Genomic DNA, 576,716 nt, shown 5'->3' with positions numbered 1-576,716 from the left:
CAAAACAGCATCAACACACGGCGCACAGTAAAAGTCAAAAGAACAAAAGAATTTATGGCACGTACAGAAGCTCATGTCAGATGACATGTAGAAGAGATAAACTCTCATGAATTTCGACTGAGTATTCAGTTTGAGCAATTCTTCGAAGTTTTAGATGCCGAGTGTGTTGCTCACTCCACACTTAATAAGTATTCTTAGCGTGAGCTCTCAGAATCGGTTCTGTAGCGGTAAAACCCCTGCCAGAACCTCTAGGCTCGCATTATGTGTTGAGTGCATACACCCTAAGGCGATACGCAAACAACGATATTGAATTCGTTTCAATTTAATCAGGTGGCAGTTTGCTGCTGAGAGAAAACAGAAAGAGCCACTCTAGAACAGAGAGAATGGCTGTTTTATAGAGTTTTATGAGATCATCCGGGTGAGCACCCCACCATGTTCCGGTAATTGTTCGTAGAAAAATGATCCTTTGTTGGCATTTTTCCGTTAAATACCTAATATGGGTTCGCCAAGTGCCTTTTGAATCAAACCAGAACCCAAGGTATTTTGAAGTCAAAGACTGGTCGATGTCTGTTCCCAAAAGCTTAAGCTCCAGTTGGGCAGGATTCCGCTTCCTAGAAAATACGAGCAGTTGAGTTTTTCCGGGTTTTCCTGCAACTATTATTGTAGATCTAATGAAGTTTCTATGGGCAACTTGTACCAAAAATGGACCTGTCAAAATTAAATAGATCAAATAGCACGCGCATGCTCCGGTCGTTGTATTTTTATTTTTTCAATTCATTTCGAACAGAAATGAACAGATTAACAGCACCAAACAAATAATGGATTGAAACAGAAGAATTTTAAAGTTTTTTACCGGAAGCTCGAATTTTTATCTGATATATACTGATAGGTGGAAGAGCTGCTGCTGTTTGTTTGTGTTGCCTTTGAAATCTTGAAAAAAACTTGATAATTCGAGGAACTGTTGGTGATTCTAGCAAAAAGCAAAATTTAAGCTGAATCCCTGGAGCAAATTTTGTGGAAATTCATGTAAGAAATCACTGGCGGATTTAGGAATTCTTGGAGTCTTGCGTAGTGGTGGAGCAATTTATTGTAAAATTTCCGGAGGAATTACGATGTAGGAGACGGGCTTAGGAGTTGTTGAAGGAAATCTCATGGAATTCATAAAAAAAACCCCGATGATAATTTTGAAGGAACTTCCAGGAACGTAATCCCCAGCCATTCTTGGGGATCTCCTTAAGGAATTTATGGAGGAACTCTCGAAGGAATTTTTGAAGGAACTTCTGGGGGAATTCCTAGAAAGCTCCCCGGAGGCATCTTGGAGAAAAACTTGGAGAATGGCCAATAATTCCTGGTGGAACTGCCAGCGGAGAGATTTCATGGATTCACTCGCGGGGAAATTTCTGAAGGAACTACGGTGTCAGGAATTTTGGAAGTAACTGCTGAGGAATTTCCGGTGGAGCTCATATGGAAAGAGGAAACTCCAAAGGAATTCGCGGTGAAGCTCCGAAAGAATTCTCCGTGGAGCTCCGAGACTTATCCGGAAGAACTGCACAAATTCCCGGGGAAACTTCGGAAGAATTGCTGGGGGTACTCCGAAGAGAGGAATTCGGAAGGAATTCGTGGAGAAACTGTAGAGTGATTTGTGGTCGAGCTATGGAAGAATTCCCATATCAACTCTGAAGGATTTCCCGGAGAAAGTCTGAAGGATTTCTCCGAGATACTTCGGGAGGAATCCAAGAAAAATTCCTGGAATATTATGAAGAAAATCTGAAGGAATTACTGCTTCCAGGAAGATATCTGAAAAAAAATCCTAGGAATACCGTAGGATTCGGTGGAGGAAGTCCGGAGCGGTACATAGAGAAACTCCGGAGACATTCCTTTAGGAACTCCATGGTGATTGCTTGAGGAACTCCGGAAAAAATCCTGGAGTAACTATGGAGGAAATACGAAGGAATTTCCGGTGCAGCTTAAAAGGAATTGCTGAATCAAATCCATAGGAATTACTGCAGAAACTCCGGAAAAAAATATAAAAAAAAAACTTCGGAGCAATTTCCGGTGGAACTCCGAAGAAACCTCCGAAGAATTGCTGGATGAAATTGCTGGAGGAATTCCGAAAGGATTCCTAGAACAAAGAAACTCCTGGAAGAACTCTGTAAGAATTCCTGGAGTATCCACGAAAGAATTTCAAGAGAAACTTTTGAAAAATTGCCAGATGAACTCTGGCGGATTTCTCGGAAGACCTATGTAGGATTTCCTGGCCAAATCTAGAATTCTCAAAGTAACTCCAGAATAATGCCTTGAGGAACTCCGAAAAATTACTGGAGGAACTGTGAAGAATTCTTGAAGAAACTTCGATAAAATTTCTGTAGTAATTCCTGGAGGAACTAAAGCGGGAATCTGAAGGAATTTCCGATAGAGCTTCAGAGGATTTTCTAGAGGAAATCTGAAGGAATCTCAGAAGGAATTGCATAGAAATTCTTGGATGCCCTCCACAGAAATTCCCGGAGGAACTCCGAAGAATTCCTGAAGGATACATTTAGAAAATCATTAGGAATTACCGTCAAAAAAATTTTAAGAATTCCTGGAGGAATTTCTAGAATAACTCTGAAAAAAGTCCGGGAGAAAATCCGAAAAAAATCCTGGAGAAACCCCGAAGGAATTCCTCCTAGGGGAACTCTGAAAAAATTCTTCGGTGTTACTCCGAAGAAACTCTGGAGGAATTAACGACGGAAGTCTGGAAAATTTATTGGAGGATATTCCGGAAAACTGGAAGAATTTTTTGGAAGAAATAAAAAAAAAATCAAGTGGGAACTCCTGAAGAACTACACGAGGAACTTTCCGGAGGAGGTCTAGAGGAATTCCCGGAAAAACTCTCGAGAAATTTCTTGACGAACTCAAATTTAGAGATTTTTCTTTTTTGAAGTAATTCCAGAAAACTTACTAATGGAATTCCAAGGAATTACTAGAGGAGCTCTGAAGCATTCCTGAAGAAATTGCTAAAATCCTGGAAGAAATATGGAGGAAATCGGCTGATATTTCCGGTGGAGCTCCAAAAAATCCGGGATGGTATCTGAAGGACTCCGAAGAAATTCCATGAAGAATTCCTGCTGGGACTTCGAAGGAATTGCTGGAGGAGCTCCGAGGAATTTCTAGAGGAACTCTGAAAGAACTCCTGGAGAATCCATGGAGAAAATCCGATGGAATTCCCGGTGGAGTTCCGAAAGAATTACACTGCGGAACACGTTTTTGTCTCCGGCATCAAAATACCTCTATTTACTAAATTAAGGGTTGCTGAATCCATTGCCGTTTACAGAAATATCATAGCACGTCTGGTTTTTGAGGTATTGGTTGTTGAAAATGCAAAAAATGACTATTTCAGCCAACTTTCATGCAAGTTTGCCAGCTTGTAAGGCAATTTATTTGCTTAATTTGCCACAGAATTCAAACTTTATCTGTATAACAATACTTATCATCAAAGTTAATAATATTTTTGATGAGAAAAGTTATTTTTTGATGGTTTAGAAAAGTAATGCATTTTGCCATATAAGAAAAACGAAGAATTTTGTATGGAGACTGCAAGCATGTTGAAAAAGATTGGTTTAATCTAAATTTAATCGTGAAATTTCAACCAAAATATATCTAAAATGAAAGTTTAAGTCCTCCTTTGCGGGGACGGACCTGATGTAGTGGTTAGAACACACGCCTCTCACGCCGAGGTCCTGGGATCGAATCCCATCCCCGAGATAGTCACTAAAAATTTCAGTGACGACTTCCTTCGGAAGGGAAGTAAAGCCGTTGGTCCCGAGATGAACTAGCCCAGGGCTAAAAATCTCGTTAAAACAGATAAAAAAAGTCCTCTTTTGCATGCTTGGTGGATAAAATCACAAATAAGTTTAATACAATATACTTCAAATTTTAGATAAACATCAATAAAACCAATGTTTGATATAACTTTGGCAACCTGTAGCTAAAAATTGTGACGTGTTGGGAAATTTCTGAGAACGACATCAGATTCAGCAACCCCAAATTTACTAAAGACACATAATTTGATCCTTGAGACACGCAAAAATGTCATTTTTGTTGCGCTGTGTTACCGGTGGAGCTCCGACAGAATTCCAGTAGTAATTTCGGGAGAATTCTTGAAGGGATTACCGGTGGAGCTCTGAAAGAATGAATTTCAGGGACGAAATCTCCGGAGAAATTGCTATTGAGAATCTCCTGCGGAATTCATGGAGAAAAATTCCGGAGGAGTACTTGTGGAATATCCACGAATCTTTTAAATACTGAAAAAAACACCTGGAGGAAATCTCCGGAGAAATTTCTGGTACAAATCCCCAGATAATTTTTTCGGCTGAAATTTATGAAAAAAAAAATCTCCTAAGGAATTTCTAGAGAAATCCCCGGAGGAGTTTCTTAATGAGATCCCCGGAGAAATTCCTGGAGGTAACCCCCAGAGGAATTTCTGGAGTAAATCCCAGGAGGAATTCCTGAAAAAAAAAACTCCGGAGGAATTCCTGTAGCAAATCACCAGACAAGTTTCTGGAGAAAATCCTCGGAAGAATTCCTCAACCAATAATTTCTGGAGGACATTCCCTGAGCAATTTATGGGGGAAACTCCCAGAGCAATTCCTGGAGGAAAGCCCTGGAATAATTTCTGATCGAAATCCTCAGGGGAATTTCTGTAGGAATTGCTATTAGAAATCCCTGGAGGGATTCTTGAACTTCCTGTGGGATATTTTCGAAGGAATACCTGGAGGAATTCCTCAGAAGGATTCCAGAAGGAAATCTCCAGATAAATAACTGGTGAAAATTTACAGAGAAATTCCTGCAGGAAATCTCTGGATAAAACCTCTGAAATAAATTCCGAAGCAATTTTCGGAGAGAAATTTCTTAATGAATTTCTGGAGTAAATGCCTCAAAGAATTTCATAATGAAATCATAAAGAAATTCCTGTATGAAATACCCGGAGGAATTCCTGAAAGAAAATCCCAAACTAATTCCTGGAGGAAAACCCCGGGGAAATTCTTCGCGCAAATCTCCGGAGTTTATGCAATTTGTACAAAAATCTATGGAAAATTGGTACAGTATTCATTAGAGTAAGTTTTGAAAGTCTTGCTCGAATAATCGCTAGACGTACTACTGGGAATTACTAGAGGAATTTATGGAGCCCCAAGAAGATACACCAAGATTTTCTGCAAAAGATGGTCCCAAGAATTTACTTTGTCAGGAATCATTTAAGGGATTTTTTTTAAGAATATCTTCAAATATTAGTTACTTAGTTGCTGTAATCTAGGTATTTGCTAACTGAGCAAACCTCGCTGAAACCATCGGCACCCATCGTTAGAATTTCAATGTTAGATCACGGATCGCTAGTATATACTAAAACAAAAGGGTGGTCGTCTCGGGTTTCTCAAATTGGTGGACCCCTCGTACGCCAGCGTTTAGCTACACGCAAACAAATTTTGTTGTATAATCTACCGAATCCATGGTAGAATTAAGAACTGCACCAACGATTTTCAACCGACTACAAAAATCTGTTAAGTTTACTATAATCTGGTGAATATCACTGAGCAGTGCAGTAAATTTGACTATGTTCATAGTAGCATCCACTACAAAGCATTGTATTTCAATCCGTGACATCCACCGTACAATACAGTGTGGTCAAAAGTATGATGCTAAACTTCTCAAATCTAGAATGTTTCTAGTCAAAAATACTACAACTCTGGTTAAATCAACAAAAGAAATTTTCTTGTGTAGTGATGTTGACTATGTTTTGGTAGAGTTAACAGATTAATGTAGTCGGTTGAAAAACGTTGGTGCAGTTCTTAATTTTACCATGGATTCAGTAGTTTCTACAATAAAATTCATTTCAGTGTAGTTTGCGAAAAAGTCCATTTTATGATAAATCTTAAGTGTTCTTTCGCGTGGTATGCCTCATATTTCCCTTTGAACACATAGCAAACTTAGTGGCATCGTATAGAGGAAGGATATAGCTTTCATTTAAAAATAAAAAAATAATTGGCGTTAATTTTTAATTTGACCGCCATCTTGAATTTCGTTAGAAAAATCGTTTCTTCACCATTAGCGCACAGCTCGTTTTGAATTCTGAGATCACCATCAGGAAGCTGAGAGAAAACCGATTAAGGTAGGCTGCAAAAACTCGGCGGGCAATGGTGTTCACCCTACGAAATAAACGATTTTCTAAACCATGTTTTACGACTTTGACGTATATGACGAGTGTTATCAATACAAACATCATTTCAGCTTTAGAAACTCGTTTCATGGGGTAAATATCATTGTTCAACTAATTTTTGTATCCTATCTTACTCATTTTTTTCTCAGCTTTCTGATGAAGATCTCAGAATTCAAAACAAGCAATACGCTAATGGTGAAAAAACAAAATTCAAGATGGCGGCCAAATTTAGAATGGCCACCATTTTTTTTTAGTTTTAAATGAAAACTATATCCTTCTTTTATAATATTTTTTATCATATTATGATGCCACTAAGTTTGCTATATGTTCCAAGGGAAATATGCGACATACCACGCGTAAATACACGTAAGATTTATCAAAAAATTGTCTTTTTCGCAAACTGTTTAGCTAGCTGGCGTACGAGGGGTCCACCAATTTAAGTAAACAGAAAGGACCATCATTTAGTTTTAGGATAACTTGCGATCCATGACATAACATTGGAGTTCTAACGATGGGTGCCGATGGCGGCCTGGTTTCAACGAGAATTGCTCATCATGGTATTCTGGGCCGCTGTATTGAAGTCCCAACTGTTATAAGCCAATAGCGTTGGCGAATCAACATTGTGATTATGTCGCCGTGTATATTTACATGAATGAGCATCAGCTGCACCTCTGCAAGAAAGCTTGCTGCCTGCCTTTGTATTTGATGTGAATGTTTGTTGTTCAAATTCTGATTAGCAAGTTGAATTTGTTGCAACAATACGAGATGAGAGAATTTGAAACCCAAAGCTTAGGAGCTGCCCATAAACCACGTGGTCTTATATTTACAATTTTTAAACACCTTTCTGCCCCGTCGTGGACTTTTGACCAAATAAAAATGGGTGTGGGTTTTGGTCAGACACTCCCCATAGATGATCACGTGGCTTATGGACGGCCCATTAGACGTGATAACGTGATAACTGAAAATGGAAAACACATTTTCAATCGCTATCTTAGGAAAATTCTGAACAGCACAGCATTGACAAGTATATTTTTTGACAGTAATAGTAATGAATATATTTTATTATATAAGATATGCATTAGATATGCCACGAGCGATATGACATCTATGATTTTCATATGAATTTTCATCCATACACTTTCTGATATGAAATTTAATTTTATCCGTAAGTCTGTCAATTTGAAATTGTCCGTCTATTGCAACAAACTAACAAACTAACGTTTGTCACATAAAATGTCTTTTCCAGATACCCGAGCATCGGTCAATATATAACGAGTTCATATCAGGCGATGCCGTTGCTGCCATTGGGTTTCCATGTGTATAGGTAGCATAGAAGCAAAACGAAACCGGGTACAGAGCCAAGAAAAACGTTCATTTAATTGAAGGACATCGGTTTCCATCCGTCTTCGTCCAGTTCGCATATTGAGCCGTATCGGTACGACAGACAGGTGATGGAAAATTGCTTACCATGATCTAGATTTTTCACTACCATCCTGCTGCATCTGCCGGCTGCTGGACAGAGCGTAAACTCCAGAGCAGACGTTCCCAATCTAACTTGAACCGTGCATTACTGAGATGCAAATAATTGGTATAGTTTCTGAATGTGTGAATTAACGTTTTAAACTCATGCGTAAACCTTTGAGGCCATATACAACATTAGCCTTAGGTAGGAGATTTCTGAGATTTTTCAGCCATTATTTCATATTGTTAACCTGTTAACTATCACATCGTAACAAGTTGGCGGCGTGCAATCTTATTTTAATATTTTTTGTGGAAAAAAGTTGCGGAAAATAATTTTCTGTACCACTTCTAAGTGGTCCCCTCTGACAGTTTTAAACTGCAATAAAAATAAGTTTCGACAAAGACCTAAAAATAACTAAATTGAAACACTGTCAATTTTCTAACCACGTGGGGCAAGTGAAAAGTTTCTCATTAGAGTTTGAATTTGTGTTTTCTCTTAAGGTAGCTATAATTATACAAGGTTCACAATTATCATAGAGCAACAGAACGTGCTGATAATTCAAGAAACACTATACTCAAAGCGTTAAATGCTATTACCATGGCCAAATCATGGAACTTCTCTAAAAAAAAGGTTGCCAAATATTACGATAATTATATGTTTACTACGGACAGCCGATTAAAAGAAAAAGGAAGACGTTGATTGAAAAATTCCAATAAAAGAGAACGCACGGAAATCTTGTGAAATGTCTATGTAAAACTAGTTCAAAACATAAAAATGGGGTATAGCTGTATTCACATAAAAAAGTTTTCGAAATATTTTATTGAAGAATTCCGTTTGATTTCTCTTCAAAAGTTATCCGATGTCATATCCGATTTTCTCAAAAACAAATAACGAGCGGTGCGAATTCTACAGAGCAGAAATGCAATTGCTGTTCCATGATGTAAGAACTTGGAAATGTTGCAGTTATAATGTTGTCAAATCATTTCAACAAACATAACTGAACAGAAGATAATTCAAGTAACAAGAATAAGATTTACTCTGTTTACATGTCACTTATGTTATTGTTCATTGGGACTTATGTAAGGGAATGTTTTTCAAAAACTTTTTCTGTACTTTTTTCTCCAATTTTTCATAAAAATCAATTTCAGTATACGGCTTATATTTGGCGGGAGTCATGCTAAAAAATACACAACCTCATTTGTTTTAGTTTAAGGTCTCTAGAATTTGAAGAATCCCAACTATGCGAAATCCATTAATCACTTGCCCCACCTTAGAGAAAAACATGTTTTTGATGAATTGTAAAGATTTCATTGCTACTAAGGAAGTGAAAATTCACGTCAGATCGTTATTTTTTTTTTATGGAATTTTAGGTGATAAACCTCAACAAACTATGATAGTCAAAGTACTGATGTCTGTCTGTAGATATGTATATTCATAAACGCAGCAAAGCCGGATCTGAGTTATCTAAAGTAAACTTCGAATTCACTTTCTTGAACCGCAAGCTTGCTCCCAAAACGTTGAGAACCATACGTTGTCATATCGTACCGACCGAATGACGACCGTCTTGGCTTATGCAAAAATATGAACCTGGTCAACTGACTGACTGACGGGCGTTGCAACCCCGAAATAGGTTGATGAAAAATGAAGAAATTGATGGGCAATCAGTGTGGATAAATTGCTTATTTGGAGCATATTTTTACTTTCATCCTCCTCTTACTGGGTTGGCATTTGAACTTTTTCTTGACAAAGTCTGATACCGTTTTGTTATTTTTTTCTATTCCCGGTCGAGATGTTGTTTTCTCGTCAAATTCAAAGGAAAAGGTGAAAAAAACTGCAATTAATTATCCCGCCTCGATCAAATGTCGAGTTTCAATCAAGCCTCTCGAGCGAACGTGCCGTGAAATGTGTCCCCATCCTTGCGCTATACAGAAGCAACTAATTGACATGGCATCTGACGACGAGAATGCATTGAAGCAACTTTTGATTCGATTCCAATCAAATTAAACTTTGTTTCGAAATTGATCGAGCCTTTGAGTGAAACGCTTCTTTTAATTACTCTGCTGGTTAAAAATAATTAAATAAACTCGTGGAGCTGGTACTGCTTCTTCAATTTAGTGTTCGAATACAGTAGATCCACGACTATCAGAGGGCTTTGTGATTGAGAGCATGTTTAGTATTGAGGCCATGCTAAGAGTAGGGGGTTCGAATACCGCCAGTCAAAAATCTCTTCGATTTGGTAGTTTTCTCGACTTCTCAGGACATAGGGTATCTTCGTGTTATGATTTTTCAAATCCGAATCCATCAAATCCGAAGGAGAGCTCAGGGAGCTTGTTTGTTAATTTTGTTAATAAAATCGGCAAATTTATGTCCTACCCAGTGTGGTATCCTACATGTGTTAATACTTTCAGTGTATGTCAAGTAGCGCCGATAGGGAATCAGATGAAACAATAGAATTATTAGTAGGGCTCGTACTCAGCCATTTTTTTTTTTCTTGGCAACTGTTGCCGAGGAATAGGTTATGTTGTGCTAAATAGGATGGCACACTTAGTTTTGTTTGTGATGTTATACTGATTCTTGTCTATGAAAAACAAGTTAATTGTCTATGGACCTATGTACGAGTTCACTATTTGACGTTTTAGCGGTGCCGTGTTATTTATGTCACCATGGAAACTAGTGAATTCGGCACCGCTCAAACGTCAAATTAGTGAACTCGTGCATCGGTCCATTGGGAGGCTGTATGTGCTGGCGGAAATTCATTATTATTGATGATAATTTAATAGAATAGTGGTTGCGATTAGTAGTTTGGTTTGCGTTACATGAAGGGTTACGGAGTGATGGAGTCAAACTGTGAGTTGTTTTGTTTAATAAATAAATTATATTATTTCTGATTATCCTACATTTTGTTTTATTTATTGAGTTTGGAATTAGGGTGATGACTAATATAATGTGCAAACAAACAAACCACAATCAATATTGTTGATTATCGACGATGGTAGTGTTTATGAATAATGGAGAAATAGCCACTGATCGCATATAAGGCGGATCTACCTGCTGATGACAAAATAACAATATTAACTGATTCATCGAAAGTGAGTTGATTTGTATTTTTTTTTTTTTTCGTTCGAAAATGATTTTGGTGACGGGTTTTGTGCTTGATTGAGAGCGGAATCGCTGAAGGTGGTAATAAATGTCATGTTTTTTATTGTGAATAGTAGATATCATTGATAGTTAAAACGAAGTGGCGGGATCGCCGTAAATATAAGAAGGGGCGGAATCGTCAAAAGATTGAAACAGAAAGCAGGTTTGCTGAAAATGGAAAAATGGCGGAATCACCGTCGCTGCGGGTTCGCAGTAATCATGAATTGGCGGGTTTGCCATAAACCGAATAAATGGCGGAACCGCCTTAAGCTATAATAGTTCACCGGAAATGGAAAAGATGGCGGATACGCCATGCGTTGAAACGACTGCGGGTTCGCAATGGTCATGAATAGGCGGGTTCGCCACAAAACAAATAATTGGCGGAATCGCCTCAAGTTGAAATAGTGATGGGTTTAAATTTAACCAATATATTATTTGATTCATAAAATCTGATTTGATTTGATCAACAAAATGAGTTTGGTTTAGATATGATGAATGTTGCTTGGAAAATTATAAATTTTAAGCCGCAGAGATGAATGATGTTAGTTGTGCTGAATTGTAATGAATCAAATTATAATTGAGTTCATTACGTTTTCACTGTTCCAATAGGGCTGGTTTGGATTGTAGAATTAAACCTTTCCAAACAAACGTTGAGTCTTCTCAATTACCCGTCGCGTGGGCGAAGTGGAAGCGAGACTTGGAAGCGTATTTCAATTCTGAAAAGATTGATTCACAGTATGACAGAAGATCAAAGCTGCTGTACCTGGGAGGCTCCGATTTGCGTGACATCTATGACAATTTGCCAGAGAGTAGTCACATTTCACACGTTTTAAGTGACCCTCCATATTACGATGCGGCGATTGCGAAATTGGATTCCCATTTTGAGCCATTTCGCCGCCGGACTTATGAGCGTCACCAGTTTAGACAAATCGCTCAAAAGCCCGCCGAGAGATTCTCCGATTTTGTTCTTCGTCTAAGAACACAAGTCAAACGGTGTGAGTATGAGAAACCAGACGAAATGATACTGGACCAAATCGTCGAGAAATGTGTGTCGGGCAAGCTGCGCCAGAAGATGCTGAAGAAAGATATGACTCTGGACGAAGTTGAGGCTATAGGAACAAGTATGGAAGAAAGTGAGAAAAAGCTGATGGAGTTCGAAACCACCAAAATGACTGAAGATGTGAACAGAGTATCAGGAAAAACTACGACAAACCTGTCGGACCGTGAGAGGAATTTTCGCCAAAGAGGATTCAAGCGAGAGTTCAACCAGGTATATCGCCCTCCTCAAAGAAAATTTTTTGGTGACCGTTCGGAACCGGTATGTTTTGCCTGTGGTCGGCGTGGACATGTAATAGGAGCTTCGTTTTGTCCAGCTAAACAAGCCACATGTTTGAATTGCAAAAGAGTTGGACACTTTGCGCGGCAATGTCGCAAACGTCCTAACAGAGATCCTCAGCCAGAGCCAGCTGCTAAGAGGGTTCGTGTGGTCCAAGATACAGATACGGAGAACAATAAGGAGAGCGACTATGTTTTCTATGCCATGGGAAACAACACTTTCTCATTTTCCGTGGGAGGAGTGGAAATACCCATGGTAATAGATTCCGGAGCAGCTGCAAACATAATAACTCAGTCAACATGGACAGAGATGAAGCGGCAGGGAGCAGTAGTACAGAATATGACAACGCAAATTGACCGATCTCTTACGTGTTACGGATCAGATGAACCGATGGAAATGGTTGGTTGTTTCACGGCATCTGTTGCAGGAGGAGGACATCAAACAGAAGCACAGTTCTACGTTGCCAAGAAGGGCCAGCAATGTCTTCTAGGAGATGAGACAGCGAAGCTACTCCGGGTATTGAAAGTGGGGTTTGATGTTGGTCGAAATTCTGGAGATTCTACGATGGAGTTTCCGAAAATGAAGAACGTGGTTGTCGAGATACCAGTAGATCAGAACGTCCAATCGGTCCGCCAATCTTATCGACGAGTCCCTTATGCACTTGAAGACAAAGTGGAGGAAAAATTGGACATGTACTGGCGCAAGGGATCATTGAAAGAGTTCAGGAACCATCTCCTTGGGTTTCACCACTGGTTCCTGTTCTGAAAGACTCCGGAGATGTACGTCTGTGTATAGATATGCGTCGCGCAAATAAGGCTGTTTTGAGGGAGGCGCACCCAGTCCCTCTAGTGGACGAATTACTGGGATCTGTAGATGGAGCCACCGTTTTTTCTAAGATTGACATTAAGGAGGCGTATCACCAGCTAGAGATTTCCAAGGAGTCTCGACCAATCACAACGTTTATAACGAAGGCTGGCTTGTACAGGTAGATTAAGCATATTTTCTTCTGAAACTTGAACTATGGATTTTTGTTGTTGTGATTATTGATTTTTATAATACTGGCGTGAAATAGAATAAAACCGTCTAAACATTTTGTTTTGTTTTTATACTGTTTTAGATATAAGAGGTTGATGTTTGGCGTTTCGTGTGCCCCCGAAATTTCCCAGAAAACAATGGAAACCATTTTGGCTGGCCTGGAAGGAATAATTATTTATCTCGACGATATTGTAGTATTTGGAACAACTAAAGACGAGCATGACGAAAGGTTGCGTAATTTGCTCAAAAGATTAGAGCAATATGGAGTACTGCTTAACGAAAAAAAGTGTGTATACGGCGTAAAAGAAATTGAGTTTCTGGGTCACGTCTCGAACGCGGAGGGAGTAAAACCAACAGAAAATCGAATCGTGGCCATCAATCGTTTCCGAGAACCCAAGACTGTGTCAGAACTTAGGAGTTTCTTGGGATTGGTCACGTATGTTGGTCGTTTCGTGCCAAATCTGGCTGATAAAACAGACCCTCTCCGTTAACTTCTGCGAGCTGCATCAGTTTTCCGATGGAAACCGGAACATAGTGTGGCATTTCAACAGATCAAGCAAGCAGTTTGCAACATTGGATACTTGGGGTTTTTCAATCGTGTTAATCGAACAAAACTGGTGACAGACGCAAGCCCAGAAGGCTTAGGAGCTGTACTTCTGCAGGAAAATGAGGAAGGTGAAACTAGGATAATCGCTTTTGCTAGCATAGCGTTAACGGATCTGGAACGTAAATACTTTCAGACGGAGAGAGAAGCACTGGCGATTGTATGGGCAGTGGAGAAATTCAGCCTTTACTTGCTGGGAACAAAATTTAAGCTCATAACTGATTGCAAGGCTTTAAAATATCTTTTTAGCCCTCGATCTCGCCCTTGCCCACGAATCGAGCGATGGGTTCTGCGGCTTCAAGCGTATGACTATGAGATAAGCTACGAACCAGGATCGAGCAACCTCGCTGATTCATTATCACGGTTGTCGGTATGTTCCCCGAAAGCATTCGACATGGAAACAGATGCTTATATTCGACAATTGATAGATCACTCTGTACCCGAAGCCGTGGTGTTGAACGATGTCATTGAAGCAACAAAGAATGATGAAAACCTTCAAGAGCTTATGCAAGCGCTCGAAACAGACATATGGTCAGAAAGTATCAGAGGATATAAGCAATTCAAAACCGAACTTCACACCGCAGCTGGGATTGTTATGCGTGGAGATCGATTAGTAATTCCCGAACTACTTCGAACACAAATTATTGCATGTGCCCACGATGGACACCCTGGGATGACCGTTATGAAACGCCGGCTACGTCAAAAGGTGTGGTGGTTGAGGATGGATCACCAAGTAGAAACATACGTTAAAAGCTGCAATCTGTGTACCATGGTGTCAAGCGTTGGTGCTCCGGAGCCTATGCAAAGAACAAGGATGCCTACAAAAGCATGGTCGGAAGTCGCCATCGATTTTCTGGGCCCACTTCCAAATGGATATAGTTTATTGGTATTGATTGACTATTTTAGTCGGTTTGTGGAAGTTATTGCGATAAAGAGTACAACAGCGGAGTTAACAGTAAAGGCTCTTTTCGAGACCTTCAGTCGTTTCGGAATTCCGAACATTCTTCGTTCTGATCATGGGCCGCAGTTTATTAGCGAATCAATGAGAAAGTTTTGTAAGGAATTCGGTATTGAGCAACAGAAAACAACCCCATACTGGCCTCAAGCTAATGGGGAGGTTGAGCGCATGAACAATACAATTCTGAAACGGTTGCGTATTAGTCAAGAAACACAAGGGGCAGACTGGAAATGGGACCTTCGAAACTTTCTACTTATGTACAATTCGACACCACATACTACAACGGGAGTGGCTCCTTCCTTGCTGATGTTTGGAAGAATCTTACGAGATAAACTACCAAGTGTTACTGGAGAGACAGGCCAAATGACGGAGGAAATAAGAGACCGGGATTGGAGCACGAAATTGCAGAGCGCAGAATTGACGAACCAACGTAGATGTGCCAGGAAAAGTACGTTAATGGTTGGCGATGTAGTCATAGCGAAACGGACTACGAAGGATCATAAGTTGTCCAGTAATTTTGGATCAGAAATATTTGATGTCATCAGGCGATCAGGATCAACAGCCGAGATACGCTCAAGATCATCAGGGAAAACGTACAATCGAAACGTATCGCATCTGAAGCAAATTGTTTTGAAAACAAATGACAATGTTTCTGCAAATCAGCAGGAAGAGGATACTGATGTTTCGGTGGATGTTGTACCCCAAGAAAGTGATGATCAGATAATAAACGAAAAGAGTCGCGAACGTCGTGAACCGAGACCGCCAAGATATTTTATGGATTATGTTATGAAGGTTGACTATAGTTCTAAGTAAAGGGGGAATGTGGTATCCTACATGTGTTAATACTTTCAGTGTATGTCAAGTAGCGCCGATAGGGAATCAGATGAAACAGAGACAAGTAGCGCAGATAGGGCATAAGAGGGACAAACGAGAAGCGAGTGAAAAAGTGGACCGTTAGGGAAAAACGAATGGACGCCAATAAAGTGCAGTGCGCGTGTTATAAACTTAAACCTAGTGAAATACAAAGTATTAATTCCGAAATACCCGTAATCCGGATCTCACACCCAGCAACTCTTCCTCCTAGGGGTACTGAAAGGGATACGAGCAACCTTATGGAAGATCGGGTAACCAACCCGGTGAGCACGTTGGTCGTATGCTGACAGGGAAGGGGGGTTTGCTCCGGTACTCCATCGACTCTGACCACTATCTGATGATGGTTAAACCACAGACAAACAGACGTAACACTTAGAACAAATCTCGATGCAAATCATAGTCACGAGGACATGTACGCCCAATGCTAGAATTAGTGTATTTGGCCGACGGGCCAACAGATGGCGGTAGTGTGTAAACGTCAAACGCGAACAAAAACGATGCGAGCGCTGCGGGTGGCGGATTGGCCACCTACCATATTTTTGAATCGACCGTTAAAAAGGTGGTCGATGGACAATGATGAGAGTGTGACGTCTGTTTGTCTGTGGTTAAACTGTGTCCAAAACTCTCCCTCGTTAACAACGTACGATACCGACTGCCGCCCAGTAAATCCTTAAGCGGCTTAAGCAACTGGATGTCACAGTTGCATACCTGCAGCACCTCGAGGCTGTATTACCGGAAGAGGATAAAGCCCCTCTTGAGGACTGCTGGAGTACAGTGAAAGCAGCCATCAACGATGCAGCTGAGAGCAACGTCGGGCACGTGGAACGGAGTCGACTGAACGATTGGTTCGACGAGAAAGGCAGGCAGATTCTGGTGGAGAAGAACCCAGCGTGGGAGGTCATGCTGCAGCAAGGGACATGGCAGAACGTGGATCGTTATAGACGGAAACAGCAAACCCGTCACTTTTGGGAGAAAAAACGCCGCCTGGAGGAGACGGAGTGCGAGGAGATGGAACACTGTGCCGGTCTCAAGTAACACGTAGGTTCCATCAGAATATCAACGCATCCCGCAACGGCTTTGTGCCACGACCCTAAATGTGTAGGGATACAAACGAGAGCGTCTTGGCGGACGAACGTGAGATGATCGAAAGGTGGAAGTAGCACTTCGATGAACACCTGAATGACGCTGAGAGCGCAGGCGATGAAGGTCGCGACAACAGAGGCAATGCCTTCGTCAGTACTGCGGACGATGGAAACCAACCAGTCTCCACTTTGATGGAGGTTAAGGATGCCATTCACCAGCTGAAGAACAATGAAGTTGCTGGTAAGGATGGTATCAGGTAATTCATAGAGATTGATAGACTCGCCATTTGTCTGCATCGGCTGATAGGCACAATATGACAAACAGAACAGCTACTAGAGGATAGAAGGAAGGAGTAATAAGTCCCATTCACAAAGATGGCGACAAGTTGGATTGTGAAAACTTGCGAGCGACGACCATCCTAAACGCAGCCTACAAGGTGTTGTCCCAGATCATCTTCCATCGTCTGTCACCTGTAGTAAACGAACCCTGTATACAGAAAGTGGCCAAAGCTGGAAGGGTACGATGGGCAGGGCATGTTGCAAAAATGCCGGACAGCAACCCTGCAAAGATGGTGTTCGCTTCGGATTGAGTTAGTAGAAGAATGCTTGTTGCGCACCGAGCTAGGTGGACGGATCAAGTCCACATCGATTTGGCGATCGTGGGGCAGAACCGAGGATGGAGCGATGCGGCCACGAATCGAGTATTGTGGCGTGAAATTGTTGTGTAAGCCTTCTACTTCTTCTACTCTGTCCCCCACTGGGACAGAGCCTGCTTCTCAGCCTAGTGTTCGTATGAGCACTTCCACAGTTATTAACTGAGAGCTGAGTATATCGTGTTGCAGGTATGAAGATAATCTATTCCCTGGGAAGTCGAGAAAATTGCCAGTCCGAAAAGATCCTCGACCGGTGGGATTCGAACCCACGACCCTCTGCTTGGTCTTGCTGAATAGCTGCGCGTTTACCGCTACGGCTATCTGGGCCCTTTATTGCAAAAGTTTAAATCTTTTAATAGCCCAAACTGAAAGATTACTACATTGCAGTACTATTTAATTTTTCTGCTTCGTTTTGGCTTATTAACATTTATTAAAATGTTTACTTCAAACACAGTGTATTTAATCTTGGGACTTCCGAGACCATCAGCGAGGAAAGCTCACTCATTAATCACGAAATCTCCAATAAGCCATTCGTTCCATCCAGCTTCTCCGGTAATCCCAAATCAGGATCTTCAAATCTCTTGGAAATCAATCAAGGAACCGCAAAAGCTCCCACTTGAAGGCATCCGTTCAATTGAGCAGAGCTCCCATTAATCTCCCCTGACGGAAAATCAATCGCCTCCCGTGAGCCATCATCCCAGGGCTCATTATTGGCATTCTTCAATTTAGCATAAATTTAATTAAAATCCGAAACAGCGCACCGTCCCGTCATCGATGGCGTGTGCTCGTAAGCAAGGACACCAGACAGTACAGAAGTGGCTCCACAATGTCATACAGTGGTCCATATTTGAATATTCATGGCGAAAAATTGCCTTATTAATATTTGCTATGTTTGTTTATGAGGGGCCATTCTTAGGCGAGTGGTTAGAGTCCGCGGCTACAAAGGAAAGCAATGCTGAATGTGTCTGGGTTTGATTCCCGGTTGGTCCAGGATCTGTTTGTAAAGGTAAATTTCCCTGACTTCCTTGAGCATAGAGTATTATCGTACTTGAGTGATTCCAAGCAACAGCACCAAAATTTGGTAAATTTTTTAATTCATTTTTTTCTATTGAGCTGAAACTTTGCACAGTTTTCCAGTTCCATCTAAATCGTCATTTTCCGATATCAAATCTTCAAGTTGAGTCACGACTAACTTTTCAAAAGGGTGTATGTGAAAATGGTTCAAAAATATTCCAAAAGCTGCACAGCAAAAACGGTTCGTTCGATTGTTAGACAACTAAAGAAACAAAGTTAGACAACTAAATAAAGATTCCAAAAAAAATACACACAGTAAAATTTTTTTTTTTTGCATTAAAAACATAATTTTTGACACAAAAACTCAAATATCTCAAAACCCTATCGGAATACCAACGTAATTTTTTGAGGGAAAACGGTCCATTATATTAGCTATCTACCATAAAAATTTGGTGATGGCAAACCAATAAACAAAAAAGTTATGACATTTCAAACATGTCACAATTTTCACATTTAGTAGAAAAAAAATTGTTTTTTTTCGGTGTAAATTATTACAGGAACCGCAGTTTGTTGCTGATTTTATTGTTAAGGGCCTTGCGTGAATTAAACAAGTCGTTTTCATGTATTCATTAGTATTATGAATATTATATGTATAAATATTATGTATATGTATAAATATTATACGTATATGTATATATGTATAAATTAAAATGAATTAACAGATTACACGAAAATAAAAAAAAAATTTACCAGGATATTTTTTTTAGAGTATGATCGATGAGTTTCTAAATGTTATATATAAACTTTAAAAGTTTTGGATTTGGGTATGCGTTATGAGATCATGAAAACATTTTATTAATACTTATTTATTTATTTATTGTTATTCAATTTTTTTACAATATCGAACACTTTTGCATCATTATCAGTACAGTTCGAGTATAGTTTTGCTTTAATTTTATTTTCTGACAATGGAATGAAACAGTGAAATTTTTGGGTTCCTTGGATCGTTTTCGCGTTATTATATTGCTCGCTGAGCTCTGATGCCGTTAATTCGTACTCTTCAGTAGTAGTAAAACAAAATGATAATTTTGTTAAATCTTCTTCTTTTCTGCGATTCGCCCAATCAAATAGTTCTTTTGCAGTTTTAATTGGATGCTCACGTTCTTTGGCTAAACTTGCTCTTGTGGCCATGCGCTTTATGGTTCCTCCAATAGCATCACAAGGACCTTTGCCATGTGACGTAGCAAAGAAATGCCATTCTGCATCAATTCCGTACTTTGATTTAAATTGACATAGGCTCGAAAAATTCTTACGGTTTTTGTACTGCGATGCTGCTCCATCAGACATGAAATATATCTTTCTGATTTCTTTATCCTTATCAACGCGTAAAAAGTTAATCATTTTGGCAATGAACAAATTTACAGATACTGAGTCGTGTCTTAAATCTTCGGAAATTACAATAAAACTAAAATGATCAATTTGCGTACTTGTTCATTACGGCTAGCCCCGCGGCTACACCCACTCAGGGTCGGCGCTTGCTTGCTTCGGGTGGACCCACTTACCTTATCACCGGAACCGAAGTGGACAATAGAAAGAAAAGGCAAACCCACTGCTTAGGGAAACCAAGGCGGTCTTTTTATAGAAATAAGTGGCACATTACACAAAGAAATTAAGCTTAACCATATTTATTTAGGGGAAATTACATTGAGTAGGGGAAAGATTTTCGTTGCGGCCGTGCAGGAGCATATGGTGCCAGGTGGCGAGAGAGAGAGAGAGAGGAGAAATTACTTGCCATGCGGGTTGACTTGCGGGGCATCCTTAGCTTGCGGGCTCGTAAGTTGATTGGGCTTGCATGCGGTCGTTCGTGCCTTGGACATGGTGTTTTCCTGAGGTCGTCCGGGGTGCTTGCTTCTCATTCGGGGTTCGTTAGTTGTTGCCGGACGATTTCCACCTTGCCGAGGACTTCCAGGGTTGTGGCCTTGCCGTCGACGTCCCTAACGCTCGCAGACGAAGAGGTAACTCATAGGATGTTGAACGGCGACAAGCGGGGCAGGCCCACGGACCTCACCGTCGCTCTCACCTCCAAAGCGATCGTTACCGTTCCTTCGTGGCGTGTGGAGCAGCAATGGCGTTACTCGCTGACCACCAGCGTTGGGCTCGCCGACCTTCCTTCGTTGGAACCGGTGTATCACCGTCGGGGCTTCTCTTCCGGCGGTGGAATCGGGATGAATCCCGGGCCACTATCGATCTCACTGTTCAGCGTCACAATCCGGATTCGGCAGGGGTCTTCACTTGGACTCTCGGACGCTTCCACTGGCTTCTCCAATCGGGACACTAATCATATTTGGGAGAAAGCGAGTAATTTCTCCCAAATATGATTAACAAAGTCTATTCTCTACCAAGGCGGGTCTATACCCAGGTGTAATCAGATTTTAACTTTGTGGAGAAAACCAGCGCCGAGAAAACCGACCTGCTTTACGTATACTAGATCATCTGGGTATAGACCCGCCTTGTTCTCTACGAGGTAAACTTTTTGCAGGTAAACTAGTCGTATACCTGTATAGAAAACTTTTTTTGTAGCTTTTGTCTTCAATATTAGATTTCTTATAGGTTTCTTTTATCAAAAGGTTTCAACACTATTGAGAGAATTTTTCTTCAGTTACGTACAATAAAAAATATGACACTATCAAGACTTTAGATCACAACACTGGATCGCGTCTAACTTTCTAATAGATGCTATAATAGTTATGAATAATTAAATAAAATATCATGAAAACAACTTGTTAACCTCATGTGGTACCCTTAACAAAAAATTCAGCAACAAACTGCGGTCCTAAAAAAAATTAACAATGAAAAAAAAAATTTTTTTTTTCACTAAGTGTCAAATTTGTGAAATATTTGAAATGTCATAACTTTTTTGTTTATTGGCTTACCATCACCAAATTTTTATGGTAGATAGCTAATATAATGGACCGTTTTCCCTCAAAAAATTACGTTGGTATTCCGATAGGGTTTTGAGATATTTGAGTTTTTGTGACAAAAATGATGTTTTTTAATGCAAAAAAAAAAATTTTTTACTGTGTGTATTTTTTTTGGAATCTTTATTTAGTTGTCTAACTTTGTTTCTTTAGTTGTCTAACAATCGAACAAACCGTTTTTGCTGTGCAGCTTTTTGAATATTTTTGAACCATTTTCACATACACCCTTTTGAAAAGTTAGTCGTGACTCAACTTGAAGATTTGATATCGGAAAATGACGATTTAGATGGAACTGAAAAACTGTGCAAAGTTTCAGATATTTTTGAAATGGTCGATCAGAATCGACTTGCATGCCTCCGTGGAATCCCTCACTTGCCACACGATATACGAATGCAAAAATGGCATTTTTGGCAAATAAATTTCTTAGTTAATAACTATGGAAGTGAAGATGTTTTTTTTTCTGAAAAGAGTTGTGGAATATGTTATTTTAGACATTCTAAATAAGTTGGTTTTCATAGAAAACCATTGTTGTTGCTTTAACATTCGTTTGTTTCAAAAAGTTGAGGGCCTCAAATTGTTTCAAAATTTTGAGGCCCTTAACTTTTTGTAAAAAAGCGAATGTTCAAGCAAACGTTTATTACTTGACATACATAAAAGTTGTGAATTTGTTTTAAATACAAATGAAAATAAATTTACAAAAGGGAAAGCTAAATCTAGGTGAAGAATAAGTTATGGACCAGAAAAACTTTTGCTGAAAACTAATTTTTCAAACTTTACAAGAAATGGAACTCTTTGTATCGTGTGCACTTTCAGCAATCACTCCACAAAATCACAAATGCACTCTCCTAAAAAGAGAACTTGTCCTAATGAGATTTCTCGACACGATTCCCACGCCCTTCGGATGATGATGATGATGACGATGTCTGTCGCTGAACAACGATGGCGCTTTTTCAGGGGGATGGATTCTATTTGCATGTTCACTTTTTGACTTTTTATTCTGTCTCATTAATAGGGTCAATAGGGGCAGTATGGTCCACCTAAGCAAAAGTTCTTGAAATGCATAGAAACAAAATACAATTTAATCGATTCATAAGCTTAATTTGTAGTTTGAAGTATTTCCTTTCATACCACAATTGTATTTTGGTAAAAAAATTACTTAGAATTTTGTTGGGAACATTTTTGAAAAACACTATTTTGTGTGTGACTCTACACTATACGGGGCGAAATGGTCCCTCCTACGGGGCAATATGAGCCACCATACTAAGTCCTATTATTTTAAATGGAAAACCGTTCGTAAGGCTTAATTTAGAAGAAAGGCACTATACATGATAGAGTTAAGTACAAAAACTGGGTTGAAGTCTGTTTTGAATCATGAAAAGGTATGTTTTGCTGACCGTTCAAAAAATCATGGTTCTAAGAGCTTCAGTTTTCAAACATTATCATTCAAATAAGTTGAACCAATTAAAAATTCTAGTTTTAATTAAAATCACGTGCAACGACAATATTGCAATGAAACTGCAAAAATTACATGCCATTTTTGATTATTTTTGTGATAAGATAGCTTTGACCGGCTATGACCATATTGCCCCGTTCCCAGATGTTTCATATAAATTATGTTTTATTGAAAATTTATTTTAGAATCTATACAATTTCGTGCACATAATGCCATTAAATAATGAAAGAACGAACTGCTGTGAAAAAAATTGAAAACAATAAACAAAACTTTATGCAAAGCTTATTTTTACATCCAAAATCTTATAAGATTTTCGTAGTAGCATCAACGTTTCAGATTTTTATCGATATATGAAGTACAAAATCATATTTTCGCGTGGTTTTCACGTTGGTGGCTAATTGAAGCATACTTTATGAGGTCCTAAGGTTATCGAGGTGAAAAACTGTTTTTTAAGCTCAAATGGAAGGTGACCCGTTTCACCCCGTATGACCATACTGCCCCGCCTTCCCCTACGGGACATTCCCCAGTGGAATGCTTGTTTTGTTTTAGTATCGTCGCTTTTTCCTCCGGATTTCGAAAGTGATAAGGCACACTCACTTAAGTCAAGGGGGTTTCCTGCCAATTCCATCACGTTTGGAAATGTGCCGAATCATTCGGTATGAATGAACATCAAATACCTGACGAAAATCGTTGCGCTGCAGTTTCAGTTTTATAATTAATGCAATACAGAGCTAAAATAAGGACCTTACGAGCACGGTGGGGCCCTTCAAGGATTTCCGGCTAAACGCGGCTGTCTCCTTTCTTTGCAATTAAAAAAAACTGGAGTTAGAAATCTCCTGCCTAAACATTCCGAATTCGGAAATACTGTTCACGATTGGTGACACCATTTGTTTCCTGATTTGAATCGAAGAGCCTGGGCTAGAGGCTGCTTTGATTTGCTGCTCCGAAAATTTTTCTGAAGCATCTAACTCATTGCATATTTCGATGCAATTATCAACATTAATCATTTCACCTTTGTAAAAAAGCGCGCATTCTGGAGAAACGTAATTTTGCTTCTTATTTTTGGCGGCAGTTTAAAAGTCTATTTTTTTGGAAGTTGGATTGAGAGATTCATTCTTTCTTAACTTTGAAGTCAAAAAGGTCATCCTGAGAGGCTTTTTTTCAATACAGTGTCCAAGAACCCTCGCTAATTAAATCAATCGTATAAAAAGTAGCACTGAACAATACTGTTTTTGTAAAACTGGCTAGTATCTACTGTTTTATTGCTTTAGGTAGTTTTAAAACGTTCGTAAGCAGAAAGAATGTGTGTATGCACAGTACGAAAGTACGATGCTCAATGAGTTTATAGCTTGTATTCGGGAATGTGAGCATGTCATAAAAAAAAAACCCTAGAACATCCGCCATTCTTTCCAAACGACTTCAACTGGCTTCAGAATTATATCAAAATCGTCGCCACCGTACGACTGAGTTGCACGGAGATAGCAAAATTGCTCTCTCTTATTTTGTATGCCAGTTTTATGCGCATTATGTGCTGAATTGAATGCCCATTTTCATGTAATCACACCTATTCTGTATTGATCCACTCGTATGATTTAATGCGCGAAAATCCTCGGGAAAACATGTCATCGTTCGATTCAATTGTCCATTATGGTCTTCGCCTGGCTCAAAACGCCAATAACGTTCCCATAGTCTCAGTTCAACTTTTCACTTTACGCCTGATCCATCTTCGGGGAGCTGTTTGGCAGTACAAAATCGCCGTATGTAAGCTTTCCTATGACAACCATCGAAAACCCACCTATCTTTGTTATCGTATACCGCCACGCAGCGAAACAACATCGACTTTATAGATTATAGCAGCCGGCCAAGTCTCCGGTCATGATTTGCATATCACGTACAGAGGTATAACGTTCCAATAGCGACAGGACCATTGGCAGTCGTTTAGCCGGATGCCCAGAGATGCCATCTCGATTTCATAACGAGCAACTCCGCGCCCATTCCATCCGGTCTGGTGGCGTGGAAATCGTTATGGACGGCGGCGGCATCATTATGAAATGCATTCATATTCACGGCCATCGAGTGGTGTGCTGGTGTATTGTCGGTTGATTCTGAGTGAGCCTGCCTGCATCGTGTGTCTATCGCAACATCCGGCTCCGAGGACCGACCGGTGCGAGCTGATCCGGAGTCAAAGCCATCAAATGACATTTATCGCCAACCCCACGCCTCTGATGTATTGACCATGGACGTAGCCAGAGATTGATAGGGTGGAGGGCTATGGCCACTAGAGTGGTTCAAAAAATCGTTTTTGCTCCACACCGCTCATTCGATTCTAGATCAAATTCTGAATGTCCTCCCAAAATTTGAGCTTATTTGGATGAAAACTGAGACTGCACAAGCCCTTTAAAGTATATATGGGAATTACTATGAGAAAAGCAACCTATTCATTCAATCGGTCATAGTGTTTGACCATGTGCTCTTGTGGATTACAGCTACGTTGATACTGTGAGATACATTCATCAGCTACAACTTTACCGAAGACCGTTTTCAAATCGGACGCCTCAGTAATTAGTAATTGATTTATATCCAGTCACAAATTCTTCAGCAGTGCTCGTTTAACTTCTGAACATGCAACATTGCTGCATCTGGCGCGAAAGATAGCACGCACAAATCATGGCTACTATGTTTTACTGCATATATCCAGTGATGCCTGCAGAACAGTTCAATAACTAAAGCCAAAGTTTTACAACTCATTCAAAAATCAATAACTAATTACTGAGGCATCCGATTTGAAAACGGTCTTCGGCAAAGTTGTAGCTGATGAATGTATCTTAAAGTATCAACGTAGCTCTAATCCCCAAGAGCACATCGGCAAACACTATGACCGATTGAATGATTTGCTTGGTTTTCCCATAGTAATTCCCATATAAACTTTGAAGGGCTTGTGCAGTCTCAATTTTCATCCAAATGAGCTCAAATTTTGGGAGGACACTAAGAATTTGATCTAGAATCGAATGAGCGGTGTGGAGCAAAAACGATTTTTGAACCACTGTAATGGCCACCCTTGGATCGTTGAATAAAATTGAAATTATCTCACGGAGCTTCCCAAACCTTCATCATCAGAAAATAAAATTTCCATCAAATCCGTACTCCCCAGTCGTTTTTCATAACTAAAGCTGCACCTGCACGTTCGAGAGAATTGAAAAAAAATATGTGGAGCCCGTTTTGTTGTTAGGCCCTTTTGATGGTACTGTTTTGTCTCAAACACTCGGTTTTTGTATGGTGATGTGGTTGAAATGTTTCGCTGAAATATGTCACAAATTACATGGAAATGACGATCAATTGCAATTCAATTTTAACATCTTCCAATCTATTTGGGTAGTTTTGTGATCGGCCTTCTGACGGAAGGCACTTCGATTCGAATAAAAAAGGGATGGGACTTTCAGCTTATTCTCAGTGTACACATTTTAACAGTGCTCATATTATTGATCAATAACGGCACCAACCAAATCCTTAAAACCTATTAGGATGGGAGTGGAATGACAGTAATGATTGTTGCTTCTAGAGACCGAGAATACCTCTGAATCTCCACAATCACTCCGGGAAGGGTGTTAATAACTGGAGGAAACAAATCTGGAAGTCACCATTAGTCGGTTATGCGATCCATGAATGAGGAAGAAAAATACGATTCTTACTTAAAGCTACTATTGCATTTAAGTCTCTCAGTTAAAAGACATCGAAGGAAGATTAAAATGAACGACGACGCACAGTGCGTTGAATGTATGGAGATGCGGGACAAAAATCAAAACTGGAAGATCAAGCCATTTAAGCACCTTGGTATGAAAGGAAAAGTTTTTTCTGGTGAAAAGAGCTGCAATTTGCATAAATGACATATAGTATACGCATAATCGCAAAACTGTCCTAAGCGCCAATTCTATTATTTTCCAAGAAAAACCTTGTAATTTGTACTACTATTGCCTATAATGATGTAAGAAGTTATTTACAAATATGTCTCTTCACACTCGTAGCTGCAAAAGTGACTTGTACGCCTTTATGCAAAAAATGCGCATATTTTTAAAATTTTCTGGTTTTTCACATAAAATTTGAACAAAATCTTGGAAACTTCATTTAAAATATATTATATTAAACATAAACTTGCCTGGTGTAATGTCTGGTTCAGCTCTGCCCACATAGCGTTGCGAGATATTCGGATTTTTTATCACAAACAACTCATTTTCATACTTGTGCTGGTTAAGGAGTATACCAAAAAATAGTTGAAAATCTCAAAGAGTTGCAGGGAGTTGCAGCTGTATCTTTCAGACCTCTAAGAGGACACTCTGAGATACATGTCTGTGAGTGATTTAGGGTGGAACTCGGTGGAACTTTTTTTGAATAGATAACCAAAGTTACTTGTTAGTATTTCATAAGTTTGATTTCATAGCCAACTCATCCTGCCGATTTCTCTTATTCAAAGTTAAAATTGGTGTGTTTATCCCATCAAATATACTTTACCAACCTTCAAACATGTTCTCTTTGAAATTTTGATTGAGTGGATTGGTTTCAACGCCCTCCGTACTAGTTGAAAGTAATGTTGAAAACATGCGACAAAATTAAGTTTATCTGCTACTCCGACAATTGTCACTTTCGACGATTGTTGTAGTCGTTTCAGTGCTTTATAAATCTTATAAATACACGTTTCAAAAGCCGATGTTATCTATAAACACTTGTGGATACTTATTATTGCCGAATAAAATAACTTGAAATTTGATTTTTATCTATTGAGCAACGCACTGTGCGACGAAAAAAAAAAGTTATTTATAGTAATCACGAAAAAAGAACGGTATGTGTATATTCAAATGATATGAAACAGGAACTAGGGTTCATGCCGACAACCGCAGTGACGGACTATATATAGTTTGTTTAAAAATTACATTAATTAAACGTTTCCACGATAAAAATGTGTTATCATGTTCACTCACCAGCTGGAATACCAACCCATCCTCGACTAAGTTCATCGTACTCAATCATTTTGGGAACAGAAACAAGTTGGAATGATGATGTGAAAAGTGAAGAAATTTTTGGTAGCAATTACAACGTATTTCGCAATGATCGTGACTTACTTGTGACACAAAGAAGATCGAGCGGAGGAGCCGTCGTTGCAATATCATCAAATTTCAGTTCTGAAATCATTCCTTCACCTAAATTTAAAGAATTTGAGCATGTGTGGGTAAAATCAAATATTGGTAATGAAACTCACATTTTTGTATCTGTTTACTTTCCCCCAGATCAGGCTTGTAAGTCAATATACGAGAGTTTTTTTTCCTGATAGCAGAAGAAACCATAACTCAACTTCCTCCCGAAAACAAGGTGCATATTTCTGGCGATTTTAATCAACGTGATGCAGATTTCATTCCTGATTTTGAAAACGAGAGTATTCTATTCCCTGTTGTTGGCGATAATGAAACTTTGCAATTTATTTTTGACAAAACTGCATCCATAGGCCCTTATCAAATAAATCATACTCCTCACGAATATGTGTATGAGAATATTTTCGATTATAGTAGAGCTAATTATACTAATATTAGACTGAATTTAGATAACGCAAATTGGCAATCTGTTTTGAGAAATCATAACAATATTGAATGTGCAATAGAAATCTTTTACAATTTATTGTGGAAAACCATTAGGTAGGAAGTACCTGTTAAGAAGAGACGATGGAATCACAACTCAAAAAATACAATTTGGTTCAACAAGCAAATCATAAATTTGAAAAATCGAAAACAAAAAGCTCACAAAGTTTACAGAAGATATAAAAAACCAGACGATTTAGAAAAATATTTGGTTATTTGCGACCAACTCAATTTAGCCATTTCAACAGTACTTACCGAATACAACATAAAAACTGAAAATGAAATAAAGTCATGTCCAAAGATTTTTTTCAATTACGTTAAAACTAAACTCAAATCGTGCAATTTTCCATCAACAATGACTTTGGACGTTTCAACTAGGGGGGCAGATAGCCGTAGCGGTAAACGCGCAGCTATTCAGCTAGACCAAGCTGAGGGTCGTGGGTTCGAATCCCACCGGTCGAGGATCTTTTCGGGTTGGAAATTTTCTCGACTTCCCAGGGCATAAAGTATCATCGTACCTGCCACACGATATACGCATGCAAAAATGGTCATTGACATAGTAAGCTCTCAGTTAATAACTGTGGAAGTGCTCACAAGAACACTAAGCTGAGAAGCAGGCTCTGTCCCAGTGGGGACGTAACGCCAGAAAGAAGGAGAAGACTTTGGATGAAAAAGTAGGAAATAATTCTGAAGATATTTGCAATCTTTTCGCAAATTTTTTTCAAGAAAATTATTCAACATTTTCGGAAAACGATCGAGATTATTCTTACTTTTCACATTTTGCTGACTTTCCGAGTGATGTTGGCGTTAATTCTATAAATGTTCTGGATATTTTGTTTGGTCTTAAAAATTTGGACGCCACTCAAGGATCAGGGCCAGATGAAATTCCTCCCGGATTCATAAAAAACTTCGCAACTGAACTCACAACTCCATTATTTTGGTTATTCAATATGTCTCTTCAAACTGGCCAATTTCCAAAGGTATGGTAAAACTCATTCCTCATACCAATATATCAATCAGGTAAGAAATCAGACATTCAAAATTATCGCGGTATTGCTATTATGTCATATAAACCAAAACTTTTCGAGTCAATTGTGAACAAAAATATGTTTGCCCAAATAAAAACTCGTATAAAAACGCTCAACACGGCTTTTTCAAAGGTCGTTCGACCACTACGAACCTACTGGAATTTGTAAGTTACTCAGTGAGTGCAATGGATAAAGGTTACTTCGTAGAAGCTCTTTACACTGACTTTAGTAAAGCATTTGATAAACTTGACATTCCAATGTTGACTTTCAAGCTTGAAAAAATGGGAATCGAAATGAGTCTCCTTACGTGGATCAAGTCCTATTTAAACTACCGTCAGCTAATAGTAAAATTCAATGGGAAAAGATCAAATCCAATACATGTTACATCTGGAGTACCTCAAGGCTCACACTTAGGCCCTCTTCTTTTTATTTTATAAGTTAATGACGTTTCTTATATTCTAAACAAATTGAGAGTCCTTATATATGCTGACGACATGAAGCTAGTTTTAGAAATAAAGAATGATGACGATCATAATGTTTTTAAGAATGAGATACAACTTTTCTACACGTGATGCTGCAAAAGTTTATTGAAATTGAATATAAAAAATGTAACCTCATAAGTTATAGCAGAAAACGAACCACACCAAATATGTCTATTGTTTTATGAAACGAACATGTAAAAAAATGTGATAAAATAAGAGGCTTAGGAGTTATCTTAGACTCAAGACTATCATTTGTAGATCACTATAATGCAATAATTCATAGAGCAGGAAATATGATCAATTTCATAAAACGATTTGGCCAACACTTCCGTGATCCTTACACATTAAAAATACTTTATGTTGCATATGTAAGATCAATATTAGAATATTGTAGTATTGTTTGGTCGCCTTACACAAAAAAAAAAAAACATGAAGAACGTATAGAATCGATACAAAAGCAGTTTTCATTATACGCATTACGTAATTTAGGTTGGTCAGTACTTCCTTTACCATCATATGAATTACGATGCATGCTTATCAATATGAAATCACTGAAAGTGCGTCGTAATTATGCTATGGTTTCTTTTATTAACGATATTGTTTCACAGCGCATTGATTCTGCTGATATACTTTCAAAACTGAATTTTTATACTCCTACTCGTCACTTGCGCAATCGTTACTTGTTCACAGTAGGTCATCATCGCACGAACTACGCTAAATATAGTCCGTTGAATCAGATCATGACTATATATAATCAGCATTGTGAAATGATTGATGTTAACATATCTCGAACAAAACTGAAAAAAAATACTTTTTTGATATACAAAACAATAGTAACTGAGGAATGTATTATGAATCGAGTATACTCGACAAATTTATAGTATACAAACACATAGATGTTAAGAACACAATGTAATTTAGAATGGTCTACAAAATGCTTGACGTCAAATAAATAAATAAATGTATAAAAATAAATAAACTTAACACAAATATCTTTTCGCACTCGCACAACACGAACTGGACACGTTTGATCCTTATTCCGTCGCTCGCCTGCCAGGGGCATGCAACATAGTCAAACGAGCACACACTACTCTGCCCGGCAAATCGCGTGCATTTCTAGGGAAAAAACAAAACACAAAATCGACTCGTTTCCTCGGGCTATCTCAAAACACTGCACTGCCTATCCAGATTATTGAGTTACAAAAACTTATTTGGTTACATGGTTAAATTCGCTCCGTAATGTCTTACAGCGCTTGAGCTTATAAAAAAACAGTTCACTGCGAAAAACTTTTACAGCATGAAATTCACATCTTTTGCACATGATTAAGAATATCTCAATAGACTGATGCAAATTTTGAAGTTTTTGCTCCCCTATGTTTAAACGATGTCAATTATGATAAAAATCATTCTCCCAAAATTTGAAGTGGTTTGGAAGAAATTTGGTTGTGCACACGCCATTTGAAGTTTATATGGAAATTACTATGGAAAAGGCGAACCTTTTGTGTTCAATCCTCTAACTGCTCGTGATAATAATCTATGGAAAAGTGAGCATACTCTTCTCATGTGAAATCCTCCCAGCTACAATTTTGCCGAAGACCACATTTTGATTGGACGTAAGGATAATTTGTTAAATATAATTGATAACAAAGTCTAAATCATGCTGAAATGATCATTCAATTACTTGCAGAGCAACACTGCTTTTTGCTGTGAAACATAGTAGCCTGGATTACTTTGATCTACACGCAAAAAAAATGTGCGGTAAAAATTACCATTTTAGGGGGTTATCTTAAGCGCTCGCACCGGCAATTTTCAGCAGACCAGAAATGCGCTTAATTTTACTATGTCTGTTGTCGAAATCAGATTGTTGTAAATTATTTCTGTCAAATGTGCCAGTAATGTGGTGGAATGTACCGTAAACATAGTTAATTGGTCCGAAATTCCATGGTACCGTAAATTCGGGTGAAATTGATCAGTAGGGTGAAATTGATCATCGTCTCACTAGATTTTATTTCTTCCTCATGGAGCACAAATATCAATTTAACTTGCAGTGAATGAGCATTGTTTGTCGTAACTATTGTCGAATTGTGTGTTGTGAAGTTTTTTGCGTTAACGAATGTTAATTACTATGAAAATAATGCAAAATTTCAAAATCATGTACGGTGCAGTATTGACAAACATCCATAAACTGCTAGTTATAAACAAGGATTTGAACATGGTATAAACCTGAAAGTTTGAGAGAATGATTAAATTATATCCCCAAACCAGATTTCATCACCAAAACTCGTAACAATTTGCTCATTTGGTTGAAATAATTGAATTTCTGATAGACATCAGGGAATTCCTTAGGAAATTGCATACATTTAGGCGTTTTCCGCGTAATTCTTGAAATTTAACTGTTCAATATTTATATGAATATTGTATTGTTAAGAATTTAACAAGCATAGTCGGATTCAGGGAGCTCGAACTTATTAAGAAGAATTGTTTTGGAAACTAACAATAATCGCATTGACAAGTGATCAATTTCACCCCGAAATGAAATCCCCAGATTTTTTATTTTAGAGATATTTATTAGCACTAAAATGACATTTGTTAGAAAATTTCGGTACGTGAGCCGATAAGGCTCACCTTTGTACTTGTTTTCCTGCAATTAGTTGTTCGGCATTGTCAACATTATAGAAAACAGACGAGAAAACCCGTGAAAAGTGATCAATTTCACCCGAAATTACGGTACCGTAATCCGGGGTATCATTGATCAGCGGGGTAACATTGATCGGAATGATTCATGTCGCAAAAAGTTCGTATCATTATTTATTGATGGAACATATCCAAATTAAGAATGGTGCTTCTCTTTCTTATATTCATGAGCTAATGAAAGTGAAGATTTTTGCGAATATTGCGTTTATCTTATGCGTAAATTTGTCAACTTTTCGAAACAATGATTTCAATGGGTAAGGATGACACTACTGAAGATTCATGTCTCACATAAGTTCTGCAAACGATATGAACAAGAAAAATGCAATTCTTATTAAAAATGGCATCGCTGAAAACGATTCCGTTATAGTATTCCCTTAGGATATAGTATTCTCTTAGGAAATTGCCTACCTTTAGGCGTATTCCGTGGTTCGCGGTGTTTTTAATTTTAAAATAACTCAAAAAGTAAATGACTTGTAAGCGTTTAGCCTTCATATTCGGCTTCGGGGATCATGATTTAAGTAAATAACGATATTTTCAATATTACCGAACGTTGTTTACATAGGTGATCAATGTTACCCCATATCAGCTGTATCAAAAAATCACTTAAAACATTTTTTTAAACATGCTTAAATCTTTCAGAAAAGAAATACTGCATTTTCTTAGCTACAAGCTTCATAGTTACAAGCTATGGGTGGCAGTACTTGTTTTAAAAATATAAAATCTGCATTATTTGCATTTTCAAACAAAATATTTAAAAAATATTCAAAAAAATGAGCAATGTTACCCCGGATTACGGTAGTTTCAAGAATGGGCGTAATCAGCTAAAATAGTAATTGTTACCACAATTTTTTTCCCGTGTATTCTACCCGCCAGAGCACCAATGTTGCCTGCCGAGCAGTTGGTTAAGCATGCAAAATGCAAACCCACTTTATGATTATGAATAGCAATTTATCCTGACGTTCAATCAAAATGTGGTCTTCGACAAAGTTGTAGCTGAAAAGATTTTACATAAGAGTTTGTACACTTTTCTATAAAATATTATGACGAACAGATATAGGGCTGAACACAAAAGTTTGGAGTTTTCCATAGTAATCTCCACATAAACTTCAAATGGCGTGTGCATGGTCAAATTTGTTCCGAATCATTTCAAACTTTGGGAAGATACTATTTACAATAATAAAAATCGATTGAGCATAGGGGAGCTGAAATTTCGAAATTTGCATCACTCTAATATCTCATCCATATGTTCTAAATTATTGCCTGCACAGAGGTAACTTTTTGATGCTTTCGTCTGGTATGTTTATGCAGCCTTAGGAGCAATGAAAACGACAAAATATGTTGTGTGCCCGACGTTTCAAGTGTTAGCACGACCTTTTTCTGGAGAAAGATGACATAGACCATTGAAACGTCGAGCACAAAACATATTTTGTCGTTTTCATTGCTCCTAAGACTGAATTTCCAGAAAAAAACCGGTGCGTTACACGTAACTAAAGAAACCAACATTATTCAGAGCTTTGACGATATATTATTTCCGAAAATCACGGTAAAATAAATCTTGTTTCAATATTTATGATTCCTTTTGAATTTGTGAAGCGGGATTCGAACCCATACCCTATGGCACGGTGCGCTCATTGTCTGACGACATTAACCGCACGGCCACGAAGCTCATAGATTTTGCCGGAGGCATTTTTCAAAAATCTTATTTAGAAATGCCTGGAGAAATCCTTGGAATTTTTCTAGAAATACTGAAAGAATGGTTCCCGTTAACTGGACCCAAGGGTGTCCAAAACGGCCGTTTTTACGTGAAATATGTGAACTTATTTTTGTGGTCGTTCACACCCCTGATGGAGAACCTGGCCACGCTCATGTGTGTGCCTATGTCCAGCCTCGGGTAGATGAAAGGAAATTGAGCACGGGATGGGAAGGGGATACCACTGATCAAAATGTTCCAGGCTTCGATTTGCATCGAATTCCAGCGGGGCTTGTCATGTAGGCAGCCGTACAGCTGCGACCAGGAGACGGAAATTGGAACTGAGATGTAAATTTGAAACAAATGGCGGCTTCCAATGATGTTATTTTGAACAAGTAGTGAATTAGTGCTTATTGATACCGTTGATGATTCGGTGGAAAAAAATGTATGGAAATTTATTCGACACGATATAAGTTGATTGCTGGAATAGATGTGAAGTTGTGTGATTTACGTGCCGCAAGCTGATCAGCCAGTGGAAAACATATTCCACATCTAACGCTCTATCGAAATTTATTACCGATGGAAATCGACTCCGGAATTGATGACTTACCATGAGCGATTGCAGATGTGTTCAAAAGATATAGTACAGAAGTATGCTTGAAATTCAGCCATGTTATAATTTATGAAACAGTTTCTATTCTTATCTTCTATATGCATTTGATTATAATTTTATTAAAATTTAAACAATTTTCTCCCTTTAAGAAGTTATGACCGACTACTTTTAGCTCGTCCCTCTGTGCGGCCTTGACAGGAAACCACGTGGAGCAGAGGGCTCTACCGTTAGTCGTGTGGAAACAATTAATAAGGCTCCATAGCTTACAGGGAAAGGGACGATACAAAAATCTATCCTGCATGTCCCCAATCCCGCGGCAATGCCGCGTATGGCGCAATCAAACATTGGGCGGCAGTCTCATCGCCTTCTGATCAAAATCATCAGAACTTACCCTTCGGACATTCGCGATATTACTGCAGCATATTCATTTGGTTTGGATTGGATAATCGACATTGAGAACCGTAATACGGGGTAATTCTGATAAAATTTTGTCAATTTCCTAAATATTTTTTTCAGTTGCAGCCGCAAGAATGATAGTGATATCAAAGATATCGATTTTCACTACTCTCGGTGCGATAAATACCATCATGGTCACATGGATTCACGCTAGCCAAAAGCAAAAACCTTACAAAGAGAAAGCTCATGTAGGATGAATGAAACAGGAATGTTGTAGGAATCGGTTATAGTCGCCTCGCGAAACAGAATCCTCCGTTAATACCGTTTTTCGATGCGTCCAATTGACTGCACTTTGTTGATTGCATCGAATAATTCATTCTCAAAGGAATGCAGTTCGTGTTTCGAATAATAGTTTCCGGATGCAACCTTGCATCGCATTTCCCACTTAACATTGGCTAGCATCATCGAAGCGATGCGTGGCAATGTAAGATCAAAGTGAATTGAGGTTTGTTTAACATTAATGAGGCAATGATCACCACCCCAGTCTGAAACTTTGACTATTTTGTTAATTTTATTCACAGCTGAACTTAATTTTCCATGAAAATTTGGATGGGAATTGGAACAAGGCCAAGCATTGCGCCAGTTGCGATTATTCGAAAAGGGGAAGTGGTGGTAAAATTAACACCGTGCCTTATACCGAGAAAAACCAAATTTCAATGAATATTTATCACGCACGCACGATTTAGAGCATAAATCGGAGTGTTCGGGTTGATGCGGAGGTGAATTACAGCGAAAATATCAACGAAAACTAAGATTTAAGAAAACCACGTTTGAAAATTAGATCTGACGTAACTTTTAGCTCGGAAGTCTTGTGGATTTTCAGTGAGATGAATATCGTTATGTCATAATGTCAAATTTGATACCTTTAGATTTCTTTTTGAATAGGCTATAATCATTAATGGATATATTTCCGGAAATGGAGTGAAAATTTTCAAAAATAATGGTTTCGCTCACGATTCTTTGCACATAGTGCAGGTAAAGTGGACATCTGTATCCTTTTTTGCTAGCGAAAAATATATGTGATAATTTAGCTATTTTAGTCTGAATTCGTGTCTCTGCAATGGGTAACCTCTCACGCTCATGATCATGGATCGTTTTTGGGTGTAATCGCATCAGTATTTTCCCCTCCCCTTGGTTATGCGACCTTGCCGCGATGGGTGGGCTTAATCCACTCAAACCACTCTAACTATTAGCTAGCTAGATACGTCGTTACCATATACGACGTAGGGAATATTACTCTGAGGTCAATGACTAGTAAATTCACTGAGTAGACATAAGTGGCGACAACCTTATTTTAATATGGTTTTTAGATTGCCATTATAAGGAATACCTTTTTGCAACAAACTAATTCTAGCTTTATTTTCTCAAAATTTACAAGTAAAAATTAGTCGTTGTGAAGCACTGCATTTGCCACCGAAAAGTGAATTCTGTAGGAGACTGTAATATATGGTAAAACCTAAGGTAACTATATTAATGACTTTATAAAGTAAGACGCTTGGATTGATCATTAGGATGCATGCTAGTTTCGAGAAATTGTTGAACAGACAAGGAAAGTGACTCATTTCTTTATGGAGATATGACCGTAATGACCAATAAATACTTTCAACAACAAGAATAACGAAATAAACTAGAGCTATGACTAAACAGCCCAATTTTGTTAGGATTTGACGACAATTAACATTCAAGACTTACGTGAAAGACAAAAGTAATCACAATAACATGATGTTACCGAACGGTAACTTTGCACGCCAGTGGGGATGTAGGGAAGGAAATGTAAAGGTAGCTTAACGGTCAGTTCAAATGAGCGGGCATTGAGTGTGTCGATCTAATGGCACCTGTGCGTCCAAAGCGGGTGGTGAATTCAGCCAGCCAACTTCAGTGGCTGGCGATGGGGGCGGAAATACCCGACCCGAAGACAAGGCACCGGGAGAGCATCATACGATGGGGCTGGGAGTTGAGTGAAAACGAGAGTTCGGGATCAGTCAGTGACAGATTGCTCTAGACTACAGAAGTGTGCCAGCTCGAAGCAAAAATTATATAACGTGTCTTGGAAGAAGAAGTGTGGCCTACGCACCGAAGATATATTACTGGGTAGTGACCCGAGCGTGCACCTCAACACCCTGGTGCGTCGGAAACCAGCGATTGCGTGAAACGGTAGTTGCAGCCGATCAATAATCTGGCCAATTACCGACCACGTGCCAGTTGCGGGCTACCATCGTTGGCGATACCCGGTGCCCCAATATCCAGTACACCGAGTACGACCCATCCGAAGAGGGCGCCCAGTTGGCGCTACAAAGCAAATCTCTCGTAACTCAGAACACCGCTACCGAGATACTCACGTCCGCCCTCCGGACGTCCTTAGCACTCCCCCATCGGGATCCATTGCCAGCGGGACCGAAGCCCACGGATTAGCGTCGGCCATCTTGCTGCAAACATCCAACGAATAGTAAGGCAAGCATCACCAAACGCCACCGGTGTCGTCGGCCACCCTCCTGCGGTATCATTGGCCCCGTCCGACAGCCGCTGTGGAACACCGTGGCATCGACGGCTCTTCAGGTACCTCCGGGGACACCTACGACTTCCATTCCCTATGGTCCTGCGTCAGGGATCGCTCTTCAATTGATTCGGTGACGCGTCCCCATGCGGCGCCCGTAATCCAGCGTGCCGAAACCGTAACGACGACACCGTCACCACCCCGATTTTTTGACGCCCCTCCTGGATTGAATACAAGTATTTGAAGGTAAATTTTAATATTTTCGCTAGGACCTCCCCACCGAAAACTTCCCCATCCAACAACGCCCTGGGACCCGGGAGACAAAAGAGGCCTTTGGTGCCCACTCCGGAAGCTGCCGTTGGCTAGTACCAGCAGCTTGGGGTTTAGGCACGTCCCCGTCTGGGACGGTGCAGTTATCTCCCGGGGTCAAAAGCAGTTTCACTGGCGCCCAACGATAAAAAAAACATCAGTGGTTCCTAGGAGGAAAAAATATTCTGTCAGGAATATTTTTTCTCACTAGCGTTGGGGGAGTTTTCAAGAATTAGCATTTCTTTAAAATCCACTCTGGTCGCTTTAGGAGCGGAAACATATAGGTTATTCTCGATGCACACTGGTGAAGCTTGTACGCAGGATTCGTCTTTTGTAAAGCAACACAAGCAGTCAAACCAATTAGGGGAAGTGGTGGTAAAACGAACAGGGGTGGTAAAATGAACACCGTGCCTTTTACCAAGAAAAAACAAATCTCGATGATTTTTTATCACGTACGGACGATTTAGAGCATAAATCTGAGTGTTCGAGTTGATACGTAGGTCAATTGAAGTGAAAATATCAACGAAAACTAAGATTTTAGAAAACCACGTTTGAAAATTAGAACTGACGTAACTTTTAGTTCAGAAGACTCGAGGTTTTTCAGTGAGGTGAATATCGTTATGATATGATGTCAAAACTGATACCTTAAGAATTCGTTTTGAATGGGTTACAATCATTATTGGATATATTTTCGGTGGGACAATGAAAATTTTCAAAAATATTTGTTTTACTCACGTTTTTTTGCATGGTGTTCATTTTACCACCAACCGCTGTTCATTTTACCCACATAGTGCAGGTAAAATGAACATTTACATCGCTTTTTGATAGCGATGAAAATATGTGAAAATTTAGCTATTTTAGTCTGAATCCATGTCGCTGCTATAGATTACATCCCTATTTTTGATGTTGTGCGATAGAACTATAGAAATTTCTCGTTTTTCTTTCTGAAACAAGATGATTTCCTTAAGGTGTTCATTTTACCACCCCTTCCCCTAGTCACTTTCACTATTAGATTCTTGTTGATCGACCTCTCAAACACTTTTGCACCGGCTAGAGCTTAAAAAAATATCGTTCCGTCTATTAAATTTGACTTTTTGCTATCTATCACACCCTCATCCATCTGTTGCGTCAACCGTCACAATGTCGCCGCGCGTTTCCGTTTCTGGCCCAGACTTTAGCGTCCTGTATCGCGGAATGAGGATAGATCATCTAGAATCGGGAGAACTTGATTATGAACTTTTCCTCCGCAACGTTTTTATTGCGGATGACGATTCGTGGTGTAGGCGTCGTAGAAGATTGAAACAGATCCTCAAGGATGAACGAGAAGGTCATGAATTCATTATACACTATGATCAAGACCCCGAGATAGATCTTGAGGCGTGTGACAACATTTTCAAAGGAATCGAACGTAAACTCAATCAAATCACTTCTTCGCAAGCAAAAACCGTTTTCAAAGCCCGGTTATTACATTTAGGCCATAGACTCGCGGTCATAAAAAATCATTCAATTGGTGAGCTCAGAGCTCAAGCGGCAGAAGCTTTTCGAAGTGTTCTGAACCTTTTTTCTGAACACTTCTGGTCGGAAGATGTATTTTTCGCAGAATCCGATCAAGATACTGATAATGAAACGGGGCTAATGGATGAAGCTATTGGCGGGCCTGCCGAATCTCCGGCCTCCGTTCAAAGAACTAATCAATCGACAGGTACGATTCCCAAACAATCGGTGTCAGTAAAATACGTGACCGATGAACGTTTCAATCAAGCCATGACCGATATAGGTAGTCTATTTAAGGCTTTGTCCGCTCAAATCAGTGGACTCAGAGAAGAGATGAGTAAAACCTCCTGCTCTTCCCCATTCCCAAAGCTCAATAGTACGAATCCGTTTATTGAACCTCCTGAAGTACCACAGGCAGCTCCTGCTGCGCCTCGAGTAAATTGGGCCGACTTCGAGAGTGGTACGAGGCCTTCAGCAAGACCTGAACAACCCCAAAAGCGAAGTGCTGGTTTTCCAGAGTCTACCTTGGTGGATGGAGAAGCCATGAATAGTTCTTTCCGTCGGAGGATTGACGATTTATCGTTCACTACGTCCGAAGGAGGGAATGCGGCGAATCAAACCGAGCAAACTCGTACAGCCCCAAACATTCAATATGTACCGTACCCTGTAGCTCAGCATCGTAAAGTTACGCCGGTTTCCCAGTGGAAAATAAAAAGATACTCCGGAAACGATCAAGGGTTGGGACTGAACGATTTTCTCTCACATGTGCAGCAGTTGGCCATTTCTGAACATGCCTCAGCCGATGAGTTGTTCGATTCGGCGATTCATTTATTTGAGGGTGCAGCGCTTAGCTGGTACACCTCATGTCGAAATCGAAATTCTCTTCTCGGGTGGGAGCATCTGGTTCATGAACTCAAGAATGAATTCAGACACCCAGATCTGGATTCCGTACTGCGCACGAAAATTTATCAAACCCGACAACAAAAAGGAGAATCATTCCAGCAATATTTTTTGCAGGTTGAGAAACTCTTTCAGGCCATGAATCAGACTATGCCAGAGAATGAGAAGGTCGAAGTTCTCAAAACGAACATGCGGTATGATTGCCGTAAAGCTCTAGTGGGGAAAAGTATCCGTTCCTTGAAGGATCTTATAAACATCGGCAAAGAGCTGGATGCTACTGACTTCTCGGCATTTTCAAAGGTTTTTGGACCATCCAAAAGGGAAACCTGTGCCATTAGCACAGGAAACAGCGGGACTACCGGTTCTAAAACGTTCTACTCACGGAGTCAGCCTGCTCAATCGGGAAAACTGACAAACTTTCCTCCGAAAGCTTCTAAACCTAATGCTAACAGCGCAAAAGGTATGTTTTCCAAGCCCGTCAACCAAAACCAAAAGGTTGAGCCGAAATCAGATGGAAGGGAAATGAAAACATCTGCCTCTTCAAAAGAACCACAACCAGGATCAAGTCAGCCCAGCGCTCTTTTGAAAATGGTTTCAAATTACTCTCCGCCTGAAGAGGGCCAATGTTTCAATTGCGGTGAAGAGCACGATCTTTCAGATTGTACGATTCCACGTAGAGTGTTCTGCCACGCCTGTGCATTCAAAGGCTTTACCCGCAAAAACTGCCCGTTCTGTCTAAAAAACCAGATAAGGAAGTCCTAAAGTCGCTGGAACTTCCGCAAGCGCAAGATGAAGCCGAATTTCTAAACTGGTTGTCCGAGCTGGGCCGTTTTTACGAAACTTGCACGGATGATACAGTTGGTGAAACGACTCCATCTCAAATACATAAAATCACTCTCAATTATTTTCAAGACGATCGGCCACACGTCAACATTAAAATATTTGATGTGCAAGTCACTGCTCTCCTTGATTGTGGAAGCAATTTGACTTTCATAAATCAGTCTTTATTCGACAAATTCCGACGAATTCAAATCCGAGAGCCTGCTGACCCTGGCTAACTACTAACAGCGGATGGATCTCAATTGCAAGTTATTGGAGAAGTCCTGGTGCCGTATACATTCAACGGAAAAACGAGGGTCTTGTCGACCTTAGTTGCACCTGAGTTGACCAAAGAATGTATCTGTGGCATGGATTTTTGGCGAATCTTCGGAATCTACCCCGCAATTGCTTCCATTACCTCTCTTTCTACAGAGTCCATACCGACTCTAGAATCACCCAGAGAATGTCTGACCGCTGAGCAACGAGAAATCTTGGAACAGACCAAGAAGATCTTCAAGGTTGCTACAGGAGAATCATTGGACACTACTCACTGGTGTGAGCATAAAATCATACTCATGGACGAATTCAAGAACTCTAAGCCCGTACGATTATACCATCGCTCCGAAAATCCAAGAAGGTTTGTTCGTTGAGCTAGAAAGGTTACTTGACCGAGGAATCATAGAGGAATCAAATTCGGACTGATCCCTTAACATTGTCCCTGTACGCAAACAATCCGGGGCAATTCGTCTCTGTCTGGACGCTCGCAAACTCAACGAGCGAACCGTACGTGACGCTTATCCCCTTCCTCACCCTGGACGAATACTCAGTCGCCTTCCACGAGCGCGTTACTTATCAACCATCGACCTTTCAGAGGCGTTCCTGCAGATCCCTCTGGCGCGAGAATCACGCAAATATTGTTCGTTCAGTGTGCAGGGAAAGGGGATGTTCCAGTTCACCCGCCTACCATTTGGTTTAGTCAACAGCCCGGCTACGTTGGCCAGGTTGATGAACCGGGTATTAGGTCAGGGTGCACTGGAACCGTATGTCTTTGTCTACTTAGACGATATCGTCATAGTGACAGAGACATTCGAAGAACACGTACGGTTGCTCGAAGAGGTTGCCAGACGCCTACGCGAGGCCAACTTATCAATTAAGTTGGAGAAGTCCCACTTTTGTCTGGAAGAAATACCGTTTCTCGGCTATATCCTGTCTTCCCAAGGACTGCGGGTCAATCCCGAGAAGATATGGCCTATAGTCGAGTACGAACGGCCAACGACCATAACTAAACTCCGTCGGTTTTTAGGTATGTCCAACTATTATCGGAGATTCATCGCCGATTATAGTCGGACTACCGCTGCTCTTTCAGAGCTTCTTAAAACAAAGTCGAAGACTCTGAAATGGACTCCTGAAGCCGAGGAAGCTTTCCAGAATATAAAAGAAAAATTGATTACCTCACCAATCTTGACTAGCCCTAATTTTGATCACGAGTTCATGGTACACACTGATGCTAGTGATTATGCTATTGCTGGCGTCCTAACGCAAAAGGTGGATGGGCAAGAGCGAGTGGTAGAGTATTTCTCCAAAAAGCTCACTACTCCAGAACGATCGTATCACGCCACGGAGAAAGAAGGCCTAGCAGCTCTTCTCTCCATAGAGCATTTTAGAGGATATCTAGAGGGCAGTTATTTTGTCCTCATAACGGATTCCTCGGCACTAACGTTTATAATGAGATCAAAATGGAGAACGTCATCGCGTCTCAGTCGGTGGAGCTTGGCTCTTCAGAACTACGATATGACCATCGTCCATCGCCGAGGTAGAGACAATGTGGTCCCGGACGCCCTATCGAGAAGTGTGATGGTCATATCCAAGAAATCCGATTCTGAATGGTACAATTCACTTAGAAAACAGGTCGAGGAATCTCCTGAAGAATACCCAGATTTTCGTATACACAACGGGCAACTTTTAAAATACGCTTTCAATGATGATCTCGCTGATCATCGATTTGATTGGAAAATTTTTCCCAGTCCGGAGACACGCAAGGACATTATAAAGTCGAATCATGACCATATGCTCCATATTGGAGTGGATAAGACAGTTGGAAAAATCCGCCAAAGATTTTTCTGGCCAAATCTGTATCGAGATGTCCGAGAATACGTCCGGAAATGTACCGAATGTAAGCAAATCAAACCACCTAACTCTTCCACTACGCTGCTTATGGGTGATATGCGGGAGGCCAGTCGTCCCTGGCAAATAATTGCCCTTGACTTCATTGGGCCGCTCCCGCGCTCAACCAGCGGTAAGCAATACATCCTTGTTACCTTGGATCTTTTTAGCAAATGGGTTCAACTTCATGCTTTCCCAAGCATTTCTGCCAAGGCGTTGAGCTCAGTATTGGTAGACCACTGGTTTTACCGGAATTCCGTGCCAGCAATTGTGCTTACGGACAATGCGACGACATTCACCTCCCATGAATTTCGCGATCTAATGCATCGATTCGAGGTTCAACAGTGGCTTACTTCGCGATAACCATTCGCAAGCTAACCCTGTTGAACGTGTGAATCGCGTAATCAATACCGCCATCCGATCATACGCCCGAAGCAATCAGAGAACATGGGACTCTCGACTGTCTGAGATCGAGGTTGTTATTAACTCTACGATCCACTCGTCGACAGGATATACCCCGTTTCGCGTAGCAAAAGGAGAAGAAATTGTACTCAAAGGTACCGATCATTCTAGGTTTGAGAGTGAAGAAGAAGCGACTCTGATTGAAAGGGCAGCACGAGTAAAGGAACAAAATCCCCAGCTGTATGCACTGGTGCATAAACAGCTCCAAAAAGCGCATAACATTTCATCTAAAACATACAATTTACGAACCCGTAAGCCAGCTAAACCATTCGCTGTAGGCGACAGGGTTTTTAAGAAGAATACAAAGATGTCCAATGCTAACGAGTTTTATAATGCGAAACTCGGTGCTCAATATTTACCTTGCACGGTAATTGCACGGCACGGGTCGTCGTCATACGAGCTGATAGATAGCCAGGGCCGCAATATCGGTGTATGGCATCATGACTTTCTCGGGTTCATTTTAGATCCGTACCTTCCATCCCGTTACCTCTAATTCTCTGATTTTAGCTTTCCGCGGGGCTAATCACGACGATATATCGACCAAAGGGAATTACAGAAGGAGAGGAGAAAATATGAGTCAAATCGGTAACTACGGGGGAGACGTCCTCCAAACCACAAAAAAAATCAAATTCGCGCGCGATGATGTTGTTCGTAATTGAACGAAAACCAAGTTAGAACTACGGTCAGAATTTAAACTGATCGACCTCGTAGCTAGCTGATCGACAGCAGGTCGGAAACTGTTATACGTTTGAATTCGTATCCATGTTCATTGTTGCATTGTTACATAGCATTATCTTCATTGTTACCCTTATGTACTTCTGAGTAATAAAACCTTTTGTAGGTCCTCGTACTCTATACATAATCAGACTACTATTGTTCAAGTTAACCACTGGAGAGCCAGTTTTGTTGGTTGTCGACCGTTCGGCAGTATTGTTTGTGATCTCGTTCGAATCAGAACTGTCCCGCGAGACAGTCGGTTCCGGTTTGGGGAATTTGTATTACGGCATTATTGGTAAAGCACGGATAGATGGTGTGAAATAGAAGTGAAAGTCGGTGTTTTGGTTAAATGGGCACAATTAAGAGTGCAGAAGTGTCGGAGAAGTGTAGGCGGAGTGGATAGTCGAAGGTTTTGACCTTATAGTCCCGCGACACTTGCGTTGTGGACGTAAAAGATGCAAATTTTGCAACGGTTTACTAGTGTTGATGGTATGCTAATTATAAATGTTTTGTTTCCGTTTCTATTGTTTTATTATTATTGTTGGTCATATTCTTACTATTCCAAAAACCACTCATTGTAAATAATTAGTTTTTGCTACCCTGACCAGAGGGGGATGTTACCGAACGGTAACTTTGCACGCCAGTGGGGATGTAGGGAAGGAAATGTAAAGGTAGCTTAACGGTCAGTTCAAATGAGCGGGCATTGAGTGTGTCGATCTAATGGCACCTGTGCGTCCAAAGCGGGTGGTGAATTCAGCCAGCCAACTGAAGTGGGTGGCGATGGGGGCGGAAATACCCGACCCGAAGACAAGGCACCGGGAGAGCATCATACGATGGGGCTGGGAGTTGAGTGAAAACGAGAGTTCGGGATCAGTCAGTGACAGATTGCTCTAGACTACAGAAGTGTGCCAGCTCGAAGCAAAAATTATATAACGTGTCTTGGAAGAAGAAGTGTGGCCTACGCACCGAAGATATATTACTGGGTAGTGACCCGAGCGTGCACCTCAACACCCTGGTGCGTCGGAAACCAGCGATTGCGTGAAACGGTAGTTGCAGCCGATCAATAATCTGGCCAATTACCGACCACGTGCCAGTTGCGGGCTACCATCGTTGGCGATACCCGGTGCCCCAATATCCAGTACACCGAGTACGACCCATCCGAAGAGGGCGCCCAGTTGGCGCTACAAAGCAAATCTCTCGTAACTCAGAACACCGCTACCGAGATACTCACGTCCGCCCTCCGGACGTCCTTAGCACTCCCCCATCGGGATCCATTGCCAGCGGGACCGAAGCCCACGGATTAGCGTCGGCCATCTTGCTGCAAACATCCAACGAATAGTAAGGCAAGCATCACCAAACGCCACCGGTGTCGTCGGCCACCCTCCTGCGGTATCATTGGCCCCGTCCGACAGCCGCTGTGGAACACCGTGGCATCGACGGCTCTTCAGGTACCTCCGGGGACACCTACGACTTCCATTCCCTATGGTCCTGCGTCAGGGATCGCTCTTCAATTGATTCGGTGACGCGTCCCCATGCGGCGCCCGTAATCCAGCGTGCCGAAACCGTAACGACGACACCGTCACCACCCCGATTTTTTGACGCCCCTCCTGGATTGAATACAAGTATTTGAAGGTAAATTTTAATATTTTCGCTAGGACCTCCCCACCGAAAACTTCCCCATCCAACAACGCCCTGGGACCCGGGAGACAAAAGAGGCCTTCGGTGCCCACTCCGGAAGCTGCCGTTGGCTAGTACCAGCAGCTTGGGGTTTAGGCACGTCCCCGTCTGGGACGGTGCAGTTATCTCCCGGGGTCAAAAGCAGTTTCAATGACTACTTCGGTTCAGGAAGGGGTATGGGCACGTTCTGCCAATTCGGTCGAGGCAGATTTCTTGTGTGAACTAGTTACAACATGGACGTTCTAAAGTGCCAGAATGAACTTCACGTTCATGCTTTACTTATGCTTATCTAAAATGTTCTATAAATAATCGACCCTGAGCTTAACTATTTGAATTAACAGTTACAAATACAATAGTCGTTCTGAGCTTACTAACGTGTTGTCGCGATAATTTTATTCTAATGATCTTTCATCTACATCCGTCTAACCATTCTGAATGGCCGTTGTGCGAATATCACCAAGAACTTCTCACATGCAATAAAGCTGGATTGTCCTTTCGGATCAGTTTCAAGTATTGTTATCACCGGAATCCAAAGAGCGAATTTTGTATGATTTCAGTGTAGGCCAATACTGCAATAAAGCATGTAACAATCACTAACATTTCTTCTCTCCTTATCCTTTTTTTCATATCTAACCCGCCATTACTACGAGGAACAATTCATCGGAGAGGAAGGATATCCCTTATTATGTCAGCGTAATGGCAATGAATGTAATTTTTCTTTAATCATTCTTATTGTTAATTGAGGTAAATCAGATTAACTAATTATTTAATTAATAACAAATTTATTTCACAGAGCTATTTACAAAACACCACACATAATCTCTCCTTTCCCAAATCCTTAAGCAAACACTTCACCACCGCTATATGTATGACTGATTCCATGTTTTTTTTTTGACCTTGCATCATTCATACGTGTAGTAGAAGTCTTGAGTAGAAGTAAAACTTAAAGAACCCAAGGTCAAAGATTTTTTCAATATTTCTCAAATCCCAAAACTCCCGGTGTATTATGGAAGGTGTGAGTTTTTAAACTTATGCTGGAGACTTGGCCCCTGACCTCCTTGTACATCAATAAAATAAAATTCGTGTCTTCTGCTATAGGTAACTATAATATAATAGAACTATACAATTTCCTCGTTTTTCTATCAGAAACAAGATGATATCCTGGTAAGGTATCATATAAGGTGTTCATTTTACCACCCCTTCCCCTATAAAGAATTCCAACCTTATATTCATATTATTAGACTTAGATTTATTTCTAGAAGAATGCTTAAACTGTTCACTTTGAATTATATATTTACTTGTTGGCAAAACCAGTAAAATATGCTCTCTCTTGGGAAATGCTTTTATAATGACGCTTATGAAAAATTCTTTGGTGATTCCTCGTTACATTACGCTGGGTATTTATTTCTTGGTTCTCTCTCCTGAAACTACTTGAGAGATTTCTTCAGTGATTCTTCCAGAAATTCATGTCAATCCTCAAGAAATTTCTCAAAGATGTGCTTGAGAAATTTATCCAAGGTATTTGTTAGTAATTCATCTATTAATTTCCTCTTCTATATGGCTTTAATCTCATTTCATGTGCTATCTTATATACATGATGCAGTTGCTGTACAGTCAAACTTCCATGAGTCGATATCCGAAGGGCCCATCGACTCATGGAAATATCGAGTGATGAAACAGAAATGCTTTGGAAAGCTGTTTGAAGGGACCATCATAGTAACCATGAAATCTGGTTTCTAGTATGGTTCCATGAGTCGATATCGAGTCAAGGAACATCGACTCATGGAGGCTTGACTGTATTTGGTGATTACAATCGACCAGGTCTTCGTTGGTTAAGAAAAGTAAATCACACATGTTCTGTAGATGTCACTTCATATACTCTAACGCAGTCCAACGAAGCATTGCTAGACGGAAATGTGATATCCTGAAGGTCTGTTCAATTAAATAGGGTCCTAAAGCCCTATCCCAATTTTAGTGCCAAACGCTTACACACTTAATTTGTTTCGCCGAGGCCGGCAAAAATAATTGCCAAGAACCCAATAGCTGAGATTTCGGCAAAAATCTCGGTAAAAGTTCGAAGTGCCGATTGTGCCGTAAAATGCTTAATCAACGCAACTGTCAAAATTTAAGGAAAAGATCGTTAATCCATTACCGAAAATCTCGGCACAGTATTACCGAAATCCGGCAAATGATTATTTTTTTCTTGATTGGAAGAAGAATAAGAAGAAAACACTACACATAAATTTTAATGATATAAACAAATTTATTTGAAGTTAATGTATTATTGCATCACAAATATATGAGCCATCATTACATTTCACTTTTCGCTCACTTTAGGGAATGTTGCGCTTTTCCGTTAGAAGTAAATATTTAATATCCGCACGACCATTTCCGCTGCAATTCCATTTCGAGGGTGAGACGATCCAAGGAACATTCCTAGAAATGTAATAAAAAAAGGCTTTAACTATTGCTGACTTTACTGAACGGTTAATTTATAGGCACAATTATGAAATAAATTATGTGAATACTTACATACAGGCGCTCTCCACTTGCTGTTCACAAGAACGTTATAAAACATTCCGAACACATGTTGGCTTCTGCAGCTCTGATTTGATTTTAAGATTTTGACAGATTCGCTTTGCCGAAATTCAGTAAAAGTATTTGTTTGCTGATTGTTGTGGCAAAATAGATTACCGAGTCTCAGTTATTTATGTAAACTACCGATTTTCGTCAATTTTCATCTGTCAATATCGCTCATCTGTCAAAATTGAACGATATATCAGTAAAAATATGTTTTACCGACTGATTTCGTCATTTAAGTTTACCGAAATGAAATTCTACGATTAAGTGTGTAAGTTTAGGCCAAAAGCACATGTTTACTTATTTTTTTGATGTTTCCGTTGGTTTAAGTCCAAAAAACATTTTTTAATGTTTCTTTAGATTTTGTCACACCCCTTGGCTTAAACTCAAATATTGGGAATATTTTGTATTCCTTGTCCCTTCCGAAATGTCAGATAGGAACAACCCCAGTGTTAAAACTAAAACCCCTGTGGTGTTTTTGTCGACTAAGCGAACGTCAAACATGATCAAAAGTGTCAAGGTTCATTTATGGACCCAATTTTTAAATTAAAGTTTAAACACGATATAGCCCATATTTTAGCGGGAAAAATAGCTAAAGTAGTTGCAGTAACATGCTCTTTCGTGTTATCAAATAAAAACAAGATTTCATTAAAAATTTTAGGACCCAATTGCGGATTTTTACCGGGCCCATGGTAAGGGACGACTTCTAGCGTAGTCAACATCTTCATGTGTTTACCCATTTTCGGGTAAATTGAATCGAGAGTGTGTATTCCATCCTGACCGTCGTTTGACCGTAGTGTAAGTTTAGGATTTTCAAGATTGTAGGAATACTCTACCACAGAGAGTGCAATCATAATGCGAAGTTTTGTTTAATGTTTATGATCCATAATCGAACAAGCGTCGCGATAACTGATTGCTTGCTTGGAGGCTTGCAGGATGCCTTTAAATGTTTGCTCTCCTTCCATCGAATTATTGAATGTGCTTCAGGAAAATAAAAATAAAAATGGCATTCAAAATAAAAGCCTTCCACAAATCGAAAAATAATTTGCATGTTATTCTTAATAAGGGTGTTTTAATTTTCAGATGAAAATGGTAAAAATTTCAATAAGTAGGTATTGTGCTCTGCAAGATAAATCCACGTAATGCGATTATCTGAAAATGTCGATATACTGTCGTAGTGATAATGAAAATCACCAAATGTTTCAGATTTAGCAAATTTGAAACATTTGCGTCCTTGAAGAACGAAAAAATCCAAGCCTACTTGAATTTTGACGTTGCGTTTGAATTGCGCGCATATCTTCTGCGCGTTACCGCCGCCGCTGGATGTGGATTTAAAATGAGCGCCGCAATATGCATGGTAAAATCTTCTACCGCAATCTTATGGATTTTTTTCTGATTTCATTGATGTTTAAAATTATGTTGATTCTGGTGGTCATTGTCGTAAGTTGTCTCAAATATACATATGACCTCTCCCCCACTCTACCAGAAAGTGACACTTTTATGCGTTTATTTGCTAAATTTTTGCAAAACCTTTAAGTGGAAGTCTTAATTCTGGCAGCGGCGCATCGAGTTTTAACAGAAGAGAGCCCTGAACAATTTGGCTCGTTCTGTCAGCACAATATTTTCCAGATTAAGACTCTATAGTTAACTTGAAAAATCTTTGTGGAAATCAGTATGGATATGTGGGAAAATCGTGATTTAAATAGATATTACCATTTCAATTACCTACTTGAAATGCCCCAAATTGTCAAATGGGACACAAGAATTATCTTCTTCTTTTTCTTCTTGGCATTAACGTCTTCACTGGGACAGAGCCTGCTTCTCAGCTTAGTGTTCTTATGAGCAGTCCAACAGTTATTAACTGAGAGCTTTCTTTGCAAGAGTTGCCATTTCCGCATTCGTATATCGTGTGGCAGGTACGATTATACTCTATGCCCAGGGAAGTCAAGGAAATTTCCTTTACGAAAAGATCCTGGACCGACCGGGATTCGAAACCAGACACCTTCAGCATGGCCTTGCTATGTAGCCGCGAACTCTAACCACTCGGCTAAGGAAGGCCCACAAGAATTATCTATGCCTATGGATTTATCGACATTTAAATCTTGTTTAGAATACACTTCAATAACATTCCTTCTATCTGCAATAACATTATCACAGCTTAAATTTCATTAACGTCGATACATAATGTATCAATCCTAATAAAGTTAAAGTGGCGTTTGTAGAGCAATAAATTAATCTAGGCCTGTTTACAATTTTGGTTTGAAAGTTTTGACAAAATAGTTTTTGTAAATACTTTTTATAGCTTTAACAAAACGCAATATGTTAAGGTATTCATCTTTTTAACTCACTTTTTAAGCACTGCTTTTTACTTTCTAAAAAGATGTTTTCGGTGTTACTTCGGTTGGACGAAGTTCGTCGTGTGGGGCGGTGCACCGTTCTGTTGAAAGACGTAATGATCCATTCCATGAGCCACAAGCTTCTCCAGAACCTCGGTCTTATAATACTCCGTGTTGATTTTCACGTTTTTCTCGACAAACACCAGTGGCAGCTTCCCACGCCTGGATATGGCTCCCAAAAGCATTACCGACGCGGCGCTTCGGAATCGCGCAATGTTTATGAGGGACGGGGCGCCCACAGCCGATAATTTTGGACATTGTTTCTTATCAGAAAACAAGAACTCCTGACCTGCGTGCCCCGAAAGTATCAGTTTGGTTCTGTCCAGCCTCTTTTTTGTTGTAGCCATCCGTTACTCCGTGAACCTTGCGTTTATGATAGTTTGAGCAGTCCCGATTGACACATTCAGGTCAGCAGCGGTCTTCCGAATGAGTTTTTTTTTATTGCTTTCCGTCTGACCTTCGCCCACATCTCATATTTTGCTACTTAGCAGATTTGAAGGGAGTTGATGGCATGAAAAGGTACGTCAAATATCGTTTCTTTTAAAGATCTTAGATTGTTGATGAGCTGAAGGTCATGTAGTACTCCACAGGTGGTCATTTCGACATAAATTACTTAAATCTGGAAGCACTGTACCTAGTCCATTCTTAGAATTTTCCACTCTATAAGACACTTTGTAGCCAAAGGCAATAAAATGCATCAAATTTGAAGACAATCCCACACTCAAGATATTATTTTTATCTGCTTCAGCTCAGGAAAACATATCGTTTATACATAATACAGCAAGCTCTCCACAACTCGATATTGAAGGGACCAACGAATAAGGATGTGTCAAGTTGTAGAATCCATGGAAACCAACTTCTACTATGGTTCTCTAGCTCAATATCGAGATACGAAATAGCGAGTAAGGGAGAGTTGACTATACTACAAATCCAGACCACCAACACTTCCGCAGGATTTCTCTTTTTCATTAAAAAGGTTTCAACCTTAGTTGAATAATTATTTATAATTATATTGTTCGCCGTTCTAAAACCTCTACAGATGTCTTTCAGATATATATATTCTAATCCCGGTACAAAGCTACATAGACACTCTAAACAACTGATAGGAAAAATAAATTTTCTAAGAATTATAAACAATTCTCACTTATAACGTGTCACGCGTTTCATGCCAGTGAAAGCCGATTTCGATTTTTCTAGCAATACATTGCAAAACAAAACTCTGGCCAGAAACATTCCAGAAAGAACAAACAATAGTGGTACAAAAAATAGCTCTTCGAAAACCATCTACTCAATCTTAGCTATACGTTTACATGGCTAGTGACTTGCATCGTCTACTCTGCTGCGGGTGGCGCTTCCTCACTACTGCTCATTTTGGCCGCGTGTTCTTCTCGTTTTTCCTTGACCCAGGCGTCAATTTTCGCCTTCAGCTCGACGTCCCGTTTAACTTGATCCATTGTAAGCGGAGATCGATTGAACGGATCGGACTGATCGGACAACAGATGCCGCGCGATGGTCGACCGATCGACGGTTATTCTCGAGCTGGGCAAAATGACCGGATCCATCATCAGCGATGACATAATCGGATCCAGGAACTCGTCGGGTGGGTCTAGTAGGGCTTCCTCGTCGATCTTCTGTTGCTTTTCCAGATGTTGGACACGGGTGGAGAACTCCTGCATTTCGCCAATGAGCTGACCGCCGCCAATACGAGCTGCGGGGTAAGGAATGTAGAAGTACATTGGTAGAAGAATGCTCAAAGCATTATGATTCATAGCTGGAGATTTTGTCATTTTGGCACTTCTAATGAATATTTCGAAGCTTTATGATGTCTTGTAGCAAGTGTTTTTGTAAGTGAATGCGTTTCTTTTAATGTATTCAGCATATTGGTTTATCTTTCGAAAAGTGAGATTTTTTTATTATTTTTTTTAGATTCTATAATACGAATCAGGAAAAAACAATCTGTGACGATATAATCCTTGTATATTGAAAAATTAAAAAACTGGTTTTTCTATTTCACTTTAGATCTGATTAAAGCCAATAATTAAGGCTAAGTTGCCCGTCATTCTTTTTGGCAGCCATGTTGGTTTTGCTGCTTGCAATTTCAAAGTGACAAAAATCAGTAGGGGTGATCGGGGCAATATGGGCCGCCTAAGGAAAACGTCATGGAATGCATAGAAAAACAGCAACAATTATGATTTAAATACAAGTGACTTATACTATAAAATGTTATCTTCCATGTTACGTCGATAATTAATGTTAACACTAACTTGCAAATTATTTCAGGAAGTTTTTGGAACACCATGTTTTTCTACGTGGTCACCAACCATATGGGGCATTATGAGCCACCTCATTCAATCGAATGATTTTTATTTAAAACAGTATAGAGAAGAGTTAGTGGTGAAGAGTACATTATTGGAAAGGAAATTGTATTGGCTTTACTTGAAATTATTGATTCTAGCGGCTTATTTTTTAAAGATACATAATACATAGTAAACAGACCATGTTATACTAGTACTAAATTGCGATACTTGATTCAACATATTTTCTAGCAAAGTGTTCCACTTGTAATGGTGCATAAAGATGACTATGCAGTAAAAAAAATAATCTGGTATATTTAGGCAGTGCGCATCGTACCTTCGTGCTGTGCGTACACGAATTCTCTCTGCTCTTGGAAGTTTTCTTAAAAACTACCTAAAGCAATAAAACAGTACTTTTCAGTGCTACACAAACAGTACTTTTCAGTGCTAAAATTAAAAACGGTACTTCAGTGCTACTTAAACAGTACTTTTCAGTACTATTTTTTCTACTATTGATCCCTTTACGATCCTTGTTTGGACCCGTGCCTTCGATTTTTCGTTGGACCCGTTGGCGAAAGCTAGCGGTGGTAATCCTTCTTGGACACCGTCTAGGGAAAAAACCTCTCGAAGGTCACGTCTTTCTCGTTTATTAACTAAACATGGTATCAACAACTAACAAAAGGAAGGGTGAATCTCTGAATTCACTACTTCCTTCCAAAAAAGTGGGTTTTAAAACTGTCACTACACGTGGCAAGAATGGAAGAAAGGACGCTTCCCCGGAATGCGAAGTTTCTTCCAAGGGTGAAATGAATAATTGTATCGAAATGAGCAATCAGTTTGATGCTCTAGACAAATTTTCCGAACACCAAATCGAAGCAGCCTCTAGCCCAGGCTCTTTGATTCAAGTGAGGAAGCAAAGAGTGCCGCCTATCGTGGTCAGTTGTTCCGAATTTGGGGGATTTAGGCAGGAGATCTTGAACTCCATTAGGGGAATCAAGGTTTCCTTCCAAATCGCAAAGAAAGGAGACTGTCGCGTTTTGCCGGAAACTCTTAAAGATCGTGAACTTCTTCTCAAATATCTTGAAGAGAAGAAGCACAATTTTTTTACTTATGACGACAAAACTGAACGTTTGTTCAAAGTTGTCTTGAAAGGTCTCTCAAGTGACTATAAATCACCTGAAGAGATCAAAAATGGAATAAATGATTTACTTGGATTTTCCCCAGTCCAAGTAATCATTATGAAAAAGAGAACCCAATCTGGCATTGTTCGGAAAGGGCTTTCTCAAGAATTTTATTTAGTTCACTTTAACAAAAAAGAACTAAATAATATTAAAGCTTTAGAAAAAGCAAAACTTTTGTTTGATGTCCGTGTGACATGGGAACATTTCCAGAAACCTGGAGGAAATTACCAGAACCCCACTCAGTGCCGTCGGTGCCAAAAGTGGGGTCATGGTACAAAAAATTGTCGCATGGATGCTAAATGCATGATTTGCGGAGGTTCTTCTCATGCCAAAGACGTCTGTCCAGTGAAGGAAGATACCACCAAATTCATATGTTGTAATTGCGGGGCTAACCATAAGTCCAATTTTTGGAATTGTCCTTCACGCAAAAGGGTCATTGAGGCTCGTGCCAGGCAGATGAAAGATAATATCCGTTACGATAACGGTCGTTTCCGGAATTTGCCTGGTAGAGTATCGAACAATGCTCATTTTTCAGTTAACGATCGCTTGATCATGAATCATACCCATCAGGAAGATCATAATCATGCTCATTCACAAACTAATTTTAATCCGTCGGGTAGCCGTTCGAATCTTTCAATTTCGAATGTATCTACCCACGGTAAATCCTTTGCCGATATCGTAGCAGGAAATTCGAACTCCTCCCCTGTTCGATCCATGGGTACCCATTCTACTTGTTTCAAATCAAATGGAAAAAACCCTACCGCCACAGGTAATTCCGCTTCTTCGTCTACCGGAAATTCCAATGGGAAATCACATGACATGTCTGCCTCTGATTTTAATTTTCTAACTGAACAATTGAATCTAATGATTGATGCAATGTTCAAAGCCACCACTATGACTGAAGCAGTCCAAGTAGGTGTAAAATTTACAAATCAAATTGTTATTGGATTACGTTTTTCTAATGGATCCAAATAATAATTTAAATATTTTAAATTGGAATGCTCGTTCTCTGAATGGTAAAGAGGACGAGCTGTTTAATTTTCTTACGGTTAATAACGTGCATATAGCAGTTATTACCGAAACGTATTTAAAACCTGGATCTAAACTCAAAAGAGATCCTAACTTTTTTGTTTATCGTAATGATCGACTTGATAGGGCATGTGGGGGAGTTGCAATCATCATTCATAGGCGTATAAAACATCAACTGTTTTCATCATTTGAAACTAAAGTTTTTGAAACTTTAGGTGTTTCTGTTGAAACACAGTTTGGTAAATATACTTTCATAGCTGCCTATTTGCCTTTTCAATGCTCTGGGCAGCAAGTTAATTTGCTCCAAACTGACTTGCGAAAATTGACTCGCAATAAGTCAAAATTTTTTGTCATTGGTGACTTTAATGCCAAACATCGGTCATGGAATAATTCTCAAAGTAATTCCAACGGCAGAATTTTATTTGATGAGTGCTCTTCAGGATATTTCTCAATTCAATACCCTGATAGCCCCACATGTTTTTCCTCTTCTAGAAATCCATCTACGATTGATTTGGTCTTAACCGACTCTAGTCATCTTTGTAGCCAACTGATTACTCATGCTGATTTTGATTCTGATCATGTCCCTGTTACATTTCAAATATCCCAAGAAGCGATTCTCAATCCTATCAGCTCAACTTTCAATTATTTACGAGCCGACTGGAATATATATAAAACGTATGTTGACTCTAATCTTGATGTTAACATTCCTTTAGAAACTAAACTTGATATTGACAATGCTCTTGAAACTTTAACAAATTCCATTGTTGAAGCCCGGAGCATTGCAATTCCAAAATGTGAAGTAAAATTTGAATCCGTGATTATAGACGATGATCTTAAACTCTTGATCCGTCTTAAAAACGTGAGGAGAAGACAATTTCAACGCACTCGCGATGCTGCTATGAAAATTATATGGCAGGATTTGCAGAAAGAAATCAAGAAACGTTTTGCTCAATTAAGAAACAAAAATTTTGAAAATAAAATTTCTCAATTGGACCCTGGCTCTAAGCCCTTTTGGAAATTATCTAAAATCTTGAAAAAACCTCAGAAGCCAATACCGGCATTGAAAGAGGAAAACAAATTATTACTAACTAATTGCGAAAAAGCTCAAAAACTTGCTATGCAGTTTGAAAGTGCGCACAATTTTAATTTAGGACTTACTAGTCCAATTGAAAATGAAGTTACTCAGGAGTTCGAAAATATTCTCAATCAAGAGAACGATTTCGAAAATGCCTGGGAGACTGATTTGGAAGAAGTGAGAACTATTATTAAAAAATTCAAAAATATGAAAGCTCCTGGCGATGATGGAATTTTCTACATCCTCATCAAGAAACTTCCAGAAAGTAGCTTATCATTTTTAGTTGATATATTTAACAAATGTTTTCAATTAGCATATTTTCCTGACAAATGGAAAAATGCTAAGGTTGTTCCAATTTTAAAACCAGACAAAAATCCTGCAGAAGCTTCTAGCTATCGTCCAATCAGTTTGCTTTCCTCCATCAGTAAACTTTTTGAAAAGGTTATTTTGAACAGAATGATGGCCCACATCAACGAAAATTCAATTTTTGCCAATGAACAGTTCGGATTCCGCCATGGACATTCGACCACTCATCAACTTTTACGTGTAACAAATTTGATCCGTTCCAACAAATCTGAAGGCTATTCTACTGGTCTTGCTCTTCTAGACATAGAAAAAGCATTCGACAGTGTTTGGCATGAAGGTTTGATTGTAAAATTAAAAAACTTTAATTTTCCAACATACATTGTTAGAATAATTCAAAGTTATCTGTCAAATCGTACACTTCAGGTTAATTATCAGAACTCTAGATCTGAAAGACTTCCTGTAAGAGCTGGTGTTCCTCAAGGCAGCATTTTGGGACCAATATTATACAATATTTTCACATCTGACTTACCTGAGTTACCTCAGGGATGTCAAAAATCCTTGTTTGCGGATGACACAGGCCTCTCCGCCAAAGGACGAAGCCTGCGTGTCATCTGTAGTCGATTGCAAAAAAGTTTGGATATTTTTTCTTCATACTTGCAAAAATGGAAGATTTCTCCTAATGCTTCCAAAACTCAACTAATAATATTCCCACATAAACCAAAAGCTCTTTATTTGAAACCTTCAAGTAGACATGTTGTCACGATGAGAGGGGTTCCAATAAATTGGTCAGATGAAGTTAAGTATCTAGGGCTCATGCTAGATAAGAATTTAACTTTCAAAAATCACATTGAGGGCATTCAAGCCAAATGTAATAAATATGTAAAATGTCTCTATCCCCTTATTAATAGAAAATCAAAACTTTGTCTTAAGAACAAGCTTTTGATATTCAAACAAATTTTCAGGCCAGCCATGTTGTATGCTGTACCAATATGGACTAGCTGTTGTAATACCAGGAAGAAAGCTCTGCAGAGAATTCAAAATAAAATTTTGAAAATGATTCTGAGGCTTCCTCCCTGGTATAGTACCAATGAGTTACATAGAATATCCAATGTTGAAACATTGGAACAAATGTCAAATACAATCATTAATAATTTCAGGCAAAAATCGTTACAATCTTCTATTGCCACGATTAATGCGTTATATGTTTAGGTTAAGTTAGGTTAAGTATATTAAAAAAAAAATTTTTTTCTCTTATAAGCAGGTGAAATCAACTCACCTGTAAAAAAAAACTGAACTGCTACGGCAGATGAAATGTATTATGTTGTTAACAAAATGTTAATTAAATCTTAAATTTGTTTTACCAAATTAGGATGATAGTGTTGTCTAATAACACAGAACACCTAGATATAAGAAATGAATGTAATGTTTGAAATGATACTAATAAAGAAATTTAAAAAAAAAAAAAAAAAAAAAAAAAAAAAAAAAAGAAAAAAAAAAAAAAAAAAATCTGGTATATTTAGGCAATGCATTTTTATGTGCAAAACATCGTTTGTTTTGCTTCAATCTGTCATGTCTACCTATCTCTAGTGATATTCAATATTCTACTTTATGACTCTGGTACCTTTTACTTCTTCGTACCTACGGGATTTCTGAGCTTTAAATACTGGCTGCCGTAAGCTGAAAGGGAGACTTCCCGAACTGTGGACTGATTAACATATTATTTTATTCTTTATTTGCAGGATATAAAAGTGGCGACGAGGATCATGGAAACGTGTGTTGAAGATAATCGTTTTTCTTTGAGGTGGCGAGTTTGCCAATTTTATTTATTTGAGTATGGTGAAATTGCCAATTTGAGTTGAACAAAATTGTTCTTTAGAGCTGACGAAATTGTCGTATATTGTGAACATAGTTGTTCTTTTATGAAGCGAGATATTATATTGAGATGAACGAAATTGTTCTTTAGTGTTGAAGAAGTTGTCAAATGTAATGTTGAGCAATATGAATCAAATGATTTGAATGTTTTGTTGTAGTCATGAAATAAGTACTACGAACACACAATTGTGGAATGTTTTAGGTATATTTTCGATTGTTCGTTGTTATAACGTGAAGGTGGCTTTTCAAAGAGTTATTAGAAGGTTTCTAAAGGGGAAAGGACTGTCATGTCTACCTATCTCTAGTGATATTCAATATTCTACTTTATGACTCTGGTGCCTTTTACTTCTTCGTATCTATGTAGTTCTAAGCTATAAATACTTGCTACCATAAGCGGAGAAGGGGAGACTTCCCGGACTGTGAACTGATTAACTTATTATTTTATTATTTATTTACAGGATATAAAACAATCTAGGTGGCTCATTTTGCCCCGCCCCTTCATCTTGAAAATAATATATTGTTTTCCAATAATTTTGTTTACGAACAAATTTATTTTCGCTCACGAATTGTTCATTATGATCAGAAGTTTCAATGGATTGGTAAAATTTACCAGAATTTTAATTACAAATTGTCTTATAGACTTAATTAAAAACTGCCAATTATAAGCTTTTCATGACGAAGGACAAATTTGTGCATTTTTGTAAATATCTTGAGTGTTCAAACGAATATTCTTACGGTTTTTATTGTGGTGGCTATTTGAGGCATCCTTTAGCAGATCATAATGACACTAGACATTAAAACACTGTTTTTGAGGTCAAAACCGGGGTGGCTCATATTGCCCCGTATGTTCATATTGTCCCCATTCCCCTAATCTTATGTAATATTGATTTAGAAAAGTATCACTACTTGCGCTTACATGCAGAAAATACATGCTGATACTTTTGAAGCTATGTCAGTGCAAACTCGAGCATGGTGTCTACTCGTTTACAGATATGTAATTCCCTGATATTTCCAGGTTTTTCCAGGTCTTGAAAAACAATTCCAGGTTTGAATATTTCTCCAAAATACATAAATGATTGATGTATAGTTAATTAAAAAAAAATTTAGAAAATAAATTTTCAAAGGTTGGTATTTTTGAAAAAAAAATCTAACGATAAATTTCAAAGTGTTTTTTCCTTCTAAAACTATCTGTTTTATTCTAAACTTTTAGGCAACATAGGAGAAAGCATGAAAATATTAGTGATTTTTACTTGATTTCCACGAATGATTTATATCAAATGATCTGAAAATGCCGTTAATCATCAAAGTCAGATAAAAAAAAGTCCATTCGAACTTAATGAAAAAATAGCCTTCTTTTAAAATGAAATTAGATTTATGAACATCAGCGACGTACCCGGAATATATCTCTGAAGAAAGTTTTTTACCAATTGATATCTTGGAAAACTCAGTGCTGGTAGCGACTTATTGTCTTGAAAATAAGAACTTTAGAGACCTCTTGCTTGGAAAAAGAAACAATTATCAGCCAAAACGAGGTATCACATGAATTATGAATACAAAAAGAAAGCTAACAGGGAGCCACGACATGAAAGTAAGATTCCTAAGTTTAACAGATGTTTATTATAAGATTATTACTAAGACCTTTTTGTAATTCCTCGTGACATTACAAGTATTACTGCTCGTTTAACTGGTTTATTTCATATTTTATTTCGAAGATCTCTTCAGGAGCTTGTTTTGAGATTTTTCACGAGTTTTCTAAGTAACTCTTACAAAAAAATCGTTTTAAATACCTTCGAAAATTTAATAAGGAATTTTTCACAGAAAATACTTCGAAGATTCCATACAAAGATCGTTTCAGACATTTTTCAACAGAGCGTCAAATTCGCCAAAAATATTCCGTTGATTTCCCTTGGACATCCTCCAACATTTCCGATTAAAGCACCTTCTATAATTCGAAACTTCTTCAGGAAAACCTTTTTAAATACAGGAATATCTCCAGAGAAATGTTAAGAAAAAATTTCAGATGGTTTTGGAGAAAATTGTACAAAATATTTACGAGGAATTTCGAAAGAAAATCCTAAAGTAACCTCTGTTGAAACTTGTATGAGTTCTAAGTATATCTTGATGAATTTTACAAGCATCTCTAAAAGAACTCCTATATTTTTGATAAAATGATTCTTAGATTTTTTGATAAATTGCTAAGAAAACTACAATTACAATTTCTGAGTAATGTCGTACAAGACGTTATGAAGAAATTCTTCGATGCAATTCGGACTGAATCCCTGAAAAAACTATCTATGAATGATCGGAGCAATAACTGTAATAATTGCTGTAGTATTAAGGTGATTTTAAAACGAAGCCAAACTTTGGATTTTCAAGTGTACATGACTGGAAAATCTGACAACAGTTCGCGTTGAAGATCAATCAAATTGCTTGATTGCTGGTGGTGACCAATGGGACAAATTTTGGTTCTCAAGATTTGTGCTCTTGAAGCTTTGAGGTGTGGCTTCGTTCTATAATCCTTAACTGGAATCTTGAAAAGAGTTTTAGGCCATGGAGATTTGGAAATTTTAATTGATTTTTTTAGAGAAATCTTTGAACTACAGCAATAATATTTTGATGAAATGTTGGAGTAATGCCGTGAGAAAGATCTGGAGGAGGAATCTCAGTTTAAATTTGACGATTTGTTGGAAAAATGTATAATAGAATTCATCGAACAATGCCTGAATAATTTCTGGAGCAATTCATGAGAGTAATCGTGGATGAATTTAAGGAAAGAATCCAAATGAAAATACCTAAATGAAAAATCAGCGTAGGAATTGTAATTTCTTGTAAAAACGTCAGAACGATTTTTTTTTCAAAAAATCTGGAATAAAAAAAGAACCTGAAGGATCTGTGGGAAATCTTCTAGAAGTAATAAAAAGAGATATCGGTGATAATATCAGTGGAACAGCATATTGAGGAAATCTTGGGATAATCAGTAGGATTTTTTTCAGGGTTATCTCTGTGAAAATTACTACAGTTTTTTTTTAAACTTTGGAAAAAACGTTTGTGGAAGCATTGGAGTGCTCCAAAATTTTCTGAACTAAGTTCTGCATAAATTCTTCTAGGCATCATTGAAAAAGCGGTGGTAGCATTCCTGGAAGTATTCCATTAAAATTTAATATTCTTAAAAGTACCGTAAAAATTTAAATTGTTATTATTGCTAAAAATCAGTAACTAGAAGAGGCTTCAAGAAAAAATGAAAAAGGATAGGGATGTTCAAAAATAAAAAAAATTATAAAAATCAAACACCAAAATTCATAGATTTGCGAATAAAAATAAATCAATGCTCAAAACGTGTTAAGAACAATTTTAGATAACTGAAAATGATATTTAGATTGAAAATAAAAATTTGAGTATTAGAGGGTTGATTGCCGCGCAGCCGAAAATTTTTTGATTGAATATATTTTGTGCCACAAAAACGACATTTTCTACCATATTCTACTGCTTTAAAATAATTTCCCTGAGTATAGCCGAAATTCCCTGAGAATTCCAGGTTTTTTCCAGGTTGAATAAAATTTCCTGATAATTCCAGGTTTTCCAGGTTTTTCCAGGTAGTAGAAACCCTGTCGAGTGTTATTCTTGATTTCGCAATCGTGAGACGAATTAGCCACAATCATCGATGCCCAGTACAATTTTCAATGATTGCCTACTGCGCCTTAAGGGGGCAGGATCCGTCATTGATTTCGGAATTTTCAAAAGCAGTTTTTTCGTTCAAAATCATAAAAAATTACAGGAAAATGTGTTCACTGTATTCTGTTCTCTAAACGGCACACAGTGAACACATTTTCATCGAATATTTATTAGTTTTGAACAGAAAAACTGCTTTTGTAGTTTCGATGATGACGATGATTACGATGACGGAGCGTTGATCGTTAAGGTACTATTCATTAGCTTTTAATGACTGAAATGGCGAAATCTGCCACAGTATTATGGGATCATAACGTATACTTACTCAACACCTGCTCCGCGTACTCGAACAGCTTGGGACTGTACGATCGACCATCTTGCGAAACTGCTAAACAGAAAGCATCGCACTCCTGCAAGTTGGTATAGATGCGGCAAATTTCCAGTACCGTGTTGGCCGGATCGAATTCGAACTCTCGCTTGTCCTTTACCTTGAAGTTGCCCTTCTTCGGTCCGGTCAGATTCAGTAGGAAGTAGTTTAGCATTGCCGCCACGCGATCCACCATGGAAGAGTGGCAGAAAATTTCCTTCGTTTCCGAGGTGAGCAATTGCAAAATGTTGATGGTGTCTCTACCGAGGATATTGTCGTACCGCGCGTGCATCCCCAAATGCCTTAGATTGGCCACGTTCTGTTGTCGCTCGTTTGCCGGAAGGCTGGCCCATTCTCCAGCGTCTTCTGCCGCCTGTAGTTGTCGAATCTGTTGCAAGTTGCTGAGCGAGTCATCGAGCAGAAAAATGGCATCGTTGATCAGAAGGTTGATGAACCGCAAGAATATGGGAGGATCTTCAGCTTCGATGTTTCGAATTGCTTCCCGTTCCAGTGTTCGGAAGCATTGCTTCTGTTCGTCAATCTTCCAGAGGTAGTCCATGATGGCGTACATCGGACGGCGATAGTTGAACTTCTGCTCAAACTGGACACTTTGGCCGGTCATTTCGATGCTGACAAAGACCCGCAACAGGTTGGGGATGATTTCTAGACGATGAACGTGGCTGGTGAAAAGCGCTGCGCTGAAGTTGAACCCTTCCGACTCTTTGGGCAGTAAACTTTCGAGACCTTCGGCAAGCCGGGCGCGAAGATGCGGATTCCGGATGCGCTCAGATGAACCCATGAACACCAATATCATGGTAAAAATGTTGTTCTGAGCGTCCACGTCTACGCGAAGGGGTTGGCTATCGAAGTGTCGTGAGAATTGAAGATATCCTACGATGTTTTCCATTATGTACTCAGGAATGCATCTGCAAAAATTGGAAACGGTTAGTCCAAGAGGTTTCATACCCACATATACTATTCAGGGTGTCTACTCGTTTACAGAAATGAAATTTTCTGATATTTCCAGGTTTTTCCCGGTCATGAAAAATAATTCCAGTATTAAAGAGTCTCCAAAATACATAAACGATTGACGAATAGTTAATTTTAAATTACTAAACATATATTTTCAAAGATTGGAATCCTAGAAAAACAAATTACGTAACGATAAATTTCAAAGTGTTTTCCCTTCTAAAACTATCTGTTTTGTTCTAAACGTGTAAGCAATATAGGAAAAAAATCGAAAATATTTCTGATGATCTGAAAATGCCTTTAATCATCACAGTCAGATATAAAAAACAGTCTATTAGATGTTAAGGAAAAAAGCCTTTCTTATAAAATGAAATAAAGATTTATGAACATACCCAGAATATTTCTCTGGAGAACGTTTTGTATTTTTTCCTGATTGATATTATGGAAAACTCAGGTCTGGTCTTATCGTCTTGAAAATAAGAACTTTAGAGACCTCTTGCATGAAAAAGAAAAAAAATATGAACCAAACGGGGTCTTACATGAATTATGAATACAAAAAGAAACATAACAGAAATCACGACATGAGAGTTAGATTCCTAACTTCTACAGACATTTTTATAAGACTATTTCTAAGACTCTTTCGGAATTCCTCGTGACATTACAAGTATTACTGCTCGATTTACTGTAGATTTCCTTCACATATTAGTCCGAAGATCTCTCCAAAACAAACGATTTTTCGATTTGTAAGTAATTCTTCAAAAAAATCGTTTTAAATACTCTAAATAATATAACTAAAATCTGGAATTTTTCACAGAAATTACTTGAAGATTCCATGAAGAATTCATACAAATATTGTTTCAGACATTTTTAAATTAAGCATTAAATTCTCCAAAATAAATATTCCATTGATTTCCCTAAAATAAAGTGAGCAGACGTCGCGCGTTTCGCGGGACAGCCCAATTTCCAACATGATAGTACAGCGTCAAATTTATTTGTTTGATTGAAATAAACGATTCGATCATGATTTAGGCCTACGATGATTGTGGAATACTCAAAACTGCTTCAGAAATTCATCCTTTTTTTTGAATATTACTACAGGTACAGGTCGGACTCGATTATCCGGAGACTCGATTATCCGGGGACTCGATTATCCGGGATTCGATTATCCGGAATTTTAGACTCGATTATCCGGAATTTATTTTTTGATGTTCTTGTTTTTCAATTTTAATGCATTAGTTTGAGATAATTCGGTATTGCAATATACAATATGAATGGTTTTGCAGTTTTGAACGTATTTAAGAAAAGGGGGGTTTGAAAAAGTGTTTTTTTTGTGTATGCTGGGTCAAAAAATTTATTTTTCTTGTAAAGACCCCTACTGTTCCTAGAAATAATTTCTGATTACGCCACCGCATCATATAAATAAAACAACATTTCGAAAAAAGTTTTCAAATAATTAGCATAGCATAGCATAGCATAGACTGACTGTACATGTCAATGGTTGCTACTCCGTGATTGATCGGAACTGGTAAGAATTGCACTGCGATCCAAATGAATAAGGGATGGGAGTTTCCGCTTACTCTCGAAGTGCAATTTCAGCAGATCTAATATTATTGATCAATAACGGCGCCGGCCAAGTCCTTACAGTCAGTTGGGATGGGGAAGAAATGTTAGTGTGTAATGATTGTTGCTTCTAGAGACCGAGAATACCTCTGCATCTCCACAATCACAACGGGAAGGGTGTTTATTAGTGAGGGAGAAAGATCTGGGAGTCACCTCTGGTCGATAATGCGATCCATGGACGAGGGGGAAATATACGACTTATATTTAAAGCTAGTTTTGTATTTTTGTCTCGAGAAGTTTTTGGTAAAAGCTTTAAAAAATACGTCAACATCTATAATGTCGAACAATTCAAAAGATGTTTTTATTAATGACGAAAACTGAAAATTACATGTATATATTTAAAATTATATGAAACAGGAATAATGCCGACACTTGTAGTGACGAACCATACATAGTTTGTTTGAAAATTACATATGAGTATTACTGTGCATTTTGTCTCGATATGGTAGAAGTTTTAGAAAATACGTCAACATTCACAATGTCGAACAATTCAAAAGATAATTTTTAATAATGTCAAAAAGAGAAAAATTATATGTATATTGAAATTGTATAAGAAAAAAGCATAATGCCGACACTTATAGTGACGAACCATACAAAGTTTGTTTTAATATTACTTAAAAGTCACGCTTTCAAGAAAAATTGTGTTATCACAAGCATGAAACGAACTCACCAGTTGGTAATCATCCAAAACTGACACTGACAGCAAAACTTCTTGGCGTCCCGAAAACAAACCGTCTTGCTTGTGCCTTCCCAAATACCTACCCAGCAAGACGCTCCAAAACAGAAAAAAAATATAATTCTTCGACGACGAAACCACGCGCGAAACCGTGAGCAAAACTTTTCTGACGACGCAAAACCGAACTGTCCTGCTTGGGCTTCACGAAGCACTCATTTCGAAAAAAGTTTTCAAATAATTGTTTGTAAAGTACAATCAACAAAATAATATTATTTTCTTACAGAAGTGATCATTTATGCATTAGAAATACAGAAATTTGTTCCTTCGATTTTGTGATTTTTTGTTTCGATACATTCTATAAGTCGATAGTCCCTTGAATATCGAGTTATGGAGAGTCGACTGTATTTGAATTCTGATATCGAAGATTTAAATTTTTTCTTAGTGATTCGATTATCCGGAGTGAAAAAAAAATCGATACTCCGGATAATCGAGTCCGACCTGTATAGTTAGCCAGGAGTCTCTACTTTTCTTGAGTCAAGAATCTTGACACTTTGATTTCAAAATCACACTATTCTTGTCTTTATAACAATAAATATCTGTTTCTTGTTCTTTAGTTTGAAAAGCTAACCCAGCCTTAAATTTCATTATCATCAGATCACGAAAAAAAGTGACTTTAGTGACCATTTTCCTGAAAAAAGTGACTTTGGTGAAATTGTTGGAAATAGTGACTTTTTAGTGACCAGGTCGAAAAAAGTGACCAAGTCACTAAAAAGTGACTTGCTACCAGCCCTGTAGTTACGAAGAGCGATACGTGAGAGATTCTCTCAATTTTCTCAGGATTTAATCCCTGGTCATGAACATCAAAATAATTGCATGGGCGGCGGTGATCGAAAAGGGGCAGCGAAATCGAAAGCGAAATCTGACAAAGATGAAATTCTAAGTGGTAAAAAAAATCGCAATATCTCTGTGAAAATTACTGCAGGTTTTTTTTTAAAACTCTGGAATAAACGTTTGTGCTAGTGTTGAGTGCTCTAGGATTCTCTGAACCAAGTTCTGAAAATAATCTTCTAAGCATCCATTGAAAAATCGCTTGTTGCAATGCAGGAAGTATTCCAGAAGAATTTGAAAAAAAATTTGGAATGTTTACACCTATGTTTCATCTGTTCATGAACGACTCCCAACTGGAATTTCAGTTGCCTTTACTAATTTGGCAATCTTAAGTTCTGCTTCTTTGGCTAAACATGTATAACTGAATAAATAAAAATCGTCAAAAGTACCAAGCATGTCAACTAGCGTTTTGATAGCGGCGCAGCCGAAAATTTTTCGATTAAAAAGATTTCATGTCATAAAAACGACATTTTCTATCATATTCTACCATGTTCTACTGCTTCAAAATAAACTCCCTGAGTGTAGTCGAAATTCCCTGAGAATTCCAGGTTTTTTCCAGGTTGAATAAACTTCCCTGATAATTCCAGGTTTTCCAGGTAGTAGACACTCTGTTATTATTTGACACCAAAATATAGAATTATTTGACATAGTAGTTGCAACACCGTGTTTGTTCGTAACTGATAAGAATTGCACGGTCAAATTGAGTATAAATCGATTTTTGCAGCATGCTTCCACCAAAAACTAACTATTGAGCATTTTCAACAGTCAATATCTCCAAAACTATGTGCTATGATATTTTTGAAAACGGCAATGTATTTAGTTTTAATTGTTAATTTAGTAAATAGCTATATTTTGGTGCTTGAGACAAAAACGTGTTCCGCAGAGTAATTGACAAAAAGGGACATAGAACAATCATGCGTTTAACGACAGATTAGCACTTACTTTAAAACCTTGGAAATTGCGTTACTTGAGGGTAAATTTACTTCGTCCACCGTTTGAGGGGCAAATCCCTTGGCTTTGTCCAGGGCGTCAATCTTCGATGCGTCCCGGGCGGCCACCTGGGTCAACCAAATCGATGAAGCTTCATAAAACTGCAACAGCAACTGATCGGTTGTAGGCTCGCGAAGCATGTTCTGAAGGCAGAGGAACCGCTGCGTTTGGCTGGACAACATATTCATTATGTTGTTCGATACATCTGCTGCTCCTCCGGACATTCCCCCCGCCAGCGCATCTTGATAGGCTCCCTGCAGCCGATGAAGCTCCCGGTTCATCCGGAAGAATTTCTCAATGCAGACCCTGAAGCCGAGATCAATAGCTTTGTGTGTCATGAAGAAACACTCCGTCACAAAGTTGTATTTGTCTGCTTCCAAGCGTTCTTCGTTCTCCTCCACCGGTAACAGACAGGTTTCCTTCTCTGTATCCTTCATGTGAACACCTTTGGAAATCTTGTCCGATTCCTTGACAGAACTATACGTCGGGTCTACGATCATGACTTTGAGCTGAGGTTTCAACAACGGTTGACACAAACGCAGAAGCACTCCGGCGAGATTTACGCTGAATGAATCGGGAGCCGTGGTCATATTCCCGAAGATACTTTGCATCTGGTGCGTGTTCCAGATTTGTCCTCGCGGAACATTGGCGTGCAAGCATTTTCCAATCCAATCCAACATTTTGCTTCGAACTTCGCCTCCAATCAGCAGAAACCCCTTCACGAAGGTGTGCATCGCCTCCAGATGAAGTTTGGTGTAGTTCCAAAGTGTCGACGAAAGGTTATCGTACGCTGATCGATTCGTATTCAGCGGATTGTCGAAGAACTCGTACGGTCCGTTGTGGTTGCGCGGCATTATCGATAGAGATAACAGTTGACCCAATATCGATTCGGAATATTTGATACCTGTAACGATAAATTTCAAATTAACCTCTTATTAGATATCACATTTATCAGGATGTCGACTTAATTTCGAGAAAATTATATTTTTTTAGTTGAACGAAAACAAAATATTATGTTTACTACTCTAATGCATTATGAAACATGGAAGATTTCATTATCTTTTTACTTCCTCAACGATACCTGAAAGTCTTCTTTAAGAACATGAAGGAATCTTATGAGAAAGAATTGAAGCTCTAGATATATTCTTTCGAAAATCTGGAGGATTTGTTTGTTCTTTGTAGTTTGAAATTTTGGGCAAATGCCTTTTAGATTATTTCGTCAACTAATTAGTGTAGGGGAACTGGGGGTAAAATGAACACCCTAAGCATTTTTCATGTTTTCTTGCTTATAAAGCTGTCAGATTATTTTTCAATTGCTCAGAATTGAAGAAGGATGTTTATGCAATGTAACAAGTTGAAATATTGTGATGGAAATAGAATTTTATCAACATTATTATTATTTTGAAAATAGCTTTCCACAGAGTCGATGTTCCAAACATGTGGGTAAAATGAACATGTAACGGGGGTAATATGAACATGTACTTGGGGGTAAAATGAACATACAATGGGGGTAATATGAACATGTACTTGGGGGTAAAATGAACATACAATGGGGGTAATATGAACATATACTGGGGGTAAAATGAACACATGCTGGGGGTAAAATGAACACCATTCAAATTGAACGGGTTGTGGCATGATTCTCGGCATCTGGTACATGATCAATGCATATTTCATAGATATTCTGAAATCTATGGAATGTTCAGCCGCGACCATTTGGATGGCTATCCGTTACTGTCTTTGTATTTCCTCCGGAAAACTTTCGGTGTCTGATATAAAATCCGGTAGTATTTGTCCTGCCATGGTGTTCATATTACCCCCATCTCGAGTGGTTCATTTTACCCCCAAAGAATCAACTTATTCAAATCATTTGTTCTAATAATATAGAAGATAAAAATGCTTCCTATTTCCGTCTACTTATCATAAATACTTTAAAGTTGCACATCATCAACGCAGTTCAATAGATTTTTGATTATTTTAGTCATAAAAACCTTAAATTCCACGAGTAAAAATTTACATCAAATAAGAAAACGGAGAGGCGTACTTTGTTTTTGTTTACTTTTACAACTTTTGACAGTTCAAGATCGCGCTAGAGTGATCGAAATAGCTCCTTTATATGAGGTTTAACGATCAACGCTCCGTCATCGTAATCATCGTCATCATCGAAACTTCAAAAGCAGTTTTTCTGTTCAAAACTGAAAATTATTCGATGAAAATGTGTTCACTGTATTTCGATTGGAAAATGGAATACAGTGAACACATTTTCCTCTAAATTTTCTTGATTTCGAACGAAAAAACTGCTTTTGAAAATTCCGAAATCAATGACGGATCCTGCCCCCTTAAGGATGGTGCTATGTTTTGCATAGATATATAGCACATTTACCGTAAAACACTAACCTGTTCATTTTTTTTTTTTTTTTTTTTTTTTTTTTTTTTTTTTTTTTTTTTTTTTTTTTTTTTTTTTTTTATTTCTTTATTAACGAGAATTTAAACTTAAAGCTAGTTCTTCTCTTATAAAACCTGTTCATTTTACCCCCCTGTTCATTTTACCCACAGTTCCCCTAGTGAACATCGAAAAATGAAAACTTTTTAGATACATTTAAAATAGAGACTTATATCGTTTTCAATTTTGGGAACTGAGTCGGTGATCAACACATAAAGAAACCAACGTCAAGCAAATTGTAGTACGGTCGAACGGGTTGTTCCAACCTAAGTTCAAAAACGAATTCGACATAAGTTTCTAAAAAGAGACCTGCTACCAGCCCTAACATTGTACCTAGTGTATTTTTCCCTGACCTCAGCAGAAAATGCCTAACTTTCCAGGTCCCTCCAAGTCCCTGATATTCCAATATTATCCAGTTTTTTTTTCAGACAGTCGATACCCCGAATCAATGACACCCCTTACCTTGTGCATCGGCAGCCGGACTTGTAAAATCCAGAAAGAGATGCCCCAGCTGAGGAGTGCTCTTATCGCTGACGAAAACCTGCAAGAATGGCATAATCCAGCGCTCCATGCTGACGAGGGAAGCGCTTCTCAACGATCTCCCCAGCTCTACAAAGGCTGGATTGAAAACGACCCTCAATGCTTCGAACCCTTCCTGCTCCGAATCGGAATCGGCAAACACTTCCTTGACCGTTTCCGAAATAAAGCGCTCCTTTAGGCTTTGGTTTTCATCGCCCAGCTTAAAAATATCCAGTATCTGATTGGACAAGTTTTGACCTTCGAAGAGATCCGGCTGCTTCAACGATGTGCATGCATTCCTGAGGATCAGTCCCTTCATCTTCTGGGAAGTGTCCGTCGCGATGGAGTCGTTCAAATTGGCCACCTCCGAGTTTCTCACGTAACATCCGTATAGATACAGCAGCACCTTGGTTTGGGCGACGTCTTCCGTGTCTGATGTGGTCACATTGCTGGGGATTAAGTAGTCCGAAGGATTGAACAGGATAATCCTTTCAAACAAAGCCTGTTCCAGCACTTCCAGATTGAGCAAAGTCGATTCCTCACAGCCCTGGGCCACTTCCTCCATGAACACCATCTGCTGCCCGGCCCGGGAACCCTTCGGGGGATCCTTGCTCAGTGTGATCAGGAACACCTTCTCGATGAGGGCATTGATCTTCGTGTCCAGAGGATTTCGGATGTTATCGTCCATTGTTTTCCGCCGCAGTCGTCCGGATCCGGAATGAAAACACTGGAATCACCTTCAATCAAAACCGCACTCGCGTAACTTTCTCGATTCTAAACTTACTGCAACGATGTTTCAACTATCCTTCTTCCACTAATCGATCATTCTAAACTAGATAAACTATTAAAAATTCGATTTAAAGCGCGGAAATTCAGGAAAAGTGATTTTTCATCCACTGATTGGAGTGATTAGCAAAGAAGGAATGAGTTGGAAAATTTTTAACAGCGAAATGTCATTCCTTGTGATGTTCAGCGTGACGTACAATGTAAACACTTTTCTCGATGATAGTAGAGTGGCGCATTGTCGAGGTAAACAAATTTGAACGTCACACATCACATCCATTCCAAACTCCAAACACAAATCCAATCCAAATCCAATCCAAATCCAATCCAAATCCAATCCAAATCCAATCCAAATCCAATCCAAATCCAATCCAAATCCAATCCAAATCCAATCCAAATCCAATCCAAATCCAATCCAAATCCAATCCAAATCCAATCCAAATCCAATCCAAATCCAATCCAATCCAATCCAATCCAAATCCAATCCAAATCCAATCCAAATCCAATCCAAATCCAATCCAAATCCAATCCAAATCCAATCCAAATCCAATCCAAATCCAATCCAAATCCAATCCAAATCCAATCCAAATCCAATCCAAATCCAATCCAAATCCAATCCAATCCAAATCCAATCCAAATCCAATCCAAATCCAATCCAAATCCAATCCAAATCCAATCCAAATCCAATCCAAATCCAATCCAAATCCAATCCAAATCCAATCCAAATCCAATCCAAATCCAATCCAAATCCAATCCAAATCCAATCCAAATCCAATCCAAATCCAATCCAAATCCAATCCAAATCCAATCCAAATCCAATCCAAATCCAATCCAAATCCAATCCAAATCCAATCCAAATCCAATCCAAATCCAATCCAATCCAAATCCAATCCAAATCCAATCCAAATCCAATCCAAATCCAATCCAAATCCAATCCAATCCAATCCAATCCAAATCCAATCCAAATCCAATCCAAATCCAATCCAAATCCAATCCAAATCCAATCCAAATCCAATCCAAATCCAATCCAATCCAATCCAAATCCAATCCAAATTCAATCCAATGCGCTGAAATAATATCCTAAACAACGGTGCATTCAAATAATCCTCTCTTTTTTCATCTAGACAAGTATTGAGGTGGCAAGGCAGAAGCGTGCGCATGCTTTTCCTTCAAACACCGATAAGACATGTCAAATACAGCTGATGTTTGCTTGCCCGTGATCTAAAGTTGTTTTATTCGTGATCAAACGTCAACATCCCACCGCAAAATCGCTAGTGTTTGGAGGTGATTTTAACCTCCAAATTGCCAAATAACCTCCAAATCATCACCTCCAAGTTAGTTCTAATAACCTCCGTTATATGAAATATGGTGGCGCGTCGATCGTCGCAAGTTTATCGTTAAACAGTCAATAGAATCTCGAATTTAATGGATCGATAAAAACCTGGGAAATCCAATGTATTTTTGTGAGTGTAGGATTTAATGTTGTAGAACCAATCACAATGTTCAAGTTCCTGTCGAAGGTGGTCGGAATATGCGGCTACGTTGTGCAGTACGGATGCATCACCCATTGTACGTTTGAGTACTTAGGTGACTTCGTTGTGGTGAGATCGTTTTGTAATTATGTAATTAAAATGGGTGAAGTTGAATGCACTCTTTTGTTTCAGTGTGTTGGTCCATCGATGGAACCGACGTTGTATACGAACAACATTCTGATCACGGATCGGGTCAGCCCTCGGCTAAACCATCTGCAGCGGGGCGATATCATAATCACCAAAAGTCCAACCAATCCGGTGCAGCATGTTTGCAAGCGGATTGTGGGAATGCCGGGCGATCGAATTATGACCAAAGCATCGTTCAATTTGAACCCACTGTCAAACACCTACACCATTTACACCTCAGTCGTTTCGACCACGCCAAATGAACCCACCAAGAGCGCAGGGGTGGAACAGAAATTGCGCCAAAAAGCGGACTTCGTGTCCGGTTCAGTGGATACCGGGGTGCTGGCCACCAGTCAACCGTTACAACCGGACTTGCTGCGGGTCGTGGATGTGGAGCAACATCCACCACATCCGGAAATTAGAACCAGTATTGTAACGGTGCCGAGGGGCCACCTATGGATCGAGGGCGACAATGTGCAAAACAGTTCCGATTCCCGCAACTACGGACCGGTTCCGATAGGGTTGGTCAAAAGTAGAGCGATCTGTCGAGTGTGGCCACTGACGGAGTTCAAGGTGTTTGTTTAGGTTCTATTAGATGTTATTAGGTCAAAATAAATTATTACAGCATGCATGGATGAATGGAGTGGATTTTATTAGGGTTTCCCAGAGTCGGATTTACAAATGTGATGGCTCAGGGTTAAAACCTTGTGTAGATCTTTTCAAAAATCCTTCGAATGCTACAGAATGAACTGAAAGATAATCCCCATGAGTTTTTCTGGTAAATGTATGAGGTTCTAATTGCCTTAAGGGATCGTTCAAATATTACGTAACGCAACAGGGGGAGGGAGGGGGTCTTACATAGTGTTACGGTCCACACAAAAAATTAAAATTTTTCATACAAATGTTGTTACGTGAGGAGGGAGGGAGTCTAAAATTGGAAAATTTTGCGTTACGTAATATTTGAATGAACCCTAAGGTGACACGGGTGACCGTGTTATTATCCCTATCTTTTGTCTCACTCTAACAATCATCATCAAAACTGTGCAGAAGCAAATCTCGAGTTTTAATGAACCGATGAAGCTGAAAATTTAATGGGCTGTGCACTACACTATAGAAATATTGAGATAATTTTTTCGCATCGATATATGGACTGGTTCTTGAGATTTCCTTCTTCAAATGGAACAGTGCAGTGAAGACGGATACGAATTGAGAAATAGGGGCCTATTTATAAGTCGCGTCGATCGAAATGACTCGACTGGAGTCACTGTCGACCGAAAAATTCGCCTATAGACTAGTCACATGAATCTGTTCGATTTACAAAATAGTAATTGGGCTCAGAACTTCTAGTACTGCATTTGGTCCCTTGGTAGTGCAAAAGATATATCTACCGTACTGCCCCTCTTTGCACAACAGTCCCATGTTGGGAAATGACAAACTGAGAAAAAGACGATTGAAATGTGGAAACAATTTCGCTCCATTTTGAGTCTTTATTTGGCCTAAAATGTGTTAAATTGCTACATATCACTGTTTGTTGAGTACTCGAACAAACCTAACAAATTTCTTTTGAATTCATGTTGAAAATTTGCCTTAAAATGCACAAACATCGTAGCGAGACTGTTATGCGATTATAAACAATATAATATACCATCAGTGTACCAGTATCCGCTCATGCCCCTATTTCCGCTCACAAGAGTAAAAATTGATTTTTCATGTAAAAAATCAACATTTTTCGCACGGATATTTTCTAGCAATATTAACAACTTTCAAATGAAATCGTCTGCCATTATTTTCAGTTGATAAAATAATTCTTTATATTGAAAACATAAGACCTCGTGAGCGGTTATTGGGCCACTAGGAATTTGTGTGTGTTCCAATCACCGCTCATGCGAAAAATTGAACAAAATTTTAAGGAAATGTCGATTTTAGTATATAGCCTTCTTTATTACAGTAGTAGATATGGTTTGACCACAGAAAATATCAGCATAAATAACACAATTCGAAATTATGCATATTTTAGAAAGTTCGTCACGAAATCTGTTTAACGTGAGCGGAAATAGGAACACTAAGATGCATTTGTTATTGTTATTGAATATTTTTTATAAAAGTTTTTCAAATTATTTTTATGTTGCCCCTGATTACCTATACTTGGAGCTACACTGTGACATAAAAATAGTATTGATCGACGCAATAGTTATTTTATAATAAACATTTGAACACATAACTTCCCTTAAATGAGCGGAATCTGGTGCACTGATGGTACCAATGTAATTGCATACCAGTCCCATCAATGTCATCGGCTCGTTCGACAGCTACTAAAACACTCATTGTTTTTAATGCATTGGTTGTTTTCAATTACTATTTATGTTCTTTGGCCATACAAAATTAGTTGTTATAGTACAGTCAACTCTCCGTAACTCGATATTAAGGCGACTATCGAGTTAGGGAAATATCGTGTTAAAGAACACAAAATCAGGGTAACTTTGGTTAAAGGGACCATCGAGGTATCCATAAACCTTTTATATCGAGATACGGAAAAGCGAGTTACGGATAGTATACTGTATGTCCATGGATGAATCACCAGATAAAAAAAAAAAAACATCGAATTGAATGATTTCTCAAAACACACGTAGGGTAGAAGTACCAATTATGGCTATAGCACCAATTATGGCAATAGTAGGAACAAAAAGAGGTTTTTCTTATTGTTTCACTAGAATATAACGGCTAATATTCACAGGAATGATAAACCTATTTATATTTGATGGTAACTAAACCTTGATAAGAACATTCATGCAATAAGCTTCGAAAAATGAACATTTGAAAGTTTTGTCTCACACATATGACACCTTCTTAGCAGTTTGCTATAGGACATCACTTACGAAATGTATGTTTTTATCCGGAAAAACTGATTCAACCGATAAATGTATGTTGCCTAGTGAGAACAAATGAATAAATTTAGCTGGTGAGCAATCAAATCTACTGTTTTAAGCTGGAAATCGAGTTATTTCCACTATGTCGATAACTGGTACAAGAAGTGTATGAGAGCCCAATTATGGCGATACTCTGGAGGTAGTTTGTTTACATTTTTTGATCAGTGAAATAAAAGAAGTAAAGCTATTTTACGGGTGACTTCCACGACGGGAAGGTTTGGTAAGGCATTATCTTCATGTTTTGTACTCAATTGCTAAGATTTTTCAATCACACTTTCGAGAATGTTCGCAAGCGGAAGATGCTAATTTCATGGTAGAGAGGGGTTTTCAGCGATATTCGATTTTTGAATTTTCGCTCTTTTTTCGTTAAAATTAGGCGCTGAAAAGGTAATGTGAGTTCATTAATGCTGTTTTGTATCATAATTTTCGTTTTCACTACATTTCGACTCCTTTTCGAAAATTAACCTATTGCAATAAATTGATTTAACATGTATTTAACACAAAACATTTGGAAAATTTTATGAGTAATCACTTCATTACATATTAGCGTTGCATTATCATTCGCTCTGGATGACGTTTGAGTTCATTTCGTGCAAATATTCGATAGTCCATAATTGGAACACTTTTATGTCGAATGCTAGGAACGCTATTGTCATAATTGGTACAAAGACAACGCTTTTTAAAGCCAATTTTTAGAAGCTTAAAGTCAATTTAGTACTAAAACTGTTTAATTCAACTGCTTCGCAAGGCTTCAAACTAGTAATTAACACCAACAAGTTATGCTTACGTTTTAAGAACACGGTTAAAACTTGATTTTTATCCATACTGTTGACATATTGCATCCATAATTGGTACACTTACCCTAATGATGTGGAATGCGCTTACAGTCATGAGTCCCAGTCATGAGAAGACCCAGATGATCATCTTTTGGATAATGCGGAAATGGAATCCGATGGAAATGATTCGAGATGTTCCAAAACAACGGGAGATCCAGAATGACGAAACAAATTTTAAAGGCAACTTCTGTAAGCCTTGACCGCAGATCTAAAATACAGTGGCTCGTGGGATGTGCCGAGCCAAAGTTTTTCTGTATTCTTTCAATAAGCAGATGAAGAAGACGATGTGGTGGCTGATTGTTTTTGTATGGAAATCTTGCTTTCGCATTGAAAAGTTTTTATTTTGCACACTTACAAGCAAGTACTCCTTAATTCAATTTTACCACTTATCGAAAAACGCAAAAATAAGTTTTAGTTTCATATTCCTGAGCATCAGCAAAGAATCATTACAAAATTTAAATAAAAAATGTAAAATGAACTTTATTTTATTTTATTTTTTGTTGCCCATTTGTTTTTATTCCCCTCTTACCACTCAAATTGTTACCTACGGACATAAAGAAGATTAATATTTGTATAAGCCTTATTTAAAATGAAAATGTAGGGGCCCAGATAGCCGTAGCGGTAAACGCGCAGCTATTCAGCAAGACCAAGCTGAGGGTCGTGGGTTCCCACCGGTCGAGGATCTTTTCGGGTTGGAAATTTTCTCGATTTCCCAGGGCATAAAGTATCATCGTACCTGCCACACGATATACGCATGCAAAAATGGTCATTGGCATAGTAAGCTTCTCAGTTAATAACTGTGGAAGTGCTCATAAAGAACACTAAGCTGAGAAGCAGGCTCTGTCCCAGTGGGGACGTAACGCCAGAAAAAAAAGAAGAAAAAATGAAAATGTGTAATGCATCGTAATTGAAAATACATAATTATGTGTGATATCCACTAATTTAAAAATATTTTCGAAACAACGTGAATACATGACTTTTACAATGTCGTAAGCAAGTGTGTATTAAATACAGTCAAACCTCCATGAGTCGATATCTGAAGGAATCATAGACTCATGGAAACATCGAGTCATGGAACAGAAATGCTTTGGAAAGCTGTTTGAGCGAATCATCATAGTTACCATGAAATTTTGTTTAAGTATGGTTCCATGAGTCGATATTAAGACATAGAACATCGACTCATGGAGGTTTCACTGTATAATTGATTTCCCTTTACTTCGCTACACATCAAGGAAGAACTAGTAGTATCGAGAGTCCGAATGTAGTACTAGAAGTGGTACCCATTCTGAGTTCGATCACTATACGGACTTTGATGTGACTGTTATGCGAATATTTTCAAGATGGGACAACACAAATGGGGTTTGTTTTTGTACAAGTTAGGAACACTGGCGTGTAGTTGATACGTGTGCTAACGATACGCAATTTTAATTAGTTCTAACAGAGTGTAATTTGATAGTTTAAATCCTTTTCATCTCACATTTGCATCGTGAGTATTGGCATACATATTATTCTGAAATCAGTTACTTAAATATTGTGCTAAAATAGTCATAACAGATAAAACTTAAAGTGCATGATACTCGGTTATGAACAGAGATAGTCATTGGTTTGTGCTGTGGTGATGTATTGAGTTGGTATTGTTGACTGCTGCTGTTGTTGTTACTGGATGGATAGTCGTATGCCTTGCATTGGGTTAATGAATTAAACTGAAATTTGTGTATGCGTGCATATATTATTCAGATTTTGCACACAAAGTGGTTTCTGCTTCTGCCTTTTGAGTGAAATACATGACTCTGCCAGATAGATTTAGCGAAAATTGAGCGAACGGGCGTCTTGGACAATCTAGCCGTTGGTTCGCGCTAGGTGCATTGGTGCTGTAGTAGTTTGATTAGTAGCACGCTTTGCGGTTCTACTGGTAATGAACATGCTATAGTAACCCTGAGTCAGTTAGTGGATTTGGCGAAATTCGGGCGAACGGGCGTCTTGCACAATCTAGCCGTTGGTTCGCGCTAGGTGCACTGGTGCTGTAGTAGTGTGAATAGTAGCATACCGAGTGTATCTGTTCAATTCTTGTGAAACGAAAACGGTTGCGTACAAGTCTTGTACGCAAGTCTGAGTAGTTCTTACAGGGTCGACAGATTTTGCAAAATTTGGATGATAGAGCTGAAATTTGAATTATAGAGCTTATATGATAAATCCGTTGAGGAGCAAATAGGTGTATTATTAACTGTCCGGTAATTCAGACGTAGCATGTTAGCAGCAATATATTTATGTGTATAAATGTTCGTACCATATGACTTTTCTGTTCGTATTGCTGGGTCTAATTGAGCTGCCATTCTTTCATGTTTTTTGTTCAATATTGTAGTGTACTGATTTTTTGATTTTTGCTTTTGAGTTTATTCAAAGTTGGTGTGTGTGTAACGGTTATTTTCCTTTTACATTTATTTATTTTAGTTTTCGTTGGAATTTGATTCTGGATCTGCCTTAGCATAGTTGTTCTCATATTCGGTATAATGGAGGGCGTAGACAGTATTTGCGTCGAATGCAACAAAGTAGAGAAGGATGCTGGCAAGCTAATTACTTGCATGTACTGTTATAGCGAAGCGCATTATAAATTCCGTAACCTTGTCGGTAACGCAGCACGACGTATCAAGGATAGGATGTATTTTTGTTCGCATAATTGTTCTAGCATTTATCAGCGCATCACTGAAATGCAGAACCAAAAATCACAAATTGTTGAAACACTAGCAGCTGAACTCAAGGGAGCGGTTTCAAATGCTGTTTCTCTGGAAATGAAAAGCGTTAGAGGTGAGGTGCATCAAATCACCACCGCGATAGAAAAGTCACAGCAGTTCCTTTCTGACAAATTTGATGCAATTGTGTCAGATTTCCAAGAATTAAGGTGGGAAAATAAGAATTTGAAGCAAGAAATTGTTAAGCTTAAGCAAACACACCAGCACATGTCAAAAATAGTCCATTAGCTCGAACACGATGTTGATAAAACTAACCGTAAAATTGTAACAATGCTATTGTTCTAGGGGTACCCTTCTCTCCAGACGAAAATACATTAGGAATTGTTCAAAAAATTATCGACTGCTACGGTTGCACTGAAAGCAACGCAATTGTGTCAGCAAACAGACTTGGCGGCAAAACCAAAGCAAGAAATTTTTTGATTCCCATTCGAGTAGTTTTCCAGGATAGAGATTCAAAAGAAGCCGTTTTTTCGAAAAAGAAAAATTTCGGAAAACTTAATTCTACTTCAGTTGATGCAAACTACGTTATCAATGGAAAACCGACTACAATTACAATGCGGGATGAACTAACTCCGCTGTCGTTAGAATTGCTGAGAGAAATGCGGGAGCATCAAGATAGATTAAATGTCAAGTATGTCTGGTCAAGTAGAGATGGTAATGTCCTAGTCAAGAAAAATGAACATTCTAAACCGGAATTAATCAAAACACGCGATGATACGGTTGATCTTATTAATCGTTACACAAATAAATCACCGGTTAGAACAACCCCTTCGCCAAAAAGGAAATGTTCAAACGTCAATAGTAATGTGTAATTCTTTAATGTAATTTTAAATGGTTGGTTTGACTTTATTAACGAGATTTTTAGCCCTGGGCTAGTTCATCTCGGGACCAACGGCTTTACTTCCCTTCCGAAGGAAGTCGTCACTATAACTTTTTACGTCATAAGTGACTATGTCGGGGATGGGATTCGATCCCAGGTCCTCGGCGTGAGAGGCGAGTGTTCTAACCACTACACCAGGTCCGTCCCCGTGTGTAATTTAAAAAAGTAATTTTAAATGTTGTGTCTGATTATAATAATTTATTTTCAAAATGGATGGTTTAATAAATGTTTATCATGATTGTACTGATGATTTTAACTTGAATTATTCTCTAAGTGTTGATAATTATCTTCGAATCGCTCAATGGAACATACGAGGCATGAATGATATGCAAAAGTTCGATAATATTTCTCTATTCTTAGATAGCATCAAAATCCCAATTGATGTGTTAGTTGTTGGTGAAACGTGGCTCAAATCAGATAATTGTGCGCTATATAACATACCAGGATTTAAATCTGTTTTTTCTTGTCGTACTGCATCGGCGGGCGGCCTTGCTGTATATGTACAGGTAGGATTAGTGTTCAACGTTTTGAAAAACATTGAAACTGATGGATTTCATTTGATCCATATTGAAATTAATAAAAAAGGGTTCCGTAGTGAAGTGATTGCATTATACAGACCACCATCTTTTGACTTCAATCGATTCCATGATGAAATAGAAAATATATTATCGGTTCAAAATCCACTTCCTCGTTTTTTCGTCGGTGACTTGAACATTCCCATTAATTTATTGAACAACAACATTGTTGTTCGATACAAAAGCCTTCTTGAGTCCTATAATTACGCTTGCTCGAATACACTCGTGACTCGACCAATAAGCAATAATATTTTGGACCACTTTGTATGCAGGAACGATGACTTAGGAAGTATAAGAAATGATACCATCTATACGAATATAAGTGATCATTTACAGGTAGTTTCTTCAATAAAAATCAAGGGTTCTAAAGAATGCACTATGCTTACAAAGAAATTCATTGATAAACCAGAAACGCAAGAGCTGTTTAAAAACTTCTTAGAACATTTTAATCTATGCGGTGACGCGAACAATTCAATTTTAACCATAACCACTACCTACAAAAACATATTGGCTCAATGTACGAAAACCAAAAGCGTAAAAGTAAACATCAAATCTCAACACTGTCCTTGGATTAACTACTATTTATGGCAATGGTTGAAACTTAAACAAAAATATCTCAAAAAAGTAAAAAACAACCCCCACAATAACCATTTGATAAATCTGCTGCAACATGTGTCCAAAAGAACTGATGATGCTAAAAGGAGGTGTGCAGAGCGTTAATGATTAATCATAAATTTAATCATGATTAATGATTAATGATTATGATTAATCAAAAATGTTAATCATTAATCACAAAAAATCAAGAGTTAATCATTAATCACTAATCATAATCATAAAGATCGCGAATTTTATTCAGTAATCATAATCTTAATCAGTAATCAAACATTTAATCAATCATCAATCAATCATTGTACAAAATTTGACAAATTTTACAACATTGCCTTCTAATGTATAAATAAATTTTGCATTTCTTATATCGTGTGACAAGAGCAATGCTAGCTTATGCCCAACGAAGTTCCAAATTCAACTAAGTACAACATGGCTTTGTTTTATATCTGCGGACGTTACCATAAGACTAAAAAAGACCCTTAAATATATCCTTCATGTAAGACGGTGCATTTTCTCAGTTGTATTTGATTCGAATCCAAAGATCCGGTTGTACGCTTGTGAGTGGTACCATTCTACATGAAGGATTACTGCTTATAGGCGCAGATCACCAAATTTCGACCAAGCACCAGTTTCCTAGCCGTTCATAGCCGTTTGAAAATCCAAAAAATTTCACAAAATTATCAAGATAGAAAATTAGTCCTTTTCTCCTAGTAGGTGGTATTTCTGTTCGTTTTTACTGAAATCTAGAATCAGATCAAGAAAGGGCAAAAGTCCTTCAAAACATTGTTTGAAACAATATATTTCCAGTTTCTTATAAAGATCTCGTTAGGAAATTCCAACCAAATGTTCAAACTGATTTCACTCAACATTTCTCCAAGAATGGGGTTGTTTAGTGATGGAATATTTGCAGTATTTTGTAGCTTGTTCGAAAGATTACATTTTTCTAAGTATATAACAATTTTATTGCACTCAAATATCTTGAGGCCCAAGTAAAAATGGAGCAAATGTCAAAAGTGAAAAAATAGTTTTCGCTGTTAGAATCGACAAACCTAAAAAAAATAGTTTTGTTTTATTTGCAAAATAAAAAGGCTGTGTGTTTGCTATTTTTTCCGATTTGTTGATTTCAAGTGCGAAAACTGCGTTTTCATTTTTGACATTTACTTTATTTTTACTTGCACCTTAAGATTGATATTGTAAATTATTAAATCGCCTCAAAGTTAAATTTTGGGGGAGGGGGGTTGATTTGAAAGAGATTTTCATACGTGTTATTGAAATAGTTCCAGGGCACGGACAGTTATGAAACTTTGGGTTCTCGTTCAAACTTTTACGTAGATTCAGAAAATATAAACAAAATCTAATATATCTAATACTTCAATAATTCTCTTGAGAGTGAAATCAATGGCTTCGTTTGCAAAATTCATGAAGTTTAAGATGGAAAGCTAGGTTTCAGAACTACCAATATAATGCTTCACTTTCACTTCGGATCAATTATTTGAGTATGAATAAACAACTAATTGAATTTTAACACTTCACTTAACAAAAAAAAAATACTAAAAATCACTAGAAAGGCGAGCAAACACCATTTAACTTATTATAATAATGTAATAATCACAAGATAAACAGCATATTAGAGTTTACCGGAGTTTGCTCGCCTTAATAATGATTTTTTCTACACTCTTCTTTATTTTATAAAGTATAGTGTTGAAATCCGAATAGTTTTTTACCAATATTTTGAATACTTTCCCCGGGAAATCAACAAACCTTAACACCCCGACATATATTCAAGTGCATCAATAACATCCACTTAAAACTTGATTATCGCCTATAATGAATGTGTCGCAAGCTACGCTTCAAAAGGCCAATATGAACCAGAGCAATTAATAACGATTTGTGATTAAAACTGTGATTAATTTCACATAATGAAGTTCAAAAGATTTATATATAGGATTGTTTGTTAAGTAATATCAATATAATTATCTAGTCTTAGTGTATAGCCCATTGGTTGTATACTTTAAGTCGTTTAGTGCATCTTTTCGGGCATTTAGGAAATACGTTGTACTTTTCCCAAACAAGAAGGTGTTTTTTCGGGGGAGAGAGCTAGCACCGTAACTACAGATGGTTGATAAACGTTTACCGAAGAATCGGTAATTTTGACAGCTGAGCTTTAAAATGCAAATTACTGAATGGTCAGTAATCGGTTCGTTTACCGAAACGATTACCGATTGTTCAGCTGTTGAGATTTCGGTAATGAGATTAACGAATTCGGTGATTTGATCTAAGTGTGTAAGAAAAAAATTGCAAAGCCTTTAATTGTGTATGGAGCAGTAAATCGCATCCGGATAATCATTTTTATCGAAAGAGCCGAAAGTGCGAATGAAATAGTGTACAAATTCCATACAAATGGCAACACTGTTTTAACGTAACACGCAAGGGAGAAAAATTTACAATTGGGCTCATGGATGAATAGAAGAACAACTAAATGAAGCCAGTTGTCCGATCTTATCTTACACGCAGATAATTAACAGCTATTCAAAACAATAATTGTTTTTGTTATTTTTAATAAAACTTTTCAATTTGTTGTAACTAAACGAAGTGCGTTGAAGTAGCAATGATTTTTATTGAAACAAAACAGAAATATTTTTAAATTTTCTGACAGCATTTCAAATCAAATTCATTTTTGAAACAACGACAAAAAACTTCATTTCAAATTGAGGATTTTTTGTTTCAGTTCGTTTTACTTTTGATTCTGATATATAAAGAGGTGATCTGCCATTTTGTTTTACGCTTTTGTGTAAATGTGAAAATAACCGACGCGGAGAACTTGCAATGCAAAAGTGCAATAGATCGACTAGTTCAATACTTTAGAAACGTCGGAACCCAGGATAGAAGCCTTTTTTAGTAAGTTATGACCATCATATTCTAGTTTTGAATCAAATCATTTCATTTTTTTATTATAGCAGAAATTCTGGAACTAACTCAGCGAAAGTAGATTTAGCTGATGAGTCCACCTCGTCACTTGCGGTACAAAACAGTTTCATTCAATAATTTGAGATGAGGAAAGCGGCGCAGATACTTAAGGCCATTTTTATATTTGCTTGTCGTTGTAAATGGTAACTAATAAAAACGAAAATAAATTAATTATTTTTTTAAGCTACAGCCGTTTGTCTTCATGTAAAAATAACAAAATGGGTGGTGAGAGAAGGGGGCTGGCATCAACGAATATGTTTTATTATTTCAAATAAATATATTATAGAATCAAAAAAGAACAAGACTTTGTTTCAAAAAAGAAATTTTTTATTTTAATGCAAAAATATTGTTGATTCAAAAGAATAAGTTATTAAATCAAAAATAAATTTTGTTTAACCCAGCTGTCAAAATCAATAATAAAATTTGTTAAATCAAATTGATAGTAGTTATTAAAATAATGAAACGCAATTATAAACCGGCAGATAATACAGAAATATTGTTGTAATGACTCCGAATATATTTGAAATCAAATTTTCTCTGCGTGTAGCTGTTGAATACCTAAACCGAGAGTGCAATAGTCATTAGGTATAGAAAGACCACATATTACTCGCCAACGACGTGCTGGACGAGATTTGTATAGTGCAGGCCCACAATGGGTCGTGACGTTCTCAATATAAATACGATAAATGAAAATTTAAAAAAGTATTATTTTGAAATTGAAAATTTTGATCAAATTTGATATTATTCACATAAGGGTTAATCATAATCATTAATCATAATCACTAATCACACACAGTTTAATAATTAATCATATTCATTAATCATCTAAAATTGAAATTTAATCATTAATCATAATCATTAATCATACTTTAGCTTAATCATCAAACACAATCATTAATCATGACTTCACAAAATTTAATCATTAATCATAATCATTAATCATGATACACTTGAATTTAATCATTAATCAATTAATCAATCATAGCGACCCGTTAATCATTAACGCTCTGTGTAAGAGCGATTATTATATATTAACAACTGTTGGAGAACACTTGTCATGCAAAGCTTTGGAAAAATTTGAACGAGGTCATGGGACGTTCTTAACCAAAGACTCGCTTGGAACTAAAAGTAAATGGTTGTTCAATATCTGATAGTTCAGAAGTTTGTGAAGCATTCAATGATTTCTTTTCAAAAATAGGGAAAAATCTTGCCGACAAAATACCGAAAAGTAATTCCAATCCTTTAAGTAACATTAACCGATTAGAATCCTCAATTTTTCTAAACCCTGCGAATGAAATCGAAGTATTCGGGATTATAAATGAACTTGATGCAAATAAAAGTAGCGGTCCTGATAATCTCCCAACTAGCGTCGTCAAGGCCAATATCAACATCTTTTCAAATATTTTTGCTCAACTTTTTAACCAAATATTAGAGCAGGGAATATACCCGGAATGTCTTAAAGTTGCAAAAGTAACTCCTGTCTTGTACTACAATAGATCAAATATTGGTCGCAGTGGTTTATGTTCCGAACAGAAAAAAAAACTCCTGTCTTTAAATCCGGTGAAGCGTCTGACCCTAGCAATTTTCGGCCCATTTCAACTTTATCTGTTATCAGTAAAATTTTTGAAAAAATGCTGGTAAACAGGTTAGTAAAATTCATGGATAAGTACAACATATTATACAAATTTGAATATGGCTTCAGAAAAGGTTCCAGTACCTCTACAGCGATAGTTGAACTTGTCGATTTTTTAATTGACAAAATTGATAACAAGTGTGTTATTGGTGGTCTTTTTATAGATCTTAAAAAGGCATTTGACACCCTAAATCACAATATTCTTCTGCAAAAAATAGAATACTATGGAATACGAGGTGTAGCAAATAATATCATTAAGAGCTACTTGAGTGACAGACATCAATTTGTAGCAATCGAGGACTTTCGAAGTGCTTTGAAGACGATCAATATTGGCGTTCCCCAAGGCAGTAATATAGGCCCTCTTTTGTTCCTTTTATATATAAACGACCTTGGAAGACTACCTTTAAAGGGAATTCCGAGACTTTTCGCGGATGATACAGCAATTTTCTATCCTAGTCTGTATCCTTCTGCTATCATTCCGAGCATGAACAGTGATCTACTCATTCTTATGCGGTTTTTTGACTCCAATTTATTGTCACTAAATTTAATGAAAACAAAATATATGCTGTTTCATTCCCCAAGGAAAAAAGTTAATTTTGATATAAATCTTCGTATAGGACAGACCGAAATTGAAAGGGTGTACAATTTTAAATATCTTGGCTTAGTATTAGATCCGTCACTTTCATGGGGTATCCATATTGATCGAATTCAAAGAAAGGTCTCATCTCTTTGTGGACTAATATATCGAGTGAAACCATTTGTTCCTCGTTATGCACTTCTTAAATTTTATTTTGGATGCGTACATTCTCTTCTCCAATACCTTATCATCGTTTGGGGTCATGCCTGCCAGTCTAAATTGAAAAAACTGCAAGTTTTGCAAAATCGATGCTTCAAAATTATTTATTCCTTACCACGACTATATCCTACCATTCAAATCTATACAAGTTTACCACATAGCGCTTTACCTCTACGTGGCCTTTGCGACTTACAATTTTGTTTGTTTGTTTATGATATTATAAAAAAATCCTAACATGCATACTAACTTGGTATTACCTGCTAGTTCCCACAGCTACAATACAAGACATGCAAGTAACTTGATCAGATCTAGAGCCTTAACCTGTCTCGGTCAAACGCGGATATCATTCAACGGACCTTCTATATACAACAAAATACCAACGCGATTGAAAGCGATCAACAATAGAATTTTATTCAAAACGAGTTTAAAACAGTACTACAGATCCAAAATCAACACATTCCTGAATTAATTTCGTATCAACTGCCAGTTTTCTGATATTTTCATTTAATTTATAGCACTCTGTTTAATGTTCTATGTATGTTTTATTTAATAGTGTATAATTATATATTTAGATTAAACTAATTTAGTTTCTACTTTGGGATCCCTTAAAAGGAACAAAGTTCCACTGGGCATCCCTAGATATATTTAGTATTTTTTGTAGTATTCATCACTTTCGTTCACACACCAATGTAATAATGTAAAAGTAAGTGTAATTATTGTAAATTTAGATGAGTCCACTACCAGGGGGCTCGATGCAGAGCTTTTTGGTGCGGGGGCTAAAAAAAAAAAAAAAAAAAATTCGTCTTTGGTGAAGACACCAGATCTATGGAACGTAATCCCGCACTTTTGTTCGCAATCTTGCACTTTTGATGTGCGCAATGTATATGAAGGAACATTACATTCCTTCGATAAATTTTATAAGCTGTCAGGCAAACCCAGAAACAACCTGTGGTGTACAAGAGCCTATAATTTATTTAGTAGTAATATAAATTGTACAGTGAATTAATCTGTAATTGCATGCGATTTATTTTATGATAACAAAGCTGATTTGACATCTGCTACGGATTGATTGGACTTAATTTGTATGTGTATACGAATCTAATTGAACTCAAAAAAGTAGCAGAAATCTTCATCTGTGAAGCCGGCTGTTTCTGGATTTCACGATTACTACACGGTAAAAAATAAGCACACAACACTACACTATACAGCACAGTTCTACACTTGGATTTGCACTACTGTTTAATCTTGACAATGTCAAGGTAACAGCACTTTAATTCAACGTTGCATGTTTAGATTTGAAATTAAAAAACAAGTTAAAATAAACGTTTCCGTCCGTCTTAGATTTGAACCTTCAATCTACGGAGTGCAAATATTGTGTCTAACCTCGACACCAACTCGCACTGTTGAAGGTGGCTGTATTGATCTCATTCACTTTCTACAACGAGCTGTCAATTATTGCTTTCATATACATTTGTATACAAAGGAAATGTTGTTCAAAATCAACGACTTTTCACTTCAGAGTCTAATGCTAAAGACAGTAGAACGTAGAACAAATCCAAAATTATAACACATCAAATCATGGTGATTGGTGTTTTGAATTGAGTCACGTGATCAATCTATTCATTCGAACGTGCTGAATTTTTGCCGTGTATACCTCGCAGATATATATAGGAAAATTCGTTCGCCTCCCAGTGTTTCTGTCCTGGGTTGCTACTGTAATGGCTTGCTGCATCAACAGCGTAGCTGATATCGGGTGTAGAAACCTGGGAAAGGTACATCAAAATTCCGTTAACTTCCTTGTAGTGTACATCGTTCATGTCGTCTTCTTTTTGATTTGTTTTCGGACACATCGACTTGTCCAATCTCGAACCGGGTTCAAACGGCGTAGCCAAAGACAATTTGCCATTTGGAGCTTCTCCAGCATGGCTCCTATATAATTTTCCTGGTCGAGATACAACTCACCTTTAACTCGATCTCTTCTAATCCGCTGGCAAAATCAGCAGTTCGCCTCGCCGAGGTCCTCATACGGAATCGTCCCCACAGGAACTTCTTCAAGGCAATCTTGTGGTTGCTAAATAATAGTCAAGAACAGCATTGCGTCGCCTTCAACCTTGAAGTAAAGGCACGCATCCACTTTCGACCATTCCCGACCGAATTCTCGCATCCAGCTGCTGATGCCATACCCGGCAGGATTGCTTCAACCCGTACTTGGCCTTCTTCAGTCTACAGAGCTTCGTCGGATCTATGGTGAATTCCTTGGGCTGCTCCATATATATCTCCCCTTCACTCACTGTGTCTTGTAGAAAGGCAGTTACGTCGTTCTTCAAATCGTGCTCGGACGCCATCGTCTTCAGGTACCGAGCCGTTGAGTAGGTAGCTCACCACTGGAGCGTAAAAGTACTCGAAATCGATGCCCGGTCTCTGCGACCATCCATTGACTACCAAGCGGGCCCTACCGCTCGATCTGCTCATTGACGCCTCATTTGGTGGTAAACATCCACTTATTGCCTTCCGGTTCTTCGGTAGCTCTTGAAGCTCCCATGTTCCGTTGGCCTCGTGGGCTTTGATCTTCGGCCGCATAGCTTCTATCCATAGGTCGCGATCCGATCGCTTCAGTACCTCACTGTACGAAGTTGGATCGCTAATCTCATGGATCGGGTTGGTCTGTTGGGAAACGTTTTAACGAGTACCGTGTTGATTCGAAGTGTCCGGATGTTTCGAATCCCAGACACCGGCCTTGAATCACCCAAAAAAGATTTTTTCGACAGCTTACATCCAATAGGTTTCTTCAAAACAACGGTGTCAATATCACCTGCCCGCTGTTATCTTTTAATTTTTGTATTAACTTCATTTTTATTAGAATTTTTTCTCATCCAAAAACAAAAAACTAATAAAATAATTTTTATTACAATACACTATCTGTCCTTTTCTGGGTTCTTCCTCTTCTTCTGACTCGTTTCATGACGGTTGCTGCTCTGGATGATGACGCTGGTGGATTCATCTCACTAGTCCTTAATTATCTGGAGTTTCTAATCTGTTCGAAAAGGTTTTACTTCTGTTTCAATTTACTTTGTTTCGATTTTTAACTTTTTTTTTCTTTTCCCGAGACAACTATTGAAACAAGTTCTAACTCACCATTGTTTTAGTTTCCGGTAGCGCCCCTGTGTGTATGCTTTTATTGTACACAAGTTTCAGTTGAAAGGTTTTTCCTCCCCATTTTGAGCGTTTTTGTTTGCTTTTATTTTGTTCAGTGTATTTTTGTTTTCTAGTGTTTATCAAATCTGAAAATGCTAGCTTTCGTTTAGTTCTTGCCTGGCTTTGTCCTATGGTTGTGAATTTTAAGAATATATAAACTGTTTGCCTTTGTCTATCGATTAAATATGTCGAAACAGTTGGGAATAGCGATTTTGGATTTATGTGTTTTTCGATTTAACTGGTCTGTGGGAAGTTGATGGGCAATCATCTGTGACAGGGTTTGCTTAATTGGATTTTCTTTATCGGAAAATACATAACTTTCGACAACAACAACTGATTGATGACAACATGTCACCGAAGGACAATGATCTAGTGAATATGAAGCTCTTTGAGTTCACACAGCTTCGAGAATGAGTGAAGCTGGTTGATTGTGTAGTATTAGATTTGTCTGTTTTAGATGAACGTAATTTTAAATCAAGTATACAAAATTATATATAGTTTCTAGAAAAATAAAATTGACTTATATAAATTGTCAACAAGAAGATAAGTAAGACAATTTCAATCACCAACATTGGATTTGAAAAACAAACTATTCTATCTAAAGCTGAATGAATTGTTTTCAAATAAAGACGTGAAATCAATACAAACAAAGAAGTTGTTGGCACAAATGTGTTGGAAGTGACACATTTTTTGCCAACAACTCTTTTTATTTATCTTGATTTCACGTCTTCATTTCAAATAATTCTTTCAGCTAAAGATCAAATAGATTGTTTTTTTTTTTTTGAATACAAAATTATTTCGGATGAACCACTTGAATAGATGTCAGATTTGCAAAATGGATGTCATTGAACAAATTCAAACATTTGCGTATTGCAAAATATATTGTTTGCTGTAGTTATCGTCGTCATTGCCCAGGCTCAACAAATCATAGGCTAGCAGAAGTGGATAAATGAGGATGAACATATCGTTGAAAATTCAATCGTTTCCTTTAGAAAATCTACTTTTTCTCAACGCTAAGTTCACCCCTTCTTCATTTTAGATGAACCACTTCCCCTAGCATATTCAACCATTAGAACGTTTCCAATCAATAAACAACTGGTGGTTTTAACTACAAAAAAGCTGTAATCGTGATTTTGTTTTCTTCTCGGTGTGTTTGTGTAATGTTCGCTCATCGTTGAAACGCTGTTTGGTTTTTTTTCTTACCTCTCCTTTACACAGTACGATTTTTAACAGATCAATCAATGTAACGTTCTTTGTTTTTAATTTTCCTAATCCAAACCACTTGTTTAGTAATTCTTTCATTTCCGTTCACTCTTGATTTACTTTTTGTTTTGTTTATGCTCAAAGTTACATTAGTTCTCCCGCGGTTGTCATCCCATGTTTCACTCTTTACCAGTTTACTGTTACTTCTCATTTGTTTTTAGCTTAGCTTTTCTCATCTGCGTTCCATTGTTTATTCTCATTTAATTATAATTCTGTTACCTTTAATTATTAATAATCATGTTAACATTTGTTTTTGGTTAGTATTAAGTCTAACTAATATTTTCTCTCTTTCTCCCGCTTTGCCTTCCTCACCGTCGTTTTTTTTTCTTCTGTGAATGTTTGTGTATTCGTGTTTCACCATGTCCATATTCCGATCCATTTTTTGCGCATATTTTTTAACGTTTGTCTCTATCACTTCGTTATTTCTCCCTTCTAGTTAATTTTGTTGTTTTTAAGTAAGGTTACCCTTCGGTTTATTTATTTCCTCTGGTTCCAGTATTCGGTATGGGGAATATGTTGGGCTTTTCCTGGAAAGTGCATCCTGTTTGTGCCGTTGTTTTGTATGTATGCGTCTTGCTTGCTAGTCGACTGAACTGGAACAAATCCAGTGCGCGAAATTCGATGAGTTGTGTTTGCCTTCTAATGTCAAAAGTGAGGGTGAATTTTATTCTTTTGATTTGTTCCTACTAACGGTAATGACATTTAACTTAAATGAAGTTTTGACTTTCGGAATTGGAAAATGGTAAATGGTTCCAATCTGCGGTTTTCACAAGTAAAAAGAGGGTTTCCTCTAAATGCTGCCTTGTGCAGTTTAAATGTAAGTTTTGATATAAAATCAGACATTTTGTTTTAGTTTCGAGTTGACAGAGTACATGATAGATATACTGTGTTTTTGTTTGCTTTTTTTTTTGCTTCACTTTAAAAACAATAACTAGACATTCGTAACTTGTGGATTCAATTTAACATGCCCCATTCAGACGTATCGCTTTCGTAGTCAACCAAGGTTCTACTTGGGTTTGTGTTTGCGCTTATCAAGTACATTTTTTGCTTATTTTTTCGTTCTGGTATCTGTAAGATTATAGTTTTCCTGTGTATTTTGTTTTGTTTTGTGTGAAGGTGGCCATTTCTTAACTACTGAGTCCAAAACCTTTTTTTTTGTATTTTTTTTTCTTTTTTTTGTAACTGAATTTTATTCTCATTCGGCTTAAGTAGTGCTAGTGCTGTTGTTTCTGCTGCTGCTGCTTATGTGGTTGTAATATTGGTTGATGCCTTCTTGATGTGGTAGTTATTAGCTGCTTGATTCACACTCGCTCGCTGCTTCAGCGTTTTTTTTTTCCTACTTAAGGTCTAGCTCGCAGTCACAATCGCAGTCGCATTCCTCCTCCAAACATGCCGGACATTCTAGCTCACTATCTTGTCAGTACAGCCAGGAGACCGGGACCCACTGGGCCGTAGAGTGCACCTTGTCGATTGCATTCTCGAGCGTGGCTATCGTTTCGCCGATGTCGTTGTTGACGATGGTCAGGTCGAAAAAGTGCCCGTAAGCCTGGCGCAGCATGTCCGACTCCTTCGCCAAACGCTCGAGGCTGCCGTCGTACTAGAAGGAAAAGAAATAGATCTTTGTTATTGACGGTATAAGTTTTTACTATAAAAACCGATCCACTCTATTTCGGTAAGTACCCTAAGGTACTTTATCACAGTATTATGTTTGGAAGCTCTACTCAGATGATTGAATGGGGAAAGTAATGCTAAGGCGAACATCTGAATAGCGCTGATTGTCTTCAGGGATCGATAAGAATCAAAAAGGATTGCTTGACAATGGTACAGCAGTTTGAGTTTGCAGAACAATTCAGATCATGCGCGTTATTTTAATGAAGAGGGTATACCGTGGTGACAGAAAATTTTCTCAAGTTTGCTGTGAAGAATCCCTTTGTTTTTAAAGCGAACAAGATTGGTGAGAAGATGTCGAGATACGTGGCAAAATCAGTGAAGACACCGGTTGTAAAATACCACCCGTCCTCTTTGCAGTTGAAGACGTATACCGAGCGATAATCATTGCTAATGATAAAAAAATATTTGTAGGGTCGGTGTTCCCTTAGTGGACAGTCCCCTATAGCCGCACTAGTGACTTTTTACGGCCGTTTTGCTATAAATCTTTTCAAAACATTTTTTGACATGAAGGTCAGGACCTATTTATCTAAGTACCATTGATTTACATCTTGATTTTGCTCAAAAAATGATCGAAAAAAATATGTTTGCTTAAAATTTGAGCTCCCTTGCGCCTATAGTAAACCTATTGTTCCTATAGTAGCACTACTAAGAGAAACTATTTTTTATTATACGAAATAATTGATTAAATTATAACTTTTTTTACATCAAACGAAAGCTTAAGATCCACACTTTGTAGGAAAAATATAAAAGTTTTGTAAAAATACGGTTTTGATAAGTATTTTGCCGACGCCGTGATGCTAGTGCTACTATAGGAACAGAAATTAGAAATAGTGCTACTATAGGCACATGTATTCCTATAGTGGCACACGCGATAATAAATACAAACATTTGAGTTTTCGTATGTTTTATATTTTTCCCACAAAACCAAGATAAAAAGCTATCAGATGATGTAAAAATAATGACGCTGGCATTATTTTTCGATTTTATACGAATTTTTGTTCTTAGCTATGCGGCTATTGGTACATCGACCCTACCACTGCAAGAAACTTTGAAGTCAGCTTATAATCAATTTGAGAGAGAAGCTGCAACGCAATGTCGATGCGACTGAGAGCAACGTCGATTGCTTTAACAAGGATTCCATGCATATTCTGGAAGAGAAAAATGCAGCACAGACGGCCAGGATGCAGCAAGGGACTGACAGAACGTTGTAGATGGAAAATGAAAAAGCAAATCCGTCTCTTTCTGTAGGAAATACGCCTCCTGTCCTGGGAGAAGCAGAAGGAGATGGAGCAGCTATACTGGTCTGAAGACACGCTGTAGTTCTATCAGAAGCATAATCTATGAAGGACGTGAGGTATTCGAAATGTGAAACTAGCACTTTGATGAACACCTGAATGCTGCTGAGAGGCAATGGAGGTCAAGACGACAGAGGAAACATTTGCTTATGAACTGTGGATGATGGAAACCAACCAGCACCCTCTATAAAAGAGATTAAGGATGCCACTCAAACGTTCAAGAACAATAAAGCAGCAAATAAGGATGGTATCGGAGCTGAACTTATTAAGATGGAATGCTATGTAAAATCATGGATGAAAATATCTTTCGTGGGGTAAGCTCACAACGGTGATAAGAGAGACATTTCAGTTTGCGACGGGACTACGAATTTTCGTATTCTTTTAAGAATGTGGACTTCCGAGACTGTTGTACAATATTGAGCTAGAGGGCCTTGTGCAGAAAGCCGGGTTCAATTGACTGTTTAACGAGAAACTTGCGACGATCGACGCGCCACCATAATCCATGTAACGGAGGGTATTAGAATTAACTTGGAGGTGATGATTTCGCAATTTGGAGGTTAAAATCACCTCCAAACACTAGCGATTTTGCGGTGGGATGTTGACGTTTGATCACGAATAGTCTAGGAACAATTTTCGACATCTGTCAGTTTTCACTGCGGATGATGTGGACAATGTCGATCGACTGTAGAAAAGGAGGCATGTGGTAGAAGAGTGAAGCAGCAATAGTCGGACTCTGGTGGTTCAAGATGTTAGACGAGTTCGTTTACTTTGGATCCTTGCTGACGGCTGATAGTGAAATACGGAGGAGCATCGTTTGTGGAAGTCGGATTGATTACAGAAGCTGCGGTTGAAAAGTTGCACTAATGTACCAAACGTACCAATTACTAATCGCTTACAAGATCAACAAGGACACGAAACGTGGACTATGTTCAAGATACTTCTCCGGGTAATATATCAGGAATTCCTCCAGGGCTTTTTTCCGGATTCATAGGAGAATCTTCAAGAAATTGCTTCAGTGATTCCTCCAGAAATTGCTGCAGGAATTCTTCACGGGATTCTTCCAGTTGCCTATTCCTCCTGGATTTTTTTCTCGAGCCTCCTCTAGTCTAGATTAATTAAATTATGGCAAAAATTCTGCTATCTCAATATTTTAGTATTTTTAGCTACAAAAAGTGTTTTACAACATGATTTAGGGTTAAAGACTCCATTTTGGGCATAGTCACATTTTTGTTTGTTTGTCGTAGAACAAAATTGCTTGTTTTTCAACTTAAAGCTAAGTTTGGGAATTGGGTTTTTGCCAGTTATTTAAAAAAACAGGACCTCTAAGCACCAGGGATTCTGCTAGGAGCTCTTCAAGCTATTAATACTGTAAATTTCTAATGTTTTTTTTTTTCGGTTCATCCAGGAATTCTTCATGAAATTCCTTCTAAATACGTTCAGTTCCCGAAACTTCCCCAGATGTTTCGTCATAAATCTCGTCAGTATGATTTATCATGAGCTGTAGGTATTTCGTCTGAGATTTTCAAGGCTTCTCTTCGAAAATTTCTCAAAAATCTAGTAGAAATTCGTTCTGAGATTCCTCCTGGAATTTCTCCTGGCATTCTGTAAGTATTTCTTAATTAAAGGTCTCCATAAATTGCTCTTGAGATTCCTTCAAGAGTTCCTTCAGGGTGTTCTCCAGTAACTCCGACGACAATTTCTCCAGATATTTCTTCAGGAATTCCTAGAGCGATTCCTTCAGTAATTGCTTCTGGCTCAGTTTTTTTTTCCAAAGAATTCCTCTAGGGTTTATTCATTTATTTTTACTAGGATTCCTTCAGGAATTTATTCAGACTCCCTCCAAATATTCCGCCTGAGATCCTTTCAGCAATTTCTCTAGAGTTCCTTTACAAATCCAACAGAGATTCCATCAAACATTGTTCTTAAATTTATTCTAGGAATTTCTCTATTAATTCTACCAATAATTGTTATAGTTATTTATTCTTGAATCGTCAAAAACTTCTTTGGCTATGTCTCTAAAAGTTCGTCTTTGGATCTTCATATAAGTTTTAGGATTTTTTTTTAAATATTCTTAGAAAGAGTACTCTACAAATTTCTCCAGAGTTCTTTTCTAGATAATATTCCAGAGATTCTGCAAGGTATTCTTCCAAAAAAATATCTTGAGTTTCTTTGGGGATTATTCCATGAAATCCAGCCAGGGTTATACACGGATTTGTCCAGGTATTCCTCATTGAATCTGTCTAGTTATGCTTTCTGAGATTTCTTCTAGAATTCCTTAAGTTGTTCTCCTTTATTTGAAGCCATTCTGAAATTCAGATATTCCTCCAAGCAATCTAAGAAGAAATTTTAAGAGAAGTGGCTGGGAGAAATTAGGGAGGTCGCTGAAAAAATCTCTGAAGGAATGTTTATAGGAATTCTTGCAGCAAACGTAAAAGGGTTTTTTGGGGAATTCATCGAGAAATTCATAGAGAAGTTCCTGGAATTTGTAGATTTTCTTCAAATTATGGAGGTTTTGTTGAAAAAAATTGGGGTGGGTAATGTCTGTTACATTACCGCGGGGTTCACGTAGAACTACTATGGACTCTCTTTTGTTCATGTCAAATAGTGTCTGAAAACCCTCCCCCTGTAGATTATCGACAATAAACTATTGAAAATATGCGTCAATCGAACGTCAAAACGGACGGAACGTTCAGACAGCGACCAAACACGCAATCGAAAATAGCGCGAAAGCATTAACCAATCGCGTGCGAGTATCATACGGAGCGACGAGGCAACAAAGCGAGAACCCCACCACTCGCCAGCGGTGAATGAAACTGGAGCAAATAAAACCAGTGGTTGTTCTGCTCCCAGCTCATTCACAAAACGAACGGCGTCACGGACAGATCATCTGGAGCAGCAAGGAAGAGCGCGTGAAAGCCACAGCAGTGTGCGAGTAGCGAACGGAGCGACAAAGCAACAAGGCGAGAACCCCACCACTCGCCATCGGTGAACGAAACTGGAGCAAACAAAACCAGTGGTTGTTCTGCTCCCAGCTCATTCATAAATCGAACGGCGTAACGAACGGATCTAGCAGCGGAGCAGCAAGGAGGAGCGCGTGAAAGCCACAGCAGTGTGCGAGTAGCGAACAAAGCAAAGAGTTGTTAAGAATGATTTCACTTAACAAAGAGTTGTTGATAAATATTCCTTTTAATAAGAGTTGTTTTGAAAAAGTTCACTTTTAGCAGAATTTTCTTCGGAAAATTTTTGCTTTACCAAAGAGTTGTTAATGAAATTCCTGCAGCAAAGGGTCGAGTTTCTCCCCACGAATATTTCCGGCCAGGACCAGTCATGGAGGACAATCCATCCCGAGCACTACGGCTCCCGCGGCCACTACCGGCGACAATCGGACATTTCGACATAATCTGCAGAGTACTTGTTCAGATATACACTTTCGTTGGTGATTCTCCGTATCATGGGAACCAACTGATAACTTCCCGTAGTGCTATTCATCTGTAACAGCATCCAAGCTCAATCGGCCCTTTTCAGCGCCAACATACGTTCATAAAAGAGTTTATTGAATAATATTTCCTGATTTATCTATAATGATCTAAATCTCCCGGTATAATACCAAACCTGAATTGGTTCACATAATTTACCCAACATAATCACATGAATTTGAGAATTTACCCGTGTACGCTGCTACAGCGCCTTCAGACCGTAATAACATCATAGTGCTTAGCATTGTATTTTATTTCCAATATCGTCGTTGATTTATCATAATGGAGGAACACTTCCTAAATTCTCAAGTACGGAAATTGAAAAATGTATTAAAATTGCGGCAGATTTTAAATACTGTTCAATAAACTGTTTCTTGACCAATTGTAATGAGCAACTATTGATCTGAATTGATTTTTCTACATGTTGTCTATTGCATTGATCTGGAAAATAGGCTATATGAAATTGATGTCTTGGCAAGGGATGTACAAGATGAGCATTATGCTGTTAGTGCATCCCGACGGCACTGCAGCAGCGTTCTCGGAACATCCTCAAATTGTCGTATTGTAGATTATTCGTGATCAGATATTGTATGACGCTACGATATGAATTAAGAGATATTAGCAAGTATGTGGTAAGCACATTAGGAAATATTACTAACTATACTGTGTTTATCACGAGAAGTTCTTACTAGCTCGAAAGTGTAAATGAAATGAACCGAACCCTGTTGTTGTCACGGAGGGATTTTAACCCGAAGGTCATTCGTCACTTAAATGAACCGAATCTGTCGAAGATAGTATGTTTTACATAATTTGAATTGCAGACGATGCTCCTCCCTTTCGTATTTTTAGCCTTCGTCTGATTGACCAATCTAGGATAAGGTACATGAAGTTGATGTCTTGGTTAGGGATTTACATATCTTGGAAAATTCACATGCACGTTCGTATGGACAGTAAAAATATCAACATTATTTAATAGCTTACAATAAATTAAAATCACGCATGTTTTGTTTTCGTGCAAATTTTAAATATTTCTGATCAATGTTCAATGTGCTCTGATTTATATACTATGACATTTGCAATAGACTAACATGTAGAAAAATTTCAGATCAATAGTTGCTCATTACAATTGGTCAAGAAACAGTTTATTGAACAGTATTTAAAATCTGTCACAATTTTAATACATTTTCCAATTCCCATACTCGAGAATTTAGGAAGTGTTCCTCCATTATGATAAATCAACGACGCTGTTAAAAAGTAAGAGGTTGTTTCCGAGATACGACCACCAAAGTGACGTTGGATAACTTTAGCTTCTTCCATTTCCTGGCTTGAGACTGTCACGAACTTATGAAAGATTTCTAAGAGAGCAGCACCAATTTTCGACCCAACACTAATTTTCGACCGTTTTTCGATGATTTTCGACCGACCGAATTTCGATACAGTTTTGGCCTACTTTGTATGAAAATCCGAAAATAGGCACAGAATTCTTGTAGGTCGAAAATAAGTGCTCTTCTAATCAATTTTCACACTATTCTATTGTCAATTCTGACCTATTATGAACATTTTGCGTTATTATTTGGTTGGTTCGATTAACACCTGGTCGATAGAAGCAGAAGCATGAGCGGTAACTTTTGCTCAACAAACAAATATTCCGCTTGAGGATCCACGCATGATCCACTAAGATTGATTGCTTAAGTGAGTTCCGTAGCCTTTCGATACTCGTCGTATCCGTGGCGAACGCGCTTAAATTGCATTGAAGCACAGTTTCAAACAACTGCCCTTTTCAGGGCCACAATTGATTAAATAATTTATTTAGTTATCATTATAGTTTCGGATGATTAGTTTTCAACGGAGATAAATGGCAAACAAAGTTTAACATAGGTTCCCGTCGTTCAGTCGGGCGGCGGTAGCATTTTCGCAGTCTTTTCTGTGTGCGTATTTCCATTCGATCGACAATGTCTTACCATATCGAAACGTCAACAAAGCTGTTGCTGATTAGTTTTAGCTCTGTGTTCGACGAGTTGATACTGATCGCTCTAGTATCATGTAGGTAGCGACGGCGATAACGGCATTATGCAATCATCATTAAATGCGAAACAAACCGAGAGGGATTCTTCATTCAAGTGCCGTTCGCAATTTATCCGACTCATGCACACACTGTCGAAGATTGCCCCGCGCGCGCACAAATGTCCCATTTATGGTTGCGTGCAAATGACTGACCAAAATCTGAATCAATTACATCCAATCATCAGTAATGTCGCTCTTCACGGTGGAAAATTCTCACAACTCTTTTAAAATGTAATTGTCGTCCTGAAACGGTTGGTGGTAGTCACCATCGATCAAACTGGGTTTTCATTCCATTGTTAGACAGAAACACACCAAAAGCTCACCGAAGACGATTAAATTGAAATGCGGTCGGTAATTTTGTGCTTTCTTGTCCATCCTTGTATTCGATGGTTTGCTCACTCCTTCGACGGTAATTTTCAAGGTTTCTGGACGCATTCTCCACGAATTCAATGGGCGAGCTGGATGCCAAGGGCCATGATGAGCGATAACACGGAACCCGCAGCTTTTAGCTTGGGAATAAACAGCAGCAGCAGCAGCAGCAGCGACGAACGTGTAAAATTTATTCCGATATGAGTCCTTCTCCGGTTGCTGGTCTACGATTGACTGATGCGCGCGTGAAGTCGAGTTTGGTTGGCTTCGACTGAACACAAGATAGTAAGAGAAGTAAGAAGAAGACCGAAAGGGGCGTTTCCCTTTGAATGACGAAAGTGGCTAAGATATCGCGCAATGATGTCTGTGTCAGGAATACACAAGAAAAATGTGCTTTTCTATGAAAAATAAGACATGCTTCGATATTTCCAAATTTTTCAATAGTTTAGTCATGAGAATCAATAGTTTTCATTGTTGGAGTAGATTCGTAGAAAGATTTCCAATCGATTGGTGCAAGAATCTTGAAAATCTATCCAGGCGTAAGTAAGTTATAACCATTCAAAATCTAACCACTTTTCGTGACGCGAGCGATTTTTCGTTTTTCGAAATTGTACCCCAGTATGTTGCCGTAAGACGTTATCCAACGTCAAAAAGGCGCTGTTGGAAAAGCCACTCTATTTTACAATCGGTGTGAAATGTTGAGCACTCACCCCGACGGCACTGCAGCAGCGTCCGCGAGTACAATCTCAAATGGTTGAGTCATAAATTATTCATGACAAATGAAATTTTGTATGAAGCCGTGAAATTGATTTAAGAATATTAGAAGTTATAAATAAAGTCGGAAATATTTCTCTTTTAACTCTTTTCCACAAATTTGATGGCTCTGAAAAGAACCGATGGCTTTGTTAGCTTCGATGTTGTTACGGAAAAACAACACTGCTCGGACCAGCAAAACTCAGGAGGCTTCTGGTATTTGCTCCTAACGGGATTGCTTCTTGACCACCAATGATGATTTCATCACGAGTCGAAATTTTGAAGCGCGGGTCAACAGCTCCTCGGCCGATGAAATTTGCGGCGGCGATGACGATGGCTGGGTGAACGCAAACAAGCGGTGAACCACAAAGCGAGAATGACTCGCCCGACCGTGTTCACAGTTCGACCGCAAATTCACCTGTGGACTGCTTCCTTTTCTTCTTCTAGGCGGCGGCAGCGGTGATGGCTTTGGCTTCGGACGGCATCTTATCTCGCTCGCTCGACAGTTTGATTTGAGCGAAGCAAGACAAACGGGGGCGTCCTTCGCTATCGATGTCTGTGCCTGAGAAGCACGCCTGGTCAGAGCAAGCCGATCTGTCGCCTGCTGAGATGCGAGCCAATCGGAGAGTGAAAAGCAAATGACGTCAAATTTTCTCTAGCCACCCCTATTTATAGATTTGCTTGAAATCAACGTTCTATTTTAAAACAGTTATTAAACTATTTGGACAGGTATGTGGGATTCAGTAAGTAAACGACATGAAGCTTTGATGTCTTATCTTTCGATTGAGGTGCTAATCGAGAAATTTCGTTAAGCCAGCGAAAAGTTATAGGGGGAGATCCCCCAGTACCGGACACTTAAGCCACTAAATTCATAATTCGAAAATTATTGATTTTTATAGTGTACAAAAATAAATTTGAAAATATAAATATGAATTTTGACATTGCATTTTGATGATGTATTTTAGTACCAAATTGATCGATCTTGAAAGGTGGCACCCAATACCGGACACAATCTGGAAATGCCTCGATTTCTGTAAATTTGAACATCATTGAATGTGTTTACTTTAGGAATAGTATATAATTGCCAATTCAATGCATTTGCAACATTTACAAGAACAATTTGAGTATATCATAGTTTGCAAGATGTCCATCGAAAACCTCTCTCTTATATGATGAAAAATAGCACATTTTACGATGTTGTACTAAATGTTCATTTTTCTTAATTTTATTGCATGTTTGATACCATGATCGACGGAATCCATGAAAAATGAATGTATTTTGAGACATTCGTGCAATAATTACAAAGATATCATATAACAAATCAGGCTGTCCGAAACTGGAGGACAGGAGGTGCTTAAACAAAATTGTAATTTGTCCATATTTAGTCCAATTATGGTACAAAATACATTCCTACTATCAAATTAGGATTATGTTCGAATATGCTTGCGTGAGCCAAAGTATTTTTTCATATTCAAAATAATTACTAAATAGGAACAAAATTAAGGCAATACGTCAAATTTTTTGAAATTTTCAATCTTTTGTACTTTTTTAAGAAGGCATGCATATTTCAAGGATGTGTTATTCTACGCAAACATTAGTCTCCATAATAGCTTCCTTTACTACTAATACACCATCTTGATTGGACCATGATTTCTCAATGTTTCGACTTTGTCCGGTATTGGGTGCTGTCCGGTACTGGGGGATCTCCCCCTAAACGTTTAAAATATTTCATGCCAGCGTAACGCTCTTGGTTTTGAAATTCCAATTTCACTCCTGTATAGAGAAGAAAGACGTACTTCTACGTCAAAAAAAAAAAATGAAGTTGAAGTTGAAGTTTCTTAAAACTTGAGTTATCCCTGGAGATCCTTTGGAGGTAATTTCTGGATTAAGGTGTATAGGAAAATATCTTGAGGAAATCTTTGGGTAAATTTTTAAAAATATTAGAAGAATGATATCTTCATTTTATTAAATAAAACGACAGAGCTTATCCTCGGCAAATTATTCCGCTTAAATAACGGCTTTATCATATTCACACTTGAAATTTTAAAATTGATTTAAATTTGAATCTTGACACTTTTGATCATGTTTGACGTTCACTTCGCCGACAAATTTGCACTGGGATTTGTTTTTTTAAAGTGCTTTGCACTGCAAAAACATTTTATTAATTTTTTTATTTGACTTTACCCAAAATTAAGCATTTCGATTATTCTCTCAACCCAAAATCTCTCGGTATTCTCTTTCTTCCCCAACAATTTTGTCAAAAATAGATAGAGCAGCACCTACCCAATGGGGGTAGTTTGGCCCAATAAGCCAAATTTGGGTAAATGCATTATTCTCAAGCTTGGATTGAATGAACTCAATTTTGCGTTGAATTAAACCATATATAAGTAAATTTTTCTTATGGCTTCAAAGGCAAAGTACCTCCTTGGAAATTTAGCCAAATTTGGGTTATTGGGCTTAACCACGGTTTTGCGTTGAAACAACGTAGATTTGAGTAAATCCGCGTTGCCGTGTAGGTTTGTAAAAAAAATCTGCAGAAATTCTAGCAGCAATCGTTAAATCGATTTTTGTTTTTGGGGAATTCATTGAGAAATTTTTGGAGGAATCCCTAGGAGAATTCCTGGAGGATTTTTCTGTAAAACCACTTGAGACAAATACTGGAGGTGCACATTAAATTGAGGATTAGAAACGCAAAGGGATGTAAGCGACATTCGTCGGTTCTGTGTGAGGAATCTAAATAATGTTAATACTTTCAAGCTTTCCAACTGTATTCTTATGCTGTTTTTCTGTCTAACTGTGCTGATACCACTTTAAAGTCGATTTTTCCAAAACTAGGTCAGTTACACCTTCGCGTTAAACCTCCTCAATTCATGGAGATTTTCTTGTAAAATTTGCTACAGGAATTTTAGGAGAAAACTTGGGTTATTTCTGGAGACCCTTTCGAAGAGAGGAGTTCTTTTTTTCGACAAATGCTCTGAGGATTTCAGGAAAAAAAACATGAAGAAATCTTTGGATTTCTTGAAGAAATTTCTTTTAGATGTCTGGGAATGATTTCTGGAGCAATCTCAAGAAAATTTCTGGAATTTCTAGATTCTTTTGGGATAAATTACTGGAGGAAATACTGAAAGAATTCATTCAATTTATAGAGGAATCCCTGAAACAAAGCAAATAGAATCTTGTGTTAGAACTTCTCAAGAAATTCCTAGAATCATTCACAGGGATTCCTCTTCGGTGGATATTCCGACAAAGAAGCGAAGCGATTCTTCCAGGCGTCTCTTCAAAAATTTCTCCACAATCGTTAGGAGAGTCCTCCTGGAATTTCTTCAGGCATTGTTCAAGCATTTCTTCGAATAAGTTCTCCCCAAATTTCTCCAGAGATTCCTCTAGTAATTCCCGCGTGAGCTCCTCCAGATTTTCCTTCAGAAATTTTTGGAGGGATTCCTCCAGTTATGCTTCTGGTTTAGATTTTTTCCCAAGAATTTCGCTAAAGGTTTATTCACATATTTCTACTTGGATTTGTTTAAGAATTTATTCAGACATTCCTTCAAATATTCCTCCTGAGAAGGAATCTTAGAGAGTTGCTTTTAAAAATTCCAGCCACCCAAGATTCCATCACACATTGTTCTAAAATTTGTTTTAGAATTTTTTCAAGGGATTTTACCGATAATTTTTCTAGTCATTCCTTCTTGAATCCTCTTGAAGTTTTTCCGTCTATTTCTCCAAAACATTATCCTTGGATTCTTGTATAAATTTCAGGATTCTTTCTGAAGTTGTTCTAATATTTCTTCACGAGATTCGTCCCGAAAATCATCAATGGGTTCTTCTAGAAATTACTCCATAAATTTTTCAATGGATGCCTAGAGTTACCTGAATATTTCTCCAAGAGATTCACATATAGATTCTTCTCTAGAAAATTCTTCTGTGATTCTGCCAGGTATTCTTCCATTAAATTGTCCTGCGTTTGGTGACTATTCCAGAAAATCCAACCGAGTTTATTCCACGGATTCGTACAGGTATTTCCCTACTTATTCTTTCTGAGATTTTTTCAAGAATTCCTTAAGTTTTTCCCCCTGAGATTACTTCAGGAATGGCTTCAGAAATTCCTCCAAGGAATTTGAGAAGAAATTCTTGGAGGAGTAGAGTGAAGTGGGGCAAAAGTTCGAGTGGGGTAAGAGTTTCTTTTTAAGATTTCAAACTCAATTTAAAACAAAACTTATAAATGTCATGGTGGTTCGAATGCAATTCAAGAAGGAGACTTTCACTCCAAGTATCATAAAAATCGGTTGAGATTTAGAAAAGTTAAGGCTATTTGTTGATTTTTGGCGTGAATATTGTACTTGATTTTTAATTATGAATCGTGGTTTACGGCTAACCAGCCGAGTGGAAGTTTAGCAACTACCGAAAAGCTAAACATTACATATAATTTGAAATTGAATTAGATGGACAAATGGATGTGAAGATTTGCGAAAAAGTTACACGTCTTCTCAGTGAGAATCGAACTCACGACTCCCCGATCTCTAGTTGGGGCGCGTTACCACTACGCCATGAGAGGACTCATGAACGCAGAAGTTAACCTGAATTCGATTTCAGCTCAATAATCACGTGGTCCTTTTTCGCAAAGTGCACCTCTTTCGGAAGAATTAGATGCCCATCCAAACACAACGCTTTCTATATATATCCAATGCCTAGCCCGAGAGCCAGGCTTCCGAATTCTCACTCACTCTCACGATAATGGATTTATCCCTCACAGCAATTTTCAGCGATCAGCTGCCTTGGGATTTTATCCGTCCACAAAACAAAGCGAAAATAGATAATTGCACATTTCCGCAGCTGCGAGAAGTTTGTTTTCTCTTTCTCCGATCCATGGAGAATTTTTCCTGTATCCATCGCCACGAGCAGCAGTTGCTTTTATGCACCAAATTAACCACTCCTTTCGTCAAGTTGGTGTGGTAGCATGGTTAGCGTGCACGCATCGCGGTTGTTTTTAGCAATGTTCTAGGTTCGAATCCCATCGCCGGCACTAGTTTTTGTTTATCCACATAGTGATAATTCTCCGGAGCAGTTGGTGAGCGAAAATATGATGGAGTGAAAATCAAATTATCCACAGAGTGGAGTGATTTTCGGTTATCCACCATCGTAGCTCCAGGGAAAATTAGTGTGAGCGATAAAAGATGTTCACGCGAGGAAGCGAAAAAAGCATTCTCCTTACGTGCGAAAAATCGTAGATTTCGCATCATTGATACGAAAATTCAGAACCCTGCCGAGAGCGCATTGTTTTTTAGGTATAGGCATAGCACGCACAATAGAAACCTCAGCCAGCGCACAAATAAATCGTACATTCGAGTCTACCACGTATGGTATAACGGTCGTCTGGTATAATTGCCATTTGGCTTAATCGCTGGTTGGCATAATTGTGAAAAACGTTGAATTTGTTCACATTCATTTCATTAAACAAACTGCTCGTGATCGTGCATTCTGTTGTCAGTTATTGATTAAACATACGAGTAATCATTTGCCAATATTTCAGGAATATTTCACAGAATTCTTGAGAAATTCAACCCTTTTTTCTTAACGATAGTTTTACCACGCAATTGATTCACAGCAAACTCGAGAAAATAAGTTGTTTTAAATCAATTGTCTGTGTATGAGGGAAATATCGATTTTAACAGATTGTCTTAATAACTGAATAGTTGAAAACAATCATATAAACAATGGTTGACAATGAATATTGTGCAACATTGTTTGTTTAAGCATTTCTTAGAGATTTTTTTTTCGTTATATAAAAATAATCGATCGAAGTCGTGAGAAAAAGTTACGGCCAAGCTAGTGAATAAATGTTTGCTCAATTTCCTAAAATTATTTCTAGGAAATTACTGAATTTATTCACTGAGCTCCTAAATTAAATTAAAGCTTAAACCTGGAGTAGTTTCTGAGAAACTCTTTTTAGATTTTTTTTATTTGGAGTTTAGTTTAGGTTAGTTGAAATCTCTGGCTGGCCTTCCGAAGAAGTTTACTAAGATTTTTCAAAATGTTGGTTGGAGATTCTTACAGCCGAAGATTGCTTTACAAACTTCGCTTGCTTTTTATTTATAACTTTAGTCAGTTATTCGTACCAAAAAGCCAAGAGTGACTGTATTATATCTTTAAATGATAAAAATATGTGAAACATTCGATATTGGTTAGTCGTTAGGGCTTACGTAGGCCCGCTCAAACAGCAAACGCGGGCCAAGGCAGGCAGGGAGTGCTAATACTTTTCAGCACTCAATCGACGGGATTTCTAGCTGCAATGTGAGCCATACTAACCCACTCACAAAACATGAGTGGTCGGCGTACCTCATTGCGTACACCCCCCTGCTAGTAGCCCTCTGTCTCTCAATCCCTATAGTGACCAATCGGATAAATTTTCAACACAGAGCGCTATTTGGTTCTCAAGATTTGTGCTCTTGAAAATTCGAGTTCTATAACCATCTTAAGGAAGTTCTGGAGGAACTCCTGAAACATAATAGATTCCTGTCCTGTGAGGAGGAATCCCTGTATATTGTAGATACTAATCAAGGAATTGATGGATTAATCGTCGCACACTGGGGCAAATCGCTGTTTTCGACGGCCAAAACCTCTAGTGCTCTGGACATGCATCCTTGTGGTTTGGTGTCTTCGACAAAGTATTTTGGAATAATTTTTACTGCAATTTGACTCATTCAAAATTGATCTAGATAAGTAAAAACTGATCTAGATCAGTTTTATCTTTTGATAGGAGCGTCCTAGCAAAAAACTTTCTTCTGCAAAGTTGTTTATTGAAGCATTTTTGACATTTCTTCCGAGGACACTTACACTCTATCAATGACGTGGGTGGCACTGTATGACACTTTAGTAAAAACGGTAAAAAAAACGATTTTGACCATGTTTTTGTATATAAAATTATTTGTCATAGAGTTTTCAAAACTTAACAATAAAAAAAGTAATCTAAAGTTAATGTTTTATTAGCAACATTTTCAAATTCAATGATACTTTTAGTAAAAACAGTTCAAAAATAGTGTTTTGCAAAATCCTGGTTAACTCATGAACCGGCAGATGACGGCAGTTAATATTTTGTCCACGGCTAGTCAAGAACATAAGTTTCATTGTCGTGAAGAATACAAAGTGGGTCCGGGTGGGGCTTTTTTGCTAGAATAATTTTGGGATCGAAAGAAAAAAACAGTTATGAATACTATGTGATTTAAAATGGGTTATATGTTATTTAATCTGCTTTCTGATCTAGAGAATAATAAGATTTAGAAAAAAAAAACTATATGAACTTCTGATAATTCAGATGTATTTCTTTTATTTGCATCGAATAATATGACTTATATTAAAAACAATATTATCACCCTAATAAAAATCAAAGGATGTAGATACACATTTGGGAAAAGTTATCTTGAATCCCGTTCAAATGTTTATTAGAACACCAGTTCATCCTATCCCGACTCGATCACTGGGTCGAATCAAACAATATGCTTTCCAGTACTCAATTTGGCTTTCGCAAGGGCAAAGGAACAAACGATTGTCTAGCGTTGCTTTCATCAGATATTCAACTAGCCTTTGCTGACAAGGAGCAATTGGCTTCGGTTTTCTTGGATATTAAGGGCGCTTTTGATTCGGTTTCCATAGAAATATTGTCAGAAAACTTGCACAATAGTGGACTACCTGGAATATTGAATAATTTCTTGTACAATCTGTTGTCAGAAAAACACATGAGCTTCACTCTCGGTCAACTGACAACTTCCAGAATTAGCTATATGGGCCTTCCCCAAGGCTCATGTTTAAGTCCCTTGCTTTATAATTTTTATGTTAAAGATATTGACAACTGTTTGGAAGAACCATGCACGCTTAGACAACTTGCAGATGACGCTGTGGTCTCTATTAAGGGCCCACGAGCCGACATCTTGCAAAGATCATTGCAAAATTCCCTTGATAATCTATCCACTTGGGCTAGAAATTTAGGGATCGAGTTTGCACCGCAAAAAACTCAACTGGTCGTATTTTCTAGAAAGCGGAATCCAGCCCAACTAAAGCTTAAGCTTTTAGGAACAGACATCGATCAGTCTTTGACTTCAAAATATCTTGGGGTCTGGTTTGATTCAAAATGCACTTGGCGAATCCATACTAAGTATTTGGTAGAAAAATGCCTACAAAGGATCAATTTTCTACGAACAATTACCGGAACATGGTGGGGTGCTCACCCGGAAGACCTCATAAAACTCTATAAAACAACAATTCTCTCTGTTCTAGAGTATGGCTCTTTCTGTTTTCTCTCAGCAGCAAACTGCCACCTGATTAAATTGGAACGAATTCAATATCGTTGTTTGCGTATCGCCTTAGAGTGTATGCACTCGACACACAATGCGAGCCTAGAAGTTCTGGCAGGGGTTCTACCGCTACAGAACCGATTCTGGGAGCTCTCGCTAAGAATACTTATTAAGTGTGGAGTGAGCAACACACTCGTCATCGAAAACTTCGAAGAATTTCTTAAACTGAATACTCAGTCAAAATTCATGAGAGTTTATCTCTACTACATGTCATCTGACATTAGCCTTCCATGTTATAACCCTCCACGTGTACGCTTCACCAATGACAGTTCCTCTGTTGAATATGATCTGTCCATGAAACAAGCTATTCATGGAATTCCAGATCAACTTCGATGTATAACTATTTCACGTATTTTCAACGGAAAGTTCCAGAATGTCGATTCCTACAAGAGATATTTCACTGACGGGTCACGTATAAATGGATCCACTGGCTTCGGTGTCTTCAATGAAAACTCTTCCGCCTTCCGAAAACTTCAGGAACCTTGCACGGTTTATGTTGCTGAGCTGGCAGCAATCAACTTCGCTTTGGGGATGATCTCAAACATGCCCGCAGACCGCTTCTTCATCTTCTCGGATAGTCTCAGTTCTATTGAGGCACTCCGATCGATGAAACCTGTAAAGCATGCATCTTACTTTCTTACAAAAATAAGAGAGCAGATGTGTGCACTGGTCGAAAGATCATATAAGATTACCTTTGTATGGGTCCCCTCACATTGCTTAATTTATGGCAATGAGAAGGCGGACTCTCTCGCAAAGGTGGGCGCTGAGAAAGGTGAGATAGAAGAATTTCACACGATGAATTGTTTCATTTAGTACGTCAAAGATCTCTTCACGGTTGGTAAAGCGACTGGCTTAATGACCAACTGGGACGCTGGTTACATTCCATAATCCCTAGAGTATCCTTGCGAGCGTGGTGGAAAGGTTGGGATGTAAGTTGAGATTTCATTCGCGTGATGTCAAGACTTATGTCCAACCATTACTCGCTAGACGCACATTTGCACAGGATTAACCTCGCGCTGAGCAATATATGTAATAGGTGTGGTTCCGGTTATGATGACATCGATCACGTAGTTTGGCAGTGCTCGGATATGGACGCCTCCAGAGCACAACTTTTGGATACCCTTGCGGCCCGAGGTAGACAACCCTATGTTTCAGTTAGAGATGTGTTGGGCTCCCGCGATCTCGTCTACATGTTGTCGATTTACGATTATCATCGCTTGTGTTGTATAAAAGTTTAATTCTCTTGTGTTCTCTTCCCCAGCAACCATGAAATACCACCCGGATGAGCTGCAAAGAACCCTGTAACCCAATCCCAACCTAGCCCTTCCTAAAAATATTTGTGACCACTAACCTCGAGTTGCCACGAGTACCCTGGCTCCAACCCGGACTAAACTTGGTACTTAAGAAGTTAAACAATTGTAAAAAAGTACAAAAATGAATCTCGGCTCCGTAAAGCGTTAAACGCGATTGAGCCTTAAATAAATGAATTGATAAAAAAAAAGAACACCAGTTCAGTAATGACTTTTTCAAAACACTTTGTCAACATTCAATATGTTTTTGAAATACATTTTAAAAATATAAATTCATGAAAAGCTTATCAAATATAAGCATTTTTTAACATATTTTCATAAAATTTTCAAACCGCCAAACAATAAAGCCCCACGTGGCCCCACTTTACTTTCTTCGTGACAATGAAACTTATGTTTTTGAACAGTCGTATACAAAAAATTAGCTGCCGCCATCTGCCGCTCCATGAGTTATCCTGGAACACTATTTTTGAACTGTTTTTACTAAAAATATAATAAAATCTGAAAATGTTGTTACTCAATTATGTAAATTTACTTTGTTATAGTTGAGCTTCTAAGACTTGATGATAAAATATTTTTAAACATTTTTTTTTATATGAAAAAATGGTCAAAATCGTGTTTTTGACTGTTTTTACTAAATTGTTATATATTACCATCCACGTCAGTAATAGAGTGTAAATGTCTTCGGAAGAAATGTCAAAAATGCCTCAATAAACAACTTTGCAGAAGACAGTTTTTTGCTAGGACGCTCCTACCAAAAGATAAAACTGATCTAGATCAGTTTTCACTCATCTAGATCAAATCTGAATCAATGAGAATGTAGTAAAAATTATTCCAAAATACTTTGTCGAAGACACCAAACCTCTAGGATGCATATCCAGAGTGCTAGAAGTTTTGGCCGTCGAAAACAGCGATTTGCTCCAGTGTGCGTCGTATGAATCATGAAGATGGAGATAAGAATCCACGATCGGAGGGATTCAAACCCATCCCAAGTAAATATGCTGGATAGATGAGCGTTTACCACTTCGGATATTTGAGCAACAACTCTATGGTTCAATACTCACGTCGGCAATGTTTTGCAGCAGCGGGGCCGCGATGAACACAACGTACGGTGTGAATTCGGCTGTGCGCAGTATTTTTAAGGCCTGTGGTTCGACGTCCAGGATCGCCATCTTGCCGTCGGCGTGGATGCGTCGTATCGTTTCCAGCTTGGTGCCGTACATGGCGTCCTCGTGGGTACCGTACTCGAGGTACTCGTTCGCCTGGATGTCCGCCATCATCTCGTCGTGTGATATGAAGTAGTAGCTGCGGCCATTTTCCTCGTCCGGCCGGGGCGGTCTGGTGGTGTCTGTGGGACGAAATTAGGGAATAACATATCAGTCATTCTACGGAAGCTCTGGAAGTACTCACGTGGTATGGGGTAAGCGTATTTGTCCGGGTACTTAGCTATGAGGGTATTTTTGATATGACGTCTACCGACACCATGGGCTCCGAGTAGGACCAGAGTTCGCCGTTGGAAGGCCGGATCACCGACTGGAAGAAAAGAGCGTTAGGAATTTGGGCAAAGATATCGGATGTCATGAGGTACAAACCTGGAACCTTGACGACCTCCTCGTAGGTCACCAAATCCAGCTGATCGAAGACGGCATTGTGCTTGGCTAGGTATTTGTCCCGGCACTGTTTCTTCTTACGGCTAAATATTGAGCAATTTACTGCTTTGGTTGGTACGGTAGGGAAGAAAGGGAAAAAGGAAATAAATAATTCAGTCAAGCTTCCAAAAAGTAATAATAAGTAATTTGTCAAATCGCAAGCAATTAGATAAGATGTAGAGTGCAAAACTTGGATGACGTGATTAAAGCATTCTTGAAGCAGTCCGTTTCACGGATAAAATCGTGCAATCATAAATCAGTATCGGTAGGAGAGAAGAGAGATCCAAAAGCAAACGTTTCATTCCATGCAGATCTAATGTGCGAAGGGAACGTGATTAAGTCCCGCAATAAATTTTACCATTCATTTAACGAATCCAATCGTGCGATGTAGAGTCGAGTCGAAAGCAAGTGCAAAGGAAGGAAAGCCCCCCTCCTAAACCCGAACAGAGCTAAATTACTCTCTGTTACAAAGATAGAACTTGGACAAAAACAAGCTGTCGGACAAACCGACTCCGGAAAACAGAAAAACCCCAAAAAACGAAAAACTTTCCGCTTAAAAACTAGATATGCCATTGTGCAAATGGTTATGGCATCACGGTGCTCCCAAGACCGTTGTTATCAGGAAAAATCTTCATTAAATTTGTGATCATGGATATTCGGCATGTCTGGGTGAAATATAAAAAAATAGTGAGGCCTGTTTTTAAGATACGCCCTTTTGATAATAGAAGTCCACAAATTCAAAAGAATTCAGAGCTATTTGAATCATCAAAACTTTGGAAAATACTTTTTTTTTAGGAATTTGTGACATCATTCCACCTTGAGGTTTGAAACATGAGTAACGGTATTAGAATGTCTCAATAATCTATTTAAAAATCAATGCTTTTGAAGGTGACGCAGCAAGAAGGGCATAACTCCAAATTTTGTTGATCTTTTTGTTAAAAACTTAGCCCATAGGTTACAAATGACGTAAAATACCAAATTTGCGTCAAGTTTTGATCGTATAATTCATTTGATTATCGCGAAAAATGAAAACCTGTTCAAATAACTCTGATTACCTTTGAATTTGTGCTTTTATGAAATCAAAAAGGCGTAACTTAAAATTGAAACGACTGGTGAGCACAGATTTGATGGATTTTTTTTTTATTTCATAATAACGATCTGGGGAGCACCGTGGTATAGTTTTCGGCCACCGAAAGCCTTTTAATGAGCCGGCAGATTCGTGACTAGGGAAAATCTTTTCCCCTCTCGGTCACGTTGCCGGTCGGTTGCGTTACTAGCGGTTCGAAAATGAATTATTCTGGAATTTGTTCGCGCAGGTTTTTTTTCTCGTTGTTTTGGCAAACGAGAAAAGTTTCGGGAGTGATCTCTTTGGCGCCCCAGAGGAAAACTGAGTGGTTTCCGTTATGTCCGGAGTCGGGAAAAGGCTTGGGCGGATGCGAGTCCCGGTGATGATTAAGGGATTTTTTTTTTCACTTCTGAGTTAGTTGTAGAGCAGGTGGTGGGAATGGGCGTGAAAGCATTTAGTGGGAATCGGATTGTAATGTGTTTTGTTGTTGGACAAAGTTTGGATTTGGGTAATCACTATTGAGTAGTTAGTAGTACTGAGAATGCGTAATGTTTAGCCTTCGAAGTATTTAAAGGTCGGAGAGCATATAGCGAACGTGGAAGGCACAGACAAACAGACGTTGAACTGCAGAAATTTCCATCGACCACTCATTTAATGATCAATTTGAATACTTTATGTTTCAAATCTGTCAGTAAAATTCTGATTATGGTACACTGGCCGCAATCAACATGGACACGCATAGACACCGATGATGCAGAGCTGACAGCCGTGCTATTCCACTTCCCTAGTAAGATTGGATGATACCTCTCCGAAACAGCAAGTTGGCTAATAGTGCGGTTGCCCCCGTCCCGTTAAAACCTTGGGAAACCTCCAAGTATGTTCCAAATTTGCCCCCTTAGTCGGTGGAAATAGTCACAGTTTTATGTTTTCTGACACACCGAAATCGAGCAACAGCATTGGCCAGGAAGGATAACGGGGAATTCGAAGTTGATGGAGGTAAAAAATAAGGTCTATGAACTCTACGAGTACACGAAGGACAGGACTAATGTGCATCACAAGATTAGTGACGAGCATAAAATCCGTCATAAACGCAGCCGAAAACGAACAGAAAGCGTTAAAAATGAGAGCAGAGGCGGCCGAAAAGACACTATAAATTGCTAAGAACAAACAGTTGCTGACGCGCCTAGAACCTCTAAGGCACATGTCAACAAGCCTTTGAAGAAGCATGATAGAGACTCGCCAGGAGAAGAAGCGGGCTCGAAAAAAAAACAGAAAAAGGAGAAGAAGCGGGCTCGAAACAAAAAACAGAAAAACGAGCAGGGTAACTACCTGCTGCACTGAACAGAAAACGAATGAAGAATGGCAAACCGTCAGGAGCCAGAAGAACAAAGTGAAAAAACACGATGAAGGAAGTGAAAAGAAAACGCAGGGTACGTAGAAAGTGACTGGTCGAAGGGGGACGCCATACTAGTTAAGGCAAACAACCAAATTACGTACGCAATGATTCTTCGTAGGGCCAGAGATGATCCGAAGCTGGTCAGAACGAGGCTCAGAGAGGAGAAATGCTCTTCGAGCTGAAGAACGAACTGGTGATCAAGAGCTTGGCCAACCAAACGTAATAGCTTTAACTCAGGAGGCAGTGATTCAGTGCAGATGCGCATTGGCAGATGCACGATGATCGACGGGGATGAGTTCGAGGTGGTGGACGAATTTGTCTAACTAGGGTCATTGATAACGTCGGATAACAACTGCAGCAGAGAAATTCGAAGACGTATCATTGCCGGGAGTCGTGCTTACTACGGAATCCACAAGACCTTGCGGTCTGGTAAACTTCACTTCCGTACTAAGCGTACGATGTACAAGACGCTGATAAGACCGGTAGTCCTCTACGGGCATAAGACGTGGACAATGCTCGAAGAGGACCTGCAAGCGCTAGGAGTTTTTGAACGACGTGTGCTTAGGACGATCTTCGGCGGAGTATGCGAGCTTGCGCAACTCTACGGTGAACTCAGTATCCAGAAGGTCGCCAAAGCTGGAAGGGTACGATCAGAGCCGTAGCGTGGCTTCATGGCGCCCTTGGCAAACCGTTGTTTGAGCGCCCCACCCATAGTATTTTTGCGTTGTACAAGTTCACTTGAAACTAATTCAGAAAATTGTAACGATTTTTTGACATCTGCTATAATTATCCATCGAGATTCTAAAAAAATGTTTAACAATTAACAATTAAATTAACAATTACAAACTTTTGGTTGGACATCTGAAGAAAGGCATACAAAATATTTCATATATCTTTAAGTGGTTAACTGACTGATAACCCTGAAGCTATCTTGAAGATGTTTCAAGTAATTCGTCTATAAAATTGATGTTTAAGAAACATTCGCAGAAACTATTGGATTTGATTACTGAAACCTGATATGCAAATTTAATGAAAAGTACATTCTTAAATAAGCAATAGTGGTAATCACAGAACTATTTATTTTTATTTATTTCTAGGCTTCTAAAACATGTTATATAATAAATTTTCAGTTCATGTCATCAATGCAATATATTAGCCACATTTTGAGGTCAAAATTGTGGCAAACTTGCAGAAAATCTTTGAAAATTTTTTTAAGCAATTTCTTGCTTATTATGTTTTTTTTTGAAATGTGTTTGCCTTGAATCATATAATAGTTTTTAAAATGTTTGTCACTTTAGAATGAAGAATTTGTATAGAATAATACTGGGAAGTTTTTTCTTCCAGTATATACCGAAAGAGATCAAAAGAGAATAACTAAAGAAATTTTGCCAAGAATTAGGAATATCAGGATATTAGAAGCTTAATTTAAACAGCAGGATAGAAATAGATAGAAAATCCTGTCACTGTTAATCAAAACTTTTCTTAAAATGTTATGAATGCGCGGGAATATAATGAATTCTTTCAAACGAGCAATCCTTCTACTTATAACATTTTCTAACATGTGAACGGTTATCATCCGCTTAAAGAGAGACAGTAAAGAATTGCTGTTGTTACGGATAAAAACCAATTCCATTGCATTTATTTCATGTTCTCATTACAATGTACTAATATGTTCTGAGAATCCGCTTAGGGGTTCATCAAAATTTTTGTTATCATTCTTTGAAAAGTCAACTCGAGATTTTGTTCGACACCCGTCTAGTATATAGTATTGTTTTAGGTTTTGAATTATTAGAAAAATCTGTCTAAGATTTCCGGTGAGAATAGTGTCCGGAATTGTATGTGAATCCATCCAATAATTCTGTGGAATTCAATTATTTTTACTTTGAGTTGTTGAGGCATAGTTCTATGGATATTTCAAAATATTGATTGTTTTTTAATAAATTTTACCACGAGTACCATGTGTATGATTTATAAATTATACTATTGAATACTATTTTTATACAAATCTTCAATGTATTTTCATTGATAAGTCTAATAACATTTCTCAAATATTTTTAAATAATGAATCCTTTTTCACATCTTCTGGGATTGCTCCAATCCATTTGGAAAAATCTATTAGGAAATTATTTCATCGTATCATGTTTACGTAGAAGATTTGATTAAAACTCTGGCACTTTTACAAAATATGTATATTCAAAAATTTTACCAAGTGGGTCACGCATTTTGGCGCCCCCTGAAGGCTGGCGCCCTTGGCGGGTGCCAACCTGGCCAACCGCACGCTACGGCACTGGGTACGATGGGCGGGAAACGTTGTGAGAATGCCGGACAACAATCCCGCAAAAATGGTGTTCACCTCAAATCCAGCAAGTACAAGACGAAGGGGAGCGCAACGAGCTAGGTGGTTTGACCAAGTGGAGCAGGATCTTGGAAGTGTGGGGCGATCGAGAAATTGGAGGTTAGCAGCCATGGACCGAGTTAATTGGCGTAACATTGTGGCGCAGGTCATGTCTTGAAGGACGTAGAGCCAGCAAAAGTAAAAGTAAGTAATCTAGACTAGATCACATCCAATGATGATCTGAGACAGGAGTTGCGATCACAGTGCGATATCGGTGATGTGGCCATGACAATCCGACATTCAAAGGCGTACGATGCCACACAGTTAGCGACGATTCGGCTACCAGTGGCCGCAGCCAACAAACTGATGGAGAAGGAAAAGGCGAAATTTGGATGTTCGGTTTGTCCACTGAGATCCTAGAGGCAACAAATCAAGTGCATGGACTTCGGATATCAAGCGGCAATCAATAATTGTCCGGACAGATCCGAATTTTACAGGAAATGTGGGGAGAAAAAGGCACTTCGAGAAAGATTGCACGAAGCGACCTTCACTCTGTAAACCGGAGGATGGAAACGCCAATGTAACGAGCGGCTTTAAGTGTTTTGCGTATTGGCCGGTAGGCTGATCATAAGTACTGTGCAAAAGGATAGGACAAGAAACGGTCAATGAATGATTCCGCTACGGAAATTACTTGAGTTGTACGCTGCTGAGAAGTAGAGCTGATTTCATAACAATGCCTGCTGTACAAATCATGGCTCGAGTTATTTTTCCGTACGGAAAAATGTGCCGCTCAATTATTCCGCAAGTAAAAGTGACATTTCGCTCATACTGGATCAGCTGTCAAAATTACTTCGGTAAAAAGGAGAAATTTTACTTAGGAAGAACGCGTTCAACGGCGCCAGCTGGGAGACCATTGCTACAGCACTGCACAGACTACGGGTTCCCGACTACTTGTGCCAGATTTTGAAGAGCTCCTTCCAAACCCGAATACTGAGGTATGAAACCGACGTCGACCCGAAGGAGTTAAGGGGACAGGATCCGTCATCAATTTCGGAATTTTCAAAAGCAGTTTTTTCCTTCAAAATCAAGAAATTTTACTGGAAAATGTGTTCACAGTATTCAATTCTCCAACCGCAACACAGTGAACACATTTTCATCGGATAATTTCCAGTTTTGAACAGAAAAACTGCACCTGAAGTTTCGATGATGACGATGATTACGATGACGGAGCGTTGATCGTTAAGAATAACGACTGGAGTCCCACAAGGTTCCATAATGGATCCAATGCTATGGAATGCTGGAGCTACTCAAGGAGGTCGAGATCGTCGGCTTCACCGATGACCACGGCGATGCACGGCTGGGACATGACATAGCATCACATCGAACGCTGAAATACCTGATCGTAATGCTGAACGATCGGCTGAACAACTGTCACGTCGATTATGCCTGCGGGAATTATGCAAAACATAGGTTGTCGTGGAAGCAGTAAGAGGCGTCTTCTTGCTAAATATTGAGCAATAGATACTAAGATACGATGCGCCAGCTTGGGACGCGGCGCTACAGATCAAGTGGAATCGGGCTACGTTAAACAGCGCGGTCCAACTCATCACCGAGCAAGTGATGAGCGCGTACAGGACTATATCGTCGGAGGCGGTATGCGTAATCGCTGGGTTGATCCCGATTTGCATCATCCTTTCCGAAGACATCGACTGCTATCAGCGAAGAGAAACCATGCAGGCAAGAATTCATTCGCTGGCTAAGTGGCAGCAAGAATGGGATGTTTCCGAGAAAGGAAGGAGGACCCACAGGCTCACCCCGAATGTATCGGCCTGGGTGAATAGGGAGCACGGAGAAGTGAACTTCCACTTGACACAGTTCCAGTCAGGTCACGGCTGCTTCAAGCAGTATCTGCATCGATTCAGCCATGCGTCCTGAGTGTATGGGGATTGAAGAATCGCCAAAACATGTTGTCTTCGACTAACCGAAGTTCAACATAGCACGAAACACGGTGGCGGCTGCTTTTCGTGAGTACTTTAGCGTAGATCTTTGGAATAAAATGACCAAATAATGTCAGGCGAGCAGAGGAGCAAAATGAGACACAGAGAGCTGCGCTTGACGTCATGTCTTCGGAGCGCTGATGAACCGGAAGCCAACCTGCCACCGGAATTGTCGGACCGACCTCGGCACTCGACAAGTCAGTCTGTTGATTAGAGGAGACCATCGGGCGTGATCGGAGTAGGCTAGATCCTCAGTCAGTATCGGTAGTATCGGTAATAATTCATCGAGGCGCCTGCAAACCGAAAGCAAGCCTCTAACCGGAATTGCAGAACCGACCCTGACACTTGGGTCACAGGACCGACTTCAGAGTCCACCGTCGGGGACTGAGTAAATCGTAAAACAGCACCGACAAATGATCGTCGGGGCACCTGTGAACCGGAAGCTTCCTTCCACCGGAATCGCAGGACCGACCTCGACATTTGCCCGGATAGCCACCGGGGAAATCTTCGTCGAAGTAGGATAGATCCACCACCGGGGGCTATTCTGAGTAGTACAGGCGTATCACCTGCTTGAGTCGTCGGAGCGCCAGTGAACTTGAAGCCATCCTCCAACTGGAATCGCTGGCCCGACTTCGGCACTCCACTGGCCAATATTGAAGCATGAAGAAACGCGTAGCCGGAGTAGGCTAGCTTCATCGTCGGGGACTAGGCCGAGTAGCATCGATCGTCACAAATCAGTTTTGGGTCGTCGGGGCGCCAGTGAACCGGAAGTCATCCTCCAACCGGAATCGCTGGACCGACCTTGGCATCCAACTGGTCAACTAGGAGAGTTCGAAAAGCAGCAGCGGAGAACGAGTCGTCTTAGAGTAGTGAAGTGCACATGAGCGTCCAGAAGAAGTTCGACAGGGCTCTGACGTGAGGTCAGCCCAGGAGTAGAATGCGCCATCGCACAGAAAGCTGTGCAAGGTTTGCAGAGACACCGTAGAAATGTCGTAGTGAGCAGCGTTTTTGACGACATTACGCTCCAAACGCGAACCAGCAAAACAGCTAGCGGCTGAGACTGACGAAGTGCATGAACACAGCCCTACCCCAATGAAGTTGCGTGATGTGACTCCGGGGGAGATCGAGGCATAGGAGCAGTAAGGAAAGTTTTTTAGTGGTTAAGCACGCCTAACGTGAGTTCCACACCGTGCCAACAGACAAAAGGCCTGGAATTTGAACCCTTTTTTTGCACGCACCATAACAAAAACATTGTCCTCCAGTCGCAAATCGAAGTTTTATTAGTACCGTAAAATGGGGTGAAGTTGATCACTTTTAAGCGATTCTGTTCTATAATTCCTAGTAGGATGCATGTATTCTCATCCAAATATTTTCAAAACCTGTACTGGTTGGATGTTTATCGAATTATAGAAACGAAATTATTTCGAATTGTTATCATGATAACAAAAATATTTTTTAGAAATCAAAAAGTGGAATTTTTGATTCCGGGGTGAAGTTGATCAATTACTGTGACATGTTTCCTAAAATAAAGAGACATGCTAATTACTAAATTTGGGATCAGTGATCCCGAATCAAGTCTCAAAAATCTTACAAGTTGTTGATAAATCGGTTAATTTTAGAATTGAATGTTGTGAAATCCAGAATACACCAAATAAAACGCCTAAAGGTATGCAATTTTCTTTGAAATTGGCAACTCGCTCACAAAAAGAACATTTTTATCTCTGAAAATGATTTTTTATCCTCAATGCAAATATAAAACTGGGTTCACAGAACATATATGGAATGTACGAAACAGTTTATTTAAATGGTGTCTTTTGCCTTGGCAATAGACGAATGTTTGGGGTAGAACCCTTTAACAAATCATCGAACATTTCCTTAAAAATCTGTTTTTCCATGGCATAACTATATTTAACGACGAACCGAATTCAGAAACATCAAGAGCAGCTATCAGGTTATACGATATGACACAACTTGTGATAATTGAAAACGGATAATAGCTCTCTTGGCAGTTCATACATGTGGGTACGGGAATGATCAACTTCTCCCCACTGATCAACTACACCCCGAATTACGGTACGGACCAATGCACGTGTTCGTGAAATAATACGGCACCGCTAAAACGTCAAATAGTTAACCCGTGAATAGGTCTATTGTTCTCTCGTACTGTCATCCGTTTATTACATGTGAAAAAATCTCGCGTAGCTTTTCAAAAGGACCTACCTAGCAGTCCGAAAACCTCTTTTTGATAACTACCGAAAATCTAAACATTACATATAATTTGCAATTGGATTAGATGGACAAATTGATGTGAAGATTTGCGAAAAAGTTACACGTCTTCTCAGTGAGAATCGAACTCACGACTCCCCGATCTCTAGTTACCACTACGCCATGAGAGGACTCATGAACGCAGAAGTTAACCTGAATTCGATTTCAGCTCAATAATCACGTGGTCCTCTTTCGCAAAGTGCACCTCTTTCGGAAGAATTAGATGCCCATCCAAACACAACGCTTTCTACATATATCCAATGCCTAGCCCGAGAGCGCATTGTTTTTTAGGTATAGGAATAGCACACTACACTAGCCAGCAACTGCGCTGGCTGAGGTTTCTATTGTGTGGGCTTCCAGTTATTGATCTTTCTCTTTAATCAATAACTGAGCCACATTAACCTCTTCTGTTGCGGTTTTTTGTATTCTTGTAGTATTATTGCACCAGGTCCGTCCCACTAGGGATCAGATTGGGTACCACTTCTAGTACTGCATTTGGTCCCTCGGTAGCACGAAAGGTACCCAAGTTTGACAGATCGCCTTACTCTTTTCACGGCATTCTAGATTAGCTTATGAGCCATAAAATTTTTGGCAACTGCAAGGGACATGGAGGTCTTTAATGTGTCTTTGATTGCACTGTTATAATCGAAAGAGAGTAAGAGAGGAGATAGTCTCCCATTGTTACATAGCGACAAAAGCAGCACAGGCCGAACTACATAATATTTTCAATATGACCGTGAAAGCATATGAAGGATACAATTGAAATTGTAATGCCGGTTTGTACGAGCCAACTTTATCAGAAAATACGACTTGCTTTGTCGTATTTCGTCATCTGTTTGTTAGCATGAGAAAAAAACAATCCAGGTTTTTAAAAGCGCTAATGGCTACCGCAAACAGGCTTACTTTCTGGTAGGGATAAGTCGATTTGACGTGTGGCTTGAGTCGTTTTCTATTGATCGGACCCAAGCCAAACGTCAAATCGTATGATCCCTACCAGAAAGTGAACCTATTTGCGGCAGTCATTAGCGCTCGTAAAAAGCTGGATATAGAACAACATTTGAGAAACACTTTGACAATTTTGACAATACATTAACATTGCCTAAGATAACCACGCTTCTCTTCCAAGTACGATGTAGTGTGTTTTCAAATGTTGTTCTATTGTGGTAGTAAATTTGTGTCAAAAAAAGCATCGGAAATAAAAGCGAAGCCATGGAATTCGAAAAAAAAAAAATTAAACATATACTGCATCTACTCTGAAGCATACAAGCATTTTTATACGATAATAATTATAATTATTAAGCTTTATGAAACGTAGAAAAAAGGACTATGTACGTGTCCAGTAAGAAATTAACTTAATTTCATTTTGATACGTCGAACACAAAGAAATTTTGAAAACATATGACTTTCTAAATACATCGATTTTACCTAGCAAAAAAAACTGTGACTACTTTTAATTCAATGTTTCATCTTTAAATATATCATCTAATTCAATATTCTCATATCAGCAAAAGATTATGTAAATGTGCAATCAAAAATAACTAAGTAAATCGTTGGAAGTTTGTGTTTTCAGAATTGTCACTGATCTTGTTGGATGAATAGACCGTTTACTCTTGTATTCAACAATCTTGTCTTAAAATATCTATAGTGTAGCAAAATTAAATGTAACGTCTCTGGTAACATAATAATATGAATTGGCATTTCAAGAAATAAACTTTAGTTTCAAAGTTCATTTCTAGGGATGCTAAATTTGAACCACGCTCATGTGTTTTGTATGAAAAGTGTACAAATGTAGCATACCTAAGGATGAACTTTTAATCTTAAGTTTATTTTTTAAGAATGCCAATTCATAAAATTTCGGTATAAGATTTTTGGTCATTTAATTTCAATTATTCAACCTAAAAAACATAGTTAGAAGTGCATATAAAAAGATTAGAAAATATACTATAAAATACAAAATAACATATAAAAATAGATAAGATCGAACGGAAATAGTCTATTTATTTGAGTTTGAGTTTAAAATGTGATATAAAAGGTCTATTCTTACGTAGCAAGTCAGTAGTGTAAAAAAGTCAAAACAGAAGGAAAAAGTAGAAGAAAAAAACCTTACTCGAGCAAGTGTTAGTTTGCGTTATATCTAATACCTGTAGATCCGTCACATCCTTCTGCGTGTGCCGAGCAACCGGGCCCTACCTCTCCTATACATACGTGTATGTGAGTGTGAGTGTGTAAACAAGTAGTAAAATAAGACGGTTTTCAATTGGCTTCAAGGTCAACTTGTTATTCTATTGTTCTATCGGTTCTTGAAGTAATCGTATATTTGTTAATAAGAAAAAATCATTTAAAAGGCTCTAAACTCTTTGCAAGTTTGCCTAAATGATATAACAATCGATGGATTGAAACAATATTCGAGACTCTAAACAATTTCTACGGACATAGAGGATTCGGGAGAAAGAAGGAACAGAGAAAATCGAGAACGACACAGCTAAAATTAAAACTCATCCACACAGTGATGATTGGTGAAAATTTTTGCCAAACTCAAACGGATAGAGCTGAACAACTTTCTAAACCAGAGCTTAAAAAGGTAACACAACACACACGCACGCATACAGAAGAGAACACATTGTTGGAAGGAAGTGAAACGTTCGAAACAATAAACAGGAGACAAGGCAGATTGGAACACAGACATCTAACTAAGGTTTATGGATATTTGATTTGGTGAGTGTGTGAATGTGTGCTGTTTGAGTCATGAAGAGTAGGGTTGCATAGATTATCAGGATAATAGGGGGTTGTAAAGTTTTAGTTGAAAATATTGTTCTGTTGTGCATACATTCAGGCTGAAAAGCTTCAGCAATAATCGACGAAATCCAAATTAGATTCTGAGAAAAGTAGATAGCAATGAATCTTCATGAAGAATATCACAATCACATCTGCCGTTAATGGTTCACAGATAAGCATTGCCAAATCGTGATTGACAACGTTGATTAATGGTTATTTCAGGTGCTAGATTATTGTCCAATTTGCGTCGGCTCGTCGCCATTCTCGGACGGCATTTTCAGCCGACTGAGGCTGACAGCGGTACGATTATTAAGAACTAATTTGAAATTCCATATCCGGAAAAACCGACAAAATGGAATAGGGAAAGACATCCAGAGCCTGGTAGGGCTTGAGATAAGGGCGATTTTGTTTTCGATGTAGGATTTTGTTATTCAGGCGTTTTTATGCTGTGCCACAATGTTGTTTTGCCCAGTAGATATGCAAGAGAGCTTGATAAATAACGTCGTTGGGTTGGATGGAAAAGAAAAGCTTCTGTGGTTTGGAAAAAAAATTCCAAGGCTTGGTATGGGTTTCAGCAGAAAGAAGCTGTGATTTCTTTTGGTAGAGCATATTGAGCCAGAGGCTCGATCGAAAAGGAACAATGCATGAATATTTATTTACTAAAGACACAAGACCGGATCTATTTGGGTTGTGTCAGTTCTAGGCGATCCAACGGGAATTTCGTGTCCAGGGTTCTAATAAGACTCAATCATTGAAGTATTAAAGACAGATTTGACTGACAAAATGTTTTTGTCGTCGAAGTCCGATTTATCGTAGAATGAGTTTGGTGCTCTATCCGAGAAGAACATAGAAATAAAGCCTAATTTTCATGCTAATCAGGTCACCCGTCTGCCCATGGAATCTGTACCTTCAAAACTATAGATTTTTTTCTATTATCTCGGGACCAATGGCTTTATCTCCTTTCTGAAGGAATATGACAATTTTGAAAAATTGGTTATTTTTCAGTGGTAGTAAAACGTTATCCTGAAACAAAGAAAGAAAGACGGAACATGAACTAAACACAAAAAGTTATATATTTACATTACGCTTGATTTCTAATGACTACTTTTTCGACCCAGTTTCTTAATTGCAAGTAATTTACATTTTTCATTATTTTCCATACGTTTTGACAGTTCTTGGCTACCATTCTTCCATGTGCTTGTGTTGGAAGTTTGTGAAATTTGAGAAACGGGCGTACCGTGATCAGTGGAATGCAAACACCAGTGTCGCCGTTCGGCGGCCAGTGAGAGAAACTGCAGGTTTGAAAGGTTATTGTCTGTACTTTTTGCCGCTGGCGCCAACTGTTAGCATTTTAGAACGATGTAAACAGTCGTTACCCTATAAACTCTTCTGTTTGGCTCATTGCCTCGTATTTCCACAGTTTTTTCGCCCAAAGCAAACATTTCTAATTCTTCCGAAAGATGTGCACTTTGTGAAAAATTATTGTAATTATTGAGCTGAAATCGAATTCAGGTTAGCTTCTGCGTTCATGAGTCCTCTCATGGCGTAGGGGTAACGCGTCCTAACTAGAGATCAGGGAGTCGTGAGTTCGATTCTCACTGAGAAGACGTGTAACTTTTTTGCAAATCTTCACATCAATTTGTCCATCTAATCCAATTGCAAATTATATGTAATGTTTAGCTTTTCGGTAGTTGTTAAACTTCCACTCGGCTGGTTAGCCGTAAACCAGGATTCATAATTAAAAACAAAAAAAGATTTCTGGTTAGTTTGGTAGAATTATAGTAATCCTTCCTAATGTCAACCGATCGATTATCACGAGGTTTTAACGGGTTTGATGACTAAATCATTTTTTCCGGCTTGAGTGTTGTTGAGTGATTTTGCATGAAAATATCAACCATGAGTATTGCGAAGCATATCTCTATTGAGTTTGCTCTCACGGGATAGCTCGTTGATTGAGATTTAGGTGTAAGTCTCTCAATATTGGAGAAATCCAAAGATTTCGCTTTAAAATGATGAAATTAAATTTGTAATATAGACGCCAAATCCTCAAGAGAATGAAGGCTTTTCATGTTTGACCAAACGCAATTGCAAACAGCAGCGCATGGACATCAATTCAATAGATTTCCTCATTTTTTCCCTTGCCGTCCTAAATTGGATTTCCTTTCATGGGACAAACTTTTCGCACAAAAAAAGAAACGGGAAGATCATCAACCAGCATCCTTTTGGAAAGAACGTTGCACACAATTATCGACACAAAAAGGTCTTTGCTTTTCAAGTGCATTTTTTTTTCTCTCGAGGAAGAGAGTACTGACCCGCTTTCGCTTCGATAATTCAAACGGAGTGAAAGGTCTTCATCTTGACAACCATCCCGCCAAGAGCCTTAATTTTATGGACCATCTCTGGAGGATTTAAGCCCGGCCAAAAAAGGACCTGGTCGGATCGGTTCAAGTTTGGGGCATGTTTCGTTTCCGCTTTCGTTATCGATTCGCACGCCATCCTCTAATGCAGGCCTGCCCAACCTTTCTGAATCGCGGGCCAAATCTCAGATACAATATTGTGTGGTGGGCCAAACAATTTTTAGTTAAGAAATTTCAATTATTTTGGTGCAATCAATAATAAATATTTGATTTGAAGAAAATCATGTTATTCATGCTGAAAATTGATATGTGCGTTTCTAAACAACATCTTTTGAGCAGCGATTTTTTTTGTTAATTAAAGTGATACAAATTTCTTTTAAAGACACTTGAAAAAGATATTCTTCTTTGACAATTTTGCAGAAGATTTTGTAAAAATTGCGTTCAGGATTTCTTCAGAATTCGGCCAAGAATTCTTTTAAAATTTTGCTATTAAACCTGTGAGTGTCTTGTCTATTTATTTTTTATTTTTTCAAAATTATTTTCAGAATTCTATAATATCTTTTCATTGGATTTTATCAGAATCTCATCTAATATAATATAATATAATATAATATAATATATCCTGCCCAGGGTTTTCTTAGAACTTAAATCTCGATTCTGTAAAAATATACCCTTAGGATTCCGTCAGAATTCCACCAAGACTCATTTTAAAATCCTATTCTAAGAATTTCACAAAAGTCTGTCCTGCTCAAAGTTTTATGAGTAATTCTTTGAAGGATGTGTGAGAACCTTAAACAGGATATTGTCCATGATTCGGTGATGACTAGGATTCTGTGGAATACTACTACGGATTATCTCTTCCCCATCATTAGGTAAGAATCTTTTTTTTTTCTAAAATTCTTGTTAGATTTATGAGTAAAATTGTATAAGAGAATAATTTGTCTGTGGGTCAGCCCAATAGTTGTTATAATCTTTTTCAGATATAAAATTCATACTTAAGAGAGAATTTACCTCATTATTCAGTGGTATTATATTTGGTATTATATTTTTTATCGACAACATTTGTTCAAACTTTAGCATACTTAATAGGGTAATTCGCCAATTGTTGAACAGCAAAAATGCTCGCTAATTGTTGAACGCGCCATAAGGAATACACGGACTGTTCAACAATAGGCGAGGTTTTTAGCCGACCAACATTAGGCGAATTGCCCTAGTGAAGAAAGCTTTTGGAAAGCTTTATTGTATTTAATCCTTGTAAAAAATAGGCTATATATATATATATATATATATATATATATATATATATATATATATATATATATATATATATATATATATATATATATTTAAAATAAACGTTTAAATTATTGAAAAAGAAATCAAGCAAATATAGGAGGATCTAAAAATACTGTTAAGATTCATTAAAATTAAAAGTCAATAAATTGAAAAATCTTAAATTGTAATAAAAAGCATTGGAATATTGAAACATCAAGATGCTAGAGCAGCAGAAGGGCCAGATATGAGAAGGGTCTTCAAGCTCTTCGCGGGCCGCACAAAAAGACGGGCCGTACGTTGGGCAGGCCTGCTCTAATGTATTGTTTCTCAAACTGTGGATTGTGGGCCAATATCAGGGGAGTCGCCTAAAATCTAATTTCGTTAACTTTGTCTTTCATACAAAAGATTTTCTGTAGGGTTTGAACAGTTTTCACTAGTAAAATAATTCTCAAAAATGATTCAGCAAGTTTTAACATTTTAGTTGGCTGAAATATTCTGGGAGACATCCTAAGTGTTGATTGTTGAATCAAGTAATAATTGTAAAGTTTTCAACGAGATTTAAACATTTTAGTTGGATTCTTCCCAAGAATTTATCAATAATTTCAATGAAATTTGCAAATTTTCCAACATCTACATTTGCAATATTCTCTCAAAAGAAATACTCTATCAATCAATTTAAATAACTTTAGTTGATAGGGGCTTTCTTAAGCCGAGTGGTTAGGGTCCGCGGCTACAAAGCAAAACCATGCTGAAAATGTCTGGGTTCGATGCCTAGTCAGTCCAGGATGCTTCCGTAATGGAAATTTCCTTGACTTCCCTGGGCATAGAGCATCATCGTACCTGCCACACGATACACGAATGCGAAAAGGGCAACCTTTGTTCAGAAAGCTCTCAGTTAATAACTGTGGGAGTGCTTATAAAAACACTAAGCTGAGAAGTAGGCTCTGTCTCAGTGAGGACGTTAATGTCAAGAAGAAGAAGAACTATAGTTGGCTGAACTATTTTTCAAAAAAACTACGCCTATATGCCTAATTTATCGAACAATTTTCAACATGTTCAAAATATTTAGTACACTTGAAAGAAAATTTTGAAGATTCATGACATCCAAAATAGTACTCGAAGAATTTCGAACAAGTTTGTAACAGTTTGTTTAAGATAAACATAAATTCTGATGCCTCTTAATGCGATGAATATCTATCCAATTTTTAATTTATTTTATAAAAGTATGCGATTGAAAGATTAAATATTGAAATTAAAAAAAACTTCGTTCCATAGAAAACTTTCATGCTACTGCTTTTCGCTTGTAAGTCTCAGAAACTAAACTTGATAACTAGGTGGATCGTGAATCCAAAATGATTGGGAACCGATGCTCTAATCACTCGAGTGGGTGGGTAAGCCGGGAAAAGCGAGGATTGAAAGAAATTGCTCTGTCGTCGTCGTTTTGCCGTTGTTGCCCCTTTCGTTGTCTGTGGGGGCGGCAAATGACACGTTTAGCTAGTGCAGCCAAAGACGCCTCTCGCCTGCGGTGTTGTGTTTTCCAAGTCGGGATACAAGAAAAACATCTCTTTATGTCGATCCCGGTAGCGAAGGCGGAAAATGGATCCACCGGAAAAGCTTCCATTCACATATAAGGTGGGTACGCCTAAAGGCACACGAGTCGAGGTGGATCAACTTCTTTATCGTGTGACATGTTAATGCCGGTAAAGTACCTCAAGGATGTTTTCCACCATGGGTGTAGTCAGGAGGAAATTAGCAGAGGTTTTACCACTGAAACACCGATTCTGGGAGCTTTTGCGATAAATACTTATTAAGTGTGGAGTGAGCAACACACTCGTTATCGAAAACTTCGAAGAAATGCTCAAACTAAATATGACAGTTCCTCTATTAAATATAATCTTTCCATGAAACAAATTGTTCATGTAATTCCAGATCAACTTCAATGTTTAAAAATTCCACGTATTTTCAACGGCAGTATCAAATATCAGAATGTCGATTCGTACAGGAGATTTCACACAGACGGCTCCCGTATTAATGCATCCACTGGCTTCGGTGTCTTCAATGAAAACTCTTCCGCCATTCGAAAACTTCATGAACCTTGTACGTTTTATGTTGCTGAGCCGGCAGCAATCAACATCGCTTTGTGGATGATCTGCGGGCATGACCACTTTTTATCTTCTCGGATAGCTTCAGTTGTATTAAGGCACTTCGATCGATAAAACCTAAAGCATGCAGGGGCCCAGATAGCCGTAGCGGTAAATGCGCAGCTATTCAGCATGACCATGCTGAGGGTCGTGGGTTCGAATCCCGCTGGTCAAGGATCTTTTAGGGTTGGAAATTTTCTCGATTCCCAGGGCATAGGATATCTTCGTACCTGACACACGATATACACATGCAAAAATGGTCAATCGGCAAAGAAAGCTCTCAGTTAATAACTGTGGAAGTGCTCATAAGAACACTAATCTGAGAAGCAGGCTCTGTTCCAGTTGGGACGTAAAGCCAGAAAGAAGAAGAAGAAGCATGCATCTTACTTTATTACATAAATAAGAGCATCTGCTCTCTGCACATCTGCTTGTGCACTAGTCGAAAGATCATACAAGATTACCTTTGTATGGGTAAGGTTGGTAAAGCGATTGGCTAAATTGGCCCCCCGTCGGTGGATACATTCCATAATCCCTAGAGTTTTCTTGCGAGCGTGGTGGAAAGGTTTGGATGTAAGGTCAGATTTCATTCGCGTGATGACAATACTTGCTAGATGCACATATGCACAGTATTAACCTCGCGGTGAACAATATTTGTTATAGGTGTGGTTACGGTTATGATGACATCGATCACATAGTTTGACATCCAAGATCTCGTCTACATGGTCGATTTACGATTTTCTTCGCTTGAGTTGCATAAAAGTTTGATTTCATTGCGTTCTCCTCTCCAGTTCCCCAGTTGGATTGATACTCCTGGCCATCCAGTGGGTTTTTGAAAGCTGCAAAGCTCATTCGGCAGAAATTTGTAAGGATTTTATCTCAAGATTTCTTTAAGAATTATTTCAGTCATTCTTTTTGGAAGTTGAGACTCTTCTAATACCAAAATCCTCAAGGTATTTCATTTAAGATATTACACTGAAAGGCATAAGGAATTATCTTTTAATGTTTTCATGAGTTTTAGCAAAGATTTCCCCATCTCATTGTTTTATGATGTCCCTTGAAATTTCATTTTTTTACAAAAAGTCTTTGAATTCTCCTAATGACTGTTCCCTAAAATAGCTCAGGAATTACACCAGGAATTTATCTAGGAATTGTTTCAGGGATAATGCCTTGCCTTACGATGCCCATAATATTTTAGTCCATGAATACCCTTTGAGAGTTCAGTAGGGGTTTCCTTCTTTCAGAGATAGCACCGACAACTACTCTACTCATCAAGCTACTTCTTCCAGGTTACTGAACTTCCTTCAAAGATTAATTCAAAAATTTCTCCAAAATACTGATAGCAGATTTCTCCTGTGCTTACTCTAAGCAAACTTACAAAAATTTAGTAATGGGATGAAGGGCTATTTGAGGACTTCCATGCCTCACTTTACCAAGGGAGGTTTATCACAGCCAAATTTTCTGAAACTTTGCAATAAGATGTACTTTAATACGACATATATTGTGGCCAAACATTAGCTCAGTAGCTTTAAAGTACCCCCTGGAGATGAACAATACGTCATATATCGGGCCAAAGTGGTCATACACCCCTCCGCCGAAGTGAAAAACCCCCTGCTGCCGAAAAAAATAATACAATATTTTCCATAATTCAACGGAATGCGGGGTTCCTTAGTTCAGAATTCTTAAATCCCTTTGTGAGTAGCTCTAAAACACGATGTTTCAGTTTCTTTTGCAATTTTGCCTCTCCAACTCGATATTCTTATGGACAGTATCTATACTGGGGGTGGGACATTTCGCATAAAGACATTTCGCATAAGGATTTTTCGCATAGGGACGTTTGGCATAATGGACAATTGGCATAATGGGAATTATATGCCTTCTTTAACCCGTATAGGCCTGAGTGAAAGCAAAACTACTAAAACCCTTACCACTCAGCGTATACTTAACGGATTCAAAAAAATCTTTTTTTAATATACTGGCCCACATATCTAGTTTCTAGAAGTGGCCGGATGAACTCGGGAATACTCCTGTAGCCGGAGTTATTGCAGTGTGTTACTGGGTCAAGTCGGGTAGTAAAAGGCGATATTTTGGGACATGCCAAGTTATCCTTATTTATTTCCAATGGCAATCATTTTAATTTGCATAAATCATTAAGATCTGATATTTAACACTCTAAATGAATAGTTTTCCACCGTGTAGAGTGTGCCAGACGCGGCCACTCGGACTTAATGCCCTGAAGAACCGGCTCTAGATTTGTTAGGTACTAAACCGTTTAAAATCTCTAAAAGTATATATCGAACATAATAGTTCACTACAATGCGTTTCCATAAGCTTGGCACACATGTTAAGATACTAATTGTGCACTTTATCATAAATTTGAGGCTTCCCGGGGACCCGAAAATGGTCATTTATAGGATCTATCAACTGCAGTTGACATAATTATTCAATTTAATCGATTATCAGAAGGTTTACGCTGATGCGTTTTTCTTAAAACTCCTTGATATAGTGGCCACATTATAGTCGGTTCTGGAAATTATCTGTGACTTAAAATTTGCCTACCTTCAGGGGCACAGAAGCACAGAGACCTTGTCACCCGACCTGACCCAGTGGTCCACCGCAATAACTCCGGCCACAAGAACATTCCCGAGATCCTTTGACCACTTTTAGAAACAAGATATGTGTACGAGTATACTGACAAAAAATAATTGAAATCCGTTAAGTATTCGCTGACCGGTGAGAGTTTTAGTAATTTTTCCTACACTCAGGCCTATACGGGTTAAAATGCTACCTGTTCTTGCATGAAACTGCTCAATGCGAATCGTCCATTATGCCAAACGTCCTTATGCGAAATGTTTTTTATGCAAAATGGGTCATCCCCATCTATACTAGGGTGTACCAAAATTTAACTTTGTCAGTAAACTTGGGGGATCAACATCCAAATGGTAGCTAAAGGGTATACGGAATCAAATTGTATCACTTTTAAATAGCTGTAACTTTTTACCCACTGAGTATATTCTGGGTTTAATTTGTTCAATGTGTATTTGTTTATATTGTGAAGATGGAGTCGGAAGAACAGCGGCGGCGCAAAGAAATTTTGCACACGTACCACAAAAATCCGGATCTATCTCATCGGGCCATCAGAAAAATAGCTGGGAATGGTACAGTCTACGGCGTCTCGTGTTTTAAATCGGCACCACGAAAGTTTGATCATCGATCGGAAAGAAAAAAGTGGCAAAAATTGATCTCCGTATAATGTTAACGATCACAAACGGGTAGTTCAAGCTTTTAAAAGAAATCCCAACAGTTCAGTTCAAAATGGGATGAAGAAACTGAATCTATCCAAAACATTCGTGCAAGATGCGAAAAAACGTGACTACATACGAACAAAGTGCAAAAGGTGCCTAATTACGATGAACGGCAGAATACGGAAGGTAAAACACGTCCACGGAAGCTCTACACCCAGATGTCGACAAAACCATATTGCCTCTCTGTGGATGATGAGACGTATGTAGAAGAAGACTTCCGGAAGCTGTCGGGACTCCAGTTTTTCCCTGCTCATCATAAATTCGATGTCCCTGAGGACGTTAGAATGCAAAAGATGTCAAAGTTTGCCAAAAAATATATGATTTGGCAAGCAATTTGCTCGTGTGGAAAGCGTAGCACCCCATTCGTGACAACTGGAACGGCCAATGGGCAGGTGTACCTGAAGGAATGCCTAAAAATGCGTCTACTTCCTCTTCTGAGGTCACACGATGGTCCTACGATTTTATGGCCGGATTTGGCCTCGTGCCATTACTCGAAAGAGGTTTTGGAGTGGTACAAGGCTAAGGAGGTCAATTTTGCGCTGAAGCATCTTACCCCTGAACGCACCATTACTGCGGTCAATTTAAAAGCACTGAACCATCATGAAGCAGGCACTTCGGAAGCATCCTAAGGAAGTGAAATCGGAGGAAGATATGAAGAAAAAAAGGGACTCCCACGCACAAAAAAAGGTGGTCCAAGTGTTGTACAGGACCTTATGAGTAGTGTGAAGAGAAAAGTTTGTGCATTTGGATGTGGAATTGAATAAAAAAAAACATGGGAAAATATTCATAACAAGTTTTATTTTACTCCATGAAAATTTTTAAGATGATTGGTTGAACGTGCGAATTGTGCCATATATTTGTGTGTGTCGCAATTTAATTCCGTACACCCTCTAAGTATGTTACAATCAATCTCTTGTTTGGGAGAAACATTGATTTATGACGTTTAGAGGTTGCCCCATCGAGATTTTCGAAAAAGTCCGATTTTCATGAGTATTGTCAAACAAGTATTTTTAGTTCAGCAAAATTTCGTCAATCTCATGGTTTTATTTTTTTTGCAGATCAATTAAGGTTCAAGCTATCGGGCAAAAATAGTTAATCCGTATGTTTAGCCCGAAAATTTTAGGCACAGATTTTTTTAATGTTCGAAAACCATGATTTTTTCAATAAATTTTTATTTAAAATCATCGAAAGTGTACCAAACTAGACTCTTGTATTGTTCTTTATTTACCGAAAGTGCGGAAAATTGTGTAAGGTTGAACTTTGCCATAGTTATCATATCTCTTATTTGATGCGTTTTGGAGTTGTTTAAGATTTACTGCAGGCAGAAATGCAACTTTTTTTGCCGAACATCAAACAAATGTGATCCAATTTCCGACATATGTTAGATTCTATACGTTTTCTCCAAAAGTAATGAAATTCATAAATTCAACTTTTATGAATATGCTGAAATCAAATAGTTTTTCCTTCTTACTCGATATTTTTATGAACAGTATCTATATATTTTCTGCAAAAGTTAATAAATTTAATAAATTCGACGTATGATTATGCTGAAATAATATAAAAGCTTACAGCCCACTTCAGTTTGATACTCTTTTAAATTTTTGCATACTGATATTAAAGTGTTAAATTGGTGAAATTTTATTATATTTCACGTTAATATTGCTTTTTGTAATGTATTTTGTCAATATAACAGAAGTCGAATAAATTAAAAAAAACAAATGTTGCATTTCGATAGCTCACTAACTAGAGGGTCTTTTTGATATCGAGCTAGGTAGAATTGACTGTATTACTAATGTTTCTTCAAATAAATTTCATTTCGAATTTTTGTGAGTTCCTGAAAAAATATTCAATTTTATAGAACAAATGGGGCCCAGATAGCCGTAGCGGTAAACGCGCAGCTATTCAGCAAGACCAAGCTGAGGGTCGTGGGTTCGAATCCCACCGGTCGAGGATCTTTTCGGGTTGGAAATTTTCTCGACTTCCCAGGGCATAGAGTATCTTCGTACCTGCCACACGATATACGCATGCAAAAATGGCCATTGGCACAGTAAGCTCTCAGTTAATAACTGTGGAAGTGCTCATAAGAACACTGCTGAGAAGCAGGCTCTGTCCCAGTAGGAACGTAATGCCAGAAAGAAGAAGAAGAACAAATGCAGAATACGTGTCTAAAGTAATTCATAGTTTAATTTATAGGAAAATTTTGTTAAACAAAACCTGGGAGCAGTTAAGACTTAATGCTTAAAGAATACCTAAAATGAACAAACAACTGGATTGTTTTCCAAAGGAACCCATGAAAAAAATTGGAAGAAATTTTACAAAATCTTGAAATTCTTGTAATATTTTTTTCAGATTGTTTTTGAATATTCCATATCTGAATTTCAGGTAAAATTCGTGGATGAGGCTCATAAAAAAACCTTTGGTGGAAACATAGAGATCCACTTTAAGAAGTCAAAAAGGTACTACTGGAAAATTATTCATCAGACATCCCTTCTGAAAGTTTTATTAATTTTCTGGAGAGAAAGGAAATGTCTAAAAATATTGTTGACAGAAACCTGGAGAAAGAATATTATAGTTCCAAATCAAAAACATTTTAGCAATCCTTCTTCAAATTTGAAATAAATATATGTAAAAATGTTTGATGCAATTCAAATCTCTGACTAAAAGAATTTTTAGAGTTTTTCTTAGTAAAGTTCCTGATCGAGTCCTTTGGAGTAGAAGTAGAAATAAATTTTTGACAGAAACCTCGATAGATTTTTGAAACGTAAATTCAAGTGTTGTCTTGAGTGGAACTGGTTTAAGAGTGTTATTAGCTTTATTAGATATTATTGGTTTTGGTCTTGAGCTTTTGGAAGAATTTCTTTTAGCAATGTTAGTGAAAACTACTGACAAAATTGCTTTGAAAGAGTTCCAGAAACAAAATAAGAGAAATTCCTCATATACTTCATTGAGAGTGTGTCTCTGAGTATCTTTGTTAGAATTTTTGATGAGTCACAGGTATACGTTTTATCACAAATATTGGAAAAAAAAAATCAAGCAAAAAACATTTGAAGTGATTTTAGGATTTTATTCAGGGTGAAATCCCAGAAAATTAAGAAGGAGCTATTTAAAAAATATCTTAATGAATTACTCAAGACAACGTGAGAAAAAAAGAATATTATTGACGAGCTCAAGGGGAAATTCCTGAAGAAATTTCCTCACGAGTATGTGGAAAATTGCCTGGAGTTGAACAGCAAACTGCTTGAAATCGTTTGACGAATATTTGGAGCAATACTCCACAACAAATCTTGATTTGTTTCAAAGGAATTTTCACAATAATAACTGGGAAGATTCATGATGTATTTATTTAAGCCAATTTATTCAAAAAATTCTAGATTTTGTTTTAAATATTATGAAATTCTTGAAGAATATCACGAAAGATTTTTTCGAAGAATTCTCAGAGGAATTCCTATGAAAATACCTGGAAATATAATCTAAATATTTCTTGAAATCAATTCCGACATCCGGGATAAATTTTTGAAGTAATTCTTGAACTAACTTATAAAATGCACAGAAAACCCGTTGATGAATATCTAAAGTAACCCCTTGAGAGAGTCCTTGATAAACTCATCGTCTACCTTGCTGGAGTAGATTTATTTTTAAATAACTAGTAGTTCTGCTTGCAAAATCCTTGGCAAAATTGTGGTGAATTTCGTTATTATCAATTGAAAATAATAATTTTCGGCAGATTACTTACAAAACTTGACACAATCTCTGAATGATCTTTGGCAGGAGCCTTAATAAGGTGCACGCTATGTCTAAACCAAAAGATTATGAAAATTGAATGTACCTCGGATTTTTTTCCGCTAGAGTTCAGTAATTAGGTTATATATTCATAATCGGGAGATTTTAAAATATTCCATCGGTGAAATTTTGATATTTTCCACTTTTTAGCTATTTTTCATATACAGCCAGGAAAAAATCCGAGATACATTCGATCTTTATAATCTGCTGGCTTAGACATAGCGTGGGGTGCCCAAATTTTAAATGAAATCTTTTTTTATTTAGCTTAAGCTTTTTCCCGCCCAGGACTTTTTCACTGTTTTGAATGATAAAAAAAGCCTTGAATAACAAGTGCTGGAACAACAATAATTAGATTTGGCCTAAATTTAATAAAATGATAAAAATGTTTTTGGTTGTAAATCAATAGTAATTTGACTGTCTACAAACAGTTACATTATTTAATCACCTAGAACCTAGTAGACTATTTGAATAGTCCTATGAACTCTCACATTCCAATAAGAAGTTTATAATATTGAACTGCAATTAGTATAGTTGATATTCATCGGAAAATGATAGATGATACATGATACATAGTGTTCTTGCAACTAGTTTGGCAAATTTTCCAACTCAAAAAAAAAAAGATATTTCATAATTAAACTTTAATTTTGAATTTTTCCTTGAAATTTTGACCTTGATACTTTTGATCATCTTTAACGTTCAGCTCATCGACAAAAATCCAATGGTGTTTTGCTTTTACACTGCAAGGGGTTGTTCCTATCAGACCTTCCGATAGGTACACGGAAAACATAATTCACGCAAAATCTGAGTTGATATTTAGTGTTGAGGAGCAAACAAAAAAAAATGTTGTAAGGACTTTCTCCAATTCTAACATTTGAAAATTTAGTAATTGTAAATTTTTGTCGTGAGTTCTAGCAGTTAATACAAAAATTGGGATACGGCTTCACGACCCTATTTTGGTAGAACTTCAGACAAACATCATGATGCATTTCAATGAACATTCATATTATTAACTGTTGTAACGTATTTGTAGCAACGTATTTCAAATGTATTTTCCTTCATTTGAGGGGGGTTTGTGGAACGACTCACAATGCCCCTCTCTGGCTACGCCTACGTTTTCCACTCGCATCGGTTTCAGTCTGATCAGCAGCAGTACACGAGGCAAGAAATTGATTCCTGTTCGGCTCCAAGCAAGACGACTACCCGTTGACATCGGGCGTCTCGAATCTCGATGGAGAATTTATCGATGCATTTAATGGAAAGTTATGGAAATTGAATGAAAGTTTTACCGTAAATCCTACTAGGTTATGCACGGTGCAGCCAGTGCCAGTGCAGTTTATTGCATCCTACGATTGAATTGTCCTGAATGTATGCAAAACTTGACAACAATTTCAGCTCGTTTATTGATTCGGTGTGGAAGTGTAGGGGGTGGGTGAATGTGCAATGTGAGTATGTCGTGGGTGGATGCGATGGGTGTAACACAAATTGTCGATAGTCATACAATGTTCCATGATTCGGAAGAAAATTACAAATCACAGCCGAGTCCTACCTTGTTCCTTGTGGGTCTTATCTGCCGACTGACAGGCAATACGCCATTCCTGAAGCTCTGGCGAGGGAATCAAACCGGCTGAACCGCCCGCTGCATCGTGTCTGGCTTGCCACCAGTGATGATCGTCTTTGCTAATAATCTGCGGCGGAGAAAACAATCGGATTATTCATGTGAGCTTGAATGGGAATATGATATTAGACCGTGATTAGGACGAAGCTTATTATTTTGAAGGGACATTTTCCGGAGGATTGAAGCTGTAATGCCTTTTACGAAAGTAAATTCAATAACTATCGTGCGTCTCCATATTTGTCACTATCACTGAATCTGTATCTTGGATCTATATTTTGGCATCTGGTAAAACATGGTTGAGAAATTGTGCCAAATGTCCCACTACGATAAATATAAAGTAACTTTGGTTTTAAAAAGCCGCCACTTACCTGTAGTATATCACCAACTCGGAAAGCTATCCCCGCTTGAGCGCACGGAATCAGCTCGTCGTCCAACGGGTCGTAATCGAACTGGGCACGAACGAAAATCTGATCGACCAGGTGGGGTTGGAGGTTGGCCGGGAAAATGAAGAACAAATCCGATTAATTGGGTGCTCGATCGCACAGCAAGTCGACTTCATCGAGTGTGAGATGTGTTGGTGTTAATAAACGAAACGATACGGAACGGAAATGAACAACAGAGTCAAGCAAATCCTTACAAATCCTTTCATGCAGATGACGGCTGCCGAATTGCAAATAAAGATAACCCCGAATATGTTTTTTTCGCAAATAAAAAAAATTAACATACAACTGGAACGATACGATGAAACATTCATATTCCCACTTAGTAATGTAAATGAGCTCTCTGCTTTCACGCTCGAAATGTTGCCGATGACAGAGGAAATTTTTTTTCCGCCAATTCCGGTGGATGGATGATGAGGATAAATTATTATTATTTTTTATGAACAAACCGAATGAAGCCTTAATTAGTTCGCCAACATGTACTCAGCTTGAACCGGCGAATAAATTCGATACGGGCGAACCCGCAGAACAGTATATAAATACAGTTGGTTTGTTGTGCGGATGGGTCCTGCTGTAATTAAAATTTCCATATTGCGATTTGAGCACTTATTTACGCTTCTCGCAAAAGCGCAAGCGAACTTTTGCATTAAATATTTCGGAACTACATTGTTGGCAGTTAATATCAATTCAAAGAACGGATAGCGCAGTTTAGTATAGCGCAAGATCGTATTTTACCAAAGTGTAACATTTGTCGAATGTGAGTTGAAAAGTTCAAAAATTCCAACATCAGGGAAGCGACGCCAACAATTGTTTAGAGCAAATAGGTACCTGTCGCGATTTTACCAATCAATTTCAGTTCAAGGGCCACAACGTTCACATGCAATTAATATATGACAAGATGTCGAAAGGATAGAAAGTCGGAAGGATAGAAGGTTGAAAGGACAAAAGGTCGAAGAGAAAAAAAATAGGACAAAAGTTTGAGAAGAAAGAAAGAAGGAACAAAAGGTTGAAAATCTTTTTTAATGACGGAAAGAAAAAAAAAAACACCAAGCAAATCATGTTCGACCTTATTTTTCCTTTCGACCTTTTGTCCTTACGACGTTTTGTCATTTCACCTTTCATCCCTTAATCCCATGCAATTTTTGAATAGTTTGCTCGAATAGAAGTCTATTTTAAATTAGTACCCATCAATGCAATTTCAACTTCAATTCCCGGGAAAGGGATCATTGTGGAACTAATTGACTATTACATTCAGTAATTAGTTTGATTCACTCAAATGAAATTGTATACTATGTAACAGGTAGAATGTAACTCATCATATCCCCATTTAGATAAAGGCGTAGATAATTGAATCGATTCCCACGAACGAACTGAAATAGGCATGCATGTGTGATGGTGCTCCTGTAATGTACTCTTTCAAAAGCATACTTACTAAAACAGGCGCTGGTCTTATCCTGAATAGCTGCATGGTTTGGATTAGAAAGGCAAAAATATTTATGGGTATTAGTATGAGGGAATGATAAGCATTTTAGAAATTCATTACTCTTGCTTTGAGCTATTTTACTCAGGATCTCATGTATTTATCATTGCTCTGAAAGGAATTTATCAGTAAGATAAATTGATGCATTGACTAGCACCCATTCAAAGGCTTTACACTAGGATATTCAACTGCTTGACAGAAAAACAAAAAGAAATAAAGGGCCGATGGCCTCTTAGATCGCTTAATTATAGGTTGTCCAGTAATGGAAATTTCATTGGCGTCAACAAAAAGGGACTAACAAGATCTTCTTCTTCTTCTTCTTCTTCTTCTTTCTGGCGTTACGTTCCAACTGGGACATAGCCTGCTTGTCAGATTAGTGTTCTTATGAGCACTTCCACAGTTATTAACTGAGAGCTTTCTTTGCCGATTGACCATTTTTGCATGTGTATATCGTGTGGCAGGTACGAAGATACTTGTATGCCCTGGGAATCGAGAAAATTTCCTTTACGAAAAGATCCTCGACCAGTGGGATTCGAACCCACGACCCTCAGCATGGTCATGCTGAATAGCTGCGCGTTTACCGTTACGGCTATCTGGGCCCCGAGATCTTATAGGGTCCTAAAACTTTTGATCAAAACTTTATTTTATTAAATAACACGATAGAGCATGTTCCTGCTACTACTTTGCTAGATTTTCCCGCTCTAATAATGGCGATATCATTAAATTAAATTTAATTTAAAAAATGGGTCCAAATTTGAAGCTTGTCACTTTTGCTCATGTTTGACGTTTACTTATTCGACAAAAATGTCACAGGGATTCAACCTGTTAACACTGGGGTTGTTCCTATCTGACATTTTGGTAGGGACACGGAAAGCAAAATACACCCAAAATTTGAGTTTAAACAAAGGAGTGTGACAAAATCACAAAAAAAATGGACTCGGAAAAAATGCGACACTTTGATTTGGGTGTAACTTTTTATCGCGTGGGTAAAAATTAATGGAATTTTCGGTAATATTAGTGTAGAGTTTTATTGTTATTGCGACCTGTCAAATAGTTTTCAAAATGCATTCGAAACAAGAAGACCTACGCCGGCAAATCTTGGGCTCGGTGATCGATAATCCTGGTCAGTCGCACAGATGGATCGTCAAAAGGCTTTGAATCCACCATTCCACCGTGTCCTGCATTGTGAAGATGTTCCAGGAGACTATCTAGAGGCGCGCTGGAAGCGGCCGAAAACCGAAGACGGAATACCCAGAGAAGGCGCGGAAGATAAGGCAGTACTTTAAGAATAACCTGAACCTTTTGCACCCGAGACGTGGCCAAAAGGGTAAATTCGTCGAAGTGGTTCGTCCAGCAAACCATGAAGCGGGCTGGGCTACGTGTTTTCAAGTACAGGAAGGCGCCAAACCGGACTGACAAGCAAAACACGGTGGCCAAATTGCGTGCGCGGAAGCTGTATCATGAGTGGCTGGTCAAGCCAGGCTGTCTCGTCATGGACGACGAGACATACATCAAGGCGGACACCAAACAAATTCCCGGCCTCGATTTTTTTCGTCGGTACGTTCCGCATGCAGGTTCCGGAATAGTTCCGGCAGAGAAAGATGGATAAATTTGCGAAGAAATACCTGTTGTGGCAGATGATCTACGAGTGCGGACGGTACAGCACGCCGTTCGTTACAACCGGTACCATAAACGGGCAGATTTATCGAGAGGAATGATTGCAGAGCCACTTGCTGCCATTCCTCTGCTCTCACCGTGGTCCCACGCTGTTCTGGCCGGATCTCGCATCGTACCATTACGCCAAGCCTGTAATGGATTGGTACGAAGCGAAGGGCGTTTATGTGGTCCCGAGGGAGGCCAAATACACCAGAACTTCATCATGAAGAAGAAGTTGAAGAAAAGCGGAAAAACATCAAAACCGAAGAAGCTTTGAAGAAAAACTGGGAGAAATTGTGTAAGAAAAATGGGCAAAGCCTCGCCCAAGATCCCATTAGCAGTGCTAAAAGAAATGTACGAGCATCGAACTTGGGGAGGAAATTCAATAAATAAATGCCAACACATAGCTAATATATAGTTATTTAATCCCTGAAAATTTGTGAAGTATCCGATTTAAAATGATTTTTGGGGTTCATTTCTGTGTGTCTCATTTCTTTCGAGTCCAATCCTTAATGAAAAAAAAAAAAAAATAGTTGAACGATTCGTAGAGGTTCTTGCTGAGAGTTCGTTTAAAAACACTTTCGGAAATTCTTCTTCTCCTTCTGAAGGCTCGTAGTAAAGCCCTCTACGAATCACGTTTCCGAGGATTCACAAAGAATCACGTCTAGAAATATCCATAGAGATATTATTATGGAAATTCAAAAAAGCAATTCTAAAGAAAAAATATACACCCATGTGAGGATTCTAAGACATTATGATTATTCGAAGATTCGTTTTGAGAAGTAGTGCAGATACTTTCTGGAGAATCGTGAAGCACCACTTCATGGAGTAAAAATATGAGATATATGATGATTCGCATATGAGGATTGGTAGAGAATGCCGTCTGGAGATTCGTGAGATTTTTTTTAAATAAAGTGAATTCTACTGGTGATTCGTAAATACTAATGGGGGCGATTTAGAAAGTATATTTCCAAGAATTCTTGAGGAATTCTTAAAGAGAATTGAAAGAAAATCTCTTTTTTAAAAATCGCTTCTTAGAGATTGCAGAAATTGCCTTTGAGGATTCGTAGAGAATACTTTTTGAGGGTCCGTAAGGAGGCCTTTCTGAGAGTTTATTGAAAATCTCTCCTACGAATTATAATGTATACTTCTAGTGGGTTTATTAATTTATTTTATTTTTTAATTTCAAACTTTGAAAGAGAGAAAAGCCTCTTTGAGTGATTTTTAACAAAAATCATTCTCAAAAAAATCTGGAGGGTTTGAAGAGAAGCCAGTCTAGGGAATCTTAAAAAAAATCGTAGAGAATTCCGCCTGAGGATTTTTTAAGAAACCTTTCGGGGAATTCGTAGAGAAACCTTCATAAAAATCATAGACAATGTCTTCTGAGGGTTCGTAGGGAATTCCTTCTGAGGACTCGTAGATAATCCCTATTCAGAAGACTATCAAAGAATTCCGTCTAAGGATTCTTTGAATTTTCCTTCTGAGGATTAGTAAAGATCTCTTTTAAAAATTCGCTAGAAAATACCTTCAATTGATTCGTAGATAACTCCTTTTGAGGGTTTTGTAGATAATCTTTTTGAGGGTGGTTTGTTTAAAAAACCTTCTGAGGATTCATGTAAGAGAAGCTTTCCAGCTTCTGGAGGAGAAGCTTTTCAGCTTCTGGAGCAGCTTTCCAGCTTCTGGTGGAAAAGCTTTCCAGCTTCTGGTGGAAAAGCTTTCCAGTTTCTGGTGGAAAAGCTTTCCAGCTTCTGGAAAAGAAGCTTTCCAGTTTCTGGAAAAGAAGCTTTCCAGTTTCTGGAAAAGAAGCTTTCCAGCTTCTAGAAAAGAAGCTTTCCAGCTTCTGGAAGAGCAGTTTTCCAGCTTCTGGTAAAGAAGCTTTCCAACTTCTGGAAAAGAAACTGGAATCTGGAAAAGAAGCTTTCCAGCTTCTGAAAGAGAAGCATTCCAGCTTCTGGAAGAGAAGCTTTCCAGCTTCTACAGGAAAAGCTTTCCAGCTTCTGGAAGAGAAACTTTTCAGCTTCTGGAAGAGTAACTTTCCAGTTTCTGGAAGAGAAGTTTTCTAGCTACTGGTAGACAAGCTTTTCAGCTTCTGGAAGAGATGCTTTCCAGCTTCTGGAAGAGAAGCTTTCCAGCTCCTGGAAAAGAAGCTTTACAGTTTCTGGAAGAGAAGCTCTCCAGCTTCTGGAAGAGATGCTCTCCAGCTTCTGGAAGAGAAGCTTTTCAGCTGTTCTAACTTCTGAAGAAAAGCTGTTCTAGCTTCTGGAAGAGAAGCTCTCCAGCTTCTGGAAGAGAAGCTCTCCAGTTTCTGGAAGAGAAGATTTGCAGTTTCCTGAAAAGAAGCTACTCAGCTTCTGGAAGAGAAGCTTTCCAGCTTCTGAAAGAGAAGCTTTTCAGCTTCTGGAAGAGAAGCTCTACAGCTTCAGGAAGAGAAGCTTCCCAGCGTCCGCAAGAGAAGCTTTCCAGTTTCTGGCAGAGAAGTTTTCCAGCATCTTTACAGCTGGAAAAGAATCTATTTCAGCTTCTTGAAGAGAAGCTGTTTCAGCTTCTGCAAGAGAAGCTGTTTCAGCTTCTGCAAGAGAAGCTGTTTCAACTTCTAAAAGAGAAGCTGTTTCAGCTTCTTTAAGAGAAGCTGTTTCAGCTTCTGTAAGAAAAGTTCTTTCAGCTTCTGGACTCCGGATTAGTTACATTAAATTTTTGTGAACCGTAACTCGAAGTTTAAACTTTTATCTCTTCAATACCTCATTTACTTTTATTTGTCGGTAGTGTAATATACGAAACTTCGTATGCTACAGGTATAACGTGAAAGCACAAATCTGATGTGTGCAGTCATGTTACGATGGGTATTCGATTTTTTTCTCGATATCAGCATTCTCCGTTTTCTATTTTTTGCTGTCACCCAAGTTTCGAAAATCAGATGGAATGGAATGAATCGTATTTCCGATCCGTAGGTGGAAGCCATACAAGATGATACAATAATACACCAAGATCTGATATACTGTGCAGCACAGTACTTGTGCATCCAACCGGCATAGTATCGATAATGCAGCAGCAACCAAGCAAATTCGAGCGGTTTACTGGAAACGTTTACAATTTCAATTTAAATCGTGTGGCCGATGCCGGTTCTACTGAGGAGAGGATATTCTGCACTGTCAGTGACGGCAAGCGAAAGCGGATAGCAAACACACTCCGAAATCCGGGCTCGTTTCCAAAAATATGCAGTGAGCTTCTGTTTGGCGATGACAAATACCGTCCCACATCCGATTTTTTTTTCAAAGAAGAAATGGCAGTCTCGGCAATATCTTCATCTTTTATCATCAGATGGGAGTGGAAGTTTTCGAGCGATATTTTGCATTAAGATATCATGGTACATCATGTACTTAAGGAATGACAAGGAAAAACGTACTCCACAAATTTGGTCCTACCTGGGACAAGATGTGTGCTTTTTGTTTGAAAGTTTCTTATTGTAATCTTTTAATTAATTATTTACCATTCTGATGAATGGATCCCTAAAGCCATCACTTTATGTAAAAATGGAAAATTTCAAAGTTTATTTGCTTACCTCAACTGGTGGTGGGGCACTTCTATATGAAGGAACTATCTTAAACGTAACGGAACCGCGTGCTTCCCGCAGCATGCGCTGTAATTGACTAACGGTCTGGTGCTGCACCGGTTGGCCGTTGATCTCCCGGATTTCGTCGCCGACATGTAACGTCGCCTGCCGGTGGATCATGCCGCCGTGCATGATCCGGGCCACGATGCATCGGCCGTCCTCGGTCATCTTCAACGTTATACCCTGCGAGACGGACGAAACGAGGGTTAGCTATTTGTCAAACGGATCCCGGCAATAAATCTGTGATGCCACACTAAGGTGGCCCATTTTAATGTGAAAAAATAAACTTTAGAATCTTAAGCTAAACCAATAAAATTTGTTCATTTGGATTTCCAGAAGTTTCAAAGTAACTTGAGTTTGAGCGGAATACGTCAATTCTGAGGAGAGATAGACGATCTTGAAGGTTAAACGGTATTCTATGAAGTTTTCTCGTTAGCAACTTGAAGAGTCTCAAATAAACAGATCAGAGACTGCAATAAACCGAAAGTTTTTGTTGCCAAAAAACAAAAAGTGATACCTAAGAACCTGTAATCCGGGTTTCTCCGCACACTGAAGCAGTATGAGAAATGAGAATCTATCAAATTCTACCGCAAATATTACAATTAATGTTTTTTTTTTAATCCGAATGATCCTAGATAACTGAACGAACAATGCTATAAAACAAAGAAATATTTTGAGCATCCCTAATGAGGCAGATTCGTATAGATCGCGAATTCGAATGCCAAAACACATGCTGATCCTTTTGGATTAGATATATATTAATCATAACGGATTTGGATCATTTTTATCTCTTGAAAGGAACGTCCAAATTTAAAACTTCCTCCTGTTATGTTGTAGAACGAAAGAATTTTATACTTTTTTTTTGACAAAAACTCAAACACTCAAAATTAAAATTACTGAAAAGGACTAAGAAATATCTTCTTTTTTTTCCTTAATTGCTTGCTTATGCACGTACAATGTACATGCAGTTTTTTCGACATTAATTTGATTGCAATTAGCGTTAGCGTTAGCGTTAGCGTAGTTACGGTATACTTCGTAGATTGGATACTAGCAACATTCATGTTTCTTTTTAATAATCTCGTCCTGACTACTTTCAAGAACAAGGCAGGGGAGTATACCTTGTTCAAATCATAAACAAGAATACTAAAAGCATGAATATCGCTATTCCCGGCCACGCCCATCTTTACCGTAACTTGGGATAGGGGAAGGAAATGTTGATGTAGCACTTACTTAATGAGAGGCCACCGACTCAGCGACACCCTCATAAGTGCTACGGAGTTGGAGGTTGGGGAAGGTGTATTGTCAGGATTCGCCTAGAAAGCTGGCGATAGACCATAAATATTTGTTGTTTAAGCGTTTTCAAATTAATCTTTTGAATGCCGGCAATCAAAAGAGAAAACAATAGCTTATTTATAGTATAAATAGTATTTCGCGAAATGCTTGTCGATTGTGCAGTAATATTTTTGCTCAATAACCAGTAAAAAGCAAAACCGATCCCTCCAGGGTCATCGGATTGTATAAAATAACGATACGCGTAAAAAAAATCACGCCTATTGAAAAACTGTACTGTGCCCATTGAAAAACTGTACTGGGTGGTACTGTATTTTTAGATCATCGAAAAACGAAAGGAAGCGCGTTCGAACTAAACACCCTGGGATAACACATTAATTTGATTGCAATTAGAAACATAAACTTAAAATTACACTCACAACTCAATTTGATTCAAAAAACCTAAATAAATCCTATGTTTTAATCTGTTTGTCTAAAAATAAAATTTCAAAGCATTGATATGTAGTTTTTTTTCGGAATAAACTGGATTGTACGTGTCCAGTGAACTTCCCAAATAATCAAATAGTACTTTAATTCGCCCTCCGTGCTAATATAGGGCTATTATTCAGCTGACATACTCTATATTAGCCGTATAACAGCCCTGTAAGCCCAAAAAGGCTGATTAGCGGGCTAGTGGTTACATGGGTTGTTTATGCAATTGTAGATATTTTAGATTACTTTTTAATTTTTTTTTACAAAAAAGCCTACGGTAAATCCTTAATTTTTATCTCACTTGCCTCTAAATCGATTTTCTGAGCAATTAAGTGTAATTTTTGCGGCATAAATTCACTTTCAGAAATTCAGTCAATAGGTTTGGGCATAAATAGTAATTTTGGATACTCAAAATTTATTCTGATAAAAACTTCGGGAATACTAATTCTATTTTAACTATTCGCCTATAAACCGAGTTTCAAAGCGATGACATGGAGTTTCTCTATATAAATTTAATTTGTAGAAACAGTGCGTATGTTTAAGTAGAAAGATTAATGTTGGATTACACTCAAAACTTCGTTTACTTAAAGAAAGCACAAAACATCAGTTTTGCACCTGATTGCCATGAATAAAGATAAAAAATAGAAGACAGAAGTTCAGTGTTTATGTTTGGAATTAAATTGAACTTTTTGATAATACTCAAAATTTATCCACCAAAAAAAAAACTAATCAACTAATAATTTTATTGTAGAAAACCATTAGACATGTTTGACTAGAAAGAGTAATTATTGAAAACACTCAAAACTTGTTTGACTAAAAACACTATGAAAACCCATTTTTTACCTGTCGATCTAAATTCGTTGCTCTGACGCGTATTTTTTTCGGGATAAAATTGATTGTAGAGGTCAAGTTAATATGCTAAAGTAGAAATAAGATTTTTTGTATTAAACGATTTTTTTTATCATTCACAAATTTTATTTTGCCCAATGAAATTACGAGAAATCCTAGAATTCTCCAATTTGCTTAAAAATCTTCATTCAAAGCGTTCTCTAAGAAGTCCTTGATTAAAAATAGGAATTATTGAATATAGTCCAAATGTCTTGTACCTGAAATATGTGAAACATTATTTATATTTGTGTTCATATTTTGCCTGTACATCTAAACTCAAAGCAATGACACGTGTTGTTTTTTCGAAAAAAAAGTATCACAAGTTATCCTATTCAATTTAGATTTACAGAAAAAAGACAGTTGTTAAAAAAAAATAGTATAGTCAAAATATATGGGTTCTACTCAAATATGTTTAATGGTTTTCTACAAGCCAATTTATGTAGAAAAAATATATGTCTTCGCTATAAATTTTGATTTACCTGTAAAAGGTTGGAAAATCCCTATTCGTAGTGTTGTAAATAAAATAAATTTGGAATGTAATCAAAAATTTGGATTTCTGCTCTAACATATTCACAAGTCTTTAATATTCAACTTTATGAAAAAAAAATTGTCATTGCTTTTTATTTGACAATTTGGACAAAAATATGGGTTTTGGTAGTTTTAACAAGACCGTCACAAGGACCTTAAAGCACGAATAATCGCAACTGGCGTAATGCTTGGCCTTGTTCCAATTCCCATCCAAATTTTCATGGAAAATGAAGTTCAGCTGTGAATAAAATTAACAAAATAATTAACTCATTACGCGTGATAAAGATGGACAAATTATGGGTGAAATTATGAAAAAATCCACGTGCTCGGCTGGGATTTGAACCCAGGACTCTTGTATGCTAGACGCACGTGGATTTTTTTCATAATTTCACCCATAATTTGTCCATCTTTACCACGCGTAATGAGTTAATTAATTCATCCTTCATGTCATCGGGCTTATCGTTCGTTGGCGCATATATGCTGATCAGGCTGTAGTTGAAGAACTTGCCCTTCATTCTCAATACACAGATTCGGTCGCTTACCGGTTTCGATCGAATAATTCGCTTTATCTGCTTCCCAATCACTTTGAAGCCAACTCCACGTTCTGCTCTATCGCCACCGCTGTAGTAGATGTGGTACTTGAATGAAGTGTTTACGATGCGGTCCACCGCTCGGAATTCGCGTTCTCCGGTTCTCGGCCAGTGTCTTTCCTGGATAGCTGCCACGTTCACGCCGACATTCCACAGTTCACGAGCCAGGAGCCCAACACGCGCGAGTTCTTTCAAAGTTCTCACGTTCCAAGATCAAACTTTCCAATCGTTGTCCTTTATTCTTTGCTGGGTCTGTTGCCGTAAAATCAATCCATTTGCTCTACTTTTGCCTTTCTTGGTTGGTGAAGAGTCTTCGATAGGCCACCTAACCAGGGTTGCGCTACCTACATCGTGCTAGAGGGGCTGCCTCCTCGGTGCTGACACGATACAGCATTGTCCGCTTGTTCTTTACATGATGACCACGGTCATAGCCATCACAACCATCCACCTTTATCAGGGCTTTGGACCTGTAGCTCTGGTTCTCAATAGTTTCAAGTTATTTCTACATGCTACTATGGTGAGCCGTCATGCGCTAGCGGTGTCTCCATATATGATCATAGTTTTCAATGTTCAAGGTAACACTAAATAGAATTTGAATGGATTCGTGTTAATTAATTATGTTTGGCTTACAATCTTTAGCTATTTGAATGACATTGAAGATATTTTTCCAGTAGTCCAATAGTTGAAAGAAACAAAATAGATTACAGTTCAATATATGAGCATTTAAAATTTCCAACTCTGTAAAAATGCTCTCTTAAATATTAGTTAGGTAACATATTCCGCACATATATTCATAAATCAAGAAAAACGACACTTAATCTCAATAGCTTCGCAGACCCCCTGAGGACTCGTTACAGCCCCTTAGGGGTTTGCGGACCACCTATTGAGAAACGCTGGCTCATTGCATTGTAAATAACTGAGTGGATTATAATTACAGTATAAGGTACACCGGGGCAAGTTGAAACGGGTGGGGCAAGATGAAATGCAAAGTATTCAAAAGGATACCAATAAATGCTAGCAAATATTTTTCCCAAAAAGTTTGTTCCATCTGTTAATTTAATGTTTCTGTTATTGAATTTCTCATAATTATGAAATTTCACTACGATACCTTGTCATTTCATCTTACCCCAGCCGTTTCAATTTGCCCCGGTGTACCGTTTTGATTCATATTACGGACAGCTTCTTATTCCGGACACTCTCCTTTGTATGGGAAACATTTCACATGAAATGTTTCAATTTTTGCCATCTTAAAGTTCCCACTTTCAAGGCTCGTTTTGATACGCATTGTCCATAGAAAACTATAAAAATTGAAAATGCGCAATTGCCTTAGACGTCCCTCTAATGGTCTAATTTGGTCAATTGATGATTTTACTTTTCCAATTATGATTTTCATGAGCTGTCCGCAATTTGAATCAAAGTGTCCGGAGTTTAAGGCTCAAGAATCCATCATTCAATCATCAGCAATCATCAAAAACGAAAAACCAGTTTTTTCGTTCAAATTTAAAGGAATGCCCATAAAAATCTATCATTGCAATCCAGATAGCAAGTGTAATGCAATGATAGATTTTCTTGAACATTGCTTAAATTTTGAGCAAAAAAACTGGTTTTGAAAATTTGTAAAACGATGATGGTTATTTTCCTCTTAAGGCAAAACTAAGGAAGCGTCCGGAATAAGAATCATGGAAAGTCCACACCTTTTCATTTATTTACAATTGTTCAGATTGCGGAATCAAAATCTACACCCGCCATTCGAAAGCTTAGTGTATTCAAGGCTCAAAAATGCGGCGCAAACATGCAAAATGATTTGTTTTATATGCTTTTCGATGGATTATACTTCAAAGAGGCCTTAAGTGTCCGTAATATGAATCAAAACGGTACCTTACAGATAACCAACTACTGTACGATAACATTGAGAATATATGGTTTTATCGAATTTAATGAATTAGAAATGATGCGATGCTCTCTACAGTGTTTGATTTCTGGCGATCGTGAGCAAAGCAATCAAGAAAACAATCGTACAAAATGATTCACCATTGCGTTAGATTTTTTTGGTGATGCATGATCAGACTTTGTTCAACCTTTTTTACCACTGGTCCTGGGATGCGGCGAAAGAAAGATAGTCGTCTTTTTCATTCATTTTTCATTTTTACCAGTCTTATGCAATAGAAGGCTTTGTTTTACTTAAGCAATTTCCTTCTCATCACTGCTGCATTTAATTATAATATTCATACCTCTTATCTCTTCGAATACTTTTTATTTTTTATCTCGATATCGAGTTAGAGAACCATAGTTAAAGTTGGTTTTCATGGCTACCTCAATGATCCTTGGATCGCATTTGCACTGGTTTTTGTGTTCTATAACTCGATACCTCCCAAACTTGATGGTCCTTTCAATATCGAGTTATGGAGAGCTGATTGTATCTTCATTTCATTTGATGCGTGTTTCAGACATAAAATTCAATTTGCTTTTCGAACTGATCCACAGCTTCTTCTCTTGTCAGAAATAGATATAAGATTGACACATTTTTTAAAATTTGTTCCATGCTTACTTTGATGAAAATTGTAAATTCTGCTGTTTCCAACGCCACAGCCATTTTTTTCTCTTAGCAGCGCTAATTATCTCTGAAAAACTTTCACTAGAAAAGTTTTCCCATATTTGGTCGATTTTCTCCATACAAACACTAAGCTCGTTTAACCCGCCCTTAGAGTTGACGAATTTCGCACAGCTACTGCAAAAGTAGCTCCAATTAAACAAATTTGATTGATGTAACTTGTAAGATTTTTATAATATAACCGTTATGGGCCACCATAAGCTACCACTTACCATCGGTTCGTCGGTGTTCTTCTGGAACTGCACCAGCCGGACGCGCGTGACGTGCTGCAGGTCGCCGGCATCACCGTTGTCGATTTCGTCGTTGCCTCCATTTAGGTAGGGTGCGATCGGTGGTGGTGTTACTCGTAGCGCTTCCTCGCCGTATACTTCTCTAGCTACCACGTCATGCGTGTGTAATAGAGCCTGCAACGAAACGGAAATAAGGCGAAAATTAGGTTCCTTTTGAATTTGAACAACGTAGTGGGTATGAATAAAAAGAGGTTAGTTGGACTACCAGTAGCATCTGCTTAAAAAAATATCTTTAATTCTCGACAAAAAGCGTCGCAATCTTCTATTGCCACGATACCTGCCATATTAGGGTTAGTAAGGTTAAGTTCATGGAAAAGCGTTTTTTTTATTCTCTCATAAGCAGGTGAATTTCATTCATTTGCAAAAATTCTGAACCTGAATATGTCCCTCTTGTGTTTCAAATGTAGTATTTACTACCGAGAATGTCGTAAACTCAGCTTTACTACCTATCATTCATACCACCCAATGTTTCGCCCAAATTGTGCATGCCAGTTACAACTGAACATCTCCTCCGGTAACAAAAGCAGCTGCAGCAGCATAAAGGTTGATTAATCGAATTTGTTCTTTGCGAGAGCGCAACGACCAATTATTCACTTTGTTGAACTTCTTTCGACTGGAAACGTGCAGTCGGTTGTTGAAAATGGGAAGATAGCGAACTCCTTGCCGCCGGTAGACCAACTCTTTCAAGGGGTACCTGATGCGCACATAACCTACCTTTACGCTGAATAGTCCCTATGGCAGAGTTCAAACAAGATAACAAACTATCGGAATGCTTGAGCCAGTGCAACCCCATTTTGGCAGCGACAAACATACCCCGGGAGAGCACAGCCACAGTTGTGCAAGTTCCCATGTTTCTGCCGTTAGATATTCTTTCTGTCACATGAAGGAAAAAAAATAACTGCTGAAAGACGTTCGAGAAGCGTCGTCGCGTTGGAATGCATTTGGCAAGGTTCTATGCTTCGTCCCGATACGACAAAAGCAAATAGAATCAAAAGGCGTTTTCGGGTAAATAACATGAAAGATTCAACGCATGGAACTTCTAGTTTTGGAACCACGTCTTCGAAAAGTCTTTTGTTTTTGTTTTCATTGGCTCACTGTTGGGAGGAATTTAGTTTATTTAGATGCCGCCTATTTGGTTTTCGGAAGCGACAAAATGATAAATGTTTCTGGCTTCGTCGGAATTTCAAACGAAGCGAATGCAAGCGGGACGGATGACGGCATCAATTATCTACTGGGATGAATAATGTGGCGGACATGCTTATCTGGGAATTGTGGAAACCACCAAAGAATAGCAGTTCATTATATCTTGAATGGCGTAGTGGTTCTGAATTGGAAAATGCTTTATCGTTTTGGCCACTTCAACGCATATAAAAGCGACCGATATGAATCGTCTTTATAACCATCTATATGATTTGGGGCACGACGTTTGTCGCCCAATTGAATCAATTGTTTGAGAAACCACAAAGAGATAAGGCTCGGTGCTTGGAGAAATATTTGGCGTCAATTTATCACATTATATACCAGACCATAATCTAAAACTGGAAAAGGTTGGGAGGAACCCAGAGGTTTGATGCATACTTGATTGAACTATTTAGAGCATCGTGATTTAGTGTGTAGTTGACAACTGAGGGATTCCACGGAGGCATGCAAGTCGATTCTGATCGACCATTTCAAAAATATCTGAAACTTTGCACAGTTTTTCAGTTCCATCTAAATCGTCATTTTCCGATATCAAATCTTCAAGTTGAGTCACGACTAACTTTTCAAAAGGGTGTATGTGAAAATGGTTCAAAAATATTCAAAAAGCTGCACAGCAAAAACGGTTCGTTCGATTGTTAGACAACTAAAGAAACAAAGTTAGACAACTAAATAAAGATTCCAAAAAAAATACACACAGTAAAAATATTTTTTTTTGCATTAAAAAACATCATTTTTGTCACAAAAACTCAAATATCTCAAAACCCTATCGGAATACCAACGTAACGGTCCATTATATTAGCTATCTACCATAAAAATTTGGTGATGGTAAGCCAATAAACAAAAAAGTTATGACATTTCAAATATTTCACAAACTTGACACTTAGAGAATTTTTTTTTTTTTTTCATTGTTAATTTTTTTAGGACCGCAGTTTGTTGCTGAATTTTTTGTTAAGGGTACCACATGAGGTTAACAAGTTGTTTTCATGATATTTTATTTAATTATTCATAACTATTATAGCATCTATTAGAAAGTTAGACGCGATCCAGTGTTGTGATCTAAAGTCTTGATGGTGTCATATTTTTTATTGTACGTAACTGAAGAAAAATTCTCTCAATAGTGTTGAAACCTTTTGATAAAAGAAACCTGTAAGAAATCTTATATTGAAGACAAAAGCTACAAAAAAAGTTTTCTATACAGGTATACGACTAGTTTACCTGCAAAAAGTTTACCTCGTAGAGAACAAGGCGGGTCTACACCCAGGTGATCTAGTATACGTAAAGTAGGTCGGTTTTCTCGGCGCTGGTTTTCTCCACAAAGTTAAAATCTGATTACACCTGGGTATAGACCCGCCTTGGTAGAGAATAGACTTTGTTAATCATATTTGGGAGAAAGCGAGTAACTTCAACAACATCAAAAACATGATAGGTACATACCATGAACATACTCACGAAAAAGCTCAAAATATACTACCACTATGGTTATAAAAGATTTAATTGTAAAATTTTTCTTCAGTCAAGCAAACGACACCAAACTAGTCAGTAAAAACTTAAAAGCGATTTTGTTTATTAAAATCTAACGAGCAACATGAGTAGTCGCTTTCTCAACTGTTGCAGGCCGTTTTCAGAAAAAAAGTGTTCCAAAGAGCTACGAAATCTCACCGAAAGCACCATAGATAAACTGAAAGCGGCTGGTTATGCTCCAATGTCTACATTGAATACAAATTTACGCATTTGTACGTCCTGCCGTTTAAACGTTGACAAACGGGCAATCTGTACATCATCGGTGGATCAGGTTGCAGGAAGTTCGAAAACAACAACAACTGAGGAATTACTAGATGCACCGACAACAACTGAGGAGTTACCAGAAGTACCAAGTGCAGATAGTCTTGCCACGGTACCATCAGCGACATCTGTTTCAACAAATCAATCAGAAGATGAGTGCATCCAGAAGGTCAACATCGAACGCTTCAACGAAGGGATAGCTGGAATAAAAGTGACTCCGATTAAATGGACGAAGATGGGTTACGTCAATTATCCCGAGAAAAAATACCGTGAAATCAACGAAGCTGTACGAAGAAACCTCTTCAAATTAGGGCCTGAGGATGTGGAAAATACAGACTACGATGAGGTAATTATGAATATGAAGGAAAGGTTCTCGAATCTAGCCACGACAAGGAAAGAAAAAATATTGATTTTGTCGATGCTGCCAAGCTCGTGGTCTATTCAAGACGCCATTGATGAGTTCAAAACCAATAGAAATACAGCAAAAGAGGCAAAACAATTCAAAAATAACTGTCTTGCAACCAAAAATGCTAGGTCGAGTACTTCATTAACAGATGAGACAAAAGAAAAAATAATTCAATATTTTGAAGACGATGAAGTAAGTAGAGCTATGCCTGGCCAAAAAGATTATCATTTTCATGTCTGATGGAGCAGCATCGCAGTACAAAAACCGTAAGAATTTTTCGAGCCTATGTCAATTTAAATCAAAGTACGGAATTGATGCAGAATGGCATTTCTTTGCTACGTCACATGGCAAAGGTCCTTGTGATGCTATTGGAGGAACCATAAAGCGCATGGCCACAAGAGCAAGTTTAGCCAAAGAACGTGAGCATCCAATTAAAACTGCAAAAGAACTATTTGATTGGGCGAATCGCAGAAAAGAAGAAGATTTAACAAAATTATCAATTTGTTTTACTACTACTGAAGAGTACGAATTAACGGCATCAGAGCTCAGCGAGCAATATAATAACGCGAAAACGATCCAAGGAACCCAAAAATTTCACTGTTTCATTCCATTGTCAGAAAATAAAATTAAAGCAAAACTATACTCGAACTGTACTGATAATGATGCAAAAGTGTTCGATATTGTAAAAAAAATGAATAACAATAAATAAATAAGTATTAATAAAATGTTTTCATGATCTCATAACGCATACCCAAATCCAAAACTTTTAAAGTTTATATATAACATTTAGAAACTCATCGATCATACTCTAAAAAAAAATATCCTGGTAAAAAAAAAAATTATTTTCGTGTAATCTGTTAATTCATTTTGATTTATACATATATACATATACATATAATATTTATACATATACATAATATTTATACATATAATATACATAATACTAATGAATACATGAAAACGACTTGTTTAATTCACGCAAGGCCCTTAACAATAAAATCAGCAACAAACTGCGGTTCCCGTAATAATTTACACCGAAAAAAAAATTGTTTTCTACTAAATGTGAAAATTGTGACATGTTTGAAATGTCATAACTTTTTTGTTTATTGGTTTACCATCACCAAATTTTTATGGTAGATAGCTAATATAATGGACCGTTTTCCCTCAAAAAATTACGTTGGTATTCCGATAGGGTTTTGAGATATTTGAGTTTTTGTGTCAAAAATTATGTTTTTTAATGCAAAAAAAATTTTTTTTTAATGCAAAAAAATTTTTTTTTTTATGCAAAAAAAAATTTTTGTTTACTATGTGTTTTTTTTTGGAATCTTTATTTAGTAGTCTAACTTTGTTTCTTTAGTTGTCTAACAATCGAACGAACCGTTTTTGCTGTGCAGCTTTTTGAATATTTTTGAACCATTTTCACATACACCCTTTTGAAAAGTTAGTCGTGACTCAACTTGAAGATTTGATATCGGAAAATGACGATTTAGATGGAACTGGAAAACTGTGCAAAGTTTCAGCACAATAGAAAAAAATGAATTAAAAAATTTACCAAATTTTGGTGCTGTTGCTTGGAATCACTCAACTGTAGAATACACATATGTGTCATACCGCACAAGATGCCTAGTTTAAAATTAAATGAAATATTCCCAAGTTACCAAAAGTTGTGTTTTCCAAGATTAACTACATTTTTAAGTTCCATAAAATTCACAAGAGACTTCGAATAGAACATAAGCAGCTAGTTAAGAGACTTAACTGTACTCATGCGTAACTTTAGTCTATTGAACTTAAAAAAATTAGGCTATTGAACTTTAAAATTCACAATTCTACGTGTATTGATAACAGCTTCACGTATTTTCTTGTTATTATTCATTTGGTAAAACAAGATTTGATACATATAACACCAATTCCAGGGGCCCAGATAGCCATAGCGGAGGTTCCCCGTAACGCAGGTAGATCACCTTTACGTGATGCGTTACGAGGTAAGATCTACTGAGGCAGCAGGGACGAAAGTCCAGGGGCTTAACGGACCCCCTCTAGGACCTCTGCGAGTTGGGGTGTTGTTCAGGATGTGGTGGAGTTTACAGTGGGCTCTGATGAACCTCCATAAAAACCACAAAATCCGAATGCAACTCTGTCATAGCGACCAGTGCCGCTTATAGTACCAAAGCACTCTAGCCCAAACTAACAGGAGTGCCAAGTGGTACATCAGGATTGATGCCATCCTGTCCTGATTATGGCATTTATTATTATCATTTATTTAGTTAACATCTAAACAGATAACACTGAATCGGTTCGTGGCCGCATCTCTCCATCCTCGGTTCTGCCCCACGCTCGCCAAATCGATACGCACTTGATCCGCCCACCTAGTTCGCTGCGTCCCACGCCTTCTTGTTCCGACCGGATTCGTAGCGAACATCATCTTTACAGGGTTGTTGTCTGGTATTCTTGCAACATGCCCTGCCCATCATATCCCTCCAGATTTAGCTATCTTCACGATACTGGGTTCGCCGTAGAGTTGAGCGAGCTCGTGGTTCATCCTTCGCCGCCACAGCCCGTTCTTCTACACGTCGCCGAAGATCGTCCTTAGCACTCGGCGTTCGAAAACCCCAAGAGCTTGCAAGTCCTCCTCGAGCATAGTTCACGTCTCATGCCCGTAGAGGATTACCGGTCTTATGAGCGTTTCGTACATCATGAATTTGGTGCGGGGGTAAATCTTTCTTGACCGCAGTTTCTTCTGGAGCCCATAGTAGGCACGACTTCCGCTGATGATGCGCCTTCGTATTTCTCTACTAACATTGTTGTCAGCCGTCAACAAGGATCCGAGGTAGACGAACTCGTCCACCACCTCGAAGGTATCCCCGTCTATCGTGACACTGCTTCCTAGGCGGGCCCTGTCGCGCTCAGTTCCACCAATCAGCATGTACTTTGTTTTCGTCGCATTCACCATCAACCCGACTCTTGTTGCTTCGCATTTAAGGCGGGTGAACAATTCTGCCACCGTTTCAAATTTTCTCCCAATAATATCCATGTCGTCCGCGAAGCAAACAAATTATCCGGATCTCGTGAAAATCGTGCCTCGACTGTTAAGTCCGGCTCTCCGCATGACACCTTCAAGCGCAATATTGAACAACAGACACGAAAGTCCGTCACCTTGTCGTAGTCCCCGCCGAGACTCAAACAAACTGGAGTGTTCGCCTGAGATCTTCACGAAGTTTTGCACACCGTCCATTGTTGCACTAATCAATCTTGTGAGCTTCTCGGGAAAGCTGTTCTCGTCTATGATCTTCCGTAGCTCTACACGGTCAATACTGTCGTATGCCGCCTTGAAATCGATGAACAAATGGTGCGTAGGAACCTGGCACTCACGGTGTAAGATGGTTGAGAACCACTGACATAAAACAGAATCATAAATTAACCAAAAGGCCATCCGCCTCAAAATATGCTTCGCATCCAATATGCATAACAGACAACTCAATTACAAACATGTGACACTGCAACAGCTATCGTTCTATTCTTTCACTCGTCACCACCCGTCCTCGAGTGCACTCGAACAAAAGGGTTTCAAATTGCACTATCGAGTAGGGGCAATGCCATCCAAATTTCTCTGACTTTGCATTCTTGTAAATGGTTCTCCAGCCATCTCTTTTTCTCTTACTGTTAATATAGATAGGCAAACATTGTACGAATCATATATAAGTAAGAACCTTTCAATAAAGCAACACTTCTTTTAAACCTACTTCTTGGCAAGCAATCGACTGCGAGTCATTAGGTCCGTTCTGGTGGATACCGCTCTGGTCCACCATAGTCCGGATACCTATTCGTCTCCGAAAAGACCTTCTCCAAGCAAAGTAAAAGTGAACTTGCAACATGGCTGACCGTTGACAGCTCATGGCGCGAGAAGTTAAAACCGCGATATTTTAAATCTACATAACCGTCATACGAAAAGTGTTAGTGCATTACAATGGGGAAATCAAATTCAAAAAACTCAATAACCAGTGAAAATCCCCAAGTGCAAGTACTAAACCAGCTAGAGTGGCACGAAGAGTTGCACAAAGAACATGATTTCAAAATCACAATTATATTGGTGCTAGTAGCAATACAGTTGTGCATCACAATTTTCAGACTGTACAAAGACCACACGAAGGTCCAAGCGCTGAAAGCAGCCAAATCTGTAGCTCACATAGACACAGTTTAGTGAAGAAAAACATAACATGTTACAACAGTGCGCATCGTACCTTCGTGCTGTGCGTACACGAATTCTCTCTGCTCTTGGAAGTTTTCTTAAAAACTACCTAAAGCAATAAAACAGTACTTTTCAGTGCTACACAAACAGTACTTTTCAGTGCTAAAATTAAAAACGGTACTTTTCAGTGCTACTTAAACAGTACTTTTCAGTACTATTTTTTCTACTATTGATCCCTTTACGATCCTTGTTTGGACCCGTGCCTTCGATTTTTCGTTGGACCCGTTGGCGAAAGCTAGCGGTGGTAATCCTTCTTGGACACCGTCTAGGGAAAAAACCTCTCGAAGGTCACGTCTTTCTCGTTTATTAACTAAACATGGTATCAACAACTAACAAAAGGAAGGGTGAATCTCTGAATTCACTACTTCCTTCCAAAAAAGTGGGTTTTAAAACTGTCACTACACGTGGCAAGAATGGAAGAAAGGACGCTTCCCCGGAATGCGAAGTTTCTTCCAAGGGTGAAATGAATAATTGTATTGAAATGAGCAATCAGTTCGATGCTCTAGACAAATTTTCCGAACACCAAATCGAAGCAGCCTCTAGCCCAGGCTCTTTGATTCAAGTGAGGAAGCAAAGAGTGCCGCCTATCGTGGTCAGTTGTTCCGAATTTGGGGGATTTAGGCAGGAGATCTTGAACTCCATTAGGGGAATCAAGGTTTCCTTCCAAATCGCAAAGAAAGGAGACTGTCGCGTTTTGCCGGAAACTCTTAAAGATCGCGAACTTCTTCTCAGATATCTTGAAGAGAAGAAGCACAAATTTTTTACTTATGACGACAAAACTGAACGTTTGTTCAAAGTCGTCTTGAAAGGTCTCTCAAGTGACTATAAGTCACCTGAAGAGATCAAAAATGGAATAAATGATTTACTTGGATTTTCACCAGTCCAAGTAATCATTATGAAAAAGAGAACCCAATCTGGCATTGTTCGGAAAGGGCTTTCTCAAGAATATTATTTAGTTCACTTTAACAAAAAATTGTCGCATGGATGCTAAATGCATGATTTGCGGAGGTTCTTCTCACGCTAAGGACGACTGTCCTGTGAAAGAAGATACCAGAAAATTTCAATGCGCCAATTGCAAGGGCCCTCACAAAGCTAACTTTTGGGAATGCATTTCACACAAAAGAGTCGTTGAGGCTCGTGCCAAGCAGATGAAGGATAATATCCGTTACGATAACGGTCGTTTCCGGAATTTGCCTGGTAGAGTATCGAACAATGCTCATTTTTCAGTTAACGATCGCTTGATTAGGAATCATACCCACCAGGAAGATCATAATCATGCTCATTCACAAACAAATTTTAATCCGTCGGGTAGCCGTTCGAATCTTTCAATTTCGAATGTATCTACCCACGGTAAATCCTTTGCCGATATCGTAGCAGGTAATTTGAACTCTTTCCCTGTTCGTTCCATGAGTACCCATTCTACTTGTTTCAAATCAAATGGAAAAAACCCTACCGCCACAGGTAACTCCTACCCCGCTTCTTCGTCTACCGAAAATTCCAATGGGAAATCATCAGATGATATGTCTGCCTCTGATTTTAATTTTCTAACTGAACAATTGAATCTAATGATTGATGCAATGTTCAAAGCCACCACTATGACTGAAGCAGTCCAAGTAGGTGTAAAATTTACAAATAAAATTGTTATTGGATTACGTTTTTCTAATGGATCCAAATAATAATTTAAATATTTTAAATTGGAATGCTCGTTCTCTGAATGGTAAAGAGGACGAGCTGTTTAATTTTCTTACAGCTAATAAAGTGCATATAGCAGTTATTACCGAAACTTATTTAAAACCTGGATCCAAATTTAAAAAAGATCCTAACTTTTTTGTTTATCGTAATGATCGACTTGATGGGGCATGTGGGGGAGTTGCAATCATCATTCATAGGCGTATAAAACATCAACTGTTTTTGTCATTTGAAACTAAAGTTTTTGAAACTTTAGGTGTTTCTGTTGAAACACAGTTTGGTAAATATACTTTCATAGCTGCCTATTTGCCTTTTCAATGCTCTGGACAGCAAGTTAATTGGCTTCAAACTGACTTGCGAAAATTGACTCGCAATAAGTCAAAATTTTTTGTCATTGGTGACTTTAATGCCAAACATCGGTCATGGAATAATTCTCAAAGTAATTCCAACGGCAGAATTTTATTTGATGAGTGCTCTTCAGGATATTTCTCAATTCAATACCCTGATAGCCCTACATGTTTTTCCTCTTCTAGAAATCCATCTACGATTGACTTGGTCTTAACCGACTCTAGTCATCTTTGTAGCCAATTAGTTACTCATGCTGATTTTGATTCTGATCATGTCCCTGTTACATTTCAAATATCGCATGAAGCGATTCTCAATCCTATCAGCTCCACTTTCAATTATTTACGAGCCGACTGGAATATATATGAAACGTATGTTGACTCTAATCTTGATGTTAACATTTCTTTAGAAACTAAAATTGATATTGACAATGCTCTTGAAATTTTAACAAATTCCATTGTTGAAGCCAGGAACATTGCAATTCCAAAATGTGAAGTAAAATTTGAATCCGTGATTATAGACGATGATCTTAAACTCTTGATCCGTCTTAAAAACGTGAGGAGAAGGCAATTTCAACGCACTCGTGATCCTGCTATGAAAATTATATGGCAGGATTTGCAGAAAGAAATCAAGAAACGTTTTGCAGATTTAAGAAACAAAAATTTTGAAAATAAAATTTCTCAATTGGACCCCGGCTCTAAGCCCTTTTGGAAATTATCTAAAATCTTGAAAAAACCTCAGAAGCCTATACCGGCATTGAAAGAGGAAAACAAATTATTACTAACTAATTGCGAAAAAGCTCAAAAACTTGCTATGCAGTTTGAAAGTGCTCACAATTTTAATTTAGGACTTACTAGTCCAATTGAAAATGAAGTTACTCAGGAGTTCGAAAATATTCTCAATCAAGAGAACGTTTTAGAAAATGCCTGGGAGACTGATTTGGAAGAAGTGAGAACTATTATTAAAAAATTCAAAAATATGAAAGCTCCTGGCGATGATGGAATTTTCTACATCCTCATCAAGAAACTTCCAGAAAGTAGCTTATCATTTTTAGTTGATATATTTAACAAATGTTTTCAATTAGCATATTTTCCTGACAAGCATAAGCATAGCATAAGCATAAGCATAGATGACCGTACAATTCGTAGTTGCTACTCCGTGATTGACCAGAACAATCGAAGTTGCACAGGGAATTAATGAATGGGGCTTGGGATTAGCTTACCATTCTTCAATGTGCACAAATCGAGAGCTCAAATTTAAAAGTCAATAACGGCGCCGGCCACGTCCTTACGGTCATCGGGGAAGGGAAGGAATGTTAGTGTGACTACCGTTGTTACTAGAGACCGAGATCACCTCTGCATCTCCACGGTTGTCATGGAGAGGATATTGGGTTAGTGGGATAAGGTAAAGATCTGGGAGTCATTAATGTTTGGTGATGCGAGCCATGATATAATCACGCCTAACCGGATTCGCGAAATAATTCGATGATCGCATTAAACGCCGAACAAGTGTTCGTCACTCGCCCACGCAAGAGCAAGCGACGCGATCAATAGATCAAACACTACTAGCGATCCGCGGCGCTTTTTCATTTCTCTGAGCGAACGACGCGCGACAAGTTTGATCCTGCCCCCATCGCCCGCCCCCGCAGGAGCAAGCGTCAAGGTCGAAGGATCAAACACTACTTACGAACCGATCACTTTTTCACCGCTTCACTACCGACGCGCGACATATTTGATCCTGCCCTCATCACCCGCTCCCGCAGGAGCCAGCGTCAAGGTCGAAGGATCAAACACTACTCTATTCAAAAGATGTTTTTATTAATGACGAAAACTGAAAATTACATGTATATATTTTAAATTATATGAAACAGGAATAATGCCGACACTTGTAGTGACGAACTATACATAGTTTGTTTGAAAATTACATATGAGTATTACTGTGCATTTTGTCTCGATATGGTACAAGTTTTAAAAAATACGTCAACATTCACAATGTCGAACAATTCAAAAGATAATTTTTAATAACGTATAAAAGAGACAAATATATGTATATTGAAATTGTATAAGAAAAAAACATAATGCCGACACTTATAGTGACGAACCATACAAAGTTTGTTTTAAAATTACTTAAAAGTTACGCTTTCAAGAAAATATGTGTTATCACAAGAATGAAACGAACTCACCAGTAGGTAATCCATCCTCGACTGAACACAAAACTGATACTGACAGCAAAACTTCTTGGCGTCCCGAAAACAAACCGTCTTGCTTGTGCCTTCCAAATACCTACCCAGCAAGACGCTCCAAAACAGAAAAAAAAATCTTAGGAGCCGAAAACACGCGCGAAACCGTGAGCCAAATCTATCGGACGACGCAAAACCGAACTGTCCTGCTTGGGCTTCACGAAGCACTACCCAGCAAGACGCTTGAAAACAGGAAAAAAAAATCTCCGGCGACGAAAACATGCGCGAAAACGTGAGCCAAATCTATCGGACGACGCAAAACCGAACTGGCCTGCTTGGTCTTCACGAAGCACTACCCAGCAGGACGCTTGGAAACAGGAAAAAAAAATCTCCGGCGACGAAAACATGCGCGAAACCGTGAGCCAAATCTATCGGACGACGCAAAACCGAACTGTCCTGCTTGGGCTTCACGAAGCACTACCCAGCAAGACGCTTGAAAACAGGAAAAAAAAATCTCCGGCGACGAAAACATGCGCGAAAACGTGAGCCAAATCTATCGGACGACGCAAAACCGAACTGTCCTGCTTGGGCTTCACGAAGCACTACCCAGCAAGACGCTTGAAAACAGGAAAAAAAAAAAATCTCCGGCGACGAAAACATGCGCGAAACCGTGAGCCAAATTTATCGGACGACGCAAAACCGAACTGTCCTGCTTGGGCTTCACGAAGCACTACCCAGCAAGACGCTTGAAAACAGGAAAAAAAAATTTCCGGCGACGAAAACATGCGCGAAACCGTGAACCAAATTTATCGGACGACGCAAAACTGAACTCAATTAGCATATTTTCCTGACAAATGGAAAAATGCTAAGGTTGTTCCAATTTTAAAACCAGACAAAAATCCTGCAGAAGCTTCTAGCTATCGTCCAATCAGTTTGCTTTCCTCCATCAGTAAACTTTTTGAAAAGGTTATTTTGAACAGAATGATGGCCCACATCAACGAAAATTCAATTTTTGCCAATGAACAGTTCGGATTCCGCCATGGACATTCGACCACTCATCAACTTTTACGTGTAACAAATTTGATCCGTTCCAACAAATCTGAAGGCTACTCTACTGGTCTTGCTCTTCTAGACATAGAAAAAGCATTCGACAGTGTTTGGCATGAAGGTTTGATTGTAAAATTGAAAAATTTTAATTTTCCAACATACATTGTTAGAATAATTCAAAGTTATCTGTCAAATCGTACACTTCAGGTTAATTATCAGAACTCCAGATCTGAAAGACTTCCTGTAAGAGCTGGTGTTCCCCAAGGCAGCATCTTGGGACCAATATTATACAATATTTTCACATTTGACTTACCTGAGTTACCTCAGGGATGTCAAAAATCTTTGTTTGCGGATGACACAGGCCTCTCCGCCAAAGGACGAAGCCTGCGTGTCATCTGTAGTCGATTGCAAAAAAGTTTGGATATTTTTTCTTCATACTTGCAAAAATGGAAGATTTCTCCTAATGCTTCCAAAACTCAACTAATAATATTCCCACATAAACCAAAAGCTCTTTATTTGAAACCTTCAAGTAGACATGTTGTCACGATGAGAGGGGTTCCAATAAATTGGTCAGATGAAGTTAAGTATCTAGGACTCATGCTAGATAAGAATTTAACTTTCAAAAATCACATTGAGGGCATTCAAGCCAAATGTAACAAATATGTAAAATGTCTCTATCCCCTTATTAATAGAAAATCAAAACTTTGTCTTAAGAACAAGCTTTTGATATTCAAACAAATTTTCAGGCCAGCCATGTTGTATGCTGTACCAATATGGACTAGCTGTTGTAATACCAGGAAGAAAGCTCTGCAGAGAATTCAAAATAAAATTTTGAAAATGATTCTGAGGCTTCCTCCCTGGTATAGTACCAATGAGTTACATAGGATATCCAATGTTGAAACATTGGAACAAATGTCAAATAAAATAATCAATAATTTCAGGCAAAAATCGTTACAATCTTCTATTGCCACGATTAATGCGTTATATGATTAGGTTAAGTTAGGTTAAGTATATTAAAAACTTTTTTTTTTTCTCTTATAAGCAGGTGAAATCAACTCACCTGTAAAAAATCTGAACTGCTACGGCAAATGAAATGTAATATGTTGTTAACAAAATGTTAATAAAATCTTAGATTTGTTTTACCAAATTAGGATGATAGTGTTGTCTAATAACACAGAACACCTAGATATAAGAAATAATGAATGTAATGTTTGGAATGATGCTAATAAAGAAAAAATTACATGTTACAGTGTGACTATCTCGTTATTGACCTTCGCGTATACGTGCGGCCATGGGAGCAAAACAATTAGTGGATAAGTAGATGAAAAAACCGAATTTAGTACTATACCATTTAATTCCACTAGAGTTTGTATCCTTTGACAGATACGCGTATTTCGACCTCAACTGTAAGGCCGTCTTCAGTGTCGTGTACTAGACTCGACTTGAAGAAAACCATCGTATGCACACATTATATATTAACACTAGGTATAAACGTATTTCCCTACCCATTATTATTTTTTAAACTTCAAATTTATGAGCTTTAGGTACATTCCATCCCTCTTTTGTTGAAACTTTAAATGCTGAAAGGTACATCACGGGAACGATTAGTAGGTACCAAGTTGAATAGCCATGTATTGCCGTTGCCGTTGTCTCTGTTGAGTAGCGTCGTAGGTACCTGTTTGCAAATTTCCAGACTCTCCGCCACATCCAGTTTCCAAGGAGAAGAAACATTTCTCAAAATTTTGATATCGGCCGTCGTAATTGTATGTCCTTCTGAAAAGATATGTTCTGCCACCTTAGATTTGAAATCGTATGTCATCCCCTTGTCTATCGTCTTCTGAGCTTTTCCTATTTCCGCTAAGTGTTCCTTGAATCTAACCTCGAGAGACCGCTTTGTTTGACCAACGTAGACCTTGCTGCAGTGGGAACAGCTGATTTTGTAAACACCAGCCTTGTTTAGTGTGTTTACCGGATCCTTGGTAGAGCCTAACGAAGTTCTAAGTTGGTTGTCTCTGCTGGAAAATACCAAATCGATTCCGAAATTGCTTAGCTTTGGGCGGAGCTGTTTGCTGATGTGTACGTCGTATGGGATGGAGACTCTCTTCATGGGTTCGGTGATCGGGGTTAGTGTCGTCAAAGCATTCCGAATTCGCTGTCTTTCCTTTTTGTCGATGATAGCTTTTATCGTCCTTTCCTTGTATCCGTTGATTCTTGCCGTCTCGTAGATATATTCCAGTTCCTTGGTCTTTCCGTGTTCGCTGAGGGGTAGAGTCTGCATCCTGTGGATCATGTGGTGAAACGCTGCCATCTTATGCTGGAACGAATGATTCGATGTGTAAGGGATAACTCGCTGGGTGTTTGTAGGCTTCCTGTAGATTTCGAAATTGTAAGTTGAACTTTCTTCCCTGGTGACAAGTAGATCCAAAAATGATAGTTTTCCATCCTTCTCCTCCTCGTGGGTGAACTTGATATCCTTGTGTACGCTGTTGATTGTATCCAAAATTTTAGCCAGATCGTTCCGCTTGATAACGCTGAAAATGTCGTCGACATATCTCCACCATTTATCCGGTAATACTCCTTGTTTCTTTAAATTTTCCTCAAAATTCGCCATGAATAGTTCGCACAAAAACGGGGAGAGAGGGTTTCCCATGGGGGCTCCTTTCGTCTGTTTGTAGAAATTTCCTCGAAATTGAAAGTAGTTTTCGTCCATGCACAATCTTGCCAACCTCATGTATGTCCTGACCTTTCCTTTCCATGCTGCATCCGTCCTTTGGGGTAATAACCAGTCCTCGAGAAGATTTAGGGAATCCTTTACTGGAACGCTGGGGAAAAGAGCCGCTACGTCGAAAGAAACCATCATCTCGTCATCCTCGATGTGTCCTGACTCTAATAGTTTCTGGGAGAACTCCTGGGTGTTTTTAACTGACCTAGTGGGGAATGGATTCGGCATACTCTGGAATTCCTTGACTAACCATTTCGCCAGTTTATGAGTGGGGGATCCGTCGGCCGAGATGATTTCTCGCATTTCCTTTCCTGGTTTGTGAATCTTCGGTAGTCCTTTAATCCGTGGAAGAATGGGGTTTGACTCTTTCAAACGAGCCTCGCCAATAATTGCCTTGCAGTCCTTCAGGGTTTTGTCCGTGAGTTTGATGAGTCCGGGTAGTGGATCCACTCTCAAATGTCGGTAGGGGCCTTCGTTGATCTTTTTCGCCATTTGTTCGTCGTAATCCGTCTTGTCCATGATGACGACTGCGTTGCCTTTATCCGCCTTGATGTAGAATACTGGTTTATCCTTGAGTTCTTTCACGATCCTCGTCTCGTCCTTGTCTGCCTTGCTTCGTTGTCCTGTTGTAATGGCCTTTGCTACGATGTTCCTCGTTGTGTTCTGGTCCTTTATTGGTATGTTTTGGATGATTGCTGTTTCCATGTCTACGATTATTTTCTCCACATCAGGCTTCGTAGTCACCGCATATCCTAACCCCTTGTTGAGGTGTGTCAATTGCTCTACTGTGAACTGCTGCGTCGAACGGTTAACTACGAAATCTTCAATGGGTTCTATAATCGGAGCAGGAACGCAGTTAACTTCCGTCGTCTTGGATCGCATGGAGGCTAGTTTTTTCCGATGTAGCCTGTTCTTCCTGTCGGCTTCGCATTCTTCCGCTCGTTTAACCTTGGTCAGGAATAATGGGAATCCTTCCGGATATTCCTGAGCCAATTTTAAATGCAGAAAATAACACCTCGTCGTCAGCTTGTCCAGTTTCGCATAGTGCGAATTAATCGATGCCGTGATGTACTCTTTCTCTGCTGTCTTCTTGATATGTTGTGGGATATGGGGGCCCATCTTAATCCTATGGCTAACGGGTGTTAGCTTTTCCTTCAGACATTTCTTCAGAAATGCCACGTCCTTTTGGGTGCTTACGATAGATCTCTTCAGGTCGATGAATATACTGTGCTCCGTCCGCTTGGTAGCCATGATGATAATAAATCTTCGAGCTGTTTAGTAGAATACCTATAAGTAGATGAAAAAACCGAATTTAGTACTATACCATTTAATTCCACTAGAGTTTGTATCCTTTGACAGATACGCGTATTTCGACCTCAACTGTAAGGCCGTCTTCAGTGTCGTGTACTAGACTCGACTTGAAGAAAACCATCGTATGCACACATTATATATTAACACTAGGTATAAACGTATTTCCCTACCCATTATTATTTTTTAAACTTCAAATTTATGAGCTTTAGGTACATTCCATCCCTCTTTTGTTGAAACTTTAAATGCTGAAAGGTACATCACGGGAACGATTAGTAGGTACCAAGTTGAATAGCCATGTATTGCCGTTGCCGTTGTCTCTGTTGAGTAGCGTCGTAGGTACCTGTTTGCAAATTTCCAGACTCTCCGCCACATCCAGTTTCCAAGGAGAAGAAACATTTCTCAAAATTTTGATATCGGCCGTCGTAATTGTATGTCCTTCTGAAAAGATATGTTCTGCCACCTTAGATTTGAAATCGTATGTCATCCCCTTGTCGATACGATTTCAAATCTAAGGTGGCAGAACATATCTTTTCAGAAGGACATACAATTACGACGGCCGATATCAAAATTTTGAGAAATGTTTCTTCTCCTTGGAAACTGGATGTGGCGGAGAGTCTGGAAATTTGCAAACAGGTACCTACGACGCTACTCAACAGAGACAACGGCAACGGCAATACATGGCTATTCAACTTGGTACCTACTAATCGTTCCCGTGATGTACCTTTCAGCATTTAAAGTTTCAACAAAAGAGGGATGGAATGTACCTAAAGCTCATAAATTTGAAGTTTAAAAAATAATAATGGGTAGGGAAATACGTTTATACCTAGTGTTAATATATAATGTGTGCATACGATGGTTTTCTTCAAGTCGAGTCTAGTACACGACACTGAAGACGGCCTTACAGTTGAGGTCGAAATACGCGTATCTGTCAAAGGATACAAACTCTAGTGGAATTAAATGGTATAGTACTAAATTCGGTTTTTTCATCTACTTATAGGTATTCTACTAAACAGCTCGAAGATTTATTATCATCATGGCTACCAAGCGGACGGAGCACAGTATATTCATCGACCTGAAGAGATCTATCGTAAGCACCCAAAAGGACGTGGCATTTCTGAAGAAATGTCTGAAGGAAAAGCTAACACCCGTTAGCCATAGGATTAAGATGGGCCCCCATATCCCACAACATATCAAGAAGACAGCAGAGAAAGAGTACATCACGGCATCGATTAATTCGCACTATGCGAAACTGGACAAGCTGACGACGAGGTGTTATTTTCTGCATTTAAAATTGGCTCAGGAATATCCGGAAGGATTCCCATTATTCCTGACCAAGGTTAAACGAGCGGAAGAATGCGAAGCCGACAGGAAGAACAGGCTACATCGGAAAAAACTAGCCTCCATGCGATCCAAGACGACGGAAGTTAACTGCGTTCCTGCTCCGATTATAGAACCCATTGAAGATTTCGTAGTTAACCGTTCGACGCAGCAGTTCACAGTAGAGCAATTGACACACCTCAACAAGGGGTTAGGATATGCGGTGACTACGAAGCCTGATGTGGAGAAAATAATCGTAGACATGGAAACAGCAATCATCCAAAACATACCAATAAAGGACCAGAACACAACGAGGAACATCGTAGCAAAGGCCATTACAACAGGACAACGAAGCAAGGCAGACAAGGACGAGACGAGGATCGTGAAAGAACTCAAGGATAAACCAGTATTCTACATCAAGGCGGATAAAGGCAACGCAGTCGTCATCATGGACAAGACGGATTACGACGAACAAATGGCGAAAAAGATCAACGAAGGCCCCTACCGACATTTGAGAGTGGATCCACTACCCGGACTCATCAAACTCACGGACAAAACCCTGAAGGACTGCAAGGCAATTATTGGCGAGGCTCGTTTGAAAGAGTCAAACCCCATTCTTCCACGGATTAAAGGACTACCGAAGATTCACAAACCAGGAAAGGAAATGCGAGAAATCATCTCGGCCGACGGATCCCCCACTCATAAACTGGCGAAATGGTTAGTCAAGGAATTCCAGAGTATGCCGAATCCATTCCCCACTAGGTCAGTTAAAAACACCCAGGAGTTCTCCCAGAAACTATTAGAGTCAGGACACATCGAGGATGACGAGATGATGGTTTCTTTCGACGTAGCGGCTCTTTTCCCCAGCGTTCCAGTAAAGGATTCCCTAAATCTTCTCGAGGACTGGTTATTACCCCAAAGGACGGATGCAGCATGGAAAGGAAAGGTCAGGACATACATGAGGTTGGCAAGATTGTGCATGGACGAAAACTACTTTCAATTTCGAGGAAATTTCTACAAACAGACGAAAGGAGCCCCCATGGGAAACCCTCTCTCCCCGTTTTTGTGCGAACTATTCATGGCGAATTTTGAGGAAAATTTAAAGAAACAAGGAGTATTACCGGATAAATGGTGGAGATATGTCGACGACATTTTCAGCGTTATCAAGCGGAACGATCTGGCTAAAATTTTGGATACAATCAACAGCGTACACAAGGATATCAAGTTCACCCACGAGGAGGAGAAGGATGGAAAACTATCATTTTTGGATCTACTTGTCACCAGGGAAGAAAGTTCAACTTACAATTTCGAAATCTACAGGAAGCCTACAAACACCCAGCGAGTTATCCCTTACACATCGAATCATTCGTTCCAGCATAAGATGGCAGCGTTTCACCACATGATCCACAGGATGCAGACTCTACCCCTCAGCGAACACGGAAAGACCAAGGAACTGGAATATATCTACGAGACGGCAAGAATCAACGGATACAAGGAAAGGACGATAAAAGCTATCATCGACAAAAAGGAAAGACAGCGAATTCGGAATGCTTTGACGACACTAACCCCGATCACCGAACCCATGAAGAGAGTCTCCATCCCATACGACGTACACATCAGCAAACAGCTCCGCCCAAAGCTAAGCAATTTCGGAATCGATTTGGTATTTTCCAGCAGAGACAACCAACTTAGAACTTCGTTAGGCTCTACCAAGGATCCGGTAAACACACTAAACAAGGCTGGTGTTTACAAAATCAGCTGTTCCCACTGCAGCAAGGTCTACGTTGGTCAAACAAAGCGGTCTCTCGAGGTTAGATTCAAGGAACACTTAGCGGAAATAGGAAAAGCTCAGAAGACGATAGACAAGGGGATGACATACGATTTCAAATCTAAGGTGGCAGAACATATCTTTTCAGAAGGACATACAATTACGACGGCCGATATCAAAATTTTGAGAAATGTTTCTTCTCCTTGGAAACTGGATGTGGCGGAGAGTCTGGAAATTTGCAAACAGGTACCTACGACGCTACTCAACAGAGACAACGGCAACGGCAATACATGGCTATTCAACTTGGTACCTACTAATCGTTCCCGTGATGTACCTTTCAGCATTTAAAGTTTCAACAAAAGAGGGATGGAATGTACCTAAAGCTCATAAATTTGAAGTTTAAAAAATAATAATGGGTAGGGAAATACGTTTATACCTAGTGTTAATATATAATGTGTGCATACGATGGTTTTCTTCAAGTCGAGTCTAGTACACGACACTGAAGACGGCCTTACAGTTGAGGTCGAAATACGCGTATCTGTCAAAGGATACAAACTCTAGTGGAATTAAATGGTATAGTACTAAATTCGGTTTTTTCATCTACTTATAGGTATTCTACTAAACAGCTCGAAGATTTATTATAATTAGTGGATACTTTGAAAAGGCTACAAGTAGCCCACGCAGTGAACGTCCCAGTGTATGTGGACACTACAATAAAAAGCATTCTTAATTTATTGAATATGCTAGAAACTGAAAAGTGCGCGACGATAACAAAGAAACATAAAACATACCGCCTAGTGGAAGTGACGTACGAAGTAACAAAAATAGAAGTTTTCCCACAGTTTATCCACTCAAAAGCACACAAGTTAAACAAATACGCTAAAAAATTCCTGAACGGTAAAAATGGACAATTAATAGTTTCAACTAGCCAAGGCTTTATGTCGCATGAAAAAGCAATGAAGAAGAAAATTGGTGGACAAATTATAGCATATATCTGGAGAAAATAGTGATTAGTGACTGATGCGCGAGTTTGTCGATCATCAACAGCAGCTTGTCGTACAACAGTAGCTGAAATTATGCAGTAACGCTGAAGGGTGTGAGGAGAGCGCCTCCACCAAATAGCGAAATGTATCATCTTGGCGTCCATAAGGTCATCCAGAAGGAAAACAGCATTAACAGGTGAAACCCGGAAGGTGTTGAGGAGAGCGCCTCCGCCTAACTGTAAGCTATATTTTAATTTAAAATTATTTTATTCATGTTAGAAATAATTGAAAACGAGGTCCAAACATTAATAAAAATTTTGAGTAATTTGAAGAAATCTAGATTTAATAAAATAAGGACCCAGACATTACAGGCAAAGTCAATTTATGCTGAAAAATTAACTCAAGATATCGAAGAAAAGCTTATTTTGCATGAGGCAGAAATAGTGGATTCTAGTTTAAAGTTTTTATCAAAATGCACTAGGGAAACGAATTACGAAATACAACAAATTATCAAACTTAAAATAATAGAAAACGGAATCATGCCAGACCCACCAGCCCAAAACGTCGCAATGTTCGATATAAAAACAGCGACTGGATTGATCCAAAAATATGATGGCTCAGCGACAGAGCTAGATGCGTTTATCGACTCGGTAAATTTACTGAAGGAAATAACAGCCGATGCGCATACTGCTACGGCAATAAAATTTATTAAAACAAGAATTAGTGGTAAGGCACGATCTGCTCTGCCAGCCAACCCACAAACGTTTGAAGAAATTACAGATTCTATCAAACAAGTTTGTCAAAATACCGAAACACCAGATTCAATAATAGCCAAGTTAAAAGCTACCCAAAATAAAGGGGATAAGCAAAAATTTTGTGACGAGGTGGAAACACTCTCGCAAAAATTATCGACGTTGTACATCAATAACAACATACCAGTTGACGTAGCTAAAAAAATGGCGACGAAAGCAGGAGTAGACGCACTAATAAACGGTGTATCAAACTCCGAATTGAAAATTATTCTGAAAGCTAGCGAATTCAACACGGTACAAAAAGCAATACAGAAAATCAATGAAACAAAAACTGAGCCACAACCCAAATTTTTTCTATGCATTCTAACAATCAACGAGGACGAGGACGTCAAAACTACAATAAATTCCAAAACACAAATTCAAATCGATACCGTTCAAATAACGATTACAACCGGAGGGGAAATTTCTCCAATAACGACTACAGAAGAGGCAATAATAGGGGAAATTCAAATTTCCGAGGCAATCCTCGCAGCAACTATCACAATAATAGGAGAAATAATTTCAATTCTGGGACTGGACATTCCGTATTTTACACCCAAGCGGAAAACGGTCCAGTCCCCCAGCACATAGTAGTTGGGGGAAATCAAGCAAATCCAGCGAGTACACATGCTCAGCAACTACCGCAAGGGCAACAAAACGGACACCAATGCGCGACAATAAACAGAAGATAAACAAAACTTGCTATAATATCAATACTAATTGCTCTAATTTCATTTTTATACACTCCGAATTCTCAAGTTCCAAGTGTACTTTATTGGTAGACTCTGGAGCTGAGTTATCGATTTTCAAAACAAATAAAATAAATAGTACACCAGTAATAAATTATGATGCAAAGTGTACGATAACGGGAATAAACAACCTACCTTTGGAAACTGTAGGGTCAACTTTAACAAAAATATATCTTCCAAACAATGTAACAATCGATCATACATTTCATCTAGTCGATTCTTCTTTTCCCATACCAACTGATGGTATATTGGGGCGAGATTTCTTGTCAAAATTTCGCTGTATTGTAAATTATGACACATGGTTATTATCTGGAACAATTAACTCTAAAGAATTTCAAATCCCAATTGAAGACAATTTAAATGGCGAATTCGTTTTACCACCACGTTGTGAGGTGTTGAAACAAATTCACACTGAAGAACTTTTTGAAGATCACGTACTTATTTCTAACGAAATTAGTCCGGGGGTATTCTGTGCAAATTCCTTAATAAATAATGATAACAAATTGGTAAAATTCATAAACACTTCTGACAATATTGTAAAAATTAACAAAAACTTTCAAAAACAATTGATACCTTTGGAAAATTATAATATATACTCATACGATGAGTTGAAAGATGAGAATCGATCTACTAAATTATTATCTGAACTAAAAACAGATCACATACCTTGTAACTATAAACAAAAATTGATTGAACTTTGTACTAAATACAATGACGTATTTGCCTTAAAAGGAGATACGCTTACATGTAACAATTTCTACAGACAATGTATAAACTTAAACGATAATAGTCCAGTATACATAAAAAACTACAGAATCCCTGAAGTACACAGAAACGAAGTTAATACACAGGTTGAAAAAATGTTAAACGATGGAATTATTCGATCATCATTCTCATCCTACAACTCTCCCATTTTGTTGGTTCCAAAGAAATCAACCAACGATGAAAAGAAATGGCGCCTCGTGGTCGATTATAGGCAACTTAATAAAAAAATAATTGCCGATAAATTTCCTTTACCCAGGATAGATGACATATTAGATCAACTGGGTAGAGCCAGATACTTTTCAACTCTTGATCTGATGTCAGGATTCCATCAGATCGAGATAGAAGAAAATTCCAAAAATTATACCGCTTTTTCCACGACTACAGGTCATTATGAATTCAATAGGTTACCGTTCGGATTAAATATTTCTCCGAACAGTTTCCAAAGAATGATGAGTATAGCACTCAGTGGTTTACCACCCGAGTGTGCTTTTCTATACATCGATGACATTATCGTTATCGGATGTTCTATAGATCATCACATGAAAAATTTAGAACAAGTTTTCAAGAAACTTCAACATTTTAACTTGAAGCTAAATCCGGAAAAGTGTAATTTTTTTTGTGCAGATGTTACCTACCTGGGGCATCATATATCTCGACATGGCATATTACCAGACAAATCCAAACATGCAACTATCATAAATTACCCTTCCACAAAAAAATGCGCACAAAATTGCGATGATGTCAGGAGGTTCGTAGCCTTCTGCAACTACTATAGGAGATTTATACCCTATTTTTCAGAAATTGCATCACCTTTGAATGCACTCTTAAAGAAAAATGCAAAATTCATTTGGAATGAAGATTGTAAAAATGCTTTTGAAGAGCTGAAAAACAAATTAATTTCACCACAAATACTTAAATTCCCGGATTTTACAAAACAATTTATACTAAGTACTGACGCATCGAAAAATGCTTGTGGCGCAGTGCTATCACAACCATACGGTGATATTGACTTACCCATTGCATATGCGAGCAGAACTTTCACTAAAGGAGAAAGAAACAAGTCCACAATCGAACAGGAACTTACTGCGATTCACTGGGCAATAACATATTTCAGACCATACCTCTACGGCAGACGGTTTACTGTGAGAACAGACCATCGTCCGCTAGTATTTCTATTTTCGATGAAAGACCCATCCTCGAAACTGACAAGGATGAGAACTGATTTGGAAGAATTTCATTTCAATATAGAATACGTGAAAGGAAAAGAAAATGTCGGGCCTGACGCTTTATCACGTATCATTATAGAATCTGAGGAACTTTCAAACATAACCGCTTTGCCAGTCCAAACGAGGTCTATGACAAGACAGAAACCGAATCCTCAAAACAATGAGCCAGCTATTGAGACTGATCACCTCAGAGCGTATGACTCGATAAATAACATTGACGCATTTGGGTTACCAAAGTTAGTGTTTTCAATCTCGAAAAACGACCTATATATAAAAGTAATGACTAAAAATGTGAAAAAGGATCTTGCTTTAGCGCATTTTCCTTATGCATTAAAAAACTTTGACTTGAAGACATATATTGTTACAACAAATGAAATGGCCAAAAACCTAAGAATGAGAAAATTAGCAATTGCGAACAACAACATAATATTCTCTTTAATAGAAAGACAGATGTTCAAAACAATTTGCAACGAAATATTAAGAGATGTCGACATAATACTTTATAAACCAGCACAAATTATTACGTGCGAAAACGAAATAAATAAAATCATTGCGGAAAACCACGATACCCCTACGGGAGGACACGTCGGTACATCAAGATTACTAAAGAAATTAAGAAGTTCATTCTACTGGAACAACATGAAAGCAACTATTAACAATTATGTTAAAAAATGCACAAAATGTATACAAAATAAACACACACTAAAAACTAAAGAAACGTTTATCGAAACCACAACACCAACCAACCCATTCGACATTGTGTCCATCGATACGATAGGACCTTTCACGAAATCCATAAGTGGAAATCGTTACGCATTAACTGCACAATGCGAATTAACAAAGTTCATAATAGTAGTACCTATTATTGATAAGCAAGCGCAAACACTTGCGAAAGCATTTGTCGAAAATATTATCCTTGTACATGGGTGTCCCTTGATAATTAAATCAGACATGGGAACCGAGTACAAAAATGAAATATTTCAAAACATGTGTGAGTATCTACACATAGAGCACAAATTTGCAACAGCATATCACCCCGAAACTATGGGAAGTTTGGAAAGAAACCACCGCTGTTTGAACGAATACCTTCGTCAATTTATAAGCGAACAACACGACGATTGGGATACCTGGTTAAAATACTACGTTTTCAATTACAACACAACCCCACATACTACACATCAATATACACCATATGAATTAATACACGGTAGAAAAGCTAACATGCCACAATCAATACAAAATTTTACAAAATTAGATCCAATTTACAATTACGATTCCTATTTCACAGAGTTAAAATTCAGAATCCAGTCAACTATCAAGAAAACAAGGGAATTATTACAAAAAATCAAAATTAAACAGCATCAACAAACAAGTATCAGAAAGCAATCCAATAGACGTTCAGATAGGAGAAACATAGTGTAGAACTAGCCCTCGTGCGTTAAAATACACTCAAATAAAGATAAAAAAAAAAAAAAATAGGAGAAACAATATGGTTGAAGAAAGAAAATCGTAGAAAGCTTGATGCAGTATATACAGGTCCATTTACAGTTGTTGAAGTAAACCATCCAAATGTTACCATTGAAAGTACAATAACTAAAGAAAATCAAATTGTCCATAAAAATAGGATTAGGAAAATATGATTATAACCTGAAAATTTTATCCAAATTATAAAAAAAAAATAAACAAAAAAAATATATATATATACATATATCAAAACTATGTAACACAGAGGCAACTGGAGAGCAAAACTCAAAGAATGATTTCATTTCATTTCATGCCATTACATCATTCTCTAAAAGGGGGAAGGTGTAAGATGGTTGAGAACCACTGACATAAAACAGAATCATAAATTAACCAAAAGGCCATCCGCCTCAAAATATGCTTCGCATCCAATATGCATAACAGACAACTCAATTACAAACATGTGACACTGCAACAGCTATCGTTCTATTCTTTCACTCGTCACCACCCGTCCTCGAGTGCACTCGAACAAAAGGGTTTCAAATTGCACTATCGAGTAGGGGCAATGCCATCCAAATTTCTCTGACTTTGCATTCTTGTAAATGGTTCTCCAGCCATCTCTTTTTCTCTTACTGTTAATATACCGTTTTGACTCATATTCCGAACACTTAAGGCCAACAGTGACTTCAAATGCACCTGGTGGGCATAAATTAGCTGATATTTATGAAAATTTTAGTTTCTTTGCAATGTCTTACTGTTAGCTGTTGGCCGTACTGATAAAAATATTTATTTAAACTTGTTTTGTGTTGTTTTTACTTAAAAGTATGGAACAACATTTTGATTCAAATGCCGAACACTGTGTTCATTCTGTCTCATATTCCGAACACCTTGATTCAAATTCCGAACAGCACGAATAAATCGTATTCAAATAGTTAATTTCGCAAATAAATTCATCTGAGCTAGTTTTACTGACCTTGAGCTAGAGAATCATCACTACTCCAGAGGTATAAAATAAATTTTAAGACGTTAAAATTGGTTTGCGATTGACTACCATTTCCAGCTAATTTGATGACATATTTCAGCGAAACATTTCAACCTCATCGCCATACAAAAACCGAGTGTTCGGAATATGAGTCTGTTCGGAATTTGAGACAAAACGGTAGATAGGCAAACATTGTACGAATCATATATAAGTAAGAACCTTTCAATAAAGCAACACTTCTTTTAAACCTACTTCTTGGCAAGCAATCGACTGCGAGTCATTAGGTCCGTTCTGGTGGATACCGCTCTGGTCCACCATAGTCCGGATACCTATTCGTCTCCGAAAAGACCTTCTCCAAGCAAAGTAAAAGTGAACTTGCAACAACGGCATTTCTGGAGGATTTGCCGCACGGAAATGATCTGGTCAGTTGTTAAGCGGCCGTTGATGAAACCTGCTTGATAACTTCCACGAACTCGTTTGCTATAGGTGATAGACGACGGAAGAGAATCTGGGATAGCACTTTGTAGGCGGCGTTTAGGATAGTGATTGCACCATAATTTTCACACTCCAGTTTGTCGCCCTTTTTGCAGATAGGGCATATAACACCTTGCTTCCACTCATCCGGTAGCTGTTCCGTTTCCCAGATTCTGACTATCAGCCGATGCAGACAAGCGGCCAACCTGTCGGGGCCCATTTTGATGAGTTCGGCTCCGATACCATCCTTGCCAGCGGCCTTGTTGTTATTAAGCTGTTGAATGGCATCCTTAACTTCCCCCATCGTGGGAGCTGGTTGGTTTCCACTGTCCGCTGTGCTGACGTAGCCATCGCATTCGCTGTCCTGACCTTCCATGCCTGTGTTCTCTGTGCAATTCTGGTGTTCATCGTAGTGCTGCTTCCACCTTTCGATCACCTCGTATCCGTCCGTCAAGATGCTCCCATCATTATCCCGGCATACATCAGCTCGCGGCATGAAGCCGGATGTGTTGAGCTTCTGATAGAACTTCCGCGTTTCTTGAGAACAGTACAGCAACTCCATCTCTTGACATTCCACCTCTTCCAGGCGGCGCTTTTTGTATCAGAATAGGCGGGTTTGCTGTTTCCGCTTCAGTCTGTATCGTTCCACGTTTTGTCGCGTACCACGCTGCAGCATAACAACCCGCGCTGCATTCTTTTTCTCTAAAACCTCATGACACTCTTTGCCGAACCAATCGTTTCTTGAGCTCCACATATTCGACAATACTTTAGGCAGCGTCATTAATAGCTGCATTGACTGTCCTCCAGCAGTCCTCAAGAGGGGCCCTATCGAGCTCGGCCTCATCCGGCAACGCTGTCTCAAGATGCTGCGCGTACGCATTGGCGAAATTCGGTTGTTTCAGTCGCACTAGATTGTACCGAGTCGGGCGTCGGTATCGTACAACGTTGATAACGGATAGTTATGGGCGCAGTTTCACCATCACTAGGTAGTGGTCGGAGTCAATGTTAGCGCCACGATAGGTTCTGACGTCGGTTATGTCGGAGAAGTGCCGTCCATCGTTAAAAACGTGGTCGATTTGCGATTCTGTTTGCTGAGGTGATCTCCAGGTGTACCGATATGGGAGGCTGTGCTGGAAATAGGTGCTACGAATGGCCATGTTCTTCGAGGCGGCAAAATCTATCAGTCGTAGGCCGCTCTCGCTCGTCAGCCGGTGGGCGATGAACTTTCCAATCGTCAGTCTGAACTCCTCCTCCTGGCTAACCTGAGCGTTCAAATCTCCTATGATGATTTTGACGTCGCTTGGGCAGCGGTCGTACTCGCGTTCGAGCTGCGCGTAAAATGCGTCCTTGTCATCAACAGTACCTCCGGAGTGAGGGCTATGCACGTTCATGATGCTGAAGTTGAAGAAGCGGCCTTTGAGCCTCAACTTGCACATTCTTTCGTTGATCGGCCACCACTCGATCACGCGCCTTTGCATATCACCCATCACTATAAAAGCTGTTCCCAGCACGTGTGTGCACACCTCCTGTAGCGCACCTATTCAGCACACCTCCTGTAGCGCTACGATGATGAAACCGAGAATCTTCAGTACATCGGAGAGTATGCGTGTGCTCTCGATGAGATGCGTACTTTATTAAACTATTTAGAGTATCGTGATTTAGGGTGCAGTTGACAACTCTAGAACACATATATGTGTCATTACGCACCAGATGCCTAGTTTAAATTTGGATGAAACATTCCCAAACTCGTTTAAACTCGGGAAAATACGCGGTCTTGACGTCGAAATGGTTGAGCGTCATTCCACGCCTACCAGCGCACGAAAAGTCTCCAACCTCGTTACCGCTGCAAAACGTCCAAAAAAATCCGCATCATAGCGCTGGCGGTAACCCTGTGCCATAAGCTTCACTTTGTGCTTCACGGGCGAGCGCGTTCCATCCCACTTCAGCTTGAAGAGCCAGCGCGAACTGACGGCCTTTTTCCCCGGTGGCTGCTCCACAAGGTCCCAAGTCTCATTTGCTGCGTGGGAATGTTGCTCATGTCACATCGCTTCTTTCCATTCAGGGTACTGCAACCCTTCCCTATAATCAGCCGGCTCTTTGGCTTCACCTCTAGCTATCTCTACAACAAAATCGTTGAAACGTGCGGACAAGACGCCTCTATTTCGCTGATCACGCCGCGTTACTTCCTCCTCCTGAACTTCTACCGCCTCAGAACTATCGTACATGGTTTCTGTCCTACCGTCCAAATCCGAAACAAAGAACCGTCGTTATCCTCGAACTCACCGACCCCTTCAACGGTAACATTTGCTTCTCCAGACAACGGAATGTGTATCTCCGAAGGCGCTGGAATATCGACCAGTTCCGTTTCAAACGGCTGTACGGCTTGGTTAGATCCATTCCCCAGTTCTATGAATTTGGTATCCTGGCTAACAGTAATCTTATTGTTCGAACGATCAACGAAACGATAGCCCTTAGGATCTTCCGCTTAGCCTACAAATGTAAGCTTCTCGGATTCGAATGCTTCTGCTCCGGTACCTGAACGTACGCGTCATAGCTGGCTACGCACGACTGAGGAAAAGTAACGGTATATGTACTGGATAATTTGTGTTGAGGCCGACAGCGGTGACATCTACTTCCTTAGTATGGTCGGGTCACACTGACCTGAAACGGCGACTGAGCTAATGGGGCAGGCTGCCCCCGTCCATTAAAACCGTGGCAGACCTTCGAGTACGTTCCAAATCCGTCTCCTGTTTGTTCCAACTAGGCGAGAGTAGGCTCAGATGCCATTACCTGACTTGCGCTGATCCGGCTCTGAACATAGTACCCCATAAAGGAATATGTCAACCCTAGCATGGCCTTCCTGATAGCATAGATAAACATGGGATCACTAAGGCGACAATTCCAGCGGAGATAGATAGCGGCTTCTAGTGGGACCCTGTGCAGCATGTGAGGTGATCGATGGCCCCTGGCACTAATTGAGGCCATGGATCGTAAAAGGGAGTACCTCCCGAAAATGCAGGTAGCTGCAATATCAGCAAGGACTTGAAAACAAGTCTACTGAAGTTGCGACAATCAATCATAGCTACAAAGCAGTCCTGCGAGAAAACTAAGGCACAGCTTGGCAAGGTAGAAGGCAAAAGAGACACTAAGTCGTGCCAGACAGAAGTGTTCTCCTCCACAGGCAACATGAATATATCAGATGATATTATTCGATACGCGATGCGAAAGAGGGGACCTTCCGAGGATGAATACGTGGCGAAAAGAAGTATGGTTTCTAAGGGAAAAGTGACCTACGCGGTCGTCCTCTAGAGCGGAAAAGCTGATACGAGCCAAGCCAAGATCAAGAGGACATGGCAACAGTGGAGAAACCAACAGCAAGCCTAAGGCCAAGAAAGACAAGAAAAAAGAGCCACGGAATAGCCCGTACTCGGCAGTGAATTCACAGGAACCACAGACGCAAGGTAACAGCAACCCGTGGATACGAGTCGAAAAAAGAAAGAAAGGAGAAACCGGAAAACGGAGCCCAAGGAGAATGCTAAACTGAAAAAAGCGAAACGTAAGAATTTAGGCCAGGCCCTCGTTATCAAAACAGAGGAAGCAAAATACGCTGAGGTTCTGAAGGCGTTGCGAAGCACGGAGAAGTTATCACCATTGGACGCAGATGTGCGCAGCATTCGACGGACTAGGATTGGTGAAATGATCCTAGTGTTAAAGAAGAATGCCAAGCAAAAGGGTGCAGTCTACAAGAAACTGACACAAGAAGTATTTGGTGACGAGGTTGATGTAAGATCCCTGACTGTAGAAGCGACTCTTCAGTGTAAAAATCTGGATGAAATTACCGATGCAGCGGACGTCACGGCTGCCCTCAAAGAGCAGTGTGACATCGACGTAGCCAGTAAGGTCATCCACCTTAGAAAGGGCCCGCAGGGCATCCAGGTGGCGGCGATCAGGCTGCCGGTCGCATAGGCCAACGAAGCGAATAATTTGGGCATACTCAAGGTGGACTGGTCGGTTTGCCGACTGAGCATACAATAGCCTCCTGAAGTTTGCTGCAAGTGTTTCGAGAAGGGCCATAAGTCGTGGTAATTCAATGGTCCCGACAGAAGTAAGCTGTGCAGAAAATGCGGCACCGAAAGCCATAGGGCAAACAGGAGGAAGAACGAGGTGCAGCATTCAGAGAGGCAAAGTTAGCTCTCTAAAAGAAAATCGAGAGTCGAAAACGGGCATGCTTTGATAGTATGCTGCGATCGATAATCGATGTACTCTTCCCGCATCATCCCACAAGCCCATAACCCCCAGCGCCATATGCGACAGATGAAGAAAAAGAAGTGACGAAGGTGACGAACGAAGAGCTGACAGAAGTCGTGAAAACATTCGCGTAAAATAAGGCACTGGGACCCGACGGTATTCCGAATTTTGCCTTGAAAGCGGCAATCAGATCAGCGGATCCAGAAGGGTGATGCAATGCTGCATTGATGAAGGAGTCTTGCCGGATGTATGGAAGCGACAGGAATTGGTGCTACTACCAAAGGCGGGGAAACCAGCAGGTTTTTTTCGGCACCTGTCTGTCTACTAGATACGACGGGCAAGTTATTGAAGAGGTTGATTCTCAACAGGCTAGCACCGTATACGGAATGTGCAGACGGCCTGTCCAACAACCAGTTTGGATTCAGGACAGGTAAATCTACTCTGGAAGCTATCCAGTCGATCGTCCAGACAGCTGGGGTGGCTAACAAGCATGAAAGGAGCGGCATCCATTACTGCGCGGTTGTCACTCTGGATGTGAAGAATGCGTTCAACAGCACGGGAAGCGATATCTAAGGCACTTCACCGCCCTAAGGCGCCGGTGCAGTTGTGCAAGCATTTACAAAGCTGATGGTAGGATTCTACTGCATGACACAGAGGAGGAGCAGAAAAGCGTTCGAATCACCGCGGGAGTAACTCAAGGTTCAACACTGGACCCGATGTTAGGAAATGCGATTTACGATGACGTACTGAGGCTGCTCCTTCAGACGGGAGTTGAGATTGTTGGCTTCGCCGACGATATCACGCTAGTGGTCTATGGCGAATCGATGGAGGAAGTAGAGTTGACAGCAGTGCACTCTATCTCCATAGTTGAGGAATGGATGAAGTCTAGGAAGCTAGGACTGGCCCGTCACAAGAATGAGGTGGTAGTGGTCAACAACCGCAAGTCAGAGCATCGGGCGCTTATCTGGGAAGGTGATTGCATTAAAGAGTCCATGGTGTTTAAGGGATCTTGGGGTGCTTTCGAGGATGATGTCTGACAACTCTGCTGTAATTGCCAGCAATCGCAAGCTCTCAGCAGGCGTGGTGCTATCCTGAGGTATGAAGAACCAATCTGGTCAAAAGCGCTTAGAATGAGCAGGAACCTAAAGCGGTTGGAAATTACGTATAGCCGGGATGACGCCCATCGGGCTCATCGCCAAGGAAGATGTTCAACGCTTCAACCAAAGAGGTACCAGAGGAGTCCGCAACGCGTGTAAAGAGACAACGCTTAGAGGATGGCAGCAGAAATGGGATAACTCCACTAAAAGTAGATGGACCCATCGGCTAGTACCAAACGTGTCAGATTGGTATAAAAGAAACCATGGGGAAGTGAACTTCTAACTGACGCAGATTCTGTCAGGACATGGTTGCTATAGGCAGAACCTGCATAGGTTCGTGCATTCGGAATCACCTGCGTGCCCCCATTGTGCGGAGGAATCACGTCCCCAGAGAATATAATCCACAGAATGTGTACGGATGCCGAGTGCTAGAATGCAGTAACTACGGCTGTCACTCATATTATGCTAGAATTGCAGCGCCTATGGAGCGTCGACCAAGAGTTGGCTGCAGAGGTTTAGCCCTGCCGATTCTGTTCTTCATGAAACATTGTTTAAGTCGGCTAGAAGAAGCAGTTTGCCTAGACTACTTCTGCTACATGTGTTGTGCTACATGCACTGGCCCCTCCCCGAAGAAAAAAGGTAAGGTGGTTCCAGGGAGAAAAGGGTCTGAGGCCAAGGGTAATGTCTGTGCACGCTGTACACCACTTGAGCAATTCAGCGACAATTCCAAAAGTACAGTGCTGGTTTTAGTGGGTCGTCGTTAGTGCGGCATCCCCGCTCTCCCTGAGTTATCTTCTCAGGGGTCTGTTGGCAGATTTTACCTTGTAGAAAAATCACCGCCGAAAAAGCTGAACATTTCATAGAATACTATTTTTATCATAAGGATGGCAAAAAGGGAACAGGAGAATGGGGTTTGAATCTTTTTTTTTGATTCTGAACCATCCTAATACATAGATAAACATAAATCCTGTCTTTTGAAATTATTGACCACTGTTTCAAATGCACGACGTGGCCCATATACTATTCTGACAAGTTTTGTGTATGACAAGCACAATTCTTTACGCAAAAGAAACTATCACTTTAATTTGTTTTGGCTTCTTCGTCTTATGTATAACTAGGTATACTGATTTTTCCAATCAGATCCCGGTTCTGCTTGCCAACTGTGCAGAAACGATTTTCCATGCCAAACACGGCAGTCATCGGAATGAAAAACAATCCGCTGACAATGTGTTTGAATTACTGCATTTGCAAACTCAGCTGCAATGGTGAATTATATTGCTTTTTTATAGGGTGCTCCCATTCTGCTTTTATACTGTTGTTGACGAAGGATAACGTTCTAAAACGTCCTCTTTGATTAACGATGCTCTCATGATATGTTGACAAATTTCTTAACGGTTTTACATTCCAGATTAATCCATCCACGCACGATAAGTTAATTATGCGAATTGTTTTATAAAACAGCTCTATATGTCAATATGTTGAAGTAAGTATTCCAGTGACAGGCATTTTGGCCCCAATTCCCCGCACAGAATATACGCCATGCAATTCGGGAACATGTGCACCTGATCAGGTAACAGGTAACTTCGGAATTTTATGAAGTGGTTTTGAATGAAAACGTTTATTTTACATAACTATTCCCTGGCTCAACTAGAAATGGGAAAATGTCTGGCGCAGAATGGAAATTTCGCTTGCGAAGCCGAATCTAAATTTTGCAATTAAAATGCTTTAAATTGATTACCCATTCAAAACACTTGTTGTTTGTTGTGCTGACGATTATTTGAACAGGATTAGCCCGAGATGACTTCTGGTGGTTGCCTTTGGAATCTAATCGCGGTCTAAGTGAAGTTTCGACCGATAGCGATAATAACAGCTGGTGTGATTTATTTGCTTCTCATTAATCTACCCCCGCTCTAAATTGGCAAACATTGTAAAGCGATACGCGTTTCCTCCGGACATTTATTCTCCGTGCAAAGAGACCTAGAGCGGCCATCGTTGTACATTGTTTGGGTTAAAGTTGCTGTTTAAGTTGTTGTCCAGACTGGCGTGGCGAGGTTTGATTTACGATCCCGGTTGAATTTATCGCGTATACATTTTGGCGTGAATTTATCGGATTGGAAGTCAGTTTTCAAACGGTTCACCGATCCTGGCCCTATAAATCAAACATTGTTACAAGGTGGGTGAGTTGCGTGGGATTGGAGATCGAATTAAAACGTTATTGATTTTTTTCTGGGAGATTTGATTTTAACTTTTGAAGCAATAACTATTTTTCCGCTTCCTAAAAATCACGGGGTAGAACACATAATGTTAAAAACATCTACAAACATGTCTGGTGCTATGACAAACATTGTATTTCCTAATTTATTCCTTCCGTTATTGAGAAAACATTTGCATCACCGCCTGCTCTCAAATATTTAAATGTGTTACAAAGTATTGCGTACATCTAGCGAATGACGATGCCGTATTGCGGTGCAATTTCTGTTTCTATTTACTCTGCAATCAACGACAAGGGAATTGATGCTGCGCAGGCAAATTCATAGAAATACCGAACATATTTGATAGAAGCGAGACTGATTTAACTTGTGAATACTGAACGTTGCATTTTGTACGGAGCTTTTCAGTTGCGGCTGTTTAGTGAGTTGCAGTCATGATCGGGCAAATAATTCCTGATTCGGATATGATTGATGAAATGATTGAAATGTGAAATTGGTGGAATAGAAATGATTGAAAAGTTGAGGTTTTTCTGCTTCCGATAAATAGTAACTACAAGCTAGAAATAGTTCAACTAACTATCAATCAGAGCCAATTAGAGATTAGCTTGATTCAGACAAATTTCCGTGTAAATTGTACAATTACGTTCTATTCATTGTGATTCTATTCAATCTGATAGAGACAAGCGATTCAATTAGATTATTAGTTTGATCATAAAACCTAGTATTCTTCGTTTTACTGCTGTTACGTCCCAACTAGGCCGTTTCTCTATTTAGTAATCCTCAAATAATTAAAAAATATTGATTGAGCTTCTTTTGTCTACTGTCAAAGTTGCTTATACTTTTATTGATACCTATTTGAACCCATTTTTGGAGATCATATTTTTGAATGTTTCTTCGTGTGATATTTGGGCTTCATGCTTTCCCTGGCAATTTCTCAACAATTCTTCCAGAATTTGATAAAGGAAGTACTACAATTTTCTGCAGTAAAATCTTAGTAAATTCTAGCTTCTAGCTTCTTGCATCTAGTTTCTAGCTTATAGCTTCTAGCTTCTTGCTTCTTGCTTCTTGCTTCTTGCTTCTAGCTTCTAGCTTCTTGCTTCTTGCTTCAGGCATCTAACTTCTAGCTTTTAGCTTCCTGCTTCTAGCTTCTAGCTTCCAGCTTCTTGCTTTTTGCTTCTAGATTTTTGCTTCAGGCATCTAACTTCTAGCTTCTAGCTTTTAGCTTCTAGCTTCTAGCTTCTTGCATCTAGTTTCTACCTTCTAGCTTCTAACTTTTTGCTTCTACCTTTTAGCTTCTTGCGTTTAGCTTCCAGCTTCTTGCCTCTTGCTTCTAGCTTCTAGCATTTAGCTTCTAGCTTCTAGCTTCTAGGTTTTAGCTTCTAGCTTCTAGCATCTAGCTTCTAGCTTCTAGCTTTTAGCTTTTAGCTTCTAGCTTCTAGCTTCTAGCTTCTTGCTTCTAGCTTCTTGCTTCTAGCTTCTTGCTTCTAGCTTCTTGCTTCTAGCTTCTTGCTTCTAGCTTTTAGCTTCTAAAATCTAACTTCTAGCTTCTGGCTTCTAGCTTCATGGCTTCTAGCTTCTAGCTTTTAGCTTCCTGCTTCTAGCTTCTAGTTTTTAGCTTCTAGCATCCAGCTTCTAGCATCTAGCTTCTAGCTTCTAGCTTTTAGCTTCTAGCTTCTAGCTTCTAGCTTCTAGCTTCTAGCTTCTAGCTTCTAGCTTCTAGCTTCTAGCTTCTAGCTTCTAGCTTCTAGCTTCTAGCTTCTAGCTTCTAGCTTCTAGCTTCTAGCTTCTAGCTTCTAGCTTGTAGCTTCTAGCCACTAGTTCTAGCTTCTAGCTTGTAGCTTCTAGCTTCTAGCTTCTAGCTTGTAGCTTCTAGCCACTAGTTCTAGCTTCTAGCTTCCTGCTTCTAGCTTCTAGCTTCTAGCTTCTAGCTTCTAGCTTTTAGCTTCTAGCATCTTGCTTCTAGCTTCTAGCATCTAGCTTCTAGCTTCTAGCTTTAGCTTCTAGCTTCTAGCTTCTAGCTTCTAGCATCTAGCTTCTAGCTTCTAGTTTCTAGCTTCTAACTTCTAGCTTCTAGCTTCTAGCTTCTAGCTTCTAGCTTCTAGCATCTAGCTTCTAGCTTCTAGCTTCTAGCTTCTAGCTTCTAGCTTCTAACTTCTAGCTTCTAGTTTCTAGCTTCTAACTTCTAGCTTCTAGCTTCTAGCTTCTTGCTTCTAGCTTTTTGCTTCTAGCATCTAACTTCTGGCATCTGGCTTCTAGCTTCTAGCTTCTTGCTTCTTGCTTCTAGCTTTTTGCTTCAAGCATCTAACTTCTAACTTCTGGCTTCTAGCTTCTAGCTTCTAGCTTCTAGCTTCTAGCTTATAGCTTATAGCTTCTTGCTTCTAGCTTTTTGCTTCTAGCATCTAACTTCTAGCTTCTAGCTTCTAGCTTCTAGCCACTAGCTTCTGGTTTCTAGCTTCTAGCTTCTTGCTTCTTGCTACTAGCTTTTTGCTTCTAGCATCTAACTTATAGTTTCTAGCTTCTAGCCACTAGCTTCTGGTTTCTAGCTTCTAGCTTCTAGCTTCTAGCTTCTAGCTTCTAGCTTTTTGCTTCAGGCATCCAACTTCTAGTTTTTAGCTTTTAGCTTCCTGCTTCTAGCTTCTAGCATACAGCTTCTAGCTTCTTGCTTCTTGCTTTTAGATTTTTGCTTCAGGCAGCTAACTTCTTGCTTCTAGCTTTTAGCTTCCTGCTTCTAGCTTCTAGCATATACCTTCTAGCTTCTAGCTTTTAGCTTCTAGCTTCTAGCTACTAGCTTCTAGCTTCTAGCTTCTAGCTTCTAGCTTCTAGCTTCTAGCTTCTAGCTTCTTCTTCTTTCTGACGTTACGTCCCAACTGGGACAAAGCCTGCTTCTCAGATTAGTGTTCTTATGAGCACTTCCACAGTTATTAACTGAGAGCGTTTTTTGCCGATTGACCATTTTTGCATGTGTATATCGTGTGGCAGGTACGAAGATACTCTATGCCCTGGTGGGAATCGAGAAAATTTCCTTTACGAAAAGATCCTCGACCAGCGGGATTCGAACCCACGACCCTCAGCATGGTCATGCTGAATAGCTGCGCGTTTACCGCTACGGCTATCTGGGCTTGCTTCTTGCTTCTAGCTTTTGGCTTCTAGCATCTAACTTCTAGCTTCTGGCTTCTTCTTCTAGCTTCTAGCTTCTAGCTTCTTGCTTCTAGCTTCTAGCTTCTAGCTTCTAGCCACTAGCTTCTAGCTTCTAGCTTCTTGCTTCTAGCATCTAACTTCTAGCTTCTAGACACTAGCTTCTGGCTTCTAGCTTCTAGCTTTTAGCTTCTAGTTTCTTACTTCTTGCTTCTAGCTTTTTGCTTCTAGCATCTAACTTTTAGCTTCTGGCTTCTAGCATCTAGCTTCTAGTTTCTAGCTTCTAGCTTCTGGCATATAGCTTCTAGCTTCTAGCTTCTAGCTCCTAGCTTCTAGCCACTAACTTCTAGCTTCTTGCTTCTAGCCACTAGCTTCTGGCTTCTAGCTTCTAGCTTCTAGCTTCTAGCCACTAGTTTCTGGCTTCTAGATTCTATCTTCTCGACATATTTTGATGGCGAGTGACAAAAGAAAAAGTTAATATTAGTTTCCTTCGAAAAACGAACCAAAACCTTTTGTATAGTCTGCTTCTCAAAGCTTCAAACTTGTAACTAACATCATCAAGTTAGGCTTACGTTTTTGAAGCGTAGCTTAAATCTAATTATGATTCATACTATTGACATTTTGCACCCATAATTCGGCATATAGCGGGAATCGAACCCACACTCCTTAGCATGATGCATTTGTGCCTTGGTAACACTAGCCGCACGGCTACAAAGACCATAAGTTTGATTGAATTTCGTCATATATTTTTGACCGATTTTTCTAATCAAGAGTTCAAAAGCAGAAACGTTTCGGCTAAAGTGATTTCTTGACGTTTTTTTTATAATTGACATAACTAAACATATTGGAGGAATAGATTCGTGGTATCTTCAGCAAAGCTGTAGATTTTGACAAGATGAGCAAGTTTGCAGAAGACAGTTTTTTATGTCTGATGTTTTGTGATGATGTTCATTCAAATCTAAAGAGTTGCAGTTGTTTTGTCCGATACTGTAGGTCTTTTTGAAAAGTTACGCAAGAATTATTCGAGGAACTGCATAAATTATCATTGTTACCTAACAATCCTTGGAACCTAGAACGATAAATGTATCGTATTTTGTCATCTTCGGTTTTCAATACAAAGTGCCGAGTTCCAATGCACGTTTTGTTTTAAACTCATCTCATCATATTTTTTTTTCTTTTTTTCTTTTCTGAGTAAGGTTCAGGTTTTTTTTCCAAGCGCAGGAAAGTTCACCGATTTATTTATTTTTTTTTCAACTTACACTACGATTCCACGAAATAATTTGCGGCCCAAGAAAAGGTTAGTTAAAGTAGAAAGCCGCTCTTGCATCAATATTTCATCAAAAGCAAAGAAATGATAACGGTACATTTTCAATACGAACATCAGCTTTTCGTTTCAATAACGAGCTCGACCATTTTCATCAGTATGGTTATGCAAGTTGTGAAAGCAGCACAACCAAAACATGTGCTCTCGAATAATCAACATCATGCTGCGTTGATTATTTTCTCTTATGAAGGATACGCGCACAAAATATATAACCTTTACTTTTGCATATGCCAAAATTGGATATGAACAGGATTCACAGTTCACTTCAAAGAGCTCGCATTCAATCTAGAATTCATAGATTTGGTGGGTATGTTATATATTACAAAAGTGGGACAAGATATATTTATGCACAACTTTAGCCTTTCGAAAATCATGGTGAAAAAAATTGCTAGTTATTTTTCGAAAAAATCCGAAAAAAGTTTTGTGGTGCTCTCGCAGTAAATGACATTTAAACCCACTTTCCCCTAGGTTGAAACGAGTTTACTGATGAGAAAGCCCACGCTGCGGTAAACAGCATGTCACATCATTGATGTGTAAAAATACACAACCAGCGGACTAATATTCGGTACCGTTCATATCGTTCGATAATCAAACATAGAGTGGCCCATTCTTTGGAGATTGGGTAATGTTTTATTATCATTCGTAAAAATATGAACAATGAGTGATTTATTTAAATTCTAACTGTGTATTATTTTCACACATCCTATGCGTTTTCCTTTATTAACTTTTTTTTTAAATTATCAAGGTTTGACAATAACGAAGTTTTAATATTTTCTGCTTCCTAAAAATAAAGAATGTGTATTTTTTCTGAAATTCATTTTATTTTCCGTAGTTTTCACTGAAAATCAAATTTAGAAGTCCATTTAAAAGCATCAACTTCTTCTTTTGTGGTAGGTTGGTAATAAAAAATATATCGAAATTTGTGTGTTACATATGAATTTAGACTATTTGTTGTTTATCAAATGCAAGCAATAAAAACAAAATAAAAATAAGAAAAATCTTTAATAATTCAAAAATACAATCATTTAGATTTTCAAGCCTTGAAAATCTACAAATAATTCCAATAGACACTCCGCTGTCAGTGTCAAGCCTAATATGATAACTTTCAAAGAATTTTTCCAAAAATCAATCGAAAATTTGTAAAACCATTCCGAAGGAAAAATTAGTATGCCTTAAACGCATGAATCTTAAGCTTTGGAACAACACATTTACTTTGAACTTCTGAGTTCGCCCTAACCAAATCACAGGTAGTAAAGTAGAAATGCCAATGTTTCTGATCGATGGCTACAACACTTCGCTTGCTATGTCTGGAAAGCTTATTCACGCTATTCAGCTTCCAACGCAACCCCCCATATTGATGGTAAATTCGTACAATTGAAAAAAATTTCCCAGAAGCCACCTCCTGTCAGCCAATAAAACCACTAGAGCGGAACAAAGCTTCGGTAGAACAGTTGTTGGTAATGGTTTTAAAATTGCTGTCAGATACGACGGGACAAGCGTCTATTGCAGTAAAGGTGAAGTACAGTCATACTTTGTTCTGCTTATAGGGATATCACTTCAAATTATATTGAGACATTTTCTCGATTTTTCATATTATATGTAGGTTTTGGTTGGTTGCTGAATTCAGAGAAAAACTTTGTATAATCTAAAACATTTTCATGAAAAACTCGCTTTGAAATTTGAGACTGCCTTACATTTGTTTAGAACAAAGGCTGATTAACTACATAGTATCTTATCAAACAAAAATGGATGAATAATAATTATTATATTAATTTATATATAATAATATGTATGGAAAGTATGTGTCGTCAATATACAGTCGAAGCTCGGTTTTTTCCTGTTTTGGAGCGTCTTGCTGGGTAGTGCTTCGTGAAGCCCAAGCAGGACAGTTCGGTTTTGCGTCGTCCGATAGATTTAGCTCACAGTTTCGCGCATGTTTTAGTCGCCGGAGATTTTGTTTTTTCCTGTTTTGGAGCGTCTTGCTGGGTAGTGCTTCGTGAAGCCCAAGCAGGACAGTTCGGTTTTGCGTCGTCCAATAGATTTAGCTCACAGTTTCGCGCATGTTTTCGTCGCCGGAGATTTTTTTTCTTCTGTTTTGGAGCGTCTTGCTGGGTAGTGCTTCGTGAAGCCCAAGCAGGACCGTTTTTACATTCAGAAATGGAATAGTGAAAAGTGAAAAATGAAAAAGTGATTTGTTTGATTTGTGTCCTCAGTACTGTTGGTTTTTGGCCGCCCGAAGTTCACCGAACCATCCGGAAGTGACATGCAGCACATAAATTTAGAGAATCAATCCGGTGAGTTTGTTCCAGTATGATACTTTTTCTTTTGTGAGCCTTCCGGATCGTTTTTGTTCGCGTCGTGGAACTTCTGATCGTTTCTTGAACGGAAAATGTTATTTTCGGAGTTTGATAATTATGTTCAGATTGCGCATTCTGGGTAGTGCTTCGTGAAGCCCAAGCAGGACAGTTCGGTTTTGCGTCGTTCGATAGATTTAGCTCACAGTTTCGCGCATGTTTTCGTCGCCGGATATTTTTTGTTTTTTTTTTTTTTGTTTTTTCCTGTTTTGGAGCGTCTTGCTGGGTAGTGCTTCGTGAAGCCCAAGCAGGACAGTTCGGTTTTGCGTCGTCCGATAGATTTAGCTCACAGTTTCGCGCATGTTTTCGTCGCCGGAGATTTTTTTTCTTCTGTTTTGGAGCGTCTTGCTGGGTAGTGTTTCGTGAAGCCCAAGCAGGACAGTTCGGTTTTGCGTCGTCCGATAGATTTAGCTCACAGTTTCGCGCATGTTTTCGTCGCCGGAGATTTTGTTTTTTCCTGTTTTGGAGCGTCTTGCTGGGTAGTGCTTCGTGAAGCCCAAGCAGGACAGTTCGGTTTTGCGTCGTCCGATAGATTTAGCTCACAGTTTCGCGCATGTTTTCGTCGCCGGAGATTTTGTTTTTTCCTGTTTTGGAGCGTCTTGCTGGGTAGTGCTTCGTGAAGCCCAAGCAGGACAGTTCGGTTTTGCGTCGTCCAATAGATTTAGCTCACAGTTTCGCGCATGTTTTCGTCGCCGGAGATTTTTTTTTTTTTCTTCTGTTTTGGAGCGTCTTGCTGGGTAGTGCTTCGTGAAGCCCAAGCAGGACCGTTTTTACATTCAGAAATGGAATAGTGAAAAGTGAAAAATGAAAAAGTGATTTGTTTGATTTGTGTCCTCAGTACTGTTGGTTTTTGGCCGCCCGAAGTTCACCGAACCATCCGGAAGTGACATGCAGCACATAAATTTAGAGAATCAATCCGGTGAGTTTGTTCCAGTATGATACTTTTTCTTTTGTGAGCCTTCCGGATCGTTTTTGTTCGCGTCGTGGAACTTCTGATCGTTTCTTGAACGGAAAATGTTATTTTCGGAGTTTGATAATTATGTTCAGATTGCGCATTCTGTCCGGGCGGGTGTAACGCAACTAACAATCGGTTGTGGATGCTTTTTAACTGTTCGATGACCCTGGAGGGATCGATCCTGCTTTTCGTATAATTTTGAGCAGAAAAACCGACTGTGTCCTAGGGTGTTTAGTTCGAACGCGCTTCCTTTCGTTTTTCGATTATCTAAAAATACAGTACCACCCAGTACAGTTTTTCAATGAGCACAGTACAGTTTTTCAATAGGCGTGATTTTTTTTTTTACGCGTATCGTTACACAATCCGATGACCCTGGAGGGATCGGTTTTGCTTTTTACTGGTTGTTGAGCAAAAATATTACTGCACAATCGACAAGCATTTCGCGAAATACTATTTATACTATAAATAAGCTATTGTTTTCTCTTTTGATTGCCGGCATTCAAAAGATTAATTTGAAAACGCTTAAACAACAAATATTTATGGTCTATCGCCAGCTTTCTAGGCGAATCCTGACAATATACCTTCCCCAACCTCCAACTCCGTAGCACTTATGAGGGTGTCGCTGAGTCGGTGGCCTCTCATTAAGTAAGTGCTACATCAACATTTCCTTCCCCTATCCCAAGTTACGGTAAAGATGGGCGTGGCCGGGAATAGCGATATTCATGCTTTTAGTATTCTTGTTTATGATTTGAACAAGGTATACTCCCCTGCCTTGTTCTTGAAAGTAGTCAGGATGAGATTATTAAAAAGAAACATGAATGTTGCTAGTATCCAATCTACGAAGTATACCGTAACTACGCTAACGCTAATATACAGTCGAAGCTCGTAATAACGACAACTTTTATAGCGACAAATCTCTCTATAACGACATTTCCAATGGTCCCTTCAAATTCCCATACTAATTTCAACTTTTATAGCGACATTTCTCTGTTTCGAACTTTCTCTATTGCGACATCTGTGTTATATTCAATAGTCACTCGATATAACGACATGAGTTTAGCTATTTAAGTACATTTTATGATTTTTTTTATTCCTCCATGCTCCATAACGACATCCAACTTCTTTATAACGACGATTTTATAGCGACATCTCCGTATACCGACGGTCCCTTGCGATGTCGCCATAACGAGCTTCGACTGTATTCAACTACTGAAAAAATAAATCCGCCAAAGGAAGTTTTCCTGATCGACACCGTTTAGGATGATATTCGTTGTTCATCGTAAAACGTGCGTATAAAACTCAAATCCCATCACCATCATCGAAACAAAAACTTCTGCAACGACGTTGATGACACCATACTGACAACGGGTTTTAAGTGATAAAAGTGGAAAGTGAAATTGCCAGCACCCATCATCGCCAAGAGCACCAATGGGCCGAATCAACAATTTAGCAGGAAAAAAAACTTTTGCCTCTGTTCTCACTGATTTTAGACGAATTGATTTGAAGACATTATTTTTGAGAAGTTATTCATAATTGAGTTTTGCATTTTCATAGAAAAAATTGGATAGAGTGATCCTTTTATAGAATTAAATTTTTAATCAAACTTCGGAGTATGTTTGTGTTTGTGTTCTTCAGCAAGCTTTTAAAAATGCTTCGCGGATAACCCCAACAAGATTTTTTTCCAGAAATTTCTTATAAAAGTCTCCAGGACTCTTTCGTTTAGATTTTCGATCTTCGTCCAAAGATTCTTTCGTTTAGATCTTCGTTTTAAGATATTATGTAGCAATGTCTCTAGAGCTTAGATATTTTTTTGGATTTCTTGCAAATAATCGTTCAGGGTTTCTTCAATACTTCAACCAGAAAATTCTCGAAGAATAATTCAGAAATTACTCCAAAGATTTCTCCTATGATTTTTTCAGCAATTTCCCCCAGAAAATCTCTGAGAAACTTTCCAAGGAAATGCTCAAAAAATTTATCCTGAAATTCTTTCACGGATGTCTCCAGGGATTCGCCAAGATAAATGTTTAGAAATCCGGGAGATATTTATAAAGAATATTCCAAAATAATTCATTGTGAAATTTCTATAGAAATTCCTTAAAGGCTCCTGAAAGCCATGCTTTCTAAACCAGCTGATGAAAATGTAATGTACCTCGGATGTTTTTCCGCTAGAGTTTAGTATTTGGGTTTTATTTTTATGATCTGAAGGTTTTAAAATATTCCATCGGTGAAATTTCGAAATCTTCCGATTATGAAATTATAGACCAAATACTAATATCTAGCGGTAAAAAATCCAAGGTACATTTGATCTTTATAATCTGTTGGTTTAGACATAGCGTGTAAGCTATGAAAGAGTAATTCTTGAAGGAAACCTCGAAAAAAGTTGTGAAATATTTATTGAAGGAATGACTGAAATAATTGCTGTTGTATTTGTTAGTGTTGAACATCAAACTAACTTTTATAGAATATATGGAGATTTTACTTTCTTTTTAGTTCGATTGGAATCGCCTGGACGTCCAATTTTTCGATCATCATTGGAAATTTTGGAAAAGTCAACTTTTACCCAATATATTAGTATGAATCTGACTCCAACTCAGCTTGTTTTTGAATTTCGACTACGAATGTTATGGGAGAACTGAGACCAGCTTCGGTCTTGGGTATTTTTTCGATTATTTCTGGACCTCCGTTGAACCTGGCGAATTGGAATATTAAACATTATCATTTTGAAAAAGCAGCTTAGATCTGATCGAATAAGATCATTTTAAGGGTATTGGATACCTAGAAATGAAAGAATAGTTGACAATATTCCCTGAGCTTGATTTTTTTTCCATATTGTTAGAAACCTGGTTCACGACTAAGTATTGGACCATTCATCTAGGTGGCCAATATCTTGGAAATGATTCTCCACGATTGTATCTGAGTTAGGTTTTGCAAATGATGTATTTTAACACCCAAATTTCGACAGTTTAGAAGAAAAATAAAATTGACCTATCCGCGGCCGGTTCTGAGGAGGTCCCTGAAATAATCCAAAATATGCGTCAAAGTTGGTCTCAGTGTCTAATTTAGTTCTACTATAACGTCTGTTGTCGAAACTATAAAAATTAACTACGCTAACGCTAACGCTAACGTCTGTTGTCGAAACTATAAAAACAAAATGAGTTGGAGTCATATTGATACTAATAAGTTGGGTAGAAGTAGATTGAAAAGGAAGTTAGATTCATTTTTACCCGAATTGACCCAGTGACCCTTCGGAATAATTTCAACCCGGTGGATATTTCCGAAAATTCCAATGATGATCGAAAAACTACACTGAAAATAATCCACAAATTCGATTCATATTCTTTTCAACGTGGATCTGTCGTGACAAATGGCAAGGTAAAATAACGTGTAAAACTAGTAATACAGTTACGGTTTAACATTGGTTCGATAGGAAAGGCATTTACATACAGTTTCATTGTGTTTTGCAATTGCCATATCAATCATGAGTTGCCTAACATGGCAAGGACTTACATTTTCCATCCACGCGTTAGGGGCGGTCCATTAATTACGTAAGACAATTTTCGGGATTTTTCAACCCCCCCTCCCCCCATGGTAAGATTTTTTGTATGAAAACTAAAAATAAATTGTATGGCGCGTAAGAAATCTCAAACCCCCCCACCCCCCATAAACCCTTACGTAATTAATGGATCGCCCCTTACATGTTTCTTAACATCCCGACTAGAGGCTTGTAACAAAAATATAATAAAATTTTATCATAATATGTTATGCATATCATATTATGATATAATTTTGTTAGGCTCCCTTATCCATAGGACATAATAAAACAGAAATATAACATAATGTGTTTTATTTCTCTTTAAGATATTTTTTTGTTTATTTTTAACAACTTTATAACAACATAAATAGATAGTTACCCGACTAAGGGTACATAACATAATTATATCAGCATATGTTATTATGTTATAAGTTTTTTTCGAACATAGGTTGTTACAAACTTGATGCAGGATGTTGTTAAAATAACTAAAATTATAACAAAAAGTGTATGAATAGTAACATAAACATAACAAAATGTGATTTAATTCTTTCAAAAACATATCAAACCAAGTTATAATGTTTGATACAAAGTATCAAAATTATAATACTGTGCGATATACGATAATATTGTATATTATTGAAATGCATTACTATTTATTTATTTTGTTATAAAGTTGTTAAAAATGAACAAAAAAATATCTTATAGGGAAATAAAACACATTATGTTAAATTTCTGTTTTATTATGTTCTATGGATAACGGAGCCTAACAAAATTATATCATAATATGATATGCATATCATATTCTGATAAAATTTTATTATATTTTTGTTACAAGCCTCTAGACGGGTATGCATTTCAATAATATACAATATTATCGTATATCGAACAGTATTATAATTTTGATACTTTGTATCAAACATTGTAACTTGGTTTGATATGTTTTTGATAGAATTAAAACACATTTTGTTATGTTTATGTTACTATTCATACACTTTTTGTTATAATTTTAGTTATTTTAACAACATCCTGCATCAAGTTTGTAACAACCTATGTTCGAAAAAAAATTATAACATAATAACATATGCTGATATAATTTTGTTATGTACCCTTAGTCGGGTATGCATTTCAATAATATACAATATTATCGTATATCGAACAGTATTATAATTTTGATACTTTGTATCAAACATTGTAACTTGGTTTGATATGTTTTTGATAGAATTAAAACACATTTTGTTATGTTTATGTTACTATTCATACACTTTTTGTTATAATTTTAGTTATTTTAACAACATCCTGCATCAAGTTTGTAACAACCTATGTTCGAAAAAAAATTATAACATAATAACATATGCTGATATAATTTTGTTATGTACCCTTAGTCGGGTATGCATTTCAATAATATACAATATTATCGTATATCGAACAGTATTATAATTTTGATACTTTGATTCAAACATTATAACTTGGTTTGATATGTTTTTGATAAAATTAAAACACATTTTGTTATGTTTATGTTACTATCCATACACTTTTTGTTATAATTTTAGTTATTTTAACAACATCCTGCATCAAGTTTGTAACAACCTATGTTCGAAAAACAATTATAACATAATAACATATGCTGATATAATTTTGTTATGTACCCTTAGTCGGGATGTTATTTTTTGGGACACCGTTGGGTTCCTGGTATCAGAAAATCAAAAAATCGCTGATAAATCCTACCGAAAAATTTTCAAAAATTTGTAAACTATCGTGTTATACACTTGAATTCGGATTGCCGAGAGAGCGACTGGTTTTACACCATCGATTAATGTGTTTTACAATTAGTGAAAAGTATCGTGTGAAACACATTGATCGCACTAGTAGAACACTAGTAGAATACTTTCAGTGTAGACATTCAGGCGATTCCAATCGAACTAAAATGAATCCGTCAAGAATTACATAAATGACAGCAATTTGAACTTTTCCCATTCGCTGGGTGGATGCGGGTTAATGGACTCCCTGGAGGATTTATTTTTTGAGAAATTACTGAAGGATGAATCATAAAAGCAACTCACACAAAACTTGCTGGAAAAATAACTGGCAAATTCAGCTTAGAAAAATTGTTGTAGAATTTTCTAAAAAAAAACTGAACCGTCTTTATCGAAAACTTTGTAATAACACTTTGTGGATTTTCTTGGAAGAATTCTTGTAGGAATCGTTGGGGGATCTCATAGTGTAACAATTAAAGAAATCAATGGAACAGTTAGTGGAAAAATTTATAAAGCGAATTGTGAGATAGGGAAAGTGTACCAGTTATGGCCATAGTGGTTCCCTATTTGGCCATATGTAAAGTTTCGATAACTTTCACATTTTTTTAAATTTTTAATGTTTTAACATCTAGATACATCCTTTATCTTACTGCTAAAACACACCAAACTTTTCAAGTGTGAAGAAATTCAAGTTAACACGTATGGCGAAATAGGGAACCACTATGGCCATAACTGGTACACCTACCCTAGTCTCCGAAACTAAATTTGAAAAAAAAGTTCATTACTAGACGTAGTAGCGTTGGAATGCTCAACGATTTACTGGAACAACTTCTGAAGACATTCTTCCAAGAATCCATAGAAGCTTGACGGAGGAATTTCTGGAAGAATTTTTGGGCAAATTGAAAGGAAACACTTCAATCCCTGGAGGAGTCTTTGAAAATAGCCCAAAATTTTTGTTTGAGTAATCTCCCATAAATTTCAGGGAAATCTCTGGAATAGTCGCCTAGGAGTATCTGAAGGTTTTTATTGGGTCCTTTAACATTTTGCACTGCAAGCAAAAGAAGAAAAATAAACATTTCAATTTAAAAAAGATAGACCATTTATAGGAAACAGACACTTTTCAGAAACTTCAATTGTAATGGTGATCATGATCCGTCAAAGAGGCCCATTACCATCTCTGTTATGACATACCACAAACCTACCACTTTGCTGAAGACAGCATGCCGATAAAACAACATTTTTTTGAGCAAAATTATGATAGAGTTAGTTTTAAATACTGCATTTTTGCAGTTTTAGCAGGAGGAGTTGTCCATTCTAAGAATCCACTCTCACTTGAAGAGTCAAGTCAAAAGTGTCTTCAGCAAAGTTGTTTATAATAACATTTTCCAACAGTTTGCTGAAGGACATAATCACAAGATCGATTCAAAATTTTATCCTTAGTAGGACCACCTCAAGCAACCTTTTTCAAAGGAGAGGTAAAGCATAAATTAAATAATAATAATAATATATATATATATAAATTTTCTGAAGACATAATGTGTCTTAAATCAACGAAAACAGAGAAAAAATATTCCTTCCTACTAAATTGTCGATTCGGACCATTGTGCAGTGTGATGGGCGTCGATTTTTCACCAACTGATCACATCTGGTATGGTGTGACAATCAAGCGATAAAGAGTGACGCAAGAAACAGAAATGTGCGAGATTACCTACCAGGGCCGTATTTACAAATGTGGAGTTCAGGGACCTTTTCCTATAAACACTTTGCTGATACTGTAGAATGGATTCAAGGATAATTTCCCTTTGTCCCCTTCCCCTTACTAATAAAATCGACGGGGTTGGTGGTCTAATGGCTATCGCTTCTGCTTTGCAAGCAGGACACGGTGTGTTTCGTAGAACAAGTTTATTACAAAAAAATAGGTAAGTCTGAAACTTCTCCACAATTAAGTCTAGGTTTCTCGCGTTCATTTGCTGCTAAAACCAAAATAATCGGTCGGGGGGTCCAGAGTAATTTTTTTTTTTTATTTCGAGAGACTTGCACATATGTTTGAATTTGCCTATTTATGTGTTTATGTACATTGGGGCGGTTCAAAATTTAAAAAATGTTTGAGAATTCAATCTCACATATGTTCCTTACTATCCTTACTATAAAAATAGTGTTCTGTGAAATTCGCAGCTTTCTAGGTGGTGATTTAAGATGGCCCAAAGACAATGTAGGTTTATATCGAAATTACTATGAAGAAATTTTGAGGTATGTTCCAAACACGCTTGTACTTTAATGTAAGTACAAACTTATTATCCCATTGTAAAAGCTCATTTTTGAAACCATAATAAAGAAATATGCTGAAGAGAGAAATTCAATTCGACAGATAGCAGAAGAGATATTCATGAGTTTGTTTGCTATTATTTAACTAAACCCCTCTACCGGCAGCTTCATTTTTTCAGCACAAAAATATATTTGAATCGCGATAACTTTTTTGTTTCTTCATATTTTTCCACCATTTTTTCACAACTTCTCAAAAAACTCTTCTACTTTTGGAATCTATGTCGGTATTGACCATTGGTCAACTTATTTTAACAATATTTCGGAGTTCCTTGGGGGACCGACACTTCTCATATAAAATTTCAATATGATGTTTTAAGAAGATTTCAAGCTCTCGTTACGGCTAGAGTGGTACCAAAAACATAAAAGCTCATTGCTCAAAAACAGTTACACCGATTTGTTTAATTTCTTCACAATAGACTTCCATCAAAGTTTAGTTTTGAAAAGCGAATAACCGAATATGAGAAAAAATCTGTAGCCAGAGATAATTACGAGAGTTATGGCTATGCGTCGGTCCCCCAAGGAATTTTGGAATATCTCCGAATATAGATGACCAATGCTCAAAACCGATACAGATTCTGAAAATAAGAGAGCTTTTGAGAAGTTGTGGATTTTTTTTTTCAAAAATATTGAGAAACAAAAAAGTTATCGCGATTTGTTTTTTTGAAAAAATGAAGCTGGCGGTAGAGGGGTTAATATGGGGTTATAGTACTGCAAACAAGTACAAAAATCCCAAACCCATTTTAGCCTCATGATGTTAGTTTCTGATCTTTTTATAAGCACTGTGCCATTAAGAAAATAACATTAAAAATATAAGATTTGAAACTTCTCAAATACCATCCAAATTAGCGTATTTTTCAGCACCATGGGGCAAGTATATTACATGCCTTATAACAAGGTTTATCACATGCGAAGCCCTCTACTAGTTAATTCGAATAACTGATTGTGTTGTTTGAAAGGCGGATAAGTCACTTTTGTAACGAGTAAAAAGAGAAATCTCGCATAATTTATGATCTCGTTCTAAAAGCCATAGCTTGTTATTACTGAGCAAACGAATAGATTTACACTTTATTTCACAATGCTACGACGAAGAGAAGATCCTCCTCTGTCTCCCAGCGGTGACAGTTTTTATTTTGGTCCGTTTATCTGCTTAATAACAACGAACTACACACTCGGTTATCATTGGTTTTAAGGGTAAATATACATAGAAACCAAACCTCGAATTTTCAAAAGCACAAGTCTTGAGAAGCAGACAACCGGTGACTCACTGGTCACTCGCTGGTGGCGACTAATCAATAAAATGTTCAACGCAAAAGGTTGTCAGGTTCTCAAGATACAAATCTACAAACAAGCTCTTGAAAATTCGAGGTTTGATATCGAAGCATCTTCACCTATTAAAAATATTTCCTAATAACTTCTTACATCATTATGACCAATTTAAGTACGATTTTCAAGGTTTTTCGTGGACAATAACTAAAATGACGTTTGAGACAGTTTTGCAATTATGCGTATATCATATGTCATATATGCTTATTACAGCTCTTTTGAGCAAGAACAACTTTATCTTCCAAGCCAAGGTGTTCAAATGGTTTGATCTTGCAGTTTGTCCCGTATCTATGTTCAACGCAATGTGTGTCGGTAAAAAAACACATATCCATGAATACTTCACACAAAATAAAAAAAAATGTTTCGGACCCCCCGACCGATTATTCTGATTTTGGTCACAAATGGAAGAGCAAAGTCTAATTGTTTTTAGTTCGAAATTTCACACTTACCTATTTTTTTGTAATAAAGTTACTCCACAAAGACACCGTGAGGAGGTCATGGGTTCAATTCCAGGCTCGTCCCTTTCACATATTTGTAACTCTTCCTAATAGCTGTTTCTTTCTATCTCTGCGTCATCATGACTCAAACATCATCAGTTCACCGCTTACCACAATGGTATCCATACGGTCGAATACCTCATCCATCACTAACAAAACACTCCTACTTCCAAGGTAGCTGTGGGAAATGCAGGAGAGTCTCCGGTTTTCTAGTAACAACGGCTAACTAATTAACATTCCTTTCTCTCCCAGATGGACATAAAGATGTGGCCGGCGCCGTTATTAATCTATAAATATCAAGGGTAGTGAGATTGTACATTAAAGATAGAAAAAAGCTAAAACCCAAGCTTCATCTTGAGTGGTTCTCTGTGCAATATCGCTATCCTGATTGATCACGGAGTAGCAACTACGAAGTGTATGTTCCATCAGTTGATTGTTTGATCGATCGTTTTTATTATCATATTACTAATAAAAATGAATATGGGTTTAATCCATATTAAATTATGTTAGTCGCGTTAATAGATTTAAAAATAGATATATTGGATCGTCTTCATTCGTCTTGAATTTCTTATGTAAGTCTTTATAAAAGTTGGAAAAGTAAGTGGAATGCTTCTAGCCGTAATTCAAACCAGGATGAAAATAGACATAATTTAGTTTTCATTTGTTTCTTCTCTAATTTTGTTTGAAGTTCAATTTTTTTTCAGGCCTGATTTGTTGGCCCCTGAAATGTGGGGCCTCTTTCCACCCGCCGTAAATACGTCCCTGATACCCACATCTACAAGGGACCGGATGCGTTGCTTTTGGGTGCTTCGGAAGTCCCCCCTTGAGAGAGAATTGTGAATTCAATCGAGCTGCATCTTCCTGCTGAGCACAAGGTGGCTCATTGGGCATGGGGCTTCGTGGAAAACGAAACACACGAACGGAATGATGGAATGGTTCATTGGATGGCACGTCCACTTTCCAATCAATTTTACGTTAGCAATATCCATGTTTTTGATGACACTTTGCGTTCACACTGGGAGACGTTCTCTCACCAGATTTGAAGTTATGGAAAACTGTATTTCTTAATCTTCCAAAATGTTTATGAATTTTTATTACTGAAACGTAATAATTTAAAAATTGTTCACAAATACGATACAATATTAAATTTTTTATGCATAGCGCTGATGTAAGAGAACATCAAGTTTTTGAAAATATATGGAAACCTTTAATGTTTCCAACATTCCAATCCATTCAAACCGTCCTGTGACTGAAATTGTTGGTCTTCTCTTCGATATCACGAAGACGTCACGCGTTTCATCGTTTGTGTTCACTTGGAATTTGGTTCCGGTTGAATCCAAGACGTGTGTTTCTGGTTCAATCAAGCTCGAATGGCAGAATCGTGCAACCGCTCTGTGAGTAAAATCAACTCCCATCGCACTACCAAACGATACCAGACAGTTATTTGATTAAAGATGAAAGAGATCAGTTAGAGATAGTCTCTGTGGTTTGATATGGAAGCTTCTGAAGCTCGTGGCGTTTGATTTGAAGCAGCGTTACAGGACCAAGAAGATGCATTAATTACTGGAGAAGTGATCAAAGGATATACAACACATTAAAATTTTCACAAAATTAACGTTTTTCAGTTAGGAAGGATTATTCAATAAATTTAAATAATTTGTTTAAACATCAAAAGCTTGTTCTTAAGTTTTGATTTTCTGTTAATGAGATATTTGTTACATTTGATTTAAATGCCCTCAATGTGATTTTTGAAAGTTATTTTTTTATCTGGCATGAACCCTAAATACTTAACTTCATCTGATCAATTTATGGGAACCCCTCTCATCGTGACAACATGTCTACTTGAAGGTTTCAAATAAAGAGCTTTTGGTTTATGTGGGAATATTATTAGTTGAGTTTTGAAAGCATTAGGAGAAATCTTCCAATTTTACAAGTACGAAAAAAAAATCCAATCTTTTTTGCAATCTACTTCAGATGACACGCAAATTTCATCCTTTGGCGAAGAGGACTGTGTTATCCGCAAATAAAGATTTTTGACCTCTCTGAGGTAACTCAGGTAAGTCAGATGTGAAAATATTGTATAATATTGGTCCCGAAAAGCTGCCTTGATGTACACCAACTCTAACAAGAAGTCTATCAACCTTGGAGTTCTGATAATTAACCTGAAGTATACGATTGACAGATAACTTTGAATTATTTCAACAATGTATGTTGGAAAATTAAAGTTTTCCAAATTTTACAATCAAGCTTTCGTGCCAAACCTTGTCGAATGCTTCTTCTATGTCTAGAAGAGCAAGACCAGTAGAATAGCTTTCAGATTTGCTGGAACGATTCAAATTTGTTACACGTAAAAGTTGATGAGTGGCAAAAATTTAGTTTTCATGGATGTGGACCATCATTCAGTTCAAAATAACATTTTCAAAAAGTTCACTGATGGAGGAAAGCTAACTGATTAAACGATAGCTCGAATCTTCTGTAAGATTTTTGTCTGGTTTTTAAATTGGTACAACTCTGGCATTTTTCCATTTGTCAGGAAAACATGCCAACTGGAAACATTTGGTAAATATATCAACTAAAAATGATAAGCTTCTTTCTGGAGGATTCTTGATGAGGATGTTAAAAATTCCATCATCGCCAGGGGATTTCATATTCTTTATTTTTTTTTTTTAATAATTGTCACTTCTTCCAAATCAGTCTCCCAGAAATTTTCGAAAACGTTCTCTTGATTGAGAATGTTTTCGAGTTCCTAAGTAACTTGATTTTATATTGGACTATTATTTATTTTATTTAGTTGGTATTACATCAATTAATTTGATAAAACCTCGTTAACGATGTTACGCCAATTTACTCGGTCCATGGCTGTGTCTCTCCAACTTCGATTTTGGCCCACGTTCTCCAGATCTTGTTGCACCTGATCAAGCCACCTCGCTCGCTGTGCTCCTCGCCTTCTTGTGCCAACCGGATTCGACGCAAACACCATCTTTGCAGGATTGTTGTCCGGTAGTCTTGCAACATGCCCTGCCCAGCGCACCCTTCCGGCTTTCGCAACCTTCTGGATACTGGGTTCGCCGAAGAGCCTAGCGAGCTCGTGGTTCATTCTCCGCCGCCACACACCGTTTTCCTGTACTCCGCCAAAGATCGTCCTAAGCACCCTTCGTTCGAACACTCCAAGTGCTTGCAGGTCCTCTTCCAGCATGGTCCATGCTTCATGTCCATAGAGGACCACCGGTCTTATAAGCGTTTTGTACATGGTACATTTGGTGCGAGGGTGAATCTTTCTCGACCGCAGCTTCTTCTGGAGCCCATAGTAGGCGCGACTTCCACTGATGATGCGTCTCCGTATTTCACGACTAACGTTGTTATCAGCCGTTAACAAGGATCCGAGGTAGACGAACTCATCAACCACCTCAAAAGTATCCCCGTCTATCGTAACACTGCTTCCCAGGCGGGCTCTGTCGCGCTCGGTTCCGCCTATCAGCATGTACTTTGTTTTTGACGCATTCACCATCAGGCCGACTTTTGTCGCTTCACGTTTCAGGCGGGTGTACAGGTCTGCCACCGTTCCAAATGTTCTGCCGACAATATCCATATCATCCGCGAAGCAAACAAATTGGCTGGATCTTGTGAAAATCGTACCTCGGTTATTGAACCCGGCTCTCCGCATGACACCTTCTAGCGCGATGTTGAACAGCAGGCACGAAAGTCCATCACCCTGTCGAAGTCCCCGGCGGGATTCGAACGAACTGGAATGTTCACCCGAAATCTTCACGCTATTCTGCACACCGTCCATCGTTGCTCTTATTAGTCTTGTGAGCTTCCCGGGAAAGCTGTACTCGTCCATTATTTTCCATAGCTCTTCGCGGTCGATGCTATCATAAGCCGCTTTGAAATCGATGAACAAGTGATGCGTTGGGACTTGGTATTCACGGCATTTCTGGAGGATTTGCCGTACAGTGAAGATTTGGTCCGTTGTCGAGCGGCCGTTGATGAAACCAGCTTGATAACTTCCCACAAACTCATTTGTTATTGGTGATAGACGACGGAAGATAATCTGGGATAGCACTTTGTAGGCGGCATTCAGGATAGTGATCGCACGATAGTTTTCACATTCCAGTTTGTCGCCCTTCTTGTAGATGGGGCATATGACCCCTTGCTTCCACTCCTCCGGCAGCTGTTCTGTTTCCCAGATTTTGACAATCAGCCGGTGCAGACAGGCTGCCAACCTCTCCGGGCCCATTTTGATAAGTTCAGCTCCAATACCATCCTTACCAGCGGCCTTGTTATTCTTGAGCTGGTTGATGGCATCCTTAACTTCCCTCAATGTGGGGGCAGGTTGGTTTCCTTCATCCGCCGTGCTGACGTAGCCACTTCCTCCGCTGTCGTGACCCTCGGCGCCTGTGTTCTCCGTGCCATTCAGGTGTTCATCGTAGTGCTGCCTCCACCTTTCAATCACCTCACGTCCGTCCGTCAAGATGCTTCCGTCCTTATCCCTACACATTTCGGCTCGCGGCACGAAGCCTTTTCGGGATGCGTTAAGCTTCTCGTAGAACTTTCGCGTTTCTTGTGAACGATGCAGCTGTTCCATTTCTTCACATTCCGCTTCTTCCAGGCGGCGCTTTTTGTCCCGGAATAGGCGGGTTTGCTGCTTTCGTTTTCTTTTATATCGCTCCACGTTTTGTCGCGTTCCTTGCTGCAGCATTGCAGCCCGCGCTGCATCCTTCTCCTCCAAAACCTGCCTGCATTCATCGTCGAACCAATCGTCACATGTCCTCCTTTCCACGTACCCGACGATGCTCTCGGCTGCGTTGTTGATGGCTGCTTTTATGTTGCTCCAGCAGTCCTCAAGAGGGGCTTCGTCAAGCTCGCCCTCTTCCGGCAACGCTACCTCGAGATGCTGCGCGTATGCGGCAGCGACGTTCGGTTGGGCCAGTCGCGCTAAGTTATACCGAGGCGGGCGTCGATACCGTACATTGTTAATGACGGATAGTTTTTGGCGCAGTTTCACCATCACCAGGTAGTGGTCGGAGTCAATGTTAGCGCCACGATAGGTTCTGACGTCGGTAATATCGGAGAAGTGCCGTCCATCGATCAAAACGTGGTCGATTTGTGATTCCGTCTGCAGTGGTGATCTCCAGGTGTATCGATACGGGAGGCTGTGCTGGAAGTAGGTGCTGCGAATGGCCATGTTCTTGGAGGCGGCAAAATCTATCAGTCGTAGGCCGTTCTCGTTCGTCAGCCGGTGGGCGCTGAACTTTCCAATCGTCGGTCTGAACTCCTCCTCCTGGCCAACCTGAGCGTTTAAGTCTCCTATGATGATCTTGACGTCGTGGCTTGGGCAGCGGTCGTATTCGCGTTCGAGCTGCGCGTAAAATGCGTCCTTGTCATCATCAGTGCTTCCGGAGTGAGGGCTATGCACGTTTATGATGCTGAAGTTGAAGAACCGGCCTTTGAGCCTCAACTTGCACATTCTTTCGTTGATCGGCCACCACCCGATCACGCGCCTCTGCATATCACCCATCACTATAAAAGCTGTTCCCAGCTCACGTGTGTTGCCGCAGCTCTGGTAGATGGTATGATTACCTCTAAACGTTCGCACCATCGAACCTGTCCAGCACACCTCCTGCAGCGCTACGATGTCGAAACCGCGGATCTTCAGTACATCGGAGAGTATGCGTGTGCTTCCGATGAAGTTGAGAGATTTGCAGTTCCACGTACCGAGTTTCCAATCGCAAGTCCATTTTCGTCGCTGTGGTCTTTGCCGATTGTTCCGGTCCGTATTCTCTCGTTGACGTTCCTGTGCTGGTGTATTTTTACGGCTGGCTTGCAGGGCCTGACACCAACCCCCTAGATTTCCGGAGGACCATTCCCCCTATATGTTCGGAGGGCCATAGTGCGCAGTTTAGCTTAGAGTCCTTCTCTGGCACTCGGACGATGATCAGCCGCCCCTGACATGGGGAACAGACGCTGTTGTGAGCCGCTCCTAACATGGAGTACAGACGCTCAAGGTTTGCAGAAGCAAACCCCCCCTTCCCTGTCAGCATACGACCAAAGTTCCCACCGGGGGTTGGTTACCCGATCTTCCCCAAGGTTACTCGTACCCCGGCCAGTACCACGAGGAGGTAGGGATAGGAGTTGCTGGGCAAGAGGCTAAGGACCACACAATGGGGTCTATTTTATTCCTGTAGGTACGCGAGGTACCAATGGTACGCCATGCCCAGCCATTTACCGTGCCTGGACTAGTAAGTCTTAAATTAAAATTGCGCGCTTTCATACTGCATCGCAAGTTTTTGAGCTTTTTCGCAATTAGTTAGTAATAATGTGTTTTCATCTTTCATTGTCGAGATTGGCTTCTGAGGATCTGAAGTTTTTATTCCAAAGTTTTAGATAATTTCCGAAAAGGCTTCGAGCCAAATTTTTGTTTCTTAATGGAGAAAATCGTTTTTTTTAATTTCTTTCTGCAGATCCTGCCATATAATTTTCTTAGCAGGATTGTGAGTGCGTTGAAATTGACGTCTCCTCCCGTTTTTGAGACGGATCAAGTTTAGGATCATCGTCTATAATCACGGATTCAAATTTTACTTTGCATTTTGGAATTGCAATGCTTCTTGCTTCAACGGTGGAATTTGTTAAAGTTTCAAGAGTATTGTCAATATCAAGTTTTGTTTGTAAAGAAATGTTAACATCAAGATTAGAGTCAATATATGTTTCATATATATTTCAGTCAGCTCGAAAATAATTAGAAGTGGAGCTGATAAGATTGAGAATCGTTTCATCGGATATTTGAAACGTAATAGGGACATGATCAGAATCAAAATCAGCAAGAGTAACCAATTGGCTACAAAGATGACTAAAGTCGGAAGGATTTCTAGAAGAGGAAATATAAGTAGGGCATCGGGGTATTGAATTGGTGAATATGCTGAATAGCCATAAACAAAATTCTGCCATTGAAATTACTTTGCGAATTACTCCGATGTTTGACACTAATGTCATCAATGACACATTTTTTTACTTTTTTTTGACTCAATTTTCACGAGTCAGTTTGAGGCAAATTAACTTGTATATTAATAGCTTTTAGAAAATTAAAAAGCTCGTCCTTTTTATCATTCAATGAACGAGCATTCCAACACAAAATATTCAGAACAATATTTGGATCCGATAGAGAAACTTAATCCGCCCAGATAAGTCCACATGATTCTCAGAAGTAACTGTACCATAGTATGATACTGCAAATCGTTAGAAGGGACAGGTTGGGTCCACCTAAGTCAGTACCAGATAATTTATAAGAACACCAATCTTCAGACAAGACGAAGAGAGAACCGAAATCATCTGCAGTTTTGAAAAGACCCGGATTAACTAGCATGTAAAGGACAGCGAACGATACGTATTCCCCGAATTGACATGTTTTATTTGTTTCAGTCTTGTGATCCCAAAAGTTTCTCAGAAACTTGTCCGTTGCTGGATTGATGAAGGGTCAGAGCTTATGTTAATTCAAACAATTATCTAGAACCGACATGGTATACCCGTTGTTGCTTGTTTACGCAGTCAATTTCAGATAGAGATAATCTTTAAATTGTCTCGCTCAGATCCTATAAAGTTTATAGGAACAGTTTTGTTTCACCTTCTCTCTTAAAAATCTCCATTAGTTCAAATTACCTCATTTTCAAACGAACAGATCACGTTTTCTCAAAAACAAGTGATGCCTTTCTCGTGAAAGTGAGTGAATCTGATGGAGGCTTTTCAGCAACAATGTTCTCAGTCCAAATTTATGGGAATGATGAAAATTTTGTCTCCATAACGGAAACAAGTTCAGACAAGTAATGCTTTGCATATAAATCACTGTTTTTGTTCAACTGCTCTCTTATAGTCGTCACAATTATCTTTACTGTAGCATCAAACATTTGCATTTTTAACGATCTAATTGATATTGTTCTTCGTCACAACTTCCCTTTCGCATTGTGTAAGCTGCCCAACACTATTACCTACTCTCCGAAGGAAGTCAAGCTCCCTAACCGCCATCCGCCCGACAAACCACATCAGTACAGATATCACGTCCATATGAATACATGTGAAACGTGTTAAGGAATAAATACCGATTCCAATCGTTGCCGGCGCTCCAGTCTGTGCGTGTGGAGAACGGTCTCGAGTGGAACCGAACGTGGGATGGTCTTTCTATACATACCCGACCAGTGGATTGAAACACAATAGGATCCTTGAAATTTTTAATGAAATCTTGTTTTCATTCAATAACACTAAACAGTATATTCTTGCAACAATTTTGGCATTTTTTTCTGCTCAAATTAAAAATCGTTCAGAATTATCTTCAATTAAAAAAAAATCGATTAAAATTAATTGCTGACACTATTGATCATGTTTAATGTTCACATCGCTGACAAAAAAATATAACACTGGGGTTTTGCTTTTTAACACTAGGGTTGTTCCTATCTGATATTCTGGAAGATATACGGAAAGCCTAATTCACCCAAGGGAGTACACTAGAGTGATGCAAATTTTGAAATTTTGGCTCCCCTATGCTTCAACGACTTATATTATGGTATATAGCATCCTCCCAAAGTTTGAAATGAATCGGAAGAAATTTGACTGTGCACAGGCCATTTGAACTTTATATGGAGACTACTATGGAAAACGCCATGCTTTCATGGTCAACCCTCTATCTCTTCGTCATAATGTTTTATAGAAAAGTGAACACAATCTTCTGATATGAAATCCTTTCAGCTACAACTTTGCCGAAGATCACATTTTGATTGGACGTTAGGATAAATTGCTATTCGTAATCATAAACTAGGTATGCATTTGCAACAGTGGTGCTCCTGGTGGTTAGAATAGATCAAAGTAATCCAGGCTACAGCAAAAAACAGTGTTGCTCTAAAAGTAAGTGAATGATCATCTCATCATGGTTTAGACTTTGTTATCTATAATAACAAATTATCCTTTCGTCCCATCAAAATGTGGTCTTCGGCAAAGTTGTAGCTGGGAAGATTTCACATGAGAAGAGTGTGTTCACTATTCCATAGATTATTATTTCGAGCAGTTAGAGGACTGAACTCAAAAGCTTTGCCTTATTCATAGTAATTGCCACATAAACTTCAAATGGCGTGTGCACAAACAAATTTCTTCCGAATTACTTCAAATTAACCGAGTATTTCTGACGTAGGCATAAGTGTTTGGATACAAAACTGAGATACGGCTTTAGAACCCTATTGTAATAGAATTCATAAATCATCACGTTTTTTACCTTTTGATGACAATTTTGACTAGTCAGAAGAAATAACAACAAAGTTATAATAAAATTTACATTGAATGAAATTGGAAGAAAATGTGTTATATTTGAAAAAACAAACTTACAATGTTCAAATCAGACAAAAACGAAACTCATTGTGATTTTTTTTCCTAAATGAATTAAAGCTAAATTTGCTGAGTAATTGAAGAAGCCCAAAACAAGCGGGTTCGTCTCGACGCGTCATCGGTGTGACTGTTTTTCTTTTTTCGCGTGTTTTGCTGTGCTTGAAGAAGCCCACAATTAGCGAGTTAGTCTCGACGTGTCATCGGTGTGATTGTCATTCTTTTTTTTTCGCGTTTTTTACGCACTGCCCAGGGTGCTTGAAGAAGCCCAAAATAAGCGAGTTCGTCGCCACACGTCATCGATGTGATTGTTTTTTTTCACGTGTTCTGATGGACAATGCTTGAAGAAGCCCAAAACAAGCGGGTTCGTCCTAACGCTTCATCGGTGTGACTGTGTTTCTTTTTTTTCGCGTGTTTTGCTAGGCAGTGCTTGAAGAAGCCAAAAACAAACGGGTTCATCTCGACGCTTCATCGGTGTGATTGTATTTCTTTTCTTTTTTCGCGTGTTTTTCTGGGCTGTGCTTGAAGAAGCCCAAAGCAAGCGGGTACGTCTAGACGCGTCATCGGAGTGATTTTTTTTTTCGTTTTTCGCGTATTTTTCTGGGCAGTGTTTGAAGAAGCCCAAATCAGCCCAAATTTTCATCGGTGTGATTGTTTTTCGTTTCTTATTTTGCGTGTTTTGCTAACCAGTGCTTGAAGAAGCCCAAAATAAGCGGGTTCGTCGCGACACGTCTTCGGTGTGACTGTTTTTCTTTTCTTTTTTCGCGTGTTCTGCTGGGCAGTGCTTGAAAAAGCCCAAAACAAGCGGATTCGTCTCGACGCGTTATCGGTGTGATTGTTTTTCTTTTCTGTTTTCGCGTGTTTTGCTTGGCAATAATGATGATGTCGGGGATTCTTTCAGATATATCTCTAAGTTCTTCTGGATATCCCAGAATTCTTGAAGATATCGCTCTGAGATGTTTTCTAACAATTTCAAAGAACCTTACTTCTAGGATACTTCTAGATATCCCTCTGTGATTCTTCTGAACATAATTTTGGGATTCTTGCAGAAATCCTTCTGTGGTTTTTGCGTGTATCTCCTCGGGATTTGTTTTAAAATCCTGGGAATTAAATTGTTAGATTTTTTTTCCGCTTTTTTGCTTTTATCGGAAGTACGATGCAATACCGGATATTTTCACAGGATTCTTCCAAAGATTTTCTTGGGCTCTAATAGAAATTCTTCTGGAATTCCTCCGAACTCTGAGATTATTCTGAAAATGTTTCTTAAATTATCCCAGTAATACTCCTGGAGTTCTTACTATAATGGCTCTGGATTCTAACGAACATCGACTGAGATGTTTTCGAAAATCCTTTTGGAATATCTTCGGATATCTCTTGAGGATACTTTCGAAAATCCTTCTGGAATTATTCTTAAATGCCTCTGTAATATTTTCTTGTAATAATACTTCTGATACTGTTCCGAAAATCCTGTTGAAACTCTTCTGAATATCTTTGGATAAATCTTTCGGCAAAGTTTATGGGATTCTATCGGAAAACTTTCTGAGGATCCTCTGAATACTTCCCACTAGATTTTTTTTTTTCGAAGATTCTTTCGGAGTTAATTCTAGGATGATTCTGAGCATTCATCCTAAGTTTTTCAAGAAATCTCCGTGTGATTATTCCATGGAACTTTCTTCAGGATTCTTCAGGAATACTCCTGGATTTCTTCCTGAAATCTTGCTGAAAAGCTTCATAATATCTTTCAAAGATACTTCCGGATTTTTTTTCGGGTATTTTCCTGCTTTTCCGTAAAGCTACTGAGATTCATCTGGAAATACCATATCATTCAGATATCATGCTAACGGAAGTTTTTCTGGGATTCTACCGTGAATCGTACTGGTATTTCCGAATATCTTTCTGGAATTCTTCTGAAAATCCTTTTCCAATTTTTTTGGTAAATAGAAGGAATTCTGGGAGAGTCCTGGGATAATTTGCGAAACAATCACAGAGAGATTTCTGAATGAGTTTTGGGGGGATTTCTGGAAGAATTACGTAAGGATTTTTGGTTGTATTCCATAGTGGTATCCAAAAAAAATCCCAGAAGTTGTTTCGGAAGAATACCTGTAAGATTTTTAGGAAATTCACAGGATTTTTGGAAGAATTTATCAAGACATCCGGAAGAATTTCTGAAAATTTTCCGGAATTTCAGAGCGATCTCCGGAAGAACTCCAGAAAGATTTACGGAAGAATTTCAAACGGAATTTACGGAACTATTTCAGAGCATCCTTTATAAGAGTATTTGAAAGATTTCCGTAAGAATCTCGGGCATATTTTTCAAGAGTCTCAGAGGGCTGCCAAGAAGTTTAACTAAGTAAAAAAAATCAAGGACATTTCCTGACGAATCACAGAAAGATTGTATCAGAATATCAGAATTCCAAACGAATATTCGAAATTTTCCCAGATTTTTGGAAAAACTTCAACAGGATTTCCGTTAGAATTGAGAAGGATTTCTAGAATAAGGCCAGAAGGATTTCCAAAAAATGTCTGAGGAGTTTTCGGGAGAATTTCAGAGGAAATTCTGAAGAAAATATCTCTATAGTAATTTTGTTTTTTTTTTTATTTCCATTGTGAAACAAATTTCCAAGAGATATCTGGAGGAATTTCAACATGGTTTCCGGAAGTATTTATAGCGAAGGGTTTCCGAAAGAAACTTAAAGGGTGAACACGAAATTATTGCGACACATTCAACAGGGCATAACTTTTCTACCATTGGGTAAAAATTAACCAAATTTAGCACACTTTCTCATTGATGTGTATTGTTTACATGCTGTCAAACTCGAAGTCGTGTTTTTCGATTCAACGAAAATGGAGGTGAACCAACGCGAGTCGAGAGAACAAATTCTTTCCAAACACCTGGAATTTCCTGACCTGTCGCACTGGCAGTTGGGAAAAATGTTGAACATTCACCATTCAACCGTCTCCAGAGTGTTGAAGCGGTTCCAGGAGCAGTTGACGTTGAACAACGGCAAAGGAGCTGGAAGAAAACCGGGACCGGAGAACAAAAAGACGGAGGGAAAGGTGAAGTGGATGATTAAAGCAAAACTGAGTGCCTCGAGAAGCGCCTTTTGCCGTTCTTGCAGCAGCATGACGAAGCTCCGCTATTTTGGTCAGATTTGGCATCATGCAGAATAGTGTAAAAGTGTCATGGAGTGGTATGAGGCCAATTCTGTCAATTTTGTTCTAAAGGACATGAATCCGCCAAACTGTCTGGAGCTGCGCTCGGTGCAGCAGTACTGGGCAACAATGAAGCGGGAATTTCGGAAGAGCAAGAAGACAGTCAAAGACGAGAAGGACATGTTCAGAAAATAAAAAAAAAAATGAGGAACTGGTACCGGATGACACTGTAAAGACTTTTATGGAGGGCATCAAGCAAAAATGCCTTCAATTTTACACTCAAGGCTTCATCGATTAACTTTTCTTTTGATTTTTGAAGTAAATATATGTATAAAACTACCCTGAAATTTTGGTTTGATTCTAAACATTATAAGAAAATTGGCATGACATTTTCGTTGTCGCAATAATTTCGTTTTCGGAATTTCCGAGAGATTTCTGGAAGAATCCCAAAAAGGGTTTTTGGGAGAATCTCTCAGAAATTCTTAGAAGATCTCTGAAAGATTTTCTGTAGTATTAAAAAGAAATTGCAAGAGGAGTTCCAGAAGTAAAGTCCATAAATTATTTTTGGACGGGACAGCTCGAGATAGGAGGATTACCGCAAAAAACAACAGATTTCAGGAAGTTTTTGTAAGAATTGCTTAGAGGTTCCAGGAAGAATCTCAGAGAGATTTTCCGAAGAATCTCAGGAGGATTTTCAGAAAAAAAAGAGAGCTGTGGAATTTCTTGATACATCCTAAAATGATTCAATTTATTGTCTTAGATGAACTTCCGAAAGAATCCCAGAATAAGTGAAAGAAGAATAGAAAATAATCATTAATGCATAAACTTTAGTTATTTTATGACCTTTTTTCGTAGTGTTCAAATACAATTGTTAATTTTTTTTCCGTGCGTGCGCGCGTTCGAGAAATAAATCTGGCCATGGTGTAACAACCGCGCTACATTCGAAGAATCCTATGCAACAAAAATTGTCGCGCTATTCATCAAATTCGCTCACTCAAATCATTTTGGTGAATATGACAACGATTCTACCCCATTACCCCGAATCCCATTACCCCGAATGCCATTAACCCGAACGCCATTACCCCGAATTCCAAAACCCCGAACGACCCATCACCCCGAATGACATTACCGCGAATTCCAAAATCATGGGGAAATGTCATCAATATCATCATGTCAAAATAATTGTGAATTCGGGAAAATAGCATTCGGGGTGATGGAATTCGGGGTAATGGTACATTCGGGGTAATGGAATTCGGGATGATGGGATTCGGGGAAATAGCATTCGGGGTAATGGGGTAGAATCATGACAACATAGCTACAGGAGTTGTTCCTTTAAGACACATCGGAAGGTACACGGAAAACATAATTTACCCAAAATCTGAGTTGAAACCTAGGGGTGTGGCTAGGACCCCGTTATTTAGCACATTTTTTCGTGGTCGTGCGGTTAGCGGCGTCAGTCGTTTAGGCGTATTGTGCCACGAGGTGTGGGTTCGATTCCCGCTCCAGTCGGTGGAAACTTTTCGTCAAACGAAAAATTCATCACTGGGCCACTGGGTGTTTCGTGTTGTCCGTTGCCTAATGTTAGTGATTGTGTTCAGTCTGTGCAGCCTTTGGCTGAAGACGGTGTAAATTGTCTTTTAAAATATGTTATAATTTTAGCTAGTCAGTTGGTAAAAAAACAAATATTTTATCTACCTTTAATTACATTAAAACAAAATATGTTATAATTGAACTGTTTATAAGTTAACGAAAACAAAACTCATTGTGTTGAATTAAAACAAAATTTTATTTTACATTATTATAAAATGAAGCTTCCCATGTATAAACAAGTACTCTCAGATTCTTTATAATAAATTGTGTTATAATTTTGTATTTAATTTACACAAATTACAATACCTTTTGTTGTAGTATTATTTTTAAACTATATAATAATAATCTGAACCTACTCAAAGTGCTTCTAACAAAAACTAAAACATGTTTTTTCATTTGTTACAAATTCTGATATAATTGTGATACTTATTTTGTTCAAATCCACTGGTCGGGTATTCAGCCATCGGATGACAACCGGCTTGGGTACCTTTTTAGTTCAACATTCCAATGAATGCCGAAACACCATCTGGCGGTGACTTGTAATGAAAGCCATATTTCAAAGAACTTGAACAGCACCCACAGACCGAAGCGACGACACACAGTTTCTGACTTAGAGTCCTTGTGTGGCGACTATCTGAAAAAGTATGTTTGCTGACGCCGAATGAAAATAAATCGATGCGGATAAATATAAATGAGCGTAATTTAAGTCGCATTTGACACAAAGATGTCCTCAGTGGATATGTTTTGATTCATCTTTGTGGGGTAAGCGAAAAGAAACAACTGCTATAAACCAAACCAATCCAAACCGAGTAACGTGTGGCGACGATGTCATTCCAAGTTGTGTGATTAGCACAAACAGTGTGAGCAATATGTCGTAAAACTAACAACTACTCCTATTTCCAGTGGCTGTTCGGTTCCTTATCTTCGCCACATTGAGGCTACAAATGCCTCCATAAAGTTCACAAGTAAGAACAGCTTGCTTATAGCAACAATGTAAACCTTATGGATATTTATCTTTCGTTTCATGCCTCGTTCTATTATCCCATTTCCTGTTATCGAAGTTGATGAAAAGCACCCACGTCAAAAGCCATCCACCCACATTTCAGTACGTTTAAACAGACAGCAGTCCTTTGAAGTTGCGTTTAACTTTACTCTGCTCCAGCCAGAGTATGGCATAAGAACAGCGGTGTAGCTTTTGAAATTAATTGCAGTTCCCTTCCATGAAGCACTTGTGACCTCATGTTTGAGTGCCGGTTCTCGGTGATGGAGTCTGAGGTTTCAACCTTCGTCAGTTTAGTGAAGGACTTTCCTCTGAGTTGGGAACGAAAACAGCTTAATCAAGTCGTCAGGGCTAGCCCCAAATATTTTCTGCTTCCAGCCGACTTTGTGGGAGTTTTCCACAAAATGTCTCGTTTTAGTCTTGAAACGTAAACGTAGTGCTAACCATTCCGAATACAGAGCATCATACTTACATATTCTGATGATGAAATAAGCATGGTTAGGCGTAGTTCAGTAATTACCAAAATGCTCTGAAAACAGGCTAAGTTCCAAATGAATCGTCACATGACATAATAACGTGATGAAAATCTTTGAAGGTTCCATTTTCCACGTTTCTTTAAGGACTCAGTTTGTTTATTCAAATCACAGCTTTTTTATAGAATAGGAAAAGCATACCTATGCTAATCTAGGAAGGTTATGGAGCCATTCAAGGCGGGTTTGTTTTTCTAGGTCATCTTCGCAAACCAGAGCACATTTTGCCAAGCATCCCAACCACAATTCCTAGGCAAGCTGCTTTCCTTTGGCAGAACCCGTCCGTCACCTCCAGTCATAACTTGTGCAAACATGTGCTCGTTCGCACAACCATGTCTCCGTGTAAGGTCAAATCCGGTTTCCTTCTCAGTGGCCACAATCTAAGCTTGTTTTCCAATCAGGCGCTGATTCTCTCTGAGTACATCGTTCATTCAAGCTGCTGCAAATTACGTCCGTTCTCCGTTCTTCCGCGTGATGAAATGATTATTTATTCAGTATTTCATTTACTGCAAGGACATGCTAAGCTCTTGTTTGCAGTTGTGCAGCGGCATCCAGCGGAGGAAACGTGTTGCGGAGTATTCATTCGGAAAATTATCAGTTGCTGGTGAATGAAAATAGGGAACAGTGAGGCAGAATGGATCACTGTTATTCTACATCGTCTGTTAAATGTTAAACATATTTTTTGGAAACATCTATACAAAATGCTTCAAAGTTGTTTGGAATTCCAGGAAGCAAAACTTTTCGAAGGACTGTTCTTCTCTGAGGATACCTACAAAGCAAAGCCATGCTGAAGGTGTGTGGGTTCGTTTCCCGGTCATTCCAGGATCTTTTCATAATGTAAATTTCATCGACTTCCCTGGGCATAGAGTAATCGTACCTGCCACACGATATACGAATGCAAAAATGGCAACTTTGGCAAGGAAAGCTCTCAGTTAATAACTGTGGAAGTGTTCATTACAACACTAAGCTGACAAGCGGGCTCTTTCCCAGTGAGGACGTAATGCCAAGAAGAAGAAGCTTTTTTAAATTTGAAATTGATGACCACAGGACAGCAGTTACAATATATTTCGATTCAAAACAAAGCCATGTGTATCGTCTAATGCCAAATAATGTTGATATCAACGTTCTTAGAAGTAGTATCAGACAATACCTTCAAATATCGAATCAAAAGGTAGTGAACACCACACCTACATATACGTGCCTTCATTACGTACATCATTATCGAAATGTTACAAAAACAGACCAGACCATATTTGTTCAGCCTAATCGATGTTTTCCATGCCTTGCCCGGGTAAACACGAGTGAATACTGAGATTATATCCCAGTGCTGTCACAATCCCGTTTTCAGATCGAATCTATTCCATCCACTCTCCGTTGAAGCATCCAATGCATTTTCTGCTCGCCAGCCACATCTCTGCACCCACTTCTCTTGTACTTGTACTGAAGCACTTCTCCAGAATATTTGATGTTCCGGATCTGCAATGGCGTAGTCTCAATATAATCATCATCATCATCATCGTCATCGTGGTCCCAGTCTGTTTTGTCACAGCGTGTGGAACAGGCCAATTTTATCATGATTAAATGTACAACTGACCATCACAGAATCCGTCTCCTGTGTGTTTGTATATAAAGCAAACAGTGCGCAATGCTGTACTTCTAGAGAAGGGCCCTTACGACCTTCTACCAACCGACCCACCGCCTGGCAGGGTCGGTCCAAACTTGGGTGCACGGCCCATAGCAGCATGTCCTTAGGGTGTCCCAGTATAAAATCTTAGCTGGAACAGTCAGAACGAACCCTTTGGTAGAACAAATCAACTTTCTAAAACATCGTTCAGAGATATCGCCAGATCAATTTATGAAAAATGTTATTTTTTTATAAAATGTGTAAAATTGACGTTTAGTGCAGATGTTTTCAAAACACACTATTTTCTTTTTTTTTTCAATTTTCGTTGATTATTATTTGACAATTGCGCTTTGAAATATAAAATTTTCTTGTCCACAGAACTTTTTAAACATATTTTTAAAATAATTCACCCCCTATTTTCTGTCTACCCCCGATTTCAGCATCCTTTTTTTCCCAATTTTGTCAGCATAAAAATTATTATTTATTTTAATTAGACTAAACACGTTTATATTGGCTATATTGGGTGCATAAAGTCAATTGCTGCCATGGCCACGTCTATACAATCATCTGAAGACCGAAATTTTGAAATTCTTAATAATTATTCAAGAAACATATGAATGTTACTTCGGATTACAGTACAAAAAAAATGTTTATATAAACAAAATCATAAAACTAAATACTTAACTTAAAATAAAACTTGAAACCAGACGAAAAAAATTTTCCCCGATTTTAGCTCTCTTCCGATTTTGTCTACCCTAAATGCAACATGGAGCTGACAAAATCGGGACATTACTGTATTCACTTCACGCCAAGATTTGATGGAATTGATTTTCAAATAAAAGAACATACAGAAAATCTATTCCCATATATCGTTTTGATTCATATTACGGACAGCTTTTAATTCCGGACACTCTTCTTTGTATGGGAAACATTTCACACGAAATGTTTCAATTTTTGCCGTTCAAAAATTCGCATTTTCGAAGCTTGTTTTAATAAGCATTTTACATGAATATCCATGAAAATTTACAATGCCCATCTGCCTTAGACGTCTGTTTAGTGGTTTGACGATTTCAATCGATCATTTGACTTCTCTATTTATGATTTTCATGAGCTGTCCGGAATTGGAATCAAAGTGTCCGGAAATCAAGGCAAAAGTAAGGAAGCGTCCGGAATAAGAATCATAGGAAGTCCACACATTTTCATATATTTAAAATTATTCATGTTGCGGAATCAAAATCTTGAGCCAGCATTCGAAAGCTAAGGGCTTTTCAGGCTCGATGACGCTGAGGAATCATACAAACTGATATATTTTATATGCTTTTTGATGAGTAACGCTTCACTGGGGCCTTAAGTGTCCGTAATATGAATCAAAACGGTATTGATCGAACGGACCATGCTTGGCTTTTATTTGATTATGATAACGAAATTGATAAACCGGCAGCTTTTGTAGATCAAAACCGCTCCGTACATATTTTTAGAATCTGTGTCGACACTGATCTTTGGTCATCTGAGTTTAAAGCTATTTCAATGTTCCTTGAGGGACCGACACTCTTTTTATAAAATTGCGTTGACCGCTATTTTGTAGTTAGTCATATTATTAAAAATATAAAATGTGGGTTATACAATGTCAGTTAATAAGGAGCTACTCACCTCATACAAATCGGTTATGTTGTCTCAGAGAAATCTGAAAATTTTAATAAGTCCTTTCTTCGACTAGAGCGGCAACCAGAACGATTGACAAGGTTATTACTTAAAAACTCGGTATATTTAAAAATCCAGGTAATTTCGAAACTTCAGTAAAGTTGTTCTGAAGATGGCGCGCTATCTGGTGGTGCCACATTTAATTCGGAATTAGACCGCCTGGCGTCACTAGTTAGGGAGCATAAATCTTTCACTTTTGTTTTGCAGATGTCTCAGGTGTCTGTCCACTTAGAAAGATGTCATCTTCGGCAAAGTTGTTCAGTAACTAAGGGCTATCATTGTTTAAGCAAGTTGAGTTAAAATTTTGCCAACAGGCGGCGAAAGTGAGCTTCAAATGTTCAGTAGCTAAAGAGCAATCATTATTAAGATCGAGTAATTTGAGATTGATCATCATCATCGAGCTCACTAGCTTTTTGTGTTGCGAATATTTGAGGAGCCTAAACGCTCAGATATATGGCTTCTTCGGAGAAGTTGCTCAGTAGCTCAATTTCAAATGGCAAAATATCAAATTACCTATCTAGAATAATGATAGCCCTTGAGCTACTGAAAAACTTAGCCGAAAACGCCATTTTTCTAAATGGTCATGATCAGTGATGCATTTTGAACTGAACGCGAGCCAAAAGTGAACTGAACGCGTTCTTATTTTGCACGAGAACCTAGTAAGCATTGAACTCTCGTGCAAGATTCTGCACCTGCTCAAGAACGGCCCGTTCACTTCAAAATGCACAATGAAGCTGAAAACACGAAAAACACTACATCATAACACATTGAATTTCAATCGTTACAAATATATGGCACCTTAAATGTTTCCAAACATCTTTGCAAAACTTTGCAACATTGAAATAAGTCGTGTGTCTGCCATGACGACAGTTTTCATTCCGCGTTCAATTTTCAGCTCGCATGGGTTCAAATTTTTGAACTGCTCAATGTTCAAGCCTATTTGATCCCTCGTTCAAAAGTTTGAACTGGAACGCAAACTGAACGCGTTCAAATGCAACACTGGTCATGATCCTGAAATATACACAAAACAAAAGCGCCACCTAGTGACAAAATTTAGAATCAACTAGATCGGTCATTGATAGCTCTTGGCTGATTACACAACATTGCCGAAGACGCCATCTTTCTAAGCGGACAGGATTTTGAGATAACCGCAGAACAAGTTTAGTACCGTGATTCGGGGTAGTATTGATCGGCGGGATAAAATAGATCGGAATGACTCATCTCGTTAAAAGTTCGTATTATCATTTTTGATGATTCATAAGCTAATAAAAATGAAGATTTTGCGAAGATAGCGTTTACTTTATGCGTAAATTTGGCAACTTTTCGAAACAATGATTTTAATGGTTAAGGATGCAACTACCGAAGATTCATGTCTCACATAAGTTCTGCAAATGATATGAGCAAGGAGAATGCGGTTCTTACCAAAGATGGTATCGCCGAAAACGATTCCGTTGTCAACATTTTCAAAAGTATGCTAAATTAGGCAACATTACTGAATTATTGTTAAGGATTTAAAATTCCCTTAGGAAGTTGTCTACATTTAGGCGTATTCCATGGTTCGAAGTGTTTTTTAATTCTTAAATATCTCAAAAAGTAAATGACTTGTAAGCGTTTGGCCTTCATATTCGGCTTCAGGGGCCATGATTGATATAAGTTACGACATTTTCAACATAACCGAACGTTGTTCACATAGGTGATCAATGTTATCAGCTTAATCAAAAAATCGCTTAATTATTTTTTTTAAACATACTTAAATTTTTCTAAAAATAAAATACACTATATAGTTACGAGCTATGGGTGGCAGTACAGTCACCCCACAGTTATGGATCACCTAAGGGTCATTTTTCTGAATAAAAACTCGTTATAAATCATGGTGATGCTGTACAAAACGAAGTTAACTCCCTGGCACTGCACAGTATAGTTGTTTTCGGGAATACACCTCAAAACTCGCGATTATTTACGCAAAAGTATCGATTTCTGTAGAAATTTCAAACGTTGTCCATCCCACAGATGTCGATCAGTGGGATCAAATCGACTCATATTATGGAGCAAAACACTATAACAGCAATTTATCTGCGAGGTAAACGAATGGTGCTTTAGTGATAGCATACGTTTTGGCGTTTCTTTCCGAACCGGCTTATATTTGATTCATAACTGTGGTATGGTTTTCAATACCCACAGTTATGTATCAACGCGTCTATGAATGTGTTTGACATTTTATTTCCTACGGACGAAAACAATATGCTTACGAGTATTATAACTGTTTGCGATGTTGTATGGATTTATGTATTAGGTAGGAAAAATGATTTCTGCGTAATTTCAACTCTATTTGATGAGATATTCTCCGTTTTATCCAACTTTGATGCATATCTGTGTGCTATCCATAACTGTGGGGTGACTGTACTTGTTTTAAAAATATAAGATTTGCAACATTTGCATTTTCAAAAAAATTTCGACTGGTTTCAAGTTTTATTTTAACTTTAAGACTAAATTTTATGATTTTGTTAATAAGAAACATTTTTTTATTTCCATTTTTATGTACCGTTATCCAAGGTAATATTGTTCAAATTCTTGGATAATTCTCGCGGAACATTACTAAAGGACCTATACTTCCTTTTCCCGATCAGCCTAGATAGCCGCGTAGTGTCGGTAGCGGTTGTTTCAACTGGCTAAGAATTAACACTACGGACTGCCTGTTTCGGTGGTAAAAGTCCACCTCACAGGTGACCCCTAATTCATACGGCTTTAAGCTTACCGTGCCTAAGAATGAATGGTTAGGGGGTCAAATAAAACCTAGCCGCAAACGGAGCCTGTGGAGTTCCAGAGCGCCCTCTACAGTATTATGCCCTTCCTGTGCTACCCGGAGCAATGGTGCAGGTGACCTTGTGTTTCTCCGAGATAATTGGCTGCCCTTCTTCAGTCTCAAGCCTGAGGCTAAATAAGGGTGTGATTATTAATACATTTAATGTAATTTAGTTTAAATTTTCACCTCTATGGTTTCGAATTATGCGTTTTTCACAGTATATTATGTGCTTTTCGCCTTTGGCGACTTTTAAGAGATACCGATCTGCAGCATAAAATGTCAGCAACGATCAATCTTTGTAGGCTCATGCAAATGGTACAGCTCAAGTGGCGCTAGTTCAAAAACCTTACTTTTGTAAACTTTTATCTAGGAAACCTAGTGGACCCAGTTTTTGCTACTTTCAGAAACATGAAATGGCAAATTCGCGTACCATGCCTCGTGCATGCGTGCTCGTAAATAGCGCTGACGTTGCTACACTCATTTCTGAGTTAACAACCAGAGATGTATGTGCAGTCACAATTGATATTTCTGTATGTGACCTCAATAGGAAATACGTCTTTCGTGGTGTATTTACCACATGATGAATCATCCCCAATGGATGATTTCAAACGAATTGTCGTTCACTGCCTATGAAAAGGCCTTTTGCTGATTTGTGGGTAGTGATGCTGATACTCATCACATCATCTAGATCAGCACAGATATCAATTTGAGAAGCTCCAGTCTGATGGAATGCTTAAGTACTTCAAATCTTGGATTACTTATTGTAGGAAATCCCCCAACCTTCATGGTATCTGCTAGAGAAGAAGTGTTAGACATAATGCTCTGCTCGAATAGAATCAGTCACGAGTTGACGAATTGGCATGCATCAGAAGATGAATCATTATCTGATCATCGCTACATCTCTGTATGAACATAAGAATGTAAATTCACAGACTTTGCATTTGTTATACTCCACAAACTGGGAATTGGTTGTGACCAAATTCCATGGAGTTTCTCCGTCCATTGGAAATCCTAGTGATTTGGATGTTTCCACTTCCGGTGAATTGGGACACAAATGTCCTTGTTTCGAGTGATCTCACAATTGCTTGTTACTTTGCTTATAGGAAATGTTCCTCACAACTCCCTTCGCGGGACGAGTGGACGTCTGTACATTACTGAGCCATCCCAAGGGTGGCTAAGTATTTAACAAATCTGTCAAAGCAGAATTGCAGTCGCTTGGTTACAACCTTGACTGGCCACTGCCGACTCAACTATCACATGGCAAATATTCAGTGTGTTGATACATTTGTGTGTGATAGTTGTAATTCCGATTATGGAAGTTCTTATCACCTTATACGTAACTGTCAAGTTTTCGCGTAATTGCGATTCCAATTACTTGGTAAACACTTGAAACGTGAAACTGATTTCAGAAACTTGAATCTTCAGGACTTTCTGGTATTCTTAACCCGCTGTGGTAATGAACTATAGGCTCCCTTTACGCTCATGCGTTTTGCAGTGCCCTTTTCAGGGCGCTGTTCAAACCCATTGTGGTATGGAGCTACATGCTCTTAATTCGCTTATGCGATTTTCCCTCTTCAAGGGATCCCACTCCTATTTCCTCCCATCTTTCCCTTCCCTTTCCTCTCCCATCGGGTAGATGATGAAATAGGCTCAAATATGGCGATGGCACAAATCTCCCAAATGGCGGGGAACGTGCCTCTGGAGCCGGCCTTCTGATACCTGATACCTGATGTACAAATGAGAGATTCTCTTCTCTCTCGTTCTCTTTCGATTATAACAGTGGAATACTAAAGATTTTGGGAAGTTTTTCACTATAGATCGAAAGTCAATTTCCTTGACTAGCGTTTCATACAAAAAACGCAACAGAAGAGGTTAATGTGATTCAGTTATTAACAGAGGGATGACATCATAGTTTTTCAATTTGGTATTTGACAGGTCTTGTTGTGCCTTCTTATCGGGAGCATAAATTTATACTCCAGTTGCAATTCTCACGCACACTCATATATTTGTTGAATGTTTACCTTCCGTATGAGTGAAAATGGGACAAAATGCGCAAAGCTGATATGTGAGAATGTACATTGAAAGTCTTCGGTTTTCTTATCAGTGGTTTTATCCGCGTTAGCAATGGCATTTAGCCATCGATCCCGCGCATCGATATTGGTTGGAAACTTATGATGCGAAATGTTATCATCGTGATAATTGTTTTTCTGATTATGAAAATCGACACCATAAGAAGGAAAACAATACTTGTTGTGCTTTTCACGATAATAGAAATGAAACTTACTTTTATTTTAAACCGCGAGCTACGCTATGAAAATAATAACGAACAATATGCGTAGATTTTGTGTGCCTAGGTTCGTTTTCCCACATTCACACCAGCAGCATTGCTTATAGCGTAATAGTATTGGTGAGCGCTGCTTGCATTCGATAAGAGGCAACAAAATATGGCCATCATACCGGCCCCCTGGTTATTAATGAAAGAGAAAGTAAACAAAGAGAGCCTCTCAATGTTAGATAGGTCCTTTAGTAATGTTCCGCGAGAATTATTATAAATTTCAAATTTAAAAATTTCGGTCACTAGATGATTGTATAGACGTGGCCAATGTCATAATTGATTTTATGCACTCAATATTGCCGGTATAGATGTGTTTAATCTGATTAAAATAGATATAAATTTTAGGCTGAAAAATCGGGCAAAAAAAGATCAGCTCAAAAAGGGTGCTAAAATCGGGGGTAGATAAAATTGGGGGTAGACAAAATCGGGGGCTGACAAAATCGGGTCATTACTACAATGTAACAAACGAAAAATCAGCTTCATCCAATTGAAACCAGCTGAGATATTGCGGTGGGAGGAAATGTGGTGGCAGCATCTTATAGGAGACCTGATTATATTTAATCTAGATTTTTTTTTCTTGTTGAATATTCAAAAAAAAAACAAGGATATTGTACAAAGTGTACGCGCGACAACAGCAAGGTTTTAAAATAGTGCAACAATATCGAAACACGAAAAAGCTATTTTAATGTGACAGTTCCGTGTATGCATTTGTTTACATGGGTAGAGGACCGGTGCAAACACGGGCCAGTCATTTTCATAGAAGAACTATCAAACGGCTTCCGATTCAGCTGACTAGAAACGTCTTTTGAAATGGCCTATTGTGATTTAAATATTTTTGTGATTTAAAAATGATTCGGCTACTGTGTTGTTTTTTTTTTTAACTAAAACCAAATGAATAGGAAATCGGCAATATCAATTTTATCATCAAACTTTGTCTTAAAAACCTTTTTAACGTGAAAAATAACCATACAAAACAAACTCTGTGGAGTTCAAATGGTCCGATCTATAAAACGCGGTCGAAATTTTATCATCAATTTTTATATATGGTGAATATATGTATTGGTATATGTTTAATTGATGGTAAATAATACTGGAATACTGATGATTCAATTGACAGCTCAATTGAAACTACCCCGTTTATCTTTCATTTCCTCGCATTCCTCAGTGCGCTGATCATTTTCGCTGTTATGGTTATAAGCACTTGGTTTATTCTGACTACATACTGTTATGGATTTTATTGATCATCCAAAGTAAATTTGCTACATATCTCGCCCAGTTTACAGCATTCATCAAATCTGATAAATGAAGGTACAAAAACAGAACGGGGGATGCGTACCGTGCAAAAAAGTTTTCAGTTCAAAATTTCAAAAACCGTGTAAAAATAGTAACACCAGTTCTCGACGTTTCATGCAAAAATAAGATTTTAGCGGAAAAAAATGTATGGGAACTTTTTTTGCACGGCCGTGTAAAAAAATCCGTGCAAAAATAGAATCGGGTGTAATGTGTTAAGCATCTAATGAAAGAATAATCAAATTTTTCCAAGTTTTGTGCTTGGTCCCCTCTGACTTAACGCCGAACAGTTCGGCATCGAATTGGGCATTTCAGAGAGCCGAAGGTAGTGTAGGGTTGTGAAGGAGAATATGGGGCCGTGACGGACTTTGGTTTCAGGTTGGCCGATTGCGCTGCAGAATTGTTACCCGTTCTGTGGCGTAGTTGGTTAACGCGCCCAGACTAGCATATTGGGAATCGTGGGATCGAAGCCCACCAGAAAAATTTTCAAAACACCGTCGGCTGGTTTAAGCCGTAATAGACATGACAACCCTAGTTGAACAAGAGTAGTTATTTCTAACATCTGCTACGTTTGCTGCCATGAAATATCACTAGAATTTATATCCTTTGACAGACACGCGTATTTTGACCTCCACTGTAGCCTTCTTCAGTATCGTGTACTAGACTCGACTTGAAGAAAACTAGGAAACTAAAACAATGCACACATTATATATTTAAACTAGGCATAGTCATAATTCTCTAGACTTTTTTGGTAGAAACATAAAATTTAAGAGCTATTAGGAACATCCTTTTACTCTTTTGTAAAAAAAAATTAAAAAAATATCAATTGAAAAGCCATATTGCCGTTGCCTTGGTCTCTGTTGAGTAGCGCCGTAAGTATCTGTTTGTATGGCTTTTCAACTTGATACCTACCTACTAATCGTTCCCGTGATGTATCTAATAGCTCTTAAATTTAAAGTTTTTACAAAAGTTTTTACAAATGGTATAGTACTAAATTCGATTTCTCATCTACGTATAGGGAGTGAGGGAGGGGATAGCATGTAATTATGGCATGCAATGCATAATCGTGGAATATCGCGAATCCGGTTAGGCGTGTTTATATCATGATGGGCGAAATGAACCGGATCCGTTCAAAATAACCGAATCACTCAATTGAACGAGTGATCCGTGGCTCTTTTTAGGCGAGAGTCGGTTCATTCGATCAGCAGTTACACACTCACATACCTAACGAATCAGATAAAAAGTGACCCGTAAAAAGAACGAACTAGTTCTTTGCTCATAGGTATTCGTTTTCGTAACTCCGTTTTATTATAGCACTTGATACGTGCAGTGCTTTGCGCGTAACACATCACATGGAAGAACAGTTTAGCAAAGCGCGGCCTTGAAAAGTAAAGCACTCAAGTAAAATTTTTCCTTTTTTGCCAAAGTAATTTTGACAGCTGAACCAGTGTGAACGAAATGTCACTTTTACTTCCGTGGAATAAGTGAGCGGCACATTTTCTCTCTTATAAGTAGGTGATATCAACTCACCTGTAAACAATCTGAACTGCTACGGCAAATGAAATGTAATATGTTGTTAACAAAATGTTAATAAAAACCTAAAATTGTTTTACCAAGGATGATAGTGTTGTCTAACACAGAACACCTAGATATAAGAAATTAATGTAATATTTGGAATGATACTTATAAAAAAAATTGAGCGTTACATTTTTCCGTACGGATAAGTGACAGCTCCATTCGATTTGCACGGCAGGCGTTACTGACGTTATGAAATCAGCTTTACTTCTCAGCAGCGTACAGCTCAAGTAATTTCGGTAGCAGAATCATTCCTCGACCGTTTCCTGTCCTTTTGCACAGTACCGCCGTGCGGGTGACATTTTGGGCCTAGGGGGTGACTTTGACCGCCCTGAGTCAAAAAACTAATCCATGACCATCCAGTGACTTTTTTTTAACGTATTCTTGAAGCTAGTACCCTGGAGAAGCATGTTTATATTTTCTAGTAGCAATGGTTGTCTAACAAATATTCCTTCCCTTCCCCGATGACCGTATTGGGTGTGGCCAGCGACGTTATCGACTTTTAATCTTTGAACTCTCGATTTGTGCACTTTGAGAATGCTAGGCTAATCCCAAGCCGCATTCATCAAATCTCTGTGCGACTTTGATTGCTCTGGTTAATTCCAGAGTGCAACTACGAAACATTCATCCATGCTCATGCTTTTACTCATTTTTTGTTTCTGGGACACCCTAACGTCCATTGAACTAGACCGAACCGAAGCCTAACGCCGCGTCGTTCGAGTGGACAAATTTTGCGGTCCATAGAATGTTGCAATCTCAAGTTGGCCGCATCACGACACGAGGGACCATGGCTTTCGGATGGTTGGTCTGTCGGTCGGTCACTAGCCCTTGTTGAGTGGCACTCTGCTAACAAATTAATGGGGGTTTACTGCAGTCAACTGGAAGCAATTAGTGCTGCGATTCATTGCACTGATTGCCCCCTTTTTGGAGTGTGTGTGTATGCGTGCGCTTTAAGGATGCGACGGAGAACGTTGACTTTGCAGACTTTGATGCTGTTCAAGAGGACTAATTAGTCCGACTGGGTTTAATTAGTTTGGGGAATTATAATGGGCAGAAAGACGTAACCTGTCTTACTTAAGAAAATTGAAAATCATCTGCGTGAATCCGGCTTTTCAGAAGCTAAATATCTCCTATTCGATTGGCACTATGAGGGCATCATCTGGTCTACTCAATTCATAGCTTTATGCAAGAGAGTACCTTCCTATCGAATGAACCATTACTTCATCTTAGCTTCGTCTAGTGTGGTTTCGATGAGAGGAAATTGAAGCCGTAAATTCTTACTTCCTCTATTCTTACTGCTCATATGGTATGTGATTTCCTCTCGAGAAGACAATAAAGATTCATGTCTTTACAGTCCATCTTCGCCGCTTTCCTTCTGAATCACCTGACAGTGCAGGGAATATCGATGCCCCATTAGCAAATTGAAACGATCCCTGTTCCATCTGGTGGAGCATGGTAGACAGCTGTTAGAAAATCATTAAAATAACTTGCCTACACTGCATTGTCAGTATAGATACCATCAGCCTCGTGTACCCAGTCCATCAGTTTGCGAAAATTTTCAACAAACAGATTCTGCTGAACAGATCAACTTTTGTGCTGGAAACTCATCGTTTGCTCGGTTCTTGAGTGGAATTCATCGTTCTTGGTAGCAAAGTACCGAACAAATGTGTCTTACTCTGTGACGCACATTTCATCTATAAATTTAATGATGTTTTTAGAATAAAAACTTTGTAGAATAAAACAATTTTAATATTGAAAAATATTTTTTGTTAGGAAAATCATTAAAAATTTTTTAGAATAAAAATTTTGTAGATCTTGGAACCATATTCCTTCATCCGGTACTGTAACGAGTAATCGATACGTTATCATCAGCTGCTGCCATTGTTAGATTCTCGTTGAGAGTGATCCTTATCCTCTTCATTTAATTTGCCGTTTCTTGTCATCTCCTGAGGGGGGAGGGGTGGCTTCGTAATGAACAACGCTCGTTGAGCAACTTTTGAAGTAGTTCGTGAAGTACGTTGTTAAAAGTTAACCTTGGTGGAGCAATCGAGTCTTGTATAACGTTCGGGGTCTTCTTTGTACCGAAGGACCTGTCGTATCTGCACTTGACTGCATTTATGGATAATTGTGTTAGGGTAGGTTTGAGATGATTTATAACTCGTATTAATTAAAATATGTAGCTTGGCAAAAGGCTGGTTAAATTATGTTTTTTTTTTCATTGTTGTGAAGTTTTCTACTTTCTTTGTTGCTTTTGTCCTTATTTTTTGAAGAAAGAGAGTAGAAAGGTCAAAATAAAACCTAGTTGGATGTTGTACATAAAAAATGCCATTGAGAATTATGTTCAGGATTCTGAGGAGAATCCAGTTCAGGATTCTGAGGAGAATCCTGTTCAGGATTCTGAGGAGAATCCTGTTCAGGATTCTGAGGACAATCCTGTTCAGGATTCTAAAGAGAATTAGCTAATAAATTGCCATACAAGCTGGAAAACTTGCATGTAAGTTGGCTGAAATAGTTATATTTTTCATTTTCAACAATAAAAGTCTCAAAAACTAGACGTGCTATGATATTTTTGAAAACAGCAATGGATTTAGCAACCCTTAAACTAGTAAATAGCGGTATTTTAATGCTTGAGACAAAAACGTGTTCCGCAGTGTATTCTTTGTTGTTTTTTCATTTATGCTATTTATACCACTTTTCAACAAATTCAATGAAAAGGAGCAAAGTAGAGGAACATGGTGCAATACGCACTGAAGGGAAAATGGCTCACCTCATCAAATCATTTCACGTTTCAATTTGTATTTTTTCCCAACCGATATTCAAATTGTTTACTCAAGAGTTGCCGCTACAACCTTTGGGCATGAACTCATAGATTTTTCCTTAAATTGCCGATGAAATTCAACATTTTTCATTTTTTTGCCTAAATATTAAGGTTTTCCGATGATTTTATCAACGAATAAGCGTTTTCATACCACAGAGCAAACTCATGGAGGCTTACTCCTAGTTCTCCATACTAAATGGCATTCTACCCCATCCATTCGGTCATTTTGAACCACCTCCATTTTTCAACCAACTTTTCAACACGATTTGAAACCGTAAAAAAACGTTGATTTAGGAAATGTATTCAAAGTGATAAATAGCAAATATTGTTAAGTTACTGTTAGGACTTCGAATGGCGTTGAAATGTATGAGATCTACAAAATCTAAGAGAAATCGACACAAATCCTCAAAGTGGCATTTTGTCCATTTTGCCCTATACTGCACTTACCGCACGAACTTTCATATTTTGTTTAACACAAAACATTCCTGAATTGTTCCATACAGTAGGTAAGTTTTCTTCTCTTAGATCCGAAATATATATCTCATTTGCATAGCCAACCGTATGATTCACACCTTCAACGAAGCGCTTACTTTATCCCGCATGCATAATACCGTGTGCGATTGTGAATCCGGCGTTACTTCCGAGATGGGAAGTGCTGGCAACTTTCTAGACAACAGAAGCCATAAGTCGAAGTCCCAAAGTTAAATCATAAGCATTTCCACCGAAAGGGAAAAACTGCCGCAAAGCTCACCGCAGTGTTGTTCATAAATTACCATTTTCAAACCGAACTCAAACGTATGCCCCCGAAAGCGCGCCGGCATCCTTGAAGTTGCCGCCCCTTAAGTCTTCACCGGTTATGAATGATCGGCACCCTGAGTAGCAAAACCCCATGGTTGGCTTTAGCTGCTTTAGCTCCACGGTGGTAACGAAACACACAGAAAAAAAAACTTCACAATTCCGTACGCACCCGGAGGCACCATAATATAAATGGAAAGCAAACGCAAATAAGCTCCCAAATCCTTTTGCAGCGACCTCAATAGCCGGCAAACGCGTTGCGGGAATCATTACCGGAACTCAGACAACAACGGCAGCAGCAGCAGCGCAGCCATTTTTTTTCCCATAGCACAATAATGCTACCCACCTACATTTTCACGCATAGCACACATATAGAGAAAAGTGGGGCGAAAGTGGGATAAATATTATTTACAGAAATAACCAGCCCTGTCGTCGTAACATTTGAGGTACTTAGTCGTCACTTATTTTGAGGGGCGTTTTTATAGTAAAGAGGGCGCTTCCTTTCTTTGGCGTTAATGAGGGCGCTTCAAAAGAAAAATGACACAAATAGGTTATTAAAGAAAAATAGCACGTGAACAAGAGTTTTCAGCTGAAGAACTTTACTTGCCTATCGAAGCAACATTTCCATGGATCATATATGTGCTGTACACAAAGAAATATAATCATTATCGACATATTTTCTGTTAACGATTAACGCTCCGTCATCGTAATCATCGTCATCCTCGAAACTTCAAAAGCAGTTTTTCTTTTCAAAACTAAAAATTATTCGATGAAAATGTGTTCACTGTGTTTCGATTGGAGAATAGAATACAGTGAACGTATTTTCCTGTAAACTTTCTTGATTTTGAACCAAAAAACTGCTTTTGAAAATTCCGAAATCAATGACGGATCCTGCCCCCTTAACATAGCTTGGATTTATTTTCTGGAAGGTGCCAAAGTATGTTCTGGTAAAAAGAATGTAATGTGAGCGATTTTTATCTTTTGAACTTTTTGATGGTTGCAGTAGATCTTATAGTGATCAAATACCTACTTGAATTTAAGAAAATTCAAATCTATTAAAATTATGAAGAACGAACCAACGCCAGGCATTTCCTGGAGTTGAAACACATATTTCTTTCATCAAAGGTTTTTTAAAAAGTATGAGATTTTTCAATGAAACGATATAAAGAGTAAAATTTATTTATACAAATATATTCTTTAGCAATCTAAACCAATTTTAAACACGCTTTCTTCTTTACTTTTTTTTTCTGGAAGTAAAAGGATGGTGTGGAAAACTGATTACGATTTTATTAATGAACAAAAAGATATAGCATAAACAAGCTGTCCACCGTATAAAATGGACAGTCCTTATGTTGGAGTTCCTTTTTTTCAATTATCCCCAACCAAAGATTTCCTCAGGGATATCCGGTTGCCTAAAAGCGGCCACAATAGTTTGATGTACGTCTACAGTTGCGCTATTCACGACAAGAAATAAAAAACTAAGCCGTCGCATGATATGTTTCGATGTGAAAACAGAAATTCCCCAATGACAGATTCTTCCTGGAACTTCCAGTGGTTCCAAAATTGCTTATTCTTGGTAAATATCCATATTCAGTCTATATTTAACTTATTCATAACAAGACTTAAGGAATGAGCCATCTCAAAGTATTGGAGTTCAACTCCAATTGTCCTCTAGCTCTGGTTCCCTCGGGGACATCCGGCAGCCCAAAAGTGGCCTCTGTTGTCAAATATGCACTTTGCGTCTACAGTTACCCTACTTACGACAAAACATGACTCATTCTGTCCAGGTAAACAACAAACAAAATTTGATTGAAGTTATATTAGGTTCCGATTCATTCTGATATCTTATCATACTAATTTTCATGATTTCATCCCTTACAAGCATGATCAAGATAATAAAAAGAACCGAAAAACAAATCTAAACGAGGCTTGTGCAGAGTTTTTTCAAGGAAATTTCTGTACAAAAGGCAATGACAAACGGAATCGCAACTTAATGCTTTTATTTATGTTTTCATGATGAAAGAAATTGCATTTGTCAATAAAATAAAATGAAAATTGTGCCTTCGGCATGTTGATTTCCTTCAGCTTGTAAAATGTTTAGTATCTCCAAATTATGCCATCTGAATTATTTTTTCAATATATTTCTATGATAGTACCTACATAGAGAGATACGGATTTAATTTTATTTGAATCACAACAGCTGCCCAAACAAACCAAGAATAGCAAAAATATGGTTGTTATCATCTGGCGCTTTACTCCCGCAAAAATAAAGAAATGTAACAGTTTTAGAGGTAAAACACTTAAAATTGTCATTCCTCGTATCAGTTCAACAGTCAATTTCAGCAGGCACTGAAACTTTCAACACTATATGGACAATATTTTACTTGAACAATGTTGTTATAAAACTGAGATGAAAACTATTAATTATCATTCCAGTTTAGTTGTTTAGCGAATTTTTTAAGATATCGTATGTTTTCGTAATACTAATCCCCAAAACCCCTTTTTAAATGTCATACCGTTATAATTTTTGAACGCCTTCATTTAAGTTTGGTAAAATTCATATCTACTTCAAGCAGGCTCCAGATTTCCTGACACATTCTGCAAATTAATTATATTTAATTTACGTCAATACAGTACTGAATTACTTTCCACAATTTGATAAAAAATCAAACCAGATATAAGAGCAGCTCCTACTCAGGAGTTTATTGTTTTCTGCGTTCTTGTACGAATTTGGGTCGCCTTCAATTGTATACAATTGTCACCGTCGTGGACTTATCAGGATTGACCCAGAAAATCTCTTTGATGTCCTACAAAACCACGTTTTGGATTTTGTCCACACATTTTTCAACCGTAGTCTTAATGACTACGTGATTTTTCTATAATTGAATTCTAATTGAATCATAAATTTATTAAATGATTATGATAAATTCAAGGGATCAGGTGCATTCTGTTGTCCAACAAACAATAATATATTCAGCTATATCAGCGCACTAGAATATTATTTCCTTATCTTACGTAGAACTGTGCAAAATCAGATGAAATAATTAAATTTAGGAATATATTAGGGCGTTAGCATGCTCATGACCTCGAGAAGATCTATGTGAAGTAATATTTAATTAGTCAGAGACATTGATACAGCTTAACAGCATCTACATGAGCTACGAGAGATACGGCCAAATTACTTCAGGGCGTGGATTTCTCTTCTTTCTGGCGTTACGTCCCCACTGGGACAGAGCCTGCTTCTCAGCTTAGTGTTCTTATGAGCACTTCCACAGTTATTAACTGAGAGCTTACTATGCCAATGACCATTTTTGCATGTGTATATCGTGTGGCAGGTACGAAGATACTCTATGCCCTGGGAAGTCGAGAAAATTTCCAACCCGAAAAGATCCTCGACCGGTGGGATTCGAACCCACGACCCTCAGCTTGGTCTTGCTGAATAGCTGCGCGTTTACCGTTACGGCTATCTGAGCGTGGATAAAGCTTCGAAATTTCGACTGATAGCTTTCAGGGCGTTGAGGCGCACCTGGTCTACTCAGGTTAAGATCAAATAATTACAGGGCCTTGATACAGCTTGGAATTTTTAATTGATATCCCCAGGGCGATTTGAATTACGGTCAAATAACTACGTGGTTAAGCTACGTGGGACAAGCTCAAACTACTCCAGGGCGTTAATATAGCTTATAATTTTCATCTGATGTCCTACAGGGCGTCAAGAGGCGCCAGATCGTCGTGGGATAAGGTCAAATTACTCCTGATTACTGTATTACTCCATTGTTGAAACAACTTGATCTATTTAAGATAAATTACTCCAAGGCGTTGATACAGTTTTCACTTTTCTATTAATGTCCTCAGGGGGTTAAGATGCATCTGATCTACATGAGTCGAAGTAAAATTACTCCAGCGCGTTGATACAGCTTTGAAATTTTGATAGGTGTCATACAGGGCGTTAAGTACACTTGGCCTTTGTGGAATAAGGTCAAATTACTTCAGGACGTCGATACAACTTATAATGTTCAAGTGATGTTCTACAGGGCGTAAAGTTACTTGTGATCTACAAAGGATAAAACCAAATGACTCAAGGTCGTTGATACAAGTAGGAATTTTCAGGTAACGTCCTCAGGGCGTTGGGATGCATCTGATCTACGTAATATCTGGTCAAATTATTCCATAGCTGATGTCTTACAGGGCGTTAGGATGCATTTGGTCTACGTAGATTAAAATTAAATTACTCCAGGGCGCAGAGATATCACATACTTTAAATTTGACGTCCTACAGGGCGTCAAGATGCATTTGATCCATGAAGCATGAAATTAAATTACTCCAGAGCGTTACTACAGCTAAATCTAAATTGATGGTTAACAGGACATTAAGATGCAACTTATCTACTTAGGACAAATCGCTGCATAGCATTGATACAGCTTGAAATTTGCTATCGTTGTCTTCAGGGTGTCAGGGGGAGAAAAGGTCAAAATTATTCTAGGGCGTGGATAGAACTAGAAAATTTTCATTGATATCCTACAGGGAGTTATTTACACCTGGTCTACGTGGGATAAGGTTGGGAAGCTCTAGGGCGTTCATGCAACTTATGACTTTGATCTGATGTCGAACAGGGCGTCAAGATGCACCTGATCTACGAAGAATAAGGTCGAATAACTACAGGGCGTTTATATAGCTTAGAATTTTCAATAGTTGCCCTCAGGGTGTCAAGGTGTACCTGATCTACTTGAGATAAGGTCAAATTACTACAGGGCGTTGATACAACTTGGACATTCAACTAATGTCTTCGGGGGTTGAGATGCCGCTGAATTTCGTAGAATAAGGAAAAATTACTGATACAGCTTATAATTTGCAACTGATGCACTACAGGGCGTCAAGATGTATCTGATCTTGGTAGGATAATGTACAATTACTCTAGAGCATTGATACAGCTTGGAATGTTCTATTGATGTCTTACAGGGCGTTAAGATGCATCTAATCTGCTAAGGATTAATTACTCCTGGGCGTTGATACAGCTTGCAATTTTCAATTAATGTCCTTAGGGGATTGAGATGCACCTGATCTACGTGAGACAAAGTCAAATTACTTCAGGGCGTTGATTTCGGTTGATGTCATACAGGGCGTTAAGCACATATCGTCTTCTTGGGATAAGGTCGAATTACTTTAGGGCGTTGATACGGCTTATAATTTCATTGCTATCTTAAAAGACGTCAAGATGCACCTAATCTATGAAGGGTAAGGTTGAATTATTCTCGGGCGTTGATACAGCATAGAATTTTAAACTGATGTCCTACAGGGCGCCATGATTAACATGATCTACGAAGGATAAGGTCAGATAACTGCAGATCATTCATACATCTTGAAATTTTCAAATAATGTCCTCAGGGCGTTGAAGTGCATCTTATCATGTATATAGTCAGCTTATTCCAGGGCTAATGCCTTACAGGGCGTTCAGATGCACCTGGTCTACGTATAATAAAGTCAAATTACTCCAGGGCGTTGATATAGCTTGAAAATGTATATTGATGTCTTACAGGGCGTTAGGGTGCACATGATCTCGCAATGATTTATCACTCTTCCTATATTTTTCATGAATCAGGGCGAAAATTGTAAAAAAAATCTGAGAAAAGCTTCTTAGTCGTCGACTAAGCGCGACTAAGCAGTACGACAGGGCTGGAAATAACTTTAACTAGCTGATTTTTTTTCTATACACCATAAGTGAACTTTCATCATCAGCTAAATTTAGCTAAGTATTGCCTCTCCATGGCAGACGGTAGAAAAAATATCAAAAGACTGATTTTTCCGAGCCTGCCAAATAAACGAGATAAAAAAAGTCTGATATTTCATATGCATTTTTCAATAGTTGCCATTCATATTCATATTCAAATTGCGTCATAATGAGCTCACAAGATTATTCTCAGAGTCCAACTAAAAATAAGAATTCTGCCCTGTCATTGATCGAAGCAAAAAAAAAAAATCAGCGAATATGAAACTAGAATTTGAATGTTCCAAAGATTGTCTCCAGCATTCATATTGATAGAATAATGGCGTCATGATATATTTTTTGAATATTTTTTATATAGTACACCAGACAGTCTGACAAAGATCTTACCAGAGATCATTTCAAAGTCATCTTGCGATAAATCTGCAAAAAAGTTGTTCTGGAGCTCTAACTGTTTATCCCAAGGAGCTGTTAAGTTATACAACATGAAATCATGCAGGAATTCTTCGAAGAATGCTGTGGACTCTTTGGAAATATTTCCTGTGTGCCTCTCAATATTTTTCTTTAAATTATTGAAGATATTTCGTCAATATTTACTTTAGGATTCATTCCACAAATTGTTCCTGGGAGTACTTTGAATTTCAGCAATACTTTGAATCATGAAATTTCTTTTAGGTTTTCATGTATTCCCTTTCGAACTCCAGAGAAATATCGTTTCAGGCACCTTATTTTGTAACGACTTTTTACTGATCATAGGAATCCTAGCAGAAAATAAGACTGACAGCATGTTTAGTACTATCTCTCAAGAAAGGGGGAGATTGCTACACTCACGTTACGGAATTTATGGCTCCATAACGGATTGAGTATGAGTGCTTGTTTTGTGAGATGGCTCACATCCAAGTGATATGGACCGCAATAGGGATTGCAGCACCTGCTCTGGAGAGAAAAAAAAAAGAATCTCTGGATTGCGTTTCGTGTGGCGGAGTTTGATTGGCCACTTTTTGTTTGCAACAGAACCATCCAATGCATCAGACGATAATCCGTTAACTTGGGAATCATTTGCTGGGCCTAGATGGGGCAGTTTTGGATGGAAGTCATCAATCAGTTTAGTGAAAGCAAATCATCGCAGAAGTTGATAGATAAATGTAGGAGATCAGCAGAAGTTTTGTTCAGCTAATCAGTTTGGAAGATTAAGTTTTCAGAATTTGTACGCCATATGCGAAAGTTCACCAGATTTTGATCTGTGCTTAGTAAAAAAGCCTAGGTAAGCTGAATAGTGAAGTTAATTAGTAGCTGAAATCCTAATAGCGATGATGGTTAGCTTTCACTTAAACGAATGTTTTTTTATTTGGTTTTGAAAACTCCTAAGTGCACCCCTATCATCACGATCGAATGCCAGCGAGCAACCCCTAAGTTGCATGCGCATCCCCGTGATTGTACGTTGCCTAACGTGCGTGCCAATCTCGACGCTTTAGTCACGCAGACGATTGTAGTCCTCAGGAATTCTCGTTTGAGCTTCGACGTCAGTTTCACGCCGTTCATCAAGCTCTGCTGCAATATCGACTGCCGTCGCTCTTGACCGCCACTACTCATCGCGTCGCAAGGGTCACGCGATAGGAGATCATACTGTCTCTATTAACGAGATTTTTAGCCCTGGGCTAGTTCATTTCGGGACCAACGGCTTTTCTTCCCTTCCGAAGAAAGTCGTCACTGAAATTTTGTAGTGACTATCTTGGGGTGGGATTCGATTCCAGGTCCTCGGCGTGAGAAAAGAGATCTTACGCAACAAGTTGTCGCTTCTCAAGGAGGCACGTGACAACCTCCGGTCAGGAAAGTTGTATCTTCGGTACAGCTAATCGCCGCATGACAACCCTTGGTTCTTCATGAATGCTCTACTAAATTGATTGTTGTTTACACCAGTTTTACTTTAGTTTATTCTATTCTGATATCCTTCTCTTGTATTTCAAATGTCGTTGGTGCTTCGGTTTGAGTTGTCAGATAAGAGCCACTTTTAAAATTCTCCCTTAGACAGAGTCTCATAGCCGGACCTGGGAAAAGCTTCAGCAGTCTCTCTAACCCGGGAGTGGCGCTTACACTGATGTACGTTGTGTGCACAACATTAGCGTTACAATTTTTTTTCTGAGGATATGTTCAATAATTCCTCTTAGAAGATGCACCTAATAACTCTCCCTGGATTTTATCATTAAAAAACTACATAAATTCCATTCTCTTCAAATACATCTGAGAACTAGTATCAGAATACTTTGAGAGAATCTTTCAGAGATTGCACTGATTATTATTACCATAATTATTATTATTGTCATTATTAACGAGGCTTTCAGCCTGTGGCTGGTTTACCATGACCGGAATTGAACTAATTTTCTTTCTAGAATTCTTACAAAATTTGCGCCAAACTGAATCCTTTCAGATTTTACTGGACAATTCCATCTCTAGCGGTTAGAGGGATAATATAAAAAATCAATTTAAGAAATCCATATGGGCGCAATTTCTATTATCTGAAAAAACTTAATAAGGGTAGGCGGGCGGAAAAAATGTCAAATACCTGAATCATAGGGATGCAGTTCGTATCGATGACAGTATTCCGGTGTATAATGGTCGGAGCGCAGCTTTTATTGGTAAAAAGTAGCCTTTTGAGTAGTGAGTTAGGTGAATCATCAGAATTCTTGAACGCTAGGGGCGCAATTTTACTTGCATGATATTATACAATAAGGAGATGCGCGGACAAATGTTCCTAATTCTCTGATCATCGAAGCGCAATTGTCATGAATTTGTATGTTTGAGTAATGGATGAAAACTGTGCCAAAATGTTATAACATTTCTTGAAATGAGTAGGTGGGTAGAAATTTTTCATAATTCCTGGATTTAAAGGGTGCCATTTGCAAAAGTGATTATAATAAAATGTTAATAATAATATTGGTAGGTGGGCGGAAAGTTATATAATTTCCTGAGTTCTAGAGGTGCAATTTTTTGAAAATGACTGCAATGTTTTGAGTAGTACTGATGAAAGAAATGTCCTAAATCCTGAATTATAGGGGTTCCATAACATGATAGAGTCATTTTGTGTATTGGATAAAAAAGCGCATAATTCTTCATCTTAAGAGCGCAATTTTCCGTCCGCGGCTACAAAGCAAAGCCATGCTGAAGGTGTCTGGGTTCGATTCCCGGTCGGCCCAGGATCTTTTCGTAATTTCCTTGACTTCCCTGGGCATAAAGTTCATCGCACCTGAGAGTACTGAGTACTGTAAAAGTTATACGATACTATGCAATAAGTGTAGGTGGGCGGAAAAAATGCCACAATTTCTGAATAATGTGGTGTCAATTTTTACCAGATGTCAATGGTCTGTTGAGTAGTTGGTTGGTTTGACTTTATTAACGAGATTTTTAGCCCTGGGCTAGTTCATCTTGGGACCAACGGCTTTACTTCCCTTCCGAAGGAAGTCGTCACTATAACTTTTTACGTCATAAGTGACTATGTCGGGGATGGGATTCGATCCCAGGTCCTCGGCGTGAGAGGCGAGTATTCTAACCACTACACCAGGTCCGTCCCCTGTTGAGTAGTGAATATAATTAAAGGGGTGCAGTTTCCATTACATGATTTTATTCAGGTGGGCGAAAATGTTCGAGTGGTGGATACAGATGTTAGAATTCCTGAATATAAGAGCAAAATTTCCATTATGTGATTAAAATTAAGAAGTGGAAGTGAGCGGAAGAAGGGTAATTTCTAAATCAAAGGGGTACAATGATCATAAGACGATGCACAGTGGCGGTTCTTCATGCAAAGGTCGGACAAAACCTCAAATACGTCCCAAATCGCTTTATAATGGTAATCTATACACTTTTTTGATACTACACTACACTTTTTTGGATACCTCATATCATCCCGTTGGAAATCAAAATTGATTGGAAACTGTCAAATTGATAATTTGTTGAGATCCAGCTGTTTGAAATTTGTTAGGTGAACAATAGTTAATGAATTCTAGGCAGTCCTATTTTGCTGACTTTCCCGCACTTACGATGCTGGCAAAAATCGAAAACAAAATAAATAATCTCCAATTTTGAGAGATCGTCACTCAATGGTATAGAAGTCTATAGAAAATATAGAAAGTATAGTGATTTTGAGAACATGAATTTTTTAAGTTTTGTCCGGCCATGCGCTATTGTGCGATGTTATTCAATGAGTGAAGGTAGATAGGTAGATTTTTTTTACAAAGTTCTTGTATAGTTGGAAGAAGTTTAAATGATAGAAGAGCATTTTTGAATAGTTGAATGAAAAACATTTTTTTTGATGTTTAACAGTAAGGACATGGGCGGAAAAATTGTCATAATACCTGGATAATAGGAACGCAATAAATGGATGGGTTCATAGTGGCGCAATTTTCGTTGGATGATAGAAACTTTTTGAAAAGTTAATGAAAAATTATTATAATTTCTAAACCAATGGTACGCAATTCACATTACACGGTATGATTCAACGGGGAAGCTGGGTTAAAAATTAATTCATTATTCTTGGATCATAGGGGCACAATTTTTTAACAAAATAGAACCCATAGGAGTAGAGGATGATAAAATTTATCGTTTTTACTTAATCAAAGGGATCATTATCATACCTACCAAATCATAGGGGCGTTGTTTTCATGAACATTTTCAATAACGTGACCTGAAAAATTGTCATTATCTCTGAACTATAGTAGGGGAATAGCACCAATTTTCGACCTAGCACTAATTTTTGACCCATTCATGGCCTACTTTGTATGAAAATCGGAAAAATGGCACAGATTTTTTGTAGGTTGAAAATTAGTGGTTTTCCCCTAGTGCAATTTTCATATTATGATATTACCGTTTAAGGAAGTGGGTAAAAAACTAACCATAATTCTTGTATTATATGGGTGCTATTTTAGTAACATAAAATTATGCAATGAAGAGGTGGATTAAAAAACTTGTTATAATATTTTGATCATAGGGACGCCATTTTGTACACGGGAATAAATGAAAGTCATTGATACAGGCACAAGTTAATAAGGGAATGTGGGCGGAAAAAAATATCATTCCTGAATGATACGGTCGTAGTTTTCATTCGATGACAGTTTTCTGTTATGTAGTGGTCGGAGTGCAATTTTCATTAGAAGGAGTGAAATCAAAAAATCTTCAGAGCTGCTACCGTTTCTTTTGAATTTTCTTTGTATTTTTTATACAATTAAGTGATGAGCGGAAAAATTGTCATAATTACTGGTTACCCCTTATAAGAAGTATGCCTTTTGGGGTGCACCGTGAACTTCTATTTGATATCTTAAATTAGCTTTTCTCAGTGACCGTTCACTGTTGATTTCCATTGAAAACTATGAAAAAAAAATCTTAGGATTGGAAATATTCGTTGTGGACTATATGATACATTTCTGGCAGAGTCTTTGAGAAATATTTGAAGAAAGGTCTTGCGGAAATTTAAAGATAAATGTTAGATTGGATGGAATCTTTCAAAATCTTGAATTGATTATTGGAAAAAAACATTAAAAATATGATTGCAAAATTGATCAAAGTGGAATTAAAAGAGTAACTCCAGAAGGAATTAAATCTGTTGACAAATTAAATGTATCATTAGTCGAATTCATAGAAACATTATTAGAGGAATACATGTAAAACATCTCTTCGGAGCAGTTTACGGTGAAATTTTTGTAACACGGTTATTTAGTATAAACACAATACTTTTTAAAACGATTCAATTCATAGAATAGGAAAAGTGGTGGAAAAATGAAAAGGAGTGGTAAACATCAACGAAAACTAAGACTTTAGAAAACCACATTTGCAAATTAAAATTGACGTAGGGATTATGATATAATATTATGTCGAATCTGATACCTTAAAACTTATTTTTGAATGGGTTACAATCATTTATGGATATATTTTCAGAAATGCAATAGAAAATTTCTGACAATATTTGTTTTGCTTACGTATTTTGTATGATGTCCATTTTACCATCAAGAGCTGTTACTTAAGACAAAATCACTATTTTCGATGATATCCTTAAAGTGTTCATTTTACCACGCCATCCCCTACATTCCATTCTTTACAAAAATCCCGAATCAAATTCATAGTGGAATTTACGTCGGTTTCCTTAGAGGGGTATCTTGTAAAATATGTGCCGTATAATTAACGGGGTTTACTACCAGGGGAATAAATATAGTCGAATCTATTTTGGGGTATTTTTTGAGGAATCATTGGAAATTCTTATATCACGTGTCAATGGCAATGCCGAAATTGCTGGTCAATAAGGCCTTTACCTATCGAATCTTTGAACTTTTTATTTTGTAGGATGTGTCTAGTCGTTAAATGTACCCGTTACTACGTTGAAAAGATTGTGAATATTGATTGCGATTCAAATATATAACATTTGGTGATCAATTTTATTTGCTCGATTTTTTTTGAGCAGGTACTTGTTTGAAAGTTTTTTATATAATCTACATAAATAAAAATGGAATGGTGTTTGTATGCCATGAGTTGGCTTGAGAATGGGCTATCGGATTTCAAGTATTCTAATAGTTGTATTCCTGAAGAGCTCCGACGTGTTTGTCGGAAAAACGAGAATGAACGGAGCTGTCATTTTGCATGGGGCGTTCCGTGGTATTTTTAAACTGCCTACTTGATGGCGAGACGAGGGGGACCAGGGATCACTAGCTCTTAATAAGCAACTTTTAGAAGAGAAGTTTTGACCATCTCAACCTCTTTCTAATGTTTTTTGTATAGTATTTTCAAAAACTGTTGAACTAAAGAAGCCAGATCAAAAATTGCAATTTTCTCGGATAAAACCAATAAAAAGCCATAACTAATATTTGGGTTGAAATCCTTTTACCTAAACAGCTTTCGAAAAATTTGGCATGCATATCATCTGTTTTGCTAGTAATCTTATTTGCCAATGTTTGCCCCAACTTACTTTACAAAAAACAGCATCGACAGAGCGTGGAACGGAACAATATTAATTTGCATTCCTGACGATGAGATAATGCCCCGGCTCCGGCAGCATCTGCCTGTAACAGTGGTTTTGCAATGGGCCTTTTTGGACTGAAATCTGTGTGGATTCAGTTTTCCCGCTGATTAATTTCCTTTGCATTCCAATAGATCCTGAGTAGATATTTGTAACGCATTCCTGACTAAAGACCTTTAATAACGAAAATTAAACCATGTAGAAGGTTGAGAAATACTTTGAAAATGGAAATTGCATTTCCATTTTCCACAGTTTTCTCTCGCACATTGTTAAACGCCAAATGGAGAAAAAACTTTGCTGTTTTTTCTAACACTCTGTGAGAGCTCTTCATTTCCAGCTGGGTGTACCACCAGACAGAATAAGATTTTTTTCCCCGACTAAAACATTATGAAACATTGAAGCTTGCACGAGTGCTTTGCGAAACGATTCCCGGTACCTGGCCGGTAATGATGGCGTGCTAGAATCCATTGTGGCAAGGCGCTAATGGGTCATAATTCTATTAGCAGATTACTGTGCAGGAATGGTTAATTAATGCAAACGAACATCATTAGGACAGATGTTTTGGTGTTATAGGGTGCTGACGAATGGCGCTTGGACATAGTATACGGTAAGTAGATCAAATTAATTGTTCTGAACGAAGTTAAAAATCAAAAGACTGTAACTGAAAGCTATTCTACTGGTCTTACTCTTCTAGACATAGAAAAAGCATTCGACTGTGTTTGGCATGAAGGCTTTAATTTTCACACATACATTGTTAGAATGAAACTAAGTTATCGGTCAAATCGTACACTTCAGGCTTATTATCAAAACTCCTTATTTGAAACACTTCCTGTGAGAGCTGATGTTCCTCAAGGCAGCCTTATGGCATCAATTTCCTACAATATTTTCACATCATTTAATCTGAGTTACTTTAGGAATGTCAAAAATCTTTGTTTTAGAAAGACACAGGTCTCTCCGCCAAAAGACGAAGCCTGCGTGTCATCTGTAGTAGATCGAAAAAAAAATGGATATTTTTTCTTCATATTTGCAAAAGTTGAAGATTTCTTTTAATGCTTCCAAAACTCAATTAATAATATTCCCACATAAACCGAAAGCTCTTTATTTGAATCCTTCGAGTAGACATGTTGTTTGGATTCTCGCAAAAAAGAAAACAAGAACAGCCAAGTTTTACATACAAAAATAATATTTTTCCTGTTATTAATTTAGAACCTTTCAAATCGATAAACTGGTATACATCACTCCTTAATAAAAGTCTTGAATCCTACACTCAAAATCATTATTGCAATTCTGATTCATCACATGCTGTGGATTCCTAACGATTTCCAATGAAAAAGAGCCTGGTAAGACAGCAGCACGACTTTCCAGTAATCATCCATCATATCACGTCTTCCCACTGAACGTGTCGCCTTCTCATCTTCAACAACGATTCCAAATGACATTTGTGCGACACAATGGCACTGTACTTTTCGGCGTGCACTTATTCTGATTTGCCTTTACCGACAGAGACAGAGAGAGACTCCATGCTCTCAGCACTCGTCATCATTATAATAAATTATGCTAATGCAAGATCCGAGTAGAGTGCGCCAGGATTTTTTTGCCCTTCTTGCGGAATGGGCGTGACAAACTGCCCCGATTTACTCTGGCTGTCTGTTAGTCAAGAGTTAGAATTGTCTGCTTTGGCAAGCCAAGATGCAAGACGAGGCTCTTGGCTGCACTTTGGGTGTAATGCGTACTTCTTATTTTTGATAAAGCCAGTTTCTTCTAAGGAAATGAAATGCCAAGTGATATCGCTCTGGAGAGGGTTCTGAATGGAGCCGTTTGAATGCATAATGAGCCCCCTAACTAAGCGTAAAGTGGGGGAGGGAAAGAAATCGTAGATTATTTGCGAAGCTAGAAGATGGTGGAAAATGTAGAAGAAAAAGAAGAGGAAGACTTACCGGAAATCAAGAAGGAATAAAAAATGTAGCTAATGAGCTGCTGCTGGTGGCTGCATTCATACCTTGGGAGTCGACTTACGTTTTTATTGGGGAGCTCCTTATGTACCGTAGATTATTAGGATTCAACATAGGAACATACCTGGAAGGAAAGAAAAATGAAAAAAATAAATGAGTTTTTTTACTTACTTCAGCTAGGTGGATTAATGGTGAATATAGGTATTTTTTTTATAGTAAAAAGAGGTAATTTGTTCACGAGTATAAATAATTGCTCTTTGTTCTGGTAATTACATGCAATTTTAGCTAGCTGTTTCCATTAGAATTTCAACTTTTGTGTGCGAAAAATATAGATTTGCAGTGATCCTCCACTAGGTCACGTCTATATATTGAATTTACACGACGTTTTTATATGAAAAAAAAAAAAATATAACAAAAAAATTGTTCGGCAAACCTGGTCAGGGTGTGAAGAGCTTCATTGCTACAATCTACAAAATTTAATGAATCTAGTACTTGATCATGTAAAAAACGAAAAATGCGGCCGTCAAGTAAGCATTCATGCTTTCTCGACTCAACTACAGATAGATTTTTGACTTTATGCTGATAAGTTAATGAAAATGCTGATGCCAGATGAGATATAAGCGTGTACCTAGTTTCAAAGTACGGATGGAATTTCCCAGTTTTGGAGTATCTCTCTTTAGCTAACGCAGCTGACCCGAATCATTTCGATGTCATTCTTGAGCCCAGTAGATAGATTCGGCAACCCAGCGTTTTACGTAGGATGCAGAGCTACTTGGGCACTTCCATGATTCACTTTGGCATTGGGGGTTTTTCTAGGCAGAATTGTCTGAAACTTTGCAACAAGAAGCAAATCAATACGACGCACATTGTGGCAAAATTTGTGGCCAAATAGGATAAGGCTCCTTATCACCTATATTTTTAATGCATCGCATCACCAACTAAAGGCGACTCCCAGATCTTTACCTTATCCCACTAACTCAATATTTTTACCATGACAACTGTGGAGATGCAGAGGTATATCGGTCTCTAGTAACAATGGTTGTCTAACAAACATTCCTTCTCTTCCTCGATGACCGCATTTGGCGTGGCCGGCGCCGTTATAGATTTTTAAATTTTGGACTCTCGAACCATTCGAACATTGAGATTGGTTAGCTAATCAACTACAGGTAAACCTCAATTTAGCGAACATTTTGGTTTCAAAATTGTCCATAAAATCTAATTTTACATAAAATCGAAGCAATTTTTTTTCAAGTTTTGTTTTCTAAGTTTATTAAAATGTATTATATTACATCTTTATCGTTGAAAATTTAATTTTGATACAAGGCACAGTGTTTCAAAGCTGACTTGAGTTAACAAATTCTTGATGAAAGTAGATGAAAAAACCGAATTTAGTACTACCGTTAAGTCACCAGTCACCGTGCGGCCTCCATGCACCGTGCACATATACAAATTCCTACAGAATATTCATACAATTTTCACAAATTATTCTTTTGTCAGCAAAATAAGATAAAACTGATGATGATGATTTTGATGATGATTTTCAAAATTTCAACAAGTTTTCTCTGTGGATACTATTAGTAAGATGTATTTCATCGTATGAGCAATGAGATTTTATGCAAATTAGAATTTTTTATTATGTTTCAGTCGAAACCCAAATGCACGGTGAATGGATCCTTTTCAATATATATGGTTCCTATTACCGTGCATTAGTGTAAAAGGCATGAAATTATTGGGTAGTATTAGATTTATTGTTATGTCGTCATTAAACTACTTCATATTTAGTATTTGAGTGAATAAGGAATGGTTTGGACAATACAGTCAAACCTCCTATAACGATTTTAATGAAAGAATAATTATTTAGCCAATTTTTAAACTTTTTATGGTTTTTATTGAAAATGAAGATTTGAGTACTCTTAAAAATGAGTGCGCACACTACTAGCATCATAACAACGTTTCTTCAAGATACAAAATTAAATCATGACGAAAACTATACGCACGGTGAATGGTGCACTAGTGCGCACGGTAAATGGTGACATAGAACGGTACGAGGCGACCTTAACATGACATTTTCAAACATAATTTTTGAGTATTTTTTTGTTATGCATCACTAGTTTTAGATTTTTCCATGGATTATTACATTATTTCACGCTACGTAGTGGTATTCTAGTACGCTTCAAATTATTTGGAAAAGTTATATAATTTTTTGAAGTTCAAATTTTTCTTAAATGCACGGTGAATGGTAGCTTGACGGTATAACATTCAGTTCCACTAGAGTTTGTATCCTTTGACGAGTAAACACTTCTATTAACAACTACCGAAAAGCTAAACATTACATATAATTTGCAATTGGATTAGATGGACAAATTGATGTGAAGATTTGCGAAAAAGTTACACGTCTTCTCAGTGAGAATCGAACTCACGACTCCCCGATCTCTAGTTGGGGCGCGTTAACCACTACGCCCCCAACTAGAGATCGGGGAGTCGTGAGTTCGATTCTCACTGAGAAGACGGGTAACTTTTTCGCAAATCTTCACATCAATTTGTCCATCTAATCCAATTGCAAATTATATGTAATGTTTAGCTTTTCGGTAGTTGTTAAACTTCCACTCGGCTGGTTGGCCGTAAACCACGATTCATAATTAAAACAAGTATTTATCGAGCAACGGACTCATGTTCCGTAACCGGTCGTTTGAGAACGTCGCGACCCATTGGAAGCCCACACAATAGAAACCTCAGCCAGCGCAGTTGCTGGCTAGTGTAGTGTGCTATTCCTATATCTAAAAAACAATGCGCTCTCGGGCTAGGCATTGGATATATATAGAAAGCGTTGTGTTTGGATGGGCATCTAACTCTTCCGAAAGAGGTGCACTTTGCGAAAGAGGACCACGTGATTATTGAGCTGAAATCGAATTCAGGTTAACTTCTGCGTTCATGAGTCCTCTCATGGCGTAGTGGTTAACGCGCCCCAACTAGAGATCGGGGAGTCGTGAGTTCGATTCTCACTGAGAAGACGTGTAACTTTTTCGCAAATCTTCACATCAATTTGTCCATCTAATCCAATTGCAAATTATATGTAATGTTTAGCTTTTCGGTAGTTGTTAAACTTCCACTCGGCTGGTTGGCCGTAATCCACGATTCATAATTAAAACAAGTACTTCTATTAAGTTATTGGCACGTTCTTTTATATTTTAATTGATGCAGTAGGTCAAAGTTAGAGTTTTTAAGAAAAATGAAGAATTCAGTGCAAACTCAAGGTACACATTGAATACAATATACTGCATAATCATAATATTCAGATCTTTATACACTGTCCGAAAGCTTATTCAAAAAGCTATCTTTGAAAAATAAAACAAAATAAAAATTCGTACTTTAGTTCGGAAAAATGCGAGGAGTGCACTGAAAAAAAATTTATTTTATTCTACATCGAAACTTTACACATCCCATACTTTTTTGTCCCAAGTTGTCCCAGGCTAAAATGTATTTCCAAGGGTACTTTGGGATGTAAACTAAAGGATCATGAAAAAATTAGCTGCACAAATTTGCACTTTTTTAATTTAGGGCTTTTTGAATTTTACCAATATTTTTAACCATTTTTAATTAAAAACAGCCAAACAATAATTCAGAGAATAACTGAATACCGCTAAATCATTCATATCATCATTTCTATGTAACATCCAACATTTATAATGGTTTGCACAACGTTAATCTCATAAATGGCTTATATGCATCATTAGTAACAAACCGCTTTAATTCGCTATAGGTCCTATTCAAAAGTTAGTCTCGAAAACTTGTTTTTGAACATAAAACATCAAATTTGTATCACAAAACTCATAAATACGACAAGAGATGGAAAACATATTTTTGGCCGCCAGTCTGTATGGAATCAGCCCATAGTGAATTGCTTCGATTCTTAAGTAATTGCCTATTTAGAGGCTCAGATGCCATCAGGCATAGCGAAGCCGAACTCATTTGAAATTATATTACAATATCGTCTAATTATAGTTAAAATTTACCTAAGGGAACCATAAATATGACGGCGTGACCGAGATTAGGGAAAGCATATGTTTTCGGTAAGCATGATAAAAATTTGTCAAGGAAATCCTAAGCTGATATTTCCAGCTATTAACCTATGTATGGCATTAAGAATTTGTCACGAATTTATCTAAGGTATCTTGAGTAGAATGGCATAGATTCTTCAAAATTAACTTTAAATTTACACTCACTAAAGCAATTATTCCTGTAATTCCTATATACACTTATTTAGAGACTATCTGTTGGATATTATCCAGGGATTCGATTTATTCTTTAAACGTCTCAATAATATCATAGCCATATGTCTTAAAAAATCCACCAAGTCTTCCTTAGGATTCCAGCAGTTCTTTACGAGATTATTGCAGGAGTTCATCTGAAACACCTCCCAGATCAGCAATTTCTCCTGAAAACCATCACTTACAATACCCTAGATACATACCTGAAAACAAATCCTTGAGAAAAACCATTGAAAGTTTCTCGAAGAATTTCCGTAGAACTTCCTGAAAGAATCTCTACTAGGTATCCTTAGACAAATTTTTGAATGTCAATTTAATGCATGGCCCACTTTGTGATGGAACAACATCATTAGGGTCTATCTCGGATTTTAATTAACAGATTTGAATGCGGGTTTCACATTTTTGCAAACAAATTTTTATATTTCGAGAAAAAAATATTGATTTGGAAATCTTCGATGATTTACTTCAGGACATCCTAGACGTATTCCATCAGGAAGTTCCTTCAGGAATTCCTCCAAGACTTCCTGTAGGAAATCCTTCGGGAATTCCTTCGGAAGTTTCGTAGGGATCCTCCAGGAATTCTTCAGGATTTTTCCAGGAGTTCTTTCAGGAAGTTCCTTCGGGAATTCCTTCAGGGTTATTTTCAGGAATTCCTCCCGTAGTAGCTTCAGGAATTTCTACTGCAATTTCTTCAGGCATTTCTCAGGAATTTCTGCAGGGGTTCTTTCAGGAATTTTTCCAGGATTTCCTTTAGGAATTGTTCTAGAAGTTCCTTCAGGAATTCCTACAAGAGTTCCACTAGGAAACCCTTATGGGATTCCTGCAGGAGTTTCTTCAGGAATTACTTCAGGAGCTCCTTCAGAATAATCCTTCAGGAATTTCTTAAGGAGTGCATTCAGAAATTCCTCCACGAGATTTCTACAGGGTTTCAGGAGATCCTTCAGGAATTAGTCCAAGAGTTCTTTAAGGAATTCATTCAGTTCCTCAAGAAATTCCCTCAGAAGTTCCTTCAGGTTTTTTTTTCTAGAGTTCCTTCTGGAATTCCCTCCAGGAGTATCTCCATGATTTTGTCCAGGAATTTCTTCAGAAATACCTCCAGAAATTCTTTCAAGAATTTCTCTAGGAGTTCCTTCAGGAATTCCTCCTGGAGTTCGTTCAGGAATTCCTCCAGGAGGTTCTTCGGAAATTCCTCCAGGAGTTCCCCCAAGTATTCTTTTGAATATTACTCCAAATATTCCTCCAGGAGTTCCTTCGGGAATTCCTTCAGAGTTATTTTCCATCAGGATTTACTTCGGGAATTACTCCAGGAGTCCCTTAAGAAATTACTCCAGGAGCTTCTCCAGCGATTCTTCCAAGCGTTTCACGAGAGATTCTTAAAGGAGTTTCGCTAGAGATCCCTTAGGAGTTCTTCCAGGAATTCTTCCTTGAATCTAGGAGTTCCTTCAGGGATTCTCCTAAAGTTTCTACAGGAATTATTCCAGGAGTTCTTTCGAAGATTTTTCTTAGCATTCTTCCTTAACTATCAGATTTTTTTCCAATATGGAATATTTACGGTTGTTCCGGGTTAGTTTAGGAATCATAAAATGACCATAATGTTCAAACATTCATATAACTTAATTCGACATTTAAGAATACTTAATTAAAACTAACATGGAACATAGAAACTATCAGAACATCTTCTTCTTCTTGGCATTAACGTCCCCACTGGGACAGAGCCGGCTACTCAACTTAGTGTTCTTATGAGCACTTCCACAGTTATTAACTGTGAGCTTTCTTTGCCAAAGTTGCCATTTTCGCATTCGTATATCGTGTGGCAGGTACGATGATAGTCTATGCCCAGGGAAGTCAAGAAAATTTCCATTACGAAAAGATCCTGGACCGACTGGGAATCGAACCCAGACACCTTCAGCATGGCTTTGCTGTATAGCCGCGGACTCTAACCACAAGGCTAAGGAAGGCCCCTGAACATGTTCCGGGTTAATTACGGAACCATAAGATGGTCAAAGTGATCAAACATTCATATCACTAAATCCAATATGTTAGAATACTTAATTTTAATCAACAAGGAACATATGAATAAACTTTTTTTTTCAATATGGAAAATTCTACAGATGTTCCGGGTTTGTTCCGGAACCATAAAATGGCCGTAATGGTCAAACATTCAGATTACTAAACACGAATTGTATGAGTACTTCTTTCAAACAAACAAGAGACAAAGGAACTATCAGAAATTTTTTTTTTTCAGTATTTCCATTTTTTTGGATGTTCCGGGTTCGTTCCGGAACCATAAAATGGCCGTAATGGGCAAACATTCAGATTATTAAATACGAATTGTAAGAATACTTATTTCTTACAAACAAGAGATAAAGGAACTACCAGATTTTTTTTAATATTGCCAATTTTACGGGTGTTCGGGGTTTGCTCCGGAACCATAAAATGGCCTTAATGGTCAATCATTCATTTCACTAAATCCCCCATGTAAGAATATTTTCGTGTGCGGCTTCGCAGCAAAACGTAATCATGACAGTTTATTTCAGTTCCATTAATTCTACTTGCTGTAAGGATGATTCCAGGGCTCTAGGTGGCCAGGGCGAAGTCTCCGGTCAATGGGACCGCCTCCAATCGATTCAGCAGCCTTTTTCCGATCTAGAATGGCCAAAATCATTTCCTGGAACCGTTACCCAGCTGAGATATTGCATTTAGTCGCGTTTTGGAACCCGATTTTCTCACTGTGCGGCGGTATATTTATTCTTGTTCTTCTTCTAGACTTTACGTCCCGGCTGAGTGGTGGTGGAAATGTTCGCAGGACGAAGCACCTTACGAGTGTAAATCAAAGCAAAACAAACATGACCGACTCGCGAACAGGCTTGCTGTGAATAAGTTCACACCCACCTGCTCGGGAGAACATATCAAAAGAAATAGCAAAAAGTTCGCGAACGTTCGCTCGCGAGTAACCGTACAAGGTGTGATAAATTATGATACTGACAGACAAATCATTTGTATATCCATCAAATCAACAGTAAACTACCAGTTTGTAGCCAAAAACCCTTGGAAACCAGAATCCTTGGAAGGGGAATAGTGCTTCCCTCTGAATAGCTCCAAACACGTTCACGAATCACTCTGACTTCGTTTACTCGCGAGCCTGACAGATGCGAGTTAGTCAGCACTCTGATGGTAGCGAGCATTTTGTTTTGTTCTTGATCCGGTTCAGATGACATGTTCGCTACTCTGCATCACTGGTTGATTGTACTGATTGTACAGTTATTAACTGAGAGCTTGTTTGACGAAGAACCATTTTTGGCATTGTTAAATCGTGTGGATGACACGATGATACTCCATGCTCTTAGATGTCGAAAATATCTCCAATCCAAAGATCTACGATCTGCAGGATTTAAACTAATTACCCTCAGCATGGTCAGCTGCGCGTTTACCGCTAAGGATTTTCAAGCCCTAACGGACATTATTACACATAAATACGAAACCGTGAATATCTTCGCAAAAAAAACTGAAGCAATCAGCCTTTTTGCAAACAGTTTGTCTTCTATCTGAATTGGTATGTTGTCCCGCAAAAGCCATTCTAAAGTGAAATTCCCGCTAGAAGTCAAAATACCTTTCCATTCGAAAACAGATCCAACCAACTTGCTTGTTTGAAGATCTAATTTGCATCTGACTGAATAAAATCAAATCTGTACTTCATTATGCATTGAAAGTTTCCTCGCCAAATGCTTCCCACATCCGAACTTCATAAACTGTCAACTCTAAAGATCATCATCCCGGTCGGTGCCTGCAATTGTTCGAATCCGTCCCGGATGTTGCTCATCGCCAAAAAACTTTTCCTCCTCTAAATCGAACAATTTCCTAGCACTAGGTTGCAATCCACCGGAAGTGCACTCGTCTTGAGGCAACGAGAGCGCAACTGGAACTCAAGTTTTTATCACTTCCATCATCGCCGTCTTTCGTCGATTCTTCGGCAAAACTCGCAAACACAGAAACAATCCCTACCGGGGAAGAAGGAGAATGCTGTGCTCAAGCGTTTTCCTCATACTCCCTATTCAATCACAGCAGAATGCTCGACCAAAGATGAAAAGATGACACTTGTTTTCATTCCGGGGAAAAGAAAAACCATTTTCCCCGAACGGAACGCATAGAAGGAATTTCGGTTCGTCACGAACAACAAAGGATGTGGAAAAAGTGCTGAGAAGAATGCGCTTTTCGAACGAGTGCACACAATTACCACCGAGGACGGACCTCCAGCGATTATGCTGCTTTTTCCCGAATGTAATTTTCCCGAACGCCAGTTCCTGGAATGACCCTTTTCTCCAAGTGTCACGCCGTTTTCACAGTAGATATTGAACATCTTGTGATTTATGTTGGTAAATCTTCGAGCTGTTTTGTGAAATACCTATAAATAAATTAAAAACCGCTTTAGAGTGAGTTTTCTTAAAAATGTTCCAATATCGAGTAACACGAGAAAAATCAAAAACCCTTCGCCTCAAATATCTTTGAAGAAACACTAACAAATTATCCTTCGAATATGCTGTAGAGAGTTTAAATAAAGCGTGAAATCATCGGTGAACAAAATACTTTTGTAATGCTACCTGTTCTTGTATGAAACTGCGACATGTCCATTATGCCAAACGTCCGTATGCGAAACGTCCTTATGCGAAACGTCTTTATGCGAAATGGGTCACCCCCGGCGCCTCTGATGGCTACATATCAGATGATTGGTTCATTCACTAAATTGAAATGCAACCTCGACAAACCTCGTATGAGTGCTAAAAACTTTTCGGAAAAATTGGCTATTCGGTAACAAGTAACTGATATTCGGGAGAAAATGTTCGGGGAAAAGTAGCACAACCACTGCCAGATGGTGAGCCAGTAAGTTGTTTGCACACAAGTTGCAAAGAGGAAAAAACAGCATCATCAAATCTGTTTGTGCATGCATCAGATTCTCGGGATCGAACTTTTCTGCCGGTGGTTACAACGGTTTCTTCCAAAATGGCAGGTACATCTTGGCACAGGTTCAGAAAAAAAATGTGTGAAACAAACTACCTCAACTGACGCTAATTGCCAATTTATGTTCCATGGACTTGGGGGGACCATCGGTCTTTAGCTCTCTACTGAAGCGTCCCATTGGGATCGTAAAAATTTAGCACTCTCGTGAAAGCAACGGATTGTCAATGGGCACTAATCCGAGCTGGCAGAGCCATTCTACTCCTAGCCGAAGCCCATTGGACACGGTCGAATGTTATCGTCCAAAAACGAGGGGCACTCAATTGTGACCCTCTATTTGGAACAATTTACGGGCCGGGCAGTTACCGTTTCTTTTGCAATGGCTGGTTCTGTCGATGTTGTTGTGGTTGGACTTTAATTTTTTAGATGATTTCGATGGTCCGTGAAATGGCAAATGGATGCCACGAGTTGGACGTTTAACGGTTTCAATCACCATCACTTAAATCCCATTGTCACAGACAAACAGATGGGGCAGCTCATCACAACACTATGGGCGGTTTCCATACAGACTGGCGGCCAAAAATATTTTTTCCATCTCATGTCGTATTTATGAGTTTAATGATACAAATTTGATGTTTTATTTTCAAAAACAAGTTTTCGAGACTAACTTTTGAATAGGGCCTATAGCGAAATATTAAACTCTGTTACTTATAATGCATATAAGCCATTTATGCGATTAACGTTGTGCAAACCATTATAAATATTAGAACTTACATAGAATTGAAGATTTGAATGATTTAGCGAAATTCAGTTATTTTCTAAATTAGTTTTTAGCTGTTTTCAATAGAAAATGGTTAAAAATATTGGAAAAATTGAAAAAGCCTTAAATTAAAAAAGTGCAAATTTGTGCAGCTAAATTCTTCACGATCCTTTAGTTTACATCCCAAAGTACCCTTGGAACTGAATTTAAGCCTGGGACAACTTGGGACAAAAAAGTACTCGATGTGTTAACTATAAGCTTATTCGATTTTTTTAACCGCTTTATAAAAAAAACATCATAAATGCCACTATTTTGTACCTTTTTTTATTTGTTTTATTGTTTCTAGGAAGCCTTTTTTGTAAGCTTTCAAATGGTGTAAAAACATTTTACATAAGTATTATAGAAAAAATAGTTATATTAATTTGAGTAAACCATAGTTTTTGTTAATAAAAACAAGTTTTTCTCCATATGCTCAACTTTGGCACCTCATATCTGAGTGTGCAATGCAAATCATGCCCTAATATTTTGAGGATTTCTTAGCAGACATGTTTACAATGAAATGGCGAACAAGAATTGAAATTTGGGGCACACCACTTTTTTGATTATTGGCCACCTGATAAGCCATAGTGCACAATTTGAGGCGGAATTTCTCAGTGAGCTTGAAAGTAATCCAAACACGCCAAGGGTTTTGTAACGAATCTTGCAGAGATTCCGTTAGGAATTCATTGAACCTTATACAAGGTTCTTAACGAGAACGCACTACAAATCTCAGGGCTTCGTGGCCGTGCGGCTAGCAGCGTCAGTCGTTTAGGCGTATTGTGCCACGAAGCGTGGGTTCGATTCCCGCTCCAGTTGGTGGAAAGTTTAGGTCAAACGAAAAATTCATCGCTGGGCTATTGGGTGTTCCTTGTTGTCCGTTGCCTAATGTACGTGATTGTTCAGTCTGTACAGCCTTTGGCTGAAGACGGTGCAAATTGTCTTTTAAAGTGTTACTTAAGGATCTCTACGGAAATACTCCAAAAATCTACCAGAACAGCCAGCGAATTCATGGTCTTCCACTAAGTCGCCTACCTCTACCTGGCTCCTGCAGAAAAATTAAGTTGCAATTCTTTCTTCTGGCATGCGCTCTACGTGACCAGCCCACTTTAGTCTGCCGTATTTTGCACACTTAATAATGTTCGCGAGATTGACACCAAGTCCGCAATTGAATTCAATCCTTCCAGCGTTGCACGTATCAGTCTGATTAGTTTCACCGGCAAACCATGTCTCCAAACATTATCTGTAACTGCTCATTTCTTTTCACTAAATTGTAAGCTTCCTTCAAATCAATAAAAAGATGGTGAGTATGCAAGCTATACAAAACTAGTTTTCTTCTTATTTTTCTGGCGTCATGTACCAACTTAAACAATGCCTGCTTCTCAGCTTAGATTTATTATGAGTACTTCCCTCAGTTATTAACTGAGTGTTTGCTTTGTCAATTGACCATATTTGCCAGTATCGTAGGGGGTGCGGTCCGCACCGGGCCCCGAGTTCATATTATGAATTTGATGTCTAGAAAACTAACAAGTTAACAAGCAGATAAAAATTCAATGTGAAGTTGACTTTGAACGGCAACGTGTAGGGGCCCCATGATCAATGGTCTAGTGATTAATATAGCCTGAATACCTATTAAAAATTCATTCTCGATAAATCGGTTTAATTTTGTGGTTCAAACGGATCAACGTAATTAGGCGGGGCCCATAATCGAATCTGGAACTGATTTGGAGGTATGTTATAGACTATATTTTTAATCAAGTCGATTTGAATTTCAATTATAAAAGAAAAAAATATCTTTTACCATCTTCGGCACATGGTCTGTACACATTTAAGGCTGGTAGCAGATGTCTTTTTAGAGGCGTAGTCTCCAAAGCCACTTTTGTCTTTATTCTGCTTGCAGTAAATCTTGCTTCAAGAGGATCCAGGGTGACTTTCATAGACTCTTAATATTTTCACAAGACCTTTGGGAATTTATTTTCAGACCCTTTGAGAAAACATTTCTGAAATTCTCCTGGTAATTTTTACAAAGATCTCTTCAGGTATGCTTCTGGGATATCCTCCAGATCTATTTTATACTGATTCTACCACCAAGCCTTCCAAAACAAATTGTCTAGCGTTGTTTCAAGAAATGGTTAGAGGAATTTTCTCGTAATTTACTCCAGGAAATCCATGAGCAGTACTACACTTTTCTAGACTATTTTGATTTCCCCAGTTGTAACTTGAGGAGATCTTCCAAAATTTCCTACAGAAGTCCTTTTGAGAAAAAAAATCATTCTACTGTCCTCAAAAAAAAAAAAAAAACATTTGAGGATTTTTCTAGGAAGATCTACGAGAAATACCATGACATTTTCTCCAGTTAACCTTTCAGGAATTTTTATATTGAGTCCTTCATGGATACATCCACATTTATCCTAGGAATCGCTCCTAAAATTCCTCCAGGGATTATCCGAGGAATTATATATAATACTCTTCCATGAATTCCTCTTTAAATTTGACCTGGCATTCCTCATGGAACTTCTTCAGAAATTTTTCTAAAGATTTGCAAACATCTCATGCGAAATTACTCCTACCTTTCTTTCAAACAATTTCTCGTGTATTTTTTCAAATAAAATCTTCATGGTTTCTTCAAAAGTTCATCTGAGGTTCCACACCAACTAATACTACAGTGCAGTGGAGTTCTTACAGAAAACATTGTGGGAATTCATCAACGGTTAGTTTAAAACTTAAGTTTCATCACAGGCTACTTGCAGTGCTGGAAAAGTTCGCATCACGAAGCAGCTCACGAGTGTATACCAACGCATAACAAACATCACAGACTCGGGATCTGGCTAGGTGTGAGTAAGCCCGCACCCGTCTGCTCGGGAGAACATGTCAAAAGAAGTAGAAACAAGCTCGCGAGCGTTTACTCGCGAGTAACCGAGCAAGGTGTGATTTATTATGGTTTTGACAGACAAATTAATTGTATAACCATCATATCGATAGTAAACTACTAGTTTGTAGTCAAAAGCCCTTGAAAACCATAAATCTCGGAGGGTAAGCAGCTTTTTTCCCAAAAGCACAATATGACTCTGAGCAGCTCCGAACACGTTCGCGAATCACTTTTTGCTTCAGTTACTCGGGAGTCGACAGATGCGAGTAAGCCAGCGCTCTGACGCTCGGGAGCGTTTGGTTTTGTTTTTGTTCCAGTTCGGATGAAGCGTTTGCCACTTTCCATCACTGGCTACTTGGGGATTCCACTCCGAAATACTTCCCGGATTTTTGAAAATTTTCACCTATATTTTCTGAAAAAAATTCTTGATTTTTTTCTGGAGACAATCCTGGGGAAATTCTTTAAAGACGTCTTTGGGAAATATGTCTAAAACTAGATTGATTGTTCCAACGATCGGTTCGCCAGGGAGATCCAATCTCCATGCATCTATTTGTCATCTATATTCAGCCTCTGATCAAACGGCTAGAGGAGATAGGTGGACCCGATCTTTTGGTGGCTTATGCGGATGATATATCTGTAATCTCCACTAGCAAAGTGAGACTAGAGCGTATGAGAGAGACTTTCCACCGATTTGAGCGTGTGTCTGGGGCCAAGCTGAGCTTGACCAAATCGTCGTCAATATCTGTGGGATACACAGATGATATGCCACTCACTGTACCGTGGTTAAAAAACGAATACAGCGTTCGTATCTTGGGAGTGACTTTTGTTAATTCCATACGCCTGATGAACAAGCTAAATTGGGATGAGATTGTGGGAAAATTCACTCGCCTGGTTTACCTGCATATTCCACGTACTCTCACGCTGCATCAGAAGATCATTTTGCTAAACACGTTCATCACATCGAAGGTGTGGTATATTGCGTCCGTACTTTCACCGAGTGCAGCACATAAGGCAAAGATAACGGCGACGATGGGAAATTTCCTGTGGCGTGGCATCCAAGCAAGGGTCCCTATGCATCAGCTTGCTCGCTGCAGAGAAGCTGGGGGCTTGAAATTACATTTGCCTGCAATGAAATGTAGAGCTCTTCTCCTGAACCGTCATGTGCGCGACATTGACTCCCTTCCATTTTACAAATCCTTTCTCAACCAAAACAATCCTAACCCACCCTCAGACTGTCCTTGCCTAAAACTCATCCTTAATGATTTTCCCTTACTCCCTCCTTTGGTCCAAGAAAACCCCTCCGCCAACGGTATACATAGTGTTTATCTGGAGGAGACTGATGAGCCAAAAATATCGCGAGAGCACCCAGAAGCAAACTGGCGTAAAATTTGGGCAAACATTTCGGTGCGTCAGTTAAATTCTGCTCAACGTAGTTTGCTTTATTTACTGATAAACGCCAAACTCGAGCATCGGCGACTCTGGTTTCGCATGAACAGGACTGATGGAGAAAATTGCCTGCACTGCAACTGTGCACTTGAAACGCTGGAACATAAACTCAGCGAATGCGTACGCGTCGAAGCAGCGTGGAGATTATTGCAGCGAAATATAACAACTCTTCTGAATGGATGGCGTATACTAACCATAGATGACCTGTTGCGACCCCAGCTGGATGGAGTTGCTAAATGGAAGAGAACACGTATTCTTAAAATGTTTCAACAATATGTCTTCTTTATTATGGAATGTAATGATGCTATAGACCTAGTTGCACTTGAAATTGAAATTCAACATGCCTAAATGATTATAATGTAATTATTTTTTTTACGTATTAATAAACACATTTTATGAATTAAAAAAAAAATTGTTGAAGGAATCTTAGGAACAATCTTTGGAATGATTCATGAAGGAATCCTCTGGATGTAATCTGAACGATAATTTTGAAGGAAATTCTATAAAATCCATGAATAAAATACTAGTTGAAAGTTTGAAGATGTTATAAACGGGATTGGGGGAAAAATCATTGGATACAATCTTGAAGGCTAAATTTTGCCATTAAACTACTACAACAACATATCAACATAAGATCCTTCCCTTTAGTAATAAATCTACAAAAGTTATTTGTTCATCGTTCATTTCAACATTCGATTTCACAAATAGAAATATTAGATTAAAAACGCTAGGGGCCCTGTTACGTCCATACATTGGCTGTGATGGAGATAAATGAACCACAGTAGCTTTGATTTTCCTCAGACACGATCCACTGGTACTCAAAGTGTCAACTCGATTGTTTTGTTTTCTTGAGAGACCGAAGCTAGATAAACCTGATCCTTATTACTGGAACAGGTGATAAGAATCTCCCATTGAGAACACTTTTGAATTGCTCCATTGGCCGGAATTCGCATTATTTGGAAGCATTCGTAGGTCACAGTTTAAGCGATATGTAGCTCAATATATGATTAAAAAAAAAATAAAGTAAATAGTGTTGCCTATTTTTGCGATTGAGACCGGTGCCAGATTTGGTTGAAATTTAATGTGGAAACAGCGGTATTGAAGGAACAATATCCACGAATTTTGAGAAATATAAAAGGGTCAATTTTGGCTGACATCTCTACAGCTGACATGATTTAAAAAATCAAAATATGTACCAATCAATCTGAATCTTTGATAAATTTATATTCAGTATTAACGAAAGCCAGAAAAAATATCAGGAAAATAATTGCATTCAACGACTGTTTACGGTTATCTGAAAACTTCTTCGAGTTTATTTCGAATCCGTTGCCAAAGATCTGTCGGAAATTTAGGAATGAGGCCCATACTCAAGCAGACTCTAACCAACATATTCCATATTTAAAGTCTAATAACTGTATTTTTTAACAAGGAGGAAACCTGCAATCAGACCTTGAAACACCAACGGATGTCTAGAGTTATTCAAGAACTCTGTTGAGCAAAGGACTTTGGCAGAACAAACATAACAAATAATCTTTGAAAGGCAAATCAACTAGGATTATAATCATGAAGGCTCTTTATGTTCTACTTTGTTTTGATTTCAAGGTGACACATCTCGGAATCTAAACATGGCAGGCACAATGGCTGGCTTGTGCCCCGATTTCAAAGGCACTATTCTGCTGAAATAATGAGCGTACAAAGTAAATCTTCTTATTTTAAGCTTTCTGCTAGTGCACAAAGCTAAAATAGAAACGGCACACAGTGCGTTGATCCATGGACAAAAATCAAATTTCAAGTTATTTTATCCAACGACAATAAGTATCCACAAGTGTTTATAGATAGTATCCGTTATTGAAACATGCATTGATAAGCTATACAATTCACTACTATAGAGTAAAGTGGGGCAAAAGTTCGAGTGGGGTAAAAGTTTTTTTTAAAGATTTCTAGCTCAATTCAAAACAAATCTTATAAATGTCATGGTGGTTCAAATGCTATTCAAGTAAGAGACTTTCACTCCATATATCATAAAAATCGATTGAGATTTGGAAAAGTTATGGCTATTTGTTGTTTTTCGACGAGAATATTGTAATTTTTGGTCAAACTTTCGTTGCATGGAACCAATTGAAGATAAAATCTTTTTCAATATTTTATGTAAGGGCGTTTCTAGGCCTATCATAGGTTTGCTTTGAGGTGTATTAGTTTTTGCATAAATGCTTGAAAAAAAAATTTGGCCCATAGTGGGGCAAAAGTTCGAATCAGCGGGGCAAAAGTTCGACCCATGTATAAAATCACGGAAAAATTTGCAAATTGCCTAAAATCCACATATTATCTTCAAATTTAGTTGAATTTGTCTGATCGTGTGAAAATTGTCACCAAAATTTTACATTTCCACTTAGTTTTGCAAAAAACTGCTTTTTTTTGAGTATATTACAATTAACTCGGTTTTGGGCAATTTTTTGATGAAAATTTAGTGTGTATTTTTCGTCAAACTTAAGTTTACGGCTGGTGTAAGGTATGCCTGTCATAAAAGGATCGATATTTTGTGTTTTAGCCAGCAAACTTTTGCCCCACACTAGATTCGAACTCTTGCCCCACCGGTGGGGCAAAAGTTCGAATAAGACAATCAATTTTGAAACTGTTATAACTAAAAATGAGTAAATATTTTGACACAAGTTTGTTCAGAAAAATTATAGCCAATATGTTGAAGGTTCACTGTATGGTATTTGTTTTGTTTTAACTGCTATTGTTTTCCTGGAAACTTTGATTATACCACTAAGGTCGAACTTTTGCCCCACCTTACTCTAACAAGCGTTGAAAGTGACAGCTGTCGGAGTATCAAAAAAACTAAATTTTATCGCATGTTTTCAACATTCCTTTCAACTCGTACGGGGAGTGTTGAAACAAATATATTCAATCAAAATCTTAAAGAGAACATGGCTGGAGGTTGATAAAGTATATTTGATGGGATAACAACATCAATTTCAACTGTGAATATGATAAATCGTCACGTTGAGTTGGCTATGAAATCAAACTTATGAAATACTAACATGTAACTTTGATTATCGATTCAAAAAAAATTCCACCGTGTTCCGCCCTAAATCACGCACAGACATGTTCTTTAAAGTGTCCTCTAAGAGGTCTGAAAGATACAGCTGCAACTCCCTGCAACTCTTCGAGATTTTTGACTATTTTTAGGTATACTCCTTAACCAGTACAAATATGAAGAAGAGTTGTTTGTGATAAAAAATCCGTAAATCTTGCAACTCTATGTGATCTCGGCTCAACCAGACATTACACCAGAGCAAGTTTATGCATTAAATAATATATTTTAATTGTAGTGTTCAAGATGTTATTCAATTTTTATATTAAAAACTGAAAATTTTAAAAATGCGGTTTTTTTGCATAATGGCGTATAAGTCACTTTTGCAGCCACCAGTGAGACGAGACATATTTGCAAATGACTTCTTACATCAGTATGGGCAACACAAGTACAAATTGCAAGGTTTTTCTTAGAAAACAATAAAATTGGCGCTTGGGACAGTTAAGCGATTATGTGTATATTATATGTCATTTATGCAAATTGTAGCTCTTTTGACCAGAAACAACTTTCCTTTCCAAGGTGCTCAAATGGTTTGATCTTCCAGTTTTGGTTTTTGTCCCGCATCCCCATACATTCAACGCACTGTGCGGCAGTGTAGTTTGATGCTTCTTTCGCGAGATTTGTGCCTTCAAAGTTTTGGTAGGGTTTTGTTCTACTTCGTCGTAAGCGCTACAATTCGTCGTATCAAACTTTAAATGTTCCACCACGGTGGATATTGAAACTTACCTGCAACATAGATCCATTATCCAAGTGTAATTTTGTGAAAGCTGTTATGGTTTGTACACTTGTACACCAAAAATGCAATAAAACTACTGTATTTCGGTAAATAACTTCAGTTCAATTATCCACTTTGCACTTTTTCACCGAAATCGCATGGACGAACACGATTTGAGAGAAATGCTTAGCGATCGACTGAGCCACACCACTTTCCAACACAAGTTTCTTTCCGCCCCCCGTGGGTTACTTACTTCGCCGGGCACTTATTTTCACTATGGAAAACCTTCGTACTTAATCACTGAAGGATTTCATTCCAATCACACGCACACGTAAAAGTTCTATATATCACCAAATTTTACGAAATTTCCTCAACCGCCGCGTATAATTGAGAATGTAAACAAAGTTCAATCCGTCGTATCCGTCACTTGTGCGCATCAATGTGTGCGCGACGCTCGACGTAAAAATACGGTTCCTTTGATTGTGTTGTTTTCGCTGTACTGTGAGCAAATGCCATAATTGTACGGTCAAAAGGAATTGTGTTCATATGTTTGGGCTGAATTTTGATGATGAACAATTAGTTTTAAAGGAAATTAGTATTAGTACTATCATGCTGAAGGAATGGGGAGATGCCCGTAGATCTATATATTCTAGTAAAACATTTTATTATAGCGTTGATATGTTGTGTTTTAACCACTCAATACACACAGTGAGCCGTAAGTTGTGAGACGAATCTGGAAACTGATTGCGACGGAGTTGAAAACGATACGACGGATTGAGAATACGGTAAGATGCATTTTATTTGCATTATTTACAAAAAGAGATCAATGTTTATCAAAATGTTATTGTACAATGCTAAAGCCGTTTTGAAAAAGAATTGTTTGGCATCGGTTTGTATCAGCATCATTCACTGCAATACTGGGAAAATTGCAGTTCTCACTGATCAATGCTTAATACGATGGATACTAGCACATCACCCTACATTTTTGAGTTTTGATTCACCTTAACCACACAATTAACAGTGATTCCTGGAAATGTAACTAGATGGAACATAATTTTTGAGCCTGCTTAAGTATAAACCTTCCAGGCCAACTGTTTTCAGCAGTAGCACTGAAAGACTGTTTTTATCGGAGTTCCAGGACAACTTTGAACCTATATGGATTTGAACTTTGTTCAAAATCCTTCTCAAGAACACTGATTACACTTGTGGACCAGAAGGACTGTATTCAAAATAATTCTTGGATTACCTAAATGGTCATTAAACTCAACACTTGTCATATTATAATCTTATATGGTTCGTGTTCAACTTAGTGTTTTTATGAACACGTCCACAATTATCAACTGAGGGCTTTCTTGCCAAAAGTGACGTTTTCGCATTCGTATATCGTGTGGCATTCACGATGAAACTTTATGTCCACAGAAGTCGCGAAAATTTCCAATACGAAAAGAACCTTAACTGACTGGGAGTCAATCACAGACATCCAAAACGCAAATTTGAATCCAATTTCGCAAACTTCACTTGCAAGTTTTATGCTCCGATTTTAGTTATTTATTTTCCCTCTTATAATTTGGTGACAATAACTACAGATTACACACTTTCAGCTTTCAGAACAACTTCTTAAGCGTTTTCACTTACAACATTCTTAGCATTTTCATTATTCGGTTCATTAACTCGCAAGAAACGTAAAACCGGTGGCATAAATTGAAGGAAGCAGCGGCGGAACCCAGTCACCCCAAAAAAAAAGCTCCCAAAAGTGCCACCGTGATGTAGCGAATGTCATTGTAAACAGAAGCCACGTTCCATTTAGGACCCAAATGGACGCGACAAAAAGCACATAATTTATCGCCGTCGACGACAACCAACGGCGCAGAGAGTCGCGGTCGTAGTCTGCTGCAAGCTTTCAGGATAAATGCAAAGGGATCCCGATCAGAAGAAAATAGCTAGCCTATAACAAGCTCATAAGAGAATGAGTTATAATACACCGACTTGTTTTCGACTTGCTGTTGAAGATCATTTTATGCTATCCTAACAGAAATTGCTAATAAGCTTCTTATCTTTTAGTTTTCTTTGTTTTTTTAGATGGAATATGATCAAAAGTGTAAATTTCTTGATAATTCGCAAAGCTTGATTTGTTATTCAATAATACAAAAGCATGGTATTCTGTTAACTTAGTATGATACAATATTCGTTTGCCACGTTTTTCTGCTCGGGATGAATGCTGTCTTGGCTTGCAGTTAGGGACGAGAGGAAATTAATGACCCGGCCCAACACGGACACGGATTGCGGCGGTTGGATAGTGTGACTTAATTGATCTGGACCGGAGGCTGATGTGAAAGCTCGAGCGTTGGTTCTGTGGGTTGAGTGTGAGATTTGCTCGGAGTTTTTTCTATGCAAGGTAACGCATAAAATGTAATTCTTCGTACTGGCAAAGATAACCATCGCTGATTTAGCTAATTTATCTGATGTTGGAGCTTCTTCAATTTACTTAAGTCTTTGTTCCACGCGAAGATTTTATCGCAACAACAAATAATATAATATCTCTTGATTACAAATGTATTCGGAATCTTTTTGATTTGTACAACGTATCCTTCAATGACATATTGGAAGCTGCTCGAATCCATAGATAACCTACAATTTTTACCAATTGGATCTATCAAATGCTCAAAAACCGACTAGTGTATACTCTCGTAAGCAGAGGCAGAATCAATTTTACTCACTCTTTAGACATTGCACCGTTTTTAGGCGAAAATACTTCCTACTATACGTAGAGTGAAATTAGAACTTCAAAATCTAGTAATGGGAAAAGTAATATACGTCTGTTCCAATAGTTAGTCTGCTATAGAAGCTTTTTCCCCGGCCAACTCAAGGTCGAAGCTAGTTATCACATGTCGAACTCAAAAATTGACGAACTGTATTCAGTCAACTCTTTGAACCTTGTAAGGGGATTGGCCATTCTTGTATCACTGGAAAAAAAACTGATTGTTTGCTGATGAGTTGGCTCGCAATAGAGAATCACATGACTTCATTGGATTTGAGCCAGCTATTCAAATTTCGATATGAAGGTGGAGTTTTTGATAAATTTTGTTTTTTTTTTAAATTTTTTCATGGAAGTTGTAAAATTTTGTTTCCACATGGTATCTTAAAAATTTCACTCATTGAAGGAAGGGTAACATATTGACAGCTAAATTTAAACCATAATATTTAATATTTTCGATTTATCGTGCACAGTTTGTTTACGACTTGCATTGGAAGCCATGGTGCGAGGTTAGGTTGTCTAGACGAACATGGTATAGTTTGTCAATGCTACAAAATCATATCGTTCCAAATGGTTTCAGAATCGGAAATATTGTTTTAATGAAAAAAGTACAATCAAGTAGCGTTTGAAGCTCATTTTGAGAAATATAAGACGCGGGTTATCAAGTATTTTATAAATTGCTGGCATCCTTTGATTTCAAGATTGGCACCCAACCTTACTCTACTTTAATCTCGTTAAGTGCGAATATTCGGCCAACAAACCTGTTATAACGTTCCATCTCATTATTTCCTCCTTTTCATACCAAGAATTACAAATCTACTACTCAATCCTGCTAGGAAACCGAGTATTATCCTGGTGATTTCACGCCGGGCGCCATATTCTTGTCCCGTCACGCAACCAGCAAGAAAGATAATCATAACTCTCTTGGTCCTTAGCAGGTGTCTCCTGTTGCTGGTTGCTGTCATCATCTCCATCTTCATCATTCATTCTCGTTCAACAACATTGTGTGGTTCAAATTCCCTCTGAGGAGGAGTACCCGGAGCCAAGATCGACGTGATGCTCCCTGATTTCAAACCGACCGCTGAGTCACAGACAAACAGGCGCATCGTTTTTTCTCCTTTGCCATTTCACACTAGCAACTTCTTATGCAAAACTATATTTCGTGCAACATGCTCACGAGATGATACTGGTGTGATCTAGACAATGGATTTTGAGTGAATTTGTTCCACATCTATTTGTCTGTGCTTGAGCCGAGCTAATCTTAATCAACACAGTCTAATTGGATTTTGACTGACGTGGGTTGCGTTGCATTTCTGTGCTCTCGATCCATTTCCTGTTCTTGTTGTCAAGCTTGCTTTTGTTTGGAGACCAGAAGAAATTGCTTTTGTCATCGGAGGCAGGGGGTGAAACTCTTTTGGGCTACGGGGAAACTTCCCAGTTCTACTTCGGGCTATTTATAATTTAATTTCATTCCTGGTAACAATGAGCTCCGAGCTGGACTGGGAGAGTTAGTGCTTATTTCTCCGAAGCGATGATCCATTTAAATAGATTTGGGATAATCATGTTCCTCATGTCTAAAATTCTAAGCCAGAAGCATTTTGCAGATAAACGAAAGTTATCGACTAATTGCTAAATATAAATTGAAAGTTTTATCACGTTTCAAGGCTTATATGTTATCGAAACAATCACGGCACCATGCTTTTTGTTCATTTCACCTAATATTGTATAGTTTTGTACATAACGATGTTCCTCTTATTTGAATTTCAAATGCCGCCAGATGACACCTGGAAACATATGCAAATAGATACTTTTTTCCCCCAAAATCGAGAAAATCAACATGATTCTGATCGAACAATTGAACCTTTGCTTTGATTGTGTGGCTCTTGTTGTTGGCTAGGGAAGGTTCATAAATGCGTTTTTCTTTATTGTAGAAACAACTTCGTGTATAAGCCATTTGTTTGCAAATGCTTCTTTGTTCAGAGTGTTAACATGTTGTTCTCCATGGGTGGTATAGGATCAATTGGACAGGAGGCTTAAGTTGAAAATTGAATTTACAGCTTCTGTGCGTGTTTTGATCGTGTATTATATTCTTTACATTTTTGTCAGCTCATGTGCTGGGTTTATCCAAATTTAAAAGTTTGTTAATATTATTCCAAGTAATCCAACAGAAATTTATCCAGGAATTTGTCTCGAGATTACTGTAATGATCACAGGATGTAGGGTACATTGAACTAGTCAATGTTTTTCCTAATACATATTGCTCTAAGTATTTCATCAAAGGTATCGCCTCTAAAATCAGAAGCATTACTTCGTATTTACATTTTATTAAAGGGATTTATTGGCAGAAGTGGGTTTATCCCTACAAATTACTTCGTGCGTTTTACCAGTCCAGTAACTGCTCAATGGATTTATTAAGGAGGTTTTCAAGGATTTCAATGAGTACAATTTTTTTTTGAATAACTATCTACAGTCGACTCTCCACAACTCGATGTTCTATAACTCGATATACTCTACCCAAGTAACCATAAGCACTAATAATAAGCCCTTAATCAGCATCATAAATGCGTACATGCATTATAATAGCACCACAAATGCTTACACACCCTATAACGGCACTTCCGCTGCATAGAAACCCTATTACAGCATCATTAATGCTTCTAAGCCCGATGCATACGGGTATTAAATAAGCACTATATTGACTCTATATTCGCATACAGGGCCTGTTTAAATGCCATCCAGTGTTTTGACAGATATACCAAGTGCTTTGTGTTTACATATAGTGGTGAGAGGGAGTCAAACATAAGTCTTCTCACTACTACAATTGCAGCTTTTATGACGGGGAAAAGTGGTGGTTTAAATTGGTCACTTATCTTTCCAATACTATTCATCTTATGTGGGCGAAGGAGCAAAGGAGCAGAACTTCAACAACTCAACAATACAGGTGTCGCAGGTTCGAGACGCAAAATGAGGAATTTCATCATCATAAAACAAGGATCAATATGTGGCAATTTCAAGTCCTCAAAAGGATTAAAACCACCAAAATGAATAAGTCTGATACGGAGAAGTACTATCTCAATCATTTTATTACATTTTGCATACTATTCGGGGTTTCCATTTTCATTCATTTATTTATTTACCTCGTGTACCAGCTGCTTGGCCGCATACGCAAAAGCTCTCTGGCTGCGTACGCGAAAGCACAAAATATTCGCCCGAAAAACCTGGCGAAAACAACTGACGTTTCTCACGTGGTCTTATATCAGCACTAGTGATGCCGAGAAGCACGGTTATATCTTCGCATTATAATGGCACGCTATTTCGCCTTTTCTGGCATTATAATAGCATTATATGCGTATATAAAACTGACAAGCATCAAATGATTACCCTATATGCGCATATAATGCTGTTACCGTGCCGCATTATCGTGCTTACTGGTTACTTGGGTATAACTCGATGGATTTATCGGTCCCTTCAAATTTCCATACATCGTGCTCTCCATAAGTCGATATTTCTATAACTCGATATCTCCACTAGTCGATGTCACGTGAGAGGGAAATTTCTCTCCATAACTCGATATCTATTTTAAAATCTATCTTATTTGGGGAAACGTGGTCTAATTCTTGTTTGGAGATGAAAAAATACTTGCAAGTTGTAATAAAAGTTGAAAAAACATGAAAATAAAAAAAAATATTGTCAATCAAAATAATGTGATTTTTCGAGCATTTCAAAAAAAAGTTTTCAAATAATAGTTTGTAAAGTACAATCAACAAAATAATATTACTTTCTTACATAGGTGATCTTTAATGTATTAGAAATAAAAAAATGTTCCTTCGATTTTGTAATTTTTTTGTTTCGATACATTCTATAACTCGATTCTATAACTTCAATATTAGCCCCTCTTGGATTTTTCTTTGAGCCCAACCATTAAACTTCCTTTAGGATTTTAAAGGGTCTTCAGAATAACGTTTAAAATTTTTTTAATGGATTTATCCAGTTTTTGAGGAACTTCTTTCAGTAGTTTTTGTGAAGTCAAAAAAGCGTGTTTTGAAAAAAATACCTACTTGCGACTCCAAACATTTGAAATTTTCATACTTACTTACTTATTTGGCTTTACATCAATTATCTTGATAAAGCCTCGCCAACAATATTTCGCCAATTCCCTCGGTTCATGGCCGCTTCTCTCCATCCTCGACTGTGACCCACGCTCTCCAGGTCCTGGTGTACCTGGTCAATCCACCTAGCTCGCTGCGCCCCACGCCTTCTTGTTCCGACCGGATTCGTGGCGAACACCATCTTTACAGGGTTGTTGTCCGGCATTCTTGCAACATGCCCTGCCCAGCGTATCCTTCCAGCTTTAGCTACCTTCACGATACTGGGTTCGCCGTAGAGTTGAGCGAGCTCGTGGTTCATCCTTCGCCGCCACACGCCGTTCTCCTGCACGCCGCCGAAGATCGTCCTTAGCACTCGGCGTTCGAAAACCCCAAGAGCTTGCAAGTCCTCCTCGAGCATAGTCCACGCCTCATGCCCATAGAGGACTACCGGTCTTATGAGCGTTTTGTACATCGTGCATTTGGTGCGGGGGTAAATCTTTCTTGACCGCAGTTTCTTCTGGAGCCCATAGTAGGCACGACTTCCGCTGATGATGCGCCTTCGTATTTCCCGACTAACATTGTTATCAGCCGTCAACAAGGATCCGAGGTAGACGAACTCGTCCACCACCTCGAAGGTATCCCCGTCTATCGTGACACTGCTTCCTAGGCGGGCCCAGTCGCGCTCAGTTCCGCCAACCAGCATGTACTTTGTTTTCGACGCATTCACCATTAGCCCGACTCTAGTTGCTTCGCGTTTCAGGCGGGTGAACAAATCTGCCACCGTTTCAAATTTTCTCCCAATAATATCCATGTCGTCCGCGAAGCAAACAAATTGTCCGGATCTCGTGAAAATCGTGCCTCGACTGTTAAGTCCGGCTCTCCGCATGACACCTTCAAGCGCAATATTGAACAACAGGCACGAAAGTCCGTCGCCCTGTCGTAGTCCCCGCCGAGACTCGAACGAACTGGAGTGTTCGCCCGAGATCTTCACGCAGTTTTGCACACCGTCCATCGTTGCTCTGATCAATCTTGTGAGCTTCCCGGGAAAGCTGTTCTCGTCCATGATTTTCCATAGCTCTATGCGGTCGATACTATCGTATGCCGCCTTGAAATCGATGAACAAATGGTGCGTAGGGACCTGGTACTCACGGCATTTCTGGAGGATTTGCCGCACGGAAAAGATCTGGTCCGTTGTCGAGCGGCCGTCGATGAAACCTGCTTGATAACTTCCCACGAACTCGTTTGCTATAGGTGATAGACGACGGAATGAAATTTCTGAAATTTTCATAGATGTACTATTGAATCCATTTCAGTAGTAACACCCGAAGAAATTACTGGAAGAATTGGTCGGAGTTCAGGCAGACGGGACCAAGTGTTTTTTAATGGTTTCAGCAAACAGTACTACAAGCATTTGAAATATTAATATTTGCTATAATAATGGAATATTTTATCTATTTTCTGATATTTCTTTATTAAAATAGCAGAATTGTATAATCAGAATTGATAGAGTTCTTCTTCTCGTTGTTTTTAGAACCCCAATATATCATCTAGTCCGGTCGGTCTAAACAACAATCAATTCAAGGCAAAAAAAAATCCAGGACGTAATTTCTTATATACCATTGGAGGATTTCCTGTTTGAATATTTGAAGGAAGTTTATAAAATATTAGAGTACTTTCTAAAGTAATCGGCGGAGATGAACCAGCTAAGGGCTGAAAATCTCCCAAATAAAGGTAACTAACTAACTAAAGTAATCAAGAAATAAATTCATAAGAAAATCAATCATATGCTGGACGAACTTTGTTCTACTTCCATGTCATAGAACTTGGAGAAATACCGGAAGATAAACTTCGGATCAAATTCCTGGATATTTTTCTGGAGGAATTCTCGAAAATCTCAAAAGCTTTTTTAGAATATCTGGATTTCAAGGAATCATTCGTGGCTCCGGAAAATAAAATGCAAGGTTCAAATTCATGATGAATCTCTGGTGGAATCACCGAATATACTTTGCCAAAATCCTACAGAAATCCCAGTAACAATATATTGGAGTAGTTCCTGAAAGAATGCGCACAGCCTTATTTGAGATATGAACTATCTGAAATTGAAGTAATCCTGTTGAAGAAATTCGTTGTAGAACATTCGAACAGTTTATAGGATGATTCCTTTTGTGTTCCTAAGGATTTCCTGATGGAATTTATCATAAAACTCTGAAACACCTGGCCGAGTGAATTCTTGAAAATATCGGAAGAAAATTTGAAGGAACCCAAAACTGTCTTTTAAAGATTTAGCGCTGGTTCATGATTAAACAAGATTGACGCATCCTCCAACAGTCGAGAGCTGTCCTGGGCACGTCCTTGCGAATGCTGAGAAATGGGAAGGAATGATTAATTGAACACCTACTTAAGAAAGATGCAGAGAACTCTACGACCTTTCATAGGTGTTACGGGATATTTTGGAATGTTAATGAGATGGGAAATGCCATAGGATTCGTTTGGTAGACGTTCTGGCACATATCAATAATATTTGGATAAAGTTCTTGCCTAGCGTTTCATACAAAAATTGCAACAGTAGAGAATAATGTGGCTTAGTTCTTGATTAAAGACAAAGGAAGCAAAGAAAACCTCTCAATATTAGATAGGTCCTTTTGAAAAGATATTCGAGATCACTTCCATAGCCAATCGAGAATTAAAGCACATGGGCGTTGAATATCATGACCGACTGAACTTCAATAGCTAAGTTGACTACGCCTGTTAGAAGGCAGCCAAAACGAGGGCAGCATTGAACAGAATAATGTTTCAAACAGATCCAGGCTTGACAGAAACTCCTCTACGATGCAAAAATGAGGCGATTTCGAAGCTTTCTGAGGATAAGTTTATCAATAGCTAGTCCACACTACCCTCTTCTTTTGCGTTTTTTTGTATGGAACGCTAGGCATGGACTTTGTTTTCCGATCGAGAGACGAGCGAAATTTAAATTGTTTTATAGGTCCTATTGAAAAATTGAGTGGGATTCTGTCCGACACACTTTTTCCCTTATTGCTATGCTCAAACTTTAAAATAACCCACCTTGACAAAACAGGCCTCGTGGAGTTCTGATGGTAATCCTTTTTGATGGAATTTTTGCTATTGTGTTTTGTGCTGTATCTTTCTGGCTCATATTTTGTTGCCTCTCTGTTTAGAATGTTCACGCTCTCTCGTAAAGAGGCAAAAATAGCAAGCTGCTCTAGAGCAGGGTTTCTCAACCGGTGGTCCGCAAACCCCTAGGAATCCGTGAAGACTTCTCAGGGGGTCCGCGGGTTTGTATTGATATATAAATAATTTCTTACCTCACTTGTTTGCAAGAGTCCATAGTTAGTGGAGTTTCATTTTCAATATTAGAAAAACGACTTCCATATTTACGCAATTACTGATAAAATAATTATGATGTAATTATGTCAATATGATGTTACAAGCTTGACAACATTAACATCTTTCCTAGTGATACATGTGAAAAAAATCCTGGCATTATTAGAGCTAATTCCTGAAATATTGCGCCAGTTTCTTGGTGAGATCCTCGAAAAGTTTCTGTAGATCTTCTTGAGAATTATTCATGGAATTGGAAAAAAATCTGGTTTCTTAAAAACCCAATAGAAAAGTTATTTAGAATATTCTTAGAAGCTTGCAGAGGTCGAATCCTAATATATTAAAAAAAAAAAAAACTATTTACGAACTTCACGTATTCTGTTGCAACTTTTGATATTACCGAAGAAATCTTTTAAATCTAGTAAACAAGTTTACGACGTTTCTCGGACAAGTCTTCATTATAAGTAGACCTGGATATAATTTTGCAAAAATTCTGGAAGTAGTTTTGTTGAAATCAAATCAGCTAACTGATTTAGTGTGTGATCTTTATAAGTTTGTTTATCGGGTTCTTGGAAAGATGTTTGAATGACTCTTGGCAAGTTTTTTAGCGGACTCCGAATGATCTTGGAAGAATTCCTCCATTACCAGTGGGGAATTAAAGAGAAAATTATCGGATGTGTCTGTCAAGGATATTTGTTTATTCATGACTTATTCTTCTTCTTCTTTCTGGCGTTACGTCCCCACTGGGACAGAGCCTGCTTCTCAGCTTAGTGTTCTTATGAGCACTTCCACAGTTATTAACTGAGAGCTTACTTTGCCAATGACCATTTTTGCATGCGTACATTGTGTGGCAGGTACGATTATACTCTATGCCCTGGGAAGTCATGAACATTTCCAACCCGAAAAGATCCTCGACCGATGGGATTCGAACCCACGACCCTCAGCTTGGTCTTGGTGAATAGCTGCGCGTTTACCGTTACGGCTATCTGGGCCCCTGTTGTTTATTCATGAATAATCTTTGAATAGTTTTCATGAACTTTTGTCTAGAGATCATTAACTTTAGGGGTCTGTGGAAAGATTGTAAAAAGTTGAATGGGGTTGCAGCTTCGAAAAGATTGAGAATCACTGCTCTTGAGCATGTCTCCGCACTATGGTGATATTGAGGAGTGTTATCAAGCATGAATAGTTCAGATAAAAAAAAGCAGCAAGAGGAGGCTAGTGGCCGGAGTGTTCATATCTGTACTGAGGTATGTTGCTCCTGTTCACACGGAGCCACAAATCAACCTAACTTGGACTTCTTTTCCATCAATTCAGTTTCTCCGTGGTATATCCCCTCTCAAAATAACCCAACTGCAGGTGAAAGCTAAACGCGATTTACTTAAATTTGAGTTTTAAGAATTTATTCTCTGGGTAGTCTGATTTCTCCGTGTAGATGGGTGGAATAAAAACGAAGAAGAACCTTTTACGACTGAGCAGCATTTATAACAAATATCAAAGCTCAATTACTGCAGAAAGTTGTTAGAAAAAAGTTCAGTATATCTATTTTGGGTACCTGACGATTCTCTCTTCTGTGAATAAAGGTTACAACATGCAAGTTTGTCAGCAACATTGAATCGCTGCCAATCGGTCTGAAGTGAAAAAAATGCAAAAAAAAATAAACACTTCTTGTCACCTTTATCCACAGAAGAAAGGATCGATGAAGAGAAATCAATCATGCGACCTACGCCCTTATTCTAGCACACGCTTGATATGGATTAGTTTATTTAAGAGCATGTGATAATGTGTCATTTTTGTATCAATTGACTCCAAAATAAGCCTGATGTCGTCAGAGGGATTTTATAGAAAAGTTAAAACGAAAGTCATCTTAAGCAATCCTTGGTTTCAGACTCATTATACCAAACAAATATTATCCCAAACGACCATTATGCCAAACGGATTTATGCCAAAACGCCTATATGCCAAACGACTTTATGTCAAATGACCTACCACCTGCTTGAATAGAGTATCTGCTATAACGTTCCGCAATAATAATAAGTATCTTCCCGGGGGCACTCGCAATCATTTATTTTTTTTTTGAGCCTGCGCTCAAACTATATTTTAAAGTTGACAGGCCCAAAATCGGCCTGAAATTTGATCGATATTTTGACGTTTTCTACCAACTTAACATCCAAATACAAATGGGACAAATGTCCATACTGTAACACAACTTTCTGCGTTAAAATCAACGAATAAAATAGAGTGCCCATTTCCCGGCCATTTTGCTTGCCCCGGGATTCGGGATAACAATGAATGCTTGTCCCGGGAAATCCCGGGATTTTCAATAAAACTTGTATTTTTGTTGAAATGAAAGTCGAATTTTAACTTTACAATGTGGTTACAATTAATTTTAGATAGGAAGTTTTTATTTTCAAGATAAACAAATCAAACAAAAAATCTATTGCAACAACTTTATTCTAATTAAATTAGGTACTAAACAAAAATAAAAGCTTACCTTGACTAATTACGAGTATGTTTGGGAAGTTTGAAAAATCTATATCATTAACTAGTTGACCCAGTAAACGCTGTATTATATACTAGCATCGTTACATTTTTATTTATATCCATAGATAAGTAGATGAATGTATGGCAAACATTGAAGTCATGATATTAAGACAAATTGATCCAGAAAATTTGAAATTTCATCATTATCATCTTCTACGTACAAGAGAAACATTTTAAACCATCTAAGCTGCTGTATTGAGACATAATAAAAGTTAATTATTGAAAATGAGGAATTTAGGTGTGCTTTCAGACTGCCTATTTCAATGGCAAATGTTTTAAAGAAGCACAATAAAAGACATTTGCTAATAAAACTATATTTCTCTCACTTTGTAATTTAGCAATTTTCACGAAAATAATTACCTAAATTACTTAAATTTATTATATTCATATTCTTTCCTTCCTTTTCATCAAATTTTATATACATCTCGGGATCCCGGGATTCCCGAGATGGCATAATGTATATCCCGGGAAAAGGGATATCTCGAAATTTCTCAAATCCCGGGATATTTTGTCCCGGGATGGACACTCTAAAATAAATCAAAGTAAAAAACACACGGCAGTTAAATTTTCAGAAAAACAGGTGTGTTTCTTATTATCTTTGATTAGTCGATTTTAACGTAGAAATTGCGTTTTAAGTTTTGAAATTTGATCCACTTTTAATTGGGCTCAAACATGAGGTTTGAATTTCTTGAAGACGCCGCTGATCACTATACATGTGGTAATTTAATCCGACAAAAACGACGATAGTATGCCAAAACAGAAATTCTCTTTTCCTGTCACATTTCAGCGATCAAGCAGAGTAGGTACCAATATGCAAATGATACCTTTAGGACGTGCGTTCCCACTCAGGCAAATTCGGAATGATAGTTGTGCACTCAGCAGGAGGATGATTTTTCCCACTTTTTCCGTTTTCGCCCATTAGGATTACCAACTTCTGATAACTCAAGTCACGTAGCATAAGGCCATCGTCATCGCCGTCGTCGTCCCGGAGGACGTCACATCGGTGCTATCTTAAGTAGGTATCAGCTTCGCCTGGCTGAAAGCACCAAGGTAATACACCGTCCTAAAGTCCCAAAGTTTTATGGTTCATAAAGCATCAGCTGCTTGTCTCGTTTCTTGGCGCCCGTTATCCGGAACGGACCACGTGAAAGAAAGCAGCTGGGACGCGGCTGACATAGATAATGGGATGGAGCGCGGGTGGGCTGTGCAGCACTCTCTTTTGCACTTCAAAAGCGTCCATATTTTACCGGGTGCATTCAGTCGCAGCCATTTCCCAGTGCTGTGGGCCAGAAATCAAGATTTAAATTCGAAATGCCTGAAATATATTTTTTGAATTTTTTCATGCTAATTTCAATTAAAATAAATACCAGAGTTATCTTTTTTTCTCTTAAAATTAAAAATACAAACACGACTTTTCCAAGTGTACTTGAGTTATAATACAAAGGCTGGTTTTGTTTATCATGAAAGTGCTTGGAGTTTTTCCCCACAATTTTGATTTCTGGCCCATAGTATCGCGCTGTAGTCCGATCCCTTAGATGGAGTGATAAATGTATGCCTTAGTATGGGTTTTACGAAGAGGGAAATTTTATAGCGAACTCTTGCGAATACTTGAGATGGAAGCTTGCACACAGTCGAGCTGAAACAAAGTTTCAATTTCATGTCCTACTCCTTGAAATGGCACTTTATCATTTCATGCGACAATGACTGCAAGTAGCGTTTTCAATTTTTGATTCGAAATGCATTCTCGGCAGACTTGAAATTGTTTTATAGTTTTGCTTTCCAATTATATCACTGCTGCTCACATTTGATTGATAATCCCAAGCCCTACAGAAAAAAAGTCAACCAATTTCCACGAGTTGACACCAACGAAAAAGGCACGTAATTTATGCGAACCACATAGTCGCATTACGTCATTCAGCCCTACTTTGTCCATTGCATTCGCTTGGCTCCCCTCGACAACGTTGTAGGTACGTGTACTTCAACCTTCAAAATTAATTAAAAATGTCAGAAACTGTCATGTTGCGCTAAGCCCCCTTGCACTAGCCAGCCAGTATCCATCGTATCACCGGTTGGGTATTTTTTTTTCGCGCCCGTGTGGCGTGATGCGTCTGTGCATTTCCAGCTCAAAACGCAAATCGCGTGGAAGATACCTTTATCGTATTAAATAAAAATTTCTACGTTGAAAACAAAAAAAAGTAATCGAAGAGTATAGTTTTGGGCAAATCTGTTTTAAATATAACCTAACGTGGATTCACTATGATTAATTCTCTCAGTGTATTTTTTGCAGTTCTTGTTATTTGTGGAACTTCTTCGAAGCCACCATTATTACCAAATGATTCATTTTTTAGTTAATTTTTTTTAATTATAAAAAACACTTTTTTGATGACCCCTTTTCAATACGTAATCTAAGAAATTTCACATAATTTTGATGCAAATGTCATATCGGACGGATAGCTACTGAAACATGCGCAAGGTTTAATTTACGTTGAACATATCCAGTTCTGAAAATGCAATTTTAATTTGCGTTTCAATCTGGAAATGCTCGTCTTTCAACTTTTTCACCAATTGCTCAGGTCAGCTCCAGGTTATCTCGGAGTGCAAGGCGCTGGCTCACCATTCCGCACCCTGTTTAAAACTCCGGAAGACTCCGCTTGCAAAAGCTGATGGGATTATTCTTGTTTTCAAATTTGTACTGCTGAGCGTTTCTATCCGGGAGATAATTCACTTTTTGCTGGAAATAATCCAAAGAGTGTCGGGAAAATGATTCAAAAAATAAATCCATGCGACAAAAGTGCATTATCAAAGATGAGAAAAGTCAAGGATTGAATGGAAAATTAGGGGATGGGGATAGAGAAAAAAATTGATCAAAGAAATTCCTTGACACTACCGTCGTACCATGGACGTTTAATTAAAAAACTTTCAACTGATCTGCTCCTTTTGGGTGAGCGAACGACATCAAAAGCTGGTTCGAAAAGTTAAAAGATGAGTTGCTTATAAAATCGTATATCAGCCCTGGCGTTAGTAATGATCAATTCTCGCTGAAATCAGGCCGCCATCGGAACCCATCGTTAGAATCCCAATTTGATGTCACAGATCGCTAGTATATGCTTAAACTAATGGGTGGTCCTTTCAGTTTTCTTAAATTGGTGGACCCCTTGTACGCTGATAAGTCCATTTTTTTGATAAATCTGCACCAGTTCTAGCATATACTAGCGATCAGATACATAAAATTAGAATTCTAACGATGCCGATGACCGCCTGGAGTGTTCATGAGTGGTCGAATGTCCATGCCGGAATCCAAACTGTTCATTGGCAAAAATTGAATTTTCGTTGATGTGGACCATCATTCTGTTCAAAATGACCTCTTCAAAAGTTTACTGATGGATGAAAGCATTGGATTGGATTGATTGGACAAAAGCTGGAAGCTTCTGCAGGATTATTGTCTGGTTTTTAAATTGGTACAACCTTAGCATTTTTCCATTTGTCAGGAAAATATGCTAATTGAAAACATTTGTTAAATATATCAACTAACAATGATTAGCTACTTTCTGGAAGTTTCTTGATGAAGATGTAGAAAATTCCATCATCGCCAGGAGCTTTCATATTTTTGATTCTTTTTTAAATAATAGTTCTCACTTCTTCAAAATCAGTCTCCCAGGAAATTTCGAAAACGTTCTCCTGATTGAGAATATTTTCAATGTCCTTAGTAACTCGATTTTCAATTGAACTAGTAAGTCCCAAACTAAAATTGTGCGCGCTTCCAAACTGCATAGCAAGTTTTTGAGCTTTTCTGCAATTATTTAGTAATAGTTTGTTTTCCTCTTTCAATGTCGGTATTGGCTTCTGAGGTTTTTTCAAAATTTTAGATAATTTCCGAAAGAGCTTAGAGCCAGGGACCAATTGAGAAATTTTATTTTCAAAATTTGTGTTTCTTAATTGTGCAAAAAGTTTCTTGATTTCTTTCTGCAAATCCTGCCATATAATTTTCATAGCAGGATCGCGAGTGCGTTGAAATTCCGTTTTTAAGACGGATCAAGAGTTTAAGATCATCGTATATAATCACGGATTCAAATTTTACTTCGCATTTTGGAATTGCAATGCTTCTTGCTTCAACGGTGGAATTTGTTAAAGTTTCAAGAGCATTGTCAATATCAAATTTTGTTTGTAAAGAAATGTTAACATCAAGATTAGAGTCAACATACGTTCCAGTCGGCTCGTAAATAATTGAAAGTGGAGCTGATAGGATTGAGACTCGCTTCATGCGATATTTGAAATGTAACAGGGACATGATCAGAATCAAAATCAGAATGAGTAATTAATTGGCTACAAAGATCACTAGAGTTGGTTAAGACCAAGTCAATCGTAGATGGATTTCTAGAAGAAGAAAAACACGTAGGGCTATCAGGGTATTAAATTGAGAAATATCATGAAGAGCACACATCAAATAAAATTCTGCCGTTAGAAATACTTTGAGAATTATTCCATGACCGATGTTTGGCATTAAAGTCACCAATGACAAAAAATTTTGACTCATTGCGAGTCAATTTACGCAAATCAGTTTGGAGCAAGTTAACTTACTGTCCAGAGCATTGAAAAGGCAAATAGGCAGCTATGAAAGTATATTTACCAAGCTGTGTTTTAACAGAAACACCTAAAGTTTCAAAAACTTTAGTTTCAAATGACGAAAACAGTTGATGTTTTATACGCCTATGAATGATGATTGCAACCCCCCACATGCCCCATCAAGTCGATCATTACGATAAACAAAAAAGTTAGGATCTTTTTTTAATTTGGATCCAGGTTTTAAATATGTTTCAGTAATAACTGCTATATGCACGTTATTAGCTGTAAGCAAATTAAACAGCTCGTATTTTTTACCATTCAAAGAACGAGCATTCCAATTTCTGCAAATCGATCAAGAGCGCCAAAAGTAGGCAAAGGTAACGGTCACCCTTGCCTACTTTTGGCGCTCTTTAAATCTCCAAACACGCTGAAATGTTTTAACCCAGTGGCAGTGGGGCTCTGCACTGTTTTGATTGTGCATAGGATTTTGACGTTTACTGGCCTTGTTCTTTACTTATTTCAAGGGGGAGTGGAAGATAGAGAATGATTTTTGTGCAGAGCCCGTACAACCTTCATACAGTGAAACTTACAACAACAAAATGTGGCTTAAATTTTACGTTGATAGTCTCGTCGAATCGGAGTTTGACCAGCAAATTGCGTTAACTCGAGAACCCCAAACTGTACTTTTTTAACCGAGTCTTGCGTTAGCCGCATGCATTATTTATGTATTCGTTTTGTTTTCCAATATATCTGACTTTCAGCTTTTGTGCAAAACAAAGCTTTCCCTTCACATATTGAAATAAGTGATTTTATTTTAGATAAGGTCCCATCATATATCCTGCAAGTAGATACATTCGAAATTGAACGATTCGAATGGCTACCCGACGGATTAAAATTAGTTTGCGAATGAGCATGATTATGATCTACCTGATGGATATGATTCTTAATCAAGCGATCGTTAACTGAAAAATGAGTATTGTTCGATACTCTACCAGACAAATTCCGGAAACGACCGTTATCGTAACGAATATTATCTTTCATCTGCCTGGCACGAGCCTTGAAGACTCTTTTGTGCGAAGGGCAAGCCCAAAAATTGGACTTATGATTGCCCCCGCAATTCGAGCATATAAACTTGGTGGTATCTTCCTTCACTGGACAGACGTCCTTCTCGTCAGAAGAACCTCCGAAAATCATGCATTTAGCATCCATGCGACAATTTTTCTACCATGGGGTCATGGTACGAAAATTGTCGCATGGATGCTAAATGCATGATTTTGACACCGACGGCACTGAGTGGGGTTCTGGTTATTTCTTCCAGGTTTCTGGAAATGTTGTGAAATGTCACACGGACATCGAACATAAGTTTTGCTTTTTCTAAAGCTTTAATATTGTTTAGTTCTTTTTTGTTAAAGTGAATTAAATAATATTTTTGAGAAAGCCCTTTCTGAACAATGCCAGATTGGATTCTCTTTTTCATAATGATTACTTGGACTGGGGAAAATCCAAGTAAATCATTTATTCCATTTTTGATCTCTTCAATGAGTTGTGTTTGATCCTTCGACCTTGATGCTTGCTCCTGCGGGGGCCGGCGATGAGGGCAGGATCAAACATGTCGCGCATCGGTCGAGTAAAGTGAAAAAGTGCCGCGTTCGATAAGTTCTTTTTGATCTTTCGACGTTGACGCTTGCTCCTTGGCAGTGCGTCAAGAAAGCCCGAGCAGTCGTCAGTTGTTTTCCCTCTCGGGTCTGTGTGTTTTTATATAGCCGAGCAAACGAGTGAAGCTGAAAATGGATTGATGCTGCTCAAGGATGACGGATCAATTGGTGAGCTCGTTTCATGCTACTATATCTAATCTATAAAATATGTATGATTGCACCTTTAATAATTTTTCAACAAACTATGAAATGTTCGTCACTGTGAGTGTCGACATAAACTCTGATTCATAAATTATTTACGTCAATTTTTTTTTACTCAAAACTCCTTTTTCCTTTTACTTTTATTTTTGTAATTAAAAAAAAACTTTGAATGGTTCGACACTACGAGTGTAGACTTGCGAAAGGTTCACTTTATTCAACAAACTTTGATAAGTTCGTCACCTCAAGTGTCGGCATAATTTTTCTCTACATAGACATTGTTCACACCAAATAGAAAATTTTATATTTACATATAAGCATATTTATAGCTCACAAATAATTATTTATCATGGTCTAATCGCTTATCAAAGTGAATCCTGTGACCCAACGATCCTCCCCATTAACAAACATCCCTCCCAGTAACCTTTGTGGAGATGCAGAGGCAAACACGGTCTCCAAATAGCAAAGGTTACACACTAACATTCCTTCCCCCAATCCCACCTGACTGCAAGGACGTGGCCAGCGCCGTTATTGACCATGTATAAATAGAGGCACTGAATTATGCACACTGAAGAAGATTTTGGCCAATCCCAGCCGATCTTCTAGTTGATTCTTTGTGCATTTTCACTGACCTCGGTCAATCACGGAATAGCAACCATTGATATGTGTAGTCAGTCTAAGCTAAGCTAAGCTAAGCTATTCCATTTTTGATCTCTTCAAGTGACTGAGAGACCTTTCAAAACGACTTTGAACAAACGTTCAGTTTTGTCGTCATAAGTAAAAAAAATTGTGCTTCTTCTCTTCAAGACGTTTGAGAAGAAGTTCGCAATCTCTAAGAGTTTCCGGCAATACGCGACAGTCTCCTTTCTTTGCGATTTGAAAGGAAACCTTGATTCCCCTAATGGAGTTCAAGATCTCCTGCCTAAATCCCCCAAATTCGGAACAACTGACCACGATAGGCGGCACTCTTTGCTTTCTCACTTGAATCAAAGAGCCTGGGCTAGAGGCTGCTTCGCTTTGGTGTTCGGAAAATTTGGCTGGAGCATCGAACTGATTGCTCATTTCTATGCAATTATCAACATTATTCATTTCACCCTTGGAATAAAGTTCACATTCCGGAGAAACGCTCGTTCTTTTATTCTTGCCACGTTAAAAAAAAGACCAAGACGGTGTCCAAGAAGGATTACCACCGCTAGCTTTCGCCAACGGGTCCAACGAAAAATCGAAGGCACGGGTCCAAACAAGGATCGTGAAGGGATCAATAGTGGAAAAATGGCACTGAAAAGTACTGTTTTAGTAGCACTGAAAAGTACTGTTTTATTGCTTAAGGTAGTTTTTGAAGAAAAACTTCCAAGAGCAGAGGAATTCTTGTACGCACAGCACGAAGGTACGATGTGCACTGACTATCGACGTATGTTTCATATGTGTTCTAGTTGGCTCGAAAATAATTGAAAGTGGAGCTGATAGGATTGAGAATCACTCCATGGGATATTTGGAAAGTAACAGGGGCATGATCAGAATTAAAACCAGCGTGAGTAACCAGTTGGCTACAAAGGTGGCTAGAGTCGGTTAAGACCAAATCAATCGTTGAACTATTTTTATTTAGAAGCGGAAAATAAGTAGGGCTATCATGGTATTGAAATAAGAAACACCGTGAAGATCACTCATCACATAAAATTCTGCCGTTGGAATCACTTCGCGATTTTTTCCATGACAGATGTTTGACAAAAATTTTGATTTATTGCGAGCCAATTTGCACAAGTCAGTTTGGAGCAAATTATTGGAGCAAATTATTGTACATTGAAAAGGAAAACAGGCAGCTAACCAGTGCGCATCGTACCTTCGTGCTGTGCGTACACGAATTCTCTCTGCTCCTGGAAGTTTTCTTAAAAACAACCTAAAGCAATAAAACAGTACTTTTCAGTGCTAAAATTAAAAACGGTACTTTTCAATGCTACTAAAACAGTACTTTTCAGTACTATTTTTTCTACTATTGATCCCTTTACGATCCTTGTTTGGACCCGTGCCTTCGATTTTTCGTTGGACCCGTTGGCGAAAGCTAGCGGTGGTAATTCTTCTTGGACACCGTCTTGGGAAAAAACCTCTCGAAGGTCACGTCTTTCTCGTTTATTAACAAAACATGGTATCAACAACTAACAAAAGGAAGGGTGAATCTCTGAATTCACTACTTCCTTCCAAAAAAGTGGGTTTTAAAACTGGTACTACACGTGGCAAGAATGTAAGAAAGGACGCTTCCCCGGAATGCGAAGTTTTTTCCAAGGGTGAAATGAATAATTGTATCGAAATGAGCAATCAGTTCGATGCTCTAGACAAATTTTCCGAACGCCAAATCGAAGCAGCCTCTAGCCCAGGCTCTTTGATTCAAGTGAGGAAGCAAAGAGTGCCGCCTTTCGTGGTCAGTGGTTACGAATTTGGGGGATTTAGGCAGGAGATCTTGAACTCCATTAGGGGAATCAAGGTTTCCTTCCAAATCGCAAAAAAGGAGACTGTCGCGTTTTGCCGGAAACTATTAAAGATCGTGAACTTCTTTTGAACGTTTGTTCAAAGTCGTCTTGAAAGGTCTCTCAAGTAACTATAAGTCACCTGAAGAGATCAAAAATGGAATAAATGATTTACTTGGATTTTCCCCAGTCCAAGTAATCATTATGAAAAAGAGAACCCAACCTGGCATTGTTTGGAAAGGGCTTTCTCAAGAATATTATTTAGTTCACTTTAACAAAAAAGATCTAAATAATATTGAAGCTTTAGAAAAAAGCAAGATTTATGTTCGATGTCCGTGTGACATGGGAACATTTCCAGAAACCTGGAGGAAATTACCAGAACCCCACTCAGTGCCGTCGGTGCCAAAAGTGGGGTCATGGTACAAACAATTATCGCATGGATGCTAAATGCATGATTTGTGGAGGTTTTTCTCACGCCAAGGACTTCTGTCCAGTGAAGGAAGACACCACCAAGTTTATATGCTCGAATTGCTCGAACAATACTATGTCCAATTTTTGAGATTGCCCTTCACGCAAGAGCGTCATTGAGGTTCGTGCCAGGCAGATGAAAGATAATATCCGTTACTATAACGGTCGTTTCCGGAATTTGCCTGGTAGAGTATCAAACAATACTCATTTTTCAGTAAACAATCGCTTGATCATGAATCATACCCATCTGGAAGATCATAATCATGCTCATTCACAAACTAATTTTAATCCGTTGGGTAGCCGTTCGAATCTTTCAATTTCGAATGTATCTACCCACGGTAAATCCTTTGTCGATATCGTAGCAGGAAATTTGAACTCCTCCCCTGTTCGTAATATGAGTACCCATTCTACTTGTTTCAAATCAAATGGAAAAAAACCTAACCGCCACAGGTAACTCCTACTCCACTTCTTCGTCTACCGAAAATTCCAATGGGAAATCATCAGATGTACCCACTTCAAGTGATATGTCTGCCTCTGATTTTAATTTTCTAATTGAACAATTGAATCTAATGATTGTGCAATGTTCAAAGCCACCACTATGACTGAAGCAGTCCAAGAAGGTGTAAAATTACAAATCAAATTGTTATTGAATTACGTTTTTCTAATGGATCCAAAAAATAATTTAAATATTTTAAATTGGAATGCTCGTTCTCTGAATGGTAAAGAGGACGAGCTGTTTAATTTTCTTACAGCTAATAACGTGCATATAGCAGTTATTACCAAAACTTATTTAAAACCTGAATCCAAACTAAAAAAAGATTTTAACTTTTTTGTTTATCGTAATGATCGACTTGATGGGGCATGTAGGGGAGTTGCACTCATCATTCATAGGCGTATAAAACATCAACAATTTTCGTCATTTGAAACTAAAGTTTTTGAAACTTTAGGTGTTTCAGTTGAAACACAGCTTGGTAAATAGGGTAATTCGCTTATTGTTGAACGCTACCCAAATGTTGAACGATCTGTAGAAACCATGTTAAAACAGGAAATTGAACCATTTTCAAACAGTTTCAATAAATTATACGGATTATTTTGTAAGTTAGCTGTACTATTGGACACAATAAATTTAATTAGCACATTAATTTCTTAAACGAAATATTTATTGAAAATTTTTATCGGTAGGTGAAACGAAAATTTCAATTCTCTTAGAAAAAAACTTAAGCTGGGGCTGCTATGAAATAAGCTGTGTAGTAATATATACTACGTATATTGGGTTAAGCACCTATTCACGATATCAGTAAAAGTCTGCTTTAGTTATTTTCTAAACATCCGTACAATTTACTCGTACCTATTCATTACATAAAAACTTTTTCAATTGCACTTTAGTTTCACGTACATTTTCCATTAGTTGAACACTAGCATAACATGACAGTCTTGGTTTCATCGACAGTATTGCCAGATTTTTGATTTTCGTAGCAAACACTTATATTGAAATGGAATATTGCATTGCACAATATAGTATTGTTTATTGCTTCAAATATCTGTTGAATAATAATTATTAAAAAATCCTAAATAGTGTCTGTTGCAATGATGAAAAACACGATTCAGTAAAGTATAATTAATTGCAACCCTGGCTATATCCTGAATCTTTCTTCGAATTTCACTATCTTCACTATGGTATCAATGCCATCACCGTTTGTTTGTTTACATCATGATTGAAATTGCGCATCGGCTGCCGATTTACCCGGAGTATAACCTCAATCTCGCGATTGATGCTGTAATGTCGAAGGTAATGTACATTAGCAGAAGCCGCTAAAGTCTATGGAGTGCCGAAGGGGACGATCCACTTCCGTCTCTGCCCAGAGTGGTCAGGGAAAGTGGTTCGTGGACCTTACCCTGTCCTCACAACCGACGAGGAGCGCGAACTTGCAAGTTGAATGAACGCGGGAGAAAAGCGGTCAACATTTAGCGACAATCGTTCAACATTAGGATAAGATGGGTTATGTATGTGTTCAACAATTGGGTGAAGAACTATATTTTTAAATATATATTTTTTTATTTCAAAATGGACATTACAGTACCAAAAATGTAACAGGAATAATGTTAAACAATCGCCTACGGTGTTGAATGCTTTTTTTAGCAACCTTTCTATCAGAATTTCCATTAAAATCAAATAACATAAAAACGTCTATCTTTACCGTTCAACATTTGGCGATTTACCCTATACGTTCATAGCTGCCTATTTGCCTTTTCAATGCTCTGGACAGCAAGTTAATTTGCTCCAAACTGACTTGCGAAAATTGACTCGCAATAAGTCAAAATTTTTCATCATTGGTGACTTTAATGCCAAACATCGGTCATGGAATAATTCTCAAAGTAATTCCAACGGCAGAATTTTATTTGATGAGTGCTCTTCAGGATATTTCTCAATTCAATACCCTGATAGCCCTACATGTTTTTCCTCTTCTAGAAATCCATCTACGATTGATTTGGTCTTAACCGACTCTAGTCATCTTTGTAGCCAATCAGTTGCTCATGCTGATTTTGATTCTGATCATGTGCCTGTTACATTTCAAATATCCCATGAAGCGATTCTCAATCCTATTAGCACCACTTTTAATTATTCCCGAGGAGGAAAGAATAACTCGCCAATAACTTATCCATACCATATTTTGGTATCATACCAGAATTAGGTATTGTTCAGTTATCAATACCTCATTTTGGTATTATAATGGTATTTGAAAAAAATGTTTAAAACAATTAAAAATACTTCATTTTGGTATTCGACAGCTATTGAGGACTGCTGGAGGTATTGAACTGGTATTGAAAAATTTCACTTTTATATGAAAATCCATCAAGTATTATTTAGGTATTACAATACCTGATCTAAGTATCAGCTTGGTATTTGTAGAATATGCAGAAGGTATTATTTGAGGTATTTTACCTCTTATGCAGGGCTCATTCATACCTCATTCAGGTTGTAAGTATTGGAAATTATCTAGTATGGAATACCTCAATTTGGTATTCAGTAGTTATTTTCTTTTGCTCGGGTTTACGAGCCGACTGGAATATATATGAAACGTATGTTGACTCTAATCTTCATGTTAACATTTCTTTACAAACTAAACTTGATATTGACAATGCTCTTGAAACTTTAACAAATTCCATTGTTGAAGCCAGGAGCATTGCAATTCCAAAATGTGAAGTAAAATTTGAATCCGTGATTATAGACGATGATCTTAAACTCTTGATCCGTCTTAAAAACGTTAGGAGAAGGCAATTTCAACGCACTCGCGATCCTGCTATGAAAATTATTTGGCAGGATTTGCAGAAAGAAATCAAGAAACGTTTTGCAGATTTAAGAAACAATAATTTTGAAAATAAAATTTCTCAATTGGACCCTGGCTCTAAGCCCTTTTGGAAATTATCTAAAATCTTGAAAAAACCTCAGAAGCCAATACCGGCATTGAAAGAGGAAAGCAAATTATTACTAACTAATTGCGAAAAAGCTCAAAAACTTGCTATGCAGTTTGAAAATGCGCACAATTTTAATTTAGGACTTACTAGTCCAATTGAAAATCAAGTTACTCAGGACTTCGAAAATATTCTCAATCAAGAGAACGTTTTCGAAAATGCCTGGGAGACTGATTTGGAAGAAGTGAGAACTATTATTTCCTTAATATGAAAGCTCCTGGCGATGATGGAATTATCTACATCCTTATCAAGAAACTTCCAGAAAGTAGCTTTTTATTTTTAGTTGATTTATTTAACAAATGTTTTCAATTAGCATATTTTCCTGACAAATGGAAAAATGCTAAGGTTGTTCCAATTTTAAAACCAGACAAAAATCCAGCAGAAGCTTCTAGCTATCGTCCAATCAGTTTGCTTTCCTCCATCGGTAAACTTTTTGAAAAGGTTATTTTGAACAGAATGATGGCCCACATCCACGAAAAATCAATTTTTGCCAATGAACAGTTCGGATTCCGCCATGGACATTCGACCACTCATCAACTTTTACGTGTAAGAAATTTGATCTGTTCCAACAAATCTGAAGGCTATTCTACTGGTCTTCTAGACATAGAAAAAGCATTCGACGGTGTTTGGCATGAAGGTTTGATTGTAAAATTAAAAAACTTTAATTTTCCAACATACATTGTTAGAATAATTCAAAGTTATCTGTCAAATCGTACACTTCAGGTTAATTATCAGAACTCCAGATCTGAAAGACTTCCTGTAAGAGCTGGTGTTCCACAAGGCAGCATTTTGGGACCAATATTATACAATATTTTCACATCTGACTTACCTGAATTACCTCAGGGATGTCAAAAATCTTTGTTTGCGGATGACACAGGCCTCTCCGCCAAAGGACGATGCCTGCGTGTCATCTGTAGTCGATTGCAAAAAAGTTTGGACATTTTTTCTTCATACTTGCAAAAATGGAAGATTTCTCCTAATGCTTCCAAAACTCAACTAATAATATTCCCACATAAACCAAAAGCTCTTTATTTGAAACCTTCAAGTAGACATGTTGTCACGATGAGAGGGGTTCCAATAAATTGTTCAGATGAAGTTAAGTATCTAGGGCTCATGCTAGATAAGAATTCAACTTTCAAAAATCACATTGAAGGCATTCAAGCCAAATATAACAAATATGTAAAATGTCTCTATCCCCTTATTAATAGAAAATCAAAACTTTGTCTTAAGAACAAGCTTTTGATATTCAAACAAATTTTCAGGCCAGCCATGTTGTATGCTGTACCAATATGGACTAGCTGTTGTAATACCAGGAAGAAAGCTCTGCAGAGAATTCAAAATAAATTTTTGAAAATGATTCTGAGACTTCCTCCCTGGTATAGTACCAATGAGTTACATAGAATATCCAATGTTGAAACATTGGAACAAATGTCAAATAAAATAATCAATAATTTCAGGCAAAAATCGTTACAATCTTCTATTGCCTCGATTAATGCGTAATATGTTTAGGTAAAGTTAGGTTAAGTATATTCAAAACGTTTTTTTTCTCTTATAAGCAGGTGAAATCAACTCACCTGTAAAAAATCTGAACTGCTACGGCAAATGAAATGTAATATGTTGTTAACAAAATGTTAATAAAATCTTAGATTTGTTTTACCAAATTAGGATGATAGTGTTGTCGAATAACACAGAACACCTTGATATAAGAAATAATGAATGTAATAAAAAAAGTTGTAAGTGTCGAAAAGTTGAAATTTAGCGTGACATAATTTGTGTACCATCCCTTATTGCCTTAAGGTGAAACATCTCGGAGTCCAAAGATGTCCTGCACAATGTCCGACTTGCCCCCCTACTCACGTTTTCAAAGGCACAAAACTGGAGAAATAGTTGGCAAACGTTTCTGATCTTCTTATTTTAGGCTTTCTGCTAGTGCACAAAGCCAGAATAAAAAGTACACTGTTGTGGGATGATTTATTCGCGAGATTTGTGCCTTTGAAGTTTTAGTGCAATCTTAGAAGTTGATTTCAAAATGTTTCACCTTAAGTAGTATCGAGGCTTCTGTCAGCAGAAATAGTTTGTGTATCCACAGGACGACAGTACCATGCACACTGCAATGTACCTACTAATGATGTTCCGAGTCTGGCTACAATCAATTTCCACCCTATCATCGGCAGACATCTGATTTCAGCAATGTCATCGATTGTACCTAGTTGATAAAAGCTGCTTATGCTCACACGGCTCCCAGCCTATGGCCGTATAACCTTCTGATGCTCTTTATCACGCCATCACAAATCAACTATGTTGCGCGCAGCTTCTGTTCTGCTCCGTGTCGCGAGACGTGTTTATACACAAGTAGATACACATATGAATTTTCCTTGCGGCACTATCACCGTGTGCATCAGTAGGACAAAGTGCAACAGACATCACCGCCACGTCAGGTGCATAGCGCCGCACATCTTCCGGTGAGTAGGTTTTTAATCACAACCTATTCACTGTATGGCAATTAGTCGTAGCAAACCGCGCGCATCACCGAGACGACTCGTCGTCAATGTGGCCGTTGTCGAGGAAACGGTTGCTCACGGAAGGAAAAGCTGAAGGAAGTACATCAACAGTGAGAAGGCTGATTAAGAGGATTTCATTTCCCTACAGTTTCATTAGGTTTGTGGTTTTAGTTTACGGAACAACGTGTATCGTTCGTTGGCTGTTGACATTGTCATACTATGAGCGATATCTGGTAAAATGTCACTAAGCTATAGGGGCCTTCCTTAGCCAAGTGGTTGGAGTCCGTGGCTATTAAGCCAAGCCATGCTGAAGGTGCCTGGTTTCGATTCCCGGTCGATTCATGATCTTTTCGTAAAGGAAATTTTCTTGACTTCCCTGGGCATAGGGTATAATCGTACCCTCCATACGATATACGAATGCGAAAATGGTAACCTTGGCAAATAAAGCTCTCAGTTAATAACTGTAGAAGAGCTCATGAGAACACTAAGCTGAGAAGCAGACTCTGTTCCAGAGGGGACGTAATGCCAAGAAGAAGAAGTCACTAAGCTATGCTTCATTTCTATTCAGCGTTTCTTGTAAAATATTAAAGCAGCAATGGAAATATTTGTACCATGTTGGTTGAACGATGTCTATCCATCTGATTCGAAATTCAAAATTTGTTACAGCTGAATAATTTTTTTCACAGGTTCTCAAAAAGTCTTCTACTTTAAGAATCTACGTAGATTTTGATCAGTAGTCATCTGGATCCGTAGATATTTCACAATTTCTTGGAAGACAGTTGTACAAGTACAATGATACTCTATGCCCAGGGAAGTCAAGGAAATTTCCATTACGAAAAAATCCTGAACCGACTGGGAATTCAACCAAGGCACCTTCAGCATGGCTTTGCTTTACAGCCGCGGACTCTAACCACTTGGCTAAGAAAGGCCCCTTCACAGAAGAGTATGAAAGTTAAATCTTTTATCCATACTCGATAGTCCCCAAAGAAAGTTTGAAGATTTGCAGTTGGCATTCCTTCAAGGCACATTATGCAATATCTAATTCAAGTCTTACGCTGAATTCATAAGGAAGTCACCCAAAGCAATAGAATGTATCAACTGCTTCGTAGTACTGAATTAAACATCAATCGGAATCTAACTTTATCCACCCTTGGGCGCACCAATATTGAGTAGCAAACCAACCATTTCCAGTATGCAACATTGCATTGTTGATTTTGTACGAAGCTAAGTCAAACAAGATCCGATCCGACTGATGGAGAGCTCAACCAAAGCACGTAGCATAGAATCCTGTGGAGCAGCGGTTTTCAGATCGTGTTTCCCGGAGCACTTGATGCATGACGTTCCATGGACCGATACAGATCCATGATCGGAAATGTTATTTTACAGGCGTTTTTTTTTACTTTTCAATTATAGTAGATTAAGTAAATAAATATTAGGATCGATTAACGTTAAAAAAAAATTCAGGATTTCAAATAATGTCGTGATAACGAACTGGTGCTCTGGTTAAAGTTCAATTTTGAAAAGTGTTCTGTGAGCCAAAAAGTTCGAAAACACCTGGCATAGTGAGACACATTTCAGCACCAGTCAGTGAGCTAGAATCAGTGATCAAAGGAATGTCACTGCGAGGCTTCAATGTAGCAATTGAAACTCTTCTCCCTTTCTGGTCATCATCAATGAAATGAACCGAAATAACAAAAAAAAACTGATGTGCATTGTAGGTGTCCTTTTTTCCGACACTGACGAGCACAATAATAGCATTTAATCCGGTGATAATTGGATCACCAAAGCCGACCTCGGTCCGATACCGATGAATTGCGTGCTTTATTCTCGCGTTCCGATGAATTTCCTATACCTAGTATATTGGATTTTCCCACTACTGAGTTATCCGCAGCAGTTTCCGGCGCCAGCATATTTTCGCAACAGAAAGTGATGGAACAAAATTCCACTGAACCGGGTGGCAGGCGATGCACAGAGGAGTATATAAGACACAATCGTTGCCATTATTTCAAACGAGAAAAAATCAGATTTTTAGTCCGGATTTAGTTTTAATGCACAGCAAATAAAAAGAAAATAAAACTGATAATATGTGAGATTGCAAAAGCGTGCTTATTTATTGTTTTCACCAACTTTTTCATTAACCTTGCTCTCAGGAATTATTTTTGAACTTATTTTCGTTAATTAACTCATTACGCGTGGTAAAGATGGACAAATTATGGGTGAAATTATGAAAAAAATCCACGTGCTCGGCTGGGATTTGAACCCAGGACTCTTGTATGCTAGACGAGCGCTTTACCAACTAAGCTACCGAGCCACTTGGTGACCCAATAACTGAGTTGGTTACAAGTTTAGAATTCAAATCCCTACAGACCACGCGGTCCCCCTTCATAACCAATATCCATCCATCTCTTGTTCCTACACACGCGGAGCGAGCGAGTGCGATTTATTTAGTGTTGAAACTGTTTGCCTATCGTACCTACATCGCTTCCACAACAACTGTATTGTGGAAGAGTAAAGATGTGGGAAGGCTATCAACGTGTCGTTCTCACTCAAGTGACGACATGACTACTACAGAGAGGCAGTACACTCTAATATAAACTGACACTTATATTGAGCTGTTCGGTAATCCAATCCGCATGGTTATTAAATTAATTAACTCATTACGCGTGGTAAAGATGGACAAATTATGGGTGAAATTATGAAAAAAATCCACGTGCTCGGCTGGGATTTGAACCCAGGACTCTTGTATGCTAGACGAGCGCTTTACCAACTAAGCTACCGAGCCACTTGGTGACCCAATAACTGAGTTGGTTACAAGTTTAGAATTCAAATCCCTACAGACCACGCGGTCCCCCTTCATAACCAATATCCATCCATCTCTTGTTCCTACACACGCGGAGCGAGCGAGTGCGATTTATTTAGTGTTGAAACTGTTTGCCTATCGTACCTACATCGCTTCCACAACAACTGTATTGTGGAAGAGTAAAGATGTGGGAAGGCTATCAACGTGTCGTTCTCACTCAAGTGACGACATGACTACTACAGAGAGGCAGTACACTCTAATATAAACTGACACTTATATTGAGCTGTTCGGTAATCCAATCCGCATGGTTATTAAATTAATTAACTCATTACGCGTGGTAAAGATGGACAAATTATGGGTGAAATTATGAAAAAAATCCACGTGCTCGGCTGGGATTTGAACCCAGGACTCTTGTATGCTAGACGAGCGCTTTACCAACTAAGCTACCGAGCCACTTGGTGACCCAATAACTGAGTTGGTTACAAGTTTAGAATTCAAATCCCTACAGACCACGCGGTCCCCCTTCATAACCAATATCCATCCATCTCTTGTTCCTACACACGCGGAGCGAGCGAGTGCGATTTATTTAGTGTTGAAACTGTTTGCCTATCGTACCTACATCGCTTCCACAACAACTGTATTGTGGAAGAGTAAAGATGTGGGAAGGCTATCAACGTGTCGTTCTCACTCAAGTGACGACATGACTACTACAGAGAGGCAGTACACTCTAATATAAACTGACACTTATATTGAGCTGTTCGGTAATCCAATCCGCATGGTTATTAAATTAATTAACTCATTACGCGTGGTAAAGATGGACAAATTATGGGTGAAATTATGAAAAAAATCCACGTGCTCGGCTGGGATTTGAACCCAGGACTCTTGTATGCTAGACGAGCGCTTTACCAACTAAGCTACCGAGCCACTTGGTGACCCAATAACTGAGTTGGTTGCCTCTCTGTAGTAGTCATGTCGTCACTTGAGTGAGAACGACACGTTGATAGCCTTCCCACATCTTTACTCTTCCACAATACAGTTGTTGTGGAAGCGATGTAGGTACGATAGGCAAACAGTTTCAACACTAAATAAATCGCACTCGCTCGCTCCGCGTGTGTAGGAACAAGAGATGGATGGATATTGGTTATGAAGGGGGACCGCGTGGTCTGTAGGGATTTGAATTCTAAACTTGTAACCAACTCAGTTATTGGGTCACCAAGTGGCTCGGTAGCTTAGTTGGTAAAGCGCTCGTCTAGCATACAAGAGTCCTGGGTTCAAATCCCAGCCGAGCACGTGGATTTTTTTCATAATTTCACCCATAATTTGTCCATCTTTACCACGCGTAATGAGTTAATTAATTTAATAACCATGCGGATTGGATTACCGAACAGCTCAATATAAGTGTCAGTTTATATTAGAGTGTACTGCCTCTCTGTAGTAGTCATGTCGTCACTTGAGTGAGAACGACACGTTGATAGCCTTCCCACATCTTTACTCTTCCACAATACAGTTGTTGTGGAAGCGATGTAGGTACGATAGGCAAACAGTTTCAACACTAAATAAATCGCACTCGCTCGCTCCGCGTGTGTAGGAACAAGAGATGGATGGATATTGGTTATGAAGGGGGACCGCGTGGTCTGTAGGGATTTGAATTCTAAACTTGTAACCAACTCAGTTATTGGGTCACCAAGTGGCTCGGTAGCTTAGTTGGTAAAGCGCTCGTCTAGCATACAAGAGTCCTGGGTTCAAATCCCAGCCGAGCACGTGGATTTTTTTCATAATTTCACCCATAATTTGTCCATCTTTACCACGCGTAATGAGTTAATTAATTTAATAACCATGCGGATTGGATTACCGAACAGCTCAATATAAGTGTCAGTTTATTTTCGTTCTCTCAGCTTTATCTGAAAGATATGGAACTCTGTTTTTCGTGAGTTTGGCCAGTCTAAGCACAAGGGCATAAAGGCACCTGGAACCTGTTTCAAAAGAAACTTGTATACATATTCAGCAAATTATACGCATGTATAGTCCCGACCAGTGGATTACAACAGAGTAGTAACCGATTTTATTACTCAGTTAGTGCGTTTTTTCATACATATTTTATAATTTTGACTGGTTAGTTGTCAAAATAAAAAAATATTACACAATTCCTGCTACACTAAACAATATATGCTATTATTTAAACAAATATGTATCTCATTATGTCTAAAATCAAACAGAAATATACCTCACTTTCTTATTTATCATAATTTATAACAAATTGAATTATAATTCTGTTTTGAATGGAAACAAATTTGAAACAGCCTTTGTTATCATAACTGATTTTGTTTTTTATTATTTATTTTCTCCATTTACTCAAAGTACTTCTAACAAGATTGGAACGAATTTATTATTTGTAAGTTTTGTTGTAATCCACTGGTTGGGGTACGACGGTTCATATTTCATGGTCTTTCATTCCGATTTACAAGAGCGTCAAGAGGACCAACAATAAAATTTGGTTGGATTTGGTCGAAGTATTCCGGAATCGGTTCCGGTAGGGTGTGAAGTGGACGTTTACAGACCACCATATAGTTCCATCATGCGACATATCAAAAGTCATGATTTTTCATCCAGATCTAATTAGAGAACATGTCAAAAATCAAACATGAAATTCTTTTTCTTGGGATCCGAATACATTAAAAAGAGTTCCTTTTCTTCTTTCTGGCGTTACGTCCCAACCGGGATAGAGCCTGCTTCTCAGCTTCTTACGGTCAAATTAAAAAAAAAAACATATAGAAAATCCAAAATTCTTCCAGAGATATCTCCATGATCTTGTTTCGAAGATTCCTCCAGATATTTCATTAGAAAATCTTCCGAGATAATCTTCATTGTAACTCTTACCGTGATTTCTTCACTAGGGCTTTTTCCAGAGATTCCTCCAGGAAGAACTTACGTGCGCCATGATACATTTTAGACCGGTTCCGATTGCACTGCAGAAATATCTTAGTAATTTCACCAGGAGTACTCCAGTATTCCTGCAAGAAATAATCTACAACAATTCGTTGTGAGGTTTCGCAAGGAGTTCCACCAGGAATGTCTCCAGTGATTCTTGCATAGATTCCCCCACTAAAACCTTACTGGGGTTCTTCCAGGATTTTTTCCAAGGATTCCTCTAGGATCTGTTTCAGGAATTATTTCAAGAATGCTCCGGCATGTCTCCAATGTTTTATCCGTTTTTTTTTTTTCAAAACGGTTTTTTTCTGGTATTCCTTAAGAGGTTCTTCTAGAAAATCTTCCAGAGACTTCTCTCAGGATTATTCTGGTATTCCTTCAAAGATTCCTCTAGAAAATCTTCCAGAGACTGTTCCAAGGATTCTTCCAGAAAAATCTCTACAAGGATTCTTGTAAAGATATCTTCACAGATTTCTCTAGGAATTCCTATAGTAGTTAGACTACGACAATTTCTTGAAGGATTACTGAAGATATTGTTCAAGTTGTTTTATAGAATTTCCTTCAGAGATTCCTACACGGATACATACAGATATATCCCCAAGTAGTCCTATTGAGATTCCAGATTTCTTTCGAGATTCCTCTACGGATCGTTTCAGGAATTCTACCAGGAATTCCTCCACCGATTCTATCGGGAATTTCACCAGGTATTTTATAACTCACGAATGCTTCAAGGGATATCTCAAATAATTTCTCCATGAATTCTCTAAGAGTCATTGCTGAAAAAATTGCTAAATGAGTTATTCCAAGGATTTCTCCAGATAATCCTTCAGGGTTTCTCCAGGAAATTCTTCAGGGAATTAAAGCGAACAGTTGAGGCTTTACATTCAAATATGTGATGAGATTATAGCTGTTTTGAAACGTAAGCGTTACAATCTATTCTACGATAACTATTTGATGAAGTTTTACGAAGTTCTTTAATTATGGTGAATTCAATGTCAAAACATGAGAATAAGTCGATACCGATATAGTGTTTATCATGTTTGTTTCAACTAAAACACTTTCCTAGATGAATTTTCCTATAAATTCTACACTTTAATGCATAAAATCCAATCCATGTTTACTATTTACATTTGTTAATCAAGTTCCAATTGCAGTTATGTCAAACAGTAGTTTTGGTTGTGGATTCACATGTGCTTACATGCCAATTATCAAAGTTACCCCAAAACTGAAAATCGACTTTCAATTATATCAGAGATGGTTTGCTTAGCTTAGCTTAGCTTAGACTGACTACACATATCAATGGTTGCTATTCCGCGATTGACTGAAGTCAGTGAATATGCACAAAGAATCAACTAGAAGTTCGGCTGGGATTGGTCATAATCTTCTTCAGTGTGCATAATTCAGTGCCTCTATTTATACAGGGTCAATAACGGCGCCGGCCACGTCCTTGCAGTCAGGTGGGATTGAGGGGAGGAATGTTAGTGTGTAACCTTTGCTATTTGGACACCGTGTTTGCCTCTGCATCTCCACAAAGGTTACTGGGAGTTTGTTAATGGGGAGGATCTTTGGGTCACAGGATTCACTTTGATAAGCGATTAGACCATGATAAACGATTATTTGTGAGATAACATTCTTAGGAATATAATATTTTCAATTGACATGAAAGATTTTCAAATATGAGAAAATAATGTCGTTACTTGAAGTGACGAACCATTCAAAGTTTGTTGATCAAATAGCTAAAAGCAACATTCCTACAGCTGTTAGGATATTTTACTCAAATTGGAAAAATAAAAAAATCGATTGACTGGACCATCACATAACATTCTTATGCCGACACTTACAGTGGCGAACCACTCAAAGTCTTTTGCATAAAATGAACATTTTGGAAGTCTACACTTCGAGCACCGACAAACAGACCGAATCATTCAAAGCTTTTTTATTTATATAAATAAAAGTAAGGGATTTTATATAAAAATATATAGAACAAAAATGTAATGAATAAGAGTTTAAGGCGAAACTTACAGTGACGAACCATTCATAGTTTGTTGAAAAATCATATATATGTAACGATTAAATGTGCGGTCATACATATTTTACAAATTTGAAAAAAAAGCATGAAGCGAGCTCACCAATTGATCATTCATCCTTGATTGAGCAGCCACAATCCACATTCAGCTTCAGTCGTTTGCTCGGCCACATAAAAGCACTCAGAAAAAAATGGCGCGCGACTTGAGGAAAAACAAACTACACAGAAAAAAATATTTAATTTTCAATGTAATGTAAACTGAAGTGTACTGGGAAAATAAATCAAATTCGTGTGTCGTTACACACACTTAATTCAGAATGCCGAATCTCGGTTAATTTTAACCGAGATCCGCACAGCCGAGTAGTCGGCAGACAAATTAACTGGGATCTCAGCAAATAAAAGCCGAGTATCAGTAAATCGTGCTTCGTTGCTATGCAACCGGGCAATTTATTAGCTGAGTCTCGGTTAAAATCGGGAAACCGAGATTCGCACAGCCGAGCTCGTGAAAAAATCTAAGTGTGCAGCATCATGTAAATTTAAATGAATATACATTCAATTTTCAACTAGAAATGGCTGCACATTACATGATCGTGTAAATTAAAAGTGAATTCGATTGAAAAATAATTGATTGGTCGTTGAAATTTTGGTTTATTTTGATGCTCCAAATATTGAGGATTTTGCCCGCTAATAGACTCACACCTAAATAATTTTGTCACACCAAAATATTCTCCCACCATGTTTGCTATATATTGGATGGCGTCGTAGCTAACAAAACCAACAAGTAACGCACATTAAACGCGTTATGTTGGATTGTACATTGAATGCAAGTTGCGTGCTTCTATTAAAGTGCCATAGAAACTGACGTGTGAGTATTTATTTTTCCACGTTCAAAATGTGCACGAGAATCTATTCTTCAACAAAACGAACAATATGTGCATGAAAATAAACTTAAATTTACAACATATTTTAAGATGTGTAAAATTACTCGGGCTTTCTTCATGCACTCCAAAAAAAGCGCGACCCGAGAAAAAAAAAACTGACGATTTCTCTGGCGTTCTCGACGCACTGCCCGGCAGAAAAGAATGCGTCACCCGAGAGGGAAAAAAACTGACGACTTCTCGGGCGTTCTCGTCGCACTCTCAATTATATCAGAGATGGTTTGAAGGAAAAAGATATCTGTCTTTCTTCTTTTCAAGGCGACCTGAACAGAGTCTAACTCAATTCTTTGTAGATTTTTTAAACGTGTTTGTTTTGATTGCTTTCACTTTTTTCCTCTTAACTCAATAGAGGGCATTAGTCTTACTTGAATAGCATATCGTCGGAAAAATATTGAGGACGTTGAGGAATAGATTCTCATGCACATTTTGAACGTGGAAAAATAAATACTCACACGTCAGTTTCTATGGCACTTTAATAGAAGCACGCAACTTGCATTCAATGTACAATCCAACATAATGCATTACATGTGCGTTACTTGTTGGTTTTGTTAGCTACGACGCCATCCAATATATGGCAAACATGGTGGGACAATATTTTGGTGTGACAAAATTATTTAGGTGCGAGTCTATTAGAGGGAAAAATCTTCAATAAAATAGAAAAAGTGAAGCTGTTTTATGGGTGACTTCCACGACGGGACGGTTCGGTAAAGCGACATCTTCAAGTTTTGTGCTCAATTACTAGGATTTTTTTCAATCACACGTTCGAAAACGATCGCAAGCGGCAGCTGCTAATTTCATGGTATACAGAACTGTTTCAGCGACACTAGATTTTTTTTCCACGTAATTAGGCACTGGAGAGGTATTGTGAGTTCATTAATGCTGTTTTGTATCATATTTTGAATTTTCACTACATTTCGACTCCTTTTCAGAAATTTATTTGCTTCCGTGAACCCATTGCGAAGTTATTGGCGTTGCATTATCATTCGCTCTGGATGGATTCATTTCGTGAAAATATTCGATAGTCTAAAATTGGTACACTTTTATGTCGAATGCTGGGACTATTGCCATAATTGGTACAAAGACAACGCTTTTTAGAACCCTATTTTAGAAGCTCTGAGTCAATTTAATATTGAAACTGTTTATTTCAACAGTTTCGCAAGATTTCAAACTAGTAATTAACATTAGCAAGTCATGCTTACGTTTTAGAAACGCGGTTAAAAACTGATTTTTATCCATACTGTTGACCTATTCTGCCGTGAATCGCAAGTCAGTCCCATCTGCATTTTCGTCAAATTTGAGTTGAATTCAGTTCTCCACATATCTTCCAATGGTCTTTAAGCTACACTTATGCGATAATATGAATTGTTCAGAAAAAATAGGAAAAAACAGCAAGTCAAATTGTCCTATAATGAAAAGTAATCGCATAACAGTCTTACTACAGATTTCCGCACCGTGTAACACAAAAATGAACAGTGTTTTGATCATCTTTATATTTTTCTCGGAAGGATATCGTAGTGAAAAGCAAATTGTAAAACTTTCATTAAGATTTGAACATGTTCCAATCCACTGGAATTTTTTTAATAGTCGCATGGAAAACGAGTTTGGAAACTTCACAGTCAATTTTCTCAATGCCTACTCGTTACAGATGGGACTGACTTGCGATTCACGGCAGTATTGCATCCATAATTGGCACACCTACCCTATATGAACAATTATAGGTGCATATAAAATTACCTCTGAAATCTACCAACTGCAATCGATATTCTAAATACCAGTACTTGTTTTTAAATTCTATATAAATAAACATTGAATGGTGTTTGTATGTCACGAGTTGGTTTGAAGACGGGTCAATGAATTTCAGTAGTTCTGTCATTGTTTCATTCTTCCATGGCTCCGACGTGTTCTGGAACATCTTCGGAATATTCAGTAAATGGGAGTAAGCTAATCTGTCGGTTTAATATTAGATACTTCATGACATTTTTCTACAGCATGTTTATGGCAAGATAGAGTTTGCCGGGACCACTAGTATAAAATAAAAATCTTTCGATTTGAATTCGAAAATATTCAGATTTTCTTCCAAAAACTATCACAGTTACCCCGTTTCACGGTATTTTTGTATTACCCATTAAAAGAGAATAAGGTATTTGTCGATCGTAAAAAATATTACTATTACTGTTAGCCAAACATAAAACATTTTTATTTCCCCGAGCTACGGAAAAATACAAAAAATCCCAGAGGGTAGGGAGCCGGATCCTATTCTTGGCACATTTGGTTAACTTCGGCAGTGGGGTTTTTCGAACGCTACTTGTAGGAATAATGAATTTATGTTACTACACTACTGAGCTCACATTCGGTCACAATATGCATCGTGTTGAAGAGCTTCTGGTTACAAACTTTCAAAGAACTCGGTCGATAAAAACCTCCAATGCCTAAGAGGAAGTACCCAAGTAGCTAAGCAGCCTATCCCGTCAAAAAGCGGAGTTGGGTATTAGAGGGTTGATGTGTGCCACTATTTTTACCGTGGGGAATAAATAAATAGGCCATACAAGTTTTCAACTTTCATGTTAAATTTTTAGTTTTTTTATTTTAAGAATTCGGCAAAACTTCAATATTTCAATATGGCGGCAGCCAATGGGTTACAAACATGGACTGATTCACGCTATGTCTATACCAGTAGATTATGAAGATCGAATGTACCTCGGATTTTTTCTCGCTAGAGATCAGTATTTGGTTTATAATTTCATTATTGGAATAATTTGAAATATTCTATCGATGATTTTTTTTTCATACATTTTGTATGGGCTGAAATGCGTAGGAAACGTAAATTTCATGCGCTGTACATATATGACAAATAGCTAAAGAGCGGAAAATAAATAAAATTTCAACGATGGAATGTTCTAAAACCTTTCGGTTTTGAAAATATAACCCGAATACTGAACTCTAACGGAAATAAATCGGAGGTACACCCAACCTCTTTTTACGACCGTTATCGGGGGGTCGTGAAAAGAATCGGTCGTAAAAAAATGAGGATTATAATTATGTTTTTGAAAAATGCAACGTCTAGATGCGGAAATACTGATTCGAGAAATTCGGCAAAGTTGAAGCATGGGTTGAGAACTTTCCAAAATAGCCGTTCAAGCTTTCATATTTTGGTAATAGATGGCAACACTGCTCGATTGTTATCAAATGAGCCAATTTTTTGGGGGTGTGATATGCAAATACCAAAAAATTTCAAAGATAACGGTACCGAATGTTCACCAAAATTGAAGGAAGTGTTGCGTGCCATACAGTCGGCTGAATCACAAATGTTCATGTCGCTGGCAACACTGTTTAAGAAGAATAAAGAAATGTCATACCATAACACTTGAGCGGAATAGAAAAATAGAATGCTTAGCAACATAGCAATACTCTTCAACTGTAATCCAGTGTTTCATGAAGGGTTCAAAATTTTGTCGTAGCTAGTCGAAGTCGAGTCTAGTACACGACACTGAAGACGGCCTTACAGTTGAGGTCGAAATACGCGTATCTGTCAAAGGATACAAACTCTAGTGGAATTAAATGGTATAGTACTAAATTCGTTTTTTTCATCTACTTATAGGCATTCTACTGAACAGCTCGAAGATTTATTATTAAACTTCGCTAGCAAGAAGCCAATCTGACTTCGAGTGCGAATGCGACGAGAAAGAGAGTGGGTGCAACACACGCACACATTCAGTTTCACCCACTGTTGGTGTCATTTCAAAATTCAGTTTCACCTAGAGGCACTGAAATTGAAAATTGAATATAAAAAATTACAAATGAATTTTATATTACTGGTGTAAGAAAACGGCAATGTGATGCCTCTAGTTGATGAATCATGATTGTCTTTTAATAAAAAAAATACAACTTTTACAATTTGCGGATGTTTTGTGGGGTATTCTGACGGAAATGATTTTTTTCCCTAGTGAAATTGGATTTGAATGTCAGTAGTGGATGAGAATTAGTGTAGCAAAAGTAATTTAAAAATTGAATGCACGTTCTACCAGATTCGTGCATGTAGGGGAAGTGGTGGTAAAATGAACAGGGATGGTAAAATGAACATTTTGCCATTTATTGAGAAAAAACAAATTTGGATGAATTTTTATCACGCACGGACGATTTATAGCATAAATCAGAGTGTTCGGTTGATACGTAGGTCAATTGAAGTGAAAATATCAACAAAAACTAAGATTTTAGAAAACCACGTTTGAAAATGAGAACTGACGTAACTTTTAGCTCAGAAGACTTGAGGTTTTTAGTGAGGTGAATATTGTTATGATATGAGGTCAAATCTGATACCTTTAGAATGCTTTTTGAATGGGTTACAATCATTAATGGATATATTTTCAGCGAAGCAATAAAAATTTTCAGAAATATTTGTTTCTCTCACGGTTTTTGCATGGTGTTCATTTTACCAACAACAATTGTTCATTATACCCACATAGTGCAGGTAAAATGAACATTTACATCTTTTTTTGCTAGCGACAAATCTATGAGAAAAAATTCGATTACTTTGGTCTGAATTCGTGATGCTGCTATACATAACATCCCTGTTCTTTATGTTGTGGGATAGAACTATACGAATTCCTCGTTTTCCTATCAGAAACAAGATGATTTCCTTAAGGTGTTCATTTTACCACCCCTTCCACTATTGTCAAACAAACATTCACACAAAGAAGAATTCAACGATGACGGAGCCTACTGAGGATCGGCGTTGTTGACTGTATATTGAAATATGCAGACACTGCTCAGGATTATGACCATTTAGAAAGATGGCGTCTTCGGCAAAGTTGTTCAGTAGCTCAAGCGCTATCATTATAAAAGCCAAGGGATTCAAGATTTTGCTACAAGGCGGCGCTAGTGAGCATATAATTTTTGTTTTGTGGATAGCTCAGAATTTTGACCATTTTAAAAGATGGCGCCGAAGTTGTTCAGTAGTTTAAAAGCTATCATTATTCTAGTCAAGAGATACAAGGTTTTTCCACCAGGCAAGCGCAAGTGAGCACGATTTTTTTTGTTTTGCGGATTTCTCAGGATCCAGTAGTCATACTTAGAAAGATGGGGTCTTCGGCGAAGCTGTTCAGTAGCTTAAGGGCTATTATTATTGTAGTCAAGAGAATCGAGGTTTTTCCACGGCGCTAGTGAACATGAAACTTTTGTTTCGCGTATATCTCAGCATCCTGGCCACTTAGAAAGATGGCGCCCTCGGCAAAGTTGTTCAGTAGCTCATGCGCTATCATTATAAAAGCTATGCGATTCAAAATTTTGCCTCCAGGCGGCACCATTGAGCATGAAACTTTTATTTTGCGGATAGCTCAGGACCCTGACCACATAGACATGACGTCTTGGACAAAGTTGAGCTACTCAACAAGTTTACCGAAGACGCCATCTTTCTAAGTGGTCAGGATCTTAAGATAACCGCAAAACAAAAGATTCATGCTCAGCGCCGCCTGGTGGCACAAATTTGGTTCTAATAGCTTTTATAGTGATAGCGCTTGAGCTACTGAACAACTTTGCCGAAGGCGCCATCTTCTTAAGTGGCCAAGATCCTAAGATAATCGCAAAGCAAATGTTTCATGCTCACTAGCGCCACCTGGTTGCAAAATTTTGAATCTCATAGCTTTTATAATGATAGTGCTTGAGCTAATGAACAACTTTGCCGAAGACGCCATCTCTCTAAGTGGTCAGGATCCTAAGATAATCGCAAAATAAAAGCTCCATGCTTACTAGCGCCACCTTGAGGCAAAATTTTTAATCTCATAGCTTTTATAAAGATAGCGCTTGAGCTACTGAACAACTTTGCCGAAGGCGCCATCTTTCTAAGTGGCCAGGATCCTAAGATAATCGTAAAGCAAATATTTCATGCTCACTAGCGCCGCCTGGTGGCAGAATTCTGCAATTCAATGACCATCATATGTTAGCCCTTGAACTATTGAACAATTTTGCTGAACATCACGACCCTCTTTTTTGAATATTTTTTAAGATATTGATCATTTATAAAAACGATTGTTAATCTGAATTTCGGTCGTAAAAAGTGGTCATAAAAAGAACCTTCGGTAAAAAACGGTCGTAAAAAGAGGTTGGAGTGTACAAATACTCACTATAAGAAGTCATCATGATAAACAGTTGGTTCAGAAAAAGTGCGAATTCGACTATTCATATATTGGAAACTATTCTCACTCTTCTTAGCAAATCACTAAGAAGCCACACAAACCAATAATCACAATGATGAACGGTCACATTTGGATTTTTACAATTTTCAAATCATTAGCATGAACAACAACTTATAACTCATTGTAGGGGGACTGGGGGTAGCTTGCCCACGTTAAGGAGAACAGCAGTTTTAGATGTGAAAAACATTATTTTATGATCTTTTTTAATTATGGTTGGATAGACAAACATGTTGTCTACCAAATAGTAGAAACAGCTATCCATTTTAACTCTTCTGGGGTTTATAAATTAATTTTTAAAAAATGCTTGCTTAACTGCATATGTATTGTTTTGCGGGGTAAAACGCCCCGCTTGAGTTCGGCGTTAGCCATTCTGTAAACGAACGCACACAATCATGCTTGTATATGGGTTGCATACATCCGGGCGTTTGTTCAGATGTTATTGTTCAATAATAGTATACATGCTGATGCAAAAAATGTACATTTGTAATGTTTCCATTTTTGCGTAACTTCAACGTGGCATTACTTTTGGTAGAATTTGAATTCAAACGGCTGTTTTGGTGTTATGAAATAGGGGTGGGCGTTTTGCCCCCAGAGTTGATTAAAGTTTAGGTCCTTCAATAAGCTTTTTGAGGGCAAATTTAACATATTTTTTGCACGTAATACAAACTATGGCAGTGCACAAGTTGGCTCTCGGCAATAGTTTCAGAAATTTGGTTGTTTATCGACCTAAAAAATGACATTGAAAATCGCTCAAAATTGCAACGAAAACAACGAAAAACGTTTTTATACGATTTTATCGATTTGGTTGAGAAAACCACATAAAACATATTAGGAAAAGCATTTCTATCCATTTTCTATGATCTAGGGTGAAAAAAAGCATTCCAAAACACATCGTTCGGCCAAATTGATGGTGGCGCGTTTTGCCCCCTATGGGCATATTACCCCCAGTTCCCCTAATTAGATGTGTAATTTTAAAACTGTTTATTTATTCATTTTAATAGTAAAATAATGAAAATTCAATCAAGTGTACGGATTTCGGTCCCACACGGTAGTACTGAATGAAACTTTTACAGGTGACATTATTCATTACCGTCAGAAAACTTACATAAAATGAAAATAAACTCAAGTAGCTTAGGAAATGTTGTTTGGGGTACCAGAATTTATTACAAACAACAAGAACATTTGAACGAATTGTCAATAAAAAATGACCTCAAATCTGCTTGTCTTTAACGACTCACTGTCAAGTGGATATGTGTACTAAAAACGGTTCTTTAACTTTTTTTAGAATAAGTTAGGGCATATGAAGACCACCGAGGGCAGACCATAATTTTGGCCATGATTAAGCTTAATCACTCCTGTGTGAGACATGCGACACGCGCTCGCATCAGGCAGCTTCCGGAATTCATTTCTGGTATGCAGCATTGCACCGTACATATTTCGACTACAGTCAGCATTCGAGTAGTGCGGAATTTTCCAAACTTCGAAGGTCTCTATTGAATTATGACTTGCTCCGTTGGGGGTGTGTGCGCCTGTAGGTGATCAGAACTTCCGCGCAGATAGCGGTACCAGAGCCGGGGGCCGTTAGAATTTATCACACCATTTCGGGATGTTTGTTCAGTGGTGACGATGCGGTTGATAGGAAGTTAGAAAATAAACCGAACTTTTTGTGGTGGGGGAAAACGGCGGAACTAAGGAGGAAGGCAGACGTATCGGAAACTTATTGTTGAAATTTCCTGAATTTAAGGGTTCACAACGGGCACAGTTTCCTCTAATTCGGTGAAACGACGGATGTTTCAGTTGGATTTAATGGGCATGGTTGTCATTGCCGGGGAGGAGAGATGGCGTTTTCTGGGTAGGAATCAGCTGCGATTGTATGCATTATTTCATAATTCAGGGATTTATGGCACTCTGGGAATGTGTAATGTGTTCCGTGTGCAAAGTGGTGGAAGTTGCAGCCAAATATCGCATTGAGAACGAGTAAGAGGGAACTATTCTATAATAGTTACAACAACTGAAATGTAGGAATTTTGCACAGCAATCAGAGCCGTAGCGTGGTATCCTGGCGCCCTTGGCAAAAGCTCCGTCAAGCGCCCCTCCCTCGGCTTTGTATCACCTATAGAGTAAAGTGGGGCAAAAGTTCGAGTGGGGTAAGAGTTTCTTTTTAAGATTTCCAGCTCAATTCAAAACAAATCTTATAAATGTCATGGTGGTTCGAATGCTATTCAAGTAAGAGACTTTCAATCCAAATATCATAAAAATCGATTGAGATTTGGAAAAGTTATGGCTATTTGTTGTTTTTTGACGTGAATATTGTAATTTTTGGTCAAACTTTCGTTGCATGGAACCAATTGAAGATAAAATCTTTTCAATATTTTATGTAAGGGCGTTTCTAGGCCTATCATAAGGTTGCTTTGAGGTGTATTACACAGCTAAAAAAATGTTGTAAAATTAAGTTTATTTTGATGCACATATTTGGAGCATCAAAATAAACCTAAATTTCAACGACCAATCCATTATTTTTCAATCGAATCCACTTTAAATTTACATGATCATGTAAAATTTAACCAGTTTTGATTGAAAATTGAGCGTATATTCATTTAAGTTTACATGATGCTGTAAAAATACACGAATTTGATTTAATTTTACACTACACTTCAGTTTACACCACATTTAAAATTAAATATTTTTTTCTGTGTAGTTTTTGCATAGATGCTTGAAAACAATTTTTGGCCCATAGTGGGGCAAAAGTTCGAATCAGCGGGGCAAAAGTTCGACCCATGTATAAAATCACGAAAAAATTTGCAAATTGCCTAAAATCCACATTTATCTTCAAATTCAGTTAAATTTGTCTGATCGTGTGAAAATTGTCACCAAAATTTTTCATTTCCACATAGTTTTGTGAAAAACTGCTATTTTTGAGTATATTACAATTAACCCGGTTTTGGGCAATTGTTTGATGAAAATTTAGTGTGTATTTTTCGTCAAACTTAAGTTTACGGCTGGTGTAAAGTATGCCTATCATAAAAGGATCGATATTTTGTGTTTCAGCCAGCGAACTTTTGCCCCACCGGTGGGGCAAGAGTTCGAATCTAGTGTGGGGCAAAAGTTCGAATAAGACAATTAATTTTGAAACTGTTATAAATAAAAATGGGTAAATATTTTGACACAAGTTTGTTCAGCAAAATTATAGCCAATACGATGAAGATTCAATGTATGGTATTTGTTTTGATTCAACTGCTATTCTTTTCCTGGAAACATTGATTATACCACTAAGGTCGAACTTTTGCCCCACCTTACTATGTTTTGGAATGGTAATTAAAAAATCTTGTTATGTGTTGATGAAAATTTAATTTATTTTCCATACTTAACAACCTAAAACTTAACTTTACAAGCTTTCACATTTGCGAACTCGGTAACAATAGTATCCAAATCCATTCTAGACAAAATTTTGTTTTCAATCGATATTATAGCAAGGTTGGTGAGTCGTTCCTGATTCATAGCTGATCTCAAATAGTTTTTAATATTTGTTTTTAATTATGAAACGTGGTTTTACGGCTAACCATCCGAGTGGAAGTTTAACAACTACCGAAAAGCTAAACATTACATATAATTTGCAATTGGATTAGATGGACAAATTGATGTGAAGATTTGCGAAAAAGTTACACGTCTTCTCAGTGAGAATCGAACTCACGACTCCCCGATCTCTAGTTAGGACGCGTTAACCACTACGCCATGAGAGGACTCATGAACGCAGAAGTTAACCTGAATTCGATTTCAGCTCAATAATCACGTGGTTCTTTTTCGCAAAGTGCACCTCTTTCGGAAGAATTAGATGCCCATCCAAACACAACGCTTTCTATATATATCCAATGCCTAGCCCGAGAGCGCATTGTTTTTAGGTATAGGATTAGCACACTACACTAGCCAGCAACTGCGCTGGCTGAGCTATCTATTGTGTGGGCTTCCAATGGGTCGCGACGTTCTCAAACGACCGGTTACGGAACATGAATCGGTTGCTCGATAAATATTTGTTTTTAATTATGAAACGTGGTTTTACGGCTAACCAGCCGAGTGGAAGTTTAACAACTACCTGTTGCTGGCTAGTGTAGTGTGCTAATCCTATACCTAAAAACAATGCGCTCTCGGGCTAGGCATTGGATATATATAGAAAGCGTTGTGTTTGGATGGGCATCTAATTCTTCCGAAAGAGGTGCACTTTGCGAAAAAGAACCACGTGATTATTGAGCTGAAATCGAATTCAGGTTAACTTCTGCGTTCATGAGTCCTCTCATGGCGTAGTGGTTAACGCGCCCCAACTAGAGATCGGGGAGTCGTGAGTTCGATTCTCACTGAGAAGACGTGTAACTTTTTCGCAAATCTTCACATCAATTTGTCCATCTAATCCAATTGCAAATTATATGTAATGTTTAGCTTTTCGAAAGTTGTTAAACTTCCACTCGGCTGGTTAGCCGTAAAACCACGTTTCATAATTAAAAACAAATATTTATCGAGCAACGGATTCATGTTCCGTAACCGGTCGTTTGAGAACGTCGCGACCCATTGGAAGCCCACACAATAGATACCTCAGCCAGCGCAGTTGCTGGCTAGTGTAGTGTGCTAATCCTATACCTAAAATCAATGCGCTCTCGGGCTAGGCATTGGATATATATAGAAAGCGTTGTGTTTGGATGGGCATCTAATTCTTCCGAAAGAGGTGCACTTTGCGAATTCAGGTTAACTTCTGCGTTCATGAGTCCTCTCATGGCGTAGTGGTTAACGCGCCCCAACTAGAGATCGGGGAGTCGTGAGTTCGATTCTCACTGAGAAGACGTGTAACTTTTTCGCAAATCTTCACATCAATTTGTCCATCTAATCCAATTGCAAATTATATGTAATGTTTAGCTTTTCGGTAGTTGTAAGTTTTTAATAATTTTAAGCTTACTGAAGCTTCGTTGGCAAGGTGCCACTGTTACGGGTAGTGTTACAAAAATTCTCAAACTTGTCGTTATATTAGGATACAAATCACTTAGAGAGTATTGCTGAACACACTTGAGTAAGTCACAAGGAGATTCCTTTTCAATATCACTCAAAAGTAGCGGAATTTGAGACTTGAACACTTCTAATTCCGATATGAGCTCGGCTCCATCGACATCCAAAGAGAATTTTAGAGCAAAATCAGTCGCACATTTCTTTATATCGTTCCATTCCATTGATTTCAAGTTATTTCCGAAAAGAAAAGAAAAATCTTTGAAGATCTCTGCAAGTCCTTCATATCTGCTATTGAGTTCTTCGATTAGTTTGTCGAAGACGTTGTTAATTTCCACTGCAAATTGTTCCTCTGTGTTTTATTGCTGCCTCTGTAGTTTCGTCTGCAAAACGCTTCTTTCGCCGATTTTGTTGTTCCGGAAAGTAATTCTCGATACCCATGTCGCAGCAAGCAGATTTTGCAACGATGGTTATTTCATCCATTATATTTTTACGCATTTCAATCAAGGTGGACAACAGTCCCTGGATCAACTTATGTGCAGTATCGATAGTCATAGAATGCTTTTGAAGTATTCGATTCACTCTGTCTATTGCAGATAATATTCTTGCCCACAAATTCAAGAGACAAATAAACTTGAAATTCATTTGCTTAATTAATGAAGTTGCCTCAAAAACCGTGTCATTATTGAACTGGTCTCTGTTGGACATCTCGTTCAAAAGAAACCAAACAGGAACCATGGTTTTTCTCAGGGCACTCACTGCACGCTCTTTGGATGATCACCTGGTGTCGCTATGATCCTTTAGAGAAACGCCGAGTTTGTTCACGAGAAGCTCCCATCTGCTGGTTGAACCACTAAAGAAATTGAAAATTTGCTGAACGATTCCAAAAAAGTTGTCATCATTGGTGAGAGACTGGCTGCGTGAGACCCAACTAAATTGAGGCTATGAGCAGCGCAGGGCACTAAAATGGCAAGCTCATTAATTTTTTTCAAACGCGCTTGCACTCCGCTGCGCTTGCCAGCCATGTTACTCCCGTTGTCGTAGGATTGACCACGACAATTTTGGAAGTTTAATTCATCAGCATCGAGTTTTTTCAAAATTTCATCAGACAAACCTCGCCCTTTCTTCTCATTTGTGTGGATGAAATCGATGAAATGTTCTTTCATCGCACAACTTCCTTCCGAAATATCTACAAATCTGATAACTTGGCTCATTTGTTCCTTATGGCTTTTATCAGGCGTTGTAACCTTTCACAGATGGTTTCAATAATCGTACCCTTCGATCAACCAATTGAATTCACTCCTCTTGTAAATAGTTTTCTTTTGTAAATAGTTTTTGTACATACTTTATTTAATCTGTTAGTTGTTAAAATCTCTTTTGTTAAACTATATTGAATTTGTGGTCATGAAATAAAATAAATAAAATTAATTAGAATATGAAATAAATGAATTTAATCCCTATCCTTTCCTACTCATTTTTCCTTGGTGTCAGATGCCCTTTACAACCCTATTTTAATTTGAATTTGAAAACCCTCTCCAATATCCCCCTGACACCAAAGACCGTGTGCACCATCCATATTGAACGTTGGATACACGTCACCACAATATGAATCCCAGATCGAGAACATCATCTGGAATAAAAACCCCATGCATCGATGGATCGATCTCTTATTCGGTAACAAATTTTCAAAGCTAAAGTAGCTAGTAGTTTCTTTTAACGATTATTTCCATCGTACAGTAACAGATAGTCTAGTAAGACTAGTGCCCACGTGAGTGTGAGACGAAACAACCGGACATTGAAGCCCTATGAGCCCGTTAGTGAAGTGCCGAGTTAGCTCAACGTTTGTGCCACGTGAGGGAACCAAGTCGACAAAGTTAGTGGGTGCGACTATCGAAGGCATCGAGCGAGCGTCCCGACGCCAACCCGTGGAGTGCGTCGAAGTCGATAGGCGGCAGAAATTGCGCCAACCTGAGCCCGCATCCAGCATCGAGGCGCGGCGTCGCATCGCCAGCTACGGCCGAGGATCGTCGTTACCCCAGCAAAAAGGTCTGTGAACTCCAACTTTTCCTATTACATCCATCCTATTAGAAACTAAACAAAACTGAATTAAAGACTGTTGAATTCGAATATTTTATTTTTTTTTATGACCACATTCTCCCTTTTCCGTCATCTTCAATTCGTTGTTCTACTGGTGCAAAAGCTTGGGAAGTGAGTCCGCCCAAAAGTTCAATTTCTCCCGGATAGACCCTGAGGAGCAAGTGGCAAATCATTTAGAAGATACAATTATTAGAATAACCAATTTAAAATCTCTAGAACAAACAATCAATTTCTCAATAAATATCTGAAAACTATCAGCGTGCAATCGAACATAATTGAAAAATATTTGGCAGATTTCAGGTCCTTAATTATTTCTTGTTTGATTCTAGAATCTAACAACTCAATTATTTCATTCTAAATCTGGGGCGAAAAGTAGCTTAATGCATATTTATTCGCTTTCACATTAGCCATATGTGCTGACAGCTGCGGATGGTAATGATTTATTAGCTCCAAAGTATTGAGAAATATTCCGCCTTCCAACGAGCCTCCTTCGCGATTATCACCACGAAAAGCCAAATTATTTCGAGCACAGAATATAACAACGTCCACAACAACCTTCAAAATAGTACGCCATTTTTCAACTTCACTCTGAATATTTGCCTGAAGATCTATATCGATCGTCTTTCCTAATTGGAGGGACTTTTCAAAACTTTTCCACATCATGTACATTTCCCGATGCTGATTTGAGTTTTCGTGCACTTGAATACAGGGATTGAGGTGTTTCCAATCACTGAATCCATCTTCAAAATCGGAGAATACGGTAGCGTTCATGCTTCTGCGAAACAGCAAGCAAGGGAAACAGAAAAGAGCATTTTTTGTCTCACTATACAAGATCCACTGCCGTTTTACAACATCGCCATTTTTAAACATATAAAAAAAAACCATTTCGTATCGAAGTGCCTACCATCATCACCAACAGGAAACACAAAGGAATTGATATCGATCGTTTCTGGTCTCCGCATAACCAATAGAGTGCGCAGTTTGTCGGTTATCACAGGCCATTTTACAGAATCTGTGTATGTTATGGACGCAAACGGGCAATTCAATGTTTCTATTTAAAAGTTTTTGAATTAGGAATTAAATATATATAAACAGTTTGATTTTTTGTTTACCTGTTTGAGTTGACTCGCTACCATGATGAGCTTTTAATGATGAGCTTGGTGCGGGCAAAATATGTTCACATTCAATTATGTTTTTCGACAATGTATCTGCATACAATTAAAGTATGAGTTAAGAGAAACTAAAGTAGTGTAGTTGATAATTACCTGCAGCTGTTTCAACAGTTTCAGCACTTGTAGAACTTTGAGCAGTTTATGCAGCTGGGGCGGAATCTGTCGAAAACATAAAAATTAAACGGTGCACAACACTCGATTCGAGACACTTTTTCATAAACAAATATTACTTGTTTCACATTTTCTTTCGGATTCTTCCTCACTTTTATCACTGGTCAACCAATCTCCCAGCCTGCCGGCAAGCGACGCAGCAACTTTGTTTCGCTCTAATTTCGATTTTTTATTCGCACTTCCCGACATTTTTTTTGATGCCATTTTCCGTATCCGACCGAAACGCACTTCCGAATGATACAAAATACGCGTGAAGTTTGACGTTTCTCCGTGAGATGAATTCGAAGCAAGTTTTTTCTCCGAGGCATATCTGCTTTACCGATTTTTCTAAACCAAGATTCTAAGCAAAGCACTTAGGAAAAAACATGACAGAAGTCATCAATAATGAAACGAAAAGCATTCTTGTATTCTTGGGTTTTTTTGCGCCCCTATACAACATTTTGTTGCATTTTTAACAAAGAATACTAGAATTATAAAACCTTACGCCATGTAAACTTTTCCAGGCAATATTATATAGTGATTTTTCTATTTAGGTGTGTGGACATTTTAGCATTTTGGCGCCCCCCAAGGACTGGCGCCCTTGGCGGCTGCCAACCTGGCCAACCGCACGCTACGGCACTGTCAGCAATGTGCCGTTTTTCTTTTTATTATTTTGACCAATTTCACATCGTGCTTTGAACATTTTCAAATTTTGTGGTTATGAAATTGAACATATTTTATGTCCAATTTTCACACTGGTTGCTCAAAGGAAAGTTACAACATTACAACATTCCAAAGCTGAGCATTTTGAATGAAAATCGGCTTTAACAACTTTCTTAGCAAGACTGTATTTAATAATTGTGAATTTTCCAGCAGAACACCATATACCAACATTTTAAAAGAAATCAGTGTTTGTTTGAAATTAATTTTCTCTAAACTAGCCCTGAGCAACCTCGGCAAAATCTCCAGCATGTAAGAGAGCATTTTCAATCAGAACCCATTCATTCTTCTGAAATGGGAAGAAAATTGCAATCCACTTCTAACCACTGTTTTCCCAGCAGAAAGTGCATGGCGACTTGCTTCCACCAACAGAGAGACGAGATGATTAACAGGGCTTTATATCCCTGCGGTCTTATTAGGTCCGTGTTTTTAGTCTTCCCGTTCTGGGCGTTCCCCAACCTCCAGTCGGTAGATACTTTCGCGTTGACATGAGAATCAAGATGCAACCGATTCTCTGCCATCTAAGGTACGACGACGATACACGGATTCGTAGTAGAGTGGATTGCATCGTGTGCACTTCCTTCCCGAGGGCATTATTTAGAGTGGTGCAAACTGCAATCCATTCGCGAAGCCTCCCAATAGCAGCAGTCTGCCGGGTAAGCTCCAAACTAGGTCGCCCCACACACCTGTTTGGATTCTCGCAGGAAGCAAACAAGTGCGGCCTTTCTATGAGAGATATGTGCACTTCCGTGCAAAAATTTGAGATCACTTCCTAGAAGCATTCAACACACTTTTGTACGTTTATGGGAGGTGTCCACAAACTTTTGTCCCACACAGTACTTGAATTTGCTAAGAAAAACATCCTCCGGCAATGTGCGGTGGCTGTCGACAGGTGGATACACCATTCAATTTATTTCGGTTCGTTCACTCTCTGGAGCATGTGTCGGAAAACAAGTGGTTTGGCTTCCGGGAATGTGTTTAATTATTTTTTCCTGACCAAATCCGGATGAAAAATAACGTCTGACGCTCCTACGTGCTTGATAAGGGTCGTTGAACTGAAAAATGTTGCTATATATAATCTGGTGGGGGTTTGTGATAAATACAAAACCTTGTGTTTTGTGATAAATACAAAACCTACACGTCAAACGAAGTGCGAATTTAAAGCCATAGCTGACTGCCATCGTGTACCGAAAGATCTGAGTTTCTACTTCAGTGCGTTTTATTCCGGATTTGTTTTTCCTAGTAAGTGCTTATCGGGGGAAAACAAGTGGAATGCGAGAGCTGTGAAGCGGAAATTTTCGCAACTTCAGTACAGTCCAGAAGCTTCCTTAGAGGACTTGTTAGCAGAAAGGCACGCCCAAGTGCATGCTGAGACACCTACATTCTTTTATCGTCTGTCTGTGATGTATTCTCACATGTCACGTGCCATCGAAGGTGTCATGTCGGAAAAGTTATTTTGCTGTTAAATAAAGTTGGATATCAATGGTATTCGTATTACTTTGATGGAAATCGTTTGTAAGTTTGTTGGTCCCTCTGGGGTTGTTCCTCGAATTTCAATCCAATCAGAAATTTGAAGCGCATAGAGCATTTCTAGCTCAAAACGCAAATCGTGAAATGAATGAATCTTCGATTAGAATTTTGTTCAGAACTGAATACACAGGGTGCTCTATGGTTCTTACCAAATCATAATTTCGCAAAAAGCTTTTGCGCGGTTCTTCGTTTGAGTTAATTTCCCAAAATGCGTGCCAGATGGTCATAAAAACTACCCATCGAGCACCACGAAAAAAAAATTCCATCAAACGGCGTAATTGTTTAACGCGGCCCTGGTGATGGTTGATTTATGGTTCCGAATGGAATATTGCCCGACTACCAATAGATGCCGTTTTTGCATCGTTCCCGATCAGGACTCACCAAGTTCTTTTTTTGCATTTGGGCACCATCAATGTGGGGCCGATTTATTTATGATGGTTTGTGGCCTGTGGGTGATTAACGAAAGTGGCCAAATGGATATTTTTCGTTGCTGTTTGACAACCCAGACTTTGATCAATATATTGCACTGATGGTGGGGAAGATTGTGATGAAATTGAAAATGCTTGTGTTTTAGTTTGGGATTCGTAGAATTCTATGAAGAATTCTCAGTTAACAACATTTACCTCGTTTGCGTCTTGTTAAGTCTATGCAAGATTTGGAATTTCATACTACGCTTCTACGTTCTTGGCTCATTTTATTTTATGATTTTTCAAATTTACTATCCCACAAGCGTTCATGCGGAACATTTTGATAAAATTTACTCTACGTGCCAGAAATTTGTTAGCATCATACACTCCCTGAAGCACATTATAAGCGCTCGTAATGAAATGATAACTTAGTTTAAACCATGCAATGTCATCTCCCCCTCACCTCTTAGCGACACACACACTCACATGAAAACATCATAATCTGTAAAGTTTTATCCAACAGCTCAAATGTGATTATGGTGTGGCAATGCACAAGCTATCCACGATCCTTTGACTCAAAACCACATGATTTTAGTTCCACCTCGAACATTGGGAATGGTTTGACGAGGTGATGAAATTGTTCTTGATTTGAAGCTATAAATTTGGACTGCAGTGCTTCATCTTCTTCTTCTTCTTGGCATTACGAGCATTTCCACAGTTACTAACTGAGAGCTTTCTATGCCAAAGTTGCCATTTTCGCATTCGTTAATCGTGTGGCAGGTACGATGACCCAGGGATGTCAAGGATATCTCCATTACGAAAAGATCCTGAACTGACTGAGACTCGAACCCAAACACCTCCAGCATGGCTTTACTTGTAGCCGCGGACTCTGACCACTCGGCTATGGAAGGCCCCCGGAAGTAGAATATATAGATTTTGAATCAGTTGTTTATATCAGAATTGGGGCTAGTGGTCTAATGGCTACCGTTTCTGCTACATAAGCAGAAAGTCATGGGTTCAATGTCAGGCTCGTCCGTTTCCTCATTCTTTGTTATCACTTGCTTCTATCTTCCACTCATAATCTATCGTTCATTCTATTCGTTCATAGCAATCACTAAACTCCGAGGCGTATAAGAAACCGTTTCTCTACGTTTCAATTTTTCCATAATTATAGCACGCCTCTCCTTACGCCTGATGCATAGGCAGCCTGCTAGCCAAAAGCAAGCCTCTCTGCCATAAAAAATATCATCCCCTCTACATCTATCTGCATAAACTGGCGTAGATGCAGTAGTATACCCGGTCTACTCCCCCTTCCCCCACATTGGTTGGCAATCAATCTGACGTGGCAGGCGCCACTGTTGCCTGAAAATAAAAGATCACCAGCACTTATATACTGAGAGTGTTTGATAGTCCCAAGCAGTCATGTGGTTGAATCCATGTGTAAATGCAGCTGACCAGACGATACTGGAGTGGCAATCACGGCCGACAAATCAAGTTCAAGCTCAATCTCAAACTCAACCAGTTGTTTTTTTTTTTTCAAGCGCGTACTAGAATAAGGGCGTAAGTCACATGATCGATCTCTATTCATCGATGTTCTTTTCTGTGAATAAAAGTGACAGGATGCGGGTTTGTAAGCATTTTTTCACTTCAGACCGCTTGGCAGCGATGCAATCTTGCGTCTTGAGGTGAACAAATACGGACAAACTTGCGTGTTGTCACTTTTATTCACAGCCATGTGCTCTCCTCATAAACCTTCACAACCTCTTGACAAGAAGTTTTTGTACCGACAAGAAACATTGTAGATCTTTGCAGACCTCCGCAGATTGTTGCAGACCTTCTTGGATCGTCACGGACCTTAACAAGTCGCGGATCGTCGCAGATCTGCACAGACCATCGTTGAATTTGGCGGAGCTTCACGAACTTTTGTGAATCTTTTTGGACTTTTACAGAACGTCACAGCACTTTTGGAATTTTGCAGACTGTTATGGATCTCCGTTGATCTTTGTGGATATCGGAAGACACAGTTTTTCATAGACTTTCAATATCATATTCCGTTTACGTGTACAGATGGATAGAGTTAGGCGTTACCGATAAAATGCCACTGTTTACGCTAGATCCCAAGGCCATGGCCTTTGGGGTTTATGAACATTAGTTGAACAAATATTCCAATTTCTTTTACAGTAGATTAAAGTCTGTGCCATATTTAATAACCATCAACTAAAGGAAAATCAGAAAAAGAAAACTGCATATTTTCTGATATTCATACGGCTTTAGGACGTTTGGTCGAAAGTATTTTTGATCGAAGGGACATTTGGTCGGCAATCTATAGAGTATATCGTTGAATGGGTTGGGTGATAAAGCATAGAGAGACTAAATGTCGAATGCCAAAACGTCGAATGCCAAAATGTCGAAATGACGAAACGTTGAAGAGACAAAACATCGAAAGGACAAAACGTCGAAAGACAAAAAGGTCCAATGCCAAAATGTAGAAAGCGAAAACGTCGAATGCCACAACGTCGAATGACAAAGAGTTGAAAAGGACAAAAAAGGTCAGCGATTAACCCTTCTAGCAGCATCATTTTTTACAGCAACAAAAAAATTGAATCGTTTTTATTATATAAAAAAAAAAACGATTATTTTTGTACCGACGCGTCCAAAGAAATTATATAGGTAAAGTGTACCAGTTATGGCTATAGTGGTTTCCTATTTGGCCATATGTGTTTTCTCGAAAACATTCACATTCTGAATATTTTTGAATGTTTTAACATCAGGATTCATTTGATATCAAACTATTAAAACACACAGAATGATTAAAAATTGGAAAATAATCAAACTATCACGTATGGCGAAATAGGGAACCATTATGTTCATAACTGGTACACCTGCCCTACAGGGACTGCAAAATTTGGAATATCTATAAAACCAGCAATGATCGATATCGACGCAGATTTTTAAAAAGGAAAAGTTGTTTGATAACTTGCAAAACTACATTGGTTTCTAAAGTTTTGTACGTGATATCCTAATTTTCAACTGATCTTAGAAAGGATAGTAAAATAAGTAAGTAGACAAGTCTTGTCAGAATAGTTTGAGTATTTTCATGTATTCTTGAACTTCTGAAGCAATAATTGAAGTCTCTGATAAAAGTGGCAATTTTGAGATTCTCTTCACACAAAAAATCAATGCATATAAGACATTTCAATAGTGCATATTTAAAAGAAATGCTGGATACCCTGATGAAATCTTACTATTACCGGAAAGTAGATCAATATATCGATTCAACTGTACTTATTCAACAAAAGAATGAGTAAACTTTTAAAGAATAGAGGAAATCACTAAATGTCAAAAATCCAGTTGCTAATTTTGAAATTCATGTCACTAGTTTGTTGAAAGAATGTGCCAGTCAAGAGATGCGGCAGAAGAAAGCTAATCATCTTTTTATTCTTCTATCGGTCTTTAGAAGGCTTGTTTTGACTTGTGTGATTGCCTTCTAATCACTTCTGCAATTAAGTCTTGTCATAGGAATGTTACCTTACCTCCTTGAACAAATCTTCATTATCACACATTACCACAGTCAACATTCTCAGGCTTCAATTTAATTTTCATTGTCAAAGCGCTGCACTCCATCTTTTCTCGTCAGAAATGACATTTTTCTAAAAAAAAAAATTGTTCCACGATTACCTATCTTCAAAACCAGATAATCAATGATATATACCGACGATATTTTTTCAAGCCATTAGCTTCCATCAACAGTTCTGACTTTTTCCTTATAGCAGTCGTAATTTTCCTAAATCTTCTGCTAGAGGTCACCAATGATTCAGGTAGTATCTCAGAATTTCGTAATATTCCTTCCTGAAGTCTCAACCAACGCTATAGGAACCAAGCTTGGAATTAATTAGGTAACCATTAAGTAGAACTTGAATAAATTTCAGAAAACGCTGTGGAAGAATTCCTTGAAAAATTTTAGGACCAATTACAGGACAAATCAGTGGAGAAATCCTCAGAAAAATCTCAGATGTTAAATTATTAATTGAAAGAAGGATATAGACCTGATATGGTAACCAATATTATTATCTATATATTTTGAACCCTCTGGGCCATTTTCCAATAAATTTCCCAGTTTTGTTGAAACTTGTTAAAACAAGAAATCTGTCGAGTTGCCAGAATGCACCCATACCCCTTTCTGAACCGAAGCGAAGAGCGAGATAAGGAATTAAACCAAATTTTAATAAATTTTCAAATGAATACGGCTCCGTTATGCCAGATGGCGCTTGAGCCTTCGTAAAAAAAAAAACAAATAAATAAAACAAAATCAAAGATTTTTTATCGATTTATACAGTTTCCTAATGAAAAAGGTGAACAAAACTTGTATTAAAACGTAATACTTCAATGACGGCAAGCTTTCATCAAGAATTTATTATCTCAAGCCAGCCTTGAAACAACGATTATTATATCGAAAATTAGTTTTTAATTGGTAATGATACATTCTTATTAGCTTTGAGCTGAACAGAAAGCGAAAAAAAAAATTGACTTCAATTTTATGGACAGTTTTGAAATCAAAATGTTCACTGAATCGAGGTAAATCGAGGCAACTGCAAAAATGTTCAATTTTGTAACCAAAATAATATTTTTTTCTCATTTCTTGTCGAAATGTGGTATTTGCATTATACGCTGCTTATATGAGCAAAGCTTCACGTATAAGATGCTTGAATAACCTTACACGTAAAAAAGTGTAGGCGACATGCATATTTCTACATTGTTACTTCATAAGAGCTTAACTGACATGAGCGATTTCTCTTCATCGATCCTCTCTTTCGCTTATAATTTCGCTAAATTAAATAAATCTGTAACAATTCTTATTAGTGAAAAAAGATATAGTTATTGTTCATCCTACAGCACTAAAATATGATACGAAAAGATAATCAGTTTTCTGCTATAACGCAAAGAGGGCAACGATGAAGAGAAATCGATGAATGTAGATAAGCCCTTATGAAAAAACAATGCTGATTTCATCCCAATCAACACAAACTCGTATACGATTGTGCATACGAGTTCAAACGTTGAGGCGATACACGTGCATGCACCATTAGGCTGCATGCAAAATGCACGTACCATGCCCACACAGTTACGGAACACCCACAGTGACGGATCACTTTAGCGTTCAACATCGGATAACTCGCTCAAAACATAAACGTTGACATAAAACATATTTTTCCCATGTTATACTATATATCTTCCACCATTTGTAGTTTTAAGCACAACAATCAATCGTTAAATAACGATGTTTTTGACAAATGTTTAGTTGATACCACACAGCTATGGTCGTTTTCTGTAAGCGGTGCCGTCAGCATTCATAAGCTCCCACAGGTGGTAAAATCCAATTGTTATAGCATAAAACATGCTCGTTTGCTTCGATTTTGTATGAATTCATCTTTGGAAATCATTTTTCTTGATTGTTGATTTTAAATACTGAATATTAGCACTTCTAGCTAGTGATCCATAATTTGGACCAGGAAATGATTCTTTACCACGGTTATGGATCACTTTCAAAGAATGTAGATTTCTTCAATTTTAAGCATTGGATTCGACATGTTCAGACAATAAAACTAAGGATAAAACTCATAAAACATTACGGTTTATAAATTTCATTTTTAAGCAGACAAAAATGGGTGGAAAACTTGGTGTGGAGCGAAAACAGTTCATGTCTCAGTTACTACAATGCAGTATCACAAAAAAAAGTCATTTTATCCTTGTTTCCAGCTCTAACACTGCTAGTTTTTGCAGTAATATGTGACACATTGTTAACATTCGCCAAAGCATGCAATACAGATGCATTGAGTTGAAAATCTCTTGATTTTGCGCACTGATCCGTAATATGTCATAATTTGATCCATAATATGAAAATTGATCCATAATATGGTTTTCAGAAACCGATATAATTTTTATTTTTTATGCAATCCTATGTAAATAGTACACTCAGAACAGTTTACTAATCGAAGTTCCAATTTAAAACGATTCAATTCGTGCTTTTAAATTACAATTTTACGTTTTCCTTGTCGTTTTATTAAATTTCATAGGTTGGACTCCACACAATTTAATCCATAACTGTGGGATCATGGTATATCGCCTCCACATTTGTACTCTTATATCCTACTATATAAGATCGTGTATTTACTGGGATATTTTATGTGATGAAACAAGGGCTTACAATGCGGACAGAACCTGTTTCTCAGCTTAGTGTTCAATGAGCACTTCTACAGTTCTTAAAGGAGATCTTTCTTTGCCAAAGTTGCAGTTTTCGCATTCATATGTCGTGTGGCAGGTTTGATGATACTATATGCGAAGCGAGTCAAGGAAATTTCAATCACGAAAAGATCCTGGACATCCCGGGAATCGAACCCAGACAACTTCAGCATGGCTTTGCTTTAGCCGTGGACTCTAACCACTCGGCTCAGGAAGGCACCTTATTATTGTAATATAAACGTATGTTATAAAAGTGAACTGAATAAAATTCTACAGAAAACCTTTCCAACAGTTGCCAGACTCCCGAGCAAAGTTGAATAGAAAAATGATAATATATATTGTTACCTGGTTATCATCATTTGATAACTGATTTTGTTATCATCTTGGCTGAATTAATAGCCAACATAACACAAATGAGAACTCAAATTTGTTTGTGGAATAACAAAGTAATAGTCAATTATGTTATCACTGAGTTCAAGTTGATAACTAAATTTACAACAGCATATTTTCTTGAATTTCATGGTCATAATTCACGCAAAAAAATTGAGATATGAGTGTTTTTGATTGAACTTACGCTTCAAATAATTTTAAAAAATTTTGTTCATCAAGATGTTTGAGAATTATTTCACAAACATTAAGAGTTTGCAAAAAAAAACTAAAAAGGGCTAGAAAGTAACACTTATATAGCACTGCAAAATAACTGTTTTAGATAGGTAATATCAGAACAACCGTCAACAGAAAAAACGTGTGTACTCACAACGCGAAAGGTCAAACTGTAAATATCCCAGTTTCTGTGATCATATCATATTGAACAAAACTGTATAATTTCAAAATAATCTCAACCAAACTAGAGTTAATTATTCTAAAAAAAAAGGCTTATCCTAATTAAATGACTTCAAACAAAGCCAAATCCTCCGTTTGCGATTCTCCGCTTTCAAATTAATCCATCATTGATCAATTATGAACCCTGGCCGACCCAACCCAATCCGCAACGCGATGCACCGCTCCATCATCATCGTTCTCCAATGAAATCCGATCCCGAATCTTTTCAGTTCTCATCCAATTCAATCCGCAAGCCACTGGGCCATCCGCCCGGGCATAATCATTCGCGTCCGCCGGGCTGTTTCACTTTGTAGCTCGACGCCCGCACAGTGGTACTGGACATCGGCCAAAAATTGAAAAATAAATTGCCCTGCTTTTTACTCCTCACTAATTTTAAATACCGTTTTGTCTCAAATTCCGAACAGACTCATATTCCGAACACTCGGTTTTTGTATGGCGATTTGGTTGAAATGTTTCGCTGAAATATATCACCAAATAACAAGTAAATGGCAGTCGATTGCATTTCAATTTTAACCTTTCTAATATAATTTTCACCGCGGGAGTAGTGATGACTCTCGAGTTTGAGACCAGTAGAACAAGCTCAGATAAATTTATTTGCGAAATTATTCATTTGAATACGATTTATTCGTGCTGTTCGGAATTTGAATCAAGGTGTTCGGAATATGAGACAGAATAAGCACAGTGTTCGGCATTTGAATCAAAATGTTGTTCCATTCTTTTACGTAAAAACAATACTAAAACTACTTAAATCAACATTATTATTGGTCCACCCAACAGCTAACAGTTAGGCTTTGCGAAGAAATTAAAATTTACACAAATATCAGCCAACTTATACCAATGAGATGCATTTGAAGCCACTGTTGGCCTTAAGTGTTCGGAATATGAGTCAAAACGGTAAGTAGAAATGTGCGGACTTTTCATGATATTTGTTCCGGAGGCTTCTTTGCTTTTGCCTCATATTCCGGACACTTTGATTCGAATTCCAGGCAGCTCATGATAAGCATAAATAGAAAAGTCATATCATCAATTTAAATTGTCAAACTAATGAAGAAACGTCTACTACAGTAGGGTGTTATGATTTTTTTCACGAATGGAATTTGGAGCTAACTGACCGTATTATGAATCTAGGCAATCGGATTCTGATGGTTTTTCTGATTTCTGAAGGTATTTTTCGACAAATATGGAAGCACTGTGCCGCACCGATACGGTTTTGCCATTTATACAGTGACGAGCTTTGCTCCAGAGGCTCGTGCATGCGGTCAGCCATTCAATTAGAATAAAAGCTCTCCCACCCAACCCCGCCGGGGGTCTACCGGCGGTTGCAGCTCTGCTTTCGGAACCATATTTCGATAATTCTCAGATACATGGGTGTTATGAGGGGCTATGCCGGAGGAGAGGTTTGAAATAATGAAATTTTAGGACAGCATGAGTTTTTCGCGCTCGATTAATTCGCAGCTGCATGTAATGTTAGGGCTCTGCTTGGTCTGAAGGTAACGTCCAAGGCTACATTCTGAAGGTGTCTGGGATCGATTCCCGGTCGACTCATTGATTCCTTGTCTTTCCTGAAGTAGAGCAGATTATCATTGTACTTGCTTGTAGGACAAAAAAGTCGATGGACAGAAGGTCGAAGGGCAAAAGTAAGAATGAAAAAAGGTCGAATGGAAGTGAAAACAATGCTAAGAAGCAGACTTTGTTCTAGTGGGAACGTAATGTCAAGAAGCAGGAGCCTCGCTCCTGGTAGTATCGAAGCTTTCGATAGCGAAAGTGGGTGGATTTTGGGCATCGCTTATCACTGCTGGAATGAATCAAATTTTTAGAGGAATTCCGCCATCGACCGTGTGGAAAATGAAACTGACTTTCTCTGGAGGGAAACTCGAATGCATGCCGGAAGATTTATGCCGTGGCAAGATAAGTCATGAAAACGACCGGAAGTATGTAATATGCGAAATTTATGCTCGGGGAGGCAAACCCCCTTCGCTTCGTAGGATGGAGCTGAGAACATTAGTTGTTTCTGGGATAGTTTTTGCTGGTCATAGTTTTAGGGGCCTTTGAAGAATACTTACGTCCAGTGGAAGATTGGTTTAATATTTACCTGAAAGGGAAAGAAAAGCAGAGAATTAGAATGTTTGCATCATTCATTGGATTAGTTTAATCTAGAGGAAATCTACCACTAGTTATGGTAGGAGTATTCCCAGCGCAGAACATAGCTAGAAGGGAAAAGGTCGGAAACCACGTTTGTTCGGTACGAATCATAAACTAGACTTGTTTCTGGTCTGTTTGCTCGAGATTTATTTTGACCTAAATAAATACGAACAGTTCCCGAAAGTTACGAAAGGCTACAACAATGGTATGGTGAAAAGACAAAAACATTCCCAAAGGCCTCATTTGTATGTGGGTAGGTTTATGGTCAGCTCGAACGGATGTGCTGTGTGTTCCAAAGTCGGTGTTGTATGGGGCGTAGTGCGGTCAGTAGCTAGTGGTTCAGAATGTGTTGGCGATTCTTCAAGTGAAAGATTTTCCCCGGGAACAGTTGCACAAACTATTCCAATTTGAGTCGCAATTCTAATTCGGATGCAACAGCTTGTGGTAATTTTGAAGTCATTCCTTTGAGAATGAATATAAAATGTACGACCGAACAAATACAATGAATCCTCAAATAGTGCGTTAATGTGGAAATATTATGAGTTGAGTATGTAAATCATTAGAAGAAATCTTCAATTTTTGTAAGCATGAAGAAAAAGTATCCACACTTTTTTGCAATCTACTACAGATGACACACAGGTTTCGTTCTTTGTTGGAGAGGCCTGTGTCATCCACAAACAATGATTTTTAACACCCCTGAGGTAACTCAGTAAAGTTAGCTGTAAATATATGGTTTAATATTGGCCCTAAAATGCTGCCTTAAAGAACACCAGATCGTACAGGAAGTATTTCAGACTTGGAGCTCTGATAATCAACCTGAAGTGTTAAGGAGGACATGTACTAGAAGTAGGTATATGTTCTGATCATTTTCCGTTGAGATTTTTAGATGTTGAAGACAGATTTCCGTAGAAAAAAAGGGGAGGAACTGAAATTACTTGCGACAAAATTGGCATGGGAAACATCTCGAGTACTTCCCATAAAATTGAAATTATTCTAACGGTTACCCGGGAGCTTGTGAATGAGCATGATTATAATTGAACTAATAGGTATGATTAAGCAAGCGATCATTAACTGAAAAATGAGAATTGTTGGAGATTCTGCCTGTGAAATTAATGCTACGAAAAACATTGCCGTTCATCTGCTTGGTACGAGCCTCAACGATTCGTTTGCGCGAAGGGCAATCCCAAAAAATAAACTTATGGTTGCCCCCGCAATGTGCGCATACCAACTATTTGGTATCTTATTTCACATGACAGACGTCCGTAGCGTGAGAAGAACCTCCACAAATCATGCATTTAGCATCCATACGGCAATGTTTAGTACCATGACCCCACTTTTGGCACCGCAGTACTAAGCGGGGTTTTCGAAATTTCCTCCAGGTTTCTGGAAATATTCCTATGTCACACATAAGTCTTGCTTTTTCTAAAGTTCTAATATTATTTAGATCACTTTAATTAAAGTGCACTAAATAATATCCTTGAGAAAGTCCTTTACGACGAATGTCAGATTGAGTTCTCTTTTTCATAATTACTTGGACTGGTGAAAATCCGAGTAAATCATTTTCTCCATTTTTGATCTCTTCAGGTGACTTATAGTCAATTGATATACCTTTCAAGACTACCATGAACAAATGTTCAGTTTTGTCATCGTAAATAAACAATTTGTGCGTTTTTTCTTCAAGATGTTTGAGAAGAAGTTCGTGATCATTAAGAGTTTCCAGCGAAACGCGATAGCCTCCTTTCTTTGCGATTTGGAAGGAAACCTTGATTCCCCTAATGGAGTTCAAGATCCCCTGCCTATCCACCGAATTCGGAAATGCTGACAACGATAGGCGACTCCCTTTGTTTCTTCACTTCCGTCAACAAAAGTTCATGCACGAACAGCACGAGAGTGCTAAGCGAGCTAAGTTATAGAAACAATGATTAAAAGTTGTCGTGGTTTTCAAAAGTTCTGCGCATTTTAGTTCCCTGCAAGCAGTGCAGCTACATACTTTCATCGCCGCAGGCGAACAACGTTGATTGAAACCGCACAAGTTGCGAACTTACAGTGTAGATACGTACTCCGTTTGGTGACGGTGAACAGCTCAATTCCCTGCCAACAGAGAAACGCTTTTAGCTCAGAATTTGGCTCGGTCCCCCGATCGGAAGTTGTTGCATATTTTTTCCACCTTCACGGATCTACATACCGACGACGACCGTGTGCGACGACTGCTTTTGCTGCTGCATCTACATGCGAGAAGGTGTCCCCGTGGGAATGCAATTACGCGACAGAACCGCGCTCTGGTCAGTCCTGTGGTGCGCGGGTGGCAAAAGTCAACTTGTCGTTTGTGTTGTACGATGCCAAAGGGGACAAGATCCGAATGGGCTGCACTATGGGCGATCAGGTGGCCAAAAAAAGTCGGAAAAATACTTGATTGATTGTAAATACTACTAACGGTCGTTAGGTAAAGAAATGAATGTGTTTGATAGCTATTGTTATTAGAGACCGAGTATATCTCTGCATCTCCATGATCATCACGGGAAGAGGATTATTTTAGAAGGGATGATTCACAAGTTACATCATATAATTTTTATAGATAGCCCTTATCATTATCCAACAAAAATATCGACACTCTTAGTATCGTTCCTTTCAAAATTATTTTTTTTATAATAACAACAACAAAAGCATTGATATATTTATTTCAATTTGTTATGCAAAACATGAATAAGAATATGTCAATACTTGTAATGATGAACTTATCAATGTTTTCAATTAATGCATAAAAGTAACATTAAAACCTTTGTCACAAAAAACATCCGTGTTTATACATATAAATATATTAAAAAAGAAGCACGAAACAAACTCACTAATTGCCATGTGGCTTATCTACATAATTAGTAACAAAACACATGTTTTCATTTAATAAAAAAATTATCTCCTATCCTTGTTGTTTGAAAATAACACTTTCGAATACTTGTTATTTTAAAATTGAAATCTGTATCCAAAAACTCAGAACTATGACAAAGGACGGCAAAAATATTGTTGATCACCAGACTACACGGAAACAGTCCATAGTGGCGCGGGTTCGTTCCACTGTTACAGTTGGTAGTTAGGAGGCGTTTGCAATGCAGATGAATGTGACGAATGGTCCTAGCCTTGCAGCAGCCTCAGGCAACGTGGCACCTACACCACAATAAGGGGTGTGCCATTGTGCTGGGTATAGTTTTGGTGAAAGATGTGTATGGGAGCATGAAGAACAATGTTTGATGGGAGTTTGTAATTTTAGCAAACGTTCGACATGGAAGTCATGCTGCTTATTTGGATACGACAGTTGGAGATACTGGCAGTGGACACTTTAAATTGACAGCAATTTTTGACATTCTTACAGTGTTCGTGAATTTCTGGTCAGATTCTCCGTGTTTTGACTCGTAGACTTATTAAAAAAAAAAAACAATTCTTGGAGACTTTTGACCAATTTCAGAGGCACTCTCTTATGGATTTCACATGAGACCTGATGAGTTTCTTGCGCAATTTCTGGAAGCGTAATGGCTTTCTGTATGATCTTTATTGAATTTCTGGTGCATCCCACTTTTGAATCTTGATGACAATTGGTAGGGTCGTATATATATTATTAATTCCATTCTGAAGTTATATCGGCTCTATCAGTCTTTAAGCGCTTAAACGATTTTCACTTCTACACATTCTTCAAGGGTTTAGAGGCTGCGTTTCACTAAGCTTAGACCACCTAGGAAACGCAAAAGCAACTGTTTTAATATAAATAAGTCAAACAAGACACCAATACACACAACGAAACGCAGCTTCCAAACCCTTGGCGAAGGCAAAATATACTTCGAAACGTCAGAGAAGTACCTTAGCTCAGACTGACTGCACATATCAATGGTTGTTATTCCGTGATTGATCAAAGTCATTAAAAATGCACAAAGAATCAACAAGAAGTTCAGCTGGGATTTGTGAGGTGTATACTGGACTTATCCTATCAGATTCTTTTCACACTACTGATGACAGTTGAATGAAAATTCGTTTGATACCGTTTTGATTCGAATCCCGGACAGCTTCAAATTCCCGACACTCTTCTTTGTATGGGAAAGATTTCACTCGAAATATTTCAAAATTTGCTGTGCAAAAGTTCCCAATTTGAAAGATGAGTTTAATAAACATTTTGGATAGCAAGCCATGGAAATTTACAATGTTCAAATTGTGTTGACGTCTTTCTATTAGCTTAGTGCGTTTATCAGTTCGAATAGTATTTTTCAACAGCTGTTCGGAATTTGAATCAAAATTGTGTCTGGAATAAAACTCAAGAAGAATCGCATCATTTCGAGGTATTAAAGTGAATTCAAGATGTGGAATCCAAATCTTCACCCAGCATTCGAAATTTAATTGTTTGTAAATGATTACGCTAAGGTTTCATATAGAACAATTCAATTTATATGTGCTTCGATTAGTTATACTTCACTGAAGCCTTAAGTGTCTGTAATATGAATCAAAACGGTAAGTGGTGTTCTGGGTACAAGCGCATCTCGGGCAAGTGATTCTTTATCATGGCAATTACAAATGGCTGCCTAGAGACCAAGTCCTGACCGTCGCCGACCAAGAGTTGGCTGCAGAGGATTAGCCCTGCTGAGGCTGGTCCCTTGTAACATTGTTTAAGTCGGCTAGGAGAAGCAGTTTGCCTAGGCTACTTCTGCTACACGTGTTGTGCTATATGCACTGGCCCCTTTCCGAAGAAATACCGTAAGGTGGTTCCGGGGAGATGAGGGTCTGAATCCAAGGGTCATGTCGATGCACTGTTCACCACTTGAGCAATTCTAAATGAATTGCTCATGCACAGTGCATAGGCTGGTTTTAGCGGGTCGTCGTTGGTGCGTCATCCCCGCATTCCCTGAGTTATCTTCTCAGGGGATCTGTTTGCAGATTTCCCCCTTGTAAAAAACAAAAAAAAAAAAAGACCAAGTCCTGTATTATTGGTAATTTACAGAATTGGCCATAATCTTCTCCAGTGTGCATAATTCAGTGCCTCTATTTACACAGGGTCAATAACGGCGCCGGCCAAGTCCTTGCAGTCAGGTGAGATTGGAGGAAGGAATGTTAGTGTGTTTTTGAAAAAATGTAATATGTACATTAATAATTTATGAATAAGAGTTCATGCCGACACTCACAGTGACGAACCATTAAGGTGACACATCTCGGAATCGAAACATGGCAGGCTTGTGCCCTTACTCACGATTTCAAAGGCACTAATCGGCTGAAATAATGCACGTACAAAGTCAATCGTCTTATTTTAAGCTTTCTGCTAGTGCACAAAGCTAAAATAGAAATTGCACAGTAGTTTGATGCTTCTTTCGCGAGATTTATGCCTTCAAAGTTTTGGTACATTATTAAAATTTGATTTCCAGCTGTTTCACCTTAATAGTTTGTTGAAAAACCATATTTAGGTCCCACCGTTGCACAATGGTCCGAATCGACATTTTAGAAGGAAAAAAAGTGTTTTCTTTGTTCTCGTCGATTTTAGACTTTCAATGTCTTCAGAGAACTTATTCGTACCTAATTGAGTTTTGCATCTTATAACCATATTCGTTTTGGTGTCCATATCAGGGACGAAAATACTCAATCTACCCTCGCCTTCATTGATACTTGCTGGGTAAAATCTTCGTTGATTATTATTTATTTTTATCCTCACCTTGACAACACAACAAAGATTGGCAAAGTGCTTGCACAAGATTGTCAGTTTCCTTTCAACCTGCTGCTACTCAACCGCTTTTTGATAATCGGAAACAAAAAATGATATTCATTCTAACTAGCTTGACTTTTTAACATTCCGCTTCGTAAAGTTGTAATTTTTGCACGAGACACACTGAAGACGTGTCAATATAATCCATTCCGTGCATCGGATGCTTCATTACCGGTATAGCAGCAAATTTTTAAATTAATTTGAACCTCATTGATAATCAATTTGCTAAAACTGACACTCTTCTGCTTCTGATAATCAAAAACACCAACGACATACGGGCATCGTTGTATGTTTTGCCCATCTACTTTTGTGCCATCTTCATTGGTACAATCATATTGATGGTGGTGCGGTTACTTTGATGGTGGCATAAAATCAGTGAATTGAGTATAGTGAGCATGATTTTTTTCGTCTCTGGTCCATATTCCATGTTAGTTACGCCAATGGCATAAAAATACATTTTAAACATACATTAATGTCAATTCTGTTCAGTACTATCGTACTCAATACTGAGAAAAATCTTTTTGACAGATTTCCAATTAGCTAAATAATAAAATATACGTACAAAATTGTCCCTTTTAGAGCCCCTCCAGGCTACACCACTGGTCCATCACCCGAAAGGCTTTGAAGTTTTTCATATTTCGACATGTAGAATCTAACAAAAATAGTCCGGTTCAAACCCCGTGTAACACCATCGTGACCTTCCTGGGTAGCCTTTATTTAAGTTTATCTTTTGACTCTAACTTTTTTGTTTGATGAAATTCGTGGCTACGCACAGTTCGAACGAAACGTGTAAATTTCTGAGACATACAATTAAATGTCATGTAATCCAGCAGGATCCTGAGTGGTTACATGACATATAACACATTTTTACATTATTTCGGGCATAAATTTACATGATTTCGGGTTTACATGACATAAATGAAGTTTACATGACGTGTAATCTTCATTATTTTTAACTGTGCGGTTTCTGCAAAGCTTTAGAAATGTTTCACATTTTCCATAAAATTGCATATGAAAAAAATGTAGATCTAGTTAAAAACCTACAACTTTGCTGAAGGCAGCACGCCGTTAACTTTGAAATATTGTGAATTACAGGCGAATTCCGAGTTTTAAGTGTATTTTTGAAGTGAATTTTCTCAGTTTACAGAAACTACGATCTTACAGTTTTTGCAGCAAAAGTTGCCTAATGTATCTTTCGAATGCCGCTGCAAGAAAATTTATATGATTTCTACCAGAGCGTTAATGATTAATCATAAATTTAATCATGATTAATGATTAATGGGGACGGACCTGGTGTAGTGGTTAGAACACTCGCCTCTCACGCCGAGGACCTGGGATCGAATCCCATCCCCGACATAGTCACTTATGACGTAAAAAGTTATAGTGACGACTTCCTTCGGAAGGGAAGTAAAGCCGTTGGTCCCGAGATGAACTAGCCTAGGGCTAAAAATCTCGTTAATAAAGTAAAACCAACCAACCAATGATTAATGATTATGATTAATAAAAAATGTTAATCATTAATCACAAAAAATCAAGAATTAATCATTAATCACTAATCATAATCGTTGCAATATTATGTTTTAATCATTAATCACTAATCATAATCATAAAGATCGCTAATTTGATTCAGTAATCATAATCTTAATCATAAGTCAAACATTTAATCAATCATTAATCAATCATTGAACAAAATTTAACAAATTTTCCACATTGCTTTCTAATGTATAAATAAATTTTACATTTCTTATATCGTGTGACAAGAACAATGACAGTTTATGCCCAAGGAAGTTCCAAATTCAACCAAGCACACCAAGGACGTTACCATAAGAGTAAAAAAGACCCTTAAATGTTTCCTCCATGTACAGTGACCCCACGCAGTTGAATCACCCACAATTTATGAATCAGCTGATTTCAAAAGACAAAATTATTATCAAACTTGTCACAAAACATGATAGAATTATTTTTACACATAGTTTCTTAACAGTAAAAATAATTCTGTGATGTTTTATGACGAGTTTGATAATAATTTTGTCTTTTGAAGTCAGCTGATTCATAAATTGTGGGTGATTCAACTGCGTGGGGTGACTGTACGACGGTGCATTTGCTTAGTTGTATTTGATGCGAATCCAAAGACCCGGTTGGAAGCATGTGAGTGGTACCATACTACATGAAGAATTTCTGTTTATAGGGGCAGATCACCAAAATTTGACCTTGCGCTAGGTTTTTAGTCGTTCATAAGATTTCTGTATACTTTGTATGAAAATCGGAAATCAGTCCTTTTTGCCTAGTAGATGATATTTCTTTTAATAGTTCCTCGCTGTCTTTGTTCACGTTTGATGTTTGAAGTCTAACATCGCCTGCAGATATTGACTGAATATAGCAGAGCGTTAAGTTAATCTTGATTCAACATTTGATGATTATATACGATAAATCATGCTTAAAACTTTTTAATTTGAATTGTTCTCTTCAATAATGAATGAAGCCATTCATTTTCATGTTTATTACTCATTCGTTGTGTACGTCAAAGCGCTAGATATTTAAATTTTTGAACCCCGGGGAAAGCCCTCCCCTATCTGTAAAGCTTTGTGTATGAAAATTTTCAAAATTTTGTTTGAGTCGTACCGCATGAGCCCACCCCCTCCTCCTTCGAGCATTACATGATTTGTGGACGGTGCTTTAGGGAGATGCCATTTAATCATTATTTTGATTAATAATCATTGATTAATGGTTAATTATTCAAAGGCAAATAATCATATGACAGAAAGCAATAAATCTGATATAAAAATCGTTTGAGCTTCGTTACAGCCAATTTTTAATCTATAACGGTTTTCACTGATATCTAGATTCAAATCAAGGAAGGGCGGAAATTCCTTTGAAACATAGTTTGAAAAAATATTCTTCCAGTTTTTCATAAAGATCTCGTTAGAAAATCCCTACCAAAAGTTCAAACTGATTTCGCACAATATTTCTCAAAAAATTGGGCTGTTTAGTTATTAAATATTTACAGTGATTTGTAGCTAGTTCGGAAGATCACATTTTTCTAAGTACATCACAATTTTATTGCGCTTCAATGTCTTAATATTGATATTATAATTGATTTAAAAAATTTAGTTCCAGGGCACGGAAGATTTTGAAACCTTGGGTTCTGGTTCAAACTTTAACGTAGATTCAGAAAATACAAAAAAACTGGATACACCTAAACAAGCCAATTCTTCCGAAAAATTCAATATCTACTTCAATAATTCCCTTGAATGAATTCAATGGCTTGGTTTGCAAAAATCATGAAGTTTAATATATGGAAAGCTAGGTTTCACAGCTACCAATATAGTGCTTCACTTTCACTTTGGAGGAAACATTGGAATATGAATAAACAACTAATTGAATTTAAACATTTCACTTTACAAAAAATAACAGAAACTCACTAGAAAGGCAAGCAAATGCCATTAAACTTTTATATGTACAATAGGTAGTATGAATACCTTCAAAATTAAATTTGTAAAAACTTTGTAGAACATCGAATTTGTCTAAAATCAAAACTGGTCTTTGTTAAAAATACTTTTATCCAAATTTTTCCTCATTTTACTAAAACAAATCATTTTTGTTTGACCATAACTTCATAATTACTCAATCGATTCCGAATCTTTTTTTATGTTTCTGAAGCAAATTTATTTGTTTTCAAATTGTTTGTTCAAATGGTTTTGACTTAGTAATTCAACAAAAACTACCCAAAAACATGATTTTTCAATGAAAAAAAAAAAACAAATTTTTATTGATTATTTAAGTTTTTTTCGCCGGAAATTGCATTTTTTCTATTAAACTTAAATTTATAAAACATCTTGCCTTAATTACGAGTTGAATAGTGCATATATATTTTTACATTCGCAAAAATATTTTTGTTGCAGAACTATTTAAAAAGTGTTGCAAAGTTATTCACAAAGGTTAAACAAATGAGAAAAACCAGTTTCAGCTTAAGAGATAATATTTAACTGGCAAAAAATTAAAACAACTGGCATTTTTCGTTAAAAAAAATCATGTTTCTGTTCAGTTTTTGCTGAAAAACTTGGTCAAGACATTTTTTAGTGAAATGTGATGTATGAAAGGTTTGAAACCAATTGAATAAGCTTCAAAACCATGTAAAAAGATTTGGAATCAGTTGAGTAATCATAAAGTTATGGTCAAACAAAGTTGAAATTTTTAGAAAAATGAGGAAAATTTTTGAATAAATTACTTGTAACTAAAACTATTTTTGATTTTAGACAAATTTGATGTTCTATAGAGTTTTCATAAATTTAATTTTGAAGGTATTGATGCTAAAAGGTTCAAAATCGGTTGAAAAATAACAAAGTTATGTTAACTTCACTGAAGGTCATTTTTCATAACCTGAAAATTTACCTTCAAGACGCTTGCGCCACCTCTAAATTTTAATATTTTTGGCTCAGATTTTGAGGTTTCTCTTTTAATGTGATTAGAATTCAGTAGAGCATACGCATTTTTGGTTTTGAGAACTTTTGAAAAATATGCCGCACCCTAATGTACAATAAAAATATTATCTTTGGGTTTGCTCGCCTTACTAATTCTACACTGTTTTTTCTTTTATAAAGTGAAGTATTAAATTCAACTAGTTTTTTACCAATATTTTGAATATCGGAAATCGACAAACCTTACATACCGGCATATGTTCAAGTTTATCTATAACGCTTGAAACATTCGTTTATGGCGAAGTAGGCCGTAATTGAAATTTGTACTGAGCGTTTATGATTAAGGCTAATTCGTCTAACGATTGCGAATTGAAGAAAAACACTTGGTTTTGCACTGACATAACTGAGAAGGTATGATGACTGAGTTTTATCACTTTAAAATTGCAAGCTGCAATATCAACATGGCTGTCAAAACGAATGACGGGCCACTTAGCCTGAAAACGATGTGTCGCAAGCTACGCTTCACAAAGCCACATAGTTAATGAATAATTAACGATTAATCAAAGAGTAATACAAAAAAAAATTAAATGATATGAGATGCCCTAACCACCTTTAAGTATGCAACGAATGTATCACACTCTTGAAAATATATTGGTACACATATGTTTAAAAAAAAATATGGGAAAATTGATGTGAAATTTGCGATAAGGGAACATTCAAATATGACGTCCATCGTTTTTCTGGATTTGTGGACCCCCCTCTCCCCTCTGTCACGCTTTTTCCAATACCTTATACATGTACTGTCACACTTTAGTAGAGACCCCCCTCCCCCTCCCCCAAATGATGGACGTCATATTTGAATGATCCCTAAGGTTACATGTCTTGCGGTGAGAATCGAACTCACGACTCCCTATTCACTAAATAGGGCGAGTTACCCCTACACCACGAGAGAACTCATGGACTGAGAAGTTAACGATTTCAACTCAATAATCACGGTCCTCTTTCACGAAGTGAACCTCTTTCGGAAAAATTAGATGCTCATCCAAACACAACGCTTTCTATTGTTGAATGCCTAGTAACCGAGAGTAGTTATTAGGTACATATAGAAAGACTACACACGTACTGGACGAGATTTGCATAGTACGGGCTCACAATGGGTCGCGACGTTCTAAATATAAATAAGATAGATGATTATTAAAAAAGTATTATATTAAAATTAAAAATGTTGATCAAATTTGACATCAGGCACGTAAGGGTTAATCATAATCATTAATCATAATCACTTTTCATACTGAGTTTAATCATTAATCATAATCATTAATCATCTAAAACTTTAATTTAATCATTAATCATATTCATTAATCATACTTTGGCTTAATAATCAATCACAATCATTAATCATGGCTTCAAAATTTTTAATCATTAATCATAATCATTAATCAAGATAAAATTGAATTTAATCATTAATCATTTAATTAATCATTGCTACCCGTTAATCATTAACGCTCTGATTTCTACCAACTCTATGAGATATGGGCATTTAAAAATTTCATAATTTTTCACTTAAATCTGCGTATAACTTCAAAATTACAAGATTTACAATTTTGCAATGTTCAGCTATTGTGTTATTGCTTCCTTAACAACTCTTCTGAACTCACATTCACGTAAAACCGAAAACAAAAAAGTTAGAACAAAATGACTGATTTTTTGGGTCCACTTTCAGAATCAATTTACATAGCTCAAATGAAGATCAAAAGAGTATTATCTAAAAGTTTACAGAAGAGCGCAGCCACGAATTTCATCAAACAAAAAAAGCTAAGAGTCAAAATTTACACCTGAATAAGGGCCACTCTATTATTTTTTTTTTTTCTTAGAAAACTCAAAACTCAATTACGAAAAACTTCATAATATTGAACATTTAAAATCGACAAGAACAGAGAAAACACTTTTTTTTCTGCTAAATTGTCGATTCGGACCATTGTGCGTTGTAACGATAAAATGTACAGTCATACATATTTTACAGACTTGAAATAAAAGCATGAAACGAGCTCAATAATAAAAATTAAGAGATATCACTTAAGTTAAAATTCTCGTTAATAAAAAAAAAAAAAAAAAAAAAAAAAAAAAAAAAAAAAAAAAAAAGAGATATCTTCAACAGATCAATAGTGATACGATATGGAAGAATTTTTATTATTTTTTTTATTATCCGCTATGTTTTCATGGAGATTAGTCGCCTTTCAATCAAGTACCGAAAAAAGTGAAGATTTCTAATACATACCTGGTGAGATCCTAATTAGATTGTCTTGCCTCATCATTGTTAGATTGCTGACGAGATCTCTGAGGTATTCCGGTCGTGATCTTAGCGATTCCCTAGCAAGGTTTTTCAAGGATCTCTGAAATCTCTTATAAAATTTCTGCGGTACTCGACGGTCCTAACTATTTTTGTGAGGTTTTTGAAGGATTTTTCCACCTTAAAGTTGTCGCATGGTGTGGCACCGCTACTGTTGTATACGAAAAGCGAAGTTTTCCATCAGTATTGTACAAAATACTTCAGCGTGACAACTAAAGTGTAAATATATTTCTGGGAAGATCTATGGTAGTTGCCTCTCTAAATTCATGTTCATTTTTTAACGAAATTTTTGGCACATTCCTGGAGATAGCTCAGTGAAGATCTTGTGAACTCCTTGACTAAATTTTGAAGTGATTCTTAGGTGGATAACAGTTTTGGTGAGTATAAGGATATTCCTGAAAGGTTCGTCAAAAACCGTCAAACAACACTAATGATTTCAGTGGAAAATTTGTTCTTTGAAAGAGTCAAGACAATAGACTAGCATGTAACTCTCGTTTCTCATATAAATATTCTCACAAATTTGTAATGTGATTTGAATGCAAAACTCCATGGATTCTAACCCTGTGCTAGCTTTACCACAGAAAAATGTTCGTAAAATTTTGATTTTTCGGAAACAATCGGAGGTCTTTACAACCATAACGGGATTGGTGGTCTAATGGCTACCGCTTCTGCTTCATTAGCATTCCTAGGCTCGTCCCTTTCCTCGTACTTTGAAGTTGTATCTTTCACTTACTTCTGTCTTCCACTCCTAATCCAGCACACTTAAACTGTTCGTTCATAGCAATCGCTAGAACCAGAGACGGACAAAATTCCGTTTCCCTACGCTTCCATTCTTCCGACATCATAGCACGCCTTTTCTTTCGCCTGATACATAGGCAGCAAGCATTGCAGAATTTGTTCTCAATGAATCATTAAAATAACCAAAACGGCCGCTATGGAAAGCATAGATAGCGCCACCGTACCCTTGTGTGTTTGACAAAACAGCAATGCTGTCACAATGTTAAATCCCATATACAGTGGCGCCTTTGTTTTGATGCGGTGAGCACTGACAAAAACTACCTTCAATGATCCATTGATTTTGAAGCACGAGAAAAGCATACACAGAAAAGCATATCATTTGTATCGGTCTATAATCGGCAATGTTTCCAAAGTTGTAATAAGCATGATAAACAAAAGCAGCGAAGGCGAGCCCCAAAGAGAGAGTGATGATAAAATCCATTGTTATCGCTTATTAAACGTTGGGAGTAGGTGTTTTGCTCTTCAAAAACAATCTTCGAACATCTGATAGTAAGAGTTTTCTTCAGATTTGGAGCTTCAGACTGTCATGAAGTGTTGCGGATCATGATTGTTACAGAGAGCGGTAAGTGAGAGATACTCTCCGGTAACCAAAAGCAAGGCTCTCTGCCAATCGCCCTATACCGTCCCGCATGAGCTGGCGTAGATGCAGGGGTATATACGGTCTACTGTGGGTCAGTTTTAATTGCGACATCAATTTCTCCCCCTTCCCCTTATTTGTCTGCATTCTGACGTGTTATTGTTGCCTGAAAATAGAAGATCACCAGCTATAAGTGCTGAGGGTGTCTGTTAATCCCAAGCATTCATCCGGTTGGTTCCTTGTGTAAGTGCAGCTGATCTGGCGATACTGGAATAGCAACCATGGGCGACTGGGCGTCCAGCTCAAGCTCAAGCTCAACAATCGGAGATCTTTATGAGGTTTTTTGGTGTTCCTTCATGAATATTGTGGCGTCTCTTTGTTATGTAATTTAAATAGCAAAACTTGCCATTTGCTTGCAATTTCCTTTTTATTTGGGTTCTATAGAAGATCACAAGCAGTTGACTTCAAACCTACATTTCTTCTTTCTAAAACTTAAACGAGACTGAAAATTGGGTAATTGGTTCCAGGAATTCCGTTCGCCTTTAACTGTCTACTAAATAATGACGGTTCAACATTCCGGTCAGCAACCGTTAGCTTCAACAATCGTCCCACAAAGACTCACCCTTCATATCCATTGCAAACGTAAGCTTTTCTCTTGGGAAACGAATGGGCCGGTCAGCTGCCATCGAGCATTCCGAATCTTTGTTGGTACCCAATAGCAATGACTCTTGGCTCGCTTTGCGACGTTTTAACTCATTGATTTCATATAGCATTTGATTGCAATAGCGTAGCAATGTTTTTTTTTTTTAATATGTTCTATAAAATGTACCTTACAATGCTATGAGCGATTTTAAGTAGAAAAAATCAGGAATCTCGAAAAATAACATTGCATGAATATGAAGTATTTTTTTTAACTTGGTAAAAATGTATAAAGCTAAAGCCATCTGGAATTATAATTATATATTTTTGTTTCATTTTAAACTTTTAAAGGACATTTTCGGTTTTTTGGCAATGTTTGCTACTAGTATATTCTATTTGAAGAGTTAACGCTAGGGTTCATAGTACCGACCCCTTTTGACGAGTACCGGTTCTACGGTACTGTAACTCTCAGTACCGGTAGTACCGGTAAAATACCGGTACTGGAAGATTTTTTTGCAAGCAGAGCAAACAGTATTGGACTTTAAATTTACAAAATTTCAAATTCGTCAATTAACACAAGTTTGCTGAAGCTTACTCTTCATATTTTTATGAATTTTATCACTAACAAAATATGATTCTACAATAATAATAAGTTAACTGTTCTATCTCTATAACTCATGTAATACTCAAAAATATGTGTTGAAATTCAAGTTTTATTAAAACATTCAAATCTGTCCTTTAACAATCCACAGTTAACCGTATTACAAGAAATTCGAAAAAGTTGCAGATGTATTGTGTAATATTGTATGTGGTGCGGTACATAGTTCAAAATGAATAATACATTGTTAATTTTCATGTTGTCACCGTGCTTTTTATTCATTAAATAATACCGCAATTTGGGGTGTAGTTGATCAGTGGGGAGAAGTTGATCATTCCCGTACCCTCATGCATAAACTGTCAAGAGAGCTATGATTCGATTTCAATTATCACAATTTCTGTGAAGTCGCATTACCTGAAAGCTGCTTTTGATGTTTTGAAATTCGTTTTTACATTCATGATAATTATACCACAAAAATAATTAATAATTAATTCACAACATTCAACAACCAATTTATCAATAAGTTGTAAACTTTTTGCGACTTGATTCAGATTCAGTGACCTCAAATCTAGTGAATAGCATATCGCTTTATTTTAGGAAACCTGTCGTAGTAATTGATCAACTTCACCCCGGAATAAAAAAAACTCCACTAATTGATTTTTAAATAATATTTTTGCTATTATGATAACATTTCGTCAAAATTACGTTTGTATAATTCGGTATACATTCAACCAGTACATGCTTTTATAATATTTGTATGAGAAAACATGCATTCTACTAGGAATTATAGAACAGAATCGTATAAAAGTGATCAACTTCACCTCATTTTACGGTATTTGAAAATGCAAAGCGTGTTCAAAGTTCAATATTTAACTGTTATACGTGTGCGTATGTTTATAACAAAACTTTCAGACACGGAGAGAACTCTTTCTGGGTCCATCCATTTCTGGGTGCTCCAATTGTTGCCCATGCATCGTGAAGTGTCAACAAATATTTCGCTTTGAACAGACTCGTGATACATGAATTATTCCGAACAAATTCTATTAATCTTTGTGCCATGATTGAAGACCTTTGAATGTTTCAATACCCTAAAACCATTCTTTATTTTTGTGCCTAGTTGTCTATAAAGCTTGATATTCACCATAAGCTGCTTCATTTGCATTCGATAATCCTGTTGGTAACCATGATAAATCATTTCCGTGCAATATCTTCACCCTCAGTTTTTTTTATTGTTCCAAAACATGTTTTAACAGAATTAAGATGCAAACAATGAGTGTGCTTCTAACATTTTTATGTACGTAGATAAATCATCCTTAGAACTGTAAATATGACCATTTGAATAAGCCTTTATGTATGTACTACGTTCCTTGAACGACCTGGGAAATTCGCCACGAACGAATTTTACTAAACTTACTTACCATTTGTTGTGAAGAAATTTATTGATTCAAACGAGTATTACACTTTTCGTCAGTACCGAAAGTACCGGTACTCAATGCTTTTCAGTACCGGTATTTCGGTACCAAAAAATGATCGGTAATACCGGTACATTCGGTACCGGTACTCCCGGTACCAAAACCCTAGTTAACGCGAATAAACATCCAGTAGCATCGTATTCGTATCCCAATAAACTTTGGAGTTCAAACTCTTTCACATGTCTTTTCCTCAGTCACGTTTTCCAAATATTCCGGAAAGCTAATTACTCAATCCACTCGTACCCAACATCGGACGTTCTCCAACGAACAATCTCAGCACTACGCAAACTGACGCACTCAATAACCCACTTAACGACTTCACAAACTGCAATTACGAACAAATCTAAAGATTCATTTCGACATTTGAACCATCAATAGAAAACTAAATCTCCCTCACTTCCTCTCTTAGGAAAGCAACCACGTCCTAGATGGTCCCAATCAACACGAACCTAACCGATACTACCACTGGCTCGGACAAATCACCCCCCGCCCCCTTTCCAAAAACTACTATTTGCCCGCAATGAAATTAATTTCCCAACTCTCATATCCCGTTCTGGACCGATATTCTGGAGTAGCAAGCAAGCGAGGCTTTCCCGAAGTGTGTAACGTTTGCCACATGGACGAGCTGCAGTAGTGCGGCGGAGGGAGATGATATAGATTTGAGCAAAAAAGAGTAGCTACGAACCAGCTAGCCATGATAAACCATAGGTATCCAGTTTGTTGAGGTTTTTCACCATGCGGTGAGTCGGATGCACAGTGGCGCAGATTTATAAAAAAATTGACGAAATCTTAAAAGTACCCCAAATTGATTAAAAACGATAATTTGCCAATTTTACTTGTTGCTCGAAGTAATTTTCGTGAACTTTTTGCAAAAAATCACAGGTATTTCAAAATTTTAGACAAAAACGTTACAATCTTCTATTACCACGATAAATACTTTAGACGTTAAGGGTAAGTTTAGTAAAAGTGAACATATTACATATATACGTTCATATTTTGTTGCATATTTGACTTTTCCTCACTCAAGGTGTAGAATGAACTCGTTTAACTTTTAACTTTGGATATGAATAAAAGTATAGAAATCTAATAAAGTGATAACAATTTTAGTAACTTCAATTTTGGCGCCACTGTTGAGCAGTCGAACTAACGGGTTGCCGGTGAACGAGAGGGAATGGTGAACGACGTGCTTAGATGGCAATAATCCGGAATTACTGTCATGAATGTTGAACGGTAAACTTCTGCTGGAAGCATGACGTAGCTCGTAGCTGTCAGAGGGGAAGTACGAGTGAAAACCGCAATAAACTTGCTCTTTCCAGGGTCCTGACGGCGCAAAAAAGGTTCCGTTTGCTTCGCAGAGAGAGAGGCAAACCAGGAAACAGCTTGTAATCCTCGGGAATTAGTAGGTAGTGGAGAGCTATCGCATGGCCTGAATCGGGGCAAAATTGTTTTTTCCCTCTCCGGTTGTTAGGAGAACAACTTGATAAAGTCCGATTGCTGTACTGCAGCTCACAGATCGAAGCCCTCCGATAGGATCCAATTTCAAAGGAAAGTAGTAGGGATTCGAGCTGTATAACGTTGCTTCTCAGGCTAGTCACTCTCCTAGATTTAGGGGTCACATAGAGATGGTTTTTGACTTGTCAACTTGTTTATGTAAGTGGAGATTTGGGATGATGGGTGTGTTTAGTCGTTTAAATCTCATCATTTGCCGGGTGTTTTTGGAGCTCCAGGTTCTTCGCAATGCGATATTTGCTGAAATCAGTTAATGTTATCTGAGATAGGTGAAGTGAAATGAGAGCATGTCAGTCTTGGTTCTCGACAAGAACAGTGCAAGTTTATGCAAAAAGATAACACTGCAGAACATCTTTTAACCCAAGCATAAAACATTCATATAATTACTTAATTTAGGGTTGCTCAATCTATTGCCGTTTGCCCAAATACCATACCACTAGGGATGAACCAGCCTCGGGCTGAATTTCCTCATAATTAAGATTGGACTCGGAAAAAATGCGCCACCTGTAACGTTTTAACGCGTGGGTAAAAATAATGAATTTTTGGGTAATACTAGTTTAGAGTGTTACGTTTATGTGTGCAAAATCGCGATCTGTCAAGTAGTTTTCAAGAAGCATTCGAAACAAAAAGAGCTACGCCAGCAAATCTTAAGCGCGGTGATCGATAATCCTGGTCAGTCGCACAGATGGATTGACAATAAGCTTGAAATCCAGCATTCCACCGTGTCCCGCGTTGTGAAGACGAAGACTATCGAGCGGCGTGCTGGAAGCGGCCGAAAATCGAAAACGGAATACCCAGAGAAGGCGCGGAAGATAAGACAGTACTTTAAGATTATCCCGAACCTTTCTACACGAGACGTGGCCATAAAGGTAAATTTGTCGAAGTGCTTCGTCCAGCAGACCACATGTTTTTTTTAGGTCAGGAAGGCGCCAAACCGGACTGACAAGCAAAACACGGTGGCCAAATTGCGTGCGCGGAAGCTGTACCATGAGTGGCTGGTCAAGCCAGGCTGTCTCGTCCATGACGTCATTCATGGTGTCCGCCTTACCAAACAAATCCTCGGCCTCGAGTTTTTTTTTATCGGTACGTACCACATGGAGGTTCCGGAAGAGAAAGATGGACAAATTCGTGAAGAAGTACCTGTTGTGGCAGGCGATCTGCGAGAGCGAACGGTACAGTAAGCCGTTCGTTACAACCGGCACCATTACCGGGCAGATTTATCGAGAAGAATGCTTGCAGAAGTGCTCTCACCGTGGTCTTACGCCGTTCTGGCCGCTTCGTGCCATTACGCCAAGCACGTAATGAATTGGTACGAAACAAAGGGCGTCAATGTGGTCCCGAAGGAGGCGAACCGGCCAAATACACCAGAATTTCGACCGATCGAAAAATTCTGGGTGATAATGAAGCAGAAGTTAGAGAATAGTGGAAAAACATTCAAAACTGACGAAGCTTTGAAGAAAAACTGGGAGGAATTGTGTAAGAACGATGGGCAAAGCCTCGCCCAAGAGAGCAGTGTAAAGTGAAATGTACGAGCATTCAGTTTGGGAGAGGAAATTCAATAAATAAATTATTGCAAAACATAGCTAGTTATATTATCCCTGAAAATTTTAAAAGTTTCCGATTTAAAATGAATTTTTGGTGATCATTTTAGTTTTGAATGGTTAAACGTAAAAAAACACGTTAAAAACGTAAAAAATGTTATATAAAAAACTACATGTTCCTCGACGTTTCATGACCATACGAAATAACGAGGTTTTTTGACGCGATACCCCAAAAAAAAAAACTGCGAAATAAACCGTCAAAAAAAAACTTCAGTATACTTGAAAGTCTTTTCATGAAACGCCTTTTTTGGAGCGAAAATACAAATGTTCCCTCTAACAACTTACAAGTCTGCGGTGGACCTTAACATTCAATACTGTTTACCTTAAAAAAATTCAATACTGTTTACTGTTGTAATCTGCCTTAGGTAGGATTGAATTCATGATGTTGTTTCAGGGACTTTCTACAATGAGATTCCATTTTTGGCATGCTTCGTTTTCGGCATGCTTCGTTTTCGGCATGCTTCGTTTTCGGCATGCTTCATTTTTGGCACCCCCTGATTTTGGCAACATATTCAAATACCTGAAACATTTGAAATATTTATAAACATCATTGTGTTTTTGCTACAGTCATTTGAAAAGCAGATCAGCTTCACGCTTACTGTATGCCAGAGCTTGATCTTCGTCGATATTCCCCCAAATCGCACTAGCTTGTACGGCTCCCGTACGCACTTATTTGATTCGAGATGGTCGTATGTTCGCAATGTTTCTTAAAGTCATTAATTTCTATGAGTAACTCAAGAAGAGTTCCAAAATTTATTCTCAGGCATTCACGCTGTTTGACCAGCCCACTTGAGTCTGCCGACGGGTGATACACTTAATAAAAACCAATTTTCTTCTGATTTGGAACAGATCGTTTGAAATTTCTACCTCAAATAAAAGCTTAGTAATATATTTAATTGATACATGTACAAAAAAATAAACTTTAAATAAACTTTGTGTCGTCGAAGCAAGCAAAGGCAACAAACAATCCAGCCCCAACTAGAGATCGGGGAGTCGTGAGTTCGATTCTCACTGAGAAGACGTGTAACTTTTTCGCAAATCTTCACATCAATTTGTCCATCTAATCCAATTGCAAATTATATGTAATGTTTAGCTTTTCGGTAGTTGTTTAACTTCCACTCGGCTGGTTAGCCGTAAACCACGTTTCATAATTAAAAACAAGTATTTATCGAGCAACGGACTCATGTTCCGTAACCGGTCGTTTGAGAACGTCGCGACCCATTGGAAGCCCACACAATAGATACCTCAGCCAGTGCAGTTGCTGGCTAGTGTAGTGTGCTATTCCTATACCTAAAAAACAATGCGCTCTCGGGCTAGGCATTGGATATGTATAGAAAGCGTTGTGTTTGGATGGGCATCTAATTCTTCCGAAAGAGGTGCACTTTGGGAAAAAGAACCACGTGATTATTGAGCTGAACTAAGCGAACGTCAAACATGATCTAAAGTGTCAAGGTTCATTTATGGATCAAATTTTTTAATTAAAGCTTAAGTATGATATAGCCGTTATTTGAGCAAGAAAAATTACTAAAGTAGTTGCAATAACATGCTCTTCCGTGTTATTCAATAAAAACAAGAATTCATCAAACATTTTAGGACCCTATTGACCCTCAACCTTTCCCTCCGAGATGCTGCTCCCGATTTCCTCCATGCTCTGGGCTTGTGATCGATGGTCAACCGGTCGTTGAATCTTTTTACTATAATAGTTCTTGAGACGCTTTAATTACTGATTTTCAGCATTTTTTCCCAAAGCTCAATAAGACAGCTCTGGATTTTGCATGTGAGCGCATCTCCACTTGACTCACTTCAATCTTTGACACAATATACTGCACAACTGAACAATTCACAGGATGTTAACAATACACTTCAAGCAGGAACTGTGTAAAATTTGGTTAATTTCTGACTAATGGGGAATAACTTTAAGTCACACGGGTAGAAATCAGAATCCAAAAACAAGATTATGACTCATGATATCATGATTCTAGTGTGTTTTCATCTTATGAAAATACACCATGATTTGGAGTCATGATATCATGAGTCAGATTGCCGTAACGCAACACACGCGTTAGGTTTTTGTAGCTGATGGCTCGGATTCATGATTCAAATACCAAAAATGCTGAGTCGTGCATCCGTTTATGATCGACCAAATAAAAAAAAAGTTAAAAGTAGCATACATTGAGATTCGAGCCAAGAACCTTCGGATTGTAAGCCACGTACTCTACCACTTCATTCCGAAGTTTGGCGATCATTTGGTTCCATAACGATGACTAAACAACATCCTAATGTTATTCTTGAAATAAAAAATATGGTTCCGATTTTGACACGGTTCCGTTTTTGGCAACTGAAAATTTCGACTTTGTTGCCAAAAACGGAATCCCAGTGTAAAGGCACAAACATAGTAATTATTGAAATACCCTACATGGCTGTAGGTTGGTACTCCAAGGGAATATGGAATAATTCCAAAACCATCCGGCATTCGAAGATTGTTAGCCTTGCCATCAGAACTAGAACAAAACGGGACTTTGTCAGGATTAGTTTAGATTTACCTGAGTTATGATTTTTTCAAGTTGAAAATTTGTGTTCTGAAGTATATCTGTCTAATTTGTCAATAGTTCAAGTTGTTTTCCTATTGTGAGAAAAAATGGCAAATTTTCTCAGTTACGAACAATATATGAAAAGTTACAGGTTTTAATTCACAAAATCACAATTTTCATGTTAAATGAACTGTACAATCACAATCTTTATCTCTGATAAATTTAGATTGCTGCTTTGGTTTTAACATGTTGGTTAGGATTTTATTCAATTGACATATTTAAGCTTGATTTAAAGTATAAGCAACTTCAAAATTATAGAGCATAACGAAATTCAATAATTTTTCAATAAAATTGAAAAATCTTAATTTTGAAAAAAAAACTTCTTGGAAAATTGTTAAAGGTATAGAATTTTGCTTTTCATTTGGGTTAATTTCCATATAAACACGAAAATTTGTGAAGTTCTTAACATTTGTTTTCATCTTTTATAACGAGGTTTTTAGCCCTAGGCTATTTCATCCCGGATCAACGGTTTTACTACCTTAATGGCTGTTTAGGGTATTGGATTCGATTCCAGGTCTTCAGTGTAAAATACTTGTCTTGGCAAATAGTATGTACCTACGATAATTTCTGATGCAATTGATTACTTTTCAAAGATTATCATGCCACAGGTTTTTATTATGTTTTCAACTCCAATAAATTGAAATTAAGAGAAGTTCAATTTTTAACTTAACAGATTGATATTCACATCATTCCTATGAAAAATGAGTTTTGTGCTTAACATGATCCTCAAAATAAAAATACGATATTCTTTATTTCAGAATCTAACTGATCACTCGTTGAAGTGATGATGATTTGTCTCAGAAAAATTTGTTTAAGATAAAATTGAGCCACTCATAGAAAATACGCTTGCAAAATTCTGAATATTACACTCTTCATGGAAATAAGCAAAATTTAAGTTTCGAAAATAATGCATAAAACAACTGGATGCAGACTTTTTAATGTAATGTTTAAATGTCTCTTAGAAAATGGTGAACTTCACCCAGAAAATCGCTAGCCCGCTAATTTACCTTTTTTGGCTTAAATGTCAGCTGTGTAATAGCACTATATTAGCACGCAAGGTTATATGGTTACTTGGACAATCAAATTAATAATTTTAAACAACATTCAATAAGAAAATATGCCTAGTGGATTTCATTTATGCATCTGCTCAGGCTGTCACCAAATGTAAATGTATGTTTAGAACGAAATATTTGTTTCTTAAAAGTAGAAGGAGTACCGTGCACCTTTTAATTCCGCTCCTAAATGCTTATATTTGACAGATACGCGTATTTCGACTACCACTTGCAGTCTTCTTCAGTGTCAGTTACTCGTATCCACTGAAAAGACTGCAAGTGGTAGTCTAAATACGCGTATCTGTCAAAGATAAGCATTTAGGAGCGGAATTAAAAGGTACACGGTACTCCATCTACTTTTAAGTTTCTCTATTGAGATTCTGCTCAGAGGATTCGAACAATAATAAGAGTATTTGTTTCTGTTTCCACTTCCACATTAAACATGAATTTGGAAAATATTTCAGATATACATTACAGATATACACATTTGTCACCGCATGAGACTTCACAAAATTGTAATTCGATAATAGTTTGGACAAACTACAGTAATTTATTACACATCGTTATGTTTTTTTTTTTTTTCAAAAGAATAGATTCAGACCAACCATTGCAAAACGACAAAATGCGAGAGCCAACAGTTTATTTTAGTGTAATCAAAGATACAAACATGCAATGGAAGATACAAACATAGGTTATGATTCGTTGCATATTGCAGTTGGAAACCATATGTTAAACATTCTATTTGGAATTATATTCATACAATGCTTTGCAAAAGGTTCTCATCGAACGATTCATTATAAATAAGCCTATCGATAAATGAAAGACCAGAAGTGTCAATTGTGGTTGGTTTCCATACTCACTGTTAGTGACATATGTTTAGTTTTTTCATCAATTTTTCAGACCACACTGCCACTGAAACCCAAATAAAAATCCATATTCAGAAGCCCTGCCCCAAATGAGTTGTTTGCTTTCGTCAAACCATCCTTTATTTGCATGGTGTTAAATACCCAACTATGGCACTGCACCAAAGCCCTCCCCCACACAATTTCCCATTCGACTGGCACAATGTTGGTCAAAGGAAAATTGTACCGACGAAAAAAGGACCATGAATTTATTCTGGCTCCCATCCGTATGTTTTTTTTTCGTTTATATTCAACTCTGTTGTTTGTTTTATTCATTTCGTTGAATTGTCCGAGCACCATTCGCATTCCAAATCAAATATTTATGCTTAACCTGCGTGAGAGTAAACGAGGGGTATCCCAGAAGGGGTTGCGAGAGGGGTGGGGAGTAGGCCATTATTGCACTCATCCTTACTGCCAACTCGGTTAGGCCTTGACAGGGCTGCGAGTGAAAACTCCCTGTGAGAAAAGTTTGCCGATCACATTTTTTCTGTTGTTGTGCTGCTGCAGTGGGCACTTTGTGCAAAAAATCGTACCGACGACAAAAAAGGACAAAGTTGAAAATCAATTATGCAACTTTTTCTTAAAAATATTGCTCCTCGACTGGATGGGTAGGCTTGGCTTTTGCGGCGGAGGTCAGGAATCAAAGTTTTTTTTTTCGCTTTTTGACAAGTGGTCGTCAGAAAGATTACCATTGAAAACGAACTTCAACTTCAATTTTAAAAGTTTCAGTTGGCTTATTTTTTTGTAAAGAATAATTGCATTTCAAGTTTAATGGAAAAGTAGCACAATGGACTTCGGTTTTCCATCTTCCCGTTTTATAAAAATATCCTCTCCTAAGGGAGCCATCAGTTTATCGTACGACCTCCCTCTAGACACATAAATCCTGTCCCCTGAATTGTGTACAGTTGAGTCCCAGTTGCATGGGCGTAGGTGGGGTTTTCATCAGCGGGGTAGAGCGAGTCCAGAAGTTAATTCACGAGCTTTATGCGAAAGCGATCGCTTTTAACACCCTCCGCTCCAAGCTACGAACCCTTTTTGTATGAGGTAACTTAATACTCCCTCTCATAACCACATGGCCTTAAGTTGAATTCAGGACGAGGTTTGGTTCATTTTATGCCTGAGTAACAATTCTACTACACAGTTTGGATTACCTTCAATCGGAACATTCCATTTTTGCGCTTTTTTGGTTCTAAAGGTGTAAGAAGTTTAGTATTGTACATTTGAACCAAAACAGCATTAATGTACGAAAAGTGTAGTTTGAGCTCATTTATGATCAATTGTGCTGCTTGGGTGAAATCTCCTCAAGATTTTTTTTTTAAAGAACCCCTAGAGTAGTTATTAGATGATTTTTCAGAAAAAAAATATTTAGAGAAATCCCACAAGGAATTCTTAGATAAATTCGTGAAGGTTCATCCAAAACTATTCTATGAGGAATCCTTTGAAAACCTTCTTGATGCTTTATTTTTTTAAAGATAACTAGTAGTTCTGCTGTCATGATGTTTTAAGTTGCATAATACATTTTTGGCAGATTCTTCAAAAGATCTGTAAGGGATTGTTGATGAAACTTTTGAATGATGTCTGGTCGGATCTTCAGCAGACGCTCAATATTTTGGTGAAGAGTTCTCCAATCTGACGCTATTACATCATGAATCTGAATGACGTTGAAAATGATAAATTACAATAAACAATTTTGTAGAAACCTGCTGAGGATTTTTTCCATCTACCCCCTCTGGCTACGCCATGCTCAGCTGTCTGTAACCAAGGGCAACAGATGAAGCAGATGCTGTATCTGCCGGTTGTGTTCGCTCACCTCTCTCACCTTGTTCAATTTAATTGAAAATCCAAATATCATAATTCATGAAGTTTGCTCATTTGCGAACTTTTTTTCCACCGGCGACGCCTTCTTCTGCTGCCTCCTTTCTCTCTTCGACCGCTGCCCAGCACGAGTTTTTTCTCCGCGATGTAATCCGTTTCTGCTCCAATGATGGCTTTCTGTGGTTTCCTTCGGTGATTATCGCCTTATCCTTTTACAACCCATTCTCTGTGTGTGAGCAGCTTCGCCTTTGTAGATGATTTTTTTTCTGGTGTTCCATTCTTGAATGGAACGATTCCACAATGAACTAAAAAGGATTGCTCTTCTGCCGCGCTCTGCTAATTGCTCGTGCTCACAACAACATCACAAATAATTACAACTGGTATCCGTTTCGTAAGCATTCACACACACCCAACACAATTAACCACTTTGGGGCCGCAACACACCACAATCACGACACGTCCCTTCCCAAAAACATTACCACCCACACTCAAGAGTGGGAAAAAACTACACCCTAATGTATGGAAACAATAATTAGATTATAATGATCACTTAACGAGCCCACCCACACGCCTCGTGGCACACTTCGGGAGTAGCTCTCACTTTATTCGTTTCCCGCCAAAACTACTGACAAACCGCACGACGACGACGACAGGGTCTATTCACCCGTCCGTACTCCGACGAGATGCAACGGAAACTGAAGCGAGTTATCTGTCAAATCTGTCTGCAACAAACAGGTGTTGAAGTTTGCAGTCTCTTATTGATAATAGCGGTTGCTCTCGGAGAGTAGAAAGAGAAAAGACCAACGTCTCTCATTATCCAGCGGTTGAGCTTTATTCAGAAAAGGAGAGAGAGCGAGCTTCACGTTATCCTAAGTGGCGCTACTGTCAATAAAAAGAGCCTGGAGTAAAATCCTTTCCCATTTCAAAGGTCGCCTGCTCCTTTGGAACTACTGAGATGACATAAAAACGGCTCTCATGAGCTTGAAACAGGGTTGAACTTAGAAGCACAAGTAACCAACAGTTCATTTTAAATCAGTTTTCCAATTCCCGGATGCCTGAAAGTTCAAAACCGGATGATGTCATAGTTCTGCGACTTCATATTTTTTTGGATTTTTTTTGGATATTTTTAAATGAAAGTTTAAGTCAAAATATTCATTTTCAAGCTATGAATTTTCAAGAAATATCTTGAAATAATTTTTTTTTGCCACCGATTAAAAATTTTGTGCAGTTTGATCAAAGATAAAATAAAGACCTCTATGTCCCTTGAAGTTGCCCAAAATTTTATGGCACATAAGGTAATAGAGCAAAATCCAGAATGCCGTTAAAAGTGTACTGCGATCTGTCAAATTGGGATACCTTTTGCAGTACCAAGGGACCAAATGCAGTATTAGAAGTGGTACCCAATCTGAATCAGAACACAGTTTGATAAACATCAAACATTAATACTGAATTGAATAGAGTAGAGCATTATTTTAATCATATGTCTAATCCTTATAAAGATTTTAAATATACTATAGCTGCTTACTTTTGGATGTCAAATCTCGTGTAACTTTTCAAAAGAACCTGTCTAACATAGAGAAACTTTCATTGTTTACTTTTTCCTTAACCAATAACTAAGCCACACTAATCTCTTTTAATGCGTTTTTTGCATGAAATGCTAGACAAAGACAATGTCTTTGAATCTATAGTGAAACATTTCCCAAAAACATTAGTATTGCACTGTTGTAATTAAAATGAAGCGAGAGTGGAGAAAATCTGTCATTGTTCATTTTTTCGTAGCGCAGGTGAAAAGGATTTTTTCTCGTTTCGCGCGTTTTGTTGGGCAGTGCTTCGTAAAGGCTGCGGTTCGCGTTGTGCGAGTGCGAAAAGATATTCGTGTCCAGTCGAGGAGCTCGTTTCATGCTGATGATAACACATTTTTAACGTTAAAAGCAAAGTGTGGAGGGTTCCTCACCAGGGGTGCCACATTTAAATCTGTATTTTCTACTTTAATTATCTGTATTTCTGTATCCTGGGGCAAAATATCTGTATTTTATTTCTGTGCTTCTTAAATGAATATAGAAATGACAATCACATAAAAAATTCAAGGAAATTCCAAACAATAGTAACCACCAATGTAGAATTTACACTTCTTAGTTAGAAATTTGTGATTTTAAACATAAGCATTTCCCATTTTTGCTCAATAATCTGTAGGATTAGACAAAAAAGTTATGATTTTTTGAAAATAGGTGAATTTTTGAAAATGGTCATAATCTTCTTCTTCTTTCTGGCGTTACGTCCCAACTGGGACAAAGCCTGCATCTCAGATTAGTGTTCTTATGAGCACTTCCACAGTTATTAACTGAGAGCTTTCTTTGCCGACTGACCATCTTTGCATGTGTATATCGTGTGGCAGGTACGAAGATACTCTATGCCCTGGGAATCGAGAAAATTTCCTTTACGAAAAGATCCTCGACCCGTGGGATTCGAACCCACGACCCTCAGCATGGGTTGGGTAGCTGCGCGTTTACCGCTACGGCTATCTGGGCCCTTAGCTAACTTAGAAGCGGTTTGTCCGATCAGTTTGGAGTCTTCCGCAAAGTTTTAGGTTATTGTTGGGACTATCTGGAAAAAATATACACTGTAAAAAAAATGTTGTAATTTTTTATATATCGAAAATAAAGCTTAAAAATAAATTTTCTCAAAAATCGTATTGTTGATTTTTTTTTTAATTTTTTTATATGTTAAAGTAGACAAAAAATGAAGTCTTTTGTACAGTGGGTAAAGATGGAGAAATCATGGACAAAAAAGTTATGATTTTTTAAAAAAAGGTTGATTTTTCAATATGGTCTACATAAACATTTTGAATGCTTTTCGACCCGATTTTATGAAAGTACGCAAAATTTTCAACAAAAAAGGTATATGAGAAAATTTTGCTAATTGCTACCGAAACATTTGAAAAGTTTAATATGACCATTTTCAACAAATTCACCTTTTTTAGAAAACCATAACTATTTTGTCCATGATTTCTCCATCTTGACCCACTGTGCAAAAGACTTCATTTTTTGTCTACTTTAATATATCAAAAAAAAAAAAATCAATAAAACGATTTTTGAGATAATTGATTTTTAAGCTTTATTTTCGTTTTATAAAAAATTACAACATTTTTTTTACAGTGTATATTTTTTCCAGATAGTCCCAACAATAACCTAAAACTTTGCGGAAGACTCCAAACTGATCGGACAAACCGTTTCTAAGTTATATTATAATGACCGAAAATTGAAAATTATATTATAATTTTGTATTAAAATCGCTGTATCTTTAAAACGGTAAAAGTTAGCCCGATTTTTCCGTGTACCTTTTTTGTTGTAAATTTTGCGTACTTTCATAACATCGAGTTGAAAAATATTTAAAAAGTTTATTATGACCATTTTCAAAAATTCACCTATTTTCAAAAAATTATAACTTTTTTGTCCATGGTTTCTCCATCTTGACCCACTGTGCGAAAGACTTCATGTTTTGTCTACTTTAACATAAAAAAAAAATCAACAATACGATTTTTGAGAAAATTGATTTTTAAGCTTTATTTTTGATATATAAAAAATTACAACATTTTTTTACAGTGTATATTTTTTCCAGATAGTCCCAATAATAACCTAAAACTTTGCGGAAGGCACCAAACTGATCGGACAAACCGCTTCTAAGTTATAATTTTTTGAAAATTATTAAGAATTTTTTTCTTAGGCCCTTCTTAAAAGTAAGGCTAGAGTCAAAATGGCGAGCCGATGATGCAAAAAGGCATTTTTGGACATAAATAAAGCATGTGCAAAATTTCATCCAAATCAAAAAATACAAAAGTAAACCGACATTCGAATTCAAATGGAACTGCTCATGTAACTTTCCTATTCGATGAATAAAATATTTGGTATGGTTGAAATAATCTGCTAGTATTTATTTTCAATAAAATAGGGTCGGAATGCGGAGAATGCGTTTAATCCAATAGAATTCAAAGGAAGCACGGAGAAATTTTAAAATTCAAAATGTACCATGTGTATCTAAATTCAAATCATTCCATTAATAAACAATGTTTGCAATGGCCATCCCATCTACTAAGAATGTCTTCAGAATTATGCATAAGACGTGATCCATAGTTGATTCCTGGAGAAATTCTTGATCTGGTTCAACTCTCGTTGAATACAACAAGAGATCTCAATGGCATAAACGATGTCTCGCCAAACGCCAACGAACCAACGAAAAATGAGCGAGGATGATGCAGCACAAAACACAACAGAGTAAAATTCCATCAAAAGAGGGTGCTCTCACAACTCCCCGAGGACTGCCTTGTTCGGGCGGCAGACTCATGAGTTCTTTTGAAGTGTGAGTAAAGGTGAGCATCACAACAAGGGAGAGAGAGAGAGTACCTGAAAAAATCCTCGTATTTTTTTGCACTCTCACTCGAATCGCTTGAGGATCTGTGTTGAAAATTTTGAGTTCAGTTTTTTTCCTAAGAAAAACGGCAAAATCGCCTCCTCTTTGCATCGCAGAGGAGTTTCTATCATGCCTGCACTTCCTCCAGGAATCAACCCAAAAGAAATTTAAAATGAATGTGTCCAGATTTTCATTGGGAATCTAAGTGGTCCTAAGAAATTTCCCAAAAAAAATTTAGCTCAACTGATCGCGAACCGTTAGAAATTTGCCTAATATTCCAAGAAAAATCTGCAAAAACTCTTTTATGAAATCGATTAACAATCTTCTTTGCAAAAAAAATTAAATAAATTTCAGTGATTTTCCAAATAAAAATTCAAGCCTGTCAGATTCCTTAAAAAATGGCATTAAAAATGTACCAAATTCATGAAACATCTCATGAAAAACATTGCCAGGAGTCTCTAAACATCCTTATAATCACTTTTATAGGATCCCAAGTATGTTTCCTACAAACAATTGTTTTATATATTCAGCCAGAAATTTGCGAAGTGTGAATTGTGATATGAATAAATCGGAGTTTATTGTGAAAATAATGATCTATCAAAGATATTTCTTTCAAATGAACTAGTTTTTTGGTCAAAAATCTACTAGAAACCGTTTACTATCCCTAGCAGCTCAGTCGTGTATCTCTTGGCAAAAATCCAGTGCTTTTTCTGTGTGTGTTCCATAATTTCCCGTATTTTCCTCGGTCATTTTTAATTCCCGAGTTTCTCCCGAATTTCCCGGATGGATGGACACCCCGTATTAGGACTATTATAAGGCTAATATAAGGCATGTGAGCTATGTAAAAGCACGCAGGGCAATTTAAAGTGCTACTTTGTAGTTCGATGGTTTAATGGTAAAGGTCTTTTGTTCCAATTTGTACAAGCCCGCGATTCCTCAAACACAAATCAGATGACCTATCAAATGTTTCGAACTGAAAATGCCATCGATGATGATTAACCCCTCTACCGGCAGCATCATTTTCTTTATTTCTTAGCATATTACCATTGCTTGATTTTAATTTTGCTTTACAATATTTTTATACAATTTTTCAGTTCTGTAGATATTCCGGAATTCCTTGAGGGAACGACACGTAGCCATCCAGGTAGTGGCGTAGCTAGGGTATTTGGGGTCCGGTGCGGAGCCAGATTCGGGGCCACTTCAAATTAGGAGTGTGTACCGCTAAGCCAACATGCAATCGACATGGGACTCGTCAATTAATCGGAATAGTAATACACTTTCAACAAAAAATAGGATTGAACCTTGTGTTCATTCATTATTGAAGTCGCTTTAAGCATTTTTTCTTAGCAATCAAAATGTCAATTATTGAAGAGTAATATGCCAATATTCACTATATCTACTAACTTGAAGATTTCAATAAGCAGAGCTCATTGAGTGATTTGTTCATAAACTTTCCAAGTCCATTCTATCAGGATTTTCTTTCGAGGTACCGAGAGGAGTTCAATTTACTACGTCATTTGGAACAAAAGCTCTACATTAGAATGTTTAAATATTGAGTTAATCTTGAAATATTATTTGAATTTACCATTACAGAATATTCACAGCACTCTAAACAACCCTGATCCAATTCGGTATCATCATAATCAACTTCGCGTCGCATATGTCATGTGTGGGTGCAGGTCGTTAGGCCGAATGCGATTAGGCCGAATGCCATTAGGCCGAATGCCGTTAGGCCAAAAGGGCCGTTAGGCCGAAAGGGTCGTTAGGCCGAAATAACATTTGATCATTTACTACTATTTCAAATAGCTAACACATTTATCAGTGTTTTTTCCTTCTTTTAATCGAAGGCTGTTCTTTCTAGTTGTATTTCGTAGCGGTTGTTGTGGACTTCTAGGTTCATTTGAACTATATATGGTTCGTTTCAAGCTTATTGAACTTTTTTTTTTGCTACAAAAGACTTAAATTTTAAACCTATTGGTTGGCATATTCCAAATAACTGAAGCAAGAACTAGTCCAAGATAAATTTAAATTTCATTAAATATATAATAGAAATTCGAGTCTGGCTGAAAATTGAATAACATGGGTTTGAAATTCTCCCTTGTAGTAGATATAGGTTACAGAATTGATAAAAAAAAAATGATTACAAGACATGGCTGATAAATGTTTAGCGTGTCTGGCGTCAAATGAAAATGTGCTATGAAACATGACAGGAAAAAAAAGAGTTCGAGAACTCCGATTGAACTTGGCTTGAGAGAGCGAGAAGCTTGAAGGCTCCCCCAGATCTAAGTGACTTTTTACGGTGACAGCGACAAACAATCGTAGCGATTTCACTGCATGCACTGTTTGATGTGCGTGACTTAACCAAAGTGACGCGATTTAAATGCGATTCGCGTCGTGTCAGTCAAGATGGTTCCATAGGAGAGTGCTTGCAGCGGCACAACAACGAAATCGAGGCGATTTTTTGTCGCAGTCGCCGGAAATAATCGCGTTGATTTGGGGGAGCCTTGATTCGGATTTGTTAGGCGGTTCGGGTGGTTGTTCGGTATTCAACATCGAACTGAAGGTAGGAAGGCGCCGCGATGATATGTTTGGGGCCGAAATTTCGGCACGTTTGATGTTCGGTTTCGTGAAGGTCTCGATTGTAAACGATCCTACCGGAACCGATGTAGAGTTAGATCACACGAAAGGCAATAATAATGCGTAGGAAAGGAAGGATCTTTCGAAGAGATGTCCCGCTGGAGAAACAACGAAGCGAACGAGAAGAACACGAAGCTAATTGCGATCGTAATTTAGCAGAGAGCCGTCGTCGCTACGAGTAGTGCATGTAATCATTCTATTGGCAAACGTTAGTGCGATTGGACGCATTTTTCACTTAAAATTCAGCCGTGGAAATAGTTAACGGTTCTGTGTTTTATTGGTGCTGGCGATTTTCAGCAATTTTCTGCGAAAATCGCCAAGCGTTACGACATCCCTCACACATTATTCTAATTTTGTTAAAGGAAAAAAAAATGTCAACCAACACATAGCAACAAAGACATTGTCCGATCTTAGCTTTGTTGCGACTATCCTGCTCCAAAACAACAAATTGTCACAACTTGAACAGAATATGACAACCATCGCTCACCACGTGCGTAACGAATTTATTATCAGCACCAATATTGCCCGCTGTATTTGCCATGACAATATTACTTGAGATGGTATCCTAATCCGCTAGAGTTGGGACAAACGATTGTGAGAGCATTTTCTTTGCTATTTGTTTTGCACCTGTTTCGATGACAATTTGATTCATTGATTATGGCTCTAGGTATATAAAATAAAAGCCTCCAGAACCTCATAGCTGTCCTTCAAAATTAATCAAATTGAATTGATATTTAATGATTTCGTAATGACTAATTTATAGAAAATGAGCTCAAAATCTATAAACGAAAATGTTTTACAAAATGAATTTTTTTAGTAGATTCGTTTTGAAACATTCTTCCCTATGCTTCCTATACATTTCGACTTCAGCCATGCAATCCATTAGCTGGGTGAGTTTGGGTTCAAGAGAAAATTTCCGAGCTATCAATGATAACAGTGAGAGCGAGAGCACAGGACATCTGATTTGAACTTTTGCTGAGCGTTCTCGTCTGGTTGTATTATCAAGCGTTGATATTTCCACGCTTGAGAGAGGGCAGTATTGGAAGAGCTTTTCGAAGCAAAAGCTTTTCGGAGCTTGTATCTACAGGATATCTCCACCGCTATAATATTCGTGGTAGATAAAACTAAGTACGATTCAAACTGTTTCCTTTTGGAAAACTTTCGGAGAAATGGATAAAGCTTGAGAGAAAATGTTTTCCCAAGCTTAACTCAATGGTCTTATCCACTGGTGTACTAAACTGACTCGGTCGAAGAATTTTGACACTAGAGCGGGTCCAGATCACGTGGGGATCATACGGGAGAGTGCCCCGCTCAAGTGTCACAATTCTCAGACCGAGTAAATTTAGTACACCGGTGGATTAGACCATAGCAGTCACGCGCTTGACCGTCGCCAGATGTTGAGTATAACAAGCGAGCTTTTCTCATATTTCGTGTATTTAGTACACGATGTGACTGGTCTTGGACGCCAGCTTATTATTTCGATTTTCCCATCAGGATAACAAAACATCGAATGCAAAGCTTTCAGACATGGTTACATTCGTTTTGAAAATGAAGTTTACCGTCATATAATGTTGATCAAAAGCTCATGAGCTTCATTTTTTCAATGTTCTGTGGTATCGAAAATTCAACTGCATGGAATATTTTAGTTGGATATAAATCTGCTAGGTGGTAGGTAGGTACTACTCACTAACTGTTTGTTTTGGACCGCGATTTTGATGTTTTTCTCAATACATATTCGATGCAGTTGGAATAGTTGCATTTTGCATCAGGATATAAGGACAAAGTTAAGGAATAAATTAAGTAGGTAATACAAATTTAGGCAAAAATAAAGTGGGCTTGTATTTTTTTCTGATGTGACATCTTCTATTTCTTGCGTCCCAACAGGATTCGAGCCCAATTCACAGGTTAGTGTTTTACGAGCATATTCATCTGCTATTGATGACAATTGGAGAAACTAGCGGAAGAGCAAACTGTAAAAAGAATGCCGATTTCAGCTGTGCAAATCTCGGTTAAAGTTCGTTTGCTGACATCTCAGCAAAAGTGATGTTTGATGTCAATGCCAAGATTCTGCTATAATTAAACTTGATTTTTTGCTGACATATCAGTTAAAATTCAGTTACTGACCGCACGGCTATGCGGATATCGGTAAAAGAATGAAAATTAGCTGAGCTCAACTGAGTGTGAGTGTAAGGAAGAGTATAGTATAGTGAAACTAATGTATTTTCGGCCGTTTTATTTTCTTTGTCATGAAATTCGGCTGCGAGATACGCTTACGTCTTGAGCCCAATAACTTAAAAAAAATCCCCCAGGACGAAGAGAACAAAGCCGCCGAAAATACAAAAAATGATCCTACTCTATCTATGAGCGACTGGTTAAAGTGTGAGAATGTCTGAGTGATCAACATTCGATGTGGCATACGGAGTGTTCTTCTAGAATCTAGATCATCTTTCATCATCTGTCCCACCTGTATTGCCGAGGAACGATTTTCAACAGGTTCAGTCAATTTTCTTCCTTCACGGATGATCTGCACATAGTCGGCCGAGTATATTAAGCGGTGACAGATCTATACATCTGCATGAAACGAGGGGCAGTACAATTTTAACTGGTGGTGAATGCTCCAATTAAAAAAATATTCCAATCTATGTTAATTACTTATGCAAAATAAATACAAAAGTAAAAGGTAATTGTATGACACTTCTTGTCAGAGCTATTTATTCGATTTCTTCGAAGTTGCATATAGAAATATTTAATATTAATGGTAGTTTAATATTTTTAAAATGCTTTCAAATAATATTTCCCAGAATAACTATCGGGAATCGTCCTGATGATGGGCAACATCAAGCCCGAAAACGGTCGTTAAGGCTAAGTAGCCCGTCATTCGTTTTGGTAACAATGATGACTTTTCAGCTTGCATTTCAAAGTGATAAAACTCAGTTTTGATAGTTTATATTGACTTGAAAAAGTATCACTGTACGCGCTAACATGCATAAAGTAGCTGTGTCAGTGCAAAACCAACTGATTTTCTTTGATTCGAAATCGTGAGATGAATTTGCTATAATCATCAACGACACGTACAGATTTCAATGACGGCCTACTTCGCCTTAATAAACATAATTCATATGTCCTTTCAACGTTTGTAAGAACCATAAGTGTTGTGTCCTGCCTCGCGTCGCGTCATGTGATTGAAGCAGGGATTGAGAACATTCCAAAATGGCCATCCAATTTTCATATTCTGAAAATAGATGGCAACATTGCTTGATTGTTATCAAAAGAGCCAATCATATGGGGGTGTTATATGTAGATCAAATAAATTGTCATGAGAGAGTATGATTTTTTGGCAAAACTATTGAATTTCTTGGCAATAATAAGCAATTTTCACGAAAGCGCAATCTTTCTAAGTGGTAAAGATCACGAGACATCTTCAAAAAAAAAAAAAGTTCCATGCTCATTTGTACCACCTAGTGGCAAGATCTCAAATCTCAAGATAGAATTACTGAACAATTTTGCCAAAGACGCCTCTTTAAGAAGTAGTCAGGATCCGGAGGTATTGGCAAATCCAAAGTTTTATATTAAATTAATTAACTTATTACGATTGGTTAAAGTGGACAAATTATGGGTGAAATTATGAAAAAAATCCACGTGCTCGGCTGGGATTTGAACCCATGACTCTTGTATGCTAGACGAGCGCTTTACCAACTAAGCTACCGAGCCACTTGGTGACTCAATAACTGAGTTGGTTACAAGTTTAGAATTCAAATCCCTACAGACCACGTGGACCCCTTTCATAACCCATATCCATCCATCTCATGTCACTACACACGCGGAAAGAGCGAGTGCGATTTATTTAGTGTTGAAATTGTTTGCCTATCGTACCTACATCGCTTCCACAACAACTGTATTGTGGAAGAGTAAAGATGTGGGAAGGCTATCAACGTGTCGTTCTCACTCAAATCACAGAGAACAGACGTTCATCTTTACTCGTCAGCGTGTGTAGAGCATTGTGCCGGTCATTTTAAAGTATTTCTTTATGCTCCTGTTACGCGGCGCTGTCGTCAGATTGAGTAGGCTACAAATTTGCCGCATTTTACACTTTGGCGCTGGTGTCGATATCAAAAATTGCCACTTGTCGCTAGCGTTGCTTTGTGGGCTAATGCATTTTGACGTTCACTAGCGACATCGTGTTGTCGAAACTAGTTTGTATGTCGGGCTGTCTGCGTTGGCGGCGCTGATGGATGATTCGAACCTTTACACAAGGTTTAGAAGAAATTTTGTTTGAGCCGCCATGTCTGTTCTCCAGGGTTCTGAATTTTCGTATCAATGATGCGAAATCTACGATTTTTCGCACGAAAGGAGCATGCTTTTTTCGCTTCCTCACGTGAACATCTATTATCGCTCACACTAATTTTCCCTGGAGCTACGATGAAGGATAACTCCACTCTGGGGATAATTTCTTTTTCACTCCATCATATTTTCGCTCACAAACTGCTCCCGAGAATTATCACTAATGTGGATAAACAAAAACTAGTGCCGGCGACGGGATTCAAACCTAGAACATTGCTAAAAACAACCGCGATGCGTGCACGCTAACCATGCTACTACACCAACTTGACGAAAGGAGTGGTTAATTTGGTGCATAAAAGCAACTGCTGCTCGTGGCGATGGATACAGGAAAAGTTCTCCATGGATCAGAGAAAGAGAAAACAAAATTCTCACAGCTGCGGAAATGTGCAATTATCAATTTTCGCTTTGTTTGGTGGACGGATAAAATCGCAAGGCAGCTTTTCGCTGAAAATTGCTGTGAGGGATAAATCCATTATCGTGAGAGTGAGTGAGAATTCGGAAGCCTGCTGTTCTCTGTGCTCAAATGACGACATGACTACTACAGAGAGGCAGTAACACTCTAATATAAATGCAGCTTTAGGCAGGTTATCTCCTGAAGAACTCTCGCGGAACATTACTAAAGGACCTATGTACAAATGAGAGATTCTCTTCTCTCTCGTTCTCTTTCGATTATAACAGTGGAATACTGAAGATTTTGGGAAGTTTTTCACTATAGATCGAAAGTCAATTTCCTTGACTAGCGTTGCATACAAAAAACGCAACAGAAGAGGTTAACGTGGCACAGTTATTAATGAAAGAGAAAGTAAACAAAGAGAGCCTCTCAATGTTAGATAGGTCCTTTAGTAATGTTCCGATAGTTACTATCAAAGTTACCCAGTTTTACGGTACATACAATTAGGTGGAGCCAAATGTGATAATGTTGGCCTAGAAAGTTTTGTTACAATGGACGGGTATTGTCCAATGTGGTAGATAAGTTCGTCAACTTACTAACTCGTGCACCAAATGAACTATGTACGAAACGCTGATAAGACCAGTAGTCCTCTACCAGGGTTGTTAACGTTGATCAGCGATTAACGCCGTTTCGTTGATTCGTTGACGTTAATTGTAACGATCAACGAATTTTGCGTTGATTTTTCGGAGCCGTTAATCAACGTTAACGTTAACGCTTGGCATTGATTTAACGTTAACGGTCAACGTTAATTTTTTGCGTTAATTGTGAACTTTGTACTCCAAATTTTCAGCAAATCCCAGAGTTTGTTTCAAGAAGGATATGTAATGTAGCGAGAGGCAAGAAATAAAACAGCAAATAAGTTAAAAATAAATTTTCGATTTATTTATCTGTTGTGCTCAGACTAATATGTAGTTTATTGCATTTTCTTTTTCATAATGAGTGAACTTTTTCTAAATTCAGTCAAAGACAAAAGCTTGTATCCTGTTTTTCCGTACAAAATTAGCAACTTTGAGGCACTGTATCTCAGTTCAGTTCGAATTGCCATGAAATAAGAATGACAAACTATAAATAACCGGTTTTATTTTTAGTGAATTTATCACATTGCAGTCATTTTTGAAGAGTTTCAGAGGATTGTTCAAAGACAAAAGTGAGGAGCTGAGATTTTTTAATTCGATTACAAACGGTAAGGAGCCGGATCCTATTCTTGGCACTTTAGATTCTCTTCAGCAGTAGATTTTTGGAAGCTACTGAGCTCATATTTGGCCACAATATGAGTCGTATTGAAGTGCTTCCTATTGCAAAGTTTCAGACGGTTCAGTCGAGAAAAAAAACCCATGCCAAAGTGGTTTATGGAAGTGCCCAAAGTGGTATGTTCTGCAAATTTACGTAACTTCTGAATGTGAACAACTTCGGTGAACTTTGGAGATCAACCACCCAGAACATATCGTTTTTGAATTAGGTAAAAGAATCTCTCAGTTGCTTTTGTCTTTGACCAACCCTCTGGAACTCTTTGGTTAATCACTACAATGCAATATAAGGAATTCGCTATAGATAAAACTTCAGGTCATTTGTAGTTCGGCAGTCAAATTACAGTCAATTCGAACTACCAGAAGTTGAGATACCGTTTTGATTCATATTACGGACACTTAAGGCTTCAGTGAACTTCAACTAATCGAAACATATATAAATTGAATCGTTCCCTATACAACTTTAGCGTAATCAGGCCTTGCAAACACTTACATTTCGAATGCTGGGTGAAGATTTGGATTCCACAGCTTTAATTCACTTTAATCAACAAGAATGTTCGGCCTCTTCATGATTTTTATTCCGGACACAACCACACTTTTGCTTCATATTCCGGACACATTGATTCGAATTCCGGACAGCTCATGAAAAACACAATTAGAATAGTCGAATCATTAACTAAATTCACTAATCCGTTAGAAAAACGTCAAAACTAGTTGAACATTGTAAATTTTCATGGATTGCTATGTAACATGTTTATAAAAATCATCTTTCAAATTGGGAACTTTTTGACGGCCTATTTTGAAACATTTCGAGTGAAATCTTTCCCATACAAAGTAGAGTGTCCGGAATTTGAAGCTGTCCGGGATTCGAATCAAAACGGTACAGGTCCCAAAACATAGGCATTTTGTATGGAAAAATAGTATTTGATTACTTACTTTTGCCACTGACTAGATGAACTAATTTTGCAGGAAATAGCTTCGTGACCACCAAATGATTTTCCACATGTGTATGTTCAAGCCTATGCAACACAATTTTCAATTGCTTAGGTCTGGGATGTGAACGGCAAGAATTTTCATTTGTCCTTATCCATGCAGTCATTCAACCATAACATTTATGATTTGAAAACGCTTTTACTTCCCGGAAACCAGTGTCAAGTATTTGAAAATTTCCTCAGCAAAAGGACCACTTGGCGACATGAATCGGTAGATCTTCATTTTTCCCCCTTTCATCGTCATTGACAGATTTTGCAACGCGTCCGGATTTCTCTTCCACTCGTACAAAATTGATCTTGACCCTTGCTGCTTGCATCCTTTTATACCCGTAAACAAAGTTTTATTTTCAATTTCCTTGGTTACGGTATTTGCATGGAGACAACTTGTTTATCACCGTATCGAAAATTTTCATTGCATCTACACAGGTCACCCAGTAATCAACGATAAGATTAACGATGTTCGTTGACGTTAATTCAACGCAACCCGTTGACGCTAACGTTAACAAACATAAAAATCAACGAAACGCCGTTAACGTTGATCTCGAGAAAAACTAACGTTAACGGCGTTAATCGTTGATTAACTTTAACAACCCTGTCCTCTACGGACATGATACGTGGGCTATACTCGAGGAAGAATATTTTACCATGGAAAATACACCCATAACTGAGTAAACCAAGAAGGTGTCCCAGTAGTTTTTCCTATCCTATGCGATATCATCCCCAATTATCGCTCAATTTACGCCTGTGGTTGTGCAATTATCTATTCGAAATTCAAGCACGTCCATCATTTGGCAAATCGATTATCATCTTTCGCCTACAAGCATTGCTATTGACACATGGCAGCTTCATCTTCCAGTAAAAGAAGAAGCTCCGGGGCCCATCTGGCCAGAATCGTTGTTTAAACATGCCCTCTGGGCTTATGCGGCTTCATCCCAGCCGGGTGCTGTGTGGCGTTTATCGTTATAGTAAATGGCTCGGAATGGCGGAGCCTTGGTGATGGGAACGGGAAGTCCATAATTAAATAAGTCCGATGTTTGATAATGGCTCATGACGGAAATATTCGTGGGATTGTCTCTGCTCCAGGGCTTCTGGCGTGGAATTGGATGAACGATATTTCCAAGAAAGGTTTAGAACTGCAAAAGTTTTTGAATGATGAATGGTAATGACAGTTAGAAACGAGTTGTCGGAATTTTTGTTCATAAATAAGGAGTTTGATTCAGTGGTGATGTTAGTATGTTTTCTGAAAAGGGTTAGAACACAGTTTTCGAGTAAGATTTCGGGAAACATCCAACAAATCAAAACTTCCTAGGGAAACTCAACCAGTCAGACTAAAGTGGAAATGGTTTTCCTTAAAAAAGTAATCTGAATCAGGCTTTTATCATCCCATGATTATTCACATCTTCGGTAGTCGAACACGTGATTTAACGACTGAATACTACCCCTGAAAATCACACAAACCAAAAGCTTCGTCACATAAACGCGAGACTTTTCGCAATTTATTGTCCTCTCCGAATCGGAACGAATCCCCTTTTTCTGACACTTTTTTCTATCCTTTTCCTACCGCAAAACGGTTTTGTTCGTTATGTTGAAGTTTGATTGCCTCTGCAACCGTTTAGCTGTTAAGTCCCCCTCGGGGCGAATCGAGCCAACCCCAACACGAAACGAGTCGTAAATTAGCAAAGGAAGGAAATCTAACTTTTTGTTTATGGGACACCGAATTTCCCGTCAGAGCGGATTTGAGCTTTTAATTAATTTCCTCTTCGGGCCAGGAGTTTTAGTGCCTGAGCACAGATGCTGCTGGGGACCGTTGTCGAAAGCCTCGATAACCGCTGCCAATGATCACCCGCAAAGACACAGTCTTACAGTTAACATTTGAATCTAATGCCAAATAATTTCCTGCACGACCGCGTCCCTGCAAGCGACTTCCGGTAATCTGGTGAGCGTGGGGCTTCTCTGTGGTGCATGATGAAATGTGGTTGAAATGGGAAGGTTCGATTGATTGTGGACTTTGATACTGGTAATGACGTGTTGAATTAGGGAAGGTACAAGAAATGCCAAATAATATTTTGAATATGTGACTAAATACTAAATTGTTTATAAGTTAGCTACACCGAAGCAACAAAATAGCACTTTAATTCGTCCTGTTTTCTACTATAGGGCTACTAAACAGCTGGCATGCCCTTTAATAGCCGTAAAACGGCCCTGAAAGTCCCAAAAGGCAAATTAGCGGACCTTCGACTACTTGGGCAGTTTTTTTTTTCTTGATGTTGATGATGAAAGGTCAAGGACAAAAAATAAGAATTATGAAAATGTTTGCTCATTAATGTTAAATAATTTATGATTACCTACTAAGGATTTAAATTGCTGTTCATCATAAATACATCTCTACTTAGGTGTACGGATTTTAGTCCTGGAGGGTGTGTATTGAATTGGTCTCATTGTTGGAGTGACGATTAGTATCGAACCTGGCCACAATGCCACATCACATGGATGGACACATTAGCAGATTCTCGTGGTCGTTGTATACGGCGCTCGAGGATGCGTTTGGTTGCCGTTCTGACGATAGGTATTAGGTATATGTTTGAAGAGTAACCCTTTGTACCGTGTGAATTACATTATTAATTATGGAGTACCACTGAACAGCAAAAACCATCATCTGTGCATCGAAAATTTCAAATTTCAGTAGAATCGCTCACAATATCATTGTCAGTTGATTAATATACATACAGAAAATAACCTTTGATTCGGATTTCGAGAAGTATATTGAGATATCTATGATTTGCTAAAGTGCTAATTATAACGGTATGATTGACATTAGGGTGCAGAGCTACTTGGGCACTTCCATGATTAATTTTGGCACGGGTGCTATTCTTTCTAAAACTTTACAACAAGAGGCACTTCAAAACGACGCAACAACATATGAACGCCGACAATATATGTACGCATATCGTACGAGTACGACGCATACTGTGGCCAAATATGTCTTAAAGCTTTCAAAAATCCCCACTGTCGATGAGAATGCACATTAGCATGGATGACCCCATCGTAGTTATGCTCTGTGATTGAACAATCACAGAACAATCGAAGTTGCACAGTGATTTAATGAATGGGGCTTAGGATGGTTGCGGTCATCGGCGAAGGAAAGGACCCAGACAATCAGAAGTCGCATAACAATTAACAATCGTTTGTGCGAAATAAATCACACCCGCACAACATGGTGAATGAAATGGTTTGATTGATGAATTTTCTCACATATAACGCTATTTTCTGGGTTCACCAGTGCATTTTGTCTCGTTTCGTATAAACGTACAAAGGAAGTCGAATCAATCCGTAGCAGCTGCCAAATCAACTTTGTTATCATAAACTAAGTCGTATAAGGTTGCACATTAACTCGTAATGAAATCTGTACACTCGCATTGTATACCATTTTTCATAATATAAATTATGCACATATATCGCCTCCACTTTTGTATGTATAAGGTCTTTTGACGACATCTTAAATGGGATCTTTGAACATATAAGCATCGCATAACGCAAAAGTGGTTTCGTTATATGTACATTCTGGTTGTCGGAGAATGTTAGTTAGATAACCACTCTACTAGAGGGTTTATAGACGAAAGGTCGAAAGACAAAAGGTCGAAAAAAAAACAAAATGTCGACAGACAAAAGGTCGAAAGGACAAAAGGTCGAAAGGACAAAAGGTCGATTATGATTTGCTTGATGGGAAATTTTTCCTTCTTTTAAAAAAGATTTTCGACCTTTTGTCCCTTCTAGTTTGCTCTTCGACATTTTGTTCTTTCGACCTTTTGTCTTTCGAAATTTTGTCCTTTCGACCTTTTGTCTATCGACCTTTTGTCATAGATTCGATCTGGGAGTCACCTATTGTTAGTTATGCGATCCAATATACGTCGAACATGTGTTCACCGTTCGCCCTCGCAAGAGCAAGCGATACGATCAAAAGATCAAACACTACTTACGCGATCCACGACACAATTCCACCCTGCTACGCGAGTGACGCGCAATACGATAATTCCTGTTCACCTCACTCGCCCCTGCAGGAGCAAGCGACGCGATCAAAGAAGTAAACACTTATCTTTCAAAAAACTGCCAATGTGAATCCATAGTGCCAAGAATAGGATTCGGCTCCCTACGGCGTTTCGTAAAACCGTAAAAAACGCTCGCGGAGTGCTTGTTGTTTCGACGCCATCTTCGATTGAACTGACAGCACTCGAGCGAAAAGAAACATGCTATCCATGTTGAGGGAGTCTTGAGAGAAATTCTCTTGGAGAGAATTAAACATTTTACGCTATATACTTCAAATACAGAAAGGTATTGAAATCATTCTCAACACTTACTGAACATCCTTTAGTAACTTAAGTTCAAGAGAATACCAAACGTTTTTTGTACAAGAAATAAACTAGTCGCATTAAAAAATTTCGTAAAGGATTTGTAAAGGATTTCAACCAGGAATTTCTCTTAAAAATCTTTTTTAGAAAATACTCTACTGTTTTATAAAGTTTTCTTTTAGAAATTTCCCAGAAATCATTCGAAAAATGTCGCAAGCAAGTCCACAAACAGTTATTCAGGGATGTATCACGCTATATATGAGCCAACAGATTATGAAAATTTAAAACATTGTAAATTTTTTCGCTAGATATAAGGTTTTTGGTTATAGGTATATGAAAGATTTTTTTAATATTCTATCAATTTTTACCAAACATTTTGTATGGGTGAGAATGGGTCCCAAACCGAGATTTGCATGAAATTTAGTATTGAAAATACAATATTGGTCAAAACATTTGTAACTTTTTCGATTTTCCATATAAAATAGTCGACTTTGATAAACTAGATTATAGTTATTTATGAATAGGTCTGAATAAAATATTTGCAGCCCATCATACATAACATATATTTTTGAGTATTTTTTCCAATAACGAACTGACGAACAATTATAGCCGATTTTCTGAAAACATGAAAGTCCTACACAAAAACTATCTGTGACAAACTTGTTCATTCGATTGAGCCTCAAATAAATGAACTAGAAAAAAAAACTTGTTCATCACGTCGAAATCTACAAATTGGATGATGATACTATGAAGCTACAGGGTGTCCGCAAATTATCCGAACAGCAAAATATTGGAAAGATGATCTCACATTGAAAACAATGAAAAGTCAATGTCCATATACCTTTTATAATATATCTATATGTTAACTCAAAATACAACTTTAAAAAATTTCGAAATAATTGCTTGTAACTGAGATAGGCAAATTTAAATTTTTGCGAAACGTTTTTCCTGAGGGCCGCTAGTCATGCTGTAGATGTGTTATCCCTAAAACCTAAAAGAGATGAATCCAAATGTCCTATTATTATTTGAAGTAATCTACAGGCTAGTGGCTTCAAGTTAGACTGGAAATAGAAAATTGTACGGTTCAAATCCAATGAGTTGTATGGACGTTTCTCTTCCGTCATAAAGCTTGGAAAACACCTCCCTTTAAGACACCTCAATACATTTGGGTTGGTTGTGCAATTATTTGAAATCGGAAATGTGTAAAACTTCCTTCTTAAGAATATAATAAACCAATGTTGAAAACCATGCAAGAATATTGAAATTATTATGCTTGATTGTATAGAGCCATGTCTTCAAAGTTTGTACGGATAATTTGCGGACACCCTGTATTCGTTAAATATTTTAAGTTATGCAGATTTTTTTTTAACTGACTTTAGTTTATCTGTTTTTACTTTTGAACTCGTGATTGGCAAAATCACTCAAAAATATATGTTGAAACTCAAGTTGAGCTTGAAGAACTTTGAAAGTTTTATCCGAATCGGCCAATAAACAAGTCAGATCTATCACTCTGGAATGGACCATTGTGTACGGAAAATATAAAATTTTGCAATACTGTACTGCCGTGAGTCGCAAGTCAGTCCCATCTGCATTTTCGTCAAAATTGAGTTGAGTTCAGTTTTCAATATATCTTCCAATACTGTTTCAGCTGCCTTAATGAGATAAAAAGATTTGTTCGGAAAAAGTAGGAAAAAATAGCAAGTCAAATTGTCCCATAATGAAAAGTAATCGCATATCAGTCCCACTACGGATTTCCGCACCATATAACACAAGAATGAACCGTGTTTTGACCATCTTTATATTTTTCTCAGAAAGATATAGTGAAAAGCAAAACGTAAAAGTTTCATCTAGATTTGAATTTGTTCCAATCCTCTGGAATTTTTTGAATATTCGTATGGAAAACGAGTTTGGAAACTTCACACCCCATTTTCTCAATGCCTACTTTTTACAGACGGGACTGACTTGCGATTCACGGCAGCTGTAGACAAATCATCAATAAAATATTTAAAACCATCCGAGTTTGAATATATGTGAAGATGCTTGGGAGAAAGCTTTAGATGAATTTTCAAGACAATTATTGGGAAATAATCAATCAAATCTCTTGATACTTTTATATCAGGTTTTCCTAAGGAATTTCTTAAAGAACAACAGCAGGCATCGGACATTGGTAATGCTTCTAGGAAAGATCGTAGGGATTATTGACACATTGTCGGTATGAAATGTTAACAAGTTGATTGTGAAGGATCCATAGAGAAGACATTACTCGAGAAATGTTTGGAATAATTAGAGGAGTAATCCCTGGCTGAAATGCTTAAGCAGTTACTAGCGAAATTTATGGTAGAACTTAATAAGGAATTCCTGGTGGTCAACTTTATCACAAAATTCCTGGAACAGTACCACTTGTATAACCTTCTAGGTCTACCGAAATAACTGGAAAAAATTGTGGAACAATTACTGGGAAAATTTCTAGAGGAAATCCATAGGAAATTTTTCAGAGTTTTCCCTGTACAAATTACCAGATGTTGTTTTCAAGCATCACTTGATAAACCGCTAGAGTAATTTTTGAACAAATTCTTGGGATGAATGGTGGAGTTTTCTTCAGAAGAATTTTCATAATGGATACTTTGAGGAGTTTTTGCATGTATTCCAGAATAAATTTAGAAATCACTAGAGGAATTTCTTAGGCTCAAATGAGGATTTTTGGTTCCTCAATACAATTTGGTTTGAAGTTTTTGTTTTTTTTTTTAATCTGAGCACAACAGTTTTTTTCAGGTTTTTTTCACATCTAAATAGCAAGAAATTGATAAAAATTGCAAAAACAAAATTTCGCTCATTGAAAGACGGATAAAATAATGACAGCTTGCTTTTTACCAAACATTTGAAGGGTTTAGGTTCATCGTGCACAGTTTTTTGGCGAATTGCAAAGGAGGCCATGTTGCGAGAAATGAACACAGGTTGTTTAGTGGAAATGGATGAACTTTTCAATCTTATTTGTAGTTTTCAAATGTCTAAGTAACCGTAAGCACTATAAGCCGTTAATCAGCATCATGGATGCATACAGGCATTATAATCACACTACAAATGCTGAAACCAGCACTTCCACTACATCGTCGTCTTCTTGGAACTACGTCCTCACTGAGATAGAGCCTGCTCTTCTGCTAAGTGTTCCTATAAGCATTTCCACAGTTATTACCTGAGAGCTTTTTTGCCAAGGTTGCCATTTTCACAATCGTATATCAAGTGGCAGGTACGATGACACTGTGTGCCCTGAGAAATTTGCATCAATAAAATATCCTGGACTGACCGGGAATCGAACCCAGACACCTTCAGCATGGCTTTGCTTTGAAGCTGCGGACTCTACCACTCTGCTAAGGAAGGCCCCAATTCAATCGGTTATTTCTAGAAAAAAAAAATACTACAGAGATTGCTCGAAAGTTTTTATCGGATTCTCTCCAAAATTGTCGTTTAGGATTTATTTTCAACAGGTATTTGCTTTAAAACCTGTTCAAAAATTACGTCAAAGTTTCCTTCTAGGAGACGTCAAGGACATTTTTCATACTGTTTTGTCTCAAATTCCGATCAGCGAAAATTTTAAAGGTAACAGTTGGTTAGTGTTCTGAAAGACTGGACCAAGTGTTTTTTAAAGGTTTCAGAAAAACGAACCCCAGGCATTCAAAATATAAAATTAAGGTGGTCGAAAAAGTCTAAATTTGGCTTGACATAATTTGTGTACCATCCCTTATCATTTAACTGAAAAGTTAACTTGAGCCCCGCAGTTGTTATCTTTACTTACTTCGGAAATTAGTATAACAAATAATAATATATAAGATTTGTTGCATTTCTATCTGACGGTCGTTTTCCCTATACGAGTAGGGGAAGACCACCGATCTTCGACCTAGCAGTAGTTTCGACTCATTCACACGATTAAGGCCTACTTTGAATGGTAATCCAGAAAAAGGTACCGAATTCTTGTGGGTCGAAAATTAGTGGTTTTCCCCATAACATTTGTCCCACACATCGTAAAACCACATAAGACGAGAAATTTTCAAATATTTTTAATCAATAATCCTCATTTTCATAATCTTTTCGGATACATAATTCAGAACATAAGGGAAGCCTGCACTAACTCTGGAACACTCTTTTTTTACACTCGAAAATTTAGCTAATCAGCCATGTTTAAGCTACCCAAAGTCGCAACTGATTACGCGTAAAGTCTTGAAGTACTATATGTTAATTATTATGCCGTGCTTTGAAGTAGCGTTTCCGGATGACCAAAGACGTAATAAAGACCTCCATGTCCCTTTGTTCCTTACAGTTTCCCAAAATAGAAAAAAAAACAAATGCAGTACTAGAAGTGGACCAAATGCAGTACAAGAAGTGGTACCCTGAGAGAGAGGAGACAGCTCACTGACAGCTGGCTTTTTTTCTAGCCTTCTCTGACTTCTTTGTTCAATTCTTGGGTAGTGAACAACGGTCGGATGAACTTATTTTGGTCAAAATCATATTTACTTCATGTTGTTCACTGTGAAAAAGGATATGAATACAAAAAATCAATAGCAGTTCGCTAACACACAACTATATTTTGATATTCTACTTTTTAAAATGTGAAATCATCGAAAAACACCTCGAAATTTTAAATACATTTACTTGAATTTTGACGCTTTTACACGTTCTGCCCTCCGAATGTGTTGGTTTTCCAGTGAGAGTTGGTGACAGGTTCCCTTGACTTTTGTGCCTTCGTAATCTACGCCAGCTGTCTCCTCTCTCTCAGGTGGTCACTCTTGAGGATTGCCAAAGCAGCCAGGTGGTGCCATTGGATTCATGGAAGGAAAATGACAGAACGGATGGTTCAACGAGGATTGTCAGGCGGTTTTGGATGAGAAGAATGCAGCGCGGGCGTTGTTGCTGCAGCAAGGTACCCTTTAAAATGTGGAACGATATAAACAGAAGCGAAGGCAGCAAACCCATCTATTCCGGAATAAAAAGCGCCGCCTGGAAGAGCTGGAGCAGGTCCGTCCCACTCGAGCTCAGATTGGGTACCACTTCTAGTACTGCATTTGGTCCCTCGGTAGTGCAAAAGGTACCCAAGTTTGACAGATCGCAGTACACTTTTCACGGCATTTTAGATTACCTTATGAGCCATAAAATTTTGGGCAACTGCAAGGGACATGGAGGTCTTTAATTTGTCTTTGGCTGGAGTGTAAAGAGATGGAGCAGTCGTATCGTTCACAAGAAACGCGTAAGTTCTACAAGAAACTCAATGAAACCCGCAAAGGCATTGTGCCGCGAGTCGAAATGTGCCGGGATAAGGATGGAGGTATCTTGACGGACAAACGTGAGGTGATTGAAAGATGGAAGCAGCACTACGATGAACACCTGAATGGCGCAGAGGAGGAATACCAAGGCAGCAGGAGGAATTGCTTCAGCAGTACGGTGGATGAGGGAGACGTGCCAACTCCCAAATTAAGTGATGTTAAGGATACTATCCATCAGCTCAAGAACAACAAAGCAGCTGGGAAGGATGGTATTGGAGCGGAGCTTATTAAAATGGGCCCGGACAGGTTGGCTACTTGTCTGCACCGATTGATAGCCAGGATCTGGATTACAGAACAGCTATCGGAGGAATGGAAGAATGGAGTTGTATACCAAATATACAGAGAGGGTGAGAAGTTAGAATGTGAGAACTATCGAGCGATCATCATTCTTAACGCAGCCTATATAGTGCTTTTTTGGATCCTCTCCCGCCGTCTATCGCCGATAGAAAGCAGATTTGTGGGAAGTTATTAAGCCGGTTTCGGTTCCAAAGCACCACCTATTCATCGATTTCAAAGCGGCCTAAGTTTATGATACCATCGACCACGAAGAGCTATGGAAGATTATGGACGAGAACGGTTTTCCCGGGAAACTGTCTACACTGATAAAGCAACGATAGACAGTGTACAGTGCTATGTGAAGATATTGGGTGCGTTATAGGACCCGTAAAGGACTTCTACAAAGTGATGGTATTTCTTGCCTCCTGTTCAATAGTACGTGAAGCTGTTATGAAACAGGCGGGCTTCAACATGCGGGACACGATCTTCAATAAATCCAGTCAGTTTCGCTGACGACGTGGACATTTTCAAAAGAATATTCCAGCTGGTTGTTGAGCAGTACAAGGAGAAAAACGAAAATACTAGTTAGTGTACGATATATGCCTTTTTCAATATTTTACTCTTTTAATCTTTGGAAACCTTAAACATTATTCACCGGTTTATTATATTTTATACTTTACCTTGCTTATCCACGATTTATTTTTTGCTGTGCTTATGTAACGAATCACGCTACTCTTCGGACTTATAAAAACAATTCAGTCTCCTCGTCACACCGTGTTATTTAGAATTTTCCGTAAATAACACACATTCTAGCTAGTTTCTCTTGTTAATCAAAGTATTGTGTCATTTCGACTTTCGTTGTTTGTGGCTTAAGTTGAACTCGTTGATAAAAACAACAGAAATGTGTTTAAGAAAATGCCGATTCTGAATCATCCCCCGCAGCCACGATGACGGTCTTTTCGCGATTGTGCCGTGTTTGGCTCGCATCGGAAACAGCATCTTTGAAGGGCATTTTCCCCAGGAAAGCTGCCTCAGGAAGCGGTCAAGATCTCAGTACATGAAAGAAAAATATGGAATCGGTAATATCGAGAATGAAGGTAAGTTCGTTTGTCGTATTCCGTTCAGAGTTTCGTGACGATTTTGTCGAATTTTTCCAGTTTATTTGATGGAAGACCTCATTCATTCCAGTCGGCGTGAGTAAGATGGAAACTGTGGCAATTATGCGGAAAATGAATTTGAATCGAATCGAATAGGTAGCAAAAAAGACAGAACTTGATATGATTAATATTTAAATAAATTAGATAGGGTAGGTGTACCAGTTTTGGCCATAGTGATTCCTTATTTCGCCATACGTGATAACTTGAATGTCTTCATATATTGAAAAGTTTTGTGTATTTTAGCAGTTAGATATAGGATATATCTTGATGTTAGAACATTCAGAAAAATTAAAATTTTGAAGGTTATCGAAATATTGCATATGGCCAAATAGGGAACCACTATGGCCATAACTGGTACACTTTCCCTACATGCAAAAATCCACATTGTTGAATTTTTCTGGCTTTGTTTACAGTAATTAAAAAATGGCTATTTTTATTCAAATCACAGGATTTCAGGACATTAAGCGTTTGATGCATAATTCCCGAATAATCGTTTACCAATATAAAATCCGTTTATACTAGCCAAGCTTAATTTGCTAAAATGCATCGCAATGAGTGAATAGACCGAATATGATTTTAGAATGGTATTTAAGCCATCTAGTATAATATTTTCTTAGCGTGTACACCAGGCTGAAAGGTGACGCAGAATGGTTCGAGATGTACACTGTAAGACCAAAGTACCCTTTAAAGGGTAAAAAAGTACCCTTTTTGAGAGAAACTAGTTTAACTCATAAAAAGAGTAAAGGGCCTTTACTCTTTAAAGAGTAAAGGGCTTGTACGTCAGATCAACGAGTGAATTTTACCCATTATCCAAAACATTTGTTTTGAGAAACAGAGTAAAATTTACTCTTTTTCAAGATATGAAAATTCTGTTTGATTTTAATATTTTTTCTCGTTTATAAAAATATCTACTAAAACACTTGATCATATACATAATTTTTATTGAATAAACTATTTGCAATTAATTATTGTTCAGGTGCGGGAGCATAATGAATTGGTTTACGTTGATGTTACTAGCCTAGCAAACTGACATCTACTATTGGCGATTTTGACATGCATACGGGATGTATATGGAAGCAAAAGTATCCTGTAATCAAATGATTGTTTCATATTTATCAGAACACTAGAGGGAAAGAAATTATACATACCATTGATCTATCCAAATTTAGAAAACAGTTATTCCATCGTGTTACTGCAAGTATGTCTCTGCTCCATAAAGAACTATTATGAATTGCAAGATTTTTTTCACCCATTAAAGAGTAAGTCCGTGGAACATATAAAAGGGTATAAAATACTCTGTATCTGAAAAAATAAAGTACCCATCATTTTGACGTTTCCATATATCAGCAAATTATGGGTATTTTTTCCACATTAAAGGGTAATGCCAAGTTTACAGTGTAAACAATAAAATCATTAGAAAGACAAAAATAAAGTCGTCACGCATGTCAGCTACAATTCGCTCCGTGCAGTCTTTTCGAACATCAACCGTCACTTCGAATCATGGATAAAAAGACTATGCGAACACAGCAGAAAGTTACAACTGTCATTCAACAAGCGCAAACAACTACCATCGTACCGAGAGGTAACGCTCATCGTTCGGGATCATCACATTTGGCAAAAATTTGGTCAGTGCAAGTCACGCGTAATTTCTGAAAATTACTGAAAATCGGGATTACAGGTAGTGTCGGCCAGTTTTTCCGAAGCTCCGCTGGCAAGTTCCAAGGTTGCAGCAAGGGGTCATGCACAAATTACGTCACGCTCCAAGGGGGGGGGGAGTTGGTCGAGCCGAGCGTGACAATCCTTACAAAATTTTTGGAGGACTCATACAAAAAGTGTGACAAGTGGGTCAAAAAAGTTGAAATTTAGCGTGACATAATTTGTGTACCATCCCCAAGTGAAACTACCGCGCATGTAATACAAACGAACGGTTTGTCGTCGATAAGACTAACCTCGAATTCCACTTTGCACATTCAGCACGTGCCGACGGTCGGAACCATCAGACGGAACACGGTAAGTAGCAGCAATTCAGGGGTAGCCTGAGCCTAGTAGCCAAGAGAGCCGGATCATCGGATTCCGATCTGATTCGCACAGTTGAGCGATATTTGACCCAGAAAGTTGAGGCATCAAACCTCCGAAACCACTAACCAGTTTGGTCAGTGAAAGGTCAGCACGAATTTTCCTTAATCAATGTTATGCAACCTAACACGAGTTCTCCGTTAGCCATAGCATTCGGACGATAAGGCATCCACCCGCCAGCAAGGCATCTAGCGACCAGCGGAACATCTCCCTCTACCTTCGGCCGGAAGAGGCTTAGATGCGCTCGTAAGCCGGCGTGAGTACCACACATAATGGAGAAATCTAGACGCAAGGCAAAAAAAGAAACTTTCCATAGGAAGTAAGTGTGGCTGTAAAAACCCACTGGAATTGGCTGCTGATCCTGTGGTTTGCCACAGGGCCTCTTTTACCCTAATACTTTTTGCAGATACGTAGCGAATAGGGGCATGCATGTAACCCATTCAAACGCAACTCTGAAATTCAAGTAATCCGATAATCGTGTTTCGTGGATTTTTCTTGCAGAGCACAATATTATGAATCAATTAACCATGACGTCACACTGCAACTTCTAGGCTGGATTCGCACTTGCTGCAAGACCATGACATGACAATTTTTACAGCCGAAATGCTGCCATAGTGAGATTGAATACAGAAAATATTCGATATAATAAATGAAAACGAAATTAGGCAGCGTCCATTTATGACATAACGTTAAAATGTAGAATTTTCGACCATCGGTCCGCAAAAAATAAATTTTGTGTTTGAGCCGCAACGTTATAGTCTACTCCCCTTTCCCCTAGAGCGTTACGTAATTTGTGAACGGTGCCTTAGTCTGCATAAATTTAGTAGCGTTGTGTATTCAATTTGACTCTCTGCTATTCTATTCATAACTGTGTTCTCAGTGTAGTCTGTATTTTTCTGCATTGGCCCTTTCAACGAGTAGAACATAATGAGTGACGTTTAATTTCAGGATTTGTCAACAAATACGAAATGTTACCAATACATAAACTAGTTTTTGCGCAGTTTTGGATTGCCGAAGTGAACATTTTTGTTGCCGACAATAGTAATTGCATTGCCGATAAAAGAACAAGTGCCTCGTGACTTTGGTGAGGAAAAATAGAAGATTAAGAGAATAAAATAGTGTTTTATGTATAATAATTAACAAATGAAGAGTGCTCAAGTGTAGTTAAGGTGTCTGCTGCTAATTGTTGTGCTCTATTGTTGCGTAAAATTGCCCTCTTAAAAGTTCAGCTGCTTAGGCTGCCGACAATACGTAAGTTTCCCTATCATGATAGTGTTCATAACCAAAAAAAAAAGTCTCATTAGTGTACATTGTACAAGCCTTTAGAAAAGTCTTGCTGAAATGTTGAATTTCAGCCTAAATTTGTGATGTTCTTTTGTCGGAGGAGCAGTGAAAGTTTTCCGGATTTCCTTGGGCAAAAAAAAAACATTGTGCGAGCCACACAATATACGAAGTTCAAGTCGTGAATATCAGGTAATAACTGTGGAAGTGCTCATCAAATAATAAGTTGAGTTGCACACTGATTGTCGCAGTATGGACGTAATACCAAAAAGTAATTTTATATTATACTTGGAAAGCTCTTTGGAAAACGGTTCCAAATTTCTGGGTGCAAAAAGATCGTGTAACACCTTTCTTCAATTTCATACTTACATCACGTTATCCATGTTTTTGACGTTCCGAGAAAATGTGTGTGATAATTACCTGAAAAACAAAGGAAAAAAAATTGTTATCGTTATTGAACTCTCAAAAGAAAGATTACAAATTACTTAAATGGTATGATAAAGATTAATCACAAATGGAACAATCTGTTTATTGTTGATCCACTTCCTATGACATGTCACTTCTCGGAAAACATTTCTCTTTGATCGCCCATTATACTGCAAATGTCACGAGTATATAACAACTGTGAGGCCGCTAATGCCATTCCGCCAATAATCAATACGTCCTCTCAGCAGGAGCCATCCAACATTGAACCACTCATTCACAATTTACCAGCAAGCCTGCAATCTGTAGCATTCGTTACTGACCTCACTCTACCGGAACACCCACTTGGAAGCGTTTCCAAGAAGCGAAACGAGGCTCGCTTCCATGTTCCTGATGGCTGTCTTTCAGATCTGAACCGTCGTCATCATCATCGCCATCCTCATCGTTGAGAATCGATTGCTTCGGAATTTCTGCCCCGAGATTCCGGCAGCAACACCAGCAAAGGATATGGCTTTTAATTAAAAGAACATGGATTTCACATACGTGCCCTCATTTTACAGCGTCCCCCCCGAGCCAAGTGGGATGGATGCACCAGATCTTTTCTCATATCCAACAAAGACCACCCGGGAAGCAGGAATTCCAGCAAGGCATTCGAAATAAGGGATTTCCTCCTGCTCTTACTGGGTTTTGACTTTTCCCGACCCGATCACAAAGGTGTTACAATAAAATAACACAATTGCATTTAAATTTGTTATTCATATCAACGTTCATTATATGGAGACACTTATATAACGTATTTATTGTGGCAATATGAGATTGCAACGATTTTTGTCTAAAATTATTAATAATTTTATTCGACATATTATAACTCCAATGTTTCAACATTGGATATGCTATGTAATTCTTAATACTATATCAGAGAAGGAGCATCAGAATCATTCCCTAAATTTTATTTTGAATCCACAGCTTCTATCCTGATATTTCAACAGCTAATCAATATTGGTACAGCATACAACAAGGCTGATCAGAATATTTGTTTGATGATCAAAAGCTCGTTCTTAAGCCCAAGTTTTGATTGTCTGTTAATAAGTGTATAATGACAGTTTAGGTTTTTATAACATTTGACTTGAATTCATCAGCCCAATTTATTGGAACCCCTCTCATCGTAACAACATGTCTTCTTGAAGATTTCAAATAAAGAACTTTTGGGTCATGTTGGATTTTATAAGTTGAGGTTGTAATAATTTTGATATTCCTTTCTGATCAGGGTTTCCACCCAGTCTCGACCCACTTGCACTGAACATCTCAATTTATCCTGATTGGCCTTTCCCCCGATGAATAATTCCAGGATTTATTGAACGGTCAATCACCATCTCCCTTTGGGCGACAGCTGACAGCTCGGTTGAACCAGAAAGCTCATTACCTACGGTTGGGTGTGTGTGTGGTCCCGGGTCCTCAACGAAACAAAGAGAACACAATCGCCTTCGAGGAGTGTATTGCTCAATTCTGCCGAAACTCATTTCTACTCAGAAACGCATCTAGCGGTCGCAGCGGTAGCTGGCGACTGAAAGGTGTTAAAATATGGCATAATCAAAGTTTCCAGGAAAACAATAGCAGTTAAAACAAAACAAATACCATACAGTGAACCTTCAACATATTGGCTATAATTTTGCTGAACAAACTTGTGTCAAAATATTTACCTATTTTTAGTTATAACAGTTTTAAAATTGATTGTCTTATTCGAACTTTTGCCCCACCGGTGGGGCAAGAGTTCGAATCTAGTGTGGGGCAAAAGTTCACTGGCTAAAACACAAAATATCGATCCTTTTATGACAGGCATACTTTACACCAGCCGTAAACTTAAGTTTGACGAAAAATGCACACTAAATATTCATCTAAAAATTACCCAAAACCAGGTAAATTGTAATATACTCAAAAATAGCAGTTTTTCGCAAAACTAGGTGGAAATGTAAAATTTTGGTTACAATTTTCACCCGATCAGACAAATTTAACTAAATTTGAAGATAATATGTGGATTTTAGACAATTTGTAAATTTTTCCGTGATTTTATACATGGGTCGAACTTTTGCCCCGCTGATTCGAACTTTTGCCCCACTATGGGCCAAAAATTGTTTTCAAGCATTTATACTAAAACTAATACACCTCAAAGCAACCTTGTGATAGGCCTAGAAACGCCCTTACATAAAATATTGAAAAAGATTTTATCTTCAATTGATTCTATGCAACGAAAGTTTGACCAAAAATTACAATATTCACGTCGAAAAACAACAAATAGCCATAACTTTTCCAAATCTTAATCGATTTTTATGATATTTGGATTGAAAGTCTCTTACTTGAATAGCATTCGAACCACCATGACATTTATAAGATTTGTTTTGAATTGAGCTAGAAATCTTAAAAAGAAACTCTTACCCCACTCGAACTTTTGCCCCACTTTACTCTACAAGGTAGACGTGATGAGGTCCCAGCAGGGCGGAGATTTTGGATGTACAATAGGGTGTCCTATAACATATCACACCTACTTTTCATCTACTGAAATTTTCCGACTGCTTCAGTGATTCCGACTGTTTAAGGCTGCATTTATTTTGGTTATAAAAAGCTACCCCTTGCACTTTACAGTGTATTTTGCTCAATTACCACTCACGAAGAAAATGAAGTACTAATAAGTAAGATCATTCCACTCTATTCGACGAGTTCGTGCGTTAAACTATTTTTGAGTTGATGGGGTAGAAGATGTTTTCATTTGAAGTCATGCGAAAAAATACGTACTGGCTAAGTTCTTTTCACTCAACCGGGAGATTTTATCACTCAACATTCAGTACTGTGCCACTTACTCAAATTTGGGGTGATGCACAAAGGTTCGTTTTAAGTTGTTTAGCTCTTCGATTTCTGACAGCAATAGAAGGAGCGAATCAAAAAGGGAGAGAAAAATAACTCAAAAATAAGTTAAAAAAATTCAAATATGCGTTCCCCGTTTTTTTTCGTGTAGATCTACTTCCTGTCACATAACAAAAAGAAAGCTCGATAAGAATAAACCTCACGTAACAATTCTTAAGGGCTAATGATCAATTTGTAAACAAATCTAGTTTTGTTACCTTTCGATAGCATCTCTCAACACCCATTGTCAACATAATCATAAAACTTACTGTAATAAACTCGATTTTCAAAACCAAATCATTTATTGTTCCCCTGCTCGAAACGGCCAATGATCAGTTCTCTCTTCATCAAGAGGGCCTAGTATCGGAAAATTTCGCAAACTGTCATTGGCTTTAGCATGGTGAGAGGCCAATCACTCTCTCTTGCTCATTCATTGAAAACCAGAAGTCCAAGCCTTGGGCCAAATACGCTATTGAAATTAAATTTGGCCAGTAAAAAAGTCCCATGCCTAGTTGAAACTCAAAAATGGGCCCAGCATTTAAACTCATCATTTTCTCCACATTTTTCACAGTTTTAAGAATAAAATCGATTATAGTAATAGTAAATCGTCACTCACCGAGCAAGAAATTACCTTGATTAATTTGAATACTGAGAAATAGTAATTGAAAATGTGGTGAACAATATTCACCTCGAATTTTCTCAGAATCAACGATCTGAGGATTGGCCCTTTTGAATTTTTACACGAGAAACGTGTTCTAATAAGGCAATCCATGAGATAGTCGCGATCAGCTGTTTTTTTGGCGTTTGGCGATAGGTGTGACCACTCAGAAATAAAAATAATCACAGAATTACTAAAGTTTATGCATAAATGACTATTTTCTATCAGCCTCTCTTTCATTCTGCTGTTAATTTTCACACTAACTGTCATTTCGACTGTGTTTCTGAGTGACCGTTCGATAAGGCTATCCACGAGGACTTTTCGCGATAGAACTGACAGCTAAAAGTGTGAATGCGACCGAAATGATAGAGTAAACAAATCATGCGAGTGTTATCGGAGCTTTACATTTTCCTTTGTAATCGAAAAGTCACTCCGATCGCGAAACGTCAAAAGTGTTGAGAGTGTAATTTTACAATCGCCTACCCTCGTATCGAGACAACATTTATGTTGTGGATTCACCATGATCGTGTGATGTCGAATGTTATTGTTTATGTTTATGTTGATGTTTATTATTGTGAATAAATCATTCGTTCGAGTACTGTAGAGAAGTACGCCGGTGTTTTTTACTTTGCTCTTCCCGGTCCGTGATTTCCGTTCGACTTCGTTTCTCGTTCGCTGTTGTTGTCCGCTGTGTGGTGCCTCCAACAGGTTATTGGCCCAGGTATGGACGAGAAAATGAAGATCGCCGCGTTCGACGGTACCGGCTTCCACAACTGGAAGTTCCGGATGGAGACCGTCCTCGACACATACGATTTGATCGATTGTGTGCACCGGGAAATTGACGAGATTGAAGAGTGGCGTGCGATGGCCGCAGATTCTACTGAAGTTAAGTTTGAAAAGAAAAAGCATATAGTGGAACGAAAGGCCGCCGAGAAGAAATGTAAAGCAGTGATTATATCGGCCATCGCTGATAATCAGCTAGAGTTGGTGAAGGATTGTGCAACCCCGAAACGAATATGGGATACGCTAAGGGCAGTTTTCGAGCGGCGCGGTGTTGCCGGCCAGTTGTTTATAAGGAAGCAGCTCCTCACTTTGAAGTATGTGGAGGGAGCTGGTGTGAGTTTGCCGGAACACTTGCTGCAATTTGATAAGCTGATTCGTGAATTGAAGGAAAGTGGTGCGGCTGTAGAAGACTGTGATGCGATTTGCCACTTGCTGTTGACGCTTCCATCATCATTTGATTCAGTGGTAACCGCCATCGAGACGCTTCCTAATGGAGTTACAATGGCGTTTGTGAAGAAGCGTTTACTCGATGTGGATTTGAAAAAGAAGAATATGATGAACTGTGATGATGATAGCGACGGTGTTGCCATGATGAGTAGGCACACCAGGAGAAGAATAACGTGTTTTCGGTGCGGTAAATTTGGACACAAACGTATTGATTGTCGTGTCAGGCTGCCAGTTAATTCGGATCCGAGTGGTTATGAGCAAACAAAATTTGAAAAACGTAGAACGAGCATAGCAGTTGATGAAGATCGTGCCTCGGATCGTGCGGATGTTGTTTTCTTGGCGTCAAAGGAAGAGCTGGTGGATGCGGAGTGGATCCTGGATTCCGGAGCGACGGATCATATGGCGAACGATTCCAGCGTTTTTAATGAGATGCGACGTTTGAAACGCCCCGTTGAAATGTTGGTGGCAAATGGAGAAAAGCTGACGGCAGAATATTGTGGCGATGTTGTACTGTATGCAGCAGTTGGAAACAAGAAGAAGAAATGTGAAGCCAAGAATGTGTTGTACCTCCCCGGTTTGAACTGTAATCTGCTGTCTGTTAACCGAATTGCGAGATCGGGATTAGAGGTCCGGTTCCATGGTGACGTGGCGGAAGTGATAGCTGATGGAAATGTAGTGACTGTAGGTCAGCACAAGGGCAAGCAGTATAAACTTAATGTTTTGTGCAAACGTGAATGAGGCGAAACAACTGCTGAAGAGCCGGACAGTATGCCACGTCAAGGGAAAATTGTGTATTAAGGAACCTGATATTTTGACAAGAAGGTGTATCCTGTAGATAATGAGATTTATGAGCAAGTTGTAAGATGTGCAGCTTGTGATCTGATTCATGGATGTTTTATATTGTGATATCGATAAGGAACTGGTATTTTTCGTAGTTGTTTTTAGACTTGTGTGATCAAGTTGTCGATGTGTTTGTTTGACTATCGTTGATAGATCTGTGATATGAAGGAACTGTGATATGTATGTACTCGGGTTGTCGACTTGAGGGGGCGTGTTGAGAGTGTAATTTTACAATCGCCTACCCTCGTATCGAGACAACATTTATGTTGTGGATTCACCATGATCGTGTGATGTCGAATGTTATTGTTTATGTTTATGTTGATGTTTATTATTGTGAATAAATCATTCGTTCGAGTACTGTAGAGAAGTACGCCGGTGTTTTTTACTTTGCTCTTCCCGGTCCGTGATTTCCGTTCGACTTCGTTTCTCGTTCGCTGTTGTTGTCCGCTGTGTGGTGCCTCCAACAAAAAGCACATAGTAAACAAAAAAAATCCAGCTGATCGCAGCTGTCTCATGGATTGCCTTATTACAAAGGAAAATGTTAAGTCCTGATAACACTCAGATGTTTTGTTTACCCTGGCGTTTCGATTGCATGCACACTTTTAGCTGTCAGTCCTATGAGCCATTTCACGAAGCTGGTCAAGTGACTGGAGACCTGGGAGAATTCAATCATCGTCATCAGTTTTCGCGATGATGATGGTTGATGACTGTGTGCTTTTCTAGCGCAGCTTTTCATCCAGGCGAAAACACAAATGGAGAAAAATTATTAAAATATTTCTGACCACAAAAGTGCTTTTTCATGTGCACTATGGGAAACAAAGAGGTAGCTGATACAATAACTAGGTGTAATGTTGCAGTAACGAACATTTTTGGATCTCTTTTTTGTCATTTTCTCCATGTTCCCGTTTGGTAAAATGAGGCGTTGCTAATCACGCTGGATTTAAGGTGAAACATCTCGGAATCCAAAGATGGCCGGCACAATGGCCGACTTCTCCCCCTACTCACGTTTTCAAAGGCAAAAAACTGGAGAAATAGTTGGCAAACGAGTCTGATCTTCTTATTTTAAGCTTTCTGCTAGTGCACAAAGCCAAAATAAAAAGTGCACTGTTGTGGGATGCTTTCTTCACGAGATTTGTGCCTTTGAAGTTTCAATGCAATCTTAGAAGTTGATTCCAAACTGTTTCACCTTAATCCCAGGTCTCCTGTCAATTGATGCCATTGCGGCGATCAGCTCTTTGGAAATGTTTCGTAAAATGGCTTATCGCGGAAAGTCCTCATGGATAGTCTTATAGTTGTGGTTACAGTCACTCTATTCACAGTTTGGCGGATAGATAGGACTATCGAAGCCAATCAGATTGGAGCCAATCGAACATGACAGGTAGAGCGTGCTTGAATCTGTGAGCAGTCTTGTGACCGTGGAGATTTTCATTTAAATTCACAAAGAACAAGACATTTTTCACATTGCAGGAACAATTGCAGCAACTTTATTGGTATTATAGCAGAGTGCATTTCAAAATATTCGGTGAAATTTGACCCTAAAGAATCTCATTTTTCTCATTAAAGAACAAATTACAGTTTTTTGTAGCTCAAACGAAAGAGCACATCTTTCCAAGTATAACACGATTTTATTGCACTTGAATATCTTAATGTTGGTATCAGAAATGATCAAAAATGGCAGTTGCGTGCGATTTTAGTGAGATTAACACGTTGCCAGTTCTTGGGATTTTCTATTCGCCAGACTGTGAATAGAGTGACTGTAGTAGTGCGTTGTAAGAGGTTCGTTTCTTAGTCCGATTCTCAATATGTTGTCCGATTCCGTTAGTTCGTGCGTGTCCGCCTGGTAAATGTTCATAGGTTATGGTCCCAGTGCACTGGAGTCGTGAGTGATTATTCGGGAAAAGGGTCCTAAAGCCCTGTCCCGATGCTAGTGCCAAATGCCTAAGTTTAGACCAAAAATACATGTTTAATCAATTTTTCAATGTTTTTTGTTTGTTTAAGCCTAAAAAACATTTTTTATGATTTTATAGTTTTTATCACATCCCTTTTCACACAAATTTTGGGTGTATTTTGTTTTCCGTGTCCCTTCCGAAATGTCAGATAGGACCAACCCCAGTGCTAAAACTATAACCTCTGTGGTGTTTTTGTGGACTAAGTGAACGTCAAGCATGATCAAAAGTGTTAAGGTTCATATATAGAACCATTTTTAAAATTAAAGTTCAAATAAGTTGAGATGGAAAAAATTCTAAAGTAATTGCAAGAACATGCTCTCTCGTATTGTCAAACAAAAAACAAGAAATCATTTCAAATTTTAGGACCCAATAGGGTCCTAAAGCCCTGTCCCAATTTTAATACCAAAAGCTTAAGTTTAGGTAAGCAACACATGTTTACTAAATTTTTAAATGATTTTCGTTGGTTTAAGCCCATAATAAATTTTTTTAGGTTTTATGAAATTTTGTCACACTCCTTGGTTTACACTCAAATTTTGGGTATATTTTGTTTTCCGTGTCTCTTCCGAAATGTCAGATACACGCAAAAAAATCGTGCGGTAAAAACTACCATTTTAGGGGGTTAACTTGAGCGCTCGCACCGGCAATTTTCAGTAGACCAGAAATGCGCTTGATTTTACCATGTCTGTTGTCGAAATCAGATTGTTGTAAATTATTTCTGTCAAATGTACCAGTGATGTGGTGGGATGTACCGTAAACATAGTAAATTGGTCTAAAATTCCATGGTAGTTTCAAGAATGGGCGTAGTCAGCTATAATAGTAATTTCTACCACAGAATTTTTTCTCGTGTAGGAACAACCCCAGTGTTAAAACTAAAAGCCCTGTGGCAATTTTGTCGACAAAGTGAACGTCAAACATGATCAAAAGTGTCACTATACCATGTGCAAAATGCTCATAAGGAGACACGGGAGACCATGTTATTTTCCCTATCTTCTGTCTCACTCTAACAATAATCATCAAAACTTTGTGGAAGCAAATCTCGAGTTTTAGTGAACCGATTAAGCTGAAAATTTATCTGGTTGTGCACTACATATATAGAATCATAGTGATACATTTTTGCATCGATATATGGTGTGGTTCTTGGGATTTGCTTCTTGAAATGGATAGGGCGATTATGATGACGTCCCGTGCGGCCATAAGGCCAGTAATCCTCTACGGGCATGAAACGTGGACGATGCTCGAGGAGGACTTGCAAGCACTTGAAGCCTTCGAACCTCTTAGGACGATCTTTGGCGGTGTGCAGGAAAACGCTGTATGGGCGCAAAGGATGAACTACGAGCTCACCCAACTCTACAGCGATCCAGCGATAACCAGAAGGTGACCAAAGCTGGAAGGAAACGAATGGGTATTGCAAGAATGCCGGACAGCAACTCTGCAAAGATGGTGTTCGCGTCGGAATCGGTTGGGACAAGAAGGCGTTGAGCGCAGCGAGCTAGGTGGGCGGTGCACAGCGATTTAGCGAGTGTGGAGTAGAACCGGGGACAGTGAAATTGTTGATTCAGTGTTATATATTTAGACGAATTCCATCCGGAATGAGTCGAAAAAATAAAACTCGTGCTCGATAGGCTTCAATTTGGATTAAATTTTGCACATGATTTTATTATGGTAGAAAAAGTGTTTTCCATAGAAAAAATCATTATTATGACTCAAGAATAACTTTTGAAAATGACCTATCAATTTTTGCATGCAACTTATTTGGAAAATTCCAACTTTGAAATTTTCTGATTTTGAAGAAAAATGCTCTATGAAGAAGTTGTAGTGAACTTTTTGAACTATAAGAGAAAAATATACATTGAAAAAATATTTTGTTTATTTTCATAAAAGAAATCATAAATAAAACTAAAATTTTAAATTACACGAAAACCCCATGTTGGCGTTTACCTACGTTGTGTCTTCTGATGGTAAATTGGGATCGATGGGGAACCACTGGCGACGCCAACTGTTCTTCGGCAGCAATCGAGTGGGTGGTAGCTTGGGTGGCAATCCAACAGCGGCACAGCTAACAGACGGCGAGGCAAACAAACAGCAACAAACTCAACAGCAGCAGCAGAAAAACAGATATCACAATCTAGCGAACACCAGGTAAGTTTCTTCTCTTAGACACTGCACTTAAACTCCTTTGGCATGCAACTTTATTAAGTAGTAACAAGTAAGTAACTTTACACTTTTTCACTTGAACTAACTATTTATTTCCCTTTCAGGTGATCTTTACGCTACGGTAGTTGAACAAGACTGATGATTACTGACGGTCGAGTAGGCTGGTTTTCACCTCCCGACGCGATCAGCTGTGTTGACCGAGCTGCCAGAGGCACTGAAAATCTCGTCGAATTGGACGAACGTTAGCATCGTCACTCTAGTGAGAAGATGATTTCTCACGCAGTGTGGCCAATGATTCAACACCCCATTTGAATATTTTCAAATTTTTACCATATAATCTTGATAGTTGAAAGATATTTGGGACAAAGTTTCATTATGTAGAAATTTTTAATAAAAAAGTTTTTTCTAAGAACAGCTTTTGGTCAAAATAAATACATTCTGATGATACAATAAGGATCTTGAAATTATTCTGAACCATAATGATTATATGAATAATTTCTCTAGAAGTAGCCATTTTCGAATTATATCGAGCTTTATGCAAAAAATATTATTTAAATATTAAAATAGGCAATTTTTATTAGTTATTCGCGATTTTCCTTTAAGGAAAATAAGTTAGGTGATAGAAATATGGTCTTTACTCTCAAAAACGTATTATTATTGATGAAGAATCGCGAATAACTAATCAAAATGGCCTATTTTAATATTTAAACAATATGTTTTGCATTGAACTCTATATAATTCGAAAATAACTACTTTTAGAGAAATTATTCATATAATCATTATGGTTATGAATCATTTCAAGATTTGTGGGCTTCGTGGCCGTGCGGTTAGCGGCGTCAGTCGTTTAGGCGTATTGTGCCACGAAGCGTGGGTTCGATTCCCGCTCCAGTCGGTGGAAACTTTTCGTCAAACGGAAAATTCATCACTGGGCTACTGGGTGTTCCGTGTTGTCCATTGCCTAATGTTCGTGAATGTTCAGTCTGTGCAGCCTTTGGCTGAAGACGGTGTAAATTGTCTTTTTTTATAAAAAAAAAGATTTTTATTGTATCATCAAAAGTATTTATTTTGATAAAAAACCGAAATTCTGAAAAGTTGTTCTTAGAAAAAACTTTTTTATTAAAAATTTCTCCATCATGAAACTTTGTCCCAAACATTTGTTTACTATCAAGATTATATGGTGAAAATTTAAAATATATTCAAATTGTTTTTTTTTTGTAATATTAAATTTAAGTTTTAATTTTGATTTTTTCTTTGAAAAAATATAAAATATTTATTCAGTGTGTATTTTTTTCTTGTAGGCCAAACGGTTCACTACAACTTCTTCATTGAACCTTTTTCTCTTGAATCCACAGTTCCGTAGTTAGAATTTTTCAAATAAGTTGCATACAAAAATTTTTGCGCCATTTTCAAAAGTTATTCTTGAGTCAAAATGATCAATTTTCCTTTGGAAAACACTTATTGTATCATACCAAAAACATGTGCACAATTTAATGTAAATCGAAGACGGTCAAATGCTGTGACTGACCGATTTGACATGGAATTTGGCTTTAGATATTAACTAAATAAATGAATGCTGATCATCCTCAAATTCCGTTTCGGTTGAAAATCTCAGGTAAAGAATATCTTCGTGCATCACATGGAAGAAACAATCATCTGGCAGAAACAGCTCTCAGTTTGATTGTGGAAGTCCCAGCGGGCATCAAGACGATGTACGAGACCTGACTGTACGTTTGTCCTTTCGATTTTGTTCCAGTCGCTGTTGTTGTTACGGTTACGGGAAACTACGATAACTTCCGGTTGCCACTTCGACCAAGGGACAATCATTGCCGCATCGGCAAACGGCGATACATGATGCGGTGTGTGTTTGTTTGGCCATAATCATAATCGTTAGCGTTAATCTCGCCTTAATGATGGCTGTTTCTATAACAATCACGTTAAATTGGCACGTTGGCAGACGACGGACGGCGGCTTCGGGCGTTGCCGCCGAGTCGTGATTGTGTGATTGCCTTTTCGGGATTATTTGTTTGCGGATATTCATATGTGATCCGGATGGTCATAGGTACTATTTCAGGAAAGTGTGGAATATTTTGGCGGAGGAGGCCCATGTGGTGATCGTTTAGTGGCAGCTTAACAGATTTCTTTGCCAATCAAAGTATTGCACAGATGGTTTATTGGATTTTTCTCATTGGAATAATTTTTCATCCAAAAAAAAATGGAAGTAGTTAGTAGATTGGACTTTTTGATGGTGATCGAAAAATTGATTTCATGTGAATTTCATACTTTAGCATAAGCAATCAATGTACCGTGAAACGGGGTAACTTTGATAGTTTTTTGGAAGAAAACTTGAATATTCATTCATGCTTCTTCAAAGGAATATAATTTATATTAAAAAAAAGTACTGGTATCCAAGCAATCGATTGCAAATGATAGATTGCTAAAAGATTTGTTATAAATGGATATATAATTTTTCATACAATCGAAAGTCAGTTTTCTGTTTTGGTGTTACTTTGATAATGGAGTATAAATAGAATTAATTACGTTACATTTATAGGGCGTTGCATACCTCTAGGATTTTAACGTTATATGGAAATTTCTGATTTAGATTACAAAACTGGTTCCCGTTTTTTTTAAATTGTTTTTTTATAACTAGGCTGACAAATATAAGTGATGAACTATTTTAAACTACATCAAATAGTGATTGTAGAATGGACTGTTCGTAAACGTTTCGAAATTGCGTAAGCTGCATCAATTTTTTAAGGTTCGTATATTAACCCTCTAATATCCAAATTTTTATTTTCGATCAACATATCATTTTTAGTTATCTAAAATCGTTCTAAACACGTTTTGAGTAATGATTTATTTTTATTCGCAAATCTATGAAATTTGGTTTTTGATTTTTACAATTTTTATTTCTGAGCATCCCTATAATTTTCCATTTTTTCTTGAAGCCTCTTCTACTTACTGATTTTTGGCAATAATAAAAATTTCAGTTTTTACGGTACTTTTAAAAATATTAAATTTTAAATTGTTTATTTTTTATTTTTTTATTTTCCGTGTAATCAACGGAAAAACAGGTTTGAAATTATTTTAATACCATCAAGCTCTTTTGCTGCGATAGGTTGATCGTAGAAAAATATAAAAGTTTCGATTGTGTATATTACACGTTAAATGAACCCCAGTCATTTGTAGGTTATATAAGAATACAATTTTTCAAACAATTTTCAAAAATTCAAAAAAGTTTCAAAAGTCAATAAAAATTTGTCTTATTTGTGTGTTATGAGTCAAGGTTTAAGCCAAAAACAAAATCATTTTGATTTCCGAGCTACGAAAATATACACAAAATTCCAAAGTGTACCCCGTCTAAAGGCGGGGTTGGGTATTAGAGGGTCAAGTCTCAAATGTTCCCGATTCAAATGAAAATAGCCCTGACATGAAGTGTCATACTGATATACTTTACTTTTGCATTCGTTTTGCTTAACTGATTAACAGATATTATCTTATTTCGTTTAGTATGTGGTGGGTCCCGCATTATCAAAGAGGGGGTCGATGAATAGAAATCTTGCATGTCAATCAAACCCTTATGGAAAGAAAGAGTGTCAAAATATGGATCAGTCCATACAAATTGATTTTTTTATTTCGTCAAATATCCGGGGAACATTTTGTGAACATGTTTAACCACTAAGTTCTACATAGGTAGAGACTATCTCATCGAATGATAACCCCAACAAACCGGTCAAGTTCTGCGTAATCCATTTTTAATCAACACCCCTTCAAAAGTCACAACTTTTCCCATCAAGATAGCTTAAGGGTCGATGAAAAAAATTAACAAGTGCTCTGCATCAATTGGCCACTTGTGTGCTGTGCCGTAAGACTAAATTCAAACAGTTTATCTCCCTCTATCGGTTCTCTGTCGCCCTATCATTTGGAGCAACTAGCCAGCAGGGAGTGGGATGATGCACCCACTCCTCTTCCTGGATCCTTGTACCTTGTAGCATACAGGTGGGTACGACTGCAAAAATCACACAAAACACGGTTCGACCGGTATGATTAATGGTAAACGATAGAATCCGAGAGATAAAACGATTTTTGCTCGAAACATCATAAATCTTCCAAGTTTCTGTCCTGTCTGTCCCCGAGAAATGGCGCGGGCTTCTGTTTTTGCCACGGATCCTTAGACTCCGTTTATAGTTTGTTAAGCGGGTGGGTGAAGGAACAGACGGGTTCCCCATTTCGGGGCCAAAAAGGCATGCGAACAGTTCCTCTACAGGTGAATGAGATTTATGGATCCCGGGCCGCTGAATGGGTCACCTATAAAACTATTAGGACATTGTTCGGATTGGTGGAGGCTCAGGGGGGACTGAGATTGGAGTAGAAAAGCTATCTGATTTAGCCGGGTTGACCATCATCTTTGAAATGATAGTGACATATTTCATTTTGTTGTCAATTATTCAAATTACTCTTGTTGATAATTTTTAGAATGACTGACCTACTTGTAGCTTTCCGAGATAAGATTTGCGAAGTTAATCTGAACAGTGTTGCCCAACTACTTGAAGGAATGAATATTCATAAATAAATTTTTGAGTGCACAATATTGCACATTAAATCAAGAAACAATGCTTCAAACATCTGTCTGATTCTGATCGAGTGTTCAGTGACACCCTAAATGCACGAAGAAAATTCGAATTTCAATTAGATTAGTGGCGAATCCCTGCTTGAAACAGAAAAACTCAAAGATGATTTCATCCCGCTGCCAATCATCCAGATCGACTGCCTGACACAGTAAATTTCTTCCGGAAATAGATAACAATTGCAGTGAATTTCGAACGTCTGTCTTTCTGAGTGACTGGCTGCGACGACGCCATGGAAAAAGCACACCATCATTCACAGCTCTCTAGTGCCAACCGTTATCCAATCGGCTAAATGGAACACGCATTTTACTTTGTAAATGGGTCCCCCACTCGTCCCTACATTCTTCAGTCATGGTCCAGAGCTCAATCTTCTCGTTCGGCCGGGCCATTTCAAACTGTCCATCAACCAGTAATAAATCCATCCAACGCCAGGTCTCCCCCAAAAGTTTGGCTCCTGGTCCGATTTTGGCGTTACACTTATTACACACACCCACATTGACATTCACACACTTTTCACATTTCCGATTCAATCATTTGGAAATGCTTTACATATCAATTTTTTCCGACCGGATCCGTCCGGACACGTTCGACAGCGGCCCGACAGGCAACAACACTCATTTCATCGTTAGCACCGCACAGTGTCCCAAAGTTAGGTAAAAGTCGAAAAAATTAAGTTTGTAAATTCTTACACTGATTCGATTTTTCATATTATGTGAACTATAGAGATATCGGTTAAAATTGAACATTACGAATTATTCAATTTTTGTGGATGTTGTTCTCCGTGATAAAAAATATTACTAAAATACAATAGATTATATTGTGCCAATATCATATTATCCAATAGTTTCATCATAAAACGCTCATACACTATTACTCTTGCGTTGGTCCCTTCTTATTGATCCATTTCGGGCAATGAGAAAGCGAACTTTCTTAATAAGCGGTAAAGAAGGTGATGTTTACAAGCGTCAAATCGGCTTCGATGATTTTTTTTTTGCATTAGCATTTCAGTCAAGAGGGTCCGCTGTGCTGGCGTAGCAATCTTCTTCGCTGTCCTGACCTTCTGTATCTGTGTCCTCTGCACCATTCAGTCTGTTTGTCGTAAGTGCCGCTTCACCCCTTCGATCACCATGCGTCAGTCCGTCAAAATGCATCCATCCTTATCCCTGCACATTTCAGTTCGCGGCATGAAGCCTTTGCGGTACAGCAACTCCATCTATTGCCATTCCACCTCCTCCATGCGGCGCTTTTTGCCCCGGAATAGGCGGGTTTGATGTTTCCGCTTCAGTCTGTATCGTTTCACGTTTTGCTGCGTACCATGCTGCAGCATTGTAGCCCACGTTGCATTCTTCTCTTCTAAAACTTCCTGGCACTCTTCGTCGAACCAATCGTTTCCTGAGCTCCGTTCCACATATTCGATCATGCTTTCGGCAGCGTCGCAGGCTCCATCGAGCTCGCCCTCATCCGGCATCGCTGCCTCAAGATGCTGCACGTACGCATTGACGACACCTTAGTATTCTAAGGGCCGATTTATTCACCTTCGCTTAGGCCGTAAACCATGTTTACACTTATGATCAAACTAGGTTTAAGATTTAACTGTTTGGTAACAAATTGTGGATTTTTGTTTTTACATTTATTTGTATGTTTTGGAACCTTCACGTTTCTCGTGTAATGACTGCAGAAGATACCACAGGAGCGTTAGGGTTTGTGCCGCTGTAAATGTCTTCGTCCGCTACCAATATATGTCGGATCATGGCGGAATGATGATTGATACGAAGCGAGATGGCATGTTAACAAATAAATTATGATGGAAGTGGGAATTTTTTATAAGAACGGCCATTGCCCATATTCGGCTCTTTTACAATCAGGCGTCAGTGTGCTGAAGATGTGTTTTGTATAGTTAAGAAGTGCAGTGGTTCAATCGTAGTACGCTACGATTTTTCGAAAAATCCCAGTGGTTCTGTACGGCAAGCAGGCGGTACAAGGAATCTTCCTTTTTCTTGATGAGGGTTCTTCGTGGACACTGATTGTCGCCAAAATTGCTAAGCTGTTGAACCCATAAAGAGAATCTCAGACGCTAAAAGTGCGCATCATCTGGTACGTAACTGCCAAGACGAAAGGAGTTTGCAGGGCCCAGTCCTTCTTACATCGTTGCCAGCAGTTTCGTGTCGCTTTCGACAACGGCAGGTGGCGATCGCATGAGACATCCGTGAAGTGTACCATCAGTTGAAAATCAGCAAAGAAGATCGTCAGGTTCAACGATCTATCTACAGAACAAACCCATCTAGAAATCCGGATATATTCGTAATGGGAGTGGCTATTATTGGGTAAAAATTCTCGTCTTTTACAGCAAACTTTGTAAAATAATATGAACGCGATGGAGTGGCAAGAAGAACTACCCGAAGCGGCAGCAGAAGAAATAGAATATTACTATGTTGATGACTATTCGGACAGTCGATCTATGGCAGAAGTATTTTTAAAACCGGCGTCTGACGTACGGAACATTCAGCAGAATGCAGGCTTTGAACTTTAGCCGTGTAGTTCCGGCGTATAGAATAGAACTACGGACGACCTGTTCCGGTGGTAAGAGTCCACCAAACGGGGTAACCCCAATTCAAGGTGTGATGCGAAAAACCGTGCTGAGGAATGAATGGTCGAAGGGGTGAAAAAGATGTTCGGCCGTTAACGGAGCCTGTGGGGCACCTGGGCACCCCTCACAGTATTTTGTCCCTTACCGCGTTAATGCAGGGCTCTGGCGTGGTGGACCTCTTTTCCCGTGCTACTCGTGGGATCCAATCATGAATACAAACTTAAACCAAAATCAAAATAATAGTAGTAGTGCAGGTAGTAGCAGTAGTAGGGAAGCGAACCCCTTCGCAAGAAGTGGGTTAGCTAGGTGTCCGTTGAGGAGAGCGGAAGCAGGAGGAGGCAGCAGTGCACGTAGTGCCAGTGCTGGAAACCATATTTCATCCCCGGCTAACGCATCGGGTGAGGTTATGGATGGAGCGTGGTTGATGAGGGCCATCAATAAAAGTAGAGATGGGCTCTCTGCGATGGAAGTGGCTGCACAGCAGCTCGACTCCATAATTGACTTTGCGTCCTCGAAGTCTAACATCAGCAAGGACCTCAAGCAGGCCCTGTTCAGACTTCGTAAGTCGATGTTCGCGGCCAAGCAGAACCATGCTGAACCCATGGCGACTGTGGCTGCGGCAGAACCCGTGAAATTGAAGGTGCCGAAGTCTACCCAGACGGAGCCCTTCGTCTTCGCGGGTAGCCCCAAAAGTGCGGAAGCGAATGCTTACAACAAGCAATCGCAGAAGCGCGCGAGGCAGCCGTCAGGGGAGGAGCTACCCGGCGGCGCTCGCAAGGCCAGGCGGATATTAACCCCGAAAACCGGCAGAAGTGCCGGAAAATCGGACCCCAGCCAGGCGTCCCGGAAAGCCGAGAAGGGTGGGCCCGAAAAGGCTGGCCCCTCACGGAGTGATGGGAACAGGGGGTTGCGACCTTTGAGAGGTCCTCAATCACCACAGGTTAGGGCGGATCAGGGGGGGGACGCCCCCTGGACAACCGTAGTGAGAAAGAAGAAGAAGGAGAAGCAGGAAGTTCAGGAGCGCAGGGATACCAGGCCTAAGAAAAGTAGGAGGGTAGGTGCCAAGCGCGAAAAGGGTGATGCGATCATCATCAAGACGGAAGAGTCCAAGTACTCGGAAGTCCTGAAGGCGATGCGCAGTGACGCGAAGCTCGCAGATCTTGGAGCCGACGTACGCAGTGTCAGACGCACTCGTACAGGTGAAATGATTCTCGAGCTTAAGCGCGACAAGGAGCGCAAGGGCGCCGCCTACAAAAGTTTGGCGGAAGAGGTCCTTGGCGAGGGTGTCGAAGTGAGGGCTCTGACGCAGTCAGTGACTCTGAAGGTGATGAACCTTGACGAGATCACCAACGCAGAAGAGCTCGTCACAGCACTGCGGCAACAGTGCGAGATTCAGGTGCCCACCGCTGCCGTTCAGCTACGGAAAGGTCCGGCAGGTACTCAGGTGGCCTTAGTACACCTACCTGTGGCGGACGCAAATAAGTCCGCTAAGGTAGGCAAGATCAAGGTTGGTTGGTCAGTATGCTCACTGAACATACATGAGCAACCGGTGATCTGCTTTAGGTGTAGGGAACCAGGACACAAGTCCTGGGGCTGTAAAGGCCCTGATAGGACCAAGTTGTGTAGGCGTTGTGGTGAGGAAGGTCATAAGGCACTAGGCTGCAAGAACCCTCCCAAGTGCTTGATTTGTTCCGGCAAGTCCGTGAACAACAATCATCCAACGGGAGGCTCAAGGTGCCCGACCTTCAAACGAGCCATTAACGAAAAGTCACAGTGCAGGTAACGCAGCTGAACCTGAACCACTGTGACGCAGCTCAGCAACTGCTGTACCAGGCAGTTGCTGAGTGGGGGACGGACATCGCCATCATATCGGACCCATACCGAGTACCCGCCGGCAACGGCAACTGGGTCGTGGATGGATCCGGAAAAATGGCGGCGATTTGGACGACGGGTAAATACCCCGTCCAGGAGTTGGTGTCTACTACCTACGAGGGCTTCGTGATCGCCAAGGTAAACGGGGTCCTCTTTTGTAGCTGCTATGCGCCTCCGAGTTGGTCGACCGAGCGGTTCACGCAGATGCTGGACTGCATGACGACCGTGTTGACAGGGCGAAGGCCAGTAGTAATAGCGGGTGACTTCAATGCCTGGGCCGTGGAATGGGGAAGCCGCATCACGAACCAGCGAGGTCAAATCCTGCTAGAGGCACTGGCCGTGCTAGATGTCGATCTGGCTAATGTTGGTACCAAAAGTACCTTCAGCCGAAACGGAGCGGAGTCGATTATCGACGTTACTTTTTGTAGTCCTGGCCTAACGAGTAGTTCGAACTGGAGGGTAGACAATGCCTACACTCACAGCGACCACCTGGCGGTTCGCTACAGTATCGACTACAACAACAGCAGGCAGCGCGTAGAGGAAGCGGCTAGGTCACGGCCAAGCCCTCGTAGGTGGAAGACATCGTACTTCAATGACGAAGTACTTAGGGAGGCGCTCCGTCGTGAGCGTAACCTACTCGGCCTAAGCGGGGACGAACTGGTAGCGGTGCTTTCGCGTGCGTGCGATGCGACCATGCCTAGGAAAGTCCACCCTAGAAATGGGAGACCACCGACGTACTGGTGGACTCAAGCAATTGCGAACCTGCGCCGTGCCTGCCTACGGGCCAGGAGGCGGATGCAGCGAGCACGTACCGAGCAGGAGCGTGAAGAACGACGGGCGGTGTTCACCGCTGCCAAAGTCGCGCTGAAGTCCGAGATAAGGGCAAGCAAAAAGGCCTGCTTTGAGAGACTCTGTCAGAGTGCCAACGTGAACCCGTGGGGTGATGCCTACAGGATCGTTATGGCGAAGACAAGAGGTGCAATTGCTCCTACGGAGCAATCTCCACAGATGCTGGAGGGGATCATCGAGGGGCTCTTTCCGCGCCACAACCCTAGCCCATGGCCTCCTTTTGTAGGACAGCCGGGGATTGGGGCTGGCGATGAGGATAGAGTAACCGATGAGGAACTTGTAGGGATTGCAAAATCCCTAAGCATGGGGAAGGCACCAGGTCCGGACGGAGTTCCAAACCTGGCCCTCAAAGTCGCAATCTTGGAGGCTCCCGGTATGTTCAGATCTGCTATGCAGATATGCCTGGACGAGGGAGTATTTCCAGATGCGTGGAAGAGGCAGAGCCTGGTACTATTGCCAAAGGCGGGGAAACCACCTGGTGACCCGTCGGCGTATAGACCAATATGCTTGATTGACACGGTGGGGAAAGTGCTCGAGAAGATCATCCTCAACAGACTGTCGAGGTACACCGAGGGTGTAAATGGTCTCTCAAGCAACCAGTTCGGCTTCCGGAAAGGGAGGTCCACTGTAGACGCTATTCTGACGGTTAAGAAAACCGCTGAGATAGCACTCCAGCGTAAGAGGAGGGGTATTCGCTACTGCGCAGTAGTGACTCTGGATGTATGGAATGCATTTAATAGTGCCAGTTGGGCGGCTATTGCTGATGCGCTCCTGCGTCTGGGGATACCCGAATACCTGTACAAGATTCTCGGAAGTTACTTCCAGAATCGGGTATTAGTCTATGACACAGAGGTGGGTCGGAAGTGCTTTCACATAACCTCAGGAGTCCCGCAAGGTTCCATCCTGGGCCCGGTGTTATGGAATGTCATGTACGACGAGGTGTTGAGATTAAAATTCCCGGCGGGTGTGGTCATCGTTGGCTTTGCCGACGATATTACGCTGGAGGTCTACGGTGAATCGATCGAAGAAGTGGAATTGACTGCAGCCCACTCGATCGCAATTGTGGAGGAGTGGATGAGCTCCAGGAAACTGGAATTGGCTCACCACAAAACTGAGGCGGTTGTTGTCAACAACCGAAAGTCGGTGCAGCAAGCGGTGATCAGTGTAGGCGACTGCACGATCACTTCGAAGCGCTCCGTCAAACACTTGGGGGTGATGATCGACGATAAGCTTACCTTCGGTAGCCACGTCGATTATGCCTGCAAGAGAGCCTCCACAGCTATTGTGGCACTGTCCCGGATGATGTCCAATAGCTCTGCGGTGTACGCCAGCAAGCGAAAGCTTCTGGCCAGTGTCGCCTCGTCCATACTGAGGTATGGTGGCCCGGCTTGGGGCACGGCCTTAAGTACCAAGAGCTACCGTAGCAAGCTAGAGAGTACTTATAGGCTAATGTGCCTGAGGGTTGCGAGCGCCTACCGTACCGTGTCACACGATGCACTTTGTGTCATCACCGGTATGGTGCCTATTGGTATCCTTATCATGGAAGACATAGAGTGCTTCGAAATGCGCGGCACAAGAGGCATACGCAGGACTGCCAGACTGGCCTCCATGGTCAAATGGCAGCGTGCGTGGGACAGTTCCACCAAGGGAGTGTGGACTCACAGGTTGATTCCGAGGTTAGATATCTGGGTCAATAGGCGCCATGGGGAACTAACATTCCACCTGACACAGGTCCTTTCGGGCCATGGTTGCTTTAGACAGTATCTACACCGTTTCGGTCATGCGGGTTCTCCCGAATGTCCAGTTTGTGCAGGTTTAGAGGAAACGGCGGAACACGTTTTGTTCGTGTGACCGCATGTTAGCCACATGCGGTCGGGACACGACTCCGGACAATTTGGTCCAGAGGATGTGTGAAGACGAGTTTGGCTGGAATGCCGTTTCATCGGCTATCACCCACATCGTCTCGGAACTGCAAAGGAGGTGGCGAGTGGACTCGAGGAGTGGCTAGTGCAGACGCTAAACAACAGGTGGTCCAAGGGTTCGCAGTCGGCCACGTAGGTCATACCGGTGCCCTACGGTCGAAATCGACCCTTACAGCGATTAAGTGGCCGCGGGGAGAACATCCTGGTAGCGCTGCTGTCGTGGCGCCGGCCTACTGGGTGGATACGAGCCTCTGGTTGTTCGGGGCAGGTGGAGGCCCCTTCGTCAGCAATCCCAGCTGGTGCTAGCTGATAGGGCCTGAGCCTTCAGTAGGTCAAATTGCGAAGCCCGCAGTATCAGTTCTTGATACCTGCGGTGCAGCTGGGCGCGGGCGTAGTGGTCGACCATGCCCGCTTTCAGCGGACAACGGGAGGTGAGGACCACTTGGGAAGCTGGCAAAGCGCCAGCATGCTACCTTGGTGGACCCCCATAAGCGTGTCATCGATGTTCGTTGCTGCATGGCTACGCAGCTAACCTGGAGGATGCGATGTGCAATAGCCCCTCTCCGAAGCAATGCCTTCTTGGTGGTCCCGGAGAGACGAAGGGTTTGGCGGCAATGGAAATGGTTTAGTGGGTCGGGGGTGTAGTCCTGTTTACTGCTTGCATGTAGTAAATGGTCCCTAACCCCACACGGCGTCTGTTGAGCAGATTATCCCCCCATTGCTTAGAAAAAAAAAAAAAAAAAAAAAAAAAAAAAAAAAAAGGCTTTGAACTTCGTTACTGGCGATCAAACTAGTTGAAGGTGCTGCAGATTGTCGGAGTAAGCACAACAGAAACGAAGAAGGAGTTCAACGCCGACAAGGAAAAGCAAGTGGAGCGTGTTCTTGACATGGCCTGGGTACCAGTGATGGAAAGTGGCGAACACTTCTTCTGAACTGGAACAAAAATAAAACCAAACGCTCCCGAGCGTCAGAGCGCTGGTTTACTCGCATCTGTCGGCTCCCGAATAACTGAAGCTAAAAGTGATTCGCGAACCGCTTCGTAGCTGTTCAGAGTCATATTGTGCTTTTGGGAAAAAAGCTTCTTCCCCTCCGAGATTTATGGTTTTCAAGGGCATTTGACTACAAACTAGTAGTTTACTATCGATATGATGGTTATACAATTAATTTGTCTGTCAAAACCATAATAAATCACACCTTGTTCGGTTACTCGCGAGTAAACGCTCCCGAGCTTGCTGCTACTTCTTTTGACATGTTCTCCCGAGCAGACGGATGCGGACTTACTCACACCTAGCCAGTTCCCGAGTATGTGATGTTTGTTATGCGTTGGTATACACTCGTGAGCTGCTTCGTGATGCGAACTTTTCCAGCACTGCTGGGTACCGGAGGAAGATTTTATAATGTACTCCGTCAAGTTACTGGAAAACCAGGATCATCAAATTCACCACAACGCAGCGAAACGTTCTGAGATTCGTGATGAGCATTCTTGACCCGCTCGGGTCGATAGCGATATTTTTAGACTGCAGAATGGTACGTGGACAATCAGGAAGGAGCGACCAACATAGCTCTGGTCCTAACCAGTTCCTAACTCACGCTTCCACGGATCAAATGATGACAAAGACCACCAGATAAGGGTTGCGCACTTAGCTGCTAGTGCAGCCTGGGCACTGTTGTCCTTCTGACATCAGCTACAGTGAGGAGGTACATTCCGAGCGTCTGTACACCAGAAGGTGCGGCTCAAACAGCGTCTGTTCTGGCATTTAGCGGCTGAGTATCACGTCAGCTACACCTAAGATGGCAGTCCCATCAACGTGATGTAGGTGGCGCGACCCCGGTAAGATAGCATACCGAATTCATTATCCACCACGAAAAATGAAGAAAAAAGAAATGGGGACGGACCTGGTGTAGTGGTTAGAACATACGCCTCTCACGCCGAGGACCTGGGATCGAATCCCATCCCCGAGATAGTCACTAAAAATTTTCAGTGACGACTTCCTTCGGAAGGGAAGTAAAGCCGTTGGTCCCGAGATGAACTAGCCCAGGGCTAAAAATCTCGTTAATAAAGATAGAACAAAAAACGAACGTTATTTTCGACAACCGACCTGGCAACGACTATACGAGGACTATAATTGGAACCTCGGTACCTGGAACGTCAGGACCTTGAATGAACCTGGACGAGTGAGCCTTTTGTCTCGTGAATTGAGAAAAGTTGGCGTGTGCTGGTTTGGCTGCTATTCAGAAAGACAGTTGGCTAACATCTGTAGAACTTGAATTCAGCGCGATAGACCCCACCAGACGGATGGTCATCAGTAGCGCCTACTTTGCACGCAATGATATCCGCAAGCACACCTGGCAACACCCAAATGGCGAACTTTGCAACCAAATCGACCATGTTTTGGTAGACGGCCGACATTCTTCCGATGTCATCGTTGTTAGACTCAGACCACCATCTCGTTGTAAGCAAAATTCGAGCGCAATTATCAACCGTTTTGAGTTCTAGAAATCGATAATCGTTGCGTTTCAATATCCAACTCCTGTCAGCAGATGGTGTAGCAGCGGAGTACCATGAAGAGCTCGACGAGCGGATTAGCGAAATCAACGAAAACATCAACCTCAGCGATCTGTGGGAGTCAGTCCACGGAGCGGTGAGTACAGTAGCGCGAGAAGTGGTGCTCAACGAAGACCAAAGAACGGTAGGTTCGACGGGAGTGCCAGAGAATGACGGAAGAGAAGAACTTCAAATCGAATATCAACGAATTTTTATGAAATGCTGCTAGAACTGTTATTTGCTTTGTTGTCAATTTTCTTTATTGCTCTTTTTGTTTTAGATTTACCTACCTACCTTGATACCTTGATGGCTACAGCGTAGCGTCACGCCATTGCCGGGCGTATTGTAGAGCTCCATCTTCGTCGGTCTTGGGCGAAACTTCTCCAGTTGCCCCGAACGTTTAGGGTCGCCAGGTCCTCTTCCACTGCGTACAGCCAGCGTATTCGTGGTCTTTTCCGAAGCCGCCGACCTCTACCTGGTTCCCTGCTGAATATTATTTTCGCAATTCTTTCTTCCGACATTCGCACTAAGTGACCAGCCCACTGAAGTCTGCCGTATTTTACACGATTGATAATATTCGCATCTTTGTACACTTGATACAACACATGATTCGTGCGTCTGCGCAACACACCATTTTCGAGTTTCCCATCGAGTATTTTCCGCAGCACTTAACGCTCAAAAACACCGAGAGCTTTCCGGTCTGACTCTTTCAACGCCCACGTTTCGTGCCCGTAGAGAGCCACCGGAAGAATCAATGTTTTATACAGGTCGAATTTTGTTTCCGTTTGCAAGCTGCGGGACCTAAGCTGGTTACGTAGTCCGTAAAAGGCCGTATTCGCAGCCGCAACACGTCTTTTCACTTCGCTGGAAACGTCGCTGTCGCATGTCACAAGTGTTCCAAGGTACACAGGTTTTAGATTTACACTCCAGTTAAATTATCTGTGTCATTTATTTATCAACTAATTAGCTTTACACTACACTTTTTTATATTAAACTTTGGGAGGGATTATTAGAGTATGTTTAAAACTACAAATGAACTTTAACACTTCACTTTTTGCAAAAAAAAAATAAAATACTAAAATCACTAAGGTGAGCAAATACCTTTAAACTCTAATATGTGTTGTTTATCTTGACAGATAGGCCTATTTCGTCTGCGACTTACAGACTTCTTCAGTGTCGAGCACTCGACAGATAAACACACATATTAGAGTTTAAAGGTATTTGCTCACCTTAGTGATTTTTAGTATTTTATTTTTTTTTTGCAAAAAGTGAAGTGTTAAAGTTCATTTGTAGTTTTAATTAGCTTTTGTCGTTCAAAGGATCCCTTCAAAGAAATACTATTCCACTGGGAAATCCCATAGTCATATTTGTTGAATGCGTTCTTCGCTCTCACCTTAGCATTGAAAGTTTACTTTTTAAATTATGTTTATTATGTATAAAAAGATGCGTCCACTACCAGGTGGCTCATACTGAGCTTCTTGGTGTGGGGGTTGAGTGGAGATAGCCGTAGCGGTAAACGCGCAGCTATTCAGCATGACCATGCTGAGGGTCATGGGTTCGAATCCCGCTGGTCGCGGATCTTTTCGTAAAGGAAATTTTCTCGACTTCCCAGGGCATAGAGTATCTTCGTACCTGCCACACGATATACACATGCAAAAATGGTCCATCGGCAAAGAAAGCTCTCAGTTAACAACTGTGGAAGTGCTACTCATAAGAACACTAATCTGAGAAGCAGGCTTTGTCCCAGTTGGGACGTAACGCCAGAAAAAAGAAGAAGAAGGGTTGAGTGGAGGGTCGGAAAAACAAAAAATAACTTGGCTAGAAGCCGGATGCTATTGTTTGGTACCTGTCCAAGCAGAGAGCGGTACAAGAAAGCAAGGGCAGCCAAAAAACTGATCCATCGCAGAAAGAGAAAGGAGCATGAATAGGCAGTAATTGCTCAGGCGCAAGAAGTTATGGAACAGAGCGACGTACGATGGTTCAACGAATCTGTCAATAGTGAGCGGAGAAAAACAATGCTGTCTTCCGCCATGTGCGACAACCGCGAAGGAAACTTGCAATGGTGTTTGTAGCACGTAAAATACGGCTAAAGGTTTTCCGTCTCCTGTTTCGTTCCCTGGCTCAAGAAACAGACGGCTTTAGCGCCACCTCCGAAGAGGACCGTCTGTCGAGTTATGTTTGCCCGGCAAGAAACCCAACCTCAGGGCGGGTTTGTTTTATAAGAGTCCAAATAGCATTTTAGGAAACGATACAGAAAACTCAAAGGAATAGTGGATCGAGATTTCTCAGTTATAGAGGTCGCCTTAAGCGATTCTCAAAAAATAGTTGATGTTGACCGTCGTTCTACCGACACAAAAAGACACCACTCACGAGTATCATCACTGGAAGAACTCACTAATTCCAATTTCCCTGTCCGCTTCAGACACGTGAGTGGAGAGACTGATTTCCCAGGCAGTCTATCCTGGCGTACAAAAAACAGAAAAAGAAACAGGTAGAACGACGCGAAACGTGAGAAATCTCGAAGACCAAAAAAACTGTTACAGGGAAAACACTAACATATTACAAAAATACATAATCTGGTTGAGAACAGCAAAAACATTTAGAAATTTATTCAAATTTGATAACCTAGGTTTTATTCATAATTGTGTGTTCCTTTCCTCTTCTACTTCTTCTTCCTACTTTCCCTAATGTGTGTGCGGATTTGCTAAACTAATTCTATCGACATTTATCGATCATCTTCTTCTTATCTTCGAGCTCGGTTATTGTGTGGAGTTTTAACGCATGCGCATGGTTAGTTTGGTTTGGCTTGTACTCACGGACCCTTTTAGAAGCTGCGATGAATGCCGCCGGCAAAGCAGAAGCGACGGCCGTTCAATGGGCTGGCAAAGCAGAAGTGCTGGACGAAGAATGGGACGGCAAAGCAGGATTCCGAAATTAGCACATCGACGATGGTGGTATTGCGGCTACTACTCCAAATACGGCAACGAACTGCGACTTTTTGGATTTACTCCTTGATGAAGTGTCGCACGCCGGAAATCACGTGCGTCGGTGACGTATGACGCAGTTGACGACGGTGGGGATCGTCGGGGACTTCACACGTGGCCTGTCCACGAGGTAATAGAAATGGTGGTGGCCGCTCTGTCGGAACGGTTTGTTCCCTTCCGGCTTTCCCCTCAAACCGGGACTTCTGAACGCTAAAGCGTGGGGTCGAGAGCAGCGTTTAGCGGTAGATGCGGTGTGCCGAGCTTGGGCCGTTGATCGCTAGATGCAGATCCTAGATAAAAAGCCGTCGAACGGCTGTTCGACGCATTTAGCAAAAATAATTCTCCACACAACAAAAAGTTCACAATTACCTATTTTATTCACAAACGCACACACAAACTAGCTTGACCGCACGTAACCTTTCGAACTGAGGCTAACGAACTTTACTACACTACAGAAAGGAACAAAAGTAACATTATTTCTAATCTAAAAAGACTTCTCACATTTTTAAATAATTACCAAATTAAACACACCGCGACACTAAAAATATTCACGCACTCTCGCCTCTTCCACGGTCCAGGTCAAAATGGACGAGTAGAGATTCTGAAAGTCCTCAGATAAGGTGTGATTTTACATCTTCGTGGACGGAAGTACGTAAAATCACCGAAGTAATTTCACGACCTTTTCAAACGACGATCCTCATCAACTACGAATGAGAACCGATTGAAGCGCTATCTCTTTCGCTACCATTCCATCTGAATGACCTGTATCGTTCCGTCTATTTTTGGACTCCGATCTATTTATAACGATCGTTAACGTTCGGGCTTGAACTTTGAACCTTAGGCTTATTCGTGTTTCGTGGTGTAGTGTGTAAGGCGACAGGGACTTTTATCTGATATAGTATTGGTAGAAGGCGACTTGTATGCAAGTTTTGCATGCGGTTTTGGAAAAGTGCATTTCATTTTGAACTGTGATATTGAATATCGCACATATTTAAGTGAACTATTGAATTTGTTAATTTTGACAATGAAATAATATATGATTAAATGAAAAAATAAATTAACACGAATAATAAATTAACATTGAAGAACATGAAAAAAAATAATATAATTATATAACAATTTATGTACATCTATATTTATATTGAATAAATCTTAAAATAATATTTACACAAAAGTGACCATGCTACATGTTCGCCAGGTGGAAAGGGTACTTCCAGTCTTTGTTGAACGGAGATAACGGAAGTGGATCTGGTAGTAGAATCCAAATCGATGTCGATGAACAGGCTGTGGAACCTCCTCCGCTAGATGAGGTAAAGAACGCTATCAATTGGCTGAAGAACAACAGGGCTGCTTGGAAGGACGAGCTCCAGGCCAAACTCCTCAAACACGGAAGTGAGCAGCTGTACGAACTCCTTCACCGTATCATTTCGAGGATATGGGAGGAAGAGCAAATGCCTACTAGTTCATTAGATGGTCTCATTTGCCCTTTGTACAAGGAAGAGTATCGACTGGAGTGTGCCAATTATCGAGGGATAACATTCCTTAATTCGGCGTACAAAATCATGTCTGCAATTCTGTTCAACAGATTGAGACCGTATGAGGAGTCCTTTGTCGGCGAATACCAAGCTGGTTTTCGAGAGGGCCGATCACCGACGGATCAAATGTTTACCCTGCGTCAAATTCTAGATAAATTCCGAGAGTACAACTTGCAGAATTCAAAGCCGCGTACGATTCAATGAAGAGAAAAGACTTGTGGCAAATTATGTCCGAACATGGCTTTCCGGCGAAGCTGATTAGACTGATTTGATGGATCGAAATCGAGTGTGTGGGTGGTGGACGAGATTTCATCATCGTTTGTAACCTTGGATCGATTGAAACAGAGTGACGCTCTTTTTAACTTGCTGTTTAACAGAGCGCTCGAAGGTGTTATCAGAACAATGCGGTACACACGTTCTCATATGCTCCTTGGCTTTGCGAAACGGTGCTAGGTGGTGAAAAGTTTGAAGTGGTGAAAGAATTCGTGTATCTTGGAACAATAGTGGCGTGCGAAATGATGTTACCCGCGAGGTGAAAAGACTTATTGCAGTCAGGCTTCCTACGGTCTCCGTAACCAGCTGAGGTTCCGTAGAGTGCAAACAAAAACAAAACTCGCGTTATACAAGACACTCACCCTTTCGGTTGTCCTATGGCCATGAATCATGGACATTGAAGGAAGTCGACCGGAGAGCTTTCGGGGTGTTTGAACGCAAAAAGCTGCGAACAGTACTCGGCGGTAAATTAGAAAACGGTATCGAGCGGCGTTGCATGAATCACGAGTTGTACCAAGTGCATAAAAAGGTGGATATTGTCAAGTGCATAAAACACGGCATGCTGCGTTGGGCTGGTCCCGTTGCCCGTGTGGCGGAAGAACGGCAAGCAAAGATATTATTCAACAGAGAACCCGGATCAGACCGCTGACTTCGTGTTAGACCGCGCACACGATGGCTTTTTGCAGTTGTCCTCCTGAGGGCACTTAACGTTCAGGGCGGCTGGAAGCGATTGGCCCAGGATCGAGCCCAATGGAGAAGACTCATCCATTCGGCGCAGATTCATCGTAGCAAATTGTAGCCCATCAAGTATCAAGTAAGTGAGTGTTAGCTTTTTCAAAGTGGCTCCACTGAAGCCCCTGTCAGTCCCTCGATTAGAGCTACAAGCGGTCGTTATCGGGAGCTGATTAGCGAAATCCATCGCCGAGAATCACACCCTTTTTGTAAGTCGCAGATTCTTTTGGAGCGACTCTAAAATTGCCCTTTCCTGGATCGCCTGATACGCTAGATAGTACAAACGGTATGTAGCAGTACGAATTGATGAGATTCTGGAACATACTGGATACCTACAAAGCTCAAGCCCAATCAGGCAACTATCACCATTCATAGACGATTTCGGCGTTCTTCGTTTAGCAGGTTAAACAGAAGCTGCATACGATGTGAAATTCCCAATAATCCTGCCAAAAGATCATCGCGTCACCGAGCCTCTAGTTGACTGGTATTACAGATGATAGCAAAACGGTGCCTATGGTGCATCGTGTACAAAGTGCGTCTTGAAGTGCCTTGGGTGGCACCTCTGCCGGAGGGGGGCAACGGGAGAAACGGGAGGTGAGGTACTGCGAAACGAATGGAATCTGTGCCAATATGTTCTGGATCAGTTCTGGACCAGATGTATTCGAGAATATCTGCCCATTCAAGAAGGAGATATTGTTTCTATCGTGGGTGAGACAACAAGGAACCTCGAGGTAAGGTCATAATGGTTATCCCTGGAAAGGGTGGTCGAATACGGCAGGCAGATGTTCAGACTGGAACTGGTGTTCTACGTCGTTCCGCATCTAAACTTGCCGTGATCAACGTTCTTTCAGCAGGTAATCCTGTTGGACCGAAGCAGAATTACGGAGAGGGGGATGTACCGGACGGCATTACACCCGTTGGAGCTGCGGCAGAAACACCTACAGGAAAGCTGAAAATCTGACGGCTAGCCTGTCAACTGTCTTAGTTTTGCTAATATGAGTAAAGAAGATGAAATTAATGAATTGTCGGTGAACAAACAAACGTATAGTATGATCTAAAAGGCATGCAGTTGAATTTGTTAATAAAATCGCTGAATTTATTAGTTAAATTATAAAAAGCTTCCACATGAAATGTTTAATTGGTGCTTTGAAACCAAGATGTTATCCGATTGTGAGTCGAATGCTTAAATTCAGCCTTAAACAAACTAAGTTGGTTACGTAGACCGCAACAGGCCATATTCGCAGCCGCAACACGTCTGTTCACTTTTCGGGAAACGTCGTTGTCACATGTCACATGTGTTCCAAGGTAAACAAATTCTTCAACAACTTCAAACACTACTTCAGCACCTACAACATCAAGCCTACTTATATCTCTACCTGCAACCATACACTTCATTTTAGTTGAATTAATGGTCAGACTTCACCGTCTCTCTTTTCAGAGGCTCGAAGGCCTTCGACCTGCGATCGATTCATAAACGCCATAAACTAAGTTGACACCTTCTCTGGAATTCCAAAACTTGATTTCGAACCATCCAGCGTAGCACGTATCAGCCTAATTAGTTTCGCCAGAAAACCATGTTCAGACGTTATCTGCCACAGCTTTTTTACCGAAACGTTCGTCGCCTTGAAATTAATAAACAGATAGTGAGTTTTCAAGTTATGCTCCCGGAATTTGCAAGGCAAACATTTGGGTTTAAGGTAATTACAAATTATAAAATGTAAAATGTAAATGATTTTGTTCCGTCTAATATTTTGAAAATATTACGTTAAAAAATCATGTTTTGTCAAATAAGGAGCATTTTCAAACTATTTGACTGAGATTTGTACTTCTAACCAACATTTGCATGAAGTGCATCCACTGTGCGCCGTTTCCGTTGGAGAGGTCGGTGCCGAGAGGGACACTCTTTGTCACCTATTGCCGTCCATCGTCACCTGGATCGTCGTCCTCGACATCATCATCATCAGACTAATGACTCGAATCGGATCCCATGTACCTACGGAACGTTTGTAGGTGTAGCCAAGCGGACATGTGAAAAGTTCCCAGAATCCAGTGTTAATATCCGGTGTATGATAACTACTGGCTCGGATTGGGATATACTTCGGGAAATGAAACTCATTGTGAGCTTATAACGGTGGAAAAGTCAGCTCAATAGTTTCAATCGATACAGCTAATGGGATGTCATGGTTGAGTTGCAATGGAATGATAGAAATGAACGAAACGAAAATCAATATTTGCATTGGCTTCGATAACTTGAAAATAATTTGAAGTTATTGAACCAAATCCTTCAATTTCCTGCAAAAACAAGGTTAAGAAATTGGTTTTTATTTCTACAGAGTTTCCTCAGAGATTTCTTAAGGGATTTACCGAAAGCATCATCCTGGCTACCATAAATTTATCAATGAATTTGTTCCATCAGGAATTCATCTTCCTTCATATTTCTAAAAGAGTTTCTACGGGAGCTTCTCCAGAGATTCTTTCAGGAATTCAAGCAAGAATTTCTCTACGAATTTCTCCACGGATTCCTACAGAAATTACTTCTAAAATAACTCCAGGCATGCTTCTTTTAATATTGAAGGATAAACGAATTGGTATTCCGGGGTTTACATGAACATACTTTCATGTTATTGTTAAGGTGAAGTTGAATCGAAGCCAAGCCTAAAATTTTTAAGTGTACAATTCTGGAGAATCAAACATCCGTTTAAACTTAATCGATTTATCCCTAGCTGGTGGTGATCAATCGATTGAGTTTTCAGCTCAAACGGGTGTTCGGTTCTCCAGATTTGTGCTCTTGAAAATTTGAGGTTTGGCTTCGATTCATCTTCACCTTAAGGCATGAGTTCCAATTTAATCTTCAAGCTCTTTGAATCCTCCTTTGCTACAGATTATATTTCGTTTTTGCTTTCCATAGTAACTTAATCAAACTAACTACACTTTTATAATATGAAACAACGCCTAATCTCTGAGTGCACCATCCTATTGACATAAGTCCAGAATACCTTCCAGGATTTCCACCTACCCTAATCAGATAATTCTGCAATCCCCCACTGCCAACTCAAAAATAACCATTAATAGGCAAAATATCCTACTTCAAAGCAGCTGCATCTCCCATCATCAGATTAGGCATTCATTGTCTGATCTGGAGCAGTGCAGTGCAGTGCAGCACAATCCATTTGTAAAATTAATTCCACCTCGGCACCCTTCTGACGGCCCTCGTCTAAATTCGTCCGAATGTGGAAGATTTCCACACCAGAGTTCGGTGTGCAACTCGCCATGGGTCCATCTTTTCCCGCATCAATGCATCTGAGAATCTTAATCTATGAAGCTCTGACTCGGAGTGCACCGAGGAAGCCGAGTCAAACAGCAAATGGATGATTTTCCGTGTAGAGTACGGTGGACAAAAGTTTGACCTTAGTGGAAAATTCAATATAAAAATAACAAAACAGTTGAAGAAAAATGTATTCGACACAATGGATTGACAACAATTTAGCTGAACAGACTTATGTCAAAATCAAGAGGCAAAAAATAGGAGAATGTTGGCAAAAGTTCGCAAATAACAAAAGTGCTCACTACATTTTGATCAAAAAAAAAAAAAACTACCCACAAAAGGGTTAATTATTGTTCAATAATTGCAGTTTATAACAAAACTAAGATTAAAATCTAGAATAAGTAACTTTTTTGCACAATCTGGCATGTTACATTAAGGTAAGTATAAAAAGAAGCCAAGGCTTGAATTTGAAATCAAGTTCACAAGACGAGAGTATCTGAACACAGTTCTCGTAGAAAACCAATCAAATTGCTTGCTTGCTGGTGGTGACCAATGGGATAGATTTGCAACGTGGAGCGCTGTTTGGTTCTCAAGTCTTGTGCTCTTGAAAATTGGAGGTGTGGTTTTGTTCTATAATCACCTTAAATTCGAAAACTATATCTGTATTTTTCACAATTACCTTTTACACGTGAGAAAAACCTCCTCCATGAAATATTGTGCGGACTGAAGCTTTCAGTTAAACTAGAAATTTTTAACAGAAACTTTGCCCCCACTGTACCCTATATCTGAGCGAACGGTTCAAAAGCAAGCAACAGCAAGTACCTATTCAGCTTTCGCAAATGAAATCGTCCGAAACAAAGATTTAGCAACCGAGCATTTGCATAAGTTCTTCTCGGAACCAGTTGCGTCACACCGAGGGCTCCTAAAATCGATTCGAAACCGTATCAGAGATAAAGTTCAATTGAATGAAACATTCAATCACTATATTTGTACGGCTCTCTCTCAAGTCCGAGGTCTGCCTTTCTTTTCGCTGGAAATCCTTCTAATGAAATTCCATCGGAAATCTTTGCAAAAACAGAGCCATACACAAATCTGTGTTGTTGTTCTTCGTTGCTCCTCCGCAAGGCAAGGGGGCTATATTTCACTGGTGCGCACGATTTACGGGTGGTTTTATGTGGCGCGGTGTACGCTGGGCTTGGGCGGGATTCAACTCGCATTTTCCGAGCAAGAGATTATATGTTCGGTATGTTTTCTTTGTACAAGGATTTGCCCGCGCACTGGCACACACAGATACCTACTCAGCCTATCGCCGACAAGATAGAGGCTGATGCCTGTACACTGAAGCCTCAAATTACGTCCACTCTGACAAGTTTCTAGTTCAACGATTGTTTGAGTGTAGCCCTACGTATCTAAAAACGTAACTAGAGATCTTTCGGAGGTTATTCATAAACCTTCATATGCAAACAGGTCCAATGAAATATAACCTACCCATCTTTGAGTTCTGCAACTATGTAAGGTTGTCCAACAACTCTATTAAGAACAGGACTAAAATCCACTCACGTAACCGATGACTTCTCTTCCCAAATGAACTCTGAACACGTTGGTTCAGGCGGTTTCGTACTTTTCTAGTACTCTGATCTCGTGTTCAAATCGAGACTCTTGAACCGGAATCAAAACCCAATCATGTGTAAAGTGGACATCGGTTTTAACACTGTTTCGAACGCCGGTTCATTTGTACCTCGACTGCTACAGCGGTCCAATTTTGAATACAAAGCCTCAGTTACATCCGAGGTTGACAATGATATTATAAAACAGACAGACAGAAACCAGTTGAAATCCACGCTTATTAATACCACTTATTTTTTTTTCAGAGGTGAATGAACCCTTCTAGTTTAAAACCTCTCTAATGAACACAATGTAAATTCTAATTATCGTGTTTTTTGTATGAAATAGTTAAATCTTTCGTTTTTCATAAAGTGAGCGCTAAATGTTAACTTAAATATTGATCCTAGTTGTTCTGCTTAAGTAAAACATTTATTCAAGCCTCAATAGTCTTGAGATTTTTACCAAAGAAATTCCAGATAGGTATGATCGTTAAACTTCGTCCGCGTGGATTTCAATAAATAGTTATCGGTCTGCCTGCTTCATGTCATTATTTACACCAAAGTTTGAACAGATTTTTGAACCGGAGTACACATGTACTGGGTATAGCCTGGTACACTTGTACAGAGACGTAGCGTGTTCGCGATTCAACACAAGTTGCAAGGTTCAAACCAAATTTGAACATCGGTTTTGTTCATGTGAAGACTGCCAATATTGTTTTAAATTTACAAGGTTTAATCATCGCATGACTTTATTATTATGAACATTTATTGGTTTTCTTGGCTTGAGGCCCGAACGCAATGATAGCGGAACGGCAACGGAAAGCGGAACTAGTTCACCAGCATGAACTATAACACGCTTGTCGACTTAGTGTTGGTACACTCTCATTTGTTGACAGCTCAGTAGAAATGGTGTTTTTCATTTCGGTCGAACCAATTTCGCTTTCGTTACCGTTCCGCTATCATTTCGTTAGGACCTTTATACTCAGAGTGAAAGGGAGTAACAAAAATAATGAAATAAAAAAAATGATAGAATCGCAAGCAAGCGACGAGAGAAATTAATAGAAGTTGAAAATTTACAGAGGGCTAAGGTAACGGTCGTATTTTGGACCCCCTAAGGAAGTGATTTTAGTTTTTTGTCCCAATCAATTAGTTGCACAACGTAAACAAGGCAAAGAACATGCCAAAATGTTAAGAAAAACTTCCTCTACGAGATAAAAATGCCCATACGGTCATGTAGGATCCAAAAAACGTCGAAAATAATTGAATTGTGAAACACTGTTTTTCATTATTTTGGACACACCAATACATTTTGGACCCTCAAAGTATATATTTTGGACCCCCGGCATTTTTTATCGTTTGGTGACAAAGTCCATGACACTGATTATATATAGCATATTATACTTGCCCATAGTCTAATCAATCGATTGACAATGGAAAACCGAAGAAATTATACGCTTTTAGTTCAGAAATTTGAAAAAAGTTTGTGTTTACATTTGAAAAATTTCTGACGGCTTCAATTTCTGTGTGTAGCGTGTTGTAACGGTTGCATGGATGAACCGATTAAATTAAATTAATTTCAGATAAAATAAACACATTTTCTATGTACAAACGGTTGATGCCAGTGCGGAATAGTCCTATCTTTCCAAATGGCATGCGAAGTGAGATGGTCTTTCGATTTAAACTGGGAAATTTGCAGTAAAATGGCCCAGGGAGTCCAAAATATATAGGGGTCCAAAATATATTGGTTACTATGTGTGAACTGTACAATCGAAACAACAAATTGTTGCCTAACGTTTGATCTGGAACAGCTAGATTTTGTAGTGTTGGTCACTATTAACACTAGGCAAGGAAAACATTTGTAACCAGTGTCAGTGTGATGTCTAGTGTTGATGAGATTTTTCGCGTTCAGTTTCGTAAATGTGTTGTAAAGAAAAAGAAAACGTTTGCAGATAGGTTAGAGTAGAATGTCCCGAAAACTGCCACGAACGCAGCCAACACAGCTCCACCCTAAAGAAGGACGAGAGTAGTACCGCTAGTCACCACAAGGGCTGCGCTAAACCACACGAATGGGCGGCCATGGGGGCGAAATGGGTGGCGAGATGGACGAAGATGGGTCAACGGCCAAAGGTTCGGGGTCAATGATCACCAGAACGACACTTCATTACATGGTGATCATTGGAGAAGAACGTCGTTGTTATAAGCTAAGAACAAGTGCTGTGCAATATTAAATTGAGTTTACTAGTAGAGAGGAGGCAAGTGTGAAGGATAACTGGACTTCCATGTAAACCAGAACCCAAATTACCCCTAAACAAGTCCAACCGAGTAGTTCCTAATACTCGCCCTTTTGTATCATGTACTTCATCCATAGGACCTCGCGGTTTTTATTTGAAATCACCATCGCGGTTTTTATTCAGAATCGCCATTGAAGAACCTACTCGCCAGTAGTGTGTCCCTAAAGCCCTGAGCCGAGTTCGACCTTCAAGTGCGCCACAAAAACTAGGTTTTCCAGTGAATCCACGAATCACCGAAGCCTCGAGTCCGTCACCACACTTAAGGGGCGCACGGGACAGGCAAGAGGTCCACGAGAGGCTGCAGCCGAAGAAGAAGAGAGAAGGAATCATCGTCGCGCCTGGCCAGAAGAGAAGGAGAAGTCTGAGCGGTCGGTGAAGGAGCAACGAAGGAGGAGCAGTGGAGAAGGTGCTGCAGTGAAAGGGGCTTCGAAGAAGTGAAGGAATTGCTAGGTAGGATAAGGATAAGAAAATGGGAGGTGTTGAGGACGGACGCAAGGATAGAGAAGGGAAAGTCAAGAGTGGAACAGGAAGTAGGACGTCAAGGAAGTGTGAATACAAGTGTGCACCGAGACCGAAAATAGAGGGAGTTTTATTTGAGCCCTCTATAAGTGTTTTCTTTTCGGCTTGGAGATGGGGGTCTTATCTAGGCTGGGAGTAACACGGCCTGCAAGTTACACATTTCCGCCTCGATATGTTTACTATATTGTTCGGCGTATGGTATACACACTCAATCTGTTCGGTAAAAATAACTGGGTTTTTGAACTACCGAAAAAGTCAGTAAACTAAAAAATAATGTCAGAAATCAAAAAAACAGAGATTTTTCACTGAAATTTTGCAGAGAGCTTTCTTTTTATATCATATATCGATAAAAAATAAAACATAGTGAAATTTGCTTTTCAATTACGCGTGGCGACAGTTTTCATTTTACTGACTTTTTCGGTAGTTCCAAAACCCAGTAAAATTTTACCGACCCCAGTAATTTAATCTAAGTGTGTAGTTCTATAATTTGGAGGCACATTTTCAAAAAAATGATACAAAAGTTAAGATACTTTTTGTTTTTTTTCGCGAATTATCTCACATTTGGGCAAATTAGTGATTGCTCAGCATTTCAAATCAGGGTGTCTACTACCTGGAAAAATCTGGAAAACCTGGAATTATCAGGGAATTTTATCCAACCTGGAAAAAACCTGGAATTCTCAGGGAATTTCGGCTACAGTCAGGGAAATTAATTTGCAACAGTAATAAATGGTAGAATATGTCGTTTTTGTGACAAAACATATCCTCAATCAAACAATTTTTGCTCGAGGAATTCTTCAGGAATTCTAGTTATTTCTTCATGAATGTTTCCAGAAATTTCTCCAGGGATGCTAACAGCAATTTATCAATGGATGGTTACAGGAATTTCCTCAAAATTTGGTCCAAAAATTCTAGAGCACTCCAAAGCTTCCACAAAAGTTTATTCCAAAGTTTTTGAAAAAAAAATCGTTTCGACATTTTCCACGAATCCCTTCATATATTCCAGGCATTTTCATAAGGATTTTTTCATATATTCATCCACGATCATTCTGGACCTGCTCCACAAACCCGTCAGGCATTATTCGATGATATCTATGATAAATTCAATTCTAGGATTCCTCATTAGGTTCCTACAGAAATTTCTCTTGGAATGTTTCCAGCATATCATCAAAATATTGTTGCTGTGGTTCAAACATTTCTCTAATAATTTTTCAAATTCAATTGCCCAATCTCTATGGATTATTCAAAACTTTATTCAAAGTACAGGAATTCTATCCGAATTTCTCCAAGCAATTCCTTCAAACGTCTTGTAGGAAATTATTAGAGATTCTATTTTTTTAATATTTTAGGGAGAATTTCATCAACAATTTACAAGGTCTTTTTGATAAAGATGCATCGAAACACAGTCTAGATAACCAGACAGCCGTTTGTGCTGAAAATTTAACTCATTGGTCACTCGCTGGAGGTGACCAATCGATCAAATTTTCAGTGCGAATGGTTGTCAGGTTCTCTAGTTTTTGTGCTCTTGAAAATTCAAGATTTGGATGCATCTTCACCTTCAGAGGCGTACTTAGAACTCATACAAGTTTCATCTTTGGTTACTCCAGGATTGTCTTTCAAAATTAAACGCCGCTGATTTTTTTTTTAATTTCTCCAAAACCAAAAAAAAATTCTTGAAATTTCGTCGGATGAATGACTTAAAAAAATATTTAATGATTTCATTGAGAAATTTTTCCAAAAAATAAATTGGAGTAATTCCTGAATCAATTATTATTATTGTCTTTATTAACAAGACTTTCAGCCTTTGGCTGGTTCGTCTCGACTTCCTGAAGGAATTTTGAATTCTTGACGATGCTTTAAACGGGAATTCCGTAGGTAAACCTAGAGAAATCAATGGAATAATTGTTGGATGGATGATTCCTGATGTGGTTGTCTTTAGAAAAAATCCAGATTGAATTAATGTAGGCACATAAAACGAAATTCTTGGAAGCATTATTTAGAAAGCTCGAGCAAAATATTAAAACAAACTCTTAAAGAAATCAGCGGAGCAATATGTTAAAAAGCTAAAGCAAATCGAGCTGCTATACTTGTCGTCATTATAAATTCAAAAAAAAAATGGCATTAGAATTATACTTAGAAAAATGTGTGTTCAACTTAGGAATCAAACTCTCATCTCGTGCTCCCTGATAGGTTTCTTTTAGTATTCACAATTCATTAATTAATTTTTATTTTTTTTAAACAAGAGGTCATGAAAGTAATTATTTCAAATGCAATCATACTACCAGTTCTGACTTCCCCAAAGCAAAAAACCCTAAACCGCTCTCCAGAAAAAAATATTGTAGGTCCATCGCTGATGTCCACACATCTGAATCCAATTTTAAGGGAAAGGATTTTTTTTTCTTAAGATCGAAAAGACTATTTTTTCATATCTGAATTTAAACCACTTTCAGATCATTTGAGAAACACTTGATTTTCGAAGCAATTAAATAGAAACCACAACATTTTTTTGATTTTTTTTCATATGTTTACACGTTAAGCACAACAAATATTATTGTTTTATTGAAGTGAAAAATACTTTGTTAAATACATTTATTTTCAAGAATACCTTTCATTTGAAAAAAAAAGTTTTTAATCATCCAAAATTAACTATTCTCATATTTTGGAAAATTTCTTTAACCTGGAATTATTTTTCAAAACCTGGAAATCTCAGGGAATTTCATTGCTGTAAATGGGTAGACACCCTGCAAATGCACAACATATTTTCCGAGAATATGAATTGCTTCTATATACATGCAATAATACATAAATAATACATCAACATTGGAATAGTTAAAAAGGACACTATAGATAAAGAATCACATTTTTATTTGACACATGTGTTTGTGTGAACTTAAAATCACGTAAAGAGAATCGTCAAAACTATTTTAATAGCTTTGATATAGAGGAAGGGCAAAATTCGGTATGCAGTGGTCTTATGTTAGGTTTTATTTACATAGCTATAAATCAGTGTTGTATATTTTTAGTTCTGTAGCTTATTTAAAGTACAAATAAACAATAGCAAGAAAAAAAAACGTAATTTGTCCTACGCTCAATTTGTACAATACATATGAATGACAGGAAAGGGTATGCCGGTGGCCTACATGTTCATGCCCAACACCTGGGAGGGAGACACCGATACTACACACTAAATATACAACAAACTTCAAGATAATTCTAGCTCGCGAACGATAATCAAGGCACGCTTGGTTGAAATCACCATTTTCGTTTTGATGTGTGCCTTCGGACTATCCGGACCAACATTGAAAAAGGACTACATTTCTCTATGCATTTAATTTCACTCATTATAGAAAAAGAGTAAAAATAAGCATGTTTCACTACTGTTTTTTAATTTAAATCAAAGATTCTATTGTGACATTGCTTTTGAATGTGTAGAAACTAAATCTTATCTGCTTTTTTGGCACCTTCAACAAAATGCAAAAACATGCTTTAATTAATTACGCGCTTTTATCATGTTAGTCCATTGTTTTAGTAGGCGGCTCACACTGACACTTCGTGACAGCAGAATCTCGGCTCACCTTGACGCACACAAATTTCGTATTGGTTTCTCCCTCCCAGCCCAACACCATTCTCACATCTACACATATCAACATGTTAGAATAGGAAACAGCAGCGACGTGAGAAGTTGTTTTTCTCCAAATGAGACGTTACTCTCTAGACGTCATCATTTTTGACAGCTGGGTGCAAAATTTCTGAAGGCCTAGCAATTAAGCAGCCGTATGTCGGGCCAAAACCTGCATTATGGTAGCATTTAATGCACATATACGGCTTGCTAACGTTCAATGGCCTGCAGTTAAGGCGAATATATTGCTGAATAAATGTTTTTTTAAGTGCTCGAAAAATTTAAAAATTCGAGCTTCTGCGGCATCGGCGGACTCCATTATCCATTGCTTCACTCTACTTCGAGAACTATCGAGCAACCGAAGAAAAAAAGTCACATCTATCATCACTGTGGGCAGTTGGTACTTTTCAGGATCGTTCAAATTACTGGAAGTTTGGACGTACTTGCATTATTGGACGAAGGATCATTCACCACACTAATCGAGTGCAGCCTTACAGAAGAACTAGATGTGCACGGACCTACTGTCCAACTATGCTTAAAGACTCCCACTATGCTTATAGAACTGGGGACATGTCGCGGTCAGAACGTGACACGAAAATGGTTACGTTTGATGCGTCAGAGGTTGGAAAACAGAAGCGATATCCAGTTAAAAATGACAGTGTCATCTCAAAATCTACCAGCCCAGACGCTGCGCTTAAAAGAACTTCAGAAGCAGTATGTACACTTGCTTGCTTATACGAAGTTATGAAAATACCAAGCCAAGGTTGCAGATCGGTCTCCGAGATATCTCGTCGGCGGTTTCAAGAATTATCGAGGACAGAAATAATGGTCCAATTGCAACGGAAACATTATTAGGTTGGATATTGTATGGATGCTTCTCCGGTGCTAGCAAACCGGAGTAACCTTAGGTTCCACGCTTGCGAATGTGAAGGCTTGAACGAGTTGGTGCTGACATACATTAACGGTGAGTGCAATGATATGCATCTAGCACGAAAGATGGAGTCCGAAGCCGAAAAGATAGCACGTTATCTTATAGAGCAAACCACAGTTCGAGTGAGCGACCACTTTCAAACAGGCCTGCTCTGGATGCACGAAGAAGTCAAAATGCCAGAAAGTAACCTCATGGCCCTTCGTAGGATAGAATGCCTAAAGCGAAGGATGAACCGGGATCTGGCCCTGAAAGCAAACGTGCATTGACAGGAAGCTGAATACCAGCAAAAAGGGCTACACTCACCTGACAACTATCGAAGAACTTAGCTAGGCTGAACCAAGACGTATTTGGTATCTTCCCGAAGAAGCCAGATGTATCAATCGCTTCGTAAGACGCCGTGGAGATTCTGGAGGAACAGATAAAGTGGGTAGAATTTGAAGTTACTGCTACATTCACTACGACGAACACAAAGCGGGTTTTCATTCTGCCTTTAGCTCTCCTTCTGTGTGGCTCCTTGGAGCGCAAGGCTCGTGCGATCAAAACTGCTTCCTTCAGTCTTCTTCAAGTTCGCAAAATGGACAACGAGGCCTTGCAGACGAAGTTGGTTTAAGCCGAGGCCATAATCAACTCCAGGCCACTTTCTAATAGGGAATTCAAGTGGTATTTAACAGCTAGCAATCCTAATCACGGATAACAAAAACCTTCTGTGAGTCCTGGGAGTTGATCGAAAAACGACTGGACAACTTCTGGAAAAGACTAGTACGAGAGTACCTTCCAACGTTAACTCGACGAACAAGCTGGAGTATTCCGTCGCCCCGTTTCAAAACTGTCTGTGCTGGACTTGAAAGATTCCGGTGAAGTTGCGTATGCAGCCCACAGACGCTCAAACGGTTTGACCAACATTGACTCCGCCCCCAAGTTAGTCAAACCGACTTATGTTGATACAACCGTTTGACCGACTGTCAAGGTTGTTTGCAGCAACACGATATTTCTTCGCATGTTTTTAGACTTGCCGAGAGTCTAGTGAATATGCGATTATTATTTTTTCGAATGCTGTGGCTGTGAGGGAGAATCTTTCGCGATTTTCTGACAATAATCGTAGTAAGGAAGAGAAGAACTTTCAACATTTAAGTACCGGAAGAAATAAATATTTAAGATGAATTCCAGTTATAATTCGTAAGAAATATTCCGGCAAAACTCAGAAATCATGACAGGTGTCTTTTGGGAAATATTCTGAGCAGTCATTGATATGGGAATGCCCAAGATTTTTTTTTACAAACATTCTATCCAGAATCTTTTAGTCGTTTCCTCTAGTTATTCTGCTTAGAAATTTTTCCAGGAATCCATAAGCATAGTAAGGATTCCACCAAAAGCTCTTCCTGGAATTCTACCACGAATTTTATCAATAATTCCTTTAGAAATTTATCCACAGATTCAACCAGAAATTTCTTCGGGGAACGTTCTTCAGGCATACCTTTAGGTGAATTTTTTCCAAGGATTCTTTTAGAGATTCCTCTACAAATTATTGTCGATTTCAACCACTGATTCCTCCAAAGATCTGTCCAAAAAATCCCAAGGAATTTCTTTAGGGCTAACTCCAAGGCTGCCTTCTAGAATTCCTCCAGATTGTTATAACAATTTTTTCAGAAATTTCTCTAGAAGTTAGTTCCAAGGATTCCATCACGCGTCACCCAGGAATCGCATCACGAATTCTTTCAGATACTTCTCAAGGGATTTCTAAAAAAAAAATCATCACCAGAAATTCCCCCAAGGATTTCACCAGGACTTTTTTAAGGGCTTGTTCCTCCTAAAATTCCTCAAGATCAGGAATTTCTTCAGCGATTCTTTCTAGCATTTTATCAACAGATTTCTCCAGGGATCTATACAAATACTTCCCAGGGGATTTCTCCAGTGGTTCACCCAATGCTTCCTTCAAGAAATCCACCCAAAAATCCTCCAAAGATTCATTTAAGAATTCCTCCAGCGAAACTTCAAGTATGTCTACACAGATACTACCCATAATTTATCCAAGGATTCATCAAGTTCCTCCAAGGATTCCACCAGCAATTCCTCCAAGAATTCCATCAGAAAGACTTCAAGAGAAATACTGCAAAAAAATTTATCAAAACTTGATCAGCAGGAATTCTTATAGAGATTCCACTTGTAACTTTGTGAGAGGATCCCCCAGGTTATCCTTCGATATTCCTCTAGAGAGAATCTTCAATAAATTCTTTTATTAACTCCACCTGTGTTTCCTCCAAAAATTCTTCCTTGTATCTCTGAAGGGACCCTACGAGACATTCGTCCTGGGATTTCTGCAGGAATTACTTCAATAATGTAATATAAATTTCTCCGAGGATTCCTAAAGGAATTTATCCATTTATGCTATCCAGTATTTCTTGAAGGATTTTTTCAAAAGAGTCTACCAGGAATTACCTTGGAGAATCATTCAGTAACTTCCTCAGGGATTGCTTTAAAAGTTCTTCCAGAAATATACTAAGGAATCTCTCCAGGAAACTCTCTAGGAATTAATCTATTGATTTCTTTAGTGATACCTCCAAGAATTTCGAAAGATATATCTCAATGGATTTTTTTTATATGAAAAAAAAAATTTTTTAGTTCTACTTTAGGGATTATCCTGATACATTTAGAGAAATGTGTTGTTTGAAACTCTGAGTAAATATCAGTTAACTCCCTGGAGGAATTTATGATAATCCTGAAGCGCAATCCTAGTAACACCTTTGAAGTATTTTATGATCGAACTTCTGGCGAAACTCTGGTAGATTTTTCTGGTGGTAATGGAAATAAAATTGATGATGAAATCCGACTGAGAATCGCGAAGAACTAATGAAAATGGCCTATTTAAATATTTATATAATATTTTTTACATTAAACTCGATATAATTCGTAAATGGCTTCTTCTAGAGAAATCATCCATATAATCATTATGGTTCAGAATCATTTCAAGATTCTTATTATATTATCAGAACGTATAAATTTTGACAAAAATAAATTTAAAAAAAATCGTCCAAAAATTGGTTTTAGAAAAACTTTTTTATTAAAAATTTCTCCATCATGAAACTTTGTCTCAAACATTTGTATACTATCATGATTCTACGGAAAAAAATTTAAAAAATAATAAAAATGGGATTTTTGTGTAATTTAAAATTTAAGTTTTATTTTTGAATTTTCCATGAAAAAACATAGAATATTTTTTCAGTGTATATTTTTTTCTCATAGTCGAAACAGTTCACCACAACTTCTTCATAGAACATTTTTCTCTAAAATCAACAGTTTCGGAGTTGAAATTTTTCAAATAAGTTGCATGCAAACATTTATAGGCCCTTTTTCAAAAGTTATTCTTGAGTCGAAATTATCTATTTTTCTATGGAAAACACTTATTCTATCATACCAAAAACATGTGCAAAACTTAATCCAAATCGAAGACTACCGAGCACGATTTTTATTTTTTTCGACTTATTTTGGATGGAATTCATCTCCTATTGAAAGACTAAGGGAAACTCCTGATGGAATCCCTATAGAAATTCTTGATAGAGTCCCAGAAGGAATTCCAGGTGGAATGTCCAAAGAAAATGCTCAGGAAACTCCTGAAGGAACTCTTTTTGAAATCCCTAGAAGAACTCCTGATGTAATTCCCAGAAGAGATCCTGATGTTACCCCTAGAAGAAACTTGTGATGTAATCCCTCAGGGATCCAGGTGAAATCTCTGATGAAACTTCTGATACAATATCTAAAGGAACTCCCGATGGAATCTCTAAGGGAACTTCTGTTAAAATTTCTGAAGAATCTAATGATGATTCTTGAAGAATTTTCTGACGGAATCTGGAGGAATTCCTGATGGAACCCTTGTACGAATTCCTAAAGATATTCTTGCAGGAACTCCAGATGAAATCATTGGAGGAACTCCTGATGAAATCCCTTGCAGAATTCCCTATGGAATCAGTATAGGAACTCCTGATGAAATCCCTGGAGGAATTCTTGATAATGTTCCTGATGGAACTCCTGATAGAATGCTTAGAGAAATTCCTTATGATATCCCAAGAAAATCCTGATGGAATTCTTAGGTGACCTCCTGATATAAACTCTGGAGTAAGTCCTAATAGAATTTCGGAAGAAATGCTAGCTGGAATCTCTGAAGGAACTCTTGGTGGAATTACTGGAGAAACTCCTGATGAAATCCTCAGAAGAACTCTAATGGTAGCCCAAAAGGTACTTATAATAGAATCCCTATTGGAATTCCTGATAGAATCCCTGGAGGAACTCCTGATGGAATCCTTGGAGGAATATAAAGATATTGTTGGAAGATATATAGAGGAACTCATAATAGAATCTCTTGAGGAATTTCGAGTGAAATCCCCGAAGAAACTCTTTATGGCATCCCTGGAGGAACTCCTGATGAAATCCTTGGAGGAAATCCTAAATATATTGTTGAAGGAGTTCCTGATGGTATCAATGGAGGAATTTCTGATGGAACTCCTGTAAGAATCCCTAGAAGAATTCCTTATGATATCCCTAGAAGGAGCCCTGATGAAATTCCTCAAAGAATTCCTGATATGATCTCTGGAGGAAATCCTGATTGAATCTTTGGAGGCAAATCAAGTGGAATCTCTGAAAGTATTCTGGAGGAACTCCTGATGCAATCCCCAGAAGAACTCTAATGGAAGCCCTAAGGTATTCCAGATAGTATCCCTATAGGAACTCCTGATGGAATCCTTGGAAGAACTCCTATCTATAGATATTCTTGAAGGAACTCCTAATCATTGAAGGGACTCCTAATTAAATCTCTGGAAGAATTCCTGATAAGTTTCCGGATAAAACTCCTGATAGAATCCCTAGAGGAACTCCTGATATTTCTAGAAGAAACATTGATGGGATTCCTCGAGGAACATCTGATACAATCTCTCTTGAAGAATTCCGAGTGAAATTTCAGAAGGAACTCTTGATGGAATCCCTGGAGGATCAGAACGCATTTTGACTTTCCACTCCTGATGAAATCTCCAGAAGCCCGAAAGGTACTCGCGATAGAATCACTACAGGCCCTAGTAGCACACATATTATAATTGAGCCAGAATAACTCTTATATAACCAGATCTGGTCATATAAGAGTTATTCTGCCTCAATTATAACATGTGTGCTACTCGGAGGAGCTCCTGATGAAATCCCTGGGGGAACTCCTGAAGGAATCGTTGGAAGAATTTGTAAAGATATTCTGATATCCTGATGGAATACCTGGATGAAATCGTGTTCATTTTTTCTATAATAACTCCTGATTCTAGAGGCCTTCCTTAGCCGAGTGATCAGAGTCCGTGGCTACAAAGCAAAACCTTGCTGAAGGTTTCTGGTTTAAAGTTCCGGTCGGTCCAGGATCTTTTCGTAATGGAAATTTCCTTGACTTCCCTGGGCATAGAGTATCATCGTACCTGCCACACGATATATGAATGCGAAAATGGCAACTTTGGCAAAGAAAGCTTTCAGTTAAAAACTGTGGAAATGCCCATTAAACTCTAAGCTGAGAAGCAGGCTTTGTCTCAGTGAGGACGTAACGCCAAAAAGAAGAAGAACTCAGAGGAATCACTGATGGAATCCCTGTAGGAACTCCTGATAGAATCCCATGAGGAATTCCAGGTGAACCTTCGGAAGGAATTTATAAAGGAATTCTTACAGGAATTTCTTGTTAAATCACTGGACAAAATGTTAAATTTCTGGAAGAACACCTGGTGGAATCATGAAACAGTTTTGAAAGAATTCCTTAAGATACTACAAGAGAATTACCTGGAGAAATTCCTGATGGAATCCCTGTAGTACAAATTCAGGTACAATCCATGGATGGATTTTTTGAATCACAGGTGAAACTGCTGATGGATTCACTGAAGATATTTCTGGAGAAATTGGTTGAGGAATAATTAAAGAATCCTTGTGAATTTGCTAAAGAAAACGGTTAGAGATAGTTGGAAACGATAGTGAAATGTATAGAAACAACTCAAGAGCGTGCATTTGATAGATCACTATGGCACCGACGCTGCGTAAATTCACGCGTTTTGACTTTCCACCCATCTGCATCGGCAGTTCATGGGACGTCGAAGCTTCAATTTGACATGATGATGTCGATGTTCGTGCAACATCCCTACAGACGGTACGATCGGTTCGTCGAACATTTGGCTCCGCCCACCGGTGGTTTGAGCAAAATCAAACTCGTTTGATTTTGGTCGACCGATTCGTCAACCGTCAAATTGGTTTCACAAACTGTCAAATTGGTTCGTCAAACAGCATCACACACGGTCAAACATAGCACCAACATGAGCATCAACCTGGGGGGCGGAGTCAATGTTGGTCAAACCGTCTGAGCGTCTGTGGGGTGCATTAGATACCCATTTTTACGGAAGGGGGAGTTTTGCGACAGAATTGGTAACATTGCCAAGATTGGCCCAGGAATCGCCTATCATGGAACGAAGAGACATGTCATCGGAAAAACTGAAAGTCATCTTTGACAGTAAATTGTGCATTCCATTAAACTTAAAAGTAGAACTCATTAATATGCCCTAAATAAGTATTCTAATATGGATTGTTACATATAAAACGAGTGCGTGGGGTAATTTGTGTAGAACGAAAGGTTAGTAATATGAATTAAATGACCTAGCAGTTAAATTACATCACTATAATAACTTTAGCTGAAAACTCATTCGTCCACGGTAGCAGTTAAGTGTCATTATTAGTCAAAGATTATCAAGCAAACTGATTTGCAAGTTGAAATACGTTATTAGATGATAAGAACTTTTTTTTTATTCTTGTAGTTTGAAGCACATCATCATCGTTAAATAAAAGCTATCAAACAGTAATTGCTTTGTTCTATGGGAACAATATGTATTTTACATTTTGCTTGAATGTCGTTAATGTGATTTTTGAAAGTTACGCATAACGTAAATGGAGGTTTCACTGTATTTAAAAACTGACGAAACGAACGAATGGGGAGCTTTCGAGCTGAAACAACAGCCAAACAATGTTGCTCGGTGATCCCCTCGGTGTGCGTGTTGGCGTGGTGGGAGTAGTTCTTCTCGGATCGCCCATCACTGGGTAGAGTTTCAGCTTGAATGCAAATCTTAAATCGGAACAGTAGTAAAAACGGTTTGCTCCCGGGTTCGGTTTTCATTTTACGGTGAATTTCTTTCGGAGCACGAATGGGAAATGAAGTAAATGGACGGATCAGCAGTACCAGTGCGATTGAGATGCGAGTGATTTGTTTTGTGAATTTGTGAGGAAATAAATCAGTGCTAATCCCCCGTGGTGGTGGGAACATGAGAAAACGAATTAGAAGGAAACATGGGCTTGAAACATTTTCGTTGGTACAGATTACTTACAGACATGGTACTGTCATTATTTAGATTCAATGGTTTGGGTAATGCGTACCTGCAATGAGAGAAAGAAAAAACAGGATTTAGTAGGTTTTTTGAGGTTTCTATTTAGTGAAACCGGGTGACTAATGGTTAAAATCAATACAGGTTGTAAAAACAGTTCTTGAATTTCTTGAGCGCTTGTGGAAAATAGTACAAATATAAAAAATGTTATTGCGCTATAAATAATTTGGTCGTAAAAATTGATGCTACGGGTAGACGGATTGATTATTTGTAGACCAATTGGTTCTAACGCTTGTAGATTTTCGCCATCTTCTTTCTGGCGTTATGTCTCTACTTGGACAGAGCATGCTTCTCAGCTTTGTCGTGTTCTTTTAACTGAGGAAAGATCTTCGACCGGTGGGATTCAAACCAACAACCGTCAGCCTGGCCTTTCTGAATGGATATCTGGGCTTGTAGATCCTAAGACCTAAATTTTATTTATATAAATGGTTTAGAATTGATGACATAGTTGAATACTACCAATGAAACTGCTCCTGTCGATTTCTGCTGTCAAAGCCCATGAATTTCCACTAAAACATTTTTTTCCGTTGGACAATACACCAGTGATTAATTCTTGGTCTTAATAGTTTATGAAACCTTACGTAATGTCATCCTCTGCCAGTTGATCCAGTGCAACCTGTATGACCGTCTGTAGGTTTTCCCACACCCAGACACAGCAAGCATTCTTTAACGACTTCACTTTTTTTCCCACATCCCGGCAAACCACATGCCTCAGAAGCTCTCGCCCAGATTTATTACACCGTCTGAGATTTATTTAAAGGCTTTCTCCTTTGGTCTCCGGCCATTGTAGGCTAGCTGACAAAGAAAAACAAGCGAGAGCAAACCTCCGCCACCATCAGTTCACATAATGTTGGAGACTGTTGGATTCCATCACGTCATGGGCCTCTAATAATCAGTGTAATGGCTCCGCGTAACGTATGGGACGAAAAGCCATAAAAAGAAAACTGGTTGTTCTACCTTACAGAGGAATTCCCAGGAACTCTTACAGTACTTAGTAGTGGTGCAGATCATAGGTACAAGCCAGCGAAAAAGATGAAAATCATCCTATTCTTCACACAGAAGCAGACCAGATTTTCTGCCTAGTCATGATGGGGTCCCTGGCCCTGAACGAACACGTATGCAATGAACGTGAATTAGTAACGATTAAGGCTCGTAAACAGGACGTAAAGACTCTGATAAAATCCGACGTGCGCTGGTACACAAAGCTGCAGTGGCATAGTTAGGACTTTTTTCTGGAAGTACAATTTCTGGGCCCCCATGGCCCTCTCTGTTCCTACGTCAATGTGAGGCTCCTTCCCCTCCCTAGTTTACCTTTATCTGTAGTGTCATGCCCCTCTGGAATAATCCCATATCAGACGACTTTCACCTGGCAGGAAGGTATTGAATCACACACCCCCCACAAACCCCACTCCCTCCATCCCGGGGAATTCCGGATATAGGGGTGAACGCCATTTGTTCCATCGACCGAGTGCGCGATACGACAGAATCGTTCCATTAATCACTTCTTTCTGTGCTTTTGGAAAAAAGGGGACGGAGGGATTTATCTTGCCTGCTGCCTTTGGAAGAAGGGAAAAAATCAACCGACAAACATTCGCCTTTTAACCGGGGAAGATAAGAAGAAAGAAAAATCATGGCCGAGTGGGAGAGAAAAATGAGCACGGGAAACTAATATGTACTTAGGCGTTGGCACGAATAGGAATAAGTGGGATTTCTTTTGAAGGAATTCAACACGGAAGAAGCTGGAAAAGCTCTAAAGCTTGTGGGTATTGTTTACGGCTGCTCTGGAAGCATTGATTTCAATTTGGTCTGAATGTGAGCAATGAAAAAAGAGACTTACCTTCTTAACAACGTCCTATGATAGGTTTTATTGCACACTTAAAGGTCGGAAATGGTTGGGCGTAACGGTCTTAACGGAACCCTGAGAGGATTCTAAAAAAAATCCTGAGGGGATTCTCATCAGAATTCTGAGAGGATTCTCATCAGAATCCTGAGAGGATTCTCGTAAGAATCTTGAGAGGATTCTCGTCAGAACCCTGAGAAGATTCTCGTCAGAATCCTGAGAGGATTCTCATCAAAACCCTGAAAGGATTCTTATCAGAATCCTGAAAGGATTCTTATCAGAATCCTGAAAGGATTCTTATCAGAATCCTGAGAGGATTCTCATCAAAATCCTGAGAATGTTTTCATCTGAATCCTGAGAGGATTCTCATTACAATCCTGAGAGCATTCTTATCAGAATCCTGACAGGATTCTCCTCAGAATCCTGAGAGGATTATCATCAGAATTCTGAGAGGATTCTCATCATTATCCTGAAAGGAATCCAATCAAAATCCTTCATGGATTCTCATCAGAGTCCTGAGAGGATTCTTATCAAAATCCTAAGAGATTCTCATCAGAATCCAGAGAGGATTCTCAATAGAATGCCGAGAGGATTCTCATCAGAAGACTGAGAGGAATCTCAACAGAATCCGGAGAGGTTTCTGATCAGAATCCCGAGAGCACTCTGAACATTATTCTAAGAGCATTTGCATCATCAATGTCAATATGAGCGATAATACGTCGTGAAATTGTGATATCTCAGTGGATTATACCACACTGAAAATGAGAACAATATATCACCGATTGCAGATTGGGCACGTCATCTTCCCCACTATAAACCACATGGCCGTTCCTGTTTCGGCTATAAATCAGTCAAATGAACGGCAGTTCCGTCGACCTCACCCTCATATCTTGTGCGACAGCCAATCGCGTATTCCTCTCCAGATTTTGCCTATAAATAATTCAAATCTGAATGTTCACCACCATTTTCACCTGTTTTTAATCACATTATGTGCGTTGTTTCAACCCTTTGAAATAAACGTTTATTCGTGGTATGGTAACTATGCCAAAAGCCGCTTTGCAATCGAGGCGTTCTTGTTCCAACTAGGTACCCGGGAACGAACCAGTTTTGTGGCATCGAAAATTACTTCCCAAAGCCCATCAAAAGGAATATTTAATGCGTGTCTTGGCGTCATTATCGGCTTTTAACTGGGAGTTCATGGGGTTTTTGCGACTGCTGTCGCCTGTTGGTGACGTTGATGATGATGTAATACTCGAATGTGTAATTGTAACGGTTGCTGCCATCAGGGGGATGGGTCTGGAAACAAGGTAATTTAAATAGAAAGGGTGGGAATTTGCCAGTATAGTCTTGTTTCCACATATATGACAACAGTCAGACCTCCTGTAAGTCGCTGCCACCCTATCTCCTCTGTAATTTCTCAGCACAAATTGATTTTTTATTTGTGGCTAACAAATTTCACCTGAATCGATTGAACGATAGCTGCGAAATTGTAGTGGGCTCAGAGTGGCTGGCAGCGTCCAATAGGAGAATTGACTGTAGTTATGCCTCTGTCTGCGGGCTTAGTAGAATTCAAAATGAGGGTATCAATTATGCTTTTCATCTAGAAATTGATGAACGGTGATGCTGAACTTTTCGTTCATAGGAATTTTTGAGTGATTCCGATAGGGGAGGACTGTCAGTAACGAAGCAGCTGGGTAGTTTCAGTTCCAATCAATTCTTCTGACTTTTAAAAACCCGGGATGAACTCGTGAAAGGATTTCTAAAGAAAATTCTGAACTTTTGTGGAAGTTTTGTGAAAATTTTCTAGATTAATATCTGGTAATGGTTACTGTTTACACTGTAAACTTTACAGTAAGGACTGTTCATTTTATAAAGTGGACACCTTGTGCATGCTGTATCTTTTTAATTTATCATTCAATCGTTTTTTTGCACACCGTTCGACTAGTATTGTATAATGTTGTGATAATAAAAATTCTCCAAAATAATGAAATTTCTCACGAATATTGAACAACGATTAGAACGATCGATTTTTGGAGGTTATCAAAATCAATGATTGTTAGAAATTGGCAGGAAAATTCGATAATTAATATTTTTAATATTCAAAAAAGGCTTGTTCTTCGAAAGCATCATGGAAAGCATGATGGAAAAAAATCAAGTTATTTTTGGAGCAACAATTTTACAGATATGATAAATCATTTTTTCCGTATATTATCAAAGAAAAATATTTTAAATTTGAAGGGAACTGATATGAGTAGAATTTTCTTGTTAAAAGTACGTTCTGACGGAAGTGCTAATACAGTATTAATATGAAAAATAACTTACGCCTTCATAGAGTTACTCATTAAGCCCCCACGTTACATTTAAAGCACAATAGAAACACAATTGCTTTTTTTTCTTAAAAGACCTATCAAAGTACATTGACAATCATCAATATTGGCAACACTGCTGTAATTAAATCGAATTTATTTTCCACATATTATTTTCATAATATGATATTCTGAGATTACCAATTGAAAAGTTCATAGAAATCCGTTTACAATTTGCTGTAGATCGATAAATATGCGTACATGATTTTAAAAGTATGAGACTTTTTAGTAAAACTACCATAAATTTTACTTAAGACTGTGGTTTAAACTCACGATTTAGCTCTCGTTTATACAAATATAGTTTCTTTAGTAATCCAAAGTAGTTTTGAACACGCTTTTTACTTTTCTCTTTTGCTTGGAGTGAAGGGATGGTGTATCAGCAAATTTGGCCATAATATCAAATATGGCCAAATATAATTGATTTTTTTTTAAAGCTATACCTTTAGTAAAATAGTAAAGGATACAAACATACAATTTGTTCATAAACATTAGGATTTTTGTTTTGCGAAAAAATAATGTTAAACTTTGAAGAACAACTTTTCTTAGGAGTTTTTTGGAAAAACTATTTAGCTCTTCAACTGAAAACATTTTCTAAGATCTTCTATTTTCATTGCATTGTAGAATAATAGTTGAACGATTCACAGAAAACCGATTACGATTTAATCAATAAATAAAAAAAGATATAGCATATACAAAGTGTCCACTTTATAAAATGAACAGTCCTTAAGGTGAAGATGAATCGAAGCCAAACCTCAGATTTTCAAGAGCACAAATCTGCAGAACCAAACATCCGTTTAAGCTAAAACGTCAGCTTAAACGGATGTTTGGTTCTCCAGATTTGTGCTCTGGAAAATTTCAGGTTGGGCTTCGATGCATCCTCACCTTAATCAGCTAAACTATCAAACAAGTTGCTGGATAACAATTTGGTGGATTCTCTGGCGAAATCCATGCTAAATTTTGAGCAGGACAAATTTGTGTAGAAATAATCACAGGAACGCGCAGCTTATCAGCAAAACCAAGCTGAGAGTCATGGGGTCGAGTCTCACCGGTCGATGATCTTTTCATAAAGGAAATTTCCCTGGGATTCTTTGTACCTACCACACTCTATGCAAAAATGCAAATATGCAAAAATGGTCAATCCGCAATCCGCCGAATGCTCTCAGTTAATAACTGTAGAAGTGTTCATTAGAATACTAATTAGATAATTAGAATGTGAACTCTTTCCCAGTTGAGACGTAACACCAGAAAGAATTACAGGAATTGCGGAAATGATTGCTGTAGCTTTTCCTGGTGACAACTTTTAATAATCTTGTAAGAAAATGCATGGAAAATTTTCATGAATATTACTTCAGAGATCTTTTGTGATAGTCTACGAATAAATGAGAGAATATTCCTGGAGAAATTTTCCAGTAAAAACCTCTCAACCATTTGTTCAAAACTCCAGAACAAACCTCTCTGTTGGAATCTTTTGCAAATCCTCTATCATGCTCATTGAAACTGCTCTTGGAGGGAATATCTTGATACATTTTTGAGCTGAGCCCTGGACGAATACCTGGAGATATTTATGGAATATTTGAGCGTTTTTTTGAGAAATCACTGTGAGAAATTATTGATGAATCCGTGGGAGAATGACTGAAGCAACTTCTGAGGGAATTCCTGGAGAGGTTTCATACAGATGGTGGGATGAAAAATTTTTAATTTTGCATGAAATTTGTGAAAAATGCCCTTGAAGTTATTTTGGGAACAAGGGCCAAGCACCAACGAGGTAATATAGTCCGAATGAAAAAAGTAAAAAAAGTAAAAAAGTGCCGAGCTTTAAGCCTGGAAGATAAATTCTAATTTTTGCCCAAGATGCAAGTTTTTTTCGATTTTTATTTTATCTAACAGGCGATATTTTATACCACGCAACAAAATCATGGAAACGCTTGGTTGCTAACTCCGTAATATATGGTGTTCTGCCTCGGCTCTTGGTGTATTATACACCATTTAAAAACGATGAACATGATTCTGATTACGAAATGTGTTCATGATGGCATCTATCAAATATTGTTTAGTTACTGTTAGCACTTTGAATAGTTGTTATGGATGGATTTTATTGCGAGAAAATCAATCAAGTCCCAAAAAAGTGGCATTTTTAACGGTGGTAGGTCGTTTGGCATAGATTTGATTGGCCGATTGACATAAAGTCATTTGGCATAACGGTCATTTGGCATTATGGTAACATACTGAAAGTAGTATATTATTGTTAACCCAGATTGGCCATTGAAATTTTTGTTATATTAATCACAAATTTGTCATTTGTTATTTCAAAATATGATGTAATGACCATTATAATTATGACACATGGACAAATTTGAATAAACACAGGCTGTTCTTTGGAGCTATAGTGTTCCGATTATTATTGGTTTTGAATCTGAATTTAAACTTTCTTCTGAAATAAGGATGACAAACGTGTACAATAATCTGCCAAGGTGATCAGCAATAAAAAAAAACTTTAAATATAAATCGATTGCTGCCGTTACTCTGATGATACTAACACAATTTTTATTATTCTTCCATTTTTTTTTATGTTGCAATTGTTTTTTTTCGTCCAATGTTTTATTCTATTATTATTTATTAAGGTTTAAATTGTTATGAAAAATAATTTGTAAAGCCTTATTTTTTTATTCTAAATAAAGGCGATTATTTTGATTGAACCTTCCAAAATTATAATTTGTATTCAAAAATCGTTCGTAAATTTTGGTTAAAATATTAAGTTTTGAAAATATGTTATTCGTTAAAATAACGTTAAGTAAAGACTTTTTGAGACTGGTTTTGAATAATGCTGCAATAATAGGTCTTTGGACCAAAGGTTCCAATATTTGGTTCATAAATTTACCCTTTTTTACTAAGTTTGTCATCAAGTTGTCGTGTTATTCTATAAAGTTAAGGTTTTTTTTAATCACTGAATACCTTTTCGAGAATATATCAGTCGTACAGAAACCTGCTCTTAATTAAATTGTTTTTCGTGAAAATGTGATGTTGCAAACAATCACTGTTGTTAAGTTAATTGATAACTTTACTCGGGATTTTTTTTAACTTTTATTTTTTGTTTAATTGTCTGATTCTAAAACTTTTTTCAGTTTAGTCAGGATAGAAAACTTCGATGTAAACAAAACCTAAATTGCGTTTGGCATTTGATGTCACAGCCTTGTACTCTTATCTGCTGAGAACTAAAATCACACTGAAATCGCTGATAACACAGCGTAATAAAATCGACAATTTACGTGTCTCAAGGATCAAATTAAGTAGCTCTAGTAGATTTTGGGTCGCTGAATCTAATGCCGTTCTCAGAAAAATTTCAGAACGCCTTATTTTTTAGCTACAGGTTGCCAAAGTATACACACTGGTTATATTGATGATAACGTGAGATTTAAAGTATCAAACTTTTTTTGTGAGCTAATCCCCCAAATATGCAAACTAGGACCAAAACATCCCATTTAGATATAATTTAGTTGGAATTGCGCAAAAACAATATTTAAAATCGATTTTTCAAAACGCTTGCCGACTCCATATAAAATTCTTCGTTTCTCACATATGGTAAAATACAATACTTTTCAGACCCACCAAAAATTAACTTTTTACCATATAATGTTATGAACTTTGTTGATGAGTATTGATGTACACATGAAGTTTGAATTCTGTGGCAAATTAAGTAAACAAATTGCCATGTAAGCTGACAAACTTGCATGAAATAATCAAAATTTACATTTTTAACAGTCAATATCTCAAAAACTAGACGTACTATGATATTTTTGAAAACGGCAGTAGATTCAGCAACCTTTTATTGAGTAAATAGCGGTATTTTGGTGTTTGAGACAAAAACGTGTTCCGCAGTGTAATATATTATATATTGTGTTTGAATCTGCTCTATTAAAACCGCTCATTATGCCAAACGACTTTATGTCAAATTACCATTTGCCAAACGGCCTTATACCAAAAGACTTTATGCCAAACGGGTACAATAACTTTTAACCTCTTTTCCGTAGCAAATGACAAAATAATATTTGAAATTTTGTGTAACACAATGTTTTATTAAATTATGTTATCGTTCAAAATAACAATAAGTTAACCAGGTAACTAAAAAATCATTTATTAAGCAGTATATGCGCCTTTCTTGCAGGTAATTTAATGCTAGCAAGCCGTATATGCGCCTTAATTGCTACCAAAATGCAGGTTTCGGCCAGACATACGGCTACTTAAATGCTAGGTCGTCAGAAATTTTGTATTCGGCTGTAATATATGATAACAAAAAGTCAAAGTTGTAACAACATTCAACCGAATAAAATTCTTGCCATGGCTTCTAGCTATCGTCCATTTAGCTTGCTTTGATCTATTAGTAAACTCAAAAAAAAAAATATTTTTAACAGAATGATGATTCCAGAATCATCCAGCCTGTCCCCCAAGAAATTTTGGTTGATAATATGTATGAAAAAAAAACATACAAAAAAACTTAGTTCTAACATGAAGAAACATCTTCAGAATCAATTGACAAATTTTCTTCAGTACTGGAAAACCTCGCTTGTCGTACTAGCATCAGTGTGGCGGTTCTGACTTCGGTGAATCGCGTGACAACCGATAGATTAACCGTCTGGTTGTCGATAAATTAATAACCGATAGACCCAGCTTGTTGCGAATGCGTTAAGCGCGATTTTTCAACAAATCCGTTGCAAAAAATACCATGACAATAAAACGCGTCAGTATCCTGGAAATTTGGGCCCTTAAATTGGTATTTTCTGAATACTGCAAATAATATTGTTTCAAATGTTTAAGCATAAACCAGCATATTCACGACATTATTATGTCTCATGTCATAAATACTTCTTCTTTTTTCTGAAAATTTTATTCCAAATCCCCGGATTAATACAGGAATATCTACAAAAAGTATTTTTGGAATGTCTCCTGCCTTCATATCTTCAGAGGAATTCCAAGGCATACGTTTGCTCATAAAATTAGCATAGCAGTTAATAGATTTGTGGAGAAATATTGAGCAAAATAATTGGGAAGGGATAAATTAAAAAAAATCATAATGGAATTGGTAAGGATCTTCCTCAAAACATTATTTTAGTAATAGTTTTATCAATATTCCATTTTCTGGAATTGCATTCTTGTGAACTTAAAAGACGAAATTCCTAGAAGCTTTCTGGAAGAACTATGGGGAATCCAGAAATCATAGAAGGAATTCTGCTAGATTCCAATGATAATTTCTATAGAAGATTCTGATGGAGCAAAATATTCCTCCAAGATTTAAATTCGGTAAAATTTTACATTACAAATTTAACCATAAGATATCTTTGGCAATGTTCTTGAACAATACTGCCACTATCTTCACGTTGAACCTCTGCAGTTCTACCACATTAGTCAAAAATGGTACCTCCAAAAAAGTTTGTTTGAAGTTTCTGCAAGTAGGAAGAAATTGGTATTTATATCCATCTGTTCATGTCATGAAACTTCGGAGTTCATGCAGAACATTTTTTAATATGTTAGATACAAATGCCTTCAGTAAAAATTCCATCGGTTTTAGCGTATATAATTGTTTATTATAAAAAGCGATTGAAAAGAAACTAAAATGTTTGTAGTGAATCCAACAAAACCACCTAAGCAGGATTCGTCAAAAAGCTTCAGGAAATTCGTCAATGAAATCTTTAATTTTCCGACAAAAAATTAGTAAATAATTTCAAATTTAATTTAACATGAAACCTTTCTTTTTTTCTTAAAATTTCTTCCAAAATATTATAATCCTGATATGAATTGGATATCGACATGGAAAGGTTCTTGTAGTAATTTTTGAAGAAATAATAAAAATACAGTAGTTTCTCGATTTTATCACTGCTCGTTTTAATATCTCTTCATTATATCACTCTCGATTTTAGCACGGTTTTCTGTTCGATTTTATCACGCCATAATAATTGTAATTCGGATAATAATATGTAGTAATTTTTTTAAACCTGAAAGAATATTTGATGGATTTTCTAAAGATCAATTTTTCAAAAGTTCGAGAATGAATTGCAGAATTCTTTAGTAATTCGGTTGAATAATGTCTATTAAAAATTACCAGAAAAATGCACTGGAAAAGTACGGTTATAACTTACGAAGAAATCCCCGATACCTGGAAAATTCTTGTAAGAATTACAAAGGGATTACTGATGTTCAGCAATCAGAGTTGGGAAATGTCGGAAAATGTTAAAAAGGAAAATCAATTTAAACATTTTCTGTTGAAGATTTAACTGAATGAAATTCGGCGATGAATTTCACAATTAATGTCATTTGAATTGAAATTCACTGACATTTGAAGGCCCTCATAGCGATATGATACAAAATCACAAACAAATAATTTTGAATTTTGTGAAAATCGTGATAATTGTGTCCGACATTACTTAGATTAAACAAGAAAAATCCTAGCTACGCCAATGACAATTGGGATAACGAAACGACTAGTCTTCTTTATCTGAGCAAAACAAAATCATTCGACAGTATTAAGCATTAGAGCTTGATAATGAAATTAAAAAAATCTTAAATTTTCTAACATGCCTTGAAAGAATTACAAAAAAAAAAACATTAATATGTATACAGAATTATCCCTTCTCAGAATTGCCAATATCTCCGGTTAACTGAAGCTACAGCTTCGAATACAATCGTGCGTGCCGATGGGAAGGCACTACCGGTAATTAACTTTGCAAGATGCAAACAAAGCTGGACGAAATGTTTACTAATGGACATGATGCGTGTCGCCTGTGGAAAGTTTCGATATTCGACTGACGCCCATCCTTTACTGCTTGATACTAGGCATGCCCGTTGTAATGTTGCGAAGGAGATTTGCATGGCTACCTTATCTTGTTTCATGGCAGGACTGTATCACATCTATACGATAGAGATGGAATAAGCAATTGTAGTAAAATGTAGCCTCTATGATAAGTACAGGTTACAGTTGAATCCATTGAAATACAATGTAGATATTTCAAAGGATTTTGTCTAAGCTCGTAATCATCGGACCCGTATTCCATTATCTATCGAACTCGTCAAAAGTGTTAAACATGCAAAGCGCCAACGCTGACAGCTCCCTGACATCCACTCAATATTGGGTATCGGTTTTCATCATTCGGTCGAATTGTGTTTGATGAAATCAGATCGTACTCCTCGGAGCACTATGTGTTCTACAAAGTTTTCGTAAGCGCATCGTGGTATTTCAAAAAAATATATATCTTTGGATATCTAAACTACGAAGGTCCACTTAAATTTGTCAAATCGATTCAAATCAAATCAGGGAGTTAGAAGTTATCAATTTTTTTTTTATAAAACTATGTGAATGTCTATGGCGTGTCCACTACCATGGACATTCTAAGCCAAACTATAAACGTTTTTCGGAAAAAAAAGTTTGACAACCCGCGGCCGTTTAGTTGAACGAGCTAATATAATTGAAGCCATAACATTTTTAGTGGTAGATTTCGTGTAATCCTGACGTTTGCATCATTCGAATCAATTTTAATTTACAAAAAAAAAGTTGGTGACAAAACATTATTTTATTATACACTGGCAATTTGTAGATACTTGTATTCGTTTTTAACCTAACATAATAATTTTATAGTAAAAAGTGCTCCACCAGCTATAAAGTCCGAAAACCCCTGCTATATAGTATGGTCTCAACTAACAATGGTCCAGCGGCAATGTATTAAGTAGGTACACCGCTGCTTTCGCTCTCACAACTAATGAAACAAGACCCTCGCAAACTATAGCGAGCGCATACATGTTAATGCCGGACCCACGGCCGAGATGGATCCTTTTGATGGTGATTATAATCTGGAGCCGAAACAATGCACGGCTTCGGTCCGCACCCTGTCAAATGGTCGCACTGTGCTATTTTGTAAATGGATCCATTGCGCTGTTCTCGATGCAACATGGACCCAATTTAGCGACTGCAAAATCGGCTTAGTTTGGTTCGACGAAGCGTCCCAGACGTTATTGCCGAATTGAATGTAATTTTCAGGAAATTTGGTTTGAAATGTGTACTTTGTCTAGGTTATTAATTTTTGGCTGGAAAGTTTCTATGGTAGCCGGATCATTGATAATATCATGGTATTGCCACTGGAGTAGGGCTTCAAATGTTCCAAATTTTGTCCTAGCACGGTAATTTTGAGATATTGGTTTCCAGTTTGTGAGTCTTTGAATTTTATGTATACTTTCACTCTAGATAATGTCCTGCAATTGGTCTAGAAATTCCCTGAGAAATGTCCCCCAGGATTCCTACGAAAATTCCTTTACCTTTTAACACAGGGATTTCATTGAAATCCTCCGAGCAGTATTAAAACTTACCTCAGCAAAGATAATTGTTTTAAGCACTGCAAAAATTTCATTTGTTTTCAAGTCAACAAAGACATTCAAAATAGCAAATTCCATTAAACTTGTGAACTGCCCTGCCACTTTCCACCATAATGATTGAGATCTGAGTGATTTCCTCGTGAAATAAATCTTTATCCCAAACTGCCCCATCGTTAAATGAAACAAATTATTTTTCCATTCACCGCAATTTTACGACACCGAAATGGCTTTTGAACTGAATACATCTGCCATGTGTGTGGGAAAACAAGAAGAATGACATTATTGTTCGCTCTCTTGATCAACGAGCAATCGACCCAATCGTTAATTTCATTGATTGGAACCGTAGGCACCGATAGCTATGACAAAAAACCATGAATCCTATTTCCGGACACATCTTCGAACGAATCGGTCGGTCGCCAAATCGTAAAAGTCCACCCCTTCTGGGTTCGATCCTTCATAGAGTCGAAATTATTTCACTCGGAAATTTTATCCCCACTCTCCATACCGCTGCACACAAACCAACGCCCATCCGTGTCCGAAAACCATTATTATTGGTCACGAAACGGCCCCATGAAAATGTAAATCCCAATCGGATTCCGGTTCGGCACCCCTTCGTCCCCTTCCAGTGAATGCAAATCCAGCTTGAAAAATATGAAATTAAAATGACTCCATGACCGAGCGAACTGCTGAGCGCCCTGGTGGTGGGAGGCAATGTCCACCTCTCGTACAGTTGATTCGCACGTACCTCCAGATAAACGGGATTATCCGAATCAAGCTGATCCGAGGGGTTTTCAATGTGATGGCCACGACTCACAAATCGAATAGTAGAAGTCATGGGGGCACAAATGCTTCGTGTTGTGCGTACACAAATTCTCTCTGCTCTTGGAAGTTTTTAAAAATTATCTAAAGCATTAATGCAGTACTTCTTGGTGTTACAAAAGCCGTGCTTTACAGATATATTTTTCTACTATTGACCCCTTACGATCCTTTTTTGGACCCGTGCCTTCGACCGTTTTTGACGACAAAACTGAACGTTCGTTCAAAGTCGTCTTGAAAGGTCTCTCAAGTGACTATAAGTTACCTGGGAACAATTCCAGAAACCTGGAGGAAATCTTCAGAACCCCCTTAGTGCCATTGGTGACAAAAGCGGGGTCATGGTACAAAACATTGCCGCATGGATTCTAAATGCATGATTTGCAGAGATTCTTCTCGCGCTAAGCACGTCTGCCCTGTGAAAGAATATACCAACAAGTTTGTATGCGCTTGTTGCGGGGGAAACAATAAGTCAGATGAATGTTTCTCGTTCCCGGGATTCCCCAGGCACAATCTCCAACAATACTCATTTTTCAATTAACGATCACTTTATTAAGAATCATACCCATCAGGTAAATTTTAATCATGTGTTCGGACCTTCCTTAGCCGAGTGGTTAGAGTCCGCGGCTACAAAGCAAAACCGAAAATGGCAACATTGGCAAAGAAAGCTCTCAGTCAATAACTGTGGAAGTGCTCATAAGAACTCTAAGCTGAGAAGCAGGCTCTGTTCTAGTGAGGACGTAATGCTAAGAAGAAGAAGAAGATGTATTTCGTTGGGTAGCCGTTCGAATCTTCGAATTCATTTACCCAAGGAAACTCATATTGAAGGCAGAGTCGAGGAATACATACAGCGGAAAGGCCAACGGGAATTCGGAACACCGACGGAGAAAACAAACGCTCGGATACAGACTAGATTTACGTTTTATTGACCGCTATTGAAAAATACAAACGTTCGGTTTCGCTTACTGTTTGACATCTAATAATTAACGTCAACAAAGAAAAGTGTATTGAGCATGAAAGATAGAATAATTGAGAGAGTGAATCAAAGTTATAGATAGATGAGGAAGTCATTGTCCCGTTCAACGCTCCCTCTCAATGATAACTCATCAGTGGTTCTCTATCAAACCGAGCAGTTTCGAGAACTCCTGATGTTCCTGAGGTCCAAGCGGTTTTGTCATGATATCTGCCAGCATACGATCAGTTGGGCAATATTCCAGTCGCACTTCCTTCCTTTCGCACAATTGCTGCACAAACCGCTGACGTGTGTCGATATGCTTACTTCGCCGACTCTTTTTCTCGGAACGCACAAAGGACAAGCATCCCTGATTGTCTGCCTTGCCACAACAGCTAAGTACAGGAGTCCGCCTACTAGGCTTCGGTAGGTCGTTGGGTCGTTGAACGCTTCTCCGGCTTCAGCCAATTTTAGGTAGCCGGCATCTTTCGGCGACTTGGCTGTCTTGCACTCCTTCACTCCGAACATACTGATCAGCTTCTCGATGTAGTTTCGAAGACTTAGGTTGCAAACGCTGCCGCTGACGTGTTGGACTTCTACGACCAGGAAGTGGTACACCTGTCCGAGACATGTTAACTCGAAATCCGCTTGCAGTCCTTCACAAATCTTCGCTAGCTCCACTTAATCCGTATGACGGATTTCACGCCAACTCGACAAAGGGATTGGCAGCACCCCTTCAGAATTCAATGAAACTTTCTGGGTGTGAAGACTATGTGAAACTAAGATACTTTGCATACTTTGTTTTTTCAAAATAGATCTAGACTAACATTTGGAAAGGGTCAAAGTTTTTTTTAACTTTTTTTATAAACCCGTATAACTCGAAAACGTTAAGGCCTACAAAAAAGTGTTGTATGAGGGACTGTCGTGAAATTTCTTGACGTTTTAGTAAAAAATATAAAAAAAAATAAAAACACATTTTCTACACTGAAAAAAAAAAATATTCAAAACTTCAAAGTCGATTTAAAAAAAAAAACGGCCACTTCAGATTTTGATCATCCTTAAGCAAAAAGTTTTGTAATTAAATTTACTAAAAGTAGTCCATACATTGCAAATTGGGCATATTTTAGAGAAAAAAGTTTTTCTAACATCGATATTTTCAAGTCCCAAAGATTTTTTTTTTACTTTTTTTTATAAATCCTGCAATACTGTTGTGATACCTGTAGAACCATAAAAATCCGTCAGATTGTTAGACGGAGTTGATTTCCTCATAGGCAGAGGCGAAGTCCATTGATTGCCTTCATTTAAAAAACATAATCACTGTATAATTCCGTTTTTTTCACGATTCTCAATAAAAAATACAATCTATTTTCTGATTCAAACTCATTTATCACTTGAAAACACGATCATATTTGACGGTTTAAAACAAAATCTTTGAAAAAAAAATTTCAGTTTTGGACTTAAAAAATTCGAAGTTAGAAAAACTTTTTCCCTAAGATTTGCCCAATTTGCAATGTATGGACGACTTTTAGTAAATTTATTTACGAAACTTTTTGCTTAAGGATAATCAAAATCTGAAATGGCAGTTTTTTTTTAAATCGACTTTAAAGTTTTGAATATTTTTTTTTTCAGTGTAGAAAATGTGTTTTTATTTTTTCAATATTTTTTTCTCAAATTTCAGGAAATTTCACGACAGTCCCCCATACAACACTTTTTTGTAGGTCTTGCCATTTTCGAGTTATACGAGTTTATAAAAAAAAGTAAAAAAAAAAAACTATGGGACTTTAAAAATTCGATGTGTGAAAAACTTTTTTCTCTTAAATATGCCCAATTTGCAAGTGGCCGTTTTTTTAAATCGACTTTAAAGTTTTGAATATTTTTTTTTTCAGTGTAGAAAATGTGTTTTTATTTTTTTAATATTTTTCTCTAAAACGTCAGGAAATTTCACGACAGTCCCCCATACAACACTTTTTTGTAGGTCTTACCGTTTTTGAGTTATACGGGTTTATAAAAAAAGTTAAAAAAAACTTTGACCCTTTCCAAATGTTAGTCTAGATCGATTTTGAAAAAACAAAGTATGCAAAGTATTTTAGTTTCACATAGTCTTCACACCCAGAAAGTTTTATTGAATTCTGAAGGGGTGCTGCCAATCGCGTGTCGAGTTGGCGTGAAATCCGTCATACGGATTAAGTGGAGCTAGCGAAGATTTGTGAAGGACTGCAAGCGGATTTCCACCAGGAGCTTCCGACAGTTCCGCTTTAGGTGTCCAGTCTTCTTACAGTAGTGGCAGGTTCGAGTTTCGTTTCGTGGCCTGCCCGCTTCGGAGCGCATTGCCTTCTGCACCTTCATAGATACATCCTTTCGTTCAAGGTTCGTCGACTAATTTCGCTCTCATGACATCGAGGGAAATATCTTTATACGATCGGCTGTCCAGCGCTGTTACTAGAAGGAGTAAGGCTTCGGAGTAACATACAGACTTTGGTGTCCTTATTCAAATTCATGCCGGCTTCATCGAGACGATCGAAGAGATCATAAAAAACTTATAAATGCTTCTCGACGTCACCGTTCGTGGTACACAAGCGCTCCAACAACGACGCACAGTCGGATCGTGTCGTTTTCTGGTGATAATTTTTCAGTGCAGGGTAGCTGACTGTCATCGATGAGTAAAGCAACGTTGCCTTTGCCTTCCGGTCGTTCCTCAACCAAGCAGTAGTAGGGTAACCAATATATTTTGGACCCCCTGGGCCATTTTCCTGCAAATTTCCCAGTTTAAAACGAAAGACCAACTCAATTCGCATGCCATTTGGAAAGATAGGACTATTTCGCACTTGCTTCAACCGTTTGTACATGGAAAATGTGTTTATTTTATTTGAAATTAATTTAATTCAATCGGTTCATCCATGCAACCGTTACAACTCGTTACACACATAAATTGAAGCCGTCAGAAATTTTCCAAATGTAAACAAAAACTTTTTTCAAATTTTTGAACTAAAAGCGTAGAATTTCTAAGGTTTTCCATTGTCAATCGAGTGATTAGACTATGGGCAAGCATATTATACAACCAGTGTCGTGGTTATTGTCGCCAAACGATAGAAAATGCCGGGGGTCCAAAATATATACTTTAAGGGTCCAAAATGTATTGGTGTGTCCAAAATAATTAAAGACAGTGCTTCACAATTCAATTATTTTCGACGTTTTTTGAATCCTACATGACCGTATGAGCATTTTTATTTCAGAGATCTCGCTGTACGATTAATTTATTGAGACAAAAAACTAAAATCACTTCCTTAAAGGGTCCAAAATACGACCGTTACCCTATGATCCTCCTCCACCAGAAGCCTGTTGCTTTTCACTTCCCATAAAATTTTCACGGCACAGAACCATCTCGATCCGGATCCACCAAGTCTGCCAGTTCTGCTCGTTGAGCAAAGGGATGGAAAACTTCGGATCACCCATCTCAGTTTCGCAATGAGGAACTTCATAAAAGTTCCGCTAGTTTTCTTCGAGCTCACTTGTTTCCCGTATTGGGAACACTACGGAAAACGAAATGTTTTTCACTGTTGGCTCGGTATGCTCTTTTTCTTTCGAGGAGCAATCACACTCTTCTTCCACAACCGACGCTTTCGATCGTCCGGATCGTCCAAACTGCGCACCCGCGACGCAACGTAATATGAACTATCCGGCTCTTCTCGGTTGAATCCTTCCGTACAGCAAAACTTCCATGGCCTCAGCCACTGGGCCCATAAACTGACGGCAGAATCGAGGTGAACATACAGCACAATGGTCAACGGGAATTCGGAACACCGACGGAGAAAACAAACAGAACACGAAGTCAGTGAAGAGTTTTACCATGGACAAGGGCAACAACCTGGAACGAGTCTTAAGGATGGTTTGGTGACCACAAGAGGATGTCTTCGTATTTTCGATGGCTTCACGAGAAGATCTGCAACGTCTACTGGATGATTCCGTCGTGCCAAGCGTCAGCTACTGAGCCTCGTCATGAGCGTTTTCGATTTATTAGGTATGGCTGCTCCTTTCGTGATTCATGGAAAGACGATCGTTCAGGAAGTGTGGAGATCCGGAACTAGCTGGGACGAGCCACTAGCTAAGGATATCGTACACCCAGGGTTGATGATACTCCTCAACATTATCAGAGTTTGGTGAAATACTCTAGAGCAGCATGCTGCCTTTGCCTTTTTGCGAGGAAGCAAAAAAATGCTATGCAGAGAGACAACGAAAAATGAGCGACTAAGATGCAGCACGAAACACAACAAAATCCTATAAAAATGTGTGCCATCACAACTCCTCCAATTTTTAATAGAGTCTCGTATGACACATTGAAAAAAGCTATTGCAAAAATTAGTAGTTCATCAGGTATCGATAATGTAAATTTATAAGTTCTTAAGGATTCATTGGAAGTCACCGGAGAGTATCTACTTGGCATAATTAATAATTCTCTTGAGCAGGGCAAATTCCCTAGTGGTTGGAAACAATCAACTGTGGTTCCGATACCAAAAGTATCCGAAACAACAAATTCTGAAGAATATAGGCCAATTAATATGTTGCCAATCTACGAGAAAGTATTGAAAATCATTGTCAAAGACCAATTACTTTAGTACTTGAACGAGCATAAAATTATAATAAACGAACAATCAGGATTTAGGCAAAATCATTCGTGTGAATCAGCTTTAAACTTATTATTGTACAAATGGAAGCGAATGATTGAAGAGAAAAAAACTATTGTTGTTCTGTTTTCAGATCTGAAGCGTGCATTTGAAACGATATCGCGTCCGGAAATGTTAAAGACTTTGAATAAATATGGTATGGGAGGAAATGTTCTCAAATGGTTTGAGTCGTATTTATCTGACCGAACACAAGTGTGTCAATACGGAAATTGTATATCTTCGCCAAAATCAGTGCCGCTCGGAGTTCCACAGGGTAGCGTTTTAGGACCGATTCTATTTTTTTATATATAAATGATATGAAGAAAACCATTAAGCATTGTGATATTAATTTATTTGCAGACGATACGGTTATATTTATAGCAGAGAGAGATTAAAAGGTTGCAATTAGAAAAATTAGAGATGATATAAAATCATTAAACAAGTGGTTGAAAGTGAAAAAGCTCAAATTGAACGTCCAGAAAACTAAATCGATGGTTATAAGTAACAAGAAGCAATTGGATTACACAGAACTGAAAATTCATATTGAAGGAGTTGAAGTAGAAAAAGTAGATGTCTTTAAATACCTTGGAGTCATAATTGACCAGAAATTGACATTCAGTGCACATATCGATAGCGTAATAAAAAAAGTAGCAAGAAAGTATGGCATGCTAATTCGTTTGAAAAGTCAACTGACGTTTTGGAGCAAAATATTTTTGTATAAAACATAAGTGGCACCACATATTGACTATTGCTCTTCAGTGTTATTCTTAGCAAGTGAAACTCACCTAAAACGATTGCAAAAATTGCAAAATAAATTCATGAGATACATTTTGAACTGCGACAGATATACACCAATTAAAAACATATTAGAGGTGCTACAATGGCTTTCTGTGAAAGAGCGTATTATTTTCAATGTGATGACTGTGATTTTTAAACTAAAAAATGATCCTCTTGCCGGAATACTTGACAAATATTATTTTACGAGGACGAAACATTCATAACCATAGAACTAGACGAAGTGATGATTTACGTGTTGTGCCGTTTACAATGACTAGTACTCAAAAATCTATGTATTATAATATTATAAATTATAATGGAATAAGAATTTTTAATGAATTACCAGCTGAAATCAAAAATGCAAGATGCGTCACAGAATTTAAAAAAAAAACTGCGCAACGTGGATTAAATTTAAGTATAGATAAGGAAAATCATAAAATTGTATGTATGAATTATTGTATATTATTATCAGAAGATAAATAAATGGATTATTACTCCCGAGGACCGTCGGGCGGCACACTCAAGAGTTCTTTTGAAGTGAGAGTAAAGGCGAACGTCGCAACAAAAGAGAGACAGAGAGAGCACCTGATAAAATCCTCGCATTTTTTTTACAATTTTAGTCAAATCGCATGAGAATCTGTGTTGAAAATTCTGAGTTCAGTTTTTACTCCTCAGAAAAACGATTTTGGACTGTGGAAAAGTACGCTGCAGCCTGGTATCTGCTAAAAGCAGGTTTGATAGAAACTCCTCTGCGATGCAACGATGATGCGATTTTGCCGTTTTTCTGAGGAGTAAACACTGAACTCAAATTTTTCTTGTTTTTTTTTTTGTGCGGACATGGGCCATAATTCGATGGACAGGAAGAAACGGACCGAAGGACTGAAAAGCAACCCTAGGCAGTGCGGAATGGCAACGAGCTGAGTCGGCTGTGTTCAAGCTGATGCAAGCGAACGAGTATCCAGAGGAATGTAATATTCTTCATTGGAACTTTACGTTGCTGTCAGATGAACGTAAAAGATTTCAGCCGAGTGTTCAAATTATCGCCGTTTTTGGACCTCACCGCAGTGAAGAGAATAGGATCCCGCATCGCAAACGCGAAATGAGTTTCGGATGAATGAAAATTTCCCGTCATCTTGCCTAAAGATAACTATGTCACGCAACTAATGATCGACTGGTGTCACAGGATGTCTCGGCACGCCAACAATGAGACGATGGTGAACGAGATTCACCAGAAGTTCCACGTCTCGTTCCCTTACCCTCTACTCATCACACGCCGTATGTCCGGGCCTCCACCTTCATGGAACTGGACCACTTTGGCCCGGTCTATGTTAATAATTCAAATTATCTGTCAAATCGTACACTTCAGGTTAATTATCAAAACTCCAGATCTGAAAGACTTCCTGTAAGAGCTGGTGTCCCTCAAGCCAGCATTTTGGGACCAATATTATACAATATTTTTTTGATTTACCTGAGTTACCTCAGGGATGTCAAAAATCTTTGTTTGCGGATGAGACAGGACTCTCCGCCAAATGACGAAGCCTGCGTGCCATCTGTAGTAGATAGCAATATAGTTTGGATATTTTTTCTTCATACTTGCAAAAATGGAAGATGTCTCCTAATGCTACCAAAACTCAACTAATAATATTGCCACAAAACCTTTATTTGAAACCTTCAAGTATACATGTTGTCATTTCAGTTGAAACTACAATGCATTTGCCGTCTTCCAAAAGATTGGGAACCACTGCGGTCAATAGAGCACATTGCGCCACATTCGCCGGCTTGGGCAGTGGAGTGGTGAATGAAGATTGATGCAATGCAGGCGCGGAGCTCAGAGAGAGCGAGATGATGCGTGTCGGGCGGGAGAAGCGATGCGATGCGACCGGTGTCGGTAAAAATATGTTAGTGGACTTTATGGTTAATGGAAAAATGGTTCCCATAAAGTGTAGGATTTTCAATATAAAGTACACCTGGGTTGTTGCCGATCGGTTGGGTTTTGCCGGTGGCAAGCGAAGGGATGCGGCTGCGAAAAGTTTCATTTTTGTTCGTCCGGAATTGATTGCCTACCGGCTTCATGCAGGGGTAAATGTACCATTAGTGGATCACTTAATGGAAAAAAAGGATATAATGCTGAAAAAATCGTGGAATTTGTGATTTCAATTCATCAGTCGATAGTTTTCAAATCCATCTATCATTCAAATATATGTAGTTCAAAATTCATGCAAAATTTATCTGCTAATATATTTACACTAATCAGGAACAGTTCCTTTTATGGAAAGAGCAAAGAAGCAAAATTTTTAAGCATTTCGATTGCTTATGTGATTCTTGCATAGAAAAATAGTTACTTATTAGTGCAAAACATGTCAAAACACACTACCACCACTATTGGAACTACCACCACTAAGGAAGCGTTCACCCTAGTCATCGTGTGAGGACATCGGCGACGACGACAAGGAGTTGCAGTGTGCATGGGAAAAATATTTTTCGTTTTCGGAAAATTACGTTTTATTGTGTCGAGAGGAAAAGGGCTATGAAAATGAATTCGATTGCAACGTTATGAATGCCATAAAACCCAGTTTTATGGGCGGCGGCGAATGCATCAGAGGCGGCGTTTCTATCTCAATCCTGCACGCGAGATTTAGCAGTGAGCGATTTTTTCCAGGAGTGATTTACTAAAAAACATAAATTGTAAATATGATCGTAAACCTGATAGATGGGAGTTTTTGTTAATTGAAAGCTAGCAGCAGGATTGCATTGCTAACTGACTGTTTTACAGTTCAATTAAGCGTAAAAAATCTGTTTCGAAACTGAACTGATTGGCTATTTAATTGGGAAACTTTTGTTAGCTGATGAACAACGAATTTTATTGTAGAAAATTAAAATATAGATGATCGAATGAGACAGTTAGATGGGATTATGTTAGTCGGTTGTCGAATTCTAGACAGTGCACTGTAGTGCAGTATTTATGCTGATGATATGATTCCTCAACAATTTGACGCTGATCATGATTATCACCAATCTTCTCGTGGATTTTTAGTTATTGCCTCTTTTGGAAATTACTATCGTTTTGTCTCCAGCACAACATAGTGCTACGAATTCTGTAGTTTTCATTTTTAGTATAGAAAACATTGAATGTATGAGAATTGAAAGGTCTCAGTGGAATTTCACCAAGAATTTTCCCATAAATCCTTTCCACAGGTCCGCCAGGAATGCCTTTGCCATATGTTTCACAATTTCAATTTATTATATAAAATATCTTCAATGAGTTGGAGTTCTTTTTTTTTTATCCCTTCAAATTCTCCAAAGAAATAGTAAAGGATTTTCATTCTCTAGAAACTTGCAAGTTTCATGAATTGGCCAAAAACTGTTCCAAGGGATTTCTTCACAATTTCTTTCAGATTGATCCATCATGAAATTTTGTCCATGATATTTTTAAACAAACCTTTGAACGATTTGCTTACACATTGTTCGTGAGAAAATTTCGAGCGGTTCAGGAGAAGCTCTCATATTCTATGTAATCGCAGAAGCTTTTCAATGGTATTAGGTAAGCTCTTCAATGCTTCTGGAGTTGTGCTCCTGTGCTCCTGTAGAAGCTCTACAATGCTTATGGAGGATTTTCATTGCTTCGACGAAAAATAAAAAGCGTTTCTGAATAAGTGTTCCAGAAGCTTCTAATGCAGCTTTGCTGTGTCTTTGGAGAAGCTTTTCTACGCTTATGAAGTTTTCGAGCGTTTTAGGCAAAAAAAAAACGGGTAGAGTATCTTTGAAATTTTTTAAATCCATTGGGATCATCTCTCCAATTATTCTGAAATAGTTTCTGGAGAAGCTCTTAAAAAACAACATATTTAAGATTTTTAACGATAAATAAGGCCTAATTCATAATAGTTCATAGCATTTTAATCTGACAATAAATTCTTTTTTTGATTTTGCTTCAATTGTTAAAGGTATTATCTCATTTATAAACTCATTGCTTCAACTCTAAGCTCTATTATTCTAAGAAAACTAATGTTGTTTTTAATTGTTTAGAAAATCAAAAAAAAAAATTGACTAATTTCCAACAAACCTGCAGCAAAATTTTTAAAGTCAAACTTCGATATTCCTTGAAGAATTTTATTATAATTCAATACCTCAAGGAATATTGAGGCGTGGCTTCAAAGCTTGTTGTAGCACATCTCTTGTGAATTAAAATAATAATGTGAAATTTGTTCATACCATCAACGACCGTTCCTTCTACGTCATCTTTTTATCCACAAATTGATTTCAGAATATGTTCACGGATTCAACATTTTTTTTTAAATTCTGCTTCAAATTCCCGGATTGAACAAGAATTATCTACGAAAAGTTTTTTCGAAATGTCTCTTACCTTCGAATCTACAGAGGAAATTTGTGGAAAATCCCCAGGAATATTTTTGTTTTCGATTTAAGCATAGCGGAAAAGGAATCTCAGGAGAAAAAAATATTAAAACAGCTGGGAAGGGGAAAGGATTTATTAAGATATTCATTAGGAATTTTTAAGTATCTTTCGAACAATAGTTTTTTAGAAAAAATGTTATCAATTATCGACAGAAGCCATATTCTGAGAGATTGAATTCTTGTGCAATTTAAGGGCGGAATTCCTTAAGGCTTCCTGGCAGAATTCTAGGGAATCTTTAAGTCAAGGAAGGAATTCTGTTAGATTTTAAGAATAATTTCTAAACAAAATCCTGACGAAACAGTTTAACATTATTTTTTGAATTCATTAAAAAAAACTCTAGAGAAAAGATTTGTTATTATTTTCTTTATCAACGAGATTTTCAGCCCGAGACAGGCTCATCTCGGAGAGAAAACATTATGAATAATCATGTTATTCCGTTGTTCATCTGATTTTCTACCTGCTTCAACATTTAGTTTTTTTTTCTTGGGGAATTTCGTACAAAAATCTTTTCGTACAGTTTGAAGAATGTAAGAAAAAAAGTAATCCAAGGAGTTTTGAAAAGTTGCTGGATTCTCATTAGTATACTGCTAATACCTTAATAGTTCCTGATTTTTTAAAGTTTATCAGGAATTCCTCAACAAGTCTTCAAGGTTATGCAAAATATATACCAAGATTTAAATTCAGTAATATCTTATAATGTGCTTAAATAGCTCCTCCAAAAAATTTGTTTGAAATTTGTGCAACTAGGAAAAAAATGGTCTCTTCATCATTCTGTTTGCCAAAGTAGGGGAAGTGGTGGAAAAATGAATAGGGGTGGTAAAATGAACACCGTGCCTTTTACCGCATTTCGATGAATTTTTATCACGCACGGACGATTTAGAGCATAAATCTGAGTGTTCGTGTTGATACGTAGGTCAATTGAAGTGAAAATATCAACAAAAACTAAGATTTTAGGAAACCACGCTTGAAAATAAGAACTGACGTAACTTTTAGCTCGGAAGACTTGAGGTTTTTCAGTGAGGTGAATATCGTTATGATATGATGTCAAATCTGATACCTTTAGAATTATATTTGAATTGGTTACTATCATTAATGGATGTTTTTTCGGAGGGGCAATACAACTTTATAAAATAAAAACTTTTAGAAGTATTTGTTTTGCTCACGTTTTTTGCATGGTGTTCGTTTTACCACCAATCGCTGTTCATTTTACCCGCATCGCTTTTTGATAGCGATTGAAATATGTGAATATTTAGCTATTTTAGTCTGAATCCATGTCGCTGCTATAGATTACATCCCTGTTTTGATGTTGAGCGATAGAACTATACAAATTTCTCGTTTTTCTATCAGAAACGAGATGATTTCCTTAAGGTGTTCATTTTACCACCCTTTCCCCTATGATGAAACATCAGAGGTCATGAGGAACATTTTCTAAAATTCAGTAAATATTCCATTTCTTTTAATGCCAATCATTGCCAATTGTCAAAGACGAAGAAAAAGCACAAGAATTTTTGTAGTAAATCCAGAGGCGTCGTGTGGCCTGTTTATGAACATGTGCACTTCTAAATTAAGTGTCATTTTATTTTTGCCATTATTGTTAGGTATACCTTGGATTCAAACCTTTTTTTTAAGGTAATAAAAATAAATGTGTAACCAGTTATTACTAACCTTCGTGTTCAAATATAATTTTCTTTCATTCGTTCAGTTTTCTCATAACATTTAAGATTACAGATGCAATTCGCGTTGTTTGATTTATCAATTCAACCAAAAGTTTTTTTTTATCAAATTTAACTAATTGTCATCATTGGGATGAAATTGTAAATTTAAATATGAAACTGTAGTTATGCGGGTCATCAATGACGATTTAAGCAGCACTGTTCAGTATACATCAATATGTTTTTCATTGTTATGCAAAAATAAACACTTCTTAAGTGCATCTCGAAGAAAATCCAAAATATGCACACGATGAAAATAAATCTCAAACATAGTTTCAATTTTTGATCATATTAGAAATAGGAAAAAATTGCGGATGTTTGAAGCTATCAAAAAAGATCGAGATATTATTATTTTCTTCTTTGAATTAATGAAACAAAAATATTTCAGTGAGTTTTTTAAGATTATCATTACATAATAGTTACATTCCTAAGTAGCTCGCTTTGTTTCAATTCGCCCTACTATTTCTGTTCACGATATCTTTACATAAAATTAAAACAAGATCGGTTTCATCATGTACCTAGTGCACGCATCATGAAAAATGCTCGCTTTTTAAATGGACCACAAGCGTGACGGAGCGCTGACGGAGGGCGCGACTGCTCTTGAGTTAATTTTCTGGTTGTCATCTGATTGATCATCGTAAGTACCACCACGCTAATGTTGTATGTTTTAAGTGAGATTGAACAACAACAAACAACAGCGTGAGCACTGAGTGCCAACTTGCAAAAATTTTCTACCGTCAGCCACCGGAAAAATCACGCCTGTACTTCACACCAAAAGCTTAGTGATGCTGAGAGCGCGAAGGCCAAAAGAGAGCAAGCATGGATCTCTCTCTCTCTCTCTCTCTCTCTCTCTCTCTCTCTCTCTCTCTCTCTCTCTCTCTCTCTCTCTCTCTCTCTCTCTCTCTCTCTCTCTCTCTCTCTCTCTCTCTCTCTCTCTCTCTCTCTCTCTCTCTCTCTCTCTCTCTCTCTCTCTCTCTCTCTCTCTCTCTCTCTCTCTCTCTCTCTCTCTCTCTCTCTCTCTCTCTCTCTCTCTCTCTCTCTCTCTCTCTCTCTCTCTCTCTCTCTCTCTCTCTCTCTCTCTCTCTCTCTCTCTCTCTCTCTCTCTCTCTCTCTCTCTCTCTCTCTCTCTCTCTCTCTCTCTCTCTCTCTCTCTCTCTCTCTCTCTCTCTCTCTCTCTCTCTCTCTCTCTCTCTCTCTCTCTCTCTCTCTCTCTCTCTCTCTCTCTCTCTCTCTCTCTCTCTCTCTCTCTCTCTCTCTCTCTCTCTCTCTCTCTCTCTCTCTCTCTCTCTCTCTCTCTCTCTCTCTCTCTCTCTCTCTCTCTCTCTCTCTCTCTCTCTCTCTCTCTCTCTCTCTCTCTCTCTCTCTCTCTCTCTCTCTCTCTCTCTCTCTCTCTCTCTCTCTCTCTCTCTCTCTCTCTCTCTCTCTCTCTCTCTCTCTCTCTCTCTCTCTCTCTCTCTCTCTCTCTCTCTCTCTCTCTCTCTCTCTCTCTCTCTCTCTCTCTCTCTCTCTCTCTCTCTCTCTCGTAGACTGATTTCTCTCTTTTCTCCCCATTCGCATGCTCGCACTGATCGAATTGGTGATGTAGCAAAACTGTGCACCGGCCAGAGTTGACGCTTTGGCTAAGTACTTACACACTGGCATTTGTAGTTCAAAAAGCTCTCTACCACATGTACAGGGTTGCGTGTACGATACAAGGCAACGCGTTACCCGATGAGAGTGCACGTGTTGCTTTCATCGTCACAGCAGCAACATGTAGCGTGGAACAAAGTGTAACGCGACATGCATAGCGCTGAGCGCGTAGAAAAAAATTTGGCGCGTCGCATAAAATAGCTTTTGCATTTAATTTGCATAGCAAAAATTTAACAATTGATAGGTGCAATCTATCACCAAATGAGATAATTGAATTGGGCTAAATTTTGTTGAAAGAATCATTAAATTAAACTTCAAAAGCAGTTCATATTGTAGGTGGTAGGATGAACAAGTTGCCACCTGTGCAGTACACATGTTGCATATGAGGGATTCCACGGAGGCATGCAAGTCGATTCTGATCGACCATTTCAAAAATATCTGAAACTTTGCACAGTTTTTCAGTTCCATCTAAATCGTCATTTTCCGATATCAAATCTTCAAGTTGAGTCACGACTAACTTTTCAAAAGGGTGTATGTGAAAATGGTTCAAAAATATTCAAAAAGCTGCACAGCAAAAACGGTTCGTTCGATTGTTAGACAACTAAAGAAACAAAGTTAGACAACTAAATAAAGATTCCAAAAAAAATACACACAGTAAAAAAAAAATTTTTTTGCATTAAAAAACATAATTTTTGACACAAAAACTCAAATATCTCAAAACCCTATCGGAATACCAACATAGTTTTTTGAGGGAAAACGGTCCATTATATTAGCTATCTACCATAAAAATTTGGTGATGGTAAGCCAATAAACAAAAAAGTTATGACATTTCAAATATTTCACAAATTTGACACTTAGTGAATTTTTTTTTTCATTGTTATTTTTTTTAGGACCGCAGTTTGTTGCTGAATTTTTTGTTAAGGGTACCACATGAGGTTAACAAGTTGTTTTCATGATATTTTATTTAATTATTCATAACTATTATAGCATCTAATAGAAAGTTAGACGCGATCCAGTGTTGTGATCTAAAGTCTTGATAGTGTCATATTTTTTATTGTACGTAACTGAAGAAAAATTCTCTCAATAGTGTTGAAACCTTTTGATAAAAGAAACCTATAAGAAATCTGATATTGAAGACAAAAGCTACAAAAAAGTTTTCTATACAGGTATACGACTAGTTTACCTGCAAAAAGTTTACCTCGTAGAGAACAAGGCGGGTCTATACCCAGGTGATCTAGTATACGTAAAGCAGGTCGGTTTTCTCGGCGCTGGTTTTCTCCACAAAGTTAAAATCTGATTACACCTGGGTATAGACCCGCCTTGGTAGAGAATAGACTTTGTTAATCATATTTGGGAGAAAGCGAGTAACTTCAACAACATCAAAAACATGATAGGTACATACCATGAACATACTCACGAAAAAGCTAAAAATATACTACCACTATGGTTATGAAAGATTTAATTGTAAAATTTTTCTTCAGTCAAGCAAACGACACCAAACTAGTCAGTAAAAACATAAAAGTGATTTTGTTTATTAAAATCTAACGAGCAACATGAGTAGTCGCTTTCTCAACTGTTGCAGGCCGTTTGCAGAAAAAAAGTGTGCGAAAGAGCTACGAAATCTCACCGAAAGCACCATAGATAAACTGAAAGCGGCTGGTTATGCTCCAATGTCTACATTGAATACAAATTTACGCATTTGTACGTCCTGCCGTTTAAACGTTGACAAACGGGCAATCTGTACATCATCGGTGGATCAGGTTGCAGGAAGTTCGAAAACAACAACAACTGAGGAATTACTAGATGCACCGACAACAACTGAGGAGTTACCAGAAGTACCAAGTGCAGACAGTCTTGCCACGGTACCATCAGCGACATCTGTTTCAACAAATCAATCAGAAGATGAGTGCATCCAGAAGGTCAACATCGAACGCTTCAACGAAGGGATAGCTGGAATAAAAGTGACTCCGATTAAATGGACGAAGATGGGTTACGTCAATTATCCCGAGAAAAAATACCGTGAAATCAACGAAGCTGTACGAAGAAACCTCTTCAAATTAGGACCTGAGGATGTGGAAAATACAGACTACGATGAGGTAATTATGAATATGATGGAAAGGTTCTCGAATCTAGCCACGACAAGGAAAGAAAAATTATTGATTTTGTCGATGCTGCCAAGCTCGTGGTCTATTCAAGACGCCATTGATGAGTTCAAAACCAATAGAAATACAGCAAAAGAGGCAAAACAATTCAAAAAATAACTGTCTTGCAACCAAAAATGCTAGGTCGAGTACTTCATTAACAGATGAGACAAAAGAAAAAATAATTCAATATTTTGAAGACGATGAAGTAAGTAGAGCTATGCCTGGCCAAAAAGATTATGTATCTGTAAAAAAAGATGGAAAGCGTCAAGCAATCCAAAAACGATTAATGATGACTACTTTGAAAGAAGCGTATACACGCTTCAAGGAAATTAACGAAAATATTAAGGTAGGTTTTTCCTCATTTGCAAGCCTTCGTCCAAGGCAATGCAAGCTTCTATCCAATTCAGGAACACATAATGTTTGTGTATGCACAACACACGAAAATATTAACCTAATCTTACATAGTTTGAAAAGAATCAATTTATGAAAGGATATTAAAATGTTAACTGGTAGTCTTTTGTGTGAAAATACAACATCAAATTGCTATCTACGATCTTGTTCGGATTGTTCAGATTCTTCATCATTGGAAAATACTTTATTCGCTGAGTTTGAAGAAAATTATATTGATCAGTTATCATTTGAGCAATGGGTGACCACGGATAGGTGTGACCTAGAAACTATTGTAAAACCTGTAGATGAGTTTGTGTCATTTTTTTGCTTGAAATTAGAAAGTTTAATTCCTCACGACTTTATTAAAACAGAGCAATCCCGCTTTTTAAAAAATACGAAAAATACATTACAAGATAATGAATTTTTAGTCATTTGTGATTTTTCTTAAAACTATAGCTTTGTATTGCAAGATGAAGTGCAGTCCCATCACTGGAACGTACAACAAGCTACAATTCATCCATTCGTTATTTATTTCAATGGAAGTACGCAAATTGAACATTTTAGTTTTATTGTAATTTCCGAAGATTTAAGACACGACTCAGTATCTGTAAATTTGTTCATTGCCAAAATGATTAACTTTTTACGCGTTGATAAGGACAAAGAAATCAGAAAGATATATTTCATGTCTGATGGAGCAGCATCGCAGTACAAAAACCGTAAGAATTTTTCGAGCCTATGTCAATTTAAATCAAACTACGGAATTGATGCAGAATGGCATTTCTTTGCTACGTCACATGGCAAAGGCCCTTGTGATGCTATTGGAGGAACCATAAAGCGCATGGCCACAAGAGCAAGTTTAGCCAAAGAACGTGAGCATCCAATTAAAACTGCAAAAGAACTATTTGATTGGGCGAATCGCAGAAAAGAAGAAGATTTAACAAAATTCTCATTTTGTTTTACTACTACTGAAGAGTACGAATTAACGGCATCAGAGCTCAGCGAGCAATATAATAACGCGAAAACGATCCAAGGAACCCAAAAATTTCACTGTTTCATTCCATTGTCAGAAAATAAAATTATAGCAAAACTATACTCGAACTGTACTGATAATGATGCAAAAGTGTTCGATATTGTAAAAAAATTGAATAACAATAAGTATTAATAAAATGTTTTCATGATCTCATAACGCATACCCAAATCCAAAACTTTTAAAGTTTATATATAACATTTAGAAACTCATCGATCATACTCTAAAAAAAATATCCTGGTAAAAAAAAAAAAATATTTTCGTGTAATCTGTTAATTCATTTTAATTTATACATAGAGTAAAGTGGGGCAAAAGTTCGAGTGGGGTAAGAGTTTCTTTTTAAGATTTCTAGCTCAATTCAAAACAAATCTTATAAATGTCATTGTGGTTCGAATGCTATTCAAGTAAGAGACTTTTACTCCAAATATCATAAAAATCGATTGAGATTTGGAAAAGTTATGGCTATTTGTTGTTTTTCGACGTGAATATTGTAATTTTTGGTCAAACTTTCGTAGCTTGGAACCAATTGAAGATAAAATCTTTTTCAATATTTTATGTAAGGGCGTTTCTAGGCCTATCATAAGGTTGCTTTGAGGTGTATTAGATTTTGCATAAATGCTTGAAAACATTTTTTGGCCCATAGTGGGGCAAAAGTTCGAATCAGCGGGGCAAAAGTTCGACCCATGTATAAAATCACGGAAAAATTTTCAAATTGCCTAAAATCCACATTTTATCTTCAAATTTAGTTAAATTTGTCTGATCGTGTGAAAACTGTCACCAAAATTTTACATTTCCACTTAGTTTTGCGAAAAACTGCTATTTTTGAGTATATTACAATTAACCCGGTTTTGGGCAATTTTTTGATGAAAATTTAGTGTGTATTTTTCGTCAAACTTAAGTTTACGGCTGGTGTAAAGTATGCCTGTCATAAAAGGATCGATATTTAGTGGTTCAGCCAGCGAACTTTAGCCCCACACTAGATTCGAACTCTTGCCCCACCGGTGGGGCAAAAGTTCGAATAAGACAATAAATTTTGAAACTGTTATAACTAAAAATGGGTAAATATTTGGACACAAGTTTGTTCAGCAAAATTATAGCCAATATGTTGAAGGTTCACTGTATGGTATTTGTTTTGTTTTAACTGCTATTGTTTTCCTGGAAACTTTGATTATACCACTAAGGTCGAACTTTTGCCCCACCTTACTCTATATACATATACATATAATATTTATACATATACATAATATTTATACATATAATATACATAATACTAATGAATACATGAAAACGACTTGTTTAATTCACGCAAGGCCCATAACAATAAAATCAGCAACAAACTGCGGTTCCCGTAATAATTTACACCAAAAAAAATTTTTTTTTTTCTACTAAATGTGAAAATTGTGACATGTTTGAAATGTCATAACTTTTTTGTTTATTGGCTTACCATCACCAAATTTTTATGGTAGATAGCTTATATAATGGACCGTTTTCCCTCAAAAAATTACGTTGGTATTCCGATAGGGTTTTGAGATATTTGAGTTTTTGCGTCAAAAATTATGTTTTTTTTATGCAAAAAAATTTTTTTTTACTGTGTGTATTTTTTTTGGAATCTTTATTTAGTTGTCTAACTTTGTTTCTTTAGTTGTCTAACAATCGAACGAACCGTTTTTGCTGTGCAGCTTTTTGAATATTTTTGAACCATTTTCACATACACCCTTTTGAAAAGTTAGTCGTGACTCAACTTGAAGATTTGATATCGGAAAATGACGATTTAGATGGAACTGGAAAACTGTGCAAAGTTTCAGCTCAATAGAAAAAAATGAATTACAAAATTTACCAAATTTTGGTGCTGTTGCTTGGAATCACTCATATACGGTAAGTAGTTAACAGAAACACTTATTTTGGAAAAAAAAAATCATTCAAATAAGAAATGTCCATTTCGTTTTAAATCGCTTTTAAATTTTGAATATATTTTTTTCAGTGTAGGTCACAAATGAGACATATTTTGCATGAAAGTCTCGATAATTTGAAATCGACTGATTAAACCTAATTTACATACTTTTAAAGTTTCATTAAATTCTTAGATAATTGTGAATATCACTTGTTTAGATTTGTTCGAAAATGACACGACAGTTTTGTTTGTTTTAGACAAGGAAAAGTTTCCCTGAAAAGTCAAAAGTTTTTTTTAGTGCATTGAGGCCTGCATGAGTTTTTTTTTTAAGTATTTTTATTCAATTTGGACAATTATCTACAAGTCATCCAGTCAAAACTTTTCTGTAGGTGTTGCCAATTTTCGATTACATTATTTTGAAAAAAAAAAAAAATGGGTAAAAGAGATTGACTTTTTCCAAAAGATAGTCCAGACAAATTTTGGAAAAAAACATGTTTGCAAAGTGGCTTATCTAGTCAAGGTCTACACATCCAGAAAGTATCATTGATATCTGAGAGGGTGCTGCTAAATACTGTTCGAGTTGGTGCGAAATGCATCATATGGAACATTCAAAAATTGTGTATGAATCGTCACGCTTTGCTGACTTTCTTGTATTTTTGAATTCGAGTCTTCATCGATTTCATAATAAATACGAGTTACCTGATCCACTTCCGTATAATGTTAGACAAAGTAGCACTATAGTTTACCTGTAAGAGAGAAAAGAAACGTATATCAGAACAACAAATTTATAGTGAGGCAATATTGACGACACGAGTTGTATCGAAAACAACATGGTATTATCATTTACGTTTCAAAGGGAAGTAACTGACGCTACCGCTTCGAAATCAGTTTTCAATAAAATGTTTCTAAGGCACCACAACGAAAATAACGTTCAAAAATAAATGAACAAGATCTAAGCTTACTTACAGTCATTCCTACACAACCTTTGTAGAGTGATTCAGCGGTGTGCGTAGTAAGTGGGCTTACATGTATATCATGATCTGAAATGAATATCAGATTCCTGACACGGCCATTTTCAATAACTTGCAAGTTGAGTTAATACCTTCAATTTACTTGCACCGACTTTTCTTCAAATAAAAAGTTTATCTTCTCTTCTTTTTCAGGCGTTAACTTTACAATAAGAACAGAGTTTGCTTCTCAGCTTAAGTTTGTTTTTATTTAACTAGTCTATTAGTTGTTTTTTTTTTATTTAAATAGGATACAATCAAAACACCAAGAAATTTATACAATATTTAGAAAAATTACTGATACAAAGACCAATGATTATCAAAACTTAGATGATAAAAAGTTGGCAATAATGTATCACGGTTCTCTTTTTGCTTCATACACTTCGATTACAAACTTTCAAATTACTGATTCTGTGCACAGTTACACGTGTTTGAATCAAAAATAATATAGGGTACACTGAGGTAGATCTGAAAAACAATCCTACTTCGGAATACATATACTATATTGAACATGTGCGAATCGGTCGATGATGACCAATGAACGACGGTCGGTTCAAACAAGCACAAGTTAAAGTGATTTCAAAAGTTCTGCAGATGAAAAGTATTTTCACGACATCAACCGGTTCGCTTGTGCTTACGTATTCCTCAACTGGGTGCGTACGTGTTGATATTAATTTTCTTCTGGCATAACGTGCCAACTCTGGGCGATTGACAAAGTTTCCAAAACTCAAAGAGGAAAACATTAATAAAAAGAGCTGTTTGTAGTCCGTTCCAATTTACGGCCACCGGGTGGACGCCTTCGAATGCGTTTTCGTTCCGACGACGACGGACGAAGAAACGACCTAGAAAGAACCAAACAGAAAAGTTCAAAATACCATCCGAGTCCCATCCAATGAACGTCGTCGTTACGACCAAGAAGATTAGGTACCTAGCCAGCCGGAGGGGAAGGTGCAGAAGTATTGACCCGGAAAAATGGCGACCTCTTCGTACGTATATACACCGCCATCAAGCAGTTGTCAAAACTTTTCGCCAACAACGATGGAAGAATGGGCGAACGAACAAGCCTGCCAGCCATCCGACATATTTGAGTGATAATAATGGCCCCGGCCTGACTTTGGGTCAGAAGTGTGTATTGTGCTCTAAGGAGACGAGCTACGGTGGCGAGGTGACGACGAGGAGCATGTTTGGGAAAAAGTTTTTCTTATAGTCAGGTCCGACTATGGTATTCTGGCTGCACCCTAAGTTAACAATGTATGATGCTATTGTCACACGAAAACTGGCATGAATTATCGATCGTTTCAATGGTCGATAACTAGCTCATGGTTTTTTTTAGGACCAAGAATGCATCGGAAAGTATAATTATAATATATAATATAATGTATAGTAATTTTCTCTTTTAGTTGCTGTTTTTTTTCCTGATCACAGGGATTCCAAATTAGCCTTCAAACAAGTATGGGGCGGTCCATTAATTATGTAAGGGTTTATGGGGGGAGGGGGGGTTTGAGATTTCTTACACGCCATATAATTTATTTTTAATTTTTATACAAAAAATCTTACCATGGGGGGAGGGGGGGTTGAAAAACCCCGAAAATTGTCTTACGTAATTAATGGATCGCCCCTATTGAAGATTTTTAATTTACGATTGATGAACGGCAGACTGAGGATCGCGAAATCAAGAATCACCGGTTAGGGATCTTTTCGTAATATTCAGCATATTCCCTGCAAGCTTTTGTGGTTTTGTAACGTGCATAAGTCGATCTTTGGCAGTATGCAGAAGAACGGTGCGAGGCGGCAAAGGATCAACCACGAGCTCGTCCAACTCTACGTCAATAGTCATCGAATACCAAAATGGTATTTTTAATTGTTTAAAATTTGTTTTTCCAAAACCATTCTAATACCAAAATGAGGTATTGACCACTGAGCAATACTTAATTAAGGTATGATACCAAAATATGGTATGCATAAGGTATTGCGAGTTATTTTTTCCTCCTCGGGTAAGGTGGCCCGCGGGCCGTACGTTGGACAGCCCTGCCCTAGATAATATCCTGTTGCTTTTCCTGAAGAAATTCCTGGAAAACCTAAAGCGGAAGATTTTTGCAGGGATGATCTGAAGATGTACCGTAATAGTTGATGAAGCATTTTTTTGGTATGAAACTCTACATGCACTCTTGAAGTACCCATGAACTGTCTACTTGAAAAGTTACTCGAGAAATCTTGGGTGCTGCCGAAGTAAACCATTGATAAAAGGGTAAAGAATACTCTGAATAACTTCTGGGGGAAGATCGTGGTGAAACTTTATGACGAATACCTGCTCAAACTGAATGAGGAACTCATGGAACAAAAAATATGGAAACCTGTCTATAAATGGTTTACCAAACTGTTGCAAAATGTGAGGCTTGGATTTTTCAGAATTACTCTTTCCTAAACTGAATCAAGAGTACCGGGGATAGGATACGTCTCCCTAGCTGGGAACATTCCAACAAAAATTCCGCAAGCAAATCTTCAATTGGAGTCAATTGAAGATTTTCTTAGGATACAACACGCATCACCTTTTGAAGGTGCTGAATACTACAAACGACTTGATAATAACTGTAGGTTAACAACAAATCGGCATTGTGTAGAATCCGTTATAAAATTTGCCGGGAGCGCTCCGAGAACCTTGTCAGTCATTCGTTAAGAATTTTCGCAGTAGTCAAAGTTCCTGATGGTTTGGGAGAAAATTAGTTAAATTTTTTATATCCTTTTCTATCCTGTCAATAATCGCCACGTTTCTGAAGTTTTTCTCTAGAAGATTTTACCAGGAAGGTAGAAATAACTGCTAAGATTAATCCGCAAATATGCCAAAAACTACCTAAGACTACTTCTGAGAATGATCTTAAATACACTTTCAAGCTCATATTGAATTAAATTGGAACGGATGTGCATCATGTTTAGCTGGCTTTCAATCTCTTTTTGACAATATGATATTGGAAGTGTTTTATCAATAATTGTGTAGTTAAAAGGAACTAGATATTTGAAATAACACAAATCTAGAGCCCAGTAATAATTATATCATTTAAAACAAAAACTAGGATAGAGATTACTGTCGTTTTTCATCAATTGAAAAAAAAAAAACATTCTGTAGACGAATTCCATGACAGAACTCGACCATCTTAGATTTGCAGTAAAGTTAGCACAAGTTTTTGATACGAAACAATAAGTGTTTTCCATAGAAAAATCGATCATTTTGACTAGTGAATAACTTTTGAAAATCGCCTATAAATTTTTGCAAGTAACTTATTTGAAAAATTCTAACTCCGAAATTGTTGATTTTAGAGAGAAGTGTTCTATGAAGAAAATGTAATAAACCGTTTGATCTACAAGAAAAAAATACACAGTAAAAAAATATATATTTAATCATGAAAAATTAAAAAAATAGACCTAAACTTTAAATTACACAAAAAACCCATATTTTTTAAATTTTCACCATAGAATCTTGATAGTAAACAGATATTTGGGACAAAGTTTCATGATGGAGAAATTTTTAATAACAAAGCTTTTCTAGGAACAACTTTCGGTAGATTTTCAAATTTTCGTTTTTTTTTTGTCAAAATAAATACGCTCTGAGGATATAATAAAAATCATGAAATGATTCTTAACCATAATGATGATATGAATAATTTCTCTAGAAGTAGCCATTTTCACGTTAATATCGAGTTTAATGTAAAAAATATTATTTATATTAAAATAGGCCATTTTCATTGATTATTCGCGATTCTCCATCCCTAATAATACATTTTCGAGAGTAAAGACCATATTTCTTTCCACTTCTATTTTCCTTGATAGAAATCGCGAATCTATACAAATAAAAATGAAGTGGTGTTTGTATGTCACGAAATGGCTTCCGAACGGGTCAACCGATTTGAATGATTATTTTTTCCGTTTTGTTCGTCAAGTGTTCCGACGTGTTTGTGTGCATAAAAATCCCAGGCTATTCACCGGGAAAGTCGAAAAAAAAACGAGCGTGAACGGAACTGTCATTTTGTATGGGACGATCCATAGCGTTTTTCAACAGCCTACTTAATGGCAAGACGAAGTTTGCCGGGACCACTAGTAACTTATGAAAATGGCATATTTTAATATATAAATAATTATTTTTTTGAAATGAACTCGATATAATTCGAAAATGGCTACTTCTAGAGAAATTATCCATACAATAAATAAGTTTAGAATTATTCCAAGATTTTTATCATCAAAACGTATTTATTTTGACAAAAAATCGAAATTTTGAAAATCGTCCAAAAGTTGTTCTTAGAAAAACTTTTTTATTAAAAGTTTCTCCATCATGAAACTTTGTTTCAAACATCTGTTTAATATCAAGATTCTATAGTGAAAATTAAAAAAAAAAAATGGGATTTCTGTGTAATCTAAAATTTAAGTTTAATTTTCGAATTTTTCATGATAAACCACAAATAATATTTTCTGTGTATATTTTTTTCATATAGTTCAAACGGTTCACTACAACTTATTAACAGAACGTTTTCCTCTAAAACCAACAGTTTCAGAGTTAGCATTTTTCAAATAAGTTGCATTCGAAAATTTGTAGGCCATTTTCAAAAGTTATTCTTGAGTCAAAATAATCAATTTTTCTATGGAAAGCACTTATTTTACCTTTGGTATGGTACATGTGCAAAATTTAATCCAAATCGAAGACTATCGAGCACGGTTTTTTTTTCGACTCATTCTGGATGGAATTCGTCTATTCGTGCATTCTCCAATCCAATGGCTTCGTGCCGTCACGGACCACCGGTTGAAAAGCACTGTCCTATGAAAAACCGCTGGACTGAAAAATTACCAAATTAATTCCTTTGAAAATCTTCAAGGACTTGGAAAATTATGTGACTACGAGAAGAATTACTTACCTTCGATTGACTGCTGCAGAATTTAATGTGGCAAATTCAGGATGAATTTATATTAGCTTCTCTGAAATAATTGGTAGCACTATTTTTGGAGCGAAACCTTGATAGTTCTCTGAGTGCATTCATGAATTTTATTTGAAAAACTCCTGAAGCTTTTCCTCGAAGAATTTATGTATGAGGTCCCGAAGAACCTATTGAATAGTCTCATAGGATTATCTTGAACCTTAAAAAAGACTTTGGAGCCCTGCATATTGTAAGAATGATGTAATCACGTGGGCAGTGCACAGAAACCAAATCTGATTTATTTCGTTGCTCTAAATCATACTTCTCAAGAAATTAGTCTTTGAATTTAAAAAAATCCTACAAGATCGTATAAATCGATAAGGTAATAAACAATTTATTCCAGAAATTTCTATTTAAGTCCATGAATGGAATATTGGATCATATGTGGGGAATTCATCTTGTATGGTATGCTAGTTTGAACCTTAATATGGTGAATTCAGGTGACACTAGTATCTACCTTTTTCTATCAGATCAATCATGTATTCTTTTATTCTCCATCATTCCAGATGAATACATAGTAACTCGATTTCTGAAGCATTTTTTTCACATTTACACAAACGATATACCAGTGCAACATAGTCCAGTCGAAAAACATCCCATCTCAGATCCACATCATCAAGAACACTGCCTAAGCCAGTCAACATACATCTCGTACATCCCACTCCCAGATGAAACTTTCTCTGATCATCGTAAGAGCATCAAAACATCAACAAATTAAAATTTATATCCCGTTCGCTAGAGAAACGTGCTTTCTCGCTAATGGGGTTCCAAGTCGGACAAATTTAATGGAAAACTTTTCCGCCACACACACACACGGATATCTCAGAAGAACTGAACTGAATTCGAAGCGCTTCTGCTGCTGAGTTATGAAATGTTTGATCTGCACCTCAATCAGGTTGCGAAGTTGCCGTCGCAAATGCTGTTTGGGGGAATGTTCTTTCACTCGAACAATCTTTCATCTGTCAATTTTCTTGTTTTTTCTCATGGTTTAGTTTTCAAGAGTTTCAAAACAAAATACGAACTTGAGCGATCCACCTGGTGTTGGGATGGCTTTAGTTGAATTTATTCGAGAAAAAAGTGCTTTCCTTAGCCTTGTGGTAACGTCCGCAGCAATAAAGTAGAGCTATGTTGAAGAAGTCTGGGTTCCACTTCATTGAATATACTCAATGTAGCAATGCCCATAGAATACTAAGCTGAAAAGCAAAGTTCTGTCCCAATGGAGACGAAGTTACAAAGAAGAAGAAGATGTGAACTGAGAGACTGTTAGGCTATTTATGATGTCATCAGGGATTGTGTTCTGAGAAAATTGAAGGAAATTTCTCACTTATTTCTTATTATACTTTTTTCTTTCGTAACGGTTCATCTTTGCTCGCAACGTTTTTTTGAGGTGCTCAAATATCGGCAATTTCTCGTGTTATTTAGAACCAACTGATAAAACTAAACCGGTTAAATCTAAAGTATTGCTTGCTAAACGGAATACAACTGAAGATCAAGCAATTTCTGCCCATCCTGAAGTGCAAAAGTGTTTTCAATTTTCACTACTCGCTGGTGCATTCAGTTAGCAAACAAAGGATTATTCCGAAAACATCTCAGTCAATTGTGGTATCGGAGACGTTACATTATCAAATTCGCTACGTCAGTGATCCAGTCACTCAGTCGTTTAGTACTAAATTCTCTCGGTTTGTTTTGCTTAGTGCTTTTACACGATTGTTTTCGATCGGTGCTGTGTGTTGGATAGAGAAGCGTATCTGGGTGCGTTCGGTGGTCTCGAAAGCCGAAACACTTTAATCGAGGCGCACGCCCTGGTTCGACACCGGCTTCAGTGAAAGCACATTTAGAGTATATTTGCAAGTCTTCTGGCGATGTCAGTAAGTTGGATAGTGTCGTGCGTCTGGGTGCGTTTGATGGTCTCGAAAATCAAAACACTTTAATTGATGCGCTTGACTCTGGTTCAACTTCTGCTTTGGTGAATGGTACTCTAAAGAGTGAAACAATAAAGGGATCGATTTTGGGAACATACTGTGTATGCTTGGGCTCTGCTTTACTGCGTGTTTGCTTCTATAGCGGTTTCAAATCATCACTTTGATTGTTCCGTCGTAGGGTAGTCCACATTGCTGATTGATTTTCCACGGCGTTAGTAAACTTTGAAGCCATGGACGCATGTAAAGCTTGCGGTAGGAACTTTGTGCGATCGGATAGGAGTGTTTTGTGCAGTGGGTCGTGCGGAAGGATTTTCCACCCCGGTTGTGTTGGTTTAAACGCAACGAACTTTAAATCGTGGACGGCCAATGTTGGACTACTATGGTTCTGTGAAAACTGTCGTGTGAACTTCAATCCCAGTATCATTGACCGGGAAGCAGTTATTATAAAGACTATGCGAGATCTCCTTATAAGGATTGAATGGATCGATCTAAGAGTGGGTCAATTCGGAGAAAACTTGAAGATGCTAAACAGCGTGCTGTCGCTCTCAGGATCTACGAGACGCGAATCGAACTTTTCTCCGGGATTACGACAACAATTCGCTATGTCTGGCACAACGATTCACGATCCGTCCGACTTCGTGAATAGCATCAACCGTCTTAATTTTGATCTTTCATTCCGTTCAAATGATGCCAACAACACCATCGTAGATGTAAATGAAGGACTCGATGCCACTTTGGATAATGATGACCCAAATCAAGAAAGCCCGGTTGTCATGACCACCAACGCGAATAGTATCACTCCGACCGCCGTCTCCATTTCCGCTACGAACACTGTAGCTTCCATCACCACTACTGCTGCTGCTGCTGTTGCTGTTGCTCCCTGTTGTGTTACGAATGCCACTGCGTCTGATTCTACTGCAACCACCGTTGCTTCAAGCTATGCCGATGTCGCTTCAAGACCTACTGTTGCTGTTGCTGCTGCTATTGCATCAACATCGAAAAACCCTGACTCCCGAAAGGATGTTACCGCCTTCAACACTCAACCAACCGGCTCTTCGTCTGCTCGTGGTTCTCAAATCAATAATCTAGCCCAAGAATGTCGGTTGAAAGTAGTGAACCGTAATCAACGTGCAGTACGCCAAACATCTAGTGATGAAATGTTGAAATCATTCTACGTAACTCCGTTTGACATTGAACAATCAGAAGAAGATGTTATTGAGTATTTAAGGGAAACCATCAACGTTGAAAATTCCACTCTCAAATGTGTCAAACTTGTTCCACGTAATAAGAACATTAATGAACTGTCCTTTGTATCTTTCAAGTTATCAGTGTCAGAAGATTCAGTGTCAGTAATTAATGATCCGTTCTATTGGCCAGAAGGCGTAGAGATTCGTGAATTCCAATCAAAAAACGTGAATCCTTTGAATCGTGTAGTCTCGATTTGATTAGCGTAAGTAATACCAACACCAATGTACTATCAGTTTCAAGTTCTGCTCCTTTAATTTCTTCACATTACAATGAATCAATCTATGAATCAAGAAGCAAATTACATTACCTTGATTACCACAGTTTGAAACTTTTACTAGGAAAACACTCTAAAAACTTAATTAAAATTGGGTTACATAATGCAAGAAGCTTGGTCAGTAACATTGAAAATTACCGTGCATTTTTTGAAAATTCGAAATTGAATGTGATGGCTGTTGTTGAAACTTGGCTGAAATCAACACACATTAATAAAACAGTTAAACTGGGGGACTACATTATAGTTAGATCTGATCGACGAAGTAAAACAAAGTCAAGAGGTGGAGGTGTTGCATTCTATTTGAAAAAGAGTGTTAAATATTCAGTTCTTGCTAAATCAGACAAAAATACCGACATTGATTACTTATTCCTTAAACTAAAGCAGGCAAACTTAGTTTGTGGTGTTGTGTATAAGCCTCCAGACGTAACTTTTTCAAAATTAGATGAATTTTTCACGCTATTGTCTGAAATCTCCTCCACCGAGCCTAATATTATGATAATGGGCGATCTCAATATAAACCTAAATGCATCTGTATCATCTAAAACGTTAAAGTTTTGTGACCATTTAACTGCATTATCTTTCAAGTTGATTGCTACTCACCCAACATGTCACAAACCCGATTCTTCTAAAGCAAATCCTGAAAACTATTGGACACGAGAGTACCATAAAATTGCACCCATGTCTTTCATTTCAGATCTTCGTAATATTGATTTCAACTATGTGTACCAATGCACAAATATCAATGACAAACTCCGTTGCTTTAATGAACTGCTTTATTCTATTGTTGACAAACACGCTCCTCTGAGAAAGAAAACGATCATTAATCCGAATAGTCCTTGGATTAACAATCAAATTGATCGATTATTTAGGAATCGGTCGGAGGCTTATGAATGCTGGAAGAGAGATAAAAATAATACCCAAAAATGGAATAATTTTAAATGTCTTCGCAACGTTGCCAATCGAGAAGTGAAGCGTACAAAACGGGAATTTTTCGCCTCAAAATTAAGATGCGATCTTCCTGCTAGACAGCTCTGGAAAAATATCAAACGCCTCGGATTGAAACAAGCCAACACGACAATGGGTGGAGGCGATGTCTGTGCTGATTCATTAAACACATTTTTCGTTTCACATAATGTTCCAGTCTCTTTCAATCCAAATGCAAATCTAACAGAAATAGAACCACATTTTTCTTTCCGATGTGTTACTTCTGATGAAGTCTTTAAAGAGTTTACAACAGCTTCATGTGATGCTGTTGGAAATGACAATTTTCCATTAAGCATTCTGAAATCTTCCTTGTGTACTACGCTTCCGTATATCACTGACATTTTTAATTGCATTATTACTACATCTGAGTTCCCCACCGACTGGAAAGTTGCTAAGGTCATACCAATCGAAAAGATCGATAATCCTTTAACAGAAAAAGATTACCGACCCATTAGTATTCTCTGCGCTCTCTCGAAAATTTTCGAGTCGATCATTTCAAATCAACTTAATGAATATCTGACACAGCAAAACCTTTTATGTCCTTTACAATCAGGCTACCGTAAAACCTGCAGTACAGTGACTGCCTTGATAAAAATTGATAATGATATTCGGGAGAGTCTAGACAAGAAAATGATAACTATCATGGCATTACTGGATTTTAGTAAGGCATTTGATACCATAGACCATAGACTTTTGTGTGCCAAACTAAAACAATATTTTCATCTACACCATCTGTCTGTTAAATTAATAGAATCCTATTTAGAGCAACGGTTACAATATGTTGAATTTAACAATCGAAAATCTGATTTGATTTATATTTTCAGTGGTGTGCCGCAAGGTTCAATTGTTGGACCGTTACTATTTTCAATGTATATCAATGACTTACCTCTAGTGTTAGCGTTCTGTAAGTTCCATTTATATGCTGATGATTGTCAGTTATACATCTCTGGAGCTCTCATGGATATTTCTGATATCGTAAGCAACATCAACTCCGATATACGCAACATATTGCAATGGTGTGAGCAAAACGGATTGACCCTGAATGCGAAAAAAACGCAAACTATAGTTTTTAGAACAAAACGCACAAAATTGCCGAATCTTCCTCTGGTTCAAGTCGGAGAAGATAAAATAGTTTATTCGGAAGTGGTTAAAAACCTAGGCCTACTCATGGATTCAAACTTAAACTGGAATGCTCAAGTAACGTCTGTATGCAATAAAGTTTATAATGCCTTGCACTCCCTTGTCACTCTAAGACATAGCACACCACAGCATACCCGAATTCAACTCATCAGATCACTTATAGTTCCCCTATTTGATTATGGTGACATTTTGTTTGGGACCATTTCTAAGAAAAACTTAAAGAAATTGAATTTAGTTTTTAATGCTGCCACCAGATACGCATTTAATCTAAAAAAGTATGAACATATTTCAAGTTACAAAAATGCGATTCTTGGGTGTGATTTCTTTAGCCACCTTAAACTCAGAATGTGCCTTCAAACTTACAAGATTATAAATAATCCTCCGCAATATTTGCAACACTTCTTCAATTTTGCTAGATCTTCACGAACATCTTTGCTGAATGTGTCTCGATGCTCTACAAACTATCTGAAAGAATCGTTTCGACATCGAGCCATAAGATACTGGAATGAATTGCCAAGAAGTTGCAGAAATGAAAGGAACTTTTTTTCTTTTAAAAGTGAAGTTACTATTTTCTTTTCTAATGGACAGAATGTACATTGGTCTTATGTATAACATATTTTAAATCATCATGGTAGCATATGCTTTGAAAATCAGTATGTGATTATTTATGCTGTTTTTATATTGATATATTGATAAATAAATAACATGACTTATCACTCTCTGTGACAATCATGATATGCAACACATCATGAGAACCTGTTTATCATTTTCTGCTTTTGCTCTGATTAGATCGGGGGGATAACAGTGCATGATGAAACCCATCTAAACAAGGTACAATCCTAAGGAACACTTTTGCTATCGAATGTTCGGGGATTGTTTATCATGCGAGTAAAATAAAACACCTACTCCCTATGGTAAATAAGCAGAAAAATGGGTTTTATTGTTGCTCTCTCTTTGGGGCTCTCGTTCACTGCTGTCATTTATCAAGCTTGTTACAACTTGCAAAACATTGCCGATCATGTACCGATACAGATGGGATGTTTCTCTACGCTTGCTTTGAAATCAAATGAGAACGAATTCTGCAATGCCTGTTATTTGCAAATACGTCTTCAGTTATTAATCAGTTATTACACACCTGGAATTGTGCTTCAACGACAAATAGAGCAAATTATAATATCATTCTCCCCAGATCACAGTGAAAACCTCCAGAACGTTCCACCGCAATTACGGACGAATGATTAGGTGTTAATGTTTAGGAAGTTAATCCATGGCCCGTTGAAATTGGGTGTCACTATGATTAATGAATTCCAATGAACCAAACCCAAACCGGGATGTAAGAAATCCAACGCAAAGCCAAGCCTATTCATTATCCATACGCTTCACCCCACCGGCGACAGTTCACTGAAGTTTGCAATTATTTGTAATTAATTTCAGTTCCACTGAAAACGCCCCACCAGGTGCTTCCCCGGATTGGGTAGGCGGGAAAATTAATTGCGCTATAATTGCAGTTGGATTGTCAGATTTTTCGATAGAGTTCCGAAACCGGGGGAGTGGGGGATCGACTTTCTGGTTGAGTGCAAAATTTAGAAATCACAAAGTCACGAATTTTCCAGTCAGTTGGTTGACAAAAACGAAAAGTGACGCCCCTTTCTTTACTAAACATTCTCCTTCTTCTTTCTGGCATTACGTTCCCACTGGGACAGATCCTGCTTCTCAGCTTTGTGTTCAATGAGCTCTTCCACAGTTATTGACTGAGAGCTTGCTTGGCCAAAGTTGCCATTTTCGCATTCGTATATCGTGTGGCAGGTACGATGTAACTCTAGTATGCCCAGGAAAGTCAAGGAAATTTCCATTACGGAAAAATCCTGGACTGACTGGGAATCGAATACAGACACCTACAGCATGGCTTTGCTCTGTAGCCGCAAACTCTAAACACTCGGCTAAGGAAGGCTCCAAATTGATAATTCTTTGTATTTCTTATTCGTCAAGCAAGCTAGACATAAAACAATGACTACCCGCTTTACGTGGATAACTGATATCCAACATCCAAGTGTCAGTACCATTTTTCGTCAGAAACATCTATTCAATGTTCGATCTTCGCTCAACGCTGTTGGATCGACCGTTTGAAAAATGACGGCTTCGGCTCTTCCAAGTATAGCACAGAAAAACACGATAGCATCATTGAAATTTCAGTGACACACAAAGATTCATACATAAAACATGAAGAGGTAAATTTATGCCCCTACCCATAATCCCTAAAAGAATCCGTACATGGCGGTTTCGAGAAAAAAAAATCCTTAAGCTTTTCCACAAGCTGCCCCGAGTAGCTTGCAGTAGCACCGCAAAAAGCGACTGAAACAAAATGTTGACTTTCATAACCAACTTCAGTTTTCTTTTCAAGTGCCCCTAATTTAAAGTTTTTCTCAGTCCCTATCGTTTCAGCAGCTTTCATTTTCCACACGAACCGGATTACATGTCTCCGTTTTCAATCACAATATTTACACACATCAACTATCGGTTGGCAGCAACCTGACGTCGATCAAGTTTTTAAGGGGACAGAGTGAAAAGTTCGCATTCTTTGAGCTTTTTAACCAGCAAAAATTCTCTGCGTCATTCAGGTCATGAACGCATTTCCAGCACGGAATCACTGAAGTGCAAAATTGTTCTGCACCAAGCGTTCCATCGTCGAAAGATGATTCATAATTTAGCAGATACGTTTTCGCTCTGTTATTTTATGACTGTGAACATTAGTCGAGACGTATCACTCACTTTTGGTTGTTTTGATTCTTCTCATGCAACTTAATTGTGGTGAAAAGTTTAAGTTCACTTTATAGTAGCTACTTTCGACTTTATATTTCTGTTTTTAAATGTCTTTATGTTATGAGCATGGGTGACCGCTTCGTATATTGACCAGAACAATCAAAGTTGCACAGAGATTTAACCCATTCGTTGGGATGAGCTAACCATTCTCGAAGTGCAATAATGGCGTCATCGGGGAAGGGAAGGAATGTTTGTTAGACAACCATTCTACTGGAGACTGAATATACCTCTGCATCTCCACAATTGACATAGAAAGAATATTGGATTAGTAAAATAGGATGGTGATAAAGGTGATGCAACCAACATAATTATTGGACCAAACACTACTCTGTTCCCTATTGTCTGCATGTTATAGTTACGAACTTGCCAAGGTCGAAAATTTTAATAGAGATCAGGGCCGGATTTACAAGTATGGAGTACTGAGGCTACATTATTGTGGGGGCCTTTTTCCAAAAAATGTTTTTTGATATATTTTTTGATAGATTTGACTTACAATATTATGTAAGTTAAGTATTACAGTCAACTCTCCATAACTCGATTTTGAAGGAACCATCGGGTTAGGGAGGTATCGCGTTACAGAACACAAAATCAGTGCATTTGCGATCCAAACGACCATCGAGTAAGCTATGAAAACCAACTTTTAATTTGGTTCTTTATCTCTGTATAAGTAGTTTCCTGTACAACTTTATTAGTTAATGTTCTGGAGGTCAATGTCGTGAAGTCCATTTTTGAATGATTATAAATGAAGCTCAGTTTCAGAGTTATTGTAAATTTAATGTATTAACAGATTCAGATCTATACTCATGGATATCGATTACTTTTGAATAAAACAATTTTAAAACCTATAAACAAACTGCTGTTAAGATTTTTATAAATTACTTTTTACGCTATTCCATAAATCTTTGCAAATTTTTTGTATTCTACAAGTTAAATTCGTTATTTAGTATATTTCAATTAATGACAAGTCTTAATTTGAGTTAGGGAATGCTCTGTTCAAATTTCAAAATTTGATTAATGGGACTGGTAAAATTGTGCTGGGTTTTTTGGACTAACGAACAAATCAGTTATATGAAAAGATCATTATATAGAGGACTATTCATTTTATAAAGCGGACACTTTGTTTCTGCTATTTATAATTTATTTATTAATGAAATCATAATCGTTTTTATTTGTGTATCGTTCATCTTTTATTGTACGATGTTATGGAAATATAAGATCTAAAAAATGCTTCTTATTAAAGAATTTTTTTTATTATTATCTGCAAAAGTTTTGGTTCACCCCCTCAAAAACATAGAAAAGTGTCCTGTCCATAGCTCTGTGATTACACGTCCAATTGAAACTCTCTAAGTAGCATTCGAAAGGCAAACAGTTATTCTTACTTCGTATGTGTTTTTACAAAAACATTTTTTTAATTTTGTATACTAAATTTTAACTTAAAGTTGTGAAATTTTTCAAAACACACACTGCAAAAACACAGCTAATTTCCTCAGCATTGGATCGACCAAAATTTTTAAAGAAGGTGTCATTAGAATCGTAATATAATATTCCTTGAAGAGTACTTACGCAAGTGATGGCGCATACATGATTGGTTTGACATTGCACAGTTTTTTCGTGTTTTAAGTAAGTTCAGGTGAACCCAAACTTTTGCACGATACACCATACTGAGAGGTGAACCCAAACTTTTGCACGATGACTTGAATGCCTGTTTCATTGATTTTTCCTGTTTTCAGATTTTTCCGCAAAAACTTTGTGAGTATTCTTCAAGGAATATAAGATTACGATTCTAATGACACCTTGTCCTAAAATTTTGGTCGATCCAATGCTGAGGAAATAAGCTATGTTTTTGCAGTTTTTTTTTTTGAAAAATGTCACATTTTAAAGTTAAAATTTAGTATACAAAATTCAAAAAATGTTTTTGTAAAAACACATACGAAGTAAGAATAACTGTTTGCCTTTAGAATGCGGCTTAGAGAGTTTCAATTGGACGTGTAATCACAGAGCTATGGACAGGACACTTTTCTATGTTTTTGAGGGGGTGAAGCCAAACTTTTGCACGGGAGTGTATGGTATTACAAAGCGTAACAAAAATGACACTTTTGCGTGTCTCAAGGATCAAATTATGTGTCTCTAATAGATTTTGAGTTGCTGAATCTGATGCCATTCTCAGAAATGTTCCAGCACGTCACAATTTTTAGCTACATGTCGCCAAAGTTGTATAAAACACTGGTTTTATTGATGTTGACATGAAATTTAAGGTACAATTTATCTAACCTTTTTGTAATCTAATCCACCAAACATGCAAAATAAAACTTAAACTTCCATTCCAGATGTAATTTGATTGAAATTGCACGATTAAATTTCGATTTAACAGATTTTTTCAACATGCTTGCAGTCTCCATAGAAAATTCTTCGTTTCTCTCATATGGCAAAATACAATAATATTCTAAACTATCAGAGAAGAACTTGTACACATCGAAAGTATAATAAACTTTGATGAAAAGTGTTGTTAAACACATAAATTTCAAATTATGTGGCAAATTAAGCAAATAAATTGTCGTACAAGCTGACAAACTTGCATGCAAGTTGGCTGAAATAGTCAATTTTCGCATTTTCAACAGTCAATAGCTTAGCTTAGACTGACTACACATATCAATGGTTGCTATTCCGTGATTGACCGAAGTCAGTGAAAATGCACAAAGAATCAACTAGAAGTTCGGCTGGGATTGGCCATAATCTTCTTCAGTGTGCATTATTCAGTGCCTCTATTTATACAGGGTCAATAACGGCGCCGGCCACGTCCTTGCAGTCAGGTGGGATTGGGGGAAGGAATGTTAGTGTGTAACCTTTGCTTTTTGGAGACCGTGTTTGCCTCTGCATCTCCACAAAGGTTACTGGGAGGGATGTTTGTTAATGGGGAGGATCGTTGGGTCATAGGATTCACTTTGATAAGCGATTAGACCATGATAAACAATGATTTGTGAGATATATACATGCTTATACGTAAATATAATATTTTCATTTGATATGAACAATTTCTATGTAGAGGAAAATTATGCCGACACTTGAGGTGACGAACCATTCAAAGTTTGTTGAACAAATACCTAAATGTAACATTCCTACAGCTGTCAGGACGAAAGCATGTGTTATTATATTTTACTCATTTGAAAAGAAACAAAAAACTCGATTGGTTGGGACATCATAGAACACTCTTATTCTTATGCCGACACTTATAGTGGCGAACCATCCAAAGTTTGTTGAATAAAGTGAACCTTTCGCACGTCTACACTTGTAGTGTCGAACCATTCAAAGTTTTTTTAATTACAAAAATAAAGGTATATAAGAGGTGTTCTGAAAAAAAAATGTTAAACATAAATAAATCATGAATCAGAGTTTGTGTCGACACTCACAGTGACGAACCATCCATAGTTTGTTGAAAAATCATATTTACATCCCACCATTGTAACGATTGAATGTGCAGTCATACATATTTTATAGATTAGAAATAGTAGCATGAAACGAGCTCACCAATTGATCCGTTATCCTTGACTGAGCAGCCACAATCCACTTTCGGCTTCACTCGTTTGCTCGGCTATAAAAAAGCACTCAGGAACAGAAAAAAAAATAAGCGCGCGACCCAAAAAGAATATATAAAAAAAAAAACTGTTCGGGCTTTCTTGACGCACTGCCCAGGAGCAAGCGTCAAGGTCGGAGGATCAAACGAAACTAACCGATCGCGGCACTTCTTCAGTTACTCCAACCGAACTCACCGATCACGCCACTTTTTCACTTACTAGACCAACGCGCGACATGTTTGATCCTGCCCTCGTCGCTCGTCCGGCAAAAGCAAGTGTCAAGGTCGAAAGATCAAACAGAACTCTTTTCGCATTTTCAACAGTCAATATCTCAAAAACTAGACGTGCTATGATATTGCTTGAAAACGTCAATGGATTCAGCAAGCCTTAATTAAGTGAATAGCAGTATTTTGGTGTTGGAGACAAAAACGTGTTCCGCAGTGTTATTGAAGATTTAAATTTCAAGAATACCGTAGAAAATGCCTAAATGCAGGAAATTTCCAAAGGAAGGGCTATGGAAAAAACGTGGATTCTGTGGATGTTCTAGTTACACCCTGGGAGAATCAAAGTTTTAATTTTCCTAGGAATAGCTTCATTCTTATTTCTAAGCAAAGAGATTCCGAGTACATTGCAGTTTTTCTCTACTGATTGAGAAATTTTCAAATTCTACATGCTATTAACCCGAATTCCATTTCCCCGAGTGTATCATTACCATTACAGGGAAATGTAGTTAAGAGTCATTTTATTCGGGGTAATGGAACTCGGGTTAATGAAGTAAAACCAAAAGTAAAACAAAAGGTCGAAAGACAGATGGTAGAAAGGACAGAAAGTCGAGTGACAAAAGGACCAAAGGTCGCAGAACAAAAAAGAAGAGACAAAAGCTTGAAAATCTTTTTTCAAAGAAATAAGAAATTTTCCACCAAGCAAATAATTTTCGACCTTTCGTCCTTTCGACCTTTTATCTTTTCAACTTTTCGTCCTTCGACATTTTGTTCTACACAACCTCTACATGATGTTCCACAGATATTTTATGATTTCCAGAGGTTCATCCAGCGATCTCAAAGGATTACTCTAAAAATTTCTTCATGAAATCCTACAGGGATTTCTCCTAATTTTTTTCTAGAGGCTCCTCCAGGGATGACGAAAAGAATTTCTTCAGGCATTCGTCCAAATATTTTTCCAGGGAATTCTTCGAAAAATTCTTCAGTTAAGGAGTTCTGGAGGGATTCTTAGCGTAATTTCTGATGAAATCCTTGGAGAAATTCACGAGAAAACATTTGAGGAATTTTTACTGGAATTTTTGGAATAATTCATGTAGCGTTTTTCCTGAAGATATCCCTGGTAGAATTCCGGAAAGAAATTCTTGAAGTTAATTCTTGTAGAATCCCTGAAGGAATTTCTATTGGAATCCCTGAAGGAATTCCTGGAAAAACCCTTGCAGCGATCCCTGGAGGAGTCCTTGATGAAATCTCCGGAATAATTCCTGGAAGAATCTTGAGAAGATTACCAGGAAAAATGTCTGTAAGTATTCTTGGAGCGCTTTCTGCAGAAATCACTAGAGCAATAACAGGAGTGATTTTTAGATGATACCTGGATTGGAGATATAAGAATCAGATGTAGAGAAATCGTTGCAAGAATCCTTGAAAAAATCTCGGATGACATCCCTGGAATAATTCCTTTAGAAGTTTCCTAAAAAATCCTTGTACGAATCCCAGAAAATACTGTACTAGAGAAATCATTGGAGAAACTTGTAGTGAAAGCTCTAGAGGTACCCTTGAAGAAAGTCACCTGGAAAAAATCCTTGGACGAATCCCTGGAGGAACTCCTGATAGAATTCCAGTAGGAATATCTGAAGATATTTCTGCAGCACTATCGGAACCAGTTTGAGAAATCAAGTAACTATCAAAAGCTCTTTCTGGAAGAATTCCCGGTGAAATATCTGGTAAAATCCCAAATATAATTCCTGGAGAATTCGCTGTAGATATAACGATTATCTTGTATTTTTTTTGGTCCAATTCCTGGAGGAATCATCAAAGGAACTACTGGAGTTATCTCTGGAAAGGACCTTACAGGCCTAACCACCAGGCTTTCCCAAAGTCTGCTCTTAGCACTGATTACAAGTTCAAAAAACTAGCACTCTTCTCCTCCAAATATTTTTTATATGCTTACAGTGGGCTACGGATGTGTATAGGAGCCGGCCGGCACTGGAGAGGCGAAGTGGCGGATCTGGCGGGCAAATGGTGTTGAGATTGTTCGTGGTATCCTTCGCTGGGCTTTTGGGCGGTGAAGCGATCCTTGACTTAGCGAACGGCGGGTTTAATGGGTCCCACTAACGAATCCACTTGCTTGTTTAGACGATTTAGCCAAGGAATGTGACCTCTGGATTTGGAAACCTCTCAAACTCTCGTCTCAAATTTTCCACTACCTTTGAACCCCTTTAGGGTAAATATAACTGCTGGATGATAACGTTCAACTGCACTTCACTAAACATTTTTGCACGTCTGTAATGTTCGATGGTGAAAAAAAAATGGCCAAAAATTTTGCAGCTCGTGGCACACCCTTTAGCGTAATCTATCTTCAGAAATTCCGCCTAGAGTTCCTTCAGGAATTCTTCCAGGAGTTTCTTCGGAAATTCCTCCAGGAGTTCCTCCAGGTATTACTCCAATTTTTTTCCAGGAATTCCTCTATGGATTCTTCCAGAGTTTAATACAGGAGTTCCTCTACTAGTAGCTTCAGGAGTTTATTCAGCAATTCCTCTAGGGGGTTCCTTCAGGAATTTATCCAGGATTTACTTCAGGAATTGCTCCATAAGTTCCTTCAGGAATTCCTCCAGGAGATCTTTCAGGAATTCCTCCAGGTGTATCGTCAGGAATTCCGCCAGGAGTTTCTCATGAAGATCCTCCAAAAGTTTTTTCAGGAATTTCTCCAGGACTGCGAATATTCCTCCAGGAATTCCTCCATGGATTCTTCCAACAGTTTTCCAGGGTGTAATACGAGAATTCCTTCAGGAACTCCTCAGAATTTTTTGCAGGAATTCCTCCAGGAGTAGCTTCAGGAGTTTTTCAGGAATTCCAGGGGTTTCTACAGAAATTTATCCAGGATTTCCTTCAGAAATTGCACCAGAAGTTCCTTGAGGAATTCTTCCAGAAGTTCCTTGAGAAATTCTTCCAGAAGTTCCTGCAGGAATTCCTCCAGGAGTTTATCCAGAAGTTCCACCAAAAGTTTGTTTTGGGATTACTCTAGGATTCTCTTCAGGAATTTCCTTCGGAAAATGCTTTAAGAGTTTCTTAAAACATTCCCTCAGGTGATCCCCCAGGAATTTCATAAGGAGTTTCTCCAGCGATTCTTCCAAAAGTTCCTCGAAAGATTTCTTAATTTGTTCCGCTAGAGATTCCTATGAAGTTCTCTCAGGAGTTTCTCCTGGTATCCCTTAAATATTCCCTCACAAGTTCCTCCAGAGATTTTCCTCTATGGATTCCTCCGAGAGTTCTTCTAGGAGTTCTTTCAGGGATTCCTCCTGAAATTTCTTTATCAATAATTCCAGGAGTTCCTAAAGGAATACCCCTCAACTTCATTTAGCGATTCGTTTAGCATTCTTCCTGATAAGTTTCCTTAGAGATATCTCCATGAGCTCCTTCAGGGTTTCCTCCAGGAGTTCCTTCGGGAATTGCTCCATGAGTTTCTTAAGGAATTCCTTCAGGAGCTCCTCCAGCAATTCCATCGGGAGTTTCTCCTGCGATTTCTCCAAGAGTTCTTCGAAGGATTCCTTAAGAAGTTCTACTAGAAATCCCTAAGAAGTTCTTCCAGTAATTCCTCCTGATGTCCCTTAAAGGATTCCTTCACAAGTTCCTCCAGAGATTTGCCTTCATGGATTCCTCCAGGAGTTTTTCTAGGAGTTCTTTCAGGGATTCCTCCTGATTTTTTTTCGGGAATTACTCCAGGAGCTTCCTAAGGCATATCCCCCTTTTTCTTTTAGGGATTTGCTTAGCATTCTTCCTGAAATATCTTAGAGATTTCTTCAGGGAAATATCTTAGAGATCCTTCAGGGATTTCACCTGGATTTCTTAAGCAATCCTAGAATGGAGAAATAACTGAAGGAGAAAATCTCAGGAGAATATGCCGTAAGAGTTCCACTAGGTTTCCATCGGGAACCTCTTAACGAATCTGTTAAAGTATTCTTCCGGAAAATCCTGGATAAATAGGTTATTTTTCAGGGAACTACTCCAGGAATTCCTTCAAGTAGTTCTCCGAGAAATCCTCCAGATATTTCTTTGAAATTTCTATAAGGTATTCTGGAGGATTTCTTTAGAAATTTCTCTAAGATATCCTGGAGTATTTTGGAGGAAATCCCGAAGCACTCCGTAAAGCAAACTTTTACATTGTCGGACGATAATCTGGAGAAATATTCAGAAGACCTCCTGGAGAAATAATTGGAAGAATTTCTGAAGGAATAAATGGAAACATTTCGAAACGAAACACTGAAAAACCCCAAAAGGAATTCCTGTAGAAACTTCTTAAGGAATCCTTGGAGGAATTTATGAACGAATTCGGAAAAATACTCCTGGACATAATACTATAAAAATCTCTGTAGTAATCACTGGAATTATTTCAGTATGAATCCGTTGCTGAGTGCTTGGAGGAATTCCTCGATCCTGAAATATCCAGGAGGAATCTATGGAAGAATTCCGGGATGAATTCTAGGGAGAGGAAATCCTTGAATAATATACTGTAGGGGTTTCTGGAGGATAAAATCTCTTGAGAATATTCTGAAGCAATCTTTGAAGGAATTTTATCATAACTTGAGGAATTACAGAATTACTGCAAAAATATCTAGAACAATTCCTAAAATTCCCTAGAAGATGCTGGAAAAAATACTGAAAAATTCTCTTCAAGTATTTCTGGATATAACACTGCAAAAATCCTTGGAACATACACTATGGACGATGAAACCTCAGAGGGATAACATAGATGAATCCTTGGATTTATTCCAAAAGGAATACCTTTAGTTAATCCTGAAATTTCAATGTAATGTATTCCAGGAATCCCTGGAGATATTCGCCGAGTAATCCTTGTCGGAATACCAGGAGAGATCCAAGGAGGAATTATTTGAGGAATCCTAGGTGAAATTCTCTGAGAAATGTCCAAAGGAATTTCCGGATGATTCCCTGCAGGAATAGCTTGATAAAACCCCGGAGGAATCTTCGTATCCTACAAATTCTTGTTGGATTCCTCGAAAGAATTCCAGTAGCAATCTTAGAGGAAATTGTGACTGAATTTCCCGGAGGAATTCATTAAAAAATAAGAAAGATCCCTGTAGAAGTTCCTCGATGGAATCAGAAAATTTTCCCATAAGGAATTCCCGATGAAATGTATGAAGGGATCTCATTTCAGCCCATACCTACAGCAGATGTCCTCGGTTGCATTCTAGGGTTTCATATCCTTCATATAAAATCGTTTCAAACTCATGGGTCATTTTCTAACCCTTTATTCATAATGTGTCACTTTTTTGTAGTGCCACTTCTAGAAATCGCTTAAAGCTTTTTCAAACACGAAAAGTTAGGAAACGTCATAAAATTTCAGATTTTTATATCAAAGTGACAGCTCTTTTACACTGTCAATTGGGCAAAAAAAGACCATAATGCACAAGGAAGTTCAAAACTTTTTATAATTACTCATCGTAATTGGCTGTTTTAAATCACGCCAATCTGTCATGAAACGGCCTACTTTCCTGCACTGAAGTATGCAGTGCGGCAATAAACAATACAGAACTGAAACCAATAGGGATGGTACACAAATTATGTCACGCTAAATTTCGACTTTTTTTACCCCTTTCCCCCTTCCCTTTGTCACGTTTTTTGTATGAGTCCTTCGAAAATTTTGTAAGGCATGTCACGCGTGGCTTGACCACCTCCCCCCTTTGGAGCGTGACGTAATACTGTAATGATTTATTACGCAACGATTTTTGACTAAGCAACTGTTTTGAGTTGCGTAATGAATCATTACTCAACAATATTTCAAAAATTGTGGAATAATGATGAATGCATTCCGATTTCTGACCCTCAATTTTTTTTTTCTACGCTCAAGTAGTCTTCTACGAAATTGCAAAAATTGTACGTAACTCGTTGCAGAGCTTGATTTTTACAGCACTCGTCGTAATTATCCTACTCGTCAAGCCTCGTAGGATAAATTACCGAATCGTGCTGTAAAAATCATCATTCTGCAACTTGTTCCGTAAACTACTATTATTCAACTAGTGATAAACGGTTCCAGGAATTGGAACGATTCGTGTGACTGAAATGATGAATTTTAATCCCAAACAAGGAAATTTCTATTACAGAAATGATGCATGGCTTTGTTATACAGTTGTAGACACTACCACAAGGCTAAGGAGGACCCATTTGATAATGCTTGTTATCAAGGACAGAAAAAAATCTACTAAAATAACTACCTCGTTGTTGTTGATAACCTACTTTTGTGGTTATCTCAACCCTAATATCGTTAGAAATTGTAATGGCATCCCTCAACCATCTATGCATTAAAGGTCCCCGAGAGTAATGGATTTTGCCGTAGATAAACAGCAATGTCTGTTTTATCCATATCGCCACTTCTGTTGAATCATAATAACGTGGTTTTTTGACACGACCAACCCCCTTCAGCAATCCGTCCGTTTTCTGTTTCAGCTCATCATCCAACAAAGCCACAGCTTCCATCACATCAGAATCTCCGGCTATAATGCAAAAACTACAAAGAGAAAATTTTTACGACTACACCATAAATACGTGTGTTTTATGGGTTTAAATTAAAACCCCAACCATTCTCCAAGAGGGGTTGGGGAGATGGGAAAGCAACTCGTAACTTTATCTACATATAACAGTGAACCAGTTCACGAGTCCCACAAGTAGAGTTGGAGTCATGGCAGAATACTCCAGCAGTATCAGTTTCTAAATGCAGTCGAACAAAGAATACGTGCTTTTTGTCTGATGATGCCACTCCGGGTATATCTTTAGTACCGTAAGGTGGTCCTAAAGATCGCACAGAGGTTGGGCTGAAGAAAGAAACCTTTTATGATGTGGGTTGTAAGCTTTGATCAGTGTCGTAAAAAAGAAGATTCCCAGTAGGTGCCTGTGGTTTGCCAATATAATGCGATACTGAGATAGTCAACTGTCAGTTTAGGTAAATTTTCGAGGTGCTTTAAATCCATTGAGTACATACCGAGCTCGTTATCGTTTTCCGAACTGAAAGCGAAACTCACCTGCAAAGAGAGTAAAGAAAAAAGAAATTCAATATTAAACGGGTGCTCCTGACATCAACCTATTTCTATGTAGTGCAGTAAGCGAGAATCTCCTCAAATGAATGGTGGTAGTTGGTGGTTGGAAGCCCACATTTCAAACTGAAAAGAAAAGCGCTCACGATGTGCTTCAGAAAGAAACGGAAACGGCCCCTCGGGTTGCGCACACATAACTGGCACCTTTTCCTGTCTGTGCCACATTCATGAGGCCTTATGGCGTTCCAGTTTCGCTGAACTTCCGGACCCCGGCCATCACGACCACTATCATATTCTGGGAAATGAAGCCACTGCAAACACACAGGGTTGCGCTACTGTGGGTCAAGAGTGAATTGAAAAATGCAAATTTATGTATTCAATGGCAGGCTGATTCTGGCAGAACTGCCTTGGAGAAGCTGTTGATGGTACTGAATCTTCTATAGACGTGATGGGTCGGTTGTTAGTTATAAACTTTACGTACGTGTAATCATTGTTTGAATTGATATCTTTGTCACGTGAATGAAACTCTTGTCACCTTAATTCAGTTTGCATGATACTTTGTAGATCGAAATCTCAAAGACAAACTCAAGACATGTTTTACAAAGCTATGCATTTAACCATTGAAATCTCGGGACGGACACTTAGACCCATACCATTTTTTGAGGTAATGGAAAAATAATGAACACGAGGGGTCCAAAATAGGCCTCAAATGGATATATCCACATCCATATGAGCTAGGAGGTTGCTTCAGCAGATCAAGGGCTATGAGGAGTCTGATTGGAAATTCATCCGCTAGATGACGCTAACCAGGCATCCAAAATGTACGAATAACGAATTCACCTGGAGGATTTGCATGTGCAAAATTTCACTTATCACTTATCATCTAAATACAAAAGTGGAGGCGATATACGTGCATATATTATGTGATGAAAAATGGCATACAGTGGGAGTGTCTAAATTTTCTTCTTAACTAATCTGTGACCTCATGCGACTTAACAAATGATAACAAATGTTGATTTAACAGCTGCTACGAATTAATTCGACTTACTTTTTACGAGTGTATGGAACGAAACAAAATGTACAAATGAACGCATCAATCTGATGATTTTATCCATCGTGTTTTGCGAGTTCAATGTAATTTGTATGAATAAACGAGTTATAACGTAAACTTTCATGCGACTTCTGGTTGTCTGAGTAGTGACAAATTTTATTCAGTCATCTGTATCTCAAGATCCTTACCAGCTGTTCAGCAATTCGAGTGTTATCTGGCGGTAAAGAGTTTGACTGAAAAATTTTCCGCGAGGTGGCGCTAATGACATTTTTTTTCAATTATCCGTGTCTCATGATCCTTATCAGCTATAAGGTTGCTGTCTTCGACAAAGAAAGCAGATTGAGAGCTATCTGGTTGTGATGAGTGTAATTGGTAATTCATCCATTTGATGGCGCTAATAAATAAAATCTTCTATCTTCTCTACATCCAGATCCTTACCAGCTCATTTCTAGCTCATTTGGATGTTGAGACATCCGTTTGAGGCTAATGTTGGATCCCTCATGTCTACGCTTTTTCCGTTATCTAGAAGGGAGGTGTCAGGGAGGAGGTCTCACCAAACGATTGTAAGACAAACTAACCGAATTTATTTCAAAACAATTAACCTACTAGTCTTCGAATTGTGGCCTTCAAAAAATTCAAGATAGGTCCCGGTATTTTAAGGGTCAATATTCCAGTACTAGTGGTTCCGTCAAACTTCGTCTTGTCTTAAATAGGTTCTTCAAAATGGCATACAATCTCCCATACAAAACGACGTATTAGTTTTCACCCGTTTTTCGACTATTCTGCAAACTTTTTTAATTTTTTTTATACACACAAACACGTCGGGGTCCTGGAAGTATACAACAGTGAAAGAATTATGCAAATCTGTTGTTCCGTTCTCAAGCCATATCGTGACGTACAAACACCTGTTCATTTTTATTTATATAGTTAAACTCCATTTGAAACAGGCTTTCAAATCTACAAGCGTAACCAGTCATCTCTAGTAGGGTTTTTTAGTACTGAAACTTCCATTTACGTAATGGATTGGAGGTAAGTTCATAGTGTATGTAATTCTCGCTACCTAAACTCAGTTTGTATGATATTTTGTAGATCAAAATCTAAAATACAAACCCAAGATTTGTTTCACAAAGCTATGTAATTCAAATTCTAATTTCAACTTCATGGTAAACAGGCCTTCAGATCTTCAAGCATAACCGGTAGTTTTTTGTAGGTTTATGAACAATATTTGAACCCATATAGGCTCATGATAATACATTTTGCCAAGTTCTGAGTTCAATATCCATTTAACGTTAAGAAAGAAAGAAAGTCTCGTATTCTTAAGTATAGGTTTTCAGGTTTACTAGTGTCCCCAAAGGCCTTTCGGATGATTATGAACAAGGTTGATACAGGTTTATTCAATAATATTTCACCAAGATTTATCTTGAAGTTATCATGTGTTGAACTCAAATCGAACTCCATGGGATACAGACCTTTGAATCTATAAGCATAACCAGTGTTCTCTTGTCGGTTTATAAACAACATTATATCTACACACTTAAAATAAATCGCAGTATCATGTGAAATAAATCACCGAAATTGAACTGTAAACAGTAAAAATACAGATTTTCCTGTGAAATCTACTATTCTACCGACAAAATCCGTGAAATCAGCTATTTTACCGGAGAAAATCGGTGAAAACTACTATTTTACCGGAAAAAATCCGTGAAACAAACCATTTTACTGTAACCCTGTGAAATACTAACGAACAGTTCGGTAAAAGCATTATTTTCACCGAACTTCTGTGAAATCATGTGACAGCCGCTCTGGCAGGCATGAGCTTCCTTTTGTTTCAGTTTTTGCACACCACTTACAAGCAGTGTAAGCTGGCTTAGTGGTAGCAATCCTGCTCTCTGATCGGCAGGTCGGGAGTTCGATTCCCGATTGAACCATTTTCTTGTTTTTCTTTATGATTGTGTTCAACGATTTTACAGATTGTTCGGTGATTTTTCACCGAACCTTCAGCTGTTGAGATTACGGTGAAATTTCACCGTAATCCGTAAATTTTTTTAAGTGTGTATATAGGCCCATGAGTTTGTTTATTTAGCGTTTTGAGGTGAAGGTTATACAACATCTTTCTTGAGTAATGACCGTCTTAGTGAGGCTATGTCCAAAACATCTAAGGACAAAACACCAAAATGACGAAAGGTCAAAAGATAAGGAATATGAGGACACAAGGTTGAAAACGATTTGTTTGGTGGGAAACCTTTTTTATTTACAAAAAAATGTTTGACTTTTTGACCTTACGATCTTTTGTCATTCGACCTTCCGTCATAGATTTACGGTGCTCCCCAGACCGTTATTATGAGAAAAAACATATCAAATCTGTGTTCAAACAAAAAGTTGCTTTGTCTATGTTTTGCTGTCACATTGACCCCAAATTCAAATGGTGATAACTTGGCCAAATTTGAACGGATTTTCGAACTTTCTGCAGTTTTGGAAAGCAAATTTAAAATGTATTTAAATTTTCACCGAAGAAATTATAATTTTGTTTAGAACTCTTTCGGAGATATGAGCATCCAAAGTTTAATAAATCCGTTGTTTTGAATATCTTTTTCACAGTAGCCCCTCCCCGCGATGAAACAGCCCCCTTTTGAGTTTTCTTATAGTTTTTAGTAAAACCAAATCAAATTCACTTAACAAAACTGCAGAAAATCCAAAATCCATTTGTGTTTCACGAAGTTACAGCGGTTTTAATTTGGGGACAATATGACCGTAAAGCACAGACAACGTACTATTTTCACGATTTTTCATTTTCCGTTACTATCAGAAGAAATATACCATCAAATCTAGGTTCAAAGTTGGTTTTACTAGTTGTCTGTAACGTCTGGGCGGAATTTTAAGTCACAAGATCAATTAAATTTGGAGTTACACCAAAGACAAAATATGTCCCATGTCCCTTGCAGTTGCCCAAAATTCTGTAGCACATAAGGTAAAAGAGAAAAATCTAGAATGCCGAAAAGTGTACTGCGATCTGTCAAGCTTGGGTACTTTTTGCAGTACCAAGAGAACAAATGCAGTACTAGAAGTGGTACCCAATCCGAATGCGAAAACGGCAACTTTGGCAAAGAAAGCTCTCAGTTAATAACTGTGGGCCAGAAAAAAAATTGAAATTTTACCATTGTTTTTGACCACTACCCCCCACCCTTACTCAAATTGCTCTAGAAGTTGAAATTGGAAAACAACTAAAATGTCTTATTATCAATATCGGTTTTCATCACCCAGTAAACTAGTTTTGTATTTAATCGCTCACGATATAGTATGGAATAACAATTATTTTTGTGTTATTAGATTGAAGTCTTTTATGTCAGTTTGTCAGTGCTAAAGGTTGTGGGGATTTGCGTTTTTCACTAAAAATCAAATAGTGTTAAGGCTAAATTTACTGTAACAGTGTAGCCTTTCAAAATAGAATATTTTTGTGATTTTCATGGAAGAAGAAACAGTAAATAAATATTCCTTTAAATATTTATTGTTTTTCCAAATCAATCCTAGAATCAAAATTTAAATATGTGTTTCCTTGTGGATTCTACTTGCTTTGGATATATAAAGCGTTCTGCTGGTTATCATCACTAATAGGCTGTGTATCTTCCTTGTTTTTCTCTTGAAGAACAGAATCATGTTTATTAGGAAAATTATTCCAAAAATATAAAATATTAAGTATAATGAGAGAACATTTGTTTGCTTTTAAGGTCAATCTTGTTCACTGCCGTTTTACGCATACTTATCTCGCAGTTTGCCTAGAACTTAGGAAAAGTAGAAGTTTGAGGCTAGTGGAATTGTTGTGGCATATGACAATAAAAAAGGATGATTTTACCTGATTTTTTTGAACTTTATTATTTGAGCCTTCGAATATTCAGTTTTTTTTAAACTTTCATGAAACGTATTATTGACAACATTTGAACATGATCAATGTTATTGGATTATCTCTTAAGTCTATCTCAAATGGTCTATTTCTAATGGTTATGCCTCAAAACGGGCGTAAGTTCAAATTTGATCGATCTTGTGACTCAAAATTGCGCCCAGAGGTTAAAAACATACAAACTAGAAAACCAACTTGGAACCAAGATTCTGATAAAAAAGAAAAGTGAACAAACCGTTTTAAAATCACTGATTACCATTGAATTCGTAGACTTATAACTCCAAAAGGGTGTTACTTTAAAACGGCTACTACGATTTTTTTTTAAATTCTACCCAGATATGTAGCTTAGCTATGGAAAACGACTCGTGAGCACAGACATGATGGAGTTTTATTTTTAAGAAAATAACTTGAGATTCTTTATGTCAATTTTTGAGTCTAACTACTGTGGGCTTCGTAGCCGTGCGGTTAGCGGCGTCAGTCGTTTAGGCGTATTGTGCTACAGAGTGTGGGTTCGATTCCCGCCCCAGTCGGAGAAAACTTTTCGTCAAACGAAAAATTCTTCATTGGTCCACTGGTCGTTCCGTGTGTCCGTTGTCTAATGTAAGTTATGTTCAGTCTGTGCAGCCTATGGCTGAAGACGGTGTAAATTGTCTTTTTAATACGAACAGTTTGGCTAGGCGACTGTAACCAGTTGACTAAAGTAATGTTTATACAACGTATTAGGCTGCGATAATCTTTTGCCAAGTTTAAATTCCAGAAATCACTAAGTACATGAGAAAATCCGAATCACAACTGCATAACGAAGCAATAACAAGACTTAGTACCATTATTTTATTTTGTATAAATTAATTACTATCAATGTGAGGAACTTAAACACAAACAGACGAAGTCGTCATTACAACCTTTCGCGTCATAAGCAGTGATAGAAACATTTATGTTGAAGTGGAACAAAAACAAAACTAAAAGCTCCCGAGCGTCAGATTGCTGATTCACTCGCATCTGCCGCGATCCCGAATGATTGAAGTTGAAGTTATTCCTGAACGTGTTCGAAACTGTTCATAATCAATTGTACTTTTGAGAAAAAAGCTACTTCCCCTCCGAGATTTATGGTTTTCAAGGGTTTTCAACAACATGCTGGTAGTTTATTGTCGATTTGATGGCCATACAATTAATTTGTCTGTCAAAACCATATAAATCACACCTTGCTCGGTTACTCATGAGTAAATGTTTCTGAACTTGTTGCTACTTCTTTTGCCATGTTCTCCTGAGCAGACGGGTGCCGATTTACTCACACCTAGCCTGTTCGCGAGTCTGTCATGTTTGTTATGCGTTTGTTTACACTCGCGAGCTGCTTCGTGATGCGAAATTTTCCACCACTGGTCATAAGAGACTATTTCGGAGATGGGATTCGATTGCAGGTCCTTGGCTTGAGAGGCGTCTGCTCTAACCGCTACACCAGGCCCTTCCCTACCTTTCTCCTTTATGGAACATATTATATTGAGCCTGCTTGGGTACAATCCTTATTCATTAACATTCAAGAAATCACTAGTTACCCTTGCAGATCTGAAGACCTTTACCCAAAGAAGTAAGTTGAGAACGCTAAACTTGGATCAACATAATTGCTTGAGGCCAAATGAGTGTTAACCTTATTTATTGATCTTCAAGCGATTACTGGTTGAGATCGTTGGTCCGAAATCCTGTACTAAATTCAGTAATTGGATAACTTTAGTTGGCCAATGGACTCAAAATTGATAGATTGTGTATGTTTGAGTCTGCTTGACTATGGACCTTTTTAAAAACCTCCTAAAGATCTCTTTACGCTTGTCACGACGAGACTCGCCGTTTTGAGTTACCTGTGGTCGACTAGTTGGTTGGTCTGCGATTTAGCGTATGAAACGTCATTGAAATGGGGGAAACGGAGAACGAAAAAAACAATGATTAATAATTTTGCCAGTATCGCGATTACGTGCCGATTCAATTGGAAAATATTCTTAACTAAATTACCAACCGAATGACTGCTTAAGACTAACAGGCATCCTCAGTGTATAAGTGCTGGTGATTTTCTATTTTTAGCGACATTGGTGCCTGCCACATCAGAATGCAGAGCAATGTGGGGAAGGGGGACGAATTGATGATGCATTATACTGGCTCCCACGTAGACCGTAAATACCACTGCATCTAAGCCAGTTCATGCGTGAGTGTATGGATTGGGGGAAAGGCATGGCAGAGAAGTTTGCTTTTGTGGTTAGCAGACTGCCTATGTATCAGGCGTAAGGAAAGGCATGCGCGTGGAAGAATAGAAGCGTTAGGGAAACGGTTTCTCGTCCCCTCTGGTTCTAGCGTTTGCTATGAACGAATAGTTTGAGTGTGATAGATTTAGAATGAAAGATAGAAGCAAGTGAGAGATATAGGGGGACTGGGGGTAGTTTGCCCACGTTAAGGAGAACAGCGTTTTTAGATGTGAAAAACATTACTTTATGCTGTTTTTTTTACTATGGTCGGATAGATAAACATGTTTTCTACCAAATAGTAGAAACAGCTATCCCTTTTAACTTTTCTGGGGTTTATAAACTAATTTAAAAAAAAATATGCTTGCTTAACTGCATATGGATTGTTTTGCGGGGTAAAACGTCCCGCTTGAGTTTGGCGTTAGCTATGCTGGAAATAAACGCACACAATCATCCTTGTATATGTGCTGCATACATCCGGGCGTTTGTTCAGATGTTATTGTTCAATAATAGTACATATACACGCTGATGCAAAAAATGTTCATTTATAAGGTTCCGTTTTTGTGTAACTTCAACGTGGCATTACGTTTAGTAGAATTTTAATTCAAACGGCTGTTTTGGTGTTATGATATAGGGGTGGGCGTTTTGCCCCCAGAGGTCTCTCAATAAGCTTTTTGAGGGCAAATTTAACATATGTTTAGGGCGTAATACAAATTACGACAGTACACAAGTTGGTTCTCGGCAATAGTTTCAGAAATTTGATTATTTATCGCCCTAAAAAATGACATTGAAAATCGCACAAAATTGCAACGAAAACAGCGAAAAACGTTTTTATACGATTTAATCGATTTGGTTGCGAGAAACACATAAAAACATATTATGAAAAGCATTTTTATCCATTTTATATGATCTAGGATGAAAAAAAAAGCATTCTAAAACACATCGTTCGTCCAAATCGATGGTGGCGCGTTTTTCCCCCTATGGGCATATTACCCCCAGTTCCCCTACAACTACAAAGTACGAGGAAAGGGACGGGCCTGGGATTGAACCCATGACCTTCTGCTTATGAAGCAGAAGCGGTAGCCATCAGACCACCAACCCCGTCACAAAATTATCCAGCTTTTTAAAACCGCTAATGGCTGCCGAAAGCTGGCTCGCTTTCTGGTAGGGATCGGTCAATTTAACTTTTGGCTTGGGTCGTTTATATGGAACGAACCCAAGCCAAACGTCATATCATTTGATCCCTACCAGAAAGCGAGCCTTTTGAAGGCAGCCATTAGCGCTCGTAAAAAGCTGGATACTTAAATTATCTTACCTATCTTATATTAATACTAAGTGGGTGATTATCCTATAACTAAATAACATTTACATACTAAAGATTGTGAAGGTATCATGCATTACTCATTATTATCACTCTGAGAATTTGTTATTCAAACATATCAACTTCAACCTTGATAAAAATACTATTTACAACCGTCAGCGTAGTTTGCAACTGTGGGAACCGTTTATTTGAATTGATTGCGGATAAAAGATATAATCAGAATTGTAAGTAAATCAAACGTAAATAATAACACTGTTCGACAAAAAAAGTCGATCTGAATGCACAGAGACCGGACAACCCGGGCTTGACAGTATAAAAATAAACAAAAATAATGGCGTTTTCAGAATGTTCGTGTCTGCCCCAGGTCATTTTTAAAATATAAAGTAACTGTAGACTCAAAATGGGAATTTATTTGAATTGGCCACTTTTGGAACCACCGGGTGTCTCCTAGGGAACCTATGATCGGGGACAATTGGAATTGAGCTCCAATACTCATCGTGCAACGGCTCATTCTTCATGTCTAGTCATGAATATCAACTTTAGACCGAAAATGGATATTTAACTAGAATGGGCACTTTGGGGACCTCCTATAGTTCCCTAAGGAACCTATCATTGGGGACATTTCGATTTTTACACCAAAACATATCATGCGACAGTTCGTTCTTCATGTCTTGTCATAAATAGGGCAACTGTAGACTCAATGTGTTTATTTAAATATTGTGGCCACTTTTGAGACCACCGGATGTTCCAGAGGGAACCTGTAATTAGGGAAAATTGAAATTGAACTCCAATACATATCGTGCGACGGTTCATTTTTTATGTCTCGTGCTAAATAGGGCTATTGTAGACCTTAAGTGGATATTTGACTACAGTGGCCACTTTTAAGACCACCGGAATTTCCCGGAGGAATCTGTCATTGGGGACATCACAGCCTCCCTCAGGGATATCCGATGGTCACAAAAGTGGCCACTGTAGTCAAATATCCACTTAAGGTCTACAATAGCCCTATTTAGCACAAGACATGAAAAATGAACCATCGCACGATATGTATTGGAGTTCAATTTCAATTGTCCCTAATTACAGGTTCCCTCTGGAACATCCGGTGGTCCCGGAAGTAGTCACTGTAGTCAACTATCCGTTTTGAGTCTACAGTTGCCCTATTTACGACAAGACATGAAGAATGAGCCGTCGCATAATATGCTTTGGTGTCAAAATCGAAATGTCCCCTATGCAAGGTTCCCTCGGAAATGGAATGGAAATTCGATTTTATAGTGAAATTTGCCCATATTCAGATTTCAGGGCATAGAAAATTACCTCAATTACAAATTTAGCAATTTAAAATGCAGGTCTCAGTAATAAGAGAATAAAAACGCATGCTTTATGGGTATTTTTGAAACGGGCAAGGATTAGGGGATGAGAAAAATCGATGTCCGACACCATAATCTGTATTTTTTTTAAGTTTGCATGTAGTGTGTAAAATGGGTTGGTGCTTAGCTTGAGCTTCAATGTTCCGGGTTTGCAAAACATTATTATTAACACATACAAATTCCAGTTACATAATTTAATAGAAAATGTATTACGTAAATAGAATTTACGCAGATGGAGCTGTCAGTGTACATTTTAATTTGTGAAAACTATAAATAATGCGATCATCATGCATAAAATTTGAGCCCACAGTTTTTGAGTTTTCCAGTTTTCATAATCGAATGCAGAAAAAAAAACTGGGCTTGTGGGCGTCCCTTCTTGTGGCATCGTCATCATCATAGCTGGTAGTCAGCCTAGTTTCGATAATGAATAGCGGCCCTTTTTTGAGGTCGGTTGGTCGGTGGGTCGGTGGGTCGCTTATGCGAAGTGCACTTTACTGCAACGACCACAGAAAGACAAAATGCAATGATGATGGTGGTTCAGGACGAAGGCGAAGTGTTGTGTTTGCACAAAAGGAGGTTGGAAGGGTTTTCACTTTTGCTTGAGATTCTACTTTGAAAGGAGCGATCACTTTAAAGTGGGCGTTGGACTGTGCTTTGAAACGTGTGTTGCTCAGCTACGAATTGGTATGTGAGGAATATTCCATACTAGGAACGAATCCAGTGGGTCAGTAACTGATTGGAATTTACTTTCCCGAAATGCTTTGATGTGATGCATATGAAATGGTTCACGTTGATTTCGGTTGAATTCGTTCTCTTTTATATAGCGCCGTTTGATGCACTGTATGTTATTCTCAGTGCAATGAGATTGAATGAATTCTTCAGATACTAAGTGCTGCAAATGGAATATTTCCAGTACAGGGTGTCCGCAAATTATCCGAACAGCATAATATTGGAAAGATGATCTCGCATTGAAATCAGTGAAAAATCAATATCCATATACCTTTTATAATACATCTATATGATAACACAAAATACAACTTCAAATAATTTCGAAATGGTTCCTTGTTACTGAGATAGGCTAATTTATTTTTTTCGGAGACGTTTTTCCTGAGGGCCGCTAGTCATACTGGAGATGTGTAATCCTTAAAATCTAAAAGAGACGAATCCAAATGTCCTATTATTATTTGAAGTTACCTGCAGTTTAGTGGCTTCAAGTTAGACTGGGAATAGAAAATTATACGTTTCAAATCCAGTGAGTTCTATGGACATTTCTCTTCCGCAATAAAGCTCGAAAAACAGCTCTTTTTAAGACACGTCAATATATTTGGCTTTATTTTGCAAATGTTTGAAATCGGAAATGTGTCAAACTTATTTCGTAAGAATATAATAAGCCAATGTTTAAAACCATGCAGGAATATTGAATTTATTATGCTTGATTGTATAGAGCCATGTCTTTAAAGTTTGTATGGATAATTTGCGGACACCCTGTACTGACGTAAACATGTTGAAACTTCGAAAAATAAACATTACCAATTTAGAGTAATGACCAAAACTGGTACACCAGCCCTTCGGCCTAATGGGGCATACCTTCTTGCATCCCAAATTGCACCGAAAATTAACCCGCAGCGGTTTCCTAGCCAGAACATTTCCACGTGTTTAATTTGAAAATTGGTTTCGGAACAGTGCTGCAAATTGTTTGGAAAATAAATCTAGGAAACGTGCGGCTAGTGCTCCAAATACGTGACCGGCGGCTAGTGCTCTGGCCGCTGGCCAGTCGCGCCGTCCAATAATAGGCCCTCTGATTCATGATACAATTAATTTGATTAGCTCGCTTGGTACGGTTTGGCATGAATATGAAGGATTCGGCCCCGTAGGCTGTCTTGCCGGCCACCTATATTGGACCTAATAGGGGCGATCAATTCACGCTTTCCAGCCAATAGTGGCGACGGTGTTTCCTACTAGAGGGATGAAACAACATTATAACAGATTGTGTTTTTCTTATATGATCCGGAGAAAATTGAATCCTGAGAAAATAAAGAGAATCTATCACGTACCGCTCTCTGTAACTATCATAATATGCAGCACAACATGAGAGACTGTTTATCGTATACTGCTACAACTTTGATCAGATCAGCGGGATAGCAGTGCATGATAAAACTTCTCTAAACAAGCTCCAAACCTGGGGGACAATATTGATATCGGAAGTTCGGGGATTGTTTATCGTGCCAGTAAAGTAAAACACCTATCCCAAACGGTAAACAAGCGAGAAAAATAGGTTTTATCATCGCTCTCGTTTTGGGGCCCTCGTTTGATGCTGCTATTTATCATCTTTGTTACAACTTGCGATACAATGATGATCATGCACCGCAACAGATGGGATGTTTTTCTTCGCGAATATAACAAATCCTATTGTAATTATAACAAAATTTGTTTCTAATATATTACAAAATAGATAAATTATTGAAAATTTGTTCCCAACTTTGGCATAAACATCCAAATCCAATGTTAAAAATATAACAAATATAGTTTAAAAAAACTGGTCTAGCCTGCCTGATAACAATTAAATCAACTTCTATTATTTTTAAATGCCGTTGATAGAAATGCGATTGAGTCTTGGTATGTGATTCTAGTCGGGTTCCGACCGACGACCGACCAGCAAATGAATATGTGTAGGTTTGTGTGGTACTGCAGCTGGTGGCTAATTTTGGTTTGAAGATGGAAAACGGTTTTCAAGTTCCTCACCTCCTCCCACAACTGGACTGGAAGGTAAGCGGAAAGGGTGGAACATCAGATGAGTTGATAATGTTGACCCTCGGGGGAACAATGCCGATCACTGACAGTGAGCTTTGTTTGTTTGGCTGAACAAACATCGTATTAAATTAGCAGATGAGTTATTATGACACCAGGTCCAGCCGTGGGCGTAGCCAGAGGGAAGGAGTGGGGGTCTTTGCCAAACCTTTCAAACTTTTTTCTAGACCAGAATACACAACGAATTTTCCAGAAACTATGCTATAATTTACTCATTTTGTTTTGAGTCCTCAGTGATTCCTTTAGATGTACACTTCAAAGTTCTTCTTGATAGATTTCAAGAATTTCTCCAAACAAATATATAAAACAATTTCACCAGAAAAATGTTCAGAGACTCTTCTAAAACTTTAAAAAGAACTCCTTAGATTGATTTGAAGGCGAGGAAATTCTATCTCCAGTAATTTTGGCAAAAAATCCTTCGAAACATTGAATCCAGTGGTTCCACTCAAGCAAGCAATTGTAAAGCAATTCTCTGCATTTTGTTTGGGAAATTTCTTTAAACATTGCCTCTTGAGCTCATCCAAGAGTAACAATAGGAGTTTGCGAGGGGAATAATTTTTATTGTCAGTAATCTTTTGAAGAGAGTTTCAAAAAGTTTTAGAAAACTGCGTCTATGTATTTCTACCGATATTTTTTTTGAATGCCTAGGACAGTTTTTGAATTGCTCCTTGTCATTCTTAAGGCATTCTGCTTTGAATAAGTCCATGAATTTCACCAATAATGTCTCCATAGATTCCTTTAAATGAACAAATCCTCAAAAATATTATTATGATATATTAAAAAGAATTCCTTTATCCTCCAAGTATGTTTCAGATATTTCCACAGAACATCAATATTATTTTTGCAATTTTATCGGATACTTTACAAGGATTCCTTGAAAAAAGAGTTTCCATAAGTCTAGGGCAAAAACACAATTTATTATAAACTGTCCTTAATTGCATGTTTGAAACATTTGCATTTTTACAGATTTCGAGTAAGTACCACTTATCGTCATCAAATCGTAAAGGCTTTCAACTGACTTGATGAAATCAGTAAGTTTATTCTAGAAAACTTGAAAAAAAAAAACAAGTTGTTTTGTCACATTTAGAAATGTAACCGCATAACAATAAATATTATATTCTGGCTGTTCTGTCATGTCAAAAAAAAAGCTGAGCCAGATTTGAGCTCGTCTTACTATAATTTTTACAATTTTGAATTGAACTGGTGGAATCTACTCGCTTCAAATGTCGTTTCTTCTATGCTTACTTTAGTTGAGTGTTACAAATGTCCAGTTATGGGCAGTGAAGCTTTTAATAATCCTACATCAATTCCTCTCAGAGCAACTCTTAAATTTGGCAAAGCATTTTCTAAGAAAATTCTATAAAAAATTAAGAATAGGTATGTAAAAAAATTCTCATTGACATTCATTCATTTTTTTCCAGGTATTCCTATAGCAAACTTTGCAATACAGTAATCTCTTGACGTTGAGTTGATATCGACTCGTGAATTCATACTAGAAACCAAATTTAATGGTTCCCTCATAGAGCTTTTCATAGCATTTCTGTTCCATGAGTTGATTGTACCTTCAAACATCAACTCATAAAGTTTTGATTGTATTCTACCAGGAGTTCAATTTAAAACACCTACAATCAATGTTCTAGTCAGGGATTCCCAAAGAAATGTCATCAGAGTTTTCCTAACTATTCCTTCTAGAACTTCTCCAAGAAAAACTGAATGATTTTCTTTTGTAAATAAACCCAGAATTACCTCGAATAAGTCAATGTATTTCCGTAGAGCTATTTCAGCCATACTCTTCAAAAATCGTTAATTTAAAATGGATGTTTCTTGAACATTCTTTGTTTAAGAGGAAAATAACCATCATCGTCTTACAAATTTTCAAAACCAAATTGACGCTTATATTGAGCTGTTCGGTACCAATCCAATCCACATGGTTATTAAATTAATTAACTCATTACGCGTGGTAAAGATGGGCAAATTATGGGTGAAATTATGAAAAAAATCTACGTGCTCGGCTAGGATTTGAACCCAGGACTCTTGTATGCTAGACGAGCGCTTTACCAACTAAGCTACCGAGCCACTTGGTGACCCAATAACTGAGTTGGTTACAAGTTTAGAATTCAAATCCCTACAGACCACGCGGACCCCTTTCATAACCCATATCCATCCATCTCATGCGAGAAGAGCGAGTGCGATTTATTTAGTGTTGAAACTGTTTGCCTATCGTACCTACATCGCTTCCACAACAACTGTATTGTGGAAGAGTAAAGATGTGGCAAGGCTATCAACGTGTCGTTCTCACTCAAGTGACGACATGACTACTACAGAGAGGCAGTAACACTCTAATATAAATTGACGCTTATATTGAGCTATTCGGTAATCCAATCCGCATGGTTATTAAATTAATTAACTCATTACGCGTGGTAAAGATGGACAAATTATGGGTGAAATTATGAAAAAAAATGAAAAAAAATCCACGTGCTCGGCTGGGATTTGAACCCAGAACCCTTGTATGCTAGACGAGCGCTTTACCAACTAAGCTACCGAGCGACTTGGTGACCCAATAACTGAGTTGGTTACAAGTTTTGAATTCAAATCCCTACAGACCACCACAGGACCCCTTTCATAACCCATATCCATCCATCTCCAGCCCTGTCGTCGTAAAATTTCAGCTTCTTAGTCGTCCCTTTTTGAGGGGGCGTTACTATAGTCCAGTAGGCGCTTCTATTCCCAGGCGTTAATGATGTGTTCTCATAAAAAAACAGCCTTAGCCGAGTGGTTAGAGTCCGCAGCTACAGCAAAGCCATGCTGAAGGTGCCGGGGTTCGATTTCCGCTCAGTCCAGTACCTTTTCGTAATGGAAATTTCCTTGACTTCCCTGGGCATAAAGTATCATCGTACCTGCCACATGATAAAGGAATGCGAAAATGGCAAATTTGGCAAAGAAAACTCTCAGTTAATAACTGTGGAAGTGCTCATAAGAACACTAAGCTGAGAAGCAGGCTCTGTCCCAGTGGGGACGTTTATAAAAAAAAATCTCAACTGTGCCGTTTTCTCGAACACAGCAACGTTTTTGACTTTCAGTCTATACAGATCATAAACGGAAATTCAAAAACCAACATTTTAATATATAAAAATTAAAATTATCATTACTAGTGTTATGTTTCTGGTACCATTCTGACCATTGTTTTGACAATACAACTAAACTGTATGATTTTTTATTACTTGAAATTGTATTCATTTTTATTTGATGAATTGACTAAGAAGAAAATGGCATTGTACAAAATATGATGTTTGCGTTTAATTATAGAAATTTGTTCATTCGGTAAATATTATTGGACAGTTTTTGCAGCTGTTCTAACTCAGTTTCATCTAAGCTTTTTGATGCTGATCTCAGAATTCAAAACAAAGAGCTAACGGTGAAACACGTTTTTCTGATAAAATTCAAGATGGAGCAAAATTCAAAATGGTAGCTGAAAAATGTTTATATTATATTATTAGACTACATATTTCCTCCATGCAATGCCTTCAAGATTGCTTTATGTTCCAAGGAATATATGAGAAGAAAAATACGCGAAGAAATTCATAGAATTTATAAAAAAAAAAACTAAGCTTTATCAAACTGTCAAGCTGAGTTCTAGCAATTTGAGTTAAACAAAAAGGCTTCTCCTCTAGTTTTATAAAATTCAAGTGAACTACAACGCAAACTGTAATTCTTATTATGTATGCCGATGGTAATCGCGTTTTAGCGATAATTACTTAACAATAACTCGAAACATTTTTTCAATGAAATATTATGAGTATTCTCAGCTCTAGGAAAACTTGTAGACTTGACTAGAATGTAAAGAAAAGTTTTAAAGTTAAACATAAAAAAAACTTATGATTCGATGTTTCAAGTGTTTGAACATAAAGTAATATATGAAGCATACGAATAGAAATATATGATATTTTTTATTTAAATGAATGAATCAAATAATATTATAATTAAGTCTACAAAGATTTTTTTGAGTTTTTTAAAAGCAGGACATCTAGAACGTTTGAACAGTTTTTTTTTGTAACTTAAAGAAGATTTGTTCGATTTTCAGCCAAATAAATGGCTTAAATTAAAAATAAAATATCGCTCTTGAGGTGATATCAAAATGAAAAAGAGTCTATTGCTCTGGATTTCAATATATTTCGCTATGTTTTATCTTTTGTAGTTTTACGTTAGATATATTGATGAATCTTGGAATTGCCAAGTATCAATTAAAGAAGGGATTTAAATTAATTTCATCAAATTTACAAACACGAAAATGCTGCTCTTATTATGAAAGTTTTCATTATCACATGAAAATAATTGGTCCAAAATAAACAATAGTATGAACTGACTGTCTTAAGAACAAATAAATTGAAGATTTTTTCAGCTTTAAACTTTAACATATTTCATCAAACTTCGAGAGTGGTCTTGGGCCTCTTAATGATCACGTGCTTTTATCGAAGGATCTCTCGAGATAATTTAACCAACAATTTCTTTAATAATACCGAAAACATTAGGTATCAAGCATATACAGACCTGTAGGCAAATTGTAGCATGAGAACAAACCCAGTATATTTACATACATATCTCACAGGCAGCAAATCATAATTACGCTTAAAGAAGCACACCTTATGTGTCTCTACTTCAGTGTCTCTACTCGTTACCACTTTTTACCTCGCACAGCGAAACCCGTACCGGCCGCAGTGCTTTATATTTATTTGGCAGAAATATCCAATTTTGTAAAACTGCAAAGGATGCATTTATTGATGTCGCCCCAGCAGTCTCATAGAAAAACTGTATTCGATAACCCCTATAAATAAGAAACGCCGAAATATGCAGAGAGGATTATTCGTTCTGAGCTCGACCCAACCGGAGGTTCTCCGATCTTGGCCAATCGACTACTCTGAATAAAGTAATAACTATTTCTCACTCCTACGTGTTAAGACCTGTAGGTTGACAAAGAAATCCCAGGCATGAAGTCTACACGATTCTCTTGAAACTACAAAGAAGCGTAGTTTAAAATGCTTTTATATCGTAATATCAATTTAATTAAGGGATTGTACTACTTTGCCCTAAACATAGATTCCCCAAATGTCGTTTCCTCGAACGTCAGTCCCTTGAATGTCTGTACTCCGAATATTCCGTTTCACAATTTCCTACATTTCAGAGTAGTGAACGGAAATCATTTGGTACGCATCCTGTCACTGAGAACTATTCTTGCACCTTCATGAACTGCATCACTTCTCGAAGAGACAGGTCATTTGGAAAAATGGGATTCGAGGAAAAGGTTTATTCGAGAAACAGTCATTCGCGAAAACGACATTCGAGGAAAAGTAGCACAATCGTTTGATTAAGTTGATTTACACGATTCCAAATTACTCCAGGACGATGATACAGCATGGAATTTTCAATTGATTTCCTACAGGGCACTATGGGCGATCAGGTGGCCAATTATCGAAAAAATGACTTATTCTGATAGGTTCTTCTGGTACATCAATACATAGTAAACACTTATATTAAGATATTCCTGGAATACTAGAGCAAGATCCTTTGTAGTTTCATTGATACAGTATGCCAAATTAGAGCTTTTAAGAAAAACATACAATTCAGTACAAATACGAGGTTTACGTTGGATGGAACATACTGCAGAATCGTAATATTTCATACATATCTTTATACACTGTTAGAAAGCTTACTAAAAAAGCTATCTTAGAAAAATAAAATTAAATAAAAATTCGTACTTTAGGTCTGGTAAATGTAGAAACTACATTTAAAAAAACATATTCGAATTTTTACCGAAACTTTACACATCCCATACTTTTTTGTCCCAAGTTGTCCCAGGCTAAAATTCATTTCCAAGGTTGTTCAAAGATGTAAACTAAAAGATCGTCAAGAATTTGGCTGCACATATTTGCACTTTTTTAAATTAGGGCTCATTGATTTTTTTCAAATTTTTTGTGTTTTTTTACTTTTATATCAGCAAAAGATAATTTCTGGGGATAATTGAATATCGCTTATTGATTCATATCATCATTATTATGTAAGTTTTATTATTTATAATGGTTTTCACATCGTTAATTGCATAAATCGCCTATATGCATCATTAGTGAAAAACGCATTTTTTTGCTATAAGCCCTTTTCAAAAGTTGGTCTCGGAAACTTGTTCATTGAACACAAAACATCAAATTTGTATACTAAAACTCATAAATATGATATGAGATGGCAAAAATATTTTTGGCCGCCATTCCATATGGAAACTGCCCATAGTGCAGGGCGTTAATATGTACCTGATCTAAGATCTACGTGAGAAAAGGTCTAATTACTCCAGGGCGTCAATACAGATTGGTATTTTCAATCGATACAGGGCATTGAGGAACACCTGATCTACGTAAGACAAGGTCAAATTAGTGCAGGGCGTTTATACAACTTGAAATTTGTCTCACAGGTTTTTAGCTTGTTTGCATGGAACAAGGTCAAATCACTCCAGGGCGTTATTGAATCTTGGAATACTCAACTGATGTCCTACAGGGCGTAAAGATGCACTTGGGCTTCGTAAAATAAGGTCACATTACTCCAGGACGTTGATAAAGCTTGAATTTACTATTTATGTCCTACAGGGCGTTGAGATGTATTTGATCGCTATGAGATTAGGTTAAATTACTCCAGGGCGTTGATAGAGCTTGGAGTTTCTATGGATGTCATACAGGGCGTCAAGATGCACTTAATTGACATGGGATGAGGTCAAATTAATCCAGGGCATTTATACAGCTTGAAATGTATTAATAATGTCCTACAGGGCGTTGAGATGCAGCTGATCTATATGAGACAAGTTCAAATTACTCTAGAGCGTTGATACAAATTGGAGTTTTTAATCGATGCAGGGCATTGAGGTGCACCTGATCTACGTATGACAAAGTCAATTCAGTCAAGGGCGTTTATACATCTTGGCATTTGTCTCACAGGGCGTTAAAATTCAGCTGATTTACATGGCACGAGTCCAAATTATTCCAGAGCATGATAATGCTAGGAATATTCAAGTGATGTGGGGCGCAAAGATGGACGTAAAGTTGCACTTGATCTACATAAGGGAGGTCAAGTTACTCCTAGGCGTTGATAAAGCTTGAATTTTTTCAATTCATGTCATACAGGGCTTTAGGATGCTACGGATCTATATGGGACAGAGTAAAATTACTCAAGAGCGTTGATACAGTTTGGAGTTTTAAATTTTGATCTACGTGGAATAAGGTCTAATTACTCTAAGGCGTTGATAAAGCCCTGGATTTTTTGATCGATGTTCTACAGGCCGATAGAAATGGTGAAATTACTCTAGGGCGTTGATACAGCTTGTAAATTTCGATCGATTTTCTACAGGGCGGTAATATGCTCCTGTTCTATATGAAGTTCTATATGAAATGGGGTAAAAATACTCCAGAGCGTTGGTAGGTACAGGTTGGAAATTTCGATTGATATCTTATGAAGCGTTTGAATGTTGCTGAATTCGCACATTATTTTTTATGACTTTGGGTGAAAAATTCTTTAAAAAATCTGTGAAAAGCTTCTTAGTCGTTGACTAAGCGCGACTAAGCAGGACGACAGGGCTGTCCATCTCATGTTTACTACACACATGTTCTTTTGCTCAAATTTTAAGCAATGTTCATGAAAATCTATCATTGGATTACACTTGCCATCTGGACTGCGATAAAAGATTTTTATGGAGATTTCTTTAAATTTGAACGAAAAAACTGGTTTTTCGTTTTTGATGATTGCTGATGATTGAATGATGGATTCTTGAGTCTTAATAGAATAACTCGAAGCATTACATATAAAAGCTCCTTCACAGGTTCCTGTATGAATTTAATCAGGGGAAATCTGATGTTTCCACCAAAGGTTAAAAGTCTCAGCTGAGAATTTATTTTGAAGTTTCTCTGATGGAATTTCTGGGAGGATTTTAGTAATAGATCATCATTTTTAAACAAACACAAATTTGTGGCACCTTTTTCCCACAAGTTCTCAAAACATACTACAGTTTAGTCCATGAAAATGGTAGTTTTCGTATGAAAAATGAAAACAAAACAAAAATGATGTTCATTATTTGTCTCATTTGATCTGTTAAGACACTGCCTTTTGCTTTGGATATGATTTCAATCTGTTACTGTCTCTTGATTCCCTTCAAATTGTATCACGCAGACATCGAGTTCAATATCTTTGTGATGAAGGCTTTTTAAAACACCAACGATGGGAAGATTCTTCACAGGCCTTGTCTCAAACATGTGCACATGTCAAATGAAAGAATTGATTTATATGTGGAGCGCTAAAAACATAAGCATATTATAGAATAAATGGCTCATTCTGGAGAGCCGTGGTGGAACTTTCATATAAGTGTGATAAGTAGCTCTGTTTTGCTCAAAAGATTTGAGTTAGTATTGATTTGAATTGTCTTTAATGACAGTAAGAAACTTCAAAAAACTCTTGTACACTTCAATATTTTTTTTATTATGAAAAGGTAACAAAAATGAAGGCACCACAAACCCATAAGACGCAACTGGGCCAAAATATTTAATTGTCAGCAATTAAGTGTAAATTTTGAAGGTGGAAAGTTCATCATCAGAGATTGCAACGATGAAAAATACCGTTTTCATCTACATCGAAAACGGTTCACGTAATATTTTATAATGATGTTAAGATTTTGTAACCACGCTTACACCACCTCTAAAGACTGTAAAAGAGCGTGAAACGTCAAAAGCAATGTTTACATCCAACAGGCTGTGTAGTTGCGCCACTTATTGTTATTATATAGCTTGTTGCTGTATGTGCGCTGTATGACAAATGTCAAAGCGCTTCTCACAGTCACCCCACAGTTATGGATCAGATCTAAATACAGGTGCAATTTCGCTCAATTCATGTTCTCCACGTGAACCATAAATCTGTACAGCATCGCAATCGATCATAATATGCTTTAGTATATTTTTTCCGTCCGTAGGAAATAAAATATCAACCGTATATAGAAGTAATGTTTCATAACTGATCCATCGAAACCCATACCAAAGTTATGAATAAAAATAAGGCGATTACGAAAGAAACGCGAAAACGTATGCTTTCGCTAACACACCATTCGTTTAACTCGCAGATAAATTGCTGTTATAATGTTCTGCTCCATAATATGAGTCAATTTGATCCATAATATGGATCCTCCTCTCCCACTGATCTGTGAGGTGGACAACGTTTGGATTTTAAATTGAAATCGACACTTTTTTTGGGAAATAACTGCGAATTTTGAGGTGTATTCTCAAGAACAACTACATTTTGCAGTGTCAGGAAGGTAATTCTGATTTGTACAGCGTCACCATGTTTTTTAATCATATTTTGATCTGAAAACGACTTTCAGTTGATCCATAACTGTGGGAATCGAAAAGAAATTGGCAGTATCGTTGAAATAATCCGTAGAACGTAATTCCTGAAGCTATTCCAGTGGTAATTTTCCAATTTATCACTTGAGAAATACACTTGAGAACGCTTTACGTAATCCTTAAAAATATTAGAAAAATCCTTAAAGTATATAATGAAATACTTAGATTGTTTTGGGGGCCATCTTTAGCCGAGTGGTTAGAGTCCGCGGCTATAAAGCAAAGCCATGCTGAAGGTGTCTGGGATCGAATCCCACCGGTCGAGGATCTTTTCGTAATGGAAATTTCCTCGACTTCCCTGGGCATAGAGTATCATCGTACCTGCCACACGATATACGAATGCGAAAATGGCAACATTGGCAAAGAAAGCTCTCAGTTAATAGCTGTGGAAGTGCTCCTAAGAACACTAAGCTGAGAAGCACGCTCTATCCCAGTAAATGCTTGGAAGAATCCATAAGTTTAGAATAATCACACAAAAGGATAAGAAAATTGTCGAAAATTTTCGTTTCCGTGAGAAATTGGTATATATGTATTAGGGATTGTTCCCCCACCCTGGCTACGCTCATGAGTTCAGTCGGTACATAATCTGAACAGACAATCGAAAACCCCGAGGGAACGCTTACGGCATTTCAATGAAACAAATTATCAAACATTAGCCGTACGTAGCACAGGCCAGAACGGGTGTGGGTCAACCTGGAAAGGCCGAGACGATGGGAACCAATTTAACTTAATGGCATGCCTGATGTCCTATTTGCCACGAAAATATTCGCCTGACCGACGTGTGTGTGGATGCAGCGAAGCAAGCAATTATGTGACCACTACATGGAAAATTTAATCTAAATCAAATGGAAATTCTTTCCGGGGAGGAAAATGGGAAACCGCATGACTGGCTGCCCCTGCTCGCAGTAAAATAATTTTAAAATATTGCAACATTCATTACCTGTATGGGAACCGGTCGGCGCTTCTTGTTCTCGTTCCATACGAAGTCAAGGCAAATATGTGCAACGTTCAAATATAAATCCTGCAGTTGTGGAATGTGGTGTACATTCCTGCTCTGCCATCGCCGTTGAAGAGTCTCGTACATAAGGGTATGCGGTTCAAAAGCATTCTCCATTGTGAACGTTTCTAAAAAATCCTTGGAGACATACAGAGAGTAGCTGATATGTTTAACAAATGTTTTCAGCTGGCATATTTTCCTGACAAATGGAAAAATGCTAACGTTTATCAATTCCAAACAGTATTCAAACCAATCAGTTTGCTTTCCTCCATCAGTGTACTCTTTGAAAAAGTCATTTTGAACAGAATGGTGGGCCATTCCGAAAAATTAGTTTCGCATCGGATTTTGTTTAGTGTTCCACGTAATATTTTCATATTGGTATTTTTTCGTCATTAACAGTGCTAGGAATGCACATCGCATACCCTTACCCATACAGCTTCAAAGCCTCAGTAAGTGCTTCTTTTCTGGTTCTGGTCCGGAAATATGAGAAACTGAGCCATAATGGTGAATAGCAGCTGACCGTATACTCTTTAAATCGAGCGAATATCTAGGGCCACCCTTTCTCGGGGATGCATTGCTCCCGGATGAATTGTACAGAGCAAACGGAACCGAAACTGGGTCACTATGTGGGAGCTATGACAGAAGCCAATAGGTCATAGGTTAGCGTGCGTATTATCTCTTCATTTCGTTTCGATGTGATATGACACGTGAAATTTCATATTTGTGATAACTAATAAACAAGAATTTCGAATTTCTTGTGGTTTCTTTTTCGAATAAGTGGATTTTTTATTCATATTTTAAATTGTGATACCAGTTTTGTATCATAATGAATATTTATATGTTTGAGAATTGACGGGACACTCTTGTTTTCAAGAAGCTTTCGATCTCGATTTGTCTTTCCATTATGCAAACGACCACACAGGCATATCGAACGGAGCCGAGCAGTTTGCATTCACACACTTGGCCCATTCAGGAATGATGATGCTTGGTTCTGGCATTCGGGGTTAACGAGTCGATGCAACACCAACGATCGAGAAAATAAGCCGTCATTGTCGGTGTCGCTCGAAGCCATTGCATTCCCTGCCGTTTGCAAAACGCATACACACATACAGTTATCATCGGAGCAGAGAGTGTTTCGTATAATCTGCTGAAGCACTGTCACACATTGCAGTGATAAGGATTGCGATGATGACGACGACCTACTATTACCACCATCATCATTATCACCGCACGATTATTTTAAAGCGGATTTGCGCTGCTATCTGTTTCTCAAGTAGCGAAATATACTTAAATTTAGAAATATAAAACAATTTGTACTAAATCAAAGTTTTAGTTGATTAGAAATTAAACTTTCAATTATTTTACATAGTAACAGTCAGAAAATGTAATATCGCATAATTTTCGCTACACATCACTCGAGTCGTCACATTACCTCATCACCAACATAGCTAAGCCTGCTTCTGTCTTTATATGCAACTATGTACTTCAATATTCAAACATGACAATCCAGTTGCGCTTCGAAACTGTCCACTGCTTTCTATCGGTTTACTTGCCAAAGAAGCGAATCAGTTCTGTCAAACTCGAGAAGACGTGAACCAACTGGAATATCTATCCCCTGGAAGCTCATTATGTTTCGGACAATTTTGTTGAAGATCCCATCCTTCAAAATCATCAGTATCTAGAGATATAATATGGCGTAATGCAACGTTTAAACCATATTATACCTCTGAAACCTGATGATTTGAAAGAATGGGATCTTCAACAAAATCGCCTGGAACGTTATGAGCTTACAAGGGATAGATATTCCAGTTAGTTCTCGTACATGACGTTTTTAGTTCAAAGGAAACGAAAATTTCAAGTTTTTGTTAATATGATTTCTTTAGTCAGATGCAGTTTAGATATTCAAAATTTAGGAATCTTTCAACCAAGGTTTCTTGAGGGTTTCTAAGAGATTGCAGAGATTCCCGGTAGTCCTCAAAGCATTCCCAAGAGATCCTAAGAACATGCAAGACATTTTAAGAAAATTTAGGGGAATAAGAGTTGAACAAACCATTATATAACTTATTTCAGCTAAATAAACTGTTGTCCAACTATATATGTCACTTAGGCTGCTACTCAGCAACTGCAAGACAATTCATCCGATTAAGGTCAACGTGGGAAGATATGTGATTGCACCAAAGCGCGTATTGAAGCACCTGAGAGTAATGATCGACGATCGGCTGAATTTTAATAGCCACTTTGATTACGCATGAGATAAGTCCGAGAAGGCAATCATGCAATAGAGAGAATCATGCCAAACATAGGCGGCTTAAGCAGCAATGGAGTTCCTGCTTGGGGCAAGGCACTGGAAACAAAGCGGAACAGATAAAAAAAAATAGTGGAAAGTATAATAGGACATGTACTACGCAGAAAAACACCATGGTAGGACAGTCAAAGGATTGTCCTAGGCACAAACCACAAAAAAAAAAATTTCGAAATTTTGAAAACAAATTAAACTTTCATGTGTTTAATATACATACAAACTCGATCAACGTCTTACTTATTCCTATGGAGGATGGAAGACTCGATAACGAGTTTCATGGTATTCTCATGCTTAGTAAAGCGAGAAATGGTTTGTGCATGACCCCCAAAAGCTCTGGCTCGTGTGAGTTTGATCCATTTGATTATTCGGAATTTAGTTTAAAATTGAAATAGTTGAATTTTGATAGCTATAACCGGAACGATTGATTTTTTTTTTAAATGTTGTGTATTGTCGGTTTGCGATTACGGAACAAAGGAGTTGTACATTTATCCGACGAGGCTCGCCGAGTTGGATAAATACAACGAGTGCTGAAAAAATCGAGTTTTGCAACGAGTTGCCTACAACATTTTTTGCTATTTCGAAAAATGCTATTTCAGCTGGATGAACTCTAAAAGCACAAACAAACATTTCATGAGAACCCACGTGAGCACACATCCATGCGTTGTATCAATTCAGTAATTTTTAATCACGTAGGCTGTGATACAGTAGTACCTACCCATGAATGTCACAAGTTTTCACGCTCCCATCGATATCAGGTAAGACAGCACAGCACAAATGTTGGACTATTCGATTCCAAATCAGAATCGCCAGCCTGTGCGGGGTCATCCATAAATCACATGGTCATTCATGGGGAGAGGGAGGGTCTGGCCAATGATCACGGTCCATACGAATTTTATAAATTTGTGTATGGACAAATGATCACAAGGGGGGGCGGGGTGGCCTGGAATCCCAAAAAACTGATCACGTGGTTAATGGACAGCCCCTGTCGGAATCATATCGCACAACAGATCTAGGATCAGATGCAATTATGATTATTCTGCGCGGCATGTGAGGCGATACGAGTCGAATGAGGGACAATTGTCAACTCGCTCCCATTGGATTAACATTAGTCGCCTCACATCACCCGAGGTGAGAACGACTCCTCTCGACTCACACGCCGCGCAAATAAGCACAAATGGCATGAAGAGACTGGGTTGTTCGGTTGATGCCTACTAAAACAGTACTGAAAAATGCTATTTTTCAGCACCGAAAAGAGTGCTGAAAAGTAGCACTTTTCAGCACTGTTTTTTCAGTAGGAAAAGTAGGCCGTTATGTTGATCAACTTCTCAATGAAAAGTTGTTTGATTTGCAACGGAATTGCAAAAATGCCTTTTTTTTCTCGGGCTGCTCAGTTTTTACGTTTTGGACAGTATTTTGCTCCGAAGCTGGAGGGAAATTGAAAACAATTAAATATCAAATGCTCTAGGTCCATCGCCAACTTTTCAAGCTAATTCTAGTGACCTACTACCTTCCCCAACCCCCAACTCCGTAGCACTTATGAGGGTGTCACCTCTCATTAAGTAAGGGCTACATCAACATTTCCTTCCCCAATCCTAAGTTACGGTAAAGATTGGCGTGGCCGGGAATAGCGATATTCATGGTTTTGGTATTCCTGTTTCAGATTAGATCAAGGTTAACTCCCAAGCCTTGTTCCTGAAAGCAGTCTAGGTGAGACTATCAAAGATAAAACATGAATATAGCAAGTATCCAACCAACGAAGTATACCGTAACTACGCTAACGCTAACCCCCAAAAGCTCTAGCTCGTGAAAAGAACGATTGAGAATATCTATAGTAGACTGGCCCTTAAACAGAAAATCTGGAATCTGGATTTAAGCTCATTTTCATTACCCTTTCAGCTGTTGAAAGTTAGGCTCAGATCAGAACTCCCGTACAGTTACATATATACATGCACCACGCGCAGCAGCTCGCCCAGCGTCATAGGTGGCTATGATGCGCCTAGTGGTAATCATCATGCTATGTTGAAGAAATACAGAGCTGTATTGCAGATCTACTTCAGATAGTTAAAACACCAACTTTATCAATTTTAATCATGATACAACCTTCTACAATATCGTTATGGTATCAAGTAGTGTTTTGACATGCTGGGTTCAACTGAACGCGATCAACAATTTTCCTGAACCAAACAGTAGATGATGTACTGTTTCCCATATGTTTAAGCTGGAAATCCCATATTAACTTCAATTCAAATGCGCCAGCTGATGGAACGACCAAATGAGCTGAAATTTTCAGGAAGTCTTCCTCTAACCCTAAGGAATAATTCTGGGGGGTGCCCCGTGGAATAATACAACTTTATTTTGCTCCCATACTGAGCTGGGCCAGTCTAATCTTTAGTAAAACTCGTGGGAAACTAACTGTAATATTTGCTACAAGATACTTCTTTAACTGTTAGAAAAACAAATGGAGGAAACCTCTATGACAATTACGATATGTATGGACAATCCTGTATATGCTCTGGGACAAATTGCCTTGACAAGCCTTGAGCATTCCTGGAAGTAGTTCTTGAGAAGTTTCTGGAACATCCATTGAGAACTATCAGAAGAATATTGTAGGATTAATCTAATTAATTAATCCAATATCAGTCCAATCGTGTTATACACATCACGAGTGTGATGGTGCAAGCGATTTTTGAACGTGGGATCACTCTTGATATAATCCATCAATGCATTGGTGAATCTCTTGATGATTTTGAGAACAGCTATAAGAATCGCACAGCACATTCTCTAGAAGTTCTTGGCTGATTCAGAATTGCCATAGTAATTTTAAGATTATTCCTGAAAAATGATATCACTACTGATATTTTGTGGGTCATATATAACAATGTTTAGAGCAGATTATGACAATTTTCGAGAGATTTTTTTTTTGCAGAATTGTTGAAGAAATTCCAGCGAAATATTTTTTGGAGTTTCTACACGTTCTAACATTTTTCAAGCACTTTAGTTTCTCCTGAAAACTTTTGCGATTAGCCGAGTCACTTCAGTGCAAATAAAAAAACACTACATAATTTCACAGAATTTTTTGCTGTTTATCCATTTGTTATCTAGAAATATATAAAAACAAATAGAAAAACATTCATGGCTGTAAAGGCAAGCAATTTCGTCTATTTTAGTGAAATTTGTTCAAAAAATTGATTCAAAAAGGATATAAATATAACAAATATAACTTTAAATATGAATAATAACAAAAGTTCCAATGAATGATCCCAAAAACAGAACTGGATGTAGGTTTCATTTTGGTCTCTGAAAAGTCTCTATGTCAAATGGAAGGTCTATATGAGCCAAAATGGTCTCTTTTTACTTATTCTGCTTGCATTGAATCCTGATGCAAAATTGTACAGGCACTAACATTCAGAGTACCCGTAACGCGGGTAGATCAATTTTTCGAGGTGCGTTACGGAGTAAGATCTATCATATTGCACTCTTGTTGTATCTATTCTTATTAATACTTATAAGTTACGATCGGAAGAGTATAAGGGAGTAACAAGCCATTTGTCCTAGATGATGAGGAGGTCGAAGTGGAAAAATGGCATAATCAGCATCTGAAGTTGGTTTCAACTCTTGAGACAAGTGCTTTCCGAGTTCAATAGTTTATCTTTCGACTTTCAATATCTAGGAGGGAAACGATTCCGAATCAGTGGAGTAGCAGACCTCCTAACTTCTAATATAAGCTACTTGTTTCAAGGAATCTAAATGTCTCATGCGATGAAACCGGTTCACAGTTTCAAAAAACGACTTTTAACCTTATAAGTAGGAGCAATAATTTGATACGCTAGAGTACCGATGCATGGTCAAAATCAGTATCATTCAACCAGCTTAGTGGCCGAACCTGATAAAAGGGCGCGCTTTTGAGAGTTTAATGGTGACAAACTGTTTTCTCCAAAACGTATAAATAGCGGTATTTTTTTCTAAAAAGGCTCTATGCAAAATGGTATAGAATGATAATTGTATAAAAAACAGCTACTTCATTATTTCTCAATAATAATGGAGTACAACGAAATGCACTAAACAAAAGACACGGGTATACCACAAAAGAACAATCAAAAATTGGTCGCAGTGGTTCATCCTGAACAGAAACAGAACATTTAGAGGCTGTAACAGGTTCAACAGGCTCATCAAGAATTTCGTCTCAGATTCCATGAAGACCAAGTTCAGGAATTGTCATTGTGATTTTATTTTGAATACTTTCAGAGTTTTCTACAAGGATCTCTAAAAAAATTCTTTAGAAATTTCTAAATCAATTCTCCCAGAAATTCTTCAACCGTTTTCTCGAAGGATGCTTAGATAAAATTCCCCAGAATTTGCTCCAGGACATCTTTGAGAACTCCAAAGCTACTACCTCCAGTAATATTCTCAGGTTTCACATTTTTTTTTCTAAAACTATCGTAGAATGTCCCCCGGAATTTTGTTTACTTATCCTTCAACCGAATTTTCCAGTTGTTACTCTAGAAGATCTTCCAAAGATTTATTCTGAGAAAATCCACAAAGGTTTATTTCGAAGTGTTTGAACAAAAAATAGCCTAAAGGTTTTCTTTTTCAAAAAACCTTACAAGAATTCTTTCGCCTGTTCTTTTGGATTCCTTTAAGAATTCTTCCACGTTCCCTCTCAGAAATCCAAAAGTGGTATTGGTGCCAACGTTGTGCTTGATGAGGTCGTGTTTGATGTTTTTTGTAACCTGGCCCATATTTGGCATGTGAAAATGATGTTTTCCGTGAATCTTCAGCTCTGAATAAGGCTGCAGCCTACGCAACCAGAAGAGGTTCCGGAACGAACAAATGAAACCAAAATTCGTTCTGTATAGGCTGCCGGTTTTTGGGGCAGACCGCAATAGACACGAGGCATGGACTTTGGATTATCTACATCTGTTTTTGATAACAAATGTGTTTCCAGCAATATTCAAAGAAGAATTTGAATGAGATTATTTCACAAAACATCTCAGTTAAATCTTATATTGGAAATGGGATTGTTTATACATTAAGTAACGAAATGGGTAAGAAAATAGATTATGAAATTAAATAAAATAGTTATGATTTTTATAATCATTTTGGTGCTAAATCAGATGATGAAATTGGAAACGATTTGAATAACATGATCGATTCTCTGTTTGATAAATCTATATAAATAAAAATGGAGTGGTGTTTGTATGTCAAAGCTTTCCCGGGAAGCTCACAAGATTGATCAGAGCAACGATGGACGGTGTGCAAAACTGCGTGAAGATCTCGGGCGAACACTCCAGTTCGTTCGAGTCTCGGCGGGGACTACGACAGGGCGACGGACTTTCGTGCCTGTTGTTCAATATTGCGCTTGAAGGTGTCATGCGGAGAGCCGGACTTAACAGTCGAGGCACGATTTTCACGAGATCCGGACAATTTGTTTGCTTCGCGGACGACATGGATATTATTGGGAGAAAATTTGAAACGGTGGCAGATTTGTTCACCCGCCTGAAACGCGAAGCAACAAGAGTCGGGCTAATGGTGAATGCGTCGAAAACAAAGTACATGCTGGTTGGCGGAACTGAGCGCGACAGGGCCCGCCTAGGAAGCAGTGTTACGATAGACGGGGATACCTTCGAGGTGGTGGACGAGTTCGTCTACCTCGGATCCTTGTTGATGGCTGACAACAATATTAGTCGGGAAATACGAAGGCGCATCATCAGCGGAAGTCGTGCCTACTATGGGCTCCAGAAGAAACTGCGGTCAAGAAAGATTCACCCCCGCACCAAATGCACGATGTACAAAACGCTCATAAGACCGGTAGTCCTCTATGGGCATGAGGCGTGGACTATGCTCGAGGAGGACTGACAAGCTCTTGGGGTTTTCGAACGCCGAGTGCTAAGGACCATCTTCGGCGGCGTGCAGGAGAACGGCGTGTGGCGGCGAAGGATGAACCACGAGCTCGCTCAACTCTACGGCGAACCCAGTATCGTGAAGGTAGCTAAAGCTGGAAGGATACGCTGGGCAGGGCATGTTGCAAGAATGCCGGACAACAACCCTGTAAAGATGGTGTTCGCCACGAATCCGGTCGGAACAAGAAGGCGTGGGGCGCAGCGAGCTAGGTGGATTGACCAGGTACACCAGGACCTGGAGAGCGTGGGTCACAGTCGAGGATGGAGAGAAGCGGCCATGAACCGAGGGAATTGGCGAAATATTGTTGGCGAGGCTTTATCAAGATAATTGATGTAAAGCCAAATAAGTAAGTAAGTTGTATGTCAAAATCAAGTTTTTTTTAAAGATTTTTTTTTACACCGTCTTTAGCCAAAGGCTGCACAGACTGAACATAACTAACATTAGACAACGGACACATGGAACGACCAGTGGACCAGTGAAGAATTTTTCGTTTGACGAAAAGTTTTCTCCGACTGGGGTGGGAATCGAAGCCACACTCCGTAGCACAATATGCATAAACTACTGACGCCGCTAACTGCACGGCTACGAAACCCACAATGTCACGAAATGGCTTACGAACGGGTCAACGGATTGGGATGATTTCTCCTCCGTTTTGTTCGCCAAGGTTTCCGACGTGTTTGTATGTACGAAAATCCCAAGATATTCCCTGTGAAAGTCGGAAAAACAAGTGTGAACAGAACTGTAATTTTGTATGGGTTCCAATACGAGTCGAATGAGGGACAATTGTCGACTCGCTCCCATTGGATTAACATTAGTCGCCTCACATCACCCGAGGTGAGAACGACTCGTCTCGACTCACACGCCGCGCAAATAAGCACAAATGGCATGAAGAGACTGGGTTGTTCGGTTGATGCCTACTAAAACAGTACTGAAAAGTGCTATTTTTCAGCACCGAAAAGAGTGCAGAAAAGTAGCACTTTTCAGCACTGTTTTTTTAGTTGGAAAAGTAGGCCGTTATGTTGATCAACTTCTCAATGAAAAGTTGATTGATTTGCAAAGGAATTGCAAAAATGCCTTTTTTTTCTCGGGCTGGTCAGTTTTTACGTTTTGGACAGTATTTTGCTCTGAAGCTGGAGGGATCGACTCTGCTTTTTACCGAGCAGGATTTCACTATCCTTGAATGCGCCTTTTTTAACGGGAAACAATATTGTTCAAACTGTAAATAATGCATTGTTTTTTTTCTTTTGATTGCCGGCATTCAAAAAATTAAATTGAAAACAATTAAATATCAAATGCTCTAGGTCCATCGCCAACTTTTCAAGCTAATTCTAGCGACCTACTACCTTTCCCAACCCCCAACTCCGTAGCACTTATGAGGGTGTCACCTCTCATTAAGTAAGGGCTACATCAACATTTCCTTCCCCAATCCTAAGTTACGGTAAAGATTGGCGTGGCAGGGAATAGCGATATTCATGGTTTTGGTATTCTTGTTTCAGATTAGATCAAGGTTAACTCCCAAGCCTTGTTCCTGAAAGCAGTCTAGGTGAGACTATCAAAGATAAAACATGAATATAGCAAGTATACAACCAACGAAGTATACCGTAACTACGCTAACGCTAACCCCCAAAAGCTCTAGCTCGTGAAAAGAACGATTGAGAATATCTATAGTAGACTGGCCCTTAAACAGAAAATCTGGAATCTGGATTTAAGCTCATTTTCATTACCCTTTCAGTTGTTGAAAGTTAGGCTCAGATCAGAACTCCCGTACAGTCACATATATACATGCACCACGCGCAGCAGCTCGCCCAGCGTCATAGGTGGCTATGATGCGCCTAGTGGTAATCATCATGCTATGTTGAAGAAATACAGAGCTGTATTGCAGATCTACTTCAGATAGTTAAAACACTAACTTTATCAATTTTAATCATGATACAACCTTCTACAATATCGTTATGGTATCAAGTAGTGTTTTGACATGCTGGGTTCAACTGAACGCGATCAACAATTTTCCTGAACCAAACAGTAGATGATGTACTGTTTCCCATATGTTTAAGCTGGAAATCCCATATTAACTTCAATTCAAATGCGCCAGCTGATGGAACGACCAAATGAGCTGAAATTTTCAGGAAGTCTTCCTCTAACCCTAAGGAATAATTCTGGGGGGTGCCCCGTGGAATAATACAACTTTATTTTGCTCCCATACTGAGCTGGGCCAGTCTAATCTTTAGTAAAACTCGTGGGAAACTAACTGTAATATTTGCTACAAGATACTTCTTTAACTGTTAGAAAAACAAATGGAGGAAACCTCTATGACAATTACGATATCTATGGACAATCCTGTATATGCTCTGGGACAAATTGCCTTGACAAGCCTTGAGCATTCCTGGAAGTAGTTCTTGAGAAGTTTCTGGAACATCCATTGAGAACTATCAGAAGAATATTGTAGGATTAATCTAATTAATTAATCCAATATCAGTCCAATCGTGTTATACACATCACGAGTGTGATGGTGCAAGCGATTTTTGAACGTGGGATCACTCTTGATATAATCCATCAATGCATTGGTGAATCTCTTGATAATTTTGAGAACAGCTATAAGAATCGCACAGCACATTCTCTAGAAGTTCTTGGCTGATTCAGAATTGCCATAGTAATTTTAAGATTATTCCTGAAAAATGATATCACTACTGATATTTTGTGGGTCATATATAACAATGTTTAGAGCAGATTATGACAATTTTCGAGAGATTTTTTTTTGCAGAATTGTTGAAGAAATTCCAGCGAAATATTTTTTGGAGTTTCTACACGTTCTAACATTTTTCAAGCACTTTAGTTTCTCCTGAAAACTTTTGCGATTAGCCGAGTCACTTCAGTGCAAATAAAAAAAAAAACTACATAATTTCACAGAATTTTTTGCTGTTTATCCATTTGTTATCTAGACATATATAAAAACAAATAGAAAAACATTCATGGCTGTAAAGGCAAGCAATTTTGTCTATTTTAGTGAAATTTGTTCAAAAAATTGATTCAAAAAGGATATAAATATAACAAATATAACTTTAAATATGAATAATAACAAAAGTTGATCCAATGAATGATCCCAAAAACAGAACTGGTTGTAGGTTTCATTTTGGTCTCTGAAAAGTCTCTATGTCAAATGGAAGGTCTCTTAAATATCTATATGAGCCAAAATGGTCTCTTTTTACTTATTCTGCTTGCATTGAATCCTGATGCAAAATTGTACAGGCACTAACATTCAGAGTACCCGTAACGCGGGTAGATCAATTTTTCGAGGTGCGTTACGGAGTAAGATCTATCATATTGCACTCTTGTTGTATCTATTCTTATTAATACTTATAAGTTACGATCGGAAGAGTATAAGGGAGTAACAAGCCATTTGTCCTAGATGATGAGGAGGTCGAAGTGGAAAAATGGCATAATCAGCATCTGAAGTTGGTTTCAACTCTTGAGACAAGTGCTTTCCGAGTTCAATAGTTTATCTTTCGACTTTCAATATCTAGGAGGGAAACGATTCCGAATCAGTGGAGTAGCAGACCTCCTAACTTCTAATATAAGCTACTTGTTTCAAGGAATCTAAATGTCTCATGCGATGAAACCGGTTCACAGTTTCAAAAAACGACTTTTAACCTTATAAGTAGGAGCAATAAATTGATACGCTAGAGTACCGATGCATGGTCAAAATCAGTATCATTCAACCAGCTTAGTGGCCGAACCTGATAAAAGGGCGCGCTTTTGAGAGTTTAATGGTGACAAACTGTTTTCTCCAAAACGTATAAATAGCGGTATCTTTTTCTAAAAAGGCTCTATGCAAAATGGTATAGAATGATAATTGTATAAAAAACAACTACTTCATTATTTCTCAATAATAATGGAGTACAACGACATGCACTAAACAATAGACACGGGTATACCACAAAAGAACAATCAAAAATTGGTCGCAGTGGTTCATCCTGAACAGAAACAGAACATTTAGAGGCTGTAACAGGTTAACAGGCTCATCAAGAATTTCGTCTCAGATTCCATGAAGACCAAGTTCAGGAATTGTCATTGTGATTTTATTTTGAATACTTTCAGAGTCTTCTACAAGGATCTCTATAAAAATTCTTTAGAAATTTCTAAATCAATTCTCCCAGAAATTCTTCAACCGTTTTCTCGAAGGATGCTTAGATAAAATTCCCCAGAATTTGCTCCAGGACATCTTTGAGAATTCCAAAGCTACTACCTCCAGTAATATTCTCAGGTCTCACATTTTTTTTCTAAAACTATCGTAGAATATCCCCCGGAATTTTGTTTACTTATCCTTCAACCGAATTCTCCAGTTGTTACTCTAGAAGATCTTCCAAAGATTTATTCCGAGAAAATCCACAAAGGTTTATTTCGAAGTGTTTGAACAAAAAATAGCCTAAAGGTTTTCTTTTTCAAAAAACCTTACAAGAATTCTTTCGCCTGTTCTTTTGGATTCCTTTAAGAATTCTTCCACGTTCCCTCTCAGAAATCCAAAAGTGGTATTGGTGCCAACGTTGTGCTTGATGAGGTCGTGTTTGATGTTTTTTGTAACCTGGCCCATATTTGGCATGTGAAAATGATGTTTTCCGTGAATCTTCAGCTCTGAATAAGGCTGCAGCCTACGCAACCAGAAGAGGTTCCGGAACGAACAAATGAAACCAAAATTCGTTCTGTATAGGCTGCCGGTTTTTGGGGCAGACCGCAATAGACACGAGGCATGGACTTTGGATTATCTACATCTGTTTTTGATAACAAATGTGTTTCCAGCAATATTCAAAGAAGAATTTGAATGAGATTATTTCACAAAACATCTCAGTTAAATCTTATATTGGAAATGAGATTGTTTATACATGGGTAAGAAAACAGATTATGAAATTAAATAAAATAGTTATGATTTTTATAATCATTTTGGTGCTAAATCAGATGATGAAATTGGAAACGATTTGAATAACATGATCGATTCTCTGTTTGATAAATCTATATAAATAAAAATGGAGTGGTGTTTGTATGTCAAAATCAAGTTTTTTTTTAAAGATTTTTTTTTTACACCGTCTTTAGCCAAAGGCTGCACAGACTGAACATAACTAACATTAGACAACGGACACATGGAACGACCAGTGGACCAGTGAAGAATTTTTCGTTTGACTGGGGTGGGAATCGAACCCACACTCCGTAGCACAATATGCATAAACTACTGACGCCGCTAACTGCACGGCTACGAAACCAACAATGCACACTGGGCCAGGAGCAGAATTTAGCCAGACAAAACCTCTAGCGCTTTAGGAGTGCATTTTTTCGGGTTGGTGTCAAAGGAGACTTATCTTGAATTTGTTTGTTCTTCAATTTGATGATAAAAGTTAGTTGCAAATTTCGCCGCATAGAGCTTTCGCGTCTTCGGCAATGTTTTAGAACGTGTAAAAATACGACAAGTTGTCGAAGACACCAAAGTTCTAGGACTTCAAATAACTAAGTTATGGTAAAAAATGTGTAAATCACTTAAATTTTACGTTTTTTCTACTTTTTACGTCAAAATCGTAAAATGTTTCATTTTAACAACCATGAGTCTCTTAATTTCGATGACATGCATGTGCTGTATGGAAAAAAAAATCTTCTTATTTTATAAATATTTGAATTTTTGAACAAATTATTGTAAAAACATCATAATTTTTAATATAACTTTACTCAAAAAGTTGCAAGTTTTTGCAAAAACTTATCAATGTTCCGAAATACGCTATATTTCATCTACCAAATGTCAAAGTTTGCCAGATGTATATTTTGATATATTTGAGATATCTTAATTCAAAATAACCATCTCTTCATATAAATAGAATGAAATTATTATTAATTTTATCATTATTCTACAAGATTTTTGACACATTGCGTCAGTTAAGATTTGTTAATCAAATACTTTTATTTTGATACTAGTGATTTGTAAATTGTGATTTATGTCAGAGAGAACTGTCTCGACGCGGTCATAACAGGATGTAAAAAATGAATAATAGCAGGCCATAGCGAAGTTCTAATTAGACAGTTGCTGGAGATGACATAAGAGCCACACAACAATATGAAAATATCTAGATACTGTAACACCTGACTAATAAAAAGTATTTGATAAATAAAACTTGACTGACGCAATGTGTCAACAATCTTGTAGTACAATGATAAAATGAATAATAAGTCTATTCTATTTATATGAAAAAGTTGGTTATTTTGAATTCAGATATCTCAAATATATCAAAATATACATCCGGCAAACTTTGACATTTGGTAGATGAAATATAGCGTATTTGGAATCATTGATAAGTTTTTGCAAAAAAAAAAAAAAAAAAATTGCATTTTTTTGAGTTAAGTTATGTTAAAAATTATCATATTTTTACAATAATTTGTTCAAAAATTCAAATATTTATATGAAATGAGATTTTTTTTTTTTTTTTTCATACAGTATATGCATGTTATCGAAATTAAGCGACGCATGGTTGTTAAAATGAATCATTTTACGATTTTGACGTAAAAAGTAGAAAAAAACGTAAAATTTAAGTGATTTACACATTTTTTACCATGGGGACGGACCTGGTGTAGTGGTTAGAACACTCGCCTCTCACGCCGAGGACCTGGGATCGAATCCCATCCCCGACATAGTCACTTATGACGTAAAAAGTTATAGTGACGACTTCCTTCGGAAGGGAAGTAAAGCCGTTGGTCCCGAGATGAACTAGCCTAGGGCTAAAAATCTCGTTAATCTCAAACCAAACCAACCAACCAACATTTTTTACCATAACTTAGTTATTTGAAGTCCTAGAACTTTGGTGTCTTCGACAACTTGTCGTATTTTTACACGTTCTAAAACATTGCCCAAGACGCGAAAGCTCTAGGACGCAAAACAAAAAAGTTTGCATCGCAGCGCCACCTATGCGGCGAAATTTGCAACTAACTTTTATCATCAAATTGAAGAACAAACAAATTCAAGATAAGTCTCCTTTGACACCAACCCGAAAAAATGCACTCCTAAAGCGCTAGAGGTTTTGTCTGGCTAAATTCTGCTCCTGGCCCAGTGTGCAATGTCACGAAATGGCTTACGAACGGGTCAACGGATTGGGATGATTTCTCCTCCGTTTTGTTCGTCAAGGTTTCCGACGTGTTTGTGTGTACGAAAATCCCAAGATATTCCGTGCGAAAGTCGGAAAAACGAGTGTGAACAGAACTGTAATTTTGTATGGGTTCCAATACGTTTTTTCAACAGCCTACTTAATGGCAAGACGAAGTTTGCTGGGACTACTAGTTTAGCAATAAAATGGGCGAAACCAAACTGATATGACGATAGGAATATTGTTTACCAAGTGGGTTGTGAATCCATCAATGAATTATATAATTAAATTGATTATGCATTTGATAATCATATTTGCAATAAAATTGGAAAACATTCTTTTCATTCCGATACGGTTTCTAATACCCTTAAGTTTTTTTCGACGAAATTGCAAAAAAAAATGTTGTACGCAACTCATTGCAGAACTCGATTTTTGAAGCGCTCGTCCTGATTATCCAACTCAACAAGCCTCGTTAGATAAATGTACGACTCGTGCTGTAAAAATCATCATTCTGCAACTTGTTACGTTAACTTCTATTTCAATAACCAACTTTTGTTTCACTATCGTTGTTTTGCTGTAGTCAAATGGAGAATGCAACAACATGCAGAGAAATAACATTCATTTAAGCTCAATTAAAACGCTGCCCAAATTCATAAAGGTGGAAATAACGAAAGCTTTCCCTCTTCAGTGTTCAGGCACCCTCTTTGATTAATTTTATATTAATAAATTGCCGCAGATAGGCAGCGGGGGGGGCAAGCATAATGCTCGGATCTCCGAGATGATCCCAAAATAATTTACATGGATCTCCGCATAATTTTTGCGCTCAACCTCGTTAGTAGGTGCCTACCAGTTTTTTTTTTGCTCCCCGTCTGTCTGAATGCGACTGGGTTCGGTACAAACACTTTGGACGGAGGAAAAAGCGAGGAAGCTTACAGCTTTTCGCCCCCCAAAAGATAATTGCGAATCAAAAGCAACTTTGCCGCACTAGCTGATTTGATTCAAGGTATCTTACGTTTTTCTAGTACATTTAATTCCCTCTCTTCTGACATTGACGAAGGTGAATCGGGGACGCCTTCGTCTGTGAAATGCGTGCGTTTTTTGTCCTGGATCTGGATCAGTTTGCTCCTGAACTGGGAGTCATCATGAATTTCCAAATTAGGAACATTTCCTAAGCGAGGAGAAACGTTTTTACAATGAGGGGAGATTTCCATAGATTAGTCTGTCTTCCCGGGAAATCCTGGAGGGTGTTTTTGCCGAATCAGGTTTAGCTACCAACAGTTCTTGCTTGGCTTGTTTTCTGAGCACGAAAGTCTGAAATTTAGCATCGTTTTGAAAGTAATGTCGAATCGATTTGAATTTGAGTTTTGGGGAATGGGTTTAACCCACCTGGAGTGGACTTCCTCGTTCATGGTTAGGGGTCGTCCATAAATGACATAGCTTTTTAGGGGGGAGGGGGGGCTTCCTGAATTTGTGACGATGTGTGACGAGGGGGAGGGAGGGGTTCTAGCTAGTGGACGTAGCATTTTGAATCACGTCGGTAAAATGAGAGGCGCTGAAAAAAAATGACATACAATTATTTTTTTTATCAACCTTCTTTTTTCTTTGTTTGACTTATAAAGTTGGGTAAAGCTTCAAAACATTCATATGACAAGACTGAAAAAACTCTAAGAAATTTTAGATTTTCTGTAGAGCAATCAATCAGATTTTTTAATGCTTTAAATAATTATGTGAGCATTATTTTCAAATATTAACAAATTAATTTATAAATATATAAATTGAAAGATAAATAAATAAATTAAAAATCAATCGACTTCAAAAACATTGTTTTAGTTTTATTCATATTTTCTGTTATAGCTTATTTCTTAAAAAAAATCATATGTTCGCTTTGGTAAATATTACATTACAGCTGAAATATTAATAAAGTTGAATAACTTGTATAATAATGAACATTCCAAATATTACAAGTGTAATCTTTTCTACATCTGGCACCTAATTGCTAAATGGATTTGAATTTGGATAATAATGACGAATATCCATTTCAAATTAAATATATCTTATCTTGATCATTTTCATTGAAATATGTTTCTTAACAGCAAATAATTAAAAAACAAAACTCTAATATAACTAAATGTCTTTTCAACATATTATAAAATCTATTTTACCCTAACTCGTTACTGTTAGCTTCATCAATGCAATCAAAGATTTTTCCTTTTATCTATATTTTCAGCTGTAAACTAATTTTTCATGGTAACAACTGCAAAAGTAATACAATTTAGCCAACAACTTAAACAGGAAAAAGTTCATTTAAAACTGTTTTCCAAATTACTTTTGAGCGCAGCTGCAAATCAAACATTTATTTGTTCGATTATCCTTACGTTTCAGTCAGTAATTAATATCAAAATCTGTGTTGAATTTCTAATTCCCATTTTTTTGTTTTAACAGAATTGCTAAGGAAAAGAAATAAAGAAATTATAGGGGGGGGGGGGGGGGGGGTACTTGATATGCTACGTATTTTCCAAGGGGGGTATCAGCATTTGTGACGAAATGCTACGAGGGGGGAGGGGGGTGTAAAAAATGAGTGAAAAAATGCTACGTCATTTATGGACGGTCCCTTAGGAGTTTTTGTGTTCATACAGTAAACTCCAGTTTATGACATTTTAGTACTTATTTATTTATTTATTTTTCGTAACAAGTTAAATTATCATAAGCAAGTACTCCTCGGTAGTCACTTTTCGTATCATTCTACTCGAGGTTACCATCGTGCCTCCCACTCAACGGATGTAGCCATAAAAATGCGCTGTTATGCTGTTTGCAGAAAATTTCCCACCCAAATTATCTCCGTTTGCTATTGACAGCCACCCCAGCAAGGGGTTTGAGTCTAAGATCCGGACGAGATAGTTATTTCTGCAAAATTTCACCCATGAAGAGCACCTGACTCCGGGGACTTCGGTAGTAGCTCGACGATAACAGCAAACTATGGCATCGACACGGTGAGAATCTTTTCTAAATGCAAATTTAACTGTTGAACACGCTTTGAGAAAACACGAAAAAATGAGTCCCAGCTTCAAGTTGAACCTGTTGTCGAGGGGTGGGATCTGTTGATCTAGGACTCCAAAACGGAGGGACAGGGAGGGACGCCTCAAGTTTAGTGCGCTCAGTAAATTACATGCAATTGAGCGTTCTTCGTTGGGACGATGATGGCTGAAAGCCATCCATGGCAGCTAACCAAAGCTTTTATGAATAATGCAGTCGGACCACAATCTCATTGCACATGCAAATGGAATCCGGCGTTCGCGTAGACTGTGGGGAATTTCGTCAGTATGTGACTTGATTTTCTCCTTTGCTAGTAGTATTGCTGGGAGTGGCTGCACAGTAAAAAAAAAACGTAATATAACGTCATTTTAGCATTACATCATATATGGTGTAACATAACATTTATTAAATGAACAAAACTAGCAAGCGACAGTTGAAAATCGGGGTTTAGCAATTGATAGAACCAGTTTGAGAAGATAACAAAAATAAATATCAATGTTTGACCGGGAATTAAACCTTGTTCCATCGAGTGAAAGTCGCGTTCGTCACCACTCTACTATGGTTGTGTTCAATTTGCTACAATTTTTTTGTTGTTACTCGACAGCTTTCTTGGAATTTTAGTGGTTTCAATTCAGCAATTAGTGTATTCAACTTATTTTTTTGCTGTGTATAGTTTCCCGAGCGGTCTGCGCTGGTGTCTCGACGGAGACATTTTGCATGATTGAATGAGCGGGAAATTGCTCATTTGCGGTGAATTTAAACACTTTTCAAGACGATGGTAAATCGTTCGAATGAGGGGAGGCTTCCTGGGCGGTAGGAATTATGCGAGGCGGTGGTCTCACTGTTATGGGATGCCATTAATATTCGGGATTGGAATGGCATATATGGGAATACATAATTATGACTAGGTATAGGATGAGATGTGTGTTAGAAATTTGTCTCATGTAATAAATCGGGTTTGTCCTCATAGAATAAAACAATCAACCTTATTTGACCGTCGTTTGTGTTACTCCAAACTGTTACATCAAGAATAATAATAACTATTATAAAACAGACAGTTAATGAGTAAGTCTCGCTGTGACCGGCCCACTATTTACACTTGGTCATTGAAAATGTTCAAATTCATGCTCATTCTAAAGCTCCTGTCAAGTAAGTAAAGAAACTGCATTCGGTTGGTCAAATTTATAGACCTCTCGATACCATAACTGAAACAGTTTTTGAGGAACCCTCGATTTTTGATAATTCTTGGCACACTCATACTGCCATAACTTAGAAATTTCTTCAGCAACCCCCTACACAATAACATAGTTTTGGAAAGAGAAAACTTAAGAGCTTCATTTGCAAATATAAAAATATTTGGACCTATTCAATTCAGCCGCCATATTGGATTTTGGAACATTAGCCTACACATTATCTAATGCACCCCCAGTACTTTCTCCAGGTAATTCTCTTGGAATATCTTTAGGAATTCTACCAAAAATCCTTCATGATTCCACAAATTTCAAGATTAAGTCTAGTGATATAACAAGATTTCTTTCATGTAAGAATTTTTTTATAATTCCTTCCGAAAGTTCACCTGGAATTCCTCATGGGATCTCATCGGGACTTCCTACAGGGATTCCATCAGTGATTCCTCTGAGAATCAGGAGTTCTTCTTCTTGGCCTTACGTCCTCATTGGGACAGAGCCTGCTTCTCAGCTTAGCTTTCTTTACCAAAATTGCCATTTTCGCATTCGTATATTGTGTGGCAGGTACGATGATACTCTATGCCCAATGAAGTCAAGGAAATTATCAATACGAAAAGATCCTGGACCGACCAGAAATTGAACTTAGACACCTTCAGAATGGCTTTGCTTGGTAGCCGCGGAATCCGTGGAGACGTGTGGTTGGCTAAGGAAGGCCTCTAGAACCAAAATTTATTCTAGGGAATTGACCACGATTTCATGCAGGCATTCCATCAGGAGAACTTCTAAATATTCAATCATAAATTTCACGAATGATTCATTCAGGAGTTTCTTCAGGGTTTTTATCAGGACTCCCTCTAGAGATTCCATCGGAATTTCCTGTAGGAATTCTATCAAGAGTTCTTCTGAGGATTTCATCAGATGTTTGTCTAGGGATTCCATCAGGAATTCCTCCAAAGATTCGATCAGGAGTTCTTTCAGGGATTGCATTTGAAACTCAACTAGGGATTTCATCAGAAGTTTCTCCAGGGACTCTATCAGGAGATATTTCAGAGATTCCACCTGTTATTCCTCTATGGACTCTGTCGGTGAATGCTCTAGGAATCCCATCAGGAGTTCTTCTTGAGATTTTATCAGGAATTCCTCCAATGATTCCATCAAGAGTTTCTACTGAGATTTCACATGGAATTCCTCAAGATATTCTATCAGGAGTTGCTCTAGAGATCATATCAGGAGTTCTTCGAGGAATTCTATCAATACTTCTTCAAGGAATATCATAAAGAGTTCCTCTATAGATTCTATCAGGAGTTTCTTCAGGGAACTTATCAGGAATTCCTCCAGAAATTGCATGAGGAGTTCATCTAGAGATTTTACCAGGCGTCCCTTCAATGATTCTATCAGGAATTCCTCCAACAATAACTTTATATTCCTCCAAGGATTCCATCAGGAGTTCCTCCAGGGATTCTACCAGGATTTCCAATAGGGATTCTATTAGAAGTACCTTTAAGGTTACCATTAGAGTTCTTGTAAAGATTTCATCAGGAGTTCTTCTAGAAATTCCATCAAGAGTTCCTTCAGAGATTCCAGCAAGCATTTCTTCCAAGATTCTATTAGGAGTTCCTCCACAGTTTATATCAGGAGTTCCCCTACGAATTCCATCATGATTTATTCTAGGGATATCGTAAGGAATTTCTCTAGGCATTCTATCAGAAGGATTTCATCAGGAGTTCCTATAGCGATTCCATAGGGAGTTCTTCAAGGGATTTCATCAGGAGTTCCTCTAATGATTTAATCTTGAGCTCCATCCATCATCTTCCTCAGGATTCCATCAGCAATTACTTCAGGAATCATCAGTAAATTCTTCAGAAATTTTAACAGGAGTTCACTCTATGGATTACATCAGAAGTTTTTTCAGAGATTTCACCTGGATGCTTCAGGGATTACATCAAAAGTTTTTACTAGAGATAAAATCTGGATCTCTTCTGGGAATTACATCAGGAGTTCTTTTGGGGATATCAAAAAAAGTTCCTTCCGGGGTTTCATAAGCATTTTCTTTTGACATTCCATCTTGAATTCCTTCTAGGATTCTATCAAGAGTTTCTGTAGGGATTCCATCAGGAATTCCCCTGAGTTTTTCAATAGGAGTTCCCAAAGGATTCCATCAGGAGTTCTTCTAAGGATTTTTTCAGGAGTTCCTATAGGGATTTAATTAGGAATTCCAACAGGGAAAACAACAGAAGTCTTTTTGGCATTTCGTCAGGGATTCCCAAGGGATTCAATTAGGAGTTCTTCTATGGACTTTATCAGGAGTTAGGAGTTCCTCTAGGGTTTCCATTAGAAGTTCCATCAGAGATTCTACCAGGGTTGCTAAAGAGTTTCTTCAATGATTCCGTCAAGAATTACTCCAAGGATTACATCACAAGTTTTTCCATGGATTCCATCCAAAGGAGTTCTTCAATAGATGTCATTGATTGGGGGTTTCTGCAGGGATTCCATCAGAAATTCTTTCATGGAAAACATTAGAAAAACTTCTAAGAATTTATTATAAAATCCTTCTGGGATTCTATCAGAAGTACTATCAGGGATTCTATCAGGAATTCTTCTGAAGGTTCCTTCAGGAATCCTTCTAGGGTTATTCTGAGTTCCACCAGGCAATTTATTATGAATTCTTTTCGAAATGTTTTAGGGGAATTCCTTAAGGGATTCCTCCATGAACTCTTAAAGGGATTTCTCCCGGAATTAATCAAGGGATACTTCCCGAAATTCCTCAAGGAATCAATCCTCAAAGAATTTCTTACGCAATATCTCCAACGATTCTCGAGGATTATCAAGAATTCCTCCAAGGATTTTATCAGAAATTTGTTGTAAGGATTTCATTAACGGAATTACTGAGATTCTTCGGAATTTCTCAAAGGATTCCTCACGGAATTCATCATGGGGTTTCTCCCGAATTTTCTTAAGGAATCAATCCCGGAAATCCTTCCACCGGATTTTTCGAAGGATTTCTCGTGGAATAACTCCAGGGATTCCTGGGGGTTTTCAGGAAATTCTCCAGCGATTTTACCAGAATTTTACTATAATCGTTTTACCTGATTATCAGAAACTCCTCCAGGGAGTTAACTGATATTTACCCAGAGGATCAAACAACACATTTCTCTGAATGCCTTCAGGATGAATCTCTAACTTTTAAAGCAATCCCTGAAGGAGGTTCTGAAAGATTCTCTAAGGTAATTCCTGGTAGATTCGTTCGAAAAAATCCTTCAAGAAATACTGGACGAAATTGATGGATAAATTCCTTCAGGAATCCTCGGAGAAATTTATAATAGTTTACTGAAGTAATTCCTGCAGAAATCCCTGGACGAATGCCTCGTAGGGTCCCTTCAGAAATACAAGGAAGAATCTATTGAGGAAACACTGGTGGAATTTATGAAAGAATTTATTGCAGACTCCCTAGAGGAATACTGAAGGATAATCTGGGAGATCCTCTCAAAAAATTGCAAGTGCAAGGAATTCCTGCCGATATCCCGTTGAAAAAGCTTCGATGAATTTTCTTGCAGTATTTCTCTTGGAATCTTTGAAGGCTTTCTGGTGGAATCCTTGGAGGAATTCTTGGTGGAATCCCTGGAGGCACTTGATGAATCCTTGGATAAATTGTTGGTAGTATCTCTATAGAAATGCCTGAATTTTCGCTGGAGGAATTCTTAAATAAATCTTTGGAGGATTTTTTGGTGGAATTCTTGAAGGAAGCATTGGAGGAACAACTGGAGAAATCCCTTGGGAAGTATTTGTATAGATCCCTGGAGAAATCTGTTGAAAAATTACTAGAAAGAATCGCTGAAGAAATTCCTGTAGGATTTTCTGAACTAACTCCTTGTGGAATTTAAGAAGGAGTCCTAGGAGCAAGCCCTGGTGAAATCCTTGAGGGAATTTCTGGTGATAAAATTCTTGAGAAATCCCTTGAGAAGTATCTGAAAGAGTTCGTGATGTGATTCCTGGGAAACGCGTGACGGAATCCTTGGAACTAACTCCTAGAGAAATTTTTGAAGAAATCTACGGAAAAAATGTTATAACAATCTCTGGAGGAATTCTAGGAGGAAGTGTTGGAGTTTGCCCTGAAGAATTACTGAAGAAATTCCTTGAGGATCTTCTTGGACAGATCTTTGATGGAATCAGTGGAGGAAATCCACAATAATTTATAGAGGAACCTCTGAGGGAATCCTTGGAAAAAATCCACCTGAAGGTATGCCTGAAGAAAGTTCCCGGAGGAGTTATTTGAATTTGTGGATAAATTTCTAGAGGAATTTTTGATAAAATTCATGGTAGAATCCCAGGAAGGACTTTTAGTGGAATCCTTAGTATAACTTATGGTTTCCTGGAAAAACTTCAAAGCAGAATAACTAGAGGAAACCACTAAAAGATTCTGGATAGAATGTTTGAAAAAAAAATCCCATAGCCATTCCCATACCAATGGCTGCTCAGAATATTTCCCGAAAGATACTCTTCATGATTCCAGAGTTTTGCCGAGATATATCGTACGAATTATAACTGGAATTCCTCATTTAATATTTATTTCTTCCGGTACTTAAAATGTTGAAAATTTTTCTGGGATTATTGCCAAAAAATCGATAAAAGATTCTTCCTCACAGCCACAGCATTCGAAAACAATCACATTTTCACTAGACTCTCGGCAAGTCTAAAAACTTGCGAATAAATATCGTGTTGCTGCAACCAACCTTGACAGTTGGTCAAACGGTTGTATCAACATTAATCGGTTTGACTAACTTGGGGGCGAAGTCAATGTTGGTCAAACCGTCTGAGCGTCTGTGGGCTGCATAAATGACGGCACGAGTGATGATCAACTCTTAAATTCACGACTGTTTCCATACCAAAATAAGCAAAATGGATAGGGGAGTGCTTAACTGGGTTCAATATAAGACTATGCAACCCAGCCGAAAATACCTGTCATCACTTTTCATTGAGATTTATTAGATTTGTATGAAACCAAAATAACCAAAACAGCTATCAAAGTCATCATTTGCTGGCTAAAAACAGCAATAAAGCATTAAAAATACATTCCAATACTCAATAAATCTAACATCACGAGCGGTTCATGCATGCCACAAACCAATTTATAGACTCCACGAACATCAGCTAGCCAGCCAGCCAGTCTCTTAGCAAAACCAAACGATCCATGTTCACGTTCTGTGAAGCCGAAGCAAAATGGTAACACATGTAGGGTCAGGCGGGGCAAGATGAGCACCCTAAGGATAAGCGCGATTTAAGCCTACATAAACGTTCTTATTTTAGTAAAATTGGTAACCGTCCTTATCTTTTACATTATTACTTTGACCTCCAACCATTAAAAGTTTTAAAAAGTGATAAATAGTTTTCCAAATAACACGTTAAAAAATAGCTTTTTTATCATCGGTCAAAAAAACTGCGGGGCAAGATAGGCACCCCCATAAAAAAATGCAATTTACTAAAGAAAACTATTATTTTTCAATGCTCGCAATATCCCAAGATACTATCTTTAATATCTGATAATATTTATCTTTAGCAAGCTTAGTTTTTGAAACTTTTATCAAAAAATATATAACTTTTCATAAATTGCTAAGATTTTACTTAAGAAACAATTAAATTTGTTGTTTGTTTATATATTTTTTAGAAAAATTGTTTTGTGCAAAGAAGACACCGTAAGTCAAGCCCTCAGCTAAATGTGGTTCTTTAATTTCACACTTTTAGTTGATGTTGAACATGGTGCTCATCTTGCCCCAAGGCTGTAAATTTATTAATATAATCAAAACAATTGAAATATGTTCTAAATTTGATAAAAGTTTTGCTCCTGATTATCTACAGAAGATTATTCTATAACTATACGGCCAAAAACGTATGAATTAATTTGTTTACGCAACAAAAATTTCACTTTTAAATGAACAAATCTTATATGAAAAGGTAAATTTTTTTACTTCTATGTATTTTTGACAATATTTACGTTGTGCTGTTGATTTTTAGCTGAAATTTATGGCCATCATATCAATTTAATGATATTCATCAGAACCCCAAATAATTTATTGAAAAACATCGGTAAGAACGACACAAACTAGGGATGCCCATCTTGCCCCGGGTGCTCATCTTGCCCCACATTCCCCTACGCAACGATTTCTGAAAACAAGTTCTCCAAATGTTACGCCTTGCCTGCAGTTGTGTCGCGGAATCGGCTCGTTTTGAGGACATTCAGTGACACTGACAGCAACGAAAATGGATAACGCCTAAGATATTGGCCCCGGTGGTACCATTTCTACTCGAACATCATGCGAATTTCGCACAGTGGTTTTCAGAAGTCAAGTTGTCTCTCCAATGCTGAGTATCTCTTTGAGTAGTCTGTCGTACTGAGTTCCGACCAGAATCATCGCTGCCAATGATGAAAATGGTGCTGTGTGGTGTTGCGTGTCAGATCAATCGAGACTGCAGCATGTTTTGGTGTCACACTTTGAAACATATGCTTTGAGTTTGTTCAATGGTTTCAATGGTTTCCGTCAAGTTTGTCCCCATGTTATTGATGTTCAGTCCAAATTAATATTAGGAGAGTGGATGGTTCATTTGGAAAATTTCTGCTACAATTCCCGTTGAACATTACTAAAGGGCTTATGTTACAATGAGAGATTATTTTTTCTCTCATTCTGTTTCGATTGTTACAGTGCAATACTAAATAAAGCTTTTGAGATATTTTTCATTGTAGATCGACAGACGCCGTTCAGCTGGATCAGAATCGTTCAAGTCGGCACGCAAGGCTTACAAGAAGGCTCTTCATTCTTTTGAACGATCCAGCTGGAGAAACCTTTGTACTAATGTTTCCTGTTTGAGTGAATTTAGTCGACTGAACAAAATCCTTGCAAAATCTAAGGATTTTCAAGTGAACTTTACTTCTTCAGAATGTTTATTCAATACACACTTCCCCGGATGTGTGGACATAGCATCTATGGATGAACCAAATGTCTTTTCATGTAGTTACGAGTCTCTGGCCTCGGCTCGCAGTATCGTAACTACTGAATCGATTCAATGGGCACTTAATAGTTTTGCGCCTTTCAAATCTCCAGGAGCAGATGGGGCCCAGATAGCCGTAGCGGTAAACGCGCAGCTATTCAGCAAGACCAAGCTGAGGGTCGTGGGTTTGAATCCCGCTGGTCGAGGATCTTTTCGTAAAGGAAATTTTCTCGATTCCCAGAGCATAGAGTATCTTCGTACCTGCCACACGATATACACATGCAAAAATGGTCATTGGCATAGTAAGCTCTCAGTTAATAACTGTGGAAGTGCTCATAAGAACACTAAGCTGAGAAGCAGGCTCTGTCCCAGTGGGGACGTAACGCCAGAAAGAAGAAGAATGGGATTTATCCTGTTCTCCTCCAAAAGGGATTTGAGTTTATCAAACATGTTTTGAAAAAGCTACTTGTAAGCAGTTTTGCTACCGGGTACATTCCCAGATCCTGGCGTGATATTACTGTAAAGTTTATCCCGAAAGGAGGACGTGCGTCGTATGAAGAAGCGAAGAGTTTTAGGCTCATCAGTCTGACCCTTTTTTCTTATGAAATGTTTGGAACGCATTATCGATCATCACATCCGTGATGTTTATTTGGCAAACATGCCTCTCCATGTGAATCAACATGCTAACCAATCTGGAAAGTCCACTGTGACTCTTTTACACAAAGTTGTATACGATATCGAGAAAGCATTCGCTCAGAAGCAATCCTGCTTGGGTTTTTTCTTGGATAGGATGCCTTTGATAACGTGTCTTTCGATGCCATATTGGAAGCCACACGAAACCATGGGCTACCTACAATGATTACCAATTGGATTCATCAAATGCTCAAAAAACGATATCTCTTCTCGACATTGCGTCAAGTAATGTTTCGAAAATTGAGTGTTTGCGGATGCCCCCAAGGGGGAGTTTTATCATCTTTTTTGTGAGATCTCGTAGCAGATACGTTATTGAGGCAACTCAATAATGGCGGTTTTAAAACTTATGGATTAGCCGACGACTATCTAGCTTTGACAGTTGGTATGTGCATAAGCACCCTATTCGACATGATGCAATATGCTCTTCAGGTAGTCGAGAGTTGATATCGCCAATATGGCCTTTCGGTTAACCCGAATAAATCATCTTTTGTTCTTTTTACGGAAAGACGAAACCGCAATGGAATTCGACCTTTACGTCTTTTTAGCACTGAGATTAATGTAACTGATCAGTTAAAGTATGTCGGAGTCGTTCTAGATTCCAAACTTTATTGGACACCTCACATTGATTTGCAGCGAACCTTTGGTAAAACTTGGGGCCTCAAACCCAAATATATCAAATGGATTTACACAACTGTTGTTCGACCAATATTGGCATATGGATGTCTTGTGTGGTGGCAAAAGGGCGAAGAGAGAACAATCAAAAATCAAAATTGGATCATATCCAAAGGATGTGCTTGATGGCAATGTCTGGTGCGATCTCTACAAATCCCACAGCAGCGCTCGAGGCCCTTTTCAACGTTGCGCCACTACACAAACATCATAAACAAGAAGCAACTTCTTGATCTTACCGTTTATGGGTACTGCATCTACTGGAGAAAAATCCAGTGAATCGTAGATCTAAACACACTTCGTTGTTTCCACGTTTGATGAATTGGGACAAAATGGTCCTTGCTCCAAGTGATCTCACAATTGCTTGTCACATTCCTTACAGGACGTTTACCACACAATTCCCTTCACGGGAAGAGTGGACGTCTGGCTATTTGGAAATAGGTATATCAAACAATATAGTATGCTACACTTATGACTCCTTTCTTCAAGGTAGGGCTGGTGCTGGTGTATATTCTCGTGAGCTGAGGCTGAATCAGTTTTACTCACTTGGTAGACACTGCACTGTTTTTTTTTTTTCAAGCGGAACTATTTTCTCTTATGTGTGGAGTGCAATCAGCTCTTCAATAGCGTGTAATGGGTAAAGCCATATACTTCTGTTCAGATAGTCAGGCTGCTATAAAAGCTCTTGCTTCGGCCAACTCAAGGTCGAAGCTTGTTATCGCATGTCGAACTCAAATTGAGGAACTGAATTCAGTCAACTCTGTAAACCCGTGCTGACTCATTTGTATGTGATAGTTGTGACTCCGATTATCTCTTTCGGGACGGACCATATTTGAGTGATTATTTCAAAATTAACCTTATAAACTCATCATCTCGTAGAACAAAACATTCTTTATTTTGGCTATTCTATCACTCCATGAACTTTTTAGGGTCAAATTCAGACCAGCACAATTGTGCTGCTCCGTCCCCAAGGCGGTCAATGTTCGAAAAAAAAAAAATATTTTTTTAGAAAATTGTTCAAGTCATGCCTTTTTAAAAAATTTTGGACACGTTTTTTTTTAATTCGTTATTAGGTTGCGCTTTCGTGAGATAGGGTGACTCAAAAATTCAGAAATAATTATGTTTTTTCAATGTACATTGAAATTTAAAAAAATAATATATTTTAATTGATATGATTTTTTTTTATAAATGAGACGAAAACAATGTACGAGAGATAAAAATACTTCATATTCTCTCTAAGATTCAAAGCATCACGTGACGATGACGTTTATCGAGATTATTCAAGAACTAGTCTACGTCATATAAAAATGGGTAAACATACATGTGTGAATAACTTGAAAACTAATTGTCTCAGTCAAAACGTCTTGGTTTTGCTATGTTTGTTCATATCCTAAATTATGTGGGATTTTTCCTCATAAATAATTATGGAATAAAAATTAAAATTGAAATAATAATAAACCTTCGAATTGTTTAATGGAATACTTATAAATAAATGAAAACCGAATTGAGAACTATATCATTTCATTCCACTACAGTTTCTATCCTTTGACAGTTACGCATAATTCGACCTCCACTATAAGGCCGTTGCCAGAGTCGTGCACTAGACTCGAAAATTAAATTATTTTTTTAGAGACTCCCTCCAACCTCTTTCATTCGCTTTACCTAACATATACCATGACCCCACAGTTATGGATCAAATAGTGTGGAGTCCAACCTATAAAATTCAATAAAACAACATGGAAAACGTAAAATTGTAATTTAAAAGCACGAATTGAATCGTTTAAAATTGGAACCTCAGTTAGTAAACTTTTTGAGTGTAATTTTTACATAGGATTGCATAAAAATTAAAAATTGTATCGGTATCTGAAAACCATATTATGGATCAATTTTCATATTATGGATCAAATTGTGACATATTACGGATCAGTGCACAAAATCAATAGATTTTCAACTCAATGCATCTTTATTGCATAAATTGACGAAAGTTAACAATGTGTCACATATTACTGCAAAAAATAGCAGTGTTAGAGCTGAAAACAAGGGTGGAATTCGATTTTTTTTTTTGTGATACTGCATTGTAGTAACTGAGACATGAACTGTTTTCGCTCCACACCAAGTTTTCCATCCATTTTTGTCTACTAAAGAATGAAATTTACTAACATTGATGTTTTATTAGCTTTATCCTTAGTGCTATTGTCAGAAAATGTCGAATACAATGCTTAAAACGGCAGAAATCTACATTCTTTGGAAGTGATCCATAACCGTGGTAAACAATCATTTCCTAGTTCATATTATGGATCACTAGATAGAAGTGCTAATATTCGATATTTACAATCAACAATCAAGAAAAATGTTTTCCAAAGATAGATTTATACTAAATCGAAGCGAACGAGCATGTTTTATGCTATAACATTTGAATTTTACCACCTGTGGGAGCTTATGAATGCTGACGGTACTTCTTACAGAAAACGACCATATATTGATAGCTGTGTAGTACCAACTGAACATTTGTCAAAAACACAGTTATTTAGCGGTTGAATGTTGTGCTTAACATTACAAATGGTAGAAGACCAATAGTATAATATGGGAAAAATATGTCAACGTTTATGCTTTGAGCGAGTTATCCGATGTTGAATGCCAAAGTGATCCGTCACTGTGGGTGATCCGTAACTGTGTGGGCATGGTACACTATCACTTTTGAAATCACATAGCCCTCCTTCAAATGATGCTTGAACGATGTTTTTGTTAAGGTTGGTAACATGGAACTAATTTATTTTAAATAACTGGAATCATTCATTTTATTCCTAGAGCTAAAATGGAAACGTCAAAATATTCAGTCTGCGTAAGCAGCTTCCCTAAAATTTATGTAAATTTACGTCATATGTGCACGACAGCTTGGACGCTAATTAACATGAATGGCGCATTTTTAAGTGCTAATAATTACCATAAAATTTCTTCTTCTTCTTTCTGACGCTAAAGAAGCCTGCTTCTCATCTTCTCATGAGCACTTCCCCAGATATTAAATAACAGCTCTCTTTGTCAATCGACCAATGTTGCATATGTATATCATGTGACAGGTACGATCATACTCTACGCTCAGGGAAGTCGAGTAAATTCCCTTTACGAAAAGATGCTCGACCGGCTGGACTCTAACCTACGACCCTCAGCATGATCTTGCTTAGTATCTGCGCCTTCACCGTTATGGCTATCTGGCTCCCAATATCAAATTTACTTTATTTTATTTTTTAAATCGAGTCTATTTGCTTATAATGGAATTTAAGTCATTAATACAGTAGAGACCCGATTTTGTCAGCCCCCCGATGAATTTTAAGCTGACAAAATTGGGACATATTTTTTGTTTCTGCTTTTCAAATTTTAACGTGTTAATATTTGCTTATGAACTGCGTTTACGACCTACATAGCCTTTGAAGGGGGCGAGGGACATGGGCGTAGTCAGGTTTGTTTTGTTTATCAGGGGGAGAAAAGCAGCCCTCACAATTTCATTCTCAAATTTCGCGCCAAAGGATCCCTTTGATCGGCAATTTTGCTCTGGCCTGTAACACAACCGGCATCAATCTGAATCTTAGTTCTACCTAACCGTTGAATTATCTAAGAATTTTCCTTAGGACACCGGAATTCCTAAGAAAAATCAAACAAAAATTTCTTTAGTTTTTTTTTCCAGAATTTCTTTTAAAATTGCATCAGTAATTGCCTCGAAGCTCTTCTTGCAATTCCTTTTTTCATAGAATAATTCAACTGGTGATTTCTATGTAAATTTTAAAATATTTTTAAATTCATCCAGAACTGTTTTTAAGATTTTTATAGAATTGTTTTAAAAGTTCCGCAGGAATTTCATCAAGAATTTGACCTGGAATTGTTGTAAAATTTTTGGAAACTTTCTTTAAAATTTTTGGAAACTTTCTTTAAAATTTTTGGAAACTTTCTTTTGTTTGTGATTTTTTTGTATTCATAAATGACATTCGATAAAGTCGAGAATAAATATCTGAAATTATTTCTATACCTTTGGGATGATTAAATGCTTATAAAAGATCCTCGTGACATTCCTGGTCGAATTATTGAAAAATCTCGTGAGATGGTTCTAGTAAGAATCCTTCATAATTTTAGCAATTTTGCCAAAAATAGAAGTTAAATTAGAGGAATTTCTGAAGGAATCTCAGTTTTAGACAGTTTTAAGAGGAGTTTTTGAAACTATTAATGAGTCCTAGGCCAAACTACATTAAGAATACTGTGAGAAAATTTCATCAAAATGTAGTTTTAAAGGGATACTTTCAAGAGCTTATAGAGTTATTCAAGGCAGAAAACCAATAAAACATTAGGAGCAAATTTTAAAGGAAATCTTTGAGATATTACTTTGGAAAAACCCTGAAAGAATGTAACAAAATGTGACCAACGAGTTAAATTTCCAGTACAAACGGTTGCCTGGTTCTCTAGATTTGTGCTCTTCAAAATTCGAGGTTTGGCTTCGATGCATCTTAACCTTTAGAGAAATTCTTAGAGGAATTCATGAATGAACCTACATACCAAATTTCTTTTTCGTGAATTCGGCTGTGTTTTTCGGTTTTTCATTTTTAACAATTTAATTGCTGGGTTGCCAAGTAACGAATCACGATTTACTAATACACGAGAATGTATGTAATTCGTTTGTCGACTACTCAGCTGTGCATATCTCCATTGCGGACTGTTGATAAAACCTTCGAAGATGTTTTCAAAAAGTCTGATGTTTGGAAGACTTTTTAAGTTTTATAATCTACCATGACGTAACTACTGTATAAATACGAGTGCTGGAGACAATCTTTGAAGAATTCAAACACAAGATTATTTCTCATAATAAAATCGTTATTTTGTACAGAGAGAAGGAGGATTGCCATTGCCCCCTCTGGCAATCGGTGTTAGATTACTTAGGAAAATGTAAAGCTCGACCATACTCGTAAGCTTTGTTTTCCCTTTCGTTTTGGTTGCATGTACATTTTTAGTTGTCAATCCTACCGTAGAAAGTTTGCTGGAAAGCATTATGTACGATTATGGCCTTTAAAGGGAGCATCACACGAACCAACGGACTAGCATGCAACGGCAAATCGCACAATCTGACGAAAAAAATACAGCAGCGGGAATTGAACCTAAACTTCTTTGATCGATACTACTAGTTACTTTGCAACACTATACGCACGGCAATAAAGTACAGATTTTTATTTTTAACTAGTGGGCCCGGCAAACTTCGTCTTGCCATCAAGTAGACTGTTGAAAAACGCTATGGATCGCCCCATACAAAATGACAGTTTCGTTCACGCTCGTTTTTCCGACTTTCCCGGTAAATATCCTGGGCTTTTTATACACACAAACACGTCAGAACACTTGACGAACAAAACGGAAAAATAATCATTCAAATCGGTTGACCCGTTCGGAAGCCATTTCGTGACATACAAAGACCACTCCATTTTTATTTATATAGATATATCAGCTTATCTAAGTGTCAAAATTCAAGATTTGGACAATATAATTTTAAACGTAAAAGCAATGAAACGATTTTTTTTATATGAGCGGATAATCTAGACTCCATAACTTCATACATTGTTTTATAGTTAAGTAGAGTATTTCAAAAGCATTTCATACATCATAAACAACTTATTTGCGAGTAATACCAGTAGGGGCCATCCTTAGTCGAGTGGTTAGAGTCCACGACTAAAAAGCAAAGCCATGCTGAAGGTGTCTGGATTCGATTCCCGGTCAGTCCAGGATCTTTTTGTAATTTCTTTGACTCCCCTGGGCATAGAGTTTCATCTTACTTGCCACATAATATACGAATGTGAAAATGTCAACTTTGGCAATGCAAGCTCTCAGGTAATAACTATGGAAGTGCTCATTGAACACTAAGCTGAGAAGCAGGCTCTGTCCCAGTGAGGATGTAATGCCAAGAAGAAGAAGAAGACCAGCATGGGCTGCATACATCAATAGTATGCCATTTAAAGGACTCTGTGGTTCGGAAGCAAATAGTAAGTAAAGGTTTTCAGCTTCAGTTGTCAAATTTCATAAATATTATGGCAGATATTGAACCGGCATACATTTTAGAACACCAAAATAGATTATCGCGTCAACATGGTATTGATCGATTATCAAAGCAAGGGGAAATTCAAAAATTACGCCCATTGTTTTTAAGTCAATCTAAATCCTCCCCATGTCCACTATCACGCTTTTTCCCAGATGCACTGTCGCACTTCCATACACCTCCACTCTCCTAAATGATTGACGTAATTTTCGAACGTTCCCCTAAACATTAACTTTGTCTTAAACTTTGCTATAGGAGATTTAAAACATTAAATGAGATTCCAAATCTATTTCAAATATGGACGTATAAAAAAATAAAGTTTTTAAACCAAAGCTATGAGTTTCTGTTACATAGTTTTCGAACGGTACATCATCCTTATGATTCGTATGAAACCACACATTCATGTTTTAATGCAATATTATGCACTATTGTGGACATTAGAACCAGATTCAGCCATTTAATTCGATCAAAATACTGAAAATGAAAATTGGTAGTCCACAACGAACATCGACCGGGTAAGTGCCGGCACCAGCACAATTGTGCTGGTCCCATTTTGTCCCTCCAGAAATCTTTGCTGTTTGAATCAATTTTCATTTGGTCTTCACCATTTCAAAGAATGACTCTTTCACTCTCGATTCGTATTTGTGCATACCTAGAAAAAACGAATAGTTGAAAAGTTGCGACAGATAAAACTTTTTCAATTCTTACGGTGTTTGTTTACTTTTCGTTTACACTGAGCTGGTGTTTTCTAAACACGATGCAAGCAAAAGCTGTTGTGCTTGATTGCATGTATCAATGATAATTCAATAATCGAAATCGAAAAAGTTTAGTAAAACAATGATTTATTGGATGAAATAATCATTCAATGTCAAGGGTGCCGAACAGCACAATTGTGCTGGTTCGTCCCGAAAGGGTTATGGAACTTTGTATCACCTGATATGTAACTGTCCAGTTTTTACACAAATGCGATTCCAAAAAGTGAAACTGAATTCAGAAGTCTGCATTGAAAATTTTGAACCCATTGTGGTATGGAGCTACATGCTCTCATTTCGTTTATGCGATCTTCCCTCTTCAAGGGACCCCACTCCTATTTCAAATCATCTTTCCCTTCCCTTTCCTCTCCCATCGGGTAGATGATAAAATAGGCTCAAATATGGCGATGGCACAAATCATCCAACTGGTGGGGAACGTGCCTTTGGAGCCGGCCTTCTGATACCTAATATCTCAGAATCCTGACCACTTACATAGATGACGTGTCCAGCCAAATTGTTCAGTAGCTAAAGGGCTATCATTGTTTGAGCCATGAAATACGAGATTTTGTCACCACGTGGCGCTAGCTACCACTAAACTTTTGTGTTGCGGATATCTCTGGATCCTGTCCACTTAGAAAGATGGCGTCTTCTGCAAAGTTGTTAAGGTAGCTCAAGGGCTATTATTATTCTAATCAAGAAATTCGAGATTTTTCCAGAAAGCGGCGCCAATGAGCTTGATTTTTGTTTTGTTTTGTGGATATCTCAGGATCTAGATCCATTTGGATGGAATAATCATAGTCCTTTGTCGGATGGAATAATCATCTCAGCTCATCTTAACTTATATATAAATTTTTGTTTTCTGCGAAACAAAAATTTCATACACACTAGCGCACCCTGGTGGCAAATTTTTAAATCTGCATGCTCGATACTTCTTAATATAGCTGAGCTACTGAACAACTTTGCCGAAGATGCATTCTTTTTTGAGATATCCGCAAAACAAAAGATTCATGCTCACTAGCGCACCCTGATATCAAATTCTAGAACGACTTTATTCGCTCTACTGAATATACGCGGCGATATACAGTGTGATGCGGTTAACGTTTTATTTGCGACTGAGTTAGAGCTCTGATGGCTATCGAGTTTTATCGATAAGCAGGAAGATGGTATAGAGATAGGATCTGATAACGATCAGTAATCCGATCGGATGCTGGGATCTTCTAATAATATTGGCACATGAGCGAAAGCGAGATAACTATTGATGTAACTATTCGAGCAGTTGAAGTGAGTCCATTAATGACGCTACAGTATAGTTAAAGATTCAACAATGTGATTTCAAAAGTTTTATAAGGAAAATATTAGAAAGATTTAATGAATAAAATTGGAAACTTTTTAATTGCTTATCTTTTGAAAACATCTCGATTCTTGAGGCTAAATCAGAAGAAAAATTCGAAAAAATATTGTATGATCTCTTACAGAAGTAGTAAATTAGCTAGCTTTGAAGGAATGCAATGGTGAATCCATAGAAATAAAAATGTTTGTATGTCACGAAATGGCTCGTGTGACAAAACGGGCTAACCGATTCACGCGAATCCTTCGCAAATGTGTTTCTTAGGATTGTGACGTATTTGTGTTGAATAAAATAAGCAAAAACAGCACCGAGAAAGTTGAAAATACGGAAACATATTTGACATTTTGTGTTTGGATTTTTCATGGCCTATTCCAAAGCTTAATTCTGGGGCAACTAGTTATTTAATAAAATAAAATAAAAATGTTTAGTTAACCTAAAAATAAAAAAAAAATCCTTGAGAAATTTTTGGCAGATTTTTAGAATAAAATCATATAAATTTATCTAGAGAAATCCCTAGCAAATTATCAAACTGAATTTAAGAGAAATTCCTGAAGCAATCTATTAAAAATTTTAGAAGAAATCCTTGGAGAGATTTGGGTTGTTTGACAAGAAAAATAATAATAATCTGTAGAATTTGTTGGGAAAAAATATGACAAATTATCTGGGGAAATTTAAGAAGAAATTTTTGAGTGAGATTCTTATAAAGCAGCTGGATGAATTTGCGGGAATCAAAAATTTCAATTTCTGCTCAAACATGTTCACGACACTCAAACAAGCAAATTAATGTTTGAAAAATCTAAATTTTATCGCTTTGAATTTTGTTTGATTGTTGAATTTGTGAAAAAGTGCATTTTTCAAAAAAAACAAGGAAGTGCCTTTTGCTTAATAACTTTGGCTAGACGCATCTATTTCAAAAAACCAATAATGAATATCAATCTTGAATGGTGTCCGGTTCCACTGCTGAAATTTAAAAAAAAAAAACGTTTCGAAAACGACATAGATATGCATATTCAAAGTTGCACCTCCATGAGGCTTACGTAGAACATGGAACAAGTAGGCGTAGAAGGGCAGCTTGTAGAAGAAGAGTTAACTGACTTGTCTTTTAAAATAGAATGAGCAATTGAAGTGTGAAAATTTTATAACAGTTTTTCCACAGCCTACCTAATTGAGAAATACTCATTTGTTGCTACATATGAATGCACATGTGGATTTTTTGAAATATGATTATTCCTTAAGAAATAATCCAACTGTAACAACATATTTCGTAATTGCAAAAAGAGTTGTATGCAACTCGTTGCAAAACTTGTTTTTTTAGCACTCGTTGAACTAATCCAACTCGGCAAGCCTCTTTGAATAAATGTACGACTCGTGCTGAAAATTTTATCATTTCACAACTTGTTGCATAAATAACTATTTCGGGTCAGTCTAGTTGTACTAAAAATTTGTGCGCTTCATATGAAATAAGGCTACAAAAGGCAGAAAACTACGTCTTTTGAACTGTACATTAACGATCTTAAAAATGTTAGAGACAAAGACGTTCATTAAGTATAACTCAACATAGGGAATATTAACTAGATCATTCTGTATGATTTCTTAGTATTATCGAGCTTTGATGACACTTAACTTTCAAAAGTTGGGTGAAGATTTTGCTTCCACAATTCGAATAATTTTAAATAAATAGAAATATACTCTGTCTTACATTACGGACACTTGGATTCCAATTCAGAACATCAATGAAATTATGATAAGAAAAGCATTCATCATGAATTGAACTCATCAAGCGATTAGAGATACGTCTAAGAAAGTTCAGAACTCCCGATTTTCCTGGATATTTATTGAAAATAATTATTAAAATGAGCCTCCAAAATGGGAACTTTTTATCGACTTATTTTCCAAAATTTTCGGTTAAATGCTTCCCATACAAAGTAAAGTATGTGGAATTTGAATCAGAACGGTATATCAAGACCTAGAAACCTGAGTTTGCATAATTTCTTTTAAATGTGTGGAGAGTATTGAAAACATTCTTGGCGGAACCTTTCGGACGGGATTCTCGTAATGATTTTACGAAGGATGGTCCTGCATTTTTGAAGAATTTCAAAGATATTCAAGAATTTCAAAGATATTGAACAGAAGTACAGCTATTTCAGACAAAACTATGGATTCGTGGAAAACGCAAGAAACGAATTCGTTAAAATTGTGATTATGTATTACGATAGATACTAACTTAACTACTTTCTGTGATAAACTGAAATCATTTGCAATGTTTACTAGACTGAATCAAATTTTAAAGTGTTGGTTCCCATAACCTTAAACGTTGCCAATTATGGTAATCATAATGCTCCCAAATTTTCAGTTATTCGAAAAAAATCTAGCTTTCAAAATATATAAAGATCTAAAAAGAAAATACAACGGAAACTCGAAAAGGTGCTCTACAAACACGTAATCATACCTTGCCTTTGGGCTCAACGGGAAACAAATCCACCTCCTACCGAAACCCGGTATCCCACGGCGCCAAATCAATATTTAAAGCCCAAGAGATTGTTGCCCAAAATTCCATTAAAAATTTATCCTAGTTTTGCATCATAAAAACTTTGTCACTCACTTCATCCCCCGCAGTCCACAGCCCTCTCTCATATTCCGGAGCTATTTTGCATCGATGAAGTTTCCGATATTGAAACAAAAAAGTCGGTCACACACATACCTAATAATAAAACTGCCAAGCGGGATTTGTGGGCTTCGGTGTTCTGTGATATATACTATCGCTGCGTTCCATATCGGAACGGCGGATGAAAAATCCCACATCATAAAATTGAATCAGTCACGGCACGCAGATGCATCTAACAACAGTACGATTTTCCTATGGAGAAAGGGAGATGAATCAATAATAAACAGCGGTGGTGCTGGAATAAATCTAGTGCCAGAACACACCGCTCGCACCGTGTGACACAAAATCTAATTCCAAATTCCATTTCGGCGACAAACCGAGAATAAATAGTCCATAAATTTTCCGACTCCAGGCGAGCCGGGTATGTCCAGGTGGTTTGTTATGTTGTCCTGGGTGGTTGTAAGTGAAATGACAATTTTGAGGCACTGTTGGTGGTGGTTTGCCATACCGTTTTGGATACCACTTTGAAATATTGCTATAGGAACTAGAAATTCATCAACTGACTCAGTAACATGTCTCCCTCTGATTTCGATTTTTAACTGAACAATTGATTCAAATGATTGATGAAAGGATCAAAACCAACACTATGACTGAATCAGTCATAGTTGATGTAGAATTTACTAAAAAAAAATGTCGTTGAATTACGTTTCTCAAATCGAATCAAATTGACTTGCGGAAATTCACTCACAATAGGGAAACTTACGGCTTCGGCACCATTCGACTATTATCGGCAACCAAATTTCGAACGCCTAATACACAGTATTTATCTATCAAAACACACCAATGAAAATATTCAGATGATTCTTTGCTCTGTCAGCTTCCCGCTGACGAGATTTGTAGGACGGAACAAACAATTTTGCCAGAGATGTCATCAATTCAAATGAACACGCCTCAAAACGCGACTGATTTGAAGCTGCCGAACAGATTCGCCTGCAGTGCTTATGGGAAAATTGCCGAAGCGATTGAGGCTGCCGACAATAGTCACACTGACAAGAGCTGCTCGCAGCATTGTAAAAACGTTTCCAGAAAATTTTTAACAAATCTGTCGGTGTGAATCGATAGAGGATTGAGCAACGCATGAATGTAAACACACAAACACGTAATTTGGCTGCTGATGTCTGAGAAAATTACAAAAGAAGCGCGACATCGGCTTAGACTGCCGAGAATACGTAAGTTCCCCTAAGTAAAAAAAGTCATTGATTACTTTTTTTGGATTTTTTTACGAGTGCTCTTCAGGAGATGTCTCAGTTAAACACCTTGATAGTTCTACTTGGTTTATTGCTCTGGAAACCATATTATGTTTGAATTGGTTTTAACCGACTTTGGTCGCCCTTGTAGCCAACGGGTTATTCACGATGACCTTGATTCAGATCATGTCCCTGTTACTTTTCAAATATCGAAGCGATTCTCAATCCTATCAGCTCCACTTTCAATTATTTTCGAGTCTACTGGAATACGTTTGAATTTTACAACGAAAGTAATCTCAATGTCAACATTTATTTGCAAACTAAACTTGATATTGGTAATGCTCTCGAAACTTTGACAAATTCCATTGTTGAATCAAGGGACATTGCAATACCAAAATGTGAAGTAAGATTCCAATCCGAGGTTATAGACGATGATCCTTAACTCTTCATCCGACTTTAAAACGTGAGTAGCAGACAATTTCAACTCACTCGTGATCTTAATATGAAAATTATATGGCCTGATCAGCCAAGAATCAAACACTTTTTTAATTAGGAAACAAAAATTTTGAAAATAAAATTTATAGATAGGACTCTAGCTGTAAGCCGTCTTGTAAATTATCTAAAAAAAACTAAAATGCCTCAATATATGAATTGGTATAATCTTAGTTAACAATATCTGGGAGATTGTTTTGAATGACAGTTACTTTCATTTCTCTTGTTGCAAAATGTTTTATGCTACGCTTGCAAATATATCTAAATATTTTTTGGAGATTCTTGTCAGAGTTGAGCTCTGTTCCAATCGAGAGCAATCAATGCCCGAAGCAAAGAAGAATCAAACGGCATCGTCGCAGCATCTGCTGAACTTTACCAGCAGCACCGCAGAATCACATTTGCCATCATCCAATTCGCCGGCAGCCCCCCCAAAGAGCATATTGGTTTTGCCCGACTTTCCACAACTAAACAAACATCCCTATACCGCCCAAACAAGAAACCGTCAGCTGCCATTCGCTTATCGCTTTCGTAAACAACTGAACCGAAACCCCGAAATGGGGCTCCAACTTCTTCCGTTTTAGTTTTGGGTTTCCCGGATTTCCCACCTCAAGCGCCCTCACCGCCGTGGACCACGGATTCGAACTCGAAAGCCGATCGATGGAAAAACGCCGCCAGGAGCAGTCGTCAGCAGCAGAAGCACCCTGAAACAACAGCCACTTGAAGCAGCAGCCAGCGCACATGGCTTGGCGCTTTTCTCCATCCTCAACACGATTTCTTGGGACGCACACAGGAGTAGATTGGGTCAATCATGGTCAACATTATTTTCTCTTCGCAATAGGTTCATTATGCCCATATATTGAACACTCAGGCAAATGGATTATTGAAATTCATAGGAAACCTTTATGAAAATTCCCCACAATATATCGGGTTGAAATTCATAGCTTTGCATTATGAAACCAAAATTTGAAAACAAAAAATGTTTTCACGGCAACCTGGGAACGAACCAAGGAACTTGCGATCGTTGGGCTCGTGCGTACACCACGTGCCTATCGACGCCTTGATGAGAGGTGATGCTAAAACGATACATAAAGCGTTCGTATTGCAATAATCGTTCCAGCTTTCATAAGGCAAAATGTATGAATTTCGATAGTCTAGTACACAGCGTGAATAAAACAATTTTCCCTAACGAAAACTTTTCTGAAATCAGAAATCTCTTTGCTTATTCTTCCAAGAAGTGTACAACACTTTTGCTGAAAAAGACCATGATCGCGAATTTATTTTCTTTGTACATGAATTTATCAACAAAATATCGCTCAATAAGCATTCTAAGAATGAAATAGTATCTGTAGTTCTAAAAAATCGTTCGGAAAAATTTAGCTTTCCTTTGAATTTTTTTTTCAAATGTTGCTAAAAATGGAATATTTCCTGAAATTTGGAAGTTTTCTTACCTTGTGTCTATTATGAATATTGGTTCAAAATCAGACATTTTTTACTTTCGCGATATGACAATTATTTCTTGCATTCCTAACTTTTTAGAATCTATTTTCAATAAGAACATCTTCCAGCAAGTAACAAACTGAATAGCAGCTTAGCAGCATGTTTTTTAATTTCTATGGCTGCTCAACAACTTCGAATCTGCCATGATTTTTCACTTTCAATTACAACACAATGGAGCTCAGTACGTGGAAGCCGAATCGACATGCTGTGATTAGTCCTTAAATTACATAAGGCAGTAGTAGATCATGGACTTTTGAGTTGGCTTATATCATGTGGCACGATAATCCAATTCACATGAAAATTAAAATAACTAACTCATTTCGCATCGTGAAAATTGACAGATTATTAGTGAAATTTCGAAAAAAAAAATCAACGTTTTCAGGTGGGATTTATACCTGTGACCCTCGTGCTTAACCAACTTAACTACTGAGCCACTTGATGTCCCATTAGCTCAGAAGGTTACAAGTTTCGAGATCAAATCCTAACAGCTCACGCATATCTTCTTCATAACACACATCCCTCTATCTCAATTTATTTAGCGCTTAATTTGTTTGCCTACACAGCGTAACAAAAATGACATTTTTGCGTGTCTCAAGGATCAAATTATGTGTCTCTAGTAGATTTGGGGCTGCTGAATCTGATGCCGTTCTCAGAAATGTTCCAGCACGTCACAATTTTTAGCTACAGGTCACCAAAGTTGCATAAAACACTAGTTTTATTAATGTTTACATAAAAATTAAACAATGATTTATCAAAAAAATTTGGGATCTAATCCGCTAAGCATGCAAAATAGGACTTTAACTTGCATTTCAGATACAATTTGGATAAAATTACACGGTTAAATTTAGATTATATCGATTTTTTCAACTTGTTTACAGTCTCCATACAAAATGTTTCGTTTCTTTTATATGGCAAAATACAATACTTTTCTAAACCAACAAAAAAAAAGAACTTTTGAGAGTCGAAAGTATTACGAACTTTGTCGATAATAATTGTTATACACATGGCGTTTGAATTCTGTGGCAAATTAAGCAAATAAATTGCCATACAAGCTGGCAAACTTGCATGCAAGTTGGCTGAAATCGTCAAATTTAGCATTTTCAACAGCTAATATCTCAAAAACTAGACGTGCTATGATATTTCTGAAAATGGCAATGGATTCAGCAATCCTTAATTAAGTTAACAGCAGTATTTTGGTGCTTGAGACAAAACCGTGTTCCGCAGTGCTATCAGTTACACTGACAAAATAAGTTCTAAGCGTTGTAAAAACGTATCCTAAACGTTAAAGAATACTTTGTCAGCGTGAATCGATAGTTGATTTGGCAGCGCACATAGAGTAAAGTGGGACAAATTTTCAAGTGGGGCATGAGTTTCTTTTTAAGATTTCCCACACTAGATTCGAACTCTTGCCCCACCGGTGGGGCAAAAGCTCGTTTAACACAATCAATATTGAAACTGTTATAACTAAAAATGGGTAAATATTTTGGCACAAGTTTATTCAGCAAAATTATAGCCAATATGTTGAAGGTTTATTGTATGGTATTTATTTTGTTTTAACTGCTATTGTTTGTCTGGAAACTTGGATGATATCACTAAGGTCGAACTTTTTCCCCACCTTACTCTACTCATAAATTGTTGATAATGCAATAAAACAGGGATGTGCTACCTTTTTGTCGTTTAACCAAATGTTGTTTCTTTTGATTGCCAGTTCCCTGATTACTCCGTTACCTCGAACAGCCTACTTCTCCGAGAAGTTTTGGCACTCATATTTATATATCATACATATCATATATCTGGGTGAATTACACTGCGTAACAAAAATGACATTTTTGCGTGTCTCAAGTATCAAAATATGTGTCTCGAGTAGATTTGAGGTTGCTGAATCTGATGCCATTTTCAGAAATGTTCCAGCACGTCACAATTTTTAGCTACAGGTCGCCAAAGTTGTATAAAACATTGATTTTATTGATGTTTATATGAAATTTAAAGTATAATTTATCGAAAATTTTTGTGATCAAATCCACTGAGCATGCTGTTTGGCACTTAAAATTTCATTTTGGAATAAATTTGGTTGGAATTGCGCGATTAAATTTAAATTAAACCGATTTTTTCGACATGTTTTCTGTCTCCATATAAAATTCTTCGTTTCTCTTATATGGGAAAATACAATACTTTTTAAAACCATCAAAACATAATTTTTCCGCATCGAAAGTATTATAAAGTTTGCCGATAAGTATTGTTATAAAGATAAAGTTTGAATTTTATGGCAAATTAAGCAAATAAATTGCCATACAAGCTGGCAAACTTGCATGCAAGTTGGCTAAAATAGTCATTTTTTGCATTTTCAAAAGCTAATATCTCAAAAACTAGACTTGCTATGATATTTCTGGAAACGGCAATGGATCCAACAACCCTTAATTGAGTGAATAGCGGTATTTTGGTGCTTGAGACAAAAACGTGTTCCGCAGTGTTATTGGATTTCCAGAAGGAATCTGTTGAGTAACTAACTTTTAAATTCCTGGAAAAAAAAACCCTGAGGATGAAATTTTGAATAACTTTATTGATTATTGTACACTTATCGGAAAAAAACTAAAGCTTGGCCATAACTTATTAAATCATCTTAATCGAAGACATTTATGGTCTGAATATGTTATTTTGTGTTTTATTCAATTGCCTCATAAGCACGCAGAAAATTCTTGCATGATTAACATAACTTTTCCGATAGTTGCTTTAACATGCCAGGATACAATTGTTACAAGCATATTTTCGGTGCTTCTAAACTGACAGTATGGTTTGCCCAATCGCTTTTGCGTTTGTTTCTGTCTTCCATTACATGATTATTTCAATTATATTATTGTTGAATTAGCTTTCCGCACATTTTTACCTTGAAACGTTATGAGCTGTACCGCGAAAAACCGCTGTTTACCAACAAGCGATGTTGGAGTAGATGTAAGTTAATGCGCTCTCACTCTCAAGATAGTGGTTTGAGTTCCTGCTCCCATTTTTATTTACATTTTGTCGCATTTTTGCAATGTCGATAAAGAAGATTCGTGCCGGTTTTGACAACACAACATCAACAATAATACCATTGTCATGATTGTATATTTATATTGAGTCAATCATATCTATGGTTGATTCAATTATTTTGTGTAGTTGAACCAATCATACCAAATAGTTAAACTTGGCATAGATATTGTTGAATCAATTTTAATGTATGGTTGACTGAAATCCAATGTCAAATATGATTGATCTACCAGCAAATACGATTGACTGGACAATTCTTTTTTCTCCGTGAGGGAGTATTCACATAATTTACGACACAATTTTTCAAATCATAGTTTTAAGAACGTTTTTATTAGAAATGCAAATATAATTTGTTGAAAGCACAACTTCTGTCTGTATTTGATTGAGTTTGTGTATAAAGTGTGGACAAATATATTTTTAATAAAATTAGTTTAAAAAATATAAAATTCAAATAGCTCTAACTTAAAAATCAGCAAATCACTGCAAAGACGGGGTTGGTAGTCTAATAGCTATCGCTTCTGATTCATAAGCAGAAAGCCATGGGTTCAATCCCAGGCCCGTCCCTTTCCTCGTACTTTGTAGTTGTATCTTTCACTTGCTTCTATCTTCCACACTTAATATATCACAGTTGATCTATCAATGTTCATAGCATTTGCTAGAACTCGAGACGGACAGAAATAAACCGTTTCCCTACGCTTCCATTCTTTCATCATTATAGCACGCCTTTCCTTACGCCTGATACCAAACCAGCAAGCCTCTCTGCCATAAAAATTACCTCACCCCTTCACCTTTCCCGCATGAACTGGCGTAGACACAGTGGTATAAACGGTCAACCGTGGGAGCCAATTGAATGCATTATCAACTCCTTCCCCTTCCCCACATTGATCTACATTCTGACGTGGCAGGCACCATTGTTGCCTAAAAATAGAAAGATCATAAGCATTTATACACTTAGGGTGTCTGTTAATCCCAAGCAGTCATCTGTTTGGTTCCTTGTGTAATTGCAGCTGATCTGGCGATACTGGAGTAGCAACTACGGGTGGCCAATTAAGCTCAAGCTCAAGCTCAAAACTAGCAAATCACTGCAAAACAATATACTATTTTGGTAAGATCTAAGGATGCTTTAATTCAAACATTTTTTTCCATCTTCGTGTTCTATAAAAGTGTTATGCAGATGAGGCATAACTTCAGGGAATTATTGGATTCCTTAAATATCAACTTTGTTCTTCATTTTATTACTACATTTTTATTTTATTTTACTTCGGCCATTTTAACGACATGAAAATCGACGAAATTAAGACTTTAGTCCAATTTCAATCAAGGAGCAAAACATTACTATACATAAAGTGGTGAAAATCCTATAGGGATTCTCGTGGTGAATTTTAGAGCTTCACATCCAGCAATCTGTGCAAAAATTTTCAATTCTTGATTGATTGATGTTTGATAAATTTCTTCAGTAATCCATATCAAGGAACTGGAGTCTACTCGAGGAATCTCTACAGTGCATTACCCGTAAAAATTCGTGCATATTTTTTAAAATAATCTGTGATGGAATAGTTGGTGGAATCTATGCAGGTATTATTGAGGCATTTTTGAATAAATGCAAAATAAAAGCAAACCCAAACTATCTCTGGGAAGAACTCCTAATCTCAAATGAGGCAGAGCCTGTATCTCAGCTCGGTTTTCTTATGCGCTTTGCCACAGTTATTAACTGAGAGCTTTTTTTAGTCAATTGACCATTTCCACGTTCGCATATCGTGTGGCAAACCTAAATTTGGCTTAACCGGCAAATAGCTCTCAGTAGGTATTTTGCTGTTGTAAGGTTTTAAAGTTTACATGTATACGACGAACACGTGTCAAATATACACACCAAATTTTTATTGCTGTAAATCAGCAGTATTTTGCTGATTTTTCTTTTGTGCTGTAAATTCAGCAATCGATCCAGCTAAATAAAATTTGCTGATCTGATCACCAAAGAAAATATTCATCCAAATGACAGCTGGTTTACTGATCATTCAGCAATGCAAATTTCAATTTGCTGATTAATCAGCACTTGATCATTTGTTATTCTTGTGGAATTTCTTGCTGTTTTCCAGCAATTTCGGGTCGCCAGCTCCCGGTTGATTAAAAATTTAAGGTAATATTCGTCAACGTTATCATAAAAACAATAGAAAATGCGAATGCCTTGTATGTCGTAAACATTTATTTTTATAAAACAATAAACTCAATATTCTGCGCTTTTGGGGAAAATGGATGTACATAGAGGCACCGTAACGGTCTTGTCGCCACCCAGAAATAAACATTTTAATGTTTATTAAACACTTAATATCATACTAAGTATTTAGTACTTACCCAATACGATGTTTTGAAAAATATACATAAAAATATGAGTGTTCGGGTAGCTGCTCTTTATGCTGATGTGGTAAGTGAAACGAGCGGAAGATTTTTTTTTGTTTTAAATTTATCGTTTGACAGATAAAACTGTTTGCTGACTTTCGGCAATAAAAATGCTGATTCGAGTTCAGTAATTATGTTTACTGGTTTACAGCAAAATTTCAAATGGATTGCTGATTATCAATCAATTGTCATGTGAATTACTGAAAATCAGCAAAACTGATGGTGATGACAAGTATCCAGCAAGATAGATTGCTGAATTCCAGTAAACAATTTCAGAAATGCTGTACATCAGTAAAATAGTGTATTGCTGGATTGGTTTCAGCAAACGAAATTGCTGGAAGATTGATCGAAAAGTTGGTGTGTACATATTGAAACCAAAACTGCGCAAATGAACCACGTGCTCCGGTGGGGATCGCTAGATGGGCGCTTCAACCATACTTCGTCGTGTACATGTAGACATCAATGTGGGAAAGATTCTATTTTAAGTTGACGGCTTCGTGACCTCGCTATTTACCGTTCATGAAATTCAGTGCGTGGTCATCGTCCGACGAGATCGGATCTCGAACGATCGATTACGGTAGAGAGACTGTTGCTCATAATAATTTCATTTTGTACTTTTGACACGAGTTCGTCGAATACATGTATAACTTCAAAACCTTACAACAGCAAAGCATCCTTAGGCTGGAATAAGGCAATCTGACGTTTAATCACCTTTCTCTTTCCTACACATGCATGGATATTGATTGTTCTCATACGGAAACCAAGGCGGGTTCAGCTCCTCCGGCAAGTTAAAATGGCCTCCTAGCCACTTTCACCAAGGCGAATAATCTTACTCTGGCCAGAGTACAATGCACTATGGGCCACGGACGCAATCTGGCGGGACAAAATTAATAACTCGTCAACAAAGCATTTCCGGCATTTGGTGTCTTCGGCAAAGTTTTTTGTAACAACGAGGACCATCTACTGACCTTAACGGATAGTTCGAAAATCGTCCGCAGAGGTGGCGCCACAATCTAACTTTTTACTTTGACGTCCTAGAGTCTTGGCGTGTTCGACAAAGTTGTTCATTTTGATAAAATAAACAACTCTCTCGAAGACGTCAAAATTCCACAGCCTACTGTTTTTGAGTTATTAGCAAAATAAGACCAAATTAACAAAAAAACGTTTTTTTTCACCAAATCTGACATTTTTCTTAAGAATTATGTCAAATTATATTATTTGCTAATGTAAACATAAAAAACACAAACTATAGTATATAATTTTTTACAGTATGACGCATAAAAATTAAAAAAATAGCGAAAAAACCTGAAAAATAGTGCAGTTTTTAAACATTAATATCTCAAAAAGCGCAAAAAATCGCAAGCTCAAATTTTCAGGCAACATAGAACAATGCTAGATGAAACGGATGTCAAAATTTGAGAAAGGTATATTTTGGTGTTTTTGAGATAATTCCATTTTTCGGAGGGTTTTCTTTCATTGCGCGAATTTGATTTTTGTGACAATTATTTAAGTATAATTTAAATTGAGTGGAAAACTAAATTTTTATTAGTTCATGAAATTATTATTTATATCTACAGTATAAGAAGGTTTCGGATTTCCTCTGGATATTCGTTTGGTACAGATTTTGAAAGCTTTCCATTTAAGGAAATCACTGGATCCGATGTAAGCATTAATCGTTTGAAAACATCCTCGATGTTTGCCTGTCGACCACATTTTCGCGAGTGATGCTCCCTAAAATACCGGATGGACTTATTGCCACGCTCCTGAACTTCTTCTGACATCATCCCTATTGGCAAAATGCAATGCTTTATTATAGATGCTCCGTGTACTAACATCCTGTGAACAGACGGTGATAGCGGATAAAACGGATACAGTCGTGTCAACCGCAATCTCGTTTGCTCTGCATACGCGTGATATGCAGTAGCGTTAACTGATATTTTCGAAGACAGAGCCCTTAGAATGTTCGAAAACATTCGTATGATGTCCTCATCCAGCCCTGTAATCTCAGCCGTTTTTGAAGGATTTTCAAAAAATTTTCGTGCGGTGTTCCCATCGTTTGAATTTCCACCCGATGGCAAAGGCTCACTTATCCGTAGACCCATTAGCTTGAATTTTCCTAAATAATAATAATATATGTAGTGTCAATTCAACAAACATACCATATCTTGATTTACCTCGGATCGTTTGCTGCCTTTCCTTTAGCACTTCGTTTCCCTTGCTTATTCGCCATGTTTTCAATGGAATTCGATATGAGATGTTGAGGAGCAATTCCATGCTTCTCATATACGCGTGGAGTATGGGCATAATTTCGAAATCAGTGGGTTCGTCTGTAATTGGCACTACGGGAGGGTTGCTTAGTGCTTTCCCTGAAGCGCCGCACAGATGACATGCCTGAGAGCTGGTATTTGTCAGATCGTTCAATACTTTGCCATCAATCATGGTCATGCATAACACAGATTCCACAGCTACTTGACGATTTTGCAACAGAAGAACTGTCGGAGTTAGCTGTGAAATTTGATAATTAACGTTTGCTACCTCAGTTTTTGTCAAAGCTGCATTCTCCTTTTGGAACACCATTTTCAAAGGCCGACACAAGTTGATGGAGGATGGTAAGTCATTGTTCCATACAACATAATCCTTATTAGAATTATTATCGTGGAACACAATTCTAAGTGGTACAATGCACATGAGAAATATATGGCTATCATTGATCCACCGCTGTTCCCCTTCTATTTCTTCCATAAAGGGCATTTTATATTTCGAGTGATTGCTAGACCCATCACAACCCCACTTGAAAATTACGGAAAACTTCCCAGTCCGCTCGAGGTATGGTGCTACATTATCTTCCCGTGAAACAAATAACCGTTGTATGGTGTGGTCTGTTAGTAATTGTAAGGGAACTTCAGCAGTAGATGGACAAATAGTCATACCTATAAATGTACATATAAAATAAATATTATGAGTCAACAAATGTTTTCATTTTATGTTGACGTACCTTCCGGATAGCACAATGATTTTCCTTCACGGAGCTCGTTGTAAGTCGGGTAGATATTAGCACCTCGTTCTAGTGATAGCATCCTGATATTTTGATATTGAAGTTTTGATAGATCGTTATGGCAGAGAAATGTTAGTGCATCATTGATCGACAAAGGGCGTGGGTTAGTCTTTAAATTTTCCATTTCGAGAAACTTGCGCACTGATGATGCTTTTTCTGGATGACCAACGAGATGCTCAATTACCCACGCCAAATCTCTGTTTCCGGCTGCTCGTTGAGAGCTCGCTGCTGCTAGAATTAGCTTCTCCGATGGTATACGCCGCCGAATACTTTTAATTTTTCTAATCTTCGTCTTTCTGCTACTATCTTCGAAGCTTTTCTTTGGTCGTCCTACGTGTCGCGATGATTTACTTGATGCAATTTTGAAGCCGACGACGGAATCGAGCCATTTTGAACATTTTTCGAGAAATATAGGCTTTTTTCTATAGCATTTGTTGAAGTTAGACACAAATTTCAGCTTGAACAACCTTAATGTTCTCAAAGCCGAAGGAATGTCCAATGTGCTGCCATCGATTTGAATCTTCTGTTTCAAAACTTCCACGGATTCACCAACGCTCTTTCCGCTCAAAAACAAATCAACAAGCTCCCGGCAAGAGATGGTGCGCTCTGAAATTTAAGTTGAGTTATCGACATGGATATGCTTAATAATTTGATCTTTTGTAGTAGAAATAACAAATTCATAAATTAAATTACTCACCCTGAGCCATTATGACAATAATTAACTGACACTTGATCAAAATGTTCATGGCACACTATATATTTTGTATCATTAGAGTAAAACATAAATGTTCAATTTTCAATTTACACTCAACAGAACTGTGTACAGTTACACCTCAATGTTTTGATGCTCCATTACTTGATATTGACTCAAGGAACCGCACTTAAACTGAATTTCATGGCTACTACGATGGCCTTTTTGAATAATTTTTCATAAAAGTCTGTTCCATAATTCGTTACTTCTTTTAGTCGATGGGTCCTTTACAATTGACTCATGGAAGTTTAACAGTATTGGAGTAAAATAATCATTGTAAAAAAATGAAAATATCTCAAAAACACCAAAATATACCTTTCTCAAATTTTGACATCCGTTTCATCTAGCATTGTTCTATGTTGCCTGAAAATTTGAGCTTGCGATTTTTTACGCTTTTTGATATATTAATGTTTAAAAACTGCACTATTTTTCAGGTTTTTTCGCTATTTTTTAATTGTTATGCGTCATACTGTAAAAAATTATATACTATAGTTTGTGTTTTTTATGTTTACATTAGCAAATAATATAATTTGACATAATTCTTAAGAAAAATGTCAGATTTGGTGAAAAAAACGTTTTTTTGTTAATTTGGTCTTATTTTGCCAATAACTCAAAAACAGTAGGCTGTGGAATTTTGACGTCTTCGAGAGAGTTGTTTATTTTATCAAAATGAACAACTTTGTCGAACACGCCAAGACTCTAGGACGTCAAAGTAAAAAGTTAGATTGTGGCGCCACCTCTGCGGACGATTTTCGAACTATCCGTTAAGGTCAGTAGATGGTCCTCGTTGTTACAAAAAACTTTGCCGAAGACACCAAATGCCGGAAATGCTTTGTTGACGAGTTATTAATTTTGTCCCGCCAGATTGCGTCCGTGGCCCATAGTGCAATGAACCAGCCTTGACGGAACCCGTTTCCGTATGAAAACAACACCAAAAACTGCCATTTGATCTTGTTGCTGGAAAGAAGAGGGTACACGTGGCCGGAGAAGGACGCGATCGCCAATTTCGCGCCTTTGGCAGGCAAGCCTACCCATTCGGTAACCAGCGAGAGTCGAGAGGAGACCAACCCCCTCTGAAGCGAGCATCAAGCGAACAAACCAGCACGCCACCGGAGCAAATTGCCGACGGCGCCTCAACTTTTGTTTGCGCGCCACTGCAGGATCGAGTGCATGTACCGCACTTACGCGTAAGCCCGCGCACCGGTGAGGGAGACACCATCAACCGCATCGCCCGGCGAGAGTACCAGGCTGGAGCTAATGCGCTAAACTGCCCCACTCAACGTAAGCGTCTCCCCACCCACATAAAAAATCCTGGGTAACAAGTGAGTACGAAAATTGCATGCATGTTTGTTAGTGTCGTCCATGGCCATGTGACCCAATAGAGGCACAACAACATTTTTTTGCTAGTCCGTCATAGCCCATAATTCGACGGCTCTAGCATAGAACTCACCCGAGAGTGAGAGGAGATGGTGTGAGCAACCCGGAGCAAATGTCGGAGTTCGGAGCGTAAGGAGAAGAGCAGCAGAATTTGCAGAAAAGCAGAAAAGTTTGATCCGCACACACAGATAATGCTAGAGGGAAGTTATTGGGAAGTGAGAACAGTCTAGGCCTAGACAATGTAGAGAGCAATAGTGGAAATAAAGCATGTATGTCTAGTTTTGGAGCAATCCATGTATATTTCTCGATTACTTATTCAAATCTACGTAAGTAACTTTTATACGGTTTTGAGAAAATTAATTAGGAAAAATCACAATCTATCTTCTAAAACTGTTTTAAAATGAATCACCTTTTTCACATTTTTTTGCCGTGTACTTCGCTCAAATTTTGCATACACTCAGCTCACGTTCAAAAACTAGGTAGTTTCTATTATTTCCCACAAAAATAATTATAAAAAAATGATAAGCCGTTTCATTCAGTTACTTTCGACGTTTTTCTACCAGTGTAAAATCGGCTCAAGTAGTGTTTTGTTTTGATTCGTGGTTAAGTCACTTTGTCTCTCCATACAGCGGGGCAGCGAAAGTAGTGGTTAGGTTGCGAAAGTTGAAAATGTTACTTTCGTCGTTTTGTAAATCCGGAAATCAAACGTTCTAAAAGTGAAAAGTTGAGTTGGTACAGAGCGGTACGTGTAGAATTCCGCCTGCTCAACACGTAGGATCGATAAAGTAAGTTTGTATAGTTTTTTGACTTGAGTCTGTATAAATAAGTTTTCGAGATTTGTTCCCCCAATAAAAGTTAGTTTGCTCCATGCACGGAGGAAAAAGCTCTATGTATTTTGAATTTATTTAGTTAGCGTCTTTTAAGGTTTCTATGTTGCTTCGCGTCCGTATGTAGTTCTTTTTGTAGTGATTTTGGGTTATTTACTGGGTGGTCAGCCCGAAACTGACTTTATGTTATTTTGGGACAGTTCTTTAGTTTTCTGCGGAGTGGGACGGGTGAACGTTTTGGACTGAAAGAAAAACCCCGCCTTGATAACTTGTCCTCAGCCATTTATTGGAGGAATTTATTTGTAGGATTTTCTTAAGTTGATGTGTCCGCTCGGAAACGTGGAGTACGACGGACTATTTGAGTCAGCCAGTCAGCTTACTCACTAGAGATGGTCGGGTTTCAAATTTTTCGAACCCGAACCCGACCCGTACCCGACTTATTTGATTTCTTCAAACCCGGACCCGACCCGAACCCGAGACAATAATTGAAAGGCAAACCCGGACCCGACCCGAACCCGAAAATAATTCGTGGTTCAAACCCGAACCCGACCCGAAACCCGAAATTTTTTTGTAAGAAAAACCCGAATATAACCCGAGCTCGAAAAGATGATGAATTCAACGTTTCTGATGCATAGGGAAGCTTTCAGGATGGTACTCTGTTCGCAATTCTCACCAAACCCGACCCAAACCCGACTCAACCCGACTTTTTTCAAGCCCGAACCCGACCCGTACCCGATAATTTTGTAGCCTACAAACCCGACCCGAACCCGAACCCGAAAAATTTCAAATTTTCAAACCCGAACCCGACCCGAACCCGTCGGGTTGGGGTTCGGGTCGGGTTTCGGGTTTGAAAACCCGAGACCCGACCATCTCTATTACTCACTAATAAAGTGACCCTTCCCCAAGAAGGTCTCAAGCCGGGCAAAGCAATCTCCTTTCGGAGTGGCGCATAAGCTACCCAATTTCAAAAGTAAGTGTCGTATTCCCATGCGTATTCCAACATGGTTAAAGCGTACCGAAATTACATTTACATTTACGATTTAATTTTGAGCACCAAAAAAACGCGACTGCTTTCGTTAAAGCTCGATCACAGAATGAATTCCTTATTTTCTTCCTCGCTCCTCGACTGTCGCTCGTCACACGAGCTTTTTCGTCTTTTTCCGGTCCAACTAGGGTGCCGGTGCCATTAGTGGACTACCTAAGCTTTAAAAAATCATAACAAAATAACGAAAAGCCTTAACAGAGATCTTTTGGCGTCAACAGAAAGATTTCAACGTCTACTATATGGGGAAAATATAAAAAGAGTGATAAAACTAATTTTTTAACATAAAATCGCTTGAGCCACTATTGGTACACGTGTTCCAGTAGTTGCGCTAGTGCTCCAGTAGTAGACGTCCGGGAATGATACAAGGAATTTTAAACAAAATGGTAAATTTTTACATGGGTTTTACATTTTTCCCTTGAAACAGTAACTAATATCTTTCGAATGGAGCATAAAGATCATCTCTGGGACTTTTCTTCATTTTTATACATCCATTTTAAAAACTGCTTCCATCCGTTGATCCACTACTGGAACACGACGGCGACTATTGGTGCAAGGGAGCAAATTTTTTGCGTTAACTTAATTATTTATATGACTTTTTGATAGAATAAAAAGCTGAAATTTGGCAAATCGACTAAACTAGAGGCGATCTTTCCACCAAAATTAACACACGTCGTTTTTATCGAAAAATGTACGTTTTATTCCATAGTCCAATCTACTGGTACATTACAACCATTGGTACCAGCACCCTATGCGTTTTTCAAAGCGTTTAAGCATATCCAGATTCCATTACCATCGTTACTCAAAGCTTCCGACAAATAAATAGCTTTTTTTATTTCATCGTGTATATCGCTTTAATTTATAGCAAGCCTCTCGCTTGAATTATTTCACCAGAATGATTTCGCCCGCATTAGCTGTCAAAATATCGTTCAGTGGCTTTTATTATTTACATTGTACTGACGTGAGTAAAAGTATATAGATCTGTGTGCATATATTCCTTGGCAGTAAGGTAAAAAGGTGTAATACGCCCCCCCTTAATGAAAAACTGCTCTATCGCAGTAGCAAATGCATCACTCCTAAAGTTTTATATGTCAATGTGTTGCTCATTTAGTTGGTCATGCTCTGCATGCAACTTTCTCTTTCCAGGTTGCTTCTAAAAAGTGTACTAGATGTTTTTTTGTAAACCGTCCCAATGTTTACATTTCAAAACATCCCGGGCAATATGCCCCTCCCATAGAAAAAAGATCCACAGCGTTGTAGAAATGTATCCAAGGAGAATTCCACCACTTGATAAGCTTAAAGGGGTCCATTAGCAGTCGTCTTCCGGTAAAAGTTTTGGTAATAAGTACAATAGTAAAGGAAGGGCTTCATTAGCGGCAAGGCTTGCTTATCGGACGCATAATTTTACGCCAAAAACCTGATTTTCGATATTTTTAGAATTTCTATTGATTGTTTATACTTCTCAAAGAACATATAAGTTAATAAATTAAGAACTAAAACTTAATTTTTAAAAAATGATTTCGGATGACTAACTTAAGACTGAACTAGCTGATTGAACTGAACGAACTGAAAAAACTATCGCTATCGAGCCACATGCTCTTTTATTAGATATTAATTTATGTTATTGTTTTGATAAATTCCAAACGATGTTTTGACTGGCTGTCGGTTCTGGGATCGTCGATGCCGCGCCGGTCTGTGAATGTGCTGGTGTGTTACTAGGGTGGTGCTAACTCCTCCGCCTTCAAAAGACTTTGTCCTCAAAGTCTTATTGAGCGTTCTTGTGTCGGCATGTTTAAAAATTTCTGAATTTCCAAGAAACGTTCTGTAGAAATGTCTGTATAACTTGATGACTCATTTTCAGGTTTTCGAATTTCTTCTGATATGGGAGCTGTTGCGGTTGGTTGTTCACTTATTTTGATATTGATATTTGTTTGTTTTGGTTTCCAATACTTGATAATTATTCCAATTACTAGCATTATGATTATAATAAGTATTCCAGAACTACCCATTATTTCAAAAATATGCTGTTTCCATTTTAGTGACTCATTTTGTAGATACACATGTTCCAAAATGCCTCTATGGTTTAGCGTTAAATTTGCCAAAAATTCCGGTGATGGAATATCGATTATTGAATCTTCTTCTACCAATAATCCTGTTGTTGGTCTAAAGGTTTTGCTGTTGAGGTTGTTGATAGAGTTGCGGTATAAATTATTATCCAAATATAATTCACAATGTTTGAATTGAATTATATAAGATCCTTTTAACCTCTGAGTATTGTTAGTACAATTTGAGTGTAAACTAACATTTACATCATTGAGTAAAAGAGTTGCTTCATCTATGTGTTTGATGTTTCCAGTTGAATACACTTTTTCATATGTACAGTTGGCGTGTTGTATCCTGATGAGATTGCGGATGCATTGACTTGGAGTTTTTAGGATTTTGGTATCACAAATATAGAGAGTTTCATCTTGTGTACATTCATTGCTGATTTCATATATTTTTGTTGAATTGTAGAGAATGTAATTTGAATAAAGATGTACCCTTTTTTGATTTTGTACCAAAGAGTCTATGAATTCATATTCATATGTTTCTGATGATAATTGAGGTATTTTTAGCATATAAATTACATGTGTATTATTCATTGTAACTTGGGCTGATGATTTCGATAAAAGTTTTTCAAATGTTGTAACATGAACATTTTGCTGCTCTAAAAATGGTTTTATTTTGGCATATTCTGTCATTGACAAAATTCTGCTGCTTGGAATACCATGTTTCGCTAGTAATATCGCATCTTCCAAAACTTCTAGTTGATTTTGTACAGCATCTATATTGAGTATCGCAATAAGTATATTCATTTCCACTTCATGTTGTAATTTTGTTTTGAAATCCAGTTCAAGAAGGTCGTTTGTAATTTTGCTGATTTGTTGAATCCTTGTATCCATAGCATTGTTGACAAAAACTTGTTGATTGTTATATCCGATCAAATTATTCATCGTTTGGTTGATAATCCTTAGATCTTCAGCATCTGGATTTCCTGCTATCCATTTCCATGCAGTGCCTAGACTATCCCAACGTTTTCTTCGATGAACATTAGGTTTTAGTTTATAATAAGTGTTATACAAATGTGCATGTTTTTTCTTCAATACTTGATACAATTTTCCACTTAGTTTATTAGTTCTTAACATCTCATCAAAATTTTCAATTATGTCTTCAAAGTATGTGAAATTAACTGGTTGGATTATTCTTACATGTCCTAATTGAAGTTTGGCTTTTCCTATGGGTATGATGGCTAAAGGATTTTTATTCAAGTCGTGTATTCTGATAGTTGATTCCACATGGCTGTACATCGTGTAAACAAGAATTGTTCTAAAAATAAAAGAATAAAAATTAATGTGTTATTTTTTTCTGATATTCATTTTATGAATTTTACGGTTATTTGAATCAATAATATATGTGTCGAAATCTTCTTTAACTTGAATCTTTTTATACCTACTTTTTCTTTTAGAAATTTCTTTCGCTTTTTCAAATACATAAGATCCTGGTTGAAAATTTGGATATTGTTTATCTAATATTTTCTCATTTTTTTCGTTATATAAATTCAAAATTTTCTCGTGACTTTTAGTTTTTCTTCTGGCTATTTCCTGTTCATCCAAATTTTGGTTCGTTTCACCGATATAAATATTGTGTGGCGTGTTTTTTACAAAACTGTGTATAGTGTTATTATATTTGTAAACTGATGAACGAATCAATTGTGGTATATCTATTTGAGGTGTCTCTTTTTTAAGACATCTTGCTATTTCCCTTAAAGTCGAATGACAACGTTCAATTTGTCCATTCGTCTCTGATCTGTTTATAGGAGTTTTATAAATTTCAATATTCAAATCTCTTAACCGCTGTTCAATAATATTTGAGTTGAAAGAACTTTCATTGTCCATAATAATTGTTTTTGGTATGTTCCATTCGTGTATCAAATCTAATAAGGCATCTTCTATATCAAGAAGTGATTTACTTTCAATTGCTTTATATTTCAAATATTTTGAAAATTTATCTATTGAAGTCAAAAACAAATTATCTTGATCATATGTGAAAATATCTATGTGAATTATTTGAGATGGATAAGTTGGAATTGGTGTTTTGAATGGTATAAATTTCTGTGGATTTCTTTGATATTTTTCTGTTTTACATATATCACACGTGTTTACAAATTGTTCAACCATTTTTGTCATTTTAGGAAAGTAATAATGTTTCAAAAGTTGTTCTGCATTCTCTTTTGCATTTCTATGAGCGAATTGATGAATCTTTTTAATTTCTTCTAATTGGTTTTCCTGGTTATTTAAATCTTGAACTTTGATTTGAGAATATCTGACTTTCATCAATCTAGGATTAAACGTTTCTTTAAAAATTTCTTGAATTTCACCCATAATAGGTTCATCTGTATAAATACCATTTAAAACATTTGGATTTAAATATTTCTTAAGTTGTTGTTTCAAAAAATCTCTTGAGAATCTAGGTTCAATGAAAATATGTCTTTTGTAATTATCGAATGGTACAACTAAACCGTATCTTGATTTGGTTCCAATTTTGAAAAATAATTGATTTTTGAAAACATTTATTGGAGCTTCTGTAGATGGAATAAAGGAGCTGTCGTCATCATCTGCTGAGTGTTGGGTCGCAGTTAGAGAATTTATTTGAATACGTGATAAGGCATCAGCTACTACATTAGCTTTGCCTGGTTTATAGAAAATCTCATGGTCGTGCTCTTCAAT

General features: G+C 38.1%; 4 protein-coding genes across 12 annotated transcripts; 2 read left to right on the top strand and 2 right to left on the bottom strand.

Annotated features, from left to right (window-relative positions):
• Nucleotides 1-52,362: 52,362 nt before the first annotated feature.
• LOC5563714 (ubiquitin conjugation factor E4 A) lies at nt 52,363-72,227 on the bottom strand. Its single transcript, XM_021837548.1, has 4 exons — nt 71,219-72,227; nt 68,266-69,217; nt 63,129-64,096; nt 52,363-53,085 (listed from the first exon to the last, which is right to left on the bottom strand). The coding sequence occupies exons 1-4, from the start codon at nt 71,961-71,963 to the stop codon at nt 52,709-52,711; spliced, it is 3,042 nt and encodes a 1,013-aa protein (XP_021693240.1). The 5' UTR covers nt 71,964-72,227; the 3' UTR covers nt 52,363-52,708.
• A 945-nt stretch (nt 72,228-73,172) lies between these two features.
• LOC5563711 (mitochondrial inner membrane protease subunit 1) lies at nt 73,173-74,355 on the top strand. Of its 3 annotated transcripts, none has more exons than XM_021837546.1 (3): nt 73,173-73,292; nt 73,467-73,659; nt 73,723-74,355. In XM_021837546.1, exons 2-3 carry the CDS (start codon nt 73,558-73,560, stop codon nt 74,299-74,301), a joined length of 681 nt encoding a protein of 226 aa, XP_021693238.1. In that variant the 5' UTR covers nt 73,173-73,292; nt 73,467-73,557; the 3' UTR covers nt 74,302-74,355. The 3 variants fall into 3 exon arrangements, with proteins under 3 accessions (XP_021693238.1, XP_001648009.2, XP_021693239.1); XM_021837547.1 differs by lacking the exon at nt 73,173-73,292 and adding an exon at nt 73,378-73,392 and having other exon boundaries at nt 73,449-73,659; XM_001647959.2 differs by lacking the exon at nt 73,173-73,292 and having other exon boundaries at nt 73,309-73,659.
• Nucleotides 74,356-90,762: 16,407 nt separating this feature from the next.
• LOC5563709 (peripheral plasma membrane protein CASK) lies at nt 90,763-358,791 on the bottom strand. 7 transcript variants are annotated; one of them, XM_021837539.1, is made up of 11 exons: nt 358,083-358,791; nt 153,157-153,348; nt 146,516-146,749; nt 141,253-141,282; nt 139,749-139,856; nt 139,312-139,450; nt 124,277-124,330; nt 113,020-113,142; nt 112,838-112,960; nt 112,492-112,775; nt 90,763-93,744 (listed from the first exon to the last, which is right to left on the bottom strand). In XM_021837539.1, the coding sequence occupies exons 1-11, from the start codon at nt 358,122-358,124 to the stop codon at nt 93,565-93,567; spliced, it is 1,509 nt and encodes a 502-aa protein (XP_021693231.1). In that variant the 5' UTR covers nt 358,125-358,791; the 3' UTR covers nt 90,763-93,564. The 7 variants fall into 7 exon arrangements, with proteins under 7 accessions (XP_021693231.1, XP_021693232.1, XP_021693233.1 ...); XM_021837540.1 differs by having other exon boundaries at nt 139,749-139,847; XM_021837541.1 differs by having other exon boundaries at nt 358,092-358,791.
• A 33,460-nt stretch (nt 358,792-392,251) lies between these two features.
• Nucleotides 392,252-392,560, top strand: LOC110674331. Its single transcript, XM_021838625.1, has one exon. It carries the CDS (start codon nt 392,252-392,254, stop codon nt 392,558-392,560), a length of 309 nt encoding a protein of 102 aa, XP_021694317.1.
• Nucleotides 392,561-576,716: the final 184,156 nt, after the last annotated feature.

The sequence above is a fragment of the Aedes aegypti genome, chromosome 1 (genome assembly GCF_002204515.2).
Source record: "Aedes aegypti strain LVP_AGWG chromosome 1, AaegL5.0 Primary Assembly, whole genome shotgun sequence".
NCBI lineage: Eukaryota > Metazoa > Arthropoda > Insecta > Diptera > Culicidae > Aedes > Aedes aegypti.
Note: the sequence above shows the minus strand (reverse complement) of the source record. Positions and strands in the feature narration are given on the sequence as shown.

Excerpts from the sequence above, each read along its gene's own strand:
- LOC5563714 (XM_021837548.1), bottom strand. The coding sequence starts at position 71,963 with ATGGACGATAACATCCGAAATCCTCTGGACACGAAGATCAATGCCCTC. Across the intron at positions 69,218-71,218 it reads TCCGGCTGCCGATGCACAAG|GTATCAAATATTCCGAATCG; the intron begins GTAAGGGGTGTC and ends TTATCGTTACAG. Across the intron at positions 64,097-68,265 it reads GCAATTTCCAAGGTTTTAAA|ATGCATTCCTGAGTACATAA; the intron begins GTAAGTGCTAAT and ends CAATTTTTGCAG.
- LOC5563711 (XM_021837546.1), top strand. The coding sequence starts at position 73,558 with ATGTTCAAGTTCCTGTCGAAGGTGGTCGGAATATGCGGCTACGTTGTG. Across the intron at positions 73,660-73,722 it reads ACTTAGGTGACTTCGTTGTG|TGTGTTGGTCCATCGATGGA; the intron begins GTGAGATCGTTT and ends CTTTTGTTTCAG.
- LOC5563709 (XM_021837539.1), bottom strand. The coding sequence starts at position 358,124 with ATGATATTTGGATTTTCAATTAAATTGAACAAGGTGAGAGAG. Across the intron at positions 141,283-146,515 it reads GTGCCCCACCACCAGTTGAG|CTATTCAGGATAAGACCAGC; the intron begins GTAAGCAAATAA and ends CAAACCATGCAG. Across the intron at positions 112,961-113,019 it reads GGAGGTCGTCAAGGTTCCAG|TCGGTGATCCGGCCTTCCAA; the intron begins GTTTGTACCTCA and ends CTTTTCTTCCAG.
- LOC110674331 (XM_021838625.1), top strand. The coding sequence starts at position 392,252 with ATGCGACGTTTGAAACGCCCCGTTGAAATGTTGGTGGCAAATGGAGAA.